This window comes from Homalodisca vitripennis, chromosome 6, assembly GCF_021130785.1.
Source record: "Homalodisca vitripennis isolate AUS2020 chromosome 6, UT_GWSS_2.1, whole genome shotgun sequence".
Lineage (NCBI taxonomy): Eukaryota > Metazoa > Arthropoda > Insecta > Hemiptera > Cicadellidae > Homalodisca > Homalodisca vitripennis.
The window spans coordinates 11,832,056-12,408,771 of record NC_060212.1 but is presented as its reverse complement, the minus strand read 5'-3'; the positions used below and the strand labels follow the sequence as shown (position 1 = coordinate 12,408,771).

Below are 576,716 nucleotides of genomic sequence, written 5' to 3'. Positions count from 1 at the left end.
ACAGTTCGCCTAACTCATTTCCTTCTCCGTCTCAACTTTCCCTTCTCATATTTTAGCCTCTCTGGGCTCTCGCATCTGCTGCACGCTCTTGGCCAAAATGTCAACAGAACACCACATTCTAGTGGAGGTGTCGTTCAGTCAATTTCCAATCAGGCTGGCTTAAAGGTAAAGTACATAAAGCTGAGCCTCAATACTACGCAATATCAGAGGCGGTGACCTATAGTCTTACACTGGTATCAGTGTAAGAGGTCCCGGGTTCAAAACAACAAGCCACACTCTTTTGGGAAAATAAAAGGTAGGTACCACAATTTTCTTCATTGCCAAGTCAAAGCTTGATTGACTCTCCGTAAAATTATACAATAAGTAATATCATTCCTCAGAAAAGATACGAGTACTTGGTTCATTTGGTGTCATATCAAGCAACTAGTTTCTTCTTTCTATACAATTCATACAATATGGTTCTTAAGAAGATGATTAAAGATTCATGCAATTCGCTTCCCTGGATTTTCAGATCCACATGAAATAATTTAGGAGTAGAATTATAATGAAATGGCAAAAGCCAGTGCCATTGTAATCACCAATACCGTGGTTAAAGACGATCTTTTAACGGAGCCTTGTGGGGGCATAATAAAGTTTCCATAACAAATCATATACACTATTTGAAATTCATAATTAATTTAATTAAATATATACATTTCATAATTTACTAATTATTAAGGGCGTTTTTTAAAATGGATGTATGGTCCCTCTGTCTATCCGAACGTTTAAATGATAACTCTTGATAGAAAAGTTCTAGAGACTTGAAGCTTGGTAAATAGGTTCCTCTTGGTCCTAGGAAGAAACCTATTTATTTGAGTTCAAAAGGTCAAAAGGAGCAGATCTCATTGTGTAAGACTGACCGGCTAAATTATCGTTATATCTGTGATTAACTTGTCTAAAAGTCTTTTGAATTTTGATAAAATTAACTGAAATTTGAAGTGTTTCTAAGACTTTTCAAATTACTCATATGCGTTTTAAACTATCATATCGAAAAGGGTAAAGATTGCAGGAGTTTTGAATAAGTTCTGAACGCTCTCCCTAAAGTGAACATATGTACTATCTTAATTGAGTTGGTAAGGTTCGCAGATGATGAATACCTTATCCTTTATCGTTCATTTCAGTTGTTGATATTATTTTAAGCCACTTAGACAATTTAAGACTGGTGCAACATAATTTACAATTTCCTTTGTAAATTTGTTGCATCGATATTTAAGAAGAGCAAAGGCGGTGTTTACTACGCGCTATGACATGATGACTGCCCGAGGTAGTAGTTTGAACGTCACCTTCAAGTCTACTACCCATCACTGGAGGAGAGATAGATGTCTATCTGGCCAGAGGTTCCCAGACACACTCTGCCACTATCTTTGCTCTTACGGTTTCGTAAGCTGCCAACGACGTATCTGCTCTGTCTGACTCCCAGAGCTGTCACATAAATATCAAACTCCTTTGTCTAAAGTTCCTAAAGTTCTTTGTTGACGATGAATGATTTGAAAGGATATTGGGATTTCGGACATTTACCGTCGTTGCTCATTGCTATCGTCGGCCAATGACGTAGTGTAGCGGGTACGACGGTTATCGCAAGATAACCGAATCAAGCAATCTGGCTGCTGCTTGGATGGGTGACCGCTGAGCGATCCTGTCCTTGCAAGCAGCTCGCCTGCCCGGCCGTTGGTGGTGGTTCGGAAAGTCATTTTAAAGCTATTGGTGTGTTAGAGAGAGATTAGTAGAAATATTTTGACTTAATATGTTATAAAAAGTATAACACCATCCGCTGGTGTTAGGTTATACTATTTGTAACACATAACGGTGGAAAATGCTTCAAATCTTACTATCCTTTCAATATTACACTAAGTTTAAGGCAAATAATTGTAGAATAATACTGCCTGGCTTCTATCCTAATTAAAGTGCTTGCCAATCAAAAAGGCAAACTTAAATGCACATGCCAGAGTTAAAAGGACGATGTAGCTTTGCCATCTTTCTTAGTACAGTAGATTGTAGAGTGGATTTTCTTGAAAAAGGTTGAACAGTTTTCACTAACAAATAAATACATAGTCAGCCATGCTAGTGTTGGTGAATGTTGAAATGGGATTAGATAAACAGGAATAGAAATCATGAGTTGATAATTATTTCTAAGATTATATTTTTCTTAGATTAAAACCACCGTTAGACACAAATATAAATGTTAAATCAGCATTAGTTAGTATATAGAAAACCTTAAAAGTGCGACCATTTTGTGTGCTTATGCAGTACAGATTGGCTCTTTTATCTAAGACTACAAGTTTATCATTAATGTTCTATCTTTACTTTTGAAGGCTCTTCATCGGCAGTGGATTGGAAATTAAATTTAACAGATAATTTGTTACGTGTTGAGATATCAACTGAAGTTTTTTAATTGAATAACAAGTTTTGACAAATGCAATGTTTGATGAAGAATTTCCTTTCTACTAGCTAAGGACGTCGATTTCCATGAGCGCAATTCAAACTTCTCTGGTAGGGCTGTTCGTAAAAGTGTTAAAAGTGTCCAAATAGCACTAGATAATAATTTGGACTTGAACTAGTGCATACCAATGTTTCATTAAGGAAGACTCCCATTGATTTAGATGACTGTATTTCTGTTTTTGTTTTGTTTTGTGAACAATTTGAAACTTTAGTTTTTAACTTTCTATCTTAGGCTAGGGCCAAGTGTTAATTTGCTACCACGTAAAAACTCCATGCTCTACAGAACTTCAAAGTTTGATCCCTGGAGTATAAACTGAGACGGCAACCACTCAGATACCAGTTGAAACGTGTAGCTCAAAATGAAGAAGTTTGAAAAAAGAATTTTAAATAACAGTTTCCAAATATTGGTAGTATGTTCTATCCCAATAGCGATGTACACAGACCAATTGCACACAGTACCAATTTAACATAACAAATAAACAAAATATTTTGAATATTGCTTTAAAAAATATGTACTGCAAGAGATGGGGAACAGTGTTCTGAAAATGACAAGTATTTACACAAACCGCTTTATTTGTTTGACAAGTACTTGTTGGTTGTCACCGCAAACGATTCCAATCGCTTTTGCCATTTCATTAAAATTCTACACTTACAGTTTAACAACTAATGCTTTAATGTGGATCTAAAAATAAAGGCCTTTTCCCCAGTACTACTAATAACTAGCAGTTACCCGCGGTTGCAAACGAGATTACGTAGGCTTTTCACGTGTGTGTGCACCTCTGATTCGACTTAATTATATTTCTGACGCCGATATTGAGTTTGCCTTTTTAACCACGACCAAGAAAATCTGTCAAAAGTGTACATTTTGGCCATTTTAATTTATTACAGTCCTAAGTATTTTTGTACCATAGTTGATTTCGCCTTGTTTCCCTGATAAAGGAAATATATTTATGTACAGGTCTGAGAAGCTTAATTCTGCATAAAGACGACTAAGATGGGATTTATAACAGTTTCTAAGTTCATAGTAAATGTTAGATAGTGACTTTGTTTTTAATATCTTGCTTTGCAGTAATGATCAAGCAGTGCATAGGTAATATTTCCTGAAGTGTACAGTTAAAAGTATATTCTTACTAAAAACTTTAATTTTCTTATCTAGATATTTTCCTACTTTGCTCAACAGTGGTTGCAGAAAAGGTTGAAATAAGATTTGTTGCTACTATCAAGCTTAATCTATGCTTTGAAGACTACAAATGTAAAAAATTGAAAATAGTAGTCAAATTAATTAAACGTATGATTGTGCTGTCATAAAACATTGTTTACAATGGATTGTTGATTGGATTTAACATGCTCTTTCAATTTATAATATTATATACAAATATTTTTCTTTTTCAATTTTCCTACTTTTTTCTGTGAACTTTTAAGATATTTTAGTATTTCTGTTATTTGAGGTGGACAAAAATTCAACAAATCAGATACCATTATAATCGTTACAGCCAATTATAAATGGTGTAGGTAACCGACTTTGTTTTATGTGTGTAGATAAATTATAAAACTGTAATAAACAAACAGACTCATACATAATTTTGACATTTAGTGGTTGGTTTAATAAATAACTTAGAATTTAGATTGTACTAAGGTGTCAACTTACTGGATAGAAAACATAGCGGAGATCATTTCACTTAGAACATTTAGGAAGTTTTGAGCTTTTTAAATCGAGTTTTGTAAAGTGCCATCCCCTATTATTAAACAAATCTATTTGAGAAATACAATGGTAGATTAATCCCATATCCAAATTCTACTACCCTGCAAAAATTTATCTGGAAATCCACGGGAGGGCTTATGATTATTCAAAATGTAGCTCATGAAGAAGGTTTAACTACAATTTATTCGATGAAAAATAAATTAAAAATCTAAAACGTAAGGTAATGGCGATTGATCACGCAGAACTCTGAAAAAGGGTGCAACCGAACTTTTAATGGAAACTTGGTCTGCTCGCTTTCTTTCTACGTCTGCATTAGGGCCTTGTGTTGATAAAAGACTCATCCTTTACCATATCTCTTCCTAAAATCATCCTCTTCCATATCTGTCCGTACAATATTTGGAGGACCTAAGTGTGAATTCACACTAATATTTAACCTTGTTATAAAACAACACAATACCAATTTTATGTGGAGTCTGAACCAGAGAAAGGTCGGTAGAGTGATGAAATCCTGTTTATAATGCCATGTCTCATTCCTTCATTGCCCCAATGGTCTATATACACCGATATAAAGCTCCAAATCATCGGAGGAGTCGGTAAGGATTATAAGTGACAAAGGTAGTGTGAGATCTATATCTTAGCTTCAAGCCATCCACTATATTCGATGCTAAAGTCTCCTCAGTACCAACGAACTTTATTTGCAAAACTTTGGTCTTTGCCAATTGCTAAGGATTTTGATGAGACTTCGAGTGAAACCATAAGACATTAGTCTTTAGTTTTTTAAGAATAATTTTACTTATTGGACTCTAGGAATTTGGAAAGATGAAGCCCATTGTATATTTTCATGACATTGAAGATTTTGCCAATTCATGTACGATTGTTAACCACATGGAAATATACTAGGTGCAGTGTTTTCAGCACTAGGACACACAGCTAAGTGTGCACAATGCACTTGAATCAATGCAAATACAATTTCCATACGCTCCGTCACTCCCATACAACTGCGTGTGGTTGACCTTGGCTTCTCACCCCTATTACAGACAAAGAAATATACTAGGTGCAGTGTTTTCAGCACTAGGACACACAGCTAAGTGTGCACAATGCACTTGAATCAATGCAAATACAATTTCCATACGCTCCGTCACTCCCATACAACTGCGTGTGGTTAACCTTGGCTTCTCACCCCTATTACAGACAAAGAAATATACTAGGTGCAGTGTTTTCAGCACTAGGACACACAGCTAAGTGTGCACAATGCACTTGAATCAATGCAAATACAATTTCCATACGCTCCGTCACTCCCATACAACTGCACGTGGGTTAACCTTGGCTTCTCACCCCTATTACAGACAAAGAAATATACTAGGTGCAGTGTTTTCAGCACTAGGACACACAGCTAAGTGTGCACAATGCACTTGAATCAATGCAAATACAATTTCCATACGCTCCGTCACTCCCATACAACTGCGTGTGGTTGACCTTGGCTTCTCACCCCTATTACAGACAAAGAAATATACTAGGTGCAGTGTTTTCAGCACTAGGACACACAGCTAAGTGTGCACAATGCACTTGAATCAATGCAAATACAATTTCCATACGCTCCGTCACTCCCATACAACTGCGTGGTTGACCTTGGCTTCTCACCCCTATTACAGACAAAGAAATATACTAGGTGCAGTGTTTTCAGCACTAGGACACACAGCTAAGTGTGCACAATGCACTTGAATCAATGCAAAAACAATTTCCATACGCTCCGTCACTCCCATACAACTGCGTGTGGTTGACCTTGGCTTCTCACCCCTATTACAGACAAAGAAATATACTAGGTGCAGTGTTTTCAGCACTAGGACACACAGCTAAGTGTGCACAATGCACTTGAATCAATGCAAATACAATTTCCATACGCTCCGTCACTCCCATACAACTGCGTGTGGTTGACCTTGGCTTCTCACCCCTATTACAGACAAAGAAATATACTAGGTGCAGTGTTTTCAGCACTAGGACACACAGCTAAGTGTGCACAATGCACTTGAATCAATGCAAATACAATTTCCATACGCTCCGTCACTCCCATACAACTGCGTGTGGTTGACCTTGGCTTCTCACCCCTATTACAGACAAAGAAATATACTAGGTGCAGTGTTTTCAGCACTAGGACACACAGCTAAGTGTGCACAATGCACTTGAATCAATGCAAATACAATTTCCATACGCTCCGTCACTCCCATACAACTGCGTGTGGTTAACCTTGGCTTCTCACCCCTATTACAGACAAAGAAATATACTAGGTGCAGTGTTTTCAGCACTAGGACACACAGCTAAGTGTGCACAATGCACTTGAATCAATGCAAATACAATTTCCATACGCTCCGTCACTCCCATACAACTGCGTGTGGTTGACCTTGGCTTCTCACCCCTATTACAGACAAAGAAATATATACTAGGTGCAGTGTTTTCAGCACTAGGACACACAGCTAAGTGTGCACAATGCACTTGAATCAATGCAAATACAATTTCCATACGCTCCGTCACTCCCATACAACTGCGTGTGGTTGACCTTGGCTTCTCACCCCTATTACAGACAAAGAAATATACTAGGTGCAGTGTTTTCAGCACTAGGACACACAGCTAAGTGTGCACAATGCACTTGAATCAATGCAAATACAATTTCCATACGCTCCGTCACTCCCATACAACTGCGTGTGGTTGACCTTGGCTTCTCACCCCTATTACAGACAAAGAAACGCGACGGATTATGGTTAGACTCTGTAGACAAGCTGCAGTGCACATTAAAGTTCGTTACTCAGCAGACTGTTATAGTAGTATTACTGTTGTGTTAAAACAATCAATTACTACGGTAAGACACTAGTTTAACTTGAGATGACATTGACACTTTTACTGTCGAGTGATGTAGTGAATGAAGGCACACCCATCATACACTGCTGCTGTAAATTAGCTAGCGAACGTGTTAAGTATTCTATACCTACTTCAATAAACTAGGCTTAGCCATTGGCTGTAATACATACTCATTCAAATAATCATTGGTTGAAAAGTCTAGATAATTCCATTATATCCTCCAGATTTAAAATTTAGATTGTTTGTGATCAAAGAACAAGAAAATGTAGTTTTCATGACGTTAAAAAATTGCTATATAATTATCAGAATTACAGCCAACAGCATTCTGGGTCGGGGCGTTTATTGCTCAGAAAATCGTCCCCTAGGGGCTATTTGAGGCTTATTTGAGAGAGACATTGAGAACATATTGCCCTTTCAGTGACAAGACAACGAATCTTTCAAAATTATCGAAAATCGGCGGAAGAGTAGACAATAGCGGAGGGCGATAATATGATCATACATTACACAGAGTGGTCTTGTGATTTGAGTTTGAATGTGGGTCCTATATGGAGATATGTTTATCTTGTTTTGCAAGAAATCTTTTTCTTTCTTAAACATGATCTGACATCTGAAAAGTTGGAAGGTCTGGGACACGATCAGATGTTGGAAGTACCGATTGGAAATGCCTCTGATTATTTATTGCGTGATGACTCACCTCCGAGAAGAACGAGTTCCGAGTGTAACCAGGCAGCGAGGTGTTGCGCTGGGCCGAGAAACTCGACCAAGAGAGCGGCGAGCGAGCGTAGCGAGTTGCCCGCGCCATAGCCGCAACAGTCTCGGTTACATCAGATGACGTTTAACCCGCCGGTCACACAGCACAGGTCCCGTTGTAGAAAGTGTCATTGGCACGGCTCCGGGCTCCTTGCGAGTCGCCGCGAGCACGGTTAGGGTTTCCAGCATTGCTACATCTATTTGGCCGAATGTCGAGTGACCGGGAATCGTTAGTTGTTCAGATGTACAATACAGATTTCATTTCTCAGAAATAGAAGGAAGGAGTTGCCAAAACACGTGACGTGTAACAGGCTTTCATAAAGTTGTAAGAAAAATTTAAAATCAACATTTTATTTCGTTAGCCAGGTATTCTTTCGGGCAAGCAGACAGGCGAGAACATTTTCAAAACTCTGACGCTCAGACAAATCCTGTAGAAATACATGCACCGACATCGGAACTCGCTCCTAGAGTGAAATAATTTTGACATCCTTCTTAGTGACAGAAAAATATATACAACATTTCAAGTGTACGGGTTAATTCATTCTCGAGCTATGCCGATCAGTAATAACCTATAGGCTTTGCTAACGCTCAGTCAAATTCCATAAACGGCCATACTTCATCATCAAACCCAGTTTTGTCTGCGAGTAGTCAGGATACTCAAACTCTCTGTAATATCACATAGAGAGACGTGCACTATTATGAAACATTATGCCAGCCTCTGAGAGACTTTGTTAAGCTAATTATTGAGGTGAACAAATGTATATCCGAACACTCGTACAAGAGATTATATAGCTTTCTCTCTGTAAAACACACCAAAACTAAGGCTTCCCTTCGGAAATTTCTTTCTAACCTGACAATTTACTATGGAACGGATGAAAAAGGACCAGTTTAATTCAAACAAAATTTGAACTCAGTGGGACTTGGGAAAATATGTAGAGAACCCAAAACTGTTTCATTATCTAACATAACAACCAAAAGTAATGTAATTAATCTAATGGTAAATTTAATGCAATTTCATTACGGATGACTCAATATTTAAAATTTACCTGAAAATTGTCTCTCCATATTTTTATCGACAATACAACAGAGTTGTGCCATAGTTAGGGTTATCAAGTCTATATATATACATCTCGAGTATGTAGAATGGGTTATCTTGAGTCATACAGAAGTTAACTTATCCGTGTCTTATCTTTTCAGCTTACAAGATTCTTCAAAAAAATTAAAAAAATGACAAAGAATTGTTGGTTTGATAATATTAATGCTCTATCTTCTACTTGAACATTAAAAGTCTAATGTGTTGTTAACATATAATTCCTCAACCACAACGGTAGGACTTTTCTCAGTGGTAAATTTCTCTCGTAGGTGATATCACCTATAAAGAAAAGAAGTTTCTCTTGATCAAATTACTGTGGTGATTCCGCCAGAAACTCTCTCCAGTGAAGTGGTTAAAGCTCTACTCTCATAAACCGCCATTGACACAAATCCTGTTAGGCTTAGGCTGAGTAAACTTTCGTTGTATCCATGAGTTATCTGGTATTTTGAAACGAACTTTGAACTACGTGGTATATGAAAGCCTGTGATATCCCTCGGGGGTAATGCAACTTCTTGGAAAAAACTCTAGAAGTGGTTACAAGTATCTCAGCTTTTTCGTTACTTAGCCTCTCAAAGCCTTTTTCAACAGGAGTTAACTTGGTGTCTCCAGGACCACTGTTGTCTGGATTAACTCGGTGTTCATGAAGTTATTGATTTCCTCCAGATCAAGTTCTCTCCCTCTAGAATAAACTGGTAACACCCAACAGATGTATTAATAAAGTATCTGAGTACCCAGCAGGGATCACTTCTGGTTGGTTTATACTTTCCAGTTGAACCTAAACTGTGCACAACAAAACCCGAGGTGTCACTTAAATCTGGGCAACCTTATGGATGTCTAGGAGCGGCACATCACTAATCGCAAATGTCGAGATTCTGGAGTGCAAAGGTAATCCAATAGGTCTAGTCTACTGCGGGACATGGTTGTTGGAGTTGGTGGGGCTCGATCCCTAATTATCAGAGGTTCTTGCTAGCCTCAACTAGAGTGTGTCACTCCCCTGGCCTGCTTTGACTGGAGAAGCTGGTTCAGAGCTGGCCTCCCCTTCTTCTGGGGAGACATGACTTTGAGATTAGTGGCCTAATTCTTCCTCATGGATCTCGATATGAGGCGGCCCCTAACCCCTAACCGTACTCATCCTGAATATCCTGTCACTCCGGAAGCAGCGTTAAGGTCCCTAAAGGACTAAGTGCAATTTATAATCTTCTTGCACTAAGAGAACAAAGTGTTTGAGAGTGTTAAACTTCTGAAATCACATAATATATCTTAGCATGGTATGGTATCCAGTTGGTGCAGGGCAGGGACGTCCATCACTATGAAACAAGAGGCAGGGACGACTTTCGAACCGAGCAACACAGGACAACAGCATTCGGACATTTGCCATCCCAGGTTGGTGTCACAATCATCAACAGGCTCCCTGAGGAAATTAAACATCTCGACGATCCCAAAACATTCAAAGCTCGACTAAAACGCCTCTTGGTGTCAAAGGCATTTTACTCCGTTGAAGAGTTCATGATGGGCCGCTGGGATGAAAATCCTTGAAATTATCAACAAATAATTTCCCAGTCCTGATGTCCAGTTACCATGAAATTCCAAATACTTGTTAACTGCCTTGTTTATTGACTCTCACATTTAAGTATTGTGTGTTTAATACCTCAAATGTTGACGCATGCAATGCAATTGTGAAATTGTTGATGCAATAAAGAATATTATTATTATTATTATTATTATTAGCATTTATGCACTTATCTTAACGTATTGAGTCCTTTAAACTACTGTGACATCCAGATTTTGAAACTTTCTGCTTCCTAACCTTACAGCTTCTAAAGGTATCTAATTTATGAGCATCTCGCCTCTTGAGATACCTAAAAGATTCAAACCGATAAATCCATTTATTTTACCCAAAGAAATTTACCTTCGTCCGTAGCCTTCTTCTCTTCGCACTAAAAATTGGCATTTCTCCAGGAAAATGCAACGTTTTAGTTATTGATATTAAATGTACAAGTGGCAAGTAGATCTTGGCTGCCTGATGCTTCTAGCTATCGGAACTACCGCTATGTGCCACAGCAACCTATTAACTATTATTCTACACCAACATTTCCTCCATATAATTGATCTAACTAAATCCATTAGCTTGTAAGTTTTATATATGGAGATTGTGATAAAAACTGACCTTTAAAAACTTTATATTAGTTTATTCAAAAGCATACTTAAACCTCATTTGATTAACGCCGTAGAATATATTCGGTTACAATATATACATCTGTAAGACGACCAGGGTAGTTGTCTAGGTAACGATTTTGGCTTTGACATTTCAAAAAAGCTCAATCAAGAGTTATTTAAAAATCTATCTCATACAACATCCATGCCAATTTCTGTTTAAATCATGCATCCATAAGAGATATATTGTAGATGTGTTGAAATCGTGTATGCTTCTTGAGAATAATCCCTTAGCTTCGTAGATCCCTCAAAAGTAAACCAAGGTTTATATTCATCCCATAGTATGACCATGTCATATTGTTTAAAAACCAAGGCTCCATTTAGCGTTTGTGTGGTTTTGGTGTTGGAGCTAAATTTATTATCAAATTTGTAAAGATTTAGATAATCCGGGTGTTTTAGCTCTTCAAAAGATAACAATTGAAAATGTTTATTACAATACTAAAGTTATTACCCATTAAAGAAAAGTAACTCAGCAGTTCGATATTCTGGTTTCTATTCTTAGGGTATTCGGTTTGCCCTAAAATTGGTGAATCTTAAGCATATTAAATATTAATTACATGTAAAACAATAAATTCAAAATTCGGACACGAAATTTATGGTAAAAGTGACTACTGTTGGAAAGGAAACCAAACGTAGAAGCAAGACCTGCCCGTTCTGTGACTTGTTAACTAGCCACAATTCGAGCGTATTATCGTCGACATGATCTAAACCGCTTCTATCACTCTGATATTTAACTGATCGGAGGGTTCACTCAAAACTCATTATATTCGAAGTTTCGATAGCTGGAGGCAACGTAACCTAAACTCCTCATATTACAGCAGATTCCTGCTTTCAGACCACTTGAACCGAGGCGCTTTCTCTGATCTGCATTAGCTAGAAACACAAACTATGCAAGAATCTCCACAGGTCAGTTTAATAGAGTTTCGTTATACACTGGGTAGTACTCATTCATTATGAAGTAATATGCCTAATTACAAATAATTAGGTCCCTACAAAATAATTTCGCGACAACTTTAATTTAGAGAATAGTTATATTAAGTATGTGTGTTTTTTTGCTTTCCATTATACAGCGTGTCCAAAAATTCATGTCACACTTTTATGTAACTTTATTTACAAAATTATATACAGAACAAGAATGAGATTAACATAGGATTATAGAGTACTTTAAATAGTTTTACGTCAGTGTATCTGAGCTTGACATGAGCACCATGAATCGTCCTGCACACATCAAAGCAAACTTTGATCTCTCCCAAACTTTGATTAGGACGTCTGGGATAACTGATTCAATCACAGTTACGATTCGTTGCTTTAAGTGTTCAGTGTACGAAAGTTATGATGATCCACGTCTCAGATTAGTGGAAGTGTAGCCTCCTTACTAAACACAGTGCGGTTTATAAAAGATTTGATTCAGTCACAGTATACGATTCATTGCTTTAAAGTGTTCAGTGTACGAAAGTTATGATGATCCACGTCTCCAATTTAGTGAAGTGTACCTCCTTACTAAACACAGTGCGGTTTTATAAAGATTTGATTCAATCACAGTTACATTCGTTGCTTTACGAATCGGCTTCGTTCATAGTACGAAAGTTATGATGATCCACGTCCTCCAGATTAGTGAAGAGTTAAGCCCCTTACTAAACATCTACAGTGCGGTTTATAAAGATTTGATTCAATCACAGTTCTACGATTCGTTGCTTTTAAAGTGTTTCGTGTACGAAAGTTATGATGATCCACGTCTCCAGATTAGTGAAGTGTAGCCTCCTTACTAAAACACAGTGCGGTTTATAAAGATTTGATTCAGTCACAGTTACGATTCGTTGCTTTGTAAAGTGTTCGGTGTACGAAAGTTATGATGATCCACGTCTCCAATTAGTTGAAGTGTAGCCACCTTACTAAACACAGTGCGGTTTATAAAGATTTGATTCAATCACAGTTTACGATTCGTTGCTTTAAGTGTTCAGTGTACGAAAGTTTATGATGATCCACGTCTCCCAGATTAGTGAAGTGTAGCCTCCTTACTAAAAAAAAAACATCAGTGCGGTTTTATAAAGATTTGATTCAGTCACAGTTACGATTCATTGCTTTAAGTGTTCAGTGTACGAAAGTTATGATGATCCACGTCTCCAGATTAGTGAAGTGTAGCCTCCTTACTAAACACAGTGCGGTTTATAAATATTTGATTCAGTCACAGTTACGATTCATTGCTTTAAGTGTTCAGTGTACGAAAGTTAATGATGATCCACGTCTCCAGTTAGTGAAGTGTAGCCTCCTTACTAAACACAGTGCGGTTTATAAAGATTTGATTCAATCACAGTATACGATTCGTTGCTTTAAGTGTTCAGTGTACGAAAGTTATGATGATCCACGTCTCCAGATTATGTGAAGTGTAGCCTCCTTACTAAACACAGTGCGGTTTATAAAGATTTGATTCAATCACAGTTACGATTCGTTGCTTTAAGTGTTCAATGTACGAAAGTCATATGATGATCCACGTCTCCAGATTAGTTAGAAGTGTAGCCTCCTTACTAAACACAGTGCGGTTTATAAAGATTTGATTCAATCACAGTTACGAGTTCGTTGCTTTCTAAAGTGTTCAGTGTACGAAAGTTATGATGATCCACGTCTCCAGATTAGTGAAGTGTAGCCCTCCTTACTAAACACAGTGCGGTTTTATAAAGATTTGATCCAATCACAGTTACGATTCGTTGCTTTAAGTGTTCAGTGTACGAAAGTTATGAGGATGATCCACGTCTCCAGATTAGTGAAGTGTAGCACCTCCTTACTAAACACAGTGCGGTTTATAAAGATCTTGATTCAATCACAGTTTTTTTTTACGATTCGTTGCTTTAAGTGTTCAGTGTACGAAAGTATATGATGATCCACGTCTCCAGATTAGTGAAGTGTGAGCCTCCTTACTAAACACAGTGCGGTTTATAAAGATTTGATTCAATCACAGTTACGATTCGTTGCTTTAAGTGTTTCAGTGTACGAAAGTTATGAATGATCCACGTCTCCAGATTAGTGAAGTGTAGCCTCCTTACTAAACACAGTGCGTGTTTATAAAGATTTGATTCAATCACAGTTACGATTCGTTGCTTTAAGTGTTCAGTGTACAAAAGTTATGATGAACCACGTCTCCAGATTAGTGAAGTGTAGCCTCCTTACTAAAACACAGGTGCGGTTTATAAAGATTTGATTCAATCACAGTTACGATTCGTTGCTTTAAGTGTTCAGTGTACGAAAGTTATGATGAATCCACGTCTCCAGATTAGTGAAGTGTAGCCTCCTTACTAAACACAGTGCGGTTGATAAAGATTTGATTCAGTCCATTTTTACACAAAATAACAACAGCAAAGTCATACATCTTTAATTTGTTATCAGGCTTCAGAATTTCGTTTATAACAATTAAATTTACGACTTTCCTTAAAAACTCTGTAAACTGTTGACTTAGGGCCATTTAACTCACAACCACGAACTTTTGGTTTTATTGTAAAACTGTTCTCGACGGTTTCGTTTCCTGTTTTTAGCTTACCTTTCCGCATGTTGTCCAATAAGCTGCCTGTTCCTTAAACTTCTTATCCCATCGATAAATACTGCGTCTTTTGGAACTGTTTCGACTTTGTGTGATTGGTGAGTGGGTTGATGCTCTGTGTATTCTTGGTTAACGATCTACACCGACTGACCCTCCAAGAGATAAATTAATGATGGCTCCGTCAGCTGTAAACTGAGAGGCCTTTTAAATATACATCGGAACGCTTTATTACTGGTTTGACTGTACCCGGCGAGGCCAGAATGTTGGCCTTGGCCACTCTTTACACATTAGGTTCCCTTCGAAGTGTCTGAATTGTGAGAGTTACACGCTATCAGCAAGGTGTGAATAATGTGCACAAACATTAATGCTTGAAATATATAAAACTATTTATTGTACCTATATTTGGATTACACTAATGTTTGACGAACATCGGAATCCTAATAGCCCAGGGGCCTAGCGCCAATTTGCATTGCTGAAGCACAAAAAATGGATTTACTTAAAATTGATTCATGCGTTTCTCCTAAACAGAAGTAATTCTTCAGCTACTGGCGCATTTTTGGTGGGGGAAATGGGAGGGTACCGAAATAAATTTTAAATAGCACCATTTAAACATATACAGACCCTTAAGTTGACGGCTTTGTCTAGTTGTTTGACTGTTGTATAACTATTATGAATACATAAATGGTTTCAATTGAATCAAGCCAGGAAAAATATCTCTGAAAATAAGTAATAGTTTTATATTTTTCACTCTTTCGGTACCCTCCCATTTCGACCACCAAAATAAGTGCGGCTGGCAGTCGATTACTTTCTTAGGATTTAGTCCTCAATAGATTTCAACAAAAACGAGGTTGTTGTGCACAGTGCACAATTGACATTATTAGGTTATTAGTTTTCTAGTGATCTTGGATTGTTCTCCTCCATTTACCTGTAAAATATTGGTGGTTAAACGGTACCTAAAATAAATAGACATGGGTACGTGTGTATATGTTTTTACGCTTTTAATAATAATATATTTTATACATAATTAAATCAACCTTTTATAAATATCAATTAAAGCCATAGATCATAAATAAGAAAGAAAGAAAGAAAGAAACACTTTTTTATTGAGGCGAAATTAGGACCATATGGTCCTTTCTTATATTTAACCTCTTAAAAATATGTCTTAACATTGCAAATTAAGGCTAATTAACTATAACTTACACTTACAGTATTCCATTCACTCTTCCATTCACACAGTCACGATTCAAAGAGTAGCACCGCCGCCCGCCACGATCATCCGGTCCAGGTATTTTCGTCTCAGCTCCGCCACAAACCGTTTTCGGCTCTCAATTTGTTTGACAGGATCTGGTAAGGAGTTCCATAATCTACAGGCGGTAACGGTATACATAAATACATAGGTACATAAATTTAATTAAAGAAAATACCGATATATGGACTCTTTCCCTTACACAAACCTGCAGTAAAGGGAATTTTACATATGAGATCATGTAAGTTTACTGTGTGTGTTATTGTTTTGTGAGTGTGAATAGATAATTAGATTTGTTTACTTATAATTTACTAAACATTCCTATAAAGCTCCAATTGCGATCATTATGGCTATTAGGCGATTTGGTTATGTTACAAAAACTAAAAACAGCATTTCACCACTTCAGAGGCCTTATTACGACGGTAGTAGCGATTGATTTCATAGAACAGTTGCAACAGTCATACACGCACATGTGTTGTGTTGTCTACAGTAACCCAGTTGATACTAGAAGCGCGATAACCGAGAAGGTCAATGCCCCGTCCAGCCACTCTTCCTGGACACTGTTTTTGGGTCAGCCATTCATTTACGAAATCTCTACGCAACACTAGCAGTTCGAGGCCTGCCTTGTGTATTTTCACGTACGTTCGAAAATAAAAATAACGTGATATTACGTTAATTTGGTTACTAAGTGAACTCTACAAAAATAATTTAAACCAATGATTTATTACATTAATTAATGAATTCAAATTAACTTTTAAATAAATAATAATTAGAGTACGTCAAATCAACCTATAATAATGAATTTATGATATTGATGTTAAACCGGCAAAAGAATATTTTTGGTCAAGCACTACATAATTTATAAACAAAATAAGAATATATCCATAAGAAAGCGTGTTATATGAGTTTAGTTGTTTAAGTTTTATAGTTTACTAACTGCTATGTTTATTATAACGTAATATTCATTTTTGTTCAAAATTATCCGTGTTAAATAGATTTTACAGAATTTTAATAGAATAATACTCAATAATTTGATTTAAATAAATCACATATTCAATATAATATTTTTGACATATATGAGTTTATTGTGATATATCAAACAAAAAATGTGAATACTTAAATAATTTTAAATTTTATTTAGGTGATTTATTGGCCTAAATAGCCATTTAAAAATTACGTATGTAATATACCTTAGTAAAAATTGAGAAATGAACCAGTATAAATTTATAATGTTGTTGTTTTATTTTATATTTATAACTAGCATAAATTACCAACACAGAGTCTATGTAGTTTTTCAAAAGCCAGTAATCTTCATTAAGAGCAAGGGCAGTTCAATTAAAAAGTAGTATTAACTTGACATTTTGGATTGGATCATCATCTCTGAAACAATTAAGGATCAAGGAAGAACATGAAAAATAGGAAACATTGGAGAATTCAAAAAGAAAAGTCAGAGAGAAGACGCGCCTGCACTCTCTTCAATCAACCAACTTTAAATGCCTCCAAATTCTAAACTTTTTCTGTAAAAAAATAACGATTTAAAACTACCGAAATAATGAAAAACATGAATATCTTGATGTTGTTGTTGTTTATTATTGTGTGGACAAGATTAGAAAGTATATACATTTGCGGAACTGTCAGACGCTAATGCTTCCGGCAATCAAAGCGGCCTGTGGCAGCACCTAAAAACAGTCTTCGAAATAGTGCCTACCACGTAACAGAATTAGGTTCTAGAATAATCCTGTCTGGCCAGATCCAAATCCATCATCTTTAAAACTATAAGACATCTGATTCGGATAGTTTTAGTGATAACTTTATGAAAGTATTCATAGTAGTCGTTAGTAATATAGAATTATGTATGGAATTGTAGCATTAAAATTGCTGAATAGAAAAAGTGTTAAGATTAAAGAATATTACGGAATTCTATCGCATTTTTCTCGGTGTTTTCAAAGGCGCTATTCCAAGAGATAGAGAGCTGCTATTTTTCATTTAAATGTTCTCTATTTTTGATAAAGATCAGGTAGGTTTTGAAGAATTGGGGGGATGAATAGACGGTGAAAACAATTCCACCTAGGATTAATAATCATGCGACTTCACATTTATATGGTCAGCTTGAATCAGTTAGATCTGCAAATGTTCTTCCCTCTTGATGAAGAACAGTAGCTGTTGAAGAATTGGATGGATGCTTACACGGTGAAAACAATTCCACCTCAGATTAATATTCTTATCACTTCAAATTTCTATGGTCAGCTTGAATCAGTTGGAACTGAAAATTTTCTTCTTTCTTTGTGAAGAACGGTAGCTTTTGAAGAATTGGGGTGGAAGAATAGACGGTGAAAACAATTCTACCTAGGATTAATAATTATGTCACTTCACATTTCTATGGTCACCTTCAATCAGGTTGAACTGGGAAGGCTCAAATTGGGGTTAGTACGTAATGTTGCATAAGGAAACAAGAATTCAGAATTGCTGAACGCTGCTTTCACAACGTTGTTAACACGTGTACTACCAAATTGCTAACATTCGGTACGAGGATGTTTTCGACAGCGTCTCTATGCAGGACGGAGGATTAAGATAAGTATCTTTGATTGAGCGTGACCGTCACGAATGTCCCGCTTCGCTGCGGTAACAAACTCGTCCTGCTGAGGTTTGCTGCTGCGGTTTGCGTCGTTCTTCGCGTGACTTTCCTGCGTTCCTCGGGAGACATGACGTTTCCCCGCCGCTGTTGTATCACTAATCGCTTCGTCCCGCTACGCTACCGAGCTACCGTGACGTATCGACTCGCGAGTTACCGATGCAATTTGCCAATCGGTTCTGTCTGCATCGGTTGTTACAGTAGCGGAGAGCTACTTTCTGGAGTTGCTATCGTCGCTACACCACCGATCTCAGGGCGTTTTTCTTTAAAATCCAATCTTTTATTCAAACTAATAGAACTTTACAAGCTAAAAATACGTTTAGCAATGTTGAAGATGCAAATAAAAGCCATTAAGGAATTTAAAGTGATCAACTGGTCAAAGAAAACACCGTGTTCCATTGTTCTTATAACCTTTTGAGCCAGTGCTAAAACTCCCGGTACAGTATTTTACCGTTCATTCACACTAAAATATGTTTTCTAGTAGTATCAACAAACTGTTTTATGCAATATCTAATGCAGTCTTGATGTTCTGTAACCTATAGTGTTAAAAACGTGATTGATTAAAATAACGCGATGTAAATAATTAGCAGTCCTTACGCATAATGTAGAATTATTTTACATTCTAGGTAGCATATATTATATTTTATAATATAATTTATTTTCCTCCTGGAACGAAATACTTTTCCAAAAATTTCTTCTGTGTAATGATTTTAATAATTTACACGTAATAGAACTCGTTACCCCGTACACAAGCAATAGATGACTAAAAATACTGAATCTTGAGTATATAGTACAAACCATGATTGACCAATTTGTACAAATTGAAGAAATAGTTTGGTTCCTGTGGCCATCTTGTTGGTTGATGCTGTATGTGAATGTTGAGTGTAGCTTTAGTTCATCTTCCTCTTAGTGCAGCGTTTGAAAGTTAACGCTGTCAGATATGGCTCCTGGAATCTGGAGTCATGTTCCTCTGACTCAGATTAAAAAAAGTCGGCGATGAAGAATCTCAAAACGCTTCCCATAATAGCTACGTTACATGTAGAAAACTCGGTTGCTCCGCCGTGCTTAGAGATCATGTCTGAAACATCGTAGTGCACTCAATTGTACACCTGAGGAGACAATAAGACTACCACTTCACATATTTATAGGTATCTCTGATGCCGGAATAATGTAAATGGTTCTTTTTCAGCTTCTTCGTCGCCGAATTCTTTTCTCTTCAGACGAGCATGACTCTAGACTCCAGGAGTCAAGTCTGTGATAGCGTACAATTCCAGACGCTGCAATAAGAGGAAGGTCAACTGGATCTACGCTTAACATTCACATTGAATAAGTGCTTCTCACCATAGCTATGTTTGTACAGTGTTGCATAATATATTGTTATGAACATTTAAATGATACGAGTTTTTACTCATATGTTATATTAAAACGGCAAGAAAATCTGCATTTTAAAGTAGAAAACCATTCAAAAACCAATTTATGTAAAATTGGAATTATAACAGATGAAAGATCTTCAGTGAGTGTTTGAAAGCTCAAAGTTGTTTCGTAATAGTGCATTGTTTACGCTATAGTTGATATTTACACAGGTAAGGCCGTGACTGTGTTATCCGTCGAGGTCAAGTAATGAAATGTTTGTTTTTACGTATAAACAATGTTTTCCATCAATTGACGTCTGCCAATATTAACGACAGGGAGATGGAGATAACTGAATGACCTCGAGTAGAATGAGTCTCATCTTTTAGTGGCGATGTTAGAAAAAGTTTTAAAAAACTACTACGATTTAAATTTTGTCACTGATCGCTGGCTGCTGTCACAACTTGGCTTGCTTTTCCACGCATTGAAAGAAATATATCTTTATCCTGTATTGCTGGAGTAATCGCGACCTTCAATCAATAATTGCATGAAAACTGAAAAGGGGAAAATCACTTGACTCATTTCCGTCTCATTCAGTAATGGAAAAACTATCCCTTACGATAGAAAATATTATCCTTCGAGATAGTAAAAAATCTTGTGACGGGAAAAATATCTCACGAGATATGTATAAAAGGTCTTAAAATAAAAAAGAGAAATAACAATAATGAGATAGGGAAGATTATCCCTTTAGATTAGAAGACTTATTCTTCATGGTAGGAAAACTTATCTTTTAAAATAAGTAACGTTATCTCTTAGATATTATATCTTGAAAATAGTAGCTTGAGAAAGAAAATATGGAAAATGGTAAATGATAAGGTTGTGTAGAATACAGTTTATGATTATTTTTAGTAAATAATAAAAACTACACAAACTTTTCTCGTTTTCATGATTACTTAAAGAAAAGTAAGAAGGATAGTAAGAATCCATTTAATTGTATATATTTGCAACCATTTTGGAAATTTTTCACCAGCACTAATCACACACACATCATAAGCATAATAGTTATTGTATTTTAAATTCAAATGGTATGTAAAGGTGTGTGTATGCTCGCGTGTGTATATATATATAAATATATATATATATATATATATATATATTATTTGTAGTGAATTATTTTACAATTAAAACAAATTGTTTTTAAAACATTGGCACTATATTTCGGTGAAAACCGTCTTCAGGTGCAAAAATTGTATAACATATAAAAAAAAATGATGGTTGCCTGTAAAGTCGGTTTTACGGGCGAAGATTTTACGTGACAACGTCTTTTTCTCGATAGAATATTTATTGATATGAATATTATTAAATTGCACAATAGGAACAAGGAATTGAATGAAAATAAGAATTGCACAAATTTTAACTATAGAAATATATATTTTGTTTACTAAAACATTGTACATAATTTGAAATTAATTAAAATTTGTTATTGTAAATGGTAAAGTTGAATAAAACATTTACTAAAATTGGAATTTGAAATTCTTGCTAAACACAGTTAAATTCTAACTTCGCGCGTGGTGATTGGTCGGTTTAGTTCGTTTGTTTGGTCGCACTGTTATGACAGGTTAGAGGTTATAATTTGTTATTTTAAATGTTTGACTAGCAATACGCGCTGTTCTTCTCAATCGACTGAATTACGATTGATTGCAGAGTGATTTAAACTAATAATTTAATTAACACTATCAACATTTGTCAATAGTATAAACTAACCTATAAACTCAGTTTCTCAACTTTTTGTGTCAATCTAACAATTAATCAATCAATCATAGTTTACGATAATGAAATATCAGTGTACAATTATTTACCTTTATTGTTGTAGTTATTGTAAATGAAGAATCTAAGCACTCCACATTTTCACGAATAAACATAGTTATCTGCTTTATCCCGTGCGGCGGACCCACAGTTATCTGCTTTATCCCGTGCGGATCCCGTGCGGCGGACCCACTGGACGGGCATCGTAACGTTACCGGGCGTTACACTTATTCATGAGTGACTCCGAGCCGCAACCTAATTTAAGACGTTGTCACGTCAATATAAAAGAAAACAGTACAAACGAAAGTAAATAAACAGTGAATAAGTAATAATAATAAATACAGATGACATGAACTAAACAATTGTTCCATATGTTGATTTAAAATTTAGACGTTTTTGCCTAAGTTATCTGATGTTGAGTACATGTGGGATTTTGCTCTTTTAAAACCAATTGGTGTGCTTGATCTAATGTTCTGAGGTAAATTGGGTTTGAATTTGTATGTACTTGCCGAGTAGGTTTGACTGATATATATATATATATATATATATATATATATATATATATATATATATATATATATATATATATATATATATCTACTGTCACTTTTTTACAGATGAACTTAAAAACCGGGACCTGCATGAGGCAAGTTTTGCTTCAGCTAATGTCTTTATACATTAAAAGCAGCAAGGCTAGAAGGAGCAAAAACAGAAGGTGTAGCAGGCTCACTGGGACTAATTTGTATGGCGCTGTACAACAGCTGGTTCTCTAACACTAAGCCATATTCGTACGTGTTGGCCTACTAAGGATGCTCTTCATTGTATTGCCATTGAGCACAAACTCCTAATATGTATGAAAAGTTACGAAACGTATTTAATCACACTTATTATTGTAATACGAGTTGACAGTAGCGACCATATCGTCAGGGCCGTACCTAGAGAGATTAGGAGCTGGGGGTTTAAATCCTCCTCCCAAATCTTTGGCTTGCTACGGACTTGTTTTTTATTTTTTATCACAATTTGAGTTTCGAATGAAATCAGGCAGGATGAGGTGTCGTTCACCGCCATGACACCTGACACATAAGGAAGTTTGCAATTGATATTTAATTACTGAACACAAGGAAATTCTTTTAAAAACATCTGTTACACAACTTCTTACAAAAATATTTAAAATCTTGCTTGTTTTAAAAGTCTTTCAATATATCAGATCGTTAAAAGTATATTCAACAAGGATAGTAAATTGTGGGAGAGAAGTCACCACAGTGATCAGTCAGTACGAATATTGAGTTTAGCTCCGGTTCACTTTCCTCTCAATGCAGCGTCTGGAGTCTGATTCTGTTACAGACGTGACTCCGAAGCTCAAATTTTATCGATCTCTTCAGACGAATATGGCTCCGGATTCTAGGAGTCAAACTTTTAACAGCGCCAGATTTCAGACGTTGCATTGAGAGGGAGGTTAACTGGAGCTAAACCCAACATCCATATTAAAATCAGTCGTATTATATTTTCGATTGTTTATGTTTAGGCCATGTAAATTTGTATATTTTATGTTTGATTCGTTCATTGCATATGGTAAACTTCAAAGGTTACATGACCTGAAGACAACCTATGTCCGTTGGCTCACTTAAGGACCTCAAAAAACTTAAAAGTGTGTGAAATTTGAGATTGTAACTTGAAATAATACTATAATATTTCATTATGATACTTGATACAGGTATGATGATTTTTGTTTTTAATTTATTCTAAGCATATTAACATTTCAGTAAGGAAATCTCAAATGATATTTACGATAAAAATATATTTTATGTATAATGTTTTTAAATTTAAGCAAGTTTTTATTTTGGATGGTTATTCGTTTCATATGCATTTATCACTTATTATCCATTCACATTGTTCTTATATGTGTGAAGTTTAAAATACTACCGCTTTCAGCCTTGGCGTCTATGTTATTCCACAAGAAGTATAAATAAGTCTAACTGTGAATCTTCATGTGAAGCTGAGAGTGTTACAATCATAGCATATCGGTATTAAAATGTTAAGAAGTTCCTTAATTTGACTGTGTAATTAACTTGTATTTTCAGCCCTTTAAGGAAAATTTCCTAAAAGGGATGTACCATTTGGGTACTTTTGTAACAATACCTAAATAAAAACCGTCTAAGATAATAATGTAAATGTTGTATTTATATAAATTATAACGGTATAAAATTTACAACTTAGATAAATTAATTTGAAACAAAATGTCATGAACGAAAATAACATGTTGTGATTAAATATTAGTTAACTAAATTAATGTCTTATATTTAAAACACGCTCCCGTTAGTAACCTGTTATTTACGAATAGATTAAAAAATCATATCCTCAGCAGTTTTTCTGCAGGCCTGATTATAAGAAGCCCTTAAATGTTTACCTCTAATTTATTTTTCAAATTTGTAATCTCTTTGTATGCTAGAACATCTAGCAACGAAATTATAGTATCTCAGAAAGGTTTAAATTTTCACTCGTTATTTTACTATGGACCCAAACTATATAATTCTTTAGTAATTTAACTTCAATCAATCAATAGGATTAACGTTTTAAAACCCACTTAAGAGCCTACTTGGGCGGAAGGACATTCTACAATCTGCAAGAGGCCTTTGAGTAGTGATACGTGAGGCCGGCAGGACTAGTTTTAGTAGTGGAGTGTAGTCATTGTTGTGTAATAATACAATATTTTATTGTATTGTTACTATAATAATATATTTTATAATGTGATAAAATATAGTAAGTGTGCATGATGTGACCAGAAAACTGCAATGTTATGTTGTGTGAAATAAATGACTATGACTATTTAAATGCCTACGATTACTCGTGGAATAATCAAGAGATGTATTTATGTTTTTTCTGTTTTCAAGGAAGGCATCATAAAATGCTTTATTATCTACGCCTTGGTTGTGATGAATATAGTTTGCTGATGTTCACCGGCATTTTACAGATTACAACCTTGTCCATCAAGTCAACATCGATGCCGTCATCAAACCCAATTGTCCATCAAGTCAACATCGATGCCGTCATCAAGACCCAACTCGAGATCTTCCAAGACAAATCCTTAGTAGTTCGTTACGGAAGATATGATGTATGTTATGCTGTAGCTACTATGATGTTCTGCCTGATTGTGATTGTGATGCCAATAATACGCCTTGATTATCAGTTGCTGATGTTATCGGTTATTTTACAGATTACAACATCACTCAGCTACAAGCCGACATTGATGGCATCGTCAAGCCCAATTCGGATCCTTCAAAGATCAAGCCCGAGCTTAAACAGGTCGCGGAGCGCGAGCTCCATGAGACTCCCCACGTCCTGGCAGAGAACATTAAAAAGCTGAGAGCCTTGCTAGTAGGTAAGTTATACTTCATTTTTACAAACTTTTATTTAATTTTCAGTTTATTTGGGAAGCCTAATCTATAATCTATAATGAGTTGAAGAAATGCTGTATTCATCTATCACTCATCTGTAAATAAGTTATTTCCGGCTTTGCGCAGCAAATTAGACTGTAATTATGAATTTCAGTGTCAAGACAATTTGAAGCTAATAATTTTTATACAAAATATTTCTATATTTTCATAGGGAACGTTATAAAATTTGGTTTCAAATACGGTTAAAATACAATTTAAAGTGCACAATATTCGGGACACATCATATTAATGGTGATTATATGCTAATTTATAATTAATATTTATTCAAGCACATGTTAGTATCATGTGGTTTCTAGCTTAGTTCCTTTTAGAAGTGTTTTTCATGTCTTCTGGTACTCTAGTTTTAATATTTTATTCTAAAGCAACAAACGCCTATAGATAGCAACACACTGTTAAAAGTCGAATCACATAGCCACCAAATTAATCCAAATAAAGTTTAATATATGTTACATAAACTATACCTTGCTATCAACATATTAAGACCAAAGTACATATTTAAATTGTCACCAACCTGCTAGGTTGACGTGATTATCTCGTTTTCATTCGTAAAGATTATGGCAAAAATTCAGAAATTTACTGGATACAGCCTTGTAGTTTAAAGTCCATTTTTAAAGTACATGTCATAGGTAGGCACCAAAACTAAGACTACATCAAAAGTCTAACATTGAGGTTAAATTTTGTATTAATTTATATAAATAAGTAACACAAGAGTATATACAATAAAAGAAAGGCATTTTAATGGATAATGATGATTTAAGGACATTTATACTTACGAGTAGATCTAGTCTACTTGTTTCTGACTTGACTGCCTGTTACAAGAGTCTGATTAATATTCAAAATTAAGTTTTTTTACAAGAATATTAACATATATTAAATTTCAACTAGACAGAACACGTAGAATAGAAAACGTAACCATAATAATTAACACAGGTAAGGTACAAAAACTTTAAAAATACATGAATAGTAGTATCCACACTTAATACGAAAATATAATTCAACACTAATAGTATAATTGTATATAATTATGTTTACAATGCAATTTTACATAATTACACTATCTTAGTTCATATCATAAAACAACAAGCTTTTTATGAGTCCCAATGTCAGATTTTTTCAATCCCTTTTTTATCCCAAAGTTAGGCTTTGTAACTGGCGAGGAACATTACAATCCCCGTACTGTAAGTACTGCCGTGATGTGTGTGCCGAGATAACAATGGTTTTGTCCGTATGTGTTCCACTCACTATGCTAATTTATTCTGCCAAGTCATCATTATAGTCCCATGTTTTATTCAAGGTGATTAATGAATTGCCGAGGCAGTTTTAAATCATACTGGCACACTTAAGTGCTTTAATAAATATCTCATTGTATGAGGAAAGATTGTGGAGTTGTAATTCTCAATTATTAGTCTTTAATAGTTTTAACGTAGTTTAATAATAGAAGTATATTAATTTATTAACGTTAAAATTTATGTTAGAGGAGCCAAAGACTTTGTTTCTTTTTAATAGTATACTTAACAAAGTTTAATGGATATTTCATCCATTCCGAGATTCAGTTCTTATAATAAATGTATAACTTTGTTTGGATTAGTCACACACGATATAAATGATCCATACGGACGTGTTGTGCTGAGTTTTAGGAGATTAATTCAGTTAGTTCTGAGGGCCGCAGATAGTGCTGCGCCACATAACGGTATTGGATTGCTACCATTCAAATATTTACTAATTAACCTCTCACTCCACAAATGGCAGTCGGAGCACTCACTTTAGTCATGTATCTATTTATAGCATTGTATCATATATCTCTTGTGGAACTAATACAATAAAGAAATCATACTATCTGTTATGAAATCTCAAAACTTTACTGACAATTATGGATTTTGTTTGAAACAGGGGATGAATCACTACATGCGAGAACGGACGACATTTTTCTATCAGCTTTCCTAAGAGCGAGGAAACACAATGTAGAAAAGGCCTTTATTTGCGTAAGTAATCAACTGTTTTTGTAAGTTTCTATTTTAAGATTCAATTCTTTGTGTACAGTGTTTTACTGACAATCGACCATTTGAAAGGATAGCAGAATAGAACACTACGTTTCGAAAAATGGTATCTGACCTCATCTTCAGGTGTCAAAAATACCTTAAGACAAGGTTAAACATGAGAAAGAAATAGAAAACATCAAAGCAATGAACGGTCATGAAATATACGAAGTCAAACTGGACAAAAACTACGTATTTGTCAAAATTTCAAGCATGTGTCTAAATAGGCCTGGAGAAACACGAGTTTTCAGTTCACAATACGTTTTGTGCAGTGTGCCTAAACTTTAATGTAATATTAATTTAATATAAAACTTTAGGGATTTATGGGTTAAGAAGTTTAGTAATATCAGTGTTTGCCTAATAAATGTTTTACAGTGGAAGTTTAGAAATAAATTAATACAATCTAGAGCATTGTGATTTGTTTTAAATTTTGGAAGAAACAACGTTTCAAGTAATAGTTAAGAATTTTTAGTTTCCAAGAAGGAAACATATTGTTTCAGTTTGACTGTTGACTGAGGTATACTCTAGAGAAGTTAAGATTTAAAAAAATTATATTTGAACGTATTTAAGATACAACTTTATTTTAAATAGTTATCACCCACCGCTACGCATGCAGTTTTTAAAAGCGAAGACCGTAGCTTTCTTAGGAAAATCACTTAAGATTAATATAGTGGATTTGGGCGTTTTGTGGTTGAATGACATATTTATGACGCCACATTTGAGTTTTTCTTGTCTCGCCGATCAACATACATATGTGAGTCTCCAAAAACTACTTTGTTAAATAAGCGTCTACTTCTGGTCCTATTGAATTGTACCTCGGGTTTAAAATATTCCCATTGCAATAGTTGATTATGATTATTTATCCCGATGAAGGAAATATACATACGTACGGTGGACTGAAACGCCTACTTCGGCCAATACGTTTCTACTTCGGCCGTTTAAATTCACTTCCGGTCTAATGTATTACGACTTCACAGTTGAATTTTTCCTTTTGTCCCGATGAAGAAAATCCGGACGTTGCACTAAATGTTTAAAACGTAGAAGACTCAATATTCGATATTAAAAAATAGTCTCTAAACGCGATAGATAATGTAGCTAAATATTAAAAAGCTCATTGAATATCATAGATAAAATAGTCAAACATGTAAAGTTAATATTCAGCATCTCTTTCCTTCCCAGCTCACTCTCCCCTCCTAAACAAAGATCTGTGATACCAATTGTGTGACAGGTGAAGCAGTATTACGAGTTCAAGAGCAAGTATGCGGACTACTACAGCTACTGCCTGCCCTCGGAGTGTAGCGATGTGTACGACACTTGCCACTTCAGATCTGTAATACCAATTGTTGTGACAGGTGAAGCAGTATTACGAGTTCAAGAGCAAGTATGCGGACTACTACAGCTACTGCCTGCCCTCGGAGTGTAGCGATGTGTACGACACTTGCCACTTCAGATCTGTAATACCAATTGTTGTGACAGGTGAAGCAGTATTACGAGTTCAAGAGCAAGTATGCGGACTACTACAGCTACTGCCTGCCCTCGGAGTGTAGCGATGTGTACGACACTTGCCACTTCAGATCTGTAATACCAATTGTTGTGACAGGTGAAGCAGTATTACGAGTTCAAGAGCAAGTATGCGGACTACTACAGCTACTGCCTGCCCTCGGAGTGTAGCGATGTGTACGACACTTGCCACTTCAGATCTGTAATACCAATTGTTGTGACAGGTGAAGCAGTATTACGAGTTCAAGAGCAAGTATGCGGACTACTACAGCTACTGCCTGCCCTCGGAGTGTAGCGATGTGTACGACACTTGCCACTTCACATCTGTAATACCAATTGTTGTGACAGGTGAAGCAGTATTACGAGTTCAAGAGCAAGTATGCGGACTACTACAGCTACTGCCTGCCCTCGGAGTGTAGCGATGTGTACGACACTTGCCACTTCAGATCTGTAATACCAATTGTTGTGACAGGTGAAGCAGTATTACGAGTTCAAGAGCAAGTATGCGGACTACTACAGCTACTGCCTGCCCTCGGAGTGTAGCGATGTGTACGACACTTGCCACTTCAGATCTGTAATACCAATTGTTGTGACAGGTGAAGCAGTATTACGAGTTCAAGAGCAAGTATGCGGACTACTACAGCTACTGCCTGCCCTCGGAGTGTAGCGATGTGTACGACACGTGCCACTTCACATCTGTAATACCAATTGTTGTGACAGGTGAAGCAGTATTACGAGTTCAAGAGCAAGTATGCGGACTACTACAGCTACTGCCTGCCCTCGGAGTGTAGCGATGTGTACGACACGTGCCACTTCACATCTGTAATACCAATTGTTGTGACAGGTGAAGCAGTATTACGAGTTCAAGAGCAAGTATGCGGACTACTACAGCTACTGCCTGCCCTCGGAGTGTAGCGATGTGTACGACACGTGCCACTTCACATCTGTAATACCAATTGTTGTGACAGGTGAAGCAGTATTACGAGTTCAAGAGCAAGTATGCGGACTACTACAGCTACTGCCTGCCCTCGGAGTGTAGCGATGTGTACGACACGTGCCACTTCACATCTGTAATACCAATTGTTGTGACAGGTGAAGCAGTATTACGAGTTCAAGAGCAAGTATGCGGACTACTACAGCTACTGCCTGCCCTCGAAGTGTAGCGATGTGTACGACACTTGCCACTTCAGATCTGTAATACCAATTGTTGTGACAGGTGAAGCATTATTACGAGTTCAAGAGCAAGTATGCGGACTACTGCAGCTACTGTCTGCCCTCGGAGTGTAGCGATGTGTATGACACTTGCCACTTCAGATCTGTGATACCAAGTTTTGTGACAGGTGAAGCAGTATTACGAGTTCAAGAGCAAGTATGCGGACTACTGCAGCTACTGTCTGCCCTCGGAGTGCAGCGACGTGTACGACACTTGCCACTTCAGATCTGTGATACCAAGTTTTGTGACAGGTGAAGCAGTATTACGAGTTCAAGAGCAAGTATGCGGACTACTACAGCTACTGTCCTGCCCTCGGAGTGTAGCGATGTGTACGACACGTGCCACTTCAGATTTGTAATACCAATTGTGTGACAGATGAAGCAGTATTACGAGTTCAAGAGCAAGTATGCGGACTACTACAGCTACTGCCTGCCCTCGGAGTGTAGCGATGTGTACGACACGTGCCACTTCACATCTTTAATAACAATTGTTGTGACAGATGAAGCAGTATTACGAGTTCAAGAGCAAGTATGCGGACTACTACAGCTACTGCCTGCCCTCGGAGTGTAGCGATGGGTACGACACGTGCCACTTCATATCTGTAATACCAATTGTTGTGACAGGTGAAGCAGTATTACGAGTTCAAGAGCAAGTATGCGGACTACTACAGCTACTGCCTGCCCTCGGAGTGTAGCGATGTGTACGACACTTGCCACTTCAGATCTGTAATACCAATTGTTGTGACAGGTGAAGCAGTATTACGAGTTCAAGAGCAAGTATGCGGACTACTACAGCTATTGCCTGCCCTCGGAGTGTAGCGATGGGTACGACACGTGCCACTTCACATCTGTAATACCAATTGTGTGACAGGTGAAGCAGTATTACGAGTTCAAGAGCAAGTATGAGGACTACGACAGCTACTGCCTGCCCTCGAAGTGTAGCGATGTGTACGACACGTTCCACTTCACATCTGTAATACCAATTGTGTGACAGGTGAAGCAGTATTACGAGTTCAAGAGGAAGTATGCCGACTACTACAGCTACTGCCTGCCCTCGAAGTGTAGCGATGTGTACGATACGTGCCACTTCACATCTGTAATACCAATTGTGTGACAGGTGAAGCAGTATTACGAGTTCAAGAGCAAGTATGCGGACTACTACAGCTACTGCCTGCCCTCGGAGTGTAGCGATGTGTACGACACGTGCCACTTCACATCTGTAATACCAATTGTTGTGACAGGTGAAGCAGTATTACGAGTTCAAGAGCAAGTATGCGGACTACTACAGCTACTGCCTGCCCTCGGAGTGTAGCGATGTGTACGACACGTGCCACTTCACATCTGTAATACCAATTGTTGTGACAGGTGAAGCAGTATTACGAGTTCAAGAGCAAGTATGCGGACTACTACAGCTACTGCCTGCCCTCGAAGTGTAGCGATGTGTACGACACGTGCCACTTCACATCTGTAATAACAATTGTGTGACAGGTGAAGCAGTATTACGAGTTCAAGAGCAAGTATGCGGACTACTACAGCTACTGCCTGCCCTCGAAGTGTAGCGATGTGTACGACACGTGCCACTTCACATCTGTAATACCAATTGTTGTGACAGGTGAAGCAGTATTACGAGTTCAAGAGCAAGTATGCGGACTACTACAGCTACTGCCTGCCCTCGGAGTGTAGCGATGTGTACGACACGTGCCACTTCACATCTGTAATACCAATTGTGTGACAGGTGAAGCAGTATTACGAGTTCAAGAGCAAGTATGCGGACTACTACAGCTACTGCCTGCCCTCGGAGTGTAGCGATGTGTACGACACGTGCCACTTCACATCTGTAATACCAATTGTTGTGACAGGTGAAGCAGTATTACGAGTTCAAGAGCAAGTATGCGGACTACTACAGCTACTGCCTGCCCTCGGAGTGTAGCGATGTGTACGACACGTGCCACTTCACATCTGTAATACCAATTGTGTGTGACAGGTGAAGCAGTATTACGAGTTCAAGAGCAAGTATGCGGACTACTACAGCTACTGCCTGCCCTCGAAGTGTAGCGATGTGTACGACACGTGCCACTTCACATCTTTAATAACAATTGTGTGACAGATGAAGCAGTATTACGAGTTCAAGAGCAAGTATGCGGACTACTACAGCTACTGCCTGCCCTCGAAGTGTAGCGATGTGTACGACACGTGCCACTTCACATCTGTAATAACAATTGTGTGACAGATGAAGCAGTATTACGAGTTCAAGAGCAAGTATGCGGACTACTACAGCTACTGCCTGCCCTCGAAGTGTAGCGATGTGTACGACACTTGCCACTTCACATCTGTAATAACAATTGTTTTGACAGGTGAAGCAGTATTACGAGTTCAAGAGCAAGTATGCGGACTACTACAGCTACTGTCTGCCCTCGGAGTGTAGCGATGTGTACGACACTTGCCACTTCAGATCTGTAATACCAAGTTGTTGTGACAGGTGAAGCAGTATTACGAGTTCAAGAGCAAGTATGCGGACTACTGCAGCTACTGTCTGCCCTCGGAGTGTAGCGATGTGTACGACTCTTGCTACTTCAGATCTGTGATACCAATTTTGTGACAGGTGAAGCAGTATTACGAGTTCAAGAGCAAGTATGCGGACTACTACAGCTACTGCCTGCCCTCGGAGTGTAGCGATGTGTACGACACTTGCCACTTCGCTAGCTTGCCTGGAGAGGACAGACTAGGGCGCAAAATGTGTGCGCTCGTTCCAGGTCAGTTTGTCTCGAAATTCCATCTTAGATTCTGCTAGAAGTACGAGGTATTTGTGAATTTAATTTCTGATGGAAGATATGATTATTTTAAAATATAATTTTCTGGAACAAACCAGAACGGTTTTAAAGGAAACTGATTTTCCTAGCACTACCATCTTTCAGTAATGCAAGAAATCAGTAGCAATATGTTTGAAATCTGCAATTTGATCTCTTCCTCAGACAACTAACCGAACCCATTAGTACAATCTGGTTAGGTAAGTAGAAGATGTTATAATATTTGCAAGCCAGAAATTTATATTTTTAATATAAAAATATACATGTTACCAGCAAAAATCCATATACCACGTGATTTCCTGAAAGAGGCGTCTTTAACATAGTTCGTTCTCATCAAAGGGGATTAGGGTGAGCAAAGCGAAATTTTCGAAAAATCCCCATTTTTGGTTTATAAGTAAGTCTTGTTACTACAAATCCTCAGGACTGTGTTAAATTTCCCTCTCACTATGAAGACATACTAAGAAGCCATTCCATACAATATCAGCTCGTTTAACATGTATTAAAATTTTGATGTGAAAGATGAAAAAACATGTTGGATTAATCTGGTTTCTCTAAATAAAAAATTCTTAGAATTAATTTTAATCCACTTTCAATAAAATCCGATTACATTTGAATAAGATTAGGTAGTCAGTCTAATCCTCACTAACTCGCGATAAAATCTATAGGGGCTGGTTCGGCTAATTGGACTTAATACGCATAAAATTAATTAGAATCCAAAATAATTATGGCGAAGTAACCGTATATATTCGTCACGTAACCAGGAACAAGCCTGCGGATTCAATTGCTGGAGAAGTTAATCACAATTTTAAAATAGTGTGCACCGTTTTCCTTTAATATGTGTTATACAATTACTGACATTCGCGTTGTTGGAACTACTGCAAAAATATACCACAACTACTCGGTTACGATCTATATATTTATAAGTAATACAAAAATATGAATATTTAGATATTTCAGAAAAAGTTAGCAAATACGAAGAGTAGAATTACAGTCATTCGAAAAACATCACACATTAGTTACACAGTGTTTATCTAAATGCTGATGGGTTCTTATATTCTAATAGAACTTATGTTATTATATTATCTCCAAATGTTGTACATTGTAAATGTCATGGCAACGAGAAACACGTCTCTATAATAATTTAAGTCAGGAATGACTAAATTATATTATTTTAAATTCATACCTTTATTGGTTACTGAAAAGAAGGTAACGTTAACTATTAAATTTTCTCGTAAGATTATTCCTTTTTTAGAAATAAAATTAAAATGGAGAGTATATATTATATTCGATGCTGTATATTTTTCAAATTAGACTATGGATTTTTTAAGAGGCCATACAATATTAATGTGATAAATAAAATAACACGCGTTCCTTAAATGTAATATCCAGTTATAACCTTGAACATGCCGTCATACGAAGTTCAAAAAATTTCATCCCACTAAAGTATCAAATCCCTCTTTCTATGAAAATCATATATGTAATTAAAGTAATAAATTATTCCTTTTAAATCATGTAAACAAATCATTTGGCTAATAGTTAAAATGTTTAATAACACAGTTAATGACTTGGTGAGTTGTAAACAATTTTCAAATGTAATTATATACTTAACAGGTATTAAATAGTGTAGAGTATTTAATAAAATGTGTTTCGTATTGTAACCGTTAACATGTTCATAAAAGATTCACTTAGAAGTTTTCTATAAATTTCGACTCTATATACAAAAAATGTGCTAAACTATTTGTAAGATAATCTATTCACTGTGCAACTTCGGTACGTTAATTAATATTTTTTATACTGAGACAAATCTAATACAAAGGTTTGTACATATGAAACTCTATGAATGTAAACCCCAATAGCAGTTACAACAAAAAGAAATATAACGAAAGATAGCTTGTGGCTTCCACAATAATCCCTCTTTGCACCCTTTGAAGACGACTGTGACTTGACAAAGGGAATGTCAGCAGAGTTTCTCCCGTTATGAAACCATCTAATCTTTGGCTCTGCTTCTTATATACATTTCTATTAAATATTATTGCCAATGTGGATCTTATAAGTTTCTACTAGTATTTTTACTTGAGTACGAGAACTTTTACACTGAAAGAAAATATTTATAAATGTAATCTCCAACTGTTCAACGGATCATTTACATTATTATTTAAAATTGTTTAAAGATTTGAAATAAATCTTTAAACGAAACTCAAACGAATATAGAGTACCAGACGTCGTGGTAACTGTTTCCTCGATCTCTACAACATAGAATTGCGCTGTGTTTCGACAAACGAATATAGAGTACCAGACGTCGTGGTAATTGTTTCCTCGATCTCTACAACATAGAATTGCGCTGTGTTTCGACAAACGAATATAGAGTACCAGACGTCGTGGTAATTGTTTCCTCGATCTCTACAACATAGAATTGCGCTGTGTTTCGACAAACGAATATAGAGTACCAGACGTCGTGGTAATTGTTTCCTCGATCTCTACAACATAGAATTGCGCTGTGTTTCGACAAACGAATATAGAGTACCAGACGTCGTGGTAATTGTTTCCTCGATCTCTACAACATAGAATTGCGCTGTGTTTCGACAAACGAATATAGAGTACCAGACGTCGTGGTAATTGTTTCCTCGATCTCTACAACATAGAATTGCGCTGTGTTTCGACAAACGAATATAGAGTACCAGACGTCGTGGTAATTGTTTCCTCGATCTCTACAACATAGAATTGCGCTGTGTTTCGACAAACGAATATAGAGTACCAGACGTCGTGGTAATTGTTTCCTCGATCTCTACAACATAGAATTGCGCTGTGTTTCGACAAACGAATATAGAGTACCAGACGTCGTGGTAATTGTTTCCTCGATCTCTACAACATAGAATTGCGCTGTGTTTCGACAAACGAATATAGAGTACCAGACGTCGTGGTAATTGTTTCCTCGATCTCTACAACATAGAATTGCGCTGTGTTTCGACAAACGAATATAGAGTACCAGACGTCGTGGTAATTGTTTCCTCGATCTCTACAACATAGAATTGCGCTGTGTTTCGACAAACGAATATAGAGTACCAGACGTCGTGGTAATTGTTTCCTCGATCTCTACAACATAGAATTGCGCTGTGTTTCGACAAACGACGTCACGTAGGGAGATGATGTTAATTCGCTTGTCACTAGATCCAGCGTATGGAGTGAACGTTGCTACTCTAATTGGAACATAACTATAATTGCGTCCAATCAATGCTTCTACCACAATAGACACAATTATACTGGGCGATTGTATTACCAATAATTCTCTACCATACTTGGTGACGTACCAATCAGGTTGTCAAGATTCTTACCAAATCAAGAGCATTAAAAATAGCACATGTAAAACTTGGGAAATGGTTAATGGAAATTGTCTAGAAATACAGGATTATAGACTTTTCAATTTATAAAAAAATCCTTTTTGACTTAAAATGTATTTACATTTCTAAATCGTTACTTAGAAAACATGCAATAATTTGACACGACCTACAAGAAAGTCCTGTAAATGTATATCAATTCTCTTGTTATTATTATATAATTGGTAAATTTCATTACCAATAATGGAATATTTTTGAAGGAATTAAACCGTACATAACAGAGGAGCTATTTGATGTAGACATGACACAAAAAAATATCCTAGAGCAATCCGCACAAAAATAGTCCAATGACGTTTGAGGCGACGTTGCCATATCGCTGCTGATCACCTACTGTCCCTGCTGTGACGTAGTTATAAACACTAATGTTTGTTTTATTTACATTATGTTTGCAGAACATATAAATAAAATCAAACTTTCATGCATTTATTTACGATAACAACTGATGATGTTTGCTTATTACATTAGATGTTGAGACTGATTAATTAATTTTAATATATGTAAAAATGGCAACATTGTTGACGTGGGGTGTAGAGGGGGTATTCACACATTGGAGTATTAATGCTAAGATAGCGACATAAATGTACCGATCCCGCCATGACCTTCACTGTAGACTAGAAGTACGGCTGCGGCTCTCTGACCGAGAGGTCTTGGGTTCAATTCCCGGGGAGGTACAACAAAATTCATCCAAAGGAAAATACAGAAAATACATGCAATACATCGAGAAACGTACAGAGAAAGATGATTACTAGAGCAGTCCTCATAGTCCGGTGGAAACGGTTGGGTTTTATTTCTCCCTCTACATCCCAACCCAAATACTGTTGCCAGTGTATGAAAAATACTGATCCTTCTCAACATCAGGGAACACCTGGTCAGCAGAGGTATGGAAATCACTGCCTCAAATGTCATTTAAGTAATAATTAGTCACTAATGTTTTAATATACCCTGTACTTAGAGCAAACCAAAGGAACGCGATAGTTTGTCTACTCTCGCTATGTGGCTATTACACATTAATCGATACTTGTTGCTAATTTATATGATTTATAAACTTATTTATTTGTTAGTTTATAGTACTTTATCAGTAATGCCTGTGTATATTTTGTTATACCGGAACATTTGATTGTATAATTGGAACCCAAATTTATTACAGCAACTGCGATGTATAATATGTAGTTGTAACAGTAATAAGTTTAATTATTTTAGTAACTAAATAGCTTTAGTAATTTTATAATGATAAAAATAGTAATTTATATTGATTTGCAATTGTGCAAGCATCTCCAGCATTTCAAGATTATAGGAGTATTATACACTCCTCAATCTTGTTTTTAAACTCCTTATTACTAATACAAATTGTTTTGCTTTATGTTTAATATTAACTGAAATTAAAAATTGCTGAAAAATCAGGTTAGAATCAAGTTTTTGCTTTCCTAATTTTCGAAACTGAATTCAAATGACTAAAATTGAATTATTATTTTGTATTATAATTCTATAAGGTACACAAATCAAAACTGCACCAATTAACAATAAATATGCAGCTTAAATATGTATTTTATGTCGTTAGCTAGTAAACACAAAATCAGTCCTTGTATGAAGTACGTAACAATTGTGTATAAATAGCGCCAGGAAACTGACTCTGTATTCTATTAACCGTAGCTTGGTGTTTAATTTCCAAGTCTGGCTAGGCAGGCTACATAATACGCTCATTCACAACCATTTGTGTGTGTATGATTAATGCAACTTAATTAACTAATATAACAACTTAATTAACGTATAACTGATTAATAACTTCTTTACTATTGAATACGTACCACTACTGAATAGATGTTCAAGTTATTGTTTACACAAAAGTCGCCGTCTGTGTGTTAATCTCTGCACCACGCACATTGGTTCGCGATGTTTAGCATATTTATTATTATTTTGAAAATAAAAAGGACCTTAGTCCATCGCTTTAACTTACATCCTTTTAGATTTTGTTGACCTATAACAAATCTATATAGCACATTTTTGTTTCAATCAGCGAATTAAATATCACTAACTATGTGTAGAAAATATAAATTAATGGAACTAATAGTTATTTATAGGCCTATTAAGAATGAATCATTGTTGAAATTTTATTTTCGATGCTGAATAAGTGGATTGATTACTTAAAAACAATTCCACCATTTGTACACAATTATACTTAAAATCAAAGGCTAATTTAATAATATCTCTGTGCACTTTTATTAGAAATGGAAAAAATATTAAATATATTTAAATTTAGATCTAGACGTAAAGAAATGTAGTATGTTCTAGGATACAAAGTTTCTATTCTCTCTGTTTTTGCTAAATTAACACGTGCATTTATCAATCGTTCAAGCATGGAAGTTAATACTTGAATTTAAGCTTGACTTACTAAAAATCGTGGCTCAGTGAAATCAGTACTTAGGCGAGTAGGTTTTGGTCCAATCACCAACAAAGTTCACGTCCAAAATGATTTCGATGTTATTAGTTTCTTACCTCACAGACATTTAAACCTTTTAATCATCGAGTAAAATGAGTACGTATTACCCTCATAAATGTTTGATGGTATTAAAAACCTTCATCCTCATCGACATTAATAGTAGTAATGAAAAGCAAGTTGTCAATACGTACTCTAACTTGGGATAATTGTGAATTAAATTTTATTTAATTATCAATAAAGCTACGAACAAACGACAGTTAGTTTGGATATAAAAACCTCCAAACTTTAGCGCTCTGTCGTAAGTCTAATGTTGAGCAAATCCTTCTAGGTTAGTTACCATATAAATATCAAATTCGGTTTGTGGCTTCATTGCTTTTCTCATCCACTTCATTCCGTGTACGGTAAAAGCATCTATTCCAATTTTGTAACACTCAATTAACGGCCCAGAAAGTGGCGTGCGGTGAAAGGAGTTCACTCCTGGAAGATGTATGAGGTTACTACCTGGCGTCCAGTTGTATGTAAACCACCGACCACATTCTCACTCCAGTAAGCGACAAGTGGAGCTAAAATAGCAATTATAACCTTGCAACACTTCGGCGATAGAAGCGAGTGAAGGGGCTCTCTGTAACGTACGTAAAACAGGTGTCCGTAACACTCAATGTTTTCACACACTGTAATGAGTCATCCACGCTTTTTCATATTTGTCGTATTTGCATAACCTAACCTGAACTACCTAACATAGCCTAACCTAATATGTGCAGAATAATATTTAATACACAAAACTGATACGATGGAATTATCACGAGCGTGACAGAACGTAACGAAAGTCTTTAGCGAGTTAACTGTTATTTTCCCGTACCAGTGACTTTCCGGACTACAAATATTTTGTACTTGCAGCTTTAGACCCATAAAGGTGATCCTTGAACCAAATGGAACATAGGCACCAAGTTTCAAGTCTTCAGGATCCTTCTATTAAGAGTTATCTCACAGACGAGCAGACATTAAGACAACGACACAATTTTGAGGAAGACCTATCCAGTCTTTATGAGTTGAAATCAATTAATTGTATCAATACGTTTCTCAGTAACAGCCTTGATTGTAGATTCTTCTGAAAGGGTCTATAATCAAGGGTAATAGCTATTATGTAGATGAAGCAATAGTATAAGTGAAGACACTGTTTAAATCGAATAGTTTGGTTGGGAAAGTAAATAGCAATGAGATAAAAATGCAATTTAAGGTCATTCTTGGTAAGTAAAAAGTAACGTATTTAAAGTTAATTTAAATAATTTTTCTAGACCAAGTTTCCCTTCTAAGTCCACTTATTTTATACAGAACTAATTGCTCTCGAAAACAGAAACCTTTTTAAATTGAAGGCAAGACATTTTTATTTGAGAAGGATAAGTGCAGAGATGCAAATTATTTATTTGAAAGAATTATTCATCTTCCTATTTTTGGAAATAAATAAATAAAAGTGTCGATTAACCGAAAATTATTAACCAAATTTCCGAGACATCCGAATGTATTCTAAGGACAATAGTAAAATTTAGCATAAAACAGCGTTAGATATATTTTAATTATAACGTTATGGAATTTTAAGCGCACTCCACGCTTAACACAGGTTTTCGTAATAAAAAGCTCGGTTCTGTTTGTTATTTTGACTAACTAAATTACTAGATGTCATAAAATTCGGTTAAACGTGGCTCCAACGTATACTAAACCCATCAAGAGGAATTTTAGTGGCTTTTGTAATTGCCTTACCATGTCGAGGCTAGCCTACTCCTCTATTGTGAGGTTGACAAGTGGATGGTGACTTTAAATTTAAATTGTAGCTAATTTGAGCAATCGAGTCAGTGTTACGGCGGAAACGTGAGTCGAACACGGCACACGACAAACAGGATAATAGTCGGGGAGAAAACGTGTTGTGGTACTTGTGTCAGTTCAACCTTGGCGAGGCGATGAACCTTCAGTGATCCTGACCTTGAGTAAGCCAGAGGCTGCGCGGTAGGCCTGGAGGCCCAAGATCTTTCCTCACTTGTTAGGACACGTTTGGTGGCCCGCAATGTTTCTACTATCATTTCGGATTCGTGATGGAAATATCAATATAATGTTTCAAAATTGCGATCGATAATGATCTACTATACCAATTCCGTAGGTCCTAAATTACTAGTATTGTTGGCGAATACGAGTAAGCGTAGCTACTGATTATAAACCTTCCACAGGAAAAAATACCTTTTTGTGGGTACCCTTATAACAAGCTCAGGAGCGTGTTATATATGTTTTTGGACCAGGCCTTTATAATGCTTGTTTGATTTTTATAAAGTTTTGATATTTCTCTCTGCACTTTCCAACTATGTTTAAATTTGGTAGAAAACTTTCTTCGAGAAATGACTCTGAGGGGAATTGTTTTTCAAACATTGCAGTTCTCGAGTCCTTCGTGGAAAGCTCATTATTGATTCAGGATGATTTTAAAATGATAATGGAAGCATTATACATTCGTAGTTCTTGTACCATATATCGACGAAAACGTCCAAAATGTTGTCATCTTTTACTTCTCGATAATATTAGATTTTCTTTCACCTGAATACATGCCCTTTAGAGTAAGAGAAGAAGACATAATAAATATTTATATTTTTAATAATTAATTTAATGATTGCTAATCTACACATTTATCAAATTAGACATAATGTGTCTTCAAGGTAGGAGAAAGTATATGCTTTAGTTGCATATTTAAACTCTTATAATCTAAGCTAAAACAATTACATCACTCAGAAAATGCTTCTTAAGAGGTTACATGACCTATAACCAGTAGTGAGACAGTCTTTCACAAAAACATCCCTGATGAGTCTTTGAGCTGAAGAATTAATAGAACTATATTTAGATGCGTATTTTAGAGTTTTAGTTCGATATAACCAGCAATTAGTTTACAAATATTTACTCATATTACGCACTCGCTTCTATATCTCTTAGATGAATCATTAAATCGGCAAATGGCTAGTACCACAAGGTCAAGGACTAATTTACCAAAGAATTATAGAAGCGCAAAAAACTCAATTAGGACCGGTTTACAGAATTTTATCGCGACCGGAAAAACCGGACTGTTGCTCCCGGTCCTCAGGCAACACAGTCTGGAATTGAAAAGCCAAATATCGATGACATTTTATTATTCATTATGAACCCATTTTGAAGATCCAGTGCGTCCACACGGGGCAAACATTGTTCGTCGAACATTTTCAGCGAAACATTTTACTGTTAATGTTGAGTTTTATTCCAATTCACTTTCCTCTTAGTGCAGCGTCTGGAATCTGACGCTGTCACAGACTTGACTACTGGAATCTGGAGTCATGTTCGTCTGAAGAAATAAACAAATTTTGGCGACAAAGATTGTCAAAGCGAAGTCTCTAAACTGTTTCGACATCAGAGACACCTGGACTACAAAATGTAGGTGAAGAGATATTCTCATTGACTCATCAAGTGCACAATTGAGTGCAGTATGAGGCTTTAGACACGATCTCTAAGTACGGTGTAGGAACCGAGTTTTCCATACATAACGTAGCTGTGGTGGAAAATTCATCATCCACATTGAATCAACCCTTCCTAGTCAGTAAAATTCTACTATTCGTCAGTGAATTTCTGATGTTCGGCAGGGCCGTACTCAGCTTCAGCGGGCCCCGTCATGTCTCACCACCCCACAATTGTGGCGGAACGGCCCGGGCTCCCTCAGGAGACCCGTGCCTCGGCAAAATTCCCCGAAAACCGGTTTGAGTACGGGCCTGGTGTTCGGTAAGTGTGGACTCCTCGACGAACATTTCTGGCGATAACCATTTTTGTTTGGCCAAAATATTCGCCCTATGGTGAACTTTTGTTGAGTTCGATGAAGAAGCCTTTTGTGTCGCATCCATTGCAATCCGTTTCTTGCCGAGATTCGGTTTCTAGTGAAATTTAGTGTTGTATGTACACCACACTATAATAGTAACAATGAGAAAGAGCAGTTTTCTGACAGGTAAAAACTCTTCTTTTAAATATTAAGTTGTATGACAGGCATAGTTTACTATGGAATCCACGTGAAAACTGTTATAAAATGAATAATAGACAGCTTAAAAACAACAGCTGCAGACGTTAATTCAGTGAAGAAGAAAGTTCACAGTATATTTAGCACAATATATCTGAAAAAAAAAAATGCTCAAGAGGAAGGAATACAAGACAGGGAAGTAGTGTATGATGATGTAAAACACAATTTAAAACAAAGGTAAAGCCTTTAAACCTGTTGTGCTGTTGCACAAAGAGATCGACACGATGGAACAAATGTCAAGAGGACCTATTAAAGTTGTTAGGAATTCAAACTTGATATTCAAGTAAAGTTAGAGAAGTGGCAACCATATTTCAAGTCTGTTCTGATGTCTTTCACACTATATTTTTATCGTCTTCTTAATAAACTTTATCACCACTAACGACTAATATGTTTCCAACAGAAACAGTTTTATAAAACAATCAGATTGTGCGGAATAGATCAACGAAATTCTGTTGATTATTTTATAGCCAATTAATATTCAGTCTATAGGGTCAATATCACAAATAAACGTAGAGAACTTAATGTTTTGACTAGATCTTTTTAATACAGCAAAGTCCCAATTAATAATAATGATAAGCTAACAAGTAATGTTCATTAAATATAAGGTAATACTAAAAATCAAAATTTTGTTATGAAAGATATTGTCAAGAACATAATTTGTTTGTTATTTCCAAGGAAATAAATATTTCAAAGCTAAAATACTGCGTCACAAGGGGTTTGAAACAATAACAACCAAACGAGTTATGAAAGTGCGGATTCAGCAGACCCTGTATCAACGACCTCTAAAACCCGCCGCTATTCAAGGCAAATCTTTTTCCGTAAGTAAACCTTGAAACAAAACTTCTTCCGGAACTGGCGTTCTTGTTATCTGGTCAAAATAAAACCACGCAGCGAGTTAACAAAAATTACTGAAGACGTGTTTTAAAGTTTAATGTCTGTTGACGTAAGGTTCTCGTAGTTCTCCAGAACGATGCATAAATTTCTGAAATTGTTATTTTTATAATATTTTGACGAAGTGTGTAAAGGAAAATCGAGGGAGATAGCCGTGGATACAATTGTTTTATTCCACCCAAGTGAATAGTATTTATTGAATTAACTTTAATCAATTGAATAAACAAGACGCGTTTAGTTTCCTTTCAATGGAGAATATAATAAGTTTATGTAAACATACCAAAACCGTGAGAGAAGTAAATAATTATACCAAATATCATTCAATATTCGAAGTATATATTGCGTTTTCCGAAAGGAATAATACTTTTATATTGTAATTTGGTTGTTTACTTTGGCCAAGCACTTGGGAAAATACTCATTGGCCTTAGTCCTAAAAGGTATTAATTTAGCGTTAGGGCGGTTAGGGAGAGATTACATAAGGAGGGATAGCGGACTCTGATAGTGGGGGGAAGAGGGATTTCCTTATTGCCAAGAACACTGAATCATGTATTTGCCAGATACAGTATTGGGGCCACATGACTATTTGAAGTAGTTCCCATACTAGGGAAATTCTGTAGAATTGTCCAGTATGTTTGTAGTATGATTATTGCTCCCAAACGTAACTTAGTATTGTGAGAAAATAGTAGTTTCTAAATTGAATCAAAATCCAAAAACTTATTTTTGAAGAGAAAATCACCAGTTTTTCCGGTTGTTAACATTTTGTTTAAAATTCATGTGAAAATATGTTCTCTTTTTGTGATTTGATCGATAGCTATATTTATGTTACTAACGAATAAAAATGTGTCTCACAAAAATAAACCATTGTTTTAACTATACACAATACAATATCTATACTTATTGTTGGGAAGATTGATGGGTAATTTGCCGTTATCCCGTTTAATCAACTTTTTAGGCCAAATACCAACAAAACAAAACAAGAATCACAGTATAATATATTATGTCCAGTATGAATGTTATAAACATGTATTATTCATAAACTCCTGTGATAAGCATTTGAGCGATAAAATCGTAACCAAATTAATAACTTTGTAAGTTAAGACAAAAAAAGAATTCCACGTTCGTTAAAAATTAACTATATTTTGACCATATCTGATCGCAATTGGTGTATATCACTTTCTATCATTGTAAGAGCTTTACTATTTTGTAACCTTTGACAAATTTGTTTAACAAATTTGTTATACAGGCTGTTTCCCCAACTCTTGTCAAATAACCTGGGGGAAATCGATTTCTTCAATTAGACCATGTTTTCATTAGAAAAAGATTTAATATCGACTCTCTAATCATTTATTTTGTTAACTACTGTTTTATGTTAATATTCTTTATTATATCACTGCGTCAATCAAATTATATTTTATTTGTATTTATTAGTATATCTGCTATACCGATTACAACGTATGATTTCTGTGTCAAAATACTTATACCGTTGGATATAAAACAATTACATATTTGAGACCCTTGGGCCCAAAAAAAAATATATATATTTTTAAAACGCATAGTTATCATATGTTCTATTTTGGGAATTTCCATAACATATCTCGCAGTTGGTCTGTGTTATATAGTTGTATTTTGGTTTGACCAGTTTTTAACTTATGACTAAACATCACATTTAAAAATAGTTGAACTTTCAAAACTGAATGTAAAATCTCACCAAAAGGCAATACAATTTATCAAGATTGATATACATTAAAACAATTTATACTTAAAAGGGTAAGTTGAGGTAAAAAAAGAAAATAATTTTTACGCTTGATGTAACAGTAAATTAAAAGTAAATGGTAGGATTGGAGTCGTAATTATTGAATTCTGATCGTAAATTTTATGTAGTAGCAAGACATAATCATTGTTTTGCAACTTCACCATAGAACAAACAATAAAGTCCCATGACATTTCTATGTCAGCCTCTCACTAATGAAAGTGTGTAACACCGAAATACTCCCAACAAGCTGATCGTTTGTATGGAAATTATTGAGTAGGCACTGGTTTATTTGCATACATTCAACAACGTTTAGATCCGTCAGTCAAACCATAAGTCAACATTCGTGCCCACATCAACCATAATGCTGATTATACAAGACACCGTTTGAAATTTGAAGCTCATTAATTGTTTACTTAATTAGGTCAAAGAATCTTATTACAAATTCAATTTATCACTGATTCCTCCAAGAGTTGGTGTAGTCACCTACTGGTTTATTATAAGCTACTTAAGCATTTTTAATTACATCACGTGACGCGTAACAGGCTTCGCTGAGGTCGAATGCAAAATTTCATTTGCATAAAGCTCATTTTATTCTTGAGATGGTAGGCAGACAGACAGACAGACAGAATCATACAGAAAAGAAATTCTCATAAAAATTTTGGTTTCATAGAAATGTTTAAATAATACAAGTTTAAGTATCAGGTCACCAAGTGATGAGGTATGTGTTGGGGGTAGATAGACCACATATATTACTATGTCACATGTTGCAATGTCTCATGATTAGCGATTGTACCCTCATTTGGGATTTTTCGTTACCATTATCGTATAAGGCTAATTTACTAATATTCGCTAACTCTTAGCCAAATCCTATGGAGTAAAGTCCATCATCATGAAACTAGATATGACCACTATACAAATTATGCTTCATTTAAAGTATGAAGTCGAAAGGTCAGTTTGTTCTCGATATATCGTTTGGGCAGAGATACATACATACACAAATAGAATTTCTCCAGTACCTGAGTGATAGGCTTCACTATCGCTCAGCCAATAACATAAACTATACGGATGTTCGAACAAAATTAAACCAGCCGAAAGAAAAACAATGGAGAAATTTGTGAACTTTCAAGAGACCAAAGAGGAAAGGCATTTTGTCCATTAATTTCCGCATTGAAATGAAATTTGTAATTTACCTCACGGTTAATGAGAAACTCTTTGTCCCTGCTTAATCACGTTTTAAAGTAATTGCAACTGCTTGGCTGATAATGGCTGGCTTTCAAAACGCATTATACTCATTTTCTTTCATCATGAACTTAACCCTTGTAATCTTTTACAAGCACTCGATTAAAGACTTCCGGAGTGAATTCTGGGACGCGTGATTTTATAGGATTTATTTTCACTATTCGTTGTATTTCACATGAATAGAGCACATCTGAAAGGCCTTCGAAGATCGAAAGATTGGGCTCTCCTTAGTTCTTGAAATTGCAAGAAGGTCTACACCATCCTTGTGGTAGGAGCGGTCAGTTCTCACCCAGCGAACGATGCACGTCACGGCTGGGAAGCGCGCGTAACCCGACTTCCGCATTGACGAAACAGCGTGTTTGTAACGGTTGCCACTCAGAATTACAATGGTTGCCACCCGATCACCTGAATGAACTGGACCTAAAATGGACTTTTTGCGTCTGCCACCTAAAATCACATGGGTGTCAGGAAGGTGTTTTTTTTTACTACGTTCCATAAAGTACACAAGATTATACGGAGGATCCATATGTATTTTACACGTGAAGAAGGGATAAGATAAATTCTCGAAACGTTGCTGTCGAGTTTACGTCTTTTTGGCATAACCCCTAACGATTTAATTCACTTTAACCACACTCTGATTAACTAACATAATGTTGAACACGCAAAATGAATTGTCACTATAAACCAATTAAACATTTCTCAGAGGCGTCACAGACTGATTGTGGGGCAGGTGATAAAATCTAGTAATTAACTAGTGGTAGAAAAACTAACGTTCTCTGGAAATAACGAGGATAAATGTGTGGCATCAGAAGAAAAGGAAAAACTTACTCATTAACGAGTTACTAGGGAATGTTAGTGATATCATCATACTGCAAGAAGAAAAAGGAACAAACATACTCTAATGACATATACGAGTACAAGAAATCCTACTTAGTTAGGTTGGAACAATGCATTATTACTTTAACGAATGTCTTTTTCACGTTCATCATTATATCTATTCGTAATTTGTTTCCAAACGTAGATGTGTAGTGGATTCTGATATTATTAGGGCAATATTATGTCATAAAAATATTATAGCAGCATTTCCATGGTAAGTTAATAAGGTGATTTCGGACTTAAAACAATATACATGCAACTATGAGTTTGATTATGGTGTCTCTCCATGGGAGTAGGCTGAGCATTAACCACAATTTGTTATATTGGTCTTGTAGGTAACCATAAAAGAAGCGAGAAAAGCTGAGAATAAATAAATTTGTAAACATAATAAGTTACATACGTTTGGTATTTTAATACGTGACGTAGTATCACATGTAGGATAACGAAATGAGTGATGGACTTGGCATTTTCAAGCATCCTCAGTGGTCTGTTATGCGCCAAGTAAAGTGGTATACTCCCACCTTAACATTACATAAGTATAATAACCATCTTAGCTTTAATAAAATATTATTACAAAGAACTATAGGAAAATACAATACAAAAACATCGAATTTTCATAGCGAGAACTCCTTCCAAGAAAGACTTCTATTTTATTATTATAAAATAAAACTTTATTATGTAAAAAATGAAATATGTACAAATAAAACAAAAGAAGCCCCCACCTTGGTACCATTGGTAAGAATGTTGTAGCTGTTATTACTGAATTACTCAAATACTGGACAACCCAATATACAAAGATATCATTCAATCAGTTTTAAACTTTGACTTTGACGTCATAAATAATACTCGTATTAATAATATGTCGCATAGTTTAAATACAGATTGTACTACAGTGAGAAATGCAAATACAAGATAACAGATTGTACTACAGTGAGAAATGCAAATACAAGATAACAGATTGTACTACAGTGAGAAATGCAAATACAAGATAAACTTGGGTGATTGAACAGCCTTCAATGTTCAACTGCACACCACACGCGTACTGCACTGTGTTGTGCTAGTAGATTTAAAATTGCAGGAGTTACACTATAATGAAATGTCGTGGTAAAAACTGCTTGTACCCTGTATAAAGTTTAACGGAAACTTATTATTGCAGACTCTTTTTGGTTTCTATTGAGAATATTATTTGACATATGTTGTAATACAAAATTAACCAACTAAGCGTTTAGAGTTGTATATTTTTGTACATTTGTGTCTTTACTTTAAAACGGATATATTGATTGTTATGTAGTAAGACCACATAACTTACAAAATGTTCCTGGGTTTATGTAACAGCATAATCATTACAGTTAATTAATTAGTTATTAATAATTTTTTTAATGTCCTTTTTTTATTAAAACCAATATTTTACCATTCTACTATTCTTGTACTCAAGTACAATAACGCAATCTATGTAGTAATACCAATAAAAATAGTTACATTAACGCTGGGCATCTGGATAGCTTTTGATAATTCAACTCTAGTTTCGGGCTACAGAATAGTTTCTTTTTAATTCCTGTAAGATAGAAACTAATTGAAAACTTATCAGTCTTGTAAATACCAACCTATTTAGTATGGGATGAGCCAGTATTGATTTTTATAGACGTTATGCACTATACAACATTAAAAAAAAAATTAAAATGGATCTACACTGTCAAACTTAAATTTGTATGCATCTAGTATATATATTGTTTGGTGTCAAACAGTTTCTAACATAGTGATGACGGTATAAAGTTTAGTGTAACGGTGTAAATATATTACGAATTTAAAGCGGCCTATTCAGCATAGTGTTAATGTGGTTATATATATATATATATATATATATATATATATATATATATATATATATATATATATATATCCTGATAACATATTCATTATAGTTTTTAAGGTTAAATTTAAATGATTTATATGTAATATTTAATCACTCCTATTATAGGTTTTCTAAATATTAATAAAAATTGTAAAAATAATTAATGTGCATTTTACTAAAAAATAATTTTACTTTAATTAAAGCGCCTTCCATTATTAATTTACCACATTAACACAAACTAGTTTTTGCATTATTCAAAGTTGAAGGCACTCAATCATTCAAGCAAAATAATATTATACTATCGGCATAAATGTTAATGTTATCTGTTAAAATTGAATATTTTACTTTAAAAATATACTATAAATACCATCCAAAAACTTACTTGTTGTGTTTATTTAAGACTCATGTTAACCCGCCTAAGGAAATGTGTAGGTTCCAGTTTTTCTGGAATTTGGATAGGTACATAGTAAAGTTCGCCAAGTAATGACATCCTTCAGCCACAGAAAATAATGCAAAAATTCTTCTTTGATAATCGAACACGTTATAGTCAATTCATTTTTTCTCATAACTTCTATTTGACCACAATAATGGTTCAAATATTCTGAGACTTTTTGCTAACGTATGCTGAGTTCGCTCTTCTTTTACACAATTACCGAAAGAAAAATTGATGTTTCTGTTTTGCAGCCAGGATGGATCTGGACAGATCACCTCTAGCCGTGTCTTTCCGCATGGGCACCACTATCTTCGAGATCATGCTGGAGGACCCGGACCTCCAAGTGACGGGAACCATAGTCATCATAGATCTCGCCGAACTGACCATCATGCAGAAAGCGCGACTCGTGTCCCCTTCCCTCGCCTGGCATCTTGCCAACATCATACAGGTACTGTCTTTACTATTACACCTGCCATCTTGCCAACATCATACAGGTCCTGCCTTTACTATTACACCTGACATCTTGCCAACATCATACAGGTACTACCTTTACTATTACACCCGGCATCTTGCAAACATCATATAGGTACTGTCTTTACTATTACACCTGACATCTTGCCAACATCATATAGGTACTGTCTTTATTATTACACCTGGCATCTTGCCAACATCATACAGGTACTATCCTCAATGTTACACCTGGCATCTTGCAAACATCATGCAGGTACAGTCTTTACTATTACACCTGGCATCTTGCCAACATCATATAGGTACTGTCTTTATTATTACACCTGGCATCTTGCCAACATCATACAGGTACTATCCTCAATGTTACACCTGGCATCTTGCCAACATCATACAGGTACTGTCTTTACTATTACACCTGACATCTTGCCAACATCATACAGGTACTATCCTCAATGTTACACCTGGCATCTTGCAAACATCATACAGGTACTGTCTTTACTATTACACCTGGCATCTTGCCAACATCATATAGGTACTGTCTTTATTATTACACCTGGCATCTTGCCAACATCATACAGGTACTATCCTCAATGTTACACCTGGCATCTTGCCAACATCATACAGGTACTGTCTTTACTATTACACCTGACATCTTGCCAACATCATACAGGTACAGTCTTTACTATTACACCTGGCATCTTGCCAACATCATATAGGTACTGTCTTTATTATTACACCTGGCATCTTGCCAAAATCATACAGGTACTATCCTCAATGTTACACCTGGCATCTTGCCAACATCATATAGGTACTGTCTTTATTATTACACCTGGCATCTTTCCAACATCATATAGGTACTGTCTTTATTATTACACCTGGCATCTTGCCAACATCATACAGGTACTATCCTCAATGTTACACCTGGCATCTTGCCAACATCATACAGGTACTGTCTTTACTATTACACCTGGCATCTTGCCAACATCATACAGGTACTGTCTTTACTATTACACCTGGCATCTTGCCAACATCATACAGGTACTATCCTCAATGTTACACCTGGCATCTTGCAAACATCATACAGGTACTGTCTTTACTATTACACCTGGCATCTTGCCAACATCATACAGGTACTATCCTCAATTTTACACCCGGCATCTTGCCAACACCATACAGGTACTGTCTTTACTATTACACCTGGCATCTTGCCAACATCATACAGGTACTATCCTCAATGTTACACCCGGCATCTTGCCAACACCATACAGGTACTGTCTTTACTATTACACCTGGCATCTTGCCAACATCATACAGGTACTATCCTCAATGTTACACCTGGCATCTTGCAAACATCATACAGGTACTGTCTTTACTATTACACCTGGCATCTTGCCAACATCATACAGGTACTATCCTCAATTTTACACCCGGCATCTTGCCAACACCATACAGGTACTGTCTTTACTATTACACCTGGCATCTTGCCAACATCATACAGGTACTATCCTCAATGTTACACCCGGCATCTTGCCAACACCATACAGGTACTGTCTTTACTATTACACCTGGCATCTTGCCAACATCATACAGGTACTATCCTCAATGTTACACCTGGCATCTTGCAAACATCATACAGGTACTGTCTTTACTATTACACCTGGCATCTTGCCAACATCATATAGGTACTGTCTTTATTATTGCACCTGGCATCTTGCCAACATCATACAGGTACTATCCTCAATGTTACACCTGGCATCTTGCCAACATAATACAGGTACTGTCTTTACTATTACACCTGGCATCTTGCCAACATCATACAGGTACTGTCTTTACCATTACACCTGACATCTTGCCAACATCATACAGGTACTATCCTCAATGTTACACCTGGCATCTTGCAAACATCATACAGGTACTGTCTTTACTATTACACCTGACATCTTGCCAACATCATACAGGTACTATCCTCAATGTTACACCCGGCATCTTGCCAACACCATATAGGTAATGTCTTTACTATTACACCTGGCATCTTGCCAACATCATACAGGTACTATCCTCACTGTTACACCCGGCATCTTGCCAACACCATACAGGTACTGTCGTCACTGTTACACCTGACATCTTCACTGTCACAATGGTTGTACAGTAATTGTTAAGTTAATATACTTTTGTATTATCCGAAAGGCTTCTCTGTCCATATCTGCTATGTATTATTAGGCTATCTGAGTACGTAAATATATACGTAACTATTATAAGTAGAAACAAGTTGGTAAACATATACTAGTGTTCACGTGATCTGGGCTTGTATTTGAGTACTATCTCGAGGGATGTTTTTCTCTTTCCACCAGAAGGGAGGGGTGGCGCCGAAGGCGTCACTAATGCCCGCGCTGATTGCCAGGGGCATTTCTTATCAGTTCTGTCTCCCCTTTCTTAAACATGATCTGATATCGGAAAAGTTGGACGGTCTGGGACATGATCTGAGGTCGGAAGTACCGATTGGAAATGCCCCTAACTATTGTATTACGTGATGACACACTCTCCAAGCATCTACTAGTATTCATTTTCTAGTTACGTAATCCTTTCCCTAAACTGTCACATTGGCTCTTTGTGCGTTTTCTTCGCAGATATGTGAATGTTCGCCATATTAGCTGTGCGATTTTTCGCTTAATCGTAAATTTAAGGTAATACCTTTGCGTGTATTTGTTACACAGGAGATACAAAATTCGTTCAGATATGGTAATCCGGGGGATTATTTCAGTTATTTCTGAGATCCAACCCAAGGACTGCGCCACTTGTAACTTTGACTGTTACCGTTGAAATATTTATTACCTGAACTTGTTGAGTCTCTCGCTCCACAGATAGCAGTCGGAGCGCTCGGTTATTTCGTGTCTTAGTATATAGCATTGGATGAGTTATTTATTGTGTAAGTAATACAAGCAAAGGTAATAGTCTTTCACTGTTGCCCTTAATTGGCTGAGCGTTAGCGAAGTGGTTGGGAAATGTCCTGTTTTATCTATATAGGCTTTCCACAGGATAGGGCTGTAGTACACGGTCGTTTTGTAGTACAATTTAAAATGATTCATAAAGCTTCAATTATACATGCACAAGATCGAGTATGATTACGGTGCATGACCATCCGTGGGATTTGGTTGAGCGGTAGCAAAGTCTCTGAGAGGAATATCTGAAGAACGAACTGAGTTACATACAGGATTGAAAATTTACTCTATGTTTCATATTTATAAATACAAAACTCCAGTCTGATGATGTGCATTTCCTTCCGTGAGATTTGTCTGAGCCTGTGCTGACGCTTATTTCTCAAAGATGTGTCAAAAGAACGAGTTGCGCTATAAATTTAAAATTTTGCATGAAAATTATTGTTCCTGCAAATTCATGATCGAGATCGATGATGGTGTGTGCAGCACTCCGTGTGCGACTGAAAGATAATGCAGTTTCACGTCGCACTTTGCTTATATTTTTTTAGGAAAAGCTGATAGTTTTGGAGTTACACGAAAAAACCATTGGTATAACCTGGGGACTAAATTGTGTTTAACCTATTACCTGCCAATAAAATTGTTGAAATGCATACAAATATTTTCCTAAACGTATTATTTCGATTTCTAAAGTAAATTCCTCCTCCTCTCTTTGATATTATTACTTTTCATGCTTACACCCTTCTTTATTACTTATAATGTTTAAAATTATGATGTATTTTTTTAGCATTAAATTACAATGTTAACTATAATTTTCCAGGACAAAATTCCCCTGAGGGTGAAAGGCATTCACATAGTCAACCAACCCTTCTATTTCAACGCGATATACGCAGTGTTCAAGCCGTTTATGAAGAAGAAGCTAAGGAAACGGGTAAGTAGAACACATTTATAAGTAACAGATAACTTCAGTTAGAAAAGCAGGTTACTTATAGTATTGTTTTCATTTCTATTTTCTTTTGTTATATATCGATGTATAGCATTGCGTCATCCTTATTATAATGAAGCAGTTCTCAAAGCAACTTCACCTTCCACTTGGAAAACTTAAAGGAAACAGAAGAACTTCGTGATCATCAAAACTTTATAAAGTCCAAATGACGTCATCACGTTGACAAAATGGCCGGTTCCTCTTTCCTCCTTAAATACTGCCTTGGTGATTATGTTATGTCTTCGTCACTTAAAATCTTTATTGACCATGAATTATTGGACAGGATAACATAATTGTGGAAATGTTAATTTCGATACATTTTGTCAAGTATTGTCTGTCCTTAACGTCAGGTTGGAAAAATCGTGAGACATGTTACATATGTACGTACGTTAATGACTCGACAGAAGCATGGCGGTGAAGTGCAGTGAGACTGAGGCGTGTACCTGTCCATTTGTAATGTAACAACCAGTATTCGGTTGCAATTATTTTTTAACTTTTAAAAAATAAATTTGGTTACGTGTCATAAATTAAGATTTATTTTCTTAAAACAGTAAAAAAAAACATTTTTTCATCACTCTCCAATCTCTACGAAGAATTACAGGCATGTGAACTATTATTTAGGGTCACCGTTTATTGGTGTGGGAGGGGGAGGGAGAGGGAACAGTCGAAGATAATGATGTGAAATTTCAATAGTAAGTATGTAAAAAAATACAGGAGGAAATTACGATAAGAAAAATATGATATGAGAAAAATTATTGTTTCATATTTTAATCTTTTTGTTACTCTCCCATTTTAACCTCCACTAAATTTAACGCGGATGACGATACGTTTTTTTATATGAAATGTCTATCAAAATTTAAAAAAATCTATTTGGGTGTTTATACAATGAAAATTTGCCTTTGGATTACAACGAACATAATTTTGTTCCAAAATGTCTATTTCCATCCATGTACAATTTATAATACAAAATTTAAAGGTCTGTATTTAGGAAAAACCAAGGTTGTGTGTTTGTATAGAGCTTACATCATTTCATATTTTTAACCCTTTGGATACCTTCCCATTTCGACCTCCACCGATAGCTACCGATCAATTTCTTGCTTAGGATAAATTACTCTATGAAATCGAAGGAACCAATTTGTGTGCTTGTACAATACAAATTCGATCTCAGCTCTTGGACAATTATCCGGTATTTAGAAGGAGCAGTAGCTACTTAAAAAAAATATGACGTGAGGAAATCATGAGGCGTGATTAATCATCATATGTATGATATGAATGAGGCAGTGCGGCGCGACAGCGGTATTCATGGCACACGTAGTACGAACCTGCTGTTATTGAGTCAGCACACCTATTCAGTTGATGAATGGAGTTGCGGTGCGTAATTATACTGACAACAGCTTGCTCGACTCGTGGCCCTTACGTCAATGTAGACACACTTCGATCCGTACACGAATATATATCTTAATATAGATTCTGTGTTGGTGCGGAGGGTCGAGACTTTTACATTCTAGTGTAGGATAAAGACACCGCGCATTTCGTAATGCTCTGTCTTATAATTACTCACCGTTCGTTCTTACAGGTTTCAAATATGGCCTCCTATGCTTAAAATGTTCAGTACTATAACGATTCTGCATTTCGGTAAAAATACGTAAATCCTTATAAATAGTTTTAAAATTATAATAAAATAAAAAGTAATATAACGTTATTTATGAATCTCGCCCAAAATCCAATTAATTAGTTAATTTATTAACATTCCAACGGTTTAACCATTTTAACAAGAAGCTTTGCATGCGGAATGTAATAAACCAAACCAAGGGCATATCCTATTACCAACACCGATATACTGTTAAATAATAGTACAATTAATAATGGAAGTCGTATCGTAGAGTACAAAAACGTTTCCTTAGAGAGTAAACATTTAGTGGAGGAGAGGGTAAAATAAACTAGTAACAGTTTTATTAGGAAATTAAAGTAAAATATAAGCAACACCTTTCCAACAAATTTACTAAGATTAATTTTAAAGGGACGAGTACAATAACCACTTAAATTTATATGTAAAAAAATACTGTAGGCTAGGCTATATCTATTGCATTCTGTACAACTTTTATGTAGATTAAAATGGTCGTACTCTATAAATGTCTTTGCTTATATATGTTACTTAATAAAAGTGGCCTTCAAAAACTCTTGTGTACCTTTCGAAACCTTTAATAATGTGATTGTTAAGTTTAGTTCTTCCAGTTCACCTTCCTCTTAGTGCAGCGTCTGGAATTTGATGGTGTAACAGACTTGACTCCTGGAATCTGTAGTCATTTTCGTATAGAAAGATCCACAAAAAGTCTGCGACGAAGAAGCTAAAAATGAACTTTTTACATAGTTTCGACATCAGGGACACTAAACTACAAAATATAGTGTAATTCAGGTGAAGAGGTATCCTCATTGTCTCATCAGGTGTACATATAAAAAAGGTACACTAAGAGGAAGGTGAACTGGAAGAACTAAACTCAACATTCTCGTTGAATCAAGCTTTCTCACCATAGCTACCCTTAGTATTTATCTGCAGAACCTTATCCCTAAATTATACACATGTTTCTAAAAAAGATATAAATTGTTCCATAGATATTCCTGCACGGGAAAGACATGGACTCGCTGCACAAATACATCGATCCCGCCAACCTGCCTTGTGACTGGGGTGGACAGCGGCTACCCTTCAACAACAGAGCCACAAGGACCTACGTCCGCATCAACGAGCACAAGTTCAAGGGTGAGTATTGGTGAAATGACTTGTCATGACCATTAACCACGAAATTTTATAATCTCATATCAACCAGTTTCAATTACTTAAACGTTAAGTCCAAGTTTTAAACAATCCAACTATTTTGGAATATATTACTTAAAAATATTGCTTTGAACTAGATATATTTAAATTGAAATAAACCTGATTTACCCCATGCCACCCGTGTGGTATGCTCTTCAAGCAGATCCATTCCATCCAAAACCAAGTTATATGTACGCAACTAAAAGAGAGTATTTTATCTTCTCGAGGTGATATTCACATTTAATTAGGTATTTTAATAATTCCCCCTACTAAATTTGGAAATTTATTTAAAAATGGAAAATTCGAATGAAAAATAGATAAGAAAGTGTTAGTAATTACTTTTAAACTTCTACTTAAAAGAACAGAGTGCTGTTTAAAGTGAACAGATGAAGAAAACTGTCAAGTTAGAGTCTGTAATTCATATGACTATAGGTGTGAAATGACCGAGAATGGGGACACATGTATACTACATGTATTTCGATATTACTCTATCCTAGTAGAGAGTAAATATACTATGTTCTCCGTCTGCTATACTAGTAACATTGATAAGCAGCAGTAATTATTTGCTTATAACGCCGAAATCCTTATCTCGCATTTCACCTCGAGAGATACATAAGGAACTACCTTCTGCCGACAACTCATTAAACATCCATCAAAAGGAGAGCTGCGGGGACAATTTGAGTGAAGTCACATTGGAAGAAGAAAAACCTAACCTAACATAACTAACCCAATACAACCTAACCTAATCTAACCAAACCCAACCCAACCCAACCCAGCCCAACCCATCCCAACCTAACCTAACCAGTTTACATTTCGTCTGAGAAATTTAATCTTAAATGATCTGAGACTAACTGAAACTGATTTATTCTAGGTTATAAAATTCCATGATCAATGATCATTGGGAAAATCCAACGTTAACATTTTTAGAAAACAGTACTTGGGGAATCAATTATTTATTTAAAGTTTGTTATTGACGATGGAAGTTTTGAAATGATAACGTATTTACCTGATGAAGAAAATAGACTCTATTCCTCGAGACTTTGTATTATACCCTTTGTAATATAAAGCGATGGAAAATGTCCGAAATCCTGTTATCCTTTAGAACTTGGAGTTGAGAATATTAAGATTTTTCTCCCTCCTTTACTACGCTTGCTGTTTCAACATTCAAGGAATCCAGTTTGGACGTTTGTTGTAACTGTCAACCTCGCTGCTCTAATCCTTTAGAACTTGGAGTTGAGAATATTAAGATTTTTCTCCCTCCTTCACTACGCTTGCTGTTTCAAAATCTAAGGAATCCAGTTTGGACGTTTGTTATTACTGTCAACCTCGCTGCTCTAATCCTTTAGAACTTGGAGTTGAGAATATTAAGATTTTTCTCTCTCCTTTTCCTTTGGGATATTGTGGATTCATAGATCCTCACACGTCAACCTGAGCTTATTGTGTGCCACTTTGATGTTAGAGGGGTAAGCCTATCTTCGTGCCCTTAATTAGGCTAAGAAGCTTTTCGATACTAGCATCTGGTTCGTCGCCTGGTTGTTTTCACCGAAAGAGCCCTTCTCCTTGCTAGTCTCTCACAGTCCAGTATTATGTGTTTTGCAGTCTCTTCAGACTTATTGCAGAGTACACTCCGAGATCCTCTCTCTCTCCTTTACTACGCTTGCTGTTTCAAAATCCAAGGAATCCAGTTTGGACGTTTGTTGTTACTGTCAACCTCGCTGCTCTAATCCTTTAGAACTTGGAGTTGAGAATATTAAGATTTTTCTCTCTCATTTACTAAGCTTGCTGTTTCAAAATCCAAGGAATCCAGTTTGGACGTTTGTTGTTACTGTCAACCTCGCTGCTCTAATCCTTTAGAACTTGGAGTTGAGAATATTAAGATTTTTCTCCCTCCTTCACTACGCTTGCTGTTTCAACATCTAAGGAATCCAGTTTGGACGTTTGTTGTTACTGTCAACCTCGCTGCTCTAATCCTTTAGAGCTTGGAGTTGAGAATATTAAGATTTTTCTCCCTCCTTCACTACTCCTTTACTATTTCACTTGTCTGGAATAATTTCCTCTTAGGCTACTTAGACAGAACTTTTCAATGAAACATTAAGGTGTATTTAAATCACGCAAATATTATATTTGATTATTAATATAATGTTATAAATAAATATTATTATTATATTGTAAACTTTGTTCATTATACATTTTTTGCAATGTTATGCTACACTATGCGTAATGATATGATTAGTAATAGTGTATATAAAACATAACTCTCCTAGTTCATTTAAGCGTTTATGTTTCAGAATGGAAGCAGTACGGCTACAAAACAGCCGAATAAGTGGACTCTGAAACAACATATCGTTATTTATAAAGTAACCTTAATAGATTATACGATTTTAATATTTGTAAATACAAATTGTATAAATAAATAATGAACAGATAAATACGAACTATTGTTCCATATTTTACATAAGTACTTTAAGTTAATATTGTGTACATGTAAGAAACTATTTACGAACTTGTAAAAGGACTCATACATATTAGAAGGAAATGAACGAATATTTTAAAGGTGATTATGTATTAAACTGTACATATTAAATGGCGTAAGCTTATTTTGTAAAAGAGTTATATTAAATTACGTCTGTTATTATAGTAGAGTATTATTATTTCCCCATTTGTCAATGCTTTGGCTATTTATTTATTTCCTACAGTACTGGGGGAAAAAATCTGCTCAATTTAAATTGGGAAATTATTGAAAAGTGGCATAATGCTCTGTTCCCTTTCCTCTCAGATTTCTTGGATATTGTTGTTCACTTCTATTTGCATTATTTTTAGCCTAAATGCATCGCTTTAAATAAAACTTGTGTATGCACTTATTTGTACTACTACATACAAATACGTTTTGCATAGATTCGTGTTGGGTATTATATTGAGTACAAGTTAAAAGAAAAAAAACTAAAAGTAGAAATTTTAAAATATCATATTATAAAATATGCCAAAATTATTTTTTAATTTAGATACGCGTTTTAAAATTTACTTGAGACAGTACAGGTATTGCGAGATGTAAAGAAACTATTATATTTATCGAGTTATTTATCTATCGCAAAAAAAACTTTGCGATAAAATAGGTACATACAATAACTTGTACAACTTTCCTAATTCATTAAAACATGTCTTAAATTCCCACAAACCTTTTTAGGGTTGTAAAAGTTTTGCAAAATATTCAAAAAACTCAGGGGATAATATATTGATTATCATGAGTTTTGAAAAACATTTCAGTAAGAAGTATGTAAAATTGAAATTTTTTGCTTAGCTCCTCCTAGTGCAGAATAAGATGACGCTGTCACAGACTTTATTCCTGGAATCTGGAGTCATGTTCGTCTGAAGAGATCCAAAGAAAGGTGGCGAAGAAGTTCAAAACGATCTGATACAATATAATAAACAAATAATACCAGAGTTTGGTGAAGTGCATAATTTGACAGTTTTCAATGATTGGTCGATCAGTGCTAAACTATTTATCGTTTTGTTTGGATTAAGGATATGTTTAGGGATAGTGTGCATGGAGTTGACACACAATGTATGACTTTTTTTGCTTTAATCTAGATAGAAGTTAAAGCTTTAGTTCATTTACCCACTTGATGAAGGGATCAGACTGGTTATCTCGAAACTTACTGTCACTTAATTCTTGCATCACTGAACAATGAAAAATGTCCAAAAAATTCCTGTTTCTTTCAGTCACAATTCTTCCATCATCAAAAATAAAATTTAAATTATTGAATTATCATGACTGGTGATTGATATTTTCTTAGAAGAACAAATTTTACTGAAGCATCAGCTCCATTTTTATACAATACAAATTTACTCTTGCCTTTATACTTTTGACGACCCTCGCTAACAAGAACATATGAAGGTTCAATAGAAATTGCAAATCTGTCTTGATTGAAGGGTAAACAACCGATTTTTAAATATTGAAATAGTGAATTAACTGATTGATTTATTGATCCGAGAACGATGTAAAGAAGTGGTAATCAATGATTGATGACTGTTCAATCAATGTCAGCTGCTCATAGGTAATTAGTTGCAGAAATTTTGGACTTTAAATCTATTCTAATTCATCTTATTTCCAATCGAAATGAAAAATCTGATAATTTGAATGCGTTAGTCATATCGGCTGCTTTAACATATTTGGAAAGCTTTTCCTCGTCAATTTACTGGCGTAAATTCAATTTTGACACATTATCATTAGTGATTTTTAACACTAAGTGTTAGCGAAACCTGACCCTGTAATCAAGGGACTGTGATACTCTACCATATTTTGCATTATATTGGTATTTGAACACGCTGACACAAGTAACAAAGATATCGAGGACAGCTATAAACATTGTCGTCACCAACTTGGCGAATATCTGTCTCTTTTGATCGTCGGCGGCTTGACCAAATTGCACATTTAAGTCAGGGTCAGACAACAAGTGTCTGACATTGAACCAACGACTGCCAAATTGAGAATAGTTCTTAATGTTCAAAATATTTAAGAAAGATTAATGTGATGAAGCGTATAAAATGTAGTTCTTGAACGATTACAAGTGTAAACGTTTAATATTAAAAGTATTCCATACTATTATGAGATTCCATTTGAACGTTTTTATCCTTTTAAAAACGAAAGTAAACACGAATATGTAAAAACAATACCTGAATCACCTATAAAATATTATCCTCTGGAAGAAACTCGAACCGTATATCTCACTATACATCAATATCAAGAAAGAAAACTGGAAACCTTTTATCACACAGTATAATTTATAGAATAGTTATAAATGCTGGTAATATTTATGGCATTACTCAAACATTAGAGGACTGCAAAAATGTTCAGAAAAAGCCTGAAAACTATTAATAACTTTACAATATGAAAAGATTTATCAGTAAGCAAATGTTAAATAAAAACTAATGTAATTTGAAATGAAGGTTCCCTTGAAGTGATTTTTTTTTTTTAACAGATCTCAATTCTACTGTGATACATTTTCCAGTAAACCGCTGCAATCCGGAATAATCCGGTTTAATCTATGGCGTTGCCTCTTTTGATGAGTCGGGTACGATATGTGCGACAAAAGGACATCTATAATTAAAACCTTCTAACGTGAACGTCACATTATTGATTTACTAAAATTTGGTCATGTAAACGGCATCACTGACAAAACTAAGCCTCTCATTCATTCTCACACTAGTATTCAAATAAAACCAGTGTCTGGAAACGGAGAATTATCCTTTGATTGCGATTCTTTCTCTCAAAATCAAAAGATTTACAACTAATCCAATGAGATTTTTAAGTTTCCTAATTTGCTATAAAGTTATGACTGCACCACTGTTTGGGTACAGGAAAAATACGTAAACGATTTATACGTTATCGAACCTCTTAGGTTTCCTAGTTGTAGGTAGACGAGACGAAATGAATGCTCAAAACCTTCTTTGACCTTTCAAAGGTAATTCATTGTGTGCTGTATTATAAGACATTGCAGCACAGTAAGGTTAGTGTCTTGTTGTATTCGTTGCATGCCGCATAATCGGCTTTTATCATATCTAAGTAATAGAGCAGAATGTATAAAATTTGCAAACGAAATATCAATGCAAATTGTAGTAACTTTATCAACCCCTATGGAGTAACTCATGGATCAATTCTTCAACCGATTCTTTTCAGAATTGTTTTCAAAATATTTTGCTATAAAAATATTTTTGCCGACTTTTAATGAAGTTTTAATTTAATAACACATCTCTTTGTATTCAATCTGAAATAATCCAAGATTTGAAAATAAAATACTCTTACCAAATGCAGTGGTTAGGGTAGGCATTTAGTGACTCGAATTGCTGACTTCCTTCTGCCTCTAATTTTGACGGATCAAGGATGGTAGCTCTGGTGCCGCGCTGTGCAGGTAATAAATGGTAGGGGACATCCATGCGTCTGGCGGATTTTAAGTTATATATTGTTTTAGAGTACGTTTTAAAAACAATTCCAGAAGAGTGAATTGGAAATACAATTTTAGCCTTATATATTCCAATGGCTTTACAAATAAATACACACAATAAGTACAAAGAACTTCGAAGAAAGTGAAAGAGCTCAAGTAAAAAAGCACTAAAAGGGTTGGTCCCAGCTGGCCAGTCCTTAGTAAGCGCTGCACACCGTCGTAAATTGGATAAGTAAATTATGTCTTACACCTGCTGATACTATCCACTATTTTCTTCGGTAAGACATAGCAAATGTTAGTTTGTTAAATTATATGATATTGTAGGATTCCTATGTGCCAGTTGCATAAAACTCAATACTCCAAACAAGGACACTTTAAATTCCGGAAGTACTTCACACAGTCTACTACTATTTCATTATGTAAAAAAGTGTCGCATGTGTACTTAATTATGGAAATACACGATGATGAATGATTATATGGATATATGTGCAAAATGCAATGAAGTATAAATATTAATTATTATAAATAATTATTGCCAGTATATGGAGAAATAGGGCAAGGAATTTGAAAACAATTTTGAATTTCGTGGAAATGTACCAAAATTTATAAATGAACCAAAACGTACGGCCAAATGCGTACTTACGTTCAATTCCCATTCTCAACTGTCCAATCCTCGAATGTAATTTAACACATAACGATGGTAAATGACAGAAACTTTTAACTCGTTTGTTTAGTCGTTGCTTTATGAATCAATCTCTAGAGGAAGAGGAAATTGTTGAAAAATAAGATTTTTGAGCTAAAAATTAACAAATAGAACCTCAAACACATGCCAGGAAAAGCAAAATAGGACATATAATACGGTAAGATAAGTGATATTGTTTAATGTAAATTTTGGTTCCTGGAAATTTTGGTTCGCATTTATAAACACTTTGTGACGTGATATAAAAAAGGTCGACTTATACCCCCCTCATAAAATATGAGGTTATGAATTTAAATCTTCCCGAAATTCTAATTCTGGATACCGCCATAAGAAGCAGAACCATTAGCCTACTCGCTTTTTGTCGTTATGCGGGACAATCATCATTTGTTGCAACCTATTTGGATATCAAAACTGTCTTTCATCGGAATATTCCTGAAAGCGCTACCAATCGGTCTCTACATTTCCACTTGCCAAGCTAGTTGGCGGTTCTTCCAGCAGACGGCTCTGTTGTTGATATTGATCAGTTCGCGGCAAAAATGGCGACATAGTCTCTTGAGTCGATAGACTGCGGAACCTAGACTTTTGACACCTGTTCCTGACATGGACTGGACATAAACAGGTAGGCTTTTCCGTTATGTACAATAATCGCTTAAAGAAATATAAGTACAATCATATTTTAAAATAGAAATTATGACAATTGAATTTCATAGTGCCAATTTTTATATATCATAGTAAAAATTCAAAAATAGTGTCAAATTAAATACGTATACAACAATAAAATAGGGTTAAGAAGAAAATTTTGTGAAGCTATGAGACCTGTTTGATTAAATCGCTGTAATAAATTCATCACAACGGACATTTTTGACCACCGATGACGTTTGATTAAAAGGATTATTCGATTGACGGACACATATCTTTAAAGTTTAAACTATGTAATCTAATAAAAGTAATTTTTTAGGAATAATAAATATATATTAGTTCCAGTTTTCATTCATTATTCAGTAACAGATATGCATGAAAACGTTGTTGAGGTTAGTGATGGCGGGCTTTACATTCGGGTCACTGGAGTATCGATTTTACATCGAGAAAATACTCTCGATGGCTGTCCTTAAGGCACGGTTTAAGTAATTAAGGTTATAAATTATGCATATCCTGAAAGTAGGTTATTTTTAGAGGTACAGAAAATAGTTACAGATAATAATTAAAATAGGAGATTGGGTAATATTAAATTGAAAGCAATTTAAGGCCATCTTCCTATTATATTGAATTGTTTTTAGTTCGTTTATTAATTGTAACACTTTTGCTGCCAGAGATCACACTGCGCCGATTGATAGTCAAAGTGTTACAAAACTGAAATGTTGCAATGTTATCCAAGCTTACACTTTTCTTAAACATGCTTCTTTAAACCATAGGAATTTAAATGCCGTGAATCACGAATATTGCCTCATTTTAATTTTTATGGGGAAGGGATGGGACAGTTGCCACATGTGAAATTGTATACTATACACTCACATCGTATGTTGTATTATGCCTTTAAAATATCACCGACTCACGAAATTGTGTTTTCTTAATTGCATTCAAGGAGTAAAGTCGAGCCCTTGAGTACCTTCCCGTTTCGACCCTATTGAATGTAGCGCGGCTGATAATCGATTTCTTTCTTGAGGAAATTCTTCTATCGATTTTACAGAATTACATGTTGCGTATTTCTACAATACAACAGGACTCAGTCCGACTAATGAGGAGAATGAACTCTGATTGGAAGAAAGTTACACTTCACGTACTGAAACACTTGGTCCACGGTTATTTAGATAGTACTTAAGTGACATTAAGTCTCATTTATGCTCTTTTATGTAATGATTATGTACAATACATATATGTACAGTACCTACTTGTGCGGTGTACAAATTTGATCCAGATTAAACTTTTGAATTGGTTATATTTTATCATGAAAACTAGCACTATCTCGGTTTTAAGCATAGGTTACATTTAAAATCCACAAAGAATAACAATAAGTTTTACATTAATTGTCTATAATTGTAAACCCCTAAAATCGATCATAAGTAGTACAATTGACTATACTAATTTCAGTACAAATTTATTTTCAAAATATATTTACCTGATCTATTTAACTAATTTATTTCTTCTAAATCTTTTACTCTTACAAAGCTTTATTTTCCATGCTGTAAAATTTAATGCGTAATTTAATCCAGTTCGCTACTGTATTGAAATATATTTGTGATGTAGTTTAAACTTTATTAAACTATGAAATTATGAATAAAATAAGCGTAATGCTAAGCGCGCATAGATAATTCCGTTTTTACGGTTTAAACACAACTTTTAAAGGAAATGTGTGGAAACAAATAAAAGATTGAATACTTTAGAAAGCTAATTCTTATAACTACTGTAATCTGAATAGTTTTGATCTTGTGTAGGGTATTTATTTCTGATTGAAGTAAAACTACCAGGAGCTATAGAGTTGTATGACTATATGCACATTATAGGTACACACCCCGTGTCGAGGTTGCATGTGAAATGTCAAGTATACTCGTATAGCTTATTTCCTTATTGAGATGTGCTGCGGACAGACATACATAACCTCTCCCATCCGCAGACAAAAGAGAAATTGTGCCAGGCTACTGTGTCACGCTAAGCCAAATCCTGTTAACGCGCAGCCAACTATAATACTATTATTAATTTACCTTAATTTGCTAAAATGTACAATTTAAGTATCAAAATGTTAATTATTTCTATTATTGAACAAAGACTCGACTCTGACTTTGGATAGTTTATAGTTTAAAAACTCAATTTTTAAAGATTTTTAGTTGATTGAATTTTTAATGTAACCTAATTTAATTATGTTAGGTTAAAACCAATAATGTATTTCACAATTAATGATGCCGTGTATATATATCGCCGTGATGGCCTGAGTATAACCGTGTAAAGACATTTAGAAATAGAACACAACATGTGTTATTAAAATTTCACAGTTATGCCTCTAATATTGTATAGATGTTGAATAGAAGTGAAAAATTCAGTTATATATATGGTATATCAAGTGTTTTATTGTTTATTACGAGATTCAATTACACACGTTATAGCTTCATTAATATATCACCAACAGCCTTCCTTCATTAACCTACATATTAATAGTCCATACGGCTCATTAGGAAGAACCATGAAGATTTTGTGTTAACTGAAATTCAAATACGGTTGTTATAAATAAATATTTTAGAAATAAATGATTGCACTAAATTTGTAAACCACAATTTTGTTTCTTGTCCCGTAAATAAAGGAGGATTGCCATATGGAAACAAAATGACATACGATTTGGTCAATGGACTCTGCCGAGATATTTATAAGATAATATTTTCACCAGTTCTTAGTGATAAAACATTTGTTATGAAATTAAATGTAATATATATCTTGAAAGACGTTCGAGACATAGCAAAATTAGTTGTTACGGAAAGGTTTGCAAATGTTATATGTTTTTAAAACACTACACATTTACTCTAAGTTAATAAAAAACGGTGTTATATATTTCTAAAATTTGAACGGTAATTTTATATACAAAATTTACCTAAAATGTACTTCAATGAAACTCAGTTGCTTTTGAACAAAAGAACTTTCCAGACGTATTCCTTACTAATGGCAATAATTTACAGATAGAAGCTCCTTCCCCATACAGTAAAAAAACTTTAATGTGTATGGCTGTTTTAGGTTTTCAATACTCATTTTTCTTGTCAGGCAAACACAACTTTTCCAATACCTCCCTCTCGTCATTCTCAACGTATAAATTTATTACCTCTCTCAGAAATCCGGTAAAAATCCACGTCAGAACGGTCTTGAAAACATTAGTTTTGCCAGCAGCTCCATATCACTCTCTGCAGGGATCAGACATTAGTTTTGCAAAGAATTGATAACCATTGGTTTTACCAGAAAACCATTACATCCTCAAAGTTTGACTTTCAAATATTTTGAGACTGAACGAGGGCAGTTTCTTTCCTTGCGGCCCTGATACAGATAATTCATACCTAAATATGTGCCTTACTAAATCTCCAAGTAGGTGGGGCCTGGAAATTACGTTGCACTTGGCCGTAGCAAGATTTAATATGTTGGAGCATTAAACTAAGAGTGTCTTACTAGGTCGTTCCCTAAGGCTCTCTTTATCAATCTGCCCTATGAATAAACGTAAGAATTAGGAGGTCCTCCACAGGGAATTCGCATTGCTTATACTTGATTCCCATCATATTTCCATCTTCTGAGTTTGATTATCTACTTACGAATCTGCAAAAAAGAGCTTAGTTTGGGTGTTCATCATAACACCGCTAGTCAAGGTGAATGATTCGTGCCCAGATGCACTCATGACTTACGCTAGGAGTAGGATTAAATTTGATAAAATGGGAGAAGACCATGGCTATATGATTTTCAGGCAACTAATTTATATCTATTTGGACGTGATCTCCTTGCAATCAGGAAGATGAAAATGAAAAAAAAATGAAAAATGAAAATTCCTTTATTTAAACAGGCAAAGTTAGGGCCTCATGGCCCTTTCTTACACTTAACCTGTCTACACATACTAAAGTCTTCGTTGAGATCTGGCTCAATAACTAACAATATGAGATTACTATCGTTGCCTGATGACCTTCGGAGTCTACTCTTGGCACAACCATCCCTCAGACAACCCCAAATATATCATCCCAGCAATGTCGCCTGAGTGGCGACACAAGCTATCACAAGGCTTCATGCTCTGCTCTCAGTTATTAAAGTATCAAACATGTTATTAAACAGTAAAAAGCATAAAACTGGTATGGAGATGGTGGTTTCAGTTTTCTTTGAGAAGGATCGTTGTTACGAGCGTGTATACCTTATAAATCTATCAAAGATTATTGGTAAACGCAACCAATAATCGTGAATCATGCATGATCCACCATTTTACGTCATAAGCTTTAGAGACGAGATCCAATTTCTATGCATAAGCTCACAATATTCGCGATGTCCTACGGTTGGTTATAAGTATGGAAAACTAAAACATACAAGCTATAAAACATTTGATATTTATTTACTTTATAATGCTTTCCTAGTGAGGCTGAGAATATTCCTCTTTTGATTTCAAAATGAAAACACAGACTGGAACAAAATTATAGTTGTTTTTACACAGAATCGATTTTTATAGGAGAGTCCGGTTTCCTTTTAAGCATTATTTTGCTCGTACTCATTGGCCACTGGCCTGTGCGAGGATCTTACGAAATAGAATAAGGGGGGAGAGTCGATACAGTACAAGGTCGATGGTACTGATAAAGGTGCAACGGTCACAGACATGATTTGAATCTGCGGTATCAACAAGTTGTGAAACCAAGTCCAACGTTTCAGACCGCTCGGTAATCGGCATTCCTAACATATAGTTGTATTAAATATATGGTTTTATGCAACAAGTATTAAATTGGGGCATTTTTTTTATCACATTCAGACCAAATGGTGAATCTCCATGGCCAGATGGGGATAATTGTAACCAAAATTAGTATTATCATCTTGTGGGACAAATCTTAGCCAGGGTAGTTGTTGAGTGTCTGTGATGTCTGGAGGGATGGAGGAACTTCGGGACTATAAATATGTTGATCAGATCAAGCCTGAAAATAATGGATTTTAATATAATTATAAGCTTCCTATTTTTAAGAAAGACGACCCAGCTTCACTTACTAACTATCGGCCTGTCTCAATTTTGCCAGTGATAAGCAAAATTTTTGAAAAGCATTTCTTATAAGAATGCTTCATTTTTTGGACAAATACAATCAGCTCTCAAGTGAACAATTTGGTTTCAGAAAAGGCAAATCGACAACAGACGCAGTTGTGAGTCTTGTCGATATGATTGTAGAGGGAATTGAATGTCGAAACCACACAATGAGTGTGTTTTTTAGACCTGTCCAAAGCATTCGACTGCGTAGATCACGGTACACTGCTCGACAAACTTGAGTCCCACGCCATTCGAGGCGTGCCTCTTAAATGGCTTAGCTCGTTCCTAAGTCAGAGATCCCAAGTTGTCCAAATATCAAATAAATCATCCAAACCAATATACCTGAGATATGGAGTCCCTCAAGGGTCTATACTCAGTCCTGTGCTTTTTCCTGCTTTACGTGAACGATATAAAATCATCGCTTCTGCATGGAAAATTGGTGCAGTTTGCCGATGATACGACTCTTTTTTTCAATGCAATGTCAAGCGAAGTTTTGGAACAACAGGCTTTTGTTGACATCAACAACTGTGTCCAATACTTCCACAGCCTCAATCTAACAACAAACTCTTCAAAAACCAACGTTTTAAATTTTGCCTTGCGCACTGCAGGCAACCAGTGTGAGCCGGCCATTTTGTTAGATGACTCCACACTGGAAGAAGTCTGCTCTTCAAAATTCCTAGGAATGCACCTCGATCGAGGGCTGACTTGGAATGAGCACATTGACCATGTTTGCGCAAAAATCTGCTCAGGCATTTTTGTTTTGAGATCTTTAGCCAAATACTGTCCGAGTCAGGTACTGATTACGGCGTATTACGGCTTGATTTATCCCCATCTTGCCTACGGTGTGGTCCTTTGGGGAGCTTGCGCAAACACTCAGTTTCAAAGAGCATTCAGACTCCAAAAAAAAAGCAATTAGAGTAATCGCCAAAATCAAATTTAGAGAGTCGTGCAGGGAAGCTTTCAGGAAATTGCAGCTGACTCTGCCGTGCCTCTACATTTTGGAAACAACTTTGTATTGTGTGAGTAAATGTGCCTTAACCAGAGGCCAAGACATACACATGTATGAGACGCGTGGCAGAGCAAACTACCGGACTGGGAGACACAGAACGGTAGTTTATGAACGCCTACCCTCGCAAGCGGGTGTGCAGTTTCCTCAACAGACTGCCCAATTCAATTAAACATGCCCCAACGCCTAAGGCGTTAAAGACTCGCCTCAAACGCTTCTTGGTGTCTCAGGCATTCTATAATGCGGATGAGTTTTTGGCATTTGACTGGGAGACCGCCCAATTAGAAGACTGACTCTGCTGTGCCAAGTGGGCTGCATTGGCGAAGAATGAAAGAGGCGTGATTGTACAATTGTAAGTATGAATGTGTATTGTGTGTATGAATGCTTGGAATTTTAGAAACCCCGTATTGACGTTTGCCATACAATGTATATACAATGTCGCTGCAATAAAAAGATTTTGATTTTGATTTTTGATTTGATTTTGAAGCTGATTCAATGTATTTTTAATTTTTTTACTTCAATCCTTTGTGGTTATCTTCATGGACCAACCACACTCATCAGAGCTAGAAAAAAAACTATAATTCATTTCCCTTCTCAGACATAAACAATTCGAACACACGGTGATATCCGCAAAATCGTATTTGAAAACCGCAATTATACATGTTTGTAATCGTGATAATCCTATTAATGCCACGTCTTTATTGTTTAAATATTTTCATACTTCAAATTAAGTTTAAGGATTAGACACCTGAGAAAGAGCACAGATATAAATTCTCGAAACGTGTTCCCACTGTTGCAATACCTAACTATGTCAAATTTCCGTAATCGTGATACTCATTTAAATTTCAATAATTAAACTTATTTAAACAACAGAAAAGTTGTAACTGGTATTAAACGCAGTTAATCCGTGATACATACCTTAATGGCAGTTAATGGAAAAATAACACTCAGTTGCTGGTTTGAACTGAATAATCACGGTGGATTCTAAGGTAAATATGCACTAACACAAACTTAATTCGAAATCTGAGGCTAAATATTTGTAAACCCTGAACTGAATCACGACAATAAAGGGAACCAAGTTCAATGATAACGGAACATCTTACCACAATGAGCTGTCACTAGCAGTCGACCTGGAAGCTAATAGCCATTAGTCTTGTGTTCTGCATAGTATTCTACTGGCAACATCGTGAGCCCGTTCATACAAATGAATGGAGCTTCTCTGTTCAGTGGTGGATCTCTAATGACGCAATTACAATGAGCTGTCACTAGCAGTCGACCTGGAAGCTAATAGCCATTAGTCTTGTGTTCTGCATAGTATTCTACTGGCAACATCGTGAGCCCGTTCATACAAATGAATGGAGCTTCTCAGTTCAGTGGTGGATCTCTAATGACGCAATTACAATGAGCTGTCACTAGCAGTCGACCTGGAAGCTAATAGCCATTAGTCTTGTGTTCTGCATAGTATTCTACTGGCAACATCGTGAGCCCGTTCATACAAATGAATGGAGCTTCTCTGTTCAGTGGTGGATCTCTAATGACGCAATTACAATGAGCTGTCACTAGCAGTCGACCTGGAAGCTAATAGCCATTAGTCTTGTGTTCTGCATAGTATTCTACTGGCAACATCGTGAGCCCGTTCATACTAATGAATGGAGCTTCTCTGTTCAGTGGTGGATCTCTAATGACGCAATTACAATGAGCTGTCACTAGCAGTCGACCTGGAAGCTAATAGTATTGTGTTCTGCATAGTATTCTACTGGCAACATCTTGACCCCGTTCACACTAATGAATGGAGCTTCTCTGTTCAGTGTTGGAGCTCTAATGATGCAGCTAAAATGAGCTGTCACTAGCAGTGAACCTGGAAGCTATTAGTATTGTGTTCTGCATAGTATTCTACTGGCAACATCATGATCCCATTCGTACTAATGAATAGAGCTTCTCAGTTCAGTGGTGGATCTCCAATGACGCAGCTACAATGAGCTGTCACTAGCAGACGACCTTGAAGCTAATAGCCATTAGTCTTGTGTTCTGCATAGTATTCTACTGGCAACATCTTGAGCCCGTTCATACTAATGAATGGAGCTTCTCAGTTCAGTGGTGGATCTCTAATGACGCAGCTACAATAAGCTGTCACTAGCAGTGGACCTGGAAGGTAATAGCCATTAGCCTTGTGTTCTGCATAGTATTCTACTGGCAACATCGTGAGCCCGTTCATACTAATGAATGGAGCTTCTCAGTTCAGTGGTGGATCTCTAATGACGCAATTACAATATAGCTGTCACTAGCAGTCGACCTGGAAGCTAATAGCCATTAGTCTTGTGTTCTGCATAGTATTCTACTGGCAAAATCTTGACCCCATTCGTACTAATGAATAGAGCTTCTCAGTTCAGTGGTGGATCCCCAATGACGCAGCTACAATGAGCTGTCACTAGCAGACGACCTTGAAGCTAATAGCCATTAGTCTTGTGTTCTGCATAGTATTCTACTGGCAACATCTTGAGCCCGTTCATACTAATGAATGGAGCTTCTCAGTTCAGTGGTGGATCTCTAATGACGCAGCTACAATAAGCTGTCACTAGCAGTGGACCTGGAAGGTAATAGCCATTAGTCTTGTGTTCTGCATAGTATTCTACTGGTAACATCGTGAGCCCGTTCATACCAATGAATGGAGCTTCTCTAATGACGCAGCTATAATGAGATTTTCATTATGCGACTACTGAAGTCATTGCATCTCTCATTAGGTTCTCATCATGTACTTCTCCTAGGATCTAATAATGGTAACTATAGGACTTGTTACTTTTATTGGATCATGTTCTTACTCTAACATGTATCTGCAGTGATGATTTCATTATGAAATCAAGCAGAGTCACTGCATATCTCTTAGAGTTCATATTATATACTCCTAACAGGGTTTATTAATGATCATTATAAAAATAGTTTTACTAATGAATCTATTCTCAAAATGAGGAGAATAAACTATTGCCAATAATACTTGTAGTACAATCAAAGCCCGTGAGGCTTTTTATTTATTAAATTTTGATACTTTGGATAAAAACGTTTTTAGTATATTTCCAAGACTTACGTATAGACTTTATTTGGTTTTCCTTTACAAAACCGAGCCCAAAGAATTTGTAACAATTCAAAATTTTAACGCACAGCGCTCTAAAACTAAAACACTAAAAGTTTGTCTGATTGGATAGAAAAAGTTTATGTATTCTGTAATTAAGCTGCATATCATTAAATTGTCCTATTCTATAATTGATTGTAATAAAATTGAAATTATTTCTTCCCATTTCAAAATGGCTTCCAACAATGTATTGAAATCAGAATTTTGTTGTTATTCTACATGTAGGGAGTAATCGAGGAGTAAAATGTTACCCCAGATTACACTTCTATAGTATGAATCAAAACTTTATTACGGGGGCTCGGGAGTAAAACATCTGTAGAACTGATTTTGTATATTTACTCTAAATGAATTTTTCAGTTTACCAACATTAAATTAAGACCGTTTTAATGTATTTTGGGAGAAAGAAATTTGCATTAAATATTATTGTGAACAGCTACGACACCAACATTTCATATAGCTTTGTACATCTACAATTTAATGTAATATTTTACTCATTATACAAAAAACTGTACGATACATATATTTCAATTCGAACAGTTTGGGCATATTAACTGATGCTTATTTGAGTAGTAGTTTCGGAACATTTCTAGATTATGACGTTTTTAAATTAATGTAAAATGGTTTCGGTAATAATTTTGAGTTTTAATTTGTAATTTAGGTGAATAATACAATGCAATAATCTATTCAAGAATACCCATATATTTAAAGACATTTAAAGAATCTTAACACTTTGGGTCAACGCCAAGTATTTGTAATTAAATTTACGATTTAGTTAACTTGAAGTTAGTGTACTGTTGAAGTTCCAAGGCCTTCTTCTGATACTAGTTATAATCCTAATAAAAGTTTATGTAGTAAAGGAAAATCAGTGAGTGGGAAAAAGGAGATTGAAAGATGAATATAAGTCTGCAGAAAGCCCCAGCAATCCATCTCATGGTTCAGGAATACATTAAATGTAAGCCTAGTCCTAGCCTCCACCTTTATATACGATTTCACAAAAGTTATTCTTTGCAATAAAGATACATTTCCTCAGGTTCCTACGTTATAAATTAATTTATTGTTATAGGAAATGTTTTTATTCTAGACTTAATTCAGGGTTTGGAGTTATTCGTAATACATATTGATTTGAATTTATTATGAAAACCATTAGTCATTTTATGAAAATTTACATTTAAGATAGAAATTCTAAATACAATAGCTGTTAATTGTTGAAATGCAACGAGTACATTCGTTTAACAACTAGTGTTATTACAGTTTGATTGTCACTGTTGAACTCCTTCATTTATTTGGTGCGGCCCAATATTTTCTAGTTCTTATAAATTATTTTTGTAATAGGTATAAAACCATTTTGTTAAGATTTTTACTTAACTACCAAAATTAAAACAAAAACTGTGATACTATATATTTGTAAAAACATAACCATACCTAATAATTGGGATTAGTTAACTAAAATAATGAATAATAACATAATAATGAACAAACCACATTTGCTTAAAATTTAATACCGCAAAAACATATAAAAATAGGTCATATTAATTATTATACTTCTTAATTATCTGAGTAAGCTTTGTTACCACATTAAAATGTGGTACACATATTATTGTCAAATGAAAGTTGATTACCTGATTAATTTGTTGTCTCCAGTAAGTTGCATTGAAAATCTATACAATCCTAAAAATGCTGCTTTTTGCTAAGCTTCAGCGAAACCTATCAATCGAGGGGCTGAAAAAATGTCATTGCCTGTCTGTCCGCTCTATATCTCGAGAACAAATTGACTACAAAGACTTAAAAATTTGCACAAAGCTTCTTTATTCATTAGTGACATTGGTGAATTTGATGTTAGTGCATGTCACATGGAATGTTCCTTCACGTTATTGAAAAGGTTTACTTTTATCAGTAATCTAACTACCCTAACACGTTTCATTACTTTCTGTCGAAAGGGACGAGTTCTATGACGGTGCATTTCCATCCACGCGATTTTACTAAGCGTCATTGAAGTCTCTCATGGCTCAGTAAGCTGGCACATTGGTCTTTCGTCTACCGAGGGATTAAACAATCCCTATTCTGCATGATTTTCAGTACGTCTAAGGGTATGCAGGATATCTCAACAATGAAACGAGTTAATGGTCATCAACGCGTTTAAGAACATAGAATGAAGTAAAGGTTCATGAGGGAACTTGAGCAGGTAAGCTGCATGGAAGTTTATGTACTTTTGAGTTAGTTTCAGACTTCAGATTTTAGTCTGTACGTCATGCCATTAGAATAAATGACATTTTATAAGTTGTTCCTTGATGAAACTGGAATGAGTACTGATATTATCCATTTTTACCATTAGTGATTACTTTTTAACGATCTACAAGTAATAGTATAATCTAGTAAAACTATGAATTATTGCCTTTCAAGGGAGTAAAAAATATTTTCATCATGTAAATTACAAAAAAACATACATAACTGGAACAAATATTCATAGCTCAATGCAACGGTCAGGCCTACTACTACCATTGATACGACCTAACATTACACTAGCGAGTTCTGTTGAGTGTTTCAGTTATTAATCTAAATGAGACGTTCAGTACAGTTTCAACTATTTGCAGATTTCACTATAAATTCTTGATATTTTCAATAATTATTTGTGTATTTAGTAGCCAAGGAAATGTAGTAGTTGGTTGAACACTTCTCCTTACTCGTAAATTACAAATAGACTTCAGACTTCATTCAAGTCAGTAATCATATTTTTGTTGACTGCAACAAATACAGGCAGTTTGCCGATCTCGCGTGATGGCCTTGCTTACATACAGTCATCGCACACATCACATCTGATTAGAACTGATAAGCCATCTGTCCCGTCCGGTGATGGTTGGCCAGGAACCAGTACAGAGCCCTGCACCGGCGTGTTAAATGGTATGTACTCGTTTGAAAAGCATTTTATTTCTAGAATTCCAACCTTACCTCTGTTTAGTACAGACTAACTTGGAAATATCTTTGATCAGAGTAACGCGGCTTCTTTATACACATCAAGTTAGTTTGTCGTGAAAGGTGAACTGAGAGTTATTTTCGTGTACTCGTTATCGTGATTCTTCTGTTTTTGCTTGATATGTCCCCAAATGTAAGCATTTTTATATAGATAAATAACTATTTCAAACGGTATTACAAATTATTTTAAATTGTTATAGTTATTGTTGTATTGTTTATTGACTATTAAGAATCAAGTATTTGTTTACAGTTTGTTATTGACGATGGAAGCATTGGAAGGATGGTAGAATTTTGAACATTTGTCATCTTTGGTTTCTTTTTTTTAGTCGCAGTTCATTGCTACACGTTCTAACGTGTATGTAGTAATTGTCTCCTCACCTGACGAAGAGAATACATTTAAATACTCGAAACCTTGTGTTATACATTTGGTAACTAAGAATAATTTTTATGACGTTATCAGTGAGACCTTGATTGTATTAGTTACACAAGAGATAACTCACTCAATGGTATAAATTGAGGCACGGAGTAAGTGAGCGCTCGCACTGCGCTCTAGTGAGAGGCTCAGTTAGTACGTATTTAGACGGCAACAGCCACGGTCAAGTGGCGCCGCCCTACCGTTGAATCTCAGAACTAACTAAAATAATTTCCCGCACCTCAGCAGATCTCGTCCGATTTATTTATCTGAATTGCAACTAGCGCAACCAGAGGTGAAACTAACAAACCAAGTCTTCTCCCTATATACGTAGATAGTGGACTTACAACGGTTGGCTGGGCTCGGAATTTAAACGTTTTTCTATGGAATATATCTATGCAAATACGTTTATAATATTTGACCCTTTCCAGTTTTATTCCGTTTCGTGATATTTTATAATTTTGTTCTATTTGGTTGAAGAGCCGGTGGCCGCGTGGTCTAAGACGCCAAACTATAAGTCTGAGAACGTTGAAATTTCAAATCCTGATTGTGACAGTTGTACTTTTTATCAGTGCTGTAGAATTGTGCAGTGTCAACTTTTCCCTTGTTTAATAAAATCCTTGTACAGGCCAGTGGGCCATGAGGACGGGCAGCATATCTATAGATGGAACATCCTTTCCTTTTTATTAAAAAAATATCCAGATGTTCGGTATTATCTCAAACGATGTTTTTCGTCCATTTACATCTCATGGCTGGAAGCATTGTTATTGTCAGACTATCAAGAAACTGCAGATACTTAATAATATTGTGCAATAATACAGTTTTTATTGGTTTGAATTAAATTTCAGCAGATTTAGATCGTTATTTGTGAATATTAAAAATATTTAATATTTTGGAGAGTAAAACGTAATTTTACCTAAACATATCTTATGTATCAAGATTATATCCTTCTTGTTTAATTGTATTCTTCTTTAATTAATTTTAATAAAAAAGAAACAATGATATGTTTAGAACAAAAGGTTTAAAATTGATTACTGCATAAGAATATTTTGTTTAATATATGGCAAAAAAAAAAAACAACTGAACTGAATAATATTTTAAAAATAAATTTATAAACATTAATATAACTTTTATAAATAAATGAGAGGTATGACTTCAATATCAGAATCGTGGGGTTTAGGCCTTTAGAAAAATAATTATTTAATTTTTTTAAATAGAGAAAGAATACTAATAATACTAAAATTTGGAATGATCAATAAAGGGCTAAAAAGGAAGTAAAAGATCGAGCTCACAGATACTGATAATGTGTGAGAGCTACTTGTAGTCGTACGATGATGGATCCGATTCCTCAGATGGTTGTATCCAATACGGTGCGATGTTTAACGTCCTTTGTAGACACGGTGGATGATCGAAGGGTCAATTTAGATCCACTACGATGATGTGAAGATCTGATCGATTATAATTTTTAGTTTACTTAAAATTCCAGTTTTCGAAAAAAATGATCATAAATAGGTAGTGGGCTAAACAGGACCGTATTCAGTTTTAGCGGGCTGAGTAAAATATTCGGCCGGACCCGTCATGTCCCGCCACCGCGCCCCCTCACACAGCTTCACCCCTATCCGTTATCCCATTGGAAAACAACTTGTTATTTTGTTAATTGTAGTAAGATTCCGTACTAAGTTACAGTTAGTAGAGAGAGCTATCTCGTCCGTCGACACTGTCCCTTCAAATAGACGTTTGGCGGTGCCTGGCCTCAGAGTCCTGGTAAAAGTAAACCGGTCTGAGTACGGGCCTGGGACTAAATACTATAAAATATAACTAAATAAAAAAAAAATTGATGCTATTATAATATTCAAAATCGAGGAAAGGTAAGTTCTGGGATATAAATTAGTCGGGAACGAAAAGTTAAGTGGGTGACTTCTACATTCAAAACGCACAATTTTTGTCAGCTTGGGTTAGTCAATTAAAATCATTAAAGTCGAAAGGAAGTATGATTGTGATATTATATTGATAATTCAGTAAAGGTAAAAATAATGATTGAAGATAATTTTGAATACGATATAAAATTAAGAAACGGAGTATTCTTAAATCGAGGGTACTCATTCAGTTACTAATATTTTGTGAATTATACATCAATAGTTTATAATTTAATAAAATGGCAATAATTATTCTTAATGTATCTTCCTGTATTGTATGACGTATTTATTTTTTTAATCGAGTAGAGATGAATGTGATATTTTATGTCTTGTTCTTCATCTGACTGAGAAAAGAGTTTAATTTAGTCACCATGGTCTGTGACGAGAATTATTGATTATTTTCAAATTGTCAGTTACTCTGTATGTATTCTGTTGAATGACGTAATTAGTTTAATTTTATAAATTTGGAAATTAAAATAAAATAAAATATCGGGAAGTAGATTTAAACGAACTTTTTTGAAGTGTTTCGTTTATTTAACCTAATTTTACGGTCATTTGTCGCAGTTTTGGTGATCGTATGCTAGTATATTAAAGTGTGCGTGTGAAAATAACGACATCTAACGTGAAATCGTGATTTCTGAATTAATAACTCGTTTAGAAGATATAGTAAAATTAAGCTTCTAATGTGTAGTATTAAAGGTAATATTTCAAATTACCTTACCTTTGAGGTTATAAAGTCAAATTTAGTTTGATAAAATAACTAAAAGTATTTTCCTGAAATATTTGCCAATGAAAACTAACAAAATAATACAAAATAGATTTTGTAGACTTTTGATTTTGTTATTAAATGTGTATAGCTATGTTTCCAACTGCAAGCTTCATACGAACAAATTGCCAATATTGCTACTTGATATCATTATTGTACTAAAATATAAATTACAAAAATAAAGATATCAGTCAGTATCATGGTTCATCGTCAGTGTATTGTCACGTATGCTAATAACAATGAATGACATATCTTACTGTAAAAAGTGTTTTGTTATACAGTGATAAGAGGTAATGTAAATGGAAGTGATTACATCGACAGCTGATGATCCAATCTACAACTACGTAACTTAACATACTGTTATTGTTCTTTTTTCAGAAATAATACATAACATTAAACATAGATTTATCAATCATTAAATAAAAATTGCTGATATTTTAGGAAGGTTTAAAATTATGAAATATAATGTCTATCATAGTAAACAATGCATTTTAAAATAAACTATCTCAATAATTATTCGGGATATAACACAATCTGTAATAGTCACATATTTCGGTGCAATTTACTTATTTGATAATTTTTTTCACTGATCCAGTCATGGGTGAAAGAGCGAACATACAATACATTCTGATATGAGTAGAATTGAAAAAGACTTTTTTATTTGCATATCACATCACATCACTAAGCAAAGTACATGGGTTATAACTTCTGCAGCGTTTTAATAGTTTTTAAATACTATGTAATAACTTTTATAGTTATTTATTTTCGAAGTACTTCTTTGTAACATCATAAAATTTTGGTATTTGACAAAATACATTAAATATAATATGAGACCCAAGGTCAAGTTCTGGCCGAGTAATTTGTTCCTCAATATTTCTTTAAGATTTTTGACACGCAGATACATAAATAAAAGTATAACAGTATCAAAGATTCAATATCTTCAAAATGAAGTCCAAGTTTAAAGAAAAGTGTAAGAAGATTACTAGGAGTCTACATGAGTGCTAAATACAATGAAAGAGCAGTTTCGCTAAGAACGATATTAATAATAAATTTAGTGTTGCACAATTACAGTAGTTTGTCATTAAATGTTCATTTATTGGAGAGGAATGTCAGTCTTCTCGAACTTTGTGGACACTTGATGATGAGTTATTTGAGTTAACGTATATTTGTCATTAACGCTTTTGAGTACATTTGTGAATTTAGGTAGTTACTAAGTTAATTACGTAGTGGTGAGTTTCCTGGGACGTGGCAAATTAGTACACACCGCCTGCTACCAAAATAACAGAACCGATTAGCATCAGTCAAAACATGCTTATTAGCTGTGCTTTAGCGGAAAACTCGTGTTGTCTGGAAAAATGTAATTTCTGTCTGTCTGTCTGCCTGCCTGTCTGTCTGTCTGTCTGTCCACATGTTACCTCGAATTCGAACCCACCTCTAGATTTTCCGTATAGAAACCTATAGGAAAAATAGAAACACAGAATTCGAATATCTTACAAGTTACTCCGTAGGATTTGGCTGAGTATTTTTATATTGTTACTATGAGTAACAATGATGGCAACGAGAAAATAACGGAATAAATAATCAAATTGAATGCACCCACAGGATATTTAAACTGGGACATAATAACACATGTAGCCTAAACTATCTTAAGACATACACTAATATTATTTTATAGTGACTTGGTGTGTAGAATTTTATAATTTAAACACTGATATAAAAACTCAATTTAATAAAAAAATATGAATGTATCGTGTGGCAAGATATGTCGTAAAACATTAAATGTTTGCATGAAACGTAATTTATATACAAATAAGTTCCGTGATACATAGTTTTTTAGTAAAACTTTATATATCTAGTCGGTGAATTACGCAAGATAATTTTTAATGTAAATTTCTTTATTGGAGCTTTACTGATTATTTATAGTAAACTTTTAAATTCGGGTATCAAAACTGTTTGATCCGAGAGTAGTTAAGGTGTAATCGATTTTGAATTTGGTCAATGTGTTTTTATGTAAAATCTGTACTTCTTTAAGATAAATTCTTTGGATACATAAAAAAGTACAACAATATTTTGACCGATCCACTTGTGATTACAGGCTTTTAAAGTAAGGCATATAGGCCAAATTTTAAACAAGCCCAAATAAAAACGGCTGAAAATAAAAAATGTGAAATTGTAACAGTACTTATTTTATATAAAAATTCGTTAATCAACAAATATTAAGAAACAAGTAATTGCCTTACATTTTATTTCATTAAATAAATGAATAAGGAATGTCAATACCTGAAGCTATAACTCAAGTACATATTGTAAAAATTTCACATTTTCATATTTTTAATCTTGTTTTTGTTGGACCCTGATCACAAGATTAACTAAATCTCCAACGTTAAATTCCAGTAATTGTATGTCGAGCATAGCACATTTTTCTTCTATTCCTATGATAAGTAAAATGCACTAACGCAGCTTCCCTAATCCAATTAAAATCATTTGGCCAGAGATGGAAAGTTCTGTTATTAACAACAAAGTTACAGTATTTCTAAAGTGTACACTTTAGTGAAGAGGAGATGAGAGCAAGGTTTAAAAATGAACAACACAGTTTGCACCTATGTATCGAAATTTCTGTGTAGTTTGTTATAAATTATAATTAATAATTGAATATTAAGAAAATAAAGTTTAGCAATGGATTCTGTATAATACGTACATAACGTACATAAGAGTGATAAATGTCATTATGGGAATAACTAGAGGTCATAAAATTAAGTAAAAAGTTTAAAAGTTTAGTAAAACATTACCATAAAAACATTTTCTTTAATAATAGTGAACAACTGACAGGTCACTCAATAACCTACCACTCCGGATTCCCTCCTCGTATTATTTTATTGTTGACAGTGATACATAACGGTCAGGAAGAATAATGTTAATATATTCAAACACGTTACGTAATACGTTAATAAATTACCTAGTAATAAAAAAAGATTTGCCTCAAGCATTACTTAAGCTTTATAATAAATATTAAACTTTACACTGCAAGAAATATAATTTATTTCTCAATACCGGGTCTCACCTAATGTTTTCACAACAGACAGTATACTGCTACCCCGCCACACCTCCCACTTGTCGTTAGGTACTCCAGGTCCTCCATATGTACCTAAGTGAAGTTGTGTGGAGCAGGCTACCTAATGTTTTCACAACAGACAGTACACTGCTACCTCGCCACACCTCCCACTTGTCGTCAGATACTCAAGGTCCTCCATATGTACCTAAGTGGAGTTGTGTGGAGCAGGCTACATAATGTTTTCACAACAGACAGTACACTGCTACCCCGCCACACCTCCCACTTGTCGTCAGGTACTCCAGGTCCTCCATATGTACCTAAGTGAAGTTGTGTGGAGCAGGCTACCTAATGTTTTCACAACAGACAGTATACTGCTACCCCGCCACACCTCCCACTTTTCGTCAGGTACTCCAAGGTCCTCCATATGTACCTAAGTGAAGTTGTGTGGAGCAGGCTACCTAATGTTTTCACAACAGACAGTATACTGCTACCCCGCCACACCTCCCACTTTTCGTCAGGTACTCCAGGTCCTCCATATGTACCTAAGTGAAGTTGTGTGGAGCAGGCTACCTAATGTTTTCACAACAGACAGTATACTGCTACCCCGCCACACCTCCCACTTGTCGTCAGGTACTCTAGGTCCTCCATATGTACCTAAGTGAAGTTGTGTGGAGCAGGCTACCTAATGTTTTCACAACAGACAGTACACTGCTACCCCGCCACACCTCCCACTTGTCGTCAGGTACTCCAGGTCCTCCATATGTACCTAAGTGAAGTTGTGTGGAGCAGGCTACCTACTGTTTGTACTATGCACTGGCGACCTGCATTAGTCAACGCTCCAGATGTGGTTTGCAACTGAATATTACATACGAGTTCTGATCCGATCTTCGGTTTTAATAGCATAAGATTGTGATCAGCTGATGATTTCATTGGACTGGGAAAGTTTTATTTGCATTTAGTCTGAAAAGAACATACATTTACGCTTGCACAAGTATTACGTTTTCATAAATTAGACTGTGTGTTCTTGTTTTAAAGTTGCTAAAGTATGCTAAAGTTGCTAAAGTAGTTAAAGTATAAAATGCTTATCTAAATGATCAGTGGAGTCTGGCTTTTACTTGGGCATTTAATGTTCGGATGAATAAAACTGGGTGCAGTAACAGTCCCTGAGGAGATTGAACAAACCTCCACCACACTGAGTAATGGATGGGGATATTGAACCACCAACATCGTTGTAAAGTAGGGAACTAAAATTATTTTGGGTTTATGATTTTTTCGTTATATTTGTTTCAAAATTGCGCCTTGTCAAATTTTCATAAAAAAGTATGCTCTCAATTATTAAAGCTTATTAAAGCAACTGCTTTACTGAAAATAATCCTCAAATAGTTCCAAAGGTAGTACATTTTAAATCTGAAATGGAAATGTCACGAAATACATGAAGTTTGTCTTTCTTTTGACGGTTAGAAATTATATTTATTAAATGTAGATAAATGCTGTACCCTAGGGAAGCAAAGTAATAAATGGACTCTTTAAGAATGATGAATAATAGATACAAATTAAATGTAGCAGGTAAACAATTCCGCAACACTAGTAAGCATCATTGTACCATTTACGCTTCACTTTTTTTTACATGGATTCGGGATTGGTAAGATTTGTTGTATGGGTCGCCTCATGTCGAGATCCATCAGGAGAGAAACCGGGACTGCGTCTAAACCATACTACCTTGAAAAAAATAAGGTGGGTAGGGGGTGGGGTAGAGGTGTGTTACCTTGTTCTTTTCCAGCGTCTCCAGTTAAGGCAGTAGTCAGAACTCCTTCATATAAAACTAGCAACAGGCTTTAACCTTAAGGGAGCTCCTCCCACTATAATAGTCATCCACCATATCAGACAAGACCTATCAATCCAACCTTCTACCCCAATACTTCGACATTAGCGGTTAGAGATGTGTTGCTCCTGAACATCCGTAGTGTTGGTCAGATATAAGTGACACACCTCTTTTTTACCTAAACTACCCAGTGTAGGTGTAACTGGATGATATAAACCACCAGTGAAACAGCAAATTTAACAGGCTCTTTAAATAATTGTTCGTCACATCTAGAACAAAGGCAGGAACAAATATTGGGGGGGGGGGGTGTCCAGACAACTGATTTTCCATTAGTGGACAGAGAGTAAGGTTAAAAAGTTTTTTAACCCGCTTCTTTATTGAGAACGCTGTTTCAGCAGTACATGCTAGTAATACTGAATTATTTAAATAATAATATTCGTTTACTGAAAAAATAATTAAAAACTTGAAATTTTTAGGGGGGAGTCTGGACCCTTTGGACTCCCTCGCTGGCTACGTCCCTGGTCACTAAGGAGACCAAGTTGGGACTTTTTGTAAATTCGTAACGAGACCAGTGAGGTGAAACCCGAAGGGATTTTTGCAATAAGAATAGGTCTATATTTTAACCAGGGACCATAAATATATCCATATAAAATTTCACTACTGTTGGTCTAGTCATAATTAGATTTTTATATAAAGTATAAATTTATTATTTACCCTACATAAGCCATTTGACAATAATGTATGTAATAGGCGATGCCAGAGTACACCGGTGACCAGGCGGATGCGGTCCATAGCCTCCAGGGCGAGTGGGCCCAGAGAGCCTTCGTGGAGCTGAATGAGTCGCCGGAGGTAGCGGTGGAGGCTCTTCATGAACTCAAGCTGAGAATAGCAGGTAATTGCACATTCCTACCTACCTATGGTGAAAATAGATCAGATAAAGTAGAGGCAATGAAAGGTTACTTTACATTTTTAAGAACAAAGTGTGAAGTAAGAGTGTATTTTTTGTTTTCTGAAACAAGAAACGGAGGAAGCCAAACTATAAAAGAACACGGTCATTTGATTCCGGAGTGACAGGATATTTAGGATGGAGATTGGGTTCATCTCCTGTCGGATCCCATGTTACATTGTCTAAGAGGAAGTACAAGGGCTATATCTCAGCTATGCCACGTTGGAACAATAGGATTGGAGCTAGGCCTGTAACAACCTTTAACACTAAGTGACTCCACCCTTTCCAAACGTCAACTTACCAGGAAACTAGACTTATCGATTGGACATTTTACTGCAACATCTCATATTTGTGATGTGCTGCTCCGTTGGAATGTCCAAATGTAAGTAATGCATTGGTTTTTTTCACTACGCAGTTTAGGCTAAACTGAAAACCAGCCAAAAGCTACCTCTCCTGGAGAAAAATGTATTACTAGTATATCCTATATATTATTCAATCAATAACTGATACAAATTAGGTATAAGGGCCGTAATACTATTTTGGTCCTTATACAATAGTACAAGGTCAGTTAAAAGAGGCATATAATTTTCAGGAATAGATGGTGAAATCAGATTCTATAGAAAGGAAGGGAATTTTCCACCGATTAATATAATTTTTTTTTATATTTGAGCCAAGAAAGTAAGTAATTCTCCAACCTAATATTAATGTTAAAGTTGGTGTTTTGTAAAACACATTTAACTTTATTTAGTAAACATAGGTCAACATTATCTAAATAAATCAGCAGCAGAACGTGAATAAACATGTTTTTTTCAGTCAATAATTAGGGAAATAAAAAGATTGGACCAAAACGTCTACCTTGAAGGATTCCTAATTTACATATATCATTACACCTTTCTCTCTTGAAATGAGTAATGATATATGACAAATAAACTAGCTGTTTATTTAGTTTATTTATTAAGTTTCCCGTACGCGTGTTGCACTTAAAGATGACAAATTGACGTCTATATTTCTAGTTTTTATTGACATGATTAGAATATTTAAAAAAAATTGAAAGATAAACTGCTTGTCATAAATTTTCTACCTTTAAAATTATTTTACAATTTAATAATAATTATCTTTTTCAAAAGTGACAAGAAAGAAAGAAAGAAACTTTATTTCTCCAAAATAAGTTACTAAATTTACACCACCATTATCAACAATAATGTTAACAATATATTACTACATAATATTAAACATAAGAAAACACTATTGAGAGTCTCGGATGCACGGGCTTGACCTGATACTTGCTACACACTATTTTCACTAATGTCATTCTCTGCTACAGTTTTTTAACCTATCCAGACCGTACACACTCACACACATATTTCCTGATAGATTAAAAGTTATAACACATTTAGGAGAAACAAAGAAAACCTCCAAGTCATTGCCTGTTTGGAAATATATTTATTGTACATTTCTGAATAAAAAACGGCTTTTCAAACTGTACATAATTAAATACAGAAAGGGATTTATATAATTTAAATACACTTTTATACATTTAGATGTAAATCTCCGCGTGTTGAATCCTTTTTCTACAGATTACCACAATACATACTACAATTAAAGTTGAGACATTAAATGTTGTACGTTGGAGCCATTCCCTTAATATTTCGAATGGAACTTGATTTTATTTTTACATCGCATCTGTACAAACAAATTAGTAAATGAAATGAGCAACTCGTTTTTAAAACAATTAAATTCCACTCACTCTCACAATCTCACATACATAACTGAATGGTGGACAACATATCTATAAATAAATATAGTACTGTGTACACAAACTAATAACAAATAACAATATAATATCAAGTAATAACAAAACGTAAAATAACGAGTAATAACAAAACATAACAATAACAAGTAATAACAAAACCTAATAATAACACACAATAACAAACGTAACAGTAGCAAGCAATAACAAACATAGTAATAACAATTCTTTCCTTTACTCGTTAAACTTAAACAGCATATTTTCTATATTTTCTATTAAAAAAGCCAATCCTTCAGGTATTTTGAGAAAACAAAACACTGTACAATATTCGTTTCAATAGTATATAAACATATGCTTTCAACATTCGGCTTGTAACTGTTTAGATGAACACACAGCTTATAAAGATGTGATGAAATTTAATTGTGTAAAGACTGTTACGATGTTATTTGATTGAAAACATTGTTTTATTGAGAGCTTTGTGTTTTTTGCTGTTTTATATATCTGTCTTCAAAGTCGCCACCTGAAAACTGAAAATAATGAACCTGTCCAGATAAAAAGTGTCTTTTACTAAGGCTAAGAAGTCGGTTGAATTTGTAATTAGTTGATAGAGCAACCATCCAGATATTTAAGTATTGTTAATTGGGTTATTAATATGACTTTACTTTTATATTTTTCCTAAAAAAATGATTTTTTAAAATTTATCGAGTAATTTTCTTGCCATGCAGTATTTATTTTCATGTCAACAACATATCAATTCCATTAGACCTTACAAATACCGTGCTATTAATTGTGCGAGTATAACAATATACATCATGTTCGAATTTTTTTGCAAGGTCTATTATTTTTTAGTAATAACTTCACTTAATTTTGGGTATCTCACAAAATCTGTAAAAAATGGTTCAAGCGTTCCATTTAAAAATGTTTTGTAATGACATCTAAATTCTTTTTGTATACCTGTCTTAACGTATATATATTTTGTGAAGTTTATGTAGGCCCAGGCCAGCCAAAAGTGATACAGTTTTGTGTTTTATCGATGTTATAGGTAACCTAAATTCCAACTATATAAAACAAGTTATATTAGTTAAATACACATAATAATTAAATTTGTACAGGCTTATCGTCAAGCTTACCGTTAGCTTAACGTACTAAAGTATATAATTAAATCATAGCTATATTATTTAATATACAAAAGACTATACTTCTGCAAGTCAATTAGTAAATGGAAGCAATAGATGAAAAGATATGTTTAGACTAGTTGTTTGGTGTCGTGTATTTCCATCCAATCAGCGGCTAGCAACAGAGCGGCTTGCGGCTTGATTGTCATGGCACAAACATTAAACAACTTGAAGACTAATTAATTAGCCGATGCTATGCCACTGTTCCATTTACAGTAAATTTAGTTCACGCGATGGACGTGTGAAGAGAAATATTACACGTTTAAGCAAATCACAACGAACATTTTACGTAGTTGGAGTTTTAAAATTTATAAAAAAATTATTCAACTTAGGTATGCACAACTCTCGCCTGGTCCCATGGTAGTTTTTGTTAGATTTTGTAGCAATTCGAGAAGGTCTACGAAATGATGTATTTAGTGATGATTTTACTACTCTAACAATCGTACAAAATGTCCTTGAAATTTGATAGTTCTTTTATAGCTTGGGCCAAAGGGTAAACAGTATTAAAGGTTACTTAAAGGTATTCAAGGCAATATATAATTCTATATTTTTTGCTGTGAAATTCACATTTTTTTGGGAAGAAAATTACAAGCGACTCCTGTCCAGTGGTTTAAGACTGAAGGATGATGTCATCTTAAATATCATCCAGATTTCACATAATATATGTAAAAGTTGACGAAGAAATTTAAATCTATGTACAAATACATTACATATAAAGTATGCGTTACTGGTCATTATTTTATAACTTAAAAATCAATTTGGCAAACACAAAAGCAAAGCCATTTTAAAATGAAACTCATAGACTTATGAACCAGTGAATTTATAAGGTTTCAAATTTATTAGAATTTAAATATTAGTTTGAAATGTTAAAAAATAATAAATTTGTTGCATTAAACCCTATTTAAATCTTATAACTTATAGTGCATTTAATTTAAATACCTAGTGTACATCATATATTTAAGTATAAGAATACCGATTCAAATTGAGGTACTAGTTTGAATTTTTAAACTGAAATATTCAGTGAAAAATAAGAATTAATTGAATTTGCAATATATTTGAATGCTAAAGAGTTCAAAGAAAACTAACCAACTTGATTAAAGGTTTGGCTAAAAGTTGGACTTCCATTAATGCGGAACGCTAGAATGTTCAAATTCAGTATTCCTGAATCTCTTTATAATTTATTTGATTTTACTAAATACGTTACTAAATTTGTCTTGATTGATATGTGAATTTTACTTGTATATTAAATAATAACGTTGGATTTAGTGAAATTTGTTCAAAAGGCACTATTTTCATCCACAATAGTATTTTTGAAATATTTGATCCAAAATCATTTACATTTCCGTATTGTAGAATTCCAAATCCATTTAAAAATGATACCAAACAAATATATATTTTAATTTTAAGTGAAACCTACAAAAATATACAAACCCATACAGAGGTATTGAGATTGAAAGTACATTTTAAGTAAGTTTAAAAATTTTACACACAATCTTGCACATTGAAAAATGTTCAAAGCAAAGGATTGCTTTTTAAAACATTATTTGCACGCAACGTTGATGTTCACACAACTAACATACAACTCGAAACTGTTGCCAGACGATCTCGACCTGCACGCGTGCACTGATGATGCCTTTCTCTTGCGCTTTCTTCGAGCCCGCAAATTTAACACCACTAAAGCTTTTGCATTGGTAAGTACCAGTTGCAATATTCACAGTAGAGAAAAACAGTGTCAAGTATTTTATATAATTATTGAGCGTAAATTTTGTTATTGTAGTCCCATATTATGTTAAGATTTGTTCAAGTTAGTCATTATTACAAACATTAAATAATCTAAAATGGAATTGTTACTTCAGTAACTCATTATATTCCTTAAATCAATAAAGTTAGCTTAGTACATATTATATATCAAACCTGAGCTGTATTTATCATTAAGTTATTATCATTAAAATTGCGCAGTTTATGAGTTGGGTACTGTTACTTTTTTATACTTCTGACAAAGTCAGTATAGCATGCTAAATTTAGAAACTTAAATATAACTGAACTAAGTAAATCAAGAACTTAACTGTAATTTATTTCAATTTAATATACAAACCATACTTCTATATCTCAGTTATGATCCAGAATGTGAGCCATGATATATGGATGGTCAATATCACAGAGTTACAGCTGGACGTGACTCATCTAAACTCTACGTTGTGAAATATGGACAACGCTATCCTAATTTCTGTAACTGAGTCATAAAAGGAGATATAGCTTGAGCGGTATTGAAGCAATCTTATGTATTTTTTTGATACTAAAGAATGTGATCCAAATTGACTAGACGGTGATTAGTGTGGTTCAGAGATTACAAAGAACAAAGTTTATCTTCAAGCTATCTGTATAAATCTGGATATTCCACCTGATTAAACTAAAATAAATCAATCTGTTTTGGGCACCTAGTCCTTCCGATAAAGCTCACACCCTGTACATGAAAGCCCAGGGTGTTTTTGAAAACAGAGATCACAACTCCAACAGTTTTTTAAAAGGTATTTGGAATCATTTATAGTGTGTTAATCATCATATTATTTGTACAGATTACAGGGAGTGTCCAGATCTGTCCAGGGCTCCCAGACCTTCAGACAAGACCCATGTTCTGGGGATGCAAGCCCAGTGTGTCTTTCATGACAGAGATCATCAATGCAGCCGTTGTTTACTCAGAGGTGGTTGGAATCATATATAATATGTCCATCAGCATATTATATTTACAGATTCTGAGATACTACCTGATGAAACTGGAGTGTCCTGATCTGTCTAGGGCTCCCAGACCTTCAGACAAGACCCATGTTTTGGAGATAAAAGCCCATTGTGTGTGTTTCATGATAGAGATCATAACTGTAGCCGTTTTTATATCCTAAAAGGTTGTTAGAATCATATATGGTACGTCTATCATAATTTTATTTGTACAGATTCAGAGATACTACCAGATGAAACTGGAGTGTCCTGATCTGTTCAGGACTCCCAGACCTTCAGAAAAGACACATGTTCTGGAGATGCAAGCCCAGTGTGTCTTGGATGACAGAGACCATAACGGCAGCCGAGTGTATATCTTCAGAGTTGGTTAGTGTTATATACGTTTATTTTTACTATTAATAACAACAGCCCACCATTCAGTATATACAAAAACGTTAATGTATAAATAGTTTTAAGAATTTGTTATGAATATATATACTTGTAATAGATGTCGTTCCTTTTATTATTTAGATTTTTAAAGTTGCTTGGTATAAGTTTAATATTGTTTTTCAGTAATAATTAGGAATCAGTATTTTTGTTTTTGATTTTTAAAGCTTGTCTTTCTTTATTTCTGGAATAGGATCATTTAAACATTTATTTTCATATTAATTTTGATTTAGGACAAATTAAATCTCTTACCACTCTTGCTGCCATCAAAAAGACTGGTGGAATGGCTCACCCCAATACTTCTTCAGCAGTGCATGGAACAGGTAACTCTGGTAAGATTAGTTGTATTTGTCGTATTTATACTTGTGTTACTCACTTCTCACTGGACAGTTTGTGGTTCTTAAATTTACTGATGAAATTTAAAATTTATTAAATGTAGATAAATAATTTTTTAGCAATGATCCAATGTGCACAAATACCCTCTAAAATTAATAAAGGAACAAAGTAATAATTATTTATCATTGCAACTTATATTACATTTTTCATATGGACATAGTTGTACTTTTGTTAAGTACAAGTACAAGTGCGTTGTGTAGCGGGTAAAATGGATATTGCATGATACACGGATCAAGCAACGTCGATCGTGGCTGCTGCTTGGATGGACCGCTGAGCGATTCTGTCCTTACAAGCGCCCGCCTGCCCTGCCGTTGGTGGCGGTTCAGAAGTTAACCTTAAGCCGTTTGTCCCCAGGTTAAGTGTTAGAGAAGGATTCTTAGCTCTAACTTCGCTTGGTAAAATAAGACATTAATTCATTACTTTACTTTCATTTTACTAATTATATCCAAGTTGACGTGAAAATAATTGTACTTTTACTGTTCAATAGCTGTAAAACGTCTATACAAATGACACATTGTGAGTGACCATTTATACGTGTTCCAGAAAAGTGCGACACGTCGCGTATCACAGTCGAGGACGTGTTCAGCACGAACGTGTTGGCGTTAGAACACGTTGTGAGAGAGCCGGAGACACAGGTGGCCGGTATCACCGTGATTGTGGACATGACGGGGTTCGGGCTGCAGCAACACGCCAAGTTCCTTTCCCCGTACTATGCTCGCCGAACTGTTGACGTCATACAGGTAATTATCACGGCTTATATTTAGTTGAGAATTCATTTACATTAAACATTTTGACAGCGCATGCTGCCTCGGCCATTATAAATTAGTACAAGTATAATCATAATACAAATTTTGCGGCCATGTTTAAATGTTAATAAATTAGTTTCGATAAACATATTTACTGGCTGAGCGTTAGCGAAGCCTTTCACACGATGGGTGAAATAATTTCAATTGTCAGTCTGTCCGCCTATGAAAACTAAAACGAATTGACCTATAGACTTGAGATTTAGCAAGATACTCCATTTCTGTATAGGAAACACTGAGTTCGATGATGGTACAGTTCATTCAGTGGGATATTGCTGAGCATTAGCGAAAAATTTTACATTGGACTTTTGGATAGCCATTATCATGGGCGTATCGAGGGGGGGGGGGTGAGTGGGGCTTGCTGGCTTGATACACTCTCACCTATGATACAAATATTCAACGTATATTTAAACTTGCGTTAAACTGAAATATACTTTAAGTCGAACTATGTATTTATAAAGAGATACGCAAGTTTTACAAAATCTCTTTACATAATTATTTGATTAGTTTAACTGCACTTAATTATAAAGTTTAAAAACTGATGAATTATATTTGTTAGGGTAGAAAGACAGGGGAATACTTTCTCAAATAAATTAAAAAATTGTTTACCAATAAGAAGTTCAGTAATTTCAAATTAAATTGTTAGATATTTAGATTTAATGCCCAAAAGCTTACACAACCACTTTTGTTGTAAAAGTTTACTCAATAAAAGGTTTTCTTCTTTCAAATAAAATAAGATTTCTAATTTAATTCAAAATAAAACCCTAATACCTTTCTCTATTATAAACGAGGCTGAATAAAACTAAACTAAAATCATACTGAAAAATTCTTTGTGAAGTTGGGTATTAATCTGTTACTACTGGTACAGACTCAAAGTTCATACTGCAACTTAACAATGTTTCACCCAAATATATTTACTAATAACTTTATATCTTGATGTATAAAAGTTATTCTGACTGTTGCATACTAAATGGTCGTTACAAATAACTTTAAGATATTAAAGTTGATGACTTTACTTTGAAATATACTTGCAACGACATGTACTCTCTTGAAATAATCCCTGTAAAAGAAAGCTACATTAGTTAGTAGCAAATTTCCCATACGCAAATCTTAATTCGACTTTAAATGAGCTACTTACTCAAAATATCTCGTAGACTTGAAGAGTAGATTAAAAAGTTGAGTTGATAAAAAACACTAACAATTGAAACGTAAAATAATACTCAAAAAGAGATTATTTTAGCCGAGATGCGCGTCTCGGAAGTGTTTATACCGACCCCTTCCCCTAACCACCTAACTATAACCGACCCCTTCCCCTAACCAGCTAACTATAACCGACCCCTTCACCTAACCAGCTAACTATAACCGACCCCTTCCCCTAACCAGCTAACTATAACCGACCCCTTCCCCTAACCAGCTAACTATAACCGACCCCTTCCCCTAACCAGCTAACTAACTATAAACCGACCCCTTCCCCTAACCAGCTAACTATAACCGACCCCTTCCCCTAACCAGCTAACTATAACCGTCCCCTTCCCCTAACCAGCTAACTATAACCGACCCCTTCCCCTAACCAGCTAACTATAACCGACCCCTTCCCCTAACCAGCTAACTATAACCGACCCCTTCCCCTAACCAGCTAACTATAACCGACCCCTTCCCCTAACCAGCTAACTATAACCGACCCCTTCCCCTAACCAGTTAACTATAACCGACGCCTTTGACTGTCTCCGACTATCCAATCACAAGGCCTGAGAGAACAAATATAATTTTCAAACTACCCCTATTTGCAATCCCTTTATCAAAGTCGACTACCAGAAATACGTGTTGTCTTACTATATCATTCCTTAATTTTCAGACCATTTCTTGAGAAATTAAATGATTTATTTTACATATATTTTGACACCAATAATTACATTCTAAAATATTTTCGCATTCATTATCTACCATCAATATTTAGTAAATATTTTAAATTGTCTAAGTAGCAAATGCTAAAGTATCATATTTGTTTAAAAAAATGTGTTTCGATTATTTAAGTATACAGCTGACGACCCGTGCTTAGTAATTTTTCTAAATGAATGAGTCCGCCTGCGGCTCGTAGAGCTTGACAAATATTATACAGCCACTGTAGCCTCCCATCCCGCGCTTCGGGCAAGACATACGGCTAATAATGGCCATGAATAATTTATTTAGCTCATTTTACTATTTTAAAATATTTAATTTCTTAAAAGTGATAAAATTTAACTCGCTGTTAGTGTTAAACTTCTCTAGTATTGTTTCAACCAAAACTGTCTAAGGCATATGCAAAATTAGATTTTAATCAAATCGTGTTTTATAGTTGATAAATCTTTAAAAATAAAATAATTAACTTACGAACTCCTGATATACCGGAGTTTATCCAATAACCCTTTTTTATTTTAAAACATATTTCAATGAAATGTTTACAAAACTATAACTCCAAAAAAATAATGAAATATCACGGCCTATTAAGCAATATCTGACTTGAATTTCATTTTTTAAGTTTAATTTTACACACTAGAACATATTTGGTCTACATAAATTCCAAAAATAAAATATAAATTAATAATATAAAAATACACTCGAGAACTTCATGCAAACAGTAAAATGCCTTTCCAATCAGATAACGTCCTAATTTTGAAGAGCTACATAAATTAGCACCAAAGAAAGAATTGAATTGTTTTATGTGTAATTTCAATTTCTCTATTTTAACTAATTTTAATTTCTGAACCTGGAGCTATGTTCTGGAATTTTAAACAAGGTTTTAATAAAAAAAAAATCAATGCAATGTTAAATTAATAAAGAGAGGAATATTTAGATGCTATCTGACGGAGAATATTCGCTGAAACTCTCTCGCCATCCGAGATCACAGACGACCAGCAAATTCACGTAGGAAAAAACTTTAAAAAAATTCGGAATAAAACATTTCTCCAAAAAACTATGCCATAACTACTATGCCAAACTATGCCACATTCCACCCTAAGGTCAAAAGCCTTAATTGAATAGTAGAGAATACAATTGTGCTCATTTGACAACAGAAAGTCACTCCTTTTCGAAAAAATAAGGCAACGGCGGAAATTGCGGAGGGATTATAATGGAACGCTGGTTGAGATAAACATATTATAACTATGTGAAACTATTGGTTTCAAGAAAGTAGTAAAGTACAGTAATGTATAGTAGATTTTACGTAATGCAAACATGTACCATTTATTCAAATGTTTTTTTAAAGCAACAATTGGCCTCAATCTGTCAAGTTTGAAATTTCAGTTTTTTAGAACCGGACTAGACTACTTCAACACCGTTGAGAAAACTCCCTGAGTATTTGAGGATTTGAACAAAATAGTCCAGTAAGTGGGTAGTCCAAAACATTAGATTAGTGAGGAAGGCCACAAAATCTGTTGTAATACTATTTTTGAGGAATCTGATTGCATCCAGAGATTCTAATTAAAAAGAAATTGTGGAAGATTTATAGCGTTAAACCCTCCTTTGGTCATCCAAGATACGCCTATGGCCATTATGACAACAATAAAAAAAAGAATAAATAAAATGAAAACACCTAAATAAGGTACAATCATATGAGATTCCAGCATGTGACATATGCCTTCACATACAACTTCAATATTATACAGTCATCGTTTTGTGACTTGGTATGTTGACTATTATTTTTAGGCTTCCACCAAAATTATAAACATATCAGGCTTAAAAGCAAGCTTTTGAATTAGTTTCTGGATAACACTACTTAATAGGCTCGTGCAACATCATGTTTTGGGTCGATGTCCGTCAGAAAGGTTCCTCCCCGTGTGGGTGAATTTTTTTAATGTCTCAAGTGTAGGTGGGATACAACTATGAATGAAAAGGCACCTATATTTGAAGTATATACCTTGTTTCGAACCTTGTTGTATTAGGGGCTATGGTATTAGATAATTGCATCGAACTTAACATTTATAGCTTTTATTTAAAGCAAACTCTATCATAGTACGATAATATACCAAAGTAGTTACCCTCTCGATCGGAAGCATAATTTAGTTTGAACTTAGTGTTCCGTGACTAAGTTCTTACGAATCTCTAGAATGTTCCCTTGTAGCTGGTTTATACCTTCTGGTTGTACCAAACAGTTTTGTCACTTATATCTGGGCAACCCTATGTATCTCTACGAACGGTATATCACTAAACGCTATGATCTAGATATTAGGGTACTGGACTAATCTAGTTTAGGATGACTGTTTGAGAGGGTGGAGATTCCTTAAAATTAGAGGCTTTTTATAGTCTGAACCTGAGAGAGTATTTGTCTCCGCAGGAGGTAGCATTTACATTACCACCAAACTTACCCAACTTACTTACTCCGGAAACAACCGTAAAGGTTATTTTTACGTCTACGAAAATGTTACGTTGCTCAGCTCCAAGATGAATATTGAGTAAGGGTTAAAAACAAAAAATAAAGAACATATTCATTCCAGATCTAACGTACCCCAAAAATATATAAAAAATAATCCAGTATCAAATACAGTATCAAATTTTAATATCGAAGGATATAAAGTAATAGAGCCTGGATTATCTCATCTGCAGTAGAGTTGCAGCCAGGATCGATCTAAAGAAAGGCTTCCCGTCACCGAGTCCAGCGACCTACATAGGAAATGGATTAATTTAACTTTGAATACGCTCTCTGCGGGTAGCTGCATTTAATTTGACTAAATCCTGCCCTGCAGCATCCAGACTTGCGACAGACAGTACTCGATATCATAATCGAGTTTATGCTTCCCGCCACCGAGTCCAGCGACCTACATAGGGAATGGATTAATTTAACTTTGAATACGCTCTCTGCGGGTAGCTGCATTTAATTTGACTAAATCCTGCCCTGCAGCATCCAGACTTGCGACAGACAGTACTCGATATCATAATCGAGTTTACGCTTCCCGCCACCGAGTCCAGCGACCTACATAGGGAATGGATTAATTTAACTTTGAATACGCTCTCTGCGGGTAGCTGCATTTAATTTGACTAAATCCTGCCCTGCAGCATCCAGACTTGCGACAGACAGTGGTCGATATCATAATCGAGTTTACGCTTCCCGTCACCGAGTCCAGCGACCTACATAGGGAATGGATTAATTTAACTTTGAATACGCTCTCTGCGGGTAGCTGCATTTAATTTGACTAAATCCTGCCCTGCAGCATCCAGACTTGCGACAGACAGTGGTCGATATCATAATCGAGTTTATGCTTCCCGCCACCGAGTCCAGCGACCTACATAGGGAATGGATTAATTTAACTTTGAATACGCTCTCTGCGGGTAGCTGCATTTAATTTGACTAAATCCTGCCCTGCAGCATCCAGACTTGCGACAGACAGTGGTCGATATCATAATCGAGTTTATGCTTCCCGCCACCGAGTCCAGCGACCTACATAGGGAATGGATTAATTTAACTTTGAATACGCTCTCTGCGGGTAGCTGCATTTAATTTGACTAAATCCTGCCCTGCAGCATCCAGACTTGCGACAGACAGTGCTCGATATCATAATCTAGTTTACGCTTCCCGCCACCGAGTCCAGCGACCTACATAGGAAATGGATTAATTTAACTTTGAATACGCTCTCTGCGGGTAGCTGCATTTAATTTGTCTAAATCCTGCCCTGCAGCATCCAGACTTGCGACAGACAGTGGTCGATATCATAATCTAGTTTATACTTCCACTCACCGAGTCCAGCGACCTACATAGGGAATGGATTTAATTTAACTTTGAATACGCTCTCTGCGGGTAGCTGCATTTAATTTGACTAAATCCTGCCCTGCAGCATCCAGACTTGCGACAGACAGTGCTCGATATCATAATCTAGTTTATACTTCCACTCACCGAGTCCAGCGACCTACATAGGGAAATGGATTTAATTTAACTTTGAATACGCTCTCTGCGGGTAGCTGCATTTAATTTGTCTAAATCCTGCCCTGCAGCATCCAGACTTGCGACAGACAGTGCTCGATATCATAATCTAGTTTATGCTTCCCGTCACCGAGTCCAGCAACCTACATAGGGAATTGGATTAATTTAACTTTGAATACGCTCTCTGCGGGTAGCTGCATTTAATTTGACTAAATCCTGCCCTGCAGCATCCAGACTTGCGACAGACAGTACTCGATATTATAATCTAGTTTATACTTCCACGTCACCGAGTCCAGCGACCTACATAGGGAATGGATTAATTTAACTTTGAATACGCTCTCTGCGGGTAGCTGCATTTAATTTGACTAAATCCTGCCCTGCAGCATCCAGACTTGCGACAGACAGTGGTCGATATCATAATCGAGTTTATGCTTCCACTCACCGAGTCCAGCAACCTACATAGCAAATGGATTAATTTAACTTTGAATACGCTCTCTGCGGGTAGCTGCATTTAATTTGACTAGATCCTGCCCTGCAGCATCCAGACTTGCGACAGACAGTGGTCGATATCATAATCGAGTTTATGCTTCCCGCCACCGAGTCCAGCGACCTACATAGGGAATGGATTAATTTAACTTTGAATACGCTCTCTGCGGGTAGCTGCATTTAATTTGACTAAATCCTGCCCTGCAGCATCCAGACTTGCGACAGACAGTGCTCGATATCATAATCGAGTTTACGCTTCCACTCACCGAGTCCAGCGACCTACATAGGGAATGGATTAATTTAACTTTGAATACGCTCTCTGCGGGTAGCTGCATTTAATTTGTCTAAATCCTGCCCTGCAGCATCCAGACTTGCGACAGACAGTGCTCGATATCATTATCTAGTTTATACTTCCACTCACCGAGTCCAGCAACCTACATAGCAAATGGATTAATTTAACTTTGAATACGCTCTCTGCGGGTAGCTGCATTTAATTTGTCTAAATCCTGCCCTGCAGCATCCAGACTTGCGACAGAGAGTGCTCGATATCATTATCTAGTTTATACTTCCACTCACCGAGTCTAGCAACCTACATAGCAAATTTAATGGATTAATTTAACTTTGAGTACGCTCTCTGCGGGTAGCTGCATTTAATTTGACTAAATCCTGCCCTGCAGCATCCAGACTTGCGACAGACAGTGCTCGATATCATTATCGAGTTTATACTTCCACTCACCGAGTCCAGCAACCTACATAGCAAATGGATTAATTTAACTTTGAATACGCTCTCTGCGGGTAGCTGCATTTAATTTGTCTAAATCCTGCCCTGCAGCATCCAGACTTGCGACAGACAGTGCTCGATATCATTATCTAGTTTATACTTCCACTCACCGAGTCCAGCGACCTACATAGCAAATGGATTTATTTAACTTTGAATACGCTCTCTGCGGGTAGCTGCAATTTAATTTGTCTAAATCCTGCCCTGCAGCATCCAGACTTGCGACAGACAGTGCTCGATATCATTAATCTAGTTTATACTTCCACTCACCGAGTCCAGCAACCTACATAGCAAATGGATTATTTAACTTTGAATACGCTCTCTGCGGGTAGCTGCATTTAATTTGTCTAAATCCTGCCCTGCAGCATCCAGACTTGCGACAGACAGGGCTCGATATCATTATCTAGTTTATACTTCCACTCACCGAGTCCAGCAACCTACATAGCAATGGATTAATTTAACTTTGAATACGCTCTCTGCGGGTAGCTGCATTTAATTTGACTAAATCCTGCCCTGCAGCATCCAGACATCCGACAGACAGTACTCGATATTATTATCTAGTTTATACTTCCACTCACCGAGTCCAGCAACCTACATAGGGAATTGGATTTATTTAACTTTGAATACGCTCTCTGCGGGTAGCTGCATTTAATTTGTCTAAATCCTGCCCTGCAGCATCCAGACTTGCGACAGACAGTGCTCGATATTATTATCTAGTTTATACTTCCACTCACCGAGTCCAGCAACCTACATAGCAATTGGATTTAATTTAACTTTGAATACGCTCTCTGCGGGTAGCTGCATTTAATTTGTCTAAATCCTGCCCTGCAGCATCCAGACTTGCGACAGACAGTGCTCGATATCATTATCTAGTTTATACTTCCACTCACCGAGTCCAGCAACCTACATAGCAAATGGATTAATTTAACTTTGAATACGCTCTCTGCGGGTAGCTGCATTTAATTTGACTAAATCCTGCCCTGCAGCATCCAGACTTGCTACAGACAGTGGTCGATATCATAATCGAGTTTATGCTTCCACTCACCGAGTCCAGCAACCTACATAGCAAATGGATTAATTTAACTTTGAGTACGCTCTCTGCGGGTAGCTGCATTTAATTTGACTAAATCCTGCCCTGCAGTATCCAGACTTGCGACAGACAGTGGTCGATATCATAATCGAGTTTACGCTTCCCGCCACCGAGTCCAGCGACCTACATAGGAAATGGATTAATTTAACTTTGAATACGCTCTCTGCGGGTAGCTGCATTTAATTTGACTAAATCCTGCCCTGCAGCATCCAGACTTGCGACAGACAGTGGTCGATATCATAATCTAGTTTACGCTTCCGCTCACCGAGTCCAGCAACCTACATAGCAAATGGATTTATTTAACTTTGAATACGCTCTCTGCGGGTAGCTACATTTAATTTGTCTAAATCCTGCCCTGCAGCATCTAGACTTGCGACAGACAGTGCTCGATATCATAATCTAGTTTATGCTTCCCGCCACCGAGTCAGCGACCTACATAGGAAATGGATTAATTTAACTTTGAATACGCTCTCTGCGGGTAGCTGCATTTAATTTGTCTAAATCCTGCCCTGCAGCATCCAGACTTGCGACAGACAGTGCTCGATATCATAATCTAGTTTATACGCTTCCCGCTCACCGAGTCAGCGACCTACATAGGGAATGGATTAATTTAACTTTGAATACGCTCTCTGCGGGTAGCTACATTTAATTTGTCTAAATCCTGCCCTGCAGCATCTAGACTTGCGACAGACAGTGCTCGATATCATAATATAGTTTATGCTTCCCGCCACCGAGTCAGCGACCTACATAGGAAATGGATTAATTTAACTTTGAATACGCTCTCTACGGGTAGCTGCATTTAATTTGACTAAATCCTGCCCTGCAGCATCCAGACTTGCGACAGACAGTGGTCGATATCATAATCGAGTTTATGCTTTACTCGACAGATCTGAAATTGTTTATTCCATGCTAAAATATCGAGTATAGTTCGAATGAATGATATCGAATATGTTGTATTATTACCACGTATATTTTCATACAGTTTTGTATAGTTTTATCACTTGTTAGAGTATCGTATGAAGGGTATAATTGTATTTCAGTGCAATAGGTTAAAGTGTGATGTTAGTTACGATAACATGTTTTTGTTTGACGTTATGGAACTGTTTCATCTAGTGTGATGTAGATTTTAGCATATCAATAATTAAAATATAACTGAATTCCAATGTTTAAGACTAAATTAATGTAATTATCTGTCCTGTAAAAAGTGCACTCAAATACTACTGAGGAAGAGTCCAAATTACAAATTTCGAAACGTAGTGTTGCTTAAATGATTTTGTTTAGTAAAATACACTTGTGTTATCAACGCTCTTGGTAAGGTTGGCACCAACATTGTTTTTCTGCTTTGTCAGATTGCCAAACAAACGCAGTATACTCGTACAGAACATATGAAAGGCTAAAAACGTAAACTTAACTTTACAATAGATTATCACGACAATTCATGTTATTATATTTAAAAAAAATATAACAATCAATAACAGAAAACTAAAAACTAGATAACCATTTACAGCAGTTAAAAACAATAAATTGATTTAAAATCAACAATAAGAAGATAATAAATTGGATAAAATTTAATAGACAGGTCTAAAGAAGGAAGACCCCTCTTTGATCCCTATCAAAGAGTCATTATCGGATAGGATATCTTTCAACGAAGCTGGTAGAGTTTTGTTGCTTTGGTACAAGGAGTAGTGTGGGTGTTAGACAAGAAAATGTTCAACTGTAACTACAGTGTTACATGTTGCGTAGGCTGGTCGTCTCGTCTCATAAGATGGTGTTACTGATGTTTTTGTTACGGAACGATAGCAAATGTCCTATTACGATAAAATAATATAAGTGGTAAAATTGAGCTGTTTATCTACAAGGAGTAGTGTCATGAGTCAAATGCTGTTTGCAGCAAAGAGCCTCTTGATTACCAACGGCGTCATTATTCAAACTCATCCTTTCCAGGAAACGTTTCCGTTGCGCTTCAAGGGATTCCATGTGATCAACCAACCGTTCTACTTCGATGCTGTATTCGCCGTCCTCAAACCCTTCCTCAAAGAGAAGATCAGACAGAGAGTAAGTGTTTCATATCATCTCTCAAGTGTATTAGACTAAGCAAGTGTTAATAAGTAGTGGTGAAATGTTACGGATATCTCTCTTCACATTATAGATATCGGGTTCTGGAATTCTCCACACTGCTGGAAAATTTAAGTATGGTTTTCCATAACATTAATTACAACTAAACACGAAAATCAATAACTGTAAATATTTTTATAAATATTATCATATTGTCTTGCAGAAATATTTAACATTAAAAAAAAAACTTCCAAAATATAAGCCTATGTTTATTGGGTACAAAATGTCTTTATTAAAACCTTAAACAAACAGAGTTTTACAGCTTCTAACCCTTATATATATATATATATATATATATATATATATATATATATATATATATGTTCGTTTTACTAGTGTTTTTATTATACCTTTTTTAAAATGGCAAAGCCGAAATATTAAAGGAAATTTATACCAAGAAGTCCAATAATTGTTATAATAGAGCAATTCTGCATTTATACACACGAAGTGAATATATATAAATTTATATATATATATATATATATATATATATATATATATATATATATATATATATATATATATATATATCAATATACATATAAACTTACAGATGAAGTTTTTAACGCCTACCATTTTAAGCAATTAAACATATGTATTCATATTTAATTCTAAACAAAGCATATCTCTTAAGTGAGTACAATCATTAAGTTTCATAGCTGTGTTTTAAATTAATGGTCCTAGAGCTATAACCAGTTATGTACAGAACACGCAAATAGAAAGTCGAAAGCTACTGGTTTTAGGACACACGCTCACGTAAAGTTTTATCAAATGTTTATTATTTTTAATAAATTATACATTTTATAGACACTCTAATCAATCATTACAACTGATTACCAATCAACGATCGTTATACTAATTGATAGACGTTGTTAGAATAAGCCCTAAGGTAGAGTAAGGTCATGGTTCAGCCTATCACGATAAAGCTCCGCATCTTGCGGATGTGTATTACTGGTATTGCCAGTTAGCTTTAAAATTTTTTGACCGTTCATAATAAGGCAGAAAAGTCTTAAAATTTATATGTGTTTTCAATTTTTCGATAACAAACACACGTTCCGAAAAAAAGCATATAATAGCATTGACACCAGCTGCATAAGCCTCATTAAGAGAAAATTGATTTATTATTATTTGTATTCAGGGGTGTAAATCTGGTGTATTAAATTACTGTATATTGCCATTTGCCCGATGTGCTTTTATAGACCAAAGTTAAATTAAACCAAGGAAACTACCTACTTAGTTACGTTGGTTTATGATATGACCTAAGGATTAAAATCTGAAGAGCTTAATGCAGTCGACGTATCTGTTCCAGATATATCTTCACGGGAAGGATCTGAATTCCCTCCACTCTTATGTGGACGCCAACATACTTCCAGCGGAGTACGGAGGACTTCAAGGGGAGCTGGACAACACGCGCTGGAGACAACAGCTCCTGGTGCTGGAGGAGGAATTCATGGGTAATACTCAGTTAATACTACTAACACTTAGTGTTTGACATTAATAGCTTTCTAGGAACTGCAATAATTGTACTTGCGAAGTAAAATATGCTCGATTATCTATATCTATTCTAATTGTGAGAATCATTTTAGTTAATAGTTGAGTTCATATATATAATCCCGAGACCGACTCAAAATCTCATTTATAATTATAAATGGGTTTGCGACCAATTAATAAGTTATATACATATATAACTTTAAACTTTTGCGCAAAAAATATCAGTGCAATGTTATGGAATCATTTCGGGTAAACTTTTAACTAATAAACCGATACTACGGAGTATCAATGGATGTTAAGAACGTTACATAAGATGTAGCACACAGACGTACAGACAGAAGGACCTTTTACTTTTCGTCCCTAAAATAAAAAAAAACCTCTTCCTTGGACCAAAAATATTTCACATACTAAGTCTCTAGGACCTTTCTATAGAGTTGTCGCACGTACAGACAGGACAGCAACATCATTTTACACAGGTCCCGTGCAAAACAAAACTGTCAGTCATCACCCAATAAATAAATTACTTTAAAGCAGTTTTCTGCGACCAAATGAATGTAATAAGAAAGAGTTATGTTTCTTTTGCGGAATGTAATTGTAAAGGGGGGATACTGGAGATGTGCTTTTCGAAAAATCTGGGCATGAAAGAACGAAGCAGGAGTTTTATTTCTATTTCAAGGGATTGTAATGCAATTCGTAAGTCATAAGTATATAGTTGCAATCTTTACAGAATTGTAATAATTTTGAATCATCCTTTTCTACAAACGTTTCTTGAATGTTTTCATTTTAGCTGACTAGAACGCCGAATAATAAATTAATAGCAATACATCCTTTTAAGTATGGATAGTAACAAAGGTGATGTACGAAGAGTTAATTAAAAGTATGGTTTATACGGTGACAAAACAGTAGTAATATTAGCAAGCAGTGTTTTAATCCTAGTAATAATTGTGAACCAAAGTAACACAGAGACATTAAAAAGTTTCAGTTTCCGAATAAGGTCACATAAAAGGAAGGGTTGAAGATGAAGCATACATAAGTAAAGTTTCACTGAGTCCGGAGATGAGAGGGGAGGGAACACAGAACTGCTTCTACCCCTCCTTCACAATCTCAACCCCTTCAGTTGCGAGGATCCTTCACTGTAGCAGCCTCCTTCACTCGCCACCTATAGCACTTCCGTGCGATAACAATCATGTTTATACCGTAAATGTGGGACTTTATCGGCATTGTGTAAACATGAACTGGGATTAGTGTTGACATCCTGTCATTTAGCGTCCTGTTGATTGGACTTTCAGGACTTGCTGACGCTGCAGTATTTTTCAATAGGTCCTTTGATGTCTTCTCGCATTAAATGAATCCTTTCGGTAAAAAAGTATTTTAAAAGTACAAAATGTTTTCAGATAGAAAGGGAATTCATTATTGACAACTGGATTCCGGCAGAATTACAATTTCAAAAGAGAAAATTATTTATTTTGTGTTTTTATTATGTCTATAAAACTGTGTATTCGTTCAGGCTGTTGTTGTGCAATGCATTAATTGGTTTTTAATTGGTAATAAAGAATACATTCATTGCTATAAGAGTAAGCGAATGATTATGAAAACGTTGTGTTATTGAAAACTCAACGGATTATTGTAATCGCCATTATAGAAGAAATCCGAGTAGATGTCAGAGTATATCGAGTGTATCTGGTTTGATCGTAAGTGCCCCTGGCCGTCAGTGCGGGCTTCGCACTTCTGGCAAATAAAAAACTACCATCGAGATAGTACCTTAATTCAAGCTCAAATCACTTGAGTACTTGTAAATGTAGACTTTAAATTTTTATATTTATAATAGATATGTATGTATAGCCTAGTAACAAATAGGAAATAGGGACAGAGTTGCCAACTTCCTGCCGACTTCGCTTCCTTTCAGAAGGGAGAAAGAAAACAAGAACCGATTATCATAATGACATTTAATGTTCACATTGTTATATAAAATCTGTTGTCTGTAATAATATAGTTTTATATCCAGTAAAAGAAACTGTTAAGAAATGGTGGCCCCCGAATAATACAAAAATACTAAAAATACATATATTTACGGCATCAAAAAGAGAGAAAATTAAAAGTTGTGTGATGACGAGGCATTTGAAGTTTATGAGGATATACTAAAACAAATTTAGTATTATAAGCTAAGCAATCATTTGGGAAGTGATAAAAATATGACCCTTTGAACAAATTAGTGTAGCTTAAGGTTACTCTAAACACAACATGATAATAGAATATTTGGATAGGTGTAACTATAATAAAACTTCTCATATAACAAAATATTTATTGTACTGTAAAACGAGTTACAACAATCTATACGAGAACAAAATAGATTTATTATGTAATAAGCCTATAGATTCTCAATATTAATTACTGTTAGTAATAAAAAACATGTTTTTATTTACGGGCAAAGCGATTTTCATCAACAAAGCAGCGGCTGAATGGGTTTGCTTTAAATGCAATTTTAGTAAGTTAAGTAAAAGCAAACATAATTAAATAATAGTCAATTAAAATGCAGACGAAAGTAGTTAAGAAATTTAATTTTAAAAATAAATATCTCGAAGCAGCCTTTGTATGCTACAAAACTTTTGGCTAAACCAAAAAACTAATTTACCGTAGCCCATTACCAAGAATTAGGTACTACCAAACTTAACGATACAAGTACTTATGAAACCTTTGAAGGTTTATTGAAAAATGAAAAAAAAAACTTCTTTGATGGCTAACTAGAGGTGGCACAAACACTCTTCACATCTCTTAATTTTAAATGACATTTTAAAATGTGTTGGTAAGACGACAGTTCAGTTCTTTCAGTCAAAATTTAGATAATGATATTAATAGCTATATAAAAGTATAGCAACGACAAAAGATAAATGCTGACATTAAACATAATTTAAGAATAAAAAACTGTAAACTCTTAAATGAAAACTATTCTTAATAGTTATGATCAGCTGATGTTAGCCAATCAGAAACGAGGTACCGTGACTAGCGCTCCTATCGGTGTAGTACGCAACTAGCGCCTATAACCGGAGAAGAAGAATATATGAATCATGGTAACTTATTAAGTACCGTAAACTTAGGCAAATACCATGGAATTTAATGAATAATCATCAGAATCGACGTGGTATGGCGTACTCTTATCTAGTAGTATTATGTATATGGCAATTTTTAAATATTTTTGTTGCTTAGATTAATCTGTTACTCTATGTTTGTATTTATATTCGCGTGTTATACTTATGTTATTTTACTACTTGCCGGTAAATTTTGTTTCTTGCATTTAGCTTGGCTATCTATACTACCACTCTTATTTGTAGTTTTCCTATGCATTTAAGTTAAAGAGTGATAGCTAGATGTGTGTGCTCATTCTATTCTGTTACTCTTCTCGTATAGTTATCATTATTTATGAATATTCTTGTTATTTAAGTTAACTTGTTACTTTGATCCTACATGTTACTTACTATTATATCTATTAGTATTTCATGTAAACCGTACATTGATGTTATTTATTAGTACATGCTTCACATAACCATATGTATGCTTTAGAAAATTAAAATTGGTCTACTGATCGATAAAATAAATCACTGCCTATAGTATCTTTTACTTTCATATCCTTAATCACCTTTGATTTAGCATATATTTTTGTGCAAAATGTGATAGTTTATAAAAGAAATGATCCTTTTATCACTATAAACTTCATCAGAAAAGCGAGCTCTAATTTTGGGACAACTTTTAGTAGCATATATCTATTAATATTTTCTTTTGTTTCAGAAATGGAAACGTACGGCTACAAGGGGCAAAGTGAACAGCCTGCCAAACAAACCGAAGAGATAGATCTGCTTTAAAGTTGACCTTGTATGTAAATAAATAAGCTTGCGATCTTCACCTTTGTTACCTTTTTCTTACTCTCTGTTATTTGTTGTGATGTTGCAAATACACCTATAACAACTTAGATATACGAATTTAAATTATACATTATTGAATTTTAATTATTGTCTAATTTGTGTCTCAGATGATTGATTTTATGCTTTAAAGTTTTGTTAAAGTAAAGGAATGGAGAACATTTGAAGTGAAAGTACAAGGGTTAGAAAGTAATAGGAGTGAAATGTGTATTTATAAAGGGGAAGGGTGTTGATTTATGTATATCTGTTTAATATATGTAATTAAATACTAAATTATGTAATATTGTGCGAAATAGAAAATTATTACCATAAAAGTATTTTGGAATTAAAAAAATATAAACTATACAATTATTATTTAAGCTTTAAAATGGTTTCATCGTTTTGGATTTTCAAATAAAAATCTAAAATTTTTTTAATGTTGCCATATTAAATTTACCAAAAACTATGGCATTAATATACATAAGTAAGAATGCCGTATTGAAATAAAGATAATATAAATAGCTTTTTTAAAGATTGTAGTTTAGTTTAATAATCGATAAAACATTCTGGGAGACGTTGATGTTTTAACATGTTTACAATTTAAATACGATAAAATTATCATTTCAGTCTAAACACGAAGTTGTTGTGAGTATCAGTAAAAAGTTGTCTGTGAGAAATGCCTTATTTATTTTCTAGTTTTATTTATATATGTGTGTGTATATTTTTCAACATTTCTTCATTTTACTACAAGTAAAAAAATGTTTTGTTTTGTTATTGTGTACTAATTTAAACTTTGTCATCTTTTGAACAAGTTTCACTGACTCCCATACACGCACAAACATTTAACGAACATTCTGTTGTTATGTAGATAGGTTATTGGTTGTTGCAAAGTTGAACCGTTTTATGTAAAAAAGATTTCTATTCCTGTTTTGTAAAGGTGTACATTTAGTAGAACCTATATCAATGTAATATTTTATATTTGAGTGTAATTAGTTTTTTATGTCGTTACGCTTCAAGTGATAATAAATGTGATTTTGTTTCTCATGTGGTAAAAGTGATTATACCCTGCGTTATATGTGTGATTTATTAAATTTAAAATAGAGATTTGACCAATAAAACAGAGAAAAATTAATTAAAAACGCATTTAATGGTACATGTATAAGTACTGAATGAATAAATAGTGCGTCTTATTAGAATGTTTCTATGTTACATTATTGGTTATTTGTGTTTCCTTCTTTTTTATGACGTAGAGCTCAGTAGAGTAGTAAAAAGCAATTTATATTCCGTTTAAAATTGGAAGGAGTGCATAAAAATGAATAAATAAATAAAATACAAGTGTTCCTCAGTTACAAACTAGTTTTCAGGACAGCTCAAGTCAAATATTAATTTCTAACTGCAAATTTTACATGAATTTTATACAACTAATGGAAAGAGATTTCAGGAAGCTAGAGCTCGTTGTAAACCTGGCCCAAAGTAGGAAAAGATTTTCCGGCCTAACTCAAGCGTCAATGGAAGACCTCATCCCGATACCACAGTCTCTCACGCAGGCACTCGGGCTACCTGAGTAGGAGGACTTTTTGAGTCATACATTTTGTGAACAGCTTGCAGAAGTCACCCTTAACAGCATCACGATACTGTGACATATGATCATTCCGTCTCAGGGAGAACACGTATCTCAGCATTGTGTTTTGGAGTTTTTGAATTCTCCGAGCGCCACACATCGTGATACTGTACCAATAGGCAGGGTAACAATTGTAGAAAACTGATAATACTAAAGACTGCATGAGTTAGTTTATTAGTGTGATATGGCATACGAATTATGGAAATAAAACATTTTAGAAGTAATATAATTGTTATAGCTCTACTTACGAACCTAAAAATAAATATTAATATTGCTTTTATTTCGTGCATACAATTAAAATTTGAAAGTATAGTAGGATTTCGGACTTTACCATCATTACATGTTACAAAAAGTATACTCTATTTTTCGGGATTGAAATCCACCCTCTTCTTCAAGTTTAAAAAACGACCCTTAGATACCACTTATTTTTGGCAAATGTTTGAAATTCTACTAGTCTCTTAAAAATTCCATCGTAAAAAACAATCATGAAACAAAGAATTCAAATTCCATCTACAAACATCATTATCTTTATTATCTTTGGGTCAATCGGCTTTGATTGGATTTTTAAATTTCAGAATCACAGTATTCAAGACATTAGGACAATATAATTTAAAGATGTACGTAATAAAAATGTTGATCCCTCGTAATACAAAGAATTGCAAGACAGTTTAGTAGCTAGTTCCAATAAAAACTGCCGAACATGAGTGTAAATGTTTACAGTTTGTATATGAGTTATAACTTCGGGTAATGGTATGTAGGCTCTACTTCATGAGTTATGGCTCAAAGAAATCACATTTTATTTTAATATAAAATATAAGAAAATTACCTTTATTTATCGAAATTATATTTTTAAATAATAAAAACAAGCCATTTTCTCCAGTAATCTATCATATTAATATTGGAGACACTTCATGTCTTTTCCTTCAGTCAATGTTATGTTGCTGTGATGATTATATGCCTATATACAGGGTATCCCATAATCATCGTACGTTGAGAGATAATCCAAGAGATCATTTTCAACAAGAAAAACCTATATGACGTACTCAAATTGTCAATAGTTTCATAGTTATTTTGCTTTTACCAAGAATATACACATATACATAGGCCTAAAAAGTCTACATCTATGAAAAAGCATCTGTATCTTCATTATCACGTTTTGTAAAAAAATCCCTATAAATTTGTTCATCATTCATGCTAAATACACAGTTATAAACATAATTTGTTAATACGTTAATCATGTCTTATGTTTTGAAATGTTTGATAATTGAAATACAAGTATATAGTATTTTATAAATCCTATTTCAACCCCTATGGAGAAAAAAAGGAATATTTTTCATGTAGTCTTCATGAAAATTCCTTATTTTATATGTAGAGAATTATATAAGACACTCGTGTCAAAACGTTATTATCTTTGTAGGTAATTGGAAAGTTGAAAACAAAATATAGTTATTCTAGGGATTGCATCATAATTTCAACTCCCATGTATGTTTGATCTTCAATTTTGATCCTAATTTCAACTTTTTCCAGATATAAAAAAGTTAAAGAGTTAGTGATGAGTGAGTGAGGGTTTTGCTTTATATATATAAACACCATATTAAATAAAGTTACCCATTATCATAAAATATACTTATTTAATTCAGTAAAACAGCCATGGGATGAAAAGGTTTATAAGCATTCTTAAACTAAATTTTTTTCTGCAAAAGTTACTAAAACTAAAATTTTGCATTTTATCTTACATTAAATCACATACATATATTGTCATTCAATTATGTCTTCAATGTAAGATTATATCAATAGTATTTAACAGTCCCAGCGGCGAAAAACAGTATCCCACTGGATAAAACACCACAGACACTAAAAGCCCTTTTAGTCGAGCTTTGAACTGTCTTTGATTGTCAAACAGTTTAATGCTGTGAGGGATTCTATTGATCAATCTGACACCAGCTTGTGAGGGAAGTTGCTTGAATACCGAAGTTCCATGATGCTGTCATCTCTCTATAGCTACTCTTGCCTCTAGTAGCATAACCATAGATGTCTCTGCCCTGTATAAATTTATACCGGAATCTCTATATAAAGTTACACCATTAATTTAATAACAAAAATTGGATCAGCATCGGTTGCTAACAAATGTTAATGTTTGTTAATATACAAAATAAATATGAACAAAACTGTGAACTTGTTATTGGCCGGTCATTAGTGAGGAGGATGAAACACTTGAAGGTTTAGAAAATTCCATTTATGTCTACCAGTAACTGTTCAACCTACCAGTTAATTTTGCTAGAGTAGTCACATTGGCTTTTGTGTTTTATCATTGGTGAAACCACTCAAAGAAGGAGAAAACAATACATGAACATGACTAGGAGCTAGTTTATTGTTATATTTTAAGGAAAGAACAACATATAGATGAGGGCCACATGGTGCAGTTTATTGTCTGAGCGTTAGTGAAGTCTATCACTCGAAGAGCTGGACAACTTTAATTTCTGTTTGTCTGATTATGCGCATGATATCTCGAGCATGAGCTAGTCTATAGACTTGATGCAAGGACATTCTGCATATCACTTCATGTTCACATGACCTTCACCGACTTTGATGAGAGTACATGCCACACTATGGTATTTGATCGACAGCAAAAAATTGTTTACATTGATCTTATGATGGCAACAAGAAAACGCAGAATAAATAAATATGTAAACAAACTCATTACAATTGTATTAAATTTTAAGATATGACATAGAATATCAAATATAGCTCAATAAAATGAGCTGCAGACTTAAAATGTCGCATGTAATCTCAGCTAAGCCTCTTAGGCAACACGTGGTGAGGAGTGTCTTGTATTTAAACATTCTGAACGTGACCATTCAACTTTCCACGTATCGTCATGTCCAAGAGTATAAACACTTCGGTTCATACGAGCTCCTCTCCTTTGAGTTGCTTAGTTTTGATTTATTTGTGTAAATTTTGTGTATATAGTGTGTTTTGTGTAAGGAATTGGATTAATAGATATCTATTGTCTTACACTATGTAAGAAGGTATAGTAAAAAGTTAAATATTTTCTCAGCTGAAGCCATAGTTGTATAATTGGAGTTGATAAAGGTATTTTTCTTCTTAAAGGATCCTGTACAGAAAAAAAGATGATAATAACAAAATGATCTATTAATAGTTTGAAGGTCAATTTGTATAGTGTTGTTGTAAAACCTCCTATGGTAACATTGTTTTAAAAATGTAATATATTCAGCCCCCACAATTAAAATTACTAATACTAAATGAGTGTGGGTTACTATTTAATAATGATGCATGTCATTGTGTTCTTTGTTGAAATATAAATTGTAGTTATAGAATTCCAATTGTATTACTGCTATGATAGTGCATATTTTATATTGTACAGTAATTTCATAATATAATAGTCTAGGACCAAGATCAAATTTGCATCGTATAAGCAGAAAGCCTGACCTTTCTAGAAACAGAAATTAAATTTTTCGTAAGATAGGATGACTTTAAAAGCGTAATTTTCAGACATGTAAGTAGGCTAAAAATTAAATAATAAACGTTACATATAATCATATTAAGACCCTTAAAATAGTAATCTTTAGCGTTTTTCCAGTTATTTGAAGTATATATAATTATTATTTATGAACCTGACGGTTGATTTAAGTAATGACAATCACGTAAGGAAAAGTTAATTTGAAAAAAAAAAAATAATCGTATCATATTTTAACTCTCTCGATGCCTTCCCATATTGAAACTCACCAAAAGTACATTTCTTTCTTAAGTAAAATACCTTCATCAATTTCATGAACAAAAACGGATCGTGAACTATAAAGTGAAAATTTGCTCTCGATTCTTGCAATATAAGTAGAAAAGAGGTTATTTATTTTTTCTGAAGATGTTTTATTTATTTATTTATTTACATACGGTATACACCATTTCACATTTGTTATAGGTATTGAGAAAATACAAGAGGCTTGATATAAACAACTTACATAAATAGTTTACATGCATACATGCTAAAGAAAAAAGAAGCAAAAAAATAAGCAAAACAAGTGACAAATAACATCAACATCGTGAATAAAAAGAAAAATTACAACAGCAATATAGTTCATAAACAAGTGCAACATGAAGGTGGAACCGTAAAAAAGACTTAATTAAAGTACCGGTAGCGTATAAAATAAAACCTGCATGATTCTGCTTTGACCAAATGTACCTTGACCAATGGACGCTATGTTTACTCTTACGAGACAAGAGGCAGAGAAATTACCAAACTGGGAGACACAGAACGGTAGTTCAGAAAGTTTGGTCTCACAGACAGGGAGGTTAATTTCAACACAGCTTGCCCAATGAAATAAAAAATTTGGCTACGCTTAAAGCAGTTAAGACTAGTTTGAAACGTTGTGTAGTGCCAAACGCGTTTTATAGCGTGAATGGGTTTATGGCGTACAACTGGGAGACCGCACAATCAGAAGACTTACTCCCGATTTGAGGTGGGGAAAAAATTGGCGATGAAATAGAGCAGATTCAGTGTAAACATGTATGTATACATGAGAGTTCAATGGGGCTTGTTTGTAAAAATTATTAGATAGATACTTGGCGTTTGGTGTACAAATATACGTTTCGTTTCCGCAATAAATATTTGACTATCGACTATATTACTGTTGTGTGTAAACATGTATGTATACATGAGAGTTCAATGGGGCTTGTTTGTAAAAATTATTAGATACTTGGCGTTTGGTGTACAAATATACATTTCGTTTCCGCAATAAATATTTGACTATTGACTATATTACTGTTGTGTGTAAACAGAGATTGCATTGACTGTTTCACCAGGGGAGACATTTTGATAAGCGACCTACTCTCGTTATTCGATTGCTGTTATCGAACTATTCGATATACAATCCAACTTCGATATGTAAAAAATCGTACACGATAAGAGTTATAATAAATTACCGTAACAAGAAGACTCTCGCACATTACAATTTTAAATAAAAGAAAAAAAAAAAACTATTGCCCTAGACTTAGATATTAAAGAAACCTTACTATGTTTATAACTTGCCCAGCTTGATATTAATGAGTAACCACTTTTGTGAAATGGAGGAAAGAATTCCTCCCTTGTGTTACCAGGAGCCAAACCCACATGTTCAAGCCACTGAAACAAATTTCGTCACTTGTGAGAAATATCTCACATATTTTTTTCGTACTTATCGCCATTTTAAAAGTCTCAAAATATTAATAACTTCTTGTTGTTTATTGTTTACACTAAAATTACTATAAGTAATAAGTTTAAATTATATGCTAAGTTAAATAGTTTGTATACCTGAAGAGATAAAAAATTTTAGCTAGATAAAGTGCTGATCTCCCTGCCTCATCAAGTGCATAGACCTTCATCACAGTATTTTCAGGATAAGGGCAACCTCAATTATGGTTGTAGCATTACTCAAAGTTTATATCATAAACACCAATGTCAATAACAAACGAGCTGTTTGTTGTTTTTTACACACTATATGTGGACTACTGCGTCATCTGAACAAAAGTTGTGCAACAGTCCAGACAATGACGGATAATGTCACAACCATATCGGACGCCTTATTGGTATTAGGATCCAAGACTGGCAACCAGAATTAACCAGAGTTGCCACACCACGTGTCACGTACCAGTCTTCGCTGAAGTTTTACCAAATTTCAAATATATCGCACTTTATTCTAAAGATATCCAGTGGGCAGATACAGGGGTGCGTCGTCGGTGGGGAGGGAGGGGGGACGAACGGGGCCTGTCCCCCCAAGACAGATTTTTAAATTTATAATCGATCGTATAATCATATTTTTAGACTAAAATAACATTTAAATTGGTAATATGAAATTAATCATGATCAAATATTCGAAGCTTTTAATTATTTAAATTTATGAAAAACATACGATTTTAGAATTTCACTGTCACGCAGCAAGTACGTAAGTGAGGTTAGCTTTTGCCATTTCTTGAGGTTTCTACCTGTACCAGGTACTTTTAGTAACGTTACAGAGTACTCCTAAAATGGTACAGGTACATGTTTTAGTTACTGTTAATGTTAAACGAGTTCGAGAACTAGAAACGAGAGTAACAGTGTAAAATATCTGTATTGTAAAAGTATGTGTAACAATAAACTGTAACAGGTACTTTCTCTCGGAACAGCCGAGTACCCGGTGGAAAGTGTCTGTTACAGTAATCCCGACGTGATCAGTTGTCACAGTAGTGAGCGAGTTGCCGAGCTCTGAGCAGTTATGCACTAAGTTAGTTAGTTGTCATTCGTTGTCACTACGAGGTAACATCGCCCATGGACAAAGTATCTGTTACAGTAATCCCGACGTGATCAGTTGTCACAGTAGTGAGCGAGTTGCTGAGCTCTGAGCAGTTATGCACTAAGTTAGTTAGTTGTCATTCGTTGTCACTACGAGGTAACATCGCCCATGGACAAAGTATCTGTTACAGTAATCCCGACGTGATCAGTTGTCACAGTAGTGAGCGAGTTGCCGAGCTCTGAGCAGTTATGCACTAAGTTAGTTAGTTGTTATTCGTTGTCACTACGAGGTAACACCGCCCATGGACAAAGTATCTGTTACAGTAATCCCGACGTGATCAGTTGTCACAGTAGTGAGCGAGTTGCCGAGCTCTGAGCAGTTATGCACTAAGTTAGTTAGTTGTCATTCGTTGTCACTACGAGGTAACATCGCCCATGGACAAAGTATCTGTTACAGTAATCCCGACGTGATCAGTTGTCACAGTAGTGAGCGAGTTGCTGAGCTCTGAGCAGTTATGCACTAAGTTAGTTAGTTGTCATTCGTTGTCACTACGAGGTAACATCGCCCATGGACAAAGTATCTGTTACAGTAATCCCGACGTGATCAGTTGTCACAGTAGTGAGCGAGTTGCTGAGCTCTGAGCAGTTATGCACTAAGTTAGTTAGTTGTCATTCGTTGTCACTACGAGGTAACATCGCCCATGGACAAAGTATCTGTTACAGTAATCCCGACGTGATCAGTTGTCACAGTAGTGAGCGAGTTGCTGAGCTCTGAGCAGTTATGCACTAAGTTAGTTAGTTGTCATTCGTTGTCACTACGAGGTAACATCGCCCATGGACAAAGTATCTGTTACAGTAATCCCGACGTGATCAGTTGTCACAGTAGTGAGCGAGTTGCTGAGCTCTGAGCAGTTATGCACTAAGTTAGTTAGTTGTCATTCGTTGTCACTACGAGGTAACATCGCCCATGGACAAAGTATCTGTTACAGTAATCCCGACGTGATCAGTTGTCACAGTAGTGAGCGAGTTGCTGAGCTCTGAGCAGTTATGCACTAAGTTAGTTAGTTGTCATTCGTTGTCACTACGAGGTAACATCGCCCATGGACAAAGTATCTGTTACAGTAATCCCGACGTGATCAGTTGTCACAGTAGTGAGCGAGTTGCTGAGCTCTGAGCAGTTATGCACTAAGTTAGTTAGTTGTCATTCGTTGTCACTACGAGGTAACATCGCCCATGGACAAAGTATCTGTTACAGTAATCCCGACGTGATCAGTTGTCACAGTAGTGAGCGAGTTGCTGAGCTCTGAGCAGTTATGCACTAAGTTAGTTAGTTGTCATTCGTTGTCACTACGAGGTAACATCGCCCATGGACAAAGTATCTTTTACAGTAATCCCGACGTGATCAGTTGTCACAGTAGTGAGCGAGTTGCTGAGCTCTGAGCAGTTATGCACTAAGTTAGTTAGTTGTTATTCGTTGTCACTACGAGGTAACACCGCCCATGGACAAAGTATCTGTTACAGTAATCCCGACGTGATCAGTTGTCACAGTAGTGAGCGAGTTGCCGAGCTCTGAGCAGTTATGCACTAAGTTAGTTAGTTGTCATTCGTTGTCACTACGAGGTAACATCGCCCATGGACAAAGTATCTGTTACAGTAATCCCGACGTGATCAGTTGTCACAGTAGTGAGCGAGTTGCTGAGCTCTGAGCAGTTATGCACTAAGTTAGTTAGTTGTCATTCGTTGTCACTACGAGGTAACATCGCCCATGGACAAAGTATCTGTTACAGTAATCCCGACGTGATCAGTTGTCACAGTAGTGAGCGAGTTGCTGAGCTCTGAGCAGTTATGCACTAAGTTAGTTAGTTGTCATTCGTTGTCACTACGAGGTAACATCGCCCATGGACAAAGTATCTGTTACAGTAATCCCGACGTGATCAGTTGTCACAGTAGTGAGCGAGTTGCTGAGCTCTGAGCAGTTATGCACTAAGTTAGTTAGTTGTCATTCGTTGTCACTACGAGGCAACATCGCCCATGGACAAAGTATCTGTTACAGTAATCCCGACGTGATCAGTTGTCACAGTAGTGAGCGAGTTGCTGAGCTCTGAGCAGTTATGCACTAAGTTAGTTAGTTGTCATTCGTTGTCACTACGAGGTAACATCGCCCATGGACAAAGTATCTTTTACAGTAATCCCGACGTGATCAGTTGTCACAGTAGTGAGCGAGTTGCTGAGCTCTGAGCAGTTATGCACTAAGTTAGTTAGTTGTCATTCGTTGTCACTACGAGGTAACATCGCCCATGGACAAAGTATCTTTTACAGTAATCCCGACGTGATCAGTTGTCACAGTAGTGAGCGAGTTGCTGAGCTCTGAGCAGTTATGCACTAAGTTAGTTAGTTGTCATTCGTTGTCACTACGAGGTAACACCGCCCATGGACAAAGTATCTTTTACAGTAATCCCGACGTGATCAGTTGTCACAGTAGTGAGCGAGTTGCTGAGCTCTGAGCAGTTATGCACTAAGTTAGTTAGTTGTTATTCGTTGTCACTACGAGGTAACACCGCCCATGGACAAAGTGTCTTTTACAGTAATCTCGACGTGATCAGTTGTCACAGTAGTGAGCGAGTTGCCGAGCTCTGAGCAGTTATGCACTAAGTTAGTTAGTTGTCATTCGTTGTCACTACGAGGCAACACCGTCTTGGGCAGTATGGCGATTTGCGTGTAATAACAAGCATTGTTCGGTTATGGTAAATTAAAAAAAAAAACTTTCTTGATTTAATCTGTGTTGAGAATTAAACGTTAAATTAAAATTTTAACTAAGAGCACTGTAACTTAACCAATGCCAAATTTATGGACTACCAGATTTTTTAATATAAACTTTAGAATAGTTGGAAAATTACAACTTTATATTCACACTAATCTTAAACATACCTAATTACAGTACACTTCTATAAATATTTAGTCTTAATCCGACCACAAATCTCCCAGTTCTGCATCTTTCAGTTTGCTTGTTATTTTTTGTCGTTTTTATCGAAACAAATCTGAAAGTAGTTTTTAATAAACGGTTTTATATGTAAAATGGCAGAAATAAAACAAATAAATGTTAGTATAACGTTCGTTATTGTGGCCTCTATTAGCTACTTAGATTTTGGTCAAAATTCAAATTTTAGATATTTATACTTTTTGATCCGAGAGTAAACATCAAAATTTTGATTTGGTGACTTGTGATCTAAAGCTAACTATTTTGTTCAATATTTTGTTAATATTAAGATTAAATCTTTTTTATCTTTTTATCTTTTTAAAATATATAAACTGTATATTTTGCAGAAGATTTTAATTATCCTTGTATAAGCTTCCTGGTGATTGGTGGTAGAGTAGTTTTACTGTAAACGTTATACAGTCTGACCTGATATTTGTCCTGCCTTTATTAATACAGAAGCTCTGTAAAATAAAAATTTAGGACCTAATAACTGAACATTTCTCGGGAGCGGGCCGTCGGACCCTCTACTGATATGGGGGTTTCCATAACCCCCGCTCCACGGTTTTCCGGTCATCACCAAGAGATAACTTCTGTTTGCACCACTGTAAGTAGTTCAAATTATGTATGAATTTACCATATACTATTCACTTTTACTCGAATATCTTTACTTCAACGTGTAGATTGGGCAGAAATCTAAGTATAGTTTTCTTTAACTTGTTGGGTGTAAAATAATAAACAAATATTAATCTTCAGTGCACATAATCATCGTTTATTACTAGTAATAATTTGTATTATTAGGGTGAGATGTAGTGAAACCTATAAATCTAGAGGCTGGAAAGAATTTTTGTCTGTACATCTGCCTGCCAGTCGGCACGATATCTCGAAAACGAAATTATCTATAAGCTTATAGAAATGAATATATATATATATATTGAATTGAATTGAATTGCATTGCGTTTATTCAAGAAATTATACATTTTCTGAGGCCCCGCTAAGTACAATACTTGTCAGCGGGAACCTATATAACTATATTTAACTACAGTTGAGATACATAATTACATTTAATTATCTTTCAGGTCCTTAACGTAGTATTTTTAAATTTAATTGTGGTGAACATTGGTATATAATATACATACAAACAGTGAAATTATTAAATTTTGGAGTGATTAAAAAATATTGTCCTGATTATTACTACTATAAGTTAATACAATACATCATTCCCATAACACTATTAAATATATAGAACATTCTGTTGAATAAGCTTTTAGATAAACTGAAAAGTTGAAGAAAAGTAAATAAATTGGGTGAATAGGTCGATGGTATTGACCGTGTGCGAATAGTCAAAAGACTCGGTCAACTAAGTAACTCATTAGTCTTATCAGTTATTACCCATTCCTATCCATTTGTGTAATAACCATTAAAGATATTGGGTTATTATCGGAAAGAGGTAGACAAATATTACGTACAATTCAAACATGTTTCAAAAACGATTAATTTTCCGTGCATTGGGCAAGAACCAACAGTCATGTCGTGTAGCCTACATACAGACGGATCGAGATGAATTAATATGATATAAATGTGGTTCTTACAACTGTTTACAGCTATTCTAATTGATTTATTTTATAGAAATTATGTATATCAAATTTATTCATTCTTACTTAATAACTTTTCTTCGCATACAAGTATTTGAACATATGCTGGCGTACTGTGGTGTCCGGTTATGTCTTTTGTTAAATGTTGTGTAAAGTGTGATTGAAAATTATTCAACTGTGTAAAGTGGAAATTTGGATATTCTATTTTTCCTAGGTAAATAACATTATCTTGATAACTATGATATTGCCCCTAATAACTTACATTTAATACTAGATTTAATATAAATTATTTTGTTATATATTAAAGCTACACTCTTAGTTATATTTACATTCAGTGCATAGAATCAATAAAAATTCAAGCTACTCTCAATCTGGCAGGTCTTGAGCAAACTTTCTATATTAGTCGTTTATAACAACAGATAGTAACCGAGTACATAAATTCATTTCTAATATAAGCTCAAATAATTAAACACAACTAGTAATTGTTATATCCTTTAGTAGACATAGTGTACCAGAAACACTACATACAGCACAATGGAAGATTACCTCTAGAACCATTAAAATATGCATTCCTTATTAAATTGGTAAGCACCGGTTGAGTACTTTACCGGTTGATTTAACTTGATGTATTATCAAAGCGCTATACTGTGCAGTATTAATGGAACACCAGCAGCAAATTGCAATCATCAGTTTTATGTAAAGTTCAGATTACCTTATATACCTAGTCGATTATTCAATATGTTCATTAAAGTGTGAAATAAGCAAAAATATATTATTTAAGTTTTAAACAGAAGAAAAAAAACAATAATGAAAAATCCATCCCTGAGGATAACAGAAGTCTAGAGAGATATACTTGAATTAATTAGTAAACAAATAAAGATATCTTATTAAACTGTACACATAACAATAAAAGAAAGCAAAACATTTCTCTGACAGATATATAATCAAACACTTGTAGATAGGTCTTGTCTTTTATAGATATTATATGTAATGAGTAAAATTATATATAAATAATACTTAGTAAACATGACAATAATAAATAACAACAGTGATCTAAACTAATTAGAACATAGAAAAACATCAATACAACTACAGGAATACATCTTTGGCATTAACAGTTCCTTAAAAATATGAAATAAAACAATATTATAGTGAAACAAAACAACAACAAGGTCCATAAAGTATCAGGAAATGTTCAGCCTTACCGTTAATATGTGTGTGAACTAACCAATTATATACAGATTTTTTAAATTTTGTAAAATTATTTTCATTGTAAATGTGGTTAGGCAAGTTATTGTAAAGAGTAGGCACAATAAATTCCACCAGTCTCTTCCCAAAAATCCGTTTTTTATGTAAGGAACAATTAGTTTTTTTGTGTTTCTTAAATTTGCAGATGTAGTATAGAGTTTACCATCATGTATTCGTCATTACCAAAGTATCTCACGTATATCGTATAATTTATAAAAAATCTTGAGGGGTTAATGTATTCGCCCTACGTAGATTGCTAATATTTATATCATCTGGGCTGCGTGTAAACATCAGCTGTAGACTCCTGTTTTTGAAGTTGGCAAAATCTTATTCAAATGGCAATTCGCCGCTGACCCATACAGTTGTATTCCATATCTAATAATAGACTCAATTAATGCTTTTAATATATGGATATTTTACATTCTAAATTAATGGTGTTTTTCAATCTATAAAACGCAGTCATACATGACAACATTTTCTTTTGAATTTTTTCAGTATGTTTTTTCCAAGTAAGACCACTGTCAATTATTATTCCTAAATAACTGCAATCTTCTACCAGTTCTATTTCTTTTGCAACTGCATACTGGTTACTATTCCATTTGTTTGAATTTCTAAAATTTGGACAGGAACACTTGTGATATTTTTATTACTGGATTTATTGCTACATTTTTATTTCTCAAGTGAATGTGCATCATAACCGTCTTCTCCGAGTTCACGATCAGTTTCCATGTCATGAAACCATTCACAAACCCGGCCAAAGTCGGCCTGCAACTTGGATTGAGCTGTCGGCAAGCAATGATGACTTGCTACTAGTAGCAAATCATCAGCATAGGCCCATAATTTTTACATGTTTTACAGTTTCAAAACACTTTATTAAGGTAAATATTAAAAAGTACTGGCCCAAGATTGCTACCTTGGGGGCACCCCACAAGTATTTGTTTTGTAAGTGCTAAATATGTTGGAAATTTTAACTGTAAACATCCGATTTTTTTCAAATAGGACTGGAACCATTGCAGCTGCAAACCAACCACCACCCCAATGCTTTTCAGTGTCTCAGCCATTTTGCAATAATCAATTGTGTCAAATGCCTTTGACAAGTCAATAAATAGGCACAGTACGTGACATCCTTTATATAATTGTTTATTAATATATGTACCAAATACATGTAAGAGATCTTCCGCTCCTTTGCCTTTTTGAAATGCAAATTGGTTTTTCATTAATTAAACTACATTCATTAAGATATTTATTTATTTTTCCGACAATGAACATCTCAGTTATTTTTTCTATGCTTGAAAGCAAGGCAATCGGACGGTAATTAATATAGGCCTCTCTGGGCCCCTTTTTGTATATTGGTCTAACAATGGAAGTTTTTAAATTTTCTGGAAATACCCCCGTCGAAATCGATATATTAATAGCTTTGGCCAGAACAGGAGCCAAGGATGCAGATATACTTTTCAGATCTTTATACCTAATCCCGTCTATTCCTGGAGCTTTGTGCTCATTACAGTTATCAATAATACGTTTAATCTCTGTTGCAGTTGCCTTAGGTATATAGAAACTATGTTTTGCATTGTTTACAACGTACCAGTAAATTCTTTATTAGCACAGTGGATGTTTAATTTTCATCACCCCTGTAATCAAACTGGTTGGCAAAACCCGTTAGTTATATTTTTTGTACAGAGTCTGATATGGAACCCATTATTTGGGTTATCGAAATTTTTATCTTTCAATCTGCCCAATAGTTTTATTTACTCTCCTTTCCATAGTTTCCTAGGGTCACTTTTAGTGTTCTGAAAATAATGTTTATAGTACTCATTTTTTCTTTTTGAAATTTCACTAATTTACTCTATTTCGAAAGCAATTGTAGTTCCTCCTATAAAACTAGATTTGTAGGATTCGCCTTCGATTTTCTAAATAGCCTATCTCTTTCCTTTGTCAGGTCTCTCAGGTCATTAGTCCATCCACTCTTTACTTTTTCTTGTCCTATTTTTAATTTTTTTTATTGTTTTTGGGGTTTATTTATAACCTTACATTTATCGTATAATGCTTTCAGATTGTTGATTATATAGTTATAGGCCATATCTGAGTTTCACTATAGGCATAATTTAATAAATCAATGTTACCTAATTCTAATTTCAATCTAGTTTCATTTATATTATCTATTTTGGGCAAAGATGCACTAAAGTTTGTGATGGATTGCACAAATTTGAGTTTTACACCAACAGGATAGTGATCCGAATTTTAGACCTAATAACGCCTCCAACAATTTTCTCGAAAGTAAGAAACTTCTCTAATAAATATATGTCAATGCAAGATGAACATAATATTTCACCTCTAAATTCTTCCCTAGTATTGTCGTAAATTACTCTATCCAGTCCCCTTCGACAATAACATCGTTAAATAATCTAAAGCAGAATTCTCCAGGTTACCATAATATTAATGTTTGTGTCCCCCAATCATAATTATATTCCCATTATGATAAATTTTATCCAACTTAATTGATAATTCGTTCACAAAATAACCTACGCTAAAACCTGTGCTCTGAGTTGGAGGCCTATAAAGAGCTAGAATCTGCAAATTTGCAACTAAAATTATTTCCGTAAGTATGTAATGACCCAGCAATGTTTTCAAATGATTCTGTATGAATGTTAAATTCGGTAAATTTAAGTTTTAAGGTATTATAAAATAAGGCTAAACCTCCTCCTCTTTTACCCACCCTACATGCACTAATTCTGCATGAAGTATATCAATGTTAAATTTGTCTATCTCAGTTTCGTCACAAAAAATATCTCTGATAGAATCAGCACATCGAATGTATCAGAAAAGATGTTTAATTCTAACATGAGTAAATCCCCAGTTTTTCTTTTATGGACCTTATGTTAATGTGTACAATGGAAATACCCGTAAAATCACTATTGCTACTATTGCAACCAGAAAACCACTCACCAAAACTATTATAGTTTGCAAAGCTTATATTACTATCTAAATCTATTTCTAAACATTGTGCCATTTGTACAAGATAGGCTAAAACATATTTATTGGAGAATTTTATTCGTACCTTTTTACACTCCTATCTTATTAAGAATCGTCTAGGCTTTTAATAACCACTATGTTTTTGTCGTTTTCATGTCTTTTAACTAGGATTTTTCCGTTCTGAAACCACACGAATTTAAAGTTGTGAACTTTAGCTCGAGCTTTAGTCTCTCTCAACAGGCCCTTGTAGAAATAACTCAAATTCTCGTTAAAGAAGATTCTTATTGCCGGTATTATTTTCCGAAAGACGAGCCCTTTTTTTTCCCTTTCTTCAGCCATATGTCGCGATCAACATTTGACACAAATTGCACAATGATAGTGGGTGGTTTACCATCTAACCTTTTCTGAAGTCTATGTAGCTTATGTATTTGTTGTGAAACAAAAGGGACACCCAATTCACTCGCCAAGTCTTTTACTACTTGAGTAGTCTCTTCTTTTTCTAATACTCTCCCCCCTCTTACGGCACTCCCTGTATTTCGAGGTTAACACGGCGACCGTATTGTTCGAGATCATTAACCCCTATCAGTGAGAGCTGTAATAGAGCCTTCACTTATATTTAGCCTTTTCTTAACCTCAACTACTTCATCCCTTAGTTTCCTTATTTTCTTTTCTTAACTGCCTGATTTCTTCCAGCAAGGTATCGTACTTACTTGACATAAACTCCAAGGAGTTCTTGATCTGCTCAACGGATGGAATGATGTCCATAAGACTATCAAGTTTACTAGCAATATCTTGTGTCACTAACTCATCTTCCTGAGATTGGCTAGTCTTCTCCTTCCTTCTGCAAGAAGAGCATGCCCCATTTTTCCTTGACCGACCTTACCCCAAACCCTTCCAAGACTGAGATTTCATGCTACACTCTTCAAAATGATAACCTAGGTGACATAACCTACAAATGGCATAGTCACCATCAGTTGGAAGGCTATTTTTGCATTTACCGCAATTTGGGTTAGCCCCATCGTTAGGCATTGTAGAATATGTTAATTATGAACGAAACAAGTAATTAAAAAACTATATATCGCACAAAAAACTCATTAAGTTTACACAAAATGCGGGAGCACAGATCCAGACAATCACCAGACAACCAATGCCACCTATGCATATATATATATATATATATATATATATATATATATATATATATAATATATATATATATATATATATATATATCGTATGGGAGACAAAGGCAGCTATCCATAAATAAATAAATTAAAAATTACAATTATTAAAAAGTACGTAAGAACAAAGTTCTTGAGTCATAAATTAAAAATAATATTAAGATCTCCCGTCACAAAGCTAAATCCAAAATTTACTGAGCCAGTTTAGAGACCCATCCTCTAAAACCACTTTAGACCAGCCAGACCACCAGAAAACAATCGCAAAGGGCAGTCGTTTACAATGTGCACCATTGTCTGAGAGTTTGCGCCACAATCACACGTCTGGTCGTCAGTAATACCCCACTTAAATTTCCAATGATTGCTTCTCCCAACCCCAGTTCGAAAACGATTCAATAAAACCCATTCCTTTCGAGGAATTTCCAAGCCACCCGCTGCTTTCGTAGGATCGGATATCAAGAACTTGTTCCGTCCATCGAATGATTCCCAGGATGACGCCCAGTTAGCATTAGGCGTAAAGTTCTCCTCTATCAACTGGGATGCTGTTTGTAGTGATGGCTTGCGTGATTTGAGCCGGCTATCTTGCTGAGGAAGGTCGCGCGTAACGGGCAATTCGGGATTGGACACGATCTTATTGAACTCTCTCAGAAGAGCCTCTTTGCGTCTAATCTCAGGTGGTGCTATATTGCTCAGCACTGGGAGCCAAGGTGTTGGTGTTGCCATGAGAGTTCCAGTAATTGTCCTCATGGCCCTGTTAAGAACGACATCGACCTCTCGCACATGTGCACTATTAAGCCACACAGGAGCACAATATTCAGCAGCGGAGTACACAAGGGACAAAGAAGTGGTACGCAGTACTTTTGCGTTGGCTCCCCAAGTTCTCCACAAGCTGATATACTGTGACGTGTTATGTGAGAAACCGAAATCCAAGGCTAAGTTCATATCATATCGCAATTTTAGAGATTTTGATTATGAGAGAAGTTTATTGAGATTGCCTCTAGTTTTTTGTTGGGAAGACATAATAACCCTGGAAGACGTAGATGACATCACTAATAATTTAACTTCAAATATTATTCAAATCTTTGACGTGTGTGCCCCTATGGTGCGAAAGAGAATAACCAGGAAAAAAGCTCCTTGGAGGGACTCCAACCTGATTGACCTTACACAAAAGAAGAATAGGTGTAAAAATGTCTATCTTTCCCTAAAAACCCAAGAATCGAGACTCGAATACTGTAAGGCTCGTAACGCACTCAATGTGGCTGTAAGATTGGCGAAAAAGAAGTTTTTTCGCCGATAATTTAAACATAAAAAACACAAAGAAGTTTTGGCTACGTTGCGGGCTGGTGGAATTCTGAATGCAAATGAAGAAAAACCTCATCAATTTTCACCTAAAGAGCTGAATGACTATTTTTCAACCATGGGTTGTGGACGAAACATAAGCATGGATAAACTGAGTTTCTTTAGCCAAAATATGTGTGCAGGTGTAAATTCCCCCCCTTTCACCTTTATGCGCGTGTCTGAGCAAAAGGTGAGGGAGCTTATGAACACCATTTTAAGTACTGCTTTTGGCGTGGACGGAATATCCATCGCTATGGTCAGAGGCTTAAGCCCTTTTTGTATTGGAGCAATCACCCATCTAATCAATGTGTCTCTAACTACTGGGAAATTTCCTTCCTGCTGGAAGGAGAGTGTAGTGATCCCTCTTCCGAAAACTAACAATCCTACTTCGATTTCTCAGTTTCGACCAATTATCGATCCTCCCCGGGTCGTCTCTAAAATACTGGAGAGGGTTGTGTCAGAGCAGATGGTCAGCTACTTGGAATCTGAGGATTTACTGCCTGAAGCACAATCAGGTTTTAGACAGGGTTTTAGCACCTGCTCCGCTCTTCTCAATGTCACTGATGACCTGCTTTCTGCTAGGGATAGGGGTTTTTCAGAGCTTGATTACGGGATTAGACTTTTCGCAAGCTTTCGATTCGGTTAATTTCGATTTGTTATTAGCTAAGCTTAAATTCTATCATTTTGACGAAAATTCAGTCCGATGGTTTCTCTTCGTATTTATTGGGGAGAACCCAGCGAACAAAAACTTGATGGTCGGCTGTCTCCTGCGTTGCCCCGTTTTGTTGGTGTCCCGCAAGGTAGTTGCCTGGGGCCAATACTCTTTCTTGTTATACACTGCAGACTTGAAAGACCAGCTGGAGTTCTGCTCTCTTCATTGTTATGCAGATGACTCACAGCTATTATTGTCTTACAATCCTTTGGAGAGAGCAGAGGCTGTAAGGAAGATAAATTTCAGATTTGGATAGGGTAAAGTCGTGGTCGGATGATCATGGGGTTTTCTGCTTAACTCGGATAAATGTGCTGTTTTTGCAGGTGGGATCATCTCTGAACTGTCAGCCACATGGTTGCATTAGTCAGTTTAGTCACTTTGGATGGCAAACCTTTTAGTTATGAACAGTTCTCTAAAAATCCTTGGAGTTACTTTGGATTCCAATCTTGATTTTGCGAACCATGTAAAATCCATATGTAACAGCGTTGTGACCAAACTGAAAACCCTTTATAGATGTGTAAAAGTACTGCCTGTGTCTTCTAAGCTAGAAATTGTCCGCTCAATAATTTTTTCCCACTATATATTACGCTCTTCCATCTTTTTGCTCGTTGTTTTGTCTCAGGAGTATGTCACGGTTCTTACTAAATTGCAAAACAGAGCTCTGAGATTTGTTTATAATCTCAAGAAATTTGATCACATCAGTGAATTTAGATTAAGCTCTAAGATACTATCAATTGGAAATTGCTGTGACTTACAGACTGCCCAACTAAATACACAGGGTTCTTCAGATGGCAAAACCTAAATATCTCAGGAAAAAACTTATTTTTAGACATGAAATAAAATTCTCGCAGTACTCGGCAGGACAGCCTACTTCATTTGCCTAGGGTCCGCCTAGAAATTGGCAAGAAAGGTTTTAGCTACTTTGGACCTGAAATATATAATGCTTTGGCCCCCTGCTTTAAAGTCCCTTAGTTATAGCTACATTTAAAAATCATGTTAAAGAGATTTTTATATAATTTTTAATACAGTTAGAATAATTATGTAATTTTATATCATTTAGAATAACTATTATTACCTTTAATTTATGTAATAATTACCTGTAAGTTATGACAAAAGTTGTCTTGTAAACCAGAGTCTTACTTTGAAGAACGCTTGCTAAATAAAGACGTTATTATTATTATTATTATTATTATTAAGTTGATCCAGCAAGATGCTGTACTATATTAGCACTTGTTTTCAGCTTTGCTGCTGACTTTTGAAGGTGACTTTTAAAAGTGAGAGATCGGCCTAAGGTAACTCCCAGATTGGGGTGAAGTTGTTCGCGTCCGTAGCTTGCTACACGTGCTCCCTGGGTAACGCTAAACGAACAGCAATTTTTGGTAGCTGGACCGTCACTCTTGTGATCTCCCAGTTATGGCAGCTATCGAAGACATAAATGAATGCATGAAGCTTTATTAAAATATGAAAATATGAGGAAAACTGATCTCTATGCAGGTGCATGTCACTCCATGAGTTTTGGCTGAGCGTTAGCGAATATACATTAATCTTATGGCTAACAATAATGGCAACGGGAAAATATCAGAATAAATACATTTGTTAACAAATTGTCTATAATCATACGAGATTTTAACATTTGAAATTTTTATTTCTGGAGTAAAACGAAAAATAATTGAGTAGAGAGTTAATGTTGAGTGATGGTTGCAAGATTTGATGTCAGCACAATCTTGAGTTGTAGTACTCTTCCTAGATCACCCAACTTTTACTATTTGAGACATTCTATGAAACCTAAACTTAACAAAAATTTGAATGTATCACGGGCAAGATATACCGAGAAAGATTTCAAGCATACTATTTACATTTAGAATAAAGAAGTGGTTTTACTAATAAATTTATACACTCTGGCCTTATTTTTACACTCGCTTTATTACTTTACAACTACTATAAAATAGCGATACTAGGACCTAATATTAAACCATTTCCCGGGGTAGGGCCCCCAGACCCCCCCCCCTGATATGGGAGGGTTTTCATACCCCCGGCTCCACGGTGTGTCGTACACAGCTAACATAAGATTTCTGTGTGCGACACTGGGCAGATATGCAGACAGACGATCATAAAGAAAATTAATTGACACGAAATTTACGCTCAGTCTTATTCAACGGTTGGACATCTTCTATTGTAAAACACATTCCTCCATATATTGATTTAAAGTGTACTAATGAAATCTTTCACCGGACATCTCGCCCCATCTTCACATTTTCGTTCTATGTGTTAGTTGTAATAAGATTGTTCAAATTAAAAAGTTCCGGTGAGCTATCGAGGGTACTACAAAGGAAGAGTGGGCTGAAATTAAATCAGGTCAGCGAATTTGAATATTTATTTCACCCTATTATTTTTCCGTTTTAGTCTATGAATAAAAATGAGAAAGCTTAAAATTCAAATCTGAAGATTGTACTCAGTTTGTTTACACATTTAGTTACTGCGCAATACTCAGCCGCTGCAGTCAAGGTCACCCACAATACCAATGTAAAAATATTAGCTAATGTACAAAATCTCATAGAGTCATATAGGTATGAGGCTTTATGCAAAATTTAGTCTATAGATCACTTAGTTTTTGAGCTGTCGTTCAAACAGATAGTGATATGTTTCCAGTCTCTCGAGTGATAGGCTTCGCTAAAGCTCAGCCAATTATGAATATATTATTTATAATGGATTGTAGTTTAAATCACCAGCAGTAATTAACCTACTTTGTGATAGTATATTATTATTTATTTACTGTTATTTTCAAGCAATCTAATATTTATTAACACTAATACCTATCATATTAAAAATATTAACTAACGCCCTGAAAAATTAAATTATCATTACTATTGGGGCTGTTATTTTGTATTCTACTCTCACCAAACTTACAGAATGCGTTACAAAACGCATTTAGTTATTTTCATTTGTAATGTTGAAACGCAATCTCTTGACGTGAGTGATGTGTCACCCAACAACAAGAAGGAGGCCTCAAGACAGAAGGCTGTGAACTAGATATATTGTTGTGAATTTTCACCACTGTTTCCTGTTCCATTCATCTTCTTTTCATTCCAACTGTGCTAGCGTTAAAACGTTAACATTTAGACCTATCTGAAAACTTTTACACTCCCTTACCTGTGTGACTGAATACTTAGAGAATAACAATTTATCAGGCTGCGAGAGACACAGAGAGATATTTTGAAACGCGTTATTACATAGCTTTTATTCACTTTCATTCTAGATAAAGTTTGTAAAATTTATTTGCCTCAAAATTCTAGAAAACTTTTCTAGTGAATCATTACCCAAAGCCATTATTAGAGACATTAAATCTATGTTTAAGATAAAAAATACTTTTCTATTGGTTTCTTACACATCATAGCTGGTAAATCAAGTAGAAAAACGAATTATATTAAGGAATAGATTATAATCGATAATAGATATTAAATAATAGTTACCCGCGGCTTTGCACACGATATCGTTGGTTTTTCACCTGTATTAGCCCTTCTGGTTCAAGACAGTTATATTCCCGACGCCAATGTTGAGTTTACCTTCTTGCCATGATAAAAAGAATACGTCAAAATTTGTATATTTAAGCCCATTGTAATTTTCTTAGTTCTTAGTATTTTCAGTTCAATAATTGATTTTGCCTCGTTTCCGGATTAGGATTATCTCGTATATCATAGATCAGAGAAGCCTTCTACTGTCAAAAGGTTACTAAGACAGGTTTTATAAGTCTTTATAGTAAGCGTTAGATAGTAACTTTCTCTTTTATATCAAATACTCAATTTTTGCCAAAGCGTGCATTTAAAATTAAATTAAGAACTACACTATTTATTTGTTTTCAATTTTCTGTATTCAGAACATTTAGAGCTGGAATTAATTCAAACTCACAGTTCAGTGAAATTTTATATAGCATATTTCTTGCCGACTGCTTTAAAGGGAGTCTTCGGAGTCAAATCCGACCATCTTATGTTATAGGACAGTTTCTAAGGTAGATGAGTACTTACCTAGTTACTGAAATCTAAAAGCGGCATGAAAATAATCGTTACTCCTTTGCCAATTTAAAAAATATAAACATAAAAAATTTAAAACAGTGTTTAATTAATAAAACATATGGCTGTGCTGTCGTAAATTAATGTTTTACACATAACAATTGATGACATTTGACAGACTCTTTCAATAAATATTTTTCAAATTTAGAGACCGAGATGCAATTTTTCGCTATTTTAAAGGCCAGTGGAGAACAAACATACAAAAGTACTTTAGCATTTATGATATTATTAGGATTAGAATTAATTTTTGAAACAAAATAAAAATAAAACTTTAATCACTAAAAAGATAAACAAAACCTATCTGTGTTTATTTACTTCTTTGTTATAAGTTGGTATACAACTAACTTTACCAAGGATATCTCGATAGTAATTAAATTAATTTAATTAATTAAAGTTTTAGGTCCTATTCACTGTTAAATATCTCAACCTTAGATACGGTATCTGTATGTATGCATTCACATACAACTAGTTCTTGCTTTCCAATCCCATAAGGTGATTCTGTCTTAAGATTTTAAGCAATTTTTTTGCGTGTACAAATAATTTTTAATATTTTATGTAACCGTGTCAGACCTTCTAACATGGGTGGGAATAAAAAATAGTTTGCCTTTTTGTTCACGTGAATTCTCAATGTTAAAATAATAATAATTTAATAAACAAATTTTTATTGTATCTTTTTCCAGTGTATGTAACTTTATATGTTATTATTTTCCAACTTTCTTATAAAAATAAAATGTTTATAAAAAATAAAAGAATCTAATTTATTTGTCCACTTTAAGGCAAGGGTTTATAACGGTGGGATATCAATAATAAAACTTATCAAACTAAAAAAAGTCTAATTGTGGGGGAATGGACCTATCCTTGTAAAAAAGGAACAAAAAAGTATACACCATAGAGTTCATTAGTTGTTCGTTTAGAATATTTTATTCAGAATTACTTGTAAATAGATTTATATCCTGTATTTTATTTTAAAATAAATGTTGTTGTTCTATATTTTTTACTTCTTTTTGTGTTTTATACTTACTTTACGTTGTTTTGTATTTGATTTAATTTTATCCCTACTAAACCATAAAGTGTATTATTTATCAAACTATGTCATTTTATTTGAAGATATTTTTTTACTATAAGGGCAGAAGCTTTAGTATAAATATTTTTGTTTTGTTTTTTTTCGAATTTGAAAATAAAGGCTAATTAAAAAAATGTTTTAGGTGAAAAATACAAATGGGGCCAATAAATTAATAACAGGCTACTCGCAAGTAACTGTAGTTTTATGTTTGTCATTCTTGTCAGATCGGACTAATATATTAACATACTCTGTACCTCATCTAATGTAATCTTTTTTGAAAATATACTAATTACTAGAAATATACATTTCATGTTTTATTTTAAGGATACCATCTTTCAAATATTTTAAAAGCATTTTAATAGGTTTTATAAATCAATCAAAGATTTATGAAATAAATTATAAATATCAGTTATGCATCGATAATACATTAATTTACTTCTAAATATATCGACTTATTGAATTTCCGCACAGAGATGTTTTTCACAACAACACATGTGAGATTTTCAATTTGTGAGTTACATGGCATCAGCAGGGAAGTATTTCCATCAAGGCTGACAGAGATAACTCAATTCCGTAGCGTATTCGTACCAGGAGCAAGAGCGAAATACACATCTTGTTATCTCGTGATAGCTGGAATTATGCGTTATCTTCATAATTGTTATACAAGAGCACTGACAGAGATAACTCAATTCCGTAGCGTATTCGTACCAGGAGCAAGAGCGAAATACACGTCTTGTTATCTCGTGATAGCTGGAATTATGCGTTATCTTCATAATTGTTATACAAGAGCACTGACAGAGATAACTCAATTCCGTAGCGTATTCGTACCAGGAGCAAGAGCGAAATACACATCTTGTTATGTCGTGATAGCTGGAATTATGCGTTATCTTCAATAATTGTTATACAAGAGCACTGACAGAGATAACTCAATTCCGTAGCGTATTCGTACCAGGAGCAAGAGCGAAATACACATCTTGTTATGTCGTGATAGCTGGAATTATGCGTTATCTTCATAATTGTTATACAAGAGCACTGACAGAGATAACTCATTCCGTAGCGTATTCGTACCAGGACAAGAGCGAAATACACATCTGTTATGTCGTGATAGCTGGAATTATGCGTTATCCTTCATAATTGTTATACAAGAGCACTGACAGAGATAACTCAATTCCGTAGGCGTAGCGTATTCGTACCAGGAGCAAGAGCGAAATACACATCTTGTTATGTCGTGATAGCTGGAATTATGCGTTATCTTCATAATTGCTATACAAGAGCACTGAAAGAGATAACTCAATTCCGTAGCGTATTCGTACCAGGAGCAAAGACGAAATACACATCTTGTTATCTCGTGATAGCTGGAATTATGCGTTATCTTCATAATTGTTATACAAGAGCACTGACAGAGATAACTCAATTCCGTAGCGTATTCGTACCAGGAGCAAGAGCGAAATACACGTCTTGTTATCTCGTGATAGCTGGAATTTATGCGTTATCTTCATAATTGTTATACAAGAGCACTGACAGAGATAACTCAATTCCGTAGCGTATTCGTACCAGAGCAAGAGCGAAATACACATCTTGTTATGTCGTGATAGCTGGCATTATGCGTTATCTTCATAATTGTTATACAAGAGCACTGACAGAGATAACTCAATTCCGTAGCGTATTCGTACCAGGAGCAAGAGCGAAATACACATCATGTTATGTCGTGATAGCTGGAATTATGCGTTATCTTCATAATTGTTATACAAGAGCACTGACAGAGATAACTCAATTCCGTACGTATTCGTACCATGAGCAAGAGCGAAATACACATCTTGTTAAGTCGTGATAGCTGGAATTATGCGTTATCTTCATAATTGTTATACAAGAGCACTGACAGAGATAACTCAATTCCGTAGCGTATTCGTACCAGGAGCAAGAGCGAAATTAACACATCTTGTTTATGTCGTGATAGCTGGAATTATGCGTTATCTTCATAATTGCTATACAAGAGCACTGACAGAGATAAACTCAATTCCGTAGCGTATTCGTACCCAGGAGCAAGAGCGAAATACACATCTTGTTATCATCGTGATAGCTGGAATTATGCGTTATCTTCATAATTGTTATACAAGAGCACTGACAGAGATAACTCAATTCCGTAGCGTATTCGTACCAGGAGCAAGAGCGAAATATACACGTCTTGTTATCTCGTGATAGCTGGAATTTATGCGTTATCTTCATAATTGTTTATACAAGAGCACTGACAGAGATAACTCAATTCCGTAGCGTATTCGTACCAGGAGCAAGAGCGAAATACACATCTGTTATGTCGTGATGATAGCTGGAATTATGCGTTATCTTCATAATTGTTATACAAGAGCACTGACAGAGATAACTCAATTCCGTAGCGTATTCGAACCAGGAGCAAGAGCGAAATACACATCTTGTTATGTCGTGATAGCTGGAATTATGCGTTATCTTCATAATTGTTATAACAAGAGCACTGATAGAGATAACTCAATTCCGTAGCGTTATTCGTACCAGGAGCAAGAGCGAAATACACATCTTGTTATCTCGTGATAGCTGGAATTATGCGTTATCTTCATAATTGTTATACAAGAGCACTGACAGAGATAACTCAATTCCGTAGCGTATTCGTACCAGGAGCAAGAGCGAAATACACATCTTGTTATCTCGTGATAGCTGGAATTATGCGTTATCTTCATAATTGTTATACAAGAGCACTGACAGAGATAACTCAATTCCGTAGCGTATTCGTACCAGGAGCAAGAGCGAAATACACATCTTGTTATCTCGTGATAGCTGGAATTATGCGTTATCTTCATAATTGTTATACAAGAGCACTGACAGAGATAACTCAATTCCGTAGCGTATTCGTACCAGGAGCAAGAGCGAAATACACATCTTGTTATCTCGTGATAGCTGGAATTATGCGTTATCTTCATAATTGTTATACAAGAGCACTTTATTACATAAATACAGTGAAATGAGTATTACAGTCTAGAATATTTCAGTAACGTTTTACAACAGTAATTCAGTTGTATCATTAACTTATTGTCATAACTATCTAAACATACAAGTATACAGTGCTTTCTTTTAATGTATTTGATTGAATAGATCGCACGATTTCAGGAATACTTAAAATACTTTTGATCCAAAGTCGCAGTTCATAGCTTTCTTAGTGAATGCACTTTTGATGTAACGAGACAGGGTCCTATAATTATTTAAAGTGGAATTAGTCATATATCAGGTACCTATTTTTTAGTGTTCGTGATTAAGAGGACCAGAAGTTAAGTACATACGTAAAATAATTCTAACTTCATGTTTTTCACTTCTAATTCAAATTTATTTCATTTTCAACGCATAATTGCTGTTTTCCATTTTACCCCAAGAAACCACATACCTATATATAATTTTGTAATGAGGCTGGATTGAAAACAGCACAGCTTTCTAAATTAAATGGATATAGATATTGTTATTGAAAATTAAAAACTAGAATGAACATCAGTATGTACTTACATTATAGTTGGCATCCATATGTAAAGATGATTTATGTACAGGAAAGTACATGTGTTTGCTTCCTAAACCATGTTCACTATATCATACTGTTTCCCCGATCTAGTCTAGACATTATATCGGTATTTGTATGCTTATGTAATATAGTATACCTCATCAGTGAGAAATAGATGTAATGTCCCGTCGACGATTTTCAGTCATAAAAATGACATTTAATGTTTCGTGTATTGTGTATTACAAAATTCCACTTGCTAATCACAGACTCACCGCGCTCGCTTTTTCCTAGAAATGTTGTCACAGAGCGAATAATTTGTTGAATCATTTTTATGCCCAGTCTCTATATTTTTTGTACTTTCTACTGTAAATATGCTGTCCCACAATGTATTAGGAAACCAAATCTAATACCATACATGTACACATTTACAATTTAGTTTATTGAGTAAAACCCAGAATAAATTAATTGGTTTACCTTGTCATAAAACAGTGTTAAACAGAACAGTTAATTACATTTAACAAGCTTTTCAATTGATATCTAATGACTTTAGGTTAGGGGCCAAGATGGAATTTTGCGCTACTTCAGTGGGTCGTACCCAGGAAGGATTTTCGAAATAGGAAAATCCATCCTAGGGACCCTGATAATATCCATGTCAAATTTTCAGCGCAATCGCTTAAATGGTTTATGCGTAAAATAAAACATAAAAAAGTAATTTCGCATTTATAATTTTATTAGGATTAGTATTTAGAAAATCATTGGTAAGCAAGCATAAATCTGATAACTAAGTATATTATAGATATATTTAACGAGTGTAAAGATTATTTTTTGTAGCAATATAGTATTAATTATTTGTTTAAACTAAAGAAATTAATATCAGTTTGAGATTTTATACTAAGAATATTACTGTAGATAACTGAAATTATATAATTTTAGAAAGCAGTATAAAATATGACCCTCTTAACTACACTCATGATTTTTACAATATGCATTTTCGATTTAATATTAAAGCATTTTAATTTGAGATCACGTCTAGGAATGTATTAACTAACATTTCTCCCAGACTTAAGCTAGTTTTACCATTTTTAGTTCGTAGTACCCAATATCTTTGCTAAAATAGTAAATACAAACCAACCTATATTTTAATTTTAAGCAAGACCATCGTTGAGAAGACGCCGCCTTAGAAATGAAATTCCTGTCCTCTCATTCGCTATGGGCTCCAATGATGAAGAGAGATTAACTTAATTAAACTTTTAATTTTGTTCTTTAACATCCTTTTCAGTGAATATTTCATTATTCCTTCTGCATTATTGGACGGGCTCCTAGTTCTCTTGAGATTAGAACATGCTTGTTCATGTAAGTTCAATATAGAATACGATCCAAGTTATTAACAATTATTTCATTACTAAATTAACTTTAAAATATAATAAAAAAAGCTTGTTTAATTTTCCTCCAATATTTTTGGTAAAATTCTTTAAACTATTCTTCATTTGTGCATTTATTGGAATTAGAGAATTAGATTTAATAATCATATAGCAATGAATAATGTTTTATTTTTGCGTGGCACAAACCTCATTTCGTAGTAATTTTCAGAAATAATTGTGTGTCGTCTTAAACTATTAAGTCTCTTACAGTACGAGTAGAATATTAAGTTTATTTAGAAGAATTGGGTGATAATTCAACTTAAAACTGTAAGGACTGCAAACTTCGCAATTTTCAACACCTATTTGCTCAAGAAATAACTTTGGTTCTATATCCCTGACAAGTGAGCTTAAATATTTCAATCAACTCAAAACTTTGTATTAAATTTTTTTGACAATGGTATTGTAAATACTCATTGACACAATTTTTACCATTTTTAAAACTAAGAAAATGTTTAGATTCAGGAAAGAAATACTTAAATTTTGTCTGCTTCCATGCAGTACAAATGGCAGAGCCGACTGAATTACCATTACCATCTGACCTATCTAATATGGATGATGGATGAATGAGACTGGAATGCATGAACATTATGTAAGTTTGGACGTGGTGGTAATGTGGTATGCGAGTTTTAAATTTATAATTAATTCTGACGTTTGCCATACAATGTGTAATTGTGACGAGCAATAAAAGATTTGATTTGATTTGATTTGATCTATAACTACTACTATAAACAATCACTGCTGATAATGATCAGTTTATAGCTCCATGTCACCTTCCTCTTAGTGCAGCGTCTAGGATCTGACGCTGTCACAGACGACTCTTGGAATCAGAAGTCGTATTTTTCTGAAGAGATCCAAAAAAGTCGGAAACGAAGTTCAAAATTTGTTTACACAGTTTACAATATAATACAAGATATAGTGTAATCTAGGTGAAGAGGTATTCTCATTGCGTCATCAGGGACATAATTGAGGGTATTACGATGTTTTAGACACGATCTCTAAGCACGATATAGCAACAGAGTTTTCTACACATAACGTAGCTAAGGTGGGAAGGGTTGATGAATGTTGAGATTAATTCCAGCTCAGATTGCAGACACTTCAATAAGAGGAAGGTGAACTGGAACTAAACGCAACATTCACTATGAATAAACCCTTCCCACTATAGCTACCGTCTGTGTAGAATTCACTGCCCTTAAAATTCATTACAATTACGAATCACATCACTCTTTACTGACTATAATTTCAATTCACTACACTCATAACTGGCTGCACTCATAACTAAACTCATAGTTTTTTCAATTAACTGCACTCACAACTCATTGCTCTCATAGTCATCACTCCAACAACTCTCTGTAATAACCACTCACTGAACCCACAATTTCACAATTTACTACATTCCGCAAAGAATTCAGTAACGAACAGAAATTCTTATTCGAATTAAATATAACAGTTTTATTATTGAAAGATGGATTTTTGATATGAGTACTATAATATAATAACGCAATAATTTGTGCTCTGTTTCGCAAATAGGACAGAATTGGTATGTTGTTTTGTGTGTGGGTTTATGATCGTGTGTGTTTGGCGTGGGTTGTTTTCTGTGTGTTTATTGTATACAATGTAAAACTTTTTATAGTGGAATATTCAAGTAGAGCATTCATTAATATGATTAAATACATTCGTACATCATTAAATACATAGACATTCGTATAGCAGTCTGAGATACTTTAAATTGTCTTTGAATTTGCGTAGCATATTCGATTTGTAATGTAGATAAAGATTCAAAATTTGGAATGGACGCAAATAAAACAGTATCATTTTAGGCATAATATTCCGTAGAAAAAGTATGGGATAGGTATAATTAGAATATTAATAAAATAAATTTAAGAAATGACATATAACTTCAAATTGGCGGAGAAAATGCACCCAGACCACCGTTATTCCATTGGTGGATTGTTCAGTGAGTTTCTCTCGCAGATGGCTGGTTATAGAATGGTTAAACATTCAGACATCCCTAGAGAATATGTGGTTGCCGGGGGTGGGAGGGGGAGGGGGATGAGCTGAGAAATGTGCTGAATAAAGCTGGTGCTACATCACTCAGCGCTGCTCTTATTTAAACCCATAACAATGGACCTATTCTTAGCATACTGCTAAGTCTAAACACATGACAAATAGAAATTTAGCAACGAATATTGTACTAACAAAGAAAACAGTATGACTGTTAATGAATTATAGTAAAGAAATACTAATTTAATTCATGTTTGATACTTTACGTATGAAGGATAACAACAGCTTAATTTTAAAATTCTTAATGTGAGTTTGGTGTTTATTAATCATCTCTGTGGAATAAATGTTTAAGTCCAATTTCCAGAGAGATATATAAATATTTACAAATGATTTTGGATCTATTTCAAGCACATTAGACAGATTAGAGTATCAATTCAAGTCTAGAATGGGCATCATTCTCCAGAAAACAATGCGCAGATGACGTTACTTGGTACTTCGTATAAGGGTAAGATATGTGTATCGCCAAATAATAAGAAAGTCAAAATTGATTTCACGCTGCCTCTTTGAACGAGCAATAAAGTCGTTTTAAAACCCAACAATACACTGGAAAGGTTTTCTGTCAACTATTTTCGAGCCTTGATAACATTTGTTTTCCATAGTAAATAACCGCTGGGGAAGATTGACGATGGCTGGAGAAGAATATAACCAATGACATTTCCATTGTAACAAAGGTGACGATGGTCTAGGCATGGCTTCTCTGGCATTCACCATCGCTGGGTTTATTCTTAGCAGGTAAAAAAGCTTGATGATTGTCATCAATGGTTTCAGAACGTTGTCCGTTCCCATCGGGTTGGAAGCCAACTAAATGCTTGGATCTTTGCTTTTCCGTATTTTCGGCAATAGAAAACATCTATTTAAGAGTCACTACCAGAGAAAGAGCGGGCTTTACAATTTTAAGAACGAAGGAGGCTCCAAAATTTATCCTTGAACTTATCACACACAGCTAAAGAAATTAATTAATTAAATTTAAATTTTCACTCCTCATACAACACTTCTTGCGGATTCCATCAAACGTCAGTACAGTTACATTCGACATTGTGTTCGTGGCATTGTCTGGTACTGGGTGAACAGTGACACGGTGATTACGTCGTTGTCTGGTGCTGGGTGAACTGTGACACGGTGATTACGTCGTTGTCTGGAGCTGAGTACACTGTGAAACGGTGATTACGTAGTTGTCTGGTGCTGGGTGAACTGTGACACGGTGATTACGTCGTTGTCTGGTGCTGGGTGAACTGTGACACGGTGATTACGTCGTTGTCTGGTGCTGGGTGAACTGTGTGACATGATATTGCGATGTTGACTGATTTTAGATGAACTGTGATCGCGATTGCGGTAATATCCGATGCTGGCAGAACTGTAAACGGTATTGTGGCGTTTTCTGATGCTGGATGAACAGTAGAACAATATTTACTTAGAATAGGGCACAATAAGTTTGAAAATGCGTATACTGAGTAACTTTGAATCTAGCAAAGCAATAGATGATGAGTTTAGAATGTTTGTTGTCTCAGAAGTATAACGATGATACCAATAACATCAGTTTTTCGATTGTAATGATAAATTACCGTGATATATGATCGTTTTAGAGCGCTACGTTCGGGATTAATATAATTTGTGACTAAAATTTCAGTTCTTTACATACTGTATGTATGTTTGTATATTTTTTAAATTATATGTAGAACATAATAATATACGAATAAATAATAATTTGTTTGATTAGCGGCATTTAAAATTTCATACTTTGTTTTTTCATTTATATAAACCAATTGAACCTCGCAGATAACGTAACTAAATATCCTAGTTATTAAAATAAATATTTCTAAATAATAAGGACTATAAGTACGGAAGGGTGCACCGTCGTGGGGGGGGGAGGGTGTACGATCAGGACCTGTCCCCTCAAGAGCAATTTATTTCAAAATTATAATCTAATGCCTAATAGTATATTTTAGACTAAAACAAAATATAAGTTGGAACATTGAAATCAATCACGATAAAATATAAACAGAGTGTACCAGATAAAATGTGTAATACCCTTTATTACAGCATTCTGATGTTATTGGCTTAGCTTTGTTGAAGCCTACAACTCGAGAGATTGGAAAATTCAATGTTTGTCCGCATATGTTTGTTTCTGCCTCTCAGTAAGATATCTCGCAAATGAAATGACCTACAAGCTTATAGATACATAGATGGATTCATTAAGCTTTATATAAATATGGGGAACTGATGTCGATGCAGGTGCATGTCACTCCATGAGCTTTGTCTGAGCGTTCGCGAATATAAATTACTCTTAAGGGTAACCATGATGGCAACGAGAAAATAGCAGAATAAATAAAAGATTTGAACATTGAAAATTTTATTCATGGAGTAACATGAAAAATATATTGAAGAATCAATGTTAAAAGTTGGTAGCAAGATTTGATTTCAGCTCAATCATGCGTTGTAGTAGTACTCTCCCTAGCTCACAGGAAATTTTATTATTTGAACATTGATATTTTTATTCATGGAGTAACATGAAAAATATATTGAAGAATCAATGTTAAAAGTTGGTAGCAAGATTTGATTTCAGCTTAATCATGCGTTGTAGTAGTACTCTCTCTAGCTCACAGGAAATTTTATTATTTGAACATTGAAATTTTTTATTCATGGAGTAACATGAAAAATATATTGAAGAATCAATGTTAAAAGTTGGTAGCAAGATTTGATTTCAGCTTAATCATGCGTTGTAGTAGTACTCTCCCTAGCTCACAGGAAATTTTATTATTTGAAAATTGAAATTTTTATTCATGGAGTAACATGAAAAATATATTGAAGAATCAATGTTAAAAGTTGGTAGCAAGATTTGATTTCAGCTCAATCATGCGTTGTAGTAGTACTCTCCCTAGCTCACAGGAAATTTTATTATTTCAACACTGCTATGAAATCTAACTTAACTAACAAAAATTTGAATGCATCATGGGTAAGATATAATATTTCAAAATAGAGTAAATATTTCAAGAGTAGACTTAAAATTTCATTCCTATATAGACCACAATGTGTTCTATGATGATGCATGTCCAACCAAGGAGTTTGGCTGAGTGTAGTTTAAAGTCAATTTCTGTCCTGTATGTATGGCTGTCTATATACTGGGAGGACATCTTGCGAATGAATTAAGTTATATATCTGAAATTTTGCATGCGACCAAAATAAAGCCTGTACGCGAAACGTGGTGTGTCACACACCTTAATTTTATGTATTGAACTTTAGCTAGTAATACTTAACTTATTTGCTCTTTTACCGGACAGATTAATTTTGAAAATGTAGTCTTATTCCTGAACACTTACCCTAAAAACAATTTTCGTGATGGAAACGGAGCTGTACAGATGCTGATGACCTTGGAAGGTGTAAGTCACGAAATGATCTTGACTACGAAGAGACAACCACAATATGCTTTACACAAACCCGCCTAAAACATCACCAATCAGTTAGTTTTTAGCCGAGACAGTAAAGAATCAAATACATTTATCTTCACAAAAAGGGTTAAGTAGGTGGAAACTAACAACTAGTATTGATGATCATAAATAAAAAGTAATAACTAGATAACTTAATCATTGATTGCATAAAAATTGAATTTTATATTTCCAAAGAGGTCTCGACTTGATAGCTAATCTAATAAACAAAATAAAATACGCACATACAGGGCTCTCGTGTCTGTGACTTGCCAATTTGTCTAAGAAAACTGACCACACTTATTATTTATTATAATCTTTATAAGCTCAACAAAAAATGTATTTGGGTTGCTTAATTTATTATAATTTTGTCAAGTCTTTAAAATTGTAACATTTGTTATGTAATATAATTAAATATAAGTATATTCTACCTTCTAATGGGCTCAATCGCTTTGTACTATTCATGACGATCAGTATAGTTAGAATTCTAGTTGTTGCAGGTCAAAGTTTATATTGTAAGTACCAGGAGAAAATTAAAGAGACAATGCCATAGTATGACGTATGATGTTTTTGTGTGTAGGTACGCGATTTATTCACAATTACATCTTCTAGATCCAAAGATATTTCTTGGAAATTGAGCGAATGATACAATTATAAACCAAGAGAGGAACCTATGTATGTTATACATTCACGAATGTCGACTACTGATGTGGAAGCTAGTGACATAAAAGAGGACTTTTGAGACACGATATTTACAGTGGAGTGTTCCCGTCAGCGTGTCTGATATAACTCAATGTCTCCAGATGCCTTTTAGAAGCAAGAAGAAATACAAGCCGTCTCTCTGAATGAGTTATCAATCAGCTTAATCGGGTGGAATAAAGTTACTATAATGTAAACCTTTCCTCGTTTAATGCTGTAACCAGTTTTAAAACACAGCATAACCAAACTATTTTATGTTTGAATTTAATCAGCTAAGGAACTAAAACAAATTTTTAGTTTATGCCTATTTCTTTGACCTTTTTATAATATAGTCTAGTGTTTTTGTGTGGATACAGTGTCAATTAATGAGTAAAACATTAATTGTTCCTAAAATTAGAACTGTATGAAATTAACCTGAAACGAGTCATGAATTAAGAGGCGAAACTAAGGATGCATTAATATAAACTGTTCCCCATTCAATGTAATAGCTAGTTTTAAAACAGAAAATATTCATATTATCTTTTAGTTTATATTTGAATTTAATCTGTTATATTGAATCTAAAATTAATTTTAGGCCTTTTTGCGTTTTTATAATAATTTCTTGTGATTTGATGTGGATACGTCATTAAAAGGAACATTAGTTTCTCTTGAAATACAAAATTAACCTGAAACGAGTTATGAATGAAGTTAATCTGGTGGAATTAAGGTTATACCGTAAACTTGACCCCATTTAATGTAATAGCCAGTTTTAAACAGAGAATATTTATAATCTCTTTTAGTTTATATTTGAATTTAATCTGTTTACTTGGAAACTAAAACGAATTATAGCCCTATGTTGTGTAACATATTCAGACTCAACATATCATAACAAGTATAATAGCGATATAATTTTATATTGAAATTTGCACTTTGCATATTCCCATGAAGGTATATAAAAGTTATTACAACATTTTCAAGAGCTGCATTTTAAATAACTAGATTTTTGAATTAGAGGTCAGTGATTTAGACCTTGCATATCGATGAAATACTTAGTAACTCCAAAAATGTTTAATGCGTTTTTCTGAAACTACAGGACTAAGATTACAAAGATATTTTAACAAATCTGATATACTGGCGGCCTTGATTGTGTCCCACAAGAATGGTAAGGAACATGCACTTTGCGACCTCATTCTTTGTCATTCCGAAACCAATCTACAAAAGTACGAGTTGTTGCTAGTAATTGTTAGGCAAGTATTTTAAATTATAAGAAACCCGCATCTTCAACAAATTACTTAGTTTGGCTTCTCCATGTGGTTTTATATGTAAAAATTTTAATGTGATTTCCTAGCCAAATACTTCTCGAATTCTCCAACAAACGTAAGTAGAACCAATCTGTTGCAGTTATATTTTGTGTTACACAAATTCTATCCAAATCGGTTTAACAGTTTGAAACAAATGTGGAAATACATGAAACAAGAAAAAACGAAGAAGCAGGTCGAATTGTATCAACTCCTCCAATTTGAAGTCGGTCAATGAAATTTATGATCGTGCTTAAGGTTAAACAATAGAAGTGAATAATTTTAAATCCAAATGAAACAGCTAATTATTGACTCAATTTATATTTGGTACCCACAATCCAGGAGCCTGTACCCACAAATCCAGGAGCATGTACCCACAAATCCAGAAGCCGGTACCCATAATCCAGGAGCCGGTACCCACAATCCAGGAGCCGGTACCCACAATCCAGGAGCCGGTACCCACAAGACAGGAGCCGGTACCCACAAGACAGGAGCCGGTACCCACAAATCCAGGAGCTGGTACCCACAATCCAGGAGCCGGTACCCACAAGACAGGAGCCGAGAGCCAATTTGCATTCAGAAGCACTCATCCTGCCGCCAATGGCGCAATGAGTACGGCGGTTATCGCTAGGCAACCGAATCAAGCAACGTCGAGCGTGCGATCCTGTCCAGCCATTGGTGTTGTTCGGAAGCCGTTGGTTCTCAGTTTAAGTGCTAAATAAGGCTTCTTAGCCCAAACTTTATCTTTTAGAATAAGACATTCTTTAATTTTAACTTTGTTAACCTGGTTTTATTGAAACCGAAGGATCGATTATTTTGCCCCGATAGTTTTGGTCGAGTTAAAATGGAATGGTATTGTAATATGTTAAAAGTTAAAAAGGATAATTTTTCTCATGGTATATTTTTCTTAGATAGACACACTGAATTACGTCAGAGACGTAAATAGATATAAAACCAGTGCCAGCTAACCACAAACATCCTTAAAGTGATGGCTTTCAATCTCTTTGTCTAGTTTATCTTACGGAGAAAAAGATTTTTGTCATAAGATAGGGAAATAAAATCCGAGAAAAAAAATTAAAGTTTCATGATTTTAACTCTTTTGATAACTTCCCTTTATGGCCTTCACCAAAACTAGCGTGATGGACTATTGATTTATTTCATTGGAAAAAACATCAATTTCATGACAAACCACATTATGCATTAATCAAATACAAAATTACTTCCTGCCCCTAAGGTATAAGTATTACAGATTCGAGAGAAAATTTGAGCACAAGTTATCTCGCTTGAAGTCTACAGGTGACGTAAAGTTATTGAAACGTTGCTATGAAAGTACTTACTTCAACAATTCGAAATAGTTGATTTAATACAAATGGCGAAGTCAACCACGAACAGATTAGAAGTATTAGTTTTGAATTTATATTGATGAATATAAGCTGTTGACACTTCCATTCTATATTTTGGAAGTGTGTCTCTTTTTTAAGCATAAATACGAAAATTTAAGAGGTAGTAATGTACCCTCTTATAAAACCAGAGGCAGGGACAATTACTGCACTGCGAGATACAGGACGGTACTTCATAAACGCTTGCCTTCACAGGCAGGCGCTCAACAGACTGCCAAATTCCATTAAAAGTGCAAAAATATGCAAATAAAGGCATTTAAAGCTAGTCTGAAATCAGCCTTAATCCAAGCAGAACTTTATAATACAGTCGAGTTTTTAACACACGATTAATTTTCCCACTCTAATCAAATGGTCAGCCAAATAGGTGGTCCCCCAATCGTTTACCATGCACTCGTCTGTACTATAAAATCTTTCGAGATCAGCGCGGTTTTCAGACGAGTTTTAATTGCATTAGGCATTTTGGCAATTTTTGAACTGAAATTTGGCTATTTGTTGACGAACTAATAAGCTACCACCCTTGTCTTCTACCGTGTCTTCCAGTACGGCAGTTATTCCTGCCTCTAGTGTCATAAGAGTGTACGTCACTACCTTTTATGACCTCGCAGTTTGATTTGAAAAAAAGAGATGTTTCCAGAGGTAGGGAAACATAAACAGTTTGATATTTTTGAATACTGGTATGCACGACTCTCTCTGTTGAAGTTTTGCAATTATTTCCTTGAGTGAACTAGAGTGGACAAATTGGAATGAACGAGATTATGAATGGAAAATATTATATGTATGAATGAGTACAATTGTCGTGAATGAATGGTAAATTTTAGTAGACATATAAAACCGACAATTGCAATACAATATTGTACATTGTTTACGTAATAAAAATATTTATTATTATGAAAAGCACAAATTTACAGTATCGCGTAGTATTAAACATTAAAGTATAGTGTTCGGTAATGTTAACACTTTGTATGGTCCCTCAATTATGATTAGATATTACGAGGTACATTGTATGGGAACCTAACTAGCGGTCAGGTAGCGAGTGGTAGAGTGTGAGTGAGTGTCCCGCGTCTCGAGTGCGGTAGAGAGAGGGCTCCGTGCCGCGGACAGAGACTGACAGTGAGTGCTCGGTGCTCAGTCGGAGCGAGTGCGCGGGCGCCCCCGTATCGACCACGGCCGGGCCTCGCCGGTTCAGTGAGCGGGATGGCACGTACACAGGCGAGTTTCGCGGACCCCTCGCTCGAACATCTCTACCAGTCCTACAGTGTGAAGCAGAAGCGTGGGGCGCTACAGTGTTTTCTGGTGGCCGCCTTGCTGTACGACGTCTACTGGCTGGCGGTCCCCCACGGTCAGGACCTCCTCTCCCGGGCCGTCACCCTCCTGTTCCTCGCCCTCAACCTCGGGCTGCTCGTGTGGTGTCGCTGGACCCGCTCGCGCCTCTGGTCCGCTCTCCCCCACATCGCCTGGCACCTCGCCAACCTCCAGATCCTCTGCCACCTGTTCCTCCAGAAGAACGAGGTCACGGGCCGCACCAGCCTGGGATGGGTGCTCCTCCTGGACTACCTGCTCTACGTGACGCTCCCCCTTCGTCTCCGCTACTGTGTCATGCTGTCTCTGGGCACTTGCTCCTCGTACCTGGTCGCTGTGGAGGGCCTCGCCCTGCGCTCCGACACACATCTAGTTCAGCAGGTACAGTCCCCTCCTAACAGTTTGCATGATATTCTAACATCTACAAAAGCAGGAAAACCAAATAGAGTGTCTTACTATTAGCTTATTCCCTTGAAGAATCCAAATACTAAAACAATATTAATTAACAGATTAAAATAGAGGGTTAAGTAAAATAACTAAGTTAATTAAGGTTTTTGTCCGGCAAGTTGACATCCACGAGCTTATGGTGTGTAATTGTGATCTCTAAGTTATTCAATAATGTTTGATGAATAAAAGAAATAGGATCGATAACCTAGTCTAAGCAAACGGAACGTCTTCGGTCGCTGTTGCTAACTGACCTGCAGAAACACGTTTCTACTTATCACCAACTAACTAACTATCGACCGATAACCTAGTCTAAGCAAACGGAACGTCTTCGGTCGCTGTTGCTAACTTTCCTGCAGAAACACGTTTCTACTTATCACCAACTAACTAACTATCGACCGATAATCAATCCAAGATAGTAAACCGTTTTGGCGCAAAGAGGCAAGATCATGATTATTCATTAGTGATATTGATGCTTCTGTTTTAGTTATCATTTACGTTTCATAGCATTATTGACTGACCCCGTTGCAGTCAAACGATCTAATATCGCTCTCAAATCTACGTAACAAGTTTCTAAATAAATATTAAAAAGAAACCATTTGGAAAATCTTTAATGATTAATTTAGGTGACGAAAGTCAATTCTGAACAGCAAAAACTTCATAAAAAACTTACTAATGAAAAAAGGATTTCCTGTCTTTTGAGATCGATGTCCGAAAGGAATTTATAGAAACTCATAAAGGTCGCCATAGGCGAATACATAGTTTCATAGTTGAAAAATAGTTTTCAAATTTTGAAGAGTCAAGAGCAAGGTTATGCAAAATAAAGTATAAAACATGTAAAAGCTGTATAATAACAAGATAGAAATGAAATATTAAAGGTGTTTTTCCTTAAAACTGTAATTTTACATGATCTATATGATGGTAAGAACAAAGGTTCATCTCAAGTAAAAGTGAGTTAGAAAGGTCAGGTCACGTAGTTTTCTACACCGCATATAATTTGGCGAGTTAACATTTTGGCCGTTGGCAACTCTTTCGAGAAATTTTATATTACTTATTAAATACACAGAATTATAAACTGAAACCATACTAGACGTACAATTAACTTAAAATAAGTCAATTGGCCTCATTGGTCTCTTTAACGTGTTAGACTGTTTTATAACCAGCTTTTTGTGAGATGTTTTATTATAAAATTACCAGTTACAATTAGAATAACTCTGAAAAAAATTTATTAACATCTGCTAATAGTTTAATTTCCATCGAATGAAGTTAAAGAGCGTATACGTAATTAAAATAATAAAACATTTAAAAAATGCAATTGACATTACGTACTTCTAATGTTAGTATTCATAAAATCTAGAGATGAAGAGATTTGACCTTGTCTTGTTTGCACATAACCCGTCCATAAACACCCAAGTTGATCAATCTATCTCAGGTACCACCGATGTCAACATGTAACCCTCCTGGCTGCTCCCCCCTCCACCATACGCTATTGTCTCTATTACAAAGCAAAGCACCCTTAACATGACTTCCATATCAATCAGTGAAGGATATGAGTAGGAAATATCCTGTGTTTATTAAAACTAGTCCTACTAAATTTACCAAGGTACTTTCTGTGAAATTGTAATATAATCTAGATTGTCTGTAGGAAAAAACGATTTAGAAGTTTTTCTAGAATATTATAGTTGACATATGGATGTAAAATACCGTAATTGTACAAATTAAACTATTCAACTGTCTGAGAGTTAACAAAACCTATCACTCTAAGGGCTGGAAATGTTTAATTTCTGTCTATCAGTCCGAACAATACATAATCAACAAGCAATCGCTTTTCCATATTCAGGCAACATTGATTTCGATGATAGTTCATCTTACTATATGGGACCACAATATTGCTACTTTAAACTTGCACTTAACCATGATGCCAGCGGAAAAATAGAAGAATAAATGAATTTATAAACAAATTGAGTGAAATCCGTAAAATATCTCAAAGAGTTTTATTAATAGACTTTGCATTTTCCATGAAACTTCATTTATACAAATGCAATAATGAGTGCTCTGATAATGCATGGAATATGGCTAAGGGCCAATGGAGAATATAATAACTGAGTAAGCTGGCACAACCTCTGTTAGGATTATTGGGGGGGGGGGGGGTGGACAATTTCGCTTCTGCATGATTGTCTGTCTGTCTGCAGGATGTCTGCAAATGATCTACATAATTAAATTTTACAGGAAATAAGTGCGGATTCAATTTTTTAAAAATATACAATAAATTGTATTTGTATTATTTCTAAATAAAGTTGTCGTTAAACTTATGATAGTTAATTTTGAATGTATATGTTAATTTTTGGGGGGGGGGGTGGGGGGGGGGGGGGGTGGGGGGGGGGGGGGGTGGGGGGGGGGGGGGGTGGGGGGGGGGGGGGGTGGGGGGGGGGGGGGGTGGGGGGGAAAATAATTACATTAAAACATTGAATTAAAATTCATTAAACTTAAAGCATTGTATTATAAATCAATTAACTATTTAACTCGCTCATCATTCCAATGTTTACTTTCAGAAATAAACTTCAAAGAAAAGTGTAACGTAATTTTGTTTTAATCCTATAAATCATAAATGAATCTGTTTGAAAGATATTTTCAAGAAACAAAGTGAAATACATTTTCTTACTAAAACCTAAAGACGATGTCTGGCATCTGTAATGAATCATTAATTCTGGAAAGGGATTTCAAACGTGTTAAGGCGGGGATTAAAAGTCAGTTATCGTTGAAGTGGTGGATTAATTATTTATAACGTAACATCTGGCGGATAACGAGCGCCTTCGTTACCGGGAAGCAGAGAGGGGGAGTAATATCTTTCTTTCCTTCTCTTTCTATTTCCAATCTGCCAGGTCCGATTAAATTCAATGTGTTTTAGAATTGATGCAAATCGACTAAGACCATATAACGTTAAAATTAGACTGTAATTTTCGCAGTATTAATAAAATACCAGACGGTGTATTTTGGTGATTGGTAATGTAATTAAGGCTGCCAAAGCATTTCATTTGACTTTTTATATATTTTAGGTAGTTGAATTTAGTTTATTCCAAAACGTGAAAGATTTCTTCTAAGAATCTGTTCTATACCATTGAATCTATTATGTAAGAAACTGTTTTACACGAAAACAAATAAATTACTTTTTATCAACGTCGAATTGGGAATGAATTTCCCAAAAAAAAGACTGCTATTTCAGCAATATTTGTGTATTAAAAAAATAAAAACACGATCTTTCAAACGAGACCTAGTACCTGTCTCTTCAGCTGTCAAAAACTAAGACGTGAGATCTATGATTAAAATGCGCCCAGAGTTAAATCACTATACAAAACATTGTCATTACCCCAACAAACTCATTACTAAAAGCGAAAACGTTTTACGTCCTACGTTAATTTATTTTTACTACAATTACTGCAAACATTCAGCAATAGCTCTGCAACATTTTTAATTATTTGTTTAGGATCTGTATAACTCCTATTCCCATTCCAGACTTAGTTTATAAGACGTTGTTCTTTTGATTAAGTATACTATAATTTTCTGAGTTAGAAGGAACATCGCACAGATCTTTTTCAATTTGGTGAGAGCAGAATACGCCCTAGATGAACGGCCTCATAAATATAAATATAAAATAAAGAAACGCCCTCAGTATTTTGCATGCGTTCGAAAAATATAATTCCAGTGCAAAGGATAAACTCTCCTTACTCCTTGATCCCATAGGTAATGTATTACAGCACTATCTTCAGGTTTTCATGCTTAGGATTTCTAGGCTTCCCCTATCCATTTATTGGGGGGTGCAACAAAGTACAGACAAAGCATTTATATATCGTTAAAATTGTAATAAAAATTAAACATAAGGTGAATTTTCATTCTTCAAATATCACTCTGATTATGCATAAGTTATGCAGATTAAGTTCATGAACCTTTCACAAATTCCTGAAATTATTACTTTTTTTGGTTCACTTATATTAATATACGTAATACATTATTCTTAATTTATTTACAAAAAACTACTCCAATAATAATTCAATTTTAGTTCTTTTAGGCCCTTCGTTTTTATAGAAAACATCATCACGACCACATAATTAAAATAAAAGTTGTTAAAATAATTAATATAAACAACTGGCAGTTACCCGCAGCTTCACTTGCAATTTTCTGAATTGAAGGCTTCTCGAAAGCAATTATGATATAATATGAGCCCTGTAATATTTTATAAAGATAAGTAGACAATATCTATTAAAGAAAATATGTGCATATAATAATCTTAGAAAGATTAATTTAGTCAAAACCAAATACTCCCGCTGGTAGCGGAACACAAGTTTTCTCCTGGTATAAGGAAAATAATGTATAATCCCTTTGTTTTCCTTAAGCTAAAGCAAAAATAAGTACTGTATGTGCAAACATTCACAGATTTGTTCGTTAATGGAGGTTTTATAAAAGGATTTAAAAAGTATTTCTAATGCATTATATGGTTTAAATCCAACACTGTTGTAAGAATTAGATATTAACTTCGACGTCGCAATATGCATTACGCTAATGATCAACTGTTGTATATTTAATATATTCTAAAATATAATAAAGTAATTAGGTGTCCGCGTTTTTGCTAAACTTCAGCTGAAAGAGCTGACAGCTGTTTGTGTCAGTTACCTTTAATTAAATTTTGTAAATATTATAAACATTTTCACGAGTTTTTAAAATATCAGTTTTCGCATTGTACACACACATTTCTGTACTTGCTGTACTTCAAATTTTGATGTTTTTTACCTAGGAACCTGCCTTAGTTCATACCGAATCCGACAGTGAAAACTGTATCAGAACCCGTTTAATTAGTTTACGAAATATTGATACACAAACAGCCAAACACAAAAAACGACTTTAATTTATACTATGTATTGATTTAGTACTTAAATAAAAAATACGCCATTAAATACAAGGAAGTAACATTTTAGAGGACAGAAAGTATGTCCAATGTATACATAAAAATAGTATCTAATTAGAGATATTAACGGTAAATTTTCGAATGGCTCAAGTTCGTTATTTACTAAATCATTTTGGTTATCTATATATATATATATATATATATATATATATATATATATATATATATATATATATATATATATATATATATAAATGAATGTTTGTGTGTTTGACCTTTATAGACTCAGAAACTATTTGACCGATCATTATGAAAATTTGTATATTTATTTTTCCACGTAGAAGGTTTATATGCTATGCCCATTGATGTAACTCACCACCAGGAGGCACTGCAAAATATATGTTATCAAAGCGCCTGCACATTTTAAACTGCAATTACGAGATAGTTGTGTATAATAACCACACACTATGTGAAGGCGCTAAGTTTTTATGGATATTTGTCTTTCAAATGAATTTCTGTTTGGCCTTATAGCTTGAATGTTAGACCACTTTATTATTAAGTACATGTACGTGTACAATGGCTATAAACATACACTTTTGGCAGATTTTCTTGATAGTGTCAACAAGGTAAACTCTACATCGGCGTTGACAATATAATTCACTTGAACCAGAAGTGCTCATACACGAGCAAAGCTTACAAAAAGCGTGCGAAGGCCGCGGGGAACAGCTAGTTCTTTATAAAAATAGAATTAATGATAAAGGTTACAACTTAAATCTTTTATTTTTACAAAAGGAAGAAAGAAGAGCTGTTTAATTCTACTTTGCATAAACTATAACGTCAAAGAACGAAAAAACTGAGAGTGGTTTTTGGACATATAGACTATACATTAATTATTCATTAGACAAACTTTGCATATATTTCAGGGAAAGTCTGTTATGACGTTTATTACCATAGATAAATTTTACACACATCGCTTTCACACGCAACCAATCAGCAAGCTTTCATTCCTCATGATAATCTGTATTGTATAACACACCAAACCCTCTCTGCCAGAGCCTACTTTCAATGCCAGAATATTACAGGGCTTAATACAACAGGAGTTTCATACTTCTTTGTTCATTGTTTTTTTTCTTCGTAAGAGGATTTAACTCCTAAGTTCATTGTTCTGGCACAAAGTGAAGAGAGAGAGAAAGGGAGAGTTTTATGTTAATTGAGTTGCGATCATATTTTAAAAGCACTGAACCTAAGTTAATGGACGTGTTTGCATTATAAAACACTTCCTCTAAGTTAATTAAAGTCACGATTGAAAGGATTCGTATCTTAATTAGAGAAATGTTTAGAAAATATTTCCCAATTCGTTTTTTAAAAATAAATCACTAAATCGATTGGAGATATGCCAACAGTAAATCGATTGGATTGAGTTCTTTAACTTGCATTAAATCTGGAATACTCTGGAATTAAATCAATTCCTTTCAGGAATAGCGATTATTGGAACTTCATTGGCCAATTTCCTCTACTCAACTAAACCAAAAATTAAACACTTCTTCAATAGATTGCTATTTTATTACAAAACAACTTTGAGCAGCGAGCTAAAGATAATTAATTATTGCTTGATCTTGAAACCACCTGCCAGTTGCGGATGAAACAAATGCGCTTTTTGACTTGAAATTTGGTGTGTAACTCTAACTCGCGAGCTACTGTCTCTAGCTCGCCATTTGAAATGGTAAACATCGGTCTATTGGAAGTCTTGATTTCTGTCTAATAAAAAGTGACTCTGGTTACATTGCCGTTAGGAGTAACGATTATGAAAACGGGGAAACTAGTAAAAAATTATTAAAAACAGTATCTTGTGACTACTAATTATAAAAAATAATCTGCCAGTAATTTATAAACATATTAGATGAAGCTATTTTGTTGGATTGGTTGGTTCGTAAAAAAGTTTGAACATTTTAGCTTAATCCTCAATACAATTTTCAAATCAAGATAAAAGGTAAATAACTATTTACTGAGTTATTTTGACTGAGATTATTTATATAAGATGGGAAGAGCAGAGGATTTATATAGCATATATGTTAGGTGAAAAGTGTGTTTAATGTCTGTCTATCTCTGACAAGTATTTTATCTATTTTAAAGTATCTATACTCTTTAAATTTAGGATATAATTAAATACAGGATAACAGTGCAATAATATTAAATTATTTATTTGAGTTTTCTTTACTTAAACATGCCATTGAATAAATGTTTTGTCTGAAGGATCTGACGCGGTCTAGAGCGGAAATGTTTTTATAAGTGAACAAAATTAAAATCACCCTACAAATATCATCTTTGTCTACACAGCGAGATAACTCCTCGTTACGTGCTTCCCGTTAGAAAACAGCTAAAGAAGTTCCTGTTTGATTACGTATTTACAGTTGAGATAAGTCTTTTCAACATTCAAGCACTATAAGCATAAACAGACACCAAGCACAGGACTTAGCCTTAAATTAATGTTGATATATAACATCACGTTCAACTAAAATAAACCGAACAAAAATATTCTCATTTGTGGCCATTTGTGAAAGCTATAAGTTTTAAGCTATTCGCTACAATTCTGTTACATTTTCGACATTTCATTTCAAAAGTCGGCTGAAGTTATCATAAAAAACCATTTAAGAGCCCGGAATATTTACCACATTACATGTGATGGCTCATATCATTATTTGTTAGATTGCAAAAATATATTGCCTGAAATAAAATAAACAGAGACAGTATCCTCTCAGCCAATGGACTTATAATACTTGTTAAGATGTAATGATATGTGTATTAATTGGGTCAGTTTCATTTTTATAGTGAAATACTATGTTTCTCTTCTTTTTAGCAATGGGTTTTATGATTATTTTTAGTGTATTTATTACCGGTTTTATTGCCAAAACTCTGTCTAAAGCTTTATATTTATAAAATAGAAACAAATGCAGTTATAGTTAATTAGTTCATTAGTCATGAAAGTTATACAATAAGAATTAAAATATCAGGATCCAACCCAAAAGACGTCAAAGAACAGCTCAGGACTGAACTGGTGTGTAATTTTTTTATTAATTAAATAAACGGATTCCTAATACACTGGTATATTTTTCAAGATGTTATTTGAAAATTTCCATAAGTGAACTGAGTGACGTTCATGACCACGGGAACAAGCATGTTTTACAGGTTTCTTTCAACTGATTACTATGAAAGATCGATATAACGAGTTATCAACCTCGCAGTCGTAAATGTTTAGTGAGTACATCAAGTGAAATCGAGTGATCTTTGGACGATATCATGGGAAAGAACTTACCGTTACATTTTTTAAAACATTTATCACTTAGAAACCTTTTATCATAAAAGAAAAAACTAACGTTTGTGAAATGTTTACTAGGCAAGACCTTGCGATCTTATAGCTTTATATTTACGTAAAAAATATAATCTTGTCCTGGTAAAAAATTAAAGAGCCGTAATATGAGACTTTTGGTTTAATAACATCAAAACGACGCTATGGTAGACGCAAAATGTATTTAAATAAATTTTGTAACCCGATTATGATGAACTTCATGGGACTTGTCATAAGTACTGCAACAAAATTAAGAATAAGAGTTGTCTTAGCCCGTAATTTCCCACTCGTTAAACTGGTTATTCTGATTGACCTCAAACTAGAACAGTTGGTTTCAAAACTTGTCAAAATTAATAGACTTGGAAACCAATAGCAACACACGGTGTTCCGAAATTTTTAATGTAATAATTGTAAAATATTTAAAAAAAAACATCCCTGATCGTTGCTATTTGGAGGTAAATACATCACTTGTATTGCTCGTTTAGGGGGGGGGGCACGTTTAGAAGATAAACTTTACTCCCTTGAGAGCCTAATAAATACCGAGTGAACGCCAAGATTTAATACTCTGAATCAACGACAGAAGTGAAGGTAATTAATTATTATTGAAGGCTTTGTCGTTCATGATGAAATCCAAAGCAGGAATTCATTTTCACAACAGGAGAACGTGCTTGTTTTCATGACCTTTGTTGAATTCTTCATCCTTCCATCTATTCATTTCCTATTCTATCCTTACAATAATTGATAATTTTATTTCGAATTTATTTTATACAATAACGTTATAAGTCAAAAACACTTATTAACCATGCCATGTAGAATTCATTCATAACTATATCAGATTATAATTAAGACTCTTGGTCCTAAACTATGAATTATTTTAATAATGTTTTGTAGGATTATTATAAATCTACGTTAGAATTGAAACTGCTTTGAGTGAAAAGAGATTTAAAATTAGTCTCGGAGCCAAAAGCTAATTTTGTAAAAGCACACAACTCAGGTTCTTTTAAAATGAATTGATAAATTTCACCTTATAATAAATCAAATGCCACTAGAACTAGTTTTGTAGATTAGGATTTGGAAGTCATGAAGTGTTAAAAATATACAATGAACTTATGAAATTATGAATGAATTCTTATTAAACATAGTTTTAGCTTGAAATTATTGTCAATGGTTATACGCGTAAATAAATGTTATAATCACCTTCAAATAACCATAACAGTATTTTTAAGGTAGATCTTCAAATGTCTTTCTTAAGAGAAATTCTTCTGTCGATTTCAGGAAAGATCAGTTTATGTGCTTATAAAGAGCACATTTAAAGTCCTGATGTTTTCCAGTTTTTTTATTTTTTTATTTTTTTAAACTATCGCTTTGCAATATTAAGTGAATAATAGTGCAGCCATACTTTATCAATATTACGAGTTTCAAAAGTTTTACAAATAAATAGTTAAATCGAGATTTTTAAAGAGGTGTTCAAAAACTTAGCTGAAATGCGTCCATTGTTCGCAAAAAAGGTGTTGTTATTGCTGAATATGTGCTGCATAACATGTATTTTAATGATTATTTTTTCACCTTTTGACAAGTCTATTCTCAAAACTAACTAATTTTTATTTTTAATTGTAGTAGTAATGAAACGAAAGTAATGTTAAATTCTTAAAAAAATTTTAATTTCTTTAGTTTATCTTCAATTAATTCTCTACTACTTTACTTATTAAGTCTATCGAAAGAAATTTCTTTCATGTTTTGTCCAACATCACAAACTAGAACAGTTTATAAGGACAGGGATTGATCAAAACAGAGCAATTGTCAATAGTACCTATACACGATTGCAATTCTAATCAATGCAATACAATAAGACACAAGAAAATTAATGGAAACACTGACTAATTGACACTTGTAGTAGCTGGTGATAGTTGTTGGAGTTACTGCAATTAAACTCTTTTTTTAACTGTGTTACAAAGTTGGAATTCTAGAACATTTGTTGGTTAACTGTTAGCGAGGCTATCACTCCAGAGGTTGGGAAAATTGAATTTCTTCCTGTTTGAAGCTGGTAATTTTAGCTGGAATTTCGAGCAACGAATTCTGCAAAACAAATGTCTTCCTACTTAATACGAAATACTTCATGAATCAGTAAAACTACAAAGTTGTCACGGTACATGTACGAACCCTAGACACAATTGTTTCTAGTAACAATTCAAACTATGTGTAATTCAATTTAAAGACATAGTGTTAAAAAAACAAAAATAATACATAGAGACGGAAAAGAGGAAGACAGGACTGCAATTTCATTTACCTCGCAAATCAAATAGTGAAGTTTGATTGAGTAATTAGTGGACGGTAAATTATATGAATCAAATGTATTCTATAGTTTCTAATTTATGTTTATACTGTATTTACTCGTATATCATATGTTTACATATACAGTATGTTTCTCTATAAAATGAAAAACAGTGTTTAAATGATACTAAAAACCACATGGTAGATAAAAAATATAAAATTTTCATCTAGAAAAGTTTAAATTTAAAGCATTGATTACCTTCATAAAATACTCCGCCACTGCGAGAAAATCTTGTATACTAGAACTCTGGCAACACATTTCATTTCTAGGCCCTTGTAGAGCGCCTTCACAAATTTAGATGCATTTGCCAAACAATGCTGTACAGCTTTTATCACAAACTTTTTGAAGACGGTAAACAAACGCTTCAACCATTTCTCATTGGAAGCTGAATGTTATAAGGAATACGTTTTAATGTTTGGTCAAAACCATCCAAACTACACAAAAATTATCGTATAGTGAAGAAAATTTATCACATTTAATCGTACACTAATTATTTTGTTTGCAGTACGGGAATATACATAAGTGGAGGGGCTTTTAAGAAAATAAATAAATCTTAATCTTTAGATTTGATAATAATAATTTATTATTAAACTCAGTTAGGTTCCAAAACGTTGTGAGGGACAAAATCTCTGACTGACTATGTATACACAAGATTAAAAACATTCCTTCGTCTACTGGACGACCACAAATTTGACTTCACAAAGTAAGGATGATTGCAATTATTGTTGATCACAAAATGACGATGTCACGATTTCTGACCATGAACCGCTAAAGCAACCCCACATCAAGCCGAGACATTAATTACTAAAATAAAAACTGCTTCATCGGAATGGTTAAGCACTTGTAAATGGCTTCAAGCACCAAGAGAAAAAAGTTAAACTAGATAACTTTTGCCATTTACTGTAAAATTTTGTTAATATTATAGGCCTATTTAGAAAAGATTTTTGATTTTAAAATTATGTCTTATGTAAAAAATTAATACTTACGGATTGAGCTGAAGGGATTTCGGTTCTGTGGTTAAGACAGGTCGATTTGTCTACCGGATATCACCACACTTATACCGGCAGTGGGTGTATACGGGTGTTATACTCAGCCACGGAAAAAAGAAGCGTTCTTGGCAGAAGTTTTATCATACTATCAAATTATAACTATTACATATGTTATCAGACTTAACAAAAGTATTTCATAATATACCTCTTTTATTATTAAAATCTATAAGAACAACTAGTTTGTTAGATTATAATGTTTAACTTTTACTCAATTTAAGCCGAGGATGGATTTATTACAATAAGTTAAAACGGAGTCTCTAACAGTCCTTAAAAAAACGTTATATTTAGTATAGGCCTACTACGTTTAATTTTTTATTTCTGTATCGCATAATGGACGTAATAGGAACTATAACAGAGAGTGTAGCATGTTTCTAAAAAAACCACAGTTAAAAAACTCCTTTTGATTCTAAAAAGGTTATCCAGCAATCCACGACCACAATTTACAGCCCAGAGACACAGCGACATTGTCACGCGATAATTCACCCCGCTGTTACTGGTGCTGGGTGACGGAACGTGGCATTGCGTTTTAATTAACCCTTTAATTGAAAACAGAGATGTAATGAATTGCAATCTCAGTACGTATTTTACAGTGGCCACGGGGGCAGGATTTTCTGCATACAAAATGTTTACTACGAACAAAAATAGTATCTGGAAACAATTTCTACTGTATACATTAATTTTAAATGACAAAAGCTTATGCAACACGTCATATTCCGTTTGTGGATTTTATCTAGAGCTCAAGATACGATCACTATGCGAAAAATAAGTGAAATCTGGCTTCATTTGCTTCATACATGATATATGTAATAATGTTAAGTAAATTAAATTAAAAATTTATTTTAATATAGTATAATTTATTCTTACTTTCAACTTACATCTTTTGTCCATTAGGTTATGTTGATTGCACATTCTCAATTTCCACACGGCAAACCATCATTGATACACAGCCAAGGGCTATTGTTAAAGGATTACTTGCTGTATGGAGAACATGTTAATGATAAAACTCAACACTTCCATGATAATGATGACGAGCATATTTTTTATTCATAAATATTACTGATGATAAGAAAACAGTAATATTTTTCCAGCCGCTAAACTTTAGGCTTCGCTAACGACCAGTATTGTATGTACGTTGACAAACAAACTAAGTAAACAATATTTCATTTAATAATAAATAATTCTTATTGATAAAAAACTTTAACAAAAAACAATCGGAACTATCCACAATTATTATTATTAAAAAGATATTTAATGGAAACATTTATATCTTCTGAACACAAATATTTTCTGTTAATCAATAATAATACAATGATGAAAATGAGTTTAGACGCAGTCTTTGAGACTAAAGACGAAGTTAAACCCCCACAACAAGCCACAGACCCTTATAATCACTGTCTCCACTCGGATTGACCATTACCATAAACACTCCTACACCCCGGAAAAAGATCAATTTCCCTGTTTTGTTCTTGATTCTGGAATTTATTCGAATTTTATTCTTTTCATGCGTTGAGGCTTTGGCAATTTTTCTAAAGAAAGAAAAAACCTCAGACTAGGTTGAATAGTTTATTACGTTATACCTGTAAACGTTCTTAAACGTGTGGATATGCTTTACCTTTTCAAAATACCAAAGCACTGACTTTTACCTTTGCGTTCTGCATTACATACATTTTTTATACATTTTCATAATCAACTATCATCATATTATATACATAAAATCCTCTAAATATTATAAATGCGAACATTTGTGAAAAAATATGTTTACATGTTTGGATATTTGGATTTTTGCTACTGAAATACAAAAATTCGGTAGTAAGCTTTTGATAAAATTATGCATAGAATTTGCTTAGTTACCTCACATTATAAAGATTTATTTTTATTCCGAAATAACACTTATTATAAAATACCTATTCCAGAATAGTATTTGGATGAAAAAATACGATCTGTCGTAGTGTGCTAGAAATAGTTGTGACGATTGTATTATTTTATTTTTACTATGGATGGTATTAGTGACGAGCTACAATCATTTAGTTTATTTGGACATTCGAAATTGGTGTCCTTTAACATTATGTGACAGAATATTTACAGTAGCTAAAAGAAGAACAACGGAGTGACCGAGAAATAATGTCTCAACGAGACTATAAGAGCCCATCTTACCTTTCTGTCCTTAGGTGATTATATCGCTTATCATTATCATGTTTTATAGTACGAGAAACATCTAACTTAAGACAATACTTGTATACAACTAGTCCAATTAGTTGTGATATCAATAAATTTAATTATTTATTATAATTAATTATGATCAAACATCATCAGTGTTCAATTATATGATCCAAACGTCAAATAAAAGTGTAATATAATTTTTAAAATCCACAAACTAGCTTGTAAGCCATTTATAAGAAGCAAAATGAAATACATTTTCTTATTAAAACCTAAAGACGATGTCTGGCATCTGTAATGAATCATTAATTCTGGAAAGGGATTTCAAACGTGTTAAGGCGGGGATTAAAAGTCAGTTATCGTTGAAGTGGTGGATTAATTATTTATAACGTAACATCTGGCGGATAACGAGCGCCTTCGTTACCGAGAAACAGAGAGGGGAAGTAATATCACTCTCTCCTTCCCTTCTATCTCCAATCTGCCAAGTCCGATTAAATTCAATGTGTTATTAGGACCAACTCAGGTTGATAAAAGAAGATGAAGACGTAGTTCTTATTAACGAGTATTTTGTAGTTTTTGCATAAAAAAATAAATCTAGATAGTGTACTTTGCTCGGTGGGGTAATTAAGGCTGCCACGACTCTTAAGGTAAAACATATTTTTTGAATCAATAGTTTTAATAATTTTAGCAATCTGTACGATGCATTTCAAATTGAATATATCTGAGCAAACACTCTTTTAAGAATAATTTGTCACTAATTATTTTGTAATCTATGTGTTTTAGATTGAATTTAGATTTTTTTTAGTTTAAATCTTCATTATAAAGCAAACGTTTTATGAAATAAATCAAAACGTATTTATTAGTACTCCAAATTTCCATTTCGCCAGTACGTTATTGTTATATTTTTAATTGCATAATTTATAGTTATCCATTATTACAATTAAGTAAGACTCCTATATCTTTTTAAAAGCTAATAATTAAAATTTCTTTAAATCAATGTGTTATTAAAACTGTGTACATTTTTGTAATACGCTAAACTTTTTTAAAAATTTTTAGCATAAAATCTTGCAATTTAATTAATTTATTGCAATCGCTAATTGCAATGGATTACTTGAAGTGATTCAAACTTTCAGTCATTTGGTTTTATTTGTGTGCGAAAAATATAAACAAAAACTTTTGGGAACAATTATATGTCTATAATTTAGTTTGAAAACATAAGACCCGAGATAAATGTAAAGATGACATGTAACTTACTAAGAGTTAACAAATACACAAAACATGTTATTAAAACATTAAATTCGTAACAGCAGAAATATTTCCACATCTTACTTTAATCTACCTATCGCCCATCGTAAATAATACAAAAAAATCTTAACTTAGGCTTGCTGTATCTTTAATTATACAAAATTTGAGTACCCAAAATCACGTATCGCTTAACAAGATTTGAAAAACTTCAAAATTTAAAATCTTCACATAGATTTTTAGCACACTTTATTTTTTTAGATATCCTGCGGTAAATAGATAGACATACATCATACAGAAAACAAATGTTACATCCTCCAAGTAGAAAAAACATACATTTTGTCAGCTTACTGAGTGCTTCAATCCATGGTTCACCTTTTAATATCAGAGAACTCAATATTTTAAATTATTAAAATACAATTTTTTACAAAATTTTGGTCATCAGATGATATTTATCGAGATTTCTTACCAGATTGTACAAACAAATTTCGTTCCTTGACTTTAGTTTTATAGTAGTGTTTAAATAATAAAAGCTACAACGCAAGCATGCGCTAAAACCAGATCTCGTCAACAACTTTTAACATTGAATTCCTCTTTTTACTTTTTTATTTTTACTCTCTGAATAACCTACATGTGGTAATACGTTATACTATTCTACTCAGCTTGTTTAAAAATGTACATATCTGCTGTATTCTCGTTGCCGTAATGGTGTTCATAAGACCAATGCAAAAAATATTTGCTAAAAAATCCCATATAGTGTTATGCACTAACATCAGATTAACCGTTTGCTAAGAAACAAATCTGCATGCAAAGTTTCAAGTATGTATGTCACTTCGTTTTCGAGATATCGTGTGAACAGCCAGTTAGAAATGAAGTTTTCACAGCCCCACGAGTCATAGGTTTCGCTAACGGTCAGCCAACACCCAAGACCCCTATATTCATTATCAATACAGTGTGTAATAAGTACTTTTCGAAGGTGAGTAAGTACTTCTTATTTTTACGGAATCTAGCCTCTTAAATATAAATTTGAAATCGATAAAGACAAGCAGATACTTGGAATGGTTTGAACAATATGATCACAGTCGAAAGCATCAAATCTTCCAAATCCCTGGTCCTAGACTCGTTGGATACAGCAGCACCTCCAGCGTGCCGACCTTCATGCATAAGACTTGACTATAATGTTTTGTCATTCCCGTTACACGACGCGACGTTCAGCAGAGTATACATTCTATGTATACTGTCTATAACATATACCACGTACATTCATCATGAACTTATGGGTGTCTTGGCAGTTTTTTAAATAGCGTCCTATATCATTTATGCTCTCATTTCAGCAAAATTACTCTAAAAATTTCTAAGAATACTCATATTTATTCGATAAAGGAAAACAAAATATATCACGATTTGAGTAAAACAATGTGTATCTTTAACTTACAGTATATTTAAAGACGTTAAATAAACTTTTAGCGTAACCAATAGATATTAATTACATAACAACATCTTTTGCCTTAGTTTCACTATTTATAAAAATAGACCAATTATTTTTTTTTTATTAGACATCTTTAACTTTCAGCTTTTGCCCATTTCTATTTTAAGATCAGTCATTTCCCCTCATTCATTTCAACAGTTTTTAAATGGTGGCTCAAAACTGCAATATCTAATTAAATAATGAAGTCAAAATTGGACAAAAATATATGATATGTTTGATAAAAAGATAAAAAGAAATAAAAAAATAATTATATTTATTTTCTTAATCTAGATCTAAAATGTGCAGAATTCCTTTTTGGTGAAAGCCAAATATATCTATATCTTAAAATTATATAGTATTGCATGGCTACTTTTTAAGCATTCCTGAAATGTGTTGTGTATTGAAATAAGTTGTGTTGTAAACAGCAGGATACAAACATTCCTAAACTTTGAGAACAGAGCTTGAATCTGTTATTTTCACAAATGAAAAAGTAACAGAAGCTGTTTAATTCCGAATTTTATAACTCAAGATATAAAAGGACGAAAGAAACAGAGCGTGGATTATGGTCTATAGACTATGCATGCATATAAGTTAGCAACGGTTATGACGGTTTTTTTACGAGGTATAAAGGTTTTGTACAGATCGATTTAATATAGAACTAACCAGTAGGCTTGCATTCTCCAGGATAGCTCCTGTATTGTATATCACACAACAACCTTCTTTTCTCCAGAAATGTCAGATAATTACCTGGACCATTTCAACAAACGGGATTTTCCTCCCTCCTTTCTTTTCTCAATGCCTCCTTCCTGCACAAGAGGATTTAACTCACAAGTTCACTGTTCTGGAAACAAAGCGCCAGGGAGAGGGAGAGAGTTTTATGTTGAACGAGTTTCTATCTTACTTTCATTGCACTGAACCTAAGATAATGGATGTGTTTGCACTACAAACTACATCCGTTGAAGTTAAATAAAATCAATTTTTCAGAAACCGTACTTAATTCGCTCAGTTGAAAGCAAATTCTGAGAGCGCATTCATTTGCTTATACAAATATGTCAGTAAACGTAAAGGAGATATTTCTGAGGTAGCTCGATTCAATGCAATCTTTAACGTGCAATACATCTGGAACGTTTCAGTAGGTTGATGCTGAGTCAAGAGCGAATAATAATTTTTTTAATAATTTTCTTGTATTCAACTAAGCCATAAATCTCGTATGTTGCTTTAAAACGATTCGTATTAGCTAACACATAATTAATTAATAAAAGTTTTTGACGCACGAAATCCGGTGTCTGTGTTTCTGTTCGCACGATTATTGTCAAACGAATTGTATTAGAGTGTTGAAATTTTGTATGAAACTCCACCTTTAATATCTCTATATCTCTGATGGAAATTGAAAGCATCGGTTGATTAGGTGTCTTGAATTTTGTCTGACAAAAAGTAACTCTGGCTACATTGCTCTAATGAATACCTATGATGCAAACAAGAAAAATATAGAATAAACTATTCATAAAATAGATATTATTGTAAATACCAATTATTTGACATCAAACGGTCACTTAAAAAACACATGTGATGAAGTTACTTTGTAGAATTTGTTATTTTCACACAATGTTTAAATACTTTAGCTTAATTAATCCTCAATATAATTTTCAAAACGAGCTAAACGGTAAAGAACTTTTTACTGAGTTATTTTGACAGGGAAGGACGGGAAATGGATATCATATTCGATATGTATAACTATCTAATAAGTCACTCTCGTGTATTTCACACACAAATAATTTTTATATTTTAAACTAGCTTAGCGAAGATCAATGGTCATTAGATGTAGGAAATTACTAAGTACAGAATAACAACTGTGCGACAATATGATATTTAATGATTTAAATTATATTATTTTTAAAGTGATATTGAATTAATTGCGTGAGTGAATGGATAGAAACGGTTAAAAAATTATAAGTAAAATAAATAAATGGTTAAAGGTCGGTAGAGCCGATTGTAAGAAATTAAAAAAAGTGTAAAACACCTTTCAGAACACCACCTTTATCTAAACATCTAAAGAAGTTCTTGTTAGATTAGGTGCTTGCAGTGGGAATCTAGTACGAAAAGTTTTACGACTTACAAGCACCATTCACATATAACAAAACCAAGGAAAAATAAAAAATTATATAAACAATACGCGTAATAATTTAAAAAAAAACACACAGTAGTTTTGGCCTTAGGCGCGTTAATGGCCTTTTATAAACTTACCCTTGAGCGAAGTGACTAATTAAGTTGTAGGTTCATCGGCAAAAGTCTGCTATATTTTCAATTACTCGTTCGTCTTTTCATTATCAAATAACTCATGGTTACGCTCAAATCTGGTTTAATTTATCACATTATTTCAGGTTAGGATCAGAGAGGTTGTTTTAACATACAAAACCACCATGCCTAAAGTCGGATTCGATTCCTAGTCCTTGGGGCCATAAGCTGAGATGGTATTCAACTACGGGGGATTCCAGATGGAAATATAATATTTGTTTGCATATAAAAATATATACACTTTAGCATGTGTAGTATTTATTGTGAAGTATTTCATCAACTTCAATTGTGGGCTGAAAACAGAATTTTTCTCTTTTAAGTTTAACCAGCGTAGTGGATTTTGTGATTATTTAGCAATTTTAAAAAGTTTTACTGATTTTATTTCCAAACTCTCCACTACCGCATTATATACATTACATACAAACGCGCACTATTACAATTAATTGTTTTCTTGAATTAATATTCATGCAGTAAGAATTAAAATATTAGGAACTAAACGAAATGGCTGTATTGGTTCTTAGTTTTTATTGTCCTGATTAAAAAACCAATCTAACATCCTGGTATATTTTTAAAAGACTTTATTTTTTAAATTGCTTTAGAGAAATTGTGATAACACAGTCTACCTCATAGTATTGCCAAGTAGCAAGGAACACGAGGTTTTATAACATTTCTTTAAAACCTACTGGTATTAAAAGTCAACTTTAAATACAGTTAAATTTATTATTTAAAAAAATCTATTGATGACTTTTACATTTCTTCAGCACATCTTTTTATTAAATTATGTTTGTTACGTAATTTATTTTTTAAGTGAATATTTTAGGTGAAGCCCAATGTAATTGAGTAAATGCTATAATTATAATCAACCGAGACTAGTTTCCTTCCAGGATTAAATTACACTATAGCTTTGTTAACTAGAACAGATATAATCAAATTAATTTCATTCCTTTTTTTAAATCTAGTTCGGACGAGTCTAGTAGTGAACTGGAATAGAAATGAATATTAACTATGCTGACATTCAATTTAGAATCCGATCAGCTTTATATACTGCTACTAAATGATGCAGTAAGTTAATCAATTTTACGTTGGATTAATTAATAAATAAAGTAGTAGATTTATTCTAACAAGTATTTTACCATATTTTTTAGTCTGTGTTTGATGCTATTCAAAGCCCGTCATTAGAAGTAGTTATTTCTGTCTGTCAGCCCCACGACTGCCTTTCCATTTCCCCCTCCCCCCCCTTCAAAACATACATCCATAGCTCGACAAAAGATGTTACTGCAGCAAGAGCGACAGTGACCCCTCACTAGCACGTCTGGATAGCCACTGAACTAAACTGAGAAACGTCCAAACATAAAAATGAAAAAGATAGTCCCGCCCCTAGCGGCTACAGAGCGAAAAAGCGTGACTTGACATTCCGTAACGCGAAATAAAATTGATTTCCCCGTGCAAAACATACATCCATAGCCCGACAAAAAAGTAGTCACTTCAAAAAACGTTAAATATATTAAACTTTTTGACTACTTAGAGGCCTCCATGTATGAAAATTCTCTTCAGCCACACGTCAACCCTTTAAGACGGAACAACAGTGATACTGGCATTGACCACAGTTTGTCATTAGGTAAACTGGTTACTGTGTCTGAGCTCAAGCTATTCAAACAGTCAAAGAATATTATAATTATGATATACAGGGATTTTACTAGAAAAAACATTTTACAAATTCAAACTAAAATTTGACACCATAAACATATTACACTAGAAGTGAGTTTAAACGCCCGTAATTAGCCACTTTTTGACCGAAAGGCTGCTCAGTCCTAAGTAGGTAAATATATTTCTTTCATCAGGGCAACGAGGCAAAACCAACTATGTTACTGGTAATATACTTGTATTAAACCGGAATAGATCACAGGATCAGGAATTAAGTGGTTTTTTTTTAACATAAGTAGGTTGTGGTGACCTATGTATAAATTCTTTTGTGACCGAGACAGCAAGGAAACTCGCCAAAGGCAACGGAAATATAATTCATTTGAGCCAGAAATAAATTTTCCTATATGCGCGAAACGTGATATATGAGTTAGTCCTCAACCTCTGGCCGTCCTAATATCAAAGGGAATGTGATTATATTACATCATAAGTGCTTTGACTAAGGAGACAACAGACATATAGTTAGAAAATAAAAGGACGCATAATGTTCAGCAAACTTAATAGATGTGAAATATTGAAATATATCCGTGTTTGTTGCTATTTCCATGTAAATGGAACACTTGAAAATGTTGAAGGGAAGACTTTTTGAGATGAGTTTGTACTTTCTTAAGAGCCTAATAAATACAGAGCGAGCGCCAAGTTTTAATGCGCTGGATCGACGACAAAAGTGAAGGCCATTAATTATTAATGAAGCCTTTGTCGTCTGTGAAGAAATCCAACGCGAGATTCCATTTTCACAACAGGAAAACCTGTTTGTTTTCATGAACCTTTGCTGAATTCCTCATATTACATAAACTCATTTAAAAATATATTTTTATAAGAGTTTGTAAATCTTATTGTGCATAAATGTTATATAATATTGTTAAATCAAAGTCTAAAACATCTTAACTATGTCATGTACACTTCATTCACAATTAAAGCACTCACATCCAAACTCTTTGTTCTAAACTAGCTTATGCATAATTAGAACACTGTTTTTAGGATCATTAGGAAGACCTAAATTCGATTTTAATAGACTTTGACGTAATACAGATTATGTAGTGAGTTGTGTTGGTGCAAATAATCCAGGAGCTTAGAGAACATTGTGTATGAGCACACAACTTGCTTTTTCTAAAAAGTAATAAATACATTTACCTAAAAATTGCTCAATTATTAGCCATTCTTTGGTGGGGAGGGATCGGAATTGAAGGTTACTGAAGAAGTTAAAATAATTATTAAGTGATAATTTTCTTTCTCAAATCGTAATTTTTCGCTTCAACTAACAATATAGAAACTCATAGGATGCCATTGCTTATATGCCAGGTTTGTTCAATCTTACATCCTAATTATACCACAGTAAAGAGTTGTCTTAATGTATGAATTATGTCATCCTAAACCAAAACAGTTTACGAAGATAGGGATTGGTCAAATACTAAAATTGTTTATTTCAACTGTATGCTGTGTCAACACCAGGTCGCAGATGGAAACGCTGGCCAGTCAACCAGACAGGTAGAGGATCATGTGGTATTGTTTTCATGTCACTGGAAAATATATATTTTAATATCTGTGTTACAACAGAGTTGGATCACCGGGATACTATGTGTTTCCTGCGTTATATCCTTGGTGGAAACCATAGGTATTTAGTGATCAACAAAAGACATGTTGATTACTTCCACAATATCATTTAATAGCAAAAGTGCTTTCACCGCTTAAGACATCATTATTAATGTAGACAGAAAATATGTATTAAATACACAAAAATACATACGATAAATTTATTAAAATTATATTTAAATCTAAGTGTAAAGACCAAAAACTAATTAATTATAAAAGTAATATGTGGAAAAATAAGGTTTACAATACGTAATTCTTTTAGTGATTTCTTTTTATACCAAAGGTAGTAAAATTTCACTGAAATTTACACAAGGTTGAGAAATACATTCATCTTTCAAAGCCGTCATACATGCACTTTCAATTTAGTATTTTTAACCGGAAAGTTTAGAAAAATACACTTTGATTCAAAAAGTATATGGTTTTTCCTTTATGTGTTCTGTTTACATTAAATGATGCCTTAATGAATGATTTTGATCACCATTATGAATGTGACTAAAATGTAATAAGGCTTCGAAATTAGTATATTATCTATGATTAGCTATAAAATCTTGTGTTCGACATCACTACTTCGCCGAAATGAGTATAAACGTGGAGCACTGTATAGCTTACTTGATTGTCGGCTGTATTGTTTATTACAGTGTATCCTTAAAAATCCTTAGTACGCCTAGTATTTAGTAAAGTAATTCTCCTTACCAGAGTACGTTTTAGGAAACATACTTCAAAATGTATGAAAATTAATTTGCTGTTCATAAAATGCCTCTCTTTGAAATAAAACTTGGACCTCTTATAATGTCTTTATATATCAACTAAAAGATAACGATGATCCTTAATTTCGGAATTGCAAGCAGAGATCTCCTTGTGAACGGAGACCTCCTATCTAATACGGAAGAATTCAAGAGATAGTTGGACAAAGAATGGACACAGTTGCCTTTCGTAAATTCAGCAAATATTTGGATATCTATTAATCGATGTAAAAACGTAGGTTATAAATGCAAGAAATATTGTATACAGGGTGTACATAAAGTCCTGCACAGGTATAATATTTTTCTGAACTGTAACAGATAAATCAACAAGATTTGGTACATCAACATTTTCACCTAAAAATGTACTTTTTGAAGGAAATATCAGTTTTTTTTTTTGTGATATCATGGGGACGTCCCGCAAGGAGTAAGAAGAAAATCTTAAATAGAAGCATAGGTCAATATGCACATCATTTTAAAGGGCTTACGTAGCAGAGTTTAAATGCCGCAAACCGCACTCAAAAAACATTGATTCAGTACAAAATGGCGGCCGTTCAAAGGTTTTATTTAAAAAAGAGATGTTTACTTACCAAATTTTTTCAGAGTAAATGTTCGAATTGTTCACCTCCGGTTATTTGACAGTTGGAAAGACGCTCATAAAAACATAATTCAGCAGGGAAACTTGAGGAATCCTCTGACATTCTTGAAGTATTCTTTGTCTCATTTAAATTTTGAGGCTTTGTTTTGTAGACGTTGTCCTTAAGGTAACCCCAAACAAAATGGTCTAATGGAGACAGATCTGGTGAACGCACCGGCCATTCTACAGATTCCCGCCTTCTGATCCACCGTTGCCAAAAAAACAGTGTTTAAATAGGCTCTTACGATTGCCGCAGTGTGGGAGTGCTCCGTCCTGTTGAAAACCAGATATTCTGGAAATGTTCTCCAAACCATGTTTCGAAATACCTGGTGTAATTTCATTGTCCAGCAAACGTTGTTATGATATTGCATTTAAATTTCCTTCAATAAAGAAAGGACCTACCAACTGGATACCTATCAAACCAAGCCAGGACATTCACCTTTAGTGGGTACTGCGAATGTGCCTCCCGCATCCAGTGAGGATTTTAATTACTCCAGTAACGGAAATTGTGCCTGTTTACGCTTCCATTCAGCATAAATGAACACTCGTCTGAAAGCACAATCAATTTCGTTGTGATCTATTTTGGCTATCATATTTTTACAAAAATTCTATACGTCGATCGAAATCATCTTCGTTGAGTTCGTGCACCAAATGAACTTTATAAGGCTTCAAATTAGACCCTTTCAGAATTTTTTTTTAACAGACGTAACAGAGATGTTCATAAGTTGTGCTGCTGAGCGTAGGGACTCTTGCGGTTCTCAATAAATGACCTGCATACATCTAAAGAGTTGTCTTCGGTTGTCGCAGTAGCGGGACTTCCTGACCTATGACGATCGGAAACACTACCTGTTTCCATAAAGCGTTGAACAGTTCTCCCTACAGTTGTTCTAGAAATTGGCTGCGTCTCTTGAAGTAGTCATTAAATAAATGGCATGCTTCCTCGTTTGATCGTTTGTTGTTTCCCCAACCAACCATCTAAGAAGTGTTATACGTTCACGTTCGTCAAGCGACATAGTGTAGTTGAAGAACTACAAGCAGTACGACAAACTCTTTTGTACTAAAGCGCACTGATAGAAAGGTTGGACAGCACTACTAAAACAAGAAAAACTAGAATAGCCTACTATGAATAGACTGGCTAATAGGAAAGTCCAAACTGCCACCCAAAGATAAAAGCTTTCTAATTGTTACTGTTATCAAGGTTTTCCCCGTTATCAATATATTAGGACCAAATTTGTAACCCTTGAGGATAACTAACGTCATAATTCACATTCTGTACAACTGACAAGCATAATGTAGTATTTAGCTGCAGTATTCGTTTGGTTGCAGTTTTGCTTTACTGGGGTTATGGCTACTAATAAAATGAAACCAAGTAAAACCTTTGAACAGCCGCCATTTGTTCTAGATCAATCTTTTTGAGCTTGGTTTGCGGCATTAAACTCTGCTAGATAAGCCCTTTAAAAATGATGTGCATATTGACCTATGCTTCTATTTAAGATTTTCTTCTGACTCTTTGCGGGACGTCCCCATGATATCACAGAAAACTGATATTTCCTTCAAAAAGTAGATTTTTAGGTAAAATGTTGATGTACCAAAATCTTGTTGATTTATCTGTTATAGTTCAGGAAATATTATACCTGTGCAGGACTTTATGTACACCCTGTATAGTTTTAATATAAATATTTATTTATTGGCTATAACGCTGATACCAGTTGCCTGCTGTTAGTATAAGAACAAAGATAAAGTCGACGATTATTTCAGAAATATTCCAGCTCTCTTATAAGATCAGTTTGTTTCCGAGTAATCCTGTAAGCTTCTCAAAGTCACTAGTAGTTGAGTAAAGAGACTTAGTGTAATGTCGAAACTACGGATAAGATTTCCCCAATGATGAATAATTCATCGACTGCTATTGGTGTTCAAATTATACTTCCAGATCAACCTCCAAAAGTTTCCACATACTATTAGAATATACAGGGTGTCTATAAGTTACTCGATCAAACATCACCATTTTATTTGTGAGGGAAAAAGTAAGGAATGTCATGTGTAGTGTAGTCATACTTTTCTTATTTTCCTGATAGTGTTTTGTATAAAAAAACTAGATTCTTAAATTGAAAAAGGTTCAAACTAATTATTTGTTGGAATTTAATTAGCATTGATAACTCACTTAGTGTATTTTATGCCTATTTGTTTTAAAGTTATTATTATTTGAAAACATTATATGGCCGTTATATTGAATAATATTTATCAAGTCTTTCTTTCAAAATAAGTCAAAACTACTTCAACAGCTTTGGATTTTTTATAATTTATTTAAATTAAAAATATAGTTTTTTAGAATACAAACAGAACGTAAACTAATCAAGATAAAACAAAATTTAAGAGATGTATTGGTCATTTTAAAGTCTTAAATAAATTAGTGAAGTTGTACGAGTAATATACGGACACCCTGTATATAAATTAAGTATATAATTTATGGATTATGTATATACATATACAGTATATTTATATCTTCTCTCCCGTTGTTTAGTTATGTCTATAACATAAAAATTATAAGTCTTCAAAGTGTTTAAAACAAGTTTACAATTATGAAAAAAGCACATAATAGATTAAAAAGAGAATTTCGCACCTCACATTAATTACGGTAGTAAAATACTCCACCACTGGGTTACAAATCTGTGAACATGATGTCAGACGACAAATGCCTTTTTTAGGCCCTTCCTGAGCGCCTTCACAGTTTTAAATGTGCGTACCAAATACTACTGTATACCTTTTATCGGTAACTTTCTGAAGGCTCTAAACCAATTGACTAAAACTTTTCTCATAGCAAGTGTAATTATTATGAGAAAAATGTTTAGGGTATTTTGTAAGATCCTCTAAATTACACATATATTGTTGTGAGTTTAGCAGACTTTTAAATACATATATATCGTCGCTCTCCATGAATGAATAAGTTTTTACCGTAGATCATTAATTTAGTTTACACTACGAGACTTAAAATAGATTCATAACACATGCAGGGTGTTCACCACCCCGCCATATTTGGTTTTTTAGCTAAACTAGTTTTAGAGATAAATGTTTCAATAAAAAAATATAATATTGTGGCTAACACCTAGACGAGACATTTTCTTCTATTTAAACCTATATATTAAATTTAATTTCTTTAGCTCAACTAGTTTTAGGGATAATATTTGTTTTATACATAGCTGGCGGTTAGCAGCTAAACTAGATATTTCTCGTCCTATGTCAATATAACATTTTATCTTGTAAATTATGAATACTCAACAAAAGAAGTTGACTCCCCTTTGTGAACACAATGTATATCTTATTCGTAATATATATATATATATATATATATATAATATATATATATATATATATATATATATATAAATATAAACACCTAGTTTGTTAGATTTTAAATGAGATAAAATAATAGAATTAAATCACATATACTTCAAAAAGAATTTTGGAAAATGATATACATGACATCATGTTTATTTATTTCATTGATTAAAATAGGGTGAATAAAACAAGAATTACGTCACAGCTTGTATGGGATGGCTTTGATAACCTCTTGAGGAGCGTCATCTCTTTAGTCACCAAGAAGTCTCTAGACACTACTTCACTATAGGATAAACGATTTAATACCAATAACAACGTACCTTCGATAACAGTTCAAAATGTAGCCATTCACTAATATATTTTAGACTTCTAGTAAGTCATCTTCTGGTGTCACTGTTGGTGTGAATAAATATCGAAAGCAAGAACCATCCGGAGTTGCCATAGTTTAAAATTAAAGAACACAGCACAAAACACAACGAATAAATCAATAGCAATTTGAAACACATTTTATAGGCCTATCACTCACGAATATTAAACATGATACAACATCACGGCCGGCGCAGGAAGACAGGACAACTGACACTAGGTGATTCCAGTTCCCGGTGCATCGACGTTATCAGCTGAGCCGTCGGTTGGCGAGACGCTCTTACAACGGACTAATGTGTTGAACACAAAATGGAAGCTGAATTGCAGCTTCTCATTAAACATGAGTTCCCCTAATGAATTTCTTTTAGAATCTTTATAAGGTTCATATTCTTTAAGCGTGTTTACTTACCTGCCTTTGCGACATCGATGTCAAACTTCCAATTTTTCATTAATTCCGTTTATTGCGTAGTTCTTCTCATCAATCGAATTTTGAGCAGATGATAAAGTCTACTTTTTTAATTTATGTTTCGCTCAATTATCTTTAAATCTTTGGCTACACGACCTTTGGGTCTGTCCGATGTAAAAACTAAGGCAATCTGAACAAGTTAGTTTATAACACTTCCAAGTTCTGAGACATACGTCTCAAAATGTTCCTAGCTTGGTTGCCTTGAAGACTAGGTCTAAACTATGGGATTTAAGATATTTTTCAGTGCAATGCTGTATTGTCGAGCTATACTCTACACGTATATACTTCTTGTCCTGCTTTTCAAGATCTACCCTGTTTGCTGTTCTGCTTTATCAAACTGACTACAGTTGGAACTGTTTGACGGTTATGTCGTTATTGCTATTAGTAAATCCGCAGTTCAAGGCTATAGAATATGAAAAATAACAAACTATATTTTTAAATGTATTAAAGGTACTTCAACCTTAAAACATTACGTACTATAAGTACGTATTTGCATGTATTTGTTATTATTAAAGCTCAGGAACAAGAAGAATCTAGGAAGCTAAATATACTGAGCTCTGATCCAGTCTACTCCACGTGGATTATGACTACTGCATGATCACAGTTTACTCCTTCTCGTGGAGTATGACTACTGCAAGACCACAGTTTACTCCTTCTCGTGGAGTATGAATACTGCTTGATCACAGTTTACTCCTTTTCGTGGACTATGACTACTGCATGATTACAGTCTACTACAAACCTGAATCTAGCCCCATCTCAAGTTGGATCATTCCATGACAACAAAAAATATAGCGTGATATGTACTATTCACATCATGGTCTAACGAGTATTATAAAACTTTATCGAACTTATTATAAATTTTCAAATTGTGTGGAGTTAGATAATTTTATTCTTCTACATGAAGCAAATTCCAGTAATATCCCATTGAATAAAATTAATATGAACTTATCTGTTTGATCTAGTTTAATAAACATATGTCTTAATACTAAAACTAAAAGAAATGTTTGAAGGAAGACAGACTTCACAGGGTTGCTTCCCAAACAAACAAAAGTGGCAGAGAGACAGTATAAAATGCGTACTACCAAAAGTACAGAGAAGGATAACTTCAACGTGGTGTAAGTATGTATATATGTGTATGTAGCATATTTTCTGACGTCGCTTGACAATTCAGGAGAATCCAACCATACAAAAAAAGTAATAACTATATAATACTGTTCCATATATGTTATAGGTTACAGTGCTGGAAATTCCTTCATGTTTTTGAGTAATATAACAAGGTTGCAGAAATTCTAAAATTGTTGAACGTTACTATGGTATATTCTGAGGTAATATTTCACTTAGACAAATACTGTATTTCCATAAAATATACTACAGCAGACGGAGTAATGTATGCGTGGACAGTTTCGGACCAACGTGGGAGCCTTCCGACCAATCAAATTAGAGAAAACAGTGTTTTATTTCTTAATAACAAACACGCCTCGTTAGAGATTCTCAATTTTTTGCTAATTGGTTATCCAGAATTGTGTCTGCATGAAGGGTTAGTTCTACTTTATCAACCCTACTGACATGAATGTTCAGGGCACCCATTTCGCCTGCTCAATCTACCTGCCCGTAGAGGCTTTGTTAGCATGCTGCAGGAGTATGTTGTGTAGGCGGACATTTGGCCTCTAAACTAGCTTTGTCGGTTTGAAATATATCAAAGAGTCTGTCCTTCGAAAAAAAAAATAAAATTGCTTATGATATTGAACACTTAGTTCATATAAAGTGTTCATATTAGTTCATATAAAGTGCAATACTATTGTTTGAATATTAAAGATATTATTTAAGTTCCCATTTCAATTTTCAGTTTGAACAACACTGCTTGCTGATTATAAACATTCAATTATCTATATGTAATAAAATATATGGAAAATCCTCGTAGTAAAACAAATAAAATATTGCACTTTTAAGGACATCACATAAGACTTCACTTATTATATTTCCGTCACTTTTAAAATAATTTATTCCTCAGTAATAATCAATGACTTACATCATAGTATCTTTCATTGCTTTTTCGTTAACGTTTACATTTCGTCACATTCATAACAGATATAATGCAATTAAGTTAACATATAGAGCTTATATCACGTATATTGAATGTGAATGTGGAGTTTAGCTCCAGTTATCTTCCTTTGAGTGCAGCGTCTGGAATGTAAGAGAGTGTGAACTAGAGCTAAACTGAACGTTCATATTTTAATCATCTCTTCCCGCCATAGGTAACTTATACGTAGAGATCTCGGTTGCTTCATCGGGCTTAGACATTCTATCTAACACGTCGTTGAGCACTCAATTGTGCACCTGATGGAGGGAAAGAATATGTCTTTTTTACCAGAATTACACTATAAATTTTAATCGAGCTCTCTGACATAGAAACGTTGTAATGAGTTAATTTTGAACTCCGTCACCAAATATTTTAATTTCTTCAGGCGAACATGACGACAGATTCCAAGTGTCGTATAAATATTAATTATGTTTTCAAAATGAGACACCTACCAAAATTCTACGATTTAAACCAAGAAACCCAAGGAATTCTTCATTTGTTAATGGGGAATTTAAATCATGATGGCCGGCAGCATATCCAGCTCTTCATAGGTTCCGGCTCACACAGGCGCTTGGTATATGATTACAAACAGAACACTGCTTAAAGGTGTCCTGTTTTTGTTAGTATATTTTTGGATTGGCTGAGCGTTTTCTAAACCTATTACTCAAGGTAATTGGAACATTTCATTTCCGACTGTACTCACGACATTCCGAGAACGAGTAAACCTATATAGACTTGAGATTGGGTATGACTCTCCATTCTACATGAGTAACATCGAGTTGGATGATAGCAAATTTCACTGCAAGAGTTGCTCTGAATTTGGTAAATAATTTTACATTTATCTTATAGATTGTGAATTGGCAACGATAGACTCCTACTACATTTTAAATTGTGACTTGTAGCCAACGATATGAGCTACAGACTTGAAATTTTGCATGCAACCTCAGCGAATCCTGTTACGCAAATCATAGTGTTGGGTACTCCTGTCTTGTTTTCGGTAAACAATTCGATTTTTTCGAGACAGATTAAACAACAACAACTGCAGGAGTGAAGGCAGTATAACATGTGTTTTGACATCTGGAACAAAGTTGTAGAATACAAACAAAATCACTTACAAAGCGAAAACAATACACATTTCGTATATGTACGTTACTTCCTCGTTTAAATGTCCGTTGAAACAAGCTCTCTGGTATTTACTTTAAAATACACGCGAGCACGATGTTTTAAGCTTCTGCAAAACATACGTTTGTTTGTAAAACGCAGTTCATTTAATCCCTTTACCGTCGATCCACTTCGCTTTGAAGCTTTGAACAGCAAGGGGTTTTACAAATCAACATTTATACACGTTTGTGTGTAGCATTTGCCAAAAATAGATAACAAATCCATATAATTTCCACAGGCCATTAAGAAAGACCAGTTTATTAAATAAATATGTCGTCTTGTTTATCTTTTAGGTAAATTCGAAACAAAACAGTCAATCGACTTATCCTTTCGTAAATCTATACCTATAAATAGACAAAAACCGAACCACCTAATGTGAAAGTTGAAACACTCAAAGCTACGTTAGGTGCAATTTTTTATATTATTTAAATTCTTCGTATTTGCTCCATTATCTTAAATAAGTGTGGGTAGAATTGCAATTTTATTTAGCCTTCGAGGATAATTTACAAAATATAAAGTAAAAGTTAAGTAAAGATGCCTTGTTTTACCAGGAGAAGTTAAGAGCTAAGAATCCCTCTCTAACATTTAACCGGGACCTGGAGAACAGGGGCTAAAGGTGACTTCCGAACCACCACCAATAGCCGGACAGGCGGACTGCTTGCAAGGACAGGCGTTCACCCATCCAAGCAGCAGCCACTCTCGACGTTACTTGATCTGATTATCTTGCGAAAAACGTTGTACCCGCTACACTGCGCCATTGACAATACATATTTGTAGTACATTAAAAGAATATTCTATATAATCAATATAAACGTCAAGTATTTCCGTTAGAGTTTAAAAAAATCAATTAAAAATACAATATTGTAGATTTATCAATACCGTATGCACATATTTACAAGATACATGATTTCTGGCTATACAAGCAAATCAGAGTTTTTCAGTAAAGAGTTAATTTTTTTACATTAATTATAGATGTTATTCTAGACTGAGTTGTTTACAAAAACTTGGTCACATGTTGTTTTATTCTCTCAGAATTCTAAAGTTGTCGAGTAAACAACGATACACAAGAAAATTGGTGAAATTGGCACAACTGTAACTCGCCACTTACTGGCAATGAACGTTTCCTTTACGATGTCCTTACCATCATCATTCAATGATGCTAAGCAGACTTACTCTATAGTGTTTTTCGTGCATCAAACGTTTCATTTGAATTTTAATACAATCAAACTCTTGTTTCCTTTTCGATGTCCTTACCATCATCATTCAATGATGCTAAGCAGACTTACTCTATAGTGTTTTTCGTGTATCAAACGTTTCATTTGAATTTTAATACAATCAAACTCTTGTTTCCTTTACGATGTCCTTACCATCATCATTCAATGATGCTAAGCAGACTTACTCTATAGTGTTTTCGTGTATCGCACGTTTAATTTGAATTTTAACACAATGAAATTCTATGTACCTATATTAACAAATTGATGAAGTAATAAAGTTCACGGAAACCTGAACTATAACAGGTATAGATTAAGTTACAACATCCATCGTTCGTGGATTAGTAGAATATTTACTTGCGGTGACACCATCGTGGATTACGTTAATTATAAATACATAATTATAATTAGTAACATGACTGTTTTTATGGCATTATAAAATTTGGGAATGTTTTTTTTTTTTTCATTCTATTTTTATTAAATTTTTAATACTACCACGGTCGATGAAAATAAGCAATAAATAGACTAAATAGTTATACATATTTTCCAGGTTAACTACAATTTATAACTATTAAGGGAAAGCCTTTGAACAGTAAAATTAATAAATGGCTGTTTTATAACCAATCTACAGCTCTCTTTATTCATGAACGTTTCATGACATAGCTCTATACCTATTATTTTTCGGTAGCGTGTAAAAGAACTCGTGCCCACACCGGGATTTGAACTGTAGATCCTGAGACACCTACCAATTAAGACAACTACTATTATGATTCACATCTATAATTGAAATTAAATTACCGTTAATAAGATATGTCCCTTATTACTTTCTGATATTTTGCCTTTGAAGATCATAGAAAGAGCGATGACATTTTTAACATTTATTATCGTTTATTAGTCACAGTTTGTGCATGTCATATTATTTTACTTCAAAGTTGGTCTCTTAGTACATCCTCCATTCTTTCCATTGTACGTACATATCGTAGAAGGTTAAATATATCGTAATTAAAACCGGAATAAATGAAATAAACGTTTATAAGCTGATTAATTAGACTATCTTATATTAGGGAGGCTCAAAATTGCAATTAATTAAACCTTCATCACGAAGGTAAACAGACACGTTGATACAATAACGCGTTCATGCATGCCTCATGTATAAACACGTATTAAAACTCGCAGTTTAGTTGTGGCAACATTTTATATGAAATACGAGCGAGATAAAAATGACTGTAAGACACTTACCGCTCGGCCGAGGCTGAACTCCACATAGAAAGCGGTGAGAAACACCACGAGCAGGGAGCGACACACAACCATCCTTGCTGGAGACTCAGACACGACTGAGCGCCCGTGAGCACGCTGTGCAATTAGTTCCTCAACAAATCGATAGGCAGCGCCACTGCTCGGTACACCCCTGCTCTCTGACCGATACACTGTAAACTAACATGTCAAGCCATGTAATGAAGAAGCTTGTATTGTAAACTTTGCATGTTATGTTATCACGCATAGCTATATGATAAACGTTTACATTGGTACACCTGCCAGAACAAACTATTCTAATTGAATAACATACAGTGTTTACACGCAAAGCAAAGCATTTATCAGAATATTAGTTTCTCCTGAAAATTAAACTTTTTAAATCGTATTACTGAACAATTGATAATCAAGTACGTTTATTATTATGCTATAATATTAATATATATTTGCAAATCATAAGGAGTAAATTTTAAAGTATAGATTATCTGGCGTTGTCATATAATCAACTGACAGACTGGCGTATATTGGTACTTTAAAATTATGTTATTTAAATTCTAAAATCATAACTTATTACTTTTTTAATTTACTTTCCTCACAATTGTTATTTCACTAACAATGGCATGGTGTAAAGAGCAATTCTATACACATTTAATGCAATATATAATAGTAAAAATTATTAAAGGTATGTGTTACATCGCTACTGTTGTGGTAATTTAACTTATAACAGTTTATGAGTAAATTATTATAAATTAAATTGAAATTAAGTTATGAATAATGCATATGAGTTTTGAGTGTGTACCTGCAGAAACCGGTCTCTACAGATATAGTTATTACTTTTTCACTCTCGTAGACCAAGTTGAATTGTTGTCACGGAATTATTTTCTCCCTTAGTTTCATTTTTATGCACCTAAAGTTTTATTACTTTTTCATACCCATACAGGGAAAAATATAAAATTTATTTTGCTATAAGGTTGATACAGATATTTGGTAAGGTAAAAAGGCAGGTAGGTATTTGAACAAGCCAATTATGTTCTTAGCTTCAACCGAGTACTAAAACATATATGGACAAGAATTGCACTAAGCTTAAGCGTTAGGTCTCGTATGAACTAAAAACCATTTAAGAATAAATCTGGTGAGTCTGTCTCTCAATTTGTGTCATCCAAAATCATTTCCTAAATATTTTGTATAAATGTGATATTACCTAAGCGACAAAAAATAATATCATACATATATAATAAATTAGCTTGGAAATGCGTTGCCAAGTTTATTTGAAAACTTGGAAAATCTTGCAAATATGATTTGTTACTAGGTTAATTAAAAATCTAACTTTTGAGCGATTTCAATAAATGAGATACCGTTTGTTTTAGAATGAAATTTAAAAAAAATTATTCTAGTGCAAATTTTATACAGGCAGTAGTATTTTAGAAATCCAACATTAAAGATTTTATCAAGCCCCGTTTTAAATTTTGTTTACTAAACATTTTTAGTCTTTTAAATTGACGATCTTTAATAGTTTAGCATATGTTTGGTACTTGTTAACACGGGCTTGGCAGTCAAGAAGCTAGAAGCTACTAGCAGGTCTAAAAGCTTTCGGTTCTCAGGTTTCGATCTTGGTAAATAATATTTTACCAGCTATGTATCACTAGGCACCACAGTCGCTATAATCCTAGGCTAATATATGTTTACAAAATGGTCCATAACTCATGGATTAAAATTTAAATATTTAAAATAAGTACGGAAACTTCCTCCCCGTGTAGCCACATTCTTGACCACACAGGCCTAATAATTCCCTTGTATTTCATGAGAGGTTCGTGCATAACTTACTTTATAATTTTGTGTATTTATAAAGCTAGAAACCGGCTTTGGGTTGCGGTGATGTACATCATGAAATTTGCTTAAACGAACACGGTGCACTAGGTAAATTAAAAATCAGATTGAAACGTCTGACACTTATAATTTTAATTTGCTTGTAATGAATAACTTACAGTAGTCATAATATGTATCTGTATTTTAAATATGTTTTAACCTGTATATACTTCATAAAATCCAAAAACCGTTACCCACTCACTCATTCATCCATTACTAATTCTACAATTTTCTAATATCACCTTTAAAGTTAAAATTGAACGCGTATGCACCGTGTTGTGCAATTTTAAAGTACATATATAAATACATATAAAGTACATATTTTTCATGAAAGCCAAATTCATCGATTTTAGGGGTTGAAATATGGTAGCAACACTTTGAAAAACTATATATTAGTATTGCAAATTCTTATGATATTGTTGAATTAGAATTAATCTATTTCATTTTAATTGTTGAGAATTTCATAATCATGTTTACTTATATATTATATACTTCAAATAAACCTACTTTAGAAAAAAAGGGCTCCATCATATTAGAGTTTAGGGTTTTAATTTGCATTAATATTGATTTTTATAGGAAGCTATAGGACATGAAGTTTAGAGTGCAGCCAGACGATTTTACTGAGCGTTGGTAATTGATACATAGCTGTTATGGGTAATTGAGTGAGCAAAGAATAAATCATAGAGTAAACCAATTGTTAAACAAACGATGTACACACTGTGCCATTTAACATTGTGACACACTGAAACATTCAGCTATAGACTTTAGCTATAGGTTACTGCTATTCTGTTGGTCAGTAGGACATTTCTTGTTTATTGTTTTTTTTAATGTTTTGACCTTTAAATACCTACTCAGATGTATCGGTTATATCTGTGCATAGACGAGATAGAGTTGGATAATGGTGCGTGACCCTTTTTATATGGGTTAGCAAAGGCTTATAGCTCAACCTGAATGCTGATAATTAACTAAGCTATAAACTTGAAATTGTTTATATTTTGCTTAGCTATCACCATGGTACTATAGATTTAAGGGAAAGCAAACTAAAGCCGAATGATCTAAACCAAATTTTTATAAATGTTGGTAAAAATGGGAAAGAAACTCTAGTAAACCATCAAATTTCTGTACATAATAGTTACTTCTATTTTCAGGAGTAAGACAATTTTTTCAATGATGTTAATACATTGTTTAAGTTGGCATAGTTTGAACAAACTCAGTAAAGCATGCGCTCACTACATGTTTTGTAATAGAACGAAACCTGAATCCAAAGGCTGCTTGTCTGAAGCGAAGAAAGGAGGAACAGGCAGAGGATAGTGGGCCTAAACTGAGCCTTCACCTGGCAGTACAACACATGGTACAGCCTCCGTCACTCCCTGCCTTGCCACAGGTATGAACTATCTTTACCCCTCTATTGTGACTCTTTTACCAAGTCTGGATTAGTTGCTACATAATTTTTAAAATATTGTTAATTTTAATTAGTATTTGGAAATAACTTTTAAGATTTCGACTTATAAGGCAATAAAACTATTTCTGACCATTTAATAGATTTCTCTTAGTTAAAGAAAACGAGTTACTAGAAATGGTAAAACAAATGTCTTGCAAAAATAATAAGCATCACTACGGTTTCTCTAACAGGACGGTTACTGCAACATATCCTTCAACAATTTTAATTAATTTTAACAATTCTAAAAGTCACTAAAACTTTTTAAATTTACAAAAAGGGAATAAAAGATTATTTCAATAACTAACAGCCCAGTTCTATCATACCTACACTTTCTAATGAGCTAGAACTTGATACTGGTCTGTTTGTCGCTGGATATTTCATAAGTAATATGAGCTATGGACTTAAAATATTCCTAGGCACATACTTCCAACTCAGGTAACCTCGTGTTTTCCTCTCTGTGGGGTATTTGTAGCGATGAATTAGTCTAACTGTAAAGGATGGCTCGAGTACGATTGAATCAACAGACTTTAAATTTATATAAAACTTACCTTCTGCACATACAAGAATGAGTTCCATGATTATGAATTCATGGAATTTTACTTGGCGTCATTTAATCTTGTCACTCAGTTGGCTAGCAAATTCCCCTTCTGTCTGCCTTGAGGGTTCAAATCTGTATTTTCTATCCAATTGCCTGCATGTCCGTAGAACGTCTCGAGGATAAAATGAGCGGTGTACTAGGAATGCAATCTCAGCAAAGCCTGTTATTTGGTCTGGTATACTACTACTAGTGAAAATAATTAACAGTTTTGAAAGTTATTTTTAATTTTATTGTTCTTTGTTTTATTATAGCACGAGTTTGTTACAATTTTGGTGGCACTCCTCGTTAGAGTAATCTATTTAATACTAGAGTATATCAGTAATTCTACTACCTAACTTATAGGGTACATAAAAAATTCAAAGAATCAACTGCATAGGTCTTTATTTATATAAAGTACTAGAGCACCAGGGTGCAAAATATACATATATCACATATTTTTCAAGCTTCTGCTCTCCTCTTAGCATAACAATAAATCTATATATATTTATATTTCACATAAAAATATTTATGTACAAACAAAATAGTTCAAATTAAAACTTGAAATAGTCCAAATATAATTATAAATAACAATAATATTTTCTCCTAATTGAAGGCAAGAAATATAGAAATTATGAATGGTTAGGCCTTTTCTTTAATTGAAAGTTGGAAGAGATACCAATCGTTAAAACATTAAATATGTGATAATATACAATAAAGAACATGTTTCTGAAACTCTTACAGTGATACTTAGTCCAAATTGAAATAAATACAAACCCTATATAACAAGTTTTTTCCTAGTTTCTGGATTATTAGCTAAATTGTTTGAATGCAATGTTGTAACAAAAAATTATATATATTTCACCGCAATGTTTATTATTTTAATATACAGTAATTTATCGTGTTTTGGTCAATAAAATTAGAAATGTTCACAAAAACTTTACAAGCACGAGTTTATCCAGAAAATAAATTGCGTATCGGTGCTTAAAACAGTACTCAGAAAAATCTAGGTGTTAAGAAATCCTCAAAATTGCATTTATCACAAGTCAGCTGTTTCGGATTGGACCAAAATTTTGCTAGCAACAGTTTCAGACAATATATTATTAAAAATATCATATCAATTAGATTGTCTAATATGGTCTAAGAAATTATAGTTTAACCAGTTAAAAAACTATATGGGTCTAAACCCCAATTTGGACAAGGAGTGTCGGAGATTTGGACCACCAGAATTGAGATCCTTAGCGGATTTAGAGACTAACTATTATAACCCTGTGCACATATGTACATGGACGACACGAACACGACTACAACACGGAACACATGCTACACGTCCTACTTATTGCACTTATACTACCTACAGTATGTACGAGTACTATGTACAGTGTCAGAGAGCACACGCAGCTCGCGGATATATACGCGTGATCATCGCAACACAATCTCCACTTACTTGACACACCGCTGCTCGCATATGTAATGTAATGTATTAACACCTGAATCATACACTATATGACTGTACATGTTTTTGTAAACTATGAACATGTTTTACATAGAGAATAACAATAAAACCTAAGTGTGGAATAATGTTCATCTGTAAAAGTATGAAGAATTTGAATGAAAACACCATAGAATCTTATTTGGAAAGATTTATAAATGTTTTAACTTATTTTAATGAAAATAAAAATTATTGAATACATTTTTATCCAGGTATAAAATTTGTTTATCTTTTTATTTTTCAATAAATAGATTTTCCTCTTCAATTAATGAAAAGCTATAAGAGTAAATTTCGTTTCTTTTGAAAAGGTGACTTCTTTTGATCTTCTGGATATATTAAGCTTCCTAGAAATTCTTGGACCAACAATAGGACTTTTTTCCCACTTTTAACATTAAATAATGATTTCTCTGTACTTGATTAATTGACTTTTTTACTCGTCTACCATGTTTAATCAATCATTTAAATATCTATAATGAAGTAATGTAAACTTAAATTTTTAAACCTTACTTCATAGAACCAACCAACAAGGGTATCAGAAATCAGTTCAATCATCAACATTATTTAACCCTAAAATACGATCTGAATTAAGTTATAAGATTTATATTATTATTAATAGTATGAGACTCTTGTTTGATAATAATTGCTGAGTTTTAGCGAAGCCTATCACTTGAATGGCTGGAAAATTTTCATTTTATCTGTCTGTATGTCCTAACGATATCTCGAAAATGAACTGACTTACAGACTTTATATTGTTCATGAATCTTCTCTTCTGTATAAGGAACAATGATTTCGACTATACTGCATGCCATTTGATTTAGCTAAGTGTGAATGAATATATTTACATTGGTCTTATGGGTAACCGTTAGGGCAAAGATAAAATAACGTAATAAATAAATTCGTAAAACACTCAATACACCCATAGCAGATGTCATATATTATACATGTGCCTAACTGTTTAAACCCGATATTATTTTATGGCGATTTGGTGTCTGGACTTTATTATTAAAATATTTGTATGAAACCCAATTTAATAAACCTCTTAATGTATCACGTGGTAGGATATCTCGACAAGGATTTCATCTGCGGACTTAAAGCTTCAAGCTTCCTCCTCTTTTAATTGATAAGAAAGAGTTCTATGATGGTGCATGTCCAAACATTGAATTTGGATGAGCATCGCTGAAGTTATCTCAAGAACGAAATTACCTTTAGAGCTGAAATCTTGTATGAAACTTAGGCGAAGCGTGTTACTGCACGGGATGTGGCGTACTTCTAGCTTTGTCCTAATAATAAGGCAGCATATGTTAATATATGGTCTTTTGTAAGTTTTTCGTTTTGAATGGGAACAAAATTACAAACATTTATTTCTGCATTCTGTTAATACTTGTTAGAAAATTGTATTGTCTAGATTAGACAATAAATAGTGATTTTATTAACACATTTAACAGTCAATTAAAAACGTTAACCCTTTATACATATTACTATATAATGTGGTTTCAATATAAAACAGTCATATAAAATCAGATGAGTATTATTACAATACAGAAGAACTTATTCTGGAAGTAGAGTGATTACTTCTTAAATTCTGAATATTTTATCATTTTATAAAATTGTGTTTTGTCAATAAATAACCAACATACAACAACATTTTCTTTTTTCCCCACAATGCGCTTTGTATGATAATACATTTCGTTCACCAAATGATTATTATGGAGTATTATTCCTAAGTCTAACCCAAAACTATTCGTATCTTACTCCAATGTAGTATTTGCTGTATGATTTTTTCATATTCATAATAATAACATAAATATATTGGTTTTGTGAATAGTTAATTTGAATGTTACCGTCATAAGTACTTTTGAAAAAAGGACTAATATAATATTACTTTCATTATAAATGGTCATAACGTATGGAAACGTAACCGTCAACTTTTCACATATTTTATTACCCCTTTTCACACATTAAGTTTATATATATATTCTCAAATGACTCAGAAGTCTAATTGACGTGGCATTAGATCAGGTCACGTTTTATTGGTTTCTAAGACACATTCAATATGACATTTTAATTTTGAAATATTGTATCCGTTGTAAATATGCACAGCCATATATAAAAAGAAAGTCATATATAAAGAATAATAGTAAATAGTATTATATTTAAAAAAACTAACAAAACAATATTCTTCAAAAAGTTTGGATTTTTAATGTTACTTTCTATTAAATGTGTATGTGTTAGATGAAATCAGTATTATTCACACACACACTCATTACAGTATTGATGTACTATTTTCATGATTAACATTTCGGTATACTAAATTTTTTATCTCTGCATTGTGCAATATATATCAAACATGCCCTTACCAAGACAAATAATGTAAATGCATTATTTTTCAGTTTAGTTTGGTAATTTTAGCACTCTTTATGCTGCTGTATAAGTTGGACTTGTGCAATAGTAATTGGCGTTGTACTTTACTAAAAATTTGAGGCAGTAAAAAATGGATACTAAGCTAATACAATAATAAAGCTTCTGCCGAATTGTGCGGTACTATAGAGGTGATTATTCCTACAGTATACACAAATGAAATACACATAAATTAGAAGGTTAAAAGTTGTGCGATAAGTTTAAACTCACTTCACATTGCGCATATTAACCACAATAACCTATTCATTTCCGTCTTCTACATTGTATATTATACAATATCATACCAATGTAAATAATTATACAAAACCCTGATATCAAAATACAGAACAAGTAAGATGTATTGCAGAATATACTATTTCTCAATTTACATTCATATTGATTTTATAAAAGGATTCTTAAGAATACCATTGCAAAAATTAACTAAGGGAATATATACATTAAGTATGCAAAACATAACAATTATTTAGCTAAACATATCTAACAGAAAATACATACTTAAAATATAAGTATAACAAGAATTAAATACGATACCTAGTTATTAATTTGAAATTTTAGAAATATAATGTCATTTATGAATTTGTTTGTATTTTTTATATGTTCTTATTAAATAGAAATTGTTCTTCTTAAAATAGTTTTTGACAAATTATTATTTCCAAAACTTTTTAATGTTTCTCTAAAAATTAAAAATATAGTTTTTCAGACTTGTTTTAACATTATTCAGAAAATATACGGTGTCGGGGCACGTTCAGAAATATAGGACTTGGTAATTTAATAGCGTAAAAAGTAGAGGACAATGCAATGTTCGGTTAGTTAATGAAACATTTTGAAAAATGTTCATTACGATCTCCTAATACAGAAATTATTTTGAAGATACCAAGTTCAAATTGATGAAATCAAAGCATATGTAGAAATCTTTTCGTAACTATCAAAAACGTGTTAATTATTAAAGTAAAATTTCCTAATCGTTATAGAGATATATATATTCGAAATCCAGTAACGTAGGAAAGATGCATATCCATCAAATATGTACATTTTGGGTTTGTAACCTTACTTTCACATAAATATATTCCATTCGGTTACCTACGTAAAAATGTATTCAAACTGTTCTCTTTCGATGTATCTGAAGTCGAAATCTATGAAATCTACCAAAAAATTATTTGGGCTGTTAGTGGATTGATATAACGCGAACAAAATCCCAAGTGGACAAAATACGCCTTACGCCCTTAATTCTGGTGAGTATTTGGTTCTAAACAGAATGCTTACAACCCAAAACAGTGTATCCTCTGTTGATAAGATATATTCTTCAAAAAGTATCATTCTATAAAAACCTAAACTAATTTTTCAATATGGAGCAAAATAACAAAACAGTGTTTTATCGTCATGGCTAATTTTGTCACTACACTTTTGGAAAATTTAAAATTTGTTTATTTTAGCCAATTATAGTCGAGTGGGGTATAAAATTAAAACGCTCTTCCTTCTAAATCTGGATAAAGCACAGCATAATAAAAATTAATAACATGGACAATGGGGCTAAAATATAAAACAAACATTATAAGATATTAAAAAATTTAAATATTTGAAACACTACCAATTGGGATGGCAAATCCAAAAATACTAGTAGTTTCAGACATAGTATATACAATAATGCAGAGGCCTCCCTAACCAATACCCCCACATAAAAAATAAAATAAATATAAAAAAAAATAAAAATATCTTTAAGGTTATACTTGTGCGTTGTTTTTAATAAAATTATGACACGTGGCTGTCCGAATGTAGATATAATATTGAAACAAACTAAAATATGTAGTAACTACAATTCAAGAAAACTAAAATATAATATTCGGAAAAATAAAATATGATTTAATTGTGCGATTTTCTATGTTCTCCTAATAATGCATAGTTATGGGTTTGTTCAAAGAGCAATAATAAATTAATCATTAACTTCTGTTCAACTATACGTGTCACAAACATTATATTTTTAATACAGTTGTTTGACAGTAAAAAATACACAATATTACTAAAAATCTTTAGTTATTTAAAATACCAAAATATCATTTAAAGAATAGATAATTAAAAATCATAATTAGCTGTGGAAATAAATTTGTTGATTTGAAATATGATTGGAGGTAATATTGTAAATCAATAATTAACACTTTTAGGATTGAAGTCATTTCATTACATTGTAATTAGATATGTGATTGTGGGTATCGTAAGTGAATAATATTGGTTAATTACAGCCCACCCTACCACATTTCGCATTAATGCCTTGTTGTACCTCACCTTTAGGAATTGGTTTGTACGACATCTATATAAGTCTAATAGAGCCAACTGGCTATAATCAAAACATTTGCGAATAGTACACAAAGATAATTTTAAAATTGTAAATGATTGAATTTTATTTGCATAAAACTAAGATAATTCGTAATTTGCACAAATATACTGATTTAATTACAGAATTTATAGGAATTTTGCAACAACTAATGTGCATACTTAACTCAGCCATTGCTAAATATTACATTTGGAAGTGCTACAAATTTTTAATCGAATTTTTATAATTTAAAATGAAATAAAGACACGTACTTTTAAAAATATTATACTTAATTAATGGAGCAGAATTAACCGTATGATAAACTCGCAAAAACCTTAACTATACTTAATTCTTTATATTTTGTTATCAATAACTTTAAGAAAAACTTTCTTAATGGTAACTGTTTGGTATATACAAAATATTATATTTACATATATTACAATAATGTACAAAAATTGTGCTTGAATATCTGTTCATCACATTGACAGATGTTACAGTTTCATTACTTACGTTAAAAACGATTAATTTAATACCATCATTAATCCATACATATGTTTCTACTTTCAAACATATTTCTTAAGGTTTTGTTCCTGAAACTGCTACGAAACCATTTTTCTACTAGATAATTTTCTATAAGAATAACAATTATCGTTCAAAGGTAGACTGGAATGTTTTATGATGGGGTAAACTACATACATCATATACATAGGTTACATATATATATATTTTGAATGAATTTAGTGAGTTTCGATATTATGAAGTATTTTACATAAGCGTATTGTGATATATATTTGTTCTTTGGTAAAGGAAAAATGAATGCTACAGACATAATAATATACTATTGCTTTTTTAGTACGACTTATCAATGACTGTTATTTATCTAAGTTTCCGTTCCAAAAACATTATCCAATTCATAATATTAGAGCAATACAAGATTTTAGAAATATAAAAATAATTGTGCCTAACTGGATGTTAAAACTGTAACATCCTATCTTGAGATCATCCTCATTAAAGCCGTCAAGGGTAACCTTGGATAGGAGTGCTGACCACCCCGTGGCACAGGCCAGTTAGGGAATGGACACTCGGAGTGCCGCATGGGTCGTGCTTGGCGCCGCTGCTCTTCCCAGAGCGTCTCATGATTAATGTACAGACTCTGTTCTTGTAATGGAGGAGCCGCTCTGTTCATGCGTGGCTAGGAGAGCTTGCTGATCGCTCGCCGCCAGTTCCTCTTCTTCCTCCTCTTCCTTCACAGTCTCCATAGTCGAGTAGGCCGGGTTGACATTCCCCACAACCCCCTTTCCTATCAGGTAGTACGTCATCAACTGGCCTTTGCCCTTCACAGAAACAAGACCCCGTTGCTCAAAGATGTATCCAAAATTTTGCAGGATAGCGCATGTTTCTTCGGTTACCTGCAACATTTAAGAGTTATAAATTTATTCTTGCATTTATGAAGGTATTTGTTTACTACTTCCTTCTTCATTTTTACAAGCCATACAAATTTAATTACACTAATAACTGTCATATTCGTTATTATTTTAATATGACATATAATGCAGTCTAAAGGATTAAATTTCAGAATTTATTAGTTTAGTATTTATTACTTAAACAATTTTTTTGAAACTCATAAATTGTTCAAAATGTAGCACTGCGTCTCTGTATATGTATAAACCTCAAGCGCAGTTTTATATTATCACGATTTAACAACAAAATTAAAAGTTTGAGATACATTTGTTTCTCAAACAATACTTTATTTCTGACAACGATGAGTTTTTTAATTATAGGTTATCAATAATTTTTTTTAAATAATTAGATGAAAGATTAAATTTTGGTCAGTTAACTCTCAATTACATGCAAGTTTTTAATAAAATTCACCTAGCACGTTACACACATTATCACTATGTGTGTAAAACATAAATGTACCAACTTTTAACTTCTACAAAAATCAAGACATTTAAAATTGTTCTGTGTTCTGTGAGCGGGAAATGGCAGAAGGGGCATCCTCACCTGTATGCAGCCGGCCTTGCCAGTGCTCTCCATGCGGGAAGCGACGTTGACAGAGTTTCCCCAGATGTCGTAGTGGGGCTTACGAGCTCCTATCACACCTGCTGTGATCGGCCCATGGTTTATACCTGTAATCATTCAACATTTATATTTATTTGAAAATATTCCTGCTGCTCTACTCCCTTTTTTATCTCATTTCCCAATTGTATACGGGTCATATATACTTAATGATTGATTGGTAATAACATTTTACGAGTAGAGTAATATTTTTATCATATATATGTCTCAGATGAGTCGAAAAAATTAGTGAAAAAGTGTAGTTATTAATGAATTAATTATTTTTAAAAGAATATTTTATATTATACGTCCACATTTCTCAAACCGTTTTATACACAACGATATGAAAGTATAACATATGATTGTCTCAACTGCTCTATTGGTTCAAGAAATGCAATCCTACTAAAACTTGACTTTCGAATATATATAATTAGGTACATCTTTTTGTAATATACAGTATAACAGAAAAATATGTTTACACAGCAAAAGTGTGCGTATGTCTGTTTATATGTACTCTTATATAATATTTATAACAATATTATGTTAAATGAAACACAAATCTTTAGGACTATAGAATGAGTCTAGGGGAGTATATCATAACACAAAGACCGTACAGTGTGAGGTAAGGGTTCTTAAATTAGAAATTTAAGTTTTAATGTTTTACAATTACCATTCCAATGCTCTTTTACAAATGAAAAATTACTTTATTCGTGTCATAATGTACAGCGCTAAGGTTCTTACCAGACTAAGTGCAAGTTAGAAGTTTCTTGTCCTATGAGAACAAAAGAAACATAACGTACAAAATGAAAGATTTAGAGACAAGAGCTCTATTTAAAAATTTAACTCTGATACAAAAATATTTCTTAAACTAATAAGTATACTATATAATTAATAACATTATAATTTTACCACCATGTTTATAATATTATACAAAAGAATTGGGAAAAACGTAAATTATGCAATACATTTATATTTTAAAATTCATAGTAAAGAGTTATTGCAAGCATCAATTACCACTCCATCCGTCCTCCAAGACCTATCCCAAATATCCCATCGCATCTTTTCCAGCAATTGATATTTCAGTAAGTCTGCTAACAGGTTTCGACTCGTAACTGACTTAATGTGGTTTGGAAGGAAATTCCACGCTCGGCAAGAATTTACAGAGTAAACAGCAATTCTTTTACACCATTTTTTAGGCCTAGTATTAATTTACGATGAAGTTTGCGAAAACTGCTTTGCTTGATTTTTTTTATCAGAAATGCAGTGAGACATTACACTTAATATGTTAAAAAAAACCTCTTTTGAGGAGTAACTGTCCAAAGAGATTTTAAAATCTGTGTTGCCTCACTTGGATTATGTAACCGTGACCCACGCCACGCTGAAGGTCACAGTTGTTCTGAACAAAGTACCCGTGCACTTACACTGAATCATGGCCGAAAGGAATACTTACCCATTTTCAGGACGAAGTGGTTGAAACTCTGCTCATTGATGCTCTGGAGAGCTTTCTTCAACTCGAACGCGAACTCCACAAGTAAGGACAAGTGCGCCCACCGCACTTCTATTGGGTCCTCAGGCTGAAAGGCAATGTAATCTCATTTTCAGAGTGGACAATAAAATCACATATTTCTGTTAAGTTGTCCAATTTTAAGTAGATTTCACTGATATCTGCCTGTTCGTATAGCCCTCATGACGAAAATCGCGGGAAGATTTTAGGATTTCCTCAGATCATGATCCACACAATTCAAAACCACCATGATCCGAAAAGCAGTATATACACATACCAATTAAAAATTCCAATGTAGCGGCCATTCATATTCGAGCAAAAACTGTAAATCAACTAATTCTCGACACAGATTCATACAAACAGCCTTAGTTTTTGATATAACTTGGTAGAGAGGCAGCATTTATATAGAAGTTGAGTAAGTTCGTTAGCCAACTTTAATCACTAAAAGTTTCAAGATAACAGTTGGTTTGCATGAGTTTCTGCTTGTGATAGGAATTATAATTTGTATTTATAGCTTACAAATTTTGTACCGCATATTGATAACACATTGACAAACTCAGATTTAATACAGAATAGTGTTATACTTTCATTATTACCATTTCCATATATTGACAACATAAAATGAAACCACAATAATTTGTAGGGCCTATGTAAGAACTAATGATTCGAGGATTCAAAATGACTCTTTTACAGCCAACTATATAACCGTAGGAATTATTACTCCAGAACCGTAGTTTCCCAAGATTTTTAGCACGTAAAACCAATGTCGTTAATTTCATTGTAAATTATATTATAGCAATATTTAAAAATAGTATAAAGTACATTTATTCCACAATTAATTTGTATAAATTTCAATTTCATTGAAAGACTTTTGCTAGTAACTTTGCTTGAATCACTCAAATCTTTTAAGGTTCAAAAGCATGATTCGAGGTGGAGCTTCTGTTACTTGCAAGCGCAATGTATCTGAAAACTTCGCCCTGGCGAAACAAACCTCTCATTGAGGGCACCACTTAAAAATCTATCAAAGAATATTTAGGCTAAGTGTTGTCTACTAATTGTCTGGCTGTATTTCATTTCAAAAAAGTAATTTACTAAGAATACCGCCTACTTAATTTAAGTAATGAATAAAGTTCACACCTTAGAAAATATTTAAATAGATGACTGCAGATTTATTTAGGTTACTTAAAATGTAACTATAAAATCAGAGGCTATTATTGGTATTAAACTATGAGATATTAATTGTAAAAATAAAATATGTTTTATAAACATTTTGGAAACATTATACATTAAACGGCTATGAAGGTGACGCTCTAATAAACAATTCACGTGGTTTTCAGTCATGCAAGACAGGCGTGTCTCTGGGGTACTTTCTGTTCAGGATTATAAATAAAATATTGAGAATTAATTGAGATAAAACATTTTCTGTTCCATACTAAGGCGGCCGAATCAGGGCCAATTCGCTCACCCCTGGTTGCATTCTGGGGGAGGATATTATAATAAAGATAGAAAATATTATTGGGTTTAGAAAACTTTCTTGCTTTATTAAGCAACTAAGTATGTATTAAACTAATTGATAAATATTGGATTAAAGTATTTCGTTACTAAATACAATAGATATAAGAGCCAATAGAGTAAATTATAATCAACGACTGCATTCCTTCTCGTTTGGAGTAAGCAAACATTAATTAACTTTGAATGAAGTCACTATAATCTATTTGAACTATATAATATTTGCCATCATGCTACCTCCACATGTAAACCGTAATATTGTTAATTAACACTGCATAATTGAAGTGGTAGTATTAGTTTTTAGAGTTGTTGTTTTAAAACATTAAAACACATGTTAGCTATATTTTTATCTCATCTTGTATATTCGACTAGCGGTTTTCCGCAGCTTTTCACGAAATTTTTTCAGATCTGTGAACAATCTGGTTTAAGTGAATTATATTTTCAAAGCCAATGTTGAGTTTGCCTCCTTGCCACGATCAAGAAAATATGATTAAAGTGAATATTTATGGGAATTGTAATTTACTCCGGTCTTACTTAGTATGTTTTTTCCGTAAATGATTTTGAGTTGTTTCTGATCAAGAAATTGTACATATATACACAGCTCTTAGAACCCTACTTCTGTCAAAAGACTGTAGGTTCTGTAGCAATATTTAAAAGTTATACTACGTGGTCTTTTATATCTGCACTGCTACCAGTTACCCACTTCTTTACACTCAATTTATCAGGCGTTGCACGTGTATGACCACTGCTGGTTCAAGTGAATTATATTTCCGACGACAAAGCAGTGTTTACTGTTTACCTTGTTGCCACGATCAAGAATATACGTCAAACGTTATGTATTTACTTCGTTCTTACTATTCCATGTTCCTGTTGTGTCCTATGTTATGTTTTATGTCGGAGGGTTTTCGAAATAAGAATACGCCTACTTTTATACCAGAGACTGTAAGGATGTCCATTCAAATTTTCAGTACAATCCGTAGAATAATTTAAGCGTAAAATCAACAGAAACATACTAAGGCACTTTCGTATTTATAATACTATAAAGACAGCTTAAAATAATGTAAATTATTACCTTGACTTTCCTGGAAGGGTTCAGTCCACTCGCTGCCATGTAGGTTGAGCCAATAGTTTTAATTTTGATAATGTCTTGAAACTTTGGCAGCTCTAAAAGCTAGAAACAATTAAGAGTATAACTATATGTCTATACAATACAATTAAGCATACACAAGCATTAGAGTTTTAAGTAATAACTATAACACCACTTATATGTTTTATCAGAGTATTTGTGCATGAGTTGTCTCCTTAAGCAGACCGTGACACTTCCTTGCACGCTGAGGAAGCTCGAACGCACGGATGAAATGAGATTTATGAACGTAGTACATTCAGCTTTTTAACTATTTTGCTTTATCGTTTAGGCTCTTAATTGTCTAATTAATTGTAAAATGACGATGTAAAACATCCACTTGGTACCCACAAATAACAGTTAATTTGCCGCAGTTTGGTAATGATTAATGACAGAAAAAAACTTGAAACATGAAAGTTATTAAATTTTGTACGGCATTTCATTTCACAAAGTGAAACCCACCCTCTCCCTATAACATTTACAATTTTAGGGTTATGAAAAATGTTTATAAAACTCTATTACAGTTGTAGACAAATTTGGACAAATACAGCATGTTACAAAAATACTACGAATTGTGTACAACATGTGATTATGGATATAAATATTTTTAAATTCGAACGAGGCCCTCTGTTGTTGGAACATCCATGATTTAACTGAATTGAAATTAATTTAAACAAATTCTTTAGGGTAGATACAGCGAGAAAAACGCTGTAATTTCAAACTAATTTAAACTATCTAAAGCACCCTGTATAATTTACTTAAATAATGGATAATTATTGAAATGTTAGTATAACAATAAACCCGTCATTAATGATTTCAGAGAATATTGCACCCCTTCCAAAGAGACAAATTAAAGTACCTTGTTCAAAGGCGGAAGTCGTCTAGTTTTCTAACAAAAAAACAGAATTTAGAAGACGGAAAATCGACATAGGGAGCCTTTTAGATACACTTTAATTATACAACATTTTTAATTCTTGTTACAATAATTTGTATATTTTTAGAAATAAAATCCGTGTAATTAGGCTTTTAATTCTATCACTAACAACAGATAAAATACAGAAGTAATCAAATATAATACGACTTAGAAGACAGTAACATAAACAAAATATATTTCGTGACCAACATTACGTCATGTAAGACAACATACTTTGAAAATAAACTTAATACAGTTATAAAGTGTAATAATATACAGATCACTTAGGAATTTGAGTATAAACTAAAATAGAATTATATTTTTTCAGATAACATATAAATATTGAAAGGTTTGTTAAACGTAATTTAACAATAAATTAAACATAAATAAATTTATATTTTAAAGTTGTAAATTTTCTTTATTTAATTATAAGTTGGATTACTTAAACTTTCATTGAACATTAATCAATGCATTTTTCTGTGATAACTTAAAATCATATTCATTAGAACACATACAATCTATGTTCCATTTGGTAGTACTCATGCTTATACACTGAAGGATACTTACAGCGTCAAAATCTGAAATAACCTCGTTCAAGAACCTCAGGCATTCTAGTCCTTGGTTGTTTACTGTTTCTTCTGAATAGAAATCTGAAAAATTATGTTTACATTCTCAGTAGTGCCTGAAACATATTTTCTCACACTCACAAATACAGCTATCGTTGATTAAACACTTTTAGAGCTTACATAATAACTCATTAATTTCTGGAAAGAAGACACACATTTGCACGAAGTTTTTAAATTTAACACGATATTTTCTATGGTAAGTTTGGTAGTCAATGATTTCGTGATAGTAAACACTTCGGGTTCAACATCTCGAGGTGATCAGCTCGGCACGGCCATCACCATGTATGCCGATGGTTTCTTTTAAAGAGAATTAATTTTATTTGGAAAATTATTTAGAGTAGTTTTTTAATTCATTATTTATTAAGTTATATATAAATTCATTACATTTGTATAAATGGCAATTAATTAATTTCTATAAATATTGAATCAGAAGAATGATTTAATCTGATTTATAATTAAAACACATAATATTCGAACTAAGGAATTGTTGGCAAGCAAAAGCATCTACGTGCTTCCTTATTCAATACCATAGTCGAGCACTGGCTTGTGCTGCACTCTGGGTGGAAATGTCGTAACTAACTAAGCCTGAAGCTACAGAGAGATCAGTTCCTACGCGGAAGTTTTAGCTAATTTATTATACACGTGTTTATAGGTCCAAATTAATTAAACCAAGAGTGTTTATTCAATTCATGCTAGTTATATCCTTTTATAATTTATTGAATCTAGATTTTACCTATTTAGTTCGTTAATGTTAAATCTTAAGAGTGTGTCTAGTATTTATTTAAATATAGGTACTAAGTTCATTTCGAAAAAATTCTACGAGAACAATGTAATTAAATTCTAATAATTAAGCAATAAATCACGTAACTAAAGCTAAAGTCCAACAGTTATCAATAGTATTATTAAAGATCCCCTATTTCATAGAAGTGCAGTAGAATTAGCCTAAAATAAATAAATATAAAAACTATCATTAACTGTTTAAGCGGACACGAACAAATTAACCCTTATTAGTTACTACTGTAGTTTCTGATCTCAATAAATAAAACCTTGGAAACACCTATTTTAGTAAACCCATTACATGTTCTAACATTTATATATTCCATTCATTAAATGTACGTATATGCATACTACTGGAAGTCAGTAGGCCTACATTTTTAAACTCAGATGTCCGCAGTACGGATAATGAATCATCGCCTTACTTTGATTCATCATCTGTACTGTGCTGCACTCTAGAAGGGAAAGTCCAAACTAACTGGACTGAGATAAAGAGAGAACAGTGTCTATGTGTAAATGACATTCCTAATAGTTCTGTGATTGATTAAACATTGCTATAACAGAACCCCTTGGATAAAAACAATAACCACAGTCTCAATTTCTCAACACTAACGTAACTAATACATTTATAGATGTTTACCCAAAGGGAAAAAATTCTTCTAAGACATGCTTCCTGAGTTCCTTTGATCTGTTTTGAAGATAGCATGTAAATACACTTACTAAATGTTTACATACGATTTCGCTATATACTATATTTTAAGTGGTATATTAATGCTCTGTGAGAATGGGTAGTGTGAATAAAGTTATGCCTAAGTATGACTAATTTTCAGGTTAAGACAAATACGTTAATACTAGTGATACCAAGTAAAATAGGAACAAAATTTGTGAAAAACCTTTACACCGAATCTTATTTTGTGTTTTAAATCTTATTAAAACATATATTCAGAATTATGTTCACAAATTTTAAAGTATTTTTTTAGAATAATACTATTACTTAAGAACGTTGAATTTAGGATTTTTACTTTAAAATTTGTGAACATAATTCTAAAACCCTGTATTTGTAAAAATACGTTTCCTCACTTTTTCTTATACACCGTTTCTTCTATCTAAAACGATTTTTTAAATATTTATTCCATGCAAAAAGAAGCATGGGGAGGAATTATTAATATTTTGATTGTTGCAAAATTTACTTTATCCTTTCGACTTAATCAAAAGGACTGTTTAACATCAATTCCATAATATATTAGCATAATTAAAACACGTTCTAAACTATAATGGATTGCTTTTATTGTAAACATGTTTATTTCGAGATTTTCTTCAGTGTTTCTCAATATGTGACCTGTTTTATATACTTTATGTTATTATTTTATATTTGATTTTGAAGGATTATCTGGCCTGACCGATACAGTGGTTTTGAACTTTATTTCATTTAAATCAGTATATATCTCTATGGACAAATTCTGAATATTCATTTATTTTATTTCTTTGAGTTTAAGTTTAAATGCAAGGCCAAATTGAAGTTTTTGATTTTCGACGATGTCATTGGTAAACTAATGTTAAATATTTCAAATTGTTGGATAACTACCAATAAACTCTATCGAAGGTACATTTCCAAATTGCATATGATGGAGTTATATTTACTAGTGCACCTCTTAGAGTCGAGACCTAATTTTCAGTCAGTGTTAATGAATATGAGACATTTTTGTAAATATTTACTACCACAATTTCGTTTCATAATTTAGAATGGACATATGTCGTGTTCGGCCTACCTGAAAAGTTGGGCATGGAAGCAAAGAGCACGCCCACCTCCGCGTAACTCTGACTGTACAGTTCCTCGTGCTGTCGCTTCCTGTTGCCGAGAAAGTGTGCCGCCACGTGTTGTGGCAGGATGTTGTACACCAGGGCCTCGTTCCTTCGCCGGATGTCAGACGCCCGCTCCCTCTGCTCTTCCACTTCCGTCTTCCAGAGAAACAACACCCGGGAGGCCTTCTCCATCTACAGGATACCGCATAGATAGAGGGTATGTCGACATGATACTGGTAAGATAAGTAAGTACCGGTACTTTGGTGTTGAACTTAAGCCTCTATGTACCTATCTAGTACTTGTTAGCGATATAGCAACGTTTAGACTAGGCATTTCCTATCGGTACTTTCCCGGCCTCAGACCACGTGTGAGATTTTCCAACGTGATCTGACGCCCGAAAAGTACAGATCGCAAATACTAGCGTCAGCGCCACTCCCCCCCCCCACATTTCTGACAAAGGCAGACAATATTCCCTCGAGGTAGAACCTAAATCAAAAGCACCTAGATCAAGCTCAGGTCTCGTGAGTATTAGTAAACGTTAACTTTAACTGTTTCTTCTTATAATAAGTTCGATTTATTTATCACGTGATAAAAAGTTTTACATAGGAACAGAGCGGCCTCTGGATAACACCAAGGTATCGAAGAATGTTTGGGCATTACAGTGGTAAGATAATGCAAATAATATAGTACATAATAATGTATTTCTATTTGAAGCACCGTATTTTTATTTTCACTTCGCAGATTCAAATTTCTTTATGCCTTTTATGCTTTCAAAGAGGGAATAACTTTAAATAAAATAAAAAACAAAATACTATTGCGAGTGCGATTAAAGCCCTAAACGTGCCGTTAAAAGTCAAAGAATGTCTTATTTTACCAAATGTTTTACAGAATGTTTTATTTTATTATACCCGCCGAGCAGGCGGGCTGCTTGCCAGGACAGGATCTCTGAGCGGTCACCCATCCAAGCAACAGCCACGTTGCTTCTCTCGAAAACCGCCCTACACACAACTCTAAGCCACTGGCTTTTTATTTGTTGTTCAAAAGATGCCTAAAGAAAGAGGCAACTCTATTTATCATGACTTGTTGCAGAAGTAAGTTGCGGGATGTGGGCAGCTTCAAAAATAGTGAATTGGAAACTCTGGGGCAAACTTGGGTAGCCTAAGCGTCTGCCTAATATTGCAACATGCACAAACCTAAAAGACGATGGTTGCCTAAGTGAACATTGATTATATTTTTTACAGTTAAAATGTATAAAATCTATTATTTTAGAATGTAAATATTTAAAATAATTTATTAAATTAATTAATTGTAAATTCAAGTAAATTTGGTTTCAAAATATTTCATGAATCAGTATAAACTCAAATAAAAAAATTTCATCACATTTTGTTATAAAAGGATTAAACATACATACAAATGAGCTAAATCATCATCTAAAGAATTTTAAATTAAAACAATAAAAACATGTTTTTTGTTTTATTGTTTGTTTTATAACAAGCCACAAGAAATTTATAGGATACGTAATAAATTACATATGGAATGACTGATTTCCTCTGTATTACTAAAAATGGGTATCAGTAGTTAGCAAGGACCATCAATTAATAGCAGAATGACCAGAGAAAGCAACGGAACAATAGTCACTTAAGGCTGAAGGGGTGGGGGTAGTTTGTCAGTCGGTCCCCAAGACTATATTTTATCAGTCAGCCCTTGTTATAGATGACACAGTTAACAATCCAGAGATTTCCTCTCACGGGATTCGAATTCCTCCACCAATTGACTATCCTTTAGTTTCTCTTTTTCTTGCTGGCCGCCTTTATGAGAGCTCCTTGAAAAATATCGCCTTGATCTGTAATCGGCTAATTGTCTGGAAGATTTAAATACAGATTCGTGCTCAGGAAAGCTCAAAGAGCTGAAGTTGATAACGAGAGATGATGCAATTTCTACAGAGGAAGGTAAGCATATTTTAAGGATGTACTACTGATAAGATCAAGATCCTCGTATATATAGCAATCCAGGATATAGCTGAGGGGCGGAGGCTGCACAGAACCTACGGATATATCCTCTTCTCCATCGCTCGAAAACTTTAGAGTCCAACCTCCACGAACAATCCTCAAACAGGCAGCATGTATAATTTCCACTAACATATTTTTAGTGAAGTTCATACCTGTTGCTATGTTTGAGTTGCCTTCTGTCGGTATATGAAACTGTCAGTGATTAATACTGACCTTGTTGGATAATAATTTGGTTCAATGGGCTTGGGAGATTGAGCTTAACGTGTTTTCTCTAATTATTCTCTTAAACCTACAGTATAAAAATGAGAATTGTTAAGTGCAAATGTAACACGTCATACATGGAGAATCGTAGATAGTCTACTCGGTTTTGTAAGTAATAAATAACAATTCTTGTTACTGTGACAGTGAAACATGGAATGTGGTGCCCATTGCACCCGTCCAAACAAGTTCCTCGAAGGCGAATTTCAACTGGTATTCGGTGACTTGCAGTGAGTACTGGCCACCAACGTCTCTCCATAATATGCATTTAGATGGTAATAGATTTATGCATAGAATCTAAAATATATCTACTGCACACCTTTTATTCAAACTCGTTCTAAATTTTTGGTAACATCCATGAAAATATTTCAGGACGAATAAACGCATCTCAGTAATGGCTCAAACCGCGTTCCTAAAGGCCGTATAAAAATGAGGGGACATTCAACATCCTCATCATACATAAATTCAAAAATAATGTCCGTGGTTAAATAGTATAATAAGGTCGGTTCAGACAATTTGGATCTTCAGGAAATTGTAAAGGCCTTCAAGATTAGGAAGGGAAAAGATAATTATATAGGAGAGAAGTAGTGTGTGAATGAATTAGTAGTTGGAGGAATACGTAGTAGTAGTTGGAATATGTGGATTTAGCTCATTACCTGTTTATTTTGATAAGAAGCGTTATCATGCTTTTTGTATAACGTGATAAAAGAGAATGTTATTTTAGGTAGTTTAGAAATAATGTTTGACTTCCAAAATTTATCTACGGCCATTGCTATAAAGATAATTACATTACTCTCTTGATGAAGTGCGTTACAGTAAGAATAAATCAGAAACTGTACAAATGAGGAAGAATTATTACGATTGACAGAAGGGGATAAGATGGTGACATGAAATTTGCTCTGCTGAGAACTAGTGACCCAGATTAGATACTTCATAGATACGCTTAATATCGATTAAGAAATTGTAGATTTCTTGCTTTATTCGATTAGGAATTTTAAAAGTCAGTATGGACACATAAGGTGTTCTGTTAAAGGCTATTTTCGGATAGTTTTGCTATTTAACCACAGGTTATAGCACCATAGCCCAGACACAAAAGGTATATTTGTATGTGCTTTATAGTGCTAATATATTCGCTGTTGCCTTTAGTTTATTATTTTATTTTAAACAATGAAGATTTAAACAGATGCGGAATGTCATGTCTAGAGATGATAAATATAATAAAGTAAATATAGCTAATATTATACTACTAATAGGACATCAGAAACAACGTCTAATGTTATATAATAAGACTGATGTACAATACATGTGGACTTATCACCCCGAAATTCATTTATGACTTTGATGTTAAGTTTTAACAAGTGCCGTTCTATATTCTGGTCAGTAGACACATCAATATAATTTTCTTATAGGTCATCGGTAGAGTTTTCTAATTACAGTTTACTCGCTTATCGGTCTATATAATTTCTTTTAACAGTGTGCTTGTTTTCATTGAAATGTCAATATTAAATTTTACATGATCCATGGTCACATTATAAAAGTTATATTAATTTATGTGCACATCCTAAATTGTTTTTATGAAGGCCTGAGCATATCAATGAAGACTGACTTTGACACAAACAAAAATAAATCTCAAGATCGTTTATTGCTTTTTCAACTCTTACGTTGTGTAAGACATTATGTTCCAGCTAGAGAAAGAAAATCAATGTCACTTGGAAAATATTTTCCAAATGAATGCCAATGAGAATATTAATGACGAGAGATGTGAATAGCAATTAGTTCATAGTAGTGTACTTACGTGTTTGCGATAATTTTAATCTGGACAAAAATGACAAATATTGGCAAAAGTAACGATTATATATGATACGGTAAAGGAAAATTTTCTCCACATGAAGAGAACTATTCTGTGAAAGAATATATTGTTCCGTATTTCGGTTAACACAACATATATAATGTATAAATGATACATTTGTAGGATGAGTGTGTAGATCTTTATCAGGAGGAAGGAAAGACGGCTTCCGCTGATCCCAAATAAGATTAATCGGGATAATTAGCACGATTTATCCCATCATCTATAGGAGTGCAGGAGATAGAAGTAATCAGAACACGAGTCTTTATTGGATAAGTATTAATGGTAGTATAGTATAGTAGTGTACAGTAGATTGTATAGTATTGTATAAAAGTATCGTATAGTAGTATAATATATTGTATGGTATAGTATAGTGTGTACCGTTAGTTAGTTCCATCTTTGTGTCATAATGCAACATTTTAAGAATTTCACTCCTTGTGGAACCTAAAGGGATTATCCGTTAGCCAGTACAACTTAATTATTATTTTTTTATCCAATGTCCCGGAACTAAATTATCAGCAGACTAACTACCTAATTGGCACGCATATGAATATTTTATTGTAACCCTTTGTAGCAGCCCAACTACGTGACCGATTTCACCTCGCGCGCTATGTCCGTAAGTAAAATTTATATTTTCGTATTATTAAATTAGCCCTTTGATGCCAAACGTATAAAAATGAATGTAACGTAAAGTAAAGTTGTAAATAGTAAAGTAACTTACCCTTGAAGATCTTTTATTTGCTTCATTGAAATGGATACAAGTTGTGGCGTCGTCCTTCTGACGAGCACGTTGTTGTAATAAGTTTTTTGTCTCATTAAATGGCTAATACTGTCGCGAATTTGTTTTAGGCGAGCTCACGTATTATTTGAGTAGATGGCTACCACTTTCATAACTTCTACTCCTCTTCTAGTAATTACCGACTAGAAATAACCCTTCTTAGACTACAGCTTCAATGTCTCGTGCCAAGACGCCGACGCCCGGGTTGTGAGTCTACATATTGCGAAAGGAAGTAAAATCTTAAAGTTTTATAAAATAGAATAATTCATAGAACATTGGATATTTTAGGCCCACCTATCAGATATACATTTTTAGTTCTTGTACTCTAATTGGCAGCAATGTGTCAAGGCATACATTTAATTTACCAACTAAAAGTGGTGCTTGTAAGTTTCATTAATAAAATTGAACTAGTAAACTTTGAAATTCGAGTATTTATTACTACGACCTCAGAAGTCACCACCTCCATGTGTTATCGTCATTCGGTACAAGTGTAGTATAGTATAGTAGTATAGTGGTAGTATAAGTAATAGTACTTTCCACTTATCACTGACTGCATTGCGTCTTTTGAACACAAGGCGAGGCGGTTATACAGACACTTAAATATAAATCTGGACAAAGTGTTAGAAATGCATGGAAAAGGAAAACCTAGCAAAACTGGAAGTCCTTTATAACACAGATTCTCATACGAAAGCCTGGATCACTTGATTGCGTCACAAAATAGTAGATGTGAACTATACACAAAAATTCCTTACTTGGTATTCAAAATGTGACATTGGAAGTGATATGAAATATCTTTTAACATATTATGACGGGTTTTCATAATTTAGAAGTTAGAAGATGTTAGTACTTTAGGTTGCAAAAATTCATTATTGTATCTCTTAATTTTAGAGTAAAATACGTTCTGTTTAAACAATTAATACTTTTCTTATTCCATTCTCATAGAATAGTCCATTTCCTACTGGACTATGTATGGGACGCCCCCTTTCTGTACACCGCGATATACTTTCAGGAAAATTCTATGTGTACTGTCCCAAAAAAATTAAGAAGATTTATACAAAATAAAAATTACAGGAAACATTATTCAAGTACATCTTTGTTAATATATAAAATATAGACTAGGATGGTTTGTTACAAACATTACTTACATGTCTGGCGAGGAAGGCCAAAGCAACGGTGACTGCTATCAACAACACTGACAACGTGTATTTCCCAGCAGTTAAACTGTAACAATGAGGAACTGAATTAATAATGAGAATGCATCTAGACTAAATAATATGATGATCTTTTCAGAGGAAACATTTCGTCCCAAAGTATAATCTTCTATACTTTTGTATGTTTAATAACACATTTTATTACTAGTATCGAAAGTGACCTATTGCGAGGCGACATTGCATTTGCGCGCGAGCCCCGCAATATAACTTCCGAGACTTATATATTGAATGAAACATTTCATCACGATGTAAAAAAGCAAACGGAATCTTTTAAAGATCATTTGAAATTGTATAGTTTTGTCATTATTTTTCAACTGTATTTTATCAATCTTTTTGGTGTTAAAATCCGCTGTTTGAATACAGGACTATCAAAACAAATAATGCAATCACACAAAACTAATTTTTTATAGAGAAAGAGATGTGAACAAAAATAAAAGAAATACAAGTAATGTTTGCACAAACTGGAGGATGTTTTAGTTTTTTATGATCATACATTTTTACAATACATAACGTATATTGGAAATTTAAATGTCATAACAATTTTTATGTTACGTAAAATTACTAGCATTAGGAAAAAAATTTAGGGAAAATACAGGACAAATTTCTAATTATAACTTATTATTAACACCACAAAGTATCAAACCTCACCTTCTAATTTCTATTTAAAGATATTTTATGTATTCTTACCGAGAAGCACATGAAATACAAATCCAAAATTCTAAATTTATCCAAATGGCTTATTTTGCTTTTTAAAGGATTTATCAGCACCAGGACGCCGATAATACTTACTTGGAAAAGTCACGATGGTTGGTGAACTCTTCGCTGTCGAGGGCAGGAGCGATGAGAGCTACGTTGACCGCACATTGAGCCACTGTCAGCAACACCAGTATCGCTGTCTTGGCCAAGTGAGACAACTGAGCAGGGAGACACGCCGCTATCAGCACCAGCACGCCGAAGTAGCTGAAGTAGGATGGGTACAGACACTCGCTGGTCGGGTTGTCCGGAATCGTGAAGTTGAACGAGACAGGAGCCGTCGTACAAGAAACCTGTATTTATATAATTTTGAAACCAGGTAGATTGTTAAACTGAGAACACGCCCTTTTTAAAGTTTATTATTGGTGATGTATTAGTAACTTTAACAGGTTTAAAGTTAATATGCAATCGTTGATGTTACGTAAATAAAAAGTAAATTTCTTTTACTGTGACTTTAAGATCAATCACAAAAACATTGATGAAAAACAACTATGTCCATCCCTTGTTTGTCAACCATCGCCATCCTGTTCCATTTTCTGTTTCGGCTGACCTTAGCGCCACTAATAGTTTAACACTGTTAGTTTTATCAGCGTTTATTTATCAACGTTAGTTTACAACCGTCTCTGGTGGAATACGCACGTGATATTCAGTGTTATACTTGCTATAGTCTCCTTGAACCATTAGGTGTATACTTGAGTTATTTTGACTTACTCGTCTTCTGTGTTTATACTTGGCTTCGGTGAGCCTATCTCCACATGTTTTAAAGATCTTATTGTGCATACTTAACCTTTAGCCTAAAGATTTTACAACACGTAACGAAGATGAAAGAATCAAATACTCGAAACATAATGTTTTATTTGTGTAACATTAACGATTGCTAAATGTCCGAAAACCTTTTAACATCATGAAAATCGTCTCTAACATTTAATTGGAGGAGGATTTCCGGCAATATTTTTTTATATTAATTTCCATTCATAAGTGTTTTATATCCTATCATTGTCAAAAAGATGTTACCTCTCAAATCATCCATCTCTACCCCTAATTAATTCTTCGTTACCTATTTTTTACATTAATTTCCATTCATAAGGGTTTAATATGCTATCAATGTCAAAAAGATTTTACCTCTCAAATCATCCATCTCCACCCCTAATTTATTCTTCGTTGCCTCTTTTTTATATTAATTTCCATTCATAAGTGTTTTATATCCTATCATTGTCACAAAGATATTAACTCTCAAATCATCCATCTCCACCCCTAATTTATTCTTCGTTGCCTATTTTTTATATTAATTTCCATTCATAAGTGTTTTATATCCTATCATTGTCACAAAGATATTACCTCTCAAATCATCCATCTCTACTCGTAATTTATTCTTCGTTGCCCATTTTTCTTCTATGTTGTGTAAGATAGATAAAAAGTGAGTGTTTCAAACTGTATAAATGATTTTAATAACACTTAGGGTAAAATAACACTTACTACACTTACTACTTTTACCACATGTAATTGAGAAGCAACATCAGTAAAAGTTGCATACTATTTCTGTTCTTTTAATTTTATCCTTATTACACTTTAAAATTTATATTTTTTCCCTTCAATAAAATAATCCAATAAAGGTTTCCACTAAGTAAGGAAAGATTTGTAAAAGTGTGCATTGCCTGGAACACAACACAACTGAAACAGTTAAAATGGTAAAACTGTCTTATTACTTATTACTGAAGAGCTTCCTTATTTTGTTACAACTGCAATACGTAAACTTCTTAGAAATATTTACTATTATATGTCCACCGTTTATCCTAGCATACTCAAGGTTTTAAAATTAAAGTACATCCATTTAAACCTGTCTAATATAATATTACAGAAAGTTAGTACTTTCAGTGGAAATATTTAAACGTACACGATTGATTTACTTGTATGTATTCTTAGATGTGATCAAAAATTGGAAATAGAAAAATCGAGTGTAGGAAAAGTTGTTTATACCCCAAATATTAATCCTTGTTGAAAATTGAAGGGACCGATCATGAAACGTCTACATCATCCAAAGCTCTTAGAATAAGGTTATTGCATTGCATCTCCTTGTTACATCCAGTGGAAGTAGCTTCCATAGAAAATTCTATAGGCTTGAATCTGAATGTCCTAAACTTAAATGGAACTTTGGTATTATCAGAGTCCATTCTTTCCCTATCTACTATTAGACTATAAAATTATAAGTAGGAAAATAAATACGTAATCAATATATAAGGTAAAGTTCAAATTTACAAGCATTCACGTGATCTGAGATTGTATTTGGGTATTATCTCGAGGGAGTTTATACTTTTTTCTCCAGAAGTATGGGCATTTAAGCCCCCACTGACGAACAGATGCCTAAGACCACGTTCCAGATCGTCCAAATTTTCCGATTTCAGATCACGATGAACGATCTGCCACTTGCTTTGACCGATCTGAAATTCCCCTGGTCATTATTACAGAATTCGGTCGCCAGCGCCACCCCGCACTTCTGGCGAAAGAAGAAAACATCCCTCGAGATAGTACCTAAATTCAATCTCAGATAACGCGAGCGCTCGTAAGGATTAACTTTAACTTTGTTACTACCAGTAACGTATTTTTTTATAATCTCATCTAAACCTACTTATATCGCGTAATAACAAGTAGTAGATAGGGATAGAGTGGACTCCAGAAAATATCAAAGTACCACAAACTTATTGATCCCTCTAAGACTACCAGGTTTCGTTTCTTCATTTTGGACACTGAAACGCTACAATATTAGTATTAGCTATTATAATACATAAGCTACAGAGTTATTATTTACACAAGGTGTGTGAGACTCACCCCATCCACCATGTTGGCAGCTCCCAGGACACATATGACGAGGATACCGACAAACCTGCGAGCCCACAGAGAGCTATTCATCGTCTCGCTGACCTGAACAAACAGCTTGGGAAACACCTGCAAAACACACAAGATATTTGACTTTATTATTGTCATTACCTACAAGTGTTTGTTTTTGCGCTGCAATAGGCTCTGACACTTTGTATTGAACAGCACTTACAACTTAAGCGTTTAACATACAGTCTACAAACCACTGTTTACAAACAGCTCTTAATCTGAGGTGCCGTAATGTTTTGAAGTAAATCATTGATCGGTTTGTGCAAATACGTTTCGCCTAATAGACTAATGCACATAACTACTACATTATAAATCATGCTACACCTCATATAAAGTTTAAGTCTCCCACTAGCAATTTTGGTAAGGATACCACACCAATAGTATCACTAGCGTAAACTGACAGAGCTGCCACAACATTAGTAACAGCTGCGTACAAAGATAAGCACCACAACAATAGTAACAGTTGTTTATACAAACAGGGCTACCGCAAGAATTGTAAAAGTTGCGTGAAGAAATAGGGCTACCACGTTAGTTACAGTTGCGTACACCATCAGAGCAACCGTAACAATGGTAACAGCTGCGTAAATAGATAGGGTTACCACAACAGTAGTTACAGTTACGGAAACAAACACGGCTACCGGTAACAATGGTAACAGCTGCGTAAATAGATAGGGTTACCACAATAGTAGTTGCAGTGGCGGAAACAAACACGGCTACCGTAAAAATGGTAACAGCTGCGTAAATAGATAGGGTTACCACAATAGTAGTTGCAGTGGCGGAAACAAACACGGCTACCGTAACAATGGTAACAGCTGCGTAAATAGATAGGGTTACCACAATAGTAGTTGCAGTGGCGGAAACAAACACGGCTACCGTAACAATGGTAACACTGCGTAAATAGATAGGGCTACAAAACAATGTAACAATTTTAAAAACTGCTAAGACAGCAAAAATGGGCCGTCTCAAAAATTGAGAAGGGTTACCAGAAACGTACTACTCGATATTCGGCTTTTACTTTTCTAATCTTATGAATCTCTTGTAAATTAATCTCACCAAATACAAATATCTATAGGAGGTATAAGGTTTTATATAATATCTAGTAAGTTATCTTTTACTTTGTTAATTTTTTGTTGATGTTATTGGTGATTTATATTTCTTAAATTATTTGACTAACTAACGATTTAAGCTGAGAAAGAATAAGCTATCTAGAGCTATCATATTGTAAGAGAAATATTCCATTTATTTCTGATCGTAAGTAATATATTTTAATTTATTTTAAAAGTTTAGAATTGTAAATATTTAATCTTGCCTTTCGCTAAAGGCACTCGTCAAATACATGGAGCAGAAGGGTCACTAGCAACAATAGCCTTTGGTAAACTTCTCGTAAATTTACTTAGGATCGTTACTCGAAGTACCCTCAATCAATATGCAAATGTAACTAATTGCATATTCATTTTTATTTTAATTTATACACTACATTATATTGAAATCTTGAAAAAGAACTCGGAGTTTGTTTTATTTCGTTTCATAGTTCGTTTCTATTTTAATTAGAAGAGTAACAAACACAAATATTTTATTTGAATCCCAATTTATGTTCTTGAAATAACAAAATATTTCTATTACTTGTGATAAAAAATGAAGTTACCAAGCATTTACTTTAAATTTCTACATAGAAGACTTCTGCAACCATTTTATAGAAATAAATGAAATTATATAAGATATCTTTAACAGCTATTTCCCAATAATACCTGTGATTATTAAATTTCTATCAATAAAATTAACAAACAAGAGATGGCTGGCTAATGGCGTATTATAAAGAACTTGATGAATTTAGTATATTTTATTCGTACAAGATGAAATAACCATTGAATACTTATATACATTGAATACAGCTCTAGTGAATAAAAGTTCAAGTTTTATTGATGTATTGACGAAATAGCGAGTAAACTCATAAAACTTTGTTTAATGTAGTACGTATCATATTTTACCCTTTTTATTTCATATATAAAATGTATTATTTAGATTACTTAAGTAATTAATAGTATTCCAAAAAGAAAACTTAGGTTTAATATTTCAATATTATTAAAATATGGTATGCATAGTTAAAAAAATGCATTTATTATTGTGTAATATATACTATTATATTCCACCACATCTTTGATTAATCTTTGATGATGGTGCTTTACGATATCTACCTTCTGATGTGCCAACAATTCAAAAATGTTTAAATTTCAATTATTTGTAATTGAGTAAATAACTTAAGTTTAAATAACCAAACACGTTAAGAAAAGTCGCAAATTACAGATGGTACATATAATTATATTCGTATATTACTCACTGTTGGAAAACCCTCGGCTATTGACACTGCTGTGAAGACGCTGAGAAATACTGACCCCAGAGAAAAGGAAAGTATACTCAAAATATCTCTGAAACAAAAAGCCGAATGTTGTATTTTACTATGACTTTGACGATAAAAATAGTTAAAGATTTACTCTTTATATTTTTTTTACTCTTTACTATGGATATTTATACTTATACGCAGCATTTTATGCGACACTTTGGCATCAATACTACTGATGGCGAGAGAAAAGAAGAGACCTGGCCCGTACCGGCGCACACAGCTGTGTACTAGTGTGTTGCCGCGCGGTAATTTCAGGCGCTTCGCCCTACAGCCAACCCTGCGAATTGATTATCATAGCAATGGAACAGTGAAACAATAATGGAATTACGAAACAAGGCGCGGCAACATACTAGTAGTAGCGCCTGCAAATTAAAGATAGGCCAGAATCCAGGTCTCTTCTTTTCTCTCGCGATCAGTATAACTATTAAGTAGTTATTTGAATATTTGTAAATTTATGTTTAGATGTAGTGTTTTTGAAAATTACATGCTTTGTTATCAATAAGGATAAACATGCCAAGGCAGTTAGAATAGTTATTTCCGCTGAACTTTAGTTACGAAGTCTTGAAAATTATCGTATATCTGCGTACATAAAACCAAACACATGCACACATAGTTACCTGAAAACAGTATATGAAACATTTATTTAAAAATAACAAAATCATTTTATCTGTTATAATAATTCTATTTTAACAGATTCTAGTAATAGATTATAATAATAATCATAACAAAATACGTATTCCTTTCGTCCAATATTTGAAGGATAATTATACTGTATTTGTCAGTACTGTTTTACTTACTCTACTCACACTGTTTTTATAAAATCATCAGATTTTCGATTGAAAAATTTAAGATAAGTTTACTTGGACGAGTACACATTAGTAAAAACTAGTAATTGTTTTAAAACAGTAAAAAGACAATCACGCCTACTCATGTTACAACTGTATAAAATTATATGTATTAATGAACATTAAAATTCAGTTAATAACGACGATACCAGAGAAAGTACTGTCACACCTTTTTTATTAATAAATGTATTTGATATGATATTCGCAGGATCCATTTTATTTAATAATCAGACTTAGTCTGAAGAGAAAAAAATTGGCATGGTTAAACATGAATACAATCGAAATTAAATAATTTGTATACGGATTAGCTGTCTTTCTAGTGTGGCATTCTACTATACATCCTAATTAAATGGCCATCATTCTACTATAGTGTAAAACCGTAAAACTATACTAACTCTTCGATTCACGGTTCCTGTTAAAATCCCAAATGCCATTAACATTTAGATAACGATATGTGCGTAAACATCGTTCCGAAAAGAAACCAATAAGTATTCGGTAAACTAATATACGCTGTAAAGGGACGGTTTCCGTTTAAACAAATACGGTGGTGGGAGCAGTGCTTTGTAAACGCCTCTGCTAAAAGTACTTTCTTTGTGTAAACAATGTCTGTATCTATCTTTCTTTAAAGGTTTATTCAGCTGTGTAAAGTTTTCTTTATGTACAGTGCAGCTTGTTACGAAGCAAATTACTCGGTGACATCAATCGATTCAGAGCAAAGAGCTTTAGTTCAATATTCATGAGTGGAGTTTTAATATTCACTGTTTCGCGACCTTTCAGTTTTTCACAATCCTGGAACGAAAAATAGTATTTACGCATTTATAAACTATATTACGTACGAATCGATTTCACAAAATATATGACTATATGTAACTATCAAAGTGAGAATTTTGGAATCATATAATGCAATTTCCGGACTTATTTCAACCAAGTTTTTTTTTACCCAATGTGATATGTCCTTCTTCGAGTACCATATCTCAATAAATCCCGTATCAAATCTAATCGTCCCTTTTAAAACCCCAATTATCGTTAATCTATAAAAGGGACCCGGCATTCACTGATATCTTCATTGACATTGGCGGATCTGCAAAGCAACTTCCAACTCGCCCGTACACAATTTTATTTATCAATGACTTTGCACTTCTGTGGATGCTAAGTGAGACTCAAACTCAGTAGTGAATTAGTTTTGTTACCAGTTACTTGGCCAAACTGACTACTTGCACCTCTAGGGATCTATAAGTACGCTCTAAACTCTATAGTAAATTAGTTTTCTTACCAGTTACTTGGCGTTTACTAATGAATTCGCACTTCTGCAGATCTATATTCTGCAGAAATTTTGTTTGGTAACGATTATTTGGCGTTTATTAACGCATTCGTACCTCTATAGATCTGTACATATGCTCTAAACTCTGCAGTACATTAGTTTTGTTACCAGATAATTGAGGCGTTAACTAATGAATTTGCACGACTGTTGATCTTTAACAACGCTCTATACTCAGCAGTAAATTAGTTTACTTAATAATAATGATAATAATAATCTTTATTGTATTTCTACGAAATTAATTATTAATTGCAATGCATGCGTCATCACAGTAAATTAAGGAAATACATAATTTAAATTGTGCTTTTCCAACATACGAACATTTAATTCTTTTTGTATATTATAACTGGAGAGTTAGTTTAATTCTTATTGTTTTTAAAATCTGAGACATTCATCCCAATGGTCCATAATGAATTTATCACAGAACAGAGTAAAACAACTTACCAGAAAATTATTTAAATGAGCTTTGATTTTATTATATAATTGAGTTTTGTTATACCATCAGCGAGAGTATTGATTGGTCTGACACTAACTTGCGACTTCAAGCTGTCGTTTTATGTTGTTCTATTCGAAAGTTGTTCTGCCTATTGTTTTCTGCTGATGGACATTACTGTCCAATACCCACTCACATTTGAGTTGAATAACATGATAACCTCGAGAATATAGAGACAGGATAAGTCAATAACTCAAGCTCCCTATACACCTATTTGCACGACTACCTGGGGTTAGATTTTAAAAGATTTCTAAAAGCTTTTTGTATTAAAAAACAGCTATATGTTTGAATTTTGAACACCTGCCTCACAAAATTAACCCATAAGACAAATGTGAATCTATTAGACCGTAATAAGACATCTTTACATGTACGAGTATGTACACCAAAAATTTGCAAGGCTGCGGAGGACATAAATTCCCAAGATAATCTTAGAGCAAGGGCCCTCAATCAAGGCAAATCCCAAGGTATGTAGTGGAAACATATTCCTCCAGACAACATCGTCCACCATCACAGCTTGTACATGTCCTTGTAAAAGCAAACATTCTTCAGGTTTATTTTTTAAATGTTTTTCGTATTTATATTAATTGTAGATAAATGCCCTTTGTATTATTTAAATCAGTAAATGAGAGACGTGTCGCCAGCATATTCAACCACTTTTTCGTTCTGGATTCATGAGTTCAACCAGTTGATGTTAATTAGGAAAAGAACTGGCCCCGATATTGATCCTTGAGGGACACCATAAGGTATTTTGATCCTCTCTGACAGAGCACCTGCAATCTGTGCGCTCTGCTCTGTCTTTTAAACAAGAGGAGAGTCAGTTATATGACAGGCCATGGATACCACTTATCCACAAGTGGTGCAACAATGTCGGGTGATACATGCAATCGAAGCCTTTGGATAGGTCGAGGAATATATTTAGCACGTGGTTCTCGCCTCTCCGGGCCATCGACAACATTATGACGGCATCGACTGTTGACTTGTTACTTGGCATTTACTAACGACTTCACACTGTTCAAGATCTTTAGGTGCGCTTCAAACTCTGCAGAAACTAGTTTAGTTACCAGTCACTAATTATCTCTTTAGTTCTACAAGCACGGTACAGGTTTGCCATTAATGTCGATAACAACGTCAACATCAGTTAATCAGCACGTTCGTTTCAAATTAGCAGTATAAAGTTTGGCAGTTATTATGGACTCATCAAGCACTTGAAGAACGTGTAGTAAAGGGTTTTCAAGCACTTTAAAAATCAGCATTAAATAGTTTCTATACTAGTTACATGTTAAGTTTAGTAACGATCTCGTCATCCTCGGTGGATCTTGAGATACTGTTCAAATCAGTAGGAAACTAGTATGCTTTTCTTTTCTATGAAGCTAAGGGGACATGTACCGTAACTCAATATTTTGATTTTTTTAGGTTTTTATTTTTTTGCAAATTATTATAGTTTGATTTGTTACAAAAAAATGATACCACTCCCACATTTCTATGACAACTATAACCCTTATAGAAAAATTAAACAAAATATCTTGTCCCGTGCAATATTCAACCGATCCGTGATGACAAGAGGTGTAAGATATCTGACTTACTTAGGGGACGGTGACTCTAAGGGTCATGCAGCTGTCAATGAATCAAAGCCTTATGGAGATATAAATATAGAAAAGGCTGAGTGTATAGGACATGTTTCCAAAAGGATGGGGTCGCGACTTCGAAAGCTGTGTAAGACAACGGGAACATTGAGTGATGGTAAAGCACTTGGTGGAAAAGGTAGGCTTACTGGCCCTGAAATAGATACCATTCAGTCCTACTATGGTAATGCCATAAAAAACAACAGGGATGACTTACTTGAAATGAAAAAGGCCATATGGGCAATTTTCTACCATAAAATGTCAACAGATGCTAACCCTAAGCATACTTTATGCCCCGAAGGAGAACTTTCATGGTGCGGTTTCAACCGAGCAAAAATAACTAAAGAGCCATATTCCCACAATCACTCTCTTCCTGAAGTAGTCTTAAATGCCATCAAACCTGTCTTCAATGACTTATCAAACAACACTCTTCTAAGTCGATGCACTTTAGGTCGTACCCAAAATCCAAACGAGTCATTGAATGGAGTTATATGGAAGCGCCTGCCAAAAACTGTATTTGTAGGTATGACAACCTTAAAAATAGGAGTATATGATGCAGTTATTAGTTTTAACAAAGGTGCTTTAGGGAAACTAGATGTTTTACAAGTTCTTAAACTAAAATACAGTGATAATTGCAATCTGCGCCTTCAGAAAATTGATAGAAAAAGAGTGTATGAAGCTGAAAAGAAAGTTCAGGATTCACAAAACAGGAAAAGGAAACAAAGGAGGATGGCTAAAAGGAAGATTGAAGAGAAAGATAAGTTCAAGGACTATGAACCAGGAATGTTTTAATGCTGGTAAGTTACAAAAATTTTAAATCTAGTATAATCACTTACTTTAAACTGCGTTAACCGAAAATTTCATTTTCGCACACTTATGCCCGGTTTTCTCAGAAACCGTTCAAGATAGAAGCTTCAAATTTTTGTCACATAATTATAATGCATATTTGTACAAATATACCTATTATTATCTTGGTATCTGTTTTTATTGGAAATATATTAATTAAACATGTTAAAAACTAATCTTTAAAATGGTACTGAAAAAAACTTTTTTGAGAGGTTTAAAGTTGAGATATTTATTTTAAAATAGGTCTGTTTGTAAATCAAAAAAGGTAGTACAAACTGTGAAAATTTCATAGGTCTATCTCCAATGGCCTCTGAAAAAAATGGGCATAAAAATAGCAAAATTAGCATTGTCGGTATAGGGTGTACCATGTCCCCAAAGATCATTTAGTAATTGGGTTTGTTACACAAATCCTTCCCCGTGATATTTGTATTAGTGCAGCATTTAAATGACAGAAAAAGTACTGAAACAGAATCGTATATTCTTTATATCTAAAAAATATCATTTTTCTATTTAATTTTTGTCGATTTTTTAAGCAGAACTAGTAAACACGATAAGTAATAATTGGATTTTAGACTTCCCAAAAAAATGTAGGAAATAAACCACCGCTATCTCACTGTAAAAATCCACTTTTTTACGAATATAAAATAAACAAAGTCTTCTCCACGTGAAGAGAACACACAATGAATTTTATAATGTTGTGGATTCAATTCCAAATAATGCTTTAAATGAAACAAAGTCGTCTCTACGTGAAGAGACGCACATTGAATGACTCACAATAATAAATCTGTACGTTAGTATTGTGATAAAAGCAATCAATTTTTTCAAATATTAGTGATTATTTCGCGAAATTATGTCTACATAATTAGGGTTCCAAAATGTTGGGCATCTTTGATGTAAATCATAATAAAAAATTATTTTGCTTCTAGTATGTGTTTTTATTCATCTTAGTTCCACAAAAACTTTGTTAAGAAGCCTTAATATTTGAACGCATTAGAGTTTGAATAGTATTCCAGAAGTATTTTAAAATATCTAAAACAAATATTTATGTTTACTGATGTATTCTAGAATATATGTCTATATTCGACTATGCACTGTAAGGTTCTCTTAAGAATGGTTTTGGTCTCTTTAAGCACTCATTTCACTTATTTAGTCTCAACGGCGGGTCGAGGTTCGTATCATAGGTTTGTAAAATAAATTAATATCGATAAAATAACCAATGCGGGGTATGTACGGGCATCGGTTGAGCATATTCGGCCTCTTGGAGTTTGGGCGTAAAAAAATTTATTTACCGAGATACGGCCGGTCAAAGCGGAATCGCTACTTAGAAAAATTTCCGGAGAACATTTTCGATTAATAAAATGAATTGAACCGGTAATGAGGTCCAGCAGTTGGAATTTGATTTTTAAGATTTTTCTTTAAGTTACGAGACTTTGAAATTTTCACGTTTCGACACCACATGGAACTCTTTTCGGAAGTGCATATCGGTTTGGTAAAAAGCGGTTTTTCTCAGAAACGGCTCGATAAAAGTTGATAAAACTTTGTGCACACCTAGAATTGAATATCGTACCCTACGTTTTTTTAAAGGTGTTTGGAATAAAATCTGTCGACGGTTTTTTAGACAGCGGTCGGAACGCGACTCAACACGGTCAGATTCTGGCTAGTCGACGTTTATATCGGTTTGCAAAAGTGCGGAAAACTGTTAGGCCCTGGTCTTGGACAAGAAAACACTCTTCCTTGCCTCAAAAGTGTCTTGGTGATTTGTCCAAAAATTATAATTTAAGATTTAAAATAGGTTTATATCCGTCGGGCCTGAGGTCCATATCGATTTCAAAGAGGTTCATATCGGTTTGAAAGAGGTTTATATCGGTCGGATCCGAGGTGCATATCGGTTTAAAATAGGTTCATATAGGTCGGATCCGAGGTGCATATCAGTTTGAAATAGGTTCATATCTGTTTGAAAGAGGTTCATATCGGTCGGATCCGAGGTGCATATCGGTTTGAAAGAGGTTCATAACGGTCGGATCCGAGTTTCACATTGGTTTAAAAGAGGTTCATATCGGTCGGATCTGAGGTTCATATCGGTCGGATCCGAGGTACATATCGGTCGGATCCGAGGTACATATCGGTATGAAATAGGTTCATATCTGTTTGAAAGAGGTTCATATCGGTCAGATCCGAGGTGCATATCGGTTTGAAAGAGGTGCATATAGATTTGAAAGAGGCTCATATCGGTTTGAAACAGGTTCATATCGTTCGGACCCCAGGTGCATATCGGTTTGTAACAGGTTCATATCGGTCGGATCCGAGGTGCATATCGGTTTGAAACAGGTTCATATCGGTCGGATCCGAGGTGCATATCGGTTTGAAATAGGTTCATATCGGTCGGATCTGAGGTTCATATTGGTCGGATCCGAGGTGCATATCGATTTGAAAGAGGTTCATATCGGTTTGAAACGGGTTCATATCGGTCGGATCCGAGGTGCATATCGGTTTGTAACAGGTTCATATCGGTCGGATCCGAGTTGCGTATCGGTTTGAAATAGGTTCATATCGGTTTGAAACAGATATGATATATATATTCGAGGTTCATATCGGTTTGAAATAGGTTGAAATAGGTACCTAGGATATATATATAAATCATGATATTTACTTGGACCTATACAGACTGATAAAGCCACTTTTAAAGTGTTTCAGATTTTCTTACAGCAGAATAGGTTTTCCAGCTGACAGAGTTGGTTTTATTGTTGTATATCTTTCTGCTGAAGTAAATACTGTGCGTGGCCCAACGGATTGTGAAAATTACTATTCATTTTCCTTGTTCAGTCTCTATTCGTCGAATTGAATTAATAATTCAAATCAATCTTATTATATTATGCAGTATAATATAAATAATGGTGATTGAGTGAAGATGTGGCCATGATAGATGAAGTTAAAAGTAAAACAGTATATTTAGCATTTATAAGCGCTAAATGGTAGAAAAATAAAATATCGAAAATTGGGATCTCTTCTCTTCTTTAAGCTTTAAACAAATCCTTTATACAGGTTTAACATGCACAATATGTTATAATGTTAACTTTGCATAACATTCAATAATGTCTGAATTTCAGAAAAATATTCTCCATTTGTTGATAATAAAGGTCAATAGAATATTAATAAGAATGGAAATACAGATATTTTTAAAGTATCTAAAAACTCAGCATCTGTGATGGCGTGTGTATAGAAATAGATTTTAAGGATAATACACGTAGACAGCGTACACTCACCTCGGAAGAATCAACATCTGAGCCACAGAGGTGAAGAGCAGCACCAAAGGACATCCTAGCAAGGATACGCCTGAGAAGGACTCAGTATGCTGAGCGTAGTCGTGTTCCTTCTGTCCGTCTTTGAACGACAGCGTAAACAGCGTAGTGTGCTTCGTCAGGTCTCTACACATTCACCATAGTTATATCGAAGTTTGCTTGAAAAATATGATTCTCTTTATCACTTTTTTGTTGGGCCCTGGTATATAAAATAGGAATTGTTACAACGTTTGATTCCTTTGGGAAATGGAAAACTATTCATTACTTCATTGTGCTCCCATTGCATTGAGGAAGAAGAAAAATTTTTAAGTAAGATTAAAATTAGTTGGAACAAAAACGACTTATGTTCTTAGTACTAAATTAATTTTACTACTTTACTAGGATGAAACACATTAATTCATGTTGTTTTTATTCATTGAAAAGTTTCTTGATTAAAATGCATGTATAAATGTTTTTAAATCAAGCAACTTTTCTAAGCTCACATGTAGAAATGTCACTGAGGCGGTTTAAAGTATGGCGGTTTAAATGTTATTCTGAAATAGTTACCATTATTGTATACAATATTTTCAAAACTAATCGAAATTTTCACTGTTTGATAAGGACTCAAATAAAACATTATAATAATGCAATACAAATGTCAATCAAGCCTTTGTATAGTAAAAGCATGTTGTAACGTTCATTACCCTTTTCCCTAAATATTAGTAATTTTCTTTTTCATTACTACCCAGATAATTACAGCATATTACATTTTTTACTTTGCAGAAATCTATGGTCAAGTAAAATAATTGAAATTCAATGGCCTGTAAGAGATGGACATTCTGTTAAGCGTGTTTAGTGTTGATTAAAACACTTTTTATACATATTTGATAGATTTTAAAAATAACTTTAAGCATTAAAAATAAGCTCTAAGCATTGTTCTTAATTGTTTAATTATTATTAAGGATTTGATATTGTTACTCAAATAATATAAATTAATTTGGTATATTTTGATAATATGTTTGATATATTTTATTGCGAAATAAAGAATTTATTACAATTTCTTACCTATGTGCATCTCTACTCATTAAGTCTTTTCTCAGTCTTTTCTTGAAGTCTTCAGAATCTTCTTGAGTCTTAGTTCCCTGTTCATCCACTGGAGTCTGGCCCTGGAAGTTTTAATTTAATCGTATTTAAGCAAAAATTAAAAATCCATTCGTTACAACTCTTAAATTTATTTTGTTTCTTTCTTAACGCCCATTTCCTCCTACTAAAATATTTGTGTGTTTATCTATTAGGTTCTTGTTGGTGCAATAAATTTTATTTTACTTATAATTTTGTAATGAAAGAATTTGTTAGTCTCATCCCTTTAAGACACCTTTTTTGAAAGGATCGAAAATGTAAAATCTTGTTTTGATTACATCACGACGAGTTATATACATTTAAACTAATTATTAAATGCATTATGATATCATGACCAGAATACAGTAACTGAAATAAGGGATGTGTCTTTTGTTTATGAGAAAATATTTGAGAAATGTCTGAGGGGAATTACATGATTTTCTATATGGTTGCCTTAAGTAACACTTTATTTAAAATCGTGTGATATTTCAATGTGATTTGTTTAAAACTAATATTTCATTGAAAAATATTTTCAAATAACTAATTTTCTCAAAATATACCTTATAATTGTTCAAATGTACCGCAAAGCTCCAAACATAGCTGATTCCCTTGGATTTGATTACAACATTTTTAAACAATATTATTTTAAATGTCCTTATTTCTTCAGGGAGAAATAAAATTTTTTTCTGTATACAATAGGAGTTATATTATAAGAACATGCAGTTCTGAAATGTTAAAAATAATTTAGTGAGTACCAACTGGAGTACTGGTAAAGTAATTTAGAGGAACTTCATTTCGTGTTGGAGCTATTCAAGCACCTCTTTCTACCAGCATGTGCCACCCAGTGGATAGATCCAAGTAGGATCTCCTTTCCTTCTACTAAGCAATCCAAATTTAACTTCGTCTGTAAGCGACATAAAAATATAAGGACGACCTTTCACCACCTCTACCAATAGGAGCGTGTATTTCTGTTTCTTCCCCTAAACAATTCTGACCACAAAATCTTTCACATAACATAACAAGTCCAACTATGGCCTCTTTCAATCCTCACACTATATAAATCAAAGGAGAGCATTTCATAATTTCTATTTATAAATCCAAATTTATCTTCCATCTACAACCGTCCTAACAATCTCAGAAGAAACGTTCGCCTCACCAAAGACCAATCCGAGCGTTTCTGTGTCTTCCGCTAGAGAATTATAACCATGAAATGTTTCTCCTAACAAGAAATCCAGTTATACGTCAATAAATGCTACTAATATATAAATAGAAGGTAGGCATCATTCTATTAGATAACCATCAAACCAATTCTAAAATAATTGGATTAATTTCTTTCAGTCTCTCTCCACTAATATAGCAACCAAACTGCATTCCATCCTCCTTTACTTCTTCCGCTTATAAATATTCTACGTCCTTTTAACCTAAGACCGCGCTTATACAGAGACTTTGTACTGATTAATCTTAGTTTTGTTCTATACTCCACTGTCACACCAGACATAAGTACTTCATGACTACACAAAAAATATGTCCTAATTAAACTAAAACTTTCTAGAACTGTGAAAACGTTACATTACTGAAGTCAGGAACAATATTTAATAACATGTCATTCTTTGCAGCAATACAATTTTCTATTCGTTGATATTGCCACTGTTATACAACTTTCATATGTTAAAGATGTTGACAATCACATACAGCCCCAAATTAGAATAATGTAATTTTTATTTAAAGGACATTACTTTGAAAAAGAAAACACTATCAGTGATAATACAACATCGTACACTAGATAGGTTTACGTGTTGTAAGAGAGCTTTGTTAGAATGGATACAATTATGATGACCATTAACATATAACCCAGTATTTTAGGAAATCATTCAAAAAAAAACAATTTGAAATGGTAAAATATCATACAGTACATACTAACCGCAGAATCAATTTTGGGATCTTCGATGTAGTCATCCGTGACTGCCCCGTTGCTGACTTCTCCCCGAAACTGAAAAATAAAAAGTAGAGCAATAAAAGAAACAAAACCATACACTTCCATTATACGTGCTAAAAATATAAAGACTTTTCAGCCGCGCTAGTTTTATCGGAAGTCGAAATAAAAGAGTATCGACAGGGTTAAAAATAGAGTATCACATTAATTTGTTGTAACATTGTATTTAAGTTTTGATTTAAGTTTTATTCTAATACCTTAAATAAATTATGAATCAGAGCCAGTTAACCATATTCATACACTGAACACGGTCGCGACCTGCAGTCTATATATCTGTCTGTCTGACGGTTATACAACTATTATTAATGTGTCTAACCTTCATTTATAAGTATATCACTCTAAGAAAAATATAACAAGATAAAATCGTATCGTTCTATAATTCTCACCCTTTAAATACTCTCTCCTATCGAAAAGAATCAAACATTGGGTGGATGATATATATCTTGCTTAAGATAAATTAGCCAACTTATACAGGGCAAATTGATTCTTTGCTCTTGGGCAATCAGGATCATACGAATATTATTGGCCTAATCTGAAATGGTATATTTAAATAACCCATAATTACATTATACAAATATACAATACAATAAACCAGATTGTAATCTGCCTTGTAGCATCATCTCTTTTGTATATAGCCTACTTTTGAGCGAAGAAATACAGTGCATAAAGCAATATAAAATTCTGAATTACAATACTCGTATATGCTCCTGGCGTGAAGTTAAATCAAAAACGACAGAATAAAAACGTGTTTGTTTTTTTGTGTACAGTAATATATTACTTTTACTGTGGAAGAGTATACTGATAGAGGAATATAATAATATTGAAAAGTAAGAAGACTTTCTGAACCTAGTGGTAGAGCTAGGCCGAATAAAAACCAATAAAACCTCGAGACGTTTCCATGACAACGAGAAGTTCTATTTACCAACATCCTATACCTCATGAGAAACTGAACTTATCCTATATCTCAGCTATTTTACTGAAGCGAATATGAACCACACCTCACAATTTTCATGTAGTTTTTGAAGTTTTCGTACATCGTATACCAAATATTTTATAGGTTGTTTTTCTATTCTGTTCCACCCCAGCTCGTTATTTCACCAGCCTTAAAAGCATCAGGCAGAAACCGTCGGTCGTATATCGAAATAGAGAACTTTACAAGACAGAAAAAAAGACAAAGGTTATATGAAAAGAATAATGTAAATTAATAATTTACAGAAATAAATTTTATAAATAATTTGGATATATAATCTGAAGTATTGACGTAATTTTAAGATCAGGGCATCTTAATTAAGGCTAACATTTCCTTGCCTTATTTCTTACAATGTCGACCTTAATTGCCCTAATTGGCCTTAATTTGTGGACTATTGTACATTATTTAATAACTATAAACCACACTTTAGTATATTGTTTAATTTCACAAGAGTGATAGCGCTAGTGGTCGTGACTTATACCCTAAACATTGTCAACGACTGAATTAATTCTCTCCTGTCCTGGACTCCAAGCAGATTTCGGGTACGTTTGACTCATTGTCTTTCTCTTCATTTTATCTTTCTTTTACAATTGAGTAACACTTTTTTCAACTGATGAAGGGGATAGATTTCAATCCTCGAAACGTTGTGTTACATACATTTTGTAACATATAACGACGACAAATGTCCGATATCTACTGTCCGGTATATATACAGCGTGTTTTGCGATGGATTGGCACAACTTCAGCAAATGATGTTGACACAAAACAAGCAAACACTTTCGTATGAATTTATGTATTTTCTGGCTTGTTTATTATTAGAAACCATATGGAGATTTTCTTTAAGAACCACATCCCTTAATATGAATAACTTAAAACTTGGTATATATATCAAACCAATAAAATTATGTTTAATGTAAATACTTAAAAATAAAATTTCTTTTTGTTTCAAACTTGCTGTACTTTTAATGTTTATAAATCTCATATCTTGATGACAGCAATTTAAAAAAAAAATGTTTTAATTGAATCGTTTTGTCGTATATTCCATGGAAAATCTAAAGATATCATATGCGTTTACATTGCTTTAAAATTAAAAGTTCTACGACTGTTTTAGTTGATAAGTGTATATAAAATAAAAGTAGCTGTTTATAATGCTGAAACTAATAATTAAGAAAAATCGGTACTGCTGTCTAAGAGTATCTTCTCTACTTGTAAGAATCAATGAACAAATCAATCAACGAATCAATAAACAATGAATCACTAACATTTTCGTAAATCTTTTATTTGTTAAACACTTTAAACAGGTAGGATATCATTTTATGCTTCTTATATAAAACAGCATTCTTCCAAGTATAAGCGTTTTTGATATGTGATTTCTTTATAATATCACATATTTGCAGTCACTGAAAGGAAGGTATAAGACATATGTTTATAAGAACTTATTTGTTTCTTTTTGGGTCTACTACTATTTCATGAAGTTGAGCCAATTTTTTGCCAAATACACCTGTATAAGACTTTTATTATCATCATTTATTAATATTAAAATAATTATAACAGGTTGTTTGTGAATAATAAATTTAATTTTAAAATAGTATAATGTGCAGTGAACATAAAATATAAATAATTAATAGTATTGTTTTCATAAATTTGATATTTTTTATATTTAATGCTTTCAGTAGCTGTTTTATCGTCTACTCCACATGGTATAAGTAGGAATGGCTTCTCTCACGGTGAACAGACTCTGTGAACAGAGTCGAGCCGCTTCTCTTTGAACGTCAACAGCGTGTTGTCAGACAAGGGCTACTCCTAGTGAAAACCTGTCACCCGAGGGGTGCTTCAAGGCTGTGTACTTGGACTACTTCTCTTCTCTTTGAACATTTGGGACTTAAGCAGTTACTTAGATTAAAAATTCCTGTTTTCCTCACCGCATTTACAAATTTAACGAGCAAAATAAAATTTAACGAAAGCTAACGTCTGCTAAAGATGATGAAAATACGATTATGGAACTTGAAATGATTGGTGTTCTGTAACTGAAACTCAACAAAACCAAAGCAAAGATCTAATAAAATTATTTTAATTAAAAACAGCTGTAAAAGAATAAATATTTCAGGTTGGTGTGTGGATTTGAGCCCGTTTTCATTATGTATTTTCTATAGAACTCCATTTTTACTTGACATCTTTTTAGAGAAGATTTCATTTTCAACAGCAAGGCTAAATTTTAAATATTTTCAATGTGACAAAAGTTTAAACGCAGTTCCAATGGAATACTTTACATAATAATAATACAAACCATATCACTATTTTTGAAGTTTTTAATCTTTTCGTTTACGCACAAAAATGCGCGTAGTTTTCAAGAGTATCAAAATCTACACCAAAAATATATATTTAATTGCTGTTCTCATCTTTATACCTAGTGTAGTTAACGAAAATGAATTACCTTCTTCAAACAAAATACTATAATATGCTTCCAGATATCAATAATAGCAGTCCAAATGTTGCTTCTTTTAAACTTAAATGAAAAGCAGATCTCTTTGAAAATACTTTATCTGATTGACAAACTGGTTTCACGTGTTCTTGAAATAACCATAGAGAAAGTAGTTTAGAAACTGGCTAACATTATAGTAAAAACATGATGTGGTAAATTTACATGATATAATTGTAATACTGTATATGCTTTATTTAATCTACTCTGTTCATGAGGAATTATTTTTCTAAGGTTCCAATTTACATGGCTACGGAGTTTTCATTATTATGTGGTATTATGTGATATCTGCTTCCTTCGTCAAATCCAAATTTTAATGCTGCAAATAAGTAAGCCATTATCCGGAATTTGTTGGGATTGTATACTTTTGCGTGCTTCATCATGGGTTTTATAGTTGGACAAGTAAGAAAGTGCTAATAATTAATTGTGCTAGGTGTAACACGTCATGATGGCAAATTTCTCTATTCCTATGATGTAAATACTATAAGCAAAGTGTCAACTAGTAAACAACAACTTTTTATTATACGCATTATTGAACGAATTTGTTAGTTCCCGACATATTATTATTACTACTATATCATTCGAACACAATATTTTACGCTGCTTGTCCAGGTTATTTTGTGAAATATTTATCCTAATCAATTTATTCTTTTATGTATTTATCTCTTCGCTTACAATTAATACATTTGTTCATCCTTTGGCATGAGAAAGTTCCCATTTCTCTCTGTAATTATCGAAGTTGACCTCATAATAAAGAGGTGTCTCAGGGTTCCTTGATCTATACTTTAGCATAAGAATATTTCCACATAGGTCGTATAACCAGTGCATTAGAGCTAAGTCCATGAAGTTTAAAGGTCTAATATTACGTAATAATAATAAAAATTTGTTACTAATACAGAGCAAATAAAATTTTAGAAATTAAATAAGATAAAACAATTTTAATTTATACAAAATATTTAAAAATCTAGTAATTTGCTAAGATGAAATATATAATATTTTCAATTTAATTCTCTAAAAGAGTGAGTTTAATTCAATTAAAGATTATTTATTGGCGCAAAAACCTTGTTTTTCATGGCCTAAAATACAATAAAAAGTATTAGCATACAAATATCCTTACTTCCGTCATACAAGTTTCTATACATATGCCATCCCATTATTTTATATCTCTTCCGTCTCTCATTCCCTCATATTCTCTTCTTCTCTATTACTCTGTTTGGATTTCCTCACTCTCCTATTCTCTCATCCTGCCATTCACTCGCCTCACAGCCACATCACTTCCTTGATTTATCCTCAATTTTAAGATTATTACCCGCAGTAGTCAGAGATTACACCAACTGTTTTTTTCATCTAAATCTCGCCTGTGGATGAATAATAGGTGTATATGAAAAGGAAAACTACACATTATATTTGATATCTAATTAAATTAATATTCGTTACATGTATCTTAATGAAATTTTTAATGGTATACTTTAAATATAAACGCAAACTTTGTGATTGTCTGAGCATTAGCTAAGCCTATCACTCAAGTGGCTGGGAAATTTTCATTTCTGTTAGTTATAGCGTTTACATACACCTGTAGGCAATATCGAGTTTGGTGATAATGTGTGTCACTCCATGGTATTTGTCTAAGCGTTAGAGTATTTTTACATTGTTTTGATGAGCAACCATGAACATCGCAAAGTAGATAAATTAGTGAACAAACTGAGCAAAATCATATGACATTTAACGTGACATACTGACACATGGAACTATACACCTGAAATTCTAAGCAGCCTGAGTGAATTCTACTACGCAGCATATACTGTTGGCGAGAGAAAAGAAGAGACCTGGCCCGTGCCGGCGCACAGCTGTGTACTAGTGTGTTGCCGCGCGGTAATTTCAGGCGCTTCGCCCCACAGCCAACCCTGCGAATTGTTTATCATAGCAATGGAACAGTGAAACAATAATGGAATTACGAAACAAGGCGCGGCAACATACTAGTAGTAGCGCCTGCAAATTTCAGATAGGCCAGAATCCAGGTCTCTTCTTTTCTCTCGCGATCAGTAGTATGGCGTACCTTCAATTACAGAACAGTTTTAGTTGGATATTAAATCTGTTTTATTACTCATTTACTTGGATTTATTCACTGTTTTACGATTATTCATTCTCTGTTAATGTTAGTAAACATTTTTTAAAGTGAGATCATTCATTACGATTGTGAGTAGTTACTTTTATTACTTTATTTAACAAGTTGTAATCGAATGGGTTTATGTGCTTTTGTTTAATTCAACGAGCTGAAGGCCGAGTTCAAGTCAACATTATTTAACTGGATGACAATGTTTGACTAACTGTGTTCAACGAGAACAGAAAACGTATTCTCAATGTACTTCTGCTATTTAAGCAGCTTACATGTTAAACGGAACGAAACAAAAGCTAAACTGCACAGTAACCAGGCAAGCTGCTTGAATGTTTCTGCATACAAATATATAATCATGTGTTGACTCATTCTTGTTTTGTGTTGACTATATCAGATAGAATGGTTTTGTTAAATATATACATTTAAATTGATAGATACAATGTGTTTTTTGAAATTAAATTTAAATTTTAGTAAATAAATATGTAAAAATAATGTAATCTAACTAACTATTCAGTGATGCAATATTTAGTTAGATGCACAGTGAAAACCATGTGTTACGTAACAGGCATGTTGTATGTCCAGTGCTAAAATTTTACATGACTGTACTTAGTTTGTTTACAATGTTATTTATTCGGCGATTTTTGAAGACCACAGCAAAAACTTCACTAACGCTCACAAAAATGCCATGAATCACATCCTATAATTGAACAATTTAAATGTCAGTTTACCGTTTTCTATAGATTGTGCCTACAGACAGACAGACAGACAGGAATTGCATTTTACAGCCCCTTCGAATGATAAGCTTCTTTAGCGCTCACCCAAAAACATTTGGTTTTAATATTTACAAATTCTACCTATATATTTTAGTGATTTGGTTAGCATTATGTGGTGATGCAGTCTCTATCAGTAATGTTGCCGTTTAAACGAATGAGTAGCAACCTATGAGGTCATCCTTGAGAACATTTAAATAAAATCAATTTTATTATCTATAACAGCTGTTATGGAATTTATGTTCACAGAAAAACGAAAAAAGATAATATATTGTTTTCAGAATTGTTACAGTATGGTATTTTATTATGAATATATATTAAATATTTATAAAACTCCAATTGTTTTAAGCATCCCACCTCCCTATAGATTATATTAAAATGTATGATTATATTAAAACTACTTCGATTTTGGGCATTGTATCTTGGACTGAGGTAATTCAGTTAACGAGACAATGAGAGTGCCTCTTCATCTAGATTACGCTGAATTTTGTAGTCTGGGTTTCACGGATGTCAACAAATTTCAAAGAGATCGTTTTGACCTTCCTCGTCGCTGATTTTTTTTTGGGGTCTGACGAACACTACTCCAGATTCCGGGAGTCGAGTCTGTCAGATTCCAGAGAACTGTAGGAAACACAACGTTCACATTGAATCAACCCTTACCACCAAAGCTACAGTTATGTAATAACTGGGTTGCTTCCAAGAATGTAAGCATTGATACCTGCATGATTTTGAGATAGAAATAAATCATTATTTAAACAGATTACTTGTATGTGTATATATTTAACATTGGGTTTATCTAAATTAATAGATTGAATCTCTTTCTTTCATTGTGCACAGAAATATTTTGTGATATACCGGACCATCGTTTAAATTAAAAAGAATTGGAATATTTAGGGTTTTATCTAAAATCCAATTTAAGGGCGGTTCATAAATTTTGAAGTTTTTGTTTATATGTATAAATTACTTAACAAAATGGCTCAATGTGTATCTATTTAATATTCTTTTAGGAAAATGTATAAAATAATGAGGTTTGAAATTTGTCCAGTTAAATGGCAACAGAGAATACGTGTGGCATTTTGTATCAATTAATTCGGATTACGAGTCTAATGCATGAATAATCCAGATATCCTGATTTGAATAATATGTGATGTTTCAAATGTAATTAAGTTTATAATAATAAATGTCATTAAAAGTTTCTATTGATTTTTATTTCATTTTTACTATTAACAATATGTTAAAAATTCAAGTCAGTCATATGGACCAAAATTATGTTCAGAATATTTCGCAATAGTTTAGAAAGAAATATTTTTAAGTACTGAGGGAAAGTTTCATTGCCATATTTCACCCTTACATACTTCCATTGCTTACAGAAGGAATATATTTAAAGTTCATAGATAGAAATATAAACACACTACACCTTGAGTTAAATGGTGTGGATTCAGACCCAGTGAACTAAGTAAACTCTTCATTAAGTCGGGCGGAATGTTAGAGCAAGCAATGTTCGCATACAGAAGGGAACTTCACCCAGGAATGGAGGTGAGCTATTGATCAAAACGTCGTCATTAGAGCTACGGTCACGGAACTCTGTCTGTTGACCCTTCACCCCAACTGTCCAACACTTCAGTCACAAAAGTGTCTTTTGACCCATTTCATCAACTCCATACATAGTCTCCAGGGGTGCAATAAATGCATGACTAAATCTTCCCTTAGAAATCCAAGTGAAATCACTTCCACTAGTAATGCATTCTTGATGCACTTAGAGAAACCTTTAAAGAAATATTGCTAAGCAATTGATCACTAATACGATTAAACGTTGCCATATAACCGAAAAGTAACTTAATGTATAATTGCTCACATCGCGGTTTGCTGCCGTATGGTGTAGATGTAGGCTTACACAGTTTTAACACGTCTATGTAACGTGGGTAATTGTTGAGCTGTGCGATTTAACAACAAATCGTCCTACTTCCGGAAGAAGTAGGTAGATTTGGTGAAAGCTGAAATATTTATAATTTATCTCTTGTTTGCATGTAATCAATATCTTTTTGAGATAAACGCCAATTTTAATTGGTTGAACGTTAGCGAAGCCTATCACTTGCGTGGCTAAAGAATTTCGTTTTTGTTTGTCATCTGGCTGGCTTTACGTCATTTCCGATATATTGGAAATGAACAGAAATATACGCCTGAAATTTTGCATGAAGCTTCTTCATTTTTTATATGGGGAAAGCCAATTTTGATGATTTTTCACATAACTTCATGGGGTATGGCTGAGAGTTACTGAATATTTTCACATTGATCTAATAGGTAATCATGATGGCAACGAGAAAATAGTGGAATAAATACATTTGTAATCAAATCTGGTACAAACATATCTGGCTTTAATTATACAAGTACAATAAAAATTGGAAATAGATTGGAAAGTCAGTGTTGAAATTGGGTGATAAGATTCGATCTCAGTGCATTCTTGAGTGGTAACACCCTCCTTAGCTCACCAAAACTTTTATTATTTAAGAATTGCAAAGGACCATAAATTAATGAGCAACAATTTCAATGCCTTACTTATTAAAATATCCCAAGAAATATTTCGTATATCGCTTAACCTGGTTTTAATCAGGTTTGGTCAGTGCATTTTTTGCGGAGTTTTGGATGGTCTTATACAGCTGATCAAACGAAGATACACAGAAACTGTGGCAGTTCATTCTAAATTTTAAAACAAGAAACTATTAAATCGCCCTTTAATTTACCTTGCCATAATTTCAGGAAGTCCTCGTTTTACATGGTGATATAAACCCGGGCCAAACCTATCGCTAGCCGTAGCTCGCTAACAAAGAATTTCCGGACCATTATTAATATAAACTGTTTTCATTATGTTTAAATATAGAATGAGCTCGAACTTTTACATGTATAATGAGCTGCATATCTTCGTGAACCATCATGTGTAAAGGGATAACCAGAAATCTGAAGTATAATTAGTCAAATTAGACCATTTTAAAAAAATATTCAAGGATATTTCAAAGATGTAATTTTAAGATGCTACTCGCGTCATTCTAATTGTAGTTCCATAAGGACAATGTTAAGTCTCATACAATTTTATTACATTATCTTTGTATTAAATTTATGGAAAGTATTTCATTTTAAAGATGATACGGTCTTTAGTTTTTCGTTAACTTTATATTCATTTACTTAATCTTAATCGTTTTAGTATTGAAAAGCATACCCAAAAATATCGTTTGGATCCATTTGAATTATATCACAGAAGATTTACCTAAGGTGAACAAGTGTTTATGTTGTTTATACATATATATTGAAAACCTTAGTGCCGTTGCACTAAAGATGGCTCTTAACCTTAACTTTGCGATCAGGGGTCCATTTATAAAACATTTCAAAGCATAAATCATAATTTTAGTATTAATAATAATATGGTTATTTTACTTAGCTACTCTAGGCGTACAGTGATGTAAAGGTGCATAATTAAACACTGCTGAAGTTAGCTTTCGTCGCGAATATGTTGAAACACAATACAGCCTCTGAATTCATGTATGATAAATGCTCATTTCATATAAAATGAGAACCAGGGATTTCACCTCATTAATTAGTTTATCGCAAGCCCAGTACTGTAGAGCGGAAACAGCTGACAAAAGGAATAAACGGTGGCCATTGTGTATCCTCGCCGATAACAATATTCCTGCGCATTGAATCAGTATTAAATGCAATTAGAATGTAACTGCACGGTTCACTTGGCCGTGAGCTTTTTATTACGTTGGCTTTCATATTACACGTACTTAGAAATTCATTTTTTATTATTTTTTTTTTTTTATTTATTTATTTAATTTATAAACAGTTGTTTTACATAGTCTTGGCCTCACCAAGTTCTACAAAACTTGTCGGTGAGGACCACTTGAAAAAGTAAATAGAACACATTGATACAAATATTCAACTTTTAAATTTCTTTTAATTTACTAAACTATAAACTCAAATTCGGCGGTTTAGGGCAGGCACTAGCTTCAAAATATTAAAAAATTATTAAAATAAGGAAACAATAATTTTTGCAAATATTTAAAAGTGTAATTAATTCTTAAAAGACCTCAGATCATTTGTCATTAACTGGATTTTGGACATTGGCCATCGTAATATGTTACAAAGAATTTTCCCAAGTAACACATAATAATGGCAAATTTCGAAATTCTATTATCCTTTCGACCCTTCCATCGTCAATAACAAAGATTAAATAAAGAATATTATTAGCCTAGGCAACATCCACAATTCTATGTGTAATCCCTATCCAACACTGGGGACCAACGGCTTAAAAGTGACTTCCCAAACACCATCAAAGGCCGGGCAGGCGGGCTGCTTGCAGGGACAGGATCGCTCAGCGGTCATCCATCCAAGAAGCAGCCACGCTCAAAGTTGCTTGATTCGGTTATCTCGCGATAACCACCGCACCCGCTACACTGCGTCATTGGCGCTGTATTTAGCATTTAATGATAAGTAAGTCGAAGTTTGGTGAATGAATTAGACTGGCAGTCGTGTCTGACAATAAAGGTTCCTTGTGTCACGATATTACTTTTAATTAACAATGTCTCTTTTTTAGCATAATGCTCTGTAAACATAATTTTTATTGTGCTCCTAAACAATCTATCCTCAGAGTTTTGAGTAAATGGATGCCAAAGGTTATTCGGCTAATGAAGTGTACTTTACATGACATTTAGACAAAATTGAATATACGGCTTCGTCGTCACAATCTGCCACTGTTATTATTTCGTTTGGCATGCAAATGCTGCCCTGGTGTTCAAGCTAATCCATCATATTTCACAGTCAACCAGCTACAAAATTGTAATTATTCTCTTTCATATCGTGGCTGCGTTGGTTGGAGTGAGCCCACGTTGTTTTTGCAATTATTTAATTTCCTCAATAAAATGGCACGGTCATTTTTGCAAGGAAAATATGTAATTTTTTATCTAATTGGCTAAGCGTTTGCTAACTCTTTCAAAAGAGGGGCTAGAACATTTTCACACGTCATGTCTTTCCGTACGATATCTCAAAAACAAACATTTCATGGCTTGGTGGATAGCATTTTATTATGTAAACGCCGCTTGGAAAGCCAGCTTATTTAACAGATATCTGAATACATCATGCGACAAGGTATCTAGAGAAAGGTTTTATCTGCACACTGCAACTGTTACAAAAAACTTTATTTCTACATATAATGGTATGAGTTCTATCGTGGTGCATGTCCAACCATGGCATTTGGATAAGGGTAATTGAAGCCTATCACTAAGTACGCTATAACAATTTTCCAATTGTCTGCCGGGGGATGTAAAATGTCTTTTCTGTATGTTTGTTCGTTTCTCTTTCAATCCGTAGGACATCTCAATAATGAAATAAGCTATAGATGTGACATTTATCAAGAAACCTCAGTAAAGCAGATATGTGACACGTAGTGTGGCTCACTCCTTGTTCAAAATTTAACGTTTATCACTCACCGGTTTTTAAAGTTTTGACGATGAAGAACGTCTTGATTCCCGCCATTCTTAGCATCTCCTCTCGCTTCTCCCCTAGGGCCGGCTCCACCTCGAACTCCCCATTTAGAAAACTTAACGTCTTCTCGGATATGTGAACTCTTCTGTAATGAGAAAATCGAAATATAATACTTTTATGACAACATTATGTATAGATATGACCACTGAAAGATCAGAGACCAATCAAGTAACTCATGAAAAAACCTTCAGTGTGTGTTCTATTAAATATGCACTAAGACATTATTTTAATTATGTAAATTTAACAAATGTGGACGTAATTGAATCATACGTCATTACACTAATAAGATCGTATTGTATGATTAGCAGCTCTTTTGGTAATTCTATCTTCAGATGTAAAGTTGAATCTTATACTCTGTTATTATATGTATCTTTGGATAGTTCAAAAATATTATTTTATCAATTAAATATTTTTAAATACCACAAGGGATATATTTTGAATTTGTTAAAAGAGCTCAGTTATTAATTTTAATTTCAATCTGGTTGTACGTTTTCACTTAATCACTTTTGACTAAAAGGTATAACCCAAATATTTTTTCAAACAGAGAACAGATAGTCAATCAATCAGCACAACAAGTAAATAATAAACGGAGAGATATTAAGTGGCCATCAACCAATTACAATTGACTGATATCTGGAATTGGCAAATAGCCTGTATTTAGAACACAATAACTACCGTAATTCTAAACCGATTATAGATATAATTGGTAGAGCAATTGGGCTTATAACTGTGTTTAGATTCCAGCGTCATCCAGGCCATTCCGGTCCAATTAGAATATTAAACTACCTTTTTTATTGTTCGTCTAGGGTTTTACATTTGAATCAAAATATACAGTGTGCCCACAAAGTCATGCCACATTTGTAAGTGTTTATAACTAGTCTATTATTGATCGCAGGTCTATGAAGCAGATTTAAATAAAAATATCCGTTTATAAAGTTTTCATTAGTTATATTACCAATTGCTGTCATCTAGTAATATTTGGCCAACTATTTACGTAAACGGTCATCATGGCTCAATTCTGTGATTTCAGTGATTCAGTATTATCCAGTGTCTAAAAAAGATCGATTTTAAAGTCGCATCATGTATCGATGGGATAAGAAGTTTAAGGAAACAGGAAGCTTATTGGACGAAACTGCGGACAGGTAGTGACCGTCGAGAACACTCAAAACAGTTTTTTAATAAGTGCAAAATGTCTATACAGAAAAGTGATTGTGAGTTAAATATCCGTAAGAAGTATAGTTCACAGTCTAAGTTTTGAAAAAAGGCTTAAATTTAATGGTTATAAACCTCAACTATTGCATGCTGGGAAGCCTGATTAATAAGGTATGATTTTTCAGTTGTTATTCTGTATGTAAATGAATTGGATAACAATTTTGTAAAGCGCATTGTTGTTAGTGATAAGGCTACCTTTCTCTGTTTAAAAATTTGCATCGTAATAACGTTAGTATATTGCACACTTAAAGCAACGAAACAGACTGCCATTGAATCAGTTACCACAAAAGTCTTGATCAAATATGGGAGAAAAACTTTCATTTGTGCAAGGGCGATTCATAGTGTTCATAGCATTCATGTACCATCCTGGTCCAAACATGTAGAATGACCAATCCAAATTTGTGTAAAATCTATGCATTCTTACAAATTAAGAGATCTTAAGCATTCTTGCTATACTTAAAGCCGTACGTAGCTTAGGGAACCACACTCTTGGAGGCGTTTATTAGCTTACTAGGTGAAATAAATAAATAAAATAAAAATGCCTTCATTTACAAGCGTTTCTTAGTATAGTTACTGTTTTTCAGAACAACTCAAGTACTGAATGCCTTAAAAACTAGATAACAAAAACTGAAATAAACTTAATTTAAACATGTACAATAAAATCTAGGTACCTATGTGGTCCATATCATGTTCAAAGCAAATGTTCTAAATCAATGTATGCCATGCGGAAAATTGATGCAAAAAAGATATATGGTACTACAGCTCTCCATTTATAAATAAAAATATACTGGGCAATCAATACCTTACTTTCATTCAATTTCAGCACCGATTTTCGGTCAGAATCAGAAGATTATATGACTTTAATAGGAATTATACTGAAATGTTTTTACATTCTGTGTTTACATTTTATAACCACGTGGGTTCAAATATGTTCATGATATTCTGTTAAATTCACTCAATAGAACGTTCACGTCATTTTTTCCAGGACTTAATTCCATAAGGCTCCAATTAACGTTTGTGGAAGCCTACGTAAGCTTGGTTAGACAAGTCCTATAAACCTCAGTTAACAATTATTTTGTATAAACTCATGTAAAGGATGGTTGAAGTACATTTAAACTAAAACGCTCAGTATGCAAGATAATTTTGGTTTTAGGGTTTCAATACAAAATTTCTCTTAATTTTTAGGATCCAAAAATTGTCGAAGTTTTAACATTTAGAAACTGGTAAGATATTTTAATCATAAAGAATATTGTGTTTTCTTACTGTCCTTAGAGAAACTTTTCTTAAAGGACTATACCAATAATTCTTTAAAACTAAAATGTGCTCATGTATGTCCTAATGTTATTTAGAGTCTATGTAACTTTAACACGATTAGGATGCTTATAAGGAAACTCTTTCACACCTACACTCTCAGCCCTCTGAGATTCTCCCATATACAGTTATATACTATTACAACACTTTCAGATAAAATACAATAAAAGGTTACTAGAAAATAGAGAAATATGACTTAGTTCAATGTAATAGTCCAACTCATATGATAAGCTAAAAGCACCGCTCTTACCCGGGGAGCCCACTGCTCTCCATCTTGTTGGCCAGTTCGACATCTTTGGAATAGACGTCGAACTGCCACTGCCGCTGGCCCAGGACTCCCGCCAGCACAGCTCCGGTGTGTATACCCACCCGCATGTCCACCGGCGAGTTGGTGGTCTGCTGGACATACCTGCAAATATGTAGATACATAGTAACTTCACACTCAATACAGTGGACATTGCAAATGAATGGCTTTTAAAATTTACCTATTAGAGTGACAAAAGTAATTCACTTAAATCTTGTTGGATTTCGGTCTAATAAAGGGGCAATTTAAACTTAGTTGAAAGAAATTATCAAGTTACGAGTTTTTTTTTTTTTTTGTACGATAGGAAAATGCATTATGCACCGTCAGGGACAGGTGTTCGCCCTGGCGTGTAGGACTCTCACCCACTAAAAACCTACCGGTCCAGGCATTGGAAACCCTCTCGGGAACGCATCTCTGCAAATACTTCAAGAGGGTGCCATCGTTTGCCCAATGGGCATTACTTCATTCTAAAATCCACCAGCATGAGCTATTCTGGTGCTTTATAGCTGCTCTCTTCTTTTTTGCCTTAGCACCCTCTTGCAGAACGCAGCGACAGCGTTCCACGATTCGGGACTGGACAACATCTCTTCTATCAAGTTACGAGTTAGTTGTTTATAGACCTGGATAACAAGTAGCAGTGTTCTGGAAGCTCCACAATTTTGGTATATATGGTTGTAATTATTAAAAAACTCTACTGATATTTTTCTAATATCTAAGTGTCATGGTAAACCAACATTTGTAAGGAGGTTCTTGCTAACCGAAAAGAAACTAACCATAGTTGTTAAATCCATAGCCAAAAAATCATAACCCAATTAAATGTAATAAATATGTATGTAATGTATGTATGATGGAAACAGATAACTCAATTTTGATATATGTTTGACATTTAAGAATAATTGGAAAAGATATTTATTGTTAGACGAATTTCATTAAAAGTACTCATACATTATCAATATATCCAAGTATATAATCAGTTATTAAATTTCACGCGTTTCCATTATTGCCGAAAGTTCCGATACTATCAAATCTATACAGAAGTCTAAATAAATAACAAATTTTATATAATATATATATATATATATATTGCTATCTTGCTTGGATTCGTATATGTCTGTCTGTTTCTATTTTATAAGGAAAACATTAGATATTTAAATTGAATGAGGTTATGAAGTTAAAACTTTGCACAATTTTTAATCATATTAAAACCTGTTGTAATAATGTTTTACTCAGAAATCTACAATACTAGTGTTTTAACTTGTCGGCCATAAAAAATATGCAACACTCTATAGCTACAAAAAACTGAAAACCCTATTAACCTTTTTACAGAGGATAGTCAAATATGGATAAGTTTTAGAATGAAATGTTGATACTACTAAGTTTATTTCATTGTGGCTTATGAAACATAGTAGTGAATTACGGTTCCTCGCTTAGACTTCAAAGTTTGCATGAATCTTCATCACTATATACTGTGATTGTGAACGTTCAACTAAGGAATTTGGCTGAGCGTTGTTGAAGTTTATCAATTAATAGGCTGGCACTATTTATCTATTGTTTGCTGAGGAATGTACATAGTTCTCTTCCGCATGTATGAGTGTCTGTCGTTATATCTGTCAATAATAAAAATAATAACGATTACACATTTTGCATTACACCGCAGAAAGGCCATAGTGGGGAGTACCTACATTGTTTACAACAGTCTGGAAAACCTTTACTACTCAGTTATTATTAGTCGTAGCGACATAAACATGGTGTTCTAATGTGTTGAAAAAGGTCGCTTATGTTATCTGCGGTATCTCAGAGGGAGTCTTATACCTGTTGTGAAATCTATTTCTATTTTTTTTTTTTTTTTTATTTTTTTTTTTTTTTTTTTAAAGCCTAATCCACAAATTAAAGGAGATAGCTCTATAAGTACGTGTTTTGACAAAAAATCAAGTGATGAAGTTTTATAGAGTAATTCTCACCCTGTATAATTTTCAATACAATAGCTTAGCAAAATTCCTTAGTTGGACGTTCACAATCACAGTATATAGTGATGAAGATTCATAAAACTTTGAAGTCTAAGCGAGGCATCGTAATTCACTACTAGGTTTCATAAGCCACAATGAAATAAACTTAGTATCAAAATTTGATTCTAAAACCTATCAATATTTGGATATCCTTTTAAAATTTCATAGGGTTTCCAGGTTATTGAAGGTTGCGTATTTTGTGTAGCCGCCAAGTTAAAACACTAGTATGGTAGATTTCTGAGTAAAACATTATTAAAACAGGTTTTAATATGATTAAAAATTGTGCAAAGTTTTAACTTCACAACCTCATTCAATTTAAATTTCTAGTGGTTTCCTAATAAAACAGAAACAGACCTAATAATCCAAGCAAGATAGCAATATATATATATATTATATAAAATTTGTTATTATATTTAGACTTAATCATGAACACTATGTGTAGATTTGATGGTATCGGAACTTTCGGCATTTATGTAAACGTGTGTTATTATTAGTAGTAGCGACATAAACATGGTGTTCTAATGTTTTGAAAAAGGTCGCTTATGTTATTTGCGGTATCTCAGAGGGAGTCAGTTGTAACTATTTCTATTTTTTTTATAAAGAAGCCTATTGCTCAAATTAAAGGATATAGCTCTATGAGTACGTATCAAGTAATAAAGTTTTATAGAGTAATTCGCACCCTGTTATAACTTTCAATAGAGTGTAACATATAAACAGATACCTTGGATTACATGTTAACGGCTTGTGTTACGCTGAGTGGCAGATTGATAGAGTAATTCGCACCCTGTATAACTTTCAATACAGTGTAACAGATAAACAGATACCTGGGATTACATGTTAACGGCTTGTGTTACGGCTGAGTAGATTTGATAGAGTAATTCGCACCCTGTATAACTTTCAATACAGTGTAACAGATAAACAGACACCTGGGATTACATGTTAACGGCTTATGTTACGTTGAGGGAGTCTTAACCTTTTGTTGTTAAAATCTATTTCTATTTAGTATTGCTCAAATTAAAGGATTAGCTCTATGTAGTGTTTTGAAGTAATAAAGATAGAGTAATTCGCACCCTGTATAACTTTCAATACAGTGTATTGTAACAGATAAACAGATACCTTGGATTACATGTTAACGGCTTGTGTTACGGCTGAGTGGCAGTTTGATAGAGTAATTCGCACCCTGTATAACTTTCAATACAGTGTAAACAGATAAACAGATACCTGGATTACATGTTAACGGCTTGTGTTACGGCTGAATGGCAGATTGATAGAGTAATTCGCACCCTGTATAACTTTCAATACAGTGTAACAGATAAACAGACACCTGGGATTACATGTTAACGGCTTGTGTTACGGCTGAGTAGTAGTTTGATAGAGTAATTCGCACCCTGTATAACTTTCAATACAGTGTAACAGATAAACAGATACCTCGGATTACATGTTAACGGCTTGTGTTACGGCTGAGTAGCAGTTTTATAGAGTAATTCGCACCCTGTATAACTTTCAATACAGTGTAACAGATAAACAGACACCTGGGATTACATGTTAACGGCTTGTGTTACGTCTGAGTAGTAGTTTTGATAGAGTAATTTACACCCTGTGTAACTTTCAATACAGTGTAACAGATAAACAGACACCTGGGATTACATGTTAACGGCTTGTGTTACGTCTGAGTAGTAGTTTGATAGAGTAATTCACACCCTGTATAACTTTCAATACAGTGTAACAGATAAACAGACACCTGGGATTACATGTTAACGGCTTGTGTTACGTCTGAGTAGTAGTTTGATAGAGTAATTCACACCCTGTATAACTTTCAATACAGTGTAACAGATAAACAGACACCTGGGATTACATGTTAACGGCTTGTGTTACGTCTGAGTAGTAGTTTGATAGAGTAATTCACACCCTGTGTAACTTTCAATACAGTGTAACAGATAAACAGACACCTGGGATTACATGTTAACGGCTTGTGTTACGTCTGAGTAGTAGTTTGATAGAGTAATTCGCACCCTGTATAACTTTCAATACAGTGTAACAGATAAACAGACACCTGGGATTACATGTTAACGGCTTGTGTTACGTCTGAGTAGTAGTTTGATAGAGTAATTCGCACCCTGTATAACTTTCAATACAGTGTAACAGATAAACAGACACCTGGGATTACATGTTAACGGCTTGTGTTACGTCTGAGTAGTAGTTTGATAGAGTAATTCACACCCTGTATAACTTTCAATACAGTGTAACAGATAAACAGACACCTGGGATTACATGTTAACGGCTTGTGTTACGTCTGAGTAGTAGTTTGATAGAGTAATTCACACCCTGTATAACTTTCAATACAGTGTAACAGATAAACAGACACCTGGGATTACATGTTAACGGCTTGTGTTACGGCTGAGTAGTAGTTTAATACAGTAATTCACACCCTGTGTAACTTTCAATACAGTGTAACAGATAAACAGACACCTGGGATTACATGTTAACGGCTTGTGTTACGGCTGAGTAGTAGTACAGTAATTCACAACCTGTGTAACTTTCAATACCGTTAACGGCTTGTGTTACGGCTAAGTAGTAGTTTGATAGAGTAATTCACACCCTGTGTAACTTTCAATACAGTGTAAAAGATAAACAGACACCTGGGATTACATGTTAACGGCTTGTGTTACGGCTGAGTACTAGTTTAATACAGTAATTCACAACCTGTGTAACTTTCAATACCGTTAAACGGCTTGTGTTACGGCTAAGTAGTAGTTTGATAGAGTAATTCACACCCTGTATAACTTTCAATACAGTGTAACAGATAAACAGACACCTGGGATTACATGTTAACGGCTTGTGTTACGTCTCAGTAGTAGTTTGATAGAGTAATTCACACCCTGTATAACTTTCAATACAGTGTAACAGATAAACAGACACCTGGGATTACATGTTAACGGCTTGTGTTACGGCTGAGTGGCAGTTTGATAAGATGCAGATTAAATTAGCATTCTCCACTCTCGCCCTCAGACAGTGATTACCTACTAATTCAAGCAATCCCTGCTACTCTCGCAGATACAACTTCCACTTCATATTTCAGAATTAACACTGATTGTACTCTTGCGGTGCTGATTACTTAATGACACGAATGCAATGTAATTTTCTAGCACTCACTATTCGTCAGAGAAAACTGAACTAGTTGTGTAACAAACAACTACACAAAATGTGATTTCAATAATTTTATAACTGTTTATTATTTTATTGTTTTTAAACATTGCTACTATTACGATTTCTTTGCTAATCATTGATTGAATGTTGCGTATAGTCATTATATGAATGTTCTTGGTATGTGTTAAATATAAATAATATAAGTGATATATTTACTTTGTAATAAATCTTTTTTAACTTCAATGTGTCATTTCTACAACTTTTGGTACCTTTTACAATATCAACTGTTTTTAATGATCTAAGAATAGAATCTTACGTAGATTTTTTTATTTTTATATTTACGTACATTGCCTTTATATTTAATAACAGTATCGAGAATATAATCTTTTAAATTTTCGTTTACCTTTTAAATTTTTCTAAACTTAAACAGCTTTGAATCATTTATACATAAAGAATTGAGTTGTGTTTTTTTTACTATTCATAAAACATTGATTTATTTCTGTACTTCCCGTTTAGGCCAAATATTTTAGGTGGAGGCACAAAACATTTTTTTTTTACCCAGAATAGTTTTCAGTATTAATGAAATGTTTTTCCAATTAAATCAAATAATATCTCCCGATTTTTAAAGAGAATTCCTACATTTACCATTGTAATATGTAGTTGTTTCGTAAGGTTTTCATGCAACATAAGTTTGCGATTTGTTATATGAAAGTAGGACATATTCAAGAATTAAAGAAGCCTGCATATTTACATAGGAAATGCACGTATATAGTACTTATTGTTCGCACTTCAATGCTAGTTCTCTTCGTTTAATGAGTTGTTAATTGATAGTTTGTCTTCTTAGTAATTAATTACTGTAATAATAAGCGATACTTGATATCCTGTAATATAATCCTTAATACCTGTCTTCTCCTTCCCTGACTCCAGTGTGGTGTAAGGTCCTGATTAGCAGATTTGCATCAGGTAATGACTTCAAAAGCGTTTATAACAAAACCAGCTAACAATAGTATATTAATATATTAGCAAACATTTATTTGTACCATTTTCATTTATAAATAACGCCAATATTATAACCAAATATATCCACAGCTTAAATTTACTAACAGCAAAGAATGTTATTCTCAGTATTTCATCAGAAGTATAATAGCATAAGATGGGGTCAAATCTTTAGTTTACGTTATGCCTACAAAAGGTTTAAAACGGTTATACGTCACAATGCAATGTACTTAGGTCTGCATAATTTTATTTGTTCGGCTATATTAAGGTTGCCATCATGGTTTCCTGTAAGACTAGTATATATATTTTCGCTAACGCTCAGCCAAATGCCACATTGTGACATGCACCATCATCAAACTCAGGATTGCCTATATATAAATGAAGCTTCATGCAAAATTTCAAATCACTAGATTTGTTTGCTGTGGAGACATCTAACAGACAGCCAGGTAGGCAGAAATTAAATTTTCCAGATCCTCGATCGATATGCTTCGCTACGGCTCAGCCAAAAACTTTTCTCGGATAATTTGAATTATTATTGCAGTATAAATTTTCAGCATTTATCTAATAGCATCAAGTTCAAATTTAGTAGTTCATACTGTAAGAATAAATTATGGACTGCAGAAATATTCTACATTCAGTATAAAATCTACGAAGTATTGATGATATGAATTGGCGTAGTATAGAACTGTAGTGTTTGTGGTAAAACACAGATGTTCCAAAAAGTGGACGTTTTTGTCCCTGCAGCCAAACATTTATGTCAATAGTGATCCCAGCTCAGAGTTCCCAGCGGCGAGACAATGTCAGAGTCGGGCCGCCCATTTGTCCTGATTAGTCAGACACCCCGACACCAGCTGCTTCAATTAGCATTCTCTTGTCTTCCTCTTGCAGGAACAAGTAGAAACACTAACCACACGGGCCATCTGGACAGCTTTTCTCGTGTTTTCATGTTTTCTTTCCTTCTACAAGTTTATTCAATTGGGCTTGATTAAACCCAAAACTGTCTCTACAAAATATTCAGAAGGAAATTGGAAAGCAGTAAAATATTTTATCTTCCCAGTTTTGCATAAGTAAAATTAAATATTTTTCCAAACTTTTTGCCTGCCTTAAACTAACGATGGCTGAAAGTTAATTATATATATATATATATATATATATATATATATATATATATATATATATATATATATATATATATGGTATGTGGCTTTTTCTTTCACGTATGTGTTTAAATAACCAAACTAACACATGATCGGAAGACCAAATACCTGTAGAGTGACGTTTATTTATATTCATTAAATCTGTATAAGTGGCAATAGCCTAATTTAATTTAATTTCAATAAACATTGAATCACAAAAAGTACTTGCTCTGCCGGGACTCGAACCGAATATGCACAGATTAGATATAATACACACTAAATTTAAGGTGAATCTAATGTAAAGGCCACATGGTTTAAATAATGTTAGATTAGATAAATATTTTTATACAATATTTAATAAATGATTTACAAGAAAATAAATCGTTCAGTATGAAGATGTACGAATATTTAGATTATTTATTGAGTATGAGAAACATAAGTGACACAATGCGAGCTAAGATTATCTGATGCAGACACTACTTCAACTGTAAGGAATGATAACACTTTGCAGCTAGCAACCAGTCTATTCCTTAAAAATCTTTTCAAATAAAGACATGGTAAATCTTAAAATCTTTAACAAAAGTAAAAAACCTTTAGAGTTCACTAAATTAGAAACTGATGTATAAAATATTTACCTTTCATTAAATACATTCTTAATACAAATAAACCTGAAATATTATAGACGAAGATAATACATGGAAATGCAACCATCATACTAAACTGAGAATAAGTGTGCAGATGTATAGGTAATAGGCAGAGTATCTCTGTATATTCTAGCACTGAAGAAGATTTAAGCAGCAGTAGAGTAACATTTACAAGTGTGAGCCTACACTGCACCGTATAGAGATGATTAAAGACCATACTGTTAATATGTTATTCTATATGTTAAAACATAATTTTTTACATAGCCTATCTCCTAAAGTTCTTAGTTGTCTGTCTGGGAGGAGTTGTCTCCCATATGGAGTGTAAAGATACTTAATAATTTGTATCTCATCAATCGGTTTGCGATATCAAACTGAAATTTTTTTATTCTTTGCCTATCCAGTACATAATTTAGAAAAAAATTACAATTATTATCGTTGACGTAAATAATTATTAGCCATTTATATAAATTGTAATGCCAAAACAAGGGATTTTATTAAAAACTTTAAATTATAAGTAATATTTAAATGAAAAATTTGTATTATCTGTAACTAAATGTAAAACAATCCCCTTTGTGGTGGATTTCACAGATTTTTAACTATGCTAAGAATGGTGGGAGCGTATGGTTCTATGTGAATGTTAAGTTTAGGTCCAAATTACCTTCCTCTTAGTGCAGCATCTGGGATCAGATTTCACATGCTTGACTCATGGAATCTGGAGTCATGTTCTAAAAACATCCAAAAAAGTTCGGCAAAAAAAAGCTCAAAACGAACTCTTCAAGTCACTAAAGTATGTGATAGCATCGGATTCCATACGCTGCACTAAGAGGGAGGTGAACTGAAGCTAAACGAATCATTCGCATGGAAGAGGTGCTATAATAAACTGAATTCTAAGAGAGCAAAGTGTTATTATTTTTTATTTATTTAAAATAATTTAATCAAACAGAAACAGAAATTTGATTTTATTACACGGTAATATGAAGCGACACAAAAGGGATACTCTATAGTGTAATGGAATTACTGTCAAATTAGCATAAATTTACACAGTACAAGCACACATGATTTTTCTTGAAATTAATAGAAGTATTTTTCAAAAGAAATAAATAGAGTATCAAAGAGCCAAGCTAGTTTTAGCGAAAGTTAAAATGGGGAAGTTTCTAAAAGTTTTTTATATGAAACGATAATTTTTCTCAGAGTATATTTTTTGTGATTGATACCCTTAACACACATCGTCAGCCATATAAACATATAAATACACCCTTAGTCTGTATCTGAGTCTGACTTATAATGCATTTATATAACTGACAGTTCGTTTAATGTGTGTCTTAAAAAATATTAATTTTATTCTAACTCTTTAGATACCCTCCCGTCACGATGTCCACCAAAACTGTCATGGCCGACTATCGATATCTTCCGTAAGATAAATGTCTTAAACTTACTTACTTACTTAGTCTTAAATTACTTAAACGTTTTAAGTAAAAACCAGATTGTGTGTTTATAAAATGAAAATTGTCTCTCGGCTGGAATAATATTGAATATTGTAATAAAAAAATGTATATTATTTGCATTTTTAATTATATATTACATAAGAAAAATAAATGAGACTAGCTAAAATACTTCAATTTTAAGCTTTATAGAATATATAGAATAATATTTCGCACACACCTTAATCGCCATAACGTCAGTAACTTTCATTGTTTTCATCGTATTAAACTTATTAACACTTAAAAATTATAAACATTACAATATACACTTTTCTGACAAAACCTGCAAAGTATTTTTCTTCTTTGTATCAATGAACTGATTTCACGCAAAATCTGTTCTCCCTTCCCTGTAATAGCGGCGGTATTACACGGCGTATAACTGCAAGAAAATCCACGTGTTTGTAATTTCCCACTTCACAATGACAGCAGTTGTCGTTAATTTCCGGAAAACGCCTGTAGCAATTTCCGTAGCTTTGGTCCATTGTAGTCAGGAGTTGATGTTGCGTTGTTATATTCTGTGAGATTTCATAAAACCCTCTAAGGTATAAATGTGGTTTTTAATACTTTTATCCAAGTAAACTTTAAAATGTTTTAAACTTCCAATAAGATATTATTTCTTGTTTTAACAAGTTCTTGGCAGGAATAACTTAGTTGCAATATGGCACAAATGATGTTTGGTTGACTGTATTTTGTTTCCTGCTAAATTCCTACACCTTAGGATACTTTTTATAATAAAAATAAAAATAAAAATAAAATAATTCTTATTTAATTGTGAGCCCTATTAGCATTAAAAGAATTATGTTGGGTTATATGGTTAAAGGTGTGAAATTCTTACATTTTGTATGTATTTTTAATGGTTACTGAAGGGAACAACTTTATTTATAAAAATGTATGTTACTAGGTACTTTCAAATAAAAGATATTTTTGTAAAAAGGTTATTTTCTTAACCAAAAAATATAAATTCTCATAACTCAGATCTATATTGCTAAATAATCAAACTATTTTTATAGCTTTAATTAATTATTAAAAAGTCTTGCTTTGAACACTATAAATCCTCATGAAACGATAAAAATACTTATTTTATATGTTTAAAAAGTTACCTTAAACACATATGAGCATTTAAAATCTTTAAAAAGTTTGCGCTTAGCTACTATTTTTTAATAAATAAGTAGGTGAAGTAGTGTCATAATGGGTTTAACGTGCAATTACATTTAATGATAAAATCATTATTAATAAGTAACTAATAGGTTATATGTGTATGTAATTGTAATAATAATATACAACCATATAACATATAACCACCCTATTTAACTGATATTTATTATGTGGTAACCATTTTTTTATAGACCACTTCGACATCTCTAAAATATTAGTGGTATTATGTAAAAATAAGTAGTAAAGCAAGAACAAGTAATTCCACTAACGTCTACAGGCCACTGTGCAAATATTTAAACATCCGAAGGGCTTTAATTTAAAATATTTTAATTTTTAACATGTACCTTCTGCAGTTAAATGTTAACCAAACACCTTCATAAGACTAATTACATGAAGAAGGTGACTTGGGAAAATTCTCCGCTGACTGAATATTTACATGGAAGGGGTATTAATGGTATCCGGTAGAAATGCTTTCTTCACTACAAATAATACGTCACGTTTCCACTTAATGTAATCGATTTAAATAATTGAAATAATGAATAATCGTAATAAGTAATACGTAGTTATGGGCGCAACAGTTTGGGCCTTATATAAGGCTTTCCGTGATTAGGAGTGACAAATAATGCTGACTGGTCCATTTGCATATTTTAAAGCCAATATTACAACATTACTACTTCTAAACAGGGAAGGATAGAAATGAACCATAATACGGTTCAAGAAATATTGCTTAAATGCATCAGTACATCATTTCTGTAGTGTCAAAAAGTTGCACATTATTTTTAAACCTATGGTATTTAATGTATTTTTAATCAGGCCAAAATCAATATTTGTTTCAAAAAAACGTTCATTCCAGTTATGGCTAAGTTTATTTATGTCCATTATTATTTTATTAAACTAACTTTCTCATTAAAGTTGAAGTCATGATTATTTTAAGTAATATATTTTGTATGTTGTATGTATGGAGCATTTTGTATATTTTAATACTTGTTATTTTATACCACCTTACGTTTATTTAGAACATTTTAGGGTACGAGTTATAAATAATTTAGAGTTTATAAATTATTCTTTAGATGAGACGTGAACATTTCAGTGTATTTCTTTCTGTATTTTAACCATTATTAAAAGTTGTTCCCTCAATTAATCTGTATTCTTGATAAATATCGTAACGAACTGAAAACGTATCTTAAAAGTAATCAAAAATTAAAATATACCGATTCATCCGTGGAAACTCTGAAAGGACAGTAATTGAAATTATAACTTTCCTCACGTAGCAGCACCTAATGTTTTTAAATCTCACGAATATCAAACTGTCCATGCTGTGTCGTTAACTAATCGCAAGTTAGTTAATATTTTCGTTATTGAAAATGGTTTCATTTTTTACAAGAATTTCATGTTAAAATATATTAAAAACAGGAAATTAAGCAAGTGTTCTAAAATTTACAAACCACACATTGACGACCAAAGACAGTTCAAACTTAGATGTCAAACTAAGTTAATTATTTTGGATTGAACCAGTGAAACGAATTAGCTAAGTGTTGCACTAGGTGCAGTTAATAGTAGTACTGAAACTGGCAGTTGTATCGCGCTATGCAATATGTCCTTTGAGACATCCCTCTTGTTTATCTTCTATGCGCATGATGAATTTGGTCAATACCAGTCAGTTCAACGGATCAAAACCAAATGGCACTCAATCTCTAACACACTGATACAGAGTTTGAAGTTGTTATCTCCATAAACTTGGATATGCAACTAAATTTACATACATTAATATTAATTACATGCCAAATAGTTTTCAACTAATAATTTATGTACTCTCAAGTCGATTGGTTCCAGGATGTGTGTGTGTGTGTGTGTGTGTGTGTGTGTGTGTGTGTGTGTGTGTGTGTGTGTGTGTGTGTGTGTGTGTGTGTGTGTTTATTTTCACTACCAACCTAGATTGGACTGGAATGCAAGTCCTAGGCTACAGATCTTCCTGAACATTATGCTAAAATAAAAGTAAAGAATTCATTGTTTACTTCCTTGAAACTTCATGTACAGGTTAATTTTAATGTAAGGTGCAAAACTCCTGGAAATATTAAAATGCATTGAATGCATGAACAGTTATGTATTTTTTTTTAAACTAATTTATTATGTCAAATGTTACACTTATTTGTGTTTTAACCATAACCTGGAGTTCATAGTGTAAGTTACAAAATACTGTCAACAAAATTAAATATTCGCTATTTACAAATTTATTTTAAATATGGTTTATTGTTTTTTTTTTTCACTAATACGTCCACATTAGTACAGAATATGTTAAAAATGTACGCTATATGTGAATATAGAGTTCCGCTCTACTTCAACTTCCGTTTAGTGCAGCTGGACTACTGGAAGAAGAGATCCACCAAAACCAAGTATCTTGGCAATACTACTTAGTACGTGACAAGATTTTCAGTATCCTTGAACGCACCTAGGGGACCAACTAATGAAACTCTTCATTCACATTGCATCAGTGCTTTCCACTATAGTTGTGTTGTACTTTATACCTGTACCCGTGACTTATAACAACTTTAAAACGCTGGCAATAATAAATCAGGCAGATAAGCATAAAATTGGAGCCGATTGCTGAGTGGTCTAAGACGCTGTACTTGAGGTCTGAGTTAGCGCAAGTTCAAACACTGTCTGTGACCGTTGCACTTTTTATCAGTACCATCAAACTTGTATCATATCGACTCTTCCCCTTTTTCTGCTTGATAAGATCCTCGCAAAGGCCAGTGGCCCAAGAGATCGGTCAGAAAAATGTTTAAAAGGGGATCGGTCCCTCCTTTAAAAAAAACGAAACGTACTATGCATTTCAAAACATATATATTCAAGACTTTTTTGACGTGACAACGTCTTAAATTAGGTTGCGGCTCGGAGTCACTCATGAAAAAGTGTAACGCCCGGTAACGTTACGATGCCCGTCCAGTGGGTCCGCCGCACGGGATCCGCACGGGATAAAGCAGATAACTGTAGGTCCGCCGCACGGGATAAAGCAGATAACTATGTTTATTCGTGAAAATGTGGAGTGCTTAGATTCGTCATTTACAACAACTACAACAATAAAGGTAAATAATTGTACACTGATATTTCATTATCGTAAACTATGATTGATTGATTAATTGTTAGATTGACACAAAAGTTGAGAAACTGAGTTTATAGGTTATGTCATACTATTGACAAATGTTGATAGTGTTAAGTAAAATTATTAGTTTAAATCACTCTGCAATCAATCGTAATTCAGTCGATTGAGAAGAAACAGCGCGTATTGCTAGTCAAACATTTAAAATAACAAATTATAACCTCTAACCTGTCATAACAGTGCGACCAAACAAACGAACTAAACCGACCAATCACCACGCGCGGAGTTAGAATTTAACTGTGTTTAGCAAGAATTTCAAATTCCAATTTTAGTAAATGTTTTATTCAACTTTACCATTTACAATAACAAATTTTAATTAATTTCAAATTATGTACAATGTTTTAGTAGTAAACAAAATATATTTCTATGGTTAAAATTTGTGCAATTCTTATTTTCATTCAATTCCTTGTTCCTATTGTGCAATTTAATAATATTCATATCAATAAATATTCTACCGAGAAAAAGACGTTGTCACGTAAAATCTTCGCCCGTAAAACCGACTTTACAGGCAACCATAATTTTTTTATTTCGTGTCTTATCTGCTTACTTAAATTAGAATTCCTAATGTAAGTACACAGACATATTTTGTATTCGTAATTAGTTCGTATACATAGTTTATGGAACTGTTTGACTTTGTACAGTTGTTATGTAAAATATACTGCAGATGATCGGCAGTCACCATCGACAGCATCACATAAACAAAAACATAAATTTGGTACTTAGTAACTGAATAAGTTTGACATAACTGAACGCTATAGCAGTTCGGTAAGAGGGATTTGGTTTCAATGTAGTAATTATACCGTTTCAAAATTGTTATGTAATTAATTATAAACGTCGATGATTATAAAGGATGAAATCAATTATGATAATGTTAAGCACTTTGATTTCACGCCGTGACTGCATTGTCAGGTTACGTTAGTGGACCTACAGGAGAATATACTGCATGAATATTCAAATATTAAAATTAATTAATTCTTGTTTTATTTAATTGTAAATAATTTATATTTAAAAATATTTTGTAATTTACACTTTTTTAATGAGGCAAATTCATTAAAAAAAACGTAAATATAAAGAACATTTTTCTAATATGACTATTAACTAACTTTATTAAGAATATCATAATTAAATTAATAAACTATTTACTGAATATTGAATGTTGCTTTAAAATCGTGAATTTCACTAACGGAAATGACCTTAGATGAACATGTATAATGGCTAAGTGATGTTTTGATATTGTTTGGAGTAAAGTAATCTCTTTCATAAACTAATTTCTCAATGGATTCCCATTAGTAAAATGTAATTGTCATGCAATTTCATTATTTTTAAATGTCTTCCTGAACAAATTTACAGTACTCACAGCGTGATAATATTGTTTATCGATTATGATTTGTGAAGTGATTATTGAAAGTTATTTATTAAAATCTTTTACGTTTAACTAGCAGTTTCCCGCTGTCTCAGATCCAATTTCCGATTATAAAATGAACATCGTAAAGTTTTTCTTGCATAAAATACTTAATTCTTCTGATATAAGTGATAATCACTAAAATATAATCTCACATCCTTTAACCATTTAAGGACTATGAAGCTGGGGAGAGGACCTGTCAAATAAATTAAATTATATCAAACAGTCCATGATTCTTTACGAAATAGCTCCAACAATTTCGTTAGAATTAAACTACTTTATCCCAGTGTGGTAGAATCCTGAAATCGAAGTTCACAGCTTTTGACTTAACTCAACTATGAGATAATAAATGGTGGAATTATATTAAATTTAGAAATGGAAGTAGGCATATTTTAGGTATATTATTACCATATTACATATTATTTTAGGTATATTCATGGTTTAGAGATAACGTTAAACAATATTGACAATATTTGTATTTTAGGCTTTGCACTTATGGATCAAATTAATTGTGACTATTATAATTTACATAGGTTTTTAGATTTTTCGGATATCATAGTTGAGTTTATTTTGTTGACCCAAGCAATACGTACGCAGGTCTGAGAAACTTGCTTCTATAAAAAAAAACTAAGATTAGTTTTATAACTAAATCAAAAAGAAAAAAAAACGATAGTGATATTTTCTTTTGTATTTTCATTATAGTACAAACACAAGCACAGCATACTTAGCTTTTGCTTAAATTTACTCTTTATCAAAACCAATTTTATCTGGTTAACCTCTTCTCAACAGTGGTTACAGAAAAGTGATTGATTCGCTGAAGACTCCACAACAGCTAACATAAACATAGTACAATCGTTAAGAAATATTACGATGAAATATATGTGTGTATTTTTGTGCTATACTATTTGTTCTCCCATCATAAAACCATAATTTAAAAAATACAATTTTCTCTGAAACTAATAAATAAACAGTTTTTTTATTAATTCATGAGCAACTAAAATGAAGCAGAAGGGTTTTCAGCTTGATATTTGTAGTCTACTAACTTGATGGCCTTGACCATGGACAACCCCATGTGCACGCTGAGGACCGCGTGGTCGGGTCTCTCCCTGGGAGCTCCACTGATGCAGTAGTAACAGTCCCCTAGGATCTTGATCCGCAGCTGATTGTATCTCTATAACAACGCAATATAATAGAGATCGTTGCAGTGAACTTATGAATAATATGGCACATTATTGAATATAGCCGAATATGTGGTGATTTCCTGTTACAGTGAGTGTACCTTGCCATAATATTGCAAAAACATTGACTTGTTAGTAATATAAGTACAAAGGCTATAATCATTTTTTGTTTGAAGTTTGTTTTTGACGACGGAAGGATTGTGAGGGAAACAGGATTTTTCCGGACATCGCTCAGATAAAAAAAAAACAGTAATACTACGTTTCGAGATCTGCAATCTGATCTCTTCTTCAGGTAAATAACTAACCTATTATAACATATCATTACAAACTAGGTTTAAAATAAATAAACCATACTAGTGTTGTGACGCGCGAAAGTCAGGAATCATAACCACCATGTTGTCTGTCAACTTACCTAACTCTAAAACATGCACTTAATACAAAACTAAACGCAACACTAATTATTAAAACTAAACTACAGAATACAGGTCACAACAGGTCTGCATTTGTCGACCAACCACCCAAGACTGATCATAATCATATTTGATATACAAGTTATTAAAACATTTCCAAAAGTGTTATGTTGCCGTCGGTTTACAAAACAAAAATAAAAATAAAAATATTGCCGAGGTTTTTCATCGGGTTTTGGTTGAGTAAATATTTCCTTGAAGACGTGAAACCTTTTATCAATTATGACGTATTGAACAAAACTGATTTAGAGCCGGAATTTTTGACAAATTTGTAACATTGTGAAAACGGATGAAAATATTAATGTGAATATATTACTTTGTCTTCTATATGAATTATGCTTTGAAAGATGTCATATTTCTTAAGAAATTGATATACAATATGATTAATCTTCTCCAAATTTAGTCCTATTTTATGATACACATACTATGAAATAACAATAACCTTTCTTTTATTTTATTCGTTGTACTCTGGTCCTGTGTTCCCTAATTACTACTACTTTAAATGGGCACATTTTCTCATAGAACTGAATATACAAACCGCTTAATTCCCCTCCCTTCAGAAAGGGTATCTTAAAAAAGGTGTTTATATCAAAGACCGATTGCGCCATCGAATTTCAAGTAGACAGTGCTATTTGTTTAATAATTTAATACATTTTTAGTACAAAACTGAAGAACAGTTAACACAATTTTAACCAAGTATAGTTTTGAAGAGCAAAGAACATATGTGCACGCTGTCAATAAAATGCTCAGATTTCTGAAGGTTGTCCGGATGAGTGGAAGTGTATTGGTGACCGCCATTCGGTTTAAAGGTCACCGCGTAATCAATAACTCCAGTGGACAATCAGGAGTTGATCATCTGGAAAATAAACCGTTTCGATATCGGCCAGCCAATAATTGAGCTCTAGACTCTGGAGAGCAGGAAATATCAAGTGATTTAGCGGGAACTTGTCATATGTTAGTAGCTTATAAAGTACTGAATTCACATAAGTGTTTAATAAATAAACCTTCTTATCAAACGAGAACCCTGGCAGTAAAAAGAGGAATTGAGTCAGACTACTGAGTAATCGGCTTCAATGATGCTTAGTTCAAGTCCATCGTTGGACATGTACCAAAATAGTCTCATTCCTGTCTATGAAGAAATTAAGTGTTATACAACATTTGAATGGCACATGGTACATTTAAATGAAAGTAGATGTTTAAATAATAAAAACTCCGGTGAACTAGAAAGGGCTCTACAAATCATGAGTGCGCTGATATTAAATATTGTCACCGAATTTCAAAATTGACATCTAATTCCATTATTTATTCTCTTCACCACCATCATTAAACTCAGTGTTCCCTTTTATAAAGTTTGATTTTTAAAAGAGTAAATATTTCAATATTTAAAACTAAGAGATTTATTGTAACAATAAACTAAAAGTAAGTACCGTATATTAACTTTTCATATAGCCTAACCTTCCGATTTCACTTATGATTGTACGCAACTCTGTCCACACCATTCACTATGACTGCACGACAAAGTTCCATTTCCACCTAGCCCACACCCAGTCGAATTTCCTCCTCCAATTCACTGGTGTTTCAAGGTTTATTGGCATACACCAAAGACTTCAGATAACCCCAAGGATGAGAGTCACAAGGTGTCAAGTCACATGAGGGTGGCCACTAATGGTCGGAATTCCGAGAAATGACACGAGCCTGGAACCGTTCACAGAGCTCCTTTAGTTTCACAGAGCAACAATAGTTTCACAGCAGCGTTGCAGGAGGCCTTATTTATTTTTATTATTTAGGTAAACCTCTTGATTTGGTGTATCAAAACTGGCGCTCCTTTTGAATCACTATTTAGAAATAAAACTTCATACACAAATGTTCCAGATCCTCTAGCTATAGGCTTTGCTAACACTCAGCCACAATGTATGCAATGTTTTGTTAAAAATTAAATAAATTCACTACTTTATAAGCTGCTAACATATGACAAGTTCCCGCCAAATCACTCGACATTATCTGCTCTCCAGAGTCTAGAGGTCAATAAATTGGCTGGCCGATATCGAAACGGTTTATTTTCCAGATGATCAACTCCTGATTGTCCACTGGAGTTATTGATTACGCGGTGACCTTTAAACCGAATGACGGTCGCCAATACACTTCCACTCATCCGGACAACCTTCAGAAATCTGAGCATTTTATTGACAGTGTCCACACATGTTATACTGTATTAATATTTCCGGATTAAATCAGAGAGTGACACTGCTTAATTATATCATGGATTTGCGTTTCAGTGGAAACTTTTTACAGATGTTGGATTGCCGATGGCTCAATATTTTCCAAATTGGCAACATCAAAAATATAAAATTATTTCTTTAAAATATTGTTTACTAATCCTATAAAAAGAACTCTATCCATTATATAATTGATCAGGCATTGTTATTACTACTAAATATGAGGATATTAACAGGTTTAAAAAGAATATAATATATGAAATAGATCAACTAGGTGTCATATATAAATTTCAAAATATACTATCACGTGCGAAATTACACATATTATATACAAAACACATCGAAATTGAAAAGAAATAAGGGCAAAACTCAGTACAAAACAAATTTAAAATTATTATTGGTTGACCGCTAGTACGAAATCACTCGACGGTCCGGGAAAAGGTCATGTCTGTCCGTTTGTCTATCCTAATGATATATCTTGTATAAAGTACCTACAGACTACAAATTTTCCATGGAACTTTAGTTCTATATTAGTGATATTGAGTTCAACAGTGGTACGTGTCGATATGATTTGGCTTAGTATTACCAAAAATTTTACAATTTTGAAACAATGATTCGCGAAAAAATACATTTTTAAGCAATCTGAGCACAGCTATGACATTTATCATGAGACACAGTAACTGATACTACAGCCTAATAAAATAAACTGCATACGTGATACTTGTCATGTAACTCCGCTAAGCCTGTTACGCGACCCATGGTGTGGTGGTGTGGTGTGGTGCACTCTTACCTTGTGATTAAAAATGGGCAGCTCGTTAAATCAAGCACGCCCTGCAGCCGCCAAGCTTAAATAACCTTATGTATCAGCTCACTTGTACTTCAAATTCTACAACGCCAAGTGGGATTTTGATAAACTAATACTTGGACATTTGATGTTAGTTTTTTTCTAAACTTTAAAAAACTGTCCAATAAAATAGATTTTATTTTTTAGATCAGAACTAGATAAAATTTTCATTTTTGGCTTTTTTGGATTTGTTATGATAGGAGGTGTTGAAAACAGCAAGAGAGTCCACACATTAGTGTCCCTAGAGTAATACATTTTCTTATCTATTTTCATTACGTAATTATTGTTGTACACAGTTTTAACCTTATAATAAAACTCGAGATCCTACTAAAAAGATACTTGTAAGTTCATATCGACCTGGAGGTGGACTTCCTCTAGCGAATCCTACTTTCCTTTAAAATATTATTAGTATTAATATCATGATTACTGCAATGATTGATAGTATGGCGAACGTTGCGTGCAAAGCGCGGTTAACAACCATTTGGAATATATCCTGTTCGTCAAGTGGGGGAGGTATTAATACATACAAAAATAACGAAAATACAATTAGTACCTCCCCCACCTGATAAAGACGATATATTCCAATCCTCTAAACGTTGTGTTATACCTTTTAGAATCTATAACGATGGAAAATGTCCGAAATCCTGTTATCCTTTCAGACCTTCCATCGTCAATAACAAATCTTAACCAAAGAATACTTAATCTATAGTAAATCCATGGCATATTTTAAGTTAAATCCATTATTTAGATGAATGTCTAGACAGGTGAAAATGGATCCAAGCGATGAAACTAGACAGAATCAAGAGCCCTACTCAACACGTCAGCGCATCAGAGGAATTAGAAGACTGCCTCAACATGATTTAATTGTTCTGCCAGCAAAGTATTGCTTAAGTTCTTCACTTACAAAGTCAAAGTCAAAGTCAAAGTCAAAGTCAAAGTCAAAGTCAAAGTCTTTATTGCAAACAAAAAACAAGTTGGTAACTCATACAGTTGACGTCAAGTTGCCACAAGGCATTACAAAACAAATAATAGTTAATACTCTACTTATGTCTTTACAGGTACATCTTCACTTAGTGTTAAAATAGAGTTCAAGTAATGAAATCAATTCTTCATTATAAAATTAAAACTAACAATTAACAAATGGGAGCATAGATAAAGCGGAGTACAACAATTAAAGTTAGTCAATATTTGATGGACAAAACTAATTAAAGACTTAAAATTCCATTTAAGGTAATGCACAATGATAATATAAAGTAAAAACATACATTTAAAAGATCCTTTATATACACAGAATTTAAAATAGTTGATTAATATGTCAAATAAGGCAAGGTCATCAGTTAATAAAAGTAGAAATTCCATTATATACAAAACATTCAAAATTGTTAAAACAGTTATATCACAGATAAGGCAAGGTCATCAATTAAAGCTAATGTCAATGGTTGAAAGATCTAAAAACTCATTTACACTGTAAAAAGGATTCCTCAGTAGCCAGCTGTACAGTTTTTGTTTTAAAACATTTAAAATCAATATCACTAAGCATTTCTAGGAAGTTTGTTGAACATATTTAAGCCTACGTAAGAATAAGAGTTTTGTGTCTTGCTAAGCCTAACATGTGGTAAATTAAGTAAATCTCTGTATCTGGTGTTGTAGTTGTGAATGTCACTCCTAAACAAGGAAGAATCAATCCTCAACTTAACTCTAACTAGACAATGAAATATGTACAAATTAAAAACTGTGGGTATTTGTTCACTTATAAACAATGGTCTACAGTGAGCTCTATAATTAGAGTAAGTAATTATTCTGATTGCTTTTTTTTTGGAGTAACAGAATGTTTTTTGTACTGGTACACACAACCCCAGAGCAGTATACCATAAGAGATTATACAATGAAAAAAAGGAAAAATAGGCCATTCTTAAATATATTTTTGGATACACTTTTTCAAATTACGCAAAAGATATATTACTCTAGAAAGCCTGCTACACACACACCCTGAATGTGAGGAACCCCATGAGAGTTTTGAATCAATGTTGATTCCTAATAGCTTGACATTATTGCTAAAAGCTTATATCTAGTGATCCAAGTTCTAGAGAGCTAAGAGTGAAAAGAACAGATTGCGTTTTATTACCATTTAACAAAAGGCCATTATTATCAAACCAGTTTTCACATTCCTTAAGACTGTTGTCAATTTGGTTAAAAAGAGTACTTACATTAGAATTACTACAAAACAATGTTGTATCGTCAGCATACATAATTGACTTACATATAGAAATGTTTTTTGGGAGGTCGTTTATCATGACTAGAAAGAGAAAAGGGCCAAGGACCGAGCCCTGTGGTACTACTCCACTCTCTACCCCTGCCACCTCAGAAAGTTTGTTTCCAAAGCTAACTTGCTGAGTGCGATTTTTAAGGTAGCTACGAAATAAGTTAAGCTCGGCACCATCAACGCCATAATGTTCTAGCTTCATGAGAAGAATGTCATGCGGAACGCAATCGAAAGCCTTTGTCAGATCACACATGGTGGCGACCGTACCCGCGCGATTTTCAAATCCACCAAGGACGGCCCTCCACCAGACCCCCCCCGACCGCATCCACTGTCGACAATCCACCCCTGAAGCCAAATTGAGATTCTGAAAACAATCGGTTAGACTCAAAATAGTGACTAACCTGGTGTATCACCACTTTCTCAATAATTTTTGGAGAAAACAGGCACCACAGAGATCGGTCGATAACTGGAAGGACTAGACGGGTCACCTTTCTTAAAATATGGGGACAACTCTGGATAACTTAAGTACATCGGGGAATAATCCCTTATCTAGACACTCGTTTATACAGACTGTCAAAGGCTGTACTATTACTAACAGTACTTTTTTTACAAGATCACAGCTGATATCAAAGATATCTCTACACTTGCTAGGCTTAAGATTTTTTACTATTTTTATCACATCATCATAAGACACTTTCTTTAGCTTGAAATTAGCTGAAACAGTTCGAGGCATATTTTGTAGGTAGAGCATAGCAGTTGTAACAGATGAAACCAGTGGAGCTGCGGATCTCTTCCACCGAAGACGCAAAGAAATTGCTGAAGATCTCAGGAGTTAGCTGGTCGACTTCAGGCGACATTGGCTTTCTTCTCTGTAGAGAATTGGATATTAATTCCCAAGCTCTTTTACACTGATTTGGAGCAGCAGCGATAGAATCTGCGTTTGCCTTAAACTTTGTCTGAAGAACACATTTTTTATAGTCATTCTTCGCATTGAGATACGAACGTCTTGTAGCTTCAATGTAAATATTGTAACGTTGGGCCCATAAGTAGATGTCATAGCACATTTCAACATGTCTTTTCTTCATAAAGAGGTCAACCGTAATACCAATTTTTAGGAACCGATTTCTTATGCGTATGACCACTGAATTTAACAGTCTTAACAGGAAAACATTTGTCCATTTTTTCTATGAATTAAGTAGAAAAAAATATCAAACTTACTGAAATTTTGCTGAAATTCTTCCTCCCAGTTTATTGCCTCCAAGAGACTGTTCAAAAATTTCAAGGTTATGGTTATTAAAATTTCTCAACAAACGCACATTCTGCGCACTGGTGCAGGAGTCAGGCAAGAGTACAGTAGTCAAAAGAGCACTGTGATCTGATAGTGGTGGGTAAAGCACCACTGTTTTAATTGTTAGCTTTGGCAAATTTGAAAAAACATTGTCAATACATGCTGTACCTCTTGTAGGTTCGAGTTAAGGCAGTAACAGTTGTGCGAACGAAGCATATCCAAAAACTGTAACGAAAAGTTTCGAGGTAACCTTATATCAATGTTCAAGTCCCCGCACACACAATAATTGGTAGGCTATAACAATCTAGTAAATGGATCATTAGCCTATCCAGTCCTTCAAGGAATGATTCATGGTTTCCATCAGGAACACGATAAATAGAGACTAAGAGGACTTCTAAGTTATCCAACCTTACCTTTGCACACACAAATCTCAAGGCCACTTTCCTGGCACATGTGGCTAACGTCTATTTTTTGGAAACTGACACCTTCTTTAACATACACTGCAACACCCACCTCTTGACTTAGTGTTCCGACAGTACATTGTTGCACACAAATAGCCATTTATATTGATGCAGTTCTTATTATCTTCATTTAACCAGTGTTCACAAACGCAAAAGACAGAACAACCATTTTGTGAAAGTAAAATTTCGACTTCAAACTGTTTATCCGCAAGAGATTGAGCATTGACCGACAATATTTTACAACGTCTAGATACATTATTTAAACTATCAATAGGCCCAGTCAGATCACTACTATACGAATCATCTACATCACACGACACGGGTAATCTTATGTTGGGTTCTTTTCCAAGGAGGTCTTGGGCAAAAAAGACTCATCGCCAACTGGTCTTCGAGGAACTCGAAACATTTTGACAAGGACAACCATCTGGCCAAGTGTCAGCTTCCAGTGCAATATCAATTTTGTTTTCTGGCACACACACTTTAAAAAGATCTGTAAGAGTCATACTTAGTTTTCCATTCTTCACATTCAATTTCACACTCAAATATATCTTTCAGATAGGACGAAAGATCCTCTTTACCTACTTCTACGGAAAGCCGAGACACAAAGAGCCATTTTTTTCAAGGCACAGTTTTTAATTAAGCAGTCAGTTTCTTTTACCAATTATAGGCCTAGGCCTATTAGACCACATTAGACCTAGGCCTATTTGATACATTAGGCCTGGGCCCACTCTTGTCCACAATGGTAGAACTTAGTTTATTTGGTTCATTTCTTTTGGCAGAAGAAACACGTCCTTTCCTACTAACAAGAGTAAAACTATCCTTAACATTGGCTTTGGTGGCAGCAGCAAAATCTTTGTTGGATAATAAAGCGTCCTTATAACTAATGCTGGACTGAGATTTCTCATTGCTGTCCTGTGTGGATGTTTTCTTATCGTTCTGTTTAAAAGGTTCACAGTCACTTAGGTTAGGATCTTTTGAGGTTAGGACATGGCCGTTGTCAGATTTGCCAAATTGTCGTTGCAGAATAATGAAAGTGAGTCCAACTTACCGTTTAATGAAACGTTGTCTTCTACCACTCCTTTTACGATATGTAAAAGTTTGTCAACCGCGATACGTAAACTCAACAAATCTTCTACGTCAACACTCTTACGAATGATGGAGCTAACCTTACTTGAGCAGGGCTTACAATACCACACAACTACGTTTTCCAGCTCTGATATTTTTTGAGTATAACTTCTTTGTCATATCTACACATTTAATGTGAAACCATTTTCCACACATACCGTCACAAAGCAAAGCATCGTCATCATTATTAACTAAATAATTACAGCAGCCACACTTAGAGTCGTCTTCTCCACCCGCCATGACACTTTTTTTTTTTTTTCAATACATTTACAATAAATTGATTGTTCATTGCTTAGTTTTAAGGTTTATATCCATGGTTGGGTTTTTAAAAGTAAGGAATAGTGAAGATATCAGTCCCAGATACGTAGTGTTCAATTATTGTAACATAAAGATAAATGTCTGAAATCCATTGTTTATTAAGTTATCTGTTATAATATGTGGCGTCATAATTGACATATGATTTGAACTTTAATTCTCATATCAGAGACAAATCAAAATTTTTTATATGCTGCCACATAAATATTTCTTGAAATGAAAACAAAAATAATGTATTAATTTCATATCGATTTTTTGATCAGGGCATCAATAATTTAGTATAATAGGTTTAAAATCATCAATGGGCTTTGCTCATGAATGAAGTTATGCGTTTAATGACTAAGGAATACAACTGAAGTATTTAAAATCCCATATAGCTGAAAGTTTCCAAACTTCAGATGTAAGAAAAGAATGTAAAATAGCTCTATACGATAGCAACGCTCGGACCCCCCCCACCCAATGGTGTCGTATGTCTGAGACCCAAGAGACAGATCACTGAGTTGTTCACTGACACATTGCTGTCTGTCTCTGTCACTTCTTATGGTCGTCCGGTGTCTCGTCTTCTGTCCTGGAATCTCGGCGAAGTGTCAATTCTCTTCAATCTCTTTTTAAAACTGAGCTTGATACGTTGTGTTTGACCAACACGTATTTCAAACTGCATTTCTACTTCAAAGGAGGTGGATTCTAATGAACGAAGTAATAGTACTAGTTACACTCTACCATACATTTTTATATTTCTTAATGTCGTTAATTGTTTAGAATTACAAGACAAGTGTAATAATAAAATCTGTACTAAAATATAATAATTATATTATTTCTGAAACGAGATTCATAAATCAATTTCTTTTTATATGTTTAAAAAATTGACGGAAAATGTAACAGCAAAAGAATATAAACATACTACTCCTCTGGATTTAGGTCACTAAAACTCCACTCTAAAGGTTTTTCGAGTGCATTTTAATTTTCAGATCAACAATTTACTTTGTTTGGTGAAGGAGCTAACTCCATAATTTCTACCCCCTTCTGAAATCGAAGATGCAATAGGCATTAAAAACAATCAAAAGACTTTCTTCCTTTTGAGCGTAATCCACGAGGAATTAAATTTATAACAATCGTCAGAATTTGAAACAACTGTTTAACAATGGGCAAACGGATTAAAATATGAATGTGAATATTCTTCAGTACTTACACGAATTAAGCCTTAAGAATGCTTTGTTCCCAATACATTGTTACTTGGGCCTGAATTTCCCTACCTACTACTACTTTGAATGAGTATATTTCCACGTTAAATAATGGAAACCCCTTTTCATTTCCCTGCCTTTAAAACGCGTATCTTTCGTTTATCGGGTGTATTGTAATTTTTTGATCAAAAATCTAATGTACTTTATTTAGTCAGGAAACTGACTTCATCAATTCCTCCCTAATATAAAATGGGAGATGTGCATTAAAACAGTTTTCTTTAATAAATCAGTTTCTGAAACAAATATTGTATTAAAAAATGTTTTATTTACAGGGACAATTTCATCATTGGGCCGAAAATCATCTAGCCGGCATTACACGAATTTTTTATTAAGGATTTTTTTTATAATTCCTGTATAACGGCATTGTTACTTTTATGTTTATACCTCAAACTTTTCAAATTATGTATAAAAAGGGTACTTCCAAAACCTGATCCAGTAGGTAAATAAACAATAAAATAGTTAAGACGAAGACTTATTAGGCCTGATCGTCCAGGAAAAAACATTACCTTTTACTCGTCCTTCGCTTTTAAAGTGGGTTTTAAAGGACTCAAAGAATGGAGTTTTGGCAAGTTTAAGCCTAGCAAATATCTGTGACAACCAGAGCTACAGGAGATGTGTAGTCTCGTGTAATTTGCTAACACAATATTCTGAGGTCAATATTGTAAGCACGTTTCATATTTATACTTTCTGTTTACATCCATATTCCCACTAGTCCCCATTTACGGTGTTGAAAAATGGAAACCATAATTTCGTTCATTGATTTGATCATATTGAGTCAATAGTCTATGAAATCACTAAAATAATGTTTTTAGTATAATATTATAAAGTATAAAAGCCATATTACCATTCAGTACTTTAACTACATGGATATTATGTAAGTGAGCAATATTTCAACGCGTGTGGCTTATTCATAGAATTGAAGGATAAAGTCTGTGCAATATCAGCCTTAGAATATTGATATTCACCTTACCTCAGATAACCTGTCGAAGCGGGCGAATAGTTCGTTTAGAATTTTCACCAGCTCGGAGGCGGAGTACGTGGATGATATTGCCGTGAAGCCCACAATATCGGCATACAGTATGCTACAAACAGAAATGTACACTCCCGTTAGCAAGTTTTACTCAGAGTTCAGCTTTTAAAACCTGCTGGAACAAAAAAAACAGTTTATATCCCTTGTCCATCATATCGTGAGAAATGTGTTTCTAAATAAAAGGCGAAGTTTTTCTTCTGAGTTCTGTTTTTATACAGATTTTATATCCATCAGACTGTTTCCACTGTACTCGTGGTAGGACTTTCTCAATGTTCTTCATAATTTCACCGATCTTGATCACCAGACCCGAAAGCCATTCCCGATCCAATTTTTACGTAATCCTACATCTATACCTCATGACGCACATTTTGAAAAAGATAACTGTCCTAAAAAGCCTAAAAGTTTTAAACTTTGTACAAAATTGGTATTAAAAATATCACGAAAAAGTTCATTGGTCAGTTTTCGTACAAAAGTTGCTTATTAGGCTAAGAAAATAAAAAAGTGCTTGTGCCACACGCACAGTTTTTTTAATTCAGTTGTCACAAAATCTTTTTAATTCTCCGGACTGAGCGAAAAAGAGTATATTTTACTGTCATATTATGCCTATATATATATTTTTTCATCCAATATATAGCAAAAAATGTGACGGCTAAAATTTAGTTCTGTTTTTTTCTTAAATATTCACCTTCGTTCGTAATATTAAACAATGAACTATTAACAAAACAATCTTTATTTGTTCTATGAATTTCTAATATGTCGTTCGTAGCACTATGAAGTTATGTTGAAACTTGTATCGTGTAATTGAAAATAATACTTCTGGAAAACTAACCTCACATTCTCATGACGACTCATGTAAATCTTCTTGAACTGCGAGTCCAGAGCAGATCCAAGATCCTGTCGCATTTTGACTGCGACGTGTTCAGGTAACACCGACAGCAGCAGTCTCTCCTAAAAAAATTATTATATTTATTTTCATAACGGAAATTAGCCCAGAATAGCAAACCGAGGAGGGTTCAATAGGGTTGTAGACACATACCAGCAAGATAGAAGCACGCTACACCACGTATCGCTTAGCAATATCCTCTGAGACTGTGAGCAAAATTTCAAATCTCTAGTTCCATCTGTCACTATTCCGCATGTTAAAATATCATATGATTATACTAATATGCTTAAAGATGTATTTATTCTATGATTTTCTCGTTGCCATCATGGACAATTTTCAGGCAAATATAGATATTGTCACTATCGTTGAACCTAACCCCATGCAGGAACATGCACCACTATTGAACTCAGTGTAACTTATATAGAAAAGCAACTCTAGTTCTACACGTCAGTTCTTTCCCGAGATATTGTGTGGACAGACAGACAAAAAGTTACTTTTCCAGCCCCTTAAGTGATAGGCAGGGTTAATACTGACCTCACTGAGAGGTTAGAAGTTATATAAATAAGAAAAGAAAAATAAATAATATTTTAAACGTTACATTACGAGAATCGCCTTTATTTTAAATTGCTCTTTTGGAGGTAATTGCAGCTAATTAAATAATTAATTGACAATTTTGTATGTTTAAAGTGATTAAGCGCCCAAATCACAAAACAATCCGATATTTTTAACTTTAGTATCATATTGAGATGAGATTGAAAGATCTTCGATGAGTGTCTAGTCCGAAATACTAAATTTTGATAAGAGCTAGGAACCCTATAGCTAAAGTGTTTTCTATTAATTTTGTTATATCTTACTTTATCTTTTTAAATACTAGAATGCAACATCGCATATACTGTAAATTGCTCTTTTGGAGGTAATTGCAGATAATTTGATAACTAATTGACAATTTTAGATCTCAAAAGTTACTAAGCGCATAAATAAAAACCAGATATATTATATATTTATATGTTACTTCTAGTTTCATGCTAACACGAGATTGAAAGATCGTATAACACTCCTCGATGGTTATGAGAGCTACGAACTATAAAGGTAGGTTTTGGGCACTTATTCCAAACACTGATACTTAATTCATTTGTTTTATAGCTTCTTATCCTTAGACAAATTCTCATGCCAATTGATATTTTAAAACTATGGATATGAAGAAAAGAGTTGTGCACATAGAGCAGACCAATATGACTGAGTAATAAGGCCGAATCCCAATCAACTTTAAATGCAATGTAAACTTCTATTGCTATCGCATTAATGGCGTTGCATTATTATTGTATTAGTCTTGGAATCCATACTAAATTTTTCAATTTTAAGCAATTAAAAGCAACCTTTTAAAATTTTGGCTTTAGCTAATTTTCTATAAAACTGTTACAATTTGTAAAACCAAAGATTTGAAACAAATGTGACTCATTGTATAAAGTCCTGTAAACATATGTAAAAAATATGTTTTTTTATTAACCCTAATTAAATCGTGGTTTTTTAATTACATTGTCATCAATGTTGATCAAAGCGTTTTCAAACCGCAATAAAAAGAACTTTTGCCGGTTATTTATGGTGTCGGATGGTACAGCGCCGTTAAGATAACAAACACTACTTTAATGATAACTTCCTTGACACAACAAACTAACAGCTCAGAAGGATAATACAGCATGTAGCACTCATACTTAAGTTATTAATGTTAAGGACCTGAAGTTTTCAAGGTAATTTTTATTTGTTATTTTTCTCTGTTACGCAATCTTCCTATACATTTTTACGATTAATAACCTGTATTCAGATTTGGAAAGTTAAGTATAATTTCTTAAAAAGTGTAAACATCTAAATGTTACCGAACTTTCACTGCACACAATTGAAGTGAGCGTCTAACTAGAAAACAGAGGTCTTTACTGTGGAATTACAGTTTCTACAATCAATACCCTGTGTTGCACATTTCACGTAAGGGTATCCTCTGTAGAGTAAATCCTCCAGCTCAGTTATGACAAGTTTTAGTACTTGTGAACTCATCAACCTCACAGCACACTATAGTCCACATCAACCTCACAGCACACTATAGTCCACATCAACCTCACAGCACACTATAGTCCACATCAACCTCACAGCACACTATAGTCCACATCAACCTCACAGCACACTATAGTCCACATCAACCTCACAGCACACTATAGTCCACATCAACCTCACAGCACACTATAGTCCACATCAACCTCACAGCACACTATAGTCCACATCAACCTCACAGCACACTATAGTCCACATCAACCTCACAGCACACTATAGTCCACATCAACCTCACAGCACACTATAGTCCACATCAACCTCACAGCACACTATAGTCCACATCAACCTCACAGCACACTATAGTCCACATCAACCTCACAGCACACTATAGTCCACATCAACCTCACAGCACACTATAGTCCACATCAACTTCACAGCACACTATAGTCCACATCAACCTCACAGCACAGTATAGTCCACATCAACCTCACAGCACACTATAGTCCACATCAACCTCACAGCACGCTATAGTCCACATCAACCTCACAGCACACTATAGTCCACATCAACCTCACAGCACACTATAGTCCACATCAACCTCACAGCACACTATAGTCCACATCAACCTCACAGCACACTATAGTCCACATCAACCTCACAGCACACTATAGTCCACATCAACCTCACGGCACGCTATAGTCCACATCAACCTCACAGCACACTATAGTCCCCATCAACTACGATGGATGGCTATACTCGAGTTACCCTTCATCTGAGCAACATGGATGAAATGTGAAGTCCAAATTTAGAAGATGGGACTCGTGTGGTGGAGTGTCACCAGTTAGCTTGATCATGATTTACCGCCTCCACTTATCTCTGTAACGCTATCCCCCGCGCGCCTCAAAGGGAGTGTGGTAATCATCCTGACCCTGTCTGGCGTTATTGAAACCTTTACAGTTCCAGATATAGAAGGGCATGGGTATAACACTTAATAGATAGTCAAATATTAAATATACAAAACATTAACAGTTTTATTGATTGATAATAATGTCTATTATAGTCATGAAGCATAACTAGTGAATCAAAATTAACACTATTAGTTGAAAATAAAGTATAGGAAATATAGGTTTGTAATATTGTGCTAACAGAGTTTTAAAGACCATTCAACTGTAAATTCCTCTGTGACTGGGAATTTTTCAAGTGAATTAATAACTGCCTTAGCCTAAGGATAAAGCCGGGCTGCAAACAAAAGGCCTTAGGTTACAACTGCCTTTTAGGTCATAAAGTTCATAATAAAAACACGAATATAAATGAGCTACATGAATAATTTAAATAAGAAGACAGAAAAGTGTTAAATTCATTATAACTGTTATTTTTCATATATATATTTTGTTACTCCAAAGTTTGCTATGTATGGGTTTTTATTTTATTTAATAAATTTTAGTCAGTGACTGGTTAATGCTTAATGGTTAATTATTTACAGGAAGTAGGTCCATTGAATATTTTGGGGAATTTACGTAGTTCATTAAGAATGAGTTTAGACTGCGGATGTTTACTTGCGTGTGATGAAAGCAATATGTTTATAATACTGAAGAAAGCTGTATTTATTGGAATAACTCTATCTATAACGCATAATTCTGTTTTCTTAATTACAAGATAGAACAAAAAAACATTAGTCACAAAAGCAATTTAAAATAAAAATAAACCGACCTCAACACTTGTACTAAAATCAAAGAATTAAGAAATAATTTTTAATTTAAAAAATGGAAGATACTCAAAGCTAATTTTTAAAGGTGGCCTAATTTTTAATACACTTTAAAATATTAAAATGTACTATGGTCTCGTTGTGACGGGTAGAAGAGCTTGAGGTTTCCAACAGATATCAAAGACATCAAAGGATCACGAAATGTTTTATGCACCTCCAAACCTCAGTAAAACCCAAGAATTGGTTAATACTTCTAGTAATTATAGATTCTGGTTTTTTTTGTTTTCCAACAATCATCATAAACTGAGTTGAATCTAACGGATGATGGCCATTTCTTGCAATGGCTATCAATGAAATCAGGATTTCTCTATATCTTACCACACACCGTGAGCGCATACAAAGATGTTCTTTTGGAATTGTCTTCTCGATGGGATTTACGATTAAATAGCGTGCAAAGTAAATCAAGCAAAGCTGTAATCAATAGTTGGTAAATTCTATATCAACAGTAACTAGTCGTTTAAATACCATTAGAAGCAAACAGAAACAAATCAGATTTTCATTAGCAGCGAAACCAAACATCCGTCACTGCGGGAGGCCTTGGAACCCCATTGCTTCATTAAGAACGCTTTTACGCCGAGCGAAAATCAACTATCATGAGATATTTTTGTTGAAACTCCAAAATCTTTGGTTCCTATTCGCTAGAACGCTGACACTTCTTATATCTTTAGCATTTTGTGGGTGCTCAAAGGCAAATTTTTTATATTATTTATTTAATAATAAAGAAAATTAACGAATTCCACAACATTTTATTTCAACAGTGCTTTCACTGGTTATGGCAGCATCAGTTACTGCAAACAAAAAAATATGTGTATAAAAGAGAAAAGGGTGAAAATATTTATAAAACTAGCAGTTACGCGCGGGATTCGCTTTATGAGCACTTTTGGCTGGATTGAATTGTATTACCGATGCCAATTTCTACTTTGCCTTCTTGCCACGATCAAAAAAATATGCAAAAAAGTGTATATTTATCCATTGATATTTACTTTGGCCGTAGAATTTTTTTTTTCAATTTTTGGATTTTGCCTTGTTTTCCGATCCAGTAATTATACATCACAGATCAGAGAAGCCTGATTCTGTCAAAAGAGAACTAAAATGGGTTTTCTAATAATCTTTAAATTTATAATAAAAGTTAGACAGTAACTTTGACTTTTACATCTAGTACTTAATATTTGCTAAACATGTTCCAGTTTAAAAGTACATTGGCAACAATAAGCTACTCTCTACGTCTTCGTTTCTTTAAAAACTGAAATAAATGTTTAATATTTTATTATATTTAAAGTTGGAATTTGGTAACAATAGTTGTAATCAAACTACACAGACTTTGGAGGGATTTTTCGCTACTTTAAAGACCAGTAGGGCGTAGCTCAGAGGAATTTTAGAAATAATAAATAGGCCTATATGCATACCAGGGACTGTAAGAATGTCCTTTTTACATGTCACTACATTCGGCCTGAACAGTTTACGCGTGAAAAGCAAAACGAAGAAAGGTAATTTCACATTTATGACATTCATTTAGAATTATAAAAACAATGGAAAATAAAAAATTAGTTAAACATGTCATAAAGGAATTAAACCACATAAATTTTCAATCCAATCACTAAGTATCGTTTTTTTATACAATTCATGGAACCAGAAGAAATAAGGTTGAAGTTGCACGCATATATTGTAATAAGTGATAAAAGAACTTTGACAACAAATAAATGCTTTCATAATTGAAAAATCATATTTTGCACACAGTAATTTATTATATATTACTTTTAGTCTTTATCTTTAGTTTTACAATTAATTTATAACTGCTTTTTCATGTACTAACCGAGGAAAGCACTTTTGAAATAGAATGTTTTAGAAATAATAAAAATGTCTTTTATACTCAAACCGGTACAACTTCCATCAAGCTTTACAAAGCATAAAGTGTAATCCTGTAGGTCTTGCTTTCTTTTTCAATCCCTGTCCAAGTGAAATATTTAATTTATCCAGGTATTTCTTGTCGTATTATATTCTTCCTTCCCAACACTTTTCTTCTTATCTTGGTCTTTTCTACCACAGACACACTTGTCTAGCTTTTCCACCACATTTTCTGAGGATCGACGACTCTTTATACTTTTCTTCCTTTTTTATTTATTTCTCTGATAATCTAACTACCAGTTGGGCACTTCTGAGAGCCTCGTAAACTCATAGTTTTCTCATGTATTGAGAGTTTAATGTTATCAGGATAGCGGTAAGTCAGAACGTTTGCATTACAATTTTACACAATTTGACTCTACTTATTGTTTTTACCTAAGCAAATTTGATAATATTTTCTTCCAGTACACAAGAGGTTGCGTAAAAGAAAATTTGCTACGCTTACTTTTGTATTTATTTTTCCTTCACAAGAAATCTTATCAAAAAACTGATTACCTATGTCTCAGGATATACTAATTTAAATTATCTGTAAATATTGTATCAAAAAACTATGTTAACCCATGTATAATTTGCCGTAAACTTTTTACAAAGCAATAGTTTTTGCGCATTATCCAATTTCAAAACGTGTTTTTAATTGTATAAAATAAAATATTTAACTAATTGCAAAATATGTTTGATAAAAGAAAAATATGCAAATTTTACTTGCATTTATAATAAGTGAAATATTAGTATTATGGAATATTTTTAAAGTTTTTGTTCGTTGACCAGCTAGTTCATTATTATTATTCCCCAATCAGTAATTTCCTCATAGCAACACGTTGTCATATGCCAAAATGTTTGTTAGCAAATGAACACAATGTGCTATCGATATTCTCATCCACTGAAGTATTGCTTAGTATTGCTTAGTGTATCTTTAAGAATTCCGGAAGCACGTCGAAGGATAGTCCTTTCAAACATTCAACTGAAACCAAATAAATTACCGATCAAAAAAACAGTTAAAACCATAACTCCCCGAGTCAAGGAAATGTCATACTAATTTGCATAAGTTTTTACGCACGGCATCGTCTTACAGGTGAACTACGCAACTTTGTACTCAACTTGGTAAAATAGAAGTTTTACGACGTGAACAACAACAGGTAGAAGACAAATTCCTTTGGGGCTTACAGTTTGACTTAAATCAAGCACGCCCTGCAGCCGCCAAGTTTAAATAACCTTATGTTTCAGCCTACTTGTACTTAAAATTCTACAACGCCAAGTGGAAAATTGATAAACTAATACTTGGACATTTGATGTTAGTTTTTTTTCTAAACTTTAAAAAACTGTCCAATAAAATAGATTTTATATTTTAAATCAGAATAAGATAAAATTTTCATTTTTGGCTTTTTTGATTTTGTTATGATACAAGGTGTTTAAAAACAGCAAGAGAGTCCACACATTAGTGTCCGTAGAGTAATACATTTTCTTATCTCTTTTCATTACGTAATTAAATTGTTGTACACAGTTTTAACATTATAATAAAACTCGAGATCCTACTAAAAAGATACTTTTAAGTCCATATCGACCTGAAGGTGGACTTCCTCTAGCGAATCCTACTTTCCTTTCAAATATTATTAATATTAATATCATGATTACTGTAATGATTGATAGTATGGCAAACGTTGCGTGCAAAGCGTGGTTAACAACCATTTGGAATATATCATGTTCGTCAAGTGGGGGAGGTATTAATACATACAAAAATAACGAAAATACAATTAATACTTCCCCCACCTGTTGAAGAGGATGGATTCCAATCCTCTAAACGTTGTGTTATACCTTTTATAACATATAACGATGGCAAATGTCCGAAATCCTGTTATCCTTTCAGACCTTCCATCGTCAATAACAAACTTTAACCAAAGAATAGTTAATCTACAGTAAATCCCTGGTATATTTTAAGTTAAATCCATTAGTTAGATGAATGTCTAGACAGATGAAAATGGATCCAAGCGATGAAACTAGACAGAATCAAGAGCCCTACTCAACACGTCAGCGCATCAGAGAAATTGGAAGACTGCCTCGACATGATTTAGTTGTTCTGCCAGCAAAGTATTGCTTAAGTTCTTCACTTACAATAAATTAATTGTTCATTGCTTAGTTTTAAGGTTTATATCCATGGTTGGGTTTTGAAAACTAAGGAATAGTGTAGATATCAGTCCCAGATACGTAGTGTTCAATTATTGTAACATAAAGATAAATGTCTGAAATCCATTGTTTATTAAGTTATCTGTTATAATATGTGGCGTCATAATTGACATATGATTTGAACTTTAATTCTCATCACAGAGACAAATAAAAATTTTGTATATGCCGACACATAAATATTTCTTGAAATGAAGACAAAAATAATGTATTAATTTCATATCGGTTTTTTGATCAGAGCATGAATAATTTAGTCAAATAGGTTTAAAATCATCAATGGGCTTTGCTCATGAATGAAGTAATGCGTTTAATGACTAAGGAATACAACTGAAGTATTTAAAATCCCATATAGCTGAAAGTTTCCTAACTTCAGATGTAAGAAAAGAATGTAAAATAGCTCTATACGATAGCAACGCTCGGACCCCCCCCCCCCCCAATGGTGTCGTATGTCTGAGACCCAAGAGACAGATCACTGAGTTGTTCACTGACACATTGCTGTCTGTCTGTGTCACTTCTTATGGTCGTCCGGTGTCTCGTCTTCTGTTGGAATCTCGGCGAAGTTTCAATTCTCTTCAATCTCTTTTTAAAACTGAGTTTGATACGTTGTGTTTGCCAACACGTATTTCAAACTGCATTTCTACTTCAAAGGAGGTGGATTCTAATGAACGAAGTAATACTAGTTACGCTCTACCATACATTTTTATATTTCTTAATTTTCTTAATGTCGTTAATTGTTTAGAATTGCAAGACAAGTTTAATAATAAAATCTGTACTAAAATATAATAATTATATTATTTCTGAAACGAGATGTTTTTCATAAATTAATTACTCCTATATATTTAAAAAATTGACGGAAAATGTAACAGCAAAAGAATATAAACATACCACTCCTCTGGAGTTACGTCACTAAAACTCCACTCTAAAGGGTTTTTCGAGTGCATTTTAATTTTCAGATCAACAATTTACTTTGTTTGGTGAAGGAGATAACTCCATAATTTCTACCCCCTTCTGAAATCGAAGATGCAATAGGCATTAAAAACAATCAAATGTTTTATTTTATTGGAAGACTTTCTTCCTTTTGAGCGTAATCCACGAGGAATTAAATTTATAACAATCGTCAGAATTTGAAACAACTGTTTAACAATGGGCAAACGGATTAAAATATGAATGTGAATATTCTTCAGTACTTATACGAAGTAAGCCTTAAGAATGCTTTGTTCCCAATACATTGTTACTTGGGCCTGAATTTCCCTACCTACTACTACTTTAAATGAGTATATTTCCACGTGAAATAATGGAAACCCCTTTTCATTTCCCTCAATTTAAAACGCGTATCTTTCGTTTATCGGGTGTATTGTAATTTTTGGATCAAAAATGTAATTTACTTTATTTAGTCAGGAAGGTGACTTCATCAATTCCTCCCTAATATAAAATGGGAGATGTTCATTAAAACAGTTTTCTTTAATAAATCAGTTTCTGAAACAAATATTGTATTAAAAAATGTTTTATTTACAGGGACAATTTCATCATTGGGCCGAAAATCATCTAGCCGGCATTACACGAATTTTTTATTAAGGATTTTTTATGATTCCTGTATAACGGCATTGTTACTTTTATGTTTATACCTCAAACTTTTCAAATTATTTATAAAAAGGGTACTTCCAAAACCTGATCCAGTAGGTATAAACAATAAAGGAGTTAAGACTAAGACTTATTATGCCTGATTGTCCAGGTAAAAACATTACCTTTTACTCGTCCTTCGCTTTTAAAGTGGGTTTTAAAGGACTCAAAGAATGGAGTTTTGGCAAGTTTAAGCCTAGCAAATATCTGTGACAACCAGAGCTATAGGAGATGTGTAGTCTCGTGTAATTTGCTAACCCAATATTCTGAGGTCAATATTGTAAGCACGTTTCATATTTATACTTTCTGTTTACATCCATATTTCCACTAGACTCCATTTACGGTGTTGAAAAATGGAAACCATAATTTCGTTCATTGATTTGATCATATTGAGTCAATAAATAGTCTATGAAATCACTAAAATAATGTTTTTAGTATAATATTATAAAGTATAAAAGCCATATTATCATTTAGAGATTTGAGTGCACTAATCAGTTGATAGGGTGGATATTATGTAAGTGAGCAATATTTCAACGCGTGTGGCTTATTCATAGAATTGAGGGATAAAGTCTGTGCAATATCAGCCTTAGAATATTGATATTCACCTTACCTCAGATAACCTGTCGAAGCGGGCGAATAGTTCGTTTAGAATTTTCACCAGCTCGGAGGCGGAGTACGTGGATGATATTGCCGTGAAGCCCACAATATCGGCATACAGTATGCTACAAACAGAAATGTACACTCCCGTTAGCAAGTTTTACTCAGATTTCAGCTTTTAAAACCTGCTGGAACAAAAAAAACAGTTTATATCCCTTGTCCATCATGTGAGAAATATATTATAAATGAAAGGCGAAGTTTTTCTTCTGAGTTCTGTTTTTATACAGATTTTATATACATTAAATACATCAGACCACACACTATTTCCACTGTACTCGTGGTAGGACTTTCTCAATTTTCTTCATAATTTCGCCGATCTTGATCATTAGACTCGAAAGCCGTTCCCGCTCCAATTTTTACGTAATCCTACATCTATACCATATGACGCAGATTTTGAAAAAGATAACTGTCCTAAAAAGCCTAAAAGTTTTTAAACCCTTGTACAAAATTGGTATTAAAAAATATCATGAAAAAGTTCATTGGTCAGTGTGGTACAAAATTTTGCCTCAACTGTAAAAAAACTAAGTTGCTTATTAGGCTAAGAAAATAAAAAGTGCTTGTGCCACACGCACAGTTTTTTAGATGTATTCAGTTGTCACAAAATCTTTTTAATTCTACTGAGCGAAAAAGAGTATATTTTACTGTCATGTTTTGCCTATATATTTTTTTTTCATCCAATATATAACAAAAAATGTGTCGGCTAAAATTAAGTTCTTTTTTTTCTTAAATATTCACCTTCGTTCGTAATATTAAACAATGAACTATTAACAAAACAATCTTTATTTGTTCTAAGAATTTCAAATATATCCTACGGAGCACTATGAAGTTATGTTGAAACTTTTATCATGTAATTGAAAATAATACTTCTGGAAAACTAACCTCACATTCTCATGACGACTCATGTAAATCTTCTTGAACTGCGAGTCCAGAGCAGATCCAAGATCCTGGCGCATTTTGACTGCGACATGTTCAGGTAACACCGACAGCAGCAGTCTCTCCTGGAAAAATTATTATTATATTTATTTTCATAACGGAAATTAGCCCAGAAAAGCAAACCGAGGAGGGTTCAATAGGGTTGTAGACACATACCAGCAAGCTAGAAGCACGCTACACCACGTATCGCTTAGCAATATCCTCTGAGACTGTGAGCAAAATTTCAAATCTCTAGTTCCATCTGTCACTATTCCGCAAATATCATATGATTATACTAATATGCTTAAAAATTTGATTATTCTATGATTTTTTACGTTGCCATCATGGACAATTTTCAGGCAAATATAGATATTGTCACTAACGGTGAACCTAAACCCCATGCAAGAACATGCACCACTATCGAACTCAGTGTTGCTTATATAGAAAAGTCTACACGTCCGTTCTTTCCCGAGATATCGTGCGACAGACAGACAAAATGTAACTTTTCTAGCCCCTTTAAGTGATAGGCTTTGTTAATGCTGACCTTACTAAGAGGTTATACAAATTTTATAATGATAAGGAATGAAACAAACTTAATATTGTAAACGTAACATTACGTGAATCACCTATATTTTTAAATTGCTCTTTTGCAGGTAATTGCAGCTAAATAATTTGCCATTTTATATGTTTAAAGTGACTAAGCGCCCTAATCACAAAAATCCGATAATTTTTAACTTTAGTATCATATTGAGACGAGATTTGTAAAGCTCTTAGAACGCTCTTGACAATTTTAGATATTAAAAGTGACTAAGCGCACAAATAAAAAAATCCAAGATATATTATATATGTATATGTTACTTCTAGTTTCATGCTAACACGAGATTGAAGGATCGTATAATACTCCTCGATGAGTAGGTACTTAGTCCGAAATGCCACATTATTATAAAAGCTACGAACTCTAAAGGTAAGTTTTGGGCACTTATTCCAAACACAGATACTTATTTCATTTGTTTTTTATAGATTCTTATACATAGGCAAATTCTCATGCCAATTTATATTTTAAAACTATGGATATGAAGAAAAGATTTGTGCACTTCGGTCAGACCAATATGACTGAGTAGTAAGGCCAAATCCCAATCAACTTTAAATGCAATGTCAACTTCTAATTGCTATCGCATTAATGGCGTTACATTATTATTGCATTAGTCTTAGAATCGATACTAAAATGTTCAAGGAATTAAAAACCACCTTTGAAAATTTTGGCTGTAGCTAATTTGTTATAAAACCGTTACAATTTGTAAAACCAAAGATCAAAAACATTTATGTGAAACAAGTGTGACTCAATTGTATGAAGTCCTGTATAAACATAAGTAAATAATATGTTGTTTTTATTAATACTAAAGAAATGGTGTTTATTTATATACACTGTAATTAATACTGATCAAAGCGTTTTCAAACCGCAATAAAAAGAACTTATGTCCGTTATTTATGGTGTCGGATAGTACAGCGCCGTTAAGATAACAAACACTACTTTAATGATAACTTCCTTCACACAACAAACTAACAGATCAGAAGGATAATACAGCATAAATAACCTGTATTCAGATTTGTAAAGTTGAGTATAATTTCTTAAAAATTGTGAACATCTAAATGTTACCGAATTTTTTACTGCAACACAATTGAAATGAGCGTCTAACTAGAAAACAGAGGTCTTTTACTGTGGAATTACAATTTCTACAATCAATACCCTGTGTTGCACATTTCACGTAAGCGCATCCTCTGTAGAGTAAATCCTCCAGCTCAGTTATGACAAGTTTTAGTACTTGTGAACTCATCAACCTCACGGCACACTATAGTCCACATCAACTACGATGGAAGGCTGTACTCGAGTTACCCTTGATCTGAGCAACATGGATGAAATGTGAAGTCCAAATTTAGAAGATGGGACTCGTGTGGTGGAGTGTCACCAGTTAGCTTGATCATGATTTACCGCCTCCACTTATCTCTGTAACGCTATCCCCCGCGCGCCTCAAAGGGAGTGTGGTAATCATCCTGACCCTGTCTGGCGTTATTGAAACCTTTACAGTTCCAGATATAGAAGGGCATGGGTATAACACTTAATAGATAGTCAAATATTAAATATACAAAACATTAACTGTTTTATTGATTGATAATAATGTCTATTATAGTCATGAAGCATAAATAGTGAATCAAAATTAACACTATTAGTTGAAAATAAAGTATAGGAAATATAGGTTTGTAATATTGTGCTAACAGAGTTTTAAAGACCATTCAACTGTAAATTCCTCTGTGACTGGGAATTTTTCAAGTGAATTAATAACTGCCTTAGCCTAAGGATAAAGCCGGGCTGCAAACAAAAGGCCTTAGGTTACAACTGCCTTTTAGGTCATAAAATTCATAATAAAAACACGAATATAAATGAGCTACATGAATAATTTAAATAAGAAGACAGAAACGTGTTAAATTCATTATAACTCTTATTTTTCATATATATTTTAGTCATAATTTTGTTACTCCAAAGTTTGCTATGTATGGGTTTTTATTTTATTTAATAAATTTTAGTCAGTGACTGGTTAATGCTTAATGGTTAATTATTTACAGGAAGTAGGTCCATTGAATATTTTGGGGAATTTACGTAGTTCATTAAGAATGAGTTAAACTGCGGATGTTTACTTGCGTGTGATGAAAGCAATATGTTTATAATACTGAAGAAAGCTGTATTTATTGGAATAACTCTATCTATAACGCATAATTCTGTTTTCGTAATTACAAGATAGAACAAACAACATTAGTCACAAAAACCATTTAAAATAAAAATAAACCGACCTCAACACTTGTACTTAAATCAAATAATTAAGAAATAATTTTTAATTTAAAAAATGGAAGGTACTCAAAGCTAATTTTTAAAGGTGGCCTAATTTTTAATACACTTTAAAATATTAAAATGTACTATGGTCTCGTTGTGACGGGTAGAAGAGCTTGTGGTTTCCAGCAGATATCAAAGACATCAAAGGATCACGAAATGTTTTATGCACCTCCAAACCTCAGTAAAACCCAAGAATTGTTTAGTACTTCTAGTAATTATAGATTTTGGTTTTTTGTGTTTTCCAACAACCATCATAAACTGAGTTGTATCTAACGGATGATGGCCATTTCTTGCAATGGCTATCAATGAAATCAGGATTTCTCTATATCTTACCACACCGTGAGCGCATACAAAGATGTTCTTTTGGAATTGTCTTCTCGATGGGATTTACGATTAAATAGCGTGCAAAGTAAATCAAGCAAAGCTGCAATCAATAGTTGGTAAATTCTATATCAACAGTAACTAGTCGTTTAAATACCATTAGAAGCAAACAGAAACAAATCAGATTTTCATTAGCAGCGAAACCAAACATCCGTCACTGCGGGAGGCCTTGGAACCCCATTGCTTCATTAAGAACGCTTTTACGCCGAGCGAAAATCAACTATCATGAGATATTTTTGTTGAAACTCCCAAATCTTTGGTTCCTATTCGCTAGAACGCTGACACTTCTTATATCTTTAGCATTTTGTGGGTGCTCAAAGGCAAAATTTTTATATTGTTTAGTCAGTTTCTACATTGAAAATTATTATTTATTTAATAATAAAGAAAATTAACTAATTCCACAACATTTTATTTCAACAGTGCTTTCACTGGTTATGGCAGCATCAGTTACTGCAAACAAAAAATATGTGTATAAAAGAGAAAAGGGTGAAAATATTTATAAAACTAGCAGTTACGCGCGGATTCGCTTTATGAGCACTTTTGGCTGGATTGAATTGTATTACCGACGCCAATTTCTACTTTGCCTTCTTGCCACGATCAAGAAAATATGCAAAAAAGTGTATATTTATCCCATTGATATTTACTTTGGCCTTAGAATTTTTTTTCAATTTTTGATTTTGCCTTGTTTTCCGATCCAGTAATATACATCACAGATCAGAGAAGCCTGATTCTGTCAAAAGAGAACTAAAATGGGTTTTCTAATAATCTTTAAATGTATAATAAAAGTTAGACAGTAACTTTGACTTTTACATCTAGTACTTAATATTTGCTAAACATGTCCAATTAAAAGTACATTGGCAACAATAAGCTACTCTCTACGTCTTCGTTTCTTTAAAAACTGAAATAAATGTTTAATATTTTATTACATTTAAAGTTGGAATTGGTACAATAGTTGTAATCAAACTACACAGACTTGGAGGGATTTTTCGCTACTTTAAAGACCAGTAGGGCGTAGCTCAGAGGAATTTTAGAAATAATAATAGGCCTATATGCATACCAGGGACAGTAAGAATGTCCTTTTTACATTTCACTACATTCGGCTGAACAGTTTACGCGTGGAAGCAAAACGAAAAAAGGTACTTCCGCATTTATGATATTCATTTAGGATTATAAAAAAGAAAAAATTGGAAAATGTAAATTAGTGAAACATGTCATAAAGGAATTAAATCACATACATTTTCAATCACTAAGTATAGTTTTTATACAATCCATGGAACCAGAAGAAATAAGGTTGAAGTTGCACGCATATATTGTATAAGTGATAAAAGAACTTTGACAACAGAATAAATGCTTTCATAATTGAAAATCATATTTTGCACACAGTAATTTATTATATATTACTTTTAGTCTTTATCTTTAGTTCTAACAATTAATTTTAACTGCTTTATCATGTACTAACCGAGGAAAGCACTTTTGAAATAAAATCTTGTGGAAATAATAAAAATGTCTTTTATACCAAAACCGGTACAACTTCCATCAAGCTTACAAAGCTGAAAGTGTAATCCTGTAGGTCTTGCTTTCTCTTTCAATCCCTGTCCAAGTGAAATATTTATTTATCCAGGTATTTCTTGTCGTATTATATTCTTCCTTCCCAACACTTTTCTTCTTATCTTGGTCTTTTCTACCACAGACACACTTGTCTAGCTTTCCACCACGTTCTCTGAGGATCGACGACTCTTTATACTTTCTTCCTTTTTCATATTATTTCTCTGATAATCTAACTACCAGTGGGCACTTTTAGTTGTTTTCTGAGAGCCTCGTAAACTCATGGTTTTCTCATGTATTGAGAGTTTAATGTTATCAGGATAGCGGTAAGTCAGAACTTTTGCATTGAAATTTTACACAAATTGATGCTCCTCATTGTTTTTACCTAAGCAAATTTGATAATATTTTCTTCCAGTACACAAGAGGTTGCGTAAAGAAAATTTGCTACGCTTACTTTTGTATTTATTTTTCCCTTCACAAGAAATCTTATCAAAAAAGTGATTACCTATGTCTCAGGATATACTAATTTAAATTATCTGTAAATACTGTATCAAAAAACTATGTTAACCTATGTATAATTTGCCGTAAACTTTTTACAAAGCAATAGTTTGCGCATAATCCAATTTCAAAACGTGTTTTTTAATTGTATAAATAAAATATTTATCTAATTGCAAAATATGTTTGATAAAAGAAAAATATGCAAATTTTACTTGCATTTATAATAAGTGAAATATTAGTATTATGGAATATTTTTAAATTCTGTGTAGAGATCAACTTTTAATTATTTTATAAACAGAGTGAGTAAGAGACTAACAGATAGCAAATTCTTGAAAAGAATTGTGATAAGAGATAAGACGAGTTGCAAGCTTCTGATATTTTTAATCATAATAATTCTAAATAATTGAAATTTGCGGCAAACTGCCACGGGTGCGATTTATCGCATGTTACAATTCCTATGGTCCGTGTTCTTCACCACGATAACAACGGGAATTGATTTTATTGCAATACTAATAGAAATTCTGGTACATCTAGCATTACAGGGCAACGTAATTATTGCTCTTACAGCTTAATAACGTCAAATGATTAAACAGTTTTAGTGACGTCATTAGAATGGGAAATTATTATCCGTAGAATCCAGTGGTAGAAACAGAGAACTGCCGATCAACTCGACGCAACGGAGTGAGGTTCCACATTCACCCCTATATGATTTAAGTTTTTGTACGTTGACCAGCTAGTTCATTATTATTATTCCCAATCAGTAATTTCTCATAGCAACACGTTGTCGTATGCCAAAATGTTTGTTAGCAAATGAACACAATGCTATCGATATTCTCATCCACTCAAGTATTGCTTAGTGTTAGTGTATCTTTAAGAATTCCGGAAGCACGTCGAAGGATAGTCCTTCAAACATTCAACTGAAACCAAATAATGACCGATCAAATAAACAGTTAAAACCATAACTCCCCGAGTCAAGGAAATGTCATACTAATTTGCATAAGTTTTTACGCACGGCATCGTCTTACAGGTGAACTACGCAACTTTGTACTCAACTTGGTAAAATAGAAGTTTTACGACGTGAACAACAACAGCTAGAAGACAAATCCTTTGGGGCTCTTTACAGTTTGACTGTCAGACATTTCAGTAATCGACTTAGCAATTTTAGTAACATACTTTCAATACAATGTTTTGCCATTCCAGAGAATTCTTATAAAAATACTTATTCTCAAAAGCACTTTAAGATTAATGGAATCCAATATGTGTCAGTAACATAACATGTCCAATCTAATGGAATAAAATCATATTTCACTACGTCTCGAATAAGTCATTATTTATAAATCCCCCCCCCCACCAGTTCCACTGCAGTTATAGTGGTTCTTTAAAAACACTTGAAATCTTCGAAAAAAAATTTTTCTTCAATTGGATATAATACAACTATTTAGAATAAAGTTACGAATAGGATTGCCGTAATAGATGGTGCTATTCATAAACATCTAAAATATGGTAAACAGCATTGACCATCCACTTAGTACAGCGTCTGACATCTGACGCTGTCTCAGACTTGATTTTTGGAATTTGGAGTCAACGTCTATCTAAAGAGATCCAAAAAATCTGTAAAAATAATCTAAAAATAAACTATTCTATCGTTTTGACACCTAGACTAAAAAATATAAAAATATAGTGTATTCTGGGTGAAAATATATTTCCATTGTCTCATCAGATGCACAATTTAGAGTAATAAAATGTTCCAGCGACGGTCGCAATCACGATGGAGCAACCGAGTTTTCTACACATAACGTATCTGTGGTGGAAAGGTCTGATTCAATATAAATGTTGAGTTCAGCTACTTCCGCCGAGTGCAGCGTCTCAAACGTGACACTTTCATAGACTTTGAGCTGATCTCAATACTCCTATTGAATCAATCTTTCCAACAATTTATTCAAACTATGTGAAACTGTTGGAAATGAACTTCTAGTGAACAAGCGCTTAATGATTTCAATGGAGACTAAAGTTCTTCTGTCCCAATAAGACCTTAAGTTCAGATTAAGGACTCGTCAATCTCAGACGCAGTTGTCCACTAATGAATGCAAGGGCTTTATGTGTACTAAGTATATCCACAGCATGGCAAGAGGAAACCGACAAGTGGCAATATACTGTGATTTTCCAGACTAAATGTATCCCCTGCCCTGACGTCACCTGATACGCAATTCTTACTTATGGAAGTTCAGATAAGAAATTACTACTAAAAAATCAAAATACAGTCTTCGAAAAAATCCAACATTGTTATGTTTGCTCAAAAAGTATTAAATTAAAGTTTGGATTTTCAACGAAGAATCAAGAGGCCGGTATTAATGTTACCGTGCTCCAGACACTTTAATACTTAAGAATGGTAAATTTCCATCACAAAAATTGTATTGCTATAGCAACTTTGGAAACTGGATCACATTTATTGCATTCCAAAAGTACAGACGTGATGAATGTGTTTATCGACTCGGTTGGGTATTTCTTGAACCAAATTGCTTGGATAGAGCCAAACATTTTACCAATAAAAGTGATTGATTACGAAATAAAATTTAACCTATGCTAATTCTAAAATCTAACTAAACGAAATTACTATTTTCTCATTAATTAAATAATACACGGATTGCTATATTTGCTAGATAAGAATACACCTTTAATAGGATTTTCAAGTGTTACTAACGATTATTCATTTTATGATATTTGTTAGCAACTGATAATCATACTGTTTATCCCTACTTGTAATAATAATGAAACGTTATCAGCCAGTGAAAGTAGACAAAGCTTTATCTCTCTGTTTATTTAGCTGTTATATTCACTAAAGCTTCTGTGTACGTGTAGCAGTTCATTGTGGCGGTATTCATTAAATAACAGAAATTTAATAAAATGAAATAAGAAAAAAATCGGTTTTATAGTTTAATCTTCGCCAATAACATTTACTCCGGCAATTTTACCTCCCTGTTATAAATTTTACGTGGTTCATATATAAATATCGCTTTGTAAGGTAGTAAGCTCTTGCAAACGCAAACTATGAAATGAGTTTTAGTTTTAATTTGACAATATTCAGTTCTAGCTTTATCATATGTTCAGTAAGTTCATTACAAATTATAAATATTGCATATACGTAATTTTACACTTTAGGGTGTCTAGAAAAACAAATTTACTTAAGAGATATAATTTAAATACGAGTTTTAATAAATCTTTACAAGATCTCAACCATAACGTTGTAAGGTTTGATTTAATATGAATGTTTAGTTGAACTCAAGTTCACTTTCCTCTCAGAGATGCGTCTGGAATCCGACGCTGTAACACACTTTATTCTAGGAATCTGACATCAGAGGTGCCTAGACAGACTAGAATGTTAACTGATGATACATTTATATATTTTGCAGTGTAGATGTGTCTAATGGCTAAACTATGTAAGAGTTCGTGTTGATCTTCTTCATCACCTAATTTATAGATCTGACAGACGAACATGACTCCAGATTCCAGGAGTGAAGTCTGTGACAGCGCTACATTTCAGACACTGCACTAAAGTGGAAGCTGAACTTTAGCTTAACTCAACAATCACAGTGTATACACATTTTCAACCATCCTGCTCTTCTGCAGCGTATTATAGGTTTGATGTCTACTGTCAAATTTCATGAGTTCCGTCTACATACCTGTTCCGCCGACTGCTCCTCGATGACGAGCTTCATCTCCAGACACTGCCGCGTCTCCAGGAAAGCCGTCCTCTGCTGACGGTCCTCGATGTAGAAAGATGTCAGTCCCAGCAGATTCGCCGTCAGCAGTAACAGCACATTCGCCAACGTCTGGAACAGAAACTGCGAGCTTAAATGAGCGTAGAATTGTTCTTTCTGTAGGAGTTAACAATACAAAATAACAATAGTAATACTACTGTCTGGATATATTACTCTACAATACCTTTTTGTCAATCGCTTGAGAGGTCGAACTGAAGTACAGGAGCATTATTAGTTTAGACGCTTAAGTACCACAATAATAATGCTACGATGACACTTAAGTTTTGCATGTTAACTTTAGTAACACTTCACATACTTAGAAACCTTGCAAAACAAAAATCGTTATGATATAAATTTAAATTTTATGTAACATCAATCCAAATTCACGTTTTTTATTACGATTCTATGTTACTGGGTACTTTATAAAAATTTTAACGCTTAAATATCTTCAACTCTTAAGCTTTATCTGTAAATTAGCAAGATTAGCTATTCTATGAAAGTTTCAATTTATATTTTTATTGCAAATTACTCGTCATAAGACAAATTTAGCACATATAAGAATGGCCGCTATGTTAGAAACATTTATTGGTTGAATTTAGCTGGAATTACCTTGGCTGGAACTACGAAAATTATAGTGGAACTACGAATACTTCCGCAATGTCAATTTATAGCTTACAATTTATATCTTTGGACGGCCACTGTCTGAAGAACGTTAAAAACGAATAAGATGCAAATTACTGCAAATGACCTGAAAAGTCCTAAAACGTTTAATTTTTGCTCTAATATGTATAACAACTGAGCTATAACCAAAGCCTTCCCAAAATTTGAACTGAATTTAGTAGAGAACTGTAATAAAAAACGATCTAAGAGAAAGCTCTTCGTCAACCAGGATCTAAGAACGAGGTCAAAGAACTGTAACCGAGGTATCTGAACATAACACGAAGGTAGAGCAGGAGAGAGACCACACTCATTCTTCATTTATGGATTCAGGAAGAGGTTAAAGGATCGTAAGCGAGGTATTTGAACAGAAAAACGAAGGTAGAACTAGAGAGAGAGACCACACTCGTTTGTAATGTTTGGATTCAGGGAGAGGTTAAACGATCGTAACCGAGGTGTCTGAACAGAAAAACAAAGGTAGAGGAGGTGAGAGACTACGCTCCTCCGTAATTTTTGGATTCAGGAAGAGGTTTAAACGATCGTAACCGAGGTATTTGAACAGAAAAACGAATATAGAGCAGGAGAGAGACCACGCTCCTCCGTCACTTTTCGATTCAGGAAGAGGTTAAAGGATCTTACCGAGGTATCTGAACTGAAAAACGAAGGTAGAGCAGGAGGGAGACCACACTCGTTTGTCATTTTTGGATTCAGGAAGAGGTTTAAAGGATCGTAACCGAGGTATTCTAACAGAAAAACGAATATAGAGCAGGAGAGAAACCACGCTCCTCCGTCACTTTTCGATTCAGGAAGAGGTTAAAGGATCGTAACTGAGGTATCTGAACAGAAAATTAAGGTACAGCAGGAGTAAGACCACACTCATTTGTAAATTTTTAATTCAAGAAGAGGTTAAAAGATAGTAACCGAGGTATCTGAACAGAAAAAATAAGGTAGAGCAGGTGGGAGACTACAATCCCTCGTCATTTTTGGATTCAGGAAGAGGTTAAAAGATCGTAACCGAGGTATCTGAACAGAAAAACGAAGGTAAAGCAGGAGGGAGACCACACTCCTTCGTCATTATTGAACTCAGGAAGGGGTTATAGAATCGTAACCGAATGTAATAGAACAAAATAACAAAGGCGGAGGAGTTCTTTCACAGGCAAAATTTATATTTGAGTCCTCATTCTAACTGATTTGCTTATACAGTAGTTACTTCGTATTGAAAATCTTGCAAGTTTTTATATAATAAGAAAATATTTTAAAACATTCCTGATTCATTTTACTGTTTAAAACTGGCTAACGACATTTTTCAAGCTATGTGGAAATACCGTCTCCCACCAAGACGACTGGGACTCATTATGTGTTCATACACTCATACAATGAGTCGCTGACTGAGGGATACAATTTTTCAGATTGTAACGTTACAAAATTCTTTGGTTATACGATATACTAAGCCTGAACAAATTTTCTCCATGATAAGTTCTGAGAATCGAGTAGTTCTAAACTCTAATATTATAAAAAAGCTTTTTCTGTGAAAACCTCTCATAGAATTTAGTCCTTTTCGCTTCCTTCCAAGACGTAGCAGACTCTATTTCTCAGTCATGTTACCTTGGAAGAATATGATGCCACTTACGTTCCAGCCTCTCCAATTAAAGTGGAAGGGAAGGATACTCCTTCAATTTTAGGCTAGCAAAAGCCTGCACTGACTCTCCCTTGCACCCCAACATCCCGATATCTTCAGTTAGTGATGTACTAGTCCTGGATATCAATCGGATTGCCCGGATATAAGTTACACAATAATTTTTGCTTTACCCACTGTAGGCTTAACTCAAAGGTATAAGCCAGCCAGAAGTAAACATTTCTTACCCCAATTTGAAAATTTATTATCCCAATAACAGGATTATATCTTAAAAATTCCTTTTGAAAGTAACTGTATGCGAAAATGATAACACCAAATCTGGCCAAGGTCACGCTGGGCATTTCCACCCATAGTAATCGACTATGAATAGCTCTTGCAATAAAGTCGCATGTGGTACGAATGTGGGGTACCGCTGGGGCCCATATCGGAGCTTTATGGCCAGGCACATGTGTCACAGCTCTCTGGACACACATTGTCACACACTGAATACTCGATACAGATTGCCTTTGATATGTTATCGTTCCATAGTATTTATTCGTTTGTAGCATTATTTTATAAAAACACTTGTGTTCGTGTATCATTACAAAAGGATATATTGCAGTGATTAAATTCAAAACAATGAATGGCCTCTCCTATAGAGCTTTCTCACCAACATTGTTTGTTAGGCTGAATATTTCAAAACTTGATCTTTATCTTTGACTAAATTATGGCAATATTTACTAAGTGATGATGTCAGTGTTTGTAAGAAGACATCAGAACTGAGAGTGAAACAAATGCAAATCATCAAACAAATTAATGTATTTATGGAATGTGTCATAACTACCAATTTATGTGACTATGTAAGCCAAATATAAGCTAAGCCTCTTTATTCAATATGAAATTTTATATCTAACAATACCTTTAGCTATACTATTATATAAAAATCTAAATTTGTCTCACTGTTGCTTGTGTGCATGATTTTTTGTGTAAAACGTACTGGACTAATTGTACTGAAATTTCAAATAGACATCTTAGTGTCTCTGGTTAACAATAGGTGTAATCCTTTTTTGAATATCCTTCCAATGTACGCAATACTGGTCGTGAAAGCTCTCTGTTATCCATTATATTTATGGACTTCATCAGCATATAGTAAAAGTGTTCTTAATCAACTGCCAAAGTAAGACGGTAGTAAAATAAATTGTACGAACATGGTGATCGTCACAACAAGGCAAACTCAACGTTGGCTTCGGAAATATAATCGTTCCAAGTGTCTAGAATCTCAATTGCAATTAATATTTGCATGGTGTTCCTGTTGTTGAGCACTAAATTGTCGGCAAAGGTGTGGATAACTTTTAGTGTATAATATAAATAGGACTGCCATTCATATTTATAAGAAATAAACATATGACCAATAACCCAATAACTAATCGTAAATCTATATATTTTTACAAAATTATTTACATAAATATTATAACATTCTTGTTTCAAATATACATGGTAGGTACGCCACAAAACGTGTCTAATAACAGGCTCGCCGAGCTTTTATAAAAGTTTTTAAGCACTAACTCATTTCATTCTTAAGAAAATAAATCTGTTTGCGGATGGACATTTATTTTCACAATCATACCATTAAGTTTGGAAAATGCTAAACTTACACATTAGTTCCAGACTATATTAGAGGTACAAGGAATGGAGCGAGAAGAAGACAAAGACCCAATGACTTAGAACATTGCAGTTTCAGGCAAACAACAAAGCTTTATCGACTCCCCGGAGTCTCCTAAACTTACACATTAGTTCCAGACTATATTAGAGGTACAAGGAATGGAGCGAGAAGAAGACAAAGACCCAATGACTTAGAACATTGCAGTTTCAGGCAAACAACAAAGCTTTATCGACTCCCCGGAGTCTCCTAAACTTACACATTAGTTCCAGACTATATTAGAGGTACAAGGAATGGAGCGAGAAGAAGACAAAGACCCAATGACTTAGAACATTGCAGTTTCAGCCAAACAACAAAGCTTTATCGACTCCCCGGAGTCTCCTAAACTTACACATTAGTTCCAGACTATATTAGAGGTACAAGGAATGGAGCGAGAAGAAGACAAAGACCCAATGACTTAGAACATTGCAGTTTCAGCCAAACAACAAAGCTTTATCGACTCCCCGGAGTCTCCTGGCTGTCTGCAACTTTAAATGTTTCATTTGTCAGAGGGTCTTCCTTAACTGGCTCGGATTATTATTTATTTGATTCGCTTTGGGATTTATGTCTCATCACTTTTTATACAACTTGAGATATTAGTTGGTAATCATTTTTCTCCTCTTTATTACGGGTTTTCTATTGACTATTTATTGCTATAAGGAAAAAGTATTCTCTGGGAACTCCTCCAATGAAAATTATGATATCTCCTCAGAATCTTATACCGTAAGTTAAAACTGTAGTAAATAATAAATTAAAGACATAAAAAATAAAATGAACGTTCCCTATATTGATTTTGATTTAAACAGACTTATCACCTCTACGTCCAGAGTATGAGAGGTTAATCTGGGAGACTATACACTGACTTTGCATCGGGCATACGCAAGAATTCGTTAAGTTTTATAATATAATAGTTACTAAATTAATAATTACTTAATCATAGTATGATAAACTATTTAATGCAGTAAAAATTGCATTGAATCAATTCTTCCAACCATACTTACGTTATGTGTGGAAATTTCGGTTCCTCCGATGTGTTTTGGATCGTTGCTAAAACATCTTAGTGCACTGAATTGTAAACCTGATAATATACTCAGAAAAACTCTTCATCTAGAGTAGAATTGATTTTTTAGTCTATGTAGCTGTGATGTCGAAACGATACAAACATATCGTTTTGAGCTTTTTCGTCTCCTTTTTTTTGGACTTCGGATTCCAAATTCCAGGATTCAAGTCTGCTACAGCGTCAAAGTTCAGATGCTGTACGGAGTGGAAGATTAAAAGATGCAGAACTCAAAATTTGCATCAAAGTAAACTAACTACACCGTAGTCGTTATGAATTCACATGCTCAACCCTTCAGATAAACCAGTGTTTCTTTATTGGCTCATCATTAGTGCAGAAAACCACTTAAGAGGCTGGAGAAATTCCCTTTCTATCCATCCATTATCTGTCTTTCTTTGCTTTTTGTTGTCTATACGTCTGTCTCCATTATATCTCGAAACGGACCAAATTTGGATTGAAAATTAAAAACGAACAATTGAATTGAAATTTTGCATGAAGTTTCATTTCTATATAAACAGCATCGAGCTCAATAGTAAAACATGTCACTTCATGGATTTTATTGAGCGGTAGAGAATATTGTATAATTGGTATTCATAGTGGCAAAGGGAGTCACAGAATAAATTAATTTTTAAATAAACTGCGACAGTGTAGCACATGTAGCAAAATGGACTGAGACAAAGACTAGAAATGGTGCGTGCTACCTCAGCGAAGCCTGAACCATGTTGTGGGGACTCACGCCTACTTTCCTTAGTATTAGTGCATGTCTCCACTTAAGGCTTATTAGTTTGGAGCCTGTATAAACTGCGACAGTGTAGCACATGTAGCAAAAATGGACTGAGACAAAGACTAGAAATGGTGCGTGCTGCTCAGCGAAGCCTGAACCATGTGGTGGGGGCTCACGCCTACTTTCCTTAGTATTAGTGCATGTCTCCACTTAAGGCTTATTAGTTTGGAGCCTGTATAAACTGCGACAGTGTAGCACATGTAGCAAAATGGACTGAGACAAAGACTAGAAATGGTGCGTGCTACCTCAGCGAAGCCTGTACCATGTTGTGGGGTCTCACGCCTACTTTCCTTAGTATTAGTGCATGTCTCCACTTAAGGCTTATTAGTTTGGAGCCTGTATAAACTGCGACAGTGTAGCACATGTAGCAAAATGGACTGAGACAAAGACTAGAAATGGTGCGTGCTACCTCAGCGAAGCCTTGTACATGTTGTGGGGTCTCACGCCTACTTTCCTTAGTATTAGTGCATGTCTCCACTTAAGGCTTATTAGTTTGGAGCCTGTATAAACTGCGACAGTGTAGCACATGTAGCAAAAATGGACTGAGACAAAGACTAGAAATGGTGCGTGCTGCCTCAGCGAAGCCTGAACCATGTGGTGGGGGCTCACGCCTACTTTCCTTAGTATTAGTGCATGTCTCCACTTAAGGCTTATTAGTTTGGAGCCTGTATAAACTGCGACAGTGTAGCACATGTAGCAAAATGGACTGAGACAAAGACTAGAAATGGTGCGTGCTACCTCAGCGAAGCCTGTGTACCATGTTGTGGGGTTCTCACGCCTACTTTCCTTAGTATTAGTGCATGTCTCCACTTAAGGCTTATTAGTTTTGGAGCCTGTATAAACTGCGACAGTGTAGCACATGTAGCAAAATGGACTGAGACAAAGACTAGAAATGGTGCGTGCTACCTCAGCGAAGCCTGAACCATGTTGTGGGGACTCACGCCTACTTTCCTTAGTATTAGTGCATGTCTCCACTTAAGGCTTATTAGTTTGGAGCCTGTATAAACTGCGACAGTGTAGCACATGTAGCAAAATGGACTGAGACAAAGACTAGAAATGGTGCGTGCTGCCTCAGCGAAGCCTGCTGAACCATGTGGTGGGGGCTCACGCCTACTTTCCTTAGTATTAGTGCATGTCTCCACTTAAGGCTTATTAGTTTGGAGCCTGTATAAACTGCGACAGTGTAGCACATGTTAGCAAAATGGACTGAGACAAAGACTAGAAATGGTGCGTGCTACCTCAGCGAAGCCTGAACCATGTGGTGGGGGCTCAAGCCTACTTTCCTTAGTATTAGTGCATGTCTCCACTTAAGGCTTATTAGTTTGGAGCCTGTATAAAACTGCGACAGTGTAGCACATGTAGCAAAATGGACTGAGACAAAGACTAGAAATGGTGCGTGCTGCCTCAGCGAAGCCTGAACCATGTGGTGGGGGCTCAAGCCTACTTTCCTTAGTATTAGTGCATGTCTCCACTTAAGGCTTATTAGTTTGGAGCCTGTATAAACTGCGACCAGTGTAGCACATGTAGCAAAATGGACTGAGACAAAGACTAGAAATGGTGCGTGCTGCCTCAGCGAAGCTCCTGAACCATGTGGTGGGGGCTCAAGCCTACTTTCCTTAGTATTAGTGCATGTCTCCACTTAAGGCTTATTAGTTTGGAGCCTGTATAAAACTGCGACAGTGTAGCACATGTAGCAAAATGGACTGAGACAAAGACTAGAAATGGTGCGTGCTGCCTCAGCGAAGCCTGAACCATGTGGTGGGGGGCTCACGCCTACTTTTCCTTAGTATTAGTGCATGTCTCACTAAGGCTTATTAGTTTGGAGCCTGTTATAAACTGCGACAGTGTAGCACATGTAGCAAAATGGACTGAGACAAAGACTAGAAATGGTGCGTGCTACCTCAGCGAAGCCTTGTACCATGTTGTGGGGGCTCACGCCTACTTTCCTTAGTATTAGTGCATGTCTCCACTTAAGGCTTATTAGTTTGGAGCCTGTATAAACTGCGACAGTGTAGCACATGTAGCAAAATGGACTGAGGACAAAGACTAGAAATGGTGCGTGCTACCTCAGCGAAGCCTGTACCATGTTGTGGGGGCTCACGCCTACTTTCCTTAGTATTAGTGCATGTCTCCACTTAAGGCTTATTAGTTTGGAGCCTGTATAAACTGCGGACAGTGTAGCACATGTAGCAAAATGGACTGAGACAAAGACTAGAAATGGTGCGTGCTACCTCAGCGAAGCCTGTACCATGTTGTGGGGTCTCACGCCTACTTTCCTTAGTATTAGTGCATGTCTCCATTTAAGGCTTATTAGTTTGGAGCCTGTATAAAACTGCGACAGTGTAGCACATGTAGCAAAATGGACTGAGACAAAGACTAGAAATGGTGCGTGCTACCTCAGCGAAGCCTGTACCATGTTGTGGGGGCTCACGCCTACTTTCCTTAGTATCAGTGCATGTCTCCACTTAAGGCTTATTAGTTTGGAGCCTGTATAAGCGGGTTTCAGCGCTTCCTTTGTCTCTTCATCATTTATAATCGTTGTTTTTGTGGCTGGACTTTTTCGGTTAAAACGCGGCAGTTCGTACCATGCACGACCAATATTAGCAATAGGTCGGAATCAGAATCAACATCCCAGTTATAAGAGAAGAAGTTATATTTATACTAAAGTAAACATTTCACGATATCAGGAAAGTATTCTGTGCTAAAATTCATTGTGGTTTAATATATTTTGTATAAACTCTGAAAGGCTAAATATTCATTTACTAGTACTGGAACCTATGGATTTCGGTATAACCTTTTTAAAAATATATTTTAAAACAAATGACACGCTCAGTCCATCTATATTTGGTATCGAAAGAGACCAAGAATTAGGATTAATGATTAAATTTGGTTGGTTATAGCAATGGAATTTTTTTAAACAATTACGGGTGATTACGATCAAATTTAATTCTTTGGGATTATCTCGTCCATGTATTGGAACGTTAAAATAAATACCTATCAGGTAAACAATATATGCCATGGTTATTGTACCATATGGTACCCGCTTATTCCCTGGAAATTTCAAGATAACCAACAAATTAGTGAATCTGTACAATTCCATTTAATATGATATTTATAAAATTAACAAACTCGATGATTAAATGAATTATTACCCGTTCTTTATTACGCAGAACCAGTAACAAATACTAAGGCGAATTCCCACCAAAATGATTTAATAAGAAAACACATAGAAATAGTCGTTATTTATGCGTAACCAGAGAATTTTGGGAATCCTATATCGAACTATTGACCTTATTCGGATTTTAACGAGTATGGACATGATACCTTGGTTTAAAATCTGAATATTTCTAAAATAGCTGGAATTGGGTATACAGCACTTTACGAGAGTAAAGAACAAACCCTACGCATTCTATGAGATAATATAAACCCCAGTTTGCTGATACATCAGTACATGCAAGATAGACAACGGTATTTGGTATTGCGGTGTTAATTTTACAATACTGTGCTGTAAAATATTCAGGGGCTATAACTGTTGTTTTGAAACTTTTCATAATCTCACGAAGACAATCTTGTGGATTTATTGAATTACGGACCAATAGCTCCTATTCCAGTTTTTCGAGAAAAAAAACTTTAAAAAGACCTTGTAATACATATTTGTAATTCATTTCTGAGAATTTTACGGATAAGATATTATCAATTTTCCAACATGGATTTAGGAGGCACCATGCTACAATAAAATCAAGTATTCCAAAATCTCTTCCAGAATAATGTTATACTTAATATCAATTCAGTATAATAATCACGTCACTGAATTATACGCTTCACATCAATGGAAATGTACCCAATAAAAATAGAGTACAAATTATAATATTATTTGGATGATAAGTGTTGTTGCTTGTTGTGAACGTGACAGGACAATATTAAAATCATGACGTCATACTTCTGCTTGTCCGTCTATTTGTGGTAGTAAGGTATTATAGACTTGAAATTTGACATAATTATGTTCCTTGGTTCAACAAAACACCTTATTTATTTTAAGGTCAATGGTTTAAAGTCTGACAGGTTTAAAGTTTAAATTGTATAATGAACATCTATAAGTCCGCCTGTACGATATCTTTTGATAGAAAGTTCTTAGAGATTTTAAATTAGAGAGGTAAGATCCCCTTGATCCATGATAATCTGGCAAAAGGACAATCTGTCCGTCTGCGCTCTATTTTGTTAACTTAAGTCGATTCCTTCGATGTATCGGTTTATTTAATGACAAGTCACTCTATAATTATATTGCAGGTAGTCTAAACAGTTCATCACAACATTTCAAACTCCAGTTGAACTACACGAGAGGTTATTGCTCTGAGGAATGCGTACTACGAGTGAATGGTATATCTTGGGAACAAGAAGAATTGCAGGGTGCTCGCTGCAGGCTCATGACCCGCTAGGCCTGCCCAGATTAGCGTCCGCTAACGACGGCTCATTTGTTTCTCCCTGTCGTCCATACGTTTCTTACACACGCACACTCCGCCTCTTACTATTTGTGTCAGCGTTACATTTAATCAGTGAGTTTGTTCTTTTTGTTCTTCTTTTTTACAAAGTAGTGGTATAAACTAGACTATTCCAGGTTGTGACACAAAGTGAATTAATATTTTTACGTATTGTAGCCTAGAATATCTCTGGCGTTTACTTTACTTTACTAGTTACCTCAAACATTCATAATTACACATCTTTATATACCCTAGTACATATGTAGTCGTTTGTGGTTTATATTTAAATTTATTTTCTACCATGATACTATCAAGGGCTTTTTATGATTCTGACATTTTAAATTCACAAGCACAAATAAAAGTACATTTTTGAGAATCATAACAATTATTTATAGATCTTTTAGTACCAATTGTTACAGTGTAATCGTGTCACAACAACATACCAAGTTAGAGGAGAATACCATATTAAACGTGGCCGAAAAGACTGTAAAGTTTATTACTAAATTATTTGAAATCTAATAATATTTATGAGACAATGCGCAATGTTTTAAAACACTTGTTTTATGATGTGGTATAATTATTAATGATATTGCATGTATAATTTAAGAATAATAGAAATGTCATTGAAGATTACATTCAGACTTAAATCTATATTTAACAAAGAAAAATGTAAATTATTGGGTATTTGTCAGCTAAACTCATTCATTACATTTTAGCTATAGTATTTATATTTCAGAGAAAATTAACTGGTATGTGGTTATTTCTATAGAGACCTTGTTGACTGAACACTTTGATAGCGTTAGCTATGCACGCGGCTTTGGTGTACTATCATTTTACAAAACTCGTCCTCTGTGCAAAGTAGTTTGCGTCATATTACTCGGTGCACAATTCAATGCCTAAAAGCATTCAGTGTATATACAAATGAGACAGTGAGAATGCGTCTTCTCCTATATTACACTATATTGTTATATTTGAGAGTATAGGTGTCTCTGATGTCGAATCGATGTAAAGAGTTCGTTTTTAGTTTTTCGTCACCAACTTTTTTGGTTCTCTTTAGACGAGCAGTTCCAGTAGCCAAGTCTGTGATAGCCTCAGATTCCAGTCGCTGCACTAAGAGGAAGCTGAACTGGAGCTAATCTCAACATTCACATTGAATCAACACTTCCCCCCATAGCTACGTTGTATGTAGACAATTATTATTAGTGCAAAGTTATTTATGATTATATGTATGGAAACTCTCATATTGTTTAAATAACTGCAGATAAATTCGACAAATCTTTTGCAATGCTATATGGCTATCTGAAAATCTTGGTTATACCTATGGGGAGTGTCATGGAAATTTTCAATGCAAGTCAAGACCCATAGGCATATAATTTAAAAGATCCTGAAGTATTTTCTTAATGCACAATAAGGAACTAGACTATTCAATTTTCCTTTTATTGGAAAAATAAGAGCACATCTATTATTTTATACTTTAGGTCCCATAAGTATGGACAAATTTTACACTTTTGTGGTTTACTTCTCAATTCAGCTATTTCAAGAAACGGTAACACAAGTAACCGGTTTTTTTTATTAGTAATGAAATATAAAATACCCAGAATTCCGAGAAATCGTTTTAAATATTTTATTTAGACGTGTATATTAATATATTATAAAAAATGATAAGCCTCAAAAATATGTTTTTATCCTAATGTATTTATAACTAAACCTTGTTTAAAAATAACGTAAAGTAGAATAGGTCAATACAATTAGACGTAAATATTATGAGTTATATGAATATTTTCCTTTAAAGAAACGAGAGCTCTTGTAAATTTAATGTCAATTAACGAAGGGCGACAACGATAACTATCTGTATTAATTAGACAGCGCATTGGACGCGAATGACAAGAATTTAATTAAGGGTGACAGCCTCTCGCCATTCAATGACCTAGCTCCCCTCCCACGGAGATTCTAATACTTTCTCTTGTATAATCTTTTATTGTCAAGTAAATACATTTATTTTTTAACAGTAATGTACACACTGAGATGTACAGGGAAAACGTATGGAAACTCTTATATTGTTTAAACCATTGCAGACAAATTCCACAAATATTTTGCAATGCTTCAGAGCTTTCTGAAAATCTTTGTTGTGCCCGTGGGGAGTGTGGAAATATCCAATGCGTCTAGGTCCATATGCATACAATTTGAAATATCTTTATTATTACAAAATAATGTCAAAAGCTAACCTTTATAAGGTTTATTCAGTACAAAATGGCGGCTGTTTAACATACCCAAAGTGCGCAATTTTTTCACTCAGTTTATATTTCTAAAATGTGTAAACTGCAAAGTGGTGGCCGTTCAATAATGATTTTATTTCAACAGCCGCCATTTTGTAATGAATAAAGTTTATGAAGTATATCTTTCGGTAATATGTTCCAAAAATAATTACCTTTAAATCTATATGCATTTTAGTTAGGCTTGCGTTATATAATTACCATGGCAATCACCATGGGCCGTCTCCCCTAATGTAAGCTTGTGGTGGATATTGCTTTAATTTGTTTCACATAGTCGTATACAAAACCAGTATAACCTATACAACAATATGAAAATGTCCGAAATCCTGTTATTCTTTCATTACATGAGCATTCGCGTTGTTGTAAACTTTGAATAAATTTAAATGGTAAGTAAATTTGAGAACTATTCGAAAATGATTTATCTGAGCAAAAGAACAACGAGAGAATTACTAGCAATAATAACTGAAGAATGGTAATGCAATGTGTAGAATGGATGAACAATGTCTGGCTCATAGGAGATGGAATTTTCCACGGTATGTCTGAAGTGAGCATTTAACTGAAGTATTTGTGAGTGTAGCTGGGTGGGGTGAGGTTGGGGGCCGGGTGGGTAGGTGGGTGAAGTGAGGGGGGTGTCCGGTTAGCTTGTCACCCTTGAGTGGACAGTGTCATAGCTACAGCTGTCCCTATTCAATCTCTCTTCACTGTGCAAGTTAAATATTGTAAGCCTAAATGTATTTAAAAATAGCACATACTCGCGGCTTAGCCTGTAATTTCTATGCATTCCTTGTATTTAATTGAGTACCTATCACGATTTCAGTGATCTCTTTTACCTCAATTTTAGAGAACAAACTGGAATTTTTAACTGCATATTGTACAGAGTGGGATTTTTGAAATAGGAATAGGACTATATTCCTCATAGCCGTGGTTCAGTCATTATTGTATATATCCACACACCCATACCTAATATTATCAATAATCAACAAACTATTATTTGTTAACCAGAGAGAATATAACCACTATCCAGACATTAAATCATTAATAGTCCAATTAGGGTATTCACTGTGATAAAGACAAAGTATATTTATTGAAATATATCCAATATCTTCATTCACTCAGGTATCTTCACTGATCCAAACCAAATTTTATAACCAATTCATGAACATACCATTAAATATACAAATACAGTATTTTCACTGATCCAGGAACAGTATCATAACGATATTGATTACTAGTTCATTTTAAATAGGATTCTAATATTCTTAAAACAAGAAGATCTATCTCTTCGGTATTATCTTTGACCCAGGATCCATTAAAACTAATCCAAATGCAATAAGCAAGCATTCTTACAGATTCAAGCTCTACATTCTCCATATAAAATAGATCTAGGATCAGCAAAATAAATATCTTCATGCTATCATCCTTAATCTAGGCATACAAATCCATTATATAACTGATCCTTGAAGGTTCAACCTCTTGTTAGTCAATATGCAATATATCCGAGTTAAACAAGATTGAATATATTCATGGTATTATCCTCGATCCAGGGGTAAAGATTCATTATAGCTAATCCTCAAATATCCAAACGCAATAAAAGACTCAAGTTCATCTTAGTTTAGATGCAATAGATCTGAGATCAGCATGAGTGAATATCTTCATGGTATTATCCTCGATCCAGGGGTAAAAGTCCATTATAGCTAATCTTCTAATAAAGAAACTCTATAAAAGACTGAAGTTCACCTTAATTTAGATGCAATAGATTTTAGATCAGCAAGAGTGAATATTTACATGGTATAATGCTTGATCTAGGATTATATGTCCATTTTAAATGATTCTCGAATAAGCAAACCCTCTAGCATATTCAAGCTCGCCCTAGTTTAAATTGGATAGATTTGACGTCGGCAATAATGATTATCCGAATATTATTGTCCTTAATCTAGGGTTAAAATTGTACTGCAACTAATCCTCAAATAAGCTAACCCTATGACAGATTAAAGCTCGTCCTATTTTACTTACAATATATATGAGATCAGAGTTATTATCTTCATAGTAAACTCCTTGATTTAGGATTAGAAATCTAGTTTAAATGATCCTCGATTAAGCAACCCCTATATTACATTCAATCTCTTCCTAGTTGAGATAAAATATATATGTATTCAGCAACAATGAACATCTTCATAGCATTATCCTTGATCAAAGGTTAACAGTCCATTATGGCTAATCCTACATAAAAAAAACGCTATAAAAGACTCAAGTTCACCCTAGTTTAGATGTACTGGATCTGAGTGGATATATTCATGGTATAATCATTGATCTAGGATACAAATCCATTATAAATGATCCTTCAATAAGCAAACGTTCTTGTAGATTTTAGTTCTTTCTAGCTCAGATACAATAGATCTGAGATCAGAAAGAAACGATATCTTCATAGTGTCATCCTTAATCTAGGATTATAACTGATTTTCCAATATGCAAATTTTCTTGTAGATTTAAGCTAAGACACAATAGATCTGAGATCAACAAGAGAGAATATATTCAATGTACCATACTTGATCCAGGATTAGAAGTACATTATAACTGATCCTCCCTAACGCGAACGGCCTTGCATATTTAGATTAATGATTGTGCAAGTTGCTTCCGCTTCATAAAAAGTAAAACGTTGCGGTTTTAAAACGTTATACAGAAATAACTAATTTCAAAACTAAAATAAAGAACTTTCGGTTTAAATGAATTTCATAAACACAGAATAGTTTTTTTTTATTATTTGCCAAAAATACTTGTATATAATAGTTTAAAATCTTCAGTTATTGGCAATGTAAATATGCAGGTAAAAATTAATTTTTATTTAGTTTTTTTATGCTTTTATAGCTACATATGACGTTGAACTTACGATATGTATAAAAATGTTAAGAACAATCCATCTACTAATTATAACTAAAAAAACTATTCTTATAATATTCATGCATATAATCCAGTAGATATTTTAAATTTTTTAGTTAGGAAACAAATTGTCTGGAAGGTTTTCTTAATGTGGTAAATGGTCAAATAGATGTCTTAAGTAGACTGCACGTGACGAAAAGTTTGCCATTAGTTCATCCTATGTTTAATTTACGAAGCACTTACAGTTTGAAACAAACATTATTAGCCTCGTTGAAGTTCGGCTATTTTACCTTGTTTATCCTCAACATTTCTACACCTTGTTTTTACTAACATTCTGAGACTTTAAGATGTTAATGATTGATGTAATTAGTTACAAGAAATCGGAATTTTTATACTATTAAAATTATGTTAAATTGTAAAGTAAGTGCCCTAAATATATAAAATTTATTTTAATCATTTTCATTTGTACTTTTAATTTATATTCTTTGTGGACCTTTCAACTTTTATTTAAAGTATACGCAAGAGACATTTATGAGAGCCGTTAATTCCCTTAACCCATTAGATTTAATAAATTGTAAAAATGCTTTCTATCTGTACTGTTATATAAAAATATAATTGTGTGTGTGTGTGTGTGTGTGTGTGTGTGTGTGTGTGTGTGTGTGTTTTACTCAATCATGTAAAGCCTCTGCAGCGATTTTACATAAATTTTACATGGACATTCTTGCGGTTTCTGGTTATCATATTCTTATTTCAAAAATCTCTTTCGGCTATGTCACAGGTATCTAAAGTTGCGAAAGTAACGTCTTGGCCTCTAAATAATGTTATAAATTGAAAGAACCTGTTACATGTTTTCAATGTAAATATTGTTTTACGATAGCGCAACCGTGTTTATAATTAATGTAACAGCTATTTTCTATTTGTCTACATATGTAGTCTCCAAATCGTAGAGCTTCGTAGTAGCAACACTTCTTATTTCAACCTTTATACTATATACAACCGCAGAAAATATCTAAATATATAAATATAAATTCAAAATTCTAGTAAAAATATACTTCTAAAAACACATTTTAGCAAATATTAGGTGCAGTGCATGCTCAGTACTATATTGCGAATACCAAAGACGAAGTTACTTGGTTAGTAAATGTAAGACTATTATAAAACCAATCTTAGTTGTCTTTTGACTAAATTAGGCATGTCAGCAAATAATAAGACCGGAGTTCATTGCATTGGCCAAAAATATACAGGTTTAGATATATCTTGATCAGGGTAACAAGGCAAACGCAACATTGTCTTGGAAATATTTACTACAATCATTTACATTTTTTACATTTACATTTACATATTTACTAGTACAGAAGTGCTCATACACGTGCAAAGTGTACGAATTTTTGTGTGAAGCCGCGGGTAACTGCTAGTTCTCCGTAATGGATGCAGTAAAAATGCATCTTTTACATCTCAGCTAGACAAAATAAACTCTAGATGTGTGGAACTTGCATTGGAATTTAGTAATGACATTACTTAAATGTTTACCGGAAGCCCTTTTTAAATTCATTAGTCGAGTGGTCTAAGGCATCGGTCTTTGGATCTGAGTTAGAGGTAGTTCAGGTCTTGACCGGAGTACTATGTACCTTATACTATATCTACGCTCCTCCTTATTCTGTTTGACAAGATCCTCCCACAGGCTAGTGGCCCATTAAAACCAGCATAATAAGAGAATCAACCATTTTACAAAAAATCTCATAAATTGCTTTAAATACTTCAGCATAATGTATTACCAAATACAAAAGTTATGCTTTAACTAAATATCTTACAGCAGTTTTTGTAAGAGAGTGACGAAATTTTTAGGGAAAGGCTATAAACATAAGCACTTCTTATGGGAACCATGATCTGATGGCATTCTAGATGGATAGACAAACTTACACGTAATATTTCAATGAAAACTGCGAGAAAAATAAGTTATAACAAAGAGCTGAGAAATTGTTTTATAATAAACCGAGTGCGTGTCATGAGGTTTACCACGTAAAACTCACATCTCGGTACAGGTTGTGACACATTGTGATTCATTAATCTTTTAAGTCACACTGTTCTAGTAGAATTTGTCTTATATTGTGTCATAACAAACCGAGTGCATGTCATGAGGTTTACCACGTAAAACTCACATCTCGGTACAGGTTGTGACACATTGTGATTCATTAATCTTTTAAGTCACACTGTTCTAGTAGAATTTGTCTTATATTGTGTCATAATAAACCGAGTGCATGTCATGAGGTTTACCACGTAAAACTCACATCTCGGTACAGGTTGTGACACATTGTGATTCATTAATCTTCTAAGTCACACTGTTCTAGTAGAATTTGTCTTATATTGTGTCATAATAAACCGAGTGCATGTCATGAGGTTTACCACGTAAAACTCACATCTCGGTACAGGTTGTGACACATTGTGACTCATTAATCTTTTAAGTCACACTGTTCTAGTAGAATTTGTCTTATATTGTGTCATAATAAACCGAGTGCATGTCATGAGGTTTACCACGTAAAACTCACATCTCGGTACAGGTTGTGACACATTGTGATTCATTAATCTTCTAAGTCACACTGTTCTAGTAGAATTTGTCTTATTTATACTGTTTCTTATTTACGTTTGAAAAAATGAACTATTGTAGGCACCATCGTATTAGGAAGCTTCTACTAATCTAAGTCTCTAGAACACATGGGCTTTTTTCTACATGAACAATGTGAATAAATATCTTTCATACAGTCAATATTTAGCAAAAATGTCAATACCTGAATGTTCCATAATACTATAGCCTTACGTTATATCCTGTCTTTTCTAAATATCAAATAAACCTTCCCGTTGTAAGGATAAAAGCTAGAAGTAGACCACACCAGGTTTCACATAACAGGCTTCACTGAGGTTGCAAGCAACATGTCAATTCTACAGCTCATTTAATTCTCGAGATATCCCGAGGACAGATAGACAGGCTGAGTTTCAGCCTACTGAGGGATAGGCTTCACTGAGGTTGCAAGCAACATGTCAATTCTACAGCTCATTTAATTCTCGAGATATCCCGAGGACAGATAGAAAGGCTGAGTTTCAGGCTACTGAGGGATAGGCTTCACTGAGGTTGCAAGCAACATGTCAATTCTACAGCTCATTTAATTCTCGAGATATCCCGAGGACAGATAGACAGGCTGAGTTTCAGCCTACTGAGGGATAGGCTTCACTGAGGTTGCAAGCAACATGTCAATTCTACAGCTCATTTAATTCTCGAGATATCCCGAGGACAGATAGACAGGCTGAGTTTCAGCCTACTGAGAGATAGGCTTCACTGAGGTTGCAAGCAACATTTCAATTCTACAGCTCATTTAATTCTCGAGATATCCCGAGGACAGATAGACAGGCTGAGTTTCAGCCTACTGAGGGATAGACTTCACTGAGGTTGCAAGCAACATGTCAATTCTACAGCTCATTTAATTCTCGAGATATCCCGAGGACAGATAGACAGGCTGAGTTTCAGCCTACTGAGAGGATAGGCTTCACTGAGGTTGCAGGCAACATGTCAATTCTACAGCTCATTTAATTCTCGAGATATCCCGAGGACAGATAGACAGGCTGAGTTTCAGCCTACTGAGGGATAGGCTTCACTGAGGTTGCAAGCAACATGTCAATTCTACAGCTCATTTAATTCTCGAGATATCCCGAGGACAGATAGACAGGCTGAGTTTCAGCCTACTGAGGGATAGGCTTCACTGAGGTTGCAGGCAACATGTCAATTCTACAGCTCATTTAATTCTCGAGATATCCCGAGGACAGATAGACAGGCTGAGTTTCAGCCTACTGAGAGATAGGCTTCACTGAGGTTGCAAGCAACATGTCAATTCTACAGCTCATTTAATTCTCGAGATATCCCGAGGACAGATAGACAGGCTGAGTTTCAGCCTACTGAGGGATAGGCTTCACTGAGGTTGCAAGCAACATGTCAATTCTACAGCTCATTTAATTCTCGAGATATCCCGAGGACAGATAGACAGGCTGAGTTTCAGCCTACTGAGGGATAGGCTTCACTGAGGTTGCAAGCAACATGTCAATTCTACAGCTCATTTAATTCTCGAGATATCCCGAGGACAGATAGACAGGCTGAGTTTCAGCCTACTGAGGGATAGGCTTCACTGAGGTTGCAAGCAACATGTCAATTCTACAGCTCATTTAATTCTCGAGATATCCCGAGGACAGATAGACAGGCTGAGTTTCAGCCTACTGAGGGATAGGCTTCACTGAGGTTGCAAGCAACATGTCAATTCTACAGCTCATTTAATTCTCGAGATATCCCGAGGACAGATAGACAGGCTGAGTTTCAGCCTACTGAGGGATAGGCTTCACTGAGGTTGCAAGCAACATGTCAATTCTACAGCTCATTTAATTCTCGAGATATCCCGAGGACAGATAGACAGGCTGAGTTTCAGCCTACTGAGGGATAGGCTTCACTGAGGTTGCAAGCAACATGTCAATTCTACAGCTCATTTAATTCTCGAGATATCCCGAGGACAGATAGACAGGCTGAGTTTCAGCCTACTGAGGGAGGATAGGCTTCACTGAGGTTGCAACATGTCAATTCTACAGCTCATTTAATTTTCGAGATATCCCGAGGACAGATAGACAGGCTGAGTTTCAGCCTACTGAGGGATAGGCTTCACTGAGGTTGCAAGCAACATGTCAATTCTACAGCTCATTTAATTCTCGAGATATCCCGAGGACAGATAGACAGGCTGAGTTTCAGCCTACTGAGGGATAGGCTTCACTGAGGTTGCAAGCAACATGTCAATTCTACAGCTCATTTAATTCTCGAGATATCCCGAGGACAGATAGACAGGCTGAGTTTCAGCCTACTGAGGGATAGGCTTCACTGAGGTTGCAAGCAACATGTCAATTCTACAGCTCATTTAATTCTCGAGATATCCCGAGGACAGATAGACAGGCTGAGTTTCAGCCTACTGAGGGATAGGCTTCACTGAGGTTGCAAGCAACATGTCAATTCTACAGCTCATTTAATTCTCGAGATATCCCGAGGACAGATAGACAGGCTGAGTTTCAGCCTACTGAGGGATAGGCTTCACTGAGGTTGCAAGCAACATGTCAATTCTACAGCTCATTTAATTCTCGAGATATCCCGAGGACAGATAGACAGGCTGAGTTTCAGCCTACTGAGGGATAGGCTTCACTGAGGTTGCAAGCAACATGTCAATTCTACAGCTCATTTAATTCTCGAGATATCCCGAGGACAGATAGACAGGCTGAGTTTCAGCCTACTGAGGGATAGACTTCACTGAGGTTGCAAGCAACATGTCAATTCTACAGCTCATTTAATTCTCGAGATATCCCGAGGACAGATAGACAGGCTGAGTTTCAGCCTACTGAGGGATAGGCTTCACTGAGGTTGCAAGCAACATGTCAATTCTACAGCTCATTTAATTCTCGAGATATCCCGAGGACAGATAGACAGGCTGAGTTTCAGCCTACTGAGGGATAGGCTTCACTGAGGTTGCAAGCAACATGTCAATTCTACAGCTCATTTAATTCTCGAGATATCCCGAGGACAGATAGACAGGCTGAGTTTCAGCCTACTGAGGGATAGACTTCACTGAGGTTGCAGGCAACATGTCAATTCTACAGCTCATTTAATTCTCGAGATATCCCGAGGACAGATAGACAGGCTGAGTTTCAGCCTACTGAGGGATAGGCTTCACTGAGGTTGCAGGCAACATGTCAATTCTACAGCTCATTTAATTCTCGAGATATCCCGAGGACAGATAGACAGGCTGAGTTTCAGCCTACTGAGGGATAGGCTTCACTGAGGTTGCAAGCAACATGTCAATTCTACAGCTCATTTAATTCTCGAGATATCCCGAGGACAGATAGACAGGCTGAGTTTCAGCCTACTGAGGGATAGGCTTCACTGAGGTTGCAAGCAACATGTCAATTCTACAGCTCATTTAATTCTCGAGATATCCCGAGGACAGATAGACAGGCTGAGTTTCAGCCTACTGAGGGATAGGCTTCACTGAGGTTGCAAGCAACATGTCAATTCTACAGCTCATTTAATTCTCGAGATATCCCGAGGACAGATAGACAGGCTGAGTTTCAGCCTACTGAGGGATAGGCTTCACTGAGGTTGCAAGCAACATGTCAATTCTACAGCTCATTTAATTCTCGAGATATCCCGAGGACAGATAGACAGGCTGAGTTTCAGCCTACTGAGGGATAGGCTTCACTGAGGTTGCAAGCAACATGTCAATTCTACAGCTCATTTAATTCTCGAGATATCCCGAGGACAGATAGACAGGCTGAGTTTCAGCCTACTGAGGGATAGGCTTCACTGAGGTTGCAAGCAACATGTCAATTCTACAGCTCATTTAATTCTCGAGATATCCCGAGGACAGATAGACAGGCTGAGTTTCAGCCTACTGAGGGATAGGCTTCACTGAGGTTGCAAGCAACATGTCAATTCTACAGCTCATTTAATTCTCGAGATATCCCGAGGACAGATAGACAGGCTGAGTTTCAGCCTACTGAGGGATAGGCTTCACTGAGGTTGCAAGCAACATGTCAATTCTACAGCTCATTTAATTCTCGAGATATCCCGAGGACAGATAGACAGGCTGAGTTTCAGCCTACTGAGGGATAGGCTTCACTGAGGTTGCAAGCAACATGTCAATTCTACAGCTCATTTAATTCTCGAGATATCCCGAGGACAGATAGACAGGCTGAGTTTCAGCCTACTGAGGGATAGGCTTCACTGAGGTTGCAAGCAACATGTCAATTCTACAGCTCATTTAATTCTCGAGATATCCCGAGGACAGATAGACAGGCTGAGTTTCAGCCTACTGAGGGATAGGCTTCAATGACGATCAGCCAAATTCCATTTTTAGACAGTCATCATAGAGAACGTATTCTTGTATGTCTATAAATTACGTTTAATGGATAATTTAAAGGTGGAATATGTTTCAAGATAGCCATTTGATACATTCATATTTTTTTTCATCGATTTAGGTTTAAATACCCCTATTTAAATAATAAAAACTCCAGAGAGTTAGAGAGGATACACATTCTCCAGTCCTTCAGGTATTAGACTTCTCAATACTCCTTAAAAACCTTTCATTGCTTGCACTGGTTCGTGCATACCCAGGATCCTAAAAATGTTCCGTAAAAATATTCCTAGGTGCCTTGTTATTATTGAAAAATCTTAGAAAAACGAACAGAACGGTTTTGTCTATTCTAAAACCACTCTTCATACTAACTAAAGGGGCAAGGCCCTAGGTAGTCACTATTGAATTGAGTTACTAATACTAACATTTGACATGTTAATCTGCATTTATAAGAATAATCCAAGTCTACATAGGATGTAAAAATAGGTAAAACCTATGACATACACTTAAAAGATAACTACAATACAATTATATTACATGGTATGGTGAATATCGTGAACTAATAAACTTTCCACTGTCATAGTCAGCTCGGGTAAACAGTTTAAGCTCACAGTCCATCAGCGAGTTGTTGCAGAAGCTATAACAAAGCGAGTTCAGTCTCATATTTCGAGATTGTCAAAGTTTGCCAGAGCCTCGCCTCGCCGCCGGGACAGGCTGGCGGCTCCGAGCCTGTTCCCCGTACACCTGGGACAAAACTTGCTCTTATAAAGCACCTTTCTAAGTGAACCCGAAGTCTGCGTCCTGTCCACTCAACTTTGATGAGTTTACTTTCGCGCACCTCTGAGCCTATACTCATTTATCTAAAAGTCACCCCAGCTTCACGTCAACCTACGTATTCTGCAATACAATACAGTAATTTTAAATGAACTTGTATTATACTTGTTTTAAATGCTTAGTTATATATTAATAATATCAGTTTACCCTTCGAATACTGACAATTATTATAATTTTAAAATATTTTTAACTAATTGTAGTGCTTCCAGATGTATGCAGCTCAAACGCAGGTTAATATGAAAATTACTGTAATGTACCAAAGATGATTGATTGTGAAAGAAAAAGCAAGATTTGGTTAATGCGTTTAAAACACTGTTATAAGTCATGGTTAGGATTATAAAACCGGTGAATTACCAACATTAAATTGTAAACAAGGCAGGAGTGCTCCACACGATGTGTTCTGTAACAAGCTTCGCTGAGGTTGCATACAAAATATTATGTCTATAGGTCTTTTCATTCTTGAGATAACCTGCACAGACAGATAGGGAGGTAGTCATACAGGAAACTCATCCGACAGGCAAAACTGTGTCGGCCTAGTGAGCCACACAATGACTTCAATGACGCTCAGCCTTATTCTATCCTTGGACATCTACCATCATACAACTCATTTTGTCCTATGTAGAAATTAAGTTTAGAGTTTGAAGTCTGCAGATGAACTATTTATCAGTTCTGGACATATGCCTCCCACATAATACGTAAACATGTTTGTGTATTAAATTGGGTTTCATATCAGTGTTTAAATAATACAATTCTACACAACACCAATATAATGTTTGTATGTTTTGGAGTAAATAAACTACATTTGGTAATATGTAAAGTGCAAAATCTCATATGGTTGAACGCGATTAGTTTGCAATTGATTTGTTCTGATATTGTCACGTTTCCATAGTGGTTAGCTATAAGGTAAAATGCAAAAATATTCTGTAACGCTCAGCCAAAACTCGTGGAATGACATATACCTTTATCGACCTCAGTGTTGAATACATAGAAAGGAAGCTTCATGAAAAGTTTTAAGTCTATGGGTAAGCTAGAGATACCGGGCGGAAAGACAGCCAGACCTGACATTTTTCCAGCCCCTTTGCTAACGTTCAACCAAAAACTCAGATGAGTGGAGTCCTCAAAAACATTTACAGCAAAAATATTGTTACTAGGAAGTTAATGTGCAATACAAATGGCTCTGATAAGAAGTTGCTATTAAACATTTAAGAAGTGCTACCCTCCTCATCAGATCACCGCAGGGGGCGCTCTTTATCCTCTCCTTACCCACCCTGAATATATTGTCATTCAGGAAGAAGCGCGAAGGTCCTTTAAGAACTAAGTGCAATGTTAGATTTTCTTTTATTCTTGTCATAAGTTAACACAATCTATAATAATGTAGAAAAACTAACTTTCTTGTTACAACAAAATTAAAATAAACTGACAGTTAAAACTGTTATTTAAGAAAAGGAAATTAAATGTATACAAAATGGGGAAACGATGGAATAATTAATTAAAAAATAAATAAATCAGTAAAACTGTACTTCCAATCTAAATTTAATGCTATTAGATATTATTTTAAATTTTATTAGTATATATTTTACTTTAGTCAACTTAATTTATCCAGTAAGAATATATTGTTTTAAGTAAAAAGTAATATTAAAATATGCGCGTAATTTTTAGAGAACAAATAAGAATTCGAGGTTCTTTAGTTTGTCGTAATTAACCGTTGCGGATTAAAAATTGACTTCATTCAAGGATTTAATTGAGGCGTAAAGATTTAATGAGCGAACTTTACACAATTAAATCTCGGGTGTAGGTAAACGATCGGGAACAAAGTTGTTTCAGGGTAATACAAGGTAATTAAACAAAAGCTCCGTGATATATATATAACAATTTTTGTATCAGAATATAGCTCTAGTGAGTTTTACCACGTCTAAGTGGCTAATTACATATTCAGTGATTTTCGCGATACAAATATAACATATCAAATAACACAGAATGGAATTATTCGTGTTTTTTTAGAAATGTGAATGTTTCAAATTCATTTTCTGTTTTTATGACAACAATAATATTCATACGTGCACATTTTAAATGTATTTCCCAAATTTTCATTTATACCAAAATAGATTAAGATGAACGTTGTAACTTAACTAGACTGTGGCTGCAGTAGAAGTGGCCACCGCACCAATCGAATCAGCTATTAAAATTAACAAAACTATCTAAAAAAAAAACATTTTAACTATATTTATTTTGAATTATGTATTGCTAGTCGTTTTTAATGTATTAAATAGCAGTACTTCTTAACAATTTTAGTTAAAAATTTAAATAATTTTTACCGCATTTGAGTAATGGCTATAATATACTATAAATGAAAAATTCCAACCAAAAACGAATAGCATTCCTTAAATTTCTCGAAGGGAACGATATTTAAGTGCCGAATTGATCATTTTATTACTATAATATTAAGGTTTAATTATTGAAGAATGCAATTATATGAATAGAGGAATTATAGAAAGTTTAAAAATGATGTAGTGTAATAAACTAATTATACTAGAAAACAAACGAGGACAAAATAAAAGCACTTATCTAAAACTCTTACAAAAACAGTCTTCTCTGAAAACAATAGCCATTTTCGTAGAGCAATATTTCATTCAGCTGGTGCATCACAAAACCTTTTAAAGTGAGCTGAAACAAGTGTAACAAACGTATGCCTATCATTCACTACAAACATGTCACAATGAAATAAACTCAACTCGTACGTGTGCCAATGATACCATATGGGGACTCAATTATCATTGTACTGCCGGCTCAGTAGTTTTGTCACGTATGTGTTGCGGGGACCATTGTCTCATATTGATCACGTACTCATTCGATATAGTATATGCCTTCTAAATCCCTTCGTTTGTGGAAAATATATTTCAAAACACTTTATATAACCTGTAGAATGATATGAATGATTGTATGGAAATATAGAGGTATATTTATACCTTTTAATTTGAGAAAGATCGGGGATTTTGCAGGGAGACTCATGATTCAAAATGTTATATTTGTAGAAGAAAATTAAATCTTATACCTGAACTCTTACACTTTGTGTAATTCGTTTGGTACTCTGCACAGTAATATATTATCAAAATTTTTGCGTTTGGGCGCAAAAATACATACTTTCATGACACATTATCTTTACATCATATTTTTTACCATAATTGCTTCTTATCAACAATTATATAGTCATGTAAGCATTTATATAGCAAACAATTTAATTCCAAAAATGTTTTTGTTGTCTGGAGTGAGTTGCGAAACTAGGTTAGTTAAAATTCTTCGAAATTGATCCATCGTTTCTGTGTATTTTTCACTACCTCGAACAACACTGGCACTTAATATTTAAATTTACATGGAAGGAAATTGGAGTGAACTTAAACATTTAAAACTTACTGAAAGTAAACAAGTTTCCAAGTTTTAGCGTCTTACGCTTGTTGTTTTTATTCATGACCTAGTTACTAACCAGTTAATTTGTCAATTATTCGTGTTTCTCTCGGATTTAACACTGATCTATTAAAATTTGAATGTTTGAATATCGGTATAAAATAGTCCAGTTTTGAAGAAATAACACTCAGTAACTCAATCTCGATTATTCTGCAGCCTAAGAGAGAGAAATAAAGCTCGCGGTATTTGTATTGCAATTAATTGTAGTGAATTGTTTTAAATGTATTTTTTAATGTTAAAATGTTCATTCTTGGATAAAGCAGTGTACAGAACTAACGCAAATCGTGAAATATTTTGTACTCGCTAAATGCTTGTCTCATACGTCATGATCATCATGGAGTAATATATGAATACTGTTATAGGTCACTGCAATGAGTATTTTACTTGTTTTAAAAACATTTAAGAGTTACTTTAACGTTATACATTACAACGCAAATCGTGAAATATTTTGTACTCGCTAAATGCTTGTCTCATACGCCATGATCATCATGGAGTAATATATGAATACTGTTATAGGTCACTGCAATGAGTATTTTACTTGTTTTTAAAACATTGAAGAGTTACTTTAACGTTATACATCACAACGCAAATCGTGAAATATTTTGTACTCGCTAAATGCTTGTCTCATACGCCATGATCATCATGGAGTAATATATGAATACTGTTATAGGTCACTGCAATGAGTATTTTACTTGTTTTAAAAACATTTAAGAGTTACTTTAACGTTATACATTACAACGCAAATCGTGAAATATTTTGTACTCGCTAAATGCTTGTCTCATACGTTATGATCATCATGGAGTAATATATGAATACTGTTATAGGTCACTGCAATGAGTATTTTACTTGTTTTTAAAACATTGAAGAGTTACTTTAACGTTGATCATTTCGATTTAATCGCCATAACAACAGTTTTAGCCTCATGCATTTTTACGACATTTTTTAATCATAAAATTATGGAGGATCTTATTTTAAATATGTGATTATTACGCATGCAAACTAACTTTATTTTTTCCATGTATAAATTCATTACTCATAAAAACACTTTTGTACTTGATCGTTTAATTTTTTAAATGTCTACAGGAAAAATTAAAAAAGGATTGCATGTTTATTATTAAAACCCAAAATGATATATCTTCCATAACGTTACAATCAAAATCATAGCCGTAAAATTGCATGAGGTTTAATATTTTACTTATAGGAAAACATTTAAAGGTCATTCCATCATAACCGGCTATTAAGGTCGTATAGCTGTGGAATTGATGAATGAAGAATCAAAAATATCAAAAGCAGAACCATTGTAAATAGAACTTTCATTATAAGGTAATTTCGACAACCATATTTAGTCAAAAGATGTTAAACCGTAACTTTTGACTCAAAAATGGTTCTCCACACATAAACCGAAATATAGCATAAGTGGCTATGTAAGCAATGTTCTGACGCGACCAGAGAATTCAGATGAACCAATTTGTTTTGTTGATAACGATATTCTTTGTGGCTTCATCTAGTCTTTCACTATATTCACTTAGATGTATATATAATAATAATGTATTACATCCATCTTTTATAGCTTATAGTTACTAACACAATATCACATTAAAGATGGAAATCTTTTTCAAAGTTAAAAGTGTTGGTCTTATGTAAAAAGACAAAGAATGAATGATAATGCTAGTATTTTGAAAGCTCACTAAAAAACTTTAACAAGGTCTTGAAATTTCTTTATTTTCTAATGAGCTGTCCATGTAAACACAGTAAAATGAGCACAATTAAATCTGTATTTCCAAAAGGTTCGTATAGTCCTTTTAATATTAGTTCCTTTTTATCTCCAACAGAATGCTAATTGGGATCTCACATTTTGTGAATTATTCTCTACTTTGTCATTAATAGCTCCGCTCGCTTAAGTCTTGTACATACATGGAAGTTTTCTAAAGTAGTTATTCGTATAAGAAATGTTTGGTTATAGAATGTATTACATACTCAATCAAAGAATAACGGCAATCCTAACTTTTTCTAACTCTGAGATTGAAATACAAATAGTATTACATTGAAATTGAGATTGAAATTGTTGTCTACCCTAAAGTAAATGCACATTAGTGCATGTGACCTTGCGTATTTTCCCTAAAACATGCACTTGTCTCCCGATATGGCGAAGCATGATTAGCCTCTTAAATTCCATAGCCTTTCAAGGCGAGGACTTGATTAGAGCATTCTAATTGCAGTATTCTGCATCGTACCTAGAGGTGACCGCAACACACGTGATTAGTTTATGTAATTGCTACCATAATCTTCCACTCCTGATCTCTTTCATCACTTGCTTTTGTTTTGGTTTCTTCTTATGTATCGCTGCACCACGCCACCACGTTGGTAGAATCTTGATACACTCCAACTGAAAATATTAATTCACAGTACAGCATCCTAGTTCAGCATTCTTTGATTTCCGAACCGAAATGTTAGTTTTAGTATTTTTTTGATGATTTTGGATTACTATTCTCAATAAATAATATTAGTCATTGGCGTAGCAGGATGGGGAGAGGGATATCTAGCTGCCACCCCTCCCCCTCACAACAAGGGGGAAATAGGAGCTGATATTAGCTAGTTGGTAGTAGTTAGTTCTGTAATTTAGGTATAAAAGGCCAAGTTACTATCAAACTTTTCTATAAACTTAGAGTTACAAAACCCATCTTAGTTGCCTTTTGACAGAAGTAGGCTCCAATGCTCTGCGTACGTATACATATTTTCTTGATAACCAAAAAGATAAAACAAACTATGGAACAAAAATGCTAAAACCAGAGTAAATTACAATGGCCATAAATATACACTTTTTGACAGATTTTCTTGATCATTTCAACAAGGAAAACTATACATTGGCAACGTAATTATAATTCACTCGAAACCCTCAAAGTGCTCATACACGTGGATAGTCTACAAAATTGCGGACGAATCTGAGTGTAATTCATATATATGTGAGCAATAAATAATTTTGTTGATACTATTATTTATGGTACTTAATACAATACTAATGCATAATTTGTACATTATATTAATTGTATAAAGTCGAGCTACAGTGAAGCGTGGCCAGGTTAGCTCAAACTATTGACTTACTCACTCGTTTTTATACAAAGGATATGGAATTTCTGTAATGTCACACGATAAAAATTGATCACGTAACAGACAAACAAACAGAGACAGACTGTGTGATGTAACACTGCAGATATTGTACACGATGCAATGTATATTATCAAAGTCTCACTCTGAGCCTCACCCAACAAAGGATATGGAATTCGTGTAAGGTCACACGATAAAAATTGATCACGTAACAGACAAACAAACAGAGACAGACTGTGTGATGTAACACTGCAGATATTGTACACGATGCAATGTATATTATCAAAGTCTCACTCTGAGCCTCACCCAACAAAGGATATGGAATTCGTGTAAGGTCACACGATAAAAATTGATCACGTAACAGACAAACAAACAGAGACAGACTGTGTGATGTAACACTGCAGATATTGTACACGATGCAATGTATATTATCAAAGTCTCACTCTGAGCCTCACCCAACCAAGGATATGGAATTCGTGTAAGGTCACACGATAAAAATTGATCACGTAACAGACAAACAAACAGAGACAGACTGTGTGATGTAACACTGCAGATATTGTACACGATGCAATGTATATTATCAAAGTCTCACTCTGAGCCTCACCCAACCAAGGATATGGAATTCGTGTAAGGTCACACGGTATAAATTGATCACGTAACAGACAAACAAACAGAGACAGACTGTGTGATGTAACACTGCAGGCATTGTACACGATGCAATGTATATTATCAAAGTCTCACTCTGAGCCTCAACCAACCAAGGATATGGAATTTGTGTAAGGTCACACGATAAAAATTGATCACGTAACAGACAAACAAACAGAGACAGACTGTGTGATGTAACACTGCAGGTATTGTACACGATGCAATGTATATTATCAAAGTCTCACTCTGAGCCTCACCCAACCAAGGATATGGAATTCGTGTAAGGTCACACGGTATAAATTGATCACGTAACAGACAAACAAACAGAGCCAGACTGTGTGATGTAACACTGCAGATATTGTACACGATGCAATGTATATTACCAAACTCTTACTCTGAGCCTCACCCAACAAAGGATATGGAATTCGTGTAAGGTCACACGGTATAAATTGATCACGTAACAGACAAACAAACAGAGACAGACTGTGTGATGTAACACTGCAGATATTGTACACGATGCAATGTATATTATCAAAGTCTCACTCTGAGCCTCACCCAACAAAGAATACGGAATTTCTGTAATGTCACACGATATAAATTGATCACGTAACAGACAAACAAACAGAGACAGACTGTGTGATGTAACACTGCAGATATTGTACACGATGCAATGTATATTATCAAAGTCTCACTCTGAGCCTCACCCAACAAAGGAAGCTGAGCTTTAATTTCCGGGTATGAATGGAGAAGAGATTGCTTTATTGACAGAGGTTCCCTTGGAAAAGTTTCCCTTTTGTCGGTGTTAATAGTTACGAGCCGGGTTTTCTGTTCACTTTGTTTTGCACTGTTCGTTATTGGACAATGTCTGTTGGTGTCAACACGTTTCCTAGAACAATAAATTAATCCACTAGATGGATATAGAATTATTTATTCGTTATAGGACGCTTAGTTATATATGTGACACTCATTATTTATATATAAATCCACCGGAATCTCGAATAATGAGCAAAGGGGTGCATATAAATACAAAACAAGCAGCCTGTAGTAGCACATTGTCTGATTCTCAATTTAAATTTAAAAATTACGTATTCGGTTAAAGCTGTAAAACGAATTGCTCAAAATTTAATTATCAACAGTCATAGCGCAATGGAGCTCGCTGATCTATTCGTAACATAATCGAAAGTTTCCAAGTGGATTGAACATAAGTCAACAAAGTTTTTGCTTTACATAGCTAACAAATATTTAACATGCCTAAACGCAATGGCCTCATTTCTTCTTAATTTAAAAATATATTAATGTGTTCATGTTGGTTTATAAATATATATATATATATATTTACCAATTTTACACGCAGCGTCCTGTTGAAACGCAATATCTTGTTGACAAATGAGCATATTCTTACAAAATTACATAATAAACACTCCTAAAATAAGACTTACTCACTGAAAGGTTTCCCAATATTGTGATCCATTTTATATTAAAATTTTAAGTATAGATTTTGGGACTCTTATGTCGGAGAGTGAGTCAATTTTTATAAGTATCCATCACAAAATGCGAATTTGGATCCAATATTCTATCTATTTTTTTATTTTTTTTATTTTTATTTTTTTTTAGGAGAGGCCTATCCCCTTTTAAGGCCTTATTCTGTCCGCCCTCATGGGCCACTGGCCTGTGCGAGGATCTTATCAAACAGAATAAGGGGGAGAGTCGATACAGTATAAGGTCGATGGTACTGATAAAAAGTGCAATGGTCACTGACAGGATTTGAACCTGCGTTATCTCTAACTCAGACCCAAAGTCCAACGACTTAGACCGCTCGGCCATCGCCACTCCCATATTGAATAGTTCCAACGATTTCTATCACAATTGAACTATTTTAGCCAGGTGTAGAGGAATGATAATGTCACAGTCTTTGGATATTTAGTTATATATGATGGTGTTCTATGTAATATAGAAAAAGTTACATTTTAGTTTCACATCATGTCAGTATAGTCGGGTAACATCTTCAGATGTCAAACAAAATCAGTAAAACGGTTGCTTGAGTTTTAAGTTCTCGTGTGCGTGACTACAATTAAATCTAATACGTGCCTCATTTGTGTAGTTTTTAATTTTTTTAGTTTTTCCTTTTTGTGTAAATTACATTTCCAACGCTAAAGCTGAGTTTGCCTTTGTAGCCCCGATCAATAAATACGCAGAATATTGTGTACTTATGTCTGTTGTAATTTACTCCGTATTATTATTCGTGCTGACATAGTTGACTTCTTCTCTACTTCTCCTAACAAGAAACTTAGAATGGTTTTATAATAATCTTTAAATATGTAGTAAAAGTTAAATAGCAATTTTGTCTTTTTTGTTCATGTAAGAACCGACCAAGCACCGTGTAATGCTTAATATTTACTATAGTGTGTAGATAAAAGTTTATTTTTACTAAAACTTATAATTGTTTTCTGTGCATAAACTCTCTACTCAACAACGATTGCAGAAACGTTCAAATAAGAAGTGTTACTTTCAACCTTACTCTAAGACTTATTTAAATCAATTAAACACATGGTTGTGCTGTCGCATTACAATATTTACACAACAATATTAATTACATTTAAAGGGCTGTTTCATTTAACAACATTTAGTTGCAGCCATTCATTTCTTCTGGGAAAGTTCGCAGTTTAGAGAGCTTAATGTTAGGGGAAAAAGCCTCCTTTAACGAGTTCTGAGAAAACCTATTTATCAAATTTCACGTTTATCTTTCACAGTTTTGTTAGGCATTGATGAATTAGTCAGTCAGTCTGGATATCCCCTTTTATATACCTATATAGGTATATAGAAAATTATGAATATATAAATATGTATAAATCCTTCTAAGTACATGACTATCTGAAGTGTTATTTAAATCTAAACTGGTTAATAAATTATGTAATGGAGAGTTCTAAATGACTGAAGTATATTTTTAACCCAGCAGATTTTAAGGTTTAAAACTTCCCGAAAGTGTCTTGCACTTATGGGCCTAGAGTGGGAGAGTGTTTTTCTTTAATTTCCTGTCAATAATATAAAATCTAATGCAATCTGGAAATCCTAATTTGCTAATATAATCTCTCAGATCATCAGAGGATAACTAGTTTCTTTGGGGTTTACTTTTAATTGCCCGGTTTTATTAAATTAAGCTAGCTTTAAATGTAGACAATTGAAATATATTAATTTAATGACGAAATTTTATAGAAATATAACATTATTTTTATTCAAAAACATTGTTATTTTAGTGCTAGTACTTCTTTATTGTTAGATTTAGCGATAGGTAGATTATTTCAATTTCTTACATACAATGTTTTCTAATCATTATGAAAAGAGATGTAAAACAAACTTGTATTGAGACGTTTTAGATACATTATTAGACATTTAGTTTTAACATTTGTAACATTAGACGCAGTCCGTATTATTAAGAACTTCAGTAGTTGAAACTTTCTTTGAATTCAGTTAAGCGATAATTTTTTCCGAAATTTTTGTGAAAACCCAAATTGGTAGTTTTCAATGCCTCTCGTTACAATAAATTTGTTGTAGCATTTTATTTCCCAATGGGGGAGCTAATGATCACACCGTCCAAAACTTCTGGATCTGAATTAGAGAGAGAAAGCCTAGGTTAATATTCTTTATGTGGTCGTAGCGCTTTTGATCTGTACTATCGCACTTGTGCTGCAACGTTTCTACTCATTATAACTCATAAGACCCTCACGCGTGAATTAATTTTTCATTTCATTTCATTTCACGCGCAGTGGCTCACGAGGGTAGGCAAAATAAGTTTTAAAAAACGATCAGTTTTTCCTTTCGTGAAAAGAAATATATTATGTAGCTCTCTATCATTTAAAGAATTACAAGTTGTTTACATGACTCGGGGGGTAAAAGGGTTAAAATATCTTAAATTTTATGACTCAATGAGTGAAGCCAAACCACTATTTAAAGTTACTATTTATTTGGTTGTAGCAGCAGCGAGAACACAAACTGTTTCCACATCTGTAGTCTTGCAAATAATCGCAATATAATATGAAATTTGTATAATAAGACAGGCTTGTGTAGATCAAACTGGTGTTTTAATTCTATTTAAAAATGAAATTGACTGTGGATTTATTTACATAATTTCAATTATAAATAATGAATAACTAACTTTATTATATATATATATATATATATATATATATATATATATATATATATATATATATATATAATCATATATATTTATGACTTACTTTAAGTGGAGTGCTAGACATTTTATACGCGTAAGTAGTGAAGCAAGAAACTATTCTTAGAATTTTCTAAAACACATATAGAATAATTCAAGACCGTATTCAACGAAAATTTCAGTTTTATTTCAAGTATTAAATCTGCTTATTTTTCTGTTTCATAAAAGAAAGTATAATGCACTTGTATACGTATTTTGAAAATGAGTACGTTATACCTAAGTCCTGCTCGGGTGTATCAAACTTTAAATTTGTATTTTATGTTTTTTTGATTCCCACTTTATGTTAGAAATATGTTATATGTATTATGTTAAATAAATTTATATTAATAGAATGACTAGTATATGTATAGTAGTGAGTAAGAAAACTTAGTGTATTCCTTAGTATAAAATGGAACCGAACACTTGTTTTCAAATCTTTAAAATATTATTTTTTTGTAATTACAACACAAAGGTACCAAACATGTAATCTTACATTTTCCGCATAAATATAATGTTTAACATATTGACGAATATTCTGAAAATAATTTAATTTTGGGTTTATAATTTATCAGGATAATGAGTAGGTGTTTATGAAAGACTCACTTCACACATTTAATAAACGATTCACGAACTTTGGTTAAATGAACACATTGGAATTTGATACACAAGCTTGCCATAGTATTTAATAAATCTGATACGTCAATAGGATGATAAAAATGACAATATAATTAAAATTTAACGTATTCATATGAAACCAGTGTGATTTTGCTAACTAGTCCGATATCAATGTAAGTTTCAAATATCATTTGCATATAATTGAATATGGTACTGATTCATACATGTGTAAATAATAGATGTGGTATATAAACCCTTAATTAATTAGGTTATTATAGATTTAATTTACTGCTAATCCTGAAAGGAGGATAGATCCATAGATTGGCTGCAGCAGCAAATTGAAAACCTATAAAACAATAATACCTGCATCACATTCCGTATATTGCTATGAAATAACGGTTGCTCCGTTCAAGGGAAAATCACTTTGATTTGACGCAACAGTGGATGAATAATAATATTTTTGTTTCAGCAATTTTCAATCTCACAAACGAAACTGGGCTATTCACATTGGTTATGCAAATCACGGGATGTAAATGTGAATAAAATATGTTGTAAATTGTACCAGTTCGGCCCACTGCGACATGTACAACCGCTACTCAGTGCAGGATGCGAATAATCCTTACATGCAAGATATGGGAGTTCAAGTTGGGAGTCACCCAAACCCTTCACTTGAATACCGAGGTATCCTAAGGTTAAGGATAGTGGTAATGCAGGAAGTCCGGAGTTTACACGCCTTATCCCATCTATCTCCAATCTGCCCTTGAATCACCCAAGGTCACATCAACTGTTACTCTTATCTATATGAGAAGGGGATTTCAAGGATCACACATTCATTTATGATTATTGATGAAAATTTTCTCTGTCTTATTTTAGTCAATAGACTCAAGAAAAGAGTTATAATTAAGAAAAAATCTAAGGAACACATACGTCAATATGAATGTTGATTTTGCTTCAGTTCACCTTCCTCTTAGTGCAGCCAGCGTCTGGAATCTGACGCCGTCAGCTTGACTCCTGGAATCTGGAGTCATGATCTTCTGAAGAGATCCAAAAGATGTCGGCAGCGAACCAGTTAAAAAGGCTTACATCCTTTTGTCGACAGAGAGGAAGGTAAACTTGAGCAAACTCTACATTCACGATTGAATCAACTCTTCCCACCATATCCAAGTTAGCATGGGCGAAGTTGGAAACCTTGTATCTTTATTATATTACTATATATATATATATATAAGACAAGGTTGGGGTACGCCATATCACGTATAGCGTAGCAGGCTTTGCTTAGTATACAAGCATAATTTAACGTTTATAACTCGTTTTATTCTTATAGGCTAAGTGTGTTACTATGTCACATGAGATCGGATAGTTAAACGTTTTCTTCTCTTCGCGGAAAAATTTAATTATTCCTACCTCATCAAAATATTTCTAGTAGACTACAGCTTCGCAATACCTGGTTTGATGCTATAGTAATATTCTATTCCAAGTTGTTTAAGGAACGAATTCCTTACTTTCGGAAAGTCTTCTTTTCGTGACAATAGAGAATTACTATATACCAATAGAGAGAACTAGAGGAGGACTTAACACCTTACAGTGTGATTTTACTTGAAGGCTTTCAAAACAGCATTGATCTTTTTCTCAATAATACCAACTTTTGTAAGGTAAGTGGTCTAATGATATTATTGTAAAATTTACTGAACTCCCCGAAAATCGAACGCGTGACCAGTCTGTTTCAAAGCCACCGCCTTCTCCTAGTTTGCAATGAAGATTGTAGAACTTTTTTGGGATAGAGGGAAAATTAAAATTTTATTGCCTCACCAGGCTGGGTATATTCATAAAGTGCATAAATGTGGTTTAGATTAAGTTCTACACTTTAGGGAGATATGAAGACTTCACTAAGGAGAAGAAGAAGAAAATAGTTGTATATCCAATTCCATCGCATGAAATCCTACCACGACATTCGTAGTTATCGTAGGCATGATGTTATATGCAGTAGAGTGGTTTTATCCGAAGCTGGCTGGACTACAACACACTAGAAATTGTTAAATTTTATTTAACAGTACTGTAAACTTGGTATATTGAGCAATGTTCTAAGATAAAATTTTTTTTCTTAGAGTGAAACTATGTAAAAGTGTGAAACTTAAAACTAATATCTCATTAAAAGCTAAATAAAAATAATATTGCAAATACTCATATCTGTAAATAGGTTTAATTAAGTTAATGATTAATAATGATCCATTTTAAGTGTGTGTGTGTGTGTGTGTGTGTGTGTGTGTGTGTGTGTGTGTGTGTGTGTGTGTGTGTGTGTGTGTGTGTGTGTGTGTGTGTGTGTGTGTGTGTTTTATGTGACTTAAGTCATCTAAGTATCTAAACTAATTGACTATTTATTTATAACTGTTCATAAACAATTCTTATGTTTTAAAACAATTTCTTAAGTTTGAAATTAAGACAAAACGTACACTAACAAATTATGTATGTCACCAGAAACCTTGCTGAAGACTACGATTTAATGCGAAAAGTATTACAACAAAGATCTCTTTACACAAGAGTTCATCAGATAAGCCCCGGCTTAATTAAGTGTTTCAACCCTCTTGTGTCTTTTTACATCCTTGGGCAGAGAAGTGATTTCAAGATTTTATTTTTCAATAGCAAGTACTTTTTTAAACAACTACATGAAATATTGGTTTATCCACTTCTCCGTTCGGTATATCTCACTCTATAAAAATATTTATTTGAATATATAAAATTAAATAAATTATTTGTATGGTGTTTTCAATACAGCAATGACAAACTGAAATTGTAATGCCAAAATATAACCTTTAAGCCCTTACTTACCAAACCTGGGTTTACGGTGTTCAAAAACAGTGCCAACACAAATGTGGTGTTCAAAAATTAATGTCAGGTTTAAGGACAAATTTATAGGGGTAAATAAAACTTCTTTATCATATGAACAAGATTCCGCACATTCAGTGCCTGAAACCTATAGCCAAGTAGGGAACAAAAAGTATCACTCTGTCTCAGTTATAAATTTCTTTACTAAATTTTGAAAAAAATATATGTGCAGAGATATTTTTTTCAATGATTATAAGTTTCAGTAAATCAAAATTCATTAATGAAGTTTCCGGAAATTTTATGTAAACAATGGATAAATCTAAAGGTTCTAAATGGAAAAGTCAGACCTTTTCACAAAAAGATTTATTAAAAATTTTGAAACAGCACGTTGAAATTACCTGACGTTAAAGGCGCAACAACTGTATTTACCGAAATATTTCTTATATGATCCCAAATACAAGTTCAAGTGTTTACGGTCAAATTTATATTTTTAACTTCATCTATATTGAAATAAAATCATATTTTGGTATGCACTAATTCGTTTTCCATGTATTTTAGATTATAATCAAAACACACGTTTCAAGTATTTACGATGATTATATCAGTGTAGGGTAAAGAATACAAATAGAGAGGAAAGGTCACAATGCAAGTCGATGCGACCTGGACTGCCACGCACTCTAGCGTGTAGTGTTCACCCTAGCTCACCGGAAACAAGAAGATCTGGCTTCCGGCCACAATCAAACATTTGCCGTCAACTTTAGTTCCATCAATAAGACATTGATTATAACCTAATAACCACATTACCTCTGTTCTACAGATAATTCTATTCAATCGCTTAAAATTGATTTAGGTGAATTCGTATAGTTATGGTTTGCTTAGTTTCTATAATGCATAAATATTATACAAGCCAAGCAAACCGAATATAAACTATCCTGGAGAGCCTAAAGATACGTTCATGTTTTAAAGATGAATTTACGCATTGTTTAATTGGGGAATTTTAATATATTATTACCAGAAATAGGTTGCATCGTAATTTGGGGTAGTTCATATGTTCAATCTTAGTCCTGCTATCTTATGGTATAATAACTGGGTAAGTGTAGTACCTTAGCAAATTTTATGACATATAGTAAATGCTACTGGCACAAAAGTTTTATGAAAATGCATTAAACCGGTGTTGTACAGAAGCAATGGACTAGCATAATACGGACTAACCCACAATAATCAAACTTCAAATTGGACTCGTTATTATTGTTAGGTTATTGAGGTAACATATTTCACCACCAGGCCCTCCTACAACATTTCTACAATCTTTGTAGGAATAATGGACAAAATAACCAACCCTCCTTTTCATAGCAGAAATTAGAAAATTTTTAACTTTGCTCTTGAATATATCAAATACTACTTTTAGTGTCAGTCTATCCTCCGCCTTGATAACTTTATTTGATTGTGTGTATACGATATAGTATGAATGTACTCTGATTCTACAACCAACTTAAGTAAGTGGTTCTAATTTTAAACATCCAATGTTAAAAGAGTTTTCTGTAGCAAGAAACAAGTGATATTTCCCAATTGGGACACCTTTGGTACTTCCGGCTTGTGCGAGCGAATGCGTATTTAATTCGAAAAATTACCGTTGGAATTTCCATAAGACGTTCAAAATAGTTTTCATCTTTTAAAATCTTTATAACCTATTTAAAACAGCTGATTCCTATTAAAAGACAAAATCTTAGTTGCTCCCGGCTTTTGCAATCATACCTATAACGTCAACGTGCTCGCTTATGCGTTGACTGATTTCCTTAAAAAAGTTACCGTTGTAATTGGTGTAAAGATGAGTAAATGGTTGGTATAATATGCATTTTTTTATACATTTTTTTACTTAAAAAAATTTTAACAGACATTTTGAAACAGGTAAAAGGATATGTTTATTAATTTATTTTTAAAAAGGTTTACCGAAGTTAATTATTATATGTTATACAATTATTAAGTTTCATAACTTTACATTAACTGGTTCAAAATATATATTTTTTTAATAAAAAACACATACAGACAAATAGACAGAAAACTAAAGGTTTTAGGACATACCTTCATAAGAATTCTTTTGCTCATTTTACGTGTGGAAAAATCCCAACATATTGGAACACCTCTACTGAACATCCTGTATAATTATTTTACGATTGGAACTAACTACAAAGGTACTGGTTCCTACAGAATCTACATTACAAATCATTCTAGTTCTAAATATCCTGACTGCAGATACAAGGGAGTTACAGGGTAGTGATGAATGAATAAATCACTTAGTCAGTCAGACCTTCGCTAGTCTGATCTACAGATAGATTAGTAAAGTGCTTTAATATTTCCCTTTTATTTGACTCTGGGGTGCTCTTTATAGTTTCCCTCGATTGCTCAGCGTTACGACTATGCTGTAGTTTACGTTTATAGCAGCTATACCCCTCCCCCCGCTTGCTTACTCCCATCTTACAAACCTAGTACACATCCCTTCAGATATAATTGTACTACTTATGTAATATAAGATTTATCGTCATATACCGCTCTTTTTTAGTAATAGCTAGGACAGGCAATCCAAGCTCTTACAGAAGACTTGAACTCCTTTCTGAGAAACTCATAAACAAGATGGGTTACCCATGTATGAAGGTGGTTTGTAAAAAAAGTAACATCATACAAATAAAACAAATGTAATTTTTGTGGAATTTTTTAAGAAATTTAAAGATAAACTCTTTACTGTTGAATTGCACAGGGTACAGTGTCGAACTCTGACTGCATTCCTCATACCAAGATTATATATATATATATATATATATATATATATATATATATATATATATATATATTGCATATGAAATGTATCAATGTGAATTTTCCGAAAGCACTTGAAATGAAAATAAAATGAAAAATGCCTTTATTAAAGAGTCGGAGTTAGGGCTATTAAGCCCTCTCTACCACTCAACCTCATATTGTGTACAGAAAATTTACAATAGTATATAAATGGGTAATTTTTTAATCATAAAGAGAAATTATGTGAAATTCTAATGTGGATATCCGTACATATCTGAAGTATAATGCAATCCTGTAATCAGTATGTTAATGAATCTTTTGTCCATCGGTGAGGGTAGGTGTTTAACCTAAGCAAACAGAACTCTGCACTGTGGACGCCCTTATAATCTTCCCTTACTCGTGGAACTGTCTTGCTTAAAGTCCTACTCTGGCAAGTGCTGGAATTTCAACTACAGTAGAGTCTTCCTTATCCAACCTTCGATTTTCCTATGACATATTCCATGTTTATCAACATAATTCGGTGTAGAAACTGTTTAACCGGAAAATGCTTGGAAGGGTCTATAAGTTTTTTATTTCGGGAATTTCTCGTTGCTTACCCATGCGCCAAAGTAAAAATGTTCGCTAACGCTCAGTCACATAATATGGAGCAATAGACAGTTTTATATAACTCGATGTTGCATTTTTTTTTTTTTTTTTTTTTAAAAAAAAGGAGAGGCCGATCCATATATATATATATATATATATATATATATATATATATATATATATATATATATATATATATGTTTTTTCTCATTAAATCAGGTGGACAGAAATGAAATTTTTCAAGCCCCTTGCTCAGCCAATGGTTATTATATCTCATATTAAACATAGAGTCTATTTCATTATTCCCAGTAAAAGATAAACCCTTTTCCCCAGTATCATTTTCTCTTTTACCTGAAACGATCATCTATGAATCGTCAAGGGTACTGGACATTATTCTGTTTAAAATGGGCTCACTGTAAATTTTATTATTTAGCAAAGTATAAACTTTTTCAATTAAGGTAAAGGTACTATTTGATCATTGGAATCTAACATTTGAAAAGCAAACTTTAGGTAAATATTTCTTATTCTTTGGCAATTATGCCAAAAATAAAAATAAAAAATCGTCTTTGACTCGCTAGCATTGCAGATACCTTCTACTTACTCCGTTTTAATCTTGTCGTCCCGGTAGCTAAGTAGGTTAGCGTCTCAGCTTATCACCTCAAGGACCCAGGTTCGAATCCCGGATAGGTCGTAACATTTTTACATGCAAAAGGCAACACCCAACTCCAGCCTGAATTAATGTGTACGGCTGTATGCCAACTACCCCACCTCCAAAAGTCTTCCCTTCCACTCAGACATCCACAAGTAGGCGCGTGTGTTAATTAGAAACAGTACATGGCGCGGAAGTAAGTAAAAGCATATTGCCCTCGATGTAACCCATAATTAATTTAATGCGTTTATGTTGTGTGAGTGTTTTCGTTTTTAAAACCAAATGATTTGAAACTAATAACTGTTATATACTTATTTTTCTGAAGGAAACTTGTAGTTTAATGTCATATCACTGATAATTCTCCTACTAAAAAACAGTTCTTTGTTAAGTTCTTGTTTCTTTAATTTTAATCAGATCTTCCGAAAAAGTATGTAAATTAATACAATTTATGATCCTAAATAAATGAAATATAATGAAATCTTCTAAATTTAAATACTTATTTACTTATTCAAAAGAATTTAAATTTAAAAATAAAATTAAATGGAGTAGTAAATGATCTAATGTAATACAATTTATTAGGCTATATAACAGATTATTAAAATTTTATTTGGATCTAATTAGGAAAAAGTTATAAACAGGGAATTAAATATGCGTAAAATATATAATTTTATGTGTAAAAATTGTAATATGTAGCTCGGCTACAGAACACAATATCTGGGTGACAGTGATAAAGTGATTTGTGGGGGGAGCTTCCCGGCACTCGACAAGAACATCGATAAACTGAGAAATATGACAGCGATACTCATTTTATACAAGAATCTCATGTAGCCAATCTGGCTTGGTTTCACCAGATAGTACTGACATAGTGATAGATGTACGTTAAAGCGAGTTCAGCCAACCACCTGAAAATATGACAGCGATACTCATTTTATACAAGAATCTCATGTAGCCAATCTTGTTTGGTCTCCACCAGATAGTACTAACATGGTGATAGATGTACGTTAAAGCGAGTTCAGCCAACCACCTGAAAATATGACAGCGATACTCATTTTATACAAGAATCTCATGTAACCAATCTGGTTTGGTCTCACCAGATAGTACTGACATAGTGATAGATGTACGTTAAAGCGAGTTCAGCCAACCACCTGAAAATATGACAGCGATACTATTTTTATACAAGAATCTCATGTAACCAATCTGGTTTGGTCTCACCAGATAGTACTGACATAGTGATAGATGTACGTTAAAGCGAGTTCAGCCAACCACCTGAAAATATGACAGCGATACTATTTATTTTTTATACAAGAATCTCATGTAACCAATCTGGTTTGGTCTCACCAGATAGTACTGACATAGTGATAGATGTACGTTAAAGCGAGTTCAGCCAACCACCTGAAAATATGACAGCGATACTATTTTTATACAAGAATCTCATGTAACCAATCTGGTTTGTTCTCACCAGATAGTACTGACATAGTGATAGATGTACGTTAAAGCGAGTTCAGCCAACCACCTGAAAATATGACAGCGATACTATTTTTATACAAGAATCTCATGTAACCAATCTGGTTTGGTCTCACCAGATAGTACTGACATAGTGATAGATGTACGTTAAAGCGAGTTCAGCCAACCACCTGAAAATATGACAGCGATACTAATTTTATACAAGAATCTCATGTAACCAATCTGGTTTGGTCCCACCAGATAGTACTAACATGGTGATAGATGTACGTTAAAGCGAGTTCAGCCAACCACCTGAAAATTTGTCGAGCGGATAAAATAATACTGAATAGTGATGGAAGGATAAATAGGGTGAAGCTAGTTTAAACTTATAGTCGTTATAGAATATTGGAGCGTACACAGCTTTCTTCAAGCACCGCATAAGGTAATCATAATGTTTCTGAACATTTTTCTAATTTTACTCTGCTTCACTTTTTTCATGTAGAGCCAAATTCTCTTTTAGGTTTTCTACCCGTCCTTATGGAACACTGGCCTGTGCGAGAATCTTATCAAACAGAGTAATAGGCAAGAGTCGATACAGTACAAGATTGAAGGCACTGATATAAAGTGCTATGGTCACGGACAGGTATGCACCTGCACTATCTCTAACACATTTACTTAATAACATTATACAACATTTCAGGTTCAGTACAGAGCCGATTTACAGTATTAACGTTTAATTCGGGTACTAATACTAAATACTGAAAATGAATATTGTTCAATTCTAAATAAAGTAAGTATACTATATCTACTCGTTCATCTGACATTAAGTATGAACAAAAAGGTTTAAAAACGATGACACAAACCAAACAGAGTACAGTGAGTTGGATGATAGTCAATTTGGCACGAGACTCATGCAGACGAAAATAATATGCATAATAGTATTAGCCTGAGACGGATTATGTACAAGTGCATGAGTTTCCAGATTGAGCTATCTTGTCAAAATTTTTAAAGTGACTTTCATGTTATGGCAATAGTTGATTAAATATTGCATATACCCTCAGTACTGAAACCGTACATCGAACGCTCGCCACCCACAGCATACCATCAGGGGAAGCGCGCGCACGTCAATGGTGGGGATAGGGATGCGGATCAAAATTAAATAGGTTAAAAAAAAAGAACACCGTGGTCAGAATACTCAGGGTTCATTTTACTATGACACTAAATAGGCCTATCTAGTTCAATATAAATAATATAAGTATAACTCATACTATAAAAAAAAAAACAAAAATAAAAGTGCCTGCAGTTTGTATATTACCCTCAAAAATCCTTATCAGGTGCACTGCATCCAAAAAATTAGAAACGCATTAATTTGGAACAAAAAGGAAATGCCAATTCCACCGTTATCCTTCGGCTAAGGGCGGGCTCCTAATGAAATCCATGAAAAACTAAATAATATCTAAAACCTAACTTAAAATTATAAATAAACATAATTATAAACTATATAAATGGCAACAATAACATAACAAATAAATAAAGAATATGAGCAGGGTATCACAGATGTTGACTAGTAGCAATGTCCATCTGGTGGCACGTCATTGAGAGAGCGCAAAGCGAAGGTTCTCTGCGACCAGCGATGATGGAGAGAGCGGGATGACAGCAGAAAATCAATCATCTCCTGGACCTCATCATGTGGGGCCGGCAATTAGCGCAATGTCAGAAGGAGAACAAGCTCAGCAACAAAACAAAAAAACACTTAATTAAACTAAATTTTAACTTGGAAAGTTACTCTAATTGTACACCACCGGCTCGGAGTCTTAGCACTCTTACCGGAAAGCCAAACGCCTTCAAATGGTCAGTGGCCTCTGCAGCACAATAACCACACACAAATACACTATATTATACAAATGAGCCGGTGAGATATAGGTATTGAAACCGGTCAGACTCCCCACAAAAGGAGGGGAACTCCTCTGTTAATTTCTTCAAAATGAAGAACCAAACGAAATGCCTCTCCCCCAATGGTTGCAAAGAATTATAACCGGAAACCTGAAGTGCAGAAGGTAAAACATAGAAAAATCCAGTTGGAGGCAAGAAAATCCCTTCAAGAGTTTGCGTTGGGTACAAAGAAGAAACAGGAACCTTGATCAGGAAGAAGGGAGAAGAGGTGATCAGGACTCTGGACTAAAACCCTCCCCGCAAGACTAAAAGAGAAAATCACGGATGACTCCGATTTCGGCAAGGCCTCAGATGATATGTGCGCCTTCCTGAAAATTCTTTCGGGGACTAGGATCTCCCAGCGGGCAGCACGGAGGTCAGAATCTTCAAGATGCGGTGGAGGACTGTCACCTGTAGCAAAGTTTAGCAGCTCTTTTTATCACAGCTCGAACTGATGGAGTGAGCCCTTGCGTAAACTAGATCCCCACATGGAAGGGTTTTTGGCCAATACGACCTCGGTTGTACTTCATCCTTACTAACTCCCTAGCCCCGAATGAGATTCGCCTGCGCTGCCTCCATGGGATTCACATTGGGGGGGTACCAGGAGGTGGCAGAAGATCGTTAATTTTCCAAAGGTTTCGCCAAAGGGTTGTTTGGCGGGAAAGCAAATAATAATCGAAAGTTCACCGCCTTGTGAATTTCATGCTGGAGCCGTATTAGAAGGCAAATTGGATTACAAGTTAGTTGTTGGATTCCAGGTGGTCAGATTTTCGCAATGAAAGGCAATGAGAGCAGATCGAAGATTGCGATAACGTTCGGCGTTAGACGAAGGCTGGAGGATATGAGAAAGGGGAAGTAGTCACATGGCGGTTCCGTGCCCAAAGCACATTTGTTTTTTAAAGGATATTGGAGACAAAATGTGAACCACTTATCGGAAACTAAGGTTGGCGGGTGATTCCAAAGTCGTTGAAAAAAAAATGGTTACGAAAGTGCTTGCACCGTGAGCTGCGCGGTGGTTAGCACTCCGAATGGGAAAACCAAACAAACTTGGAGGAAGGCATCCACACAAACAAGTAGGAACTTATTTCGGACTTGCTACGCGGGAGATGAGGCCCAAAATTAGTCAATGAAAACCTTCTCCAAACAGGTTTGGCCGCCAATCAGATGACAAAAGACACAATTGGTATTTTGAGAGGGTTTGCTTAGCGAGCACAGTTTCACAAGAAACGTACTCGAGCTGCAAATATCCCGGTCATACCTTTCCAGATGAACTGATCCTCATCTTCGCGATGGTCTTATGAATCTAGATGTCGCCCAAGGGAGAAGAATGAATATACTGAAAGACCATCGGTACAAGAATAGCTTGGCAGCACTAACTTAGGTTTTTCCGCTGGCTGGTCACGGCAGCAATAGAGCACTCGGTACAGAAAAATAAGGAGGGTGGGCACCTCCGTTTTTAGCTCATTGATGATAGCCAGTCAGCTGGGGGGATCTTTAGTTGGTGTGGAACAATGTCGAAAATGCTGAGGTCAAGTTACTAGGAGACGCCCACAAAATGGCGTGGCTCTGATAAATTCTGGTGGTCGTGGTAAGTGGATACTTGCGATGACAGAGTGTCCGCTATGATATTTTGGGTGCCTCGCACGTTGCTGCCTGTGAACTTAAGGGCAGAAATTTGGATACCAGCGACCAATCTTCCGAGGCTGACGGGGCGTGGGAAGGAGCCATAGGAAAGTGCCCTGGTTGTGTCGGTTTCCAACAAAAATTCTTTATGTTCTAGGTAACGCACCACCTGAAATTATTAATTCAAACACGACAGCCAAAATTCAGTCTAAACAGAACAATTTTTCTCACAAGGGGTTAACGGGGACGTGAAGCATTAAGCTATGTGGCTCTGATACCAATCTACATTCTTGCGATAAACAGCAGCAAAAGAGATCTAAGGAGGATGACATCAGTTTGCAAGACGAATTACGACTGAAATCAGGCATAGCAAGATGGAGGCTGATCATGCTCTTTAGGCTGCTCAAAAGCACGTCTGTTGCGCTTCACCACTCAAACTTGGCACCCTTTTTCCTAAGATGAGTTCGAGGCGGCCGCCAATTCAGCAACATGGGGATGAAACGACGATAAAAATTTATCATTCCCACAAAATGGGCAATCCCCTTGGCATTTAGGAGGACGGAAATCCCAGATTGCCTGGGTTCTCCTGGCTCAATACAAACACCTTCGAGGAAGAGACAGATGACCAGAAACGATATTTCAGGTGTGCAAAACTCACCTTTTTCTGGATTGACGGTAAGGCCGCAGACTATCGCAGGCTAGTTAGAACTTCCCTGAGAGTCAAGTGCTCCTCATTAACTTACTGTACACAAGCAGGTCATCCAGATGTACATTAAATCAATAGTGATAATATTTAGCTTATCGGGATATTAATGAGGATGTTTTAATTCAAACTTGAGGAATAGTTGAACGCACGAAACTTAAAATGTGCGACTTCATGAAAGATAGAATAAGGGTCTGGTGAGTGTCTGGGCCCCCCAAGCCAAGCCATTGGCACTCGGGTGAATTGGTACAAATTCCAAGGCACACAAAAGGCAGTGAGAGGTCGAGACTCGTGTTTGAGAGGAAATCTGATGATATGACTGATTAAGATCAAAATGGAGAAGAAATATTGGCTTAACAAACCAAGTCGAAAGCAGGAATGCAAATCGGGTGAGAAGGGCAGGAGTGAATTCTATCTGAGCATTGAGCTTTCGATAATCCAGGACAATTGGACTTCCCATTAGTTTCGGCACTAGAAACGTGGATGGAAAAATTTGAGCAAGATCGGCTCGATTACCCACTTCTTAAGTAAATCATCAATATATTTATAAGAATTTCCATTTGGGCGGAGCAAGCTTTATATGGATTGGGAACGTTAACAGGAGGGGGTCTGTAAGACGAATCTGTATTCCAAGCGCTTCGTTGCCCTTGCCAGTTTGTCAGTTTGGATTCAGGAAAATGGAACAAATTCTTGCCTTTGTGTCCTCTGCCTCTTTCGGCGTAAGTGTCCTAGTTGTGTCAGGAGGAGTCAAGCTCTTGATCTTCCACTCATAAGGCAGCCGTCCACGAGACTCGACATTGAAAGGGAACGCGCACCCGCCTGGCGAAAGCAAGAAATACATGACTGGAGGCCAAATCAAAAATATGCCAGCTTTTTCCGATAAATCTGCTCCAAGAATAAAAGAAAGTTCTGGCTTGCCTTAGCCACCAAAAAAGCTCCAATTCCCCAAGAGAAATAAGTAATTTTGATGTGGAATCTGGGCACTAAGATAATAGGTAAGGTTTGGCGTGAAGCAGTCTCAGAGATAAGTGTACTAGGATCAACTGCGTATTAGCAAGAGGATTTTAGATCTTCATAAAAACGACAGAAAAGAAATCAGGCTGCAGCTGCTGACCAGAATCAACCAGGGCCGCTTCTCGCACCACATTCCCCACAAGTACTCCGTTGTGGGCAGGTTGAAGCTGCAGCCTTACTCCCTGCGCAGCCAGAGCAGAACCTCCCCTCTCGGCCAACGATGATAAAACTGTCCCCCAAGTCTATTTCCTTATCTGTTTCTTCTGTCTGCATATAAACACAGAGCTACCCTTTTACCATCAAAAATCAGGTACATATTTGCCCTCAAAAAATTACCTTTACGGCTCGGTCGGGCTATACTCGTCCGCAAGTGCTTATCTAGTTTTTTTTATTAGTGGACAAAACGGTCTAATATGTCCCAACTTGCTTGCAGCCATAATCTGGTAGGAGGCTCGCCTACGGGAAGGAGAAGCTGCTGGCTCAGACTGCACCGGAGCATGGACCGGCCCGGAGGCAAGTGAGGAGATGCCTCGACCTGGCCTCCCTTTGTTCATCGCATCCTGAACCCTTAGAGGATGATGGAGAGGCCGGTCCCAAATCCGCAAAAGATGCGGGTCGGCTCACAAAAAATCAAAAGGGAGCGTTCTTCAGGTTTCTAATGCCTCAAAATATAAGGCTCACCAACTCCGTTTCGCTCAAGCTCAAGCGCAACACCGGGCTACTCCCGTTTTCCGGCAAAATGGACCTCAACGTCTGTTGCGTGCCTGATGGACGTTAAAACGCGTTCACCAGCAAGCGTCACCCTAAACCCGAGCAGAGTATACAAAAGAACTCCAAGATATCGGCAGTGGAACTGGTCAAAGTGTGGACCTCTCTTAAGGCAGTCGTAGGGAAGGCGATCCAAAAGCGGCTCTTATGGGAAATTGCGCTAATATCTGAATAAGCATGGCATTGTCATAACAGGAAATTCTCTTAGCTGAAAAAACTTCCAGAAGGAAATGGATAAGTAATTAGTGTCAAGCCCATTCAAAACTCCTGGGGAAGTGTTGTAAAACATCCCCAAAAGGATGGGGCAGTTTGACCAAAGTAGAAAATGAAGGCACATATTAGATGGACTCACCAGCCGCTTCAGGAGGGCACTTACCCATCGGAGACATAGTAACTCTTGGGAGGCTCGAAAGAAAGAGCGGAGGATGGTTAGCAAAGTAGATGGTAGTGGAACTCGTAGGAGTGACAGCGGTTTAAATAGTACCCTTTCTTTCACGAGCGCACCTCAACACAAACCATCTAGGTTGTTTTAATATGTTACTGGCGATAAAAGCCCCAACTTTTAATATCGTGTTTAAACTAGGAACTGACATTAAGTAAACATATTCTGTCACGCCAATGGTAAAAGCTGAGATGCCACTCTAGCCTGTTGCTGACCCGGACATGGGAGTGACTCAAAATTAATATCGTTCTCTTATGCCTCCATTACGGGTTTTACATAATCTCAAATTTGTGTTAATTTGGAGAAATCTGCATCCAGCTGCGGTCACAACGCTTACAGACGCCCGTATCACTTGAGCTTAATGCCTCACATTACCCTCGGGCTTCTGTCCTTCGCCAGGACCTCAAAAAACCAACTCGGCGCTTGAGTAGATGTTCAGGCATCCAGGGAAAACGCCCATACCAAACAATAAGACAAATAAATACAACAATAAACAACAAAGCGTACGCAACAATTACTATAAAACCTAGTGGACTCAAATACAAAAGGTTACATGGACGAGGTCCAAGTGAAGACTTAATACCTGCTAACTCATAGGAAGGGATACCTGCAAAATATTACACTAAACCACAACCTACCAAACAAGAAGCAAATTAAATATAACAAAACAACACATTGTTAGGGGAGAAGTAGGAGTACAGTTAGATAAAATTTAGCGGTTAAGCAACTTAGAGGCCTTGATCCCTGCCCCAACGGGGGTAAGTAAGGTATTTAAACTTTTAAGCTATAAGTGAATTTAATTTTAGTTAAATTTTAATTTTTTTAAGTGTTAATAATCTTATTTTTAATATTAATAAATTTTTATTTTTTGTTTAATTTCTAATTTTTTTATAAGCTTTAACCTTTTTTTTATTAAATTTCATGTTTTTAATTCTTTAATTTTTTTAGTTTTAAAGAGTTTTATATTACAATTAATTTGTAGTTAATTTTTAAAATGTAATTTTTTAATTATTTAAGTAATTTTTTGTTTTTTATTATTTGTAAACTTAATAAATTATTAATTTATTTTTTTAATACATAATTTAAGTTTATATGTTTTTTTAATAATAAATGTTTTTTTTAAATTTAATAAAAATTAATTCAGTTGAATTAATTTTTTTAATATTAGTAATTAATAATTGAATAAATTAAAGTTTAAATAAGTTTTTATTTTTTTTTTATATTATTTAAACTTTTAACGGTAATATGGGTAATTTTAATTTTTATTTTAGGAATTAAAATTTTTTTTTTTATATTAATAATTTTAATATGTTTAACTAATAATAATAATAATTTTTTTTAATTATAATTAGTTAATATTAACTTAATTAAATTTAAAATAATTTAATAATAATTGGTTTTAATTTTTAATTAATAATTTTTTAGTGATTAACTTTTACTTTTAAGTATTTTAAATAATTTTTAATTTTGTTTTTTTTTTTTAATTAATTTAAGTTTAAATTTTTTAAAATAATTTTTTAATTTTTTTTTAATTTTTATTAATAATAATTTTTTTTTAATTTAAGGTGTTTTTAATTTTAATCAATTAATAAGGTTAACGTTTTAATTTTTAGTTTTTAATTTTATTTAAGTTGTATTAATTATATTGTAATTATTTAAATTTTTAACCGTATATAGTAATTTAATTAATTAATTTTTTTTTTAAATTTAAGTTAATAAAGTTTTTTTTTAATAATTTAATTAATTTTTTAATTAAGTATTTTAATTTTTATTAAGTTTTTTAAGTTATTTAAAATTTAAGTTTTTTGTAAATTATAATTAATTAAGTAATATTTTTTTTTTAATAATTTTAATAATAAACTAAGTAGTTATAATTTTTTTTTGTTTTATTAATTTTAGGTATTAAGTTTTATATTTTTTATAATTTTTAATTAATATTTTAATATTTTTTATTTAAGTAAGTTTAAGTTTAATAATATTAATTTTAATTTAATTTTTTTTTTAATTAACTATTAATATTAAATTTTGTTTTAAGTTTTTTTAATAAGTTTTTAAATTATTATAATTTATAAGGAATTATTTAATTTTATTGTCTAAGGTCTTTAAAATTTTTTTTTTAAGTTTTTTTGTTTTAATAATTATTATTTATGATAGTTGTTTTTTAATTTTAATTTAAGGTAATTTAATTTTAAGTGGGTAATTTAATTTTTAATAGTAAATATACATTTTTAATTTTTAATATATATTTTTTTTAAGTTTAAAGTTAATTAAGTTAAATTTTTTTATTTTTTTAATTTAAGTGTTTAAATTTTATATTTTAATGTTGTTAAACTAATTTTAATTAATTTAATTAGGTGTGTTAAAGTTTTTCTTAAGTTTTTTGTAAGTTTAATTAATTAATAAGTTATTTTTATTTTTTAATAAGTATTAATGTAATAAATGTATTGTTTTTTAATTAAGGTGTTTATATGTATTTAATAATAAGGGGAATTTATTACTTAATAATAGGGTTTTAAATTTAATGTTAATTCATAATTAGTTTTTTATTTTTTAATTTAATTTTTTAATTTTAATAATTAAAAATAATAAGTTTAATTTAATTAAGTAATTTTATTAATAACCGTTTTTTTATTTTAACTTTTTAATATTTTATTTTTACATAATTTAAAAATTTTAAATTAAGGTTTTATTCGTTTTAAAATTTTAATCAAATTAAGTTTAATGTGTAAATAAAAATTTTAAATTTGTAATTGTAATTTTTTTTTATAAATAATTGGTTAAAAGTTTTATTAATTTAAATTTTTAATAATTAATTAATTTTATAATAAATTTAATAATAAGTTTTATTAACTTATTTAAGTTTTTTTTTTATTTTTGTTTAATTTTTAATTAATTTTTTTAATTTTTAATCTTTTAAGTTTTATAATTTTTATAGTAATTTAATTTTTAATTTTATTGTTTTTTTTAATGTAATATAATTAAGTTTAATTGTTAATTAATAATTTTTTTGAATTAAAAGTTTTTTTTTTAATTTAGTTAATAATAAGTTTATAGGTAATAATTGCTTAATAAAAGTTATAATAATTTTTTTTTTTTTTTTCAATTTAATTTTTTTAATTTAATAAATAAGTTATGTACATTTAATATAATTTTTTATTTTTAATTAATATGAATTAATAATTTATAATTTTAAGGTAATAAATTTTATTATAACGTAATTTAATTTTTTTGTTTTTATAATAATTTTTTTATTTAAACTTTATTTAACTTTAATAATTTTTTTATAAAATAATTTAATTATTATTTATATAATTAGGTGGCTAATTTAATTTAATTTAATTAATGGGTATTTTCAGTTAAGATTTTAACCTTAACAAATAAATTTATAAATTAAGTTAAGCTATTTTTTTTTTTTCTTTAATTAATTTTTTTTTTATTTTTAGTTTTTAATTAATAATTTAATAATAAATTTTTATTTTTATTATTTTTTTAAGTTTTATTTTTACATTTCTTTTAAATAATTTATATAATAAGTTAATTAATTATAAGTCGAATTTTAAAAATTTAAGTTTAAGTTAAGTAAGATTAATTATTAAGTTGTTTTTTAAGGTTTTTTAATTTTTTTTAAGCTTTAATAGTTGTTAAATATAAAGTAATAATAATTTTTATTTTTTAAGTAACTTTTAAGAAATAATTTTAATTAATTTAATTTTTTTTTTTTAATTGTTAATTTTAAATTTGTTTAACTTTTAAAAGTCTGCAGGAAGCAAGACACTAAAACCAATTCCACCCGGTATCCTGTGCTAGGGCGAGCTCCTAATGAAATAAAAGTTGTGTACTCTAACCTCCCCTACTAACACTAACCTTCACCAACAAATAAAAAACCAGAAATGAGTGACAAGCTGAGAGAGCAGCTATCCCACGCTCTGCTTCCATTTAAACCGATACATCCGCCGCTCGCACACCCACAGCAAACATCAGGAAGGGCGCGGCATGGTGGCGAAACGGGATGCCGGATCAAAATTTAAACTTGGTAAAAAAAAAGAAACACCGTGGTCAGATACTCAGGTTCATTTTACTAAAGACACAACATTAGGCCTTATCTAGTCAATGATAAATATAAGTATTTTATTTAATAAATAAAAAAAAATAAAAAAAATATAAAGTGCCTTCGCGTAGCTTTATACCTCAACAATCCATATCAGGTTGCACATTGCATTACAAAAATTAGAAAACGCCATAATTTGAAACAATAAATGTCAATTTCCACCGGTATCCTTCGGCTCTAAGGAGGGATCCTATTGAAATCCAAGAAATAATAAATTATATTAAACTAACTTAAAATTAAATAACAAAAATATAAACTATATAAAGGGCAACAATAACAATAACAAAATAAATAACAGAATATGGGCAGGGTGTCACAGATGTTGACTAGTTAGCAATGTCCATCATGGTGGCCGTCGTCAGCAGAGAGCAACATAGCGAAGGTTCTCTGCGACCACGCATGATGGAAGAGATGCAGCAGAAATGAAATTCCAACTCATTCTGGACACTCATCAGTGAGGGGCCGTTAAACTAGCCGCTCATGTCAGAAGGAGAACAGTCACGCAAAAACAAAAACACTTAATTAAACTAAATTTTAACTTGGAGCTACTCTAACTTGTACCACCACGGATCGGAGTCTTTGCCACTCTACCGGAAAAGGCCAAAGCCTTCAAATGGTCAGTGGCCTCTGCAGCAACTAAACCACACACACATAACTATATAAAAACACACATGAGCGGGGAGTTATAGGTATTGAACCGGGCTCAGTACATACGTTTTCTTGTACTAATGAGGTATATTATGAGTTATTAGCTGAGTGCTATGTTAAGCTGATCACTCGAAGGGTTACAATATTGTATTTCTGTCTGACTTCTCGTAACCCTACATCAAACTAAACTACAGATATTTTACAAGAAGCTTCTATCGTATATGGGCAACAAGTTCGATGATGGTGTATTTGACACCATGGGATTTGGCTGATTGTTAGCCAGTATTTTTACGTCTGTCTTACGATGAGCCATGACAGCAACGAGAGAATCGTATAATAAATTAATGTGTGAAGAAACTGTGTAAGATCATATGACATTTTCCCATTAGACATAGCGGACCAACACATGTAGCTTAAATAATCCACAATATATCTAGAGAAATTTGTCATGTGTTAACTTAAAATTTGCATGAAGATTCATTTCTACATAGAAAAGAATTTGCCTATGATGATGCATGTCCATCAATAATATGAATTTGGAAACGAAAATGGAATGGAGGTTATCTGGAAATGAAGTAATTTACAATTTTTTTCATATTTTACATAATTTACAATTAGAGTACAATTATTTTACTCTAACTTTGATCAATTATAATCTTAGATTAATCAATCTTGATCAAGAAATGTAATGAAATAATAACAACATGAATCAACATATTCGATTTTTACAACTGGTTTGGTTGAGTGTGGTTCACAAGTATTTTCATAAATTGATTAAATAGTTGAACAAATTCATCTGGTAATGTTTGTTATTGCATAAAACCAAGTGTTATTACACTAAAGGACTTTAATATACAATTAATAAAATAGTTGTCTGCTTTTATTCGCCACCTCCATTATTGATGGATAGGGATGATTATATGCTTCATATCAATTTAAATAAAGCTAAACATAATACACGGGCCTCATTTATTTAAAAGCAAATTAAACGATGCTTCATTCGTTAATTGTCGGACCAGGCGGTCAGTTAACCGCTGTCGATATTAGGACGCGTTGGCTGCCGATTTCAGTCAATGCTAACAAAAAACCTAAAATATTAAGCAGATTAAAGGTTTTTATTGAGCCAATGCGGAGATTTTTAAAATATGATACAGAATAAACCAATAATACAAAAATTCCCACTCACCTTTTGTAATTTGCTACCATATTGTTTTAAGTGAGACAATTACCATTTACCATTGTCCTGCAGTCATTTTTCAGTGGTTTTTTCATTCAGTTGAGACCTTTTCTGGCCTGTATTCTATATTCATAACGTTGCTATGGTAGGAAGGGTTAACTCAACGTGAATGTTCTGTTTAGCTCCAGTTCAACTTTCATTTAGAGCAGCGCCTGAAATCTGACACTATAACAGACTTGACTACTGCAATCTGGGTAGAGATATAGCATTAATGAGATTTAATTTGAAGAGATTAAAAAAATCTGTAGGAAGTATAACCAAGAGGAAAAGGTGAACTGGAGTTAAACTCAACATTCACATTAACTCGACTCGGATGCTCCACTGTAGTTAGAGATATATAACACGTCTAAGACTCAATTGTTCACCTGATGACACATTGATAATTCCTTTTCACATAGATTACAATATATTTCTTTCTCGATGTCTCTGAAGTTGAAACGATCTTAAGAGTTAATAATGAATTTCTTCCTCGCCGAAGAATGGTACGGTTTATTTATGTTAACCTAGACTACTGTTCAGTATCTCTCAGATTACTTATTCACTAGGGAACAAATCAGGTTACAGGTGTCGAATATTAAACCATGGAAAATGCCCGGAAATATCATTTTACGCACAAGTTTATCTAGAATGCAAGAATAATAAACTTGCCCTCCTCCGTCAACAATGATTTTGCCACCATCTTGTTTCTGTCGTGACGATCGCCACTGTCTCTGTTGTTTACTGGCCAGTTCACATTGATTGGCCGCTGGGAGTAGGGCTCTTTGATTGTTTATTTCAACTCATGATAATTAATGTTCGTTTTATTTGGTGCATTATTTTAAAGGTATAAGAATGAAGTTGATAAACAAAATGCTTTTTTATAATTCCTGATATAATCGTATCACAACGCTTTGGTACGATTGTTAATTTAAACTACGTTTTTGTTACGTGTTATTTTTTATATCCACCGGAGTAAGTCGTCAAACTTCAGATCTTGAAACGCAGTTTTACTCATTTTAGCATCAATCGATGATGGGTGTCCACTTAAATATTAAGAAACTTAAATTTAGTTTTATTCTTAAATTACTTAATTACAGTTATGTTATGGCTCCTCGTATGTCGTGGACCTCTGAACTATAAACCTTAACCAGAGTTCGGTCTTTAATGCGGAATGCACACTGAGTAATGCTCTTTCCAACATTTTGTTGAGAGCGAAGTCGATGATAAATCAATATTCCCAATCAGGATACCGTACTAGTAAACCGTACCCGGTGTTTTTACAGTGGATCTGTGTCACACTGGGCCTAATATAATGCCTAATATGTGTTCAGTCCTGTATAAACCAGCGTGGCGTCGCGTCACTCGCTGAGTTGATTAAATGTTCGTGCAGCGTGTCGACTCCGAACTCTGTCTAATTGAAAACTTTATTTAGTTCCAACAATGTCCGCCCGGGCAAAAGTTTCAACTTTCAACTGGAATCAAAAAAACTATAACTATCTAATATGACAGTAACAGTTAAAGAATGCAAATTATAGAATTAAATGCTCACAGAATATAATTTAAATATTTATTCACATCAGTTCTTTTGAGACTGGAGTGCATACCAAAATATCACCACCAGTTTTCACAAATAAAAAAAGTGTTTGACAGAAGACGGCTAAAGCTCTTTTGGAATTGAATTGAATTGAGTCTCAGCCTACTCCTATATCGTATGCTAGGATATATCGTAAACATTTTCCCGTAATATAAAGAGGTTTCATGGTTGTTCTTTTTTATATGGTACCTAATGCGTTGCACATATTAATTATTAATTAATGGTCATGGAAAGTATCTCTCTACCTGAAACCTCTCACCCGTCATCAGTGAGCTCAATTAGGAGATGCCTTGAATATCTCTTGTTAACTTCATACCAATCAGAGAGGTGGAATATCTCTTGTTAACTTCATACCAATCAGTTCAGTAACATACTTGACCTGAGAGGTGGAATATCTCAACTTCATACCAATCAGTTCAGTAAATACTATACTCATTACTAGTGTAGCATACTTGACCTGAGAGGTGGAATATCTCTTGTTAACTTCATACCAATCAGTTCAGTAAATACTATACTCATTACTAGTGTAACATACTTGACCTGAGAGGTGGAATATCTCTTGTTAACTTCATACCAATCAGTTCAGTAAATACTATACTCATTACTAGTGTAACATACTTGACCTGAGAGGTGGAATATCTCTTGTTAACTTCATACCAATCAGTTCAGTAAATACTATACTCATTACTAGTGTACCATACTTGACCTGAGAGGTGGAATATCTCTTGTTAACTTCATACCAATCAGTTCAGTAAATACTATACTCATTACTAGTGTAGCATACTTGACCTGAGAGGTGGAATATCTCTTGTTAACTTCATACCAATCAGTTCAGTAAATACTATACTCATTACTAGTGTAACATACTTGACCTGAGAGGTGGAATATCTCTTGTTAACTTCATACCAATCAGTTCAGTAAATACTATACTCATTACTAGTGTAACATACTTGACCTGAGAGGTGGAATATCTCTTGTTAACTTCATACCAATCAGTTCAGTAAATACTATACTCATTACTAGTGTAACATACTTGACCTGAGAGGTGGAATATCTCTTGTTAACTTCATACCAATCAGTTCAGTAAATACTATACTCATTACTAGTGTAACATACTTGACCTGAGAGGTGTAATATCTCTTGTTAACTTCATACCAATCAGTTCAGTAAATACTATACTCATTACTAGTGTAACATACTTGACCTGAGAGGTGGAATATCTCTTGTTAACTTCATACCAATCAGTTCAGTAAATACTATACTCATTACTAGTGTAACATACTTGACCTGAGAGGTGGAATATCTCTTGTTAACTTCATACCAATCAGTTCAGTAAATACTATACTCATTACTAGTGTAACATACTTGACCTGAGAGGTGTAATATCTCTTGATAACTTCATACCAATCAGTTAAGTAAATACTATACTCATTACTAGTGTAACATACTTGACCTGAGAGGTGGAATATCTCTTGTTAACTTCATACCAATCAGTTCAGTAAATACTATATTCATTACTAGTGTAACATACTTGACCTGAGAGGTGGAATCTAAATCACAAGACTATTAATTCTCTTATTTTCTTATGGTAAGAAGATGAGAAATCAGTCCTAAAATGACCTTATTATCATACTACCCAAGAAAAGTATTAAAAACCTAAGATGGAATACGATGGTTTGAAATTAAACCTTGAAAAATCATCTAAAATTCTACGATCAACAATAAGCCCGAGGAAATGTATAGGTCAGACCTTTTTGTTAAAAACGGCAAGATAGCTGCCATTGCAGTAACTCATCAATCATCATCTGGTCTCATTCTAAACAAAATGGTATCTCTTACTTCTCCATTTAGATATATATCATGAATGAGAAGATTTTGTTTACCACTTGGATGCGTAAAAATTTGTCTCTTGCTGCTTTTCTATGAAATACGCTTATCTGTAATATTCCATATTTATCTTTATAAATTTATTTTCAATATTTTCATTTTCTTTAACAAGTGTTATTTCATAAAAGACTTAAAAAACAACTGGATATTCATTCTATAATGTCTTTGAGATATATTTTACTTTATAGGTAATACTGATGAAAGTTAAGATTTGGATTTTCAATTTGCATGTTGCAACTATTGTTAAGACGTAGGTTTCACAATCTAAACGTGTCTGGAACACGTCTGTACTAGGTGAAGGTTTTCCACTAATACCGACTTTTTAATTTTCAAAATAATAATTTTCGTAAGTATCTCAGCAATATTAAAGATAGTTATTAAATATTTTACTGAACATGTTTTTATATTTTCCCATATAAATACCTGTTTTCTATCAAATTCAATTTCAAAAGTGGCCTGATAAAATGAGGGGAAATATTTATCTGGAGATAGTGAGGAGGAGAGATTGGCCGGCGTTGCCATGGCAATGTATCAATAGATACTTCACTAGCTATTGAAGTCTGTTGTCACCGTTCTGAGGTGAGGGCTTGTTGAACACTGGCCTTGGTTTATATCCTAAAAAACTATTTCTTTGTTTTATAAAAATAAAAAAATATCAATATTCTGTATTCAAAGCAGGAATTTCAAGGAAACTATATATAATTTATGACTGAAATGTATACATTTGACTTACATTATTGGTTAAGTCGCTAGATTTAATTAGCATCAGAGACTATTGCGGGATAAGAGAATTTTTTACCCGCAATATTGGCGCCTAATTTTCTCAGTTTGAGGTTCCAATATTATATGTTTGCGTCTTTATTGTGGACCTATCTTTAATCGTACGAAATGGCATTGGCTTTTCTTTATAATCTGATGTTCTTTATAATCTGAATAATTGCTTCCTTAAGTAGTCAAAGTAGGAATCCTTAAATTATAAAAAGCTATTAGAAGACTATTCCCCTAATCTCTACTCGTAAAAATGTGTGGTTGACAAGTCAGCAGTAAATAAAATATAAAATTAAACTTTTTTACGGTTATCTGTTGATCAAACATTTCTATGTTATTATTACTTTTTTTAATTTCAAGATACTTTTGTTTTAAAATAAAACTGTTTTTATTAAGTTCAATTGTTATAGATGGTGGGTATAAGATTTCAGGCACAGCGTATCAAAATGCTGTGTTTTCTTTTGACCAAGTCTTTAGTTATTTATTAGATTATCCACTTGAGGATGAAAATATATTACTGATCTCTGAACGTTTGTTACTGACTTTTTGTATCACTGAACGATAGGATAGTACTGGAAACATTTTATACTTTGTCTACAACCCTCTCATAGGCAAAAACAAACAAACAAGAAAATTACCATAAAATATTAATTAATTTCATTAAACCTAGATTACAGTTTTAAAAGGTACATTTGAGCATTTAGAAAGGTGGTAAATAACTTAGGAAGGATGTTCAACTTTGTTGCATAATTCTATATGCAAAGTGACCGGACACCAACCGGGTACAGAAAAAAACAAATTCTGTGCTAAGCAACAGTGCTCGTTGAATTATTTAGTTTAACCCCAGTTTGTTTTCCTCTTAGTGCAGCGTCTGGAATTTGACCTTGTCACGGACTTGACTCCTGGAATCTGGAGTCATGATCATCTGAAGAATTTCAAAACAAAAAATGCTCAAAACGAACTATTTGCATCGTCTCCACATCACAGGCACCTATGCTACAAAATATAGTTTAACCTAAGTAAGGAGATATTCTCATTGGCTCATCAAGTGTACAATTATACGATGGAGCAACCGAGTATTCTTCATATAACGATGTAATGGATAAAAGGGTCAATTCAATGTGAGAAATACTCCTACTTGTTTATTTCCTGTGTCACTATGTCACCATGGTGACACTACCATGTTATGTGGACACAAGTCAGTATTTCCTCTGTTTGCTACAGTCGTTACATGTGACTTCAAGCATTATAATTTTGTTGCAATGCTGCCGACTAGACTGTACCTAGAACCAATTCTTCGGTACTGATGAAGGTCACCGTAAACAATGACCATCATCAAACAGTTGCATATCATTGATTGTTTCAATCTTTGTTAGAAACCTTTGATTGTCTCAGATTTTCAATAAGGTAATACTTCACATCTCCCTAGATAATCTCTTACTTGTTTTAGCTGCGAATAAAACATTATCCGTGAGCTCTGGCAATAACAATAGATTTGCGCATTATAATAAATGTTAAGCCGATCACGTCTTATAAACATGAATAATAATATACTTTACAGTAAATTACAAAATTTAAATCATTCAGTTCTTTATTACCTTTTATTTTTTAAGATTAAGGCCAGCAGTGAAGTTGCATTGATTAACCTTTCCGGTGAAGTAGTTTTTAATGTATTAATTAATTTCTCAACTGAAAGCTTATTAGTTTCTGGGTTAAAGCTTTCAGTTTAAAATCTGTTGACTGCAGATGGCTATCAATAGTGAGGCCGCAATATCCCAAGAGTTAATTGTGTAAGCAATGTTTCTAAGCAGTTCGCGGTGACAACCGGTGTACTTTAATTTCAGTTATGATACCTGCCGCTTTAGCCTGAATTAAGTTTATGGGGGTTTTATAGGGAATCGTAGGAGCAATATTTCGTGCTCAAAACTCACGTGTTCGTCATGTTTCGTTGCAACAACAATTTTTCATAATCTTCGCCAATTCGTGGGGCCAAGATTTATGGTTTTTACTTGGATGTAAAATGAAGAATTTTTATGGATAATTATTCTGAAAGTTTGTGATGTCAGAAAAGAAGCATGACTTTATAACTATGTTTATCTTAACAATTAATACAGTCCGCGATTATTCCCAGACGTAGTATCATTGCTAAACCTCGATGCTTTATAATAAATTATTGCTATTAGCCCTTTAGGGTAATATTATTTATTAATGTACAACCTCCATGAAAAAAGCAACGTCACTTGTGCAAAAAACTTCCACCACAGCTGCAGCTACAGGTATCCCACGTCCGAGAGTTGAAGTAGTTCGAAATGGGGTCAATATTGCAGGCAGCGTTCAACATTTTATCCTTACCAATCATCCTTCCTTAATGCACTACTATTATCCTTTCATTGCAGGATGTTGGCTCTGTAGAAAAATAAAACTACATAAATGTCATATTCTTAATTTTCTAACGATTAACAATGTTAAATTTTCATTATTTTTAAGTAAGGCTGTGGTTTTAGAAATATAAAGTTCTTTTAGCTTTCTGATAAAATAGATTGAAATAAAACACGAAATTTTGATTTTTCTCCATACAAAAAGGTTGCAATCTTTAGAAAAGTTTTTAAATTTTCTACACATAACGTAGGAATGTGGGAAGGGATTTTCAATGTGAATTTTGTGTTTAGATCCAAACCAATTTAATGCATCATATGGAAAATCAAAATTCTTATTGAATCAACCTTTCCCACCCTAGATACGTTATGCGTAACGTGTATAAAGCTCAGTTGCTCCACCGTGCATAGAGATCGTGTCTAAAACATAGCAGTGCTCTCAGTTGTGCACCTGATGGGACAATGAGAATACATATTCACTTATATTACACTATATTTCATAATTTAGATGTTTCCGATGTCGAAACAATGTACTGACTTTTGTTGGATCTGTACAGAGTTACGTAACTCCAGTTTCCAGGAGTCAAGTCTGTGGCAACGTCAGGTTCTAAACGCTCCACTGGAAAAACGTAAATTGGAGCTAAAAAAATCATAAACACTTTTTTAGTACTTAAAATTGGTAATGTTACTAATATATACTTTAACAATCATTCAATATTAATGTATTTAATTGATACATAATACACCTACCTATAGACAAAATCAAAGACTTGCAATAACGAATAACATTACTTCTTAATTTTCTAAAAATAAGAATAATTTAGTTAAACTTGGGACAATATATGTCTGGATGTTCTTAATGATATACTTGAAAGTGAAAGTTGAACTTATTCAGTTCTTCCAAATTTCGGAAAGTAAACTTTTAATATTTTAAGATTATATTTACTTTCTTTGTTATTTTAGATAATGAATGTATTATTTTGAAGTAACGGGGAGAATTGGGCCTTGTTAAACTTTCTGATGCATATTTTGCTTTTAATTTAAAAGTAGATAAATATTCATGTCTTCATCTGTAAGTCCTTCGTTGTATGCACGCAAACTATAGTTAAACAACAGTTGAATAATTAAAGGCCGAGTATATGACCTGCCAATAATAAAATTTTGAATTAAGAGAGCAATTAAATACTTGGTTACATTCACTATTTATTAAGCATAGAAAGAATACATTTATATAATTATAACATTTCTGATAGAGTTTGAAAACTTAAATTTCTCTTCGTAAATTTAACATTATTAAATGTAAGGTTTTATAAGACAATAACAAACAAGAGAGGTGATATTTGAAGGGAATATTTAGTTAAAAATAATGCTGTGGTCTGTAACAACTTAGTTTAGGTATTAAATATGAGTATAAATATAATTTTACATTGCATTCAACTTTTTTCGCAACCTATACTATTTATTACAGGTTTCTTAATTATTTTAACCATGAAAGAACTAACTTTCTATCTTTCATAGTGTTTAATGTATATCGTTAAAAATATTCATCTATGCCTAGACCTAAATTACTTTATCAGGCTACTAGTAGACAAGGATCGTATATCACAGTATACCATTACTAGTTATTAGTAATGTATATGGTTTAATCTGTAAAAGTTAATTCAGATGACTATAGAGTAGCACAATCAAGTAGTAACAAAAATTAATCAATGTTTAGCACAGAGACTCATTCTTAATGTAATCGTGTCTATCATTAATTAATTTATTAGCAGATTTTCAATTTTCATTTTCATATACTCGTAGAGTTAGTCACGCAACATTCATTGATTCAAACATGTTCAAACCTTAAACATCACTAATTGTCAAACACAGAATCCAATACAATAAATACTTTTGTGTTTTGTAAGGCCTTCAGACAGCGAGGCTATATTCATCAGAAACTTCAAAATACATAAACGGTAACAAGCACTCAGTTTTTGTGTTTTAAACTGCTATGATATTCACAAGTTAACTAAACAAGTATGAGGTCCACCTAAATTATTAAAAAACACAATTTCAACTTTTGAACACCAAAGCATGAAATTTTAAATGTGATAAAATGTTAGCCTATGTCTATAAAACACTAAACAAAACCATTATTTATATTTAGTAAAACCAGAGGTATTTTTTAGAAAATTCTAAAGGAAATTTAATAAATTATGTACTAAATTACAATAAATCGATCACCAAGTACGTTCTCAGTACAGCAGAAAGTTACATAACGGAATTAACCATTTTCCGGTTGAAATATTATGTACTTGTCGTTTGTCATTCAAATACTGTATGATCAAGCGTAAATCTAGTTAATACACATTTCCATAATAAACACTACACTTCACGGTAAGCTAGTGCGGCTCTATAGAAAGCCAGGTGAGTGAAATGAATTGGCCTGCCGCAGACATCTATTACGTCATCGATGTAGAAGGCTGACAAGCCCCGCCTTGGGGCTTACTTGGGTTCTACGTCATGTTGTGCTTGCTCCGAGTATTACTTACTGTATCGGTCTTATAGAGTGAATATTAGAAACTCTAAACAATATTCCAGTGCTCATTTACATCCATCTTCATCTATTCATACAATATTCTTTCACTTTATCATGGCTCCTTTGTAGTCACATATTAGGAATTGTTTCATTCTAATATACAATCTGTAAGAGCTTGGGTGTGACAAAAACAATAATAAATTCTTTTAAATACTTTTTATCATAAATAATTTAAAACATATTTATTGGCTGAGCCTTTGCGTAGACTATCATTGAGAGGGCTTGAAAATGTCATTTCTGTATGGCTGTTTTCCGCAATGTGTCTTGAGACCTGTAATCTGGAAATTTTACATAAATCTTCATTTCTATACGAGGAAAATCAAAATCGATGTTTATGGATTTCACTCCATGGAGCTTAACTGTTTAAACGTATTTATCTCAAAAATGTATATAATATATTTTGTTTTTACAAACTTTTTAATATACAGGGTGCTTTTTTAATGAGCTGATATAGTGATCTTAAAGAATATACATATGACAGGAAGCTTTAAGTGAAAAACCTTTCCTAGTTTTAGAGACATTTATAAAATGTTTAAGAATTGCCAAATTTTACAAAATAGCGGTTGATATGATTGTTTCTTATGGAGCTTACTATGAATAATAATTATTCATTATAGTTTTATAGTAAAACTTTGCGTTTCCTCTAGTTCAGCGTCTGAAATTTGACACTGTCAAGAGACGTGACTGTCATGTAGAAAATATGCAAGGAATTCGTTTAAAGATCTTGTCACTAAATGTTTTGAATTTCTTGAGATGAACATGACTCCAGTTTCTAGGAGTCAAGTCTGTGACAGCGTCATATTCCAAACGCTGCACTGAGAGGAAGGTGAACTGGAGCAAACTCATAATTCACATTGTATCATCCCTTCCCACCATAGCCATTCTTTTCTTAGAATGTTTTTTATATTTCCCTTAATCATAAGGATATGACACCTCAAAGTGTTAAATACCTTTTAGATTTTAACATTAAGAAAAAACTGCTTTACACAGGCGTCCATTATGTTACTCCACTCTGTAAATTATAACATCAAAAATTTGTTTCCCTCTGCTTTTAAGCTATTATTAAATGTGCAATTAAAAGTTATGTTTTTTTAAACACAATAAGTAGATCGAAGTTCGAAGTAGATAAGAAATTTCAGTAAACCGTCATTTTCTATTCGCACACTTTGAACGAATGAATGCGACCTTACCACAAGTCTCCTTTCCCGGTTAAATATTTATAATTATCTTCAAAATTAAGGAAACTTTCCAAAGGTCAGATGTTAGATTTACAATTAAAAATAATAAAATAGACACATATTATAAAGGCATTTTCTCAATATTAAACTCAAGAAGGAATATCAACCTTTTGAGCTCTCATATCTTCATTATTAAAGGATTAAAATAGTCTTTGAATGACTTTTCTATAGACACAAGTAAAATATTCGCGGTGCTCTGTAAAAAAAACACCACTACCTGTATATTGGAAAATGTCGGCATTTTTGAAGTGTGACATATATTTTTAAAAGTATCTAAATACAGGACTGGTTCCCCGTTTAATATTTGCTTTCAGATTTATATCTTCCAAGATCATAAAGACAGTCCTTTTATTAAAGCACTATGCATAAATTATGAACTTAATATCTCATTCTTATTATTGTTATTATTAAATATAGTTGTAATCTTATATATTATAATAGTCATCTTGGTATTTAAGGTTAACTACAGTACTGTTATCTACATATATTTATTAATTCACTATCCGGAATTATCATGTTACCTCCCAAAGCTTTCCTTCATACAAAAATAAATTTAAAACAATAAACAGTTTAAAGTATTGTTAGCTTAAGCCTCGTAGTTTTTCCTTCAACTAACTTTTTGTAAAACACCAATTGTATAATTTGCGGAAATTATAATAATAGCTCTTTGATAACTTCAATTCCCATTTTACTACAATTATGCAGGTTCATGGTGTACAGTTTCAGGTGTATATTAGGATTATACTTGAGACTAATGGTTGTCTCACACTCACACATTGCACAAATAGATGTGCAAAACTAATAATAATTCGAGTCAGTAGATAAATATAAATCATTAAAGTAGTATTTATTAAAAGTAAGATAAACTGTAGCACACTTAAATATTGCAATATGATATCTAAATAAAGATATACATACTGAAATTAATGCATTAGTTTAATGGCTATCAGAATCAAAATAAAAGTAAATGTTGTCGATTTGACGAGTTAAGTTAAATAACACCAGTTTGAACTCTACCACTAATCTGTTACACGTTACATATTGACGTAATGAACCGTTTACGTGTGATTGTTTAACTCTTGCCACTTCCCGAGTATCGTTCGTGTTTATTCCATACTCGTCACTGTATTTCATATTTACTTTGATTTATTAATGACTTCTGGAAATTATCCATTTTTATTAAATAACATTTACAAAATTATCATTTTATGTGTTAAGGGATTTACATTTTGTTATCTATAAAAACGTGCCACCCGTTGAAACTAAACTTGAGGTAAACTGTGAAAAATATATTTTCAAACTAAAAATCGATTAGAGAAACTTAAGAGATGAAATTAATTTACTAAAATACCGGGTTCTTGACATAAACAATTACTCAGCCCGCGTAAGTAACGATGAAGGCAGTGTATTTCCCGCAACAATACCTCACTGTAAGAGATGAGGCGTATTTACATAAAGCGCCACATCACCCCTCCCCTCCCCCGAATATTCATATGAGGGTCACGTGATTCAGAAAGGTCTCTTATATCACGCATTGCGATTTGAATCCACAACTAGAGAGGAGGTTAGTTGTAAGCTAAGAGAAAGTTACGTCAACGATTTGTGACTTCGAGTCCAAAAGCATTTAGCAGAAAGTGAAATTAACTCTTATTACTCATTTATTGTGTTTGAAATAGTCATTTTACCACATGAATATCACATCACGTAACAGGCTTGGCAGGGTTCTATGCAACGTTTAAAATTGATCGTAACATGTCTTATTACGTCACATGCTTGTGCTCAGTATTTCGTTTTATTCTACAGGTACCGTGTCGACAAACGGACAGACTGATAACTATGATAATAATATTTTTATTACTTTTTGTAAATATTTACCATTTCATCACAATCTTCAAACCACATAACATTACAAATCACTTAACCAACTCATACAAAATCAAAATTACATTATATATTCTCTCCCGCCACAGTCACACTGACCACAGATTGAGCATTAATCAGGAATCCCAGCGGCTCATCGTGAATTCTTTTACCGAATATACCATTCTAGGGACAGATGGTGAGTAGAATAAATTCTGATCTTCCAGAAGCAACCTGCATAATGACGTGGGACTAACCAGATGTGGCAAGTGTGAAAATGTCAGTCTGTTATGCTGAATTCGGAATTGGTCTTTTCCCATGGTTTCATAATAGCAACCAAATTATATCTCTCTTAATCGACAGAATAGCGATGCTTTAAAAACGTAAATGCAGGGCAGAGCATTGTTCTCTGAAATATTCCCTCCTGCACCACTCTCTATAGTTAAACTTTTCAATGGTTCTCAAACCCATTTTCTGTTGCTTTAAAACATGCTCCATTTCGCTTTTCGCTTAACTTCCCCAGGGTCTCACTCCATATGCAAAATTTCAGTATGTTTAAGGACTTCTATAATATGGGGTACATAATTTTGCTAGGTAACGCAGGGTATGTTTGCCCGAGGTACCTCTAGCAAAGTCATTATGTATATGATCATGCCAAGTCAGTCTTCTTTTAAGTCACATTCCAAGAAATTTTGTGGATTTCGTTTCCTACAACTCATCTACAAATTAAAAAAGCCGAAAAATATCATCAGGTGGTTAATAAAACTTGACATTAGATTAAGATTGCTTAGTGTTCAGATTCATTTCAGAGCATTAATTCTCAATTCCACATTCCAAGGTGTTGACTTGCTTTTAAAAGACAGAGTTTTGTAAACCGTATATTGAGTTATTTTTCCATGATGGATAACTAAAATTAGTCTGAAATAAACCATAAAAAAGAGATCCCGTGATAGAACCCTGAGGGATACCATGTTCTTGTCTCTATTTAGAAAGTAACTTTTAATCTTAGACTCACAAATTGAACAGGACATACTAATTCAGAATTTTTTTGCTACAAGAAAACTTTGGAATATTGGCTAAATTAAAAATAAAATAAATAGTATTTACAAACAAGAACGAACGTACTTATTTTATTTCTTCAATCTATTCACCTTTCTAGTATGTTCAACACATTCAATATTAAATTTTTATGCATTTTAAACGTATGAAAATATTTAAAGTAACAGAAATGATCTGTTAAATAATAATATTCAAAAATAATTATAATAACTATATAATGAAAAAATATATAAAATTAATATTCTTTTTGCTGCCCTTGAGAAAGAAACATTGACATTTCTTTTATACATTTTCACTATTTTAAAATAGCTTTGGTTAAGCTATAATTTAACTAATAGTTTAAACCACTGGAGACATAAGATGCCAAGGGTTAATTTTTTGTAAGGAGGTTAGAATACAAGAAAGAGGCGTGTGTTTGAAATAATTTAGTCCTTTTGATGCCTCGTATTAAAGGTTCCGGATTCGGGATCGAATCCAAAATTAATGAGGTGATGAAACGAGATTCTGCGAAATCTTGTCGACTTGTATGAATTATTCTCTTTCAAGCCTGCGCTTTAACCATGCGGCCTTTCAAACGCAATGTTTTTATTTCTTAACGTATTGAAGTTTGTGTGGCTTTGCTCTGATTTGAACTGACGAACGCTCTTTTTTATTATAGCCGCTACCATATCGTCATTCTACGTCACTGATAATATGTCGAGTCCGCAGAATTGTGTAGGTCTGTATTTGTTACTCCCATAACGAGGAAATACATAAATATTCGCTTACCCAGAGCCAAATCCGATGGATGGAAATGCAGAATTTCAAAAATATAGGTCACTTTATTTTCGAGATATTGTCTAGAGAACGAGACAAATAGACAGACGGAATGACATACAAAGAGATAGGTATGACATTTTTCCCGCGCCTCGAGTGTAATCTTCGCTAAAACGCAGAGAATAATAAATCTTAATAACTAACGAATATTTCTGGAAATTTACTTTTCAGAGGTTTATAAGTTCGGAATCATTCCAAATACTTCCACACATGCTTTGTTTAATGCTATGACAATTTTTATATGCAAAATAAAAAATATTTATATTTAAAGAAATTTGTATTAATTTCAACATTTTTCAAAATATTTCGTTGAAGTTTCATCCAAAACAGACTTTAAAGTAAATTATATGTATTCTTGTGAAGTTGCAATACAAATACGAAGTACCATGCGTTCCAGGCTTAGTTGAGGATGCATCCAAAATTGTAAGTCCACTTGTGTCAAAATGTCATAAGATCCAATTTATTTATTTGGAGATTTTCCAGTTGCCATTGTGGTTACCTGTAAGATTCCCCCACAACCCCGTGAAGTGGATTATACTTGAAGTGGATATGCGCTATTAATTATCATCGAAATTGATGTTGTTTATATAGAAATGCAGTTCCACTCCAAATTTCAAATTGATAGGTTAGAAGTATAAACTACCCATAACATTGTATTGCTTTTTATACGTATTACGTAAATTTCTAATTAGGCTAGCTCAGAGAATTGAGATTGAGATACTACGAGGTTGAGATAAATAAATAAAATAAACTTTATAATTTAAATAAGTTAACATGTGTTTTAACTTCATTGGTGTCTAAATTTTGAATATATGTCTGATTAATTTATATTGCTTTAGGTTTATCATGTAATATTTTTCAACATCTTTGTCATTTAATAATACACAAGGGTTAATTTTTGTAACATTTAGAATTTTAAAATCTTCTAAAGTTTACAATAGTTGACTTTTTTTGCATATGTGTAACATTTCAAAATGGTTATTGATATTTTATAATGTATGGACAGTATTACGTAAATGGTCAGAATATTTATAATTTTATAATCTCGGTCGGTTCATGTATTATAAAGGTTCTGTTATTTTAATGTGTATACTCCAGTAGTGTTAAATTTTGAATGTTGGTTACTTGCATTTCTTTTAATTTTTTATTTTATGGCCCTCGGCCATTTTATTATTTGTATGCTAATTGATATTCCTGGTTAAATCATGATTTTTTACTTTGTAGTAATATTTAGAAAGATATTCTGACTGTATTTGTTTAATATCTATTTCTTCTTATTTTATTGCTCTTTTTGATTCTATAATAAAATATCGATCTTTTTTGTATTATTGTTTTGTGCTATGTATTCTCATTTAATGATTTCTAATACTTAATCAAAATCTTAGTTTTCCATTGGAATTTTGTGTATCTATTGACTATTGACTGGAATGCAACAATTTTGTAGGTTAGTTCGTTTTCGAGATATCGTGCGGACATACAGAAACATATACAGAAATGAAATAGACCACCGAATAAAAGGCTTTCATAGTGCTCAGCCTATAAACTTAATAAACGTGCAAAATTACTAATACAACTGTGAACAAGCACCATTAGCAACATGTCGGATAAAAGCAATTTGGTATCACAGTACTGCAGTTGATTGCTGCCGTAAATCGTGTCATTATATTCTAGCAGTGGAGTGCGCTGTAAGACAAGTCAATAATAATATCTTGCGAAGTTGATGTTGTAATAAGGTTGTTCCATCAAGTTGTAACTTTACATGCTGATAATGATTAATTAACATGTTAGGGGTGACGTCTACAAACTCGAAAGGAACTTTCACTGCGGTATTTTCAATGCAATCTTCTTAAGAAGAATATTTGAATTTTTTACAATGTGATGTTTATTAACTGAAATGTTGTGTGTCTAAATACAATCATATTATCAGTATATTGTGTTCACACGCTAATTTACATAATTGTGTAGCCATTAACTTAATTTCTTCAACATCCTTTTCTAAGGAAACAGTCCAATCAATGCATCCGTTACTGTTTAGAGAATTCATAAGAGATATTTAATTTAGAAATTACATTAATTATTATTAATTACATTAGAATGATTTTAAAATTATATTCACAAGCGTTATCGTAACTGTGTGTTTTAAAAACGATAAAACTGTTCAAGAAAGTTCAACAATATTAGAACTTAATCTATTTTTCAGCAAGTTTTTTCCACAAATACACAAATAAATAAATACGAACTGGGACACTTAACGCATCGAAGTTACAAATACGAATGATTTTATTTTAAGTCTGGCCGTAGACCCACTCATTAATTATTATTTTTATTATATAGGCTATTATGGGTCTTACTTTCCAAAAGTATCGCACCTAGTGTTAGAATAATATGTTGGAATCCTCTCCTGTCGATTTGCATGAACTCTACTATGAATGCACCAATGTTTGAATAAAGTATAACAAGAAATTGAAGGCACTTCTTGCTTACATAACATGGACATGACCATCATCTAAATTTTCTTGTTCACATCCCATCGAAACCTTAACACAATTAAATCTTTATATATGTCTGCCTCACTGTGGATTGCCATCTTTAATCAGTAAGTATGTGAGCATTAGTTCCGGTTTAGTATTAAAACGGAACTTGAGTGCCAGGTGAGCTGAAGAGAGCGAAGTTATTAAATGGTTCGCTGCCAACTTTTTGATAATTGTACGCTATTTCTTTTCTTTGTGTTATCTTTCTGTAAATTCTCTTATTATTTTTGGATATTAATAGAATTTTTGTCCGCAACTTTTTTCCCGTTTTGAAACTGCTTCTCGTAAATAAAGACTGCCGCAGTTGTCCATGGTCATTGAAAATATTATATTGTTTATAAATATCTGTAATTTTTTCAAAAGAAATATCCATATTAATTTTGATTCATCTCAATCCCTCCATATGTTGTTCGTGGTACTTGTACGGAGATTATTTGTTGTTACTGAAGCTCTAACTTAATATATAAAAGATGCTGAACACCCTTGATACGAATATTTTGCATACATATATATTTTATGCAATTTCCACGCTAATTTTGGTCAGGGTTCGTGAACACTTAACTGTACCGTAGTTATAATCATTCTGCTGAATCGCGGTAGGAAGTAGGCTCTATGTTAACTAGACGCGGTACGTGGACATTATTTTGTTGGTTTGACCTCTCCAGCTGTTAGATATGTCAACGGTGACAGGTTCCCGAGCCGGTCGCCGTTGGTTTGAAGAGAGAGGGGTAGTCTTCTAGTCGGGTGCAGAGCGTCTACACGTGCAGTTCATAAGCGATAGTACTTCCTCTATTCCTATACATTTGGGATATAGAGTTAATTTTCACCGGTGTGTTTTAAGTCAAGTTTTAAATTTCTTTTTTTTCCTTTAGTGCGTAATAGTTTTTCAGCCTCCATAGTCTTCAAAGTAGTAAGTCCCGTACCAGCGTTTATTTAACATCTTTTGTTTTATACTGTTGTGTTAAATTTTCTACATTTTGCCATATAACAGAGCCTGATAATTAATTCAACTTTTGAAGTATTGTAAATTAGATTTCGATCCTAAAGTTTACATCAAGCATTGTGTAATTTTGATTTTGAATATTTGGAGAAGAGAACTTTTTATTTTATTTTGTTAATTTAAACCTTTTTGGTGAAGTATACATTTTTAGATTCATTTTTAATTTTGATCAGACTCTAAATTAGATTTGACCGATTGAAAGAAATTTTGAAGAAAAGTAAATCAAGATTTTGTAAAACTTTGTTAAATTTTGAGGGAAATTTAAGATTCGGAATAAATTAAGTATTTCCGAAAGGTTGTTCTGATTTATAGAAAATTAGCTCCAGACTTTATAAATAATATGTACTATAATAACGGTAAATAACAAAGTGTGTGGAAAATCTTTTCAAACCAAGGGATCAGTTATCTTGACGCAAAATGCTCTCAAGATATAGTTATTTAATTTTGTATCCTCTTTAAGCCTCAGCTCTTAACTATGCTCCCTTGTTTCGGACCAAAGGGACAATATTCGTGTTCTAAATCTTAATTATACCCCCCGGGATTCAAACGCGCGATATCTCAATTAGAGAGCAGACTCTGTTTCCACTAGATTACGGAGCAGGACTAATGTTACACTAATATTGTCATCTTGAATACAAAAGACGTGTATACACAACCATGTTGACATATGATAACTGATGTGAAACAACAAACCTTCATTGTGATAGTGACAATCACTAATAATTCCATTTCATTTCTATCCAGCAGTAAGTACTGACGTTTCCTTTAATTTGTATTTTATTTGTAAAAGAAATATTTATGCCAAGAACAATACCATTATACAAAAACAATTTGGTATAACACTTGAAAACTTTCCTTATCAGGTGTTATATAGATGATACAGTGATCTTGGTCATGTTGTATGTAATTCTTCCTTGCGATACAAAAAAACACACAAAACACCCATACATTCAATGATTATAGAATATAACCACCTGCAGGAATTAAGATAGAGCTGTAATTAAAATATATGTTGTCACGGGTTCGATTATCAGCAAGACCACGCAGACTTCAATACGTTAAGAAATAAAACAAGTGAACTTGAAAGGCTTCGTTATTAAAGAGAGGATTGAAAGGGAAGTAATAAATACAAGTCAACAAGATTTCTAAGAATCTGTAAACTCATTCTCAAGCGCCTCATCAACTTTGCATTTGATCTCGGATCCGGAGCCTTAAATGCAAGACATCAACACAGGACTGAATTATTTTAAATGCATGATTCCCTGTTCTGCTATGTCCTCATTAAGTAAAAATAATGCTCGAGATTTCATGTCTGTCGTGGTTCAAACTATTAACTAAAAGTCAGCATTACGAACTGAGGTGGTTGAATTTTGTGTAATGTACTGAAATACCATTCCAAAACTGTTCCACTTATAATCAAGATGTGTAACAGGAATAATATTAATTTATACGGACGAAAAAATTAATTATTGACTCAAATTTAGAAATTCTGTGACTCAAAAGGCACCTTCCTTTGCTGTCAATCTGTATACCTGTCCACCCGCACGAATATTTTGAAAACTAACTGATTTCTATACGACAGTTATTCACAGTCTATACTTAATGTTGTGCGTGAAGCTTCGTTTCTATATGAGGAACACTGACTTCGATTATGCATGTCACTCCACGGGATTTGCCTGAACGCTAGGAAATATGTTTGTATTGGTCCTTTGTTTAACTGTGGTGGCAACGAGAAAATAAAGGAATAAAAACCTTTAAAAACAAACTTAATATTATTATTATATTAATATTATACTCAGAAGAGATTTCATCATGTTGCATATTAATACATGAAGGCTAACAATCCCGACACATGCAACACATTTTATGGTGACTAATATTTAAACACTGATTTCAAACTAGATTTGAGGAGAAAAAAATCTGAACGAATCATGTGGGAAGACATCTCAAAAATATTTCATCTGTCTGTTGATCTTCTAGTATCTGTCAATAATGAAATTAGCGATATATTTTAAACGTTTCAATAAACCTTAGCGCGAAGTCTGAGATACGATACACATAGTTGACATACTCCTACTTCGTATTATTTATCTGTAATAAATCACTGCCATTACTTTTTGTATTTTTATACGCTTAAAATATGTAAAATATTAACACAAAAACAAGAGATTAATGAAGGCAGTGTCCCCTACTGAACTCGCATATGAAGACTTTCAAACAGCTTAAATAGAGCCCATTGGGTCATTCTCACATTATCAAAAATCATTCCTATGTATACTCTCATCTTCTATAAGGTACTCTGTTATTGGGAGTCTTATCACCATAGTCACACCATTTAAAAAATATTATATATATATATATATATATATATATATATATATATATATATATATATAGTTCTTCGGGTGATTGCTAATCCCCCAGAAATATATTCATGCAAACCTACTTTTTTAAATTTAACATTCCTCCACTTCCATGCATCTATATACACTCTAATTTGTAAAACAGAACCCTCGCAGTTTTCCCCAAAGTTTTCACACTCACTCACCCTAACTTACAAGACATCTCAGGTAATGATCCTTTCTTACGACACATCTTCTACGAATAAACACCCACCTGGGATGTTAACCAACAAAACCAACCTTCAGGAAGAGGCTCCACGAGATTCTCATGGGTGGCATGTGCTACTCAGTAGACGAATTTCTTTACTGCATCTAAGGGCGCTCTTGATTTTCCGATGCATCAAATGACATGCCTGAATTTTATAGTAATAATAGATCACTTTAAACTAGCATTTCAATTATATTATATCTACGAATACTGCTTGCATAATTAGTAATATTTACAATAGTAGACAATATCACCTGTTTTCATAGCACCGCTATAATATGTAACGTTTTGTGGCTCAATAAAAGTTTGCATTTGAATCTGTGGTGTGTATGGTGTAAACGAAATGACTATGAAGAAATAAGAGAACCTCAGATTTTGCAGAACTCATAACAACAATTTATTGTTTTTATGTATTCTGGCATGCCAGTTTTTCTTTCTACAACCAAAATTTAATCCACTACAGATATTTTGTTTCTAATTGCAGATACTCGTATTTCACGACAAGCTTAAAAGAACAACCACAAAACTATTTAGAAACAAAGTAATTAACACAATCACTTTACTTGCACGCATAATGAATAAGAATTGGCCAAGTATACTGCACAGGTTGTGAGTGGAAGTGTGAGTGGGTAGTGGCTCATGCGGGGGTGGCTGCAGCAGAAGCACTGATATACCGCAACACACATGATTAACACTTCATTCAGTTAATGACGTTCACACATACTAACGCGTAATTGCAATTGCATATGTAATCGTCCTTCACACATACAATACACAAATGTGTTGCACAAACCTTCCATTCCTTATTTTATTAAATGCATATAATCATATTCAAAAAAAATAGTGATAGTCACGCAGTTATTTTCTTAGATTTTTACAATTAACACGTACAAATACCCTAATAACTATTATTTACAAATTTTAAGAATTATTATGAAAACTTACTTTTTATGGACCACTATTCACTTTCTGTAACTTTTTCAAACATTGCAACATTGATGGTTCTTATTGACTTTCACACCTAACTATATTATTAGGATTTGCATGTGTTAAAGAGAGAAAACAGAGTGTCTACCCAGGGCATATAATCTTCGTGACCACACAACCATTAGATTAATGAAGTAGTAGTTTATTTTTATTAAAAATTTATAAATTTAACATTTTGTAATTTTATTGTTTTTTTTTTTAAGCAGATTCAATTCCAAACGTTAGAGAACGTCATTCAGCCGATCACGTTTACAATGTTAATGCTGCATTTATACTTTGAATCTTAAATATGAATGATCTCCAAATAACTGTATAGGATATGTACAATACTAATCTAGTGAATATTTGTAAGAAAGAATATTAATTCATGAGTATTAAATAAAAAAATTTTTATTTTGTTGAAGTAATATAAATTTCTATATACATTTCTAACCGTGAGGACGAGTATCAGTTAGACGTAAAACATGCGAATGTGGAGAATTCTTCAAAAAGAGATTTTTTAATTAGATTTGGGTGCCTGGAGTGTGGATTCTAGTGATATCAATTTAATACTTATAATGCAACATATCCTTATTTAAACTCATAGCATCGTTGGCTCTAACTGATATAACTAATTTTGAAAATTTGGTAGATGAACGATCGCCTAAGGCCTTATTTAAACATACATGATTTAAAAATCATTAATTACGTACATTTTCCTTAAAATGTTTTATGTCGTGCTGACATACGTAACCTATTAAGTAACATACGTCACCTTACATACATAATCCCTTTGTGGACTAATTTCATATTATAGATGATATAAAACCTGCAAAATAGAATAGAAGAAATAAAATTGTTTAAAAGTGATTACGAAACTTTGTAAATGTCACTAAATAAAATGTTATTTCAAAACGAAAAAACCCAATCAAACGCTTCACTGAAGTGGTTAGCCAAATACACATCAAGGTACAAAGCCCCACTATAAGTGGCCTACATGTTAAACAGTTGTTTTATCGGTGACTAAATGTTGCTCACTATGTGGCACCTTGCCAACAGACCGGCTGCCGCTGTCAGTCGCTCTGCCCCAGTGTAAACAAACACATATGATCGTACAAAGCCCCACTATAAGTGGTCTACAAGTTGATCAGTTGTTTTATCGGTGACTAAATGTTGCTCACTATGTGGCACCTTGCCCAATATTCCGGCTGCCGCTGTCAGTCGCTCTGCCTCTGTGTAAACAAACACACATGCACGTACAAAGCCCCACTATAAGTGGTCTACAAGTTGAACAGTTGTTTTATCGGTGACTAAATGTTGCTCACTATGTGGCACCTTGCCAACAGACCGGCTGCCGCTGTCAGTCGCTCTGCCTCTGTGTAAACAAACACACATGCACGTACAAAGCCCCACTATAAGTGGTCTACATGTTGAACAGTTGTTTTATCGGTGACTAAATGTTGCTCACTATGTGGCACCTTGCCAACAGACCGGCTGCCGCTGTCAGTCTCTCTGCCTCTGTGTAAACAAACACACATGCACGTTCAAAGCCCCACTATAAGTGGTCTACATGTTGAACAGTTGTTTTATCGGTGACTAAATGTTGCTCACTAATGTGGCACCTTGCCAACAGACCGGCTGCCGCTGTCAGTCTCACTGCCTCTGTGTAAACAAACACACATGCACGTACAAAGCCCCACTATAAGTGGCCTACATGTTAAACAGTTGTTTTATCGGTGACTAAATGTTGCTCACTATGTGGCACCTTGCCAACAGACCGGCTGCCGCTGTCAGTCTCTCTGCCTCTGTGTAAACAAACACACATGCACGTTCAAAGCTCCACTATAAGTGGTCTACATGTTGAACAGTTGTTTTATCGGTGACTAAATGTTGCTCACTATGTGGCACCTTCCCAACATCCGGCTGCCGCTGTCAGTCTCACTGCCTCTGTGTAAACAAACACACATGCACGTTCAAAGCCCCACTATAAGTGGCCTACATGTTAAACAGTTGTTTTATCGGTGACTAAATGTTGCTCACTATGTGGCACCTTGCCAATAGTCCGGCTGCCGCTGTCAGTTCTCTCTGCCTCTGTGTAAACAAACACACATGCACGTTCAAAGCCCCACTATAAGTGGTCTACATGTTGAACAGTTGTTTTATCGGTGACTAAATGTTGCTCACTATGTGGCACCTTGCCAACAGACCGGCTGCCGCTGTCAGTCTCACTGCCTCTGTGTAAACAAACACACATGCACGTTCAAAGCCCCACTATAAGTGGTCTACATGTTGAACAGTTGTTTTATCGGTGACTAAATGTTGCTCACTATGTGGCACCTTGCCAACAGACCGGCTGCCGCTGTCAGTCTCACTGCCTCTGTGTAAACAAACACACATGCACGTTCAAAGCCCCACTATAAGTGGCCTACATGTTAAACAGTTGTTTTATCGGTGACTAAATGTTGCTCACTATGTGGCACCTTGCCAACAGACCGGCTGCCGCTGTCAGTTCTCTCTGCCTCTGTGTAAACAAACACACATGCACGTTCAAAGCCCCACTATAAGTGGTCTACATGTTAAACAGTTGTTTTATCGGTGACTAAATGTTGCTCACTATGTGGCACCTTGCCAACAGACCGGCTGCCGCTGTCAGTCGCTCTGCCTCTGTGTAAACAAACACACATGCACGTTCAAAGCCCCACTATAAGTGGTCCTACATGTTAAACAGTTGTTTTATCGGTGACTAAATGTTGCTCACTATGTGGCACCTTGCCAACAGACCGGCTGCCGCTGTCAGTCGCTCTGCCTCTGTGTAAACAAACACACATGCACGTTCAAAGCCCCACTATAAGTGGTCTACATGTTGAACAGTTGTTTTATCGGTGACTAAATGTTGCTCACTATGTGGCACCTTGCCAACAGACCGGCTGCCGCTGTCAGTCTCTCTGCCTCTGTGTAAACAAACACACATGCACGTTCAAAGCCCCACTATAAGTGGCCTACATGTTGAACAGTTGTTTTATCGGTGACTAAATGTTGCTCACTATGTGGCACCTTGCCAATAGACCGGCTGCCGCTGTCAGTCTCTGCCTCTGTGTAAACAAACACACATGCACGTTCAAAGCCCCACTATAAGTGGTCTACATGTTAAACAGTTGTTTTATCGGTGACTAAATGTTGCTCAGTATGTGGCACCTTGCCAACAGTCCGGCTGCCGCTGTCAGTCTCTCTGCCTCTGTGTAAACAAATACAGGCGTATTTTTATTTTATTCTCGGTATCCTTGTTGAGGTAAACTCGTTTGTATTCACCGGATATTCTCACGCACATTGGAGAGCGAAATTAAATCTGTAGACCTACACAATAAACTAATTAATTAACTAAAGCTTTTAGAATTTAGCTTTAACAGAATATATTTACGCTATACGCACAAGCTTTCACTACAGAATCCTGTTTCTGTTGGACTCAGCGCTATTCATCCATACATCATACATGTTCGACAGTACACATTGCTATATCCTTGGGAATTTTGGATGTCAATAATATAATGAAAATAATTTATCAATTCAGTTCCTTGAAGTTTACTGTTCCCATAAGTATGATAGTTTATTAACTGGCCAGTTCTTTCTAGACCAACTTATTTTGGAGTTTTTTTCAGCAGGATTATTTTTTTATATGTCCTTTGGTGTCTTGGCTGGTAAAGGACCTTGATTTTATTTTCAGGTTATTGATATAGTATCGCTTTGTTTTCCCTTTATGCCCAAGCATCGATCCTTAGCTCGTTAAGTTTAGCCTATGCGATGACTTTATGTTCACCCCTTAGTGGTGTTTATGTTCACTTGTCATTAAGTCCATCAAACTTCACTTATGAGCCAAGCTTACTCCTCGGTTAAATAGCTGCTAGTTCTAACCTTCCTCTATGTCCCTTTGGATCAATCTAGGAGCATAATTAAAAACTGCCACTCATTTAATGTAAGTTGCCACATAACTCTTTGTGGTCCAAGAAATAGATCCGTAAGGAAATAGTAAATATCCTAGATAAGCGCGAGTTAAAATGGTTTAGCTCCATATTTAAACACATTTACACACTGACAGTTTGGTTTGAACTCATTACTATTTACCAGGGAGAAAGCTAATATCACAGGTGAAGTCTGAAGGACTTAGTGGGGCAAGTGAATATTGCCAGACTGCTAAATAAACATAATTGATCGTAAGGATCAACATCCTGAGCATGAAGGAACAACGAAGTATAATGATAACAACAAATAAGTTAAACGTAAAATCAAAGTTGCCTAATAGCTAAGAGCACCTAAGAACATCTATCCTCCAGAAAACATTTATTTAAAAGGACTAGTGCATTGGCATGTCTGGCCAATAAAAATAACGTACTTCTCTTAATAGTAAGCCTTTGGGAGCCAAACTGATTGGTCAGGCTCATTGAGCCTTCAGTCTTTAGTCTTCCAAACTGTTGGAGCTTCAGGTGGTTTACGCTATCTGGATTACATGTGTATAGGTATACTTTACAAGCAAAATCCCAACCGACACACATTATATTGCTGCTAGCTCGTGGTTTCTGGTAGCCATCAGGATGCAGGAATATTTATACAAGTCAGTATCATGCCTTCCTACATTAAAATATGTTAATATCTGGAAGCTTTATCTCTCAGTTACACGGTAACACGTAATTGATCGTTCTATGGTATACCTCTTTTTCTTAAATCCTGCCTCTCTGTATACTTCTGATGTTTGAACATTCGTCCTGGAACCTTTACAAGCCTCTCAAAATACATGGCAGTTTGAAAATCTCAACCTCTGAGAGCCTTCGGATCTATCTGAGTTCTCAAATCGTAAAAATATCGATGCTATCTACAAATATCTATTTTATAATAACTCTCAGTCAATGGTATGAGTTGGTCTGTACCTGTTACTGGTAAATAGGTCCTTAAATAACCTTAAAGAACACACGACCTCTGGACGCCCATTGTTTTCTGGAAGCCTCCAGCAAATCTAGGAAATCAGGTCTACAGAACCATAAACCTGGTCCCTCGATGTCCAATTTAGTAGGAGCAAATCTGACTTGCTCTTGTAATCCTTGCCTGTGTATATCACCAGATCCTTAAATCCTCCTGCTGTTAGTACCCGCAGGAGCTTATAGGGAAAAGCACTTCTTCACACTTTCAGCCTTGATCCCTGAAACACCTCTTTGATCTTACAATATTTATTGGAAATACAAAGTTCATTGAGCAAGCCCTCCAAGATGTAAATCGGATTATCGAAGTTTCTAAGTTAAACATGACTGCTTTGATTAAGTGCTGCTAAAAATACTTGTAAATTTAGACTTCAACAACAACTGAGTAGGTATACTGTGAAGATGATTTAATGTTTATGTCAACTCACACATAACCTTTAATTTATTATATTCTTCACATAAAATATGTTTTGTAACTTTCATGTTAATCTTTGAATTTTTATAAAATGTTGAAAAAAACTAAAAACTTTCAATAATTTTTTTATAATTTTATATCCCTATATGTTAAATTATGATGGAATTTATTACAAATTACATTTGATACTACTAATTTGATTACATACAGTTGTATAAAGAGCAGGTTAAATGGGTCGTTGAACATGCATTTCCGTTTATATTGTTGATTTTATCTCTAGCAAGATCTGAAAATTATTTACAAATAGAAAAATATATACAGAAATGTTGTAGATTGATACCTAAATATAGCATGATGGTGTAAACAGATAGTGTAGCCTCTACACAAACAACAGTAAACATTGTATACAGTGATAGCGGTACACAACAGATGACGTGATTGTCCATTAGCTAATTAGTTCAGAGTCCCTCTAGCTAACTTACTCACAAGTTAACGCTTAGACCCAATAAATTAAGTGGCATGACAACCACTTAGTTACTTCCACAGTGCTCTCACGGTTCTGTTCTTTTTCAGTGGGGAAAAGTTACCAGTTCTAGTCTCAAACAATAAATCCTACAAAGTTATTAAAACGCCTTCTTCACCAATAAGTGAATTTAGCAAACATACAGACACAAATTAATACAAGCAAGATGTATGTGTCATGTTTCAAGCAAGATGTTAGTGTTTTTATGATAAAGGTACGGGTAAGCCAGACCACGAGTCGCGTAATAGGCTTAGCTAAAGTTTAATTCTAATTTTAAATTCTATAATTATCTAAATTCATTCTTCAGATATCCTACGAAAAACAGAAAGAGACGGGCGATCAGACAAACAGGCAGAGAAATAATTTTGCTTCCCTGTTGAGTAATAGCAAAATGCACAAATTTTTCATTGATGCATGATGATCGATACTTCTTTGATGAACAGTAAAATTCCATGAAAGGACACACCATCGTCAAACTTGCAAGAGTTTACTTCAGTATGATCTCTAGATATCCTGTAAGGGAGACAAAAAGGTAAAAAGTAGACAAAATAGGAATGTTTCATCTAACCGAGCTGTAACAAAATACGCAATCCGAAGTCTACAGCTCAATTCTTTTTAGGATATCCAACGGTAGTTACGCTTCTGGTGCTCATCCAAATACCAAAGTGGGACATGAAACCTTATCTAACTTGCATGATGAAAAGCTATATAGTCTATATAGAAATAAAGCTCATGCTAAAGTCTAGCGGTCACTTCATTCTGGAGAGTTATTATGGACAAATAAACATAAGAGACATTTTCCAGCCCCTTGAGTAATAGGCTTCGCTAACGCTCAGCCAATAAACTCTTGTAAATCAATCATAATGTGTTATATAAGCTATAATTCGGCCCATCCAGATCTGGATGTTAACTACAGGATCGAAATTTCTCTACCATATTCAATACAGAGAGCCTATATTCAATACAGAGAGCCTATGGAAAATACTTATTTGAATAGGTAAACAAAAGTACTTAACGTAATTCTAAATGTCACGGACAGTCCAGGTATGGTGGTAACACTGTCTGTAGCAAGTGTAAACACTGGTAGGTAATTGTACGGGGCTCTGGTCGTTAACTATTCAGTGGCCCGTTGACCTTTCACCCCCAGCACATGGAGATGGGTGATAAGGGGGTGTGAAGCGCTAGTTCCATCAAGGCATATTGTAGTTTTATGTATATTACTTTTTTAGTTTATTTTTCACAATGGAAGAATTGCAAAGTAGACATTATTTTTCCGGACATTCACCATCGTTTATTGATACAATAATCTGTAACACTACGTTTTGATATCTGCAATCTGATCTCTTCTTCAGGTAAATAACTAACCTAACACACAATTACAAACTAGGTTTTAATAAACAAATCAATCATACCAGAACGTTATATGTTATGTATTTATAAATTATTTGAAAATTTGTATTATTTATATTAGACTGTTATTTGACAACCTTGGGGACATATTATCAGCTTGATAAAAATTACGTAGTTCATCTTGTGTTACCTTAATGCGTAAATTATATCTATTAAATAATATTCAAACATATGACAAGGTTTTATATTATTAAAAAGAAAAGTATAATAAAATAAGAATTTTTCATTTCAAAACTCCACAGCCAATCCAAATTCTATATCATGTCGCTTTTACTCCTAATTTAAAATCGATTCCCTATATATTTAAAGTATTATTTAATTTTTTAAAACTCTGTTTATGAACAAATATCCATTAAAGAAAATAAAAATGTACTATACTTCTTTACATGGCAAAATATAACATATTTATTATCCTCTTCAACAATGGAAAATTAAACACACTAAGATCAGAGATGTTTCAATTCACAAACTCAATGAACAATCAAACCATTAATGTGGGAATTGGACAGACTATCGCTACTTCACCTGTTCACTCAGACTTGAACCTTTACTCTTCAAGTGGTTCTTTATCAAGAACAATAACAAAGGCATTACCAGTATCGACAGAAGATGATGGATGACTTGGGTAACATTTTGTGAACAATATTTCTCCAAGAGAAGGGAATTGGTTGGTGTTTGAGCTAGCCACACAACAATAAACTGACGTTCATGAGACTATTTGTAAATAGCTAAATATTTAAATACTTATTTTGATTTGCTAAATATTTGCATACGTTTGAAAACATTTCAGTCATTCAAAGCTAACACTTATTTACTATCGCCCTCAAATCGTATTAACACTTATTTATATTCGAAGATACGAAAAAAGTTCGCCACACAAGCTAGCTTTTCGTTAAATCAATGTAGTATGTCTTATAAGAAAGGAAATGTATCCTTAGCCGCGTCAGATTTGGTAGCTGTAGAAATGGAAAGGTATTGATAGGGTTATAAATATATTAAAATAGTCTTATCACCATACGTACATGCTATGATTTATTTTAAACATGAAACATTTGAAGTAACTGCCAGATAATGAAGTATAGAGACTAAAACTAAAACTTACTACTTTCAGCCCAAAAGAAGCGGTTTACCTTTTCTTTTCTTTCATAAAACGTAATTGAAAATTTATTTCCTAAAAACATTATAAATATAAATGTATCAGTATAGGTAATATAATGGATTTGGAAACGCCTCCTGATGAGATACTGCATGAATGGGAAATAATATTGGGTACTACCTCAGTTATATCACCTAGTGGGTACTATCTCATTAATACCACCTAGTGGGTACTAGCTCAGTTATACCACCTAGTGGATACTACCTCAATTATACCACATAGTGGGTACTACCTCAGTTATATCACCTAGTGGGGTACCACCTCATTTATACCACCTAGTGGGTACTACCTCAGTTTATACCACCTAGTGGGTACTACCTCAGTTTATACCACCTAGTGGGTACTGCGTCAGTTATTTCCAGCTAGTGGGTACTACCTCAGTTATAACCACCTAGTGGGTACTACCTCAGTTATACCACCTAGTGGGTACTACCTCAGTTATAGCACCTAGTGGGTACTACATCAGTTATACTCGTCTCACATAGTGGGTACTACCTCAGTTATAGCACCTAGTGGGTACTACGTCAGTATTTCAGCTAGTGGGTACTATCTTAGTAATATCACCTAGTGGGTAATAACTCAGGTATACCACCTAGTGGGTACTACCTCAGTTATACCTCCTAGTGGGTACTACATCAGTTATACTCGCATCACCTAGTGGGTACTACCTTATTTAAATATTCTACCTCGATTTCAGGCTTACTAAGACCTTTAATACTTAAAGAGTTCTATAATAAAAGCATCTGAAATTACAAGTGGCTTTATTGACTAAAAATACTTGGAAAGAGAGTAAAAACATTGCAAATCTAAAAAAAGTAGAGTAGAAAATATATTTAGCTATTTTAATTAACGTATTTTAATGCAAAGAAACAAGATCACGAGCAGGCCTAGGAATCATGCTTCTATACGATATGTAAAGGGGAGGGGAGTGCCGATGAACGAGTGGTTTAACACTTCTGACTTTGGGTTTGAGTTAGAGATAGCGCAGGTTCAAATCCTGTCTGTGACTGTAGCACTCTTTATCAGTACCACGGACCTTGGACTGTATCAACTCTGTATAAAATCCTCACTCTGACCATTGTACCTTTAGGACGGGCAGACTAAAGCTTTAAAGGGTATCGACATCTTCTAAAAACATTATCTTACGGAAACATGAGAACCTTAGGAAAGGAAGGCTGAGACTTTAGACCTTGATGTGGTTTAATAATATATGTATTTCCTGGGTAAGCTCTGGAGGTTGTAGATTTTAAGAAGTAAAATCCATTCCACAGCAAAAACTTTACTTAAGGTAGTAATACACTCGTTATAATAGTTACATGAATGCAGAAGGTATCCCGTATAAGCTCGGTGTTAACTAGTTCTCGCCAATAAAAACACTTAATGGCTATTCTAACTTATGGGAAGCCAAGCAAGGGTCAGCTCCTGACCCGCTTTCTCTTGTTAGATCCTCGCATCGCTGAGGATCGGATGATATAATGCGTACATGTCCTTTACACTCCGTTGGCGAGCACTTAACTGACGTGTTCATGGGGAAGCTTTACGAGTAGATTTACTTTATCGTGGGTTTTTAGTATTTTTATAATTAGCGTTTAGTGCTAAAACTTCTAAAGCTAATTATTCTACATTTACATAGTTTATAATATATGTTCTAGGTTACACCTGTTACTATGTCATTGATTAAAATTCGTATATTGGTACTCAGGTATTTAGCTTATTTACTTACTCTGTGATTTTCTCAATACCAACTTGTTTACACGTAACACCAGTGTAAAAATGATCGCTGATGCTTAGTCAAATAACATTGGTGTGACATTCCATCATCATCGAACTTGATCTTGCTTCAATAAATATGACACTTCATGCAAAATTATATTTCTGTAGGTTAGTTCTTTAGATATGGTGCGGATACTCAGGTAAACAGAATACAATTATTTTCTAATCCCCAGAACAATAGGCTTCACTAAAGCTCGGCCAATAATAGTTCGTTTTGAACATGGATCAACATATGTAGTAGTATTGTGTGGTTACATTTATTGAAGCATCACAATTGCTACCTATCTAAGAATAAATTAATTCCTCGCCTCAGAAATACAGTCAAAATCGAGTCTTGAATTATGCAGGGAAAAAATTACAGACAATTAAAGATTTTTGTCATTCAAATAACGGTAACACACACACACACACAACACACACACACACACCACACACAAGCTCTCTCTCACACACACACACAATCTCTCTCTCTCTCTCTCTCTCTCTCTCTCTCTCTCTCTCTCACACACACACACAACACACACACACACACACACACACACACCACACACACACACACACACACACACACAGTAACACATGCGCGCGCGCACACACACAACTTACATGGAGCAACTTATGTAGTAGTACCTAATGTGTTGTTATATTAATGAAGCATCACAATTTGTGAAATCAGTCTAGAGATCAATTCCTCGGCTTATAAATACAAGCAAAGCCTAATGCAATGAAATCTGTAGCAAAAACTATCCAAAATTCTAAAAAAGGTAGACTGTTTATATTATTCCAACAATTTTCTCTAGCTTTAAATTAGCACAGTAAACTAATTAGTTTACTAATAGAGTTAACATCATTAATGTTTTAACTTACTTACCAACGTGTTTAGGTTTTACTATTTACCTGAAACAACAAATTAAGTTACTATTTTTATCGTTAGCTATTTCGTTGACTTTAGAATGCAATATATCATTTATGTAAATAATACCTTATAAGTATGGATATTATAAGATGAAATGCTACTTATGCTAAGATGGGCAGTTTACAACGTATAAAATAGATTGGCTATGCTTAATTCATATACAGTCTCTATGTCTTATAAATGATATTGAATCTTATTCACTATAGTGAAACTTAAATAGAAGTAGAAGGTAAAATAAACAACCTATAGTCAGTTATAACTCGTTGTTAACCGCGATGTAACATGCAATTCTCTAAATACTCCTTAGTAAAGGCATTTATGAAGTAATATATGATGAGTCCTATGACATTTTTCAAACTTAATTAGGCTACATATATTATTTTAATGTTTATTGTTAAGAGTATCGGAGTTTACCTTGACTCTTTTATCATGTATTTCACATGTAAGAACATTTCTGGTTCTAATTAATTATTTTTCTAACGCCACAGCTGAGTCTACCTTATTTCCGCGATCAAAAATACAATTAATACATAGATCTCCGAAACCTGCTTTGGACAAAGAGTGTTTACTTCCAACCCATATCATGTACTTCCAGTCTACGATATTCCCATTGTCACAGTATAGTTTTCCATGTCGCACAGGAAGACAGCTATGTAAAAAAAAACGTAGGTAGACATATGTAGGTCTGAGAATTCAACTTAGGTTAAACAGTATCTACTTCCGATAGTAATAAATCACGTATTAAATGACGGTTCCGCAGTTTAGTTAATATTATTACCCCGATAAAAAACTATATTTTTATGTATCTCTCGAAAATATATACTTCTGTCAAAAGGCTACTACTTCCGGCTTTTTTTATTTACTTCTGGTCTAAAGTATATCGAGTGTCTTATATGAGTTTGGCTGGCTATCCCAATGACTAAAATATACGAGTATATGCAGACGTAAGACAAAGAAGCCTATTACGATCTGAAGGAATTTCTACCTACTTCCTATCTACTTCCGGTATCTGTATAAGGTTCATTTAGCTTCCAAAATAATCTTCAGTAAGTTTTTGCGTTGTGAAATATATTTGTTTTTTTTTGCATCGCAGCCAGGGAAAGAATGGATCGCAAAGGCATTTTACTTTTGTTTCTCTATTTGACCTTAAGCCAATTTTAATTGCCCGCATTACAATGTAAAGGAAAGTCTGGAGTATTACAGCTTTGTTCATTAAGGTTGGTAACAGTGTTTCAATAATACTTACAACGCATTACATGTTTTTAATTTGTTAATGGCTAATTTTTTTTTATTTTTTATTAGTATTAAAGTATCAACAGCTTTTTTATTATCAGTTAAATCTAGATTATTAAACATAAATTCTAACATTTTCAAATTTTTCTGTATATTCCAGATAACTTTTTAAATATATTCTAGGTTACTTTTTATATCTTTCTCTTCATATAAACCTTCCTCGGATTTAAATGAATATTTTACAAAAAGAATTAGCCTAATTTGTCCATCCGTTCTCGAGATTAGCCTTTAGCAACACGTTTTGCGATTCATTTTTATGTATAAGATATTATTTTTATAAATATGCAAAATAATTGATATTAGATAATATGGCGTTCCACAATGTTCAAGATTAAAGCTGAATGTGCAGCACTCTTTACAGAGCTGCCATGAGTTGGTGGTTTATAGCGGAGCAGTTTTAAAGCTTCCTTTTACAACCGGGGACCGCATAATCCTTGGCAAAGCATTTTTGCTTCAGAGGCCGAGGGTTCACAGAGTTCGGAAACAGCTATTTATCGCTATCAGCTTGTCCAAAGTTTAAACCTACGTTATTTTTTAAAAGTTATTTTATTTCGTAATTATTTCTAGTATGTATTGTTGTAGTATGTTGTATGTATGTATTGTTTCGTAGTATTTAGTAATCACTTAAGGTATGGTCACAAGGAGATGGTTTACCAGCTGGTAGCGTCAGTTGAGCTAGCCAGGATGTCTGACAAGCTCAACTAGCGATGGTAATATTAAACAAGTTTAAAGCGGCCACCATGATGCATAGCCAGATGCTGAAAATTGTTCCCACGAGGTTGCTTTTCATTTACTATAAAGAAATCAGCATTAATCAGCTCCGTGTGTGGTTAGGCCTTTATTACCGATGGGCAATAGTATGGAATTTTGTGCAGGAAATTGTGTTTTTTAGTTACTTTAAGTTTCCCGCTATGGCCAAATTTTTTAGGTTTCCTAACTTTTCGTGTGCATAAAGTTTAAATTAACTCAAGTATATTAACTATTGTTGTTTACTCAATGAAAACTGAGCTAAGACTACATGGAACAGTCACATACGGAGGAATTACGTCCATAACTGGTCTTGGATAGTTCATTAATGTTTTAAACCTATTTGAATAGTGGTTTTTATGGCTGAGCGTTAGCGAAGTTTCTGGAAAAGTTCTGCCTCTCTGTTCGGTGACAAACTGACCTATAGACTCTAAATATTGAATTGCATGTCACCCCATGGGATATGAGCAAAACCTTTTATGCGTTGGTCCTATTGGTAACCTTGATAGCAACGAGAATTTATATGGCATTTTAGCGAGTAACACAGTGGACCCGTGTAATGTAATTAAATGAGCAATAGACAGCCTGTCACGTGACATGTGATGTGGAGTAATCCCATCTTGTACTTATAGGAATATACTTTTAATCTCGTGCCTATTTTATCAATCACTCCTTTGATGTACGGAACAGCTTTGGATGCTCTTTAATTTAACTTGTATATAGTTCTCTACATCTGCTATTTCTTCCATTCATTACTATACTGTATAAGTTAATAATAATTTTAAATTATCATTTAAGTTATAAGAAATTCAAAATATTTAACTAAAACAGGTGTAACTTAACATCATTTATATGATTTAGTAGGCTGCACGTATATTATTCACGCATCCCTCAATGGCTAAATGGTAGGAAAAGTTAGAGAAGGAACCATGAGGAGATTATGGGTTGCATATGGCCTTTGTAATCAAACCGCATTACAAATCGAAACGGTTCTCGTTTTAAATGCGTATATAATGACTATATGTGTGCAAGTGGGTAATTACTACTTACGCTTGGACCAAAAAACTACATACACTCCAGCTATCGCAAACTAACCAGTAGAGTTACATAAACACAGCCAGCGAGAGTTACATTAAAATTCAGATTGTTATAGACGTAAAAGTAAATATTGTAAAAACAATAACTTTCAGGTTTTATGTCGATAACAGCGAAAAAAGGTGCCTGTGTTTGGCGCTTTCAACCCAACCATCCAGGGCGTTGTCTCTGGAGTCCGGCGTTCACACGAGAGCTGACTGCTCGCCGGCAGCGATAAATTAACAGAACCTCTCAATTAAAGCTCTCTGAAAAATTAAACGTTCTAAACCGTATTTATAAACTTACACGCCCAAGATAATAATGTATGAGCTCCATAACAACGCGAAGTTTGTAACCATCTGGTCAAGAATAAAAGTTAATATGGACAATTTAAAAACAACTTTTCAACCTGTACTTTTCAAACAATACACTTTTAACTACCTAGAAAAAGTATTGTATTCATCGTATTACAATTTTTCGAATTATGAATATTCAAAGGTACAATTTGGTTGAGGAATTGCCTTAAAATTGGACTTTTATTATAGTTTTTTACATAAAAGTTATTGTTGGTAAGTTACTTTCGTCCATTCATAAGCGCAAAAATAAAGCAAACTAAATTGTAAAATTAGGATATTTATACTGTTCGAGAGAAAATTTCAAATTTGAATCATACGCAAACTAGATTTGACGTCTCTTTAGAGATCCAAAAGCTTTCAATCGGTTGAAGAAAGATGTGAAAGGTTACAAAAATCGATTTCTCTACGAATACTAGGATGAAATAAATTGTTAATTGATTTTGATAAAATTCCAATATACAAATATACAACCATTCTGTGTTACAACTGGAGGGTTTAAATTGAAAACACGTTATGCTGCATGACGATTATAACCTGCTTTGTAATAAGCTAGTGTCAACTGGTTGAATTCTAAGCTAATAAATTAATTGTCAATTAGAGTCACATAATCGTGATAGAGAAGAAGGAACTACACGCTGCGAACATTCTCGCTGTTGGACATCTTCCATAAAAAAACACTTTATTTAAATAAAACGTTGATTATTAATGCCTAACCAACTCCACGCATTATATCACAAAATAATGTCTCAGTTGGTTCTTTTTAGAGATTCTTCAGAAGAGCTCTTAGAGAGTTTAGAAGATAAAGAAGAATTATTTTTCTATTTATACCAAAGACTCTTAGTAACTTAACAGATAGGTTAACAGGGAGTTTTCATTTAAGATGGCACAATACATTGTTTGCTGAGATTTGTAAATATTATAGCCACAAAACGTTAAAGAACCTTTTCAGAAAACAAGAAAATAAGAAGAAATTTTTGCTAGTCCATAAGGTAAGAGAAGTATTAAAATTAGTGTTTCGGGAAATTTAGAAAACAGGCTGAAGACCTAGAGATAAATTTTGATATTAAATATATATGAGTTATGAGTAATTAAAATGATTTATTATAAGCGAAACATGGCTTTGGACAATAAAATGTGTAACAATATTGGAAAAACTTATATATTTATCCCCTTGTTAAATTTGTACTAATTTAAGATTACACGTTTTTAGAATTAAACGTGGATGATGGAATTTCTAAGTTTTATAATAATATATCTTTCAGTAATATAGTATAACTCATTGTATAGGCTACTATATAAAAATATATAACGGCAACTAAGCAACATATTACCTTTTCATAATGTTTTTTATTTACTGGCACCTCTTTCGACAACTATGCTGTGATCACGGTAAAAATTATAACCTCAAACAAAAATTAATTATAAACAAATACACATAATATATCAGAATTTAATTATAATGTGTAATGAACAAAAAATATTTGCTGATAAAGTCCACGTTCAGGATTACATTTTTTAATTTATATAAATGTGTAATTTTCCTCCCTTTTATTCAAATCAGTAATTTCATGTTTTTCCACACTTTTATAACTGTAAAATTTTTATAAGAGATGTTCTAAGAAACTATGCTTCATACTGGTTACGTTGTTTAATTTGAATACTTGTGTATTTTCCTTGAATCGTAACTTAAAATTTCGTTTTGAAACATCTAAATTCTTATCCTTATACTCAGCCATTTTCAGGTGAGGCCAAGATTTAAGATTTGTTGACATCATAATTGGGAAAAGCCAAGAACTCTTCAAGAAATGATCAAATTTGTGGTAAATTTTTACAGAAAGTTTGTATGTTATGCGTGTAACAAATTTTTTAAATCAAAGATTTGTTTTACGAACATAACTGAAATGTTTGTCCCCCCTTTGTTTGCAGCTTAAGGCAGGTGTGTTTTTGTCCTACCTGAGCGACCAGGCGCGAGCGAGCGAGCGGACGCGAGCGGAACGAGATATTCGCGCTGTGCGACGGGGACTGTCCTACTTGAGCGGCTCAGTGAAGCGACAACACAAGCCAGTATGAGGACCACTAAACATGTCACTCCCTTCCGTAAGATTATGTTTTTTTGAAAGTGTTATTAAAAGTTATAACTAACAGAACGGTTAGAAACCCCGACGGATTAACTGAATGTCGTAAAATTTAACATTTTTAACAGTTATAGTTTTAGTTATTACAAATATTAACTTACTTGTTTTCCCCCAAAAGCAATTGGCCGGATGCTTCCCAATGCGCGATTCGGAAGCAATTGCCTATTGGGGTAGTTCTTGTCCTTCTTGTTCACAAAATACTCCTCTTTTGTACTTCAACAAATTAGACATTCTGTAAAACTCCGACATCTTTACACAAAATAAAACACGTTACACTCAATGGAATCTCGGACACAATGTCAGACACCACACTCAGAAGATGTGCAAGAAATTGAACAGAAGTCTAGCGACGGGCGACGCGACAACGTTCAAAACAAATATTTTGTTCTAATCGCGTCGCGAGGTGATCTCTCGCTCGCATACAATCGCAAAAGCAGGACCACATTCTCCCCATGAAACACATAGTTTGTTATTTTCGCTTCGCTCGCATCGCTCGCGCCTGGTCGCTCAGGTAGGGACAAACCGACTTAGGAAAATGCAATTTGTTTGTCGTTGCACGTAATTAAAACTTACAACAATAACATTAAAAAATTAGCTGTGCGTTAGCGACATCTATAACTCGAAGGGCGTGATAATTAAAAATTTCTGTATTTTTCAGTCTGTCGCAACAATATCTCAAAAGTTGATTTATGGACTTGCAATCGTTATCAACACATTATAGTGATAATAATAGCTCGTTATGCAGTAGTTAATGTATTGAACGTTATTAAAGGCATAACTATTTGTATATCTAGGTAACATTCTCAGAAAAAGAGTAACAATTAAATTTTTTTTAAATTAGATTGGACAGGAAATTTACGAAATTATACTTAATCTTGATCTGTTCCGAATTTAAAAGAAACTGCAGAATACGTTTTAAATTGTCCACCCCTTAGGTTGCAAGCTGACTTATCGGCATCAATTCTGCAATATAAAATTACATGTCTATAAATAAAAAAAAATCATTTAACCTTTAGTAAGTGATTTATGAACAAATAATACTACTTATTACATGAGGACTCGAAAACTCAAAAATCTACAAATATTGTACAGTAAAATGTGATCCATTAATATTGCATATTCTTTTCAAATATAACACATCTCCAAAAGAGCCTTTTTCAAAAACTCCGCGTTTGTCTCTTAAAATAACATATTTACCATAAATGTTTACAGCAACATCTTGGCCACCCCAAAAATTTTACACAGATACGATTTTCGTGCAATCATATCTATGATATATTATATATTATATCATATATTATAATATATATTATATGTAGTAAATTTTCAAAATTTACTATGGGACCGTTACTCTATTTTATGGACAATACTCTCACCCGATATTAAATTAATAAAGTAATAATTGTAAATTCACGAACAGTTTGATGAAAGTTAATTGGACTGGGACAAATCGGGTTTTACTCCCGCCTGCGCCGCGGTTGTGTGTTTTTAAACCGTCAAATGCATATAGAACGGTAATTGTACATCTTACTAGTGGTATACTTTTACGGTCTAACACCGTCACATAGTTACCATGGTGGGGAAGTCTCCACAGCCCACTAAATCCTGATGGTTTTCATTTTCGTGTTTTTGGGTTCAAGCAGCTTTGTTTGTGCTTGTTAATATTCAAACTTGTACATGTTCACAAATTCAGAACAATTTATATTGCCGGAAACCTAACAGTATACATTATTGTAAAGAACCTGATGTTGACCTGGACTTTTTTACAGTGACAAAATCATTTTTATGACGATCGGTATAGTTTAAGCTCTCCGAAAGAAAGCTGTCAGCGTGAAGGAGGCCAATATCTCCCTATTTACTATTAGTTGCAGTATTTTAAATTTAAATACTATATATAGGATGTTCACAAAATTGTGTCAGAAACCAACTGTGGGTGATATTATACATAATTTATTAAAAAATGGTAAATATAAATATAGGTCGAGAAATGTTTCGTTTAGACTTAACCTGCATTTTGTATGGTTTTATTCAAAAAAAATTAGCTATAAAACTACTTTCGCTAAAGGAACAAAAACTTTAATTTATCACGTAGATAAGAGTATATTTTTATAATTGTACTTGTTTTCTTTTATATTTAACATAATGGCGCCAGTTGAAATGTTTTTTAACCTCAATAATAAGAGAAACCAAGTACAGTTATAAAAAACTTACTATACATAAAATATATGAAGAATTTCTAATAAAATTAGAACCGAACTTATTTTAACGAAACCATCAATGCTTAACGAGCCAAAAAAACGGGGGGGGGGGGGGGATGACTTTAAACTTTGTGCTGCACAAGCAAGGTGCACCCAAACGTTTTGAATTTTGGTAGGAATTAGCTGTTTTAACTTAGATATTCAGTTTTACACGATATCAATTGTTTTTAAATTTTAAAACTATTCCGGATGGTAAATTTTTTCCAACGAAAATTTATCAACACATAAGCGAGCGTTGACCATTTGAAAGATATGCTTTGCACCAAGCCGAGAGCACCAAACATGTCACAGTTGAGTGGAATTTAGAGTAGTTTCTCGAGAAATGTTTACTAGTACTGGGAACGCCATGATCTTGAGGTCGAAAAGCACTGATCCCTGGGCATCAGTGCGAGCTTCGGTGGCGTCCCACAATATTTACCCAAAATCAAGAAGAAAGAGCACATGAGTGTTGGTAAACGTTTATCTTTAACATTTTAATGCTACTAGTAACGATATTTATGATATACTTAATTCTGAATTTCTTTATATCGCGTAATGACAAGTAGTGGATAGGGACAGAGTGACTTCCTTCTTGCCGACAATCGCAATCTTTTGAGAGGCAGAAAACAAGAAAGAACCGACCATATATAATGTAAAAATTTTCACAGGAAAAAGACACTTAAATCTAATATGGTAGTTTAAATTTAGGTCCTGGTAAGAAAAACATGTCGCAAATAGTGGTAACCCGGATTTAATACCAATTTATCTAGAAGTATATCAATACTATTTTAAGTTTTGATTTTTCAGTTATTGGGAACTTATGCAAATTCAAGCCATTGTTCTAAGTTTATTGGACAGTCTCCAGTGACTTCCACTAAACAAAGCTATATTTTAATTTGATTGTCTGATTATTGGCGAAATTCATCATCGTGTCTGAAAAAATTTTGGATTATGTAATGCTACAGAACTTACTATACCTTGTAAGATTTATCAACATATCAAATTTAAGGATTACTGATGTAAGTGCACAAACGAGATGGTTGTATTCTCTGATCTGACTGTTGATAAGATTGCTTTCAATTCGTTGATTCCATTTCAAAAAATATTCAGATCTTTAGACGATCAGAAGGTTCACAAGACTTAACAATTAATGCCATTTTTTGTAGTTTGAAAACTATTACTTCTTTAATGAGGGTTAGTTATATTTATTCAATTTACAACAGTTAAACTGCTATTTTCTTGACTTGTGTTAAGTGAAAAATTTGTTTACGACCACACACAAGGTGTATATTCTTTCAACAAGATACAATCATCACCTCGGGCCACAATTGCAGCTGATTAAACTAAAACGTAACAACATTTTGCGAGCAATCTAAGACTTATTTAATGAACTCCATCAAAGAGAAAATCTTTTCATAATTATACGTTATATTGTTAAAAGTTTCAAACCAAAAGAAAAAATTTATAGCACCAATCTTCAGTCTACCTGAGTATTGAATTATTTACAAAAGTCAATCTAAATTCATATCATAAGCTTTGTAGGCCAACCATACGTGGGACTCAGCATGCAATCAAATAAACTCTTTGTCTCCACAGATCTAAAATTATTGGCTGTTTATCGGGGTAAATGATTTTTCCTAAATACACTTCAGAGTTTCGATCGCCTACAGTATGCTCTACAATCTTTCATGGAAACCGGTATAATAATTACAGGCTTATAAAATGATTTGGAATATTATCTGCATAGCTATAGATCTGATTAACTTCTAAACTTGTACTGACAAAGACCATTTTGCACTTTTTATTTAGATTATTATTTTAAATAAGATTTGAGTGGGGAATTTCTCTCATTACTCCATGAAAGTAAAAATATTTTGTGGAACAGAGTTGGTTTTTTCCACCATTTCCTATTATAATCCAATGGAGAGGATCGGATCCATATATTCCAAAAAATTACGATAGGATTTTCCAATATTGAAATCTGTGGGTTTAACCCAAAGGTCTAAAAGCAAAATATCTAAGCAATATTTTTTAAGCCATTCTGTATTCTTATATATTTTGATCCGATTTAAAATAAAAAGGTAATTCATTCCAAACTAAAAATCCTCCTTGTGGTTTTGAAAAAGTCCGGTTGTATTGATTACGAGAGAAATAAATTTGAAAACAATTCTCTTTTAAAAATTTTACGTGCCTCTTTATGTTATTGTTACGGTTATAATAAAATAAAAGGTTTTTCTCCTGAATTTTGAATTTGAATGAATGCAACTTTAGAGCTATAAGAGTGGCTCGGTATCGAAATCACTAATAAATAAATATCAAATAAATATATTTATGGTTGTTGTATCATTGGTAATGCTAGAGTAGTGCTCTACTCATTGTAAGGACATTCATAAGTACAGCGGACCTACAAACGTATTCAATTTGAATGCTGACATTAAAATGGGTGTTTCAGTATTTACAGTGGTATGCTACGTTAAACAGTTCAGCTTCCTGTGTCATTATTGGAATCTTTAGAATTAAACCCTTAGTAATAACAAAAATAATTTAAACATAAATTATTTTTAGTTTCGACTTTATTACTACTTTCCATGTTTCTCAGTCAAAGTGGTAATAATGACAAGTAGTACTTTGAAATAGGACAGGTGGGGTCAAGTTGACCGAAATATGAGACAAAAAAGAAGCCACACATTCGATTCACTGTTTCCTTGTGTTGAAGAAAGATGAAAATTTCAACGGTAGAGAATGACCCGGTCGATCCACTTCCGATTGTTACTCGTACAATCAGCTTGCATGGAAGTCTGCGATTGCACTCAACAAATACAGTTTTATTGCTCATCCGACTATTTTATAAATCAACACCCGGCTGGTGGCCGCCTGTATACAACTTTGGGCTTTATTAGTGAATGTAAAACAAAGTATATCGGCTAGTTTCAAATTCTTCGTGTGAACAAAGAAACTGTTATTATTTTCCATTTCACCTCTTTACTTTCTTATCCCTTTACCATAATTAAAAATCTTTCTTTAAAGGGACAAATTTTTAGATCTAAAATTGACAGCTTAAAGTTATAAACTTATTACGTATTTTCTTTGGTTTTTGTATTGACTTGGATGATTTGAAAGGATGAGAGTTCAGACATTTTTCCATCAATTTATAATTTATGTTGTAAAAATACAGCACTTATTTCATTTGAATATTCGGATTGAATTTTTTATATTAAATAAAGAAGTTGATTTGCAAGTTGCATTTTAACGATCAAAAAGCAAGAACTGGTGCTAAATAAATGTTTATTAACAATGTGTTTAAATTTTTTTAAATTTTGCAACTATGACTCCTCAAAGCAGTTTTTTTTTATGTCTACTAAACATTTTCAAGTGCGGCATTAACTCAGTTGCTATATGATTACTATTTAACCGGAAGTGTGTCATGTCATATCAAAATTGAGTATAACATAGTAAAACTCAATAACTTTAAGTGTTGCAATATTTATAAAATATTGATATTTGGATTCTACATAGGTCAAAGCTGTTTCACGCGTATGCCTCCGCTGGTAGGTATGGTTATTTTGTGAACTTTTTAATGAAATAATATGACCTATAATTTTCACAAACAGAATTGTATGCACAAAGATGGTTGTGAAAGTTTTATCTTTGGAAAACTTACTGTGAACTCATTTTCAAATTTGAATTGTCCTTCCGGAAATAAAAAACCCGTAAAACTTTACATTGAGAGGCAAATCTGTAAATCCCCAGAGGGCAATTTTGAACCATAATAATAAGATAAAGAAACAGTTGGGGTTAACTAAATATAGTTATAAGTGAAAATTATTGTTTACCAATAAACATGAAGAATAAGCTAGTAACATTTTTAATTGTCATTACTCTCTATTCAATAACGGTTTCATCAAACCATGTTTAAATTATGTTTTCAATTTTGCCTTATAACAGGATGGAATTCTTGACTTGATATGCAATACAACAATCAACCGAAACATAATAATCCTGAGTTTTTTGAATAAGATTATTACATATTGATTCTATGTAAAAAAAAATTCTACTTCCATCAATGCTCCGCAAAGTTGATGTTTTATTATGCAACAATGACCATGAGATGTATTGAAATAATGGTGGTGGCGAGTATCTTTAACTTTATTTCTTCATTGTAAAGACTGTTTTCAAACTTACTCTAGTCTATGTGTTTGGCAAATTTGTGTTGACCTTCCGAGAATCGAACCCGTGACCTCTCGGTTAGAGATCCGAAAAGCCTTACCCCTACGCTACCAGGGACGGACAGTGTTGGTAATACTGTAAGCAGAGTAGGTAGCTCTACAACAAACAACCGTAAAAACCATGTATACAGTGTTGTACAAATCATGGATATGTACCTGTATGCAAATACATGGACCCGGTTTCCTCACCTAATAGCTCAGAGTTCCATTTGGTGACTTATCGCAAGTTAATGCTCGTTTCCGACAACAAATTGGCATAACAACCAATACTTATTTCCTCAGCGATAATTAGCTTCATTCTCATGATTCGGTTTACGTGCAGTTTTCCGTTAAAATGTTTGCTTATAATTTTTCCTTATACCAAATGTAATTGATCTCTAGGATTTTTATTTTTATTATTTATCTTAAGTAATGATTGTTTGATATTATTCATTACTGATGCAAATTATACATTTTGGCGGGAAATTATCGAAGATTATGAGGTAATTGTATATAAGAGTCTGTGTAAACGGCACCGTAAAATTTGTATACAGTGATAAAATTGGTACACGATTACAGACGTGAGTTTCCATTAGCCAAATAGTTCAAAGTCCCTTTTGTTGACTAACTCACGGGTTAATGCCCTGTGGGTCCAATAAACCTAAAGTGGTACAGAAAACCATTTAGTAGCTCTTCCAAATTCGATTCACGTTATTAGTGTTAATATTTATTATGTTTTTCTTCTTATTTTTTTTTTTAAATGTTATGTAAGTGATTTTTCAATTGATGTTGTTTTATTTCCGTAAAATCAAAACATGTATTGGTCCCGCTTATGAAGAAAACTTATCAGCGGGTGTCTATTTTACTGTAACATATAATATGTTTCAAAAATTATAGATAACAAGTAATGATCAAGACTGCTATTTTGGAGTACAAACGAATACAATTTTAGTAAGGCGACGCAATAAATTATATTAGATACTTAAATTTTCTTTTAAACTTATCAAGCTTTTTATATTTTCTATTCTTTCGTACATACTTTTTACAAATTTCTATATATTAAAACGATCACTGTTTTCTATATCATTAAATTGATAAGTATCAGTTGCCCTGCAATCTTGTATTTCTAAAAATAAGTATTTCATTTTCGTTGCCATATTCTAAAAATGAAATTATGGGTTTCTGATAACTAAAATAGAAATGTATTGTTGTACTAAAATCTTGCTAAATATTCATATAAAAAAACGATTTATCCCCCTCTCACCCCCTTGTTCCCCACCCCCCCCTAAAAATCATAAATATTTATTAATATTACCCCATGGTACCAATACACCTCCTCCCCCCCCCTATACCCTTTCCTCCTACCACCTCAGTTTACATTCCCCCGTTAAATCTTTTAAAGTCTAATTAATGGTTTTGACGTTTCTTCAACAAAATTTGTATTGATAATCTGTTTACTTAATTAATTTTTAAGTGATTTTTTTAGGTATGCACAGTGTAATTGAGGGTTTAAAAAGGCATAAATTTAGAATCAACGGAAACACTAAATTTTCTTCACGATTATTTATTGTATATCGCTATTATTTAGAGAAGCGTTTTTTGTTAATTTTGCCTTATTATATATTATATTCCGTATAATGTCGTATGTAGAGAGTTTCATATTTCCTTTTAATCTTTCCCAAAGATTTGTCATTAATCGTGAACTTTCGTTAGTTCAGATATTTGTTTTTATAACCAGTTGTTTAAGTTTCGGTTTTTAAAAACTTCCATTCTTATTTTGAAAGAATTTGGAAACAATAAACATGCGTGGGGTTTCGTGACGTGAATCGTAATTTATGTCCCCGTGCAAAACATACATCAATTGCCTTGCCAAAAGTAATCACTTCCAAAAATCCGTTTTCATAACCCACTATTAACAGTAAGAATGTTAGTAAACATTGGTTTACTTGTTAGTAAAAAGTAAAGAAATTTCCTTATAATTTAAATCTTAAAACATTGCATTAGCAATTGCAATTTAATAATATGCGAATATTCTAATTTTGCTTACGTATTTACCCCCAATAAAAATATATCTATGTGTTTACTAACAAATGGTACAATACAGTGATGTCATTTCATGAGGTTTGTGTATTTATGTTAATCGGCATTGTGATTAATTACTCAATATATAGTGTTGGATACTTAATGACCAAAATCTCGTAGTGAAGAAGTTGGACAAATTTAATCACTTCTATATAAAACTAACGCAATTTTTGGATAAAGTAAATAATAGACCCAGACAAATTATAACTTTGGCCAGACATTATGTAAGAATAGTTAACTCAAGTTGTCAAAGTAACAACTTCAGGAATGATGGAGAATATAAATATGTCACGAACGGTTTATGTATTAACCAACGTACATATACTAACCTAACTAATACAACTTAACCTAAAACCTAATAGCTTGGATAAAGTAATAAATAATGTTATGGACTAATCACTCTTGACCAACTTCAGTCATATAAAATGTATTAAAGTGGCTGGATAACGTGATAAAATAGGAGACATCATTAATCACTTTTACCAAAGTCTTGACAATATGCCAAGCTTACATGCATAAATAACTGAATATTATATATGAAAGCTAGGTTAATTACTGTTGGTCATAAAAATATTTATGTAAAATGGAGGTGTATTAAATGTACCAATAATATTAAACCAAAATTTTGGGGTTACTATTCTGTGATTTCATACATAATTTAACAAATATATTTAAGGTAAAGCATTATCACGTGATTTTGGCGTATATGTTTTAATTTTTCATACGATTTGCATACAATTTGCCACCTTCAGCATATTAAAAAATTGTAATTTATCCTCAAATAATTTATTCATCAAGTGTAAAAGAACGTATTTATCTTATAGTAGAAAATTGTGTTTCTAAGATTCTATTGCGATATTAATAAATACGGACAAGGAGGTTGTACCAGACACTTGCAGACCACTCTGCTGCCTCCATTACTGATTGTTTGACCTGGTGAGACAGTAAGCGGCGTTATTATTGAGTTTACTAAAATGGACATCCGTTCGCAAAGCACCTTTGCATCCGAATTGGTTACTCTTACGGACCTAATCTACTTTGAGTACAAGCTAAGCCACCGAGAACCAACAACACTACTCAGTTACAAACAAAATAACTTTATCCTTAATATCATTTCTAAATAACATGTATTTACATAGTCGCGACCTCCCCAATTCGTTAAGGCCCACGATACAACTTCTGAGGAAAAATTACATAACTTATACATTGGATTAAATAATAACTCTTTGAAAACAAACTTTCATCTCCTTTCTATCCTTATTTTGTCCGTCCTCATGGTCCACTGGCTGAACATAGTTCTGTACCATTACAAAGGTCGTTTCTACTGTAAGAGAGGAAGGGTACATAGAGGAGCTGAAACTGCGCTATTTACAAATCATATGTCCAAACGCCTTTGACAGTGGTCTGTTGGCACCCTCGTAATCTAATATTTTAATAACAGTTATTAAATCGATAACTAAATAATTGTCTTATAAGGCTGAAAATGGTTTGGTCTATGTTATCAAAGAGCACTGGCTCAAGACGTAAAATGATTGTGAATTAATTGGTCAGTGATTGTTATATACTTTTTGTATACTTTATCGCCCATAGACTTATTAAATTTATGTTTCAAGTCAAATGTAGGCCTATTTGTATTTCCAATAGAATGGTAATAAAATTTTTCAGTTTTCAAAATTTAATTTAAATATTTCTTAGTGTTTCAGTTTTTTTTAATTAGTTTAAATATCAGAATCTAAAACAAGAATATTTTTAAATTGTACTTAAATTTATTTTCCCTTTGTTTATTAGCTGAAAGCCTTCAGTGTGGAAACTTGGTTTTCCAAAGCTACTAACTCCAGTTATGAACAAAAATGTATCATATTACCAATTAAATGTATTGTAGGGTGGTGTAACATAATATTTTATACTTAACACAGTTGACAAATTTGATTCAGAGATACAAGAGTTTTCTTCTTCACTCAATTATGTATGGTTTGCTACACAAGGTGTTCGATTTTTAAAATCTGACCGTAAGATTTTAAAAAGTGTATTTATTGAAAAAGCATATCTAAATAAAATTTAAATTCAAGCTAGGTGTTACACGTTTTCTGGTTGATTTTGTAGTTACTCTATTTTTATTCAAGTTTTATTCCTCTAAAACCTATTATAGTTATTTCGAAAATTACGTCATAAGGCGTTTAAAAAAGAAAGGAATAAGTATTATATTTTTAATTTTAAATTTGTGTATTCATTCTAGTAACTGCCTATATGTTTTTATAAAATTCCAATTAGTGAATAAATCAAAACTTTTTATTCTCTTTTAGTAGAAATTGAAAAATTAGAATTACGTAGTAATCAATTTTTCATTGGAAGGTCTTTGTACTAAGAAACTTTTGGCCCCTTTTCATACTATCTGTAGCTTTTACAGGTCCTGAATATTAAGTTTTAAAGGAAAATTAATAATCTCCAATTTTCAACTTTTTGGATCCCCAAAAGACTGTAAAATGCACAATCATTAAATAGGACGCGCGCCATTAGCTTCATTCGCGCCATGGCCGGACCAACATTGTCTGTGCTAAGTTGTAAAACCATCTGGGTAGTTAATAGTCCGAGCCCCTTCCTGCTCGTTAACTATTCAGTGGCCCGTTTGACCTTTCACCTGTGATGGAGGGCGAGTTGGGCAGAATGGAGGTGGCAGTCATTTCTCTAACAAACATCGTAAATTAGTGTATAACCATTCTAAGTGCACAACACTAAGATTTTGCTTTTCTATCCTGTAATTGTACAATTTAAATAGGAACCCGGCCCGTTAGCTCATCGCGCCATGGCGGCAACATTGTGCTGTTGCTAAGTGTAAAACACTCGGTAGTTAATTAGTCCGAGCCTACCTGCTTGTTAAACTATTCAGTGGCTCGCTGACCTTTCACCTTGTGATGGAGGGCGAGTTGGGCAGAATGGAAGGGGGCAGCTTCTCTAACATAACGTCGAAAATGGTGTATTAACATTCGAAGTAACACACAATTATATTATTATTACGTCCGATTACCTCTATTCTATTGGACTGGAACATAAAAAGTATACCTATTAATGGTTTTAATTCTTTAAGTATTTTGGCTTTCTAATTGTGGTCGCTATCCATGCTGTATATTCTAAAACTAGCTACAAGGTTCGTTTAGTCCATAAGTATTTCTTTACTGCAATAAACGAACTAATTAAAAAAACTAACCTGCAGGAAGACAAATTTAAAATAATTGTATTGCATTCAAATAATTCCACGCCTGGATAAATTCTGTAGCTGAAGTAGATGTTAGAAATGCGAAGTAATTTCAATTAAATTTTATTTCAAAGTCAATTAATTACACATTTTTCACGAACACGTCTCAACATTGTAAACGACCCTTATTCCGTCCCCCGTGCCCTTAATCTTCACGCCTTTCTAAATTTAGAAACCCTTGTTTACCAGAGTGCAGTTTCCCCTTGATTACCCTTGACCTTTTTATTTTCCGCCTTCCGCTATTAAACGAACGTCCTGTTGTTCCTAACTTTATCCTTATCTTAGCGTCTCCTCCCACGGCCCTGCGTCTAGCCCTACATCCCTTTGTTTTCTTTCCGCCAATCAATCCTTATTTCCGCTACACCTAAAACAAACTCCTCTACTCCCCTCCTATCCGAAAACAACCAGCGTCGTCCTAATTTCCCCTGCGTCCGTGCCCTAGTTCCACGTACCTCTTTCTACCCTGACCTTTGCCCGCACCCTAGCGGTTATCCATTGTTTCTGCTTACCATTATACATTTCCTGTCCTCGTATCCTATCTAATCCGCTTTGGGCATCGCCTTCAGGTAGTCGGCGTTTGTCCTATACACACTTCCTCTTATAATTCCCTGTGTCCCTCGCTTTCCGACGTTACAATAAGCACTGTCCTAATTTTCCCACGATCAGTTCGGCTCTCCTCCGTCCACTTGACCCTAACCCTGCGCCGCCGAATGAAACTTCCCGTTACCTTATCGTCTTCCGCTTCGTCTTTCCCCATAAACCTTAACCCTCTCCTAAACACTCTACATGCTCACACCCTAATTCCTACCTCTCCCATACGTTCCCTGCAAGCGTCGCTTTATACAAGTCGGTGGCCACGTTTTTCCCTATGCCGACGGCCCCTAACGACCCCATCCCTGGCAATAAAGAATACGGTCGAGTATTCAGAAACAGCAGCGTCGCCATTTCCAAAACAGGTTGGAACAAGCCGACCATATAACCCTACGGAAGAGATATTGCCGTAACCGCAGCTGGAGAGCAGACTGACTATATTGGGGGTTCTGCGCATGCGCCAAACCTGGCTGCTATATAAGGGAGCCGATCACCAGCACATATTCCTCATTCGTTCCTGGTACTTCACCACGGATACAACGCTCAGTAGAATCCTGGGGAGACCACCACAGGAAGCTCTCCAAGACCGGACCACGCTTCGCCACTCTCAGGTAAGATAATCTCCCCTGCGCTAGATAAATCCAAGCGCCTCTTCGTCTTTCCAATCCAAGCGCAACTCTTCGTCTCTTCCCCGCTAGAGCGATCCAAGCGGAACCTTTCGTCCTGCGCTAGAGAAAATCCAAGCCGCATCTTCTTCGTCTTTCCCCGCTAGAGCGATCCAAGCGGAATCTTTCGTCCTGCGCTAGAGAAATCCGAGCGCCTCTATCCCCTCGCCCGCTAGAGCAATCCAAGCGGAACCTTTCGCCCTGCGCTAGAGTAATCCCAACGAGCGCGCCTCTTTCTTCCGTCCCCACTAGAGAAATCCGAGCGGAACCTTAGTTCTTTTGTTAGACTCTTTCCCAACGCTTTTGTTTCCCCAAAATTACTATTGTCCATACTCCTCCTCATATCCTACTTGGAGCCTGGGCTGTGATGATACCGAGCGTTTGGATTGAGTCCACTTAGGTTTGACTCTCTGCTCTCAATTCTGAGCCTTGGTTTCTAACTACCTTTTCCCGACCCCTGGAATACTTTACCCCATTTTCACGACTGAGACCTTCTGGGTCAGTTGCGTTACGATACGAAAAGTCACGTTACAACATATCTGCAAATTTCCACAATTCTAAGAAAAGAAAGCATGAATTTTATATACAATGTAATATTCTATAAAATTATTTTTTTATTAAACATGCTATGTATAACAAATAAAAATAATAATAAATAGTAATAATGTTCGCATTGTTTAGTTACCGAGTAGAATATACATAAGGAATTAGCATTACACCCAATTCTTATAATTAAGAAAAACTATAAAAAGTAATAAGACATGAGATAAGTTTAGATGTTGTTATTTTAATAAAACGAAGTCAATTTATAAAATCCAATTCAACGATATGGACTTTTTAAATATAATTATTTTAGTAATATAATAAATAGTGATCAAAAGGTGGGGAAGTAAGAATTCAAATCAATTCCATACATGATTAATTCTATAGCTGAAGTAGCTGGCAGAATGGAATAATTAAAATTCAATCTGATTTCAATCCAACTAAGTTCACGGTTTTCCACACAGTCTCAAACACATTTGTAATTGTTTTCCAATTCGAGGAAAAAGAAGCGTTCATTTAGATACAATTTAATATTTTATTAAAAAGCATTTTAATTATTTAATCTAAACTTGCTATATAAGAACACAATTAAAATGATTAATAAGAATAACCTTCCTCCGTTAGTAGAATACATTAATATGGCTAGTAATAAATTTTATAATTAAGAGAAATTGTAAAAAACTTGAGATAAGTTTAGATGTTTATATTTAAATAAAGTTTAGTTCAATTTTTACGTACCCAGTTCAATGATATTGACTTTTGAAATATAATTATTTTAGTAATAGTAAATAGGTTGGAAAGGTGGAGAAGTAAGACTATAGCTGTTAAAGCCGAAGGGCACGTGATACTTAGCTTGTAAATAGTAGATTAAGGCTGTCCCGCAGTCTCACGGTAAACCACTAACTCTTGACAGCTTTGTGTCAACAATCCCACACCTCCAGCCACATAAATGCCAGCGTTGTCTGCCAGTAGCACATGTACAGGTAAACAGATCATCACAAGATAAGCGAGTCAAGCGAGTTTTGATCGTGGCTTCTGTTAGTCGGAGTGACCGCTGAGCGATCTCTGGCCTTCACAATCTGTCTAACCTGTCTGTCCTTGTATTGTTAGTAAATCTTGAATGCCGAGTTTTTGGCCACTATAGTTAAGCTCAGGAAAAATGTATTGTCTCTAAATTCACTTCGATGGCAGACTACGCCAAGACTAGCGTCGTCTCGCGTAACTGGTTCCCGCTGAACTTTTGAAACTGAATTCAAAATTCAAAGTCTATACCTCAGTTCCATTAAGAACCAGAGACAGACAGGAATATAGAGAGAGAAGAGGACTTTTGACATCTCCTTGAGTGACAACAAAAGATGCGAATTATAAAGTCTGTAGCTCAGTCCGTTCTCAAGATATCCCATCAACAGTTGGCGTTCTGGCAAATCCCATTGAGGGACTAGGACTATTATCAAACTTGATGTCTATAGAGGAAGGAATTAATATATCGTTGTTTAACGGTTTATTATAATTATTATTTATGATCTTAAAGTTTAAAACTAAAACTACACAAGTTCTACGTTTTAAATTTTCTTTACTATAAATACATATATTATTATAACAATTCCATGTTTAGTAATATTTGGCAACTTAAGACAAGAGTAATATTTTGACTAACGGTTGGCACAGACTGAAAAACGTAAATCGATCCTTGAAAGAGAGAGGTGACACAGTTGGACACGACCCAAGTCTTCCATTAGAAGGACAACAAAGCCATCAATTTAGTCGAAACTACATTTACGACACATTATCTCTTGCTTCCCGTTACAATATTAAATTATAATGTGAAATAATGGGTGATACGTTTCCTTATTTTCAAGATCATGAATTTGTGTTTCCTTTTTCATTTCTGTCTTGCCAGTTTAAGGAATGTATTCCCTATTATTTCAGCATAAAATCCACATCAACCATAACTCGTCTAACCCAATAAGAGGAATATTCAAATGTGACAAAATTCGTGATAGAGCGAATTATAACAACATCCTGGCTGCGAACGTTCTCGCTGTTGGGACGTTATCCAATAGCGGCGACTCTGTATTTAAATAAAACAAGCCATTATTTAGGTAGCCTGACCCACGCCATGCATTGTCTCACACAATAAAGTCTGCGGGGCGGTCAAACCGCCCCGCCGCCCGCCGCCTGCCGTATTAATTCTTCTCTCAGACGGTGTCCTTCTCGGAGATACAACGTCTACTGGGGCGACACCAATCTTCTTGAGAGAAAAGCTTTTAATTCTTTAGACACAAATTCGCAGATATTAGCATTAATTTTTCACAATTTTTACAATGTCTTTGTTCCAAAAATAAATAAAAATAACTCTTTCGGCACAAAGGCCATTCTAGTATGTAGACATTCAGCAATAACTCTACCGTCACGTTTGTCAGTAGGGCGCCGCATAAACAGTCGCCCATTTATGATGCTCTGCTTTTGACTCTTTGGCATCAAGTGCAAAGTCACAGCATTAATTAAAACCTCGTTATCATCCATGATTTATTGTGCATTTCCTACCTATTTTCCAAGTGTAATTTGTAAGTATCACCTAGAAAAGTGTTCAAGGTATTATTCTGGTCCACCAACTAACCCTAGGTATCTATCTATATCTATATGGAGTTTACACACGGAATTAAATAGGTCAAATATCTCATTCTACATTTTGAATGTGTTTTAGCTTCAGAGATTCAACTAGGCCGGATGTTTTTGCACTTTTCCATGTAATTAAAACTAAAATTTTCCTTAAACTTAAAAAAACATCATATTTTAAACGTTTTGGAAAACTGGCCTTCATTATGAACTCCGCCCAACAACAACATAAGTTGCACCGTTCAATGTTTGGAACGGTCAATTCAGTCTCAAATAGCTATAGTAATAATGATGATGATGATCTTTTTTAAGCTTCAGAGATATCAAAAAGTTTGTTAGATAAATGGAATAAATAAAAACTAAAATTTCCACCCAAGGTGCTGTTTAGGTAAATGTAATCGCATCAATTTAAAACTTTCCTTTAATTGGCCCTTGTCAATTAAAAAACCTACCCCTAACCTGTAAAAATTCTGTATAAAATATCAAATATGTTAAGCGCTCCTGGTACTCAATCGTGTAGGAAATGTTACGTGAAATCTTTTCTTAACGAGGAGAGAGCGAAAATATCTTACAACTGGAATGTTCAATTTCGGCTCTGTAAAAATACCACTAAGTTGCTTTAAAAATAAATAAACTGTTAATAATATTAAATATGTCAGTACATTTTTGTTAGGACATAAAATTAACAATATAATTATGAAAAACATATCCCCTTATAAAAGTTGTACCCTTAAATGTATTTAAAATTCCAAGAGTCGATAGTAAATGTCTACTGTAATTACATAAACCTTAGTTATTTTTATTTATTTATAGCATAATTTTTCATTACGAAATCATTTTTGCACTCCTAGTTTTTGGTGAGAGTCAAAATTTAAAGTTATCAAAAGCATTTTATACATATGATGAAGTTATCATATTTGTTGGAATATATGTAACCAACTATCATGCAAGAAATAAAAATTAAAATTATAATGAAAGTGTATTTAAGTAATAAGGGTTTTAATGTGTGTTGAATATATATGAAATAGGTTATATATTACATAAGCCTACATAATTTTTCATAGTTTTTTCTATTCAGTAATTCAGCAGGTATGATACTTATTGATAAGCTAAACAGCACAAGACTTAACTCATAAGTTTCTGTATACAAAAATGGTGTCATTGTATATTATTTATCATTTGAGAATTACAGCTCTTAATCCAATACTACTCTTTAGGTATAGCAATGTGTTTCCAAATGTTTTCAGAGATTCTACAAAATACAATAATTGTATCCCTTCAGTTCTGCAACTCATTCGAGCTCCCACTGATATTTGTGCCTGAATGTCTATAATAACAAATTTGACAAACTAGTGAGTAGTTTATTTATTTTGAAAAACAATACGCTTTTCAAGATTTTTAATTATTTTATTCAAGACACGAGTTTATACGAATTGATATCTGTTATTATTGAAGAGACATTTTTTATTATGTTATGCAACCATGTGCGTTCAACTATTTAGTCTCGGAATAATATTGGCAGTTAAAATCATCTCTTGATCAAACAGGAACCGGAAGTATGAAGAGTAATAACAATATTTATTGCTCAATAGCAATATTTCCATCATTCTTATTGCATTCGTCATTACCGTCTAAATGGGAGTTTTGATTCGATCTTATCGCTTTAATCGTGGCATTTGTAACTTTCAGTTGTAAACACTACTTCTTTCGGTCATACAGGACATCGAAATTACGAACTGTGATTCATACATTTTTTTATTTATAATTATTTCTTTTACAGTTAAATGTGACCTTTATTAGTTGTTAGATGTCAGGGTTGTCAATCGATTATTATCAAACCAAGCTCAATCGATAGCTTGCTATTTCGGTAGTTGCACCTGCATATTGAATCATAGTAGTGAACATTATTGTTCTGGCCACATCACAACCTTGATGTTAATACACGATAATTCCAAATCAAAAACCTGGGGTATAATCAGTAATCTAATCTTAAGAGCATCCATATAAAAAGTCCTACTATAAAAGTCGCCTGGTAAAATAAGACATTCTTTACTTTTTTTTTACTATAAAAGCTATTCATTCGTATATCAGGTATTTTGTGGATAGTGAACCCCATTTTAATATAATTCATGATAATCGATTTTAATTATTGAAAATATTATTTCTGTTAAATAACATAGAAGCACTTAAGGCCTTCATTTAGGAGGGCATATACCTTACGTTATATCATGTTGAATTGCAATTTACAGGAATGCCCAATCTTTTGAGTCAAGTAGTATCTTTTAATCAGTTTGGTGAATTAAATTTAGATTATAATTTATTTTTAGTGATGATTGTATACTGTAATTGTAACTCGACGATAAAGTAATATTTTGTAATACGTATAAAGTTACTGTTATTGTTACCTGCTACACGGAATTCAGACAGAATCAAATTCGGAGTGAGTGCTTACAGGTTTTCATTGGATTGCATACGAGTATATTCGCAAAGCCGACTAAGGTACAGTAATTCAGAAAGGAAACTTTTGTTTTAATATTTACATACATACATTTTTCTGGTATTTCTTGAGCCAATTATATTTAATTCATAGGTTTTTCCATTTTTTATTTTCGAGAAAGTAATATATTAAATTTACACATTATATATAACGTAACATTCTATGTCTATGTATATATAATGTCACCTTTTAGTAGTATGCAAGGCCATAAACTTTCGATCAAATACAAATTATATTCTTTTGTTTTGTATTTTGTTATCTTTTCTTAAACCATTTACACGATAGTACACTTTTGATATAATTCGTATTTTGGAATAATTTTTTTTTTAACTGAATATCGTGTTAAACAAAATCGGTCATTTTTTATATCATGTATTTTTGCTAAAGGAAATTTTCGCTACAACTCTTTCTAAGGCATAATTACCGACTTTCCTGCTGTTTTATCTGAAGATATTATTATATTACTAATAAACTATCACTACAAACTAATTTTCAACATTCCATAAAATATGTTTAAAAAACATTATGTTACAAAAAATATTTTAAGATTGAGGGCAATAATACCCGTAACAAATATTAAGTTATATACCAACACCTACCAATGTATGAATTGTAAAATAAATCAATTTTATGATGTGCTATCATGCGTAACTAAAATATCCTATTTCCCATCACAGCGTTCAATTATTAATTTGTAACACGGGTATTTGTAGGAACATAACGTATCTATTTCAACTAGTGCTTTTGTAGTCTTATTTTAGTGAATCTATTTACTTTTGTTTTACATTTACTATCGTTAGAAATCAACCATCTTCGTTTTGTCCGTTCCCGAAGACACAAAAAGAATGTGAGAAACTGAATAAAAGGTCAGCGCGACAAAATATCTCTCGATCCGCCGACAAAAACAGATGATGTAATTAGAAACCCATATATATCGAGGAAAGCACTCAGATGACTGCAGGACGACGTCTCTGCAGTGATTTATCACTGTTACGGAACCGGCTGATTGACCTACAAACAGTGCTCTCACTGTGGGAAGCGGCTTCTTGTGCTATCACCGGCATTCTTTTCCTTACAAATATTTTTCTTTAGTCGGAATAATTTAACCATTTTCAACAACACTCTCAAAAGAGTTGGTTCCAATATGATTCCAATTTTTAACACAAATTGTAGCTATATTCTTCAAGAGACATCACACACAAAAATACCTAAAGAACGTATATTTCACAACTGCTATAAAATGAGGATTTTCTTAGAGTGACCCGTATTAGACTTTAGTACCGCTTTTGAGAACGTTAAGAATACGAGGACTGAAAAGAGACATTTCTCTCTGAATTTGGATTTGGATACGGTACTGCACCATATAATAATTATTATGATACCAGAAGTGTTCACTTCTGGCTGGTTTTTTACCTTCCAATTGAACCTAAACTGGTACAGAAAAACAAATGTGACTCTTAAATCTGGCCAATCTTACAATATCCAAGAAAAGCACGTGACATGACTAACTATTAGAGTTCGTGTGGCTTCCTAATGTTAAGGGCTGTTGCTAGCCTAGGCATAAGGACATCCCACCCCTTTGAAGAGCTGGCTTTTTCCAAGGAGACATGACTGAGATTAATGCCCAAAATCTTTCCTTATGGATCTCGACAAGAGCCAGCACCTATACCCGACCTTACCCCTCCAGAATACCCTGACTCTACGGAAGCAAGCGCAAAGGTCCTTTTAAGACTAAGTGCAATGTCAGCGTCTTATCCTAAGAGAAAGCAAATATTATTATTGCATAACAAACTAACAAAGACTTCACTATACCTCAACAGGTTCAATAACAACGCAATTTTTTAAGCAGCCATTGCATTTAATATATATATATCGTATGGGGGGACAAAGGCAGCTATCCATAAATAAATAAATTAAAAATTACAAATTATTAAAAAAGTACGTAAGAACAAAGTTCTTGAGTCATAAATTAAAAATAATATTAAAATCTCCCGTCACAAAGCTAAATCCAAATTACTGAGCCAGTTTAGAGACCCATCCTCTAAACCACTCAGACCAACCAGTTATTGCATTTAATAACACAATGGAACTAATAGCTGATTCGGGTCTAGTAAAGTATTAGGACTTCATTTTCTTTGGTAATACGCACGATAAGAAAATAGCCTAATATCTTGATAATGCCGTGACAAAATTGTTGTATAGATGGAATAAAATTAAAGAATGAAAAAACGCCTTTATTAAAAATGCGAAGTTAGAGCTATCAAGCCCTCTCCGCAAAAAAAGAAAGATAAAGCATAGCTGCAAATGACTAGATAAAAATTTAAACATTTCCTCTTGGAATAACCTAGTTTCATGAGAAACAGCAGAAATAATCCAAAAGTACTCTCAAGATTCACCAGGCAAAGTCTGAACAATTACAAATATATTTGTATCCGGTCGAAAATAATTCCAGAATGAAGTTTTTAAATTAAAATTTATAACGTGGAGCTAAACTTAACCGATACTGTTTTTATTCAAGTTCCGATTTTTTCAGCTCATACTACATTTATAATAAAATATGGGTGAATATGCAATTAACAAGTGAGTATGAAGTGATCTGGAATATTCCAACTGTATTGCCATGTATTGGTCATTACCGAGGATTAGTAACTCCATTTCTTTAATTTATAAACGCATTCTTCATTTGATTTCTCATATTTATTATTTTATTTATACGTTTTCACATGATGTGGATCTTTCTTCACTATTTAGCAGAATAGGTGCTGTGAATTAATTGGCCGCCATACATACAATGCATTTTTACTTTAAACTTCTTTTTCATTTTACTTCTTATGGATGTATGAAGTTACTTAATGAGATTTAAGGTGGTTTATCCATTTACCTACCTACATTAAACTAATGGTTATGTATTATAATTTTTTATCTAAAGTTAGCAGTACTATAGTTTTCAATAATGTCAGAATATTAAATAGCGTTGTCTAGATTGATTGGATACGAGAACACTCGCACCTCTAAATGAGCATATCTCAAACAATTCTAGGCATCTGTCTTAGTCTACTGCTGAAGATTACTGCTCGAGTGGGTGGAGCAGCGTGTTAATGCTGAAAACTGTAGGAAGCCTGAACACGAGAGAATGCTGTACACTGCCAACTGTGACTGGAGAGACTGAATCAAATCTCCTTATACCGAGGTGACATCCTTCTAACCTCAAATATTATTATGGACTAAGTGCAACTAGGGGTTTCCTCAGATTCTTGTACTAAGTGAAAAAACCGGCACCAGTCTTTATCCTATTATTTTAGGGTCTCTAGTACCTTTTTGTAAAATAAGCAGAGAAAATTCAATTATTCCTGAAAGGACCTCTGCGGTACTTCCTTAATGACAGGATATTCTGGATGGCTACTGGTTGGGGATTGGAGACCACCTCTTGTAGAGATTCATGAGGAAGGATTTGAGGCATTAATCTGCCCTGTATCCTTGGAAGAAGGGGGAAGCCAGCTCTGTAACAGGGCTAGGGGGTAACACGCCGTTTAAATCTACCTTTAACACTTAGAGAGCCCATCAGTCCAACAGTCATCTCCCGCAGAAGGCTTCACCTGCATATCTACTCATGAACCACAATATTTCTTTATTTACGATTCAGTTACCTATCAAAGATTAAAAGTTTATGTGCTAATTTTAGACATTCACAGAGTTTCTCAGATTTGAGTGATACATCACATTTTGCTGTACCTATTGAAGGTCCAACTGAAAGGTATAAATCAGCCCTTCAAAATCTTGTACCTTATTCTACTTGTATTTCCTGCAACAGTTTTGGAATCGTGTGTAAGTTCCAATTTTAACATCTTACTTGATGCATATTCAGCAGCATAGCAGGATTTCGGTCAATACACCACCGTCTAAGATCAGAATACGTTTATAACAGTTAAACAAGATACCATTACAATTTATATGGTGCATGAATCCTTGTAGGCAACCCTCCATTCCGGTGATTACAGACGTCTGGGGGAGGTTTGCGCCTGCGCGGGAGAATCTTTACGAAGGAGAGGAGCTTTAATGTGCAATATTCATCACACAAACGACCACAGCCGGGCTGCATGAGTTATAGCCATGCTCGATAACGAAACAGAGCGTAGACATTCTAGACCGCATCTAGAGTACACCAATTAGATGTTGATTAAGACATTTAATACGCCTTTTTTCGCAGCAACTCCTTCCCCCATCTTCTTCAATCCCAACTCCTTCAGTTGTTAAAAACGTATTAGAGAGTGAATCTCTGCGTTAATGAAGAGAGATTCACTAATTTACGTTGTGTTGTCGCATAATAATATCCACGTCTATGTTAATAGAAATTTTTTTGGGGTTCTTTAAGTGAAGTTCTAAAGGATTACGAAGGGACTTAAATAGGGTTAAAATGGGTAGATTGAAAGTATGTAATTATTGAATCTTCTCTCACGCATCACCAGTTATTTAAATTATAACGTAGAAGACTGAGTGAGAAATGGCTATGGGGCAGACTTGGAAACCAACATTTCTGTTACAACTGCTGCATTAACTTCAGTAATGTGGCTAAAACATTCTGTGGCCCGGGTCTAGAGTAAATACTATGCTTCACGAAATCTGAGTTGCAGATGTCTATATGTTTAGCAAAAGCTGGCCCCATCCTGACTCAAGGAACAAAAAATGCCCATTTTGCATTATCATAAAAACCACTTAAATCCAAACACACACCATGTTAAAATATTCACGATCAATCAGCAAAGTTGTCACATTTATGGTTTTACCCTACATTTGTTTACAAGATACGTATTTGTAAAAAAAAGGAATAATTTTCACGAAACTCTGTTACCAATTTAAACGCGTACATACATCAATCTCGTTTTACAGTCAAATGGACTTGTCATAAGCTACTCTAAGAGTAATTATTAAACCTATTTTCGTTCAGAGATATAAAATTATCTAAGGTAGCACACACCACTTGTTGACAAATAGGATAGGCAATTGCACCGAAAAGAAATTTTACCCCCCCCCCCCCCAGGGCAGAAAAAAGAAAAAACTGTGTCAGCCTAAAACGTAATAGGCTTCGATGGAAATTAGGCAAATTATACGGTTTTGCATGCACATGACAGAAATTTAATTATTTTTCGGGATATCTTGCTACGTGATCCTGTCAGTTGTGTTTCATCGTACGATTAGCCATACGACCAATGTAACAGATTCATTTAACGCTCAGCCAAATCATATGGAGTGACATGCACCATAATCGAACTCAGTTTTTATCATATAGTCTACATGTTAGTTCGTTTTCAAGGTATCTTGTGGATAGACAGGCAATAGCATTTTACTGGGAATATGTTTAAAATATAAAAAAAGACATTTCTCTATATATCGTGAATTTGTTTATTGAAAATGCCTGTCCAGTTGATTATTCGACGTTCCCGCCGTTGCGCTGCGTTAATGACACACCGGACTTAGTAAATCCGCTTATATTACGTGATTGTTGTTTTAACTAATCAAACACCGTTTAACGCTGCTTACAATGGCAATTGGACGTTACATGCGTATGAGCAACATTTATACTGTTCCTAGGCATGCAAACAACTGCGAAGTGTGCTGTATACTTTACTATTAATACTAAAGCCAGGTTAAAATAATTTTGCGGTATTTGAAGTATCGGTTATTTAATAATCTGTGCATGCCGCATAGCGAACTTAAACTCACTTCAAAGCTTTACCAGAGCATTGCATGTTTCAGCTTGTGATCAAATAACGCTTTGTTAGAGTTTATGTATTTGAAGTATCGGTTATTTAATAATCTGTGCATGCCGCATAGCGAACTTAAACTCACTTCAAAGCTTTACCAGAGCATTGCATGTTTCAGCTTGTGATCAAATAACGCTTTGTTAGAGTTTATGTATTTGAAGTATCGGTTATTTAATAATCTGTGCATGCCGCATAGCGAACTTAAACTCACTTCAAAGCTTTACCAGAGCATTGCATGTTTCAGCTTGTGATCAAATAACGCTTTGTTAGAGTTTATGTATTTGAAGTATCGGTTATTTAATAATCTGTGCATGCCGCATAGCGAACTTAAACTCACTTCAAAGCTTTACCAGAGCATTGCATGTTTCAGCTTGTGATCAAATAACGCTTTGTTAGAGTTTATGTAATTAATTTTTGAAATTTTACTAAATTAAGTACAAATAATACTTTAAATATTTAAATATATATTTGACCCAATAATTGGCAATTAAAAGTAACAAGGACTTGAATTAACTCGCAATAAAAAGTCAGTTTTCCAGTATGGTTTATTATGTAATAAAATGATTTCCAGGTATTAGATGTAACAAATTTAAGACAATATTGCAACTTTTATGGATGTATTTTTAAATCGTAATGTAAAAGTGTACTGTAAAGAATTTGCACTACATGATTCAATAACATATTTTTAGCAAACATATTTTTAGTGTGGAATAACTTTGTAAGACATAAAAGCATAGTTAAAAATCATTATAAATGAAAAGTGGCTGAAAATCAATTATAGAATGTTTAGTAATTAATAGTAATACTAGGTAGGATTAAGTTCCACCATGTGTCGAGTGTCAGGCTTTGCTTATGGTTCAGTTCAAAATTTCAAGTCTATAGCTCATTTTTTATTGACAGATAGAATGACAGACAATCAATATGGAAAAGAAATAGTTTTCCGCCGAGAAACAGAAGAACTTTATGTCAGCGTACTGAGTGATTTGCTTCCACTACGCTAAGCCAAATTCTTTGGTTGAACATGCAACGTCATATACCTCATAATTGTTTATGTAGAAATGAAAGTTTTATACAGAATTTCCAAGTCTGTAGATTAAAATCGTTCTCCAGATATCTTGCAGCATGATGAATTCAAATTTTTCACGTTAAGGACGGTTTTCATATCAGTCTTTACATTATTAAATTCTACACACCAATTCACCATAAAATGATTAATGTGTTTGGGTAGTTAGGCTACATGTGTCTGTCACATGTTACAATATCTTATGAGTGTACTGAGTTTTTTTTTTAAACGTTCTTATTCTGATATTTGTTCATTTCCATATTGGTTGCCCAAAAGAGAAATATAAAAATATTATCTAACCTACAGCCATATCCCATGGAGTAACCATAATAGTGCTCAGTGTTTCTCATATAGACAAATAAGCTTTATGGACAATGTTAAGTTTATGTTTGTTTATTTTTTCAAGATATCGTGTGGAAATTCAAACTGACAGATCGACATAGATACAGAAATGAAATTCTTTACAGCTTCACAAAAGACAGATTCGCTAACATTCACCCAATTCAAGATTTGAACAAGACACGTTTTTCTTAGGCTACTGTTATAAAATGATTTGGAGACTCGACCCCTCGGACCACTGCTATAGATACGCCCACTGTTTACATAGAGTCATACTCCCACATTTGATTATTTTAATGGAAAAATGAAGCTAGCAGAACAATTGATGATGGTTGAAACAAGAGACTAAGAGCGCCACAGATTGCGGAAGCGGTCATTGGCTAAACACGGCTCTTCCTCCTCCTACCACTTGGCTAGAACGTCTACATCAACGCGGACGAGACAGGACGTGCTCAGGTCACGTGGCTCGTCTGAGGACCGAAGCGGGCCCGACCCATCGGACCACTTTTATTGATACGTCACTGTTACATATAGTCAAACACCCAAATGTCATTATTGTAATGTGAAAATGAAGCTAGCAAAACAATTGGTGATGGTTGAAACAAGAGGCTAATAGCGCCACAGATTGCGGAAGCGGTCATCTAGTCTTGCATTCCTACAATTCAACTAATTGGAATCGTTTTAAAACATTAATGATTTGTAAAGTTATACACTACTAAAGAAACATTATAGTAAAAATTAAAACCACTAGTATAAAATACTACCACTGATAATACTGAATAAATATATTACCATTCTTATTTACGAACAGATGGAAAAAATTGCACGAAAAATAATGTGGATGGTCATAGAGGCTAAACCTAATTTTTTCTAGCACTTCAATTTATATAATTCGCTTTAAGTTTTTGATACATAATGATTATATTCCTGCAGTATTCTACTCTTACACTTCTGTGCCCGATCTTCCTAACGTATATGCGCGCGCTACAAGTCATATAATTAAAGTTCATTTGATTCTGGGATGAACATCTTCAGTTATTTGCCGCTTTGTGCTTTTACGAACTACTTAAAAATTTGTAATTTAACAGTTAACGAGCTAATGAGCCTTACAGCGTGAGAAAGTATTTTCTGTATTCAAAATAAAAACAATTGATACAAAATACAAATTTAATGACAATTGTTTAACAGTAAACATGTTTTCAATAAAAGATAGTCTTCATAAAAATTAGGTTATAAAAGACAAAATATGTAAAACGTATTCTACACTAAAGTGAATACTTCTGCCCAACAGCTACATGAGACTTCATAATCTAATAACAAAAACTATAAAAAGAGCCATCAGGCAAATCGTAGCACCCTGTTTAGCAGCCTTGCAGCGGACTAATAGCCACAGGAAAAAACGCTCTCAATCAGGTCAATATTGACTGAAGGGTCCAGTCACACCGGTGAACGCTGGAATCTCACAACACAAACAGGTTGTTCTTTATGGTGACGCCCTGTTTATCAACCTTGCAGCGGACTAGTGGCTACAGGAATAAGGCTCTCAATCAGGTCCATATTGACTGAAGGGTGCAGTCACACCGGTGAACGCTGGAATCTCACAACACAAGCAGGTTGTTCTTGATAATGACGGCCTGTTTGTCAGCCTTGCAGCGGACTAGTAGCCACAGGAAAAACGCTCTCAATCAAGTCAATATTGACTGAAGGGTCCAGTCACACCGGTGAACGCTGGAATCTCACAACACAAACAGGTTGTTCTTGATGATGACTGCCTGTTTATCAGCCTAGCAGCGGACTAGTGGCCACAAGAAGAAGGCTCTCAATCAGGTCGATATTGACTGATGGGCCTAGTTACACCGGTGAACGCTGGAATCTCACAACACAAACAGGTTGTTCTTTATGGTGACGCCCTGTTTATCAGCCTTGCAGCGGACTAGTGGCCACAGGAAGAAGGCTCTCAATCAGGTCGATATTGACTGAAGGGTGCACGTCACACCGGTGAACGCTGGAATCTCATCAACACCAAGCAGGTTGTTCTTGATAATGACTGAGATGACGTCGGGGGAACGCTCGGGAATGAGTCAGCGGGCGGGACGGGGGACGTGACGGAACGACGCGACGGGGTGGGCGCGTGGACGCGGTGCCTGGACTGTGGCAGACGGACGGGGAAAAGGACGGTACGCGTACGGCGACGGAACGTTGGTGGAACTTGCCCGGTTAAAGTACTGCTGATCGTGTCCACTAGCTTGACTAGTATACCGGTTCTATTCGACTCTCCGGGTACAGCCGGCGCGCACCGGTCTGTCCGTTGCGCACGCGTCGGCGTGCGGCCATACGGGACCCGGACGTTGTGTCCGGGAGCCGCTATGCTCTCTTCCCTGGCGGCCTCTTACGGTCTTTGAGACCCCTTTTCCTCGGCATACCTCCCTCCCGTTCCATCCGAGTCCGCATCCTGTCTCCCCTATCGCCATCCATCCGATTTCCTCCTTTTTTGCCGTCCCTCGTGTGTTTAATTCTATCCTTTACTCGTGTTCCCCTCCTCGTTCCCCTTATATCCTAGTTTGTGTCACTGCCCGTTTCTGCATCGGTAACTGATGGCCTTCGTCATCCTTCTTCATCCTTAAAAAGCCCTCTCTTTACCCCCCGCCTCTCTGTGCCGTCGCTCCGTACGGCAGGACTGGGGACTCGGGAACTCTGACAACCTGTTTAGTCAGCCTTGCAGCGGACTATTGCCACATGAAGAACGCTCTCATTACAGGTCGATATTGACTGAAGGGTCCAGTCACCCAACCGTTGAACTCCTGAATCTCACAACACAAACAGGTTGTTCTTATTTTTATTTTATTTCAACGCAGAGCAGCCATTTACAAAGACAAGCATAGATAGTAAGAATACAGCGGAAATAAAGAATAATACAATCAATGAAAAATCTACATAAATGTAACAAAAGAGGTACATACAAAAATTTGATAATAAATAATAAGTATTCAAAGATATAACAAGTTATAAATATCCAAAACATAACAAAAGAAATTAACAAACAACAATAATTATTCAAGTATGGAGAACTACTCAGAAAATTGGTATTAGATAAATTGTATTTTACTTAAAAAACAATAAAAAACAAACTAAAGTATAGGTAGACAACAAGTAGAATAATAAATAATTACGTAAAGGAAAAAATATGTATAAAAACTCTTTGTGCAACGGCCACCAGGAACAATGCAATCCAACTAGCTAACGAAAATATATAGATTGATAAGAGCGAAATAAATAAATTGTGCAAATTAAATTTAAAATATAATATATAACATTTAACAAATAACAGTAGAAATTAAATAAATACAACATATAATACAATGAAACAAGCCCTTAACACAGGATTAAAGCAACTAGTCTTAATTTCTAGTCCCTCACAGAAAGACGAGAGAAGGCCTGCGCCGACGAACCTGGTGAAGCCATCGAAAGAACAGGTCACAGACCCAGACGCAACCTGATTTCCCAGCGAATAAACTTGCGAAAGACTGTGAAGTCGAAGTTGGTTTGAGTGGTATCTTCGACCCAGCAGATCTCGAGATCCTTGTGTTTGCCGAACTCTGAGACGATTTCAGCTAGGGATATCTGACAGTTCAGCGACCATTCACTATCTTCCAGAGAAGACAACATCATCCACGTCACGTCGCAGGGCAAGAGGTGTCAAGTTGCAGATTGCTGGACCAGTTCCTCCACAGGCACATCAAGATAGGCAAAACCCAGCCGACACCAATCAAGCGAAGGAAACGCCCTTTGCAGAGCTCCAGTCTCGTCTATTGCCAACAGTGTAAAGTGCGACCACACGGGACTTGCACATCCACAAGCTGTTCCTCACAAGGGAACAATCCAGAGAGCGAAGAGCAGAAGTGGTGGCGATGCCTCTGGACAATCTTGCTATGAAACCAAGCATCTTTTTTTGCTTTGCTACTGATCGTGGTCTATATTTCCAGAAAAATCCCATGTCGCCTGCAAATATAACCCCGTGGGGCCTATGTCTTTTATACACTGGGACCCGTGGGGAATGGATGTACCAGAAATGGAGTATACGTTATATGACTGGGGATTTGATGCGGTGAAAAGTTTATACAAGAGCACTTACTGGGATTTACAGACATGTTATTCCTGATCACAGCCTACCAATCCCAAGTTCGGAAAGGCTATTTTGAAATTTCTTGAGAGTCTTGCCTGGTGTAACACAGTGATGAAAATCTTCCGAGGTCGTCCAGCAAAATGTAATTCCCTTTACAGTTAATTTGTTAGTAGGTCATTTGACAAAGACATTGAAGAGGCAAGGTCCCAGCCAAAGAACCTTGTGGAACTCCTCAAGAATGGTGGAGAACTGAGTGAAGTGAGCGGAACCTAATCCTTACGACCAGCGTACGTTTTTGAATATAAAAACTAGAAATCCATGACAAAAGATTCAGCCACTCCGTAACCCAGCAACTAGACACAATAAATGTGTGGTCGACCTTGTCGAAGGCTTTTGCCATAACGATGTAGGCTGTATCAACTTGGTAGTTCTTGCGAAAAGCAGACAAAACATATTCTGAAAGAGCGGAGGTTGGAACAGTAGACCTTGCCCTTCATAAAACCATGTTTGGGAAGGATGATTATTTTTGGATAGAAAAAGGATTCATCTAATCTACACGAATGACTTTCAATAACTTTGCCAATTGCCGGCAGAATAGTGATTGGACGGTAGTTCCGTATGTCGCTGGATCATTTTGCTTTATGTAAAGGAATGATGACCCAACTTTAAAGAGCTAGGGAAGATTCCTTTGTTAAGTGATTCATTGAACAACACAGGTGAGGGTTCAGCTAAAGATATCGGCAGTGATGAAGCATAGAGCGGTATATTGTCAATTCAGCTCCTTGTAGTGTCCAGATTCATAAGCTTGCTGAGAACACCTTCCTTTCTCTGTTGAGGTTGTTATGACAGAATAGAATCGAAGACGGGATAGCTAAAGCTAGGTGACACTCGTATCGAGGGTGAGTAGACTGAGTTGAAATAACTGGAGAACAGCTGCCATAAGCTTGTTGTGTCACTGTGCTACTTCATCCATCTAAAAGCAGACTAGATGCCATATCAGGAGTATTTTCTTTGATAGCTTTACTATCCCCAGAAAGCTCGTGGATTAAGAATATATGTTCTTATTGAACATTGGACAAATATCGAATGTGGCATTCACGAGACAGCGACCTAACAAGTATCACTCAGCCTCGCGACACCATAATGAGGTCAAGATTGAAACTTCTCCTGAAAACGTGCATGCTTAACCTTTATTTCGATAATGCATTTTTTATGTCATTATTAATACCACCTAGGTAAGTGTGAGGATGACCAAAATTTCTTCAACGGACTTGCAATTTGACGATGTTCTTGATGTGACGCCCTGTTTATCAGCCTTGCAGCGGACTAGTGGCCACAGGAAGAAGGCTCTCAATCAGGTCGATATTGACTGAAGGGTGCAGTCACACCGGTGAACGCTGGAATCTCACAACACAAGCAGGTTGTTCTTGATAATGACGGCCTGTTTGTCAGCCTTGCAGCGGACTAATAGCCACAGGAAAAACGCTCTCATTCAGGTCGATATTGACTGAAGGGTCCAGTCACACCGTTTAACGCTGGAATCTCACAACACAAACAGGTTGTTCTTGATAGTGACGGCCTGTTTATCAGCCTAGCAGCGGACTAGTGGCCACAGGAAGAAGGCTCTCAATCAGGTCAATATTGACTGAAGGGTCTAGTTACACCGGTGACGATGGAATCTCACAACACAAACAGGTTGTTCTTGATGGTGACGCCCTGTTTATCAGACTAGCAGCGGACTAGTGGCCACAAGAAGAAGGCTCTCAATCAGGTCGATATTGACTGAAGGGTCTAGTTACACCGGTGACGATGGAATCTCACAACACAAACAGGTTGTTCTTGATGATGACTGCCTGTTTATCAGCCTAGCAGCGGACTAGTGGCCACAAGAAGAAGGCTCTCAATCAGGTCGATATTGACTTAGTTACACCGGTGACGATGGAATATCAACAACACAAGCAGGTTGTTCTTGATGATGACTGCCTGTTTATCAGCCTAGCAGCGGGACTAGTGGCCACAAGAAGAAGGCTCTCAATCAGGTCGATATTGACTTAGTTACAACCGGTGACGATGGAATATCACAACACAAACAGGTTGTTCTTGATGGTGACGGCCTGTTTAACAGCCTAGCAGCACAGTAGTGGCCACAGGAAGAAGGCTCTCAATCAGGTCGATATTGACTGAAGGGTCCAGTCACACCGGCGAACGCTGAAAATCTCACAACACAAACAGGTTGTTGTTGATGGTGACGGTCTGTTTATCAGCCTAGCAGCAGACTAGTGGCCACAGGAAGAAGGCTCTCAATCAGGTCAATTATTGACTGAAGGGTCCAGTCACACTGGTGAACGCTGCTGAAATCTCACAACGCAAACAGGTTGTTCTTGATGGTGACGGCCTGTTTAATCAGCCTAGCAGCAGAGTAGTGGCCCACAGGAAGAAGGCTCTCAATCAGGTCAATATTGACTGAAGGGTCTATTTACACCTGAGACGATGGAATATCACAACACAAGCAGGTTGTTGTTGATGGTGACGGTCTGTTTATCAGCCTAGCAGCAGACTAGTGGCCACAGGAAGAAGGCTCTCAATCAGGTCAATATTGACTGAAGGGTCCAGTCACACTGGTGAACGCTGAAATCTCACAACACAAACAGGTTGTTCTTGATGGTGACGGCCTGTTTTATCAGCCTAGCTGCAGACTAGTGGCCACAGAAAGAAGGCTCTCAATCAGGGTCGATATTGACTTAGTTACACCGGTGACGATGGAATATCACAACACAAGCAGGTTGTTCTTGATGGTGACGGCCTGTTTAACAGCCTAGCAGCAGAGTAGTGGCCACAGGAAGAAGGCTCTCAATCAGGTCGATATTGACTGAAGGGTCCAGTCACACCGGCGAACGCTGAAATCTCACAACACAAACAGGTTGTTGTTGATGGTGACGGTCTGTTTATCAGCCTAGCAGCAGACTAGTGGGCCACAGGAAGAAGGCTCTCAATCAGGTCAATATTGACTGAAGGGTCCCAGTCACACTGGTGAACGCTGAAATCTCACAACACAAACAGGTTGTTCTTGATGGTGACGGCCTGTTTATCTGCCTAGCAGCAGACTAGTGGCCACAGGAAGAAGGCTCTCAATCAGTTCAATATTGACTGAAGGGTCTATTTACACCGGAGACGATGAATATCACAACACAAGCAGGTTGTTTTGATGGTGACGGCCTGTTTATCAGCCTAGCTGCTGCAGACTAGTGGCCACAGGAAGAAGGCTCTCAATCAGGTCAATATTGACTGAAGGGTCCAGTCACACTGGTGAACGCTGGAATCGCACAACACAAACAGGTGGTTCTTGATTTGTGATGCACGATATTTATTGATGGGCTTACTTCCTCCTCTTGAAGCAGGGATGACTAAACAAAACTGCAGACCACTATACAGCCATTTTCTTATCACTGATTACACAAAGATTGTTGCTAATCAGTTAATGTAAAAACATTTGTAGCTTTCAAGCATCATTTTGCGAAGTATTTGAGTCCAATGCAGTTATTAAGGAAACCGACAGACACTTTTTAAAATCGAGCCGATTTTTGTCTGTCTCTCTATCTGTCTTTGCGTTTACTCTTGACAAACAAGTACTAGAGATTTAAACATCCAAGAATGAACTTTGCTAAAATTGGGATCATAAGGTCAAGAGCAGCAAAGTTAGAGAAGTCAAAGCAGAAGAAACCCGATAAAAAGTTAGTACAATTCGGTGATATGAATTCTACTCTTACTTTCGTTACGTCCTATCGGTTCCTTCGATATTCCATTATTTATTTATTTTTGGTTTATTAATTTCAAAAACATAAAGTCATTGGATCTGCCTTTTTAAACTAACAGGAGTTAAATACAATTTGATCATGAAAGCTTTCGTCTGAATATTATTAAAATATTCTTTGTCTAGTGTACATGATAACTTATATGGACACTGTTCTTTATTACATAGTTGTCCACAAAACCTGTACATGTGAGCCAGCTGTTATTGATTTTTCCAAGAATTTTGTCACCTAAACATTAACCCAAAAGATGTAAGAATATTTTACAAAACGTTTTTATTATTTTTGCGTACCTTTTACTGAATAAATATTCATAATTTTTAAATCAATTCTACAAAAATAAGCACAACTAAAGACTGCATATACCAACAGTTACAACTTTTTCTAGAAAATTAACTCTACATGATATTCACTCTAAATAATGAAATGTGTAAAATCAAGGATTTTTAACTAGGGCTATTTGATTTATGCCTATTAATCCGATTGATTATTTCTCAATGAATGTATAATGTGGTATGATGTTACATCTGATATTTGAATGTGACCCGAATTACACCGGATACAATGATTCAGTCCGCGACCGGTTTCGACCGCATCAACGGAATGTAGGTGACCGCGCGTCTCTCCGTTATTGGGCAAAGGAAAATGCATAAAAATCAACGGAATGCTCCACGCTATCTTATTGCCTAACGGCCATATCTTTATTAACTTTCACTCACTTTTGTATGTAAATTTACTTTGCAACTAACTTAGACTACAGCAAAGCTGATTTTTATAGTCCAAGAGCAGAGAGCAAATGTATATTGTACAAACATACAAATTGATTTTACTTCATACTAATAAATAAATTTTCGTTAATAAAACACATATCACACTAACGTCGAAATGGAAGGGTATCAAAAACCGTTAAAATATGTAATAATACTTTTTCTCAGGACCATATTTTTTTTAACATTAAATACTTAAAACTAACCGTCAGATACGTAAATAAAGTTTTAATAAGCGTCAGATAAATACAGACCTTATAGTGGTGACTTTCAATCTCTTTATCTAGTTTAAAATGTGAACTGAGAAAAAATTATCATTTAATGACTTTATCCCTCTTAGTACCATCCCATTTTGACCTATGCCGAAATTAGCATGGCTGACGATCAATTTCTTTCTTATGAAAAATCCCTCAACCGATTTCAAGGAAATCAGGTTGTGCTTAAATAATTCAATTTGCCTTCTAGGCTATAGAAAATCAATAATGGTAATCTCAAGAAAATCTTTCTCGACTATTTCCCTCTATTTCTCTGAAAGAGTTCAGTGCATTACGCTTCTATGTAATTTTACTAAAACTTAAAACATCAGGTATTCAACGAGACACACCTAAGCTCAACGTCGAGAGAGAGAGAGAGAGAGAGAGAGAGAGAGAGAGATCCTTAAGATTTGAAATGGCATCAATATTACAAAATTTACAATCAGTTGCAGATTAATTGCCATTCAGATTAAAGCTTCTCGAATTCTGAAATTCACCAACTGCGTAGAATGACCGTGTATTTAAGAACTTTGCTCTAAGGTATGCTTTTTCTTCAAAGACCTTTGAACGACGGTAAGGGAGATTGTAATTATGAGCGAATCTCATGATAGGTGTAGGATCTTTTCAGATAATGCCGTTACTCGATAAATGTTCACCGAGATTCGGTGGAGCATACACGGAAAAGATTACCTGTTAATAAGTACATAATATACATGTTCAAAGCAAAGCAAATAGACCAGAAAGTGTTGCAGTCTGCCTGTATAAAGAAAGGATAAAACTTTATGAAAATGCAGAAAATACGTGACAAGATAAGAGGGTCATGTCAGGAGACTAAACCGGAAGTCTGTGTTCAGATATCGCTGTCTGTAGTTGTGTCCAAACAGGAAGCAAAACGTACATAAATATATGTAAGGTTATAATAATCCATAAGATCCCATATTAGCGCCATACCTACTGAGAATCAAATTCAGTTTCCCATCAAGGCAGGAAATATATAAAAGCCTTAAAACCAAGAATAAAAACCTGATATAATAATTTCTATAACCTCCATTTTTATAATTTTATACGTGTATATATTATTTATCTTTTTAAATAAGCATTAAAAGCTACTCGAATAGAAAAATAATGTTATGCACTTTAAAATAAAAATAGCTTCCAACACATTATGACTATTATGGTGCTTGGCGACGAAAGAACGAGCTGAATATTTAATAGTATATGTATAGTAATTGAAATAAAACTACAAATTTAAATAAAATTAAAACTCACAACTGAGCTGTTATTGCTTTTAAGTAGTTATATCAATAAACGAGTTGAAATACACCATCAGGAGTTCTCCCCAATTCACTCAGTGTATTCAAAAAATAGGCAGACTTGTCACATAAAAAACAGAGCATTTACACCGTATTTATAAAAATAAGTCAACAAAGAAACGGAGGAGGAGGAATTTACAGCTCATGGGTAGTTACACCACCCTACGTGGCGCGACCTGTACTGCTTTCTGTACAGGCTCACATCAGTTTACGTGGCATGATGACACAATGATACCAAGGTACCTGGGAGCTTCCATGTAAACCAAAACAGTCCTACCCCCAGCCTCCACCGTGCTGTAATCTCAGAAGTGGAACACTTCACCTGATTCATAGTCATAATATCTGAGACAATGTATCTTAATTTATGCCCAAAAGGAATCTTTCTACCCCTGATAATATTTATAAAAACTAAAACCTTCCAACTGTATTTTTTTTTACATGGTTACATTGAGTTAGTACCTAGTAAGAATTTGAGTATTAATATTACATTTGTTGGAAATAAAACAGAATTCTAAGTGTAACTGCAATTTATCTATAATCTAATCTCGACATTAAGAATCAAAATCTTCTTATCAATCATTTTTGCGGTTTATATACACAGTTAAATAGAGATGAAAATGAATCTTACAAAATATCAATACACATGAGTCGCAAACTTTGAGTTATTATCATTTTGAAAACTGACATTCATTTGAGAGAATAGATAGAAATACACGATAAAGATTTTACTATGTAGTTGAAGATTCGACAAGTAATATCCAAAACACTATGGGGATCATTTGCTCTATTGACTTTACACAACAAACTCTTATTTCCACATAGGGTTTTCCAGTGTGGAAAACAATTTATCCTCGGAACGCGTTCATCTTCTTTACGCCTCAACTTCCGTCTTTTGTCAGAGGCAAACACCACAACAACCATTAGCTGAATACACCACACATGCTGTCATTTTCCCTCCCTGGGATGGATATTTTCATGGAGGTTCACTCAACATGATCACTCTAATGTCACCATTTAACGATCAATTTGCCATATTCATATTTTCACAATCAGGTGAACTTCAGGACTCAAATCTGTAAATGTTGTAAGCGATGCGAATGATTAAAAATAATTGTAACAATTAATGTCAACGTCAGTTTATCAAAAAGCTGCCATCATGGAAAAAAAAGAAGCCGTACTTAACGGTGATTGATAAGACCAGCCAATCATGATAAAGCTCCGACCCACTCCACTCTCATTTATAAGCGGATATAAACATTACTGACCATGTCAGTTTTGTTTTAATGTATGTATGCTTAATATGGGTCTTCAATCGATGCCGAAATATTTCAAGAGTTTACGTAAAAATTTTTCGACGTCGTTTAAAACAGGAAAAAACTTAAATAGTAGTCATAACACAGCTTTATAAACATAAGTATTATCCCCTCATGTGTACACATCGGCTGCAATAGCCTAACGCATATTATAACATTGAGAAGCTTAACCTATCTGCCATTTATCGGACTGGATGAATGCGATTTTCATTCATTGGTGACCTGCTAGGAATTTACAGGTAAGCCCTACGTCTTAATAATAAAACACTACTCACCTCTTTAAAAACCTATTAGCACTATTTTCTCCGAATGGTTATCCAAATATCTTTTCCGATCTGGTCAACCACAAAAAAACTTTGCAATGTAAGAGAAAAACTAATATTGACCCAGTTGCTTACCACAATTTTCCCTAGTGAAAAACCGATGCAAGGCCCCATCTAAATTTTGTTACAAGAAATATAAAAATTATATTAATCACATCGAAGAGTTTCATCGCTTCCAACCCAGGTTTCTGGATCTTTGTTCAAATCTTCAAGAAGAGACGACTCGACAGCGGCCTGTTTTCCAGTTTCAAAAAAAACTGCTAGTGATGCAAAAGGAAAGATTCGGCTGTTTGTATCTTCTTTCACCTCATTTTTACAAGCCAATTTTAGCCTCACTTGTGTTCAATTTCGCAAGCAATCAGGTAGAGTCATCTTGTCGCTTCGAGATCGAGGAAGTGGAGCAGTTGCAAACTATTTGCCAATCACTATTCTATCATCACTAGCCAAAGTACTTTAAAAGCTCATCCTTAGCAAACTTCTTGCATTTTTCAAATCCATACTATCCCACCACTAACACGATTTTACGCCGCGCAGATCGTTTTCATCAAACCTTATAATATTCCAAAACTACAACTTAAATACTTTTTAGTGTGGCCATTAAGTCGACGGCTGTATACATAGACTTCTCCAAAGACCTTGATTGATTGAGTCATCCTGTTCTCCTTGCCAAGCTATTAAGATATGGAATCTTCTGCACGCTGCATAATTAGATCCAAACTTTAATTAGGAGACATACCCTATATATTCGATAAGATAACAGCTTTCCCCCAGAGTCTATAGCCACGTCTGGTGTTCCTCAGGGATCACATTTGGGTCCTTACTTATTTAACACTTACTTGAATGATTTTACCGAAATTTGGCGATTAAGGATGAGAGGGATGTTTCACTGCTACTGGAGCAAAAAAAAAACGAGCTTGACCATTAGTGAAGCGATAGCGGCATTATCATCAACACAACAAAGTGTATTTTTTTTATAACTAGAAGACACATTGACTTAAATACCATCTGGATGGCTCATAATCAGAAAGTCTTGAGTATTAGGGACCGACATTAAATTTCTCCAGCAGCCTCTAACCGAATTACGTTGCGCCTGCGTTTGTACGAGAAGACAGACCTTAAAACAGTTTACAAACCAGATGGTTACGCCAGATAATACATATGCGGTGCGGGTTTTTACTGAGAGACAGGTCTTTAAAAAATACAAAATAGATCAATAGCCAGATAACGCGTATGATAACGGAGGAACCGGTCTGTGATTGTACGAGGAACAGACCTTAAATAGTTACAAAATAGCTGAATACGCCAGATAACGCGTATGATACGGAGGAACCGGTCTGTGTTTGTACGAGGAACAGACCTTAAATAGTTACAAAATAGCTGAATAACGGCAGATAACGCGTATGATACGGAGGAACCGGTCTGTTTTTGTACGAGGAACAGACCTTAAATAGTTACAAAATAGCTGAATACGGCAGATAACGCGTATGATTACGGAGGAACCGGTCTGTGTTTGTACGAGGAACAGACCTTAAATAGTTACAAAATAGCTGAATTACGGCAGATAACGCGTATGATACGGAGGAACCGGTCTGTGTTTGTACGAGGAACAGACCTTAAACGGTTACAAAATAGCTGAATACGCCAGATAACGACGTATGATACGGAGGAGCCGGTCTGTGTTTGTACGAGGAACAGACCTTAAACGGTTACAAAATAGCTGAATACGGCAGATAACGCGTATGATACGGAGGAACCGGTCTGTTTTTGTACGAGGAACAGACCTTAAAAAGTAGCAAAACAGCTGAATACGCCAGATAACGCGTATGATACGGAGGAACCGGTCTGTTTTTGTACGAGGAACAGACCTTAAATAGTGTTACAAAAATAGCTGAATACGGCAGATAACGCGTATGATACGGAGGAACCGGTCTGTGTGTTTTTCACCCTTTCTACGAGGATACAGACCTTAAATAGTTACAAAATAGCTGAATACGGCAGATAACGCGTATGATACGGAGGAACCGGTCTGTTGCGGTTACAAAATAGTTTGAATACGCCAGATAAACGCGTATTATACGGATACGAGGAACAGACCTTAAACGGTTACAAAATAGCTGAATACGGCAGATAACGCGTATGATACGGAGGAACCTGTCTGTGTTTGTACGAGGAACAGACCTTAAATAGTTACAAAATAGCTGAATACGGCAGATAATCGGTATGATACGGAGGAACCCGGTCTGTGTTTGTAACGAGGAACAGACCTAAAAGGTTACAAAAATAGCTGAATACGCCAGATAACGCGTATGATACGGAGGAACCGGTCTGTGTTTGTACGAGGAACAGACCATAAACGGTTACAAAATAGCTGAATACGCCAGATAACGCGTATGATACGGAGGAGTCGGTCCGTGTTTGTACGAGGAGACAGACTTGTACTAGGATACAGGCCTTAAACGGTTACAAAATAGCTTAATACGCCAGATAACGCGTATCATGACGAAGGAGCCGGTCCGTGTTTGTACGAGGAGACAGATTTGTACTAGGATACAGGCCTTAAACAGTTACAAAATAGCTTAATACGCCAGATAACGCGTATCATACGAAGGAGCCGGTCCGTGTTTGTTACGAGGAGACAGACTTGTACTAGGATACAGGCCTTAAACAGTTACAAAATAGCTTAATACGCCAGATAACGGTGTATCATACGAAGGAGCCGGTCCGTGTTTGTACGAGGAGACAGACTTGTACTAGGATACAGGCCTTAAACAGTTACAAAATAGCTTAATACGCCAGATAACGTGTATGATACGGAGGAGCCGGTCCGTGTTTGTACGAGGAGACAGACTTGTACTAGGATACAGGCCTTAAACAGTTACAAAATAGCTTAATAACGCCAGATAACGCGTATGATACAGAGGAGCCGGTCCGTGTTTGTACGAGGAGACAGACTTGTACTAGGATACAGGCCTTAAACGGTTACAAAATAGCTTAATACGCCAGATAACGCGTATCATACGGAGGAGCCCGTCCGTGTTTGTACGAGGAGACAGATTTGTACTAGGATACAGGCCTTAAAGGTTACAAAATAGCTTAATAACGCCAGATAACGTGGTATGATACGGAGGAGTCGGTCCGTGTTTGTACGAAGAGACAGACTTGTACTAGGATACAGGCCTTAAACAGTTGCAAAATAGCTTAATACGCCAGATAACGTGTATGATACGGAGAGTCGGTCCGTGTTTGTACGAGGAGACAGACTTGTACTAGGATACAGGCCTTAAACAGTTACAAAATAGCTTAATACGCCAGATAAACGCGTATGATACAGAGGAGTCGGTCCGTGTTTGTACGAGGAGGACAGACTTGTACTAGGATACAGGCCTTAAACGGTTACAAAATAGCTTAATACGCCAGATAACGCGTATCATACGAAGGAGCCCGTCCGTGTTTGTACGAGGAGACAGATTTGTACTAGGATACAGGCCTTAAACGGTTTACAAAATAGCTTAATACGCCAGATAACGTGTATGATACGGAGGAGCCGTCCGTGTTTGTACGAGGGAGACAGACTTGTACTAGGATACAGGCCTTAAACGGTTACAAAATAGCTTTAATACGCCAGATAACGCGTATCATACGAAGGAGCCGGTCCGTGTTTGTACGAGGAGACAGATTTGTACTAGGATACAGGCCTTAAACGGTTACAAAATAGCTTAATACGCCAGATAACGCGTATCATACGAAGGAGCCGGTCCGTGTTTGTACGAGGAGACAGACTTGTACTAGGATACAGGCCTTAAACAGTTGCAAAATAGCTTAATACGCCAGATAACGTGTATGATACGGAGGAGTCGGTCCGTGTTTGTACGAGGAGACAGACTTGTTACTAGGATACAGGCCTTAAACAGTTACAAAATAGCTTAATACGCCAGATAACGTGTATGATACGGAGGAGCCGGTTCCGTGTTTGTACGAGGAGACAGACTTGTACTAGGATACATGGCCTTAAAACTGATTACAAAATAAGCTTAATACGCCAGATAACGCGTATCATACGGAGGAGCCGGTCCGTGTTTGTACGAGGAGACAGACTTGTACTAGGATTAACCAGTGCCTTAAACGGTTACAAAATAGCTTAATACGCCAGATACACGTGTATGATTAACACGAAGGAGGGCCTGTCCGTGTTTGTACGAGGATGGGGGGTGGGGGGGGGGGGGGGTGGGGGGGGGGGGGGGTGGGGGGGGGGGGGGGTGGGGGGGGGGGGGGGTGGGGGGGGGGGGGGGTGGGGGGGGGGGGGCTACACACACACACACACACACACACACACACACACACACACACACAATCTCTCTCTCTCTCTCTCTCTCTCTCTCTCTCTCTCTCCTCTCTCTCTCTCTCTCTCTCTCTCTCTCTCTCTCTCTCTCTCTCTCTCTCTCACACACACACACACACACACACACACAATAACACATAAACGCGCGCGCACACACAACTTACATGGATCAACTTATGTAGTAGTACGGTACCTAATGTGTTGTTATATTAATGAAGCATCACAATTTGTGAAATCAGTCTAGAGATCAATTCCTCGTCTTATAAATACAAGGAAAGTCTAATGCAATGAAATCTATAGCAAAAGCTATCCAAAATTCTAAAAAGGTAGACTGTTTATATCATTCCAACAATGTTCTCTAGCTTCAAATTAGCACAGTAAACTAATTAGTTACTAATAGAGTTAACATCATTAATGTTTTTAACTTACTTACCAACGTGTTTAGGTTTTACTATTTACCTGAAACAACAAATAATTAAGGTACTATTTTTATCGTTACTATTCGTTGACTTTAGAATGCAATATATCATTTATGTAAATAATACCTTATAAGTATGGATATTATAAGATTAAATGCTACATATGCTAAGATGGGCAGTTTACAACGTATAAAATAGATTGGCTATGCTTAATTCATATACAGTCTCTATGTCTTATAAATGATATTGAATCTTATTCACTATAGTGAACTTAAATAGAAGTAGAAGGTAAAATAAACAACCTAAAGTCAGTTATAACTCGTTGTTAACCGCGATGTAACATGCAATTCTCTAAATACTCCTTAGTAAAGGCATTTATGAAGTAATATGATGAGTCCTATGACATTTTTCAAACTTAATTAGGCTACTTATTTTTTTAATGTTCATTGTTAAGAGTATCGAAGTTTACCTTGACTCTTATATCATGTTTTTCACATGTAAGAACATTTCTGGTTGTAATTAATTATTTTTCTAACGCCACAGCTGAGTCTACCTTATTTCCCCGATCGAAAATACAAGTAAATTGATCTCTGAAACCTATTTTGGTCAAAGAGAGTTTACTTCTAGCGCATATCATGTACTTCCAGTCTATGATATTCCCATTGTCACAGTAGAGTTTTCCATGTCGCACAGGGAAGACAACTATGTACAAACGTAGGTAGACATATGTAGGTCTGAGAATTCAACTTATCGGTTAAACAGTGCCTACTTCCGATAGTAATAAATCACGTATTAATATTATTACCCCGATAAAAAACTATATTTGTATGTATCTCTCGGAAGTATACTTCTGTCAAAAGGCTACTACTTCCTGCTTTTTTTAATTTACTTCTGGTCTAAAGTATATCGAGTGCCTTATATGAGTTTGGCTGGCTATCCTCATGAATAAAATATACGAGTATATGCAGACGTAAGACTGAGAAGCCTATTACGATCTGAAGGAATTTCTACCTACTTCCTATCTACTTCCGGTATCTGTATAAGGTTCATGTAGCTTCCAAAATAATCTTCAGTAAGTTTTTGCGTTGTGAAATATATTTGTTTTTTTTTTTTGCATCGCAGCCAGGGAAAGAATGGATCGCAAAGGCATTTTACTATTCTTTCTCTATTTGACCTTAAGCCAATTTTAATTGCCCGCATTACAATGTAAAGGAAAGTCTGGAGTATTATAGCTTTGTTCATTAAGGTTGGTAACAGTGTTTCAATAATACTTACAATGCATTACATGTTTTTAATTTGTTAATGGTTATTTTTTTATTTTTTATTAGTATTAAAGTATCAACAGCTGTTTATTATCAGTTAAATCTGGATTATTAAACATAAATTCTAACATTTTCAAATTTTTCTGTATATTCCAGATAACTTTTTAAATATATTCTAGGTTACTTTTTATATCTTTCTCTTCATATAAACCTTCCTCGGATTTAAAAGAATATTTTACAAAAAGAATTAGCCTAATTTGTCCATCCGTTCTCGAGATTAGCCTTTAGCAACACGTTTTGCGATTCATTTTTATGTATAAGATATTATTTTTATAAATATGCAAAATAATTGATATTAGATAATGTGGCGTTCCACAATGTTCAAGATTAAAGCTGAATGTGCAGCACTCCTTACAGAGCTGCCATGAGTTGGTGGTTTATAGCGGAGCAGTTTTAAAGCTTCCTTTTACAACCGGGGACCGCATAATCCTTGGCAAAGCATTTTTGCTTCAGAGGCCGAGGGTTCACAGAGTTCGGAAACAGCTATTTATCGCTATCAGCTTGTCCAAAGTTTAAACATACGTTATTTTTTTAAAGTTATTTTATTTCGTAATTATTTCTAGTATGTATTGTTGTATTATTGTTGTATGTATGTATTGTTTCGTAGTATTTAGTAATCACTTAAGGTATGGTCACAAGGAGATGGTTTTACCAACTGGTAGCGTCAGTTGAGGTAGCCAGGATATCTGACAAGCTCAACTAGCGATGGTAATATTAAACAAGTTTAAAGCGGCCACCATGATGCATAGCCAAATGCTGAAAATTGTTACCACGAGGTTTCTTTTCATTTACTATAAAGAAATCAGCATTAATCAGCTCCGTGTGGTTAGGCCTTTATTACCGATGGGCAATAGTATGGAATTTGTACAGGAAATTTTGTTTTGTAGTTACTTTAAGTTTCCCGCTATGGCCAATTTTTAGGTTTCCTAACTTTTCGTGTGCATAAAGTGTAAATTAACTCAAGTATATTAACTATTGTTGTTTTACTCAATGAAAACTGAGCTAAGACTACATGGAACAGTCACATACGGAGGAATTACGTCCATAACTGGTCTTGGATAGTTCATTAATGTTTTAACCTATTTGAATAGTGGTTTTATGGCTGAGCGTTAGCGAAGTTTCTGGAAAAGTTCTGCCTCTCTGTTCGGTGACAAACTGATCTATAGACTCTAAATATTGAATTGCATGTCACCCCATGGGATACGAGCAAACCTTTTATGCGTTGGTCCTATTGGTAACCTTGATAGCAACGAGAATTCATATGGCATTTTAGCGAGTAACACAGTGGACCCGTGTAATGTAATTAAATGAGCAATAGACAGCCTCTCACGTGACATATGATGTGGAGTAATCCCATCTTGTACTTATAGGAATATACTTTTAATCTCGTGCCTATTTTATCAATCACTCCTTTGATGTACGGAACAGCTTTGGATGTTCTTTAATTTAACTTGTATATAGTTCTCCACATGTGCTATTTCTTCCATTCATTACTATACTGTATAAGTTAATAATAATTTTAAATTATCATTTAAGTTGTAAGAAATTCAAAATATTTAACTAAAACAGGTGTAACTTAACATAATTTATATGATTTAGTAGGCTGCACGTATATTATTCACGCATCCCTCAATGGCTAAATGGTAGGAAAAGTTAGAGAAGGAACCATGAGGAGATTATGGGTTGCATATGGCCTTTGTAATCAAACCGCATTACAAATCGAAACGGTTCTCGTTTTAAATACTTATATAATGACTATATGTGTGCAAGTCGGTAATATTACTTACGCTTTGAGCAAAAACTACATACACTCCAGCTATCGCAAACTAACCAGTAGAGTTACATAAACACAGCCAACGAGAGTTACATTAAAATTCAGATTGTTATAGACGTAAAGTAAATATTTTAAAAACAATAACTTTCAGGTTTTATGTCGATAACAGCGAAAAAAGGTGCCTGTGTTTGGCGCTGTTAAACCAAACCATCCAGGGCGTTGTCTCTGGAGTCCGGCGTTCACACGAGAGCTGACTGCTCGCCGGCAGCGATAAATTAACAGAACCTCTCAATTAAAGCTCTCTGAAAAATTAAACGTTCTAAACCGTGTTTATAAACTTACACGCCCAAGATAATAATGTATGAGCTCCATAACAACGCGAAGTTTGTAACCATCTGGTCAAGAATAAAAGTTAATATGACAATTTAAAAAAAACTTTCAAACAATACACTTTTAACTACCTAGAAAAAGTATTGTATTCATCGTATTACAATTTTTTTCGAATTATGAATATTCAAAGGTACACTTTGGTTGAGAATTGCCTTAAATTGGACTTTTATTATAGTTTTTTACATAAAAAGTTATTGTTGGTAAGTTACTTTCTTCCATTCATAAGCGCAAAAATAAGCAAACTAAATTGTAAAATTGGATATTTATACTGTTCGAGAGAAAATGTCAAATTTGAATCATACGCAAACTAGATTTGACGTCTCTTTAGAGATCCAAAAGCTTTCAATCGGTTGAAGAAAGATGTGAAAGGTTACAAAAATCGATTTCTCTACGAATACTAGGATGAAATAAATTGTTAATTGATTTTGATAAAATTCCAATATACAAATATACAACCATTCTGTGTTACAACTGGAGGGTTTAAATTGAAACACGTTATGCTGCATGACGATTATAACCTGCTTTGTAATAAGCTAGTGTCAACTGGTTGAATTCTAAGCTAATAAATTGATTGTCAATTAGAGTCACATAATCGTGATAGAGAAGAAGGAACTACACGATGGCTGCGAACATTCTCGCTGTTGGACATCTTCCAATAAAAACACTTTATTTAAATAAAACGTTGATTATTAATGCCTAACCAACTCAACGCATTGTATCACAAAATAATGTCTCTGTTGGTTCTTTTTAGAGATTCGTCAGAAGAGCTCTTAGAGAGTTTAGAAGATAAAGAAGAATTATTTTTACCTTTTTATACCAAAGACTCTTAGTAACTTAACAGATAGGTTAACAGGGAGTTTTCAATTTAAGATGGCACAATACATTGTTTGCTGAGATTTGTAAATATTATAGCCACAAAGCGTTAAAGAACCTTTTCAGAAAACAAGAAAATAAGAAGAATTTTTGCTAATCCATAAGGTAAGAGAAGCATTAAAATTAGTGTTTCGGGAAATTTAGAAAACAGGCTGAAGACCTAGAGATAAATTTTGATATTAGATATATATGAGTAATGACTAATTGAAATGATTTATTATAAGTGAAACATGGCTTTGGACAATAAAATGTGTAATCAATTATTCGAAAAACTTATATTTATCCCTTGTTAAATTTGTATTGATTTAAGATTACACGTTTTAGAATTAAACATTGATGATGGAATTTCTAAGTTTTATAATAATATATCTTTCAGTAATATAGTATAACTCATTGTATAGGCTACTATATAACAATATATAACGGCAACTATGCAACATATTACCTTTTCATAATGTTTTTATTTACTGGCACCTCTTTCGACAACTATGCTGTGATCACGGTAAAAATTATAACCTCAAACAAAAATTAATTATAAACAAATAAGAATCAGAATTTAATTATAATGTGTAATGAACAAAAAATATTTGCTGATAAATTCCACGTTCAGGATTATATTTTTAATTTATATAAATGTGTAATTTTCCTCCCTTTTATTCAAATCAGTAATTTCATGTTTTTCCACACTTTTATAACTGTAAAATTTTTATAAGAGATGTTCTATATGCTTCATACTGGTTACGTTGTTTAATTTGAATACTTGTGTATTTTCCTTGAATCCTAACTTAAAATTTCGTTTTGAAACATCTAAATTCTTATCCTTATACTCAGCCATTTTCAGGTGAGCCAAGCTTTAAGATTGTTGACATCATAATTGGAAAAGCCAACAACTCTTCAAGAAATGATCAAATTTGTGGTAAATTTTTACAGAAATTTTGTATGTTATGTGTGTAACAAATTTTTTAAATCAAAAATTTGTTTTACGAACATAACTGAAATGTTTGTCCCCGCCTTTGTTCTGCAGCTTTAGGAAAATACAATTTGTTCGTTGCACGTAATTAAAACTACAACAATAACATTTAAAACTTAGCTGAGCGTTAGCGACATCTATAACTCAAAGGGCGTGAAAAATTAAATTTCTGTCTTTTATCAGTCTGTCCGCACAATATCTCAAAAGTGATTTATGGACTTGCTTGTTGATCATTATCAACACATATAGTGATAGTATTTTAATACGCTCAGCCAATAATAGCTCGTTATGCACGTAGTAATGTATTGAAACGTTATTAAGGCATAACTATTCTGTATTATCTAGGTAACAATTCTCAGAAACAGAGTAATAACTTAATTTTTTTAATTAGATTGGAAAGAAATTACGAAATTATACTTAATTTTGATCTGTTCCGAATTTAAAAGAACAGCAGAATACGTTTTAAATTGTCCAACCCTTAGGTTGCAAGCTGACTTATCGGCATCATTCTGCAATAATAAATTACACGTCTATAAATATAAAAATCATTTAACTTTAGTAAGTGATTTATGAACAAAAAGTACTTATTACATGAGGACTCGAACTAAAATCTACAAATATTGTACAGTAAATGCTGATCCATAAATATTTGCATATTCTTTTCAAAATATAACACATCTCTAAAAGAGCTTTTTTCAAAACTACGCGTTTGTCTCTTAAATAAACATATTTACATAAATGTTTACAGCAAAATCTTGGCCCAAAATTTTATACAGATACGATTTTCAGAGCAATATATATATGTAGTAAATTTTCAATTTACCTATGGACTGTACTCTATTTTATGGACAATACCTCTACCCGAGATTATATTATAAAGTAATAATTGAATTCACCAACAGTTTGATGAAGTAATTGACTGGACAAATCGGTTTACTCCCTGCACCGCGGTTGTGTGTTTAAACCGTCAATGCGTAATAGAACGGTAATTGTACATGCTTACTAGTGTTTACTTTACGGTCAACACCGTCCACACTAGTTACCATGGTGGGAAGTCTCACATCCACTAACCTCCTGATGGTTTCATTTTCGAGTTTTTTGGTTTAAGCAGCTTTGTTTGTGCATATTAATATCAAACTTGTACACTGTTCACAAATTCAGAACAGTTTATATTGCCGGAAACCTAAAAGTATACATTATTGTAAAGAACCTGACTGTTGACCTGACTTTTACAGTGACAAAATCATGTCATTATGACGATCGGTTATTGTTTAAGCCTCCCGAAAGAAAGCTGTCAGCGAGAAGGAGGCCAATATCTCCCTATCTACTATTAGTTGCAGTATGTAATTAAATACTATATATAGGATACCCACAAAATTGTGTCAGAAACAACTGTGGGTGATATTATACATAATTTAAAAAAAAGGTCATATAAATATAGGTCGAGAAATGTTTCGTTTAGACTTTAACCAGCATTTTGTATGCTTTTATTCAAAAATTATCTATAAAACTACTTTTGCTAAAGAAACTAAATTTATCACGTAGATAAGATATATTTTTATAATTGTATTGTTTTCTTTTATATTAACATAATGGCGCCAGTTGAAATGTTTTAACTCAAATAACAAAAGAAATCAGCACAGTTATAAAAAACTTACTATACATCAAATATATGAAGAATTTCATTAAAATTCGAACCGTACTTATTTTAACGAAATCCATCAATGCTTAACGAGCACGATGACTTTAAATTTGTGCTTGCACAAGCCAGGAGCAGCAAACGTTTTGCATTTTGGTAGGAATTAGCTGTTTAACTTAGATTATTCAGTTTTACACGATATCAATTGTTTTTAAACTTTTAGAACTATTCCGATGGTACTTTTTCCAACTAAATTTGTCAACACATAAGCGAGCGTGACCATTTGAAAGATATGCTTGCACAAGCCGAGAGCACCAAACATGTCACAGTTGAGAGGAATTTAGATAGTATCTCGAGAAATGTTACTATCACCTGGAACGTGATCTGAGGTCGAAAAGCACTGATCCCTGGGCATCAGTGCGAGCTTCGGTGGCACCCACAATATATTACCCAAATTCAAGCAAAGAGCACATGAGTGATGGTAAACGTTATCTTTAACATTAATACTACTAGTAACATATTTATGATAACTTAATCTGAATCTTCTTATATCGCGTAATGACAAGTAGTGGATAGGGACAGAGTGACTTCCTTCTTGCCGACATCGCTTCCTTTTGAGAGGCAGAAAACAAGAACCGACCATATTAATGTAATTTTCACAGACAAAGACACTTAAATTCTAATATGGTAGTTTAATTAGGTCCCTGGTAAGAAAAACTGTCGCAAAATAGTGGTACCCGGATAATACCAATTTATCTATAAGCTATATCAAATACTAATGTAATTTTTGAATGTTCAGATATCTGGGAACTTATGAATTCAAGGCATGCTTCTCAGGTTTATTGGACAGTCTCCAGTGACTTCCACCAAACAAAGTAAATATTTATTTGATTGCTGATTATTGGCGAAGTTCATCACTCGCGTCTGAACAAATTTTGTTTTTATGTCTGCTATAGAACTTACTATATCTTTTAGTTTTTACTCAAAATAATCAATTAAGGATTATTGATGTAAGTGCACAACGAGATGGTGTATTCCCTGATCTGACAGTTGTAAGATTTACTTTCAATTTCGTTGCTTCTATTTCAAAAAATATTCAGATCTTTAGACGATCAGAAGGTTCACGGACTTAACATTAATGCCATTTTTTGTAGGTGAAAAATATTACTTTGTTTAAGAGGTTATATTTATTCAATACAACAGTTAAACTGCTATTTTTATTGACTTGTGTTAAGTGAAAAATTTGTTTACGCCACACAAGAGTATAATCTTTCAACAAGTAACAATCATCACCTCGGGCCACAATTGCAGCAGATTAAAACTAACGTAACAACATTTGAGAGCAATCTAAGACTTATTTAATGAACTCCATCAAAGAGAAAATCTTTTCATAAATTATACGTTATATTGTTAAAAGTTTCAAACCAAAAGAAACATTTATAGCACCAATCTTCAGTCTACCTGAGTATTGAATTATCTTACAAAGTCAATCTAAATTCATATCAAAGCTTTGTCAGCCACCACGTGACTCAGCATGCAATCAAATAACTCTTTGTCTCACAGCATCTAAATTATTGGCTGTTTATCGGGTAAATGATTTTCTAAAACACTTCAGAGTTTCGATCGCCTCCAGTGCTCTACAATCTTTCATGGAAACCGGTAATAATTACAGGCTTATAAAATGATTGGAATATACTGCATAGCTATACGATCTGATTAACTTCTAACTTGTACTGACACAGACCATTTTGCACTTTTTATTTAGATATTATTTAAATAAGATTTGAGTGGGAATTTCTCTCATTACTCCATGAAAGTAAAAATATTTTGTTGGAACAGAGTGGTTTCCACCCATTTCCTATTAAAACCAATGGAGGATCGGATCCAATATTCCAAAAAATTACGATAGGATTTTCAAATATTGAAATCTGTGGTCACCAAAGGTCTAAAAGCAAAATAATCTAAGCAATATTTTTTAAGCCATTCTGTATTCTTAAAAAATTCTGATCCGATTTAAAATAAAAGGTAATCATTCCAACTAAAAATCCTCTTGAGGTTTGAAAAAGTCCGTTTGTATTAGTTACGAGAGCAATAAATTTGAAAACAATTCTCTTTTAAAATTACGTGCCTCTTTATGTTATTGTACGGTATATCAAATAAAAGGTTTTTCTCCTGAATTTTGAAATGAATGCAATTTTGAGAGCTATAAGAGTGGCGGTATCGATATCACTAATAAATAAATATCAAATAAATATATTTATGTGTTGAATCATTGGTAATGCTAGAGTAGTGCTCTACTCATTAAGGACATTCATAAGTACAGCAACCTACAAACGTATTCAATTTGAATGCTGACATTAAAATGGTGTTTCAGTATTACGTTGTATGCTACGTTACAACAGTTCAGCTTCCTGTGTCATTATTGGAATCTTTAGAATTAAACCCTTAGTAATAACAAAAATAATTTAACCATAATTATTTTTATTTCTCAGACTTTATTACTACTCCATGTTTCTACAGTCAATGGCTAAAATGAAGTAACATTGAAAGTAGGAAGGTTGGTCAAGTTGACCGATATGAGACAAAAAAGAAGCCACACAATCGATCACTGTTTCCTTGTGTGAAGAAAGATGAAAATTTCAAGGTTGAGAATAGACCCTGTCGACCACTTCCGATTGTTACTCGTACAATCAGCTTGCATGGAAGTCTGCGATTGCACTCAACAAATACAGTTTTATTGCTCAATCCGACCTATTTATAAATCAACAACACGGGCTGGTGGCCGCCCGGTTTGCAACTTTGGGCTTTATTAGTGAATGTAATACAAAGTATATCGGCTAGTTTCAAATTCTACGTGTGACCAAAGAAACTGTTATTATTCCATTTCACCTCATACTCTTATCTTTACCATAATAAAATCTTTCTTTAAGGACAAATTTTTAGATCCTAAAATTGACAGCTTAAAGTTATAAACTTATTACGTATTTTCTTTGTTTTGTATTGACTTGGATGATTTGAAAGGATGAGAGTTCAGACATTTATCATCATTATAATTATGTTGTAAAACTACAGCACTTATTTCATTTGAATATCGGATTGAATTTTTTATATAAATAAAGAAAGTGATTTGCAAGTTGCATTTAACGAATCAAAAAGCAAAGAACTGGTGCTAAATAAAATGTTTATTACATATGTGTTTAATTTTTTTAATTTGCAACTATGACTCCTCAGCAGTTTTTTTATATCGTCTACTAACATTTTCAAGTGCGGCATTAACTCAGTTGCAATGATTACTATATAACCGGAAGTGTGTCATGTCATATCAAAATTGAGTATAACATAGTAAAACTCAATAACTTTAGTGTTGCAATAATTTATAATATATTGAATTTGGATTCTACATAGGTCAAAGCTGTTTCCCGCGTATGCTCCGCTGGTAGAGTATGGTATTTTGCTGAACTTTTTAATGAAATAATATGACCTATAATTTTCACAAACAGAAATTGTATGCACAAAGATGGTTGTGAAGTTATCTTTGAAACTTACTGTGAACTCATTTTCAAATTTGAATTGTCCTTCCCGGAAATAAAACACGTAACCTCTTACATATAGAGGCAAATCCTTAATCCCAGAGAGCAATTTTGAACCATAATAATGAAGATAATGAACAGTTGGTTAACTAATTTTAGTATAAGTGAAAATATGTTTACCAATAAACATAAGAATAAGCTAGTATCATTAATTGTATTACTCTCTATTAATAACGGTTTCATAACCATGTTAATTATGTTTTAATTTTTGCCTTATAACAGGATGGAATTCTTGACTAGGATATGCAATACAACAATCAACCGAACATAATAACCTGAGTTTTTTGATAGATTATTACATTTTGATTCTATGTAAAAAAAAATTCTACTTCCATCAATGCTCCGCAAAGTTGATGTTTAATTATGCAACATGACCATGAGATGTATTGAAATAATGGTGGTGGAGAGTATCTTTCAACTTTATTTCTTCATTGTAAAGACTGTTTTCAAACCTACTCTAGTCTAATGTGTTTGCAAATTTGTGTTGACCTTTCCGAGAATCGAACCCGTGACCTCTCGGTTAGAGATCCGAAGCCTTACCCCTACGCTACAGTGACGGACAGTGTTGGTAATACTGTAAGCAGATAGTGTAGCTCTACACAAACAACCGTAAACCATGTATACAGTGTTACAAATACATGATATGTATATGTATGCAAATACATGACCCGGTTGTCCATCACCTAATAGCTCAGAGTTCCATTTGGTGACTTATCGCAAGTTAATGCTCGTTTCCGACAAACAAATTGGCATAACAACCACTACTTATTCCATCAGCGAAATTAGCTTCATTCTCATGATTTCGGTTCGTGCAGTTTCCGTTATAATGTTTGCTTTAATTTTCCTTATACCAAATGTAATTGATCTCTAGGATTTTTATTTTTATTATTTATCTTAAGTAATGATTGTTTTGATATGATTCAAATACTGATGCAAATTATACATTTTGGCTGGAAATTATCGAAGATAATGAGGTAATTGTATAAAGAGTCTGTGTAACGGCACCGTAAACATTGTATACAGTGATATTGGTACACAATACACGACGTGAGTTTCCATTAGCCAATTAGTTCAAAGTCCCTTTTGTTGACTAACTCACAGGTTAATGCCTGGGTCCAATAAACTAAGTGGTACAGAAACCATTTAGTAGCTTTCAAATTCATTCACAGTTATTACACTATTTATTATGTTTTCTTCTTATTTTTTTTAAAATGTTATGTAAGTGATTTCAATTGAGTTGTTTTATTTCCGTAAAATCAAAATGTATGGTCCCGCTATGAAGAAACTTATCAGCGGTGTCATATTTAACTGTAACATATAATACTGTTTCAAAAATATAGATAACATGTATGACAAGACTGCTAATTTGGAGTACAAACGAATAACAATTTAGTAAGGCGACGCATAAAATAATATAAGATACTAAATTCTTTAACATAACAAGTTTTATATTTTCTATTCATTTCGTAAATACTTTTTACATTTTATATATTAAAATGATCACTGATTTCTATATATTAAATGAATAAATATTTATAATATTTTTAGGTAATATAGTTTATATTAGTTTTTATAATTTTGACAGAATCAGTTTCCCTGCAATCTTGTATTTCTGAAAATAAGTATTTCATTTTCTTTGTCATATTCTAAAAATGAAATTATGGGATTCTGATAAGTAAAATAAGAAATAAATTGTTGTACTAAAATCTTGCTAAATATATAAAAAAACATTTATTATTGTTCCATATCTCATACACTTATGTTTTTATCGTTTGACATTGTTAAATGTAATCTATCTTTTAAAAAGTCAATTAATGGTTTTGACGTTTCTTCAACAAAATTTGTATTGAAATCTGTTTTACTTAATTAATTTTTAAGTGAATTTTTTTAGGTATGGCACAGTGTAATTGAGTAAAAGGCATAATTAGAATCAACGGAAACACTAATTTTCTTCCACGATTAATTTATTGTATAACGCTATTATATTAGAGAAGCGTTTTGTTATTTTCCTTATTATATATTATATTCCTGTATAATGTCGTATGTTATTGAGGTTCATATTTCCCTTTTAATCTTTCCCAACAGATTTGTCATTAACGTGAACTTTCGTTAGTTCAGATAATATGTTTATATAACAGTTTGTTTAAGTTTCGGTAAAACTACCATTCTATTTTGAAAGAATTTGGAAAACATAAACATGCGTGGCGTTTCGTGACGTGAAACGTAAATTTATGTCCCCGTGCAAAACATACATCAATAGCCTGCCAAAAAGTAATCACTTCCAAAAATCCGATATCATAACCCCACTATTAACAGTAAGAATGTTAGTAAACATTGGTTTACTTGTTAGTAAACAAGTAAAGGAAATTTCCTTATAATTTAAATCTTAAAACATGCATTAGCAATTGCAAATAATAATATGCGAATAATCTAATTTTGCTTACGTATTTACCCCAATAAAAATATATCTATGTGTTTACTAACAAATTGGTACAATACAGTGACTGTCATTTCATGAGGTTTAGTGTATTTATGTTAATGGCATTGTGATTAATTACTCAATATATAGTGTTGGATACTTAATGACCAAAATCTCAGTAGTGAAAGTGACAAATTAATCACTACTCATAAAACCTAACGCAATTTGGATAAAGTAATAATAGACCCAGACAAATTATAACTTTGGCCAGACATTATGAAGAATAGTTAACTCAAGTTGGTCAAAGTAACAACTTCAGGCTGATGGCAGAATATAAATCATGTCACAGAACGGTCTTATGTATTAACCAAACGTAACATATACTAACCTAACCTAATACAACTTAACCTAACCTAATAGTTGGATAAAGTAATAAATAATGTATGACTAATCACTTTGACCAACTTCAGTCATATAAAATGTATAAAGTGGCTGGATAACGTGATAAATAGAGCATCATTAATCACTTTTACCAAAGTCTTGACAATATGCCAAGCTTACATGCATAATAACTGAATATTATATATGAAAGCTAGGTTAATTACTTTGGTCATAAAATATTTATGTAAAATGGAGGTGTATTAATGTACCAATAATATTTAACCAAAATTTTGGGGTTCCTATCTGTGATTCATTACATAATTTAACAATATAATTTAAGTAAAGCTATCACGTGATATCAAAAATCTATTACATGTTTATGAGTCATTTATGGCGTAAATGTTTAATTTTTACATACGGTTTGCATACAATTTGCCACCTTCTGCCATATTAAAAATTGTAATTTATCCTCAAATAATTTATTCCTCAAGTTTAAAAGAACAGTATTAATCTTATTAGAAGAAAATTGTGTATATAAGATTTATAGCGATATAATAACTACGGACAGGAGGATGTACCAGACACTGCAGACCACTCTGCTGCCTCCATTACCTGATTGTTTGACCTGGTGAGACTGTAGCGGCGTATTATTGAGTTACTAAAATGGACATCCGTTCGCAAAGCACCTTTCGCATCCGATTGGTTACTCTTACCGGACCTAATCTACTTGGTACAGCTAAGCCACCAGAACCAACAACACTACTCAGTACACAACAAAATAACTTTATCCTTAATATCATTTAATAACATGTATTTACATAGTCGCGACCTCCCCAATATCGTTAAGGCCCACGATACAACCTTCTGAGGAAAATTACATAACTTTTACATTGATTAAATAATAACTCTTTGAAAAACAAAACTCATCTCCTTTCTATCCTTATTTTGTCCGTCCTCATGGTCCACTGGTCTGAACATATTCTGTACAGTACAAGGTCGTTTCTACTGTTAAGAGAGGAAGGGTACCAAAGAGGAGCTGAACCTGCGCTATTTATAACTCATAAGTCCAACGCCTTTGACCGTGCGTCTGTTGGCACCCTCGTAACTAATATTTTAATAACAGTTATTAAATCGATAACTAAATAATTGTTCTTATAAGGCTGAAAATGGTTTCGTATGATATCAAAGAGCACTGGCTCAAGACGTAAATTGATTGTAATAATTGGTCAGTGATTGTTATATACTTTTTGTATACTATATCGCCCCTAGACTTACATTAAATTAATTTTCAAGTCAAATGTAGGCCTATATGTATTTCAATAGAATGGTAATAAAATTTTCAGTTTCAAATTAATTTAAATATTTCTTAGTGTTTCAGTTTTTTTTAATTAGTTTAAATATCAAATTAAAACAAGATATTTTTAAATTGTACTTAAATATTATTTTCCCTTTTTATTAGCTGAAAGCCTTCCGTGTGAACTTGAAAGCTACTAACTCCAGTATTGAACAAACTGGAATCATATTACCAATTAATGTATTGTAGGGTGTAACATAATATTTATACTTAACACAGTGACAAATTTGATTTCAGAGATACAAGAGTTTATCTTCTTCAATTATGTATGGTTTGCAACACAAGGTGTTCGATTTTTAAAATCTGACGTAAGATTTCAAAAGTGTAAGATTGTAAAAGTGTAAAACGTTTATTGAAAGCAATCTAAATAAATTTAAATTCAAGCTAGGTGTTACACGTTTTCCCTGGTTGATTTTGTAGTTACTCTATTTTTATTCAAGTTTAGTCCTAAAACTATTATAGTTATTTCGAACTTAGTCAAAGGCGTTTAAAAAAGAAAGGAATAAGTATTATATTTTAATTTTAAATTTGTGTATTTCTAGTAACTGCCTATATGTTTTTAAAATTCCAATAAGTGAATAAATCAAAACTTTCTTATCTCTTTTAGTAGAAATGTGAAAAATTAGAATTACGTAGTAATCCAATTTTTCATTGGAATGTATTTTTACTAATGAAACTTGGTTTTCATACTATCTGAAGCTTTTACGGTCTGAATATTAAGTTTAAATGGAAAATTAATAATCTCAATTTTCAACTTTTTGGATCCCAAAATGACTGTAAATGCACACATTAAATAGGACGCGCCATTAGCTCATCGCGCCATGGCGGCAACATTGTCTGTGCTAAGTGTAAACACTGGTAGTTAATAGTCCGAGCCTCTGCTCGTTAACTATTCAGTGGCCCGTTGACCTTTCACCTGTGATGGAGGGCGAGTTGGGCAGAATGGAGGGGCAGCTTCTCTAACATCGTAAATAGTGTATAACATTCTAAGTGCACACTAGATTTTCTTCCTGTAATTGTACAATTTAAATAGGACCCGCCGTTAGCTCATCGCGCCATGGCGGCAACATTGTCTGTGCTAAGTGTAAACACTGGTAGTTAATAGTCCGAGCCTCTGCTTGTTAACTATTCAGTGGCTCGCTGACCTTTCACCTGTGATGGAGGGCGAGTTGGGCAGAATGGAGGGGCAGCTTCTCTAACATCGTAAATGGTGTATAACATTCGAAGAACACACTAGATTTTCTTCCCAGGCATGTACGCATTACATTTATATTATTTCCGATACTCTATTCTATTGGACTGGAACATAAAAATATACCTATAATGGTTTTAATTCTTTAAGTATTTGGCTTTCTAATTGTGTCGCTATCCATGCTTATATTCTAAACTAGCTACAAGGTTCGTTTAGTCCATAGTATTCTTTACTGCAATAAACGACTAATTAAAAACTAACCTGCAGGAAGCAATTTAAAATAATTGTATTGCATTCAAATAATTCCACGCCTGGTAAATTCTGTAGCTGAAGTAGATGTTAGAATGCGAGTAATTTCAATTAAATTTTATTTCAAGTCAATTAATTCACATTTTTCACACAGTCTCAACATTGTAACGACCCTTATTCGTCCCCGGCCTTAATCTTCACCCTTTCTAATAGAAACCCTGTTTACCAGAGTGCAGTTTCCCTTATTACCCTTGACCTTTTTATTTTCCGCCTTCCGCTATTAACGACGTCCTGTTGTTCCTAACTTATCTTATCTTAGCGTCTCCTCCCACGGCCCTGCGTCTAGCCCTACACCCTTTGTTTTCTTTCCGCCAATCAATCCTTATTTCCGCTACACCTAAAACAACTCCTCTACTCCCCTCCTATCCGAAAACAACCAGCGTCGTCCTAATTTCCCCTGCGTCGTGCCCTAGTTCCACGTACCTCTTTTACCCTGACCTTTGCCCGCACCCTAGCGGTTATCCATGTTTCTGCTTACCATTATACATTTCCTGTCCTCGTATCCTACTAATCCGCTTTGGGCATCGCCTTCAGGTAGTCGGCGTTGTCCTATACACACTTCCTCTTATAATTCCTGTGTCCCTCGCTTTCCGACGTTACAATAAGCACTGTCCTATTTTCCCACGATCAGTTCGGCTCCTCCGTCACTTGACCCTACCCTGCGCCGCCGATGAAACTTCCCGTTACCTTATCGTCTTCCGCGTCTTTCCCCATAAACCTTACCCTCTCCTAAACACTCCTACATGCACACCTAATTCCTACCTCCCATACGTCTTGCAGCGTCGCTTTATACAAGTCGGCACTTTTTCCCTATGCCGACGGACCCCTAACGACCCCATCCCTGCAATAAAGAATACGGTCGAGTATTCAGAAACAGCAGCGTCGCCATTTCAAACAGGTTGGAACAAGCCGACCATATAACCCTACGGAGAGATATTGCCGGTACCGCAGCTGGGAGCAGACTGACTATATTGGGGGTTCTGCGCATGCGCCAACCTGGCTGCTATATAAGGGAGCCGATCACCAGCACATATTCTCATTCGTTCCTGGTACTTCACCACGGATACAACGCTCAGTAGATCCTGGGAGACCACCACAGGAAGCTCTCCAAGACCGACCACGCTTCGCCACTCTCAGGTAAGATAATCTCCCTGCGCTAGATAAATCCAAGCGCCTCTTCGTCTTTCCCCGCTAGAGCGATCCAAGCGGAACCTTTCGTCCTGCGCTAGAGAAATCCAAGCGCATCTTCGTCTTTCCCCGCTAGAGCGATCCAAGCGGAATCTTTCGTCCTGCGCTAGAGAAATCCGAGCGCCTCTATCCCCTCGCCCGCTAGAGCAATCCAAGCGGAACCTTTCGCCCTGCGCTAGAGTAATCCCAGCGCCTCTTTCTCCGTCCCCACTAGAGAAATCCGAGCGGAACCTTAGTTCTTTTGTTAGACTCTTTCCCAACGCTTTTGTTTCCAAATTACTATTGTCCATACTCCTCCTCATATCCTACTTGGAGCCTGGGCTGTGATGATACCGAGCGTTTGGATTGAGTCCACTTAGGTTGACTCTGCTCTCAATCTGAGCCTTTGGTTTCTAACTACCTTTTCCCGACCCCTGGAATACTTTACCCCATTTCACGACTGAGACCTTCTGGGTCAGTTGCGTTACGATACGAAAAGTCACGTTACAACATATCTGCAAATTTTCCAATTCTAAGAAAAGAAAGCATGAATTTATATACAATGTAATATTCTATAAAATTATTTTTTTATTAAACATGCTATGAGATAACAAATAAAATAATAAATAGTAATAATGTTCGCTTGTTAGTACGAGTAGAATATACATAAGAATTAGCATTACACCAATTCTTATAATTAAGAAAAACTATAAAAAGTAATAAGACATGAGATAAGTTTAGATGTTGTTATTTTAATAAAACGAAGTCAATTTATAAAATCCAATTCAACGATATGGACTTTTTAAATATAATTATTTTAGTAATAATAAATAGGATCAAAAGGTGGGGAAGTAAGAATTCAAATCAATTCCATACATGATTAATTCTATAGCTGAAGTAGCTGGCAGAATGGAATAATTAAAATTCAATCTGATTTCAATCCAACTAATTCACGGTTTTCACACAGTCTCAACACATTTGTAATTGTTTTCCAATTCGAGGAAAAAGAAGCGTTCATTTAGATACAATTTAATATTTTATTAAAAAGCATTTTAATTATTTAATCTAAACTTGCTATAAGAACACAATTAAAATGATTAATAAGAATAACCTTCCTCCGTTAGTAGAATACATTAATATGGCTAGTAATAAATTTTATAATTAAGAGAAATTGTAAAAACTTGAGATAAGTTTAGATGTTTATATTTAAATAAAGTTTAGTCAATTTTTACGTACCCAGTTCAATGATATTGACTTTTGAAATATAATTATTTTAGTAATAGTAAATAGGTTGGAAAGGTGGAGAAGTAAGACTATAGCTGTTAAAGCCGAAGGGCACGTGATACTTAGCTGTAAATAGTAGATTAAGGCTGTCCCGCAGTCTCACGGTAAACCACTAACTCTTGACAGCTTTGTGTCAACAATCCCACACCTCCAGCCACATAAATGCCAGCGTTGTCTGCCAGTAGCACATGTACAGGGTAAACAGATCATCACAAGATAAGCGAGTCAAGCGAGTTTGATCGTGGCTTCTGTTAGTCGGAGTGACCGCTGAGCGATCTCTGGCCTTCACAATCTGTCTACCTGTCTGTCCTTGAATTGTTAGTAAATCTTGAATGCCGAGTTTTTGGCCACTATAGTAAGCTCAGGAAAAATGTATTGTCTCTAAATTCACTTCGATGGCAGACTACGCCAAGACTACGTCTCGCGTAACTGGTTCCGCTGAACTTTTGAAACTGAATTCAAAATTCAAAGTCTATACCTCAGTTCCATTAAGAACAGAGACAGACAGGAATATAGAGAGAAGAGGACTTTTGACATCTCCTTGAGTGACAACAAAAGATGCGAATTATAAAGTCTGTAGCTCAGTCCGTTCTCAAGATATCCCATCAACAGTTGGCGTTCTGGCAAATCCCATTGAGGGACTAGGACTATTATCAAACTTGATGTCTGAATAGAGGAAGGAATTAATATATCGTTGTTTAACGGTTATATAATTATTATTAATGATCTTAAAGTTTAAAACTACACAAGTTCTACGTATCTAAATTTTCTTTACTATAATACATATATTATTATAACAATTCCATGTTTAGTATTTTGGCAACTTAAGACAAGAGGAATATTTTATCCTATTTTGACTACGGTTGGCACAGACTGAAAACGTAAATCGATCCTTGAAAGAGAGAGGTGACACAGTTGGACACGACCCAAGTCTTCCATTAGAAGGACAACAAAGCCATCAATTTAGTCGAAAACTACATTTACGACACATTATCTCTTGCTTCCCGTTACAATATTAAATTATGATGTGAAATAATGGAAGAAATGTGTATTGTGTAATTTGCTTGTAGGAGAATCTCAAGTATTTCGAGTATCATATGATTTTTACATATCAATATTTACAATTAACCTAAGATTTTTCACGGAAAAATTCGACAGCAATAAAAACCATGACAGCTATTAAAAGTCCTCAAATGAAAGGTGTTGAAAAAATTATCTTCAAACAATTACTCATGACTTTAATATTCACAAACTCTAACACAGGAAATATGTCTTTATACTAACTGTATGTTTTTCTGAGATACATTTTAGATATTTTCTTGAAAACAGCGGATCGTTTTTGAGAACAAGCGTAACTTACGAACGAACATATTAATCATTTTCCTGAGATATTCTTATAGTCGACTATAACCACCCGTGAATAGAGTGCGTACAATTGTTTATTTTTATATCAATGCTAATAAATAAGTCATTGCGAAGCGAGACTGAGCTAAAACACTGTTTTTGAATACATTTGTTGTACATAAGTATAACTTACCTATGGTTGGAAGGGTTGAATCAATGTGAATGGTGAGTTTTTATCCAGATCACTTTCCTCTTAATACAGCGTCTGAAATCTGGATCAGCGTCTTGATCTTTCAGATGAAGATGACTCAATATTCCAGGACTCAAGTCTGCTACAGCGTCAGATTCCAGACGCTGCACTAAGAGGAAGGTGAACAGAATCTAAACTCAACATTCACCATTACAGCATTACAGCAGGGATACAATACACCAGGCTTCACTGAGTTTGTCCGAACAATCATACGGAAAGAAATGTTTACATACCTCCGGCAGACAAAAGTGAAACTTTATCAGCCGAATATTCTTTAATGACGCTCAGCCAAACTACATGGTTGGGACATCCATCATCGTAGAACTCTTTCACTCTACAAAGATAAAAATTAAGATTTTAAAATATAATTATGAAATCTTTTCCGAGATATATTGCAAAATGAGACGTTAACATTTTTGTTCAAAAACTTGACTTCATATCAGTGTTTAAATAATAAACGCATCACACCAAGCCACGATAACACGATGTTGGATATGTTATGATAATCGGGCTATATGTTTTATGTTGTTCATGTTGAAATCTGATTATAATGAGCTTGATTTAAAACTTTGCTATTCGTTGCCATCATGGTTAACCTTAAGGCCAATCTTAAAATGTTGGCAGAATTCCCTAAACTGATATACTTCATCATCGAATTCGATGTTTATTTTACATTAAAAAAGCTTCATGCAAAATTTCAAGTCTGTAGGTCAGTTAGTTCTCGAGATACTGTGCGGACAGGCAGAGAGACGGATTTCACATTTTTCAACCCCTCGAGTTATAGCTTTCGCTAACGCTCAGCCAGTAAGCAAGCAGTTAACCGTGTCGTCATTGATCACAGAAAATTTCAGATGTGTTAGAATCTACCCTTTACTTCATATGTAAAAAAATTCTAAAAACAGAGGTTAAGCATGCAAAAAATAAATCAAATTTGTAGCTATAAGGAATATTAAGTCTAGTTTTACAGTAAAATAATGCTGTTTGCAGTTTATGACTTGTGCTTCTCTAGACGACTCTGTACTTTATTTACATGCCTGTTCCTTGTTATCAGTTTGAGTTACGCGAGTTTACTGCTATACACAAATTATTTTTTGATCTTAGTGCGTTTAACTTATAACTAATTTTTGACACCTGTATAATAGACTCCGATACACGAAACGCAGGGTTTCTATTTTGTTAGAAATAAGGATGCTGTCGACATCCTTGTGTCCTGTTATAGCATCAATATTCATTAATTATAGTTAAACAATGAAAGAATGAGCTATTGCAATTAGATTTAATTTCCGTATTTTCAAGATCATGAATTTGTGTTTCCTTTTCATTTCTGTCTTGCCAGTTAAGGAATGTATTCCCTATTATTCAGCATAAAATCCACATCAACCATAACTCGTCTAACCCAATAAGAGGAATATTCAAATGTGACAAAATTCGTGATAGAGCGAATATAACAACATCCTGGCTGCGAACGTTCTCGCTGTTGGACGTTATCCAATAGCGACTCTGTATTTAAATAAAACAGCCATTATTTATGCCTGACCCACGCCATGCATTGTCTCACACAATAAAGTCTGCGGGGCGGTCAACCGCCCGCCGCCCGCCGCCTGCCGTATTAATTCTTCTCTCAGACGGTCCTTCTCGGAGATACAACGTCTACTGGGGCGACACCAATCTTCTGTGAGAGAAAGCTTTTAATTCTTTAGACACAAATTCGCAGATATTAGCATTAATTTTCACAATTTACAATGTCTTTGTTCCAAAAATAAATAAAATAACTCTTTCGGCACAAGGCCATTCTAGTATGTAGACATTCAGCAATAACTCTACCGTCACGTTTGTCAGTAGGGCGCCGCATATACAGTCGCCATTTATGATGCTCTGCTTTTGACTCTTGGCATCAAGTGCAAAGTCACAGCATTAATAAAACCTCGTTATCATCCATGATTTATTGTGCATTTCCTACCTATTTTCCAAGTGTAATTTGTAAGTATCACCTAGAAAAGTGTCAAGGTATTATTCTGGTCCACCAACTAACCCTAGGTATCTATCTATATCTATATGGAGTTTACACACGGAATTAAATAGGTCAAATATCTCATTCATACATTTTGAATGTGTTTTTAGCTTCAGAGATTCAACAGGCCGGATGTTTTGCACTTTTCCATGTAAATAAAACTAAAATTTTCCTTAAACTTAAAAAAACATCATATTTTAACGTTTTGGAAAACTGGCCTTCATTATGAACTCGCCCAACACAACATAAGTTGCACCGTTCAATGTTTGGAACGGTCAATTCAGTCTCAAATAGCTATAGTAATAATGATGTGATCTTTTTTAGTGCTCTGTTAGATAAAAGTTTGTTAGATAAAAAGGAATTCAAAACATTTCCACCCAAGGTGCTGTTTAGGTAAGATGTAATCGCTCAATTTAAAACTTTCTTTTAATTGTATAAATTTTCAATTAAAAACCTACCCCTAACCTGTAAAATTCTGTATAAATAAAATATGTTAAGCGCTCCTGTACTCAATCGTGTAGGAACTTTACGTGAAATCTTTTCTTAACGAGGAGAGAGCGAAAATATCTTACAACTGAAATGTTCAATTTCGGCTCTGTAAAAATACCACTAAAGTTGCTTTAAAAATAAAAACTGTTAATAATATTAAATATGTCAGTACATTTTTGTTAGACCATAAAATTAACAATATAAATTATGAAACATATCCCCTATAAAAGTTGTACCCTTAAATGTATTTAAAATTCCCAAGAGTCGATAGTAAATGTCTACTGTATTACATAAACCTTAGTTATTTTTATTTATTTATAGCATAATTTTCATTACGAAATCATTTTTGGCACTCCTAGTTTTGGTGAGAGTCAAAATTTAAAGTTATCAAAAGCATTTATACATATGATGAGTTATCATATTTGTTGGAATATATGTAACCAACTATCATGCAAAGAAATAAAATTAAAATTATATGAAAGTGTATTTAAGTAATAAGGGTTTTAATGTGTGTTGAATATATATGAAATAGGTTATATATTACATAAGCCTATATAATTTTCATAGTTTTTTTCTATTCAGTAATTCAGCAGGTATGATAATTATTGATAAGCTAAACAGCACAAGACTTAACTCATAAGTTTCTGTATAAAAAAATGGTGTCATTGTATATTATTTATCATTTGAGAATTACAGCTCTAATCCAATACTACTCTTAGGGTATAGCAATGTGTTCCAAATGTTTCAGAGATTCTTACAAAATACAATAATTGTATCCCTTCAGTTCTGCAACTCATTCGAGCTCCCACTGATATTTGTGCCTGAATGTCTATAATAACAAATTTGACAACTAGTGAGTAGTTTATTTATTTTGAAAACAATACGCTTTTCAAGATTTTTAATTATTTTATTCAAAGACACGAGTTATACGAATTGATATCTGTTATTATTGAAGAGACATTTTTTATTATGTTATGCAACCATGCGTTCAAACTATTTAGTCTCGGAATAATATTGGCAGTAAAATCATCTCTTGATCAAACAGGAACCGGAAGTATGAAGAGTAATAACAATATTTATTGCTCAATAGCAATATTTCCATCATTCTTATTGCATTCGTCATTACCGTCTAAATGGGAGTTTGATTCGATCTTATCGCTTTAATCGTGCATTTGTAACTTTCAGTTGTAAACACTACTTCTTTCGGTCATACAGGACATCGAATTACGAACTGTGATTCATACATTTTTTTATTTATAATTATTTCTTTTACAGTTAAATGTGACCTTTATTAGTTGTTAGATGTCAGGGTGTCAATCGATTATTATCAAACCAAGCTCAATCGATAACTATGCTGAGTTATTCGGTAGTTGCACCTGCATATTGAATCATAGTAGTGAACATTATTGTTCTGGCCACATCACACCTTGAATGTTAATACACGATAATTCCAAATCAAAAACCTGGGGTATAATCAGTAATCTAATCTTAAGAGCATCCATATAAAAGTCCTACTATAAAAGTCGCCTGGTAAAATAAGACATTCTTTACTTTATTTTTACTATAAAAGCTATTCATTCGTATATCAGGTATTTTGTGGATAGTGAACCCCATTTTAATATAATTCATGATAATCGATTTAATTATTGAAAATATTATTTCTGTTAAATAACATAGAAGCACTTAAGGCCTTCATTTAGGAGGGCATATACCTTACGTTATATCATGTTGAATTGCAATTTACAGGAATGCCCAATCTTTTGAGTCAAGTAGTATCTTTTAATCAGTTTGGTGAATTAAATTTAGATATAATTTATTTTTAGTGATGATTGTAACTGTAATTGTAACTCGACGATAAAGTAATATTTTGTAATACGTATAAAGTTACTGTTATTGTTACCTGCTACACGAATTCAGACAGAATCAATCGGAGTGCTTACAGGTTTTCATTGGATTGCATACGAGTATATTCGCAAAGCCGACTAAGGTACAGTAATTCAGAAAGGAAACTTTTGTTTAATATTTACATACATTTTTCTGGTATTTCTTGAGCCAAAATTATATTTAATTCATATGTTTTCCATTTTTATTTTCGAGAAAGTAATATATTAAATTTACACATTATATAACGTAACATTCTATGTCTATGTATATATAATGTCACCTTTTAGTAGTATGCAAGGCCATAAACTTTCGATCAAATACAAATATATTCTCCTTGTTTTGTATTTTGTTATCTTTTCTTAAACCATTTACACGATAGTACACTTTGATATAATTCGTATTTTGGAATAATTTTTTTTTAACTGAATATCGTGTTAAACAAAATCGTCATTTTTATATCATGTATTTTTGCTAAAGGAAATTTCGCTACAACTCTTTCTAAGGCATAATTACCGACTTTCCTGCTGTTTTATCTGAAGATATTATTATATACTAATAAACTATCACTACAAACTAATTTTCAACATTCCATAAAATATGTTTAAAAACATTATGTACAAAAAATATTTTAAGATTGAGGCAATAATACCCGTAACAAATATTAAGTTATATACCAACACCTACCAATGTATGAATTGTAAAATAAATCAATTTTATGATGTGCTATCATGCGTAACTAAAATATCCTATTTCCCATCACAGCGTTCAATTATTAATTTGTAACACGGGTATTTGTAGGAACATAACGTATCTATTTCAACTAGTGCTTTTGTAGTCTTATTTTAGTGAATCTATTTACTTTTGTTTTACATTTACTATCGTTAGAAATCAACCATCTTCGTTTTGTCCGTTCCCGAAGACACAAAAAGAATGTGAGAACTGAATAAAGGTCAGCGCGACAAAATATCTCTCGATCCGCCGACAAAAACAGATGATGTAATTAGAAACCCATATATATCGAGGAAAGCACTCAGATGACTGCAGGACGACGTCTCTGCAGTGATTTATCACTGTTACGGAACCGGCTGATTGACCTACAACAGTGCTCTCACTGTGGGAAGCGGCTTCTTGTGCTATCACCGGCATTCTTTCCTTACAAATATTTTTCTTTAGTCGGAATAATTTAACCATTTCAACAACACTCTCAAAAGAGTTGGTTCCAATATGATTCCAATTTTTAACACAAATTGTAGCTATATTCTTCAGAGACATCACACACAAAAATACCTAAAGAACGTATATTTCACAACTGCTATAAAATGAGGATTTTCTTAGAGTGACCCGTATTAGACTTTAGTACGGCTTTTGAGAACGTTAAGAATACGAGGACTGAAAAGAGACATTTCTCTCTGAATTTGGATTTGGATACGGTACTGCACCATATAATAATTATTATGATACCAGAAGTGTTCACTTCTGGCTGGTTTTTACCTTCCAATTGAACCTAAACTGGTACAGAAAAACAAATGTGACTCTTAAATCTGGCCAATCTTACAATATCCAAGAAAAGCACGTGACATGACTAACTATTAGAGTTCGTGTGGCTTCCTAATGTTAAGGGCTGTTGCTAGCCTAGGCATAAGGACATCCCACCCCTTTGAAGAGCTGGCTTTTTCCAAGGAGACATGACTGAGATTAATGCCCAAAATCTTTCCTTATGGATCTCGACAAGAGCCAGCACCTATACCCGACCTTACCCCTCCAGAATACCCTGACTCTGCGGAAGCAGCGCAAAGGTCCTTTTAAGACTAAGTGCAATGTATCAGCGTCTTATCCTAAGAGAAAGCAAATATTATTATTGCATAACAACTAACAAAGACTTCACTATACCTCAACAGGTTCAATAACAACGCAATTTTTTAAGCAGCCATTGCATTTAATATATATATATCGTATGGGGGACAAAGGCAGCTATCCATAAATAAATAAATTAAAAATTACAATTATTAAAAAGTACGTAAGAACAAAGTTCTTGAGTCATAAATTAAAAATAATATTAAAATCTCCCGTCACAAAGCTAAATCCAAATTACTGAGCCAGTTTAGAGACCCATCCTCTAAACCACTCAGACCAACCAGTTATTGCATTTAATAACACAATGGAACTAATAGCTGATTCGGGTCTAGTAGTATTAGGACTTCATTTTCTTGGTAATACGCACGATAAGAAAATAGCTAATATCTTGATAATGCCGTGACAAAATTGTTGTATAGATGAATAAAATTAAAGAATGAAAAACGCCTTTATTAAAAATGCGAAGTTAGAGCTATCAAGCCCTCTCCGCAAAAAAAGAAAGATAAAGCAAGCTGCAAATGACTAGATAAAAATTTAAACATTCCTCTTGGAATAACCTAGTTTCATGATAACAGCAGAAATAATCCAAAAGTACTCTCAAGATTCACCAGGCAAAGTCTGAACAATTACAAATATATTTGTATCCGGTCGAAAATAATTCCAGAATGAAGTTTTTAAATTAAAATTTATAACGTGGAGCTAAACTTAACCGATTGAGGTCCTGCGCATAAAATGAAAACAATGAACTGCGATATGGTATTACGTTAGTTCATGCATGCTCCCAAGATGGTTCACATTTACGTACTGTTTTTATTCAAGTTCCGATTTTTCAGCTCATACTACATTTATAATAAAATATGGGTGAATATGCAATTAACAAGTGAGTATGAAGTGATCTGGAATATTCCAACTGTATTGCCATGTATTGGTCATTACCGAGGATTAGTAACTCCATTTCTTTAATTTATAAACGCATTCTTCATTTGATTTCTCATATTTATTATTTTATTTATACGTTTTCACATGATGTGGATCTTTCTTCACTATTTAGCAGAATAGGTGCTGTGAATTAATTGGCCGCCATACATACAATGCATTTTTACTTTAAACTTCTTTTTCATTTTACTTCTTATGGATGTATGAAGTTACTTAATGAGATTTAAGGTGGTTATCCATTTACCTACCTACATTAAACTAATGGTTATGTATTATAATTTTTTATCTAAAGTTAGCAGTACTATAGTTTTCAATAATGTCAGAATATTAAATAGCGTTGTCTAGATTGATTGGATACGAGAACACTCGCACCTCTAAATGAGCATATCTCAAACAATTCTAGGCATCTGTCTTAGTCTACTGCTGAGGATTACTGCTCGAGTGGGTGGAGCAGTGTTAATGCTGAAAACTGTAGGAAGCCTGAACACGAGAGAATGCTGTACACTGCCAACTGTGACTGGAGAGACTGAATCAAATCTCCTTATTCCGAGGTGACATCCTTCTAACCTCAAAGATTATTAAGGACTAAGTGCAATTAGGGGTTTCCTCAGATTCTTGTACTAAGTGAAAAAACCGGCACCAGTCTTTATCCTATTATTTTAGGGTCTCTAGTACCTTTTTGTAAAATAAGCAGAGAAAATGCAATTATTCCTGAAAGGACCTCTGCGGTACTTCCTTAATGACAGGATATTCTGGATGGCTACTGGTTGGGGATTGGAGACCACCTCTTGTAGAGATTCATGAGGAAGGATTTTAGGCATTAATCTGCCCTGTATCCTTGGAAGAAGGGGGAAGCCAGCTCTGTAACAGGCTAGGGGTAACACGCCGTTAAATCTACCTTTAACACTTAGAGAGCCCATCAGTCCAACAGTCATCTCCCGCAGAAGGCTTTACCTGCATATCTACTCATGAATCCCAATACTTCTTCAGTTGCGATCAGTTATGTGCCAATTTTAGACATTCACAGAGTTTCTCAGATTTGAGTGATACATCAGATTTTGCTGTACCTATTGAAGGTCCAACTGAAAGGTATAAATCAGCCCTTCAAAATCTTGTACCTTATTCTACTTGTACATTTCCTGCAACAGTTTTGGAATCGTGTAAGTTCCAATTTTAACATCTTACTTGATGCATATTCAGCAGCATAGCAGGATTTCGGTCAATACACCACCGTCTAAGATCAGAATACGTTATAACAGTTAAACAAGATACCATTACAATTTCTATGGTGCATGATCATACTACAGGCAGCAGACAACCGATAAAGAGCACTAAAATCCTTGTAGGCAACCCTCCATTCCGGTGATTACAGACGTGTGCGGGGCGTCTGGGGGAGGTTTGCGCCTGCGCGGGAGAATCTCTACGAAGGAGAGGAGCTTAATGTGCAATATTCATCACACAAACGACCACAGCCGGGCTGCATGAGTTATAGCCATGCTCGATAACGAACAGAGCGTAGACATTCTAGACCGCATCTAGAGTACACCAATTAGATGTTGATTAAGACATTTAATACGCCTTTTTTCGCAGCAACTCCTTCCCCCATCTTCTTCAATCCCAACTCCTTGAGTTGTTAAAAACGTATTAGAGAGTGAATCTCTGCGTTGATGAAGAGAGATTTACTAATTTACGTTGTGTTGTCGCATAATAATATCCACGTCGATGTTAATAGAAATTTTTTTGGGGTTCTTTAACTGAAGTTCTAAAGGATTACGAAGGGACTTAAATAGGGTTAAAATGGGTAGATGGAAAGTATGTAATTATTGAATCTTCTCTCAGGCATCACCAGGTATTTAAATTATAACGTAGAAGAATGAGTGAGAAATGGCTATGGGGCAGACTTGGAAACTGTTACAACTGCTGCATTACCTTCAGTAATGTGGCTAAAACATTCTGTGGCCGGGTCTAGAGTAAATACTATCCTTCACGAAATCTGAGTTGCAGATGTCTATATGTTTAGCAAAAGCTGGTCCCATCCTGACTCAAGGAACAAAAAATGCCAATTTTGCAGTATCATAAAACCACTTAAATCCAAACACACACCATGTTAAAATATCCACGATCAATCAGCAAAGTTGTCACATTTATGGTTTTACCCTACATTTGTTTACAAGATACGTACCGGTATTTGTAAAAAATAAGGAATAATTTCACGAAACTCTGTTACCAATTTAAACGCGTACATACATCAATCACGTTTTACAGTCAAATGGACTTGTCATAAGTTACTCTAAGAGTAATTATTAAACATATTTTCGTTCAGAGATATAAATTATCTAAGGTAGCACACACCACTTGTTGACAAATAGGATAGGCAATCGCACCGAAAAGAAATTCTTACCCCCCCCCCCCCCCCCAGGGCAGACAAAAGAAAAACTGTGTCAGCCTAAAACGTAATAGGCTTCGATGGAAATTAGGCAAATTATACGGTTTTGCATGCACATGACAGAAATTTAATTATTTTTCGGGATATCTTGCTACGTGATCCTGTGATGATTCACATGTTAGGTCAGTTGTGTTTCATCGTACGATTAGCCATACGACCAATGTAACAGATTCATTAACGCTCAGCCAATTCCCCTGGAGTGACGTACACCATAATCGAACTCAGAGTTTTTATCATATAGTCTACAGGTTAGTTCGTTTTCAAGGTATCGTGTGGAATAGACAGGCAATAGCATTTTACTGGGAATATGTTTAAAATCTAAAAAAGACATTTCTCTATATATCGTGAATTTGTTTATTGAAGACGCCTGTCCAGTGATTATTCGATGTACCCGCCGTTGCGCTGCGTTAATGACACATCGGACTTAGTAAATCCGCTTATATTACGTGATTGTTGTTTTAACTAATCAAACACCGTTTAACGCTGCTCACATGGCAATTGACGTTACATGCGTATGAGCAACATTTATACTGTTCCTAGGCATGCAAACAACTGCGAAGTGTGCTGTATATTTTACTATTAATACTAAAGCCAGGTTAAAATAATTTGCGGTATTTGAAGTATCGGTTATTTAATAATCTGTGCATGCCGCATAGCGAACTTAAACTCACTTCAAAGCTTTACCAGAGCATCGAATGTTTCAGCTTGTGATCAAATAACGCTTTGTTAGAGTTTATGTAATTAATTTTTGAAATTTTACTAAATTAAGTACAAATAATACTTTAAATATTTAAATATATATTTGACCCAATAATTGGCAATTAAAAGTAACAAGGACTTGAATTAACTCGCAATAAAAGTCAGTTTTGCAGTATGGTTTATTATGTAATAAAATGATTTCCAGGTATTAGATGTAACAAATTTAAGACAATATTGCAACTTTTATGGATGTATTTTTAAATCGTAATGTAAAAGTGTACTGTAAAAAATTTGCACTACATGATTCAATAACATATTTTTAGCAAACATATTTTTAGTGTGGAATAACTTTGTAAGACATAAAAGCATAGTTAAAAATCATTATAAATGAAAAGTGGCTGAAAATCAATTATAGAATGTTTAGTATTAATAGTAATACTAGGTAGGATTAAGTTCCACCATGTGTCGAGTGTCAGGCTTTGCTTATGGTTCAATTCAAAATTTCAAGTCTATAGCTCATTTTTATTGACAGATAGAATGACAGACAATCAATATGGAAAAGAAATAGTTTTCCGCCGAGAAACAGAAGAACTTTATGTCAGCGTACTGAGTGATTTGCTTCCACTACGCTAAGCCAAATTCTTTGGTTGAACATGCAACGTCATATACCTCATAATTGTTTATGTAGAAATGAAAGTTTTATACAGAATTTCCAAGTCTGTAGATTAAATCGTTCTCCAGATATCTTGCAGCATGATGACTTCAAATTTTTCACGTTAAGACGGTTTTCATATCAGTCTTTACATTATTAAATTCTACACACCAATTCACCATAAAATGATTAATGTGTTTGGGTAGTTAGGCTACATGTGTCTGTCACATGTTACAATATCTTATGAGTGTACTGAGTTTGTTTTAAAACGTTCTTATTCTGATATTTGTTCATTTCCATATTTATTTATTTATTTATTTATTCTTTCAACGGAATTACACCACTTGTACATGTAATAAGTTAAAAGGAGTATAAACTATTAATAGCACTAATATAATGTATACATATATAATTAAATAACAAACAGTGTTAAAATAAGTAATAAAAAACAGCGAATTAGTAATAAATATAAGTTAACAAATAATCAACGAAAAGGTAAAAAAAAAAACAAAAACAATAATAAATAGTTAAATATAAAAACGAAGCAACAGTAATAAATGTGTAGTGTATGATAAGAATTAAATAACAACTAAGTGATAACAAAATTTGACACATGCAAAAGTAACAATAAATAACTAGCGACATGCAAGAAAAGATAAATAATCAGTAACATGCGTAAACCTAATAAATAATCAACAACATCTTAACATCTTAAATAATTTAACATTGAAATAAATATAAACTAAATCCACTACATGCATACCAGTGACGTGCGTGTTTGAGTGTGTGTTGTATTGGTTGCCCAAAAGAGAAATGTAAAAATATTATCTAACCTACAGCCATATCCCATGGAGTAACCATAATAGTGCTCAGTGTTCCTCATATAGACAAATAAGCTTTATGGACAATGTAAAGTTTATGTTTGTTTATTTTTCAAGATATCGTGTGGAAATTCAAACTGACAGATCGACATAGATACAGAAATGAAATTCTTACAGCTTCACAAAAGACAGATTCGCTAACATTCACCCAATTCAAGATTTGTACAAGACACGTTTTTCTTAGGCTACTGTTATAAAATGATTTGGAGACTCGACCCCTCGGACCACTGCTATAGATACGCCACTGTTACATAGAGTCATACTCCCACATTTGATTATTTTAATGGAAAAATGAAGCTAGCAGAACAATTGATGATGGTTGAAACAAGAGACTAAGAGCGCCACAGATTGCGGAAGCGGTCATTGGCTAACACGGCTCTTCCTCCTCCTACCACTTGGCTAGAACGTCTACATCAACGCGACGAGACAGGACGTGCTCAGGTCACGTGGCTCGTCTGAGGACCGAAGCGGGCCCGACCCATCGGACCACTTTTATTGATACGTTCACTGTTACATATAGTCAAACACCCACATGTCATTATTGTAATGTGAAAATGAAGCTAGCAGAACAATTGGTGATGGTTGAAACAAGAGGCTAATAGCGCCACAGATTGCGGAAACGGTCATCTAGTCTTGCATTCTTACAATTCAACTAATTGGAATCGTTTTAAAACATTAATGATTTGTAAAGTTATACACTACTAAAGAAACATTATAGTAAAAATTAAAACCACTAGTATAAAATACTACCACTGATAATACTGAAAATTACCACTGATAATTGCTCGAAAAATAATGTGGATAGTCATAGAGGCTAAACCTAATTTTTTCGAGCCCTTCGATTTATATAATTCGCTTTAAAGTTTTTGATACATAATGATTATATTCCTGCAGTATTCTACTCTTACACTTCTGTGCCCGATCTTCCTAACGTATATGCGCGCGCTACAAGTCATATAATTAAAGTTCATTTGATTCTGGGATGAACATCTTCAGTTATTTGCCGCTTTGTGCTTTTACAAACTACTTAAAAATTGACCATTTGTAATTTACAGTTAACGAGCTAATGAGCCTTACAGCGTGAGAAAGTATTTTCTGTATTCAAAATAAAAACAATTGGTACAAAATACAAATTTAATGAAAATTGTTTAACAGTAAACATGTTTTCAATAAAAGATAGTCTTCATAAAAATTAGGTTATAAAAGACAAAATATGTAAAACGTATTCTACACTAAAGTGAATACTTCTGCCCAACAGCTACATGAGACTTCATAATCTAATAACAAAAACTATAAAAGAGCCATCAGGCAAATCGTAACACCCTGTTTAGCAGCCTTGCAGCGGACTAGTAGCCACAGGAAAAACGCTCTCAATCAGGTCAATATTGACTGAAGGGTCCAGTCACACCGGTGAACGCTGGAATCTCACAACACAAACAGGTTGTTCTTGATGGTGACGGCCTGTTTATCAGCCTTGCAGCGGACTAGTGGCCACAGGAAGAAGGCTCTCAATCAGGTCAATATTGACTGAAGGGTCCAGTCACACCGGTGAACGCTGGAATCTCACAACACAAACAGGTTGTTCTTGATAATGACGGCCTGTTTATCAGCCTAGCAGCGGACTAGTGGCCACAGGAAGAAGGCTCTCAATCAGGTCGATATTGACTGAAGGGTCCAGTCACACCGGTGAACGCTGGAATCTCACAACACAAACAGGTTGTTCTTGATAATGACGGCCTGTTTATCAGCCTAGCAGCGGACTAGTGGCCACAGGAAGAAGGCTCTCAATCAGGTCGATATTGACTGAAGGGTCCAGTCACACCGGTGAACGCTGGAATCTCACAACACAAACAGGTTGTTCTTGATGGTGACTGCCTGTTTATCAGCCTAGCAGCGGACTAGTGGCCACAGGAAGAAGGCTCTCAATCAGGTCGATATTGACTGAAGGGTGCAGTCACACCGGTGAACGCTGGAATCTCACAACACAAACAGGTTGTTCTTGATAATGACGGCCTGTTTATCAGCCTTGCAGCGGACTAGTGGCCACAGGAAGAAGGCTCTCATTCAGGTCGATATTGACTGAAGGGTCCAGTCACACCGGTGAACGCTGGAATCTCACAACACAAACAGGTTGTTCTTGATGGTGACGGCCTGTTTATCAGCCTAGCAGCGGACTAGTGGCCACAGGAAGAAGGCTCTCAATCAGGTCAATATTGACTGAAGGGTCTAGTTACACCGGTGACGATGGAATCTCACAACACAAACAGGTTGTTCTTGATAATGACTGCCTGTTTATCAGCCTAGCAGCGGACTAGTGGCCACAGGAAGAAGGCTCTCAATCAGGTCGATATTGACTGAAGGGTCCAGTCACACCGTTTAACGCTGGAATCTCACAACACAAACAGGTTGTTCTTGATGGTGACGGCCTGTTTATCAGCCTAGCAGCAGAATAGTGGCCACAGGAAGAAGGCTCTCAATCAGGTCAATATTGACTAAAGGGTCTATTTACACCGGTGACGATGGAATATCACAACAAAAGCAGGTTGTTCTTGATGGTGACGGCCTGTTTATCAGCCTAGCAGTGGACTAGTGGCCACAGGAAGAAGGCTCTCTATCAGGTCGATATTGACTGAAGGGTCCAGTCACACCGGCGAACGCTGAAATCTCACAACACAAACAGGTTGTTCTTGATGGTGACGGCCTGTTTATCAGCCTAGCAGCAGACTAGTGGCCACAGGAAGAAGGCTCTCAATCAGGTCAATATTGAGTGAAGGGTCCAGTCACACTGGTGAACGCTGGAATCGCACAACACAAACAGGTGGTTCTTGATTTGTGACGCACGATATTTATTGATGGGCTTACTTCCTCCTCTTGAAGCAGGGATGACTAAACAAAACTGCAGACCACTATACAGCCATTTTCTTATCACTGATTACACAAAGATTGTTGCTAACAGTTAATGTAAAAACATTTGTCGCTTTCAAGCATCATTTTGCGAAGTATTTGAGTCCAATGCAGTTATTAAGGAACCGACAGACGCTTTTTAAAATCGAGCCGATTTTTGTCTGTCTCTCTATCTGTCTTTGCGTTTACTCTTGACAAACAAGTACTAGAGATTTAAACATCCAAGAATGAACTTTGCTAAAATTGGGATCATAAGGTCAAGAGCAGCAAAGTTAGAGAAGTCAAAGCAGAAGAACCCGATAAAAAGTTAGTACAAATTCGGTGATATGAATTCTACTCTTACTTTCGTTACGTCCTATCGGTTCCTTCGATACTCCATTATTTATTATTTTTGGTTTATTAATTTCAAAACATAAAGTCGTTGGATCTGCCTTTTTAAACTAACAGGAGTTAAATACAATTTGATCATGAAACCTTTCGTCTGAATATTATTAAAATATTCTTTGTCTAGTGTACATGATAACTTATATGGACACTGTTCTTTATTACATAGTTTGTCCATAAAACCCGTACATGTGAGCCAGCTGTTATTGATTTTTCCAAGAATGTTGTCACCCAAACATTAACCCAAAAGATGTAAGAATATTTTACAAAACGTTTTTGTTATTTTTGCGTACCTTTTACTGAATAAATATTCATAATTTTTAAATCAATTCTACAAAAAAGCACAACTAAAGACTGCATATACCAACAGTTACAACTTTTCTAGAAAATTAACTCTACAAGATATTCACTCTAAATAATGAAATGTGTAAAATCAAGGATTTTTAACTAGGGCTATTTGATTTATGCCTATTAATCCGATTGATAATTTCTCAATGAATGTATAATGTGGTATGATGTTACATCTGATATTTGAATGTGACCCGAATTACACCGGATACAATGATTCAGTCCGCGACCGGTTTCGACCGCATCAACGGAATGTAGGTGACCGCGCGTCTCTCCGTTATTGGGCAAAGGAAAATGCATAAAAATCAACGGAATGCTCCACGCTATCTTATTGCCTAACGGCCATATCTTTATTAACTTTCACTCACTTTTGTATGTAAATTTACTTTGCAACTAACTTAGGCTACAGCAAAGCTGATCTTTATAGTCCAAGAGCAGAGAGCAAATTATGTTGTATAAACATACAAATTGATTTACTTCATACTAATAAAGAAATATTCGTTAATAAAACACATATCGCACTAACGTCGAAATGGAAGGGTATCAAAACCGTTAAAATATGTAATAATACTTTTTCTCAGACCATATTTTTTTAACATTAAATACTTAAAACTAACCGTCAGATACGTAAATAAAGTTTTAATAAGCGTCAGATAAATACAGACCTTATAGTGGTGACTTTCAATCTCTTTATCTAGTTTAAAATGTGAACTGAGAAAAAATTATCATTTAATGACTTTATTCCTCTCAGTACCATCCCATTTTGACCTATGCCGAAATTAGCATGGCTGACGATCAATTTCTTTCTTATGAAAAATTCCTCAACCGATTTCAAGGAAATCAGGTTGTGCTTAAATAATTCAATTTGCCTTCTAGGCTATAGAAAATCAATAATGGTAATCTCAAGAAAATCTTTCTCGACTATTTCCCTCTATTTCTCTGAAAGAGTTCATTGCATTACGCTTCTATGTCAATTTTACTCAAACTTAAAACATCAGGTATTCAACGAGACACACCTAAGCTCAACGTCGAGAGAGAGAGAGAGAGAGAGAGAGAGAGAGAGAGAGAGAGAGATCCTTAAGATTTGAAATGGCATCAATATTACAAAATTTACAATCAGTTGCAGATTAATTGTCATTCAGATTAAAGCTTCTCGAATTCTGAAATTCACCAACTGTGTAGAATGACCGCGCAGACAACCAAGTTTTCAGAGAGGTCTTGACCGGATCCGGTAGCTGCTTGAGCTCCTCGGGCAGTGTATTTAAGAACTTTGCTCTAAGGTATGCCGGCTTTTTCTCAAAGACCTTTGAACGACGGTAAGGGAGATTGTAATTATGAGCGAATCTCATGATAGGTGTAGGATCTTTTCAGATAATGCCGTTACTCGATAAATGTTCACCGAGATTCGGTGGAGCATACACGGAAAAGATTACCGGTTAATAAGTACATAATATACATGTTCAAAGCAAAGCAAATAGACCAGAAAGTGTTGCAGTCTGCCTGTATAAAGAAAGGATAAAACTTTATGAAAATGCAGAAAATACGTGACAAGATAAGAGACTAGTCTCATGTCAGGAGACTAAACCGGAAGTCTGTGTTCAGATATCGCTGTCTGTAGTTGTGTCCAAACAGGAAGCAAAACGTACATAAATATATGTAAGGTTATAATAATCCATAAGATCCCATATTTAGCGCCATACCTACTAAGAATCAAATTCAGTTTCCCATCAAGGCAGGAAATATACAAAACCAAGAATCAAAATCTGATATAATAATTTCTATAACCTCCATTTTTATAATTTCATATGTGTATATATTATTTATCTTTTTAAATAAGCATTAAAAGGAGCTACTCGAATAGAAAATAATGTTATGCACTTTAAATAAAAATAGCTTCCAACACATTATGACTATTATAGTGCTGGCGACGAAAGAACGGGCTGAATATTTAATAGTATATGTATAGTAATTGAAATAAACTACAAATTTAAATAAAATTAAAACTCACAACTGAGCTGTTATTGCTTTTAAGTAGTTATATCAATAAACGAGTTGAAATACACCATCAGGAGTTCTCCCCAATTCACTCAGTGTATTCAAAAATAGGCAGACTTGTCACATAAAAACAGAGCATTTACACCGTATTTATAAAAATAAGTCAACAAAGAACGGAGGAGGAGGAATTTACAGCTCCTGGGTAGTTACACCACCCTACGTGGCGCGACCTGTACTGCTTTCTGTACAGGCTCACATCAGTTTACGTGGCATGATGACACAATGATACCAAGGTACCTGGGAGCTCCATGTAAACCAAAACAGTCTACCCCAGCCTCCACCGTGCTGTAATCTCAGAAGTGGAACACTCACCTGATTCATAGCATAATATCTGCGACAATGTATCTTAATTTATGCCCAAAAGGAATCTTTCTACCCCTGATAATATTTATAAAACTAAAACTTCCAACTGTATTTTTTTACATGGTTACATTGAGTTAGTACCTAGTAAGAATTTGAGTATTAATATTACATTTGTTGGAAATAAAACAGAATTCTACGTGTAACTGCAATTTATCTATATCTATATCTCGACATTAAGAATCAAAATCTTCTTATCAATCATTTTTGCGGTTTATATACACAGTTAAATAGAGATGAAAATGAATCTTACAAAATATCAATACACATGAGTCGCAAACTTTGAGTTATTATCATTTTGAAAACTGACATTCATTTGAGAGAATAGATAGAAATACACGATAAAGATTTTACTATGTAGTTGAAGATTCGACAAGTAATATCCAAAACACTATGGGGATCATTTGCTCTATTGACTTTACACAACAAACTCTTATTTCCACTAGGGTTTTCCAGTGTGGAAAACAATTTATCCTCGGAACGCGTTCATCTTCTTTACGCTCAACTTCCGTCTTTTGTCAGAGGCAACCACCACAACAACCATTAGCTGAATACACCACACATGCTGTCATTTCCCTCCCTGGGATGGATATTTTCATGGAGGTTCACTCAACATGATCACTCTAATGTCACCATTTACGATCAAATTGCCATATTCATATTTTCACATCAGGTGAACTTCAGGACTCAAATCTGTAAATGTTATAAGCGATGCGAATGATTAAAAATAATTGTAACAATAATGTCAACGTCAGTTTATCAAAAAGCTGCCATCATGGAAAAAAGAAGCCGTACTTAACGGTGATTGATAAGACCAGCCAATCATGATAAAGCTCCGACCACTCCACTCTCATTTATAAGCGGATAAACATTACTGACCATGTCAGTTTTGTTTTAATGTATGTATGCTTAATATGGGTCTTCAATCGATGCCGAAATATTTCAAGAGTTTACGTAAAAATTTTTCGACGTCGCGCGTCGTTTAAACAGGAAAAACTTAAATAGTAGTCATAACACAGCTTCATAAACATAAGTATTATCCCCTCATGTGTACAAATCGGCTGCAATAGCCTAACGCATATTATAACATTGAGAAGCTTAACCTATCTGCCATTTATCGGACTGGATGAATGCGATTTTCATTCATTGGTGACCTGCTAGGAATTTACAGGTAAGCCCTACGTCTTAATAATAAAACACTACGCACCTCTTTAAAAACCTATTAGCACTATTTTCTCCGAATGGTTATCCAAATATCTTTTCTGATCTGGTCAACCACAAAAAAACTTTGTAACGTAAGAGAAAAACTAATATTGACCCAGTTGCTTACCACAATTTTCCCTAGTGAAAAACCGATGCAAGGCCCCATCTAAATTTTGTTACAAGAAATATAAAAATTATATTAATCACATCGAAGAGTTCATCGCTTCCAACCCAGGTTTCTGGATCTTTGTCAAATCTTCAAGAAGAGACGACTCGACAGCGGCCTGTTTTCAGTTTCAAAAAAACTGCTAGTGATGCAAAAGGAAAGATTCGGCTGTTTGCATCTTCTTTCACCTCATTTTTACAAGCCAATTTTACCCTCACTTGTGTTCAATTTCGCAAGCAATCAGGTAGAGTCATCTTGTCGCTTCGAGATCGAGGAAGTGGAGCAGTTGCAAACTATTGGCCAATCACTATTCTATCATCACTAGCCAAAGTACTTTAAAAGCTCATCCTTAGCAAACTTCTTGCATTTTTCAAATCCATACTATCCCACCACTAACACGATTTTACGCCGCGCAGATCGTTTTCATCAAACCTTATAATATTCCAAAACTACAACTTAAATACTTTTTAGTGTGGCCATTAAGTCGACGCTGTATACATAGACTTCTCCAAAGACCTTGATTGATTGAGTCATCCTGTTCTCCTTGCCAAGCTATTGAGATATGGAATCTTCTGCACGCTGCATAATTAGATCCAAACTTTAATTAGGAGACATACCCCTATATATTCGATAAGATAACAAGCTTTCCCCAGAGTCTATAGCCACGTCTGGTGTTCCTCAGGGATCACATTTGGGTCCTTACTTATTTAACACTTACTTGAATGATTTTACCGAAATTTGGCGATTAAGGATGAGAGGGATGTTTCACTGCTACTGGAGCAAAAAAAACGAGCTTGACCATTAGTGAAGCGATAGCGGCATTATCATCAACACAACAAAGTGTATTTTTTTATAACTAGAAGACACATTGACTTAAATACCATCTGGATGGCTCATAATCAGAAAGTCTTGAGTATTAGGGACCGACATTAATTTCTCCAGCAGCCTCTAACCGAATTACGTTGCGCCTGCGTTTGTACGAGAAGACAGACCTTAAACAGTTACAAACCAGCTGAATACGCCAGATAATACATATGATACGGAGGAAGCGGTGCGGGTTTTTACGGGGAGACAGGTCTTTAAAAAATACAAAATAGATCAATAGCCAGATAACGCGTATGATACGGAGGAACCGGTCTGTGATTGTACGAGAAGAAAGACCTTAAAAATTAGCAAAACAGCTGAATACGCCAGATAACGCGTATGATAGGGAGGAACCGGTCTGTGTTTGTACGAGGAACAGACCTTAAATAGTTACAAAATAGCTGAATACGGCAGATAACGCGTATGATACGGAGGAAGCGGTGCGGGTTTTTACGGGGAACAGACCTTAAATAGTTACAAAATAGCTGAATACGGCAGATAACGCGTATGATACGGAGGAACCGGTCTGTGTTTGTACGAGGAACAGACCTTAAATAGTTACAAAATAGCTGAATACGCCAGATAACGCGTATGATACGGAGGAACCGGTCTGTGTTTGTACGAGGAACAGACCTTAAATAGTTACAAAATAGCTGAATACGGCAGATAACGCGTATGATACGGAGGAACCGGTCTGTGTTTGTACGAGGAGACAGACTTGTACTAGTATACAGGCCTTAAACGATTACAAAATAGCTGAATACGCCAGATAACGCGTATGATACGGAGGAGCCGGTCCGTGTTTGTACGAGGAGACAGACTTGTACTAGGATACAGGCCTTAAACGGTTACAAAATAGCTGAATACGCCAGATAACGCGTATCATACGAAGGAGCCGGTCCGTGTTTGTACGAGGAGACAGACTTGTACTAGGATACAGGCCTTAAACGGTTACAAAATAGCTGAATACGCCAGATAACGCGTATCATACGAAGGAGCCGGTCCGTGTTTGTACGAGGAGACAGACTTGTACTAGGATACAGGCCTTAAACAGTTACAAAATAGCTTAATACGCCAGATAACGCGTATGATACGAAGGAGCCGGTCCGTGTTTGTACGAGGAGACAGACTTGTACTAGGATACAGGCCTTAAACGGTTACAAAATAGCTGAATACGCCAGATAACGTGTATGATACGGAGGAGCCGGTCCGTGTTTGTACGAGGAGACAGACTTGTACTAGGATACAGGCCTTAAACAGTTACAAAATAGCTTAATACGCCAGATAACGCGTATAATACGGAGGAGCCGGTCCGTGTTTGTACGAGGAGACAGACTTGTACTAGGATACAGGCCTTAAACAGTTACAAAATAGCTTAATACGCCAGATAACGCGTATGATACGGAGGAGTCGGTCCGTGTTTGTACGAGGAGACAGACTTGTACTAGGATACAGGCCTTAAACGGTTACAAAATAGCTGAATACGCCAGATAACGTGTATGATACGGAGGAGCCGGTCCGTGTTTGTACGAGGAGACAGACTTGTACTAGGATACAGGCCTTAAACGGTTACAAAATAGCTTAATACGCCAGATAACGCGTATCATACGAAGGAGCCGGTCCGTGTTTGTACGAGGAGACAGACTTGTACTAGGATACAGGCCTTAAAACAGTTACAAAATAGCTGAATACGCCAGATAACGTGTATAATACGGAGGAGTCGGTCCGTGTTTGTACGAGGAGACAGACTTGTACTAGGATACAGGCCTTAAACAGTTACAAAATAGCTTAATACGCCAGATAACGCGTATGATACGGAGGAGCCGGTCCGTGTTTGTACGAGGAGACAGACTTGTACTAGGATACAGGCCTTAAACGGTTACAAAATAGCTGAATACGCCAGATAACGCGTATCATACGAAGGAGCCGGTCCGTGTTTGTACGAGGAGACAGACTTGTACTAGGATACAGGCCTTAAACGGTTACAAAATAGCTGAATACGCCAGATAACGTGTATGATACGGAGGAGTCGGTCCGTGTTTGTACGAGGAGACAGACTTGTACTAGGATACAGGCCTTAAACAGTTACAAAATAGCTTAATACGCCAGATAACGCGTATGATACGGAGGAGCCGGTCCGTGTTTGTACGAGGAGACAGACTTGTACTAGGATACAGGCCTTAAACAGTTACAAAATAGCTTAATACGCCAGATAACGCGTATGATACGGAGGAGTCGGTCCGTGTTTGTACGAGGAGACAGACTTGTACTAGGATACAGGCCTTAAACAGTTACAAAATAGCTGAATACGCCAGATAACGTGTATGATACGGAGGAGCCGGTCCGTGTTTGTACGAGGAGACAGACTTGTACTAGGATACAGGCCTTAAACAGTTACAAAATAGCTGAATACGGCAGATAACGTGTATGATACGCAGGAGTCGGTCCGTGTTTGTACGAGGAGACAGACTTGTACTAGGATACAGGCCTTAAACAGTTACAAAATAGCTGAATACGCCAGATAACGCGTATGATACGCAGGAGTCGGTCCGTGTTTGTACGAGGAGACAAGCCGGTGTTTAAAAGTTAATGCCGTTCTATTTACCGCTCCGTCAACAAATCAGAGCCGGTTTATTTGGCTTCGCCATTCACAGATGTAAAAGCCAGATCTGTTGCACAAAACCTGGCGTATTAGAACGTGAACAGGCGAAGAAGTCTGAACATATCAATAGAACTATAATATTATAAGTGCCTTTATTAATTCACGTTTTACTTATGATATGCTTATGAACAATCATTTGGATGTATGAACAGATTTATGGACGTTTCGGCTTCCATCACGCAAAAAGTAACAACTGATAGGCTTAAATTAGAAACAATGGAATTGCATACTTTATGCCTATTTACGTTAACAAACATTTCTCAGATATTTCTCATCTTTCAGATATTTAGTTTATCTGCAATCTATGTTCCTAAAACCTAAGTTACAATTATTAATCATGCCAGACCGTTGTGACACGCATAACTTAGGAATCACAAAAAACAATTATCTTTTGAGAGAATTTCTTAAAATCCTACTTATGTCTTGAAATTATTATAGGACTCTACCTCACTATTATTTTAACTTTACATTTAATTGCATGGTAATTATACAATGGAATGAAAATCTGATATCGTTTGACTTAATGTGTTACAAGTCTTAATAACTCTTATTGTTATTAAAGTTTCCTGCATCTAATGCACAGAAGGCTTGTGTATACGTCCTATTTAAAACACGTTTTCTTTGAAATTTTAAGTTTGATTTATTATTAATTAGATTCAACCATAACATTATTTCAAATTATGCCAGTGTTTATAATTTAAATTATAATGCTTATGACTATTTTATTATACGCAGTTAATGTCGAACCAAGCTATGCGTTGCAGCTAGTAATATATATTTCTCAAAGATATGTTTACGGGATTATTTAGGTTTTGAGAAAAATACGACATAGAATAGCTTTTAATTTCATTTTAGATTTAGTTGAGTAAAAATAACATTTTAACTCTGGATTGTATTAGAAACAGTAGCATAACCTAAATGCATAATTATTCGCACTTGTGTACTCAGAATTTCACTGTACACAATCCACACGTAGGGAGAGACAGGCCCACGTTGTGTTCCCAGTAGTTACCACACAGACATGCACTGTACACAATCCACACGTAGGGAGAGACAGGCCCACGTTGTGTTCCCAGTAGTTACCACACAGACATGCACTGTACACAATCCACACGTAGGGAGAGACAGGCCCACGTTGTGTTCCCAGTAGTTACCACACAGACATGCACTGTACACAATCCACACGTAGGGAGAGACAGGCCCACGTTGTGTTCCCAGTAGTTACCACACAGACATGCACTGTACACAATCCACACGTAGGGAGAGACAGGCCCACGTTGTGTTCCCAGTAGTTACCACACAGACATGCACTGTACACAATCCACACGTAGGGAGAGACAGGCCCACGTTGTGTTCCCAGTAGTTACCACACAGACATGCACTGTACACAATCCACACGTAGGGAGAGACAGGCCCACGTTGTGTTCCCAGTAGTTACCACACAGACATGCACTGTACACAATCCACACGTAGGGAGAGACAGGCCCACGTTGTGTTCCCAGTAGTTACCACACAGACATGCACTGTACACAATCCACACGTAGGGAGAGACAGGCCCACGTTGTGTTCCCAGTAGTTACCACACAGACATGCACTGTACACAATCCACACGTAGGGAGAGACAGGCCCACGTTGTGTTCCCAGTAGTTACCACACAGACATGCACTGTACACAATCCACACGTAGGGAGAGACAGGCCCACGTTGTGTTCCCAGTAGTTACCACACAGACATGCACTGTACACAATCCACACGTAGGGAGAGACAGGCCCACGTTGTGTTCCCAGTAGTTACCACACAGACATGCACTGTACACAATCCACACGTAGGGAGAGACAGGCCCACGTTGTGTTCCCAGTAGTTACCACACAGACATGCACTGTACACAATCCACACGTAGGGAGAGACAGGCCCACGTTGTGTTCCCAGTAGTTACCACACAGACATGCACTGTACACAATCCACACGTAGGGAGAGACAGGCCCACGTTGTGTTCACCACACAGACATGCCACACTGTAGGGAGAGTAGAGAGACAGGCCCACGTTGTGTTCCCAGTAGTTACCACACAGACATGCACTGTACACAATCCACACGTAGGGAGAGACAGGCCCACGTTGTGTTCCCAGTAGTTACCACACAGACATGCACTGTACACAATCCACACGTAGGGAGAGACAGGCCCACGTTGTGTTCCCAGTAGTTACCACACAGACATGCACTGTACACAATCCACACGTAGGGAGAGACAGGCCCACGTTGTGTTCCCAGTAGTTACCACACAGACATGCACTGTACACAATCCACACGTAGGGAGAGACAGGCCCACGTTGTGTTCCCAGTAGTTACCACACAGACATGCACTGTACACAATCCACACGTAGGGAGAGACAGGCCCACGTTGTGTTCCCAGTAGTTACCACACAGACATGCACTGTACACAATCCACACGTAGGGAGAGACAGGCCCACGTTGTGTTCCCAGTAGTTACCACACAGACATGCACTGTACACAATCCACACGTAGGGGAGAGACAGGCCCACGTTGTGTTCCCAGTAGTTACCACACAGACATGCACTGTACACAATCCACACGTAGGGAGAGACAGGCCCACGTTGTGTTCCCAGTAGTTACCACACAGACATGCACTGTACACAATCCACACGTAGGGAGAGACAGGCCCACGTTGTGTTCCCAGTAGTTACCACACAGACATGCACTGTACACAATCCACACGTAGGGAGAGACAGGCCCACGTTGTGTTCCCAGTAGTTACCACACAGACATGCACTGTACACAATCCACACGTAGGGAGAGACAGGCCCACGTTGTGTTCCCAGTAGTTACCACACAGACATGCACTGACGAGCGCACCTGTCCTTACATTAATGGCTCTCGACCGCCAAATCTGTTTTTAACTTGTCGGCCATTAGTAGCTCTGAGAGCTTGGCATTATCACCACAATGATCCTTATCTAAGCGGGATTCACGCTTGATTAAGTATGGGCTTAAAAATTATTAAGTGGAAGTTAAATAGAACTACGAAATGTTGTACTCAAATGCAATATACCTATCATAATTTCGGTCGAAAAGCTCTTAATTTCAAAATATAAGTGAAACATCTTGCAAACTGATTGCCGTACCATGAGTTAATAGAAAATAAGAGATGGAAGGAATACTCAATTGTAATGTTTTCATCAATACTTAATAATTTCATGGCTGAAGAATACGTTGCTCTGTATAGGGCTGAGGTCCTAATTTTTCTGTTGAAGGCTTTTACTGCACTGGTTACAAATTTCAACACTACTGAATTAATTAGTACCAACTGCTTAATAAATCCTGGCCTAATTATTTTCAAGAAATTCCACCACGGCTTCATATTCCAAACAGGCTAGTTGGGCATTTAAATAGCCCGCCAATACGTTTTTGTTAATATCTTTCTAATTATTCTGATTTTTCTATACAAATTAGTAAAATATGAGTACTAATCTGTGGTTTAACTTTTTGAATGAAATTGTAACATGGCCGAGCTACGGACATGGACACGTATCAGAATAGCAAGTACTCTTTGTTTACTTTACTCTTTTAAAAGTTGAAGACCGTAGTTCAACGTATTCAACCAATAATTGCACTTATTTCATTGGATTTTACCTCTTTGCCCATTTTTTACAATCTGGCAATAAGAACCAAGTTATTTTTTCAATCTATTAGTTTAATGTTTAAACGAATCAAATTCTATAATTACACTGTGATTACAGAGTAAACTGAACAATGGAGAACTGCATTTTTATCAGCCCAATACAGCAAACTTTTTTTATTTTGAAAAATTGAAAACTGAGATTGTTAATAAAAACTGCTAATTAGTACTTGAAACTCATTTGGAATTGTTCCTAATCTAATTTCCTTTTTCCTAAATTGGATTCTTCAATTCAGTATAAAAATACCCCGTCATGTCTTCATATCTTGCAGTTATTTCATAGGTGTTCACAATAGGTTTCGATATATGGTCTAGAAAAGCTAACTTTCTCTGGCAGCTTTGCCTAAAACAACGCATTGCGCTTTAATGTTTTGTTCCATAAATTTTTGAAATGATGAATTTCATTCCGATATTTATAGAGAGTAATTTAATTCGTCCTTTAAACTAGGAGTCAGTGTTTAGGAGCGTTTCGTAAAATGTTGGCAAAGGGATAAAACATTTAGGAATGGGTTTGAACTAATCATGTCGTTCGAGGAGGGAAAACACTGTGTAATGTGACAGCCTCTTGAGTACAGGATGACAAGCTGCAATGATTACCTCATAATTGACAAACGACGTGTACTACCCTCCAATTAGCAAGCATCGTGTAATTGTGTGCTTGTCAGTGACGTTTATATTGTCCATTCAAATATACAATAATGGACGGCTTGAAATAGATTACCACTATATGTCTTTCATGTTTCTAATGTTTTACTTTCCCTGGTTTCAAATTTAAAAGAGACGAATTATAGTGGAAATTAGCATCCTGGGGAGGTGTTCCACGTTTTCTATTACAGTAATTCCAATTTGCAGAGTCTTTTCGGTGTTTTGAAATAGTAATACTACAAATCATGTTTCAATTCAATCAGCTTTTCAGGATTTTGGCACGATAATTATTGTTTATTGAGAGTTTTACTATAATGTACTGAACTAGAGAAGCCTACACGAAATTAGTCCAATGATGGCGTCTGAGCCCTCATTCCTTACCCCGTGCCAAACACTGTTGCCAGTTGTACGTATTTGGAAAATTTCTAATCCGTCTCAACAGCTCTTGCAATAGGCAATCATCATAAGCGGGTGCTGCAAACAAATACACGCACATTTGATTTCATTCATATGTTTTTAAGACGACATGTAAACCAAGTAGACGGTATAAGTCCTCCAAATACCTCAAATGTCATCGGACTACTTAGGTGCGGGCTGCTTTAATAGTAAGTAACATCAACCTTTTGTAATACGAGTATCATATAAAAAATCACGAAAAAATAAATAAATAAATAAAACTGTAATGTTTTGTATCAGATACAATCGTAAATAATTGTTAAAATAATTCTATACATTAATCACTACTTCTGGTCAAAATATTTTTACGAAATTTATACACATAAAACAAATATTTACCACTCGAAATAAATATGTATTATTTCGTGGTGACGTATTCTAAAGATTGTATACGACACTATCTTATCTGTCACAGTGTTTAGCAAAGAAAAAGTGAATTTTCCAAAAAATTTTATCTTTAACAGATGGTCATACGAATTGTTTTTGAAATTATGAAGTTGTTCCATCCTTTTGTGAACACCCTGTATATTTGGTTTTTAGAAAAAATTGCTATTTTGTCAAGTTAGTTATGTTAGTTTTTTAGTTTTAATTTTTTTGTTAGCCTTATTGATCCAGGTTGTTGACACCAGAAGAAGAGGATAGATTCCTATCCTTGAAACGTAGTGTTCCATTTCTGTACCATTTCACTGTGGCAAATGTTCGAAATTCTGACATCCTTTCAAATTGACAGTCGTCAATAACAAACCTTAAACGCAAAAACAATCGCAAAGAAAAGTTGCCGCTTGTGAATTTTTATATTAACGAGTGTAGATCTTATTTCATAACATCCACCATTAGCTTTCCAAACAGAATAATAATATTGATTATAACTTAATCTGTGCAAGCGGCCCGCAAATATTGCCCAGAGTATCTAATCTAACTTCAGTAAACAAGAGTTAATAGTTTCTGTAGAAGCGCAAGTTTCAACCAGATAACTTCGAATCTGTTAAACTCACACAGTCTCCTTTCCTAAACGTCTAAACTTTTAGATTGTTGCTGAAATAAAATAGTTTAACACAGTTTGTTGAGTTGACAATTTAATTTACCAAGATTTATTAGTTTGAACAATTAAATAAAGTTAAAATAGATATAGTTTGAACAATTACATAAAGTTTAAATAAATATTTATAGTTCTTGGCCATTAAACACTTCTTTGAAGTAACTATAATACGTATTTATAGTTGAATTAAAGACAGAAGGGTATTGAGACCCGGCAGCGATGGCCGAGGTTCGGGGCTCTTCGGGACCGGTCGGCTACAGTGTTGCCAAGTTGTTCTGTCTGACTAGATCATCCACAGCGTTCACATAAACCGCTTCTAGGTAGGGGTGGTTCGCAGCGGAAATATGTGGACACATTTATCGAAGCGATAAATTAATAGCGTTCGTTGTTTTGAGAATTGTTATTTTATAAGTAATTGAGTCAGAAATCAAAACCTCGTAAAGGATATTTACTGAAACCACGAGTGTATTATTGAAAATATACATAGGCCTAATAATAATAATTTGAATATTGTACATTTTACTGTTATTAATAGTAACCTACAAAACACCAAGGAGTATAGTAAAACGAACTAAAATTATATTCGTTAAGTAAATGCAAGTCTGCTGAGTTATAATTATTTACTCAGTCTTATCAGTCTTAGCAAATCCATTGAAATGACCACTGTGCCGCGGTCAAAAATCAACTTAAAACAAATAAAGATACTGTAGTTTAAACCTGATGAAGCTCGTTTAGGATAGTATTTTTAACCAATAAAAGGTATCCTGTTAAAACCGTTATAGGATAATAAAATTGTTAATTGTTGAGTCTAAACTTAAATTGCTAGGGTGACCAAAATGCAAAATTTGCGACTAGGGCGTCAATCTGACTATGATATGAAATTTCCTTCAGTTAATTTTTTCGATCAACTTAATGTAATCTAATTACTTGACAAAAAATCTGTAAAAAATATTTCGAAACTTGTTATATTTTAAATTTATTACTAAATGTTACTAACTGTAAACCACAGGCACACTTATCACGCGAGTGCCGGGGCCTACCGCGTTTTTTATCACTATTTCAGTGCCCTGAGACATGGTACGGAATTAACAGTAATTAAATAATGTCTGTCACAAAAATGTAACACTAGAAAGTACGTGCGTACACTTGTCTTCCAAATAAGGTTTAGTCTTGAAAAAGACACACTTGGCCACGAACACACGGAAGCGCAATAACACCACACGAAACAACATACATAACCAACAACCAATGACGTAATGAAGCACGGTTTGCTACTGCGCATCACCCAGCTGATACCTACCGGATGACAGGTACAACAGAGGAGACGTGACAACGCTGCCTCCGTCGAAAAGGAAAGTGCTCGGCTGTGATTGGTGGAGCGGTAGGGCGAGCCTTCGTGAGGCAGTTCGGCTGTCTTCGGTCGAGCTCGTCCCAATACCCTTCTGTCTTTAATTCAACTATAGTTATCAAGTCGTGTAATGGTCAAATTACTGTTGCCGCAGTCACACTGAAGAAAACCCCTCCAGGAGGGCCTTTCCAGTCTGGACGAAGCTCCCATGTCTGGTACGGTAAATATACTAACTCCCATCATACTAACTATCAGATAAGAACAAAAGTCCGTAGAGAAGGGAAGCCACGCTTAGGGCAACATCTGGAATCTTACATTGTCCCAGATTTGACATTGTGTAGTAATACACTCAATCGTCCACCTGATGAGACAATGAGAACACATCTTCATCTATATTACACTGGATGTTGTTGCGTAAACCAGACTGGCCACTTTTGTAGTCTAGTTGTCCGATATCGAAGCAATACTACGAGTTTGGTAAGTTTCCGTTCATGATGAGACAATGAGACAATGAGAACACATCTTCATCTATATTACACTGGATGTTGTTGCGTAAACCAGACTGGCCACTTTTGTAGTCTAGTTGTCCGATATCGAAGCAATACAACGAGTTTTGTAAGTTTCCGTTCATGATGAGACAATGAGAACACATCTTCATCTACTGTACACTGGATGTTGTTGCGTAAACCAGACTGGCCACTTTTGTAGTCTAGTTGTCCGATATCGAAGCAATACAACGAGTTTTGTAAGTTTCCGTCGCTGGTTTTCTTCGGACATCTCTTTAGACAGACGTGGACTTCAGAATCTAGAAATTGAAGTATGCAACAGTGTCAGACTTCAGGCGCTGAAGTTGAAAAGGAGATAAAACTCACCATTTTCCAATTCCCCTCGCTCTTAGTGAATTTTCTGAAATGTGATGCAGAGATCCAGAAAGAATCGGTGACGAATACGCTCAAGATTCACACTGAATCAGCCCTTCCTATCATAGCAAAATCCTTATTTAATCAATTCTTCCCATCACAGCTGCGTTATGAGTCTTAATCTAACCAGAACATGTGTGGATCCTCAACCTCATATGCACTACCGAGTTTTTCGAACTGACTTGAAAAATGTTTGCTTTAAGTACAAGTGTTAAACAATGGAACGCTAGGCCACCAATAGAACATTTATAAAAGTCTAAACTTCAATAGTATTTCCCTTTGGGTTTATTTACAACGCATGGAAGGCTGAGTACTATGTTGGTATACCTAGAATTGGGTTGGAAAACATGAGAGAATGACGAGTTATAAAAGTTTAATATTGTGTTAAAATCATCCTTTTTTCTATGGCCCTTCTTTTTCTTCACATGTATTCGTACAATCCTCTAGAAGAGGCATTTTTATTCCCTTAGGCAGTCTATTTTTTTAAATTAATTCGAAGAATTGTCTTTGCAACAAAGAAATTTCCTTAAAAGCAGATTATGGGACTAAAATATTCTATGCCGATTAATTACTAAAAAAAGAATGTTACATGAAGACCCATTGGACAGGGCCATTCTAAACTAATATTTAATTTTAAATTATTGTTGCTATGTGATACATTGTTCAACACCCTTGCTATAATTATTAAAATGTGTGATTTTTAAATATAAAAGTTTAAGAGACTAGTCCAACCATAAGGAAACATATTTACTACTATTTTAAGGCGATTATACCTGTCACTTTATATGTTCATTTGCATTGAACAAGTTTTTTTGTTTTAAGACTTGTAGTTGTCAGCTGCAACTCCTGAAACCTGGAGTCATGTTAGTCTGATGGGATCCAAAAATAGTCGGTGACGAAGAACGAAGAAGATCAAAACGAACCCCCCGCATCGTTTCGACGTCAGTGGCACCTAGAGTACAAAAAATATGTGCAGAATTATTCTCACTGTCTTATCAGGTGAACTCAACTCACTGGAGCTGAACTTAATTCGCGTTGAAACAGCCCTTCCCACCATAGCCAAAAGCTCTATACTTCGTGTTTTAACCGTTTTTTATACCCTTCCACATTCGCCAGCATCAAGTCTAGAACGACTGATAGTCAGTTCCTCCCTTAAGGTCATTCTCTTTATCGATTTTAAGAAAATTCCATTAGGAGATTATATAATTCAAATAGGCTCTCGGCTTCTGGACTATTTATTAGGTCAATTTGGACATGTCATGTTGAAATTCCATAATGTTGGTCAGTTTTCCTTTAGGAATCAATAACCTGGAGTGATCAGATTAGTGATTTGCAGAGCTGATCTTTTTATTGACAAGAATTCTGAAAGGGTTTCTGCCAGAAATATGTAGCCCTAAAATAATGCCATAACTTCCTCGTTGTTCTAATTTGAAGACTGATCTTGAAATACTATTGCAACCGTTTTTTCTTATTAGTTATTCTTCCATACATTTCTGTTATCAAACAAAGTAGCATTCGATAGGATTTTTATCTACAGAGTTCTGATATGTCCTTTCCGCCGCGCCGGTTAGTCTCTTGAACGTTACCACAAACTTATAACAATCCAAACCGTCAAATGGTGAGAAAATTCCCATCAAGGCAAAAATCATAGACGAATAATTAACATTTTATATAGATTCTGTATAGAATTAAAACTTCTAAATCAATATTTTCATCGGAGTGCCCTCGGCCTACAAGGAAACAAAACAGCAGAAAAAGATAGTAACACTGCTAGGAAAATATTGCGTACGCCGACAGAAGAGACGGTACTGAAAGCACAACAGTAGAGAGCGATCATGCCATCGCATACAGATACGGTCGCATGTGGTGGAGAATATCTAGGGAGGCATGCATTGATCCCTGACAGATGTAACCTAGTTTTGCTCTCACATGAATTACAAGAGCTCTCAAAAATAGAGAAGTGCAGACCTACAGATTATATATCATTGTATGATGTTCCACGTATGAGTAGTTGTTTCGTATGAATTTATCTTGTCACCGGATAATTATTTATATTTTCAGCAATCAAGTCGTAATAAATAAGGTGAATCTTATGTAATCGGAATCCCTCATGAACCTTGATGAGTTTGGCCAAAAAAAGTTAATACACGTGTATTTCATACAAAATAGTCGTACAGGATGTTATACTATCCACAGAATCTAACTATTGGTATAGTTTTGGGTCACTTCCCTAAGTAAGAGTAAGAGGAGTATCACTTTCACTTTAAATAAATTTGTTGCCATACATCATTCGAACGGTTATAAAAAATACACACTTCAAGTCACCTTAGGATTCTAGGCACAGTAATCATCTAACCCCTTGAACCCATATCTATCAGGTTTATAGTATTTCTCATGCTACGCATGTATCTGATACTTTATTTTTATTGTATCAACAAGCACGAAAAGCTTCGCTCAGTGACCGTTTCGTTAGTATTTTGCAAACACGCTTTATATAGAATTTATGTTTTCCAGCTACGCGATGAATGCTCGTTTTCTTGTGGTTTCAACAGTTTCGGATCACTTTGATGTCGTTTTAAGCTTCCCTCTCCTCGTTATAGTATTGAAACATCACATCAAACCCCTTTCAAATTATCAACATTTCCACTAGAATGTTTTTAACAAATCCGTCTACATTTAAATGTTATACTATTCATCTAAAATATTAAATATGTTCTACTATTCTTTTAAATACAAATTACAACTATTCAATAATTTTTATTTTTTTCACACGATTTTAAATTTTTTTTTATATATATAATATAAAATAGTTTTTTCCAGTAAGAAGAGCTCCTCCCTCCATGAATAAAAGATATTGTTTGAAATATCGCATTTTTTATTTTATACAATACAATACAAAATTCCTATACTTAAAGATATTACTTGAATAATTTACTTCTGGGATACAATATTGAAATATGTACGTCAATTAACGAAATATATATCTTACAGTTTTAAAGCACCACCTCACTGAAAAACCCTCAAAATATTTCAGTGCACAAGGAATTAATTATCTCCCAAAATAGTTGTCCACAAACCAACGGACTTTTGTTAATTGTTCTGGAAGTTGCAAAAGATACTGGAAGTGAGTTTTCACCTCAAAAAGTGGTCTTTTATTCATTAAGGACATATTGTGAACTGTATATAAACGTTTACGTGAACATTTGTTTTATCTACATCACCTTTACACCAACAAACTGCTGCTCTCGCACCAAAAGATGGCAACCTTCGATTCAATTGCAAATCCATTGCACATTTTGCCCTACTCACACAACACCCAATCACCATTCATTATAGATTTAGGTTAATCACCATTCTTTCAATACACTTTTTTCTTATTCATACATAATACCTATAACTAATTATTAGTACTAGTATGAGAGTTAGTATCGCCGTTGACAAAACAAAATAGATGTGCTTGGGATGCATATAATATTTTCTAAGCTTTTGTTGTATTTCTAACCGTGTTTATACGTATATCCCCAGAGACTTAAATTCTTAACACTTTAGCTGTCACTAAATCTAACTACACCCTCCAACTGAGTTGGAAGGATTTTTTTTTAACTTTAATTCGGTTTCAACTGCTCGAATGCTCTCTGCTTTAGTTTGAACTTTTGTCGGTGCTTTTTTCACTTTGAGACATAAAACATTCCAAATAGAAGATTTACTGCTATGTGATCATCTTTTTCTGACGAGTCGAAAAAGTACACTTTTCCATACAGTTAGACTAGAACATTTTGCTTCACAAGTGTGGTATCCTAAAAAATATCTATATACTTTTCAGTAACCTCTTTCTCATCTTCACTGAAAGAGTATTAAATCTCTTAAAGCTGCGGCGTAACTCTTCTATTTTCATTCCGGTTGTGTGACACTTTACTTTGCTCACTATTTCAATTCAGTTATAAAACCCATTTTGAGACAAACCTGTTATATTTTAAACCATCAAAAATTTTAAAAAAACAAGACAAAATATCATTATTATTCCTTTTTTAAATCTTTTTTCAACGGTTTTAAATAGAACGAAAACAAATGCTGTGTCAAATTACTCATCATTAAAAATGGTTAATCAGTTTTCAAGTATATCCCATATCTCATAGTTTGCCGCTACTCGAAGAGTTATAAAATAATCAGAATGTTAGGGAATAGTAGTGAAAGTTATTTCTCAGTGACTTCTCTTCCTGTCGCAAGCCGTTAATCAGCTTAACGTGACAACACTATTCTCAATAGCGTCCGTCATCACTAGTCATTGCAATACAACTATACCGTACGTTATGGTGCCTTCTACTCAGCCTTGTTGTTGGCTATGGTTGGCTTTTTAACAATACTTTGGTTAGTAGTAATTTTTCCAAAAAGTTCCTCCTGCTCTGTTAGCTGACTTTCGACCGAAGCGTCTTCATTTATAATTAACACTTGCTGATATCTTTACGAAAGTAGATTAGTTCGACTTGTATCAGTGTTGCTTTGGTTTGTCGATGTCTGAGCTGAAGAAGTCGCTTTTTAACCAGAGAAGACTTTTCAGACCAACGTTATATACATTTTTAATTTTCACAACAACGCAAACTCTAACAGTAAATACCTTTTGACTTAAGTGAACTTCACAGGCCGAGTATGAACATTTTTGAATGTGGAATTAGAGCAAAATCTACTATGGTGAATCAGGAGACTGGAATATCTTACAGTAATCATCACTTATTATCAGAAGTGTTTATTAAGCCATATATAAGGATATGCCTTTGCCGTACCTATTATTCAAAAAGGAAAGCCACGGGTAACTGCTAGTCATAAAATAAATTTGAATATATTTAAATATTATGTTTTGGTTATATGTTAGGATATTTGTTGGTCAATTGTTGCACGTTGCTTTTGTTATCTGCAGCAAAGCTTCTTTTATTTTTATATTAACTTTTCTCTCCTATTGTTTTTTTATCTTTTACTTTACATTTGTAAATGTATGTATTTATACAGCATTGAATCCAAATTTGATTCATTCCCACGTAAAAGTTGGTTAAAGCCTATTTTTGAATATAGTATTTAGTCCGTAGTAAATTCAAGCTTTATATACGTTAGCCTATTAATTGGAAATACAAAATTCCTGATTTCATAGCACCCGCAGCATTCTTTTATGTAGTAAACGTCATAAACATTACTTTCAGAAATGCGAGTTAAAAATTTACCTCCTCATGGAAAAGTATCGTGACGATCGTAACAAGTCACGTCACGAAGGGAGGAAGCGTGACAATATAAATATCGATGTTACATTACACAAAATATCGACTTTAACGACCATCTTGAATAATAATAAATGTTTTAAGAATTACTCTAGTAATAGTATACCAGAAAATATATTGTTCTTTAGGGCTTGGCTTAAAATGTGCTTCTAATTTAAACTAAATAATGTCTATGACGATCACAGCGAAATCATATTCAAAATAAATAATTATAATGCATTAGACATTGCAAAGTATTTAAAATCCTTGCTAATTTTGTTAATTAATGACGAGTAACTTTAACTTTCATTTAACTTTAGCTTAAAGTTAAAGAGTACTTCTTAACACCTCAAAGCTTAATATCTGCTATCAATTATGACAGTTTTCACCAGATATTAAATATTTGAGATGAATGAGTTATTTCATATTAATAAGTCTCAGCATAATAAATAATTTTAAACTGAAGAAATGCAAAGTGAACAGAAATAATGAAATCAGTCTTTATTGTTTGAAAGTAATTAACAGGGTATGTTTAAAATAGATAAAGTTACTTAGTCACTGACTCAAGATTCTTGCATTTATTACAATTGCGTCTACAAACTGTTTTCAACTTTAAAGTTAATTGTGACACCTTATCGGATAAATACGATTATTACCTGAGAATCGGAGGAGGGGGTATTATTGGTTTATCACTAAGGGGATGGCAACATTTATCTTCTGTCTGTCTGTTTGTCTACAGGTATCTCGAGAACGAAATGAATTGTCACCTTTAAACTTTTCATGAAACTTAATTTATACATATCCAACATCGATTTTCATGATTGTTCTTGTCCCTTCATAGGATATTTCTCATCAAGCCAGGATACAGTCAAAGATACGCCCTGGCATCCAAACAGAGAAAGGCGCAAGAGGGCAACATCACTCTGGCGTGAATGTAAGGAATACTTCAATGCTTTTTGCAGGATTTAAATCGAGGCAACTTTTCAGGCCTCGGGTAGAATCTATATCCCACCAGCCTGCCTTCAAGAAGCATCATGTTATCAGGGTTCATCCTACCTTGTTGTATACTACTGCAGATAACAAACTCGTATTTAAATAGTCAGGATATGGATCTTGTTACAAAGAACTTAAAATGTTTTAAAAATTTCTTTGTGGGTTGTGTCATAAATATTACTCTTACGTTGGATGAGTTGAGCGCTGTATTTTATCCAAAATTGTAAAGCTTTAAACTTATAAATAGACTGAGAAAAAAGTGGTACTAAACATCAACCATGAGGTAGTCCATATATACACGGTGTTCCAGACTACCCGTCTCACGTGTCTAATGGTTAATCGGCTAACTGCAGAAATGTAATGTAAACGTACTCCTCAATAAATCGACCCTAAAAAGTTTTTAATAATTTCAACTCTGTAAAATACCGAGTGTGTCAGAAACCGATATTTGAATCTCAAAACGATCAAATGCAAACTCATGTTGTGCATTATTTTAAAGTGCATGGCATTGTTTCTAGGCACAGCTGAACCCTATTGTGTAGTTCACAAACAGACAGTACCACTTATGTGCACGCTTAGAAAAATGAAGCCGGTCTCAAGCATATGGACGAAGTGACTTTTACGAACGTAGTCAATAAAACTGTTTAAATATTTTATTTTATTGTTTAGTTTCTTAATTGCCTATCTATTTGAAAAAGACAATATAAGCTATGACTTTGTACCCAAGGATACAGTTTATTTAGTGCAGCGCTGTAATGGTTAGAGATAAAAAAAAACTTTAAATGTTTAAGTTGTGCAGTTTTGTATAGCATTTAATTTGATTAGAAACAAAACCCCTTAACATTTTTGTATTTTCAAAAAGTTAATTTACCATCGTTGTAATTTACAAACATGCTTGGTATCATTTGAAAGCTTGTGTAATGAGGTATGGAAACACATTTATTTTGGTTTGTGTATATCACAGGAGTGGCAATAAAAGTACAAACGCCGTTTTCCATACACTTTAGGCTATACTTTTGGAACGATTAGAGATAAAACCATTTTTTCTATGCCAAAATTTTTAGTTAGGATGCAGAGACCTTTTAAATTATGTCCAACATGACTTGTGTTTGCATTTGAAAGTTTTAGACTAGAAAATGGGACCCTCTGTTTTTTAAGACACCTGTATTTTCAATTTTTCTGAATTTTTCAAAATTTAAGAATTCACTTAAACTATATCTTTGCAGTTCGCCGTTTAGCCGTTAGTCAGGCGGTCCGAAACCTTCTGTATTTAAATACTCTTGGGATTTTCCTTATATTGAGTTCCTGGTTGTAACATTTCTAGGCCAGTGTTACAGTTAGTTTATGTCACTAGTATTTATTAGTTGCATAAGTGAGGTAGCTATCTGCAGCAGTATCGTGGCGTCACCACGTTATCCATCAGCTGTCTCGCGCACGACACGTCTAGGCCAACCTTGTGATAAGAGACCGCCACCACACTGATAACAACCGCTCACTCTTCCGTCTTATCTCCGCGCGGTAGCCTCGCTTTCCGCTTACCACTATATTCTTCAAGCGGAATTTTTTTATTGAATTTCTTATTTTAATTATTTATTTATTTTTACCCACTAATCTCAACAGGAAGTCGTCTAGGGGAGTGTTTACATCCTGCGCTCTAGTGTTAGGCGGACTTTTGCAAATGGAACCACAAGCACACAGCCAGTTACGGGAAGAATAAACACACCCTTAGTTTCTCAGTTTTCAATCACGATATGGTTAATAATAATAAATAACAACAATAATAAAGGCTTGAATCTTGTATTAGAATTTACATGAAAACAAAGTCAAATGTGAATAAATACATTACAAAGTAAAATTTCAAATTTACATATTGTGACAATTCTGGCACGTTTTTGTGCTATAAGTGGCGTCTCCCAAGACTGGAATTGGTCGTGTAATCTAGCCACGGTAGACGCCACAGTGGTCACCTCGGGTGAAGGAGCAAAGCTGGATTACGATTTGGCCAGTTTCCAACGTGCAGTAAAATTCGTTACACAACGGATTCCTGTATACTCTACTTGTTTTTGTTGTTTTTTAATACCTACACTTTAAAATTTTCAATTTCGAATCCGAAAGCAGAGTATGCTATTCTTGCATAATTAATATTTTAACCGTAATCAAAAAATATAGTTTTCCATATTTCTCCTTATTTTCTCCAGCGTCTGTAACCAAAGATCCATTTAGCCTTCAAAAGAAAGCTGTACGAATTATTTCAAAATTAAAGAGAAGAGAGTATGCAGGGATGCCTTTAGGGAGCTTGGTTTACTGACTTTGCCCTCCCTCTACATCTTCGAGGTGGCTATGTTCTGTAAATCAAAGGGCACATTGGCTCAGAGAAGGAACATTCACCAGTATGAGACAAGAGGCACGGACAACTATCGCAGTCAACCCCATCGAACGGTGGCGTCTCATAATTTTCAGTCGCAGGCTGGTGTTAGGTTGATTAATAGGCTCCCTGAGGTTCTTAAAACATTGGCAGATACCAAAAAGTTTAAATCTCGTCTTAAACGCCTATTGCTGTCAGGTGCTTTTTACACGGTGGGTGAGTTCGTGGAAAGCCACGTGGGAAATTACAATACAAGCACGTTTTAACAGGATCTGATATAGGCATTGCATGGTTGTCTGGATGAGGAACTTTTTGTATGTATGATTGTGTGAATGAGTAGATAGGCTAATGACTGTTGCTACTCGTATGTTGTTCAGAGGCACTAAAGACTGATCTGATTTGATTTGATCACTCTTTAAGACATATTTTTCCCGTGCTCATGGGTCACTGGCCTGTGCAAGGGTCTTAACAATCCGAATAAGGGGGAGAGTCGATACATTATGAGATCAATAGTACTGATAAAAAGTGCTACGGTCCACAGACAGGACTTGGACCTGCGTCCGGCTATCGACACTCCTATCTTGAATGTGTGAAGTGTTACAGTTCCACCGTGTCAGTTGGCGAATCAGGCCGTTCCTTATATCGCTTTATAGTACCGCTAGTGTCAGGTTTGACAATGTTCATATCACAAGCAAAAAAACAACAAACATACCCTTGGATGCGATTGAAGTATAAATATATTGCTCATCAGCTGTTTTAAATATCATAGTTACGTTATAATCTCGTAGGCTTTGCCGAGCATCCGGTTTAAGTGAATTAAATTTCAGATGCCAATTTTAATTTTGCCTTGTTGGTACGACCAAGAAAAGCTGTCAAAAGTATGTATTTATAACTATTTATATTTTATTTTGATCCGGATTCAAATTTTTTAATCTTTAATTTTGTCTTGTTGTTTTCCAATCGAGAAAATTATTGAGAATGAATTATTTACGTTTTTGTTTGTTTATAAAAGAAACATATTTTTAATATTTTGGAACCTTTAGGGCTAGAATTGTTACATTAGTCCAGATGCACAGTGCAACGGAATTTTAGCTATCATAGTTTTTGCCGACTGCCTCAAAGGGAGTCTTCATAGGCAAATTCAGTCCATCTGTTATTTTAGGACATTTTCAAAGGTAGGTGAGTACTTACATAATCCGTGAAATCTAAAACGGGCGTGAAAACTAATTGAAAATAGTGGTTAAATGAATTGAACAAAATGTTGTGCTGTTATAAAAGAATGTTTTCACAATACACTTGATTACACTTGACAGACCCTTTCAATTAATATTTCACAGCTTTATAAAAAACGATGGGAGTATTCGCTACCTTAAAGACCAGTAGGGTGTATCTCAGAGGGATTTTTGAAATAATAATAGGCCTATATTGATACCAGAGACCGTAACAATGTTTATTTAATATTGCAGTAAAATCAGTTGAATAGTTTACGCGTGACAGCAAAACAAACAAAGGTAAGTTGGCATTATTATGATACTACGTGTTATCTTCTGTGAATTTTTATGTTTAAATAACATGATCGTACATATTGGCATCTTAACTTGAAAATACAAAAATATTTAAGGTGAATTTTTATCTCTTGCCAATTATACTGTATGATACCATGATTTCGATAAGCCTATTATTTAATGAGTCGTAGATTTAGGGTTTTTTATTTTTTCCAGTATATCCTACAATACCCAGAAATTCAGCCCGTACTATTAATCTAATGGACCAAATAATGGTTCAATTACCATTGGAATATTAAGATTTTTGAAATATCACAAACTTGCTTGCATTTTTCGTTTAAGACCATTTTGACATGAAACCTAGTAACTATCAAGTTCTGTATATTGTATGCGATATGTAAGTGGAACTTTTCTGTCCGTTATAGACAAATTTGGTTTATTATTTTTAATTTTATGTGCCTTATATGCTTGAATATATGGAAACAGTTGACCATTTTTAGGTTATTTATTATTATTAGAAGATGGGAGTACAACACATCACTTTTCGCGTAACAGATTTCACTGAGGTTTAATACACATGTTACGTTTTATACACACACACACACACACACACACACACACACACACACACACACACACACACACACACACACACACACACACACACACACACACACCACACACACACACACACACACACACACACACACACACACACACACACACACATATATATATATATATATATATATATATATATATATATACGTACATTATTTTACTCTCAAGATATTTTGCGGATAGCTAGGCAGAAAGACGATCATGCATAATATAAATTTGCCCCTAGATAAAAAATATATCGAAAGCATATTGAGCGATAGGCTTCAGTAGAACGGGCGCCACTTTGGCCGTAACATGGGCTCTTATGGAGTTATTCTGGACCAATGAGAAAGCAGCAATGGCGGCTAGGCCACGCCCCCTGCCCCCCTCCCCTCCCCCCTCCCACACCCCCCGCCCCCTCCTAGACCCCCTGCGGACGACCCCCCAGCCAATGGGAGAGCAGCAAGCCCCCCACCTTACGAGAGCGATGGCGACGAGCGATGGCGGACGGTGTCATGGCGGATGAACAAAAATTTGTGTCTCCGGCGGCCGGTATCCGAACCCGGGCCCCTACGAATGCGAGACTGTCGCGCTGACCACTGGACCACGGAGACGAGTTGTGCGTGGCGGCGCGATATGGCTGTACGTGCGGCGCGGGGCGCCCGGCGTTATCGGCGATCAGCTGTAGTTTCTTAGCTTTGCGACTGTGGTGCTGCTATCTGGTTAGAGACGGCTCACAACATGCTGATAGCGGCAAGTGAGGACGCAAAAAAAAAAAGTATGCCTACTGTAACACTATTGTTTCTTAGCGTTACGTGTGCGACTGCGGTGCTGCTATCTGTAGAGACGGCTTACAACATAATGGTAACGGCAAGTGAGGCCGCAAAAAAAAAAAAGTATGCCAAGCCATCCAGGATTTGAACCCTGGTCCCGCGGAACGTAAGACGAGCGCTTAGACCACTCGGTTGGCATACCTTAAGAGCTCTCTCGTGTAGGCGAGCATAACCTCGTTACAGCACATGGTGACAGAGCGGATACAGCTGTGCATTCCAATGACTACAACTACGCATGTGTGTACCCGGACAGGGTTTGGGACTGTCCGGGTGCGTACACCCCCCAGGTTAAGGCATCATATGGTGCACAAAGTCGGTCCAGAGATACTGGTTGTTACACTGCGTACCACATAATGCCTCCCTCCCTTTTTAGGTGGGATTCACTTACCTGTATTGACGTCCATCGTCTGCTTGTATATGGCGAGCCACTGTAGACAGAAAGAACAAAAACACATTGCCGACCGCGATGTAAAAATAGCCGGGAGGCGGGGGCGTTGCAGAAATAACACACGTGTTGACGACCGTACTACATTTATTAAAAGCGTTCTGATTACATACATTTCCAAATCTTAACATCTACCAAAAGTCCGTTAACACCCGTACATCTAACTTTATACCTTTTAGACGACGTCATTTCTTGTAGATCACTGTCATCTAAAGTCTTTTCAAATCTCACACCGGTAGAAATGTGACGGCTGTTTTGGTGCTGTCCACTTCTACGAGTAACATCACTGCCTTCCGGTCAAATTTAGTGTCCACCTTCTTTGCATCCAGGATCCTGTAGCCAGCTTTCCGTGTCAACTCTTTTATCGCCATCTTTGGTGTGGGTTCACCATGCTTCTCCAGGGACGAAAGCTTTTGTAGAAAGTTCCATTTTTTCAATCTGTAAAGGAAAACCGACAATCTGTATAGCGAATAATCTTAACAACGAGTTCATCGTAAAACTGTTAACTTGGCTAGCGGATTGAGAATAACTATGCGTGAGCAACACACCGCAAATAGAGAGCGCAGTCGAATATCTTAAAGAAAACAGTTAAAATGTGTAGTGTAGTCACTTACCTGTAATGAGAGCGTCGACACGTAGACGAAGAGTGACTGTGACGATCAGCTCGCCACAGGTAGTATATATACCTTGGAATGAAAGTGGAGGTAGTCGCGGCTGTGGTCGTGGCAAACTGCCAAAGCTGAATATAGACAGGAATGCAGCGTAGTTGACCCACGTTTCCATCACCACGGTAGGCTTTTGAGCCAGGCCGTAGGGGTCTCGGCGCGTTTTTTATTATAGTGAGTTTCCCCAGGAGGCCTAATCTCACTTAACAAAGAACACTGAACACGTTCAAGTTCTCAACTCAATGCCGAACCTCTCCGTGTCACCTCTCTTTGCGAGTGGGCCCCAACCATCGCCCACTCCATCGTGATGGCCACTCCATAACAAATTTGCCACCTCCGAAAAAGTAAACTTTTTTTTTTTGGTGTCCTTGCGAGACCGTTTAGCGAGTCCGTTAAAGTTCTCAACTAAATGCCGAACCTTTCCGTCTCACTGTCAAGTACTTCGCAAAAACTTTTATATTTTGCAAGTGTTTTTTCTGCCCCACGTGAGCTTTGAAGTTTTCAACTTAATGCCAAACTCCTTAGCTCTCGCAAAGCCATTTCCAGGAGTAGTTCTCAACTCAATGCCGAACTCCTCCTCCTTCCGAGAAGGACATTTTTGTACTAATCTATATTATACTACTAGGCGACGCGACAAGTCACTTTACTTGGTGAAGCCTTTCAATATGACTTGTCTCATCCAGGTGAAGCTGAAGCATCTCTCAGTCGGTTTCATACAAGCCACTTTACTTGGAGAAGCCTTTCAATGTGACTCGTTGTAACTTACAGAGGATGAGCGAGATCCGATTCTCAGTAAGATTCCTACAAGTCACTTTACTTCAGAGAGGCCTTTCAATGTGACTCGTGAAACACAAGCAGAGAATCGGTTGTTGACCACTTTACTCGGTGAAGCCTTTCAATGTGGCCTATCGTTAAAACTGGAGTTTTTCTACGAGGACACAGTACGCTTCATCACTATAATAATTACAATGGTCCTGAAGAAACTTTCCACTAGAGGTTTTGGTACAATAGTATGTAATCCCAGTCCAGCTGTTCAGCAAAATCGTGTATAAACTGCTCCGATAGAACCTGGTGACGACTTATTACTATCCAACAGGTAAGTGTTCAAAGTGTGGCAACATTTCACGTAAAATGAATTCAGGAAGGCGAGCATTTTCCAAAATCGTGGTCCAAATTACTTTATTGCTGAAATAATTCTCAACAATGTCATACGAAAAAGTATAATTTTCCGATAAAAGCTTCCAATTCAGAAAGCGACTAAATTTCAAAATGAAACGCATCAGTGAGCACACCGACAGGGCACTTTGGGCTCCGAGAAATGAAGGTCCCATACAGCAGCGGTAGCAGCAGCAGCTGTACTCGCCATGCTGACACGATGTAATCTCAACAGTGACCGTGAACAGAATGCTACTAAGCGGACTGGTGAGTCTGTTTATTCAGGATTTCAAAACGACATCTAGCAGCGTGCATTGCACACAGTACATCTTCATCACGGTCCGCTGTGTTGCGGTAGGAGCAGGAAAACCGATGCGTTCCTTTACAACTGCATAATGTACTACTGTCATAACATGCCAGGTTGTCCAGCTCACAAACGTTAGAGTGAAACCGTCTTAAAAAATTCGCTTCTCATGACCACGTGTATAAATTATGGTAAACGGCTTGCACAGGTTGCGAATGACACTTCCACTGTAAGGGAAATCGCCTTCTCCCCACAAGATCTTGTGATAGTTCTTCTCTAACCACAGAGCTGTTGTACGCATTTTCTTGTTTAATCTCTCCCTAGGAAACGGAGGTTTGAAAACAATTTTGACATTGAAATGAAATTAGCCACAATGGCAAACTCTTTGATTATAAACGGTTTTTTGTTACCTTGAAAAGCTTGAAATTCAACTACTGCCACATTCATCGCCCGCTGGAATGTGGCCAACGTTTGTAGCACTGGACGTCATCAAAAAGTCTGTCGCAAAGGTGACGTGGTAAAGCCTCAGGCGATCAACGTAACCCTCGTCCCGGACTTCCGTTGTTTAGGCAATGCTAACACATCACTGACGTAAGATCTCAATAGATCCTCCGTCATAAAACAACTCATTGATTTGACGTGTTACGCAAGGGGCAGACAGTTTGAGTGAACTGAGTCCCACTCGTCTAACGGACAGAGTTAATGTATTCGCTTTCCGTCGTACAGTACAACGTACTGCTGACCAAAATACTCTACGTACCACCATATTCTCTCCACTTTCGCTTTTAGAACTACTGAATCTATGCACGCCTGTCGATTCCAAGAGTCCGGTGAATTTGGTTCTCGCGCACCCTAATAGAATGTTGAACATTTCAGGTTTCCAAAACGCAAACGTTCCCCTTTTAACCTTTCATCCAAGATACCGAGGTTTGAAAACCACCATTGTCGTGATCAACAAACAATCCTACAATCAAGTATTTGGAACAATCAGATTCAAAAAGTAAAGAGACTTTAGAAACAACACCGGTAACTAGATTCGGGAGATTTCGTTTTGAGCTTTTACGACTGATTTAACCTTTCTATTTCCATTGGTTGACTCACCTCAGCTGGTCCTCCTCCTCCTCCTTGAACACAGCATCAGCGACTGTAGCCAGTAGTATGTCTTCACTCTTTCGCTCCATGATCACGAATGACTCTGTACACCTTGAGCAAACCATTAAGTACCTGACGTATCCGTACAGTCACTGCTATACAATTACATACCTCCTCCTCCTCCTCCTCCTCCCCTTCTTCCATAGAGGATATCGTATAGTCCTATCACTCCTGCACCAACATCGTCGTCCCCATCTTTATTCATCCAGTTACGTAAATCGGTACACTTGAACAGTCGTATCACTCCTTCATGAACAATCCGTGGATTCAAAAAGTTTTAGACATGTACATTTTTCGTTTTGAACTGGACATCCTTGTCTATTTCCATGGTTGACTCACCAGTGTCCTCCAATCCTTGAACACATTCTGTCAACTGTAGCCTGTTATGTCTTCACTCTTTCGCTCCATGATCACGATTGACTCTGTACACCTTGCCCCATTAAGTACCTGACAGTCACTGGCTTATACAATTACACCGACCAAATCAAGGACTTTTATCTTCCGTGAACTTCCATCGTGGCGTCCAATTTGAAACTGAAAGATCTGTCATTTGCATCGTGTTTTTATTCACAGTTACATCATCTTCTTTACCGTGCCCATGAGCATTGTGTAAACGAAAATGTACGAGTACATGAAGCAGTAGACAGTAGCTGTGTGTTGGCCTTGATACGCACATTCCAGTAGCCTCAATAATTCTAGCCGTACATCGATCGTCCGTTTCATTGAACTGGTGATGCGGAATCTACGGATTTGGCGTGAACAATCCAAATCAAGGACAGAGGTGTTTTTATTATTTTTGAACGTGTCCAACTTCGTCAGGCCACCGACGACCGCCTAAAATCGCCATGTATTGGATATCTTTTTCGAAATCTTACAAACATTTCGTAGAATATAGCGTGTCTCCGTGAATGTAGTCACAGGGAAATATTGTGTATTTCAAATACAGGCGGCGGTTACATCGATAACTTACAACTGTGAACAAATCACATACAAGGTGTTTTTTTTTAAACGTTGTCCTTTCTGTCTGGAAAGCTACCAATCACGATCGGTAAATCGCCAATTGAGAAGCAGTTTGAAATAGTCCATGATTGACAAACATTTCAGTAGAAATATAGCGGTGTCTCAGAGTACAGGGTTATTCGTAACTCCACGAATGTTCGGTATATGTATTGGAGTATCTTTTTCAACTAGACTATGAATTTTTTTAAGCACGAAACAAGTTTTCCTTTCGGATACAGAGATGTGAGCACCCGCCAGTACAGATTGGTGATCTTCAATTGAGTGGGTCGCTGGTCATCGCTAATAATAGCGTTGGCAATCTGTCGCCGACCGTGTAATGCAGTATACAACTTGTTTTTTAACTAGACAGGATTCGCTTGTAATCCTCTGCGAATCCCAACAACAACCTTAAAGGCACAGATGAGAATGATTGGTTCTTTCAACGTGTGGGTCGCTGCGTCATCGCATTTTCAAGCGTTGCCATCTGTCGCCTCCCGCACGCAGCTGTATCAACTCTTGTTTTACATTCACAATTATATTCGCTTGTAATCTCTGCGGAAATCCCAAATAACCTTAAAGGCACGAGAAAATGACAATTTGTTCATTTCATCCACGAAGACCTCTGTCTTCACGGATTGTAATATATTTTTTAACGAACTGGCTATACCTACATTCTTTGTGCGATCAATTTCCACTTTAGCGGATATCTCACTTTACGTCAGCTTTTCTTACCGCTTACTGTACCCACAACGTGTAGTGTGCTTTCAAAAGGAGCTGTTATTAAATCCTGATAACTGATTGGTTATCCTTATTTCATCGTTATTATTAAACGTGGTTGACATACGGATTATGTGTGTGATTATTCCAGTCCGGTAATGATTCATTGTACTCAAGCGGGAATATCGAGCATTTTCACGAATTGCGCCGGTGTTAACTTTAAAGCCAAGAGAGCGCAAGAAATTTGCGTTAGCAGAAGTTACCACTATCAGGCGCGACGGTCTAATGACCTGAATATCACACACCCTCCTTAAATACTAGACCCATGAGCACCCACTTTCTTTATATGCAACCTCAAAGATAAACGTTTCACCTCTGAGATTCACAGGATTGTTGTCTTGATCTTTAAGCTCGACAGTTAGGTGTGCACCTTCTGAACGTTGAGCGGTAAATAAATTCACTGTACCAGGTGTCTCGACTATTTTATACCCCGGCTCTACTTGTGGAAAGAACCCTCGTGAATAACCCGTGACTCTCTACACCGTATCAAACGAGCCGCGAACAACGTTGCACTCAACTCTTATGCTGTTCACCTTGAGAATATTCACAGGCAGGTCTGAAGTGTGTACTGTGTATTAGCTTGCAGCACCTTTTTTGCTGAAGCCCAATATCGATGCAATTGTGCCTTTCTTGCTGAAATCAATCTGCACGTTGCTTTTAATCTCGGTCTTAAGAGTATTGTTTATTTGCATTCAAAGCGGACTGTGATCCCCTCCGGTAGTCTCCCCTGTAAAATCGCAAATCTTCTACTTCGCAATATCTTCTACTTCGTACATAACCTTCCCTCAAACGTTATCACTTCATCATGGTTTTCCGTAATAAAATTATCGGTTACATTCTGTCAATATTGGGAATAGAATTGAACGTGCTCAGATCTATCAATCCAATCCAATTACGTAATTCGCCATTATTCTGAAAAATTTCCCGCTCAGCAAAACATTTTTTCTAAGCTTTCCCGCTCAGGCAAAACCTTTCCGCTGAGAAACTTTGATAATTATTTATGTCAGCGGTGGGTCCGAAATAATATATTGTATGAGGGCGAGATTTTTTCCGAAAGACTGTCCGAAACTGTCAAAATTAGCCTACATTTTTTTCTGTAGCAAACCCAATGAGTACCGTCACCGTAACTTGAGTCCAGATTAACTATAGCTGACTCGTATTTTCTGGGCCCTGTTTGAGGTACACGTGTCACGCATAAACACCCCTCTAAAATTGGGGAATGCTTAGTTGTTTAGCGTAGTGGATCAACTCGAAATTTGTCAACGGTCTTATCGGGATCGAGATTTTTTTTTACAACAACTCCTCTTCTTCTTTCTAACACCAGCTCCCCTCTTTGGATAAGGTTTTAGGTAAAGGCCCCTACCTTTCGTCTTTCCGCTCTTCTTCTTAACAACTTTCCTTCGTCTCTTCCCACCACCACCACCACCGAAAGCCGTTTTAGCTTTCATCGCACCAGTTACCGCTAAAGCAGCTGCTCTTTCACCTAAAGTCGCGTCTGACGCTTTTACTCTATCCCAAGCCCGCTTTGCCAACTCTTTGTCTGCTTGATTGCGATGCTCCGAGTCACTGTATTTATCGTAAGCTATATCGTGAATACGGCAGGCTTCATCCCAATAAATTCACCCCCTTCTCACCCCTAGCGATTCTTTTTTTCAAAAATGTGCCAGGTCCGCAGAAAGAATAGCCGGGGATGTGTGCTTCAAAAGGTAGAAGGTCAATCGCCTTGTTAATAACACTAGAGATAATACCTCCTGCTCCTCCGATGGTTCGCTTTCGTCTGACGGACGACCCTTTGCGCTTTGCCATTTTATCCGCGCCGTGGCCAAAACCAGACTGCAGTGTATGGCTTGCAATCACAGTTTATATAATTAGTCTTCCGATCTCATTTATTTTCGTTTTGGCGTTTTAAGAAAAACGGATCAACAACGTTTGAACGAATCCACTGGTCTTTAGCGACCGATCTAACACTATCACCAGGAGGAGCGAGACGTATATAGAAACTGTAAAACACTTCACTTAAAGACACGAACGAGATAGTTCATTGTCACAGCATCCTGCATTTCGGTAGGGTCTGCAACTAACCCTAACTTTTTGTTTGCAAACTCCCAACCGTCTTGCTTCTTTGTAACTGTGTTTGCGTTGAAATAGTTGAGCGTCACAGCGTCACGAAGCTCGACAGGATCGGCCACTAGCTTTAGCCTTTTGTTTCCAAGCTCCCAACCATCCTCTGCCTTTTTTTGATAGTGTTATTTTTGAAGTAACCGAGTGTTAACGCGTCATCGTTTTGTTTAGGCTCCCCAATTTGATGTAATCTAAAGCGCTGGAACTTGTAAGATTTATCCTTTAAATCTTTTGACGGTATGTGTTCGGCCAGTTGAGCGAGTGGTAGAGCATCGTATGGTCTTGTAGCTTTTACTTATATTGCTCAATCTCTGTTTCCGACAGTCAATTCCATCTTTCCCGATTATCACCGATTTACTGGTCAGCGTTTGTAGATTTACGGCGTCGAGATCATCTTCTGGACTTTTTAACATGTCTTAGACGCTTCCCGTTAATGTCGTAGTCACCTTCGGCCGTCAGCTTGAATCCATCTCCTTTCGGTCCCCCTTAACCCGCCTTTTCCAAACTGCCTGGATCGCCGTCCAAACTTGTCAACACTCATTGTGCAAGTGATGGCGAGTCACGAACTTTACTCTTTATAAATATCTTATCCCAGTCGATATATGTATGTGCATCAACGTTAAAGTGTGCTTGAAACCTACCAACAGCTACGGTACTGTGTACTCTATTGATCCAATGGAACAATTGAACCGCTAAAAGCTTCATAGAATTTTCTTGCGAATCTTTCAAGCTGTTTAACTTGTCGGTTAAAGTAATCATTTCGGTCTGCATATCTCCTAACTTACTGATCAACGTCTGTAGATTAACAGCGTCTAGTTCATCTTCAGGGTTCCCTAGATTTCTCAGACGTTTTCTCTGCACGTCATAGTCACCTTCGGCAGTCACATTGAATCCCTCGCCTTTCGGACCTTGTTTAGCCTTTGTACGCTTGAAGCGTCGTCCAAACTTGTCCACACTCATTTTACAAGTGATGAAGACTCCTCCTGTACATTGCTCTTTATAAATATCTTATCCCAGTCAATATATGAGTTTTCATCAGCATCTAAGACGGCGTGGAAGCGAGCTGGAGGTACGGTAGTGTGTATCTTGTTTGATCCAGTGAAATAGTTGAACTGCTAGACGTCTTATAGCTTCTTCATTTGTATTTTGTAAGCTGTTTATTTGATCCTGCTGAATAAGCGCTTGATTCTGAAGGATTGCAATTTGAGAGTACAATCTTCTTACATCTTTCTTTAGCTTTTTGTTTACAGTATTTCATAACTCTCTGGATGTCTTGCTTCTTCAGAGATTGTGGCCTCTGACCAAACTTATTGACGGTCATCTCATCAATGATCTGAATCTCGCGTTACCATCACCTGATATAGTTCTTTGATTCTTTCAATTCTTCAATGATATTTATAATCTCGTTCTTGTGGTTCGTGTTTCCAGCTTCAGCGATGCCACCAACAGCCTAAGACGGTCGCACAACTCATTTGGATCGTTCCAGTAAACAACGTATCGGGATCTGATAGTGATTTAGTCACACTATGAGCTTTCCTGTCAGCTCCAGAACCCTTAACTACTTTTGGAAATAAGTCTGAAATTACATACTTATACTTGAGCGACGTGTTGCGATTGATAACTCCATTTGGGTTATAGTTTCTTTTATGAGCGCTAGTTTTTTCTTCAGTATATCTTTGTAAGCGATTTTGTCTTCGTCATTGTAGATTTCATCATCCGGTATTCGCTTGAAAATCAACTCGTACAGACCCTCTTGTGGCTTATACGCCACATCATCTATTCGAATACTACCGTCCTCATCAAACTGCAATTCCTTATTGCCAACCATTAAAGTATTTTTTTCGTAACGAGGACCGTAAAGATGGTCAATTTTAGATGAACGCCCACCCAAATCCTTTCATAAGCTCTTGCATGTACTTTCTGGTCAACGGATGTGCAAAGCTGTCGGCGATATATTGGGACGCCGTCTGTAGACCCGTAGGTGTTGAGAGCATTTTTTGTAATTTCGTTGTTTCCACCATCACCTTGGTCGTCTGTCTCAAACACTTCTTCTGCTCCAGAATCAAGTCTAGTGGAGACCGATGGTTTTAAATGGGAAGATTAGGCGAAGAAAATACATTTGGTAGAAACTCTGAGTTTTCATCATCGTCATCATCTGCATCATCTTCCTCTTTCTTGATTTCCTTCTTGACATCGGTTGTGTAAAGTGCGGGTCTCCTTGGTGTCACGCAATTCCTTGATCAACGGCTGGTATTGCTTTTCAAACATCTCCTCGACTCCAATTCACCCCGCTTAAACCGATTATACTTTTGTTTTATAGCTTTCTTTAATTTTGATATCTCCGTCATAAGCTGCTTCTTGTTTCGCGCCATGATTGACACTGAACCCACAGCCTGCTATCTGTTTATTTATATAGGATTTCCTCATCTGTTCGAAAAATGATGAAGTATCGAATAATCTGCACTCGTCATACCGCGAAACTAGCCTTACCTCCACTCTATCGTCAAACCTTACCCTCTTCATGGCAGTTCTACTTGTCTAAAAAACAATGCCCGCTTCTTGTGTTTTCTAATGTAACGAATCACTTCTTTAAGTGAAACACCAGAGGTCAATGGTAGGCCGTAGTAATATCTGTCTGTCTCAGGATTGAATCTGGGTATGCGTTCTCGTAGCGTCATATCTCTAAAAAATAAATGTTCTTTTAATACCGTGCCGCCACTGAGGGATCTCAGCGACCGTATACTGATCGTTTGACACTGTTCTGTCCATATATTCCTTCAAACGTTGAATAGGTCGATCAACGTTAGTGTTGTGCAACAGATATGAGTTTAGAAGAAGAAACTCATCCGAGTTTGCGCCGGTAAATTCATGCCAGCTTCTAAACAGGTTTGGTTGTGTTATTTTATACTCACCGGTTTTCGTTACCAAAGAGATGCCGAATTTTTTCGCACTGCAGTGGTACTGTGGGTAATGCAAGTTTCAAGAAATCTGCTGTGTACAGTCCTTGACATATGTTGTTCACTGCAAGCAAAACGGTTTACCCCCGCCTTCCCATTACACTACTAGGCATTGGGCCGTAACTTACATTGTAACTTATGTTTAAGTAACACCGCGACCGCAGTGCACGTCTATAGAGTGTAACGGGGGATCTAACTGGTATACTGCGCTCAGTCAACACTATACACTTAGTGGCATAAGGTATATCACAAGCATACTTCAACATCCTTAAGTATTATCTGAGTAAAGTTCAAACTACCGTGACTGTTTACTGAGTTTCAATATCGGCTTGCCAAAGAGGTCGGGGAACGGTCTAAACCGAGACAGTAGGTTCATGGGTTCACGCACAGTACCGTTTAGCATGTCCTCATGGTAAATTACCAATTCAATAGGTACATTCTTCTCCTGACACTCGGCTATAAACGCTATCCACACTATCTCTGTTTGTATATACGCTGGCTAGATGAAATCATCAACAGCACTATTGGCGGTAAGCTCCTGCTGTAGCAACCTGGTCTTCTATGACGCCAACAAAGTCTATTATACGCATGACCGTGTGCACCACGTCTACTGCAATAGTTACCGCAAAACCTTTTTCTTATCTGCGTAATACCACGTGCAAAAGATTAGAGCTTACCTTTGTAAGTCTCTTGATACCACCGCAACCGGCATCTGCATACCTTCTAAACGTCGTTGTAGTAATAGATCCGCGTACTCATAGTGACTCAAGAAAGTGTCAACCCCAACGCGGTATCTGCCCTTATAAAGGTCGCGATCCTTGTCTATGACAAGAAATCCATGCTTGTCATTCCACGCTAGAGTGCATAGTTTTTTTTCAAAGAGTCATACGGCATGTCTGTATTGATGTGATCAGCGTACACGTGTTTTAAGATTCATTCATGTCATCCTGTTTAAAGAGTATTAAAAAATTTGCATTGTCTCGTATCAGTTGTTTGGGGATCCTGCTGTACGTTTGGCCAAGATAGAAAACATCGATATTGTTGTGACGGGCCCATAGTGAAATAAGCGCGGATGTTGTCATGCTTTTCACACGCTATGTCGTCGAAAACCATAATGGAATGCGGATTGGCTTCGCTAGGACTTTAACGGTGTTATTGTCATCTGAAGGAAAGTAACCAATCTCTTTAGGCAATACCTTTGCAAGAAATTGGTATTTGGGTTGATAAAGTGATTTAGAAAAAACGTACACGTTCTCGTAAACAAGGCCGTTTTGGATCAAACAAGAGGTTGAACAGCACGTTTGGTTTTTACCGCAATTAGAAGGCCCTGCAATAATACAGCGTATAGAGTTTGGTAGGAGAAGACCGTGCTTGCTTTTTTCCAAATCTCCCCCTCCACCCACATACCGGTCAAAATTAGACACGGGTAGCTCCAGAGACTGCTTCACGACACGCATTCCAGCTGTTACTGACTGCGCATCGTAAATATCTATGTTTAAATATAGCTTGCACCAGCAGTCGCTCTCTCTCTCTCTCTTGGACGGAACATTAAGTCCTCAGATAATATGCTTCTTGTCTATCCACGTATCACTTGTTTTATCGAAACCTGTCCATCTAACAAGTACTTTATCTTTTTTTCTTTTTAATACTTTTTCAATTAGATAAACGTCACCAGTTTTTGCTTTGGCTAGTTCCTCTTTGTAAAAACCACCTTTTAACACAGTCCCCAGCTAGAGTCCATCAGAAATGTATGTCTTTGGATTGCTCGGTTTCACGGCGAACACTGTGAATATTTCATTCGTCCAGTTCGGCATGTAACCTTTTTTAAAAACACGCTTGTTACTTGCTAATTCTTACTTTATCGTTCACGTTGAACTTTGACTCGATCTGTTTTTTTTTTTTTCCCTTTATTTCTTCTCGATTTTTTCGATACGCGTCAGAATAAGCTTTACGTGTTTTTCCCTCACATCCTTCGGTTTCATACCGATGCTCCTGTGAAACGGATGCGTTGTACTCCTTAACTATTCTCGGTAACATGGAGAGCCACTCGTAATTACCTCTAGCAGTAAACAGTTTCCACATTTTTTTCTTTTAGCGTCCGATTGAGCCGTTCTACTATACTTGCTTTAAGCTCTGAGTAAGTGTTATAGTGATTTATTTCGTACGCCGTCATCAGTTTGTTAACATGAATGTTGAACCATTCTTTACCCTGATCGGTCTGAAAGTTCTTCATCTTATGCTTCTTTTCAAAATTGGTTCTAACGCTCTCGCTACCTCTAATTCCGGTTTTACTCTTTAGCGTACAGCAAAAGCAAACTTTGTTAAGCAATTTATCATCGTAAGTATGTATTTCATACCTTTGTTTTCACCAGCGTACGGTAGCATCTCTACAAGATCCGCTTGGTACAAATCGTCTTTACCTTTCAAGGTGACGCCACGCCTCTTGAAATTGCGACGAGCCGGTCTGTGTAGCTCGTTAGCTATTGCTTGACGCTTGTCCATTACGCAAAATGATGAATATCTAAGTAATCTTTTATATTTAACCCCCTAAATTCTACAGCCCCTCCAACCGCTGTAGACCGTGGCATGCTCCAAAAGACGCTAGTTCATGCCTCCGTTATCCCCTGGCATTACCGATGGTTGTCAACACTCTGATCGACTGTCAACCACGCCGACCGGGAATACCCATACAGCCCCAACCAACGCTGTATGCTGTGATGGGACAACGAGTTCCCACCTCCCACCTCCCTTCCTTGTCCGTTGAACAAGGGTAATTCTCTCGAGCAGCGATAAAGACCGAGAGTATGATACTATATTCCCTTTAGTAGTGGTAGTAGGATTGTGGAAAGAGTTTATATAATCTAGAGTCTGCAGAGGCATAAATCGGATTAGTGGCTGAAATTAGCCTTATTGCATACTTCATATCATTATACACCTGCTGACGTAAACACGGGTTTCCGAGCGCTTTTACAGGGTGGTGGACGCTAGAGGTGCCCGTCCCAGTGAAGGTTTCACCCATCTACATGCGTGAGTCCTCGCACCTTACATGGTCACACCTCGTAACGACCGAAGGAAAAGTTTGTTTCTACGGTGTTTAGACCAACCTCCCTCGTCACCACCGGCTCTGGAACCGCGAATACAACAGCGCAGGAAGTGCGTCACAACATGTGTTGACCACATGTGCTAGTAGAGGCGCCGTTCTAACCACGTATCCCGCTCTCAGTACTGAGTTCGGCTCCGTGCAGAGTGCTACCAATTATTCTTGGTGCGTATCACCTATACTCGTTTCTCGTTGATACGTTTTTAATAATACCACTATCACGATCATCCTCTGCGTCATCCGTGGTCTCCAGTGCTAGTGATTAGTAGTTTTTTGCGGAATTCGCAATCAGGATATTCGGGTGAGGAAGATGAAGAACCAGAATATTTCCGGTGTCGTGGTGATGGTGGATGGAGTACGACTAAAGGGAATACAGTACAGAGGTAAATTTATTCATTATTTTCTCATTTTCGCTCCAAACTCAATTCGACTGTGACAATAGACTCATTACTTGTTAACATAATTCTGTATTGTCAGCATAAGGTACCATCTAACTGGTTTTTGACATTTTACAATAACCATAAGGCAGGGTTCCATACTCACCTTCGCGTCCTGCGTTTTGGACCTGTAATTTTGAAAACCTTTGTCTCTTTGACAGTAACTATTTGCCTGGACTTTGTTCTCCTAATTCTGTTTTCTTCAATATCGAGTGTTACCCAGGTTTCACTAAGAACCATTTCTTTAAGTTTTTCAAAATTTAGATTTTTTGAAGTTTTTTAGGTTAAGAGTGAGACCCTTGATTTTGCAGACAGATACAAAATCGTTTTTTGTTTGTGGAAAAAACGCGATAAGCATACGTCTTTGGACCACCGGAAACAAATTCTACAATATGAGATCCGGGACCGTAGTCTTTAGCCAGCTCGTCTGTCATCTGCCCTAGGTAGTCGCCGGTATTTACTCTGTACAAGCCATTTTTGTATACGTACACAACACTGTCTGTATCGTAGTACAATACTTGTTTACCCAGTGCCTCCAGATGATCATAAAGCTTTAAACGGGCTTGACTTGTAGTGTAGGCAGCTAGGACAACGTTTACAGTGGCTAATGACTCGCCCACTTCTTCTAAATGTTGCCAGCTTACCAGGACAACGTCATCGTTGATTTCCTGTATTCTGTTTACGGCAACGCCTAGAATCCATACACAGCTTAAACACAGTTCCTCAGGGTCTCTGGTGATGAGCGTTTTTGTCTGGTTTTCTCTCTGCCCAAACTTACCCCAGAACGAGTTAAGCATTAACTTTGCTAGAGAGCGGAGGCCCTGTTGTGAGCCGTCTCTACCAGATAGCAGCACCACAGTCGCAAAGCTAAGAAACTACAGCTGATCGCCGATAACGCCGGGCGCCCCGCGCCGCACGTACAGCCATATCGCGCCGCCACGCACAACTCGTCTCCGTGGTCCAGTGGTCAGCGCGACAGTCTCGCATTCGTAGGGGCCCGGGTTCGGATTACCGGCCGCCGGAGACACAAATTTTTGTTCATCCGCCATGACATGACACCGTCCGCCATCGCTCGTCCGCCATCGCTCTCGTAAGGTGGGGGGCTTGCTGCTCTCCCATTGGCTGGGGGGTCGTCCGCAGGGGGTCTAGGAGGGGCGGGGGGTGTGGGAGGGGGGAGGGGGAGGGGGGGCAGGGGGCGTGGCCTAGCCGCCATTGCTGCTTTCTCATTGGTCCAGAATAACTCCATAAGAGCCCATGTTACGGCCAAAGTGGCGCCCGTTCTACTGGCTTCAATGGGGCTTTGCCAATTTGTAATCTTCTAACATTTCCAACTTATGACGAGTAAGATACAAGCTCATTCTTCCATAACTTTCTGTAGATAAAATGTTACAATATATGTATTAAATAACAATGTAAGTGTCCCATAATTAATAGTTGCTGTTTATTATTTTTAAAACCGTATCAAGGATCTAAAATTTATCACTGCATATCTTTATAAGGTTAAGTTTAATGTTACAATAGTTTCCAAATATTAATTATTGCTTGTAAATGTTGGCAATTAGGCTCTTCTATGTAATACCATTATTATATTAATTAACCACATTCAGATTATCAATTGTAAATAATAAAGTTTAACGGAGATTTAAAACTCAATTTGCTGACAAGGAGAATAGAATTTTGTGTTTCTTAATTTTATCAGTATCTTTAAATGCTAATATGTAGAACATTAATAGATAATATTGAATGCAGATCTAAAAGCATCATATAAATTAGTGAAGGTTAAACATGTTGTTACTTCATCAGGCAAATACCTTTAAATGGATAATCAGTGAATAGACTTAAATTTGAACAAAATTAACACATACATTCAAAATTAACTATCATAAGTTTAACGACAGCTTTATTTAGAAATAATACAAATACAATTTATTGTATATTTTAAAAATTGAATCCGCACTTATTTCCTGCAAAATTTAATTATGTAGATCATTTGCAGACATCCTGCAGACAGACAGACAATCATGCAGAAGCGAAATTGTCCACCACCCCCCCCTCCAATAATCCTAACAGAGGTTGTGCCAGCTTACTCAGTTATTATATTCTCCATTGGCCCTTAGCCATATTCCATGCATTATCAGAGCACTCATTATTGCATTTGTATAAATGAAGTTTCATGGAAAATGCAAAGTCTATTAATAAAACTCTTCGAGATATTTTACGGATTTCACTCAGTTTGTTTATAAATTCATTTATTCTTCTATTTTTCCGCTGGCATCATGGTTAAGTGCAAGTTTAAAGTAGCAATATTGTGGTCCCATATAGTAAGCTGAACTATCATCGAAATCAATGTTGCCTGAATATGGAAAAGCGATTGCTTGTTGATGATGTATTGTTCGGACTGATAGCCAGAAATTAAACATTTCCAGCCCTTAGAGTGATAGGTTTTGTTAACTCTCAGACAGTTGAATAGTTTAATTTGTACAATTACGGTATTTTACATCCATATGTCAACTATAATATTCTAGAAAAACTTCTAAATCGTTTTTCCTACAGACAATCTAGATTATATTACAATTTCACAGAAAGTACCTTGGTAAATTTAGTAGGACTAGTTTTAATAAACACAGGATATTTCCTACTCATATCCTTCACTGATTGATATGGAAGTCATGTTAAGGGTGCTTTGCTTTGTAATAGAGACAATAGCGTATGGTGGAGGGGGGAGCAGCCAGGAGGGTTACATGTTGACATCGGTGGTACCTGAGATAGATTGATCAACTTGGGTGTTTATGGACGGGTTATGTGCAAACAAGACAAGGTCAAATCTCTTCATCTCTAGATTTTATGAATACTAACATTAGAAGTACGTAATGTCAATTGCATTTTTTAAATGTTTTATTATTTTAATTACGTATACGCTCTTTAACTTCATTCGATGGAAATGAAACTATTAGCAGATGTTAATTAATTTTTTTCAGAGTTATTCTAATTGTAACTGGTAATTTTATAATAAAACATCTCACAAAAAGCTGGTTATAAAACAGTCTAACACGTTAAAGAGACCAATGACTTATTATAAGTTAATTGTAGATCTAGTATGGTTTCAGTTTATAATTCTGTGTATTTAATAAGTAATATACAATTTCTCGAAAGAGTTGCCAACGGTCAAAATGTTAATTCGCCAAATTATATGCGGTGTAGAAAACTACGTGACCTGACCTTTCTAACTCACTTTTACTTGAGATGAACCTTTGTTCTTACCATCATATAGATCATGTAAAATTACATTTTTAAGGAAAAACACCTTTAATGTTTCATTTCTATCTTGTTATTATACAGCTTTTACATGTTTTATACTTTATTTTGCATAACCTTGCTCTTGACTCTTCAAAATTTTTAAAACTATTTTTCAACTATGAAACTATGTATTCGCCTATGGCGACCTTTATGAGTTTCTATAAATTCCTTTCGGACATCGATCTCAAAAGACAGGAAATCCTTTTTTCATTAGTAAGTTTTTTATAAAGTTTTTGCTGTTCAGAATTGACTTTCGTCACCTAAATTAATCATTAAAGATTTTCCAAATGGTTTTTTTTTTAATATTTATTTAGAAACTTGTTACGTAGATTTGAGAGCGATATTAGATCGTTTGACTGCAACGGGGTCAGTCAATAATGCTATGAAACGTAAATGAGGTATTTAACTAAAACAGAAGCATCAATATCACTAATGAATAATCATGATCTTGCCTCTTTGCGCCAAAACGGTTTACTATCTTGGATTGATTATCGGTCGATAGTTAGTTAGTTGGTGATAAGTAGAAACGTGTTTCTGCAGGTCAGTTAGCAACAGCGACCGAAGACGTTCCGTTTGCTTAGACTAGGTTATCGATCCTATTTCTTTTATTCATCAAACATTATTGAATAACTTAGAGATCACAATTACACACCATAAGCTCGTGGATGTCAACTTGCCGGACGAAAACCTTAATTAACTTAGTTATTTTACTTAAACCTCTATTGTTATCTGTTAATTAATATTGTTTTAGTATTTGGATTCTTCAAGGGAATAAGCTAATAGTAAGACACTCTATTTGGTTTTCCTGCTTTTGTAGATGTTAGAATATCATGCAAACTGTTAGGAGTGGACTGTACCTGCTGAACTAGATGTGTGTCGGAGCGCAGGGCGAGGCCCTCCACAGCGACCAGGTACGAGGAGCAAGTGCCCAGAGACAGCATGACACAGTAGCGGAGACGAAGGGGGAGCGTCACGTAGAGCAGGTAGTCCAGGAGGAGCACCCATCCCAGGCTGGTGCGGCCCGTGACCTCGTTCTTCTGGAGGAACAGGTGGCAGAGGATCTGGAGGTTGGCGAGGTGCCAGGCGATGTGGGGGAGAGCGGACCAGAGGCGCGAGCGGGTCCAGCGACACCACACGAGCAGCCCGAGGTTGAGGGCGAGGAACAGGAGGGTGACGGCCCGGGAGAGGAGGTCCTGACCGTGGGGGACCGCCAGCCAGTAGACGTCGTACAGCAAGGCGGCCACGAGAAAACACTGTAGCGCCCCACGCTTCTGCTTCACACTGTAGGACTGGTAGAGATGTTCGAGCGAGGGGTCCGCGAAACTCGCCTGTGTACGTGCCATCCCGCTCACTGAACCGGCGAGGCCCGGCCGTGGTCGATACGGGGGCGCCCGCGCACTCGCTCCGACTGAGCACCGAGCACTCACTGTCAGTCTCTGTCCGCGGCACGGAGCCCTCTCTCTACCGCACTCGAGACGCGGGACACTCACTCACACTCTACCACTCGCTACCTGACCGCTAGTTAGGTTCCCATACAATGTACCTCGTAATATCTAATCATAATCGAGGGACCATACAAAGTGTTAACATTACCGAACACTATACTTTAATGTTTAATACTACGCGATACTGTAACTTTATCCTTTTCATAATAATAAAAAGTTTTATTACGTAAACAATTTACAAAATTGTATTGCAATTGTCAGTTTTATTTGTCTACTAAATTTTACCATTCATTCACGACAATTTGACTCATTCATACATATAAAATTTTCCATTCATAATCTCGTTCATTCGAATTTGTCCACTCTAGAGAACAATTGCAAAACTTCAACAGAGAGTCTTGCATACCAGTATTAACAAATCTCAAACTGTTGACGCTTCCCTACCTCTGGAAGCATCTCTTTTTTCAAATCAAAATGCGAGGTCATAAGAGGTATTGACGTACACTCTTATGACACTAGAGGTAAGAATAACTGCCGTACTGGAAAAAACGGTAGAAGACAAGGGTGGTAGCTTATTAGTTCGTCAACAAATAGCCAAATTTGATCAAAAATGCCACAATGCCTAATGCATTTAAAACTCGTCTGAAAACCGCGCTGATCTCGAAAGCTTTTATAGTACAGACGAGTGCATGGTAAACGATTGGGGGACCACCTATTTGGCTGACCATTTGATTAGAGTGGGAAAATTAATCGTGTGTGTTAAAAACTCGACTGTATTATAAAGTTCTGCTTGGATTAAGGCTGATTTCAGACTATCTTTAAATGCCTTTATTTGCATATTTTTGCACTTTTAATGGAATTTGGCAGTCTGTTGAGCGCCTGCCTTGAAGGCAAGCTTTTATAAAGTACCGTCCTGTGTCTTGCAGTGCAGTAATTGTCCCTGCCTCTGGTTTTATAAGAGGGTACATTACTACCTCTTAAATTTTCGTATTTATGCTTAAAAAAGAGACACACTTCCAAATTATAGAATGGAAGTGTCAACAGCTTATATTCATCAATATAAATTCAAAACTAATACTTCTAATCTGTTCGTGGTTGACTTCGCCATTTGTATTAAATCAACTATTTCGAATTGTTGAAGTAAGTACTTTCATAGCAACGTTTCAATAGCTTTACGTCACCTGTAGACTTCGAGCGAGATAACTTGTGCTCAAATTTTCTCTCAAATCTGTAATGTTTATACCTTAGGGGCAGGAAGTAATTTTGTATTTGATTAATGCATAATGTGGTTTGTCATGAAATTGATGTTTTTTCCAATGAAATAAATCAATAGTCCATCACGCTAGTTTTGGTGAAGGCCAAAAAGAGAAGTTATCAAAAGAGTTAAAATCATGAAACTTTAATTTTTTTTTCTCAGATTTTATTTCCCTATCTTATGACAAAAAATCTTTTTCTCCGTAAGATAAACTAGACAAAGAGATTGAAAGCCATCACTTTAAGGATGTTTGTGGTTAGCTGGCACTGGTTTTATATCTATTTACGTCTCTGACGGTTGGTACTTATTCAGTGTGTCAAGCTAAGAAAAATATACCATGAGAAAAATTATCCTTTTTAACTTTTAACATGTTACAATACCATTCCATTTTACCTCGACCAAAACTATCGGGGCAAAATAATCGATCCTTCGGTTTCAATAAAACCAGGTTAACAAAGTTAAAATTAAAGAATGTCTTATTCTACAAGATAAAGTTTGGGCTAAGAAACCTTATCTAACACTTAAACTGAGAACCAACGGCTTCCGAACAACACCAATGGCTGGACAGGATCGCACGCTCGACGTTGCTTGATTCGGTTGCCTTGCGATAACCGCCGTACTCACTGCGCCATTGGCGCTAGGATGAGTGCTTCTGAATGCAAATTGGCTCTCGGCTCCTGGTTTGTGGGTACCGGCTCCTGGATTGTGGGTACCGGCTTCTGAATTGTGGGTACCGGCTCCTGGATTGTGGGTACCGGCTCCTGGATTGTGGGTACCGGCTCCTGGATTGTGGGTACCGGCTCCTGGATTATGGGTACCGGCTTCTGGATTTGTGGGTACAGGCTCCTGGATTTGTGGGTACAGGCTCTTGGATTTGTGGGTACAGGCTCCTGGATTGTGGGTACCAAATATAAATTGAGTCAATAATTAGCTGTTTCATTTGGATTTAAAATTATTCATTTCTATTGTTTAACCTTAAGCACGATCATAAATTTCATTGACCGACTTCAAATTGGAGGAGTTGATACAATTCGACCTGCTTCTTCGTTTTTTCTTGTTTCATGTATTTCCACATTTGTTTCAAACTGTTAAACCGATTTGGATAGAACTTATGTAACACAAAAGATAACTGCAACAGATTGGTTCTACTTACGTTTGTTGGAGAATTCGAGAAGTATTTGGCTAGGAAATCACATTAGAATTTTTACATATAAAACCACATGGAGAAGCCAAACAAAGTAATTTGTTGAAGATGCGGGTTTCTTATAATTTAAAATACTTGCCTAAGATTGGTTTCGGAATGACAAAGAATGAGGTCGCAAAGTGCATGTTCCTTACCATTCTTGTGGGACACAATCAAGGCCGCCAGTATATCAGATTTGTTAAAATATCTTTGTAATCTTAGTCCTGTAGTTTCAGAAAAACGCATTAAACATTTTTGGAGTTACTAAGTATTTCATCGATATGCAAGGTCTAAATCACTGACCTCTAATTCAAAAATCTAGTTATTTAAAATGCAGCTCTTGAAAATGTTGTAATAACTTTTATATACCTTCATGGGAATATGCAAAGTGCAAATTTCAAGATAAAATTATATCGCTATTATACTTGTTATGATATGTTGAGTCTGAATATGTTACACAACATAGGGCTATAATTCGTTTTAGTTTCCACGTAACAGATTAAATTCAAATATAAACTAAAAGAGATTATAACTATTCTCTGTTTAAAACTGGCTATTACATTAAATGGGGTCAAGTTTACGGTATAACCTTAATTCCACCAGATTAACTTCATTCATAACTCGTTTCAGGTTAATTTTATATTTCAAGAGAAACTAATGTTCCTTTTAATGACTTATCCACATCAAATCACAAGAAATTATTATAAAAAAGCAAAAAGGCCTAAAATTAATTTTAGACTCCATATAACAGATTAAATTCAAATATAAACTAAAAGAGATTATAACTATTCTCTGTTTAAAACTGGCTATTACATTAAATGGGGTCAAGTTTACGGTATAACCTTAATTCCACCAGATTAACTTCATTCATAACTCGTTTCAGGTTAATTTTATATTTCAAGAGAAACTAATGTTCCTTTTAATGACGTATCCACATCAAATCACAAGAAATTATTATAAAAAACGCAAAAAGGCCTAAAATTAATTTTAGATTCCATATAACAGATTAAATTCAAATATAAACTAAAAGATAATATGAATATTTTCTGTTTTAAAACTAGCTATTACATTGAATGGGGAACAGTTTATATTAATGCATCCTTAGTTTCGCCTCTTAATTCATGACTCGTTTCAGGTTAATTTCATACAGTTCTAATTTTAGGAACAATTAATATTTTACTCATTAATTGACATTGTATCCACACAAAAACACTAAACTTTATTATAAAAAGGTCAAAGAAATAGGCATAAACTAAAAATTTGTTTTAGTTCCTTAGCTGATTAAATTCAAACATAAAATAGTTTGGGTATGCTGTGTTTTAAAACTGGTTACAGCATTAAACGAGGAAAGGTTTACATTATAGTAACTTTATTCCACCCGATTAAGCTGATTGATAACTCATTCAGAGAGACGGCTTGTATTTCTTCTTGCTTCTAAAAGGCATCTGGAGACACATTGAGTTATATCAGACACGCTGACGGGAACACTCCACTGTAAATATCGTGTCTCAAAAGTCCTCTTTTATGTCGCTAGCTTACACATCAGTAGTCGACATTCGTGAATGTATAACATACATAGGTTCCTCTCTTGGTTCATAATTGTATCATTCGCTCAATTTCCAAGAAATATCTTTGGATCTAGAACATTTAATTGTGTATAAATCGCGTACCAACACACAAAAACATCATACGTCATACTATGGCATTGTCTCTTTAATTTTCTCCTGGTACTTACAATATAAACTTTGACCTGCAACAACTAGAATTCTAACTATACTGATCGTCATGAATAGTACAAAGCGATTGAGCCCATTAGAAGGTAGAATATACTTATATTTAATTATATTACATAACAAATGTTACAATTTTAAAGACTTGACAAAATTATAATAAATTAAGCAACCCAAATACATTTTTTGTTGAGCTTATAAAGATTATAATAAATATAGCATGGAGTACTTATATGTTTCAGTGCGTAAACCACCCAATTCTAGTATAAGTGTGGTAAATTTTCTTAGACAAATTGGCAAGTCACAGACACGAGAATGAAATCCTGCGAGCTCTTTATGTGCGTATTTTATTTTGTTTATTAGAATAGTTATAAAACCGAGACCTCTTTGGAAATATAAAATTCAATTTTTATGCAATCAATGATTAAGTTATCTAGTTATTACTTTTTATTTATGATCATCAATACTAGTTGTTAGTTTCCACCTACTTAACCCTTTTTGTGAAGATAAATGTATTTGATTCTTTACTGTCTCGGCTAAAAACTAATTGATTGGTGATGTTTTAGGCGGGTTTGTGTAAAGCATATTGTGGCTGTCTCTTCGTAGTCAAGATCATTTCGTGACTTACACCTTCCAAGGTCATCAGCATCTGTACAGCTCCGTTTCCATCACGAAAATTGTTTTTAGGGTAAGTGTTCAGGAATAAGACTATATTTTCAAAATTAATCTGTCCGGTAAAAGAGCAAATAAGTTAAGTAGTACTAGCTAAAATTCAATACATAAAATTAAGGTGTGTGACACACCACGTTTCGCGTACAGGCTTTACTTTGGTCGCATGCAAAATTTCAGATATATAACTTAATTCATTCGCAAGATGTCCTCATGGTATATAGAGAGCCATACATACAGGACAGAAATTGACTTTAAAACTACGCTCAGCCAAACTCCTTGGTTGGACATGCATCATCATAGAACACATTCTGGTCTATATAGGAATGAAATTTTAAGTCTACTCTTGAAATATTTACTCTATTTTGAAATATTATATCTTACCCATGATGCATTCACATTTTTGTTAGTTAAGTTAGATTTCATAGCAGTGTTGAAATAATAAAATTTCCTGTGAGCTAGGGAGAGTACTACTACAACGCATGATTGAGCTGAAATCAAATCTTGCTACCAACTTTTAACATTGATTCTTCAATATATTTTTCATGTTACTCCATGAATAAAAATATCAATGTTGAAATAATAAAATTTCCTGTGAGCTAGGGAGAGTACTACTACAACGCATGATTGAGCTGAAATCAAATCTTGCTACCAACTTTTAACATTGTTTCTTCAATTTATTTTTTCATGTTACTCCATGAATAAAAATATCAATGTTGAAATAATAAAATTTCCTGTGAGCTAGGGAGAGTACTACTACAACGCATGATTGAGCTGAAATCAAATCTTGCTACCAACTTTTAACATTGATTCTTCAATATATTTTTCATGTTACTCCATGAATAAAAATATCAATGTTGAAATAATAAAATTTCCTGTGAGCTAGGGAGAGTACTACTACAACGCATGATTGAGCTGAAATCAAATCTTACTACCAACTTTTAACATTGATTCTTCAATATATTTTTCATGTTACTCCATGAATAAAAATATCAATGTTGAAATAATAAAATTTCCTGTGAGCTAGGGAGAGTACTACTACAACGCATGATTGAGCTGAAATCAAATCTTGCTACCAACTTTTAACATTGATTCTTCAATATATTTTTCATGTTACTCCATGAATAAAAATTTCAATGTTCAAATCTTTTATTTATTCTGCTATTTTCTCGTTGCCATCATGCCATCGTTACCCTTAAGAGTAATTTATATTCGCGAACGCTCAGACAAAACTCATGGAGTGACATGCACCTGCATCGACCTCAGTTCCCCATATTTATATAAAGCTTAATGAATCCATCTATGTATCTATAAGCTTGTAGGTCATTTCATTTGCGAGATATCTTACCGAGAGGCAGAAACAAACATATGCGGACAAACATTGAATTTTCCAATCTCTCGAGTTGTAGGCTTCAACAAAGCTAAGCCAATAACATCAGAATGCTGTAATAAATGGTATTACACATTTTATCTGGTACACTCTGTTTATATTTTATCGTGATTGATTTCAATGTTCCAACTTATATTTTGTTTTAGTCTAAAATATACTATTAGGCATTAGATTATAATTTTGAAATAAATTGCTCTTGAGGGGACAGGTCCTGATCGTACACCCTCCCCCCCCCCCACGACGGTGCACCCTTCCGTACTTATAGTCCTTATTATTTAGAAATATTTATTTTAATAACTAGGATATTTAGTTACGTTATCTGCGAGGTTCAATTGGTTTATATAAATGAAAAAACAAAGTATGAAATTTTAAATGCCGCTAATCAAACAAATTATTATTTATTCGTATATTATTATGTTCTACATATAATTTAAAAATATACAAACATACATACGTTATGTAAAGAACTGAAATATTAGTCACAAACTATATTAATCCCGAACGTAGCGCTCTAAAACGATCATATATCACGGTAATTTATCATTACAATCGAAAAACTGATGTTATTGGTATCATCGTTATACTTCTGAGACATCTAACATTCTAAACTCATCGTCTATTGCTTTGCTAGATTCAAAGTTACTCAGTATAAGCATTTTCAAACTTATTGTGCCCTATTCTAAGTAAATATTGTTCTACTGTTCATCCAGCATCAGAAAACGCCACAATACCGTTTACAGTTCTGCCAGCATCGGATATTACCGCAATCGCGATCACAGTTCATCTACAATCAGTCAACATCGCAATATCAAGTCACAGTTCACCAGCATCATCAGATCACGCCGCAATAAACGTGTCACAGTGTACCCAGCTCCAGATAACGACGTAATCACCGTGTCACAGTTCACCCAGCACCAAACAACGACGTAATCACCGTGTTACAGTTCACCCAGCACCAGACAACGACGTAATCACCGTGTCACAGTTCACCCAGCACCAGACAACTACGTAATCACCGTTTCACAATGTACCCAGCTCCAGAAAACGACGTAATCACCGTGCCACAGTTCACCCAGCACCAGACAACGACGTAATCACCGTGTCACAGTTCACCCAGCACCAGACAACGACGTAATCACCGTGTCACAGTTCACCCAGCACCAAACAACGACGTAATCACCGTGTTACAGTTCACCCAGCACCAGACAACGACGTAATCACCGTGTTACAGTTCACCCAGCACCAGACAACGACGTAATCACCGTGTCACAGTTCACCCAGCACCAGACAACTACGTAATCACCGTTTCACAGTGTACCCAGCTCCAGACAACGACGTAATCACCGTGTCACAGTTCACCCAGCACCAGACAACGACGTAATCACCGTGTCACTGTTCACCCACCACGAACACAATGTCGAATGTAACTGTACTGACGTTTGATGGAATCCGCAGGAAATGTTGTATGAGGAGTGAAAGTTTAAATTTATTAATATAAATATATTAAATTAATTAAAATTGTAAAGCCCGCTCTTTCTCTGGTAGTGACTCTTAAATAGATGTTTTCTATTGCCGAAAATACGGAAAAGCAAAGATCCAAGCATTTAGTTGGCTTCCAACCCGATGGGAACGGACAACGTTCTGAAACCATTGATGACAATCATCAAACTTTTTTACCTGCTAAGAATAAACCCAGTGATGGTGAATGCCAGAGAAGCCATGCCTAGTCCATCGTCACCTTTGTTACAATGGAAATGCCATTGGTTATATTCTTCTCTAGCCATCGTCAATCTTCCCCAGCGGTTATTTACTATGGAAAAACTGTTATCAAGGCTCGAAAATAGTTGGCAGAAAACCTTTCCAGTGTATTGTTGGGTTTTTAAAACGACTTTATTGCTCGTTCAAAGAGGCAGCGTGAAATCAATTTTGACTTTCTTATTATTCGGCGATACACATATCTTACCCTTATACGAAGTACCAAGTAACGTCATCTGCGCATTGTTTTCTGGAGAATGATACCCATTCTAGACTTGAATTAATACTCTAATTTGTCTAAAGTGCTTGAAATAGATCCAAACTCATTCGTAAATATTTATATATCTCTCTGGAAGTTGGACTTAAACTTTTATTCCACAGAGATGATTAATAAACACCAAACTCACATTAAGAATTTTAAAATTAAGCTGTTGTTATCCTTAATACGTAAAGTGTCAAAAATTAATTAAATTAGTATTTCTTTACTATAATTTATTAACAGTCATATTGTTTTCTTTGTTAGTACAATATTCGTTGCTAAATTTCTATTTGTCATGTATTTAGACTTAGCAGTATGCTAAGAATAGGTCCATTGTTATGGGTTTAAATAAGAGCAGCGCTGAGTGATGTAGCACCAGCTTTATTCAGCACATTTCTCAGCTCATCCCCCTCCCCCTCCCCCCCCCCCGGCAACCACATATTCTCTAGGGATGTCTGAATGTTTAACCATTCTATAACCAGCCATCTGCGAGAGAAACTCACTGAACAATCCACCAATGGAATAACGGTGGTCTGGGTGCATTTTCTCCGCCAATTTGAAGTTATATGTCATTTCTTAAATTTATTTTATTAATATTCTAATTATACCCATCCCATACTTTTTCTACGGAATATTATGCCTAAAATGATACTGTTTTATTTGCGTCCATTCCAAATTTTTGAATCTTTATCTACATTACAAATCGAATATGCTACGCAAATTCAAAGACAATTTAAAGTATCTCAGACTGCTATACGAATGTCTTTCTGTATTTAATCTGGGGGGGGTGGGGGGGGGGGGGGGTGGGGGGGGGGGGGGGTGGGGGGGGGGGGGGGTGGGGGGGGGGGGGGGTGGGGGGGGGGGGGGGTGGGGGGGGGGATTTCTCGGAGTGTGAATGTAAATGCTTTTAGTCCACCCTTTATGACTGGTAACATCTGTGGAACGTGAGATTGAATATTCCTTCTAGGTAATGAAATATTTAAAATACAATACATTTCACCAGAACAAATCCAACAACCTCTCTCGGAAGTGTGAATATAAATGCTGTATGACTAGAAACAATCTGCAACAAGTGATCTTTAATATTCCATCCAGGTAATGTAATTATTAGAGTATATTCCATTTCACCAGAAACCAGTCCAACAAACCTCTCTTGGATTTTTGAATATAAATGCTCTTAAACACCGTTTATGACTAGCAACATCTGCGACACGTTGGGCTTAAATATTCCTTCCAGGGTAATGTAATATTAGAGTACATTCTATTTCACCAGAAACCAGTCCCACTACCTTTTCTCTGAGTGCGAGTGTAAAATGTTAATAGACACCCTTTATGACTGGTAACATCTGCGACACTTGATCTTGAATATATCTTCCAAGTAAACGAAAATATTAAAATACGTTTTGCTTCTCCTGCAACACCCCTCTGGTGTGCTTGAATACCAAGACTTGATGAATTTCATTATCAATATGATTTTAGAAAACGTTAAAATTGTTCTATGCTCCTCTCCAGTCTATAACATATGCCTCTTTCTTACCCCTATACAGTCCAACATATAATTTTTATGTATATATTAAATGTACCCCTTACATAAAATTCTACCTGGGGGTTTTCTTTTATGGTAGAAATAAAGATATCTAAAATATGTTATCTTTAGCTCCTGCAGAAACATGTATTAAAAACTAAATTTATTTACCCAAATTGACATTATTTTATACCTTTTAGTATCCACTCTATGTTTTTGACTTAATTTCATGATTTATGTTGCGCTTATAGTTTCAACAAAAAATTATTTCATACCACACATAAAGCATACACAATTTACAGATTCTTCCTGGGACATTAACACATATTTTCAAACATTTTATTTTTAACTTTTTTTAACATTATTTTCAATAGAAAAATGTATTTCTTCCACGTAAATATTATCATTAATACAAGAAATACCCATCATATAACTCATTATTGTATAAATTAATTTTAATGAAAAACTAAGTTTGTATAAATTCTTTTTGACATATTATGCCCCATGACACATTAATTTCTTCCAGTAAATTGGGTTTCACGTCAGTTTTAAAATAATAAAGGCATACACACCAATTTATTATAAATTGATGTCCTGTATGTTGGGATAGTATTAATATATGTGTGTATCACATTTTTGAAAGTCCTATGGATGTATTAAATCTGTTACAAATTTATTTATTCCGCTCTTTTCTCGTTGTCATCATTGTTAACCGTACAACTAATATAAGTATATTAGCTAACTCCCAGCATAGTCACATGGAGTCATAAGCATATATTGACCTCATATAGAAATGAATCTTCAAGTACAGTTTAGACTCTATAGGTCAGTTAATTTTCGAGATTTCTTGAGTAAATTAAATTTCATATAATACAATATATTTCGTTTCTAATTTAATAATGATATATTATGCATAAAAGTTAAATGAGGAACACAAAATGGTGATGACATGTTTCCCATTGAATAAAGAAATTGCATTCACTAAAGAACAACATTATGAGTTTCCTTTTCATTTTCCTTCGATATTACAAATCATCTCGCTTTCTATTAGCGTATAGTGAGGATACTGGTAAAGTGAAAATACGTACCTATACTCTGATCGCTATAAATAGAATCCCACACGACTGCTCATATTAGGGCAAATGAAATAATAAGAATTATTTAATTTAAACATCAAAATAATAACAAAAAACAATACATCAGATGGTTCATTATAACCTTTCAGTTTTCTTTTTCCCCGTACACATTAGTGCATATGTATAATTTTTTATTTAAGTTGGTTGTGAATTATATACACGCCATGCAGTAAAGTTTATTTTTATTATTTAATTAAACCATTGAAAGATGGTGAATTTGCTCCCTATTTTTCATAAACCATGCCGTCAGAAATTTTCTATAATCTGCTGTGTATTATTTAATACATCCGAACATTTCTTAACCACGTATAATTTGTTTTTTTTTTTTTAGTTCAGCTTAAAAATAATTAGACATCATCACATTACGTACTGTGTAAAGCTATAAAGAGATTATCTCCGTATATTTAATAAAATGTCCTTAAATACAAAGAACTCATTTAATTTTAAATTTACAATAACAGTATAACGCATATAACTTTCAACATGTATACATTTTTATTCATCCTCAAAATGTTATTATCATGTCAATACATATTTTTAATGTTGCTAAAATAATGCCAGGTGTTTTTGTTCTAATGTAAATCTTTTATATTTTTTAGTAAATCACAATTACATCAGATATGTATGAATGTTTTAAAACTTTGCAATAAAATGGAGAGTTTAGCAATACACAGTTGTCTATCATATATAAAACTTATATCTTATAGAATACATTTATTAGATCAATAAAAGATCATTATTCTTTATCACAGTCATAATAAGCATTATGGTAATGATTTTTTTTTAATTTAGGGCTGACCAAAATAGTTTATTTTAGCTAATAAACCAGCTTAACTATTTAAAAAATTCAACTGAAATGTCGGAATAATATTTTTGAAGAATATCTGAACAAAAACATAATAATTCACTATTGCAACGTTGTTTTCTTAAGTCACAAAACACTACGTTCTTATTTCGTTACGATGGAACTCATTACGTTAAAGCAACATCGTTATTCTGCAGCCTCGTTGACGAGTTAAAGATATTGTCTGCTCCCACAGGAATAATCCGCAATCTTGGTTGCCTTGCTACAGTGAAATGTGAAATACAGTTTTGCTAAGTTATTGCATGATGTTGCAAGGAAATTAAAATGGCGTACAGAACTTCTACATTGTTTATAAATATAAATATATTTATTACAATCGTTAATATTTTTTGAATTTTATATGGAAAACAAGATAATAAGATTTGCGGAATGTTTAAATTCTTATAATTTAATTATATCCAAATTGAGGTTTGTGTCCCAAATGTACCGAATGAAATGTGACAGTACAGAAGTAAGGTGTTTACTGTGATAAATAATTCTGGGTTTATCACTTATTTCTTAATCACATTAAATAGAGAGATATTCATAATAATAAGATATATTTATAATTTATTTACCACTTAAAAAACGAGATTATAGCATATAGAACGCCAAATGTTCATAACTAGTTTATATAATGAGAAAAGAACATTTAGACTTATCTTTATTAGTAAATTATCGGCATCTATTACGTTAAAACTTGGTTTATTCTAAATAATTACTGAATCAAATCAGAATGTTTCTAATTTGCAGTCATATTATAATAATATAATGTTATAATATAAAGGTACAATCATTCATTAGTTATAATACATTTCTCATTGCTTAATAAATGAATATGCAGCGTGGAGCAACCCTCCTCTCTTACAAACTTTCCCTATGGAGTTCAACTATCTGTATAATCTAATACAGTTCTATAAATTACGTTTTAGTCTACTCGTATATCTGGGACTACAACAATAAACTAGCTTTGGTAACTAGTTCATTGTTTGGAGTATGAATATAGAGCAGTACATTAACCACGTAATGAACAGGGTAGATTACTCTGGGCGTCATCAAAAGTGATGAACATGGAGCAACCCTCTCTTTGGAGTTCAACTATCTCCATAATCTAATACAGTTCTCGTATATCTGGGACTTTGGAGTCATTGTTTGGAGTATATATAGAGCAGTACATTAACCACTGTAATGAACAGGGTCAGATTACGCTCTGGGCGTCATCAAAAGTGATGAACATGGAGCAACCCTCCTCTCTCATAAATTTCTCTTTGGAGTTCAACTATCTGCATAATCTAATACAGTTCTATAAATTATGTTTTAGTCTACTCGTATATCTGGGACTACAACAATGAAACTAGCTTTGGTAACTAGTTTCATTGTTTGGAGTATGAATATAGAGCAGTACATTAACCACTGTAATGAACAGGGTCAGATTACGCTCTGGGCGTCATCAAAAGTGATGAACATGGAGCAACCCTCCTCTCTCATAAATTTCTCTTTGGAGTTTCAACTATCTGCATAATCTAATACAGTTCTATAAATTATGTTTTAGTCTACTCGTATATCTGGGACTACAACAATGAACTAGCTTTGGTAACTAGTTCATTGTTTGGAGTATGAATATAGAGCAGTACATTAACCACTGTAATGAACAGGGTCAGATTACGCTCTGGGCGTCATCAAAAGTGATGAACATGGAGCAACCCTCCTCTCTCATAAATTTCTCTTTGGAGTTTCAACTATCTGCATAATCTAATACAGTTCTATAAATTACGTTTTAGTCTACTCGTATATCTGGGACTACAACAATAACTTTGGAAGCTTTGGTAACTAGTTCATTGTTTGGAGTATGAATATAGAGCAGTACATTAACCACTGTAATGAACAGGGTCAGATTACGCTCTGGGCGTCATCAAAAGTGATGAACATGGAGCAACCCTTCCTCTCTCATAAATTTCTCTTTGGAGTTCAACTATCTGCATAATCTAATACAGTTCTATAAATTATGTTTTAGTCTACTCGTATATCTGGGACTACAACAATGATCTTTGGAAGCTTTGGTAACTAGTTCATTGTTTGGAGTATGAATATAGAGCAGTACATTAACCACTGTAATGAACGGGGTCAAATTACGCTCTGGGCGTCATCAAATTTTATGAACGTGGAGCAATCTTCCTCTCTCATAGACTTCCAACTGGAGTGTAACAATATTTATAAACTAATAGTGATTTAAAACGAACGTATTTATTTAAGAGTAACAACATTAATAAGTTTTGATAACTATTTTATTGATTGAGAATGAATATAGAGAACTACATTAATGACTGTAATGAAAAGGGGTTAGATTACACTGTGGGCGTTATTAAAATTGATGAGCGTGGAGAAAACCTTATGTCTCATCAGTAACTTTCCCACTGGATTGTAAATATCTGTTGTATAGTTCTAGATATCCCAAGAGGGATTACTTACTTCGGACTGGTTTATACTTTCTATTTGAACCCACGTTACGTACAGCAAAAAAACCGATGTAACACATTTATCTGAGCAACATTTCTAACAGCAAATCTAGACATTTTGGGGCGCAAGGTTAATTAAATAGGTCTAGTTTATGCAGGAGATGACTGTTGGAGTTTTTGGGGTTCCCTAAGAGTCAAAGGTGCTTGCCAGCCTAGACATAAGTGTGTGCCACCCTCTGCCTGATTTGACTAAAGAGGCTGGATCAGAGCTCTGTCTCTGTTCTCAGCTTCATACCTCCTACTTCCTAAGATACATGACTTAAAATGAGTGCCCTAAACATTTTCTCATGACTCTTGACAGGAGGCGGTTCCTACTCCCACCCTTACGTGTCCAAAATATCCTGTCACTCCAGAGGCAGCGCAAAGGTTCTTATAGGATTAAGTTCAATTTTCTATGCTCCTAAGAGAACAAAAGAGTAGTTCTAGATATCACGTTCTAATCTACTCTCATATCCGGGACTACTACAATAAACAAGCTTTGGTAACTAGTTTATTCTTTAGAGAAATGAAAATAGAGACGTACATTAACTGCTGCAATGAACAGGGGTCAGATTAAATTCTGGGTTTCATAAAAATGTATGAGTGTGAAGAAACCGTCCTCTTATAAAGGCTTTTCCTCTGGAGGGAACAATCTCCATGTTTTGGTGAAAATGTATCTAATTGTTGTATACATGTTGCAAACACTCGTAACTCCGCAACCTTTAAGTAAAAGTCGTAACCTTACTTTTTCTTCTCCCATTAAGAAGAACCCTCATAATGATTATTAAATACTGTTTCTAAAGTTCAGTGACATTTGCTATCGATTATTATTTACAAAAGATACTATTCTTGAGAAGTATTTCTTCGAACGTATATTGTTGAACTTGGCAGAGCTGCCTCTCAGGGTAATCTTCTCGTGAGCTATTAATATTTAACAGTGCATGATTTTAAAGATTTTTACAATATTAAATATTGTTTGAAATAAATTAGTTTATTTAAATAATTATAACTTATTTGAGATAACTAAAGAAGAGAGCTTCTCGGAAAAAATTATGTAATTTACTTCAATAAGCTTTGAACATATCATAATATAAATTCACTAAAGGAAGTCTATCAAATTAAAAATTTGTTTGTCAATGTAGTATATTATTATATTATGTTAATATAAAATTAAACACAACAACCTTAAACTGGACACTTATTGCCCTATGCTTGAATATTATTTATTATGCAATAAATATGTATATAACTCTTATTTTTTAAATTTAAAACTGTTATAATTAGAGGATGAGTTCCCGTTCCAGAAAATAAGCATTTCTAATATTAAAAAATTACTTTAAACTGAAATCTTTGACATTGAATGTATGTTTCCATTAAGCAACACAAAGCAACTTTATATAAAGTCTATCTAAGAAACGTAATATTGTGACATGCAGAATGTACTCGTATATATTTCGTTCAGTGTGCAAGAATGTGTAAACTACAATATATGTAGACAGATGTATGATCCATGTATTTAAATACCACTCAGGCAATTTAGGTATATTAACCTCACAACTACCACATCTTTGAGAGCATTTCTATGTATTAACACGGACCACTTGTTTCTATCCTTTATCGTATTTCAACTTCTGTTATGTACAATAAATGTAGGGATTTTTCATTAAAAATTAGTAATGCAATTGCAATTACTTCACATATTATATAGTACAGTTTTAGTATCGATACATATTGTAAACAAAACTTATTTTCTACCTTACTCTGTTATTCGAATGCGATATATATAAATGAAAGGTGGAATAAATAGCTCAATTAGGGTTATCTGGCGCATGGTGTGTTAGATCACGATTACTTTAAATTTAGACCGTGCGGTTACCGGATAGTTTTAATAATAGTATCCGTGATTGTTTCGTGGTTATGACCTATTACAGTAAAAGTAGTATTGAATACTTGTTAGAGTTCGGACATTTGACATTGTTTTGAAGATTCTATTATCCTTTACTACCATCAACTACCAATAAAAATCCTACCAGAAAGATCAGTAGTGAATTTTAAAAGAAGTGTTTTTCAAGAACATTAAAAACTGCTCATCATAAAGGCCAATATCAAAAACAAAATTTATTATAAAATATTAATTTTGTAAGCCAACATTTAATACGTTCACAAAAAACAAATAAGAGCAAATGATCTACACTCTAACTTAAGCCTTCTTTGATGGAGAGAGAAGGATGGAGAGGAAGGAATTAGAGGAACAAAGCCGGTAAACAACAGTGCTGATGGGAATCCAGTTTCAGCTGCTGACTCTATTCTCAGAGGATTATTTTTGAGTTACCTGTTACTGCATAATTTCACCCTTTAAAAATCATTTCGAGTAATTAAGCATTTTTAAACATACTTTTTGCGGTAATTTTTACTTTCACATATTGTTATGTGTAAGCGCTACATACTTCGATTCAACATTCGACTTCTACTCTATAATTTAACTCGTTTATACTTTCTTTTATATAAACAGATCCATACAGTGACAAAAATATACTTCTGTGATCAGCTGGTGAGAAATAATGTACTCTACATCCTTTAGATTTTACTATAATTCATTTATTGTAAATTGTTTTAATAGACAAGCAGATAAAATTCGAGTTTACTGATGTAAACAAAACCGTACTGCTTTTCAGGTGAAATAAGATATTCCCATTCTTCGAATTTAAAAAAAAATACGTTCATCCTGTATGTTTGATCATTTAAAAATGCAATATAGTTTATATTTTTATTTAATTCTGTTCACTACTTTTGTATTTTGTGTTATTCTCGTTGGCAATATTGTTAGCCAAAATACAATAAAATACTTAAAGTGTGTAATTAAAGTCACCTTTTAACAGACAGAAATCGAAACCTTTAATTGCCCTTAATCTAGCATCTTCAATGGAGATTTTGAGGTAGTTAAGTTACGGTTGCTCACCGAATATCATCCCTCCACATAAACACGTTCGTCAACGTACATACGGAGAGACATAAATATGGCGATGGGGTTTTCACTAACAAATAATTCCTAGCCTTTAGGGTATTAGAAATACGAAATAAAATCGTGGCCTTAGGTATCCTTACATTTTTCATATGCTAATCAAATTTCTCTCGGTTGTATAATCTCTATATTACAATTATTTGAAATTATTACTACTAAGGTTGAAAACTTAAGAAGAATCGTAAAAGTTCATATAATAAAAGCTGTTTATTTAAAATATTTGTGTATTTTATCTGTCTTAGGAAGTAGTCTAGAAAACCTTTTTTTCTTTAATTCGAATGGCAACTATTTTCAAAATTTTTTTGTTTTAAGCCTGGCTATCAAACCCATCCTAGCAATGCATTCGTACTGATTCTCTACCAAAATTAATGTGAATGTTTTTAGAATTATGGCAATTATCGTGTTCACAATCTTTTTCTATATTGCATAATTCTACACAAGTACTAGAACTCCACATATTAGGTTATTGTGTATATACACACAATTAAATGAAATAATATTCATGTGTACGTTACAGCTAACACACATTTGTAGACCCTCACGATGCTTGCACCATTATTAAAAATATTCTCAACTGTGCACAAAACAATTTCAAAACTATATAACGTACCTTAAATTTAGAGATATCAAATTATAAATATACTCAGTCTGTGATCAAGACATTATATAAATATATTAGCTTCATTATAACATTTACAAAAACGATACTGTTGTAGGAGTGAGAGAATCTTAATAGACCTCTCGATTTGAATCTGAATTACACAGAGACTGCATTATCAGGTCACGGTGCAGCCACAGTAGATCAATACCAAGTACTTGGGCACCGCTGACCCTAGTGCCCTTCTCCACTGCTTCTTTCACTGAGTTATAACTCCATTCTTACTCTTTATGTTGTAAACTCAGAATCAACACTGTACACATTACAATTGTTGGAAAACAGTCATTATTTCCATTTTGAATCAACTTTACCATTGTACGTAAATTTGAAAATCCACAATAATTGCTAATCCGAGCTAATTATAAAAAACTAAAATGGAATTATTCCATTTAGTTTTTTTTATAATTAGCTTGTTTAATTAGTGTTAATAAAATAAGTCCCTCATTCGTGAAGGAATGCATAATTTCTACATGTTACTGTATAAATTAATCCATTTTTGTTGCGTCATAAAACATTCACAATGTATGCTCCTAAATTATATATTTGCTCTACTCAGTTCTCTTTAAGGTGACCAGAAGAGAATTAAGTGATATATTCGGAATAAGTCGCATAGTCATGATAAAATGTCAATAATCGATACTAATTAATATGTAAGTAAAATCAACATACGGATATCCCTTCTGACTATCCCTTCGGAAGAAAGGATTTAACACGAGGTCGTCATCTCCAAATGTAAAACTGAATATGGATTATTAGCTTGGATGATTTAAAACTCTCAATATCGGCATGTTAATGTAATCCTTCAAACATTTTTTGCTCCATAATCTTGAAACCTTACAAGAAAAAAAATTTCTTTGTTTTACATGTTTTAGAATTATTCACAATTATTCCGAAATTATATCTATAAACATATTCACTTATAACGGTTCAGTTTTATAGTCCAAACGTCATACAAATGTTTGTCACATCTGAGCCAGCGTAGTACATTACATGCTGCAATAAAAATGAAGGTGAATTGGAGCTGAATTCATTATTCAAACTGTATACAAATTTGTCTCACATCTGAGCCAGCGTAGTACATTAGATGCTGCAATAAAAAGGAAGGTGAATTGGAGCTGAATTCATTATTCAAACTGTATACAAATTTGTCTCACATCTGAGCCAGCGTAGTACATTACATGCTGCAATAAAAATGAAGGTGAATTGGAGCTGAATTCATTATTCAAACTGTATACAAATTTGTCTCACATCTGAGCCAGCGTAGTACATTACATGCTGCAATAAAAAGGAAGGTTACTTGGAGCTGAATTCATTATTCAAACTGTATACAAATTTGTCTCACATCTGAGCCAGCGTAGTACATTACATGCTGCAATAAAAATGAAGGTGAATTGGAGCTGAATTCATTATTCAAACTGTATACAAATTTGTCTCACATCTGAGCCAGCGTAGTACATTAGATGCTGTAATAAAAAGGAAAGTGAATTGGAGCTGAATTCATTATTCAAACTGTATACAAATTTGTGTCACATCTGAGCCAGCGTAGTAGATTAGATACTGCAATAAAAAGGAAGGTGAATTGGAGCTGAATTCATTATTCAAACTGTATACAAATTTGTGTCACATCTGAGCCAGCGTAGTACATTAGATGCTGCAATAAAAAGGAAGGTGAATTGGAGCTGAATTCATTATTCAAACTTTATAAAAATGTTTGTCACATCTGAGCTAGCGTAGTACATTAGATGCTGCAATAAAAAGGAAGGTTACTTGGAGCTGAAATCATTATTCAAACTGTATACAAAATTTGTGTCACATCTGAGCCAGCGTAGTACATTAGATACTGCAATAAAAAGGAAGGTGAATTGGAGCTGAAATCATTATTCAAACTGTATACAAATTTGTCTCACATCTGAGCCAGCGTAGTACATTACATGCTGCAATAAAAATGAAGGTGAATTGGAGCTGAATTCATTATTCAAACTGTATACAAATTTGTCTCACATCTGAGCCAGCGTAGTACATTAGATGCTGTAATAAAAAGGAAAGTGAATTGGAGCTGAATTCATTATTCAAACTGTATACAAATTTGTGTCACATCTGAGCCAGCGTAGTACATTAGATACTGCAATAAAAAGGAAGGTGAATTGGAGCTGAATTCATTATTCAAACTGTATACAAATTTGTGTCACATCTGAGCCAGCGTAGTACATTAGATGCTGCAATAAAAAGGAAGGTGAATTGGAGCTGAATTCATTATTCAAACTTTATAAAAATGTTTGTCACATCTGAGCTAGCGTAGTACATTAGATGCTGCAATAAAAAGGAAGGTTACTTGGAGCTGAAATCATTATTCAAACTGTATACAAAATTTGTGTCACATCTGAGCCAGCGTAGTACATTAGATACTGCAATAAAAAGGAAGGTGAATTGGAGCTGAATTCATTATTCAAACTGTATACAAATTTTGTGTCACATCTGAGCCAGCGTAGTACATTAGATACTGCAATAAAAAGGAAGGTTACTTGGAGCTGAAATCATTATTCAAACTGTATACAAATTTGTCTCACATCTGAGCCAGCGTAGTACATTACATGCTGCAATAAAAATGAAGGTGAATTGGAGCTGAATTCATTATTCAAACTGTATACAAATTTGTCTCACATCTGAGCCAGCGTAGTACATTAGATGCTGCAATAAAAAGGAAAGTGAATTGGAGCTGAATTCATTATTCAAAACTGTATACAAATTTGTGTCACATCTGAGCCAGCGTAGTACATTAGATACTGCAATAAAAAGGAAGGTGAATTGGAGCTGAATTCATTATTCAAACTGTTATACAAATTTGTGTCACATCTGAGCCAGCGTAGTACATTAGATGCTGCAATAAAAAGGAAGGTGAATTGGAGCTGAATTCATTATTCAAACTGTATACAAAATTTGTGTCACATCTGAGCCAGCGTAGTACATTAGATACTGCAATAAAAAGGAAGGTTACTTGGAGCTGAAATCATTATTCAAACTGTATACAAATTTGTCTCACATCTGAGCCAGCGTAGTACATTACATGCTGCAATAAAAATGAAGGTGAATTGGAGCTGAATTCATTATTCAAACTGTATACAAATTTGTCTCACATCTGAGCCAGCGTAGTACATTAGATGCTGCAATAAAAAGGAAGGTTACTTGGAGCTGAAATCATTATTCAAACTGTATACAAATTTGTCTCACATCTGAGCCAGCGTAGTACATTACATGCTGCAATAAAAATGAAGGTGAATTGGAGCTGAATTCATTATTCAAACTGTATACAAATTTGTCTCACATCTGAGCCAGCGTAGTACATTAGATGCTGTAATAAAAAGGAAAGTGAATTGGAGCTGAATTCATTATTCAAACTGTATACAAATTTGTGTCACATCTGAGCCAGCGTAGTACATTAGATACTGCAATAAAAAGGAAGGTGAATTGGAGCTGAATTCATTATTCAAACTTTATAAAAATGTTTGTCACATCTGAGCTAGCGTAGTACATTAGATGCTGCAATAAAAAGGAAGGTTACTTGGAGCTGAAATCATTATTCAAACTGTATACAAAAATTGTGTCACATCTGAGCCAGCGTAGTACATTAGATACTGCAATAAAAAGGAAGGTGAATTGGAGCTGAATTCATTATTCAAACTGTATACAAATTTGTGTCACATCTGAGCCAGCGTAGTACATTAGATACTGCAATAAAAAGGAAGGTTACTTGGAGCTGAAATCATTATTCAAACTGTATACAAATTTGTCTCACATCTGAGCCAGCGTAGTACATTACATGCTGCAATAAAAATGAAGGTGAATTGGAGCTGAATTCATTATTCAAACTGTATACAAATTTGTCTCACATCTGAGCCAGCGTAGTACATTAGATGCTGCAATAAAAAGGAAAGTGAATTGGAGCTGAATTCATTATTCAAACTGTATACAAATTTGTGTCACATCTGAGCCAGCGTAGTACATTAGATGCTGCAATAAAAAGGAAAGTGAATTGGAGCTGAATTCATTATTCAAACTGTATACAAATTTGTGTCACATCTGAGCCAGCGTAGTACATTAGATACTGCAATAAAAAGGAAGGTGAATTGGAGCTGAATTCATTATTCAAACTGTATAAAAATTTTTGTCACATCTGAGCTAGCGTAGTACATTAGATGCTGCAATAAAAAGGAAGGTTACTTGGAGCTGAATTCATTATTCAAACTGTATAAAAATGTTTGTCACATCTGAGCTAGCGTAGTACATTAGATGCTGCAATAAAAAGGAAGGTTACTTGGAGCTGAATTCATTATTCAAACTGTATAAAAATGTTTGTCACATCTGAGCTAGCGTAGTACATTAGATGCTGCAATAAAAAGGAAGGTGAATTGGAGCTGAATTCATTATTCAAACTGTATAAAAATGTTTGTCACATCTGAGCTAGCGTAGTACATTAGATGCTGCAATAAAAAGGAAGGTTACTTGGAGCTGAAATCATTATTCAAACTGTATACAAAATTTGTGTCACATCTGAGCCAGCGTAATACATAAGATGCTGCAATAAAAATGAAGGTGAACTGGAGCTGAACTCAACGTTCAAAATTTATTTAAATATTGCATCTGTAACAAGTTTATTCTGAATTCATTAACGCTTTAATTAGTTATTGTGATCACAGCTACTCCAGAAATGTTTTATCCTACTTAGAACTGTGTTTGCTCATTATCTGCACCTCTTATTATATAAAAAAAACTAAATTAAATATATGTTATAACTATTATAATCTTAAGAGACCTGTGAATTCCAAAATCCTTTGTTTATCCTAAAATGCGAGATACCTTAGGTATAACCATTCCATCAATCACGAATTTAAATGGCTACTAACTTGAAAATTTCTATTGCTTAATGATGGCTAACGAATTCATCCAAGTAATAAGCAAGTACAGCCTTTCACTAAATTAATTCTGAAATAATTTTAACACTAAGGCAGTCATCGTGTTTACAAGTTCACGTTATATTGCATAAGCTCATATACATTGTAATATATACCAAATGGTGAACAATACAAACTTATTACATAATCTAAATTTCAGCAATACCACGGACAAGTTGGGAAACCATAGCCATAGAATTGACAGTTTCACCGTAGTAGAAAGAATAAGGAGCTATTCAAATAATAAAATATTTTTCTCATGGTACTATGCTTTATAGTTAAAAATGTCCCTTTAATTGGCTGAGCATTAGCGAAGCCCATAACCAGTGAGGATGGAAGGATTTCATTATGTGTCTCTGTCTGGTTGTCTATCCGCATCATATTTTGAGAATGAACCGATCTATTAACTTTAAATGTGTATAAAAAATAATTTCTGTATTGACAACATCGATTTCGATAATGCCGCATCTTACTCCACTGGGTTAGGCTGAGAGTTAGCAAACATTAATTACATGGCCCTATGTATAATGATAGTTGCACCGTGAAAATTATAGAATAAATAAATTTGTAAACGAAAGATGTAAAATCATATTGTGACTATAACAGTTACACCTGACTATCAGAGTCATGAGCTATAGACAAAATCTTGCATGCAACCTCAATGAGGACGGTTAAGTGAATAAAACATCGCCATACTGAAAACTATGTTGGACATAATCTCTAAAACTCTTAACCTATCTTTATTACGATAATTAAAGATAACAGCCACAATATCTACACTTTTTCTACTGTGAAGAAAAGTGAGTCTTCAATTAAATTTGTCATAGTACGTAATATTTGGAATAGTGTAAAAATGTATTATGCTTTTAATACATTCTATTTCTTAAACAACATTTAGTGACTAGACAAAGCACTTATGTACAGAAAACTTCGTTAAATAAAGTGAAGTTTTATTCAGGCGGTTTGCTGAGGAAAGGTTTGAGCAATTAAATCTTTGTTTGTAAAGTGTTTTCAGTTACCGAGATGAGAGTATTTAACGTTAATTGTTCGTTAAAGATATTCTGTCAAGGAGTTTTAACCACAGTTTCTTTTATTCATTCTAATTATTATTGACTAACCTTAGTTAGTAAATTTACCTTCAAAATATACAGCATATCATTGTTAATGTATCTATCGTTGTGATGGTGAATAAAAACAATTAATTACAGATTTACCTGTATGCTTTATTGCTACATCCTAAATTCAAATGAATTTTATTATTTATCATACTTAATATACGAGATTATATTGTACTGTGTTGAAAACTATCTCACTTTTTAATTAGGATTAACAATCTAACATTAAAGTGTTTCAGACATAACACAATCATAACATACATCATTTGCTAATAATATATTTTAACTGCTTCCTTTCACTTTACTATCCAAAAATTATCCACATAAAATATTTCCAACATTGAATGGATGTACGTTGAAGTTCGCAAACCATTTATATGCATTTCCGTTTTAGATAAAAACCACATCTCTATAATTATATAAAAATGTAATGGTACCTATCTATGAGTTCGAATTTGTTATTCCGTTACGTAAACACTACTTTAACGATTGACCTAAAGTTTAAGGGTGCCTGGTTAACCAATATGCCTACTCTTATTTGGAACAATCCCTTCAAGCTACGCCGCACTGTTCTCTAAAAATGTAAAAACCACAAACTTGGTATCTAACGCATTACAGCAGACACTATTATTAATAGACTCTGGTAAAGGTAATCAACTGTTCTGTGTAAACATTGCTTTATAACAGTACAACTGTATCATTAATTATTTTAACCACTATTTTCAATAGTTTTATATGTGTAGTGTTGTGAGAGAATATTGATAGGAAAAACGCTTATTTTTTTGGACCTTTTCTGAAATAGCTGTTCAGCACAGACTAAGAAAATTTCCAGATAAAACAATGAAAATTTATAGTAAAAATGTACTTTTAACATTTAAGCACAAATAATAATTACTATATATAATAGACATAGTTATAACTTTACTAAGACCAGAGTTATTTACAATGAATATATAATATAAAATTTTTGTTGAAATATTTTTTTGCTTTTGGGAGTGATGAAAAAACATTCGCTAAATTTAACATTCACCTCGAATCAGCCCTTCCTACCATAGCTGCTCCGTGAAAGATTATGCCATCTATGATATGTTACAAATATATGCCAACAGTTAGATTATATTGTTTCATTTGTAGGATATACGAGTATTTCCTTTATCGATTATTTCAAAGTTTTCCTTATTATCTCTGTATAACGGTGCGTAGTTCTACACATAACATTGCTTTGATGGAAAAAGTTAAATCAATGTGAATCTCCATTTCACTGTCCGCTAAGGTCAGCGCCACATTTCGGAAAGTGACACGAAGCAATACTCAATATTTACAGTATGTTGTTGTTCAAGTACTTTTGCGTTGAATTCCGTTATATAGTAGGGTAAAGTTGGCAGCCTGTGTCTAAATAGTCATACTGGTCACTGATCAGTGGAGTTGTAGCCAATAATGTATAGCTTCAATCTGGTCCAAATATATTTGTAAGCAGATATGCATTACTCGCTCTGTCAGTTAATCCACCATCTTAGTGAAGCTCAAATATTTCTAGATTATGATTGTAGTGTTAATTTTCTGACACGGCTTAAACCGTAAAACATATAAGACAGAAGAGCATTTACTAATAAAATGGCGCAACAGAGTTTTTCAAAAGTAATATTTTTTATTCCTCACTGTTAGGAAAGTTACAAGTTATGTGATACTGAATCCAGAATTAAAAAACCTTTAGCTTTGGACCTAAATCCATAGGAACTCATATACTAAGATATCTGAAAGTGAGAGAGACAAATATGGAGATCTATCACTTGTAAACATTTGTACAAAATATATTTACTGGACCCACCGGGCAGTATAGAGATATAAATTGCAGTATACTGAATACAAATACGCTAGATTTATTCAAATGGTCATAGCCTGAAGAGATGCTGAATGATATTTTCCAGTTTATCCAAGTTAAAGAAATCGCGTTTCTTTGAATTAATGAATACTTTCTCGTTAATAGAAGCTAAATATTCAGAATAACCTAATTTAATACCTCAATTGTTTCCGTCTTTCCTATATAAACTTCAAGCGTTCCTAAGCAAAACATAAAGATCAATTTACGTATCAGTTCTTATGCCTATTTATAATATTCTATATACAATCTGTACTAAAAATATGGAAACCTCGATTGCATTAGAGATTACAACAAAGATTTCTCGCACGTTAAGAAGACAATCCCTGAGAAGTGTCTCATTAAATTCTGAAATGTAACAATCATGACATGGTATGTTATTTTGTATTGCATTTTGTATAAAACATATACACTGTACAGGAAAATATAATTTAGCCGTTCCTTAAAATTGAGCGTTGAATTAAAAACGCGTTTTAAGTTATTTAAAATTTATAATGAATAAAGCTTCGTAGTCCTTACGAATTATTATTATATATGTTTGTTATAATAGAGATCCGTTACCTTCAATCTACAATACTACCACGGACTATTTATACTGTACATACTCTTTATCTTACTTATGTGCTAACTGTGAATCTTTAGCATTATGTACATATAGATTAATTTAATTATTAAATATATCGAATATAAAAGCAGCTTACAATGAATCGAGATTATCAATGAAGTTTAAGGAAATCAACGATGATTACGCGTGTTTATGAAATGATGAGAGAACCGCATATTCTGCTAAAATGTGGAATTTGATAATATTATTATGTTATCAAATAAATATCATAAAACCGAACATAACGAGGATGGAACGTGAGGGAAACAAAGCGAGGATTTTTATTGTACGAAGCGCGTCCGACCGTGCATTCCACGTCATGACGTCACACTGTTACACGACACCCCACCGCGCAGCCCGTGTAACACTGGTTTAGTCCAGGGATACAGTTACATATTACATGGATAACCACCGGCTTTATAATCCTCATCTCGCAAATATATTTCATGGCAGTTAAAAATTGTATAAAAAGTGTATGTAACTGTAAAACACTAAACGGATTTTATAGGTCACAATCACCTTGTTTAATTTACCAATGGAAACAACAGGGAACTTAAAAATAGACGCTCTTGTGAAACAACAGTCAACACAATTTTAATATATTTAAAATGAGGGTAAAGAAAAATTATCATGATTCATTTTATTTTCGGGCATATATTGCTTTTCTTAAGAGTGGTTTTGTTGGAGGAGTGAGATTCGCCGTTATCTGAGCGTTAGCCCCTATCATTCAAGGGTTTCAACAATCATAATTTTTTTAATTGGTTTTAGATGTAACCATGACGACCAGGATAAATGCGCAATATAAATTATAAATATGTAAACAATTTCAATAGAGAATACGAAATTTTGAAGTAGTAACACATATGGCTATAGATGGTTGACTCTATCATGCATATAGCCAACCTCAATAAAGTCTGATTATACAGTGCAGCTTATGAGCTTATGATTGCAACAAAATTAATTCAGAAACTGAGTTATTTGTGGTTTTCTCACATATCTGTCTCATATTGTCATATACCTGTGATTTTTATAACTAAAAAGATTTTATGAAGTTTATTACTTTTCTTCATGGATGAAGAATCTTAGTTGGTATCTTTTGTGTAGGCACCATTATAAGTTTTACATTTATGAAATTAAAGTAGTTCACTTCGATTCGTTAATGAGAGTTCAGCACCATTTCATAGTACAATTTAGTGCAGTGTCTGAAATCTGAAGCTATTACAGCTTTATATCCTGGAATCTAAAGTCCAAGACCGTCTAAAGAGATGAGACAAATTCGGTGACGTAGAAGTATAAAACTATATTTTTGCATTGCTTCCACATCAGAGACTCATAGACTACAACTTATAGTGTAATCTAGATACAGAAGTATTCTCGTCGTTTCATCAGGTGCAGAATTGAATGCTCTGCCATGTCTTAGGAGCTTTTTGTTATGCTTTAAGATACTATACTCGTTAGACATAAAAATGATTTGGAGTTACAGATATTGCAAATAAATATGATTAAATCTTTAAATTAATTTATTTTTATTTTTAATTGGTTTCCCAAAGTCCACATTGGTAATCCTGCAACACAGTTAGTCGGTAGTTGAGAAATTATTTTATATCTTCTGATATTTACTTAATATATTTTATTTCATAATTTGGTTTATATACAAGAACAAGGACATTGCAAGAAGCACCCATGCCGTGCTGCGTAGCAGTAGTTCCCAATTAAATAAGGAAGGGATTCCAGTCTTGTTAGGCTCTTGGTTGTACCTTGTTACTGGAGGCCCACGTGACGTTATTGCGTTAACACATACAGCTTAACTTGGATGGAAGGGAGATGTTATTCTGGAATTGTGTTGTTTCAAGTTCATATTTCGCATATTTTAATTTTTGCAGTTTTTCTTACAATATCGAGGCATTTTTAATTTTACTTTTTAAATAGGAAGTTTATATTTAGTGGTTATAAACCATTGGAAAACAATTTCGATTCTGTCAAATTAATACCTGTAATTACTATTGAATATTGAAAAAATAAATGATTAAAAATTAACAAAGATCTCAAGCATTGTCTTAGTAAGTCTAAAAAACGGATTTTCCCGTATCATTTTAGGAAGTCAATTTGCATAATTAAGTACGCTACACCTCCCGTTATTTATACTGATAATGGGCAAATCGTGTACTTGGCCGGAGAAAATCAACATCACTTTAAAGTCCATTTCGACACTGCAAGTAAAACCGATCCTGTCTGAACCGGAAAAGCCTCTTACTTAAAAAAAACACTTCCTGTTTACGTTGTATATCATATTACACCACAACACTGAGGACCATATTGAGCGGAATAAATTAGCATTAATATATTTCCATTTACCATTTACTGCTACAAGCTATTATCTAGTAAAAGTTGAAATTATGCGATATTATTACTTTTTCTTAAGAGCGATATCTTATAATAGCCCCACTTTGGTGATATGTTATATTTACTTAATGCTATTATTAACATAAAGGTGATGAGGCAGATGTAAAACAGGAAGATTGTAAGAGACCGATAGCATCGGTAAAGTAGTATATTTTCTACGTGTTAAACATAGAGCATATCTACATTATAACATTATATTATTTGATTATCTAACAAAGTATTGTGTGTGTTAGGAAATATTTGCAATAAACTATAACTTTTGTTTTATACAATACCATCACTTGGTCGTCGCGTACGACCTGATGACTAATCTAGCCATCGTACAGCGTGTAGTACATGATGAGCTTGGGTTACAGCTTGGTAAAACCAAGAGCAGGGTACTCCACCAATATGAAGGAACATGATAACAAGACCTGCAGCTCACGTACGACCTGATGACTAATCTAGCCATCGTACAGCGTGTAGTACATGATGAGCTTGGGTTACAGCTTGGTAAAACCAAGAGCAGGGTACTGAAGGAACATGACATGCAGCTTGGTACGACCTATGACTAATCTAGCCATCGTACAGCGTGTAGTACATGATGAGCTTGGGTTACAGCTTGGTAAAACCAAGAGCAGGGTACTCCCAATATGAAGGAACATGATAACAAGACCTGCAGCTCACGTACGACCTGATGACTAATCTAGCCATCGTACAGCGTGTAATACATGATGAGCTTGGGTTACAGCTTGGTAAAACCAAGAGCAGGGTACTCCACCAATATGAAGGAACATGATAACAAGACCTGCAGCTCACGTACGACCTGATGACTAATCTAGCCATCGTACAGTGTGTAGTACATGATGAGCTTGGGTTACAGCTTGGTAAAACCAAGAGCAGGGTACTCCACCAATATGAAGGAACATGATAACAAGACCTGCAGCTCACGTACGGAATCGTGCTGCAGAGGAGTCGAGATCAGAACATGTTTTGATGGGATCCAGAGGTATGAGGAGTTTCGTATGGAAACCAGGGAAACGTAATTACGGTAAATAATAGGTATGTAGTGGCCACTGAGAACGAGTAGTAGAATAGTAAGGAAGCCAGGAAGATTAAAGAGCAAGACTAAAAGCCCGCCACCTGACTTATGTCAGGTGTGGAGGAATGTTATTTGATTACATAAAACTAACGAATTTTTATCGTGTTAAGACATACAGAGTTAGATTTGTTATTAGGTTAGTTATATCAGGATTGAATAACCAGGGTTGAATAAAAACTTTTACAACGGAGTACTGAAATGCACAACAGAACGCAATGAAAGTCTTTACAGAACTTTAAACTTTCTCCGATTTATTGTAAAATTAGTGGTATATGATCATTTGACCCACAATAAATACGTACGTTTAATCCTAGAAATAAAACTACTCTACGTACAAAGTTTGAAGACGCTAGGGAATTTTTATCAAGATTTACCTAAAAAGAGACAGATCTCTTAGTCTTCAAGAATGTACTATCAGGCGCCTAGCAATGGAAAAGCAAGGAAAATTTTCTGAATGATCTACCTTTGTTTAAAATATAATTTTAGTGATCATAATACGCATTTTCTTCATTGCGATGGCACTTTTAGAAATAAGGAGAGTACATCTTTGTTGAACTTAAGAAAGAAGAGTAATCTGAAGGATGCTCCGGATTGCACTAAAAAATTGTGGAAAAAAGTGCTCAGAGTAAGGAACCCGACCCACCTCCTTAAATATGGTGAGGCTAGAGACACCGAGGGTGACCAATAAGAAGTCAACACGAGCAAAATAAAGAGATAATAATTGACAATAACCGGTCTACGTACTAATTTGGAAGTTCTATGGTATATACTCACGGGTTGTAATAGCACCGCTTGGGGGCAGAAGGGTGGAAAATCAAGACACGTGTTCTGAGATAGGGTGTGTTTCCATTCAACACACGTGTGATCATCGACCCAGTATGAAGTTTAATTTAGGTAACATTGCCTTCTCGATTATGTCTTTCACTACTTTATTTTCGTGACCAGAGTCCTTTAAATACGACCTTGCAAAATGTGCAACATAAAGTTTACGACGTTATATTTCAGTACTGCCCTGGTATTTACTAACTAGCTGAACATTAACGAAGCCTGTTAATTGAGAGGCTGGAAAATGTTCATTTCTTTGTCTGATCGCACGATACGTCGAAAACTAAATTACCTGTCGAAATGAAATTTTTTATCAAGTTGCATTGAAATATGAGGAACACTGCGTTCAATGATGGTGAATATCACTCCAGTTTTATCTTAGTGTGATTGTTTTAATTGGTCGTGTGAGTAACCAATGAGAAAATAGCAGAATAATTTCACGAGCAAATATAATCAAATGCGATTTTTAAATATCTTATGTTAACTTATAAAATAAACGAAAAATAAAAGAATGGAAAGTCAATGAGAAAATCCGTAGACTTTAAATTTTTGCACAGAATTTCGTTTCTTCATAGACAAAAAACGTTCTTTGACGGTGCACCACCAAACATCGAGATTTCCCGAACATAATTTTCGAATCATTTCCTGTGTTGTATGATTATGTTCTATATGCACGCAGGTCACCTTAACAATGAAATGAGTTATTAGGTTTGATATTATGCGCGCAACCTGAGCAAGGCCTGTTACGCGACAAGTGGTGTGGAATACCTTGTTAATTAACAATAATGACTACTGTTAGTTGATTAGCTGAGCTGATTAGCTATACTGAACCATCAAATTATACCCTCCAGCCAACCTCTACATATCTCTAGGTTCTCTACTTAAGTTTGTGTTTGAGAGCAATCTATACGTTTCCCGAAGAGTCTGTTTGCATGTATGCTACTCTCCAAGGCAACACAACAAAGGGCGTGCAGTTTAAATTTACAAGAATATCTATCTATCTTCTTTAATAAAATCTAAACATCTTTTGGGAACTCAAGACACATGATATATTTAGCACTTTTTTACACCCGAAGTAAATTTAGTAGTTATACAAGTAGTTAAAATAAGTTAAGATATGACAAAATTACTTTTTAATAATACTAATTTATAACATAATGTTACTTTTTTAATAATAAAACGAGTTATGATATAGCTATTTTTTGTCGCGGGGCAATATAACAGCTACTCGTAATGGGCATATTCTACACGACTATACAGGGTACATTGTTCCACGGACCAAGAGGAGACAAAGACCTAGGCAACCTGGTCTATTGGTGTGTATTTTGTTTTTTATTTTACAGGTAACACGTCGTTTTGAATATACTAATTTATTTCAACTGCTCCGTTGTTGGACTGCAACTTGGTGTGAGGAAACTTGAGATTAGACATAAATGGGTGGATTAAATTTTCAGTGAATCTGGTATTTAATGTCTGATTTCAAACTGTTGATTCATTTTGTAAAAGTTATTTTTCTACTTAAATTTTACATTTACAGTGGTCACCATTAAATGATTTGCATTTTAATTTGCATTTTAAAATTAAAATTGCAAACTCTACCATAAAAAATAAAATGCTAACAAAGGTTTGGTGAGTTACAAGTTCGGTGATTAGTTTCGAAATTGTATTGTTTAAATAAATAAACACGCAGAGAGGCTTAAGCTAAACCAAAAGCAATAGACTATTTGTTAAGTTTAAGTTTTGAATTCAATTAGTACACAAAATAACTTCTTAAAGTTCGTAGTGATAGTTTTGAAAACAATAACATTAATATTGAACTTAATAATTGAGGAGCTGGGTGCAAAAACGACCTGAGCAGCATCGGGTCGTTTTTGCGTAAAACATCTTAAATACACGGCCTTTTAATTCCTAACATTTTGGTGTTTGTTTCATTCCAATATCTTTGAAATTGGCTGAACCGTGGATTTTTTTGCAGCAGTGTTTGACTTGTTGATCACCTGTTGGACGTAAACACTAACACTTTGCTGTCTGCTGTGTTATTGTGAAGATTGTTTGGTTATGCGTCCATCGTTTTATTGGCGTAGTTAATAAGTGTCTTTTATTAGTGAATAATTAAGTGTCTTTACAGTTCTCATCCATGGAAACTGACAATGAAATGTCTGATGAAGAAAAGTCTGATAATGAAATGTCTAATGACTCAAGTGAACTTTCAGAACATAGTGATCCTGGACCTTCGCGTAAGAGAGGGGAGACGAAAGGAACGTGATAGCAGTACGTGGAAAAGAAATGTAAATAAAAAGAGGCGAGCTGAAGGTAAATCATTAGTTAAAAATACAATAAGGGGAAATGTTTAAAGTTAAGGGTAAAAACAGTTTTTCTGTCGTAACAACATGTTGCCCAAAGAAATGTTGTGATCGAGTTTTGAGAGCCCAACAAAATAAGATATTTGAAAATTTTTATGCATTGGGTGACAAAGCAAACCAAAAACTTGTATTTATCAGGATGTATGTTGAATAAGGGACATTTTGACTCGGAGTACTAATGCAACAAAACCTGTTGAAGCATTGTGTGGGAGTACAACATAAATGTACCAGAACTTAACGTAAGACATGCAACATGTCGAGAGTTTTTGCTTAAACTATTTCAAATATCTTCTAGAAGAATACGTACTGTTCAGGATACTCTAAAGAAAGGAAGCCTAGATTTTAAAGAAAAAAAAGAGGTACTCATAACAACAGGCCTACCAAAATAGATGACTCTGTGTGGAATTTGGTAGAAGAGCATTGGGCCTCATTACCCAATACCCCTTCACACTACGCTGCAAAAGAAAGCAAGCGACTCTATTTTGAATAATTCCTCACTCACTGTTACAGCGCTTTTCCACTTGTTCAAAAAAATATTTTCAAGAAAAAACAAACACACCTCCTCTCCAAGATGAAATACAACACTTACTTTCAATACTTCAAAAAGAACTCTCCCTACTCATTTAGAAAACCTAGATCAGATACTTGTGACATGTGTGAAAAGCTCAACTTTAAGTTAAAAGAAAATCCTAGTGACATGAACACAAAGACTATGTTGCAATTACATGAAAAAAATGTTGCTGCTTACAAAGATTTTAAAAAATAAAATGGTAGAAAAAGCAAAATCTAATGACACTCACACTCTATTGTTGGAGTTTGACTACGGTCAAAATTTGCCACTGACAAAATTGACAGTAAATTCTGTATTTTTATAAAAAGACAGCTGTGGTATTACGTGTTTAATATTCACTGCCATAACAATAACTCTAGCACTATGTATACCTACCTAGAGACTGAGTGTACTAAAGATCCAGACACTGTAGTTTCTTTTTTGTACCACTACATAGACAACAGACTAAAAGAGAATAAAAACTTCAAAGAAATCATTTTGATGTCAGACAATGCTGGAGGTCAAAATAAAAATCATAAAATGCTTATGTTTTGTTTCATTTCTGGCTGTAAAGTTCAAAATTAAAGTTAGCCAGTTATTTCCTGTAAGAGGCCACTCTTACTGCCAGTGTGACCGCAACTTTGGGGCCTATTCAAACGTTTTAAGAAAAACTGCGAGAATGGCCACAACTCAAGAGTATGACAAAATAATTTCCAGTAAGTCTGAGCTGGTTCATGGATATCAACATTTGAAAAAACTGGAGTGCTTCGTTACTTGACTACTTCTTAGAATACAAGAATATAGTTTAAAAAAAAACTTCTTTCAAAATCCAGCAATACTGCAGGCTCCAGTATAAAACCCATCAGGGACCATCTCAGCCTCCTCCAGCTACCTCGGTTCATTCATCCCATTCAACTTCCTTGTAAAAGGGGGCCAAACCTGAACCTTTTTATCCCTGAAGATATTCCTGGTATGCCAAGAAAACAGTTAAAACCAGCAAAAGAGAAAGACTTAACAAGTCTGTTCTGCTTTTTAAGTGCAGAAGAGAACAGTGTTGGTTCAATGATGTCATTGAAAAGCCCCAAAGTAGATGACAATGTGGTCGCAGAAAACGAAGAAAGTGACATTGAAGAGGAGTCGGACTATGAAAACATACTCGCTATGAGTTTTCCTTAAACATTGTTTCACTTTTCAAAGTTTAAAAAAACATTGAAATATGATCAGTTCAATTTTGAACTAATTTTTTCATTAATCCTTAATTAAGTTAATTTCTAACAAATGCTTTATTTGTATTTTTATACCAATTTGAATTATTAATAATAATAATATTCTTAAAACTGCAGTGTTTTAGTGCCATTATTTCAAATAGTATCCTTGTAATTTTTCCCAACCTAATACTTTTATGCAAAAACGACACGTGACACTAGCTACTATTATGTTTAATAACTTTGGTTATAAAAAATGATATCACTTAGCAACAGATATATTCTTTAACTAGAAGAATATAATGTTTACAGAATATTACACTGTACAGCACTATAAAAAATATAATAAAAAGAAAAAATCCTGTCTAACTTTCAAAGCCCGTTTTCTCAAAACTCACTTTTCAGACTCAGGTCGTTTTTGCACCCAACTCCTCAATTTCAGTAATTTCCAGACATTGTAATGAATATAGAAAGTAGATTTAACGACTAGTTTAATACAAATTTACAGTGTTGTTAAATTAGTTACATTAAGCATTTAATCAACGTTGTAATTGACAATTACGCTTAAGACACAGAATTACAATATTTCCACATTATGAAGTAAGCGCAGTAACACAGCAGCGTTAACACTCGTTAATGAACTTCGCCACCACTAAACCGTGTCTTCACCCAACTTCAGCATGTGGCTAATTAACTCAAGGGAAGTCTGTAATTTAGTTTATGTTGAACCCTAACATAGTTCATGTGAGTAGATGAGATCCAACGGAACTTTTCACACTTTGTCAGACACAATGAGATGGGTTGGGCGGGAAAAATATGGAATTATTGTGTTTTTGTTTTTATTTTTGGTAATTCAATCAAGCAAAGTATTTTCAATGGTCTATACAAGTTGAGTAGTTCCTATTTGTTTTATGACAGTAACAATAAGGAAATTTTAAATCGATTAATCGGTTATTTATTCATCTGTGTAAATTGTCTTAAAAAGTAATATCAGTGTTATAAAGAATTATTTCCTGAATTAATAAGTGTAAGAAACCGTACAAAAAACTTTTTAAACTATATTTTTTGAATATTCAATGGTTTATATGTTTAAGAAAGTTTAGGTAGCGATTACCAGTTTTATAATTGCATATATGGCTGTTTCTGAGGTAGAAACATGTTTTTTTAACTATCGAAAATATATTGTATTTTTAGGGGGAATTCTAATCACATGAGTAACAAAAAGCCCTAATTTTTACAGTTTTTACAACAGTTACTTTTATATTTTGCAAAAAAAATTTCTAAAATTTATTAAAATAGTAGCATTTTAATTCTATGTATTTCAGTAATAGAATAAATCTGAGTTATAAAAAATAAAGGTGTATCATTAATGGCGTTTTATTCAAATCTGAATGGAAGTGGAACCGACAAAACTGGTTAGGGTTACCAGTTTACATTCATAAAATGTTCTTTGATCTGTTTTCCTAGTAAAACTTATAGGAAGCTTTATGGAAAGCTATATTATTTACTATATCTCAACAAACTATATACGTACACCTGTATAATTTGTTCTTAAAACTCATTTCTTAGTTATATCATAACATTTTAAATTAACATACAAATCTAATTAGTTTTCTACATAAATCTGTAACAAAAATTATACTTAACGCTCTTGTTTTTTGCTTTAGGCAGAAGCCTCACAGTGATTTAAAAATTTACAGAAGTTGTCTGTTACAGAATTTGAATAAACTTTCAGAGGATTTGAGTTTATGAATATACAACGTGCTTTGGAAATTTAACTCTCCAATATTCAAAACTTAGTCCTCCATCCTTTAAGTCAAGACGAGGCAAAAGTCCTAGATCCTGCTTTCTAGGAATAGGTAGCAAACTAAGAAAATTCCAGATTATGTCATTACTTTGCAAGTGTATTCTTAGTATACATCATTATTTCATTAACTATTTTTAATACAAAATTGTAATATCATTAAAAAATACGTTTGAAACAAACGTGCTATTACTTTTTTTGTAAGTTATTGGAACTTTCAATAAGTAGAGGGGATAATGTTAAATCAATATTATTTTTAAGTTTTCCCTAGCACAAGCTGCAGCAGTCCCTGATTTATTTTTTGTTTACTGAACTCACGATCTTACACAGTGAGCATGATGGGGAGACAACCAGCGTGAAGGAACTGCATGTGGGTATGCAAACAAACACTTATGTTAGTATTTACCCCTCCAAGTTTGCTATTGATTTTTGATAAACTAATATTTTTACACGTAAAAGGATAACAACTGTAACCTGCATTAATCACGAGTACAATTAAAAACACTTACTGTCTGTGTTTTATATTTGGTTGTAACATAAGGTCTACCTTCCCGGGATGGTCAATAAATTTTTGTATTCGACCAGCTTTAAAACGTTCAGTATAACTGACTACAAGCCCGCTGGCTTAGCATGAAAACCCTTTTAAAAAGTGTCACACTTGTATATTACTAAAGAAACATATTCAATTTTTTACCATTTCAATATGTCGTTAGTCACCAAAGTTAGTAAAGCTGACGATCGATGTCTATTACAGGGGAAATTCCTCTATCTACTGCGAGGTGTGTTTATATAATGCAAATTGGTTCTCCGGCCCAGGACTATAATTCTCCAGGGAGAATCGAATTACCCTACAAGTTTCATCAATTTAACGTTTGACGTGTATCAAGTAATAGTTGCTTAGATTATTTTACCTACTATAAAGTATGTTGGAAACACTGCATGAGTCAACTGATGAATAAATTCAAGAATATTAATAATGTAACCTACTTGAGTCCAGTAGCATGCTGAACATCTAAATGTATAGTCCCTGGGGATTATCTATTTTTAGCCTACGCAAAATTAAACAAGTTTGTTTTAAACAGCTGCGAGTTGTTTTGGCCAGTTACAAAAGCCGTAATAATGCCTCAGGCAAAGGTCAATCAATCAATATTTTAACGTTCATCAGCCATTTTTAATAATCCTTAAATATCTCCCGTACATCTTACCATTCAGATACCTTAAGATATTTTACAAAGAAAGTCATACAGATGCACTGAAGCTCGGATTACTGACGCTTATTTTAATTTAGATCTTTCTAAAACACTACAATTCCTGTGAACTCAACTGGTTTTTTTATTTTTATGATTCATTAGGGTAAAATTTCTTTAATTATAAACCGATCGACATTCGATATTGGGCGCCGCCACGAGGCAACACGCACTTTTGGCGCTTTGACTCGGTCTGCCACGTGATGCTCTAGGGTCAGGCCTGTTGTTCGCACTTCATACAGGGTGCTCCGCGCCTTGGTTTTTATCGTTAGCCCTGAGGGGTTAGGTTTAAATCAGACCTAACCTCAAGTAATATGGCAAACGGTTTCCAGTTTAGGATCCAGAAGTATAGAGGTTTTTAACGAAAGGTTCAAATCTTTTGTGAGAGTCCCATACTATTCCATCTGTGTGCATAAATTCATTTTCCAACCTCTCCCTCATAATATATCAATTTGGAATTGGAACTAAAACACATGTTCATCATTCTGTTCTAAAACTCTTTGATAAAAGTGGAAAAACAAATGTTTTTTTTTTTTATTTTCCAAACCGGTAAGTAAGCGTGTCTAGGTTCAAGAGCTAATTCGTATTGTATAGACAAACTCATTAGTCATTCTTGAAATCTACAGGAAATGTTACTCGAAGCATAAAGCGACCTTCACCCGTGCTAGTTTTGGTGGAGGTTGAAATGGGATGGTATTTAAAAGATAACAAAAATTAAAACACAATTTTTGTTATATACAATTTTTTAGTTTGATACAATTCAAACCAGCCGCAAGACACGTAATATATAACTATTTATAGAACGAGTAGATAGCGGAAATTTATCTGCTATCTGATTGGTGCTGTTATCTGATGGTGATATAATCATCATTTGCCTTGATAGTCAGTTTTAAGTATGCCAAGCAAAGAAATAAAGTGTGATAAGAATATTATAGTAAAATATTTTTAAACATTTCGATGGCCTCTCTCACCCCTCGGTTGGTTTTAGGTTTCTGTTTTACGAAATAATATTCCTCTATTAGATTTACGACAAACCTTGCTCTCGCCTCATATGCTAGCCATGATACAATCACTGTGTTTCAATACAGCAATTATTTAATATTAAGATCTTGTATTTACAAGGTATGAGTGCGCCAAAAGTAGTATTAAAAGTCTACAGCTCATTTCATTACACTACATGTGATACAATGTCTTTCTATTTGCATATAATATTACTCAGTTTGACTATAAATTCAAAACTTTTAATTTTCTTATTGCCATTGTGGTAACTCATAAAAACAACGTAAGAAATTCACTAATGGTTAGCCAAATTCCATGATTTGAAATGCACCATCCTTTCGTATTTGATGCTTGTATACATATGGAGTTTCATACTATATTTTAAGTCCACTGGTTAATTAGTTATCGAGATATCCTGTAGACAGACAGGCAGACAAACATAAATTAAATATTTTTAGTCCCTCAGGTGATAGGCTTTGCTTACGCTCAGCTAATTACGTATTCGATTGTATTCTAATTCGACATTGAGCTGCGTGGAGATGACATAACCTATCACACCTGGGAGCACAGTGACTGCACGGTTATTATCCCGGTGGTGAGGGATGGGTGGAGTGGAGGGTGGGAGGTTAAGGGGGTGGACGCCGCCTCATCCCTTGTCAATTTTGATAACGTCCAGAGAGCAATATGACCGTCCCTCATTACCCAGACTAATGTACTGCTCTATATTCATGGACTGGGTCTCCACCACACGGTCTGCGTTTACCGCTAAATTAATACCAAAATACACTCCCCGGACTACAATCTCGGCCTCTTAATAGTTATAATAATTAAAGCCTTCCATTTAACACGTGACATCAGTTTAACAATTCATTTTTACAGTTTTGTGCCTTTATTTTGAACTATACAGAAGAATATCCTATTAAACTTTTACTTTAATAATTACTGTAGGGAATTGTTATTATTAAATACGGTTCTTAGGAATGAAAGATAGTTAAGTTATTATTTTAAAAATTAACATAGTATTATATATTTTTAACCTTAAAAAAAATATTGTTTTTTTAAAAAATAACTGTAGACTATTCCATGGCGTAAAAGGCATATAGATCTCCGTAGTGTTAGAAATTTAAAAGAATTATCAATTTTCCTTTGTAAAAGTATATAACTGATTGCAACTGAACAGTGTATGTGTGTTTGTATGTGTGTTTTATGCTATGAGCTTCTACAAGGCAAAAACCTATACGTAAGGTTTACTGTGGTCCAAATCTCCCAAAGCCCAGAAGTCCGGTCAAAGATATCAGAAGCTACGATAATTAAGAAATATGTCTAATTCCAGAGGTAGAAGATTCCCATATTTGATAATGTATAAGATGGTCTGTGATATATATAGAGTCTTTATATGCGATAGCCGTGTAAAAGTTTTAGCTTTTTAGTCAGACTATAAGAATGTGGCAATGCTAAAAGATGTGGCAATACGTCTGTTAAATATCTCTATGATGTGATGAAAAATTCCAAATTTAAGCTGCATCTGAACATTAATTTATAGGGAAAGAAAGATGCATTCAAAGTGGATATATTTTTTATCTTGAAACATTAAAATATATTTCTATTTAAGAGTACTAATAAAGGGATACATTATATTTCAAAATAATGAAATTCATTTTAGAGTATGCTCAATCTTTTTAAGTCTGATATGATTATATTTTCATTCTAATGGTTTTCAGTATTACTTGAATTTTCTAGTCAGTCAGAGCTTATATGTGGCAGCATTTTTCACATTTATATGAAAGGTCATAAACCTCTCGTTTCTTTATCTGGAATTTGTAGTATGTTCAAATTTAAAGCTTAATGTAGGATTATTATATTTAATGATACTTTGTATTATGGCATAGATATTTTCGTTTAATTTCTACAGAAAATATCAATCAAGGATTGGAAATGATAAAATTGGAATCTCTATCAAAAATAGAATCTATTGATCTAGATTTTCATAGTTTCCGATAGTTAGCGTAAACTCTATTTTAATTTTGTATCATTACTAGCAGTGAAATAGCTATTATACGAGTAAACAAACAGTTATTGTGTTAGTAATGCATCGAAGCATCTGCACATCAATATATCTCTGAGTTAAACTATCGTACCATTACTAAAGCTGTTGTATCAGCTGGGATGTTCAATTATAAGTCCCCTGCAGAGAATTTCATTAGTTGGAGGTGAATTTCATCTGAATCACAATGCATATACAATTGCATCACAATCAGTGCATGATTTTCTATAGCACAAGCGGTAATATGAATTTCATTATGATAATATGCTAGCTGAGACTGAATTAGGTAAAATGTGAACAATTTCACCTCATCATATATAAAGTATGTCAAAGCTGGTCCGAAATTTCATTTTTCTGTACTGTGACTCTTTCCAGAATTCCAGACAAACAAGGAAACATGTGTTTTAAGTAAAGTTAGTATTGGGATCCCTTGGAATGGCTATTGTATACAAGGATTGGTCTCCATATTTGTTGCTCTCTATGTCAAGAGGAATGAGAAGGTTCTCGTGTATTTATATACAACTACATTGCACACAACTGCAATTTATTTTTTCATATCATGGCCATTTTATGAGGATTAAATAAACCACAAATATTGAACTTTAGTACTAAATAATAATATTTTAAGAATTGGAAGACGTCCTGGCTTTTGCATAAACTGCCTTTCAGGAAATGTAGTACTTTACAACTGTAAGTGTTTTCTGCAAATCAAAACTTAAGGAAATCTTAAACTAATATCTTAGTTTTTTTTTATTCAAACCTGTCATGTGCCTGACACTATCAAACTGTATTCAATACAAATATTTAACGATAAAACAATTTAATACATTATTACACATATTTTGCAGTATATACGTCACTTGGCTGATTAAAATCATGTTTGTAATTACTTTAATACACAAACATTTTTAATCAGTTGCTGTTTATAGCTTATCACTGATCTTGCGGTTTAAAATGTTTTAATATTTAATAACTTTATTACTTATTTCAGTTCATTATTTTATTTTAAAGGATAATATACTACTTTCATAACGAAAAAATAACCTGACCTTTCAATTGTGATCTAGTCTAACTACCATTACATTAGCTATCCCTGTAGACCAAAGTCCAGGTGCATACAATACATAAAGTTCCCAAAGCACAACTTTGTTTTGTCTTTACTTAAGGCTTTGTTTTGGGTGATGGATTTGACACAACAGGTTTATGTTGTAAAGCCAAACCCATCCTTAGGATACGTTAATTCATACTCAAAAGTTAACCTTATGATTTAAGACTAGAAGTCCAGATGCCAGCCCTTGTATATTTTGTAACGGTATTATCCTATAACAATTTTAATAATTAACCAACAGTAACAAACTTTAACATAATGAATAATAGTTATATGACATATTAATTTTCAGATAGAATATTAAAAAATTCTTACATGATATAAATTATTCTAAATGTGCTCGGAACTTCACAATAGTAATACAATTTTGTAACTCATCCTTCGTAACCTTGAACTGCCAGTAACGGTTGAGTTTTTCACAAGATCACGGATGTATTCTTGTCTCTATAGACGTAATGCTCTCCAGCATGTCAGCATTTCCGCAGCTACAAACTCAACCTTTTATCTGTCCGCTTTATGGTAAAAATCTAAATATTATTTTATAGCTGATTGAAAAGGTTTTTCAATAATAAATAATGTGGTATAATATTGATACGTAAGATATAAAGACTTAATTATATTTATTACAATTTAAGGGTTATTTAATATTTTCTATAGTAGCAAAAAGCTTGGATATAAATTTAGTAGATAAATTTGGAAAAGCATAATTGTAAACTTTTAAACTGATATAGAAAAATATATAATTGCAATATTAGTTTTAAATAAATCTTTCACGTACTGTATATGTAAAAGATTTTAGCAAGTTCGAACGGCTGCCTTCCTGAAATATGATAATATGTATGCTAATGACAAACTTATAATTTACAGGTGTAAGTAATATTTGCATGCTCAGCTGATATATGATAAACTAGCTATCATTGGATTTACTTTTGGAGTCTAGCGTTGTAGTTGACTAAGATAAACATGTTTTCTAGAAATTCTATTTTAATAGCGATTATAATATAGGAAGATTTGATTATGATTATAGTCACTCCATTGTATGACATAGAAAACTCCGGCAAGTCATTAAAAGTGAAATAGTTTACAAATAGCAATATTTTTGGTTGTTTAATATATTGCGTAATTTAAATAATGTCTTTCATGTAAATAAAAAGATGTTTAGAAAACTTTTCACGTAATATGCTGTGAAATTTCTATGTAACGTGTTCAAAATATGCTTTGGTATAAATCAGCGGAATGGCTTCCCTCCATGTTACGATGCCGGCGAGCACAAAAGCTGTTATATTTATGTGATGGGGAGGGGACTGTACATTCCAATAGCACAGGTACACACATTGGGTGTCGGGGATAAATTTATCAGAAAAATAATGTTAACAATGATTTAATATTTACTTCTAAATTTAACAATTATAGGATTTCAATAAATTTCATGATAAAATATGAACATTCATACCGTAGTTTTTCAATAGCTAATAAACCTCTTCAAAAGATATTAAAAATTATATTGTTATAGCAGCGTTTTAACTAAGATAAAAATACTGATTATTTATCAGTTGCAGTAAAAATAACCTACAGGTACTGCAGACATTTTACTACAGCTAATACATAGTAGGGATAGTATCAAATATATTCATATTTGAATTATTTAACCTTTCATGAATTATTATTATTACTATTAATTTACAAAATATTACTATGACTACTGACTATACAACCACGACAATGTATTTTGAAAAGCACTTTGTGTGAGTTCCAAATTAATTATGTAATTATTGTTGTTAAATTAATGGACATCATAATATAAAATTATGTGATCAGTTTTTCCAATTGCATATTTTACAGTTTAAAACTGTAGATAATATCATTAGAAATTGCACATTTAAAAAAACTGGAAAAAGTGTACATATTAGTATATTTACAGTTATTTTTAATACGAAAACTTTGATAGAGTTATTAGAATAACACCAGTTCATTGTTTTCAACAACTTAACACCCCGAAACAAATGGGACTCAAAGAAGTCACGAGAGTTGCTTTGTTTCTGTCGCAAAATACTTCGTGAAAGTACCAAGGCTAAATATCCAGTCCAAAATATTCTAATAGGCCGTTACAGTATTCAAAAAATGTTCTTCAACACTGTTACAGACAGTTAAAAAAGAGTTGAAAATGTTTAAACATAAAAATTACTATTTGGTATCATTTCACTGCGCTACAACGTACACTAGGTCAAATATTTAAATCAAGTAACGTAACTGGATATTAAGGTACGTCAAACTAAATTGAATTAAAAGTATACGGAACCTTTGAATTAGCGTTTTTGGATTAGATAAATCAAGCTGACGCTAAAAGAAATGTCCAATACTTTTAAATGTTATAAAGCAGTGTAATTTTGTTACATGTTCGTAGATTCAAATTACACTAATGGACATTCATGCATAATTCAAAGGAAATCGATCAATGCCTTGGAAATGTCTGGGTGACATACACATTAATTACTGCTGCAATATCAAATAGTCGTATTCTATATGAAACTCGTTTTATTGTCTTTTAAATTACCCAAATACCTATAACGTGCCCAAAAATAATAATTAGTTGTTTCTGTCAGCTTATCATTGGCGATTTGTTAATATAACCTCATTGCTGTAGCCAAGTGTCAATTTTAATTTTATGACCACACAACTTACGAGTTTCTTAAATCAATGAACATCTATTATTATCAGTTGTAGTAACGTCATTGGGAGTTGATATAGGAAGGTACCAAAAGGTGCATATGAATTTAATTAGCTGTAAAACACGCCAGAATCGTAAATAAAAAATAAACTAGCATCACTGAACGAGGCAAATATCATTTGAATTGATTTTTAAAACAGTTTTGATCAATTAGGATTTACATCATATGTCTATTCATTTGACTGAGCGTTAGCAAAGAGAATAGAAAAATTGTTTCTGTGAGCAGTAAAGAGGATAAATTTCTATAATCATAACTATAACGCAAAACACATTGAAAACATGCAGACATGTTATCATGATCTTATGGAACTTAAACCTACATACGCAAACATTGTTTTATTAGTTGCAAAAAACTTTTGTTAGTAGCAAAAATATGTACTTTTTTATGTAATTTTTAATATTTTTATTTAGTATATAATGTTCTCTTGAATTCCAAAACCTTTTGTACAGCACATACCTAGATTAGTGCAAAACACGTGGTATCGATCACTTATAAATAGTAAATATCATTGCTGGTTTATTATTGATACTTCACAAAAGTTTGCATCTTAAACTTTAATAAGTACCATAAAACCTTTTAGAACTAGTTTCAAAACATTTATTGGTTCTAATTTTCATCATTATGAAATATCTAAAATATAACATAAAATCCTGTTTCGAAGTAAAATTTTATCATGCGGTGTTATATAATTTCTTAAATGTGCAGATATAAGTACAAATTTTAAATAAATATGAGAGTCAAAAATTTTGGAGTCGTTCATAAATTCAGGATAGTTAAGGATCTTATTTGAAGTGTAATATGTAAGTCTTGTCTAATTCACTTTGAAATTATGGCATACAAGTACTTATATACAGTATAATAAATGCACTATACAACTAAGATGTGTATTTCATTATTGAAGACTGATAAATTCAAAGTTTAAATTAATATGTATTTCCTATTGCTGTACATTAGAAAACTCTATTTTGTTATGAGGATTGGAATCTATCTTCTTTTCCAGTGTAATTAGAAAACCTGAAGAAGAGGCTAATGGTCAAAAACCTGTTATACTTTAAAAACTGACGATTTTAATAAGGCTAAACATCACTGATCATAAATTACTGATCAATTATCGAAAAATCATAGCTCTCACGCTGAGTCATTTCAGCATTGCGACTCAATGTACCAACACAAAATGATTACTACCAAGTCCTGAGTCCTGAGTGTTTCTTCCTCGAATTTAAGAATTGGGTCTCTCAGTCTGGTTGGTTTTACATCCTTAAGAGATTGGCCTTCTATCAGTCTCCTTCTCATGGATGCCAATGCTACATAGTCAAAGAGGATATTGTCAGCAGTTTCAGGTTCCGGGCTGCAAAGCCGACAAAATAGTTCATCTTTATAGAACCTTAGCTATAAAAGAATCCTGGATTGGCATTGTCTAGTTTGGAAAGCAAATGCCCTTCTCCAGTCATCTCTGCTCAAGTCACTAAAAGGCCAGACAAGCGTGGCGTCTTGAGATGTTTCTTGCAGAGTTTAGTACCAGAATGACATTTTTAAATGCGCTGACAACCTGTGAAGGGGTAATCCCGCTGACTGGCTAAACACCAAAAATGTGGCAAGAGCCATTTCTGATAGATTTATTTTCCATTTATACCATGAACAACAGAGTAGTCCTGGATTATAAATATAGATATTGATTCATGTCTAAAATAATGAATTACACTCAAATGTAACACTATATCGTATCTGTGTAAAACTGGATGTGTCACATTGACAAAACGGTTGAGTCAGACAATGATGTGGTGATGTTACAAACACCGGATAGGTCAGCGTTGGCTACACTGGGAACCACATCCTCCATCAGTTGTTAGGTTGGCAACAACTGCACACAAGATTACCTATGTACTAACTATAAATTAATGTCTATATAGTTGCCCGTAATTGTGTCAACCCTGTATGTTTGAAAAGCGATCTCTAACGTTTCCTACCTTGTTTAAGGTTAGGTAACAATCTGTATCTCTTCTCTGGTTGTAAATTGTACTATTTTTGTGTATATCAATATAGTGATAACCAAAACTCATTTATATTTTATGCATTTTAAATAAATTCTTATATTAATTATGTGCATTCATTTTTAAATTTGAAAACTTTCAAAATTAATTTTTATATTAAGTAAATAGTAGTATGTATATAAACTCCAATTTTTACCATATTTGTGTAACGAGTTTATTAATAAAGTACTTCATACTCCATGAAACCTTTTTCAAATTCAACCCATTTTTTTTATTTAGCCTACTTGGATTTTTTATTTATAATACTATTGTTAACGGAACTCCGAAAATTATTAAAATATTAAAATTGTGCTTTCTGACAAGGTTATACCTAAATTAATAACCTCGATCTCATATGCCTTTTCAAAATCGTGCTTTATGTGGTACACATTTTCTATTTTAAATATAACTAAAAATGTTACTGTACAAAGTTTTTCTGTCTAAGCTAGCAAATAAACTGTGGTATGTTAGTTCATTTCTTGAGCAAGGATACATATATTTAATGACACATATTTATTAAAATCACATCCAACTATAATTAAATATTGTAATACGCAATAAACAAAGATTACATTCCCAACAGACTAATAAGAACACTAATTCCCGGGGAGAAGGTGGCAGGAAGTTTCGGTAGCTGTCTGAAGGCTGGTTTCCTACGCTGCTAATTCAATTTCCAGGAGCGTTGTTACGGAGCTGGTTGTTTACCGGCTGTTTTATTTGCTTTCCTTCCGTGTCTTGCAATAACACCGTTGGTAAGTAGTGTTTTTGTTGCATCCAAATGGCACTTAGACACTGTTATTGCACATTTCGTCTAGAACGATATGTGTTTTGGACATTTAGTGGGCTTTATAGTGATTATTGAACTCTCTACCGAGAAGAATGAACTTTTTCGTGTAATTTTTGTATGTAAGAGTTTGGTAAAGATATATTTATCGTGTAGGATAATGCTCGGAATCCATACGCGATAATAGGAAGAGGTCGTGGAAAGGCGATTGTTTTAAACTATAACTATTCTCCTGGCAGCTGTGACTATTATATATGTTTAAAGGCACTAAAAATAAAATATTACAGAAAACTAACAAAAGTAATATTTCTCATATCTCAAGAGAATAATTTAGTTATTTGGCTTTTTAATGTATATCAAGTTCACTAAAGATTATAACTTTTACACACATGAAACTAATTCAATTCAATAAGGTACCAAGTTGCACAGGCCTTTATTTGGAGTATGACTTACATCTTCACTTTTCCTTCATATATTCTGTTTAAATTTAAAGTCGGTAACAACACATGGCGGTATACTTTGGTCGAATATATAGGTTAATAAAGTTCACCATCATGAAATGATGGTGATTACTTATTATTCGTCTAGAAGTTACCTTTATACAGATTGCTTCATCGTTCACTTCTGGTTTCTAAGCGTTACTTACCTGTAACAGAGAACAAAAAATATATTACTTCTGATTCTTGTAAGTAATTCAATTCCATATAGATTTTATTATTTTATTCAACCTCTCAATCACATTTTAGATTTTACTCACATAAGCCCATTGCCCAGTAATGGGGCCAGTGGGAAACTTCAAAAATTATAAATGAACTAGTTTATAAACTAAAATACGATAACTATAAATATATAACGATATTTATAAATATATATATATATATATATATATATATACAAGGACATAATAATACTTCCTGCTGACAAGGGGGATATGACTGTAATAATGAATATAAAGGATTATATTGCTGAAGCAGAAAGACAACTGAGTGACACAACTACTTATAAAATTTTAAATAAAGATCTTAATAAAGAATTTTTGTTCAAAAATATCTAATTACATAAAGAAAAATGCCTTAGAAGAAAAACTTAAGTGATCATTCCATCAACTTACTAATAAATTAAATCTCCGAAAACACCAACATTCTACATATTGCCCAAAATCCACAAGAATATTTCAAATCCACCAGAAGACCAATTGTAGCTTCAATATCTTCTCCAACTGAGAGAATTTCTTCTTTTGTTGATGACCATTTAAAAGAATTTGTAACTAACCTTCCTTCATTTGTGAAAAATAGTAATGATTTTTTGCACCTTGTGAAAAATGTAGCTCAACCTCTTCCTGAAAATACTAAATTAGTAACAATCGATGTTCAATCATTGTACACAAATATTGAACACCAACAAGGAATGATTCTGTTAGATACTACTTAAAACAAACGTCCCAAAAATACACTTCCTTCGTCAGATTTTCTTTTAACATTAATAAATTTCATTCTAACTATGAATTGCTTTAGGTTTCAAAATAACTTTTATCTGCAGCAAAAAGGGACAGCCATGGGAACAAGAAGGCTTCCTTCTATGCTAATCTTGTCATGGGCAAGCTTGAACATGATTTTCTAGAAACACAAACATACAAACCCATATCTTGGAAACGTTACATTGACGATATCTTCATGATATGGACATATAGTAACGAACAATTGCAACATTTTTTACAATCACTGAACACTTTCTGCAACTTAAAATTTACGTGGGAGATATCTGATTCAATTGTGAGTTTCCTGGATATAGATATTTTTTATTGAAAATCAGAAGTTGAAAACTAAGAATCAATATAAAAAACACCAACACATTTTCAATATCCTACATTATGACAGTTGTCATCCGTCCCATGTCAAAAAAGCCATTCCAAAGAGTTTTAGCTAAAAGAGCCCAAAATTTATGCAGTGACAAATATCACTTAGAACAATATATTGATAATTTATTATCAGCATTTTCCAAAAGGGGTTATCCACGAAAACTTTTAAACAACAAACTGAACACCAAATCACTATCAATTGGAACAAGTAAATCTAAATTTGACAATAATGATCCAAAGTTTTTTTAAACAAAATACCATCCAGGACTTTATAAAATTAACAATATACTTCGAGTAGCATACAGTTTATTGGACAGCTCTGCTTCAACTAAAAAAATATTCAAATACATTTCCAAAAATAAGATTTAGAAAACCACCAGTTTTGAAAGATATTTTAGTCCATCCAAAATTACCTAAGCACAAAGACCAAGAAAAACATGACAGTTGGGTCACATCCTTGCAATAAACCCAGGTGTTTAGTTTTGCAACATGTGCTCTACTTCAAAAACATTTACAAGTAGTTCTACACAAAAATCATACAGTATATTTGAAGACTTAACATGTGAATCAAAAAATATTGTTTTACCAAATTCAGTGCAAGTTATGCCCTAAAGATTATATTGGTTCAACGATAAATTCACTTAGAACAAGGATGACTGGGCACAGGTATGCATTATAAACATAAAAAAAACAGAGCAAACTGTAGTGGCACATGGCTCTTAATACATAATTTAAATTTTGAAGAAACAATTTTCAGTGAAACCAATTAGAAAAATATCACAAAATTTAAGTACACACAGTCCTGAGAACCATGGAACAAGCCCATCAAGTCGACACTAAATCAAAATTTCCAAGTGGATTAAATTTAAGGTGACTTAGTCAACAAAGTGAATTTATAAAATTAAATCATATGTTCACCATTGTACATAATTCATTCTTATTTTTCATTTTCTGTGTTGATGTTTTATGTTCATTCTGTTCTTATAGCCCTATTTATATAATTTTTTGTAATTTTCCTGAAGACGGCTTAAGCCGAAATATAGAAAAGTTTATTAAAATAATTGAAGAATTCTTAATGAAGATTAATATATATATATTATATATATATATATATATATATATATATATATATATATATATAATCTAAATAATATTAGTTTCATCATCAGCTAACAAGGTAGACTTAAATGATGTGGACAGTTACCAATTTGTATACCTTTACTTAGTTAGCTGACACTGACATAGATTTATCTAAGTTTCTAGCAATTGGTTTTAATATCATCAAACCTAAATTATATAACTTTTAACCTCCTATCATTTACTACTTTTAACTGTTACAGCACTTTCTTCTCTTGTATTCACAAAGTTATTGGTACAAATAATCATAATTTATGTATAGACAGCCGGCTGTAACAAAAATACCTAAGTTATATCTAATGGAAAAAATATTGTAAAGCCTCTAACATTTTACACATTTATTCGTGGCAGAATTATGGTAGAAACGTTACTTTTAAATATAAGTATATCAAATCCAAAATCTTTGATTATATCTTGTTATGTGTAAATCATGAAGAACAACAAACGGCTTCTGAGTAAAAGCATTATCGATTAAACTAAAACAATATATTATATCTTTAATGCATTATTTATATTTTGAATTGAGAAATCTCCCGTAATTCTTAATCCAAAAGCAATACTATAAACTCATTTGAGGTGTAACGCTATTCTTAAGGCGCTAAACACATGATGGCGCCCAGTATAGTCGGTTCTTAAGGGAAATCCTCTATCAATCTGAAGTAAACTTGGTTGTGTTCTGAAATAACGGCTCTCGTCTTTAAGAATATCTCAGGTTTAGTTTAGCTACATATCATTAAAAATAAAAGTGGCAAGAATTGAATATTATCATACGTATTATTTATATATAAATGTCTCCACATGATTATAAAGAAATCCCTTTTCTGATAACAAAGAAACCTAATCAAATTAAGGATCAGCAGAGTATCGACCTTTTCTCCTCGGGGGTTACTGTGAGTATTTCATCTCTATCAAAGCTTCCTGACGGGATTCGCGTAATAATAAGACGTCGGTATCTCAATGAAATCAGTGGAAATTAACCTGAAGAAAACTGGAGAGTAAAATCATTTAAAGAAAGCCAATTTGATATTCCGATATAGATGAACTTTGTTTCCAGTTTCTGTTTCACACGTTTCGTTTGTAAAATGATCTACATTAAATCTCAGTTTCCTTATAAAAATAACCATTAATTAAATGTATTGTAACGGAGAGTGGAATTACTACCTGCATATAAATTTGTTACGTAAAAAAGTTTTCAGATCAACACTGCTTCATTAGCATAGAATGATTTTGAATTGTTTCAAATGACTTGCAGCTTCCACTGTATGTAACCAAATGGAAAATGAGGCTGCGATGCATTGAGTAGAATATTGAATGCATGGACAATAGTGATACAAAGGAAAGTAATGATTACCGTTTTACAATTGAATGCTTGGATTACAATCAATCACAACGTACCATTTGTTTTACAATATTTAATTTGTATTATTTCTTCCAGCTTTGAAGAGCCAAATTCTAGCTGTATCTATATTGTAACTTATGAAAATTTAATAAATATAAATAAAAGTCAATTTACCTATATTTGGTCGTGCAATCATATGTTACTTTGATTACTTAAACACATATGTGACAGAAACGGCCAAGTACAAAATAATTGATCATAAAAAGTAAGGGCTCTGTAGTGTAGTAGTAGCATACTCACGATGCAGCAAGTACTTATGTTTTGTAATGTTATTTTAAATGTTATATAATTTCAATAAACATTATATACATATATAGATATTAAGGCATTATTTCGAAACTATCACAAATCGTATTATTTTCATTTAATTTTTAATACCACTTATTGATCCAGCTCTCAGTTATTGTAATTTGAAACATTGCAATTTGTGAAAATACAAAAAAAAACAAACCACGTATTCAAATAAAATCAATAGAATTAGTTATATGAGTATGAGAAGCACAAAATAAGCTAAGCACGAGCGGATTGCACTCGTATCTATTGTGGCGGCAGTAGGAACATATAGCGAGATCAGGTCAATATTTAAGTGCATGTTGAACATTCAGTCGTGGTAGTCTCTCGGCCCGGACTGCAATATTCAATAAGAACTTTAAACAAACTTGATTTACAATTCAAATAGGAATGGGGGAATGGTATGCATCCACCGAGCTCCGTGGTCCAGACAACGCGCTGAAATTCACTTGGGGAGTGTAATAAACTGCTGCCGTATACTTATTTATGTTGCCATTTTGTTTCAAATCACACTTAAACGTTTTATATTTCTCTTTTACTACTAAATCAAATTAATATTTGATTACTAATAAATACGTTGGGAAATTGTATTATTACTTTATTATTGAATTATTAAACACCCCTTTCTTATATCACTAACCATTTGAAAATGGGGTCTGAAGTATTTTTTTATTTATTTTTAATTTTCAATCCTCATATGAAAGAAAAATAAATAAAAAAGTGTTTTAAAAGTTCGTGACGGAAACTTTAAAATGACAGTAATTATAATACCATGGCATAGCTGTATTTTTAAAACAATGTCCTACTAATTTAAAACTTACTCTGTTAAAAGCATAAAAATACTGATAACTCAAAAGCTTGAAATTGTAAGGGAAGTTTCCACCTCATAAAGTTAGAGGTTGTACTAAACAAAACAGCTTCCACTTTTTAAAACCGTTTCTATTTCTAAGCATTAATAAGCTGCGGAAAATAAACTATATTTATGGGAAACTGGAGAAATTTTTGTTTTTTTACAAGTAGTTAGGCAAATAGAGACCGAAAAAGTAAAATATTTATAACGTTATATTTACTGTTATTTAAATATCGCCACCACCAAGCCCTCAAGCCTGGCTACATTCTTAGTGCATATAAAAACCCGCTCGAAGTGCATGTTGTTTTTTCCAGCCTTAACTTAGTCATGTTGTGTTATATAAAATAGCAGACTGAAACACTTGTGCAACGTTCAAAGAGGGAGAATAAGTATTATAAGTTTAATAATGGTTTTATCTTACTATTAAAGAAATTATTCCTTTCATCTTAATTGTATTTATCAACTATTCGTCAGGGGTGGAGGCCCTAAAATATTATTTGTTTAGTCATCAGCTATTCTTTAAATTCTTATCCGAGTGGCAGCATGGAATAAGTGAAAATTCCTTGCATATATGAATTAAGATAAATATTGTTATTACATAATATGAGGATTTAAAAAGAATTTTTCCCTCAAAATATGTTGTAAAAGGGGTCATTAAACGTAAACAAGAAACGTAGGATACAGTTACAAGTATTTTTTAGTTACAAATTTTCTTAAAGAACATATTTTCTACTCTCAAACTCCTTTTTACAAATAATTTTACATTTTAAACCTCTATTTTTTAATTTTATTAACCACCATTTAGCTTAGTTTGATATCCGTTTCATTATGTATTCTTAGTTACTCCCGTCATATTAAGACCACAATTTTCAATACTGGCAGAACCACTCGATACAGAAAAATTTTAAGAACGCTTCAACTTGTAAAACCAAGGATTTCCAGGACCGACACATCACTAAGCGTACATGTCAAGATAATGAAATAAATGAGTGAATTTATAGGACTACTGTTGGTTTGTAATGGTGCTAAAATTGGATATAGGACATTTGTATAAAGACGAATAGCCTTGATCTGCCAATTATATTTATAAGTACTGATAAATATTAGCTTGAGTAAAAAATGTTTTAATTGTAAAAAATACGAATATGAAATGTATATTAATGTTAAAATCCAGATGGCTTCATTCATTAACATGCTGTGACGGAAACAAGGTACACTGATATGAAGCTATTTTTAAAATTAAAACAACGGCACATGCAAAACGTAGTGCAGACTTTAAAAGTAATTGGGCTATTTGTTCCTTCCGTGTTCATGCATTCATTATACGTGTGTCAACCATTGTTATCCTGATTTCTACCTGCTGTGTGCATTTTAATGTCTTCGGCTATAATTCCACAGTAAAATAAATTTATATAGCTATATATGAACCTTACTTATATAAAAATGTTTTGGTAACTTTCTTTTCAAAGTTTTAAAATTCATCTATATATATATATATATATATATATATATATATATATATATATATATATATATATAAATGTTTGTGTGTTTGTCCTTTATGGAATCGTGAACGATTTGACTGATCATTAAAAAAAATTTGTATGTATATGTATTTTTTCACGGAAAAGGTTTATATGCTATGCCCATTGATGTAACTCGCCACCAGGCGGCACTCCAAAAGATAAAAGTTTTAAAGCACCTGCACACTATAAACTGCAATTACGAGACAGTTATGTATATAAAATATCCAAACACTATTTGAAGGCACTAAGTTATTATGTATATTTGTCTTTACAATAAATTTCTGGTTGAACTTAAAGCTTGAGTGTTAGAACAATTCATAATAAAGTACATGTACAATGGCTATAATTATATACTTTTGACAGATTTTCTTGATCGTGGCACCAAGGTAAACTCTACATCAGCGTTTGAAATATAATAATACTAATAAGTGCTCATACACGGGCAAAGCTTACGAAAAGCGTGCGATGCCGCGGGAAACAGCTAGTATGTTATAAAAGGAGCTTACAAATTTTTAGTTCAGCAGTGCTCTTAAATATTGAATTCATGTAATTAAACTTAAGTTTACTGGTAACATTTCTATGTAGCAACAGTCAAAATATTACTAAGAATGGAACATTTTGACATTTGCAGAAGGAAATGCAGTGATGAATTGAGATGAGCTGTTCTACCTAAATCATCCTAAAATTTTCTGAGAGAAATAATAAATAAAAAATATTATTCACGCATTTTTTATTTATGATAAATTGGTTAAGCATTAGATAGACCTATTCGTCGATAGTGCTAAAAAATTAATTTCCGTCGGCCTGTTTTTCTGTCCTCATGATATTTCGAAAAGATTACCTATAGACTTAATTTTTGCAAACATCTTTATTTTATATAGGCAAAACTTAGTTCGATTATAGTGCAAAGTTACTACATAGGATTTTGTTGAGCATAAGATTTAGAAGAATAACAAATTTGTAAACAAGCCGAATACAAACATAAGACATGTTAACACAAATAGTCTAAAAGAAATATTTACCTTAAAACTATTATGGCATCACCAAAAACCATTTTGTCTTATATACTAATAGTTATGTTAAAAATAAAAAACTTCTGATTGCTTTTCATGACCAAATAAAAACGAGATAACGAGATAAGAATAATATTAGGTGTAATTTTGTAACTAGCTAATTTTGAATCAGTTTAAATTTTAATTATTTGATTTTTTATGGTTGTTCTGTTTGATTTTCATTGTAATGGCGGGTTTTATACGTGTTTTGTCTGATATAGAAGTCAGTAGAACGGTCACTGTGATAGAAGGTATCTCCCAATGGGAGGTGGGTAAAAGCTTAGATGTGAGTCACTCATTAGAAAAGAATAGAATAGAATAGAAACATTTTTATTTCCAAAAACATATACACATAAATATTAGATTTATTTACATTTGATAAACTAAATTACCCTTTTACTATACTTACTAAGCGGCGATAAAATAAAACAATTTAATTTTAAGTATAGTAGTTGGATAATATTATTTATATAATTTAAGTAAACTATTTATTACATATTAACATATATTCTAAAATGGAAATTAGCCTACATGGGCAAGCAGCCTGTGCGTAGGCTAGAGTATTGGTTTCAAGATCGTACAACCTGTGCCAGAAGCAAGGCCACTCCTAAGCAGTTTTAAACTGCTAGATCACATTGAAACTAGCTTAGGCAAGCAACTGGAACTCGTATATAAGTTTGGAATTTTATGTTATTATTTTTAGAACAAACTGCATGTGAAATATAATGTCAAATAATTTAATACTTGTGTAAATTAATATATTCCCATATTTGGGTGAGCGTTGTGTTTAGTCCCTTGCTGTGTGTCAAACTCTAGCGGACGATCATGCGACATTGTTTAGGCAAGATTCAGAGAGCGTTCAGAGTAAGGTCATCCTTGTGACTTGCAAACGTTATGTAAATTACTTGCAATATTAAAATATTCATCTAGATATTCTGGGGTTCCAGCACTTTATATGAATAATGGCAAACTCAAAGCTTTAGAACCCTAAGAAAACTAATTTAAACACTCAATATCTTCTGGATAGTAATATTACAGTTCACTCCCTCAGACAAATTTGATATACTTTGGTTGCATAGACCGATTAGCTGAGCTAATCCAATAATAATCCAATAAAACTTCTCCCATGATAAATCCTTAAATAATCTGACAGTATTTATTAGTATAACTATTCAGTTGAATTACACATTGTTTTACAAATTCTGGTAAAATAGGGATCTCTGTAAACTGTTCAATGTACATTTTTTCGTTTAGTAATATTCAAATACTTTGAATCATAAACCTGGTAGAAAGAAGTGTCATTAGTATACTATCTCAAGATTGTACTATGTAACTAATTTTAATTCATGTTAAATTTGAGTACATTAATCTAAATTTACATTTAAAAATTACCCAAACCCCCCACCCACCTGCACGCTCAAAAATCACCAGTTAAACTCTTAATAGTTATAAAATAACCCAAATTAAACCCCTTCACTCCATCAAACAAAAACCTCCGAACTATCCCCAAACCTATTCCCTTCACAACATTATAATTCGTGGCAAATATATTCAATTGTAAACTCCAAGTGTGTGCATATCCGTGTTTAAGCTTGTGTCACAAAATGATTGCAAGAACTTATACGAGTCCCTGGTCATTAGGAAGTAGAATGGCAAACATACTTCAATGTCTAAGAAGGAAGCTTAGCATACTGTATTATAACCCAAAGAATCGTTAGGCTTCAACAAAATACATTTTCCACATTGTGCAAGAGCAAAACATTGCGATCTCTGACATGTTTGTACTTGCAAACTAATAAAGCCCTTGGCAAGGTCATCCACATATTCCTTCTAACTAAGAATTGAGCAACTAAGGTGAGTGGTAATGTATATTATTTGTATCTACTTCTTAAAATATATTCCAACATTTATCCAATCATTTAAAATGTTCTATGATGCCTCTGTTATATGTGTTTTATATTGGCTTAGGATCCCCAATTCTAAAGAGATATAACTCTGTTTTATCCTTCAGGCGGCACAATTAGAGCCTCTTACCTTTGTGTCCTCACAAAACAAAGGATAATGTTGAGAGTGAACATGGACAGTCATTAGATAGATACTTTAAAAATAAAAGTGGTATCTAACGATAGTCCATGTTCACTCTCAATCTCATTCTTTGTTGTCAATTTTATAGGAATAGAAGACTGAAAAATAAAGTATAATTACACTATTACACTCCAGTACACCTGTTAACCATGTCTGACTTATTACTTGTCATACATTTTCATCGTAATTTCTAAAAAAATTGGATTTTTTTTTACTTTTTAAATAATAAAAGCAAAAGAGTGCCCTTTCATATTGTACTTGATTTATTTTTAAGGTAATCAATAATAATAATATAAACTTGAAATTTGTTAAAGGAATGATGCATATTAACTGATACTAACGTAAGCATATTATTTTAATATGAGTATACAGTTTTAATAATTACATATATTATAGCTAGATAGTTACTATACAGCATTTTAAACACGTACATTGCAACAGTGAAATACAGTTACGACCGGTTCCATCAATATAGACCGGCAATGAATATGTTAAATAATAACACATATAACACATTTCAAACGATTTCCCAACTATAGCATTAAAACAGCCAATCTAATTACAATTCCACTAAAACATCTAGAATCAAAGTAAACAAAACAAAATAATTTTCTGATTAAGATGTACATTTGAGTATTCAACGAATTAGTAACTAGAGTAATATAATACTTTTTATAACCTACTAATTATAAGTAATTATTAATAATAACATTCTTCATTGACAATTTTAAAAAAGCAGTATGGTATGCATCAAATCTATCAACACACTCTTAGAGTGTATTCAGAGTTTGCCTGAGAATCCCTTGCATATTGTAATACCTACTAAATACTAGAAATAAACGTTACTTCATCGGAATCAGCACTTCAACAGCCATAGGATGAGCTGACATACTGCGGACTGAAATATTCTTTTAAAATATAAAGAATTAGCAGACTGATCTAGAATCCAGCAAGCCAAAGCAGTCTCTGCAAAATAGAATCGCGCTACTGCATAAGTTATTTTAACCGAGAAAGCTTCTGTTCTAGGATCTCCTGGGAATGTCTTCGATCTAGCTGCCTCTTACGAAGATATATAACGATCTGAACTGATTGCTGCTGATAGCCTTACAGCTCTTCACAGTGTATTTTGTACCATTTCAGTCACTAATTTAAAATCATATTTTACTTCCTATTAATCGTAACAAGATTATTGGACTGTAACTTGAGTTGGCTAGACGCAGTGATTGAAGTTAGCAAATGAACAAATCTTATTGACGAGAAAGAGGATCTAATTAAGGAATACTAGTAATCAAAGAAATAACGTTCACGAATTCGCCCTACACCGAGTGACTTTGACAGATTGCTTTCTAATTACGCAATACGGATGAATAATTTCCAAATCCTTTGAAGTGTAAGGAATCTTTTCATTATATCATTTCTAAGGATAACATATTCTGTAAATTTAATCAAATTATCATAAATATATTGGGTGACATGTAAAAAATATTGGATTCTTATATATTTCAAAAATTCCACTGTAACTTATGATTATAGTTATTAAACTGTTCACTAAATTTATGAGCAATTAGAATAATGTTTGAATAGTCACACTACAGAAATAACGACTAAAAATTACAATATCCACCGATCAAATACTTGTTACTCTTTGGCGTTCTGTTATATGATGTAATGGCGTTCTAACTTTGTTCATAATTTAATAAAGTTCACATTTCATAATTTAATATTTTCATATTATATTTTAAGAGTTTTGGTAAACTTTTCGAACATACAGTAACAATGGAGAGAAGTGTTGATTCCATGAAAATTTTGAGATAAGCTCCAATTTACCATCCTCTTATTCTAGCGTCTGGGATCTTACACTGTTACAGACTTCACTCCAAAAATCTTGTGTCATGTTCGACTAATGAGACCCAAAAAAGAAAGTTACGACGTTTGAAAAAATTGAAAATGAGCAAGTATCATTTGTTTAACATAGAGACACTCAAACCACAAGATATAGTGGAATGTAGCAAAGGGGCGTAGTTCATTGTAATTAGCTGTTTGTATTTGATCAAAATCGATAAATCAGTAGGCGATCAATTTGACTTCCTATCACTGGCGTTTATTCAATAATGCAACTCTAATCTATTTTTGAACATATTTTCCTCCAGGAATTTTTCAAGGTTTCTCTTATAGTAAATAGAATTTGTTTCAAGTATTAGCATCTGAGATTTTAGGTAACTAATGATTTATCAAGAGTTTTTAGTAACCTCAGAATATGTTGATATTTTATAGCTAAAAATGTTGTAGATAGGATTATTTGCAAAAGTATCATTTTTGGATCCAATAAAAACTTTTAAGATTATGGACTTATGTGGGATCGTATACAGAAATTAAACTGTAAACAATCTTTTATTTTACTTTTACAAGAAGGATTTGTTGTGAACCAAACAATGATAGCAAAAAACTTTAGTTTTCGTAATTAGGGATTTTATGTAGTCATAGTTACTTTAGACATTCACATCACTCCTTTATGTATTTCCCTTGATGTAATCAGAGCGTGGGTGTTTCAAAGTCAGTGACACAATCAATGTCGAAGATTGCTTTTGTAAATATAAGCACGTTACTGAATTGTTTGTATACAAAACAGACAGGAAATTGTAAGGTTATCAGATCATACCGGTAATTTATTTATATTGTACTATTCTGGGTGCTGACAGAAGGCTGCGTGAAACCTTAAAACGACGTGATAATTAAGTTAATGTTTTAGTGACAACTGGGTTCTGTTTCCGAAAGTTCACGAAATATAATTTCAGTAGTGCATGGGAAGTTATATAGCTTCAAAGTTACGACTCCCACGGGAACTTCCGGTACTCAAACTTGTGACACCCGGAACACAAACGCCATTACTTGCTTACACTACTAAACCCATTTGGTATCGTTGGTTAAGTAAGTTGTTCCAGCACATTATTCGTAAAATTCAGAGTGATGTTCATGAATTCCCATTTCCAGAACATCTATTATACTCATTATTCAATTATATAGTTGATTACTTTACGGTAGTTTTATACATTTGTATATTTTAGGTTTACGGTAGTTTTTTCTTCAGTATGTGACATTTTTCAGATTGCATATCACTGACTAATATCAATCTCGTTCGCTGCTTAGCTTTTGAATTTAATACGGTACGTTCCAAAGTCTACCGATAGTCTACTTAGGAACTCGGACATAGACGGTTACTCTGGTAAGCAATCGAAATATTGCGTTGCGGGTAACATCTACATTTGGCACGGCTCTACTAGTGGGTCCATGTCTTAAACTTGTAATTGTAACTTTACTTTTATAAGTTAAGGTTCATAAAAACTTATTTTATATTTATAATTATTAATTGTTACATTGTGCACTACTTTAAGTGACTGGCATTGTAATGAATATAATACAATGTATAATAATAAATTCATTACAATTAGTTGGTATTTTTAGAGCAGTTACTGAGATATACAGACAGACAGTTGGAAACATAAACATTTTATACTCCCTTGAGTAATTGGCTTCACTATCGCTTAGTCAGATAACTTATCATGATTTCTTATTTCCATTAAGCTATATTTATTACATTTCCTTCCCAAACCAATTTGCCTTTCCTTGGCCATACAGCTATGAAACTAGGTCGCTATCCTACTCTAGGAAAATTTAAACTTCTGTAGTAAATTAAAATTTACTATGTACAAATTTTACTTTTTAAAATAGCTTACTTTGCTTAGCCAATAAGAATAGAATATCGCTTTCAGTTAGTTCTCATAGCTTGACCAATAATAAAGAAGTATTTTGAGATTGTCAGAATTTAAACTTAATACAACGTATCCTCCATCAGCTGTTTATCTACAAAATGGATTTTTTTTAAATATGGTGTATATATGCAAGCAACTATTCGTTTAAAAGAAATAATGTTTCATGACTTCTAAACAACAAGGCAGTAATACGTCACACCACGCGTCACGTTATAGGATTCATTGTGCATACATGCACAATTTCATGTAACACGTTTGATTAAACTTCAGATATTAAAATGACATATATTGAAATGCAATATGATTATGTTCATTTTTATCCACACGTATTTATTATGTGATTTTCTCGTTTCATCATTCTAACCCTGGAGCCAGTGTAAATATATTAAATGGCACTTAGCAGAAGGTCATGGGGTGGCAAGCACCATCATCAAAGGCAATGTTTCTTTTATAGAAAGGATTTCCCATAAGTCTACAGGTTTTCCTCGAGATACAAGTGGACACACTGATATAAAGACAGAGACAAATATCGCTTTTCTTACCCGTCAATTTATATGTTTAGCTAATTTTCAGCCAATAACTTTTGAACTAAAACGTTACGATTTGAAATGGCTCCTGTTGATTTTGAAAAGGCTATCCAGTGATGGAATCACGACCAAAATTTATAGCCCAGAGACAGCGACATTGTCACGCGATAATTCACCCCCGCTGTTACTGGTACTGGGTGACGGAACGTGGCATTGCGTTTTAATTAACCCTTTAATTGAAAACAGAGATGTAATGAATTGCAATCTCAGTGCGTATTTCACAGTGGCCACAGGGGCAGGATTTGTTTTGCATACGAGTTTTTAGTGTAAATAAAAATAAGTTTTATAGAGATATTTCTACTTTTTCTATTAGTTTTAAATTTAAAAATGTCTATGCGCCACATTAAATTTATGGATTTTTATCGACAGCTGAACATACTAACACTATGTAAATAATTGGAATTCTGGTTTCATTTGCTTCTTACCATAATGTATGTAGGAATGATATTACATTTAATTTAAACTAAATTTTAATATTTAAATTAATATATGATTTAATTTTTACATTCAACCTGCATCATTTTCATTAGGTGTCATTTTTTGCTATGGAAAATATTTAAATGTATATTTATTTAAAGTATGAGGAACTTTCTTTACAGATAAATATAATGCAGATGTACGCTACATCACGTATCACATACCAGGCTTCTCTAAGCGTGCATGCAAACGTTCTCTTATACTGTATATTACTACGAGTATATCAGTCTCGAGTTCGTGCTGAATGACTTTCGTAGCTTTACTAAATCACCATTCTCAGGCAGGTAGTGACTAAATTTGTTAGCCCCAATTCACGAGTCTCCAAATGTAAATAGCCCATTAATATTGTATTAATCTTAAATTGGTGCTCACTGACTTTAGTAACATTTCAAACGCACAAAGTTTCAATGCTTTACTAACTGCGTTTGTCTTCATCCCCATATCACCATTTCTCTCTCGACTCTTTGTTTTAAAAAAATCATCAAACCTCGCCTAACACAATTCGTAAACATATTATGAAATAAAAGTCTAGGGCTATATAAAATTCAAGAAGTGGCTGCCCTTACCTGTCACTCTCCTGTCTCATTGTATTAGATAACACAGGGTGATACCGTATAAAATTGCGAACATTAAATTTATTTGTTGGTGTCACATTTTTGCTTGTGCTTTTGCGACGTGTGTTTGTGTTAGTGACTTACATCTTTTGCAGTGGCAGGACCTAGGTTTATTTTCTCTTCTTTGGACTCCAAGCACTTTTCTAGTATATTTTTTATCTTCTGATTCTCTTTTATTTTATTTTTTACTATCAGTCCATTGCCGCATATTTAATTTATAAGTTCATGTATATATATATATACTAATTGTCGTCTCACTTCTCGAAGAGAATAGATTTAAATCCTGCAAATGTTGCGTAACATGATTTTGTAACATAAATAATGAAAATTTTGCTAAATCCTATCATAGTTATCACCCATCCCATTGAAATAATTGGTACTCATTTGTAACATTAAGGTTTCAGTTTACTTGTATCACTCTCTCTAGGTTTGAGGTGGTACCTAAAGGCTTCGTCATTATACTTATCTTGTTTGACCTCTGTAACTAACCTGATGTCACTGTTACAAATAACCACAATGGACAGCAATTAAATGTATGTTTATTTAAACAAACATTATTATTATAGCCTGTATGGTAAATTTGCTTAATGCACTGCGGTAAATTCATTCCTGAACACAAAAAGAGTTAAATTGAAAATTTTACATCAATTTTATGGTACAATCGAAAGAAAGCTATTGTCTTTACCATATTTGTATGTACAGTATATATTCATAGTTAAAGAGCATTTTATATTGGAGAAGGTAACATGGTAAGACAGTTACTTACATCATGAGTTTTTATGTTAATACTTTAATTTTTAAAGATATTTGCAGTATTATTGTTAACCGTATTTTGATACTTTCTATCATCTTTCAAGTTATGGCATTCATTCTTTATCATACGTATAGACTATATTACTTGATATTAATTATTTTAATCTGTAATGCTGTCCATGGGGTCACGCAATCTCTGGAATGTTTTAAAATAGACAATAAATTAACAAGAATTAAGGATTAAAGTATTGTTATTTTTATCCTTTTTTATTCTTTCATTCTTATGTTATTTGGTATTAATAATGTCAGGAAAGGTGTAAATTTGTAAAGATGTGATTTTTGAATTATATATATATATATATATATATATATATACAAAATATATATATATATATATATATACCGTTTCCGTCTACTTACTGATCCCAACCCGAACAAAGGGTAATCTCAACAACACCGGTTGGTGTTGCTATGGATACTGCGCTGCGGTGGAAAGGTTAACCCAGTATAATCTGGTGACTTCTCTGGAGGATATAGTCAGGACAAAGCCTTTATGCTCCTCGATTTGTTCTCAGTTGTTCTTTTCTCTAACCAGAAAATATCCTAGTTCGTTTTATAATGAAATTATTTACCGTAAATTACACTAATGTTAAGTTTGCTTTTACGAAATCTGACTATGTAATTCAGCTCTCATTTCACCAAAGTTTTGAGTGGTTCTTAATGCTCAGTCGGAAACAAAACATAGATTCTAAGGTAAATAAATTGTTATGTAGTGGATATGTTTAATACAGCTCATGAAACAAGTATGAAATATAAATAACTTTTCATACCCTTATCTGGTGATTTTTAGGAGCTAAGATTTTGTATTTTAATTAGATGGAATATTGGAATAAAATTATGTACCAAAATTGCCAGTAAACCTATCCGAGATGTGTATAACATCAGTTGCTATAAATAGTATTAACATATCTTATTTATTGTCCTTGATAATCGAAAATAACTAATGGGATAAGTTAAATGCGATATAAATCTCAAAAACATTGGAGATATAAAACAACTAATAAAGTAGTTAAGGAAGTTTAATGTACTTCCCAAAATACTTTTTACTTTTCTAGATACGTATTGAAGCAAAATGGCGTACCAGTTGCCCACGGAAATTAGTCAGTTTTAATTTGAATTATAAACTAACCATTACAATTCAACTGTAAAGAGTCAACACTGTTGTGGTTCATGCATTTAGTGTTTGTTTATCACTTTGAGAGTTCTATCTAATATTACGTCTGTACTTATATGTTATCTACCTCAGGGAAGGTGTTTAACAAAATCTCATATTTTTAATGTTTTTATACGATCAAACAATATCAATAAAATATATTTAATATCAAATATATGCAACTAATACTTTTGATTACCGTGTGCCACCCTGACTAATGTTGTGAGCAATGAAAGGTCATATAGACTTTGTACCCAGTGTATTCATACATAATATTTCCATACGAAGCTGAAATACATTATTATAGATAACATTGGATGTAGGTTTTGACCTTTATGAATAAGGTTTATAACTATCCACAGTAAAAATAGATTTACTAATATTATTATTATGAGAATAATTGTAATAGAAAGATTTATTATGCCTATATTAACTCCACTGTATGATGTAGTTATAAAATTCCGACATGAATTTAATGTAAACCTATTTGCATAAAAATAATGTATTTACTTTTTTATATTTACAAAAAATTCAAATTAATTATGTGATTTAAGAAATATGTTCCTGATATACTGTAGATGTGACGGTGTTCTAAAACATGTGCGTGTAACACAATGTGAAATTTTTATGTGACGTGTTTAAAATATGCTATGTTATAAATCAGCTGAATGGCATCCCTCCATGTATACGGAGCCGGCGGGCACAAAGGGGTTTATATTTATGTGATGGGGAGGAGATTGTACATTCCAACAGTACAGGTACACACGTTGGGTGTCAGCGAAAATGTCATGTTTGTTTCAGTCGATTTTATGACAAAATAAAAATGATTAATACATTTTCGGTAGCAAATAATTTTATACAAACATTGATATTAGAAATAACGTTGTTCTGGCAGTGTAAAAAATATGAAACATCGAAAATAGTAGTAAATTATCAGTTACATTAAATCGTATTTTACGGTACTGTTTATTAAGGGCTATTCAATATCAAGATTAGGATCAATTATATTCCAACTGTTTTTGTTTAAAATTAAATTATTAATTATTATTTCTATACAAGAAAGAGTATCATAATCTGACTATACAATTATTACAATATATACAAAACAGAATTTTTGTAAGGTTCTAATTCATTATTTAACTATTTCTGTTGAAATAATGGACTAGCCAAGAAATACATTAATGGGTAATTCTTTTGATGGTATATTAAAACTTCCAACCGTACAGAATATTTTTATGAAATTCGTACATCAAAGCAAAATTAATGTAGTGAAAATATTAGCCTATTTACTGTTATATTGAGCAATTTACACAACATAATTTAATTCTACTTTCAAATAAATAGATTTATATGAATATTTTAAAATTAAAGTATATAATAATGTGTAAAATTTATTATTTTACAGTGACGTTGTAAGAGCTTCGGCAGTATTGTAATATTTTTATTTTTAATTATTATATTCGTTATTTTTTTACCTACAAATATTCCACCAAATATAACAAGACCAGGCTCTACTTCATCTATCATTATAAGAAGAGGAAAATATTTAATTTAAACGGGGGGGGTTTTAGGTGTAGAAGAATCAAAATGTAAATTAAATTCAGTCTACGTATATATTTTCATTTTATTTAAGATGCAAACTAAAACATAAACTCTGATAGAGTTATTAGAATAACGTCAGTTGATTGGGTTTAACAACGTAATACACTAAAACTAAATAGCAATGCAAGAAGTGACCAAAGTTGATTTGTTTCTGTCGTAAAATGATTTCGTGGGTCCTTTTTCAAATAAAAGACAATACGACATATCTATTCCATCACATTTTAGTAGGCCACTAACACATTTAAACCAAGTTACAAACAGTTAAAATCTTGAAAACATTTAATAAACATTTTTAAGTACTAAATACTAGACTACCACTGCATCAACTTTTACACTAGCTCGATTATTTTAGCAGGCCAGGTAACTGGATAAAAAATTACGCCGAAGTTATTTTAATTGAAACTATACAGAACTTTTGTATAAACGGTTTTCAATTACTTAAATCAAGTTGAAGTTAATAGAAAACGCCAGAATTTATGCATTACTAAAACATTATAATTCCATACATGTTCATAGATTCAAATTACAATAATGGACATTTATGCATAATTCTAAGGAAATAGATCAATGCCTTGGAAATGACTGTGTTTCATAGACAGTTACAGATCCAATGTCAATTGATCTTATTATATTTAATTACTTGCTTTTATTAAAGCTATTTATGCTAGATTATTAATTAATAACGAAAATAAACGGAGTTCTCTTATATTAAAAAGATATATTGATTTGAGTCATACACAGTAAATTAGACTCAAATGCCACACTAGTTCGAATCTGTAGAAAATGTGATGTGTCAGGTTGACAAAGCGGCTCGGTCAGACAATGATGTGGTATTGTTACAAACAATGGATAGGTCAGCGTTGGCTACACTGGGAACCACATCCCCATCAGTTGTTAGGTTGGCAACGACGACACACGAGATAGCCGCAACCAGCGGCCTGTGTGTAATAACTATAAATTACTGTGTAGATATGTCCAACTGCCCATAATTGTGTCAACCACATATTTTAAAAAAACCGTTACCCTACACTAACTTGTTTAAGGCATATTTTTTAACCTTGGGATGGTTCTATTTATAAAACGTTTTTACTCGGAACTCCATAAAGCTGTGAATATTTAAAAATTGTAACAAACCATGATGATAACAACTGGCTAATTTCTTGAGCAAGGGTAAACTATTTATTACAATGACACATTCAAATCAAATTCAACAGTATTTCAATACGTGTAATACACAATAAACAAAGAAACTATTGATTGACATTACCAACACACTAGTAAGAACACAATACCCGGGGAGAAGGAGGTAGGAAGTTTCGGTAGCTGTCTGAAGGCTGGTTTCCTGCGCTGCTAATTCAATTTCCAGGAGCGTTGTTACGGAGCTGGTTGTTTACCGGCTGTTTTATTTGCTTTCCTTCCGTGTCTTGCAATAACACCGTTGGTAAGTAGTGTTTTTCTTGCATCCAAATACCAGGAACATAGATACTGTTATTGCACATTTCTTCTTAGACGAAATGTTTCTGACATTTAGTGGGACTTATAGTGATTATTATATTCTCTACAGAGGGACATGAATTGTGTGATGTAATATTTGTTGTAAATTTGGTAAAAATGTATCTATAGTCAAAATTATAATGGCAATTCTTACACAATAATAAGAGGTCACGGAGCGGCCATTATCTTTAATTCAATCAATTTTCCTGCCAGCAATGATTATTATACATTTAAATAGAAACTAAAAATTAAATATTACAGTATAAATCCTAATACATATTATATTAAACTGGACAGAACTACGATACCACACAAGGAAACCTCATCGAGCACCCACCACGCTCATACGTGTTCCTAGATAATATTACAATTAAAAATGGGCTTAAGCTCAAATTTCCCACTATCTTCATATTTATTAATGTCATCACTAATAATTTATCGACAAAACAATAATATATAACTAGATGATCATCATCATCCTCTACCCTTGCTTTTGCACTCTCAGTCACACACTCCGCTTATACACGTTTCGCTCAGTCCGTTCCTAACTCCGCTCACAATCAGTTTGCAGAATCAGTCGGTGATCAACAGTTAGCTGGTTTTTCGTTACAGGAAAATGGTCCAAAACTGTGCATCCAGTTCCCTGATATCTGTGGTGATCAGCTACCACAACAGTTTCATAATTTTGCTACAATTCTGTCTATAGCTTCTCTTCATAAAACTCGCAGTAGGTTATTTGACTCGTAGAATAAGTGGACGTACCTAGCAATTTGCTCCTCATAGACCTT

The 576,716-nt window shown here is 34.3% G+C and overlaps 2 protein-coding genes across 4 annotated transcripts; one reads left to right on the top strand and one right to left on the bottom strand.

Moving 5' to 3' along the window:
• Window positions 1-63,965: 63,965 nt before the first annotated feature.
• Window positions 63,966-109,272, top strand: LOC124364108 (alpha-tocopherol transfer protein-like). 3 transcript variants are annotated; one of them, XM_046819305.1, is made up of 9 exons: window positions 63,966-64,070; window positions 85,004-85,145; window positions 89,724-89,815; window positions 91,073-91,223; window positions 91,517-91,606; window positions 92,223-92,419; window positions 102,674-102,784; window positions 104,154-104,298; window positions 108,119-109,272. In XM_046819305.1, exons 2-9 carry the CDS (start codon window positions 85,007-85,009, stop codon window positions 108,190-108,192), a joined length of 999 nt encoding a protein of 332 aa, XP_046675261.1. In that variant the 5' UTR covers window positions 63,966-64,070; window positions 85,004-85,006; the 3' UTR covers window positions 108,193-109,272. The 3 variants fall into 3 exon arrangements, with proteins under 3 accessions (XP_046675261.1, XP_046675260.1, XP_046675262.1); XM_046819304.1 differs by having other exon boundaries at window positions 91,517-91,615; XM_046819306.1 differs by lacking the exon at window positions 91,517-91,606.
• A 77,130-nt stretch (window positions 109,273-186,402) lies between these two features.
• On the bottom strand, window positions 186,403-507,547 carry LOC124364107 (adenylate cyclase type 3). The gene is given in 19 exon segments (XM_046819303.1): window positions 186,403-193,641; window positions 194,237-194,361; window positions 195,741-195,864; window positions 198,376-198,474; window positions 199,907-199,989; window positions 202,509-202,734; window positions 208,579-208,654; window positions 209,434-209,690; window positions 212,224-212,340; window positions 214,619-214,706; window positions 223,069-223,230; window positions 224,149-224,307; window positions 238,007-238,150; window positions 240,839-240,997; window positions 257,063-257,190; window positions 279,449-279,560; window positions 280,375-280,493; window positions 289,399-289,560; window positions 506,993-507,547. Coding segments are annotated over 19 exon segments (3,096 nt in total). The 5' UTR covers window positions 507,479-507,547; the 3' UTR covers window positions 186,403-193,371.
• Between the last annotated feature and the right edge of the window lie 69,169 nt (window positions 507,548-576,716).

What these genes read in the sequence shown, in the direction of transcription:
- LOC124364108 (XM_046819304.1), top strand. Translation starts at nt 85,007, where the DNA reads ATGCCAGAGTACACCGGTGACCAGGCGGATGCGGTCCATAGCCTCCAG. An exon ending in CCACTAAAGCTTTTGCATTG is followed by an intron (nt 89,816 to 91,072) that starts GTAAGTACCAGT and finishes TTATTTGTACAG; the next exon opens with ATTCAGAGATACTACCAGAT. An exon ending in GCTGGAGGAGGAATTCATGG is followed by an intron (nt 104,299 to 108,118) that starts GTAATACTCAGT and finishes CTTTTGTTTCAG; the next exon opens with AAATGGAAACGTACGGCTAC.